General features: G+C 35.8%; 1 protein-coding gene and 1 long non-coding RNA gene across 20 annotated transcripts; one reads left to right on the top strand and one right to left on the bottom strand.

The window, feature by feature from the left end:
- The first annotated feature begins 26,485 nt into the window (after window positions 1–26,485).
- Window positions 26,486–485,051, top strand: KCNMA1 (potassium calcium-activated channel subfamily M alpha 1). 19 transcript variants are annotated; one of them, XM_029958460.1, is made up of 33 exons: window positions 26,776–27,107; window positions 150,482–150,646; window positions 235,778–235,839; window positions 282,465–282,488; window positions 296,260–296,353; window positions 299,945–300,056; window positions 323,049–323,124; window positions 327,673–327,748; window positions 329,439–329,609; window positions 331,242–331,333; window positions 343,724–343,834; window positions 345,721–345,826; window positions 347,202–347,284; window positions 349,413–349,482; window positions 349,987–350,142; window positions 360,196–360,305; window positions 363,706–363,774; window positions 367,711–367,722; window positions 376,011–376,097; window positions 381,330–381,406; window positions 413,704–413,997; window positions 418,260–418,353; window positions 429,873–429,996; window positions 432,948–433,172; window positions 436,366–436,558; window positions 459,089–459,202; window positions 459,905–459,988; window positions 462,365–462,495; window positions 470,524–470,718; window positions 472,302–472,420; window positions 474,165–474,389; window positions 476,468–476,496; window positions 482,178–485,051. In XM_029958460.1, exons 1-33 carry the CDS (start codon window positions 26,796–26,798, stop codon window positions 482,330–482,332), a joined length of 4,047 nt encoding a protein of 1,348 aa, XP_029814320.1. In that variant the 5' UTR covers window positions 26,776–26,795; the 3' UTR covers window positions 482,333–485,051. The 19 variants fall into 19 exon arrangements, with proteins under 19 accessions (XP_017924463.2, XP_017924465.2, XP_017924469.2 ...); XM_029958461.1 differs by lacking the exons at window positions 367,711–367,722; window positions 459,905–459,988; XM_029958463.1 differs by lacking the exons at window positions 282,465–282,488; window positions 413,704–413,997.
- LOC108639013 lies at window positions 334,858–338,199 on the bottom strand. Its single transcript, XR_001920201.1, has 3 exons — window positions 338,166–338,199; window positions 338,005–338,032; window positions 334,858–334,904 (listed from the first exon to the last, which is right to left on the bottom strand). It is a non-coding gene; the product is annotated as an uncharacterized LOC108639013 (long non-coding RNA).
- Window positions 485,052–576,716: the final 91,665 nt, after the last annotated feature.

Genomic DNA, 576,716 nt, shown 5'->3' on the forward strand with positions numbered 1-576,716 from the left:
CATTAGCCTTCAAACTTTTCCTTGTGCCTTTTCATTTTCAAGCTCCACATGGAAGTAGTTATTGGTGTCTCACAGCCTTCTGGTTTGCAGAAAATGCCCTGTCATTCATTTACCATCCACCTAGTTTTTTATAGTCTGTTTTCCTAAAGAAAGACAACCTAATGTGCTGTCTGTCCATTTCCTGCAATTGCTGTCTCTCTCAAATCACTTTTAAACAACTGTTTTATTTCATCCTCATTTGACAAAAATGAAAAATAAAAGGAAATGAAAATTAAAATTAAATTTCTAGAGATCAAGCAAAAAAAATCAGGCTAGAAAAAGAGGGGAGACTCTGCTAGTGCTCTGACTGAATGAGAAATCTGCAATATAAAGCTTTGCCATTGCTGGTACCCATGGAACTACTTCCCTATCCTCACCCTCCTCCTGTTATTCCCATTAACTCCATTTAGATGGCTTATTAGTGAGGAAGAAAGCAAATGCTGTAGGTGCTTTTCACATGAGCAGTCACTCTTATTGCTGGAAAATATTGCTGGATTCCATAGAAGTAGAGGCACAGAGGGGACATAATTTCTCTCAAACCCTGATTTTTTTTTCCATGAAACTGTTTTCAGTTATTTAGAACTGAAACATTTTTGGCACTTTTAAATCTGTTTTCTTTCTTTTCATCCGGGCTTGTTTTCTAAGAGGGCAAAGATTAAATAAGTAGAAAGGGTGAAAAGAAACAGAAAAAAAAACCCTAATGTTAATTTCTTACTTTCTACCACTTCCATTGAAATATTCCCCTCAAAAAGTGTTCCAGTCATTTACAGAAGAACCTGTAGTAATATCATGGTCTGTCTCCTCTCATGGTTCAACTCATTTAATTTCAGGAGACTTTCTTGGCCAACCTAGCTTCTTCCTGAGAAATGACTATATTAAGAAAGGCCAAAATTTTACTTTTCCTCCAAGTCATGAACTGGCAAACTCTCAAATAATCTGTCTTGACTATATTGATTCATACTTTCAGTTTTTGGTTAAAATATCTGTTTTGTTTCAAATGGGATATACGGTAAAAGTCACTACATTTTATTTTTTGCTCTGTTGCTAATGATGAAGCATCCCTAATGTCTGGATTTTTTCTAGCAGAAGTGAAATCTAAATCTGTCAGTTAATAATAGCTCTCTCAGGGATTTGAGGCTTTTGAATCCCTTTACACAGTCTTCCCTTGTATTATTTTGTTCTCTTCTCTTGGCAGGTGCTCTGAGGCTGGGATTTCACTTTTTAAGGTACTGTGAATAGTGTCTATAGAATCTGAATGACTTTGGTTTGCTCAGCTGAAAGGAAAGCTAAGGGCAGTGAGGCATCCTGTTGTATTTGTTTACTATGAGAGATATATTTTTAAGATGGATAAGATGTGACAGGATGTCCATTAGGGCTATCCCTTTTTAGCCTTCTTTATTGAATGAAAATGTCTAATGATGTTAACTGCTGTTTCTGACAGAGGCCTAGAAATGAAATATTACATCTAGACTATGCACACAACTCTTTTCAAACATGTAAAATGAATAACCAAATGTAGCTCTGAAAAGAGAGAACCAGTAACTTCTGTTTTCTAGAGGAAGAATGCACTCATATGTCCTCGTAAAGATTAAAGGAGAAACTTGTGGTTTTCAATTAGATCCATTACTTGAGAAACAAATGTCTGAGTTTGAAATTGCATTGTGCAAAGAGCTCAAACACACCACACAGAATACTACTCAAATGTACAAAATGACTGAGGACCTGAGGACGGTGTTTGTAGCTCTTTTTTTCATGACACAAGAAAACCTGAAAGTCTTTGTTTTGCTCTAGGGAGAGTATGCAGGCTCAGAAGAGGAGATTGCTAATCACAGATAACTCTGTAATGACTCTTGCCAGAAAGTAGCTGGCTCCACAGGATAATAGGATTACAGTCTTCCCTTCTGGAAGAGCAGGCAGTGCATCAGTGCTGAACTGTCCTCTGCAAGTATGTAGTACAAACTCAAGCCTGGGCACGACCCTGGCACCCAGTTCCTGCTGCTGCAGCTGGAGAGGCAGCTTTCCTATCTCATCATCTTCTATGTGAAAATGAGTTTTTGTAGCTTTTCCAGAGAAGTACTGTGCTGGTTGCTAAGACCCATCTTCAGGTGTCCTCTTTCCTTTTGAGCAGGATAGTGAGTGAGACTTGTGAGCAGGCTTTTTTCCCAGCAGCAGGTGGTTCAGGACATAAGCTCACATCTCTGACCTGAAGGGATCTAGTGGTGGGATGTAGAAACTGTCGCTCTCAATCATTGCTTCAACTCTGGTCTAACTGTTATTTCTGAAGATTTGACATCATTGACTCAGTAATTTAGAGTCTGAGGTCCTCTCTGAGATGATGTTGTGGTTAAAGTTTATTTCCTAATGATACAAAGAAACCAAAAAACAACCAACCAACCAACAAAAAAAAAGCACAAAATAGCAATCTTTTTTGCCTATCTCAAAACAAGACTTTGGGTGAAATGGTCTTAGAAAATTCTTTCTTTTGCAGGGAGTATCCCTCCAGGGCTATCAGTGCCACATATTCTTAGTGGTTAAACAAAAGAACTCAAGTACTACAGATATCAAACAGCATGTTCAGATTTCTTGCAAGTCACTTGAGAAAGAGATTTGCTTGCAAACTGCATTTCAGAAGGTTTTTTTCTATACTGCAGTAATATTTAAAATAATAAGAAAGGCAAAAATTAAAACATTCATACCAGTAATGCTAACAATGTCCACATTGTTCTTAAAAAAATCTGTATGGCTGGACAACATTACAGCTACTGACATCAATATGAGAACTTATGATGTATTAGATCACTTCAAGCTTGTAAGTTTGGGGTTTTGGTCAGTTAGTAGAAAGTGTCTATCTGACTCCATACACATTTTGCTTTTGTAACAACTGGTCCCTGGTTAAAAAGCTTATGATGGGATGGAGTTAACTGAGTCAGCCAAAATGCTCCAGACTCTCCCCACAGCACATGGGTTGTCTTTTCTACTCAGCAATATGCTTCATCCTTTGCTATTATGTTTTATACTGTGTTGTGTCACGTAATGGGAATCACATGGGTCAAACATCACTGCATTACTGAGATGTTTAAAGCATTAAACTGTTGAAATGTCTTTTGAGGAGCAGGCTCCTTTAAAAAGCAGTACCTTCTGTCTGCTCTCGGGTTATATTGTGTCTTCTAGATACAGGAATGTTTTTCTTACATCACCAGCTGAGAACATCTTTTCTTGACAATCAGTTGAGAAAATTAAGAAAACTAATATAATTTGTCTGCTTTGGATAGTGACATCCATTATGGAAGGAATGATGCTAAGAGAGGATTCCTTCACAAATTCCCTTGAAGAAAGAGGGAAATGCTTTATATTTCCAGTAGGGAAACGTTTTTTCTAGGCAGCAATTAAGATAAACAGTCTAATTTTGTGATATAGGCTGTCAGATAAAGTCCTGAGGAGCATATATTGAGCAATTGCTCTAAGTGGAGCTCTTTGTCTAACCTGAGACATGCTCTCTGGTTGGGATGGCTCCCCGGTGGGTACGACCCGTGTTGTAAATGGAAGACTGAGCCTAAACTTGGGCCATACATTTTCTGACACTATCCTGTTTCCAAGGTAATGCAGTCAATAGCTGGGAGAAAGCCATGTGGCTGAAAGCCGTAATTGCCTGTCTGGCACAGAAATATTGTCTCTCCTTTGGTTAAAGGCACTGAGGGAGGGGGAAGCAGACTGCAGAGAGCCAGAGATGAAGTAGCCAGGGGCAAGATCTTCGCTTGAGAGCTTGGGGTGACTCTGGCCAGCCACAGACAGGCTGGGACTACCTTTTCTTTATCTCCTGCTGCTGTACCATGTACATGCTACCTTTTTTCCCTAAATGTAGCAGCTGAAGAGAGACTAAATGACACCAATGTGTGAGGAGGCCTGCTGTTCCCACCCAGAGCCTTGCCTACAGGGCAGAGTGATGCACAAGTGGAGAGGAAAAGTCTGAGATTCTCTGTTGTGAACAGACTTGTTACAACCACTTATGCCTAGTGTTAACAGCCCATCTACCACCTGCTACTTAACACACAAGGATTAGCAGGGAAATGCAATCCCTAAACCTGCATGGATTAGATTAAAGTTATACACCAAATGCAATTCATAAAAAGCTGGTTTTGTCTTGACTGTGAAATCGCACGAGCTGAGTCAACAGTGAAATCCATCCTGTACCAAAGATACAGAGCACCAGGCTGGCCAAGATTGAAAGCCAGAAGAAGAGTCAAGAATGGGATTTCCATTCCTGTTAGCAATGAAATTAATCAGTGTTTAAAGGATGGATCCAATGGATCAAGGTCTGTCTAAAATTAGCAAAAGCATTTTTTACGTGTAGGTTGGTAAGACCACTGTGTGCACAGTCTAGCTAACTAAGGACTCTCTTTTGGACTGCATTGAGTCTTATTCTCTGAATATCACAAGCCTTGTTTGGCATTTTCATTTGGCACAAGCTGATTCTAGTCTGATGGATGAGTCCACAAAGACAGTTACCTTTTAAATGCAAAATACCATTTGCTTTTTTTTAAACATTTCTTTCAGTCTAAAGCAATGACAAAATGTATATTAGTCTAAGAACTTTTCCAAGATTCTCTGTAATTTTTTTTTATTTTTTTTTTTAGTTTTGGGAAGTTTAGAGACAAAAATACACTCATATCAAAACTGAATTTAGAAATAAATAGGCAAATGTCTGTTTCACTTGTCAGTATTATGCAGCTTGGTACAAAGGTGAATATTTACCATGTGCCATTTTAAATTACTTTAAATGGTGGCCATGGAGAGAACCTTTCAGTAGCTAAATATAGTTATTAATTGAGACATATTTAAAATATATTAACATTTATCTTAATTTATGTTTAGCCACATTTGAACATCTATATAAAAAAATAAAAATATGTTGCAACAAAGGATTGATTACAAATTAAGCACAAACTTTATTTTAAAAATACCATGGTATAATTTAATGATTATAAACGGCTTTTATGGGGTAGACTGTGTTTTACTTCATGAATTTATATTTTTCAGGCAGACAGGCTGTAATTTGATACTCTCACTTTCTTGGAATGACATGTCATTTCAATTTTTTTTTTTTTTACTCAATCAGCTAAGATATATTACTGTCTTTATGCTTATTAGTACAAAATTTAATTCTATATGACTGAAACAGACAGAAGATTTTGCCAGTAGGGAGCATGCTGGTGGCCTAGTGCCTCAACTGGATATTGTTTCTTGTGGAAATGTGGTGATGTTTCTTTACCCACATAGAAAATGCACAAATCAGTGATGATAAAAGTCCAGAAATCTAGAACTGACCAATCAGTTGGGCTGCATCTTATTTTGAGCATCTAGTACGAGACCCCTGGAATTGATTTCAGAAGAATTTACTGGAGGAGAAGTTGTCTCTGTCAGTGTCTCGGATTTGGCATCCTGAAGTGAAGGCATCACAAGTCACTCTGGGAAACCTTATGCTAATCATTAATGTTAGACCTGTAGAGTCTGTGCCCCACTTCAGAGGATGTCCAAAGACAGCATGTTGTTTACCTTCACAAACTGATGCTCTTGGTGACACAGCTTACCTTTGTTAAAAACATACATGTTGTGTAGGTTTTACATCCAAACAGCCACTTCCTCCCAGCTGTATCTCCCTGAGTCACCCTGCACTGTGTGCACCAAACGCAGACCTGGAGTTACTGTAGGAACTCCACCCCAGGCAGCCATGCTGTAATGCAAACCTCTTGGCATTTCTAAAAGAGCAGTTCCACATATCAAAACCATGCTTGTCTCAATTTGTGTTCAGATTTTTTTCATCTGCTGTAACAGCTGTCCCTTAAGGAGCACAGAACGGGCTCTGCAGACAAACCTCGCCGTGGGAATTCTCCTCCAAGGGAAATCTTGCACTGTGGCAATTAACAGCTCACATGTTCCGAGTGATGCACGCCAGGCATGTCGAGCTGGGAAGATGTTAGAGGAGCCCTGACATGGCTGGTTTCCTTGCTAGCCATGTAGGACAGCACGTGTATACCTCTCCTACACCTATGCAGGGCATAGAAAGATGTTCAAATTGGCTGTCTAAATGGAACTGAGAACTGGTATTCTTAACTGCTTAGCTTGGATTGGTTCTGTTCCTTTGCTGTCTCATTATTTTCCAACTGGGAATATTTCTTATACTTTTCTGCAGATGTCGGGTGTCACACAGAGGATTGGATTCATGAAAACTCTGTTAGAGCATTACTAAAAGCAGGGGGTCTAATTTTAGGATGACCTCAACTCCTGTATCATACTTTTCTTCTGATAAGGCAGTGGTGGGGGGTTTTTTAAATTTTATTTTTGACTCTGCTCAGAAGCCATTGTCATAGCAACTTCCCCTTGAGTCATCTTTAGGTGGTTACTGTTCAACCTCAGGCTACCTATGTTACTGTTCTGATTTTACCTGAAATATTAAATGAGCCTTAGCTTTAGGGAATAAACAAATACCATCTAAAAAAGTGTATTTGTATGCTCATATACTGCAAGAGATATTACTAGCTGCTTCTACTGTGATATGAGAAATAACCAAGTATGACAATCTTATTTAGAAAGACTTAACATAATAGTACAGAGTTAATAATTTTGAATTTTGAATTTTATTCTTTCAAAAAGGGGATTTTAATTGAAATACAGTCATGATACATATAAATATAATAAAATGCACAAAAATATAATATAGACCAAAAATCTGAGAAGCTTTTAAAATGGGACAAACGTGATCACCCTAAAACAGTTCAAAGCCTCACAGAACTTACAACAGTAAATTGTAAAATTTAAGTGTTCTCCTCCTCTCTCCCCATCTATTGCTACTGCAGCTGTTCCAGCAGAAGATTCATTCTGCAGAAGTTAGTTTTAATACCAGTTGGAAAAGGAGACTAAAATATTTCTGCCATGATCAGTCTAGATGAATTTCACACCTCTCTAACAGAACCAGCTAGGCCAACAGCAGTCAAGTCACACTTAATCCTTGTTTTGAGGGTTTAAGGGAAACATAAACCCTGTGCTGGTTCTCAGCTGAAGAATAAACGCAGGGAAAAATCTCTCCCTTCCCTGTAGCTACTGGGATGCCTTGCAATAACTAGGAGGTTATAAAGGGAAATGCAGTATACAGCAATTTGCAGATCATTGAGGCTGACTCAGCAAGGGCTCTCTCTGTATTACATGAAGTGCAAGTTGTCATTGCTGAGTGCTGAACCCTTTCCTCTTCCATTTGCAGAATGGGTGTTCAGGTTGCTGTTCCTGAACAGTAGGAAGAGAAGGAGGGGAATGGGACCAGCAGCACAGAGAGGCTGTGGAGTTTCTCAGTCCTGGGCTCACATACTTGAGCTGGTCTTACAGCAAGGATTTTGGCATGCCTGTTCAGGCTAATTGGCTTGACAGATAATTAGAGCTCATGAGCCCCAAGCACAAAATAAACATGAAATCTATGCTCTGCCTTTTATAACTCTGGCATTTCTCTCATTTTGGTGAAGCCTATTCATGTCACATAAATTGAAATATCCAGTTGATCTTGTTACCCATATGACTGCCCCAAGCACATGGTAATGCCTCTCTTAATGCCAAGCAGTGTATGAATTACACAATTTAAGCCATTGCAGTGTTTACATGGGTCATCCCAATAGGAGCTTTCCCGTTTATTTGGAAATATGGTTGAAGGACCAAACTAAAACAATTATTAAGTGGAAGGAGACATATGGAAGAACTGTCTGCAGAGAAACTGTTGTGGTGAAGTTTTGAACTGAATGCAATAAGTATAAAAGGAAATAGCTGCTAAAAATGGTGGCTGAAATGATGATATTTTAATTCATATGACAATGAAAATATGAATGGCTGATTCATGAGTTCTGGAAAGAATAACCTTAATAGAGCTGAGCTGATTCTGCTGTACATTATGAAGAGAACTGCCAAGTTTTATTCTGCTAGAAGATAACCATTGTCTTCACTGTTATTAGAAAGTAAAATTACCAAAATAAAAAAAAAGAAGTTAAAAAATTGTCCATCAATTTACTCATAATTGAGCTACACTTTTCTAGATCTACACAGGATCCCTGAAAATGAAAAGGCTGACCTGAGGTCTCCACATCCTGTTTTTGTGCCAAAATACAGAAGATGCACTGGAGTACTACAGTACATATTTTTTAGGTGGAATTTTGTTGCAGAAAGTTTTTGGGCAAGCGTGCCAGTCTTTTCCTTCTGTGGCTGATCTCCAGACTCTATTTGAACAGAATTGCACAGGCATTGCAGTTGCACAGAGGCTCATTTGTTCTGTTTCTGGTTTCCATTTTGCCTTACAGAGAGGCTTTGGATGTGTAACCTCGTATCTCTGGCTGAGTCCTTGGTCTATGCAACAGGTATGGTTATTCTTCCTTATTCAATTAACTATTTAGAAGGCTAGAAGAAGCAAAACTACCTTTTTCAGGTGTAAGTTTCATTGCCAATAGTGAGAATGCCACCATATCAAGTTCATTGTAAACTTGTTGTCGGTATACTACTGATTACAAACACTGCAGAGTTTGTATCTTAACTGTTTATGAAAGACTCCGATACCACAATGACAAGAATCCCAGAAAACAGTACAGTTACAAACCTACAGGACTTCATCAGGTCCATCAAGCATTATTTTTAAAGTATCCACTTTATTAAGTAACCTTGTGAGAAGAAAGGAGATGCAAAAATAGAGCTTTTTGGGTGGATGGTAGTTACCAAACTTTACAGTACCCAGTTCAGTGAGACTGATCCTGATTAGGACATCCAAGTAATACAAATGGATAACAGATCTAGATGCACTTATCTATATAGGTATGTTTAATGCATCTTTCCAGTCAAGATTCTAGGAAGAAATCCTCACCTATATCCTTTAGTATCAGGGATGTACACTCTCAGGCCATAAGGGAAGCACTAAATTACCTTTTATGAAAAAAACAACCCCAAACTTCTTGTTTTAAAGGCAATTAATACAATTAAGTATGAAACAGCACCTTTCATGCCAGGAATTCACACTGCATGAGTTCACTTGGCCAGAAAAGTGCAGTGTTTGTTCCTAAAACTGTAACTAGAAGAATCCAATATTCAGTCTGGAAAGATTTCAGCTATATATTGATAGGGTAAAGAGTTGCTAAGGTTAACAGGAGCTTTTGAGAGAAAGGGAAGGGAAGAGAGAAACAGGTGTTATTTTCTCGGGTAATTGTTCCACTCACAAAAACAGAGATAAGAAGCATGTGTAAGCACCCTATGGATGAAGGACAGGTTAATCTTGATACAGAAAGCATTTTAGGTCTTTTATAGGGGAAAAATTGCCCCATCTTTCCTTGAATTAGTAGCCAGAGCTTCCCACGAGCCTGGTTCATTCTACCACTGTAAGGAACAGGATAGGTGATATTCAAAAGTAATTTCTTTCATATTGCTTGGCTCTTCCTTTTGGGGTTATTCAACAGGACTTACAGTTCACACTACTGTCATAGTATCATAACAGAGGCTATTTGCCCCACAACCTTTAATACAGGATTGCATTTTTTCTGATGACATAGTAGCTTTGGTGCATTCAACCAGTTCCGAAGTAAATGAAGGATGTTTAGTGTGCCCTGCTTTCATGTATTACATTATATTATTGATTTTTACCTCCTAAAACCAAACCACCATGTCCTTGGATTACACATGTAAAGAAGGAGCAGGCCTGAAATTAAATAAGTTTTTATAGTGAACATCCCTTCCTAAAAGTAGTAGATGCATATTTCAGTATTTTATATGGCATGCTTAAATTACCTTAGTTTTTAGATTACTTTTCACAGTCTGTATGATTTCCCTTGTGTAATTTCATTCTCATGGAAAATGGTAAAATGCTTATGATATGGACTCTTTTGAGCCTTTTATTAAGCTGCTTTGTCTCCAGTTGGGGGAAAAAAAAGTATGTTCCATATTACATGTACAGGAAAATTTCTGCCATTATTATTATTATTATTACTATGACTATTATTATTATTATCCTCTAGTGATTCTGCAATGCTCAATTTTATTATTATTATTGTTATTATTATTATTATTATTATTATTATTATTATAATTCTCCAATGATTCTGCAGTGCTCAATTCATAAGCAAAAAAGACAAAACTTCATGCCAGAGATATTAAAGGAACTAATCTCTATGCCTTCCTCATTAGGAGGAATTGCTCAAGAGCATGTTGTCCTTATATACAGATTGCCCCTGTAAGGCTGCCAATGTCAGCAAGACCTTGGGTGCATCTGTCATACTCGTGACCGTAGACTTAATACATTTTCTTTTGTAGATTTGCTCATGAGTACAAAAAAATTCTGATTTCTTTTTTCTTCTGTGAACTTCCTTCCCTTCCTACAGGAATATTTTCTGACAATTGAGTTAATATTGAAAGTCAATTTTTTTTGGTCTAAGACTTCAGGTCTTGCATGTATTGGATAAGTCAATGAATAAATTCCTTTAAATATATTAGCTAAGTAAAATAAGGATTTTGAAACTGTAAAAACAAGATTTGTGCAGATTTTCAGGACCTGGCTTTTTTCTATCTGGGTATACAAATATCTTTCAGATACTTTTCTAGAAATACTTCTTCAGGACAAGAGTGAGTGTAGTACTGGTGGTTGCTTGCACTGAATTATTCCTTGGTTCACAAGGTAGTCAGTGACAGTTTTCTTCTCACTGCTGCTCTGAGTATCACTGCAGCAGGCTTAAACACTCAATTTTGTGCAAGAGTGATTCCCTATTAAGAGTGTTGACTCTGTCCAACAGATCTTGTGATCCTTTCTTTAATGGCTTTTATTGTCTTTTGCCACCCCGTATTTGTTTTTAATCTGCTTAATGTATGCCTTATCCTGCAGTGCTCCCAAAGCTAATGGTTTATGAGACATCTTACTGTAGTAGGGCTACATGACTTGCATAAATCTACCAAATGGTAGTCTATTGCATATTGCCTTCAAAATCTAATAAGCATTCAACTTTGTTTCTCAGCCAGCTGGCAGTCCTTTGTGATGTCATTCTGATTTTATGACGAAACACTGATGTAAAGCAGTGATAACTAAAGCTAGCTAAACTGAATAACAAAACTGAACATAAGAATCAAAGGCCAAGCAAAGGTTTGTATAGTGTGACTCAAAAAACATGCATAAAAATAATGTGATGGCAACCATGGGAATGCCGCTTTGGGATCCCAGCCTATTCTGCTGCTTTTGTGTTCACATTTGTTCTGATCACAGGCCAGGAAAGGATTGAGCATTGACATTGTTTAATGTCACAGTTCACAGTGGTATCTTGAGTTTGCACAAAGTGTTTATGTGGTCGAGACATGGAGGTTGAAATTATGAACCCTGACTCCAATGTCTTTGTTGCAGCACTAGAAGTAATACTTCAAAATGGAACCCATTCCTCCCACAGAGGAGGGAACAAACCAAAGTATGCATTATCTGCAAAGCTTACATTGTAAAACATGTAAAAGGGAGAACAGAATAGTGGACCTAACAGATATTTTCCCTTCTAGCTTTTGGATTTGATGAGAAAATGATTAATAATCTTTCCTAGCTATGCTATTTTTCAAATAAATGTGCTATTGCAGGAAAGAACCAGAGATTCTCTTCAAGAATAGAGAGGATGAGAGCTTTGTGATCAATAATGTCCAGAAAGTAATGCCTGGAATATTAAGTCCTAGTTTTCCAGAAGGTAAAGGAAGAAAGCATAGTGATAAATGAAAGGAACTGACATGCCTTGCTTACAAATGTAAATTCTTCCAAAAAGGGTATTTCAAATGTGAGCCTTCAGGATAGCAGGCACATGTGCATTTTAGAATCACAGAATATTCTGACTGGGAAGGGACCTACAAGGATCATCAAGTCCACTCTTAAGTGAATGGCCCATACAGGAATCAAACCCCCAGTCTTGGTGTTATTAGCCCCATACTCTAAGCAACTGAGCTCATCTGCTGCTGACAAGCTGTTCCCCCAGCTAAGCCTGGGCACGGTGTGTATGACTTTTGAATCTGTCAATCAGAAGACTTTTAGCCAACCCAGTTCCCGAACTCAAACTGCTATCAGCAAGGACTCCTGTTAGGCTAAACCCTGAAGGTTTCTCAGAGCCAGTTCTGCTACAGAATGTTGTCACTCAGTGACATCAGCAAAGGCAGAGAGGAAATGTACTGTAATTTTGAATTTAAGTTTTCTGAATTTTCTAAGTCATCAAGCAACTCTTTAGGGGACAAATAACAGCCACTGTATGGGTTTTTATTACAAAAGGGAAATTGGTGTAATTCATGTCAGACAGTGAGATTGTGCTTTGCTATGTAATGGGAAGGTGATACTGGATTTGACATTTGGTGAATACAGTCTAAGTTTATCAGATGGTTAATCAACTTTAACACCTCTACTGGCACCATCTTTTTGGACAGTGATACTATTTGCTTTGATATCGAAAGCAAGAGCAATCCAGCTTTGCCATTTTTTTTAACACTGATCTGTAAACCAGTGTGGCAGGGAAAAAGGAATTGCCATGATATTAAGGATCTTATTATTAAGGGCTCTTAGTGAGTTTGATTTAGTTCTACCCTGTCACAAGACAACTCTTTAAAAAAATTCTGGCAGTCAGATGTATTCAAGGACAAGTCAATTTGTTTTAATCCATGTGGAGGAGGGAACAAACTAGTGTCCCTTGTGGGAAGGAGTGAGCTATCTGAAAAAAGTGGTGTAATTAATTTCCAAATCCCCCTCCAAGACTGAACTGTTATACACCTGCAGAATTTTGTGCACCTCTCAGACTTAGCACTCTTCCTTTCCTTTTATCCCCCTCACTCCATCTGTTCGTATAGCACCTGTATTTCTATGCCTCACTGACTCTCCATCTGTTTCCATAATTTGTATCTTTCTCCTCTGCTTATGGCCCTTAAAATTTATAATAGAAGTAGGGAGACATTAGGAATGAGTGCCTCAACATGTCCATCTGACAAAGTCTTTACACTAATGCTTTCAGTTCCTGCCTGCTGCAGGAACTCAAGCCTGTTCCTGCTACTCCAGGGCAGCTTTAGACTATTTCTAATAGCCCACCATCTGGTTCCTATAAGCAGTTAAATCTTATTTTACCCAGCTGTTGCTGCTGATGCAATTTGTACCTTTGTCCATGTACATTCTTCTCATTAGAGAGTACAATCCAACAGCAGGATAGCTGCAGATCACTATGACCTGGTTTCTTGCTGCCAGTGACTGACTGGCTTAGCTCATGGTATACTGACAAAGTAGATTTCATTCTCAGCTGGATGTTGCTAGCCTGGAGAAAAAAAGTATTTCTTTTTCTATGTTGATATTGGCCAGTTAGAAAGTTTATTCTCACCCCTCACTTTTCTTTCACGACAGATAAATTAGAAAAAATTAAAAAGCTGTGTGAAATATAATGCCGGAAATCTATCCTGTAGTATATTAAAACTGCAACATATTAAGTGAAGATATAATTGCATTCATGTCTTTCCTTAAAAAATCATAAAATACACACACATAAGCATATTTCTATAAATGCCATTAAAGTAACCCACATGCTTATGTTCTGCATTATAATATTCCATGAGGAAGCTGCATAAATGGACAGTATTAAGGCCCTGAGAACCTCAAAACTCCAACAGTATTTTAACACAGATGATCTTAAATAAAGTCACAGCAATGGTTAATTATAGGGTGGTTCTGTAAGTATGCTGGCCAGATGAAAGGTAGCTTGTGTTCCTGCATCACGTATGATCTGGTGTGATGAGTGTTTGGTTACAGCTGCTGCTGTGCAACTGCTGGGAAAACTGACGAATTGGCAATTTTTAAAAGAATGACCTGGGACGCATGAAAACTAGGAGAGAGGAAGATTGTAACACCATTGTTGTAAGGGTGAAACTCAGATCACAAAGCGACAGTTTTCCAAACTAAAAGTCATAGCCATTTTCTCATTGTACCCTCTGTCAATCAGCTGATTATCAAAATGGAAAATCTTCAAGAGTTATTATTCCAAAGGTCTGAGCCTCTCTGCCATTTTTAGTTTATCATAATGCAATTCAATCTGTCGGTGAATGTCACTTTGCTCATGTAGACTTTGCTTGTAATGCTTTCAGTGTAACAAAATATAGTCACTCCCACCATTTCTTAATCTTCTGCTGGTATTCAGGCCATTTTAAGAAGGTGACCTAGTATCATTCTCTCAGGCATTCAGTTAATCTGGTGCAAAAGAACTTTAAATAAGTAGCTGCTCTAGTCTGTTTTATTGCAGAAGACCTTCAGCTTTGCACAAATACAAATCCCCATGCTGGACACCTAAGACATGAACTGGACACCTAAGACATGAACTGGAAAAGATATGTGTGTGTATATATATATATATATAAAATGAATAAGTCATACTTTGGGCTTTTACGGTGCCTTTCATCTAACACTCTAAAAGTGCTGTAGAAACATTAACCCCCATAATACCCTTTGCACAGAAGTAAACATGAAACCCATGAAATACAAGTGATTCTCAAGGTCACAGAACAAAGGTTACCGTGTATCGTCTCTTAGGGATTCTGCTCTAATAACTAAGTTATAATCCCAAACCCTCAGAAAATAAGCAAAAAAACCCCATAGTAATTTTCAGTGGTCTGGTAGAACTGGCTGGAAATTAGGTGTAGTTCAGAAGACTATAAAATAACCTCAATAGGTGTGTAAGTTTAAAACTCACTTTACTTTTATATGGAATTATAACAGTAATGAAATGAGATTGAACTCAAATGAATAATGAGATCTAAATTGAGAAATGGTGTGATAATGCTTTCCATGGTTCAATTAGTCAGCCATCTGTAGTACTTTCTACTAATAGTTACATTGCCTGGTTTAGAAGAGATTTAAACGCCTCTGTCTAGTTTTCAAGAACATGCACGCATTACACAAGAGATATTAGGCATCGTGGGGAAAATATAACAGGAAATGTGTGTGCATTGACCCACATCCAACAGATCTCAGTTTAATACGAAGCCAGTCTGAATATTGAAATCATTAGCTGGAAAAAAAAATCTGAATATAACTGAAACTGCACCATGCATTTCCTCTGTAACCAGCTACTTGAAAAACTTATTTCAGATCTGAATACTGTTTTGCCTTCAGTGGCCATTTCCATCATGGAGACCCTGTTTGAATGTTGCCTGTTTTGTTCCCTCTCAGTAGGGCTAAGGCTAGGACTGTCTTCTGCCACACTGTAGAAGCATTGAAAAGCACTGATTCCTAATGTACAGATTTATCCTCAGTGTGGGACATTTTATCCTCCATATCTTGAGTTCATAAGGATCTCATCCTTCATCTAGGAGAGTTTAACAAGCTACAGAACTGGGCTATTTTTATTACTATTAGACTGAGTTGATAAAAGATGTTTCTGTACTGCAGAAGTATTGGTCTAAGGTGAGATTCAGGTAACACTGGTTAGTGCAAGCTGAAGAAGGTAAAGCAAAACAGTTCTGTGTCCAAAGAAGAAATAGCTCTACTCGTAGTATTTTCTGAAACCTGATATTAATCCAGAGAAGACTGGAGAGATGACACTCCATATTTAAAAATGGCTAAAACTGAATGTATTAGAGTGTCACAGGCAGGAATTCTTTTGCAAAAAGGAAAGTAAAACACTGAAAAAGGTTGGTTGTATGTTTCAGTTGGTGTTAGAAAGCAGTTAGTGTACCATCCAGGAGGAAAGGCAGTGGAAATACTCTTTTTTTAAGAAAAAAAGTTAACATAATCTAGGTTATGTCTTCATTGATAGTGATAAAAACCTGGTAAATGTATTACTTTGTGATTCTTGTAATACACACGGAAGTGTGTTGCATTGACACATCAGTCACCTCCTAATTAGTTGCCAGTGCCTGTCACTGAAAGGGCAATAACCTGATGCACAATGAACAAAGTGTATTGCCTAAATACTGTCTATTGAAATAGTATTTATTTATATTAATGGTAACCTGCCCTTGATAAACTTTCATAGTCCTATTGCTCTGTTGCAGTTAGTTAATAATTTACTCGTGACCACTTGTCTCTAAATAGCTGAATCTTTCCGCAAACAAAAGAGGAAGTGTTTTATAAACATTTTTTTTATATAAGGAGGGTGGGTTTTCTTCCAGGAAAGCAATGTAGTAGTGAGCTGGCTTTGTCTGTGGGAGTGAGCATTAGTACCCCTGAAATTCTAATGTAACTTTTCTTGTTTTAACACAGACTGAATACTGTACTGCCAGAGCTTCTCTGAGACCACAGTAAGACCACTGAAGTACTGATTATTTCATGTTATAGAATCTTAATATGGCTGTAGGTTCCTCTAGCACTTCAAATGATATCTTTTTAATTTTGGGTGATAAACACATCACATGGCTTTTCTTTTTCACCTGCCTTGATCCTAAAAGACATAGAATGATAAAAGAACTTCATCTCTTCACCAATCTAAAAAGTTCTAGGTTACCCATTCCTTGATACAAAAAGAAAACACTTGAAACATGACACTGTGGAAATTCAGAGGAAGTAAAAAATCTTGATAACAAGCTTAGTAAAGTTGATAATACTAAATGATACTTTATAATACACATTTAACAATAGGCATGATTAATGAAAAACAGATCAAGTTCAAGTACCATGAACCTATGTAAACATTAAAAGTATTCTAACCATTGCAGTTAGCAATAGACTCTATATATCAGTTTCTCATATACTAAGGGTAGTTGAGCAATAATGTATTATCACATGTATGACAGTGAACTTCCTTTTAGTAGAGGAGATGCTGGGAAAACCTGTTGTGCGAGATAAAGTAATATAATACACAAGAGTTTATTGTCAGAGACTTTGACTGGGACTTGACTGAGATGGTGAATAGGTGGAAGGTTTGTGATTAATATGTCTCACATTTAAATACTGTTTAGTATTCCATTGCCTAAACCTGCATGTTAATTAATAATTAAAAATTATCTTCAGAATATCCACCTGTGAACATTTATGAAAATAAATGCTTTATTATGCTTTTCCTCAAAAATATTGCTCCACCGATTAAAAATTAGCCTATTATTAGATATGCAAATGTAAATTATTACTAGATATCCACTATAGATATTATTACTAGATATTACTATATATGCTTCATTGATGCAGCTACAGACTTGTATTCAAAAGCAAAACTGCACCCACTGCAGAAGACAGAAAGAATCTATGCCTTTTCTCAAATAACTTATCTTAGTTCTGACCATAGGTTGAATTACAATTAGTTTATGAGAGGAAACAGAAATTAACATCTGCCTGCAGATCAGATTAAATTAAAGCCATGAATATGAGTAGATGCAGCATATGAGACTACTCAGTTAATAAAGCTTCATTCTACCATTGTTATATTGCCCACAAGCTGCAGCTGAAGGTCAAAACCAGACTTCATTTTGTAGGTTGCCATTAGATATCCCAACATTCCACTGAATTTAACAAAGATAAAAAATTATATGTGCTGTTGGAAAATACTTCCTTTTTAAGTCAGCATTCATTTTGGCCTTGAATTCAATGATTTTTAATTCAGCCTGAGGATATTTTGTTTTATAGCCTGCTGCAGACTTAGTACTGCATATAAGACTGCTGCATTAGCAGAGCTCTGACATTTGACACTTAGCTGTGACCACTGCTATATATTTGATCCTTAGCAGCACCATTGACTTGTGAGAGGACATATTTGGATCTATCAGTGAGAAAACAGAATATTATGTCTTCAGAATACTATTTCAAAGATTAATCTTATATCAGGAATCACTGATTCCTTCAAAAATTGTGACTAAGTTGGGTATTACTTTTTCGTCATTTTGTTAATTGAAAAACATATAGTTCCAAACAGAAAAGAAAATACTAAACTGTATTAATTCTGGAATTAAAGGTCACCTTTATATTGCACGCTGGCAAATACAACCTCAGTAAGAAGTAAGTGCTGATGAAGTCAGCAAGCAATTAAGGACATGACTCCTACACAACCTCTTCAGCTTACTAGTCACTTAATCATACAAGGTGTCGAGCCTTGTCACCGTGGACCTAAACCACATGCTTAATTTGAAACATGTGACTCGGTTACAGGATTCTGTGAGATTACTTGTGCATAACATTAGACACCTGTTTAAATGCTTTGCTGGATCAAAGCAGGAATGTTCAGCATTTTGCAGGATTGCATGCTAACTGGGTTCTACCTCATCCTCCTATTAGAAAAACACTTTGGTGGATATATGCTTATATAGTGGGAAGAGAAAGAGCATCTTCTGATTATGTTGAGATTCAGCGTTTCAAACCTTACTGTAAGGGCTGATGTTTGATAATGAAAGATTTATTTTATTCTAATTTATTTTCAGTTGCAAATTGCCAGTTGCAAAGTTCTCAGCTGTTCAGCTCCAGACTGCCGTGAGAGACAAGAAAGCAAAGCAGGTCATTGCAAATGCTGCTCTTCCTGAATTATGTTGAGGCTATTGTCAAAAATAAACACCAAGTTCCTAAATGTGAATATATCCTGGGGAGAGCAAAGTGTAAGTGTCATAATGAGCTGCAAAAAAATTGAGTGGCTGCTTGTAAACATATGGTCTCCCCTTTATGGTTTTAGTATTCCTGGTGTCTGATTTTTCAGTGTTAAGCAGATTTACACCTCATGGACATCAAGCTAGCTAGTGTTCAGAGCTGTTCTCAGTGGCTGGTTTCAGTACACATACATTTCACATTTTTGTTTGGTTTTCTCATTTAGCTGGCTTTTATGAAAATTTCCATTGGCCTATTTGGAGTAGAGCAGCACTACTGTTCTGCTACTATTACTTTGCTCCCCAAGTAATTTAAATTGTACACAAGAGATTTTGGAGGCCTACAGTATGTTAAGGCTGGCAGCTGGTTTCAGGAATGACTCGTAGAGCTTCCATTGTAGGGGCTCTGATTCTACCAGCAATGCCTCTCTGCAAGTGCCATGTGGCAAAGTTGGCTGCTGGACTTAAAAGAGAATTGCCCCAGGAAAACAGGCATCTTTAGACTTATATTTTTCAATTACACTTTTTCCCCTCCATTTCCTTTTAGTCATTTCTTAGAAGGGCTAGAGTCAAAGATAAATGGTTCCTAGAAACAAGTAAATAAAGCTACCTGGCCTACACAATTTCAATATGCAAGATATCAGGTAAAGTGAATAGAAAAATGCTAAAAGGTGAGGCAATAAATATTTAGTTCTCCAAATTAAATTAATTAGAAAAAAATTATATTGGTCTATGTGATCACTATTATGGCAATACCTGAGCAGTTCTGGAATTCTTGGTTTATAGCTAGCAGTCATAGTCACAGAGTGAACACTGCTGTTGGAAACTGCACAAAGGTATGGGGGACACTCATACTGCTGTGTGTTTTCATAATTATGGCACGTACAGAACTTATGTATTTCCTGTACTACTATAACAGTTTCTGTATTGCTCCATTTGAAGTTTCTGGGCGTATCTGGAAAGCCCAATGAGTGCCAATATTTATACAAAGAATGAGACAGCTTCCACAAAACAAAAGGGGTGCAGAAAGAAGTCCTGGCATTGCCCTGATACGTTTTCAGGGTGATGTTGCTGTCTTGATTTGATACAACTCAACAAAACCAACACAAAGCAGTGTCAGAAAAAATTTACCCTGCTTCTTCTTACTTGTACCTGCAGCTATTCCTTGCACACCACTTATTTCTCTGTTGTTCTGTTATCATCATTTTGTACAGGGTGAAGAGTTTACTGCTTCTTTCTATGGTTTGCTCATCAGGGCCCACTCAAAAAAAGGGGAACTAATGGCTTAAGAGAGACGTTGTAAAGGTCTTTTTCTTCATGTGTTTTGTTTTAGGTATTGTTGATGCATTCATTAACTGCTGTTTCTGTATCTCTCTTTGTTAGTCTACCTGTGCTTAATAGTGGTTGCTACTATTCTGTCTTCAGAATATCCTGATATCTTTCTAATTTCTTCTTTGCTGTGGCAAAATCCCTGATTGGAAGGAAAAATCATTAGTACCAACGGTAATAAACAGGTTTTGATTCACAGGAGTCAAGAGTACTTTTAAGTATGTGGATTGATATTTATTAAATGCACTTACAGACCTCAGAGGATATAATATAGCTTAATTAATATCACTCCTGAGGTCATAATTTCTGCTGTCACATTTTTTCAGATGCCAGCCATGTGTTAACATTCCATTAATGCAAAAACCATACACATTTTGCAATAATAAGTGGTTCTACTGGCAAGAAATATCTAATCAAATATCATGTGATTTGGTAAACCTGGAAAGAAGAAAATGAGGATGAGGAACTACACTTAGGTCTAACTCTTAAATAAAATACAAGGATATTCATGACTCGCTTTATTAAAATAAAAAAAAGGCCAAAGAAAATGTTCTATGTTTGCAATATTCATTTGTATTAAATTCCTATTCATACCATATGGATTAGGGTGAACAAGGGCTTTTCTTTAATATTTTATTTGGCTGGATTGAGTGCAAGGGTTCCAGTACTCTGGAGGTGATCACTCGGAATGACTGGGTGACCCATTAAAGCATTCTGCTGAGGTATGTCTTTGTCCTGCCAGCTGGAGGATTTTGCCAGGGTTAAGTGCCAAAATAGATCTCAATACGAAAGTTTTAACTAATTCAAGGAAATCGTTACGTAACCTCCCTGCCAAGAATAGTGTTCACGTATACGGTTACAGAGGGATGTGATGAGGTTGAATATATTCCTATTTGCAAAGTACTTTGATAAGAAGGTGTTGCAGCGTACAATATATTATCATGCTAAATATGTACCTCAGTCTTTGAACAGGGATTGGGCAGATGCAAAGTAAGCTAAACAGAATTTTCAATTAACGTGCACTGAAATAGCTTGTCTGAATTCTATGAAAGGAACAATCGCTGAAGATAATTATTTGCCATATGCAAATATATTGTTATATGCATATTAGTATCATCTCCTGTTAATATTTCCTCTTCAGAGTCTTTAAGACAAGGACACCAGATCCAAACTTAGGTGTGTTTTACATCAGCAGGGGCTCTTCCTCAGCGTCTGAGAGAGCAAACATTTTGCATTACAACAAAAATCTCTCAGAATTATTTCATGATACTGTTTTGTTTCCAGTATCAACCTAATCACTACAATGTATTATTTTTCACTCTGCTCCCAGGGCAAAGTAGGAAGAGTGAAGAATAGTATTAAACTGAGGCTCAGAGTTAAATATGCAATACATCTGTACTTATATGTGCAATACATCTGTGCTTATATGTAAAATCTGGTTGATATTGTGTCTCTAGCATTTGAAGTCAAGACCAAGTGCCCCACTGACCTCAGGAACACAGATATAGCCTCTTGACTAGTAGAACCTTTGATTTTTTGTTTTATGGTATTTCTGTGTGTAAGTGCTTGCCCTGCCACAGCCACTAACATTACATAAAAGCCAACAGCGTGTTCTACAGGGACAACACAAATCCAAAGGAGGCTGTTGGTCACAAACAGTCATTATTTAATGCTGGTTACATCTGTATAAGGTAACAACAGCACATCCTATATGGGATTGTTCACCTGAAGACTGGTGTTGCAGAGAATAAATGCATAGTTAATTGTTAGAACTTTGGCTTTTTACATTGGAAAGTATTTACCTTTAGAGAACCTTAAGCTGCTTCTTTAACATTTACTCTGTACCTTTAATCAAATGGGAAGGTTTTATATAACCATTAAACAAAAAAGTTGTGGTAAACAAGTTTATGGTATATTGGTACATAAAGGCTTTTAGCCTTTTTTAATATAATTTCCCTCTAGATAATAACATGCAATTGTTTTCTATCATTTCCCTAGACCCAGACCAAATGCCTTTAGGCAAAACTGGGGAGTACACATTTATTCTCTCACATTTCACTTAAGAAAAAAAATTGTTCTTTGTATAATGTAGTCTAGTCATCATTTAGAGAACACATAAATCTTACACTGTTATTCCATTCATAGGGTTTTTTTTCCAAATTGCCATGCCAAATTAATCCCTGGTGCAATATTGTGTCACCAGTGAAGCTGTGCCACTTACTTGCTTGGACTCTTTAGTTTTAATTGAAAGATTTATCATTGCAGAGTTTCTTTGTCTTCCGTACATGCATCCTTGGAAACCCTAACTGTTTTGCTGTTATTGTCTCCTTTATATAGTTTATGCTTTCCTTCTTTTTTAATCATGGTTTCCTTTAATGGAGCACACAGAAAGTTTTCTCATATAAGAAAAATAAAAATTCCACTGTGATTTATACCTGACTCCTATAAATACAGTTATGCAATTTTATTTAGCTTTGTTGTGTTTATTACACTTAATTAAATAATTTGTTATTGATAATGAGTAATTTTGCAAGTTGTATTATAATAAAATGGAATAGCTTGTTCTTCCTCATACCAAGAATGTCCTAGGTGTTGGAATCATTGATGAATAGAGGTGGGGGTTTTAATTGCAAAGATCCAGGTTTGATGAATATTTTAAATACTTTGCCAGTGATACTGTACACAGAATATCCACAAGAGGGAACTGTTTTACATAGAGAGGAGCAATTTCCTTGCTGCTAAAACACTGTTTTCTGGAACCAAACCCTCCAGAATTATGTTGAGTTGGCATGATTGTGTCCTTGACTATGCTATATGGTAGCAACAGGAAAAATACAGGTAAGCACAGTGTTTGTTATGTTCTGTAAATAGTACTGTTAAAAAAATTTTGAGCTCTTGTGTTGAAATATTAGATAAACTAATCTGAAAACTAATACGTGGAAGTTTTCTGTTTGCTTGGAATAGATCTCTCCAGGAAACAGAGCTGGAAAATCCTGTTTAATCTGAAGGCAACACAAAATCCCATTGTTGCCTCAATAAATGAAGCAGGCTTTCTCAAATTCTGCTTTATAAAACCTACACTAGAAAGCAGGCCTTTTCTGATTCATAAAGGAGTAAGCTCAAATGGGATATTGTGAGGGATATTCATTCAAGGATCATTTGTGTCTACGAATAGGTGAACAAAATACAAAGTTACCTACTTTGCTTTGTCTTTCACAGATAATTCCTCTTAAGCAAACTTTTCACTGGCAAGGTAAGTCTCACCAGTTGATATCAATATTTACTTTTTAGTGTGAGTTTCATCATAAATATTTGGAGAACTGAGCCATATTTATGTAAATAAAAGCTTTGTTTATATAGAGAACAGAAAAGGTTTTCCCCTGGATATATAGTGTGTATATAGCATATACATAGTATATGTAATGTACGTGTTTGTTGGTTTATGAATAGTTTTCAACCATCAGAACTTAAAACAGCTTTTTACAAGTGATCACAATAAATCTCCTACCCTAAGTCTGTGTGTAAATTTTGTGTGAACACGTTCAAATCAAATTATTTTAATATACAGACTATATTCTGTAGTGTTCTTGCTTTGCTTTAGTCTGAATTTTTCTTTAGGACTGTTCTTTGTGGGTACAGTGTTATGGGGATGATATTTTAGAAGTGCCTAATGATCCTGTTCGCATCTGGACTGCTCTTCAAACCGGTGTCTGCAGCACTGAGCTGCAGCAGTACACAGAGTCAAATAAATACCTTTAAACTCATACCTTCTGAATGCATAAAGCAAGAAAACATATTTTCAGGCTGCAGCACCTCTGTTAAATCTTCTGGGCCGTCTCAACAGCAAGAGAAGACATATGTCACGTCTGTGGCTTCAGAGACTCATCCCTTGTTATCTGCCAGATCAGAATATATAAGAAATTTCATCAGGCAAAAGCCTTCCCTGGGATATGCTGTGCAGCTGCTCTTCATTGTCCCAGTCTTTCAAAGTGCACAGGGTTTGTGGTTTCTATTAGCTGTAAGAGTGCCTGTAAGTACCTGGCGCTTCTGAAGATCAGACATCAAGTGGCTGTGTTACGATGCTCCTGCCCTTGTTCCACTCCTGATGTTTGCTGAGGGATAAAAGGATTCGTAGGTATGTGTGCAGCTGTGAAAAGGGTGCTGCTTGAACACCAACCCGGGAATGTCGAGCAAATGACCATCAGGACTAGGTTCTGAGCCCAGGACCCAAGGTATGTCATCCTGTCAGAACACTACTTTGTGGCCCAGGTGGCTTTCTAGCTGTGGAGAGGGTTGGTAATGAAAAGACATGTGAGGGGGTATCAGCTGTGGCAGTGCAGTCTGGGGTTGCATGTGGCAGCTGTGACATGCAGTTTCTTTTCAATCTGACTTGTTTTCTGCATCTAGAAATCTTCAGCTGACTATCTGTTTTCCTCCAGGACAGAGCAATATAGTATTTTTCTCACTTGTATACACCTCTATATTATTATCTTTCTCTATTCAGAGGCCTCTATTAAACCCCTCTTGAAAAAGGAAGCCTTCTCTTGAAGGAACAGACTGGAGGAACAGACTGGAGTGAGACATTATGATAAACTCATGGAGCTAGACAAATGGTGGTGTTATTGCACGAGAAAATTGAGGGTGAGAGGGCTAGAGAGCCCCATAAAAAGCTTTGGGAAGTTATAAAAACTCATTACCATCACTTAAGTAGAAACAAAAACAAACCCCAGATAGATGCAGAAACTACTAGTAGTAAAGGTTAAGAGATTACTATTTCATAATGGTGGCTCTCTGCTGGTGTAGCGACTAGATAAGATGGGGGAATGTCACGCACACAAAGGCTGCTGTATTTTACCCTTGGAAAGCTGTCAAGAGGATCTGCATAATACTTTGTACTCAGTGAGCAGACCATGTGCCAAATGGAGATTTTGATTTATATATAAATAAATACATCTACAGACATATAAATTCCTCTGCTTTTCAACGTGAATCCGAAAAAAAGGTAGGAGAAAACTAGTCAGATTTTCTTGCTGGCTTGCCCTCTCCCCTCCCTCCCCAAGCGTGTAATTTTAAATTGCTATTTATATTTCTAAGGGTTAATTTCAGGAATGTTCTTGGGATGCGCGGCAATTTACGGTTTGCGTTTGCGGAGCGCGTTCGCAGTACTTCCCCGTGTCAATTAAAGATAATCCACGAATGCTTTTAGCGGAAAAAAACCCCACGCCACGGTTCCCCGATGTTTATTTCACGCTCCCTTACCGCGTTTCCATGCCAGCCCCCCTCCAGGTAGGAGAAAACTAGTCAGATTTTCTTGCTGGCTTGCCCTCTCCCCTCCCTCCCCAAGCGTGTAATTTTAAATTGCTATTTATATTTCTAAGGGTTAATTTCAGGAATGTTCTTGGGATGCGCGGCAATTTACGGTTTGCGTTTGCGGAGCGCGTTCGCAGTACTTCCCCGTGTCAATTAAAGATAATCCACGAATGCTTTTAGCGGAAAAAAACCCCCACGCCACGGTTCCCCGATGTTTATTTCACGCTCCCTTACCGGCTTCCCACATGCCAGGCCCCGCCTCCTCCCCGCCGTGCCCATCCCCGGGCACCTGCTGGCTGTCATGGCGTCCACCTCCCCCGCGGGCCCCGAGCGCGCCCCCCTGTCCCCTGCTCCCTTGGTCCCTTCCCCCGCCGGGCTGCAGCCCCGGTCCCGAAGGGCGCCGCGTTCCGGCCGGGCTGCGAGGGCCCCGCGCTCGGCCATCGGCGGCGGGGAGGCATGCCGGATGATGTGGAGTGCGGAGCGATGTGCGCGGGGCCCGGCGGGGGCCTGGGGCCCGTGAGCGCGCCGTGCGTTTTGGCCGGCTGCGTCATGACCCTCTCCGAACGGCCCCGCGCACGGCCGGCGCGGGGGCTGCCGCTCGCCTGCCTCCCCCCACACGCGCTCGCGAGAGCGCGGAGAGCGCGGCGGCGATGGACGCGCCGGGGCCGGCGGCGTACTTGTTGGACCGGCAGCTCCGCCGGCGCGGCCGGGCACCGACTCGCCGCCACCTGTGTAAGCGCCCGGCGACGCACAGCCCCTCCACCGCTCCCTCCTCGCCGTCCTCCGGAGCGGGTCGCCTCGGCGCCCTCGCGCCCCGGGAGCGGACCGAGCGGCCGCGGGCGGGAGCGCCGGCGGGGCGCTGCCCATTGGGGGCGCTCGGAGCCCGCCTGAGCCGGCGCCCCCAACCGCGGCGTGCAGGCGGGCAGCGCGGCATCCCCCGGCCGGCCGGCACCCCCGCCCGCGGGCCGTGGATCGCCCGGAAGCGGCGGCCCGCGCTGCAGGAGCGGCCGTCGGCTCCCCCGGGCGGCCGGAGGGAAGGGGCGAGCCGGCGCGCCGCTGCGCGTGTGGGAGCAACAGCCTGAGCGACAGCCGGGCCCTGGAGAGAGCTCCCGAAGGATGGGCGAGGAGGCGGCGGCAGCGCACGCACAGATGGGCCAGCGGAGGATGAATTAGGAGCCACAGGAGGCTGCTACCGGCACCGAGGGGGGAAGAGGAGAGGAAGGGGTGGGAATCTGAGGAGGAGACTAGGAGGATTATTATTTTTAATTTTTTTAACATTATTTTCACCGTACAACGAGGACGCTCGGAATTCACCGGCCTGACGGCTCCCGAGAGGGACCCGGGAATTGTGCGGTCGCTTTTCTTCACCTGCTCTTTTTTTTTTTTTCTTTTGTTTTGTTTTGTTTGTTGTTTGATTGGGGGCTTTTTTATTTTTTATTACTCTCCTTATCCGTTTCCCGCTGAGCAGCGGCGGCGGCAGCAGCAGCAATATGCTGTGATGGGTTTTTTGGGGGCGCTGGCGGCGGAGGAGCTCTCGGAAGCCCTGCGCGCCCGGCTCGCTGTTAGCTATGCAAATGCAGCGGCGGCGGCTCCCACCCGGCGGCAGCGGGCGCGGCGGCGGCATTAGAATGAGTAACAATATCAACGCCAACAATCTCAACACAGACTCGTCCTCCTCCCCCGTCAATGTGCCCAAGATGGATGCGCTCATCATCCCGGTGACCATGGAGGTGCCCTGCGATAGCCGCGGACAGCGCATGTGGTGGGCTTTCCTCGCCTCATCCATGGTTACTTTCTTTGGGGGACTATTTATCATCCTGCTGTGGAGGACCCTCAAGTACCTGTGGACTGTCTGCTGCCACTGCGGGGTCAAAAACAAGGTAACTCCCCCTCCCTTTCCCCTTCTGCTGCCGGTGATGGTTTGGTGCGGTGCTGTTGGTGGGGAGGAGTAGTAGTAGGAGCCCAGCCTTGTAGACCAGGACACCCAGGCGAGGTGGCACTGGAGTGGACGCCGAAGGGCTATCGTTGGATGGCAGTGTGCTGTCTGCTCTTGTGGTACGGTTGCCATGGGCTGTTGGGAGCCGTGGGGAGTGTGGCTGGAGGGTGTGAGGTGCTGGGTGCAGTCCTGAGGCATGTCCCTGTTCCCCCCATTCTGTTCCACATAGGGACTCATTTGCTTTCATCTGGTGGCACGAAAGTTGCACCGGGTGTTCCCTCACTCTCAGTGAGGCACATGCTGATGTAGTGGTACGGTGTGGATCAGAAGTTTATCTGCACCCCCGGGACCGCATATGATGGCAGGGTAGGAGTTTGCCTTTGCTGATCTAAATTCTCAGTTCCCTTGTGGAATGAGAAACTTTGAGAAATTTACCTTTTCAATTTTGCCACTCAAGTAAATATTTTTAAAGCTAGCTGACAATCTTTGATGCTTCTGTTTGTTAAATTAAACGTGGCTATCTAGAGGTATTCAGTACATTCATAACACACTAGATCAGTATTCTCTTAACCTAAGTATGAAGTCTTTGAGGCAACCTCACTGCCTCTTCGATTTTTATATATTCCCAGCTGGAAGAAAGCATGGTATGTGAAGGAAGTTCAGGCTCCTGCTTTGAAGGGTCTCTTTTCAAACCAAAGCTAAGACTTGCTCAGGTCCACACTTTAGTTTTTGATTAAAACAAATGGGATAGAAAGTGTTAAGACTCTGTATTGTGAAAGTGGATTTTGACAGACCCCAAAATAGACCGGCAGCTGGAGTTTCTCCCCTTCCCTTTTCACATTTTTTGAATTACAAACGGAATAATATCTGCTTCAGTTATTCCTGGCACACAGACACCCACAAAAACACACACACCTTTTAATATATGGTTGCTAGGTTGCTGGCTTGCTTTGACATACAGTGAGCTGTCTCCCCCTTTCTCTTGTCCCCTCCCCCCTAAACGCACTTGATACAGCACACAACCCTGCTGTACGAAGGGTCCAACATTTAGGGGAAACCAGAAACAAAGTTAGAGCCTGAGAAGTTAAGGTACTTGTTTGTTGTGTAGTTTGGATTGCCTATATGAACCTCCACATTCCAGTTGGAATTTAAACTATTACAGTGAACTTGGCCTATGTATGGAAGGAGTGGTTGCTAGAGTTAAGCAATAAAAGCTTTTAAGTCAACCTTAAGCATCAGGAATCCTACCAGGCAGTACTACTTCTCTATAGGCAATTTTTATTTCATTTCAAACCAAACCTGAACTTTCTTAGAGAGATGTCAGCCAGGTATGATGACACAGCTGTAATGAATTTGTGATAATAAGATACCAGTTCCTACAACAGTAAAAGGCAGTTTTCAAGAAAGGGTGAGTAGTTAAGACTTACCTTTGGGGTTTTTTTGAGTATTTAGCATTTTCTTCTCCATGGAATGAGACAAATCTACAGGGGCTAGCAGGGATCTGGATGAAAAAGAAAATTCTTCAAGTTATTACCTCATGCTTCTTTCCTTGAGAGAATGAAAAGTTACAGACTTGTACACAGACTTCTTTCATGTTGTGTCTTAGTGGGTGTTGTTGATCAGATAATTCATTAGTGGGAGAACAGTTAAAGCAATCAGTGATTTCTTAACTGGCATAGAAAGGCATATCGCAATTGTCTTTAAAACCTCTTAGTCTAAATGTGTCAGTTTGGTAAGTAACAGGCATCATCGAGGGGTTCCAGCACTTCCAGTCTGAATACTTTCACATACTATTGCTGTGTCAGGTTGTAAGACTTGAGTTTATTTCATCTTTGAGACCTCAAGTAGTTCTCTGAACGTCATTCCCTGGGGCGGGAGGATAAAGGACTCTGCAGGTAGGGGGAGATATATGTCTCTTTTTAGATCCTATTTGTTCCACTTGTAAGGGTTTCCAAGACTCTGGTGAAGAAGAACTTTCAAGGGCTGATCCTGCATTCATTACGTGATAAAATGGGGAATTGGAGGGAATTCTCTGTATGCAAGAAGTAACTAGCTATTGCAAAACACTTTTCTAGTATTTAGGGTGTAAAGGGTAACTGAAGTAATAGCTGGAAATGTCTTAAACTTTGCTTTTATCAAGCACATGCTTTGTGCTGCATGGTGACTTGGGAAAGGCTGCCAGTGAAAAATGTGAATTCTTACATATGCTATGTCGACTCTGTTGGACCTGCTAGCAAAAGCAATTTTAGAAGAAGTAGCTCCTCCTACTGTGGGATTGAAGAAGTTTTCTGCATATTAGGACCTTTCCTTCCCTGTGCTGCCTCTTCTGCTGCTCCACAGGTTGCAGTGGAGTTTTGTTATCCAGCATCGTCTCATGAGCTACATAAAAAGCAGTCCCAGTGAGAGAACCAAAAGGAATATTTCTCATGTCTACTTTTTGTGGCTTCTTATTGAATAATTCACATATATATGTGAATAATTCAGAGTTACTGTGCTAACCCTCATGTCCATGTGTTATTGCAAGGAATTGCAGAAAGTTTCATTTTTTTCTCCCTGCTATATTCTGAGCTTAACATTGTATTCCATGGATTTGTCAGTGATTGTCAACTTGACTTTATTATGTAACACTTTTTAATGACTACATAGAAGTGTTTAGGATGTGGTTTGTTTTGTTGTTTTTCCCTCCTTAACTCATTCAATTTAAGGTTGAAATTTAAAAACATGATATAAACAGTTTAATAATTTCTGGTATGAAATTTCAATACGATTTTTTTCTTGGAGATAAGAAAGTCAAGATACTGTAAGTCAAGGATATGCAAACTGCTAACAGAATGATCAACATTTCCCCTTAAAGTTCCATATCTAATTTATGTAATTGTATATGAATAGAACATTACTCTTAATCATGTACTAAAAATGATTGCTGAGGTTTTAGGACTTTTGTGCTCCATGCTTGCTTTGTGAGTTGACATTTTAAAAAAACTGTCAAAAAAAATGTAAATCTTGACCTGCGTTGTCAGTGTTTCATGTAATATGTCAGTCATTACAATTGAAGCTCTTGTATTCCTTTATTTAATATGTTATATAATTTTAGATGCAATTTTTCAAAATTAGCTACAGTCCAATGGCAAAGACTTAACAAAGGCTGTTTTTCTCCTCAGTGTTTACATCTACATTTTTAGTGATGCCTAGATATTGTTAAAGAACTTGTCTTGTCGTTGTTTTTTCTTTATCCCTTGACCAACTCATTTCTGTTTGTGTATGAAAAGTAGAATGTGAGATTGAACTTCATTGGGCTTGTCTCTAATACCATTAGTTGCTCTTGTTTCTGGCAGTAGCAGAAAAATAAAATAAATATGCACGGTGACATACACAGTAGACATAGACGCTAGAAGTGTATTATACAGTCTGTAGTTCTTTTGATTATATGGATCTCCCTCTGCATTTTCTATGCTCTTGAAGGGCATTTTCTACTGACATTATCTGATACCATATTTTGGCTTTGAACAAACTCTAAAGCATGAAGAGCGAGCAGTGGAATGCGAGAGCACAAGTTTGGGGCTCCTGGAGCTGGCCAGTGCAGAATGAAGTGGGATTTGTACCCTTCTGAAGAGTGTGATACCAGACCCTTTATCACTGCCCCTTGGTTCCCCAGTGAGTGATACCTCTTATGGACCTTATGTCATCGAGGCTCTAGCAGGTACAGTGTATCCTTATTGCAATGCTTTCAGTGTTTTGAAGAGCATTCCTTCCCCACAACCCAGGACTTGTACACATATAAAATGAAATTATGTTATGATTATGGATAGCAGTTGTTAGCCTGAATTTACAAGCTATAATAATTTTCTTTGACATTGGTCTACATATTTTTGAAATCTAATAAATTATACAGATTTGGTCAGTAGAAACCAAGCAACGTTCTCATTTGTTTTGCATAGAAAAATTCTGTTTTTACTGGAAATACAGTATTTGCAGAAGTCTTCTTTGAAAAGTTAAAAAAATTAACCCAGAACTCCAAAGCCTGAGAAAATTTGTAAATGGAAAAATTAAAGTTTTCCTTAAAAGAGGCAGCAGTCATACCAAGCTGGCTCTCGTATATACTTGGTGATTTCCAAGGAGTACCCACATAAACATCCTCTCCAAATAAATAAACAAATGTGAGGCATGACATATTGAGAAAAGCAGGAGAGTACATTGGAAGACACATGTGGACACGTAACGCAGGGGATCCCTTCGTTTAGATCTGCACGTGGAAACCTCACCTTGACTCTCTTGAAGATGTACCGAGCAGCAGCGTATGATGAACAACTGGAAGGCTCAAGGGATTAGCAGTGGACTGTAATGCATTTTGCTTGTTAGTCACATGCACAGCCTGGCTCAGTCGTCCCTGTCTCATGGCTATCAGGTGGTCTGTGCACAATTATTCTGCGCGAGTCCCCCCGGACAGGTTGCCAGTTGAGAGATGGCCATGGTGGAGAGGTCAAGTTCTGAGAGAAAAGGTAGTTGCAGCTTTTTGCAGATGCTGTTTCTACAAGTGAAAAAAGGCACCAGTATGGAGAGGTGTACGCTGCTGTTTTCCGTGCTGTGAAAAGGAAGATACTTTCGGCTCTCTGGAGCTCATAATGGATTTCACATTTTATAAAGACATGCTAAAATTGGTTATGCGTGCAGAAAAGAAAAGGTATAGAGAAGGATTTAAGCTGTAAAACAAACATTCTCTACCTAAATGTTATTTGGATACAGCGTCATACTTATTTTCAAGGCTTTGCAACACATACATTTAAGGAGAAAATCTGCATTCAAAAAGAATATACAACTCTAACAAGTTTGCAAATCTGTAAATGCTGGTTGGAAACTATTAGATTTCACATTTTTTTCCAGTTTAGCTCAATAGAAGAAATGCCTATGATAGCAAACAGAAAGCTTTTAAGTAATAATGATCTATGTACCCAGTTTTGCTGCGGTGGGATTTCCGAATGCAGAATGAGGGCAGTTTATAGCCCCTGAGACAGAAAGACTGAAAATTTAGACAGCACTAGTTCTAAGTATAATCTCTGCAGGGACAGGATCTAATGATTAAAATTAAAAAAAGTAATGGTAGTCCTTGTGTGTCCTGTACTGTTGCAAGAAAGTGGCTTGTGAATCTTAGTCATTGAGTGTCCTTCCTCGGACAAATCCTAAAAAGAAGCAGTAATCTCTAGTCAGCAGGCAAAATACAGAGCAGTAGTCAATGCTCCTTCTAAGATTGGCTCTGCTATTCTGTGGAATCCAACTCCATGTGACAAAAGTTTATGTGAATTTCAGGATTGGCTGGTGATAATTCCTCAGCAGGCTCAGGCTGTAGTTCAGCAGCAGCAAGGCATTCTGTAGCGTGAGGTTGTAGGGCAGCAAAAATCTCTGGGGAGATGTAAACATAAATAACACCAGATAAAATTAGGGAACAGGGTACCCCTTTGGTTCTACTAAACATACATAGTCACACTGTATAAAATTATGTACTTTACATGTATGAAAATTATTGAATTGTCAGAAGTCTAAGAAGGGCACAGTGAATACAGCTTGTGGAGGTTTTCTAAGGGCAAGATTGCTGAAACATTATATGTGGGTGTTAATGGTTAAAAAATATTTTTCTCCTCCACATATGATTTTAGCGACAGAAGGAAAGGAACTACACTTGAAACAGCTCTCATAAAAAGCTGTATTTCTGTAATGCGTTCATATGCTGCTACATGGCTGAAGGCTTAGAATCATAGAATATCTTAAGTTGGATGGGAGCCATAAGGATCACTGAGTCCAACTCGCTGCTCCTTGCAGGAATACAATGCCTGACTGGGAAGTGAGTGCAGAAGTCTGTTAGATCACAAGACCAGGCTGGCGTTTATATGAACTTTACACAGAGCCAAATACGCCAATTCCAAATAAGACCTCATGGTTTGTAAGTGTGTGCACTCTGTCCGTGGCACGCAGGTCACCTTGGGTGACAGTGGAGGGTGGAAATGCAGCAGAAGTTAGATAGCACTTTTAACAATAGTATAGCTGCATGAAAAAATGAAAAAGAAAGATACCTATCTTCCATGCCTGTCAGAGATATATTGGTCAGGGAGGGCCCATTTTGAATTCCGATGGTATTTATAGCCTGAGAATACATCAGGTTTGCATCTTTGAGAGGAACACTTCATTTCCATATATAGTATGCATGGTTCTGTTTAAATGAATGTGCTGCCACTGAAATGTGTTGAGTTTAGTTTGCTTTGAGATGATATATTGCTTGTGTTTGTCTGAGAGTTACAGAAACAAGAGTGTTATCCAAAGTCTGTTGAAACAGAGGGAGGCAGTCCTACTAACTTCAATGGCTTTGGACTCAGGCCTAGATGTTCACAGTGTTCTAGATGAATCAGATTTTTTTTTTTTAATTATTCTTATGTTGACATTTTAAGCTTTTAAAAGCATTTTGCTTTTATTGTAGTGAGGTGTATTTACTTGGCTTGTGGCCATTATATCTGAGATATCAACATTAGAAACATAATATTTAAAAATCACACGAGGTGTGTTTCCATTGCAGTCAAGAATCACACCTTCTGCCAGGCTCCCCTTGGAAATCAAAACTTGAGTGGTATCATGGCATCTCTCCTGCAAGCTGGTGTGCAATGGTAAATATTGGCTCTTTTTTTAGAACTGCAGTAAGTGCATATTTAGTGGAACTGGTGCAGGTCCCTTGCCCCATGGATCACCTGCAGGACAGGTGCATGTGCTGCTGCAGCCCTGAGTCCTGGAAATCCCTTTGCAGGTCCTGAGCTTCACTACCTGATTTAAATATCAGATCAGCTAACATATAGTGGAGAAAAAATCTCATCACACCAAATCTCATCACCAGGCCAGAAGAGTTAGGAGGAGCACCATAACCTCATCAACAACTGTAGCATCACACAACAACTGAGTGGCTTGTCACTGTAACTATTAAATACAAGTTGCTTTTTCATTGCTCTTTATATAACAGGAAATAAATTAATAATATGGTTTTGTTCCCCTTTGTCCAAACAAATGCTGACTAAATATTTTGGCATTTCCTTTCTTGTTATATTTCATTCATTTTTCATGGTATGTTTTACATTTTTATGTAATGGTTTAGCTCTTTTTTTGTTATACTAAAGGGGTAGCTCACTTTTAATTTGCTATTATTATTATTAATATTATTAATTAGATTAACTCTAGAACTGCTGGTATTGGATTAATTTCCTGTTTTAATTATGGGGAAACATTATTACAGATATCTTTTTAAAAAAAGCTATTTTCAAATGGTGACTTTAGTATCACAAAAATAAAGGGAAATGTATTAGAATGATTCTTTGTGTAAGTATCTTTTAGTTGTGATTATGAACAGATATTCTGCTGGACAGAAATTACTTGAAATGAGTTTGTGGCTTCTGTGACCTATAATGGTCATAATTGATGTAGAGCACTTCAGGTGCCTTCAGATGTGGTGAATCCTTTGGCTACTAATGATTTGACTTCCCTTTTTTGAAAGTGAATTTGCTGATCAACTGGCAGAAGTTGTGTGATGTTCTTACATTTTCTAGGTTATCGTATTATATTGTTTCATAAAGAAGCTGATAAACTCTGCTTGGGTTTTAAGGGCTGAAAGACACGCTCCTCCTTAGTCCTTTTCCTTTTAGTCACAAGAAGAGCTTAGTTAGGGGAAACTACTGCAGGGTCTGTCTATATGCGGTGCAAACATTTTCCCCCATGAGAAAATATTTTTAATGCTTTGATTATACACTTCTGATACATTGGTTTTGTTATATGGGAAGTTCTTCCACTTTGTATTAGTTTTCTTCTATTCCCAGTACACTTATATCCAAAGGCTTCTGATTCCTTCAGCATCAGAAACAGGGGACTACTGGTTTTATGTTTGCATTATTTTCATATCACTTAAGGCCCTGAACTATAAAGCACTTCTTTTCTTTCACCCTTTATTGGTCTGGTTTTTGGTTTAAGACCATACAAAATTTTACCTGACTAAATGCTGGTTTTCCTCCACTGACACTGCCTTATGTGTGTAACTTCTGGTGTTGTCTTTTTGTGAGTCAGAAGGGCAGAATTCATATTATAGATCTGTTGTTCCTAAAAGAAAACAACATTAAAAACTTCACAATTTTGATATTTGCAAAAATAATTTTGGTTTCTTTGCTGGAATGTGACCCTAGGATATAATAAAATATTTATTTACTTAAAGTGGAAAATGCTGTCCAGCGCGTGGAGCTTTGACTCTGCCTGTATGATGTGATAAAATTTTAATGTTAACGTACATGATATGTACTATAGGAAAACCTTGGTATCTTTGTGTTGCCACCTGAATGATTCTTTGTGATTCTGGGAGTAGAAAAAAGAGCATTTGCTTTTCCTGATTGTGGTATTATGTTTGTTATTTAAGGTTATTTATAATTTTAAAAGAAAACTGACATGCCAGTTGTTTAGGTTAATACGGAGGATCTGTGTCACTTGCACAAAATAGCCATTTAGACACCAAAATTTATATTTAAGATCTGAATAAGGTCTTAATCTGAATTTATTTCAGTCAAAGACAATTTCAGATCATTTTCAGAAAGAGGTATTATTGTTCTTGAAAAGCTTTTTCTTTATTTAGATGTTTGTCAATGGACATAATGGCTAAAATCTGGATATCTTTTTTTTAATGTTGAACTTACTCATCATAGTCTAGTCTTGAGTTGGGTTTATCTAAACCCCTGGCTTATATAAACATAGGAGCAGATACTCAAGTGTTTTTAAAGTTACTCATGGTTTTAAAGCTCTATAAAGCAATAGTGTCTCTTGCACTAACACGTAATACTCTAATTTTCTTTTTCTTTTGCCTAAGAGGTTGATACATACCCCAGAATAAAAAACATTTATTTTGAGCTGATTGCTCTTAGAAATAACTGTAATAAAAATTAAATTAAAATAATTTTTTCATGCTCCCATTTGGAAATTAGGAGGGTAATCAGAACATGTTATTTCTATGGCTGCAGTTGCTTTAATAAAGCTGTATATAAACTTTTGTCTTTATTGGCTGTCCATGCGATTCTTTGTCTTTGGATTTATGTTCTTTGAAGTGAGAAATAGTAATGATTTAAAGTGAATAGATCTTAATCTATTGGCTCCTATGCCAACTGTGTACAAAAATAAAATGTATCCTTACAACTAAATGTATCCTTACAACTGAGTACAGAAACTGTGTTTAGGCACTTTCCTGTCTTATTAAAGAGTGGTTGAATGAGAGAATGTATAGTCATGACTTCTAGAAGTGAAAAATAGTTCAACCCCTAGGGTGAAATGTTTGCTTGTTTTTTTTTTAAACAAAAAAGCAAACCAATAATTTCATAAGCGTGTCTGTTTGATTTTTACACACAAAGAAATAGAATATTCAGTTTTGAAATAGCTAACAGTTTCTGCCTGCAACAGCTTAAGGGTACTGCAGAAGGGACTCCAGACTTGCATCAGGTGCAGTAAAAGAGGAAACCTGCTGAGTTACTAATTGTTAAAATCCTTCATTAGTGATCTACCCGGGCGTTGCTGAGTCTTGCTGAGAGGAGGGTCAATGACATAGTGAGTTGATATGAGGAGTGTGGGTGTGTGTGTTGGAGGTGACTGGGTGATGGATAGAGCTCCACACTGTCATCCAGCATTACTGTGCTGCTCCTGTGTGCTCTTGAGTATATGGGAATAGAAATTTGATTTAGAGCATCTGGTTGCATGATTATTTCTGTGAAGGTGTCTAAGCCACATTTTGCAGTGTTTGCATCTACTTTATGAGTTGGTATAAAGTGCAGGTGATGTAAATCATACCTGATTTGACCTAATGCCTGTTGAACCTAAGTTATGTCACTTGAAACTTTTTTAAACACGAATTTAATGCATTAGAGCAACTTAAATGTTTTGAGGCAGTGCAGTATTTTTATTTAGTCTTCTAAGACTGGGCTTACTATCCTGAGGTGATGGTTTGACAGTGCTAATAAATCTAAAGTTTAAAGTCTCCAAAGAGACTTGCTGTGAGGTACCTGAGCTGCGTTGACTGGCAGGTAGTTGTAGCTCCAGATCCTAACCCATTCTATGTGTTTTAAGACCTTTTTACTGAGCAAAAATAATTTCCTAGGTAAAAGTAGAATGCAGAAAAGTTTTAAAGGACAGATTGTTTCATTATTTGCATGCTAAATATTAATTTCGTTATGTCCTTTGGTGGATATGGCTTTGTTGATTTTAGCATTTAGCTGGATGACTTTTGAAAGTAAACTCTAGCTTTCCCAGCATCGTTAGGTGGATTCCTTTCAGGTGAAACTATGTAGGAAGATGAGCTCCAGGAGCACACCTGACCTGCTCCACCTATTCAGGGGGCTTCAGTCCCCACAGCTGGGCTGGATTAGTGAGGGTATAAAGGCTGAAGTGCAGCAGCTTTTTTTCTCTTATTGTGTTTTGCTCTTCATCAAGGTAAAGTTAGCTGTGTTTTTAGGGAAAAGCCCTGATGAGCTTTTTGGTAAGCTTCTGGGTTTACTGTTCTTTTTTAATGAGTGTACAGCGCCTGTACAGCTGCTCACAACTGGTCTCTCAGAGAGCTCTTTCTTTTATTATGCTGGAACTCTCACTTCAGCATTATGTTTATGCTTGTGGACTTTCTGTTGGTGGTCCAGCTCTGCTGGCCATGGAAAGTTCCTTGGGCAGGCTGGCTGCTGAGGATGGGATGGTGAACCAGCCAGTTGGCGAAGACAATGGTAAGGCTGAGGCACTGGATGACATCTTAATGCCTTAAAATGTCACAGGTGTTGGGCTGTGTCAGAACTATTGATTAATTTCAGTATAACTATTCCAAAATGATCTCTTTTTTTTTTATTTATTTTTTTATTTTTTTATTTTATTGATCTTCTGGGAACTTTGGCAAGTGTATGAAATCAAAATGGATAAAGGTATTTTAACTTGTCCTGGCTGAGGGGAAAGAAAATGTGTTTGTGAGAGGTTTTTTAAAGAAGCTGCCTGTTTGATCTAATCTGAGATAATAGATGATAGAGCTTGGTGCCCAGACTGCTTATCCTGTAGCTGAGAACTTGAGTTTTATTTCCAAAACAATTATTAGAAGTGGAGAGGAAGGTAACAGTAGCTTAAATTAAGGGTAAAAGTTCTATAAAAGCTTCTGGCAATATAAACAGTCTTCTTGAGGTTGTGTCTCGTGTATTTGTGTTCTCCTAGCTCAGTGAAAAATGTTCATGAACAAAAAGCAGAGGAATTGTTTTAAGTGCAGATTGTTTTTATAACTGTATTTCTCAACTTGAATTGTCTTCTCCTTGGGACAAATAGTTTTGGTCCTGGGAATGGATTGCTTTCAGCAGTGAGTACAAGAGTGTAGTTTTTGTTGATTTGTAAAATAATCTTTAGATTTTAAATGGTATGTAAAAGTAGGCTATTGTATAACTCCTATAGGAAATATATAATACCCATGACTTAAAATGGATGGACTTAATGGTTATAGGGGAATGAGAAGGTGCTGTGAGAGCTGATAGAAATGACACTTCACCTAATCTCAGAACAAAGTATGTGTCTCAAGACCATAGCAGTGTTTTGGCAATTAATATCACTGAAAGTAGGGGATTCTTCACCCCGTATTATATTGATGTTGGTTCCTGGATGTCTGGTTTTACACTGTCAGCTTATTTGGGTTTGTTTGGGCTGCTTTCTAGTAATTTATAAGACCATCAAGTCAAAGTATTAGATCACTGTTTCCTTAAACAAACCCAAACCCTTAAAAATCAATTATTTTAAATATAAAAAGTAGTTTAATTCATTGCAGGTCTGGTTGCAAATGCTACATTTATGTAAAGTATTTAAAAAAATAATCATGGTCTACAGAATTTAATTATGGGTTGTTTCTCTTTGTCTTCTGGCCTCAGGCTTTTGATTAGCTTACATAATCTTGAGTTAATGTTAAGTGTCTCACCAGACTTCTGAAGGTGAAAACCTGAGATTCTTTTTCAGTTGTGTGACACTTGGGGCTAAAACTTCATGGAAATGTTTCAGTATCAGGAGAGATGCAGTGTACCAGTTATGGAAACAGAATGTTGGGAGTTGGCATCACTTATAGGTGATGTAGGCTGGTTTGTGTTTTGTATTGATATATTTGAATTAAAATTAGTTCCTGTACTGTGTTTCAGTGCTTCTGGATCATTTAAGTTCCATTTACAGGGCTGAATGGTCTGTGGTTTTTGTAACATTATCTGCAAGTGGGAAAATTCATTACTAGAGCTCTAGGATATTGCTTTAAAATGTTCCATTCTATATAAGGAGCATTGTTTATTCAAAATTGGACTTAGCAACTTAAAAGATCCATCTGAACTATTTTTCTACTGTAGTATTCTGAGGCCACATGACTTTGCTGGCTCAGTTATGCTAGATCCTACTACCAGCTTTGACAAAGGGGTGATCCAGTGCCTCATGCATCTTATGATGTGAAAGCAGACAATAAGGAGAAAGCCAGGAGAGGAGGACTGTCAAAGAACTGATTTACCCCAATCCATATAAAGCAACTCAGTGATCAAGATAAGCAGATGATTTAATTAATGTGCATCCACTCACCCAATTTTTTTTAAATTAATGATGGGAATACATTTTGTGAGTCCTTTAGAGCAGTTACTGTTTTTCTAGAGCTACAAGTGGTTACAACTTGCTGTGCCATGCAAAGTTCTCGTGAAGATTTATTTTTTACGTAAGCAGAGACTAAGAGGAATAATAAAAATATTTTAGGTGGTCTGAAATTTTAGCTGTAGTGTGTTGAGGAATTTTTAAGAAGAGAAGAATAACATGGTGGAGGGAATGAAGGCTGATGACAAGAAGGAGGGAATCTGTCTAGTTCAATATGCAGTGTATGGTATTCACTTTATATGCAGACACTTGGAATATGCTTGCTTAATTGCCATTAAAAAAAACCAAAATGACAGCAACAAAAAAAACACCCACAGTTTTTGAGTTCTCATATCCACAACTGGATTTAAAGAATAATGTTACTTTTAGGATCTAGGAAGGTTCCCAGTTAAACATATGCTTGTTGATTTTACTATTTTTAGCTTCTTTGAACAGCACGTGTTCTCCTGAGATATTTATTTGTGAATGTTTTATTCTGTTCTTAAAAGGAAAATCTCTCTGTGTCTAGATTCTTTTTCTGTTTCCAAGAAAGGCAAGAACCAGGGCTCTTGTCTGTGCTTTACTTCTTCGAAATCCTAGGAGACGGGGTAAATTAATTAAATCTAAAATGGATCCATCTGGTAGTGCTAGCAATGCCAGGGGAGAACAGGTGAAAGAATCTGAGCCAGAGTAAACATATAGTGCATCATATAACATGTAAAGTTCTCTGTGACACATCACTATCAGAAGACTAATCTTGGTGTTAGGCTATTTACTTTTTGTGTAGTCTTGTTTTTAAGAGGGTTAAGGGGGTAGTTTGAAATGCTTGCTTCTGTTGCATTGCTAAAAAGCTAAGTATTTTTCTTCATTATTAATAAAACACAAATGCATTTAATCCATCCTGTGAGAAACATACTATTCCCTATATGGGTCTGTTTGAAAATAAATGGCTTGAGATTCTTTGAAACAAATGAAATAAAGTTACAGTTTCAGAAAAAATGTATACCTGTTTAAAATTCAGAAAGCTGTTATGCAAAATAAAAATTGTGAAAGGTATGGTGCCAGCTTAATTTTGCCTCCAAATTTGTTTGTGTAAGAAGAATACAAAATCTCTATGCAGACTTTTTTGTTGCCAAAATTACCTTGTTTAAGTTCTCAGCAATACTTGCAATGTAATGATTACATCACTGGGAATAGGAATGTAAAAATGACTGTTAAAATTGAATTGTATTACCTGATTTGGGAGGCATGAAAAGGTAAACAGTATAAGTGCAGTGAAGAAGTGAATTAGATTAGAAAAGAAACGGCAATGAGGAGATTAACGGACGGTGTCTGTTCCCAGCCGGGGTTTGCAGTTTGGCAGGGCTCCTTAGCACACAGTCTAATTTTATTATGGCACCAGTTAGGCATGATTTCTGTGTCATTGCCTGTGTTATGGGGCACGTGTCTGGGGGAAGACTGCTAATGTGCAGTGTCTGGGGAAATGTGCTTCATCAGGGCAGGTGCCTGGGCCTTTTGGCGTGACTTTAAAACAAGGGGAGAAAGTAGGCCATAGAGCTTTTTGTGAACTTAGGAGCTTAGTAGCTAGATCTTTATCCAGCTTAAAAAAAATAAATCCATCTTATTACCTACCTTTAAGTCAAATTCCATCCTCATCTATAAGGTCTTTTTAAGCATCCTCTGTTCTTTTATTTCATGCTGTTTAGGTTTCACCTTTTTTTTTTTTTTTAGTTTAAAAATCCCAACAAACCTCAATGAGAATATTTCTCATGAAGGTTGGAAGAGCTTTTCTCATTTGTCTCACTTGAATTTGCAACTCAAGTGAAAGATTCTAGGTAGTTTGCAATATTACATAAGTGTTGGTTATCTTTTCATTGCGGAGAGGATTGAATTCTGTTTTTGATGAATAATTTTCAGAAAAATATACTTTTGCCAAAATTGGTGTGCTTGGAAAACACTATTTAATGCTGTTTCAGTAACTAGGGGAAGGGGAAAGATGATACTGAAAGTCGTCTTTTTTTTTCCTCTCTCTTTTTTTTTTTTTCCAGGAAATAAATATTTTAGTTTTTAGTGTTATATTTTTTTTCATTTTGTAAGGTCAAAACCAAAGGGAGTTAATAGCTTGATTCACACTTATCCTTCAGGAATCTTATTTTGACAAGTGTTTATAGTTTTTGGGAGTTGTTTCCATATTAGAAGTTAATTTGTTAATCTTAAAATTCTATGCAATACATCAATGCTGCTCTCTGCTGAGCTGTAGTCTCAGAATGTTTCCATTCCTCAGTTATGGCTATATAAATATTTGTGTAAAATTTTAGGAACAATTACACCAAAGTTAGATGTTTTTACCATGTGATGTTCTATTAGAGTGTATTATGTGAATTTTATTGCCTTTAATAGATTGTGGAAAGCATGCAAGATTAGGTGATTAGATATGTTTCTCATTTGTAAATATGTGGTAAATTCTACAAACCCCCTCAAATCAGTTGATTACATGACAATAGGAAGGGATGTAGCAGCTAAATGACTGTAAAAACTGTGGTCAGATGTTTAATATGTTGCATTGATTTTAGTAATTCTTCTGTCTTCAGATAGTTGTAGTTTTGTTAAGAATTTAATGTGATTTATTTGTGGAAATAGCTATTATAGCAGACTCACAAGTACATGGAAACAGGCTTGCTTACTGAATGATGAGCCCTTGAGCAATTTAACACAGCTTTTCAGCATTGGAATGAAAGAAAAAAGTGGCAAGATGAGAGCAGTACAGATCACAACTGGTCTGTGAGAAGACAGTGAAAAGGAAATGTTTAATATTGCATAATATTTTTTTAAAGTACTTGGTGCAGTAATGCCTTTCTAGGCCATTCCTACACTGTTTTTTTATCAGTGTGCCTGTTGTGTTACAGAGTTCACGTAATTCTTCAATGCAACATTTTTTGACTTAGCTTTTTACTGCTATTTTCTTTTATCTTGTCTGAAATCTGTGCTCTCAATACAGATTTGGTGTACATGGCAATAAATTACATATGGACTATCATTCCATGTTTGAAAATTATTTTTTTTTTCTGAAGTAAACATTAGAACGTGGAGACCTGTTGCTATATTGACTGTAATTCATAGTTCCTTGTTAGTGGCAAAATTTAAAACTGATTACCAGGAGGCAGAGAAGGTTTGGTGCTGGTTTTGTGTGTTTACATGAGAAATAGATTGGTGATATCCCAGGCTATTCTGCTCTGCAAAGAGAGAGGTATGGAATAGCTTTTGCAATATGGCAGACGAATGTTTGATGTTACTACTCCTCCACAGTGTTGGTCAATTGAGTTGGAAAACACTAAATCACAATATAAATTACTAGTCTTATTTTGAAGATATATGCCCTCAGGTTTTTGTTTGTTGTTTGTTGTTTTTTTTTCCTGCACAAGAAAATTAAATGTCTTGCTTTCTTCCCCTATTGCCTTCCTTATAAGCCTAATGAGTACTTCACACAGCTGAGTGAGCCAAACCAGAATTAGATTTAGACCTAGAAGAAGGCTTATAGGTAGGAACTGGTTGATCAGTGTAACAGAGATAAGCAGTGCCCTGTGGCTTAAAGGAGCTCTGGCTTCTAAGAGTGCCAATGTGTCTGCAGTCTGACTTCAACTGGAGCTGCAAGTGTTCAGTTTTAGTGAGAAATTACACTTATTGTTGCTCTCAACTGTTTTTTAATTTATCCAGATGGCTTTTTTAGATTACCTGAGTGCTGTAACAGTGTAACTATTATACTGTTTGAAAGAAATTCTGTTACTATAGAACTTGAGAAGTAAACATTCATTGTGTAAGTAGTTCATATAGAACTCACTGACTGCATAATGTCTAAACCAGAAGTTTTCTACTTTATATTTTCCTAGTACAAAATTGAGGCTAAGCAAATTCCTATAGGCAGTGCTATTGAAAAACTTAACTTTTGGTATGAGGTTTTTGGAGTGCCTTTTATTCTTGAATACCTTTTGAGATTTTAACCCAAAGAGCCTAGTTGTCTAGGCATGGCATTTATACAAATGTGCAGTCAAAACCATTCAGAGAACTTCATTAGCACAGGTTTAGTATTTCTTTTTAATTTGCTTTTATCCTTAATCTAAATTACACTACAGTGATATATTGCATTGAGATGCCATATAAAAAGCTTTGCTGTATTGCTTTTGTTTACCACTTCATATCAGTTTTATTCTTTCTGTTTTAGTGGCTAAATGCTTCTTTCCTTGAGTAGTTTGCACGTGGAATACTTAGACCATCTAAGACTTAAAATTCCCACTATTTGTGCAGCCAAACATCAGTTTGGTTACCCACCTTTTTCCTCTCTTCACTCAGGGCTCTATTCCTTTTGCAAAGAGAAGCCATTCTGTGCCTTTGTACAAATACCTTCTTTTAGTGTGTTGCCTCTGTATTATTTTGAATTAACGTCACACAGACCTGGTGCACTCTCAAAGTAATACATGGATGTGCTACTTTGTCTAAAGAATTGTAGTGCTTTTAATTTTTTTATTTCTTCAATATTTTCATTAAAGGAGTTTGTCTTAAAAGATGAGGAGCAGAGGGTGGGGGGGAAGTAGGGATCTTCCTGACATTTTGTTACGAAGTTCTATTATCATGCAGACTTAAAATAAGTCTCAGTATTACAACAATTTCTCCAACAGCCCTTGAGTTGAATTTCAGTTCTATGTAGGTTTTGGTAGAAGAGTCCTGCAGAGGCTTCTGATATTGGGCTCACTGACTGTAGGTCTTCCCTAGGAATTGGAAATGAAGGAGTTTAATAGAGGTATCTTCCTCTTTGCTGAAAAGAAATAATATTCTGTAGGTTCAGAAGTGTTCTCACATTTTTTTAAAATGCATCTAGCAAGTATTCTCAGTCAAATCAAATCTGAACTTCTACTTAAGTAATTTTTATCTGATCAGGACTGAAGCACTTGTTCCATGATGTTCTGAGAACTCTCAGTTCATGTTGAAGGCACTGTTAGCTGAGGTTCTTAAAACAGTATGAAATTCTTAACTGTATAATTTATTACTGTTAGAGATACAAATGGGTCAGTGCCAAAGCCTGAAAACAAAATACCGGCATTTAGAATCCAGTCCAAGAATTCAACGTAAACTCAGCAGATCCTTGGCCAGAGCTGGTAGCTTTCCAGCACTCCAGGTCTGAAGCCATTCATTGTCATTGGTGACATTTCATCATTTGAGTGTGTTAGCTGTTTAGTTATGTAAGTATTGGAAGTCTCCTGATAACAGTTGTAAGGAGGTTAATGAGTTTAAAAACCAAAGAATACCAGGGATTTTTTGACCCCTGAGTAGACTGTTTCCAGAGATGAAATCTTCTCTTTGTTTTAAAGAGAATCTTGGACTAACAGAAGTTTTCCACAGAGATTAATAATTAATGAAGGAAAAAAACCAACCTGAAACAATTCACTAACAAAAGTACTTCTATGCCTTACAGGGGCTGGCATTCTTTAGTACCAGAAATGCTGTTTTGTTTTTAGCTACATACAGATCCTGGGGGGTAATGGAGAATTATATGATGCTGGAATATATATATATATATATATTTAGATTCATAATGAGCTCTGATAATGTTCTGGGTTTATATATTTTCCTTTAAAGAGCATTCTTATTGAAGCAAGAAAATGTGTCCCATAAACTTAGGAAAGATAGCTCTGATTTTGAGTAGCTATATTTTTTTTTAATTTTTTTTTAAGTTTGAGAGAATCCCTGCTAATGAGTGGCAAACAGTACATGCTTAATTTGGTATTCTGGGGTCACTGTAAAATATATATTTAAAACATCCACATGTAATGCATCAGCAGTTGCTAAAATTTCAGTATGTTCTATAGTAATAGGAAGTTAGAGCTGGGCAACAATATATCTCAGGAAAAATGTGTTTGGGTGTGAAAAACATCAGTCATCAGTTAAGTGGAGCATAGCAGTTGTGTATGAGCACATGGAAGCGCTCCAGGAAAGAAAGAGGAGCCTGAAATATTATACTTAACACAGATTTGGCTTTAGGTACTCAAAGGTGTTTACCCGCAATGAAATTTGGCAAGAAGCTCAAAATTAAAGTAATCTCAAACATAAATGCTCATTCGTAATTACTGAGAGTTGTGAATGAACCTAAAATAAGCCAGTTCTGCATTTCATTGGAAAGTCGAGTTTTGGAGAGCATGAAGATGCAAAAAGACCACATAAGAGCCTACAAAACATTCTTCACTTCTCCACCTCTCTATCTATTTTTCATCTTCTTTGTATCCCATAAATTCTGCCCCTTCAGCTTCTATTCTTCCTTGTCTGTATTGCACAAGATCACATTTCTTTACTCTTGTGTCTGCTCTTCTGAAATGAGTGTATTGCATAACTTTGTTCAGGAGGAGAGGGAATGACAAAAACCTGCCGGCAAAAAAACTGAGATCCAGGGATTACACTTTAGCAGCAGGCAAAGATGTGCATATCCTACATCCCACAAAATGGAGGGATGTAGCAGTTGTGTGGAAGGGTGGAGAATGCTCTAGCCTTGGAAAGGGAAAGCAGAGTCCTGAATGGGCACAAGCAATAGCTTGAAAATACTCTTCAGGCTTCAGTAAACCCAACAACATCAGAAATAATGTTAGTCACAGGCCTGATTTATGGAAGGATAAATTGCAATATACAGAGAAATTTGGCAGCTTTTGTTTTTGCTGCCTGCACAAGGAAGAGATTGAAACTTCAGTAGAAAAGGAGTGAAGAATATCAGCTGTGAACCTTCATTTAGTGGAATATTCTCATTAAAGGAGTTTGTCTTAAAAGATGAGGAGCAGAGAGGGGGGGGAAAGCCAGTAGGTACCACGTTGTTCAGGATGATTAATTGCAGTAAAGAGGGTGGGAGACTTGGATGGAAGTTGGACTTGGAAGCTTGTTGCTAGAAAAACAACCCTTTTTTTGAATTTGCTTGGTCACTGTCCAGTGCCCTCTTTTTATCCAGTGTAAATAGGAAAAGACTGTGGTACATCACTATTAGTTTTGGTTTATCATCCAAATACTTCTTTTGCTGACTTGAATGGGAATTTTGCATTCTAATCAAACTCAGGATACTTTTCTCTGGTGTTAGAAAAACAGTTCCTTAAATAGATTGCCATTTATATTCCTTTAGAGCATTCGAAGGCTAGTGGACTGCTGTGAAAGTTCCCCTTTTTAAGATGGGTCTGGGATACTAAAAGAAACAAATATTTGTAGTAAAATGAGGATAGTTCAAAGTCCACCACAGGAACCAGAAGTTTACTTGGTAAAAATGGCAACTGACATTGTGTAATTATTGTGTGTCTCTTGGAAACACAGCTTTTAAAATGACTTAGAACTTCTGAAAGGGCAACAGTACAAGAAGGATATTTTTTTTAGTTTGTGTTTGATGAAGGGGCTTCCTAAATACAAATGTCCTATGTAAATTCCAAGATGAACAAAATTTTTTGGTTTTATTCAAGCTTTAGGTAAGAAGGTAAGAATATAGTATATCACAGAAAGAAGAGAAACCTGTATGATGCCAGAGTACCTTGATGCTCCTACTTGCAGCTATCTTAGCTTTACTAGATGGTTGGAGTTTTAATAGAAGCAGATAAACTTGGCACAGCTACCATCCCACACTATAATACAAGCATCAGAGTATCTTCTTTCCTCTGTTCATCATGAATGTCAATGCCTTACTTGTTGTTACTTCAAAGTAAGGTAATTGGGAAGTCTGGTATGCCTTTTGATTTAAATATCACATTTTCTGGCAACTGCTAAGTTGGAGAGCTACCTAACTGCAAGACTTTTCCATGTGAGGTTTCCATCTATTTCAGTGATCAACCACCAGTATCACTTAGACAAAATAAAGACAGAGTGAATGAAAATTTAAGCTGTGACCCTTACTTAGGCATGTGATCGAAGAATTGAAAGGTAGATGACATACTTAAAAAATAAAATTCTGGTGCCATGAAAAAAAAAAGTAAAAGTGAATGGCAGTTACAAAACCTATCTTGTAGACTTACTGTGTGGAAATTCTTGGGTCATGGTGTGGAGGAGGCACTGCAGCTGTAGAGGTATGTAAAATACGCAGATGAGATTTACACCTGAATCATCTTGAGCACTTTTCTGAGTGAATCATAGATGACAGAAGCACTCCAAAGTCCACTTAAGGCTCTGAGCATGGAAACTAATGTTTTAACTGAAGATCTGCAAGTATCTCAAGCCTCTAGAAACTGGTCTATTCATCACACCTATGCACCCAAAACCTGACTAATATAACTCCTCCCCCATTTCTCATAGTAGTACTTTGTGTGTGGTGGCATCTGCTGTTCTGTGGAGACCAAAAGCTAAAATATTGCCACTTCTAATATCTGTAACCCCATAAAACACCATTTTTGCATGTATGAAAGAATATGAAAATGGGTACTCCCATTGAGATCCTTCACAGCACAGTGTGCCTTAATGGATGGATAGTTATGGCTTTCAGCTCTATATTTACTTTTAGTGGGATAGTAAAATGTCATATTATTATTTCTTTTATTATTGATATGTGAGATATCAGTTTTTAAATTTATTTTAAATTTAAATTTATGGTTATGTTAAACTAATAGCTCATTTGTTGAGACGTGAAAAAAATCATACCTAGTCTGAGGCATGGACTAGGTTGTGGCACTTGGTGTAGCTCAAACTGTCTCTTCTCAGAAACTTCAAATGGGCTTTTCTGCATTCAGTCAGGCTGGTATCAGGATGATAGTGCAGTGGGAAGCTGAAGTTGCTTAAGTGAGGAGAAAATGCAGTCTTAGAAGAGGTTGTAGTGTGAAGTAGCTGAAAATCATCAGATGGAGAACTTGAGACATTTTGACAGTTTTTTTCCCTCTTCTAACTTAATGAGAGGACAAAGGGTTCATTGAAATTAAAGTGAAGCTCTGAGACCACACACAGTTATCTTAAGAAAAGAAGAAATCTGAGGTCTGAGTGCCTGGACTGGTCTTTAATTTGTTCAAAACACAAGTACCTCAAATATGGATCTGGTTCAAGATGGTTTTTTGACCATAGTCTACTGGTGGCCAACATTCATTGTTGCAGGAAATTTCCATTCCTGCAGGACTACTTTAACAATAAAAACCCTAAAGGTACAGGTAGGTACACATCCATCTCTGTGGATGCAGTTGGGCAGAGGGTTCTGCTGTCCACTGTCGTGGTCCCACATGGTCTGGCACGAATGAAAGGAAAATGAGTTCGACCTGTACCTGGGAAAGTGCAGTCTCAGTGTTAAAGACTTTTGAGAATGTAGGTGCAGCTCTAATGCAGAAACTCCTGGATTATGTGGTTTATTTTTTAGAAGGCTATTTGGTAAGCTAAGCCCTAGCCAAGAAAGTGAATCCCTTTGGGCCCATATTTGATGATTAAAGATAAGCATGGACTGTATAGGTTACTGATTACATTTTGATTTTTTTCTGGTTTTGAAATGGAATCCAAGCAATTCTGACACTCTCACTGCCATTATGTTTACTTGGTCTCTTCTTAAGTTTTTTTTTAAACTAGTTTTCTAATTTCCTCAGAGTTTTTACTTTCTGAGTGAGGTGCCTTAAAAATTTCTAACAGAAACAAAGTTCTACAGAGTATGTTAAATGTGGTCATTTTACTCTGATAAACCTGGCTGTGAAGGATATCTTATTTCTGGCTTTCAAGAGACCAAGGTCTGTGAAGTCTGATCTCTTTGTTCAGTATTCATTTCTGTAGTTTTAATGACATTTTAATTGGGCTTTTTGCCAGCTTTATGTAGGAAGATAACAATTTATGACACCTAGTGTCTAGTAAATGAATTGTGATGTTATTCCTATTACTTACCTTTTTATGATCTTAGAACCCCAGACTTATGACCTAGAAGGATGTTCCTTGGCTCTGAACCACGTGCACATTCTGTACTTGTAGCTAACAACAGGGATGAAGTGCAAGTGGTGAACATCGAGAGGGCACTTGAAAGGCTGCCTTGTTTGTGATTGCCATTTTGATAGTGACTTACACTGTAGTTTAAGTTCATGCCAACCTCATTGTGAAACACTTGCAGCCCCAAGGTTCACACGAGTCTCTTGCTATGTGCAAGTCTTCTAAATGTTTAAATGCTATATGAATATTGAACTTGTGTACTAAGTTTTGCTTCTTAAGTATGGTTCGTTCAGAAGGAAGCAAAAACTTTTCAACTCTGCTTTACAGATTTTGTTGGCTATATTTTTCAAGTCTTAAAGCTGCCTCTGTTAGCATGTAGTGAATTAGCTGTACTTGGAAGTCTATTCAGCATTGGGAGATGGCTTAAGTGTGGATGTTTGTGTTTTGGAAGAGAATTCTTCATCTGTTCTTGCACTTATAATGTTGTTGGATATACCTGCATCCATGCAAAGATCTTAATATTGTAGGCACCAAGGCATGTCAGACCATCTTTGAAAAATCTCTGGATGAAATCCTAGTCTTGTTGGAGATACATTTTCTTAACAGCAAGGAAAGGAATTGATGATTTTTACCTTTGGTTTGATTCCCCACTGCCCTACTCATGAGGCAGCTGTTGAAACTGTGAAAGAGCACTGAGTCAGAGGTTTGCACTGACTAGTCTGCTGTCGATACAATATCACATTTGCTTTGCAGAAGTGTCAGCTAACAGAGTGGCATTTCCTGTTGGAGTGATCAGAAGAATGGCAGGAGACAGAATTTGCACAGCTGCCTAATGAATATGCTAAAACGTTTTGAGTTATTTTAAAACATGGCTCTGAAATTCCCCATTTAGCTTATGCAGTTGTGAGGAAATAAATGTAACTGCCTACAATGCAGTTAAACACCACTGAAAGTTGCATTTCCCAGTTGTACTAGTACAAGGGCACTCTCTGAGCCTCTGCCTAAGGGCAGGGAGTAACTGATGTTTATGGGAAGGTTCTTCTCACCCTAACTTCTATTTTATTTACTCTAAAATCCTTCCCGTTTTATCCTCCCACCTTTTGAAATAATTACTTCTATTGCTAAATCCCAAACTTGGGAAAGATAGCACCATTGGTTCCACTTTGTTATGAGAGAGTATATTGGTTGCTTTTGCCAGTTATTTTAGTGACTCTTAATGACTTAAAGTGCCCAGTAGCTAGAGGCAAATGAAGGGGAAAAGACCTGTATGAATAAAATGTGTGGATGCATACTAAGGGGAGTGTGATCAGCCTCAGACTTCTGGTAGCACAAGAGAAGACAGTTTTTAGTGACATGGGCTGGATTTGATGATGAAAGGCAGCTGAGAGTAAAGTGCAGTAGCCAAAACAAATCATGTCGAGGATGCAGGCTAATACTGGTAATACTGGAGAGGAAAGTGCTGTGAGCCTGATTGTGAGGAAGGGGGAGAAGAAGAGTAAATACTATCACCACAGCTAATATGGATCCTCAGATTTTGCCAGTGTAGGAGGGCATGTGTGAATGGATGTGTGCAAAAGGCAAACAGGGATGTAATGCTGAGCAGGGAAGAGAGGGCTGAGTAATGGGGTGATTTTGCAGCTGTCATAACAAAAGATACACTGGGTAAAGCTATGAAAACAAAGTTAATGGGTGATACAAGGCTGTTTTTTTTTTTTTTTTTTTTTTGTAGCATCTATATAGCCTGGTTCTGCATGTACTAAATGGTAAATACTCATATGCCTCATGGAGGTTCTTGAGTAATTCAGGCTAAGGAATTCTGACCTGAAAAGTTTCTCTAGGTAAAAAATATGAAATAATTAGATGGAAATGGAATAAAGCCAATTTAAAAATATTTGCTGTTTTATTCAGTGGAAGGGGCATTTGCAAAGTATATAAATGCGTTTTATACTTTGTGTAATTGTTCAAGCTTTTGACATGTGTTCAGGAAAATATAAAAATTGTGCAGATCTTTAATTTGTAGACAATAAATCACTAGTAAGATGATTTAGCTGCATTTGATTATTAACACATGAAAATAGTACTAATTTATCTTTTGTTGGATTTTTCCTTATTTATTTATCATTTTTGCTTTCAGAATCTAATCTCATGAAAGTTGCAGAAGCAATAGTGGGAGATTTTATTTTTAAATGTTGGTTAAAATTTATCAGGTTTCATATATGAGGTATGACTGGAAGTTGAGTAATGGCACAGCAGGGGAAAAAAGGAAAAACAGATGCTGTATGATCTTGGACTTGTTGCTTTGTGGGATATGCTTGTACTACAGTGTATACTTGACTAGTGTAGGTTTCCTTTCTTTAAGATATACAGGTACTACAGACCTAGGGTTTTTTTTGTATTTCTGTATATATCTGGCACTGGAATATATGCAGATGAAGCTCAGCTTTCTTAGTATCAGCTAGGGAGAAACTTGTTCTGAGGATGTTCTTGTTTTTCTGTTGTGCTTTTGCATTTGATCATATGCTGTGTTGCACATACCCAGGCCTCTTTATGTAAAATTGTTTGATGATCAGGCAGTGGTTGCACTCTGGAAAGCATAACCTGCAGCATGTGAAATGGCACTAGCAGCCAGGATTCTGGTGTGCTGTCAGGGTTCCTGGGTGGTGGGTTCTCACTGTTGTGTTAGAAGGCTTCATCCTCTCTTGCTGTGGACCACTGGTTCTCCTGCTAGTTGCAGGAGAATAGGAGGAGTAATCTCGACAGACTTGAAGGTAAAGCCATGCTGCCTCCAACTCTTGTCTGGATTAAATCATCACAAATCTTTCCTCTATGAATACAGCCTCTTCAGTCTTATTCCTTGAATCTGAATGTAAACAAAATGTATTTGTATGGGATGGACTAACAGCATTGAGGGTTTCCTCATCTACACAACTGGAAAACCACATCCACTCTGGCATGAGTTGGGGGAAGCTATGGGCTCATATCCTGGTGAGGTTTGAGTAATTGATTGAGAATTTATAGTCTGCTTCCTTATTATGCTTGAGGTGGATACTTGTTTTATTCATTCTTTTCCATTAGATCCCAGCTTGAGTCAGAGGGTGTGCACAGAAAGGCTGGCTATGATTGTTTTTTGGAGACACTGGGCTGTGCAGACTACTCTCTATTTCCTATGGACTAGGGTTTTTTGCATATTTTTCCAGTTGCAGCCTCTTTTAGTTAGAGGGGTGTGTGACGTGTGAGTTTTTATTTATTTCACTGTGGTCATACTTCTGACAAGTCCTCTACTGTCTGCAGTCACTGACACATTTGACTCTCCAAAATGTAATGGTTGCTTTTAGTGCTTTGGAAGAGCAAACTAGATACAGGGATCTGTATATAAGGGTCTACACATCATGATCATAATACATGAAAGAGGTGAAAACACACATAAAAGTGCTCCCTTCCTTATATACCTGTGCACTTTCTTGTTTCAAGGTGATAGTGTAATGTGCAGCATACAGCATAGTTGTTTTGCTATTGCTACACCTCTTTTTTCTTTGTAGATCAGTAATTTTAAATATACAGGTGCAAACACAATGAGAAAATAAATTAACAGTAACAGGAAAAATACGAGCTACTTATAAATAAATTGTCCCCACATGTCATGGAAGTAACAGATATGGGGAATTTTTTCACACAGCATGAATTGCTATCTGCTTTTGCAGGATGCCCTACTTCTTGGGAAAAAAATTCAAGTTTTTAAGAGCGTTTTAGCATTTCAGAGCATAGAGATCTTTTTATATACACGTGTAGAAGTAATTGCTAATCTAAGCTGTGAGTGATGGGCAGATGTTGGAAAAGAAACAGTATTCTTAAGTTACTTAAATAGCATCAATTTCTCACTAAAGCATGTAAGGAGGACCACAACCAAAGTAATATGACATAATTATTTTTTGGAGCTTTTGTTAAATCCATGCCTGGGCTGTAACCCTTCACCACTGACAGCAGCACAGAATGTGCTACCTGTTTAAATTTCTTTTCATGGCATAGTTGAGCTAGGAACAATGGAACCATTGATGACTGTAACCTCAAGTAGAGCAGAATGTAGAATGAGGTGCTAGAGATTTGATCTATCTTCTCTCTTTTACAACTGATGAAAAAAAACCCCAACATGTCATAGATAATCCTGGTAAAAAGCGTTTTTTGAAAGTTCTTGCGTAGCTTACACCTGTACGTTTAAATTATTTATTCTATATAAAGACCTTTTGGTAACACAGGGCTAATGGAAAGCTTGTAAAAGGATGCCAAGGGGAAAAGTGATCTCTAATAAAAATTTAGAGTCCTAAAAATCATCTGAAAAATCTTCCCTGTACATATTGCTAACTGTGATTACAGGCCTATTTTCCTTTTCCTTTCTGGAGCTTTCAGCACCTTTTATATCTTCAGTTGGCTAGACAAAATATGAACGTTCACAAGTATTGGAACTTGGGGGTGGAGAGTGAGGAACACCCTCCATAACAGCATCAATACCAGTCACAAACGGCATAATTCTTGTTATATGAAAATACGTATGAGAAGCACCTCTTGGATTTGAATGTTTTCAAGTGTTCAGTGGTTTACTGTCTATGGGGAGTTTTTTTTCTTTTTTTTTCTTTTTTTTCTTTTTTTTTTTGTTTGGGTAATTTTGGTTTTTTGTAGTTTTGTTTTGGTTTTGTTTGTTTTGGTGTTTTTGTTTTGCTTCTGTTGCTTGGGTTTTTTTGTTGGTTTTTTGTTTTTTTTTTTTGAATTCCTACTTTTACCTCAAGATTCCTTCCTAGTGTTAGGCATAAGTCTAGAGTTGGTAAGCCTGGAGTGTGTACTACTGGACTTCTGGTTACTGTCATTAACTTTGTAATATTGTAGCTGGGATATTCTGTTCCTGGTGCTGGGGTTCAGCCTGGTGGGCTGTCTGGCAGTGGCTTCACAGTGCAGTTAGTTTTTTGAAGTGTTCATCTTGTTAGTATTCTGTAGTTACCTGACCATATGGAAAATGAGGTGTTTCAGTGACCCTCAGAAATAATAGGACAAGGCAAAACTAGGAAGGACCAGGCTCATCAGAATAGTAATGGAACAGTTCTGTCTTCAGAGCTCACAATGAGTGCAGCAGTGAGTACTATACACTAATACAGACTGGTGTGAAAGAACACTGTTGATTCACTCAGCAAGTGGAAGTCACAATGTAGTCATCTGGCACACTGCTTGAGTTAAGATGACTGGCTGTTCATTAATAAATCACCAACACTCCACCGAGGGACCATGATGACGGGGAAGAAAGAGCACTGGAGGTGAGTCACAAGGGCCCCACCAGCAAACATTTCTTAGTGGAAAGTATGTATGTGGTGGTGAATCACCAACTCCACCAAAAGTCTGTGTGTGCCTGTCTTAATGTTTGTGGGATGACGAGTACTGGTAATGGAAAACCTCAGCAAGTAAAAATCAACACGTCTATAGAATACACTGTAAGGTTCTGGGCTGGTATTTTCAACCTGAATATGTTCTGTCTAGCTACAAGAAAATGTACCTAAGAGGCAAAATTTTTTGCTCTTTAATTCTTAAGACTTTTTTTTGTTTTTTTTTCCTAAGAGATATAATATCTACCTGGCCAGGTTCTTGCCCTTAGAAGGCTTTTCTACAAGATGAATGACACTAGAAGTGCATAAACTAATTGAAAATTTTGATGTACAAGCTGTTGTGGTTGACTAGGTGACATTTTGAAGGGGCAGCGGGGGAGCCCTTAAGTTCTACGTTTTATCAGTTCATTTAGTGGACTAAATCAAGGATGTTATCTGATCTTTTTCTCCAAGAAATTTTAGTCTAAGATTGATAAAAACATGATATAAATGGTGATAAGTATAAAGGCTGATGTAATTCTCACATAAATCTATCTCAAAATAAGAGATTTGAGTACAAGAATTTCCTAAGTAAAGTTAGAATTGGCCAGATAAATATATGCCTCCAACTTCCTCATTTTTCCTTTCTACTTCATAGGGCAACTGTGTTCGTTCCATAACACTCCTGCTTCTCACTTGTCCCATTCAGTGGGAATCTTCTATTCTTAACAAGGCTTGACCCATAAGAGGACTGCTTTCTATCTACGATTTTTCTTCATGGTGGTTTCCAAATGTTTAATTTGCAAACATATCTAAAGTCTGTAGTGATGTCCACTTGATCGGCTTCTAGAAGATTTGTCTGAAGAGTATATTGGACTTGTGAGTGGCAATATAAATGCTTTTTTCAGTTTCCAAGGGAGCTTTCCTATAGTTAAATGGGGTGTTGATAGAAGTTAGGTAAAAGAAACTATTCGTTACAGTAAGGTAGAAGGTCTTTGGTATGAACCATCAAACATCTTATTAATTACTGATGAGATTGAATAGGCCTTATTAAAAGAAATTATTAAATGATTAGAAGTTACTAGTAAACATGTATGCCAAACAACATTTGTTTCATGAGGAGAAACAGATTGTCCTTAAAATAAGGACTTCTTTTAATTAACAGAACTTTTCCTGCAAGAAATGAGTTCAAAGAAAGCTATGTTTGCATATCTATGTACTGTTTTTTAATGAAAAATCCTTAAACAAAAGAGGAAAGGAATGACTGCAGCCTGACCAGAATGGATCCTCTTTCAAGAGCAATGTGCTCATTATGAAAAGTTAGTTTTGTCTGATCTTGGGGATTGTTCTCGGGGCACAGTGATGAATGCAAGGACGTTAGGAATATCCAAAAAATTGTGATGCAAGGGTTATGAAGGAGAAGACTTTCCAACATGCTTTTTGAGACCAGTGACTTTGGTAGTAAGGAGTCCTTGTTGTTATATAGAAGGGTTTCTGGTAATCTTAGGGACATTGTAACGTGGTGTTTGGGCTCTTAGTCTCTGTGTCCTGCCCTGTTCAAAGGGAAGTTCAGCATGATGCTCTTTGGACTTCAGCTTTTCTGTGAAGGCTGTCCTGAGTGCAGGCTGTTGGAGTTCGAGCTGTGGGGAACTGAGAAGATGCACTCATGAAACGTGCTGTGCTTTAGCCAGACATATGGCATATGTTCTAGTTAGTGTGAACTTAATATCTGGATGACAGTAGTGGGGATTCTCTTGTATGTGTGCAATGTGCCGAGTATGGCTTTGCATCACTTGGATGGAAGCCTCTTTCATCTTGAAAGCGACCTGTTTCAGAGGCAGCTGGTAATGCTTCCACCTCTTTCAGCACTGGTGAGCTCATGTAAGCTGATTCCAGTTCGAAACATCTAACCAAAATGATTAGTAGGGAGTTTCTGGCTCTTCTCATGTCTGGCGAGTGGGTTACACTTCAGGACAAATAGAACTGCTCTCCTTGTCTCAGCAACTGTTTGTGACAAAATGAGGCTATGGGAGATGAACACAATTGCTTTACTGTGCACTTCCTTCAAGTGATTCTGCAACTTTTGTTTCAGTTGCTCTTAATATTTGAGTAGTGACCTTTAAGTGCTTTTATGAGGGTGGTGATATGAACATAGCACACACACATATATATACTCACTTTATCTATGCTTGTGTGTATATGCTGACTTTATAACTTGCTCATAGACATCATATATATATATGTGCTTTACTAACATAAAACCTAAATATATAAAATATTCCTTTTTTTAAAGGTAAGAGCTAATCCTATTAAGTTTGCTTAGTTTCATCTGAAGTGGAGTCTTATGAAACCATGCTTAAAAATATTTTGAATGTTTTTGGGAAGAGAAAGCTAGAGAAACTGAAACATTATTTCTATTTGCTTTTTTAAGCATTGTTCTACAGAATAAAGACAATCTGTGGTTTTTTTTGCTTTTAGAAAAATAACCCCCCAAAAATGAGCAAAATCAGAGTAGCGTCTTTCCCTCATATCCTTTTTTTCAATGATCACAACTCAACTTTTTTTTGAATTTTAAAGAACTTGTTTAATAATGTCTACTGCCTTTTTGATTGACTAGAGTAATAGATCTACAGATCTATACATCAGAAGAAAATGATTTCTTTTGTGTAAATAGAAGGAAAAAAATAACGGGATACGTATGTGAGATTGATCACCATATATATGTTGCCCCTGGAGATATGTATAGTTGGCGAGGAAGTATTATTTCTAATAAAACCTTATTTGAAACTAGACAAGCTAGAGAATGGAAGAATGATTCTTCCATTCTTTACTTTTTCAATGACACAGAGAATTAATTTTCATTTAGTAATTTTTTTCCCCCACTACTTTGCAGTGAATTGGGATTGTGGAATACAAGCTTTTAGATTTGTTTCTGTGCCCAGGTGAGCTGATAGGAAAGCTTTTTTTCAAAGTTGGTGCAGGTAGAAACTCATCATGAGCAACAGTTGAGTTGATGTTTACATTCTTTTTGCATAAACTCTAGTTAAAAAAACCTGACACACAATTTTATATGTAGACACATATAAATGTAGGTCGAAGGAAAAGCTCTTAATAAAAGATGGAGGAAAAGGGAACCACTGATATGCTTTTTAACAGCCTGAAATGTGGACATTTTTCAGTAACACTTGCTACTCTTCTCTGAAATTACCATCTATTTATTTTTAAGAGAAGAGCTGGGAGTTGTTTGTTTCAGGGGATTTTGCAGTTTCGTGTTCTTCCATGGACTTTAACTACAGGTAAAGACTGGAGTACTGGAAGACAAGGAGTATGTCCATTTATGTGCAGCATTTTTTGGGGGGGCACATTTCCATCTAGGATCACAGTAAAACTACTGGTATATATCACAGGCTACTAAGTGGCAGATGTCAGATAATGATTCTCACTTATTGCTGCTAGATTGTAACTGATAATTTAATTCTGATAAGTAAAATGGGCCAAATCATATTTTTTCTAGAACATTTAGTGCATCTAGGCTTTTTCATTAGTGAGTAGACCTAAAAGAGTGTGTGATGCAAGAGATGTGAAGGATTTCATGAATTCAAAAGGAAGAACAATTTTATCTAACAGTTTCAGGTAAAATGTAGAGTCCAGTGTTGATTTGAAGCTCATCTCAATCAGCAGTGTTCAATTAGTTTTACTCAAAGTGTAACTTAACTGTATCCCCAATGTCCTAATTCAGGATGTTATAAATAGGATAGCCCCCAGTGCAAATGCACTTCCCAACTTCTCCCTCTTGTTTTACTTGGGATGCTGTTTCTCTTGGTACATCTTGGCATGGGAGTGCATGTCAGGAATCTAAGTTCACTTACCAGTGCTGCCTTGAAATGCCTTTTAATCCTTGGCTGTAATGTAACCATACTTATTTAAGCTACTCTAAGAATGCTTTTGAAGATACCTGCAGGTCATTGCTGTTAGTCCAGCTAGTATTTCAGCATGGAATGTAATGAAAACAGCGAAACTATAATGAAATAGTTATTCAGAATGAGTGAACCCCCCCACCAACCCAACAAAGAAAACACAATAAGTTTATGGCCACACTGGCACATGACTCTAGTTAAGGAGGTGAAAATTACACAGCATAACTGTGCATGTTATATGCATGTAATATGTCCTTTAAAAATTTAAAAAAATTAATAGAATTAAGATGATGGTTGGATTAAATGCACTTAAAGCAATATAAATAGTATGATGCAATAGTCTGTATCCCTGTTAAGAACACGCTTTGTAGTAGACTCATAACGCACTGGAGTACAAAATGCATGGACAATTTGTACTTGTGATATGCTTATGAAAAAGCAGGTGTGAATGTGAGTAACCCATGAAATAAAAGAAAATGGATTACTTAGATATCAATCAGAGAAAAGCAGGTTGCAGCTTTATGGAAAGTGAAGTGCTGTTCATTTAATGGGTATGCTGCCAAAGAAATGGTAGTGAGTTCGGGTAATGCTGTCCACTGAAGTAATAGAGAGAAGTGCTTTGATCTTTTTTTTAATTAAGCCAGAGACTCACATCTTATCATGACTTTAAGGAAACTGAAGAAAATTACTGGATGTCACCAGCACAGCAAGGTGAGGTGGTCAGACTGGATGGTCTTGATCAAGTTCCTCTAGAGTATAGCATGCAAGTACAAAAACCAGTTAAAGTGATTGCTTCACAATTTCTGCCTTTCTCCTGTTATTGCAAAGGTGTATTAGGTCCACTATCACTGGAAGAGTGGCTGTGGAAGTAAAGTTTGTCTGTAGCATGGTGGCTGTGGAAAAACCTTTGTGCTGTCCTGGTTGCCTTCAGTTTGTTGTTAAGAATCCAGCATTTCATTATGTGACTGGTTGCTCTGAAAGTGGATTATTGCTGATCAGCAAAAGACTAACTCTCTAGGTAATTTCTGTAAGACTATACCCAGGCAGCTAACGTGAGACATGCAGTGAGCTTCCGAATTGTCACTGTGTGGGTTATTTGTAAAGCGTTTTGTTTTATTGAGAATAGGACAGATTATCTGCCCAAAGCTGGTCTTTTCCCTATAAATGTTGATAGCAAGCATATTTTGATGAGGAATTTGGCCTAGCTCTTGCATTGATTGGAAGATCAGCATTGGTTAAAGAGCAGGATTCCTAATTGTCAAGCTCATCTGTTTCACTATTTTTGAGTTAAAACCTCCATTGCAGTAACTGGTACTTGCTCCGGAGCTTGGTTCCCTTCCCTTGCATAGTTGTCTGCCAGTCAAAAACTGCCTTGACAGCCTTTGCTCTTTCCTGATCAAGTATCATGGAGGAATTCATCTGGCATTATCAGTCCTATATGTAATGCATGGCAGAACAGAAATACAGATGGTCTGAAAGGATATTGTTACAGAAAACTACGTTGTGTTAGTTTGGTTTTAGCTAATACATCGTAATGTGAGTGCTTGAAATAACAAACTTATCAAAAAATGCAGGCAGCTTTAGCATAGCCCTATCATAGCAGCAGTGCCAGCCTTCCCAAGAGCTGACAACCACCAGCAGCCTCTAGCATAAGAACACTTAAATAAATGCTAATTCCTGAATATAAGGAGACTATTAATGAAGTCAGAGATACAATTCTTGAAGATCACTTACAGAGACCTATTCTTTATGCTTCTTATGAATCATTGCTGCTTGAACTCCAAGTTAAGATTGTCTTTGTGGGAAAAATGGGAAAGGCTGATCTGAATCAAAAAAGGAAGGTAATCTGGAAAACCGAAACTGCTGCTATGAAGAACAAAGGTTTAAGAACATTTTTACTTATATTGTTATTCCATTTAAGGTAAAATAAATATACATATATATATATGTACTTACATGAAATCTAGTATCAACAGAATTTTTATAGGAGTTGTGTAGTGATAGTCTAATTAGTGCACAAAAAATACTATGTGTTTGCCCCAAGTGGTTTACGGACCAATTGGAATAGGCAGACACCACATAAAGGAAAAGATCAGCAGGATGGACAGTGGGGTGGCAGACAAGTGGTGTGTTATGGCCACTTTGAGTTTTGAAGTAGACTTGTTTAGAGAAGAATAGGCTAAGGGGCAAGAGAAAAGAAAGAGGATAAAAGTAAAAGGTTTGAGAGACCAGACTGGGGAAAAGAGACAGTACCTGAATCCTGCCATACTGATGCTGCGATCTGGGGCTCTTTCTTGCTGTCCCGAGGTGAAACACCAGAGATGGGCCAGGACTCAGCGTTTTGTGCTGGGTATGAGGAGAGGAAAGAGGTGGAAAGGACAGGTAAGAGAAGGCTAGCAGTGCTGGTGCTGGCAAAAGAGCAGGATTAAGCAGTGGCTTCTGCTTCATGGCTCTCAGCAATAGCTGCTGCCCTCTGTACTTGAACCTCTTTGTCACAGTAATGGAGGGCAGAAGCAGCCTGGCTTTGCAGGGTCAAGCAGTCAGTCATGACTGTTTCCCTGCTCCCATATGTTTGCTGTCCAGTCCAGTTTTTCTGCTTTGTCTGTGTCTAGAATTGACTCTGAAGGAGGTTGCTGTCCAAATTAACTTGGATGCTACCAGAGGCCCATTCATAATAAAAGATTGAGATGTGTACTGCAAGAGTGCTAAGCCTTTGTTAGAAGCTGTAAAATCAATAAAAATAGCAAGTATTCTGTTTGCAAAAAATGATTGGAGCATGCAGTGTGGATAATATGTGGCTGCTGCTGCTGGAATTTGAGCTTGAAGTGCTGATGATAGTGTGACTAAGAAGACATGAATATTTAAAAAGTATTAAAAAAAGTTAGGAATGAGATTTGTAAGTGCAAATGTCTTGAAGTCAAAGTAGGAAGGCTTTTAAAAGGCTGAAATGGGATTGCTTTGGTATCAAACTGTTTCTGATAGTATGCCACTTTCAGACTTCTATGACAAGCTAGAAAATTCTCTTGAGGCAAAGCGGGAACATCCAGGCTTAGTAAGTGAAAAGTAGTAATTTGTTTTCTGTCCTGTGATATTGAGTGTGACATAGTGAATCTGAGCTGAGAATGTGGTGACTGTACCTTCTTTCACTTCAATTTCTGTGAGATTCTGGGTAAGAGATTGTATTGCCTTTTCTGCTCATAGTTTCTGGGCTACATCACACTTACCTGTTGAGGAAGAAGTGTCCTTGACTAGCAAGGTAAGTATACACATTGTACAGCAAACCTACTGTGGTGATTGGTTGATACTTTCTTGTGCAGATCCATCCCTAAATCTTTGATGCCTTTACACAGGTCACCTGAAACAGGAATATTACCCGTCTGGCAGGAGGCCAGCTGAGGCAATAACATGCATCATCGAATACTTACATAATGCTGTCACTAGAATAGCTAGTGGTTTTTTCTTGTTATCTGACCTAGCTCCTTGCATGACACGTAGATTAGTTTTATCTGCACTACGTGAAATTAGAAGTAACAAAACCTGAAATAAAAAGTAGCTTATCAGCGCCTGTTCTGCAGAGGCAGAAATTAAAACTGTGTAAATATTGGCTATGTTTCAGCATCCTGTATTACAAAACATGTCATGCAAATGTGTACAAGGAAAATTAATAGGGGATTGTACTTTTAAACACAAAAGGGCTGAGGGAAGAGTCATGGCTCTTTGTGAGTACCAACTGGGAGGTGCACCCATCCCTGCTAGTGCAACATGGTACCCACTTTTGAGACTGTACAGTTTGTGCTGCAGAGTTTTTTAGGTTTGTAGGTTCTGAACTTTGTAATGATCAGTGGGTCCAGCTCTGTCTTTTCAGAAAGAATTCTATCCTCAATGTTTTAAAATATTAACATCCTCCTGTAGATTTCTTGTGCATTGCTGTTGGATCAAAGATAAAATTACCAGTCAGTGAAATGCAGAGTTAATGTTTAGTTCTCCTAATGGGTTTTGCATCATTGGGAATAGTGTTTCTCAGCAGTGGCAGTCACTGTCTGTCTATGGTTCATGCATTGTAATGGTACAGAAAGTGATGCCTTAGAATATGTGGATCTAATAGGTTGTATTTGTGCTACTATGTAGTTGTCTGTAAAGTGTGTGCTAGCAATTTTATCCTGAAGATTCTGTGTAAACATAGGGTGTTTCAAAATAAGGAAAAGCCTTTAATATCACCAACACCTGCAGAAAAGTGCCTTTTTTTTTTTTTAAGTACAAATTTAAATGGAGTTCTTGAAGATGGGTAGAATTAATCAATAAAAGGGAGTTAGACCTATGGACCAGATAATTACTTCAAATGGATGTTACAGGTTACAAAAATAATCCTGGGCTCGATCAAGTAGTTTTCCATTATGGAAGTTAGGCAGCTAACTTCTGACTCCTGGGAATAAGTTGCCTCACTCTACTTTTGAAAAAAAAAAACCTCTCACAATTTCTAATTATGTTGTAAGTTTACAAGACACTCATTCTTGAGTATTTCCTTCATAGTTTGGAAGCAATTTTGAGTACAGATCTCTGACCTTCAGTTTGACTGTTGCTCTTCAGTTTTACAAGTTAAAGTGAGGCAGTTTGCTCCCTGCGATCTCATCGTGCCAAACCACTTCTATTTATACCTGCAAACCATCTTTAGAAATTCAGTAGGGCGTTTGTAAGGAAATGCCTGCTGCTTTGGCAGCTGGGTGGGGAGGAAAGGAGGTAGTGAACTGTGTATTTCAGTAGACCCCGTGAAAATTACTCCTTGTGGGAGACCTGTGTGTTCTGAGTAATCACACTGCCTGTCTGCAGCAGTCATAGGTGGGACTGGAGCTGGTGGGGACAGTGTTGCTAACTTGAAACTGGACAGTTTGAGTAATAAAAACTGTGTAGCTGTGGCAACACGCAGCTCTGTTGGGCTATGTGTTGAACTCCAGGCTGTCATAGTTATGCTCCCATTAGCACTTGGCAGAGATGATTATAAGGTGATTAGATGCATATCCGCCTGAGGGGGGGATGTGGGTCTTTCCCACTGTTTGGGAGCAGTCAGGTTTACTGAAGGAGAGCTGTGTCATGCTTGGGGTCTTCAGTCAAGTCCTCAGGGCAGGAAGTAGGATGCAAAGGGGCATTGCTGCAGGTGATAGTAGCGTGGCTGGTGGTGGTAAAAGGGTGATGGGTCATCACTCAGGAAGGTCAAGAGTTTTAGTATGAGGCAAGAGGAGGGGGGGAAAATTGTGGAATTGTTTAGTAAAGCTGGTAAAAGCATGTAGGATCTGTCAACGTTAAAAGCCTCCCCAGGTTGGAGGAGTTAAAGGGGGAGGGGAACAATGCAAATAGTTATTTCTGGATATATTTATTAGATGTTTTCTTCCAAATTAATATATTTTTTCAGGCTAAAATATTTGGCCTTACTTGTTGGAAAAATTGGTATTTTTTATAAAAATGCAAAATTTCAAGAAGGGAAAATGTTCTCATGAAAAACAGGGAGTAGTTTCTCATTAATCACTTTTACTGAACACATGAAGAGTTAATAGTTGCAGCTAAACAGGTCATTCTAGGTTAAATTAGGGCAGCTGAATGTACAAATGTAAATATATTTGGTAATAGGTAGTAGAAATATTGATATGTTTATTTACCATTTACTACCTGTATTTTATGAATTGTTGGGAAGGGTGTGGTTGGCAAGAAGGCAATCATTTTGTGCAGTCCAGCCTGTGGTAATCTGGGTCAGATCAAACAGCCCCTTTGAGGGAAGGGAAGGCTCTTCTTCACTAAGAGCAATGAGCTTGCTCAAGTAGAACAAGTTTCAGGAGTACAAGAGAAAAGCAGGGACACAGCTGGAGAGAGGAATTGGAGATGCTAACAGCAAGAAGGCCAGTCAGGATAAATTGTGGTGAAGAGGGACCCTGCCTTCCCAAAAGAAGCAGACTTAGAGACAATTATAATACTTCAGTGGGAATGTGGAAGCTTGTTTCAACTTGAGAAACAACCAGAAATGGATCAATTAGAAAATGAGGTTGGCAAATGGGTCATGTCCTTTTCTTTTTCCCATCTGGTGCAGCAGATGTCTGTCTTTTTCCTGTTTGTTTCAGTTATATTGAAGCATTGCTTTAGTACTTTTAATCTTTCTAACAACTTCCAGTAAATTCACTTTTGTAAATATAGATATGAAGCAGAATCCATGGAAGCAGCCAAATCTTGGTTCAGTTATATTGGTCTGAGCAGTGAAGTACTGTTAAAAGCGAAGAAGAGACTGCTTACAATCAGCCTTGGAAGAGCCACTTGTAATCTGTTGGGAGGAAGGAATATGCCATTTGGTCAATCTTACACTGTTGTTTTACTTTCAAGAAAGGATGATTCTATTCTGTCTCAGAGGCTGGACTGATTCTGGATTTTGTCCTCAGGTATTTTCTTGTAACAGTAATGTTACAGAGTTGCTCTAGCATTACATGAGAAATGCAAAGGTGCTGTTGTTTTTGAAAAATTACTTTCCACTGTATACACTAAAAATAGGAAGTCCCTAGTTTATAAAGATTTTAATTTTATTGCATCTTCTCAAGGGAGATTTTGTTTCAGTTTTCCTTCCCAACTGGGAAAAGAAACTCTCATTACTTATTCAATTAAATTAGTTTCTATAAATTAATCAGGAATAATTGTGTTTATATGTGCCAAAACTTCCTCAAGGGGACATTAAATGGCAAGTGATTTAAAATAGAAATCAATGGCAGTGATTTGAAGATACCCCTTGAGATGAGTATGAATGACAGTAGTGTAGTAGTTTGTCAGATTTATTATGAAAGTTGCAGTAAATCAAAGAAATGTTAATTTTCTTTAACAAAGAATAAACAAATAACAAACGTGGTAGGTTTAATAAACCAAAAGATTGAGTCTTGCTGAAAGTATATAATGAAATACAGATCTGATATTAGCACTGAAGAATATAGGTGAGGTTTTATCCTTCTAGGACGCTGAGCATGCAGTCCTACTTCAGACCACAGTCTGTATCCCAGGAGTCCTAATCCATGCTTATAACTGGTTTCTGTGGCAGTTTCTAGCAGTGTAGCTGTCCTGTTAGGTGAGTGTGTGTGTTTGTGTGCGCATAGAAAAGATGTAAAGCACACTCAAGGAAGTCAAATCGTGATGTAGTAACAATATGAGAAATTCAGTCTCATGTCCTTTGTTCAGAGAATGGAATTGCATCTGGTACCTGCTATTTTGCCTCTCCCTTGTGCTGGTCAGGTTGCACTTGTTCCATCTATCCTTGTACTTTTTTTTCTATTCTCCCTACTATTTGTACTCAATCCTGTCTCAGTCCTTCTCACTGTTCTGCCCCGGTTCTTGTGGCTGGTGGGACACTCTTCTAATAGGTTTTTTTTTTCTGTGTAGTAAGTAAAACTGAACTCAAATGAAGCAAAGTGAATTGGTTTGTATTACCTTATTCTTATATGCAATAAATAAACAGTTTCAATTATATCCAGCACAGGACCGAAAATAAAAAATAAAAAAAAAAATCAATAACCTGATTTCTGGGATGCTTTTTTGGTCCAAAATTTGTCTAGTCCTTTGACTTTGTCAGAGATACTGAAGATCACTGAGTAGCTGTTTTTGTTTGCGTTCCGTTTCTTTTACCTAATTTTCTTGTTACTATGTCTTATTAAATATACAAGACAAAAATGGAGCAAATCATTTGATTATTACCAGTTCATTAGGCTTAAAACATGAACTAAAGCCAACTTCAGCTTAGAGATTCATTCACGTGGCTCACACTGAGGTTGGTGAGAGGCACATGCATATTCACAAATCCAGAATTTGGCTCTTTGCCTGAGTTTTTAGTAGACCAGTGTTCAGTGAAGGCTCCAAGATAGTAGATCATTTGTTATTTACAGCAGATAATGAAACCTTACTGTGATTTTATTCAAAGCTTCATTACATAAAGTCTTTATGTTGGTAGATAAATTGAAACATAAATAAAAAAGAAGCTGTATATTTTGTAAATGAATTAACATTTTCTTTAGAGGTGTTTAAACTGTAAAAACAGGATGACAAAATACTTGCTTGGACTTCATATTTCCTTGGCATGGCATTGGACTTTGGCTCTATCTGAGTCACAGGTGTAGTGGCTTTCCTCCCAGCATCTGGCTGCTCCAGAAATTCTGCCTCTTGGAACTGGAAACTTTAAAAAATATTTCACAGCGTTCTTGTGGCGAGAAGAGCTTCTCACCACGTGAAGTTTTCGGATCATTGGGCCGAAGGGACTGGCAGGAGTTCTCCTGTAAGGTGAAGCTGCCCTTGCCGATCTTGGAACCTTCTCACGCGGAGTGCGCGGTTCTGAACCCCACTGCTGTTACCCGCTCCTGGAGAACCTGCAAGTGCCCTTTGCCCAGGCAGGGCTCTGTGCCCACCCCAGGGGGGAACAGGTGATCCTCTGCGTGATAAGGCATCATCTGGGGAGAGGCTACACACTTATTTTTCAATAGAACTCTGTTATTTAATAAGTGGGGTTTCCCCCTTCCCTCCCTTTGCACTGGATTTTAGCGTCTCTTCTAAAGTATGAGTGGTAATGGGGACAGCAGTAAGGGCTGAGATGGGAAGGAGAAAGAGCATACATTTTGCTGTCCCAGCGGAGTCTCTTTAGTGATTACTTTTGAAATAAGTTGTTGATCGATGAATATGATCTTCAAAACTGTCATTCTCCTTGGGTTAGCTTCAGTTTAAAGGGGCATTAGTCTCCCTCCTTCCAGGTATGTTTTCAGTAATGTTGGATAGGTAGTGCAATTCTTCATCATCCAGTACTGTGGCTGTCCAAATAAGTGCTGCACCATGTGTAATTACAGTCCAGATATCATTATATGCCATGCAACCGCAGCAGCAAAATTATGTCATGATGTCACTGTGTAAAAATATAGCAAGTTGAGTTTGGTGTGATGGGGATGTTTGTAAAAGCAGATAACTATTTTCAGCTCTTACACAGGCGATTGATTGCTTTCTCAATAAAATGTATGGTCTCCTTCTTGCTACATCCAGAAATAACTTCAGTGCTGAATGGCTTTAGTGTTCAGTAGGGTTTCATTTAAGGAATTTCCCTGTCCTCGCCTGCACACTGGATAGAACAATGCCCTAGAAATCAAAAATAGAAGTTAGTGTCCCAAAGGCAATGTCTGTCTGCCAGAAGTATGTATGACTTGTTTGGTGGCAAGTGTTTTAGAATTGTGAGCGTGAACTCATTTGGAAAAATGTAAAACCTGATCTCTTTTCCTAGCTTTAATGCCATCCCCCTTCCTTTATGTTTATACTTGTATCTGAAGAATTTTTATATTTTTAATTTACATCCTGTGGCAAGTGCATCTGTGGAGCTTCTAACCCACAGTCAGGTTCTCTGCAGCAGATGTTGACAGGCTTAGCTGTTTGCCTCATGGAGATGTGTATCCTGCTGTGCATTTATATTACAATCTAAATCATCCCTTTTGGATACTATTCTTGGTGCAGCTTTAAATATCTGCAGGGTGTCTTGAGATCTGAGAAGATGGGGAGATCCTGAATTCCCCGAACCCCACCAGTATTTCCAGGGAATGTGGGATTTTCTTTTAAGATATTTGTGTCTGGGAGGGGGGAAGTATAGATTGCTCCTTGTATGAAGCCTATTTAGCCTATTTTAATTGAAAGTTTTCTTTTCCCATTTTCCTTGGGTGATAAATGTTGATTTTAATTTTTTTTTCAACATTAGAGCAGGAATTGGCCTCTTATTTAAAACACCAAACAAACAGCACCATATGTATACCTTTTAATACCATTTTGGAGGTCATCTGACACAACATGGTGGGGAGGCAATAGAGCTGCCCTTCAAGTGTGTGACATCCTCTGTGTCTCTCATTAGATTAACGACCGAGTCCAGACCTTTGCAGAAAGTGGCAGTTACTGAGAAATGGTGCAGGGTGATGGGAATACTGAATCTCTTCAGTTTTCTTCTGGAGTGCCATGTTTCAGGTCTTAAAGAGTGGTGTGGGAACTAAAACTAACAAGTGCCCATGGCAGGACTTGTACAGAAAGAGGTGTGATAAGCTGCACTTTTTCTATATTTCCAAAGTTACAATTTGAGTAATGATAGATAAGCTGGAATTATTGTAAAGAGATAGGAATGCTAGACTGGTAGGCAGATTAGTTACATGCAGAAATAAGTTTTGTAAATCTAGTAGGTACCTCACAACAAACCATAAATATCAGGGAAACTTGTGTTATCCCCTTTCATATTTTTTCTGTCTTTTCTTCTAAAGTTAAATTTGATCTTAGTACTGTATTTAAAAACTGTATCATGTTGCTTCTTTGCTAGTTGCTTGAAGTGTATGTATTATTACAATGGATGATAAATCTGGAAGCCACTTTTCAGTTTTCTTAACTCAGGTGCATGAGTAAACTTGAAAGCAAGAATCCATTCAAGAAACAACTTTTTATTGGAAATACTATTAACTGAAATGTTTTGAGTGAATTTATAACCCTTCAATGAATCTCTTTTTCAGATGTTATTTTTACTATAGCACAAGATCTAACAAATAATTTAAATTCAAAGGTAGATTTAATTTTGTCACTGCAGCTGAAATAGCACTTTTTCAAATTAAAAATTTACAAAGAAGACTTGTAAGACTGCTTCCCACCCCCGTCTCTCCTTTTCTTATCTTAAGGTAAATGGAAAAGATCAAGTAACAATTACAATTCAAGCTATCACTAGTAATGTCTTGTGTGTACACATACACTTCCATCTCCCAATGAAATCTTGTATTGAAGAGATTTTCTTGTATGGGAGCTATAGGTATACATCTTTATTTTGTTCTTATACTTCTAATAGTCTAGTTTTCTGGATTCTTTAATCTTTTTTATCATCATTATGATACTATTCTACTGCTTTGGGGGGTTTTCTACTGACTTTATTAAAAAATGAAATACAGCTTCTGCATACCTGTCTTTAAATTCTGAGGTCATTGGAGAAGGTTTCACTATCCTGAATGGTTAATTAAAGCCAACTGTAATAGCTTCAGGAATGCCAGAGTTTCAAAGCCAAATATGCTGAAGTGATGCTTTAAAAGAAAACTTTCAAAATTTGCCTGTGCTGTGGTAAATTTTAATGTAAATGTGAAGGCACAGAAATTTTTATAAGGAAACTTCCGTGTGTGCATTGTATACCTAATAAAAACCAGTAAAGTTGAAAGGTTGCAAGTATATAAACCTCTTGAGATTTAATAGTTTTGGAACTAAAACCTAAACCTTCACACAAGGTGCTATATGTGGTTCTGCATTTCAAAGTGAATGTGCACAGTTCTAGTGGAAGACTGGACAAAACCCATCTCGACACAGGATTTTTTCCAGGATTCATTTAAGTCTGCATTTGCTACATGTGAAAACAGTTGGTTTGTACGGGAATAAATGACAGACTAGAGTACTGAAAGACCTGGGGTTTTGTTTTTTTCATCTCAGATGCTTCCTTTGGGCAGAGCTGATTGAAAGAAAAGGAAAGGCTTAGAAAAGAGATTTCAGCTACAGCTGACTGGCAAACAGCCTGCACATTCAACCCCAGTTTATGGATTATTGATTGGAGAGGAGATGAAGTGCAGCTCCTATTCTCAAGGCAAGCAGACTGCCTTACACAAAGTGCAGCTTAACTTTCTTTCTTAATTAGCGCAGAATACATAATGTGTGTGGAAAAAAGGAGGTCTCGTTAACAGGTCAGAAGAAGTTAGGTTAGCCTGTGTATTGCCTGTCCCAATGAAAGAAAACTCAGGAAAGTGAACCTACGTTTTTTTTTTTTCCTTTTAGAGAAACTTATGTTAATAAACTATGTATCTGTATATATTGTGTATATACATATCATTCAGTTGAGTAGCTTCCAGGTTTAAAAAATGAGGGATTTATCACAGAGGTCTAAATTCAATTCAACAGAGAAATTCAAAGCACTGAAATATAAACAGAGCTGTCTCTGCAAAGAACAGACACTGAAACCTGATTAACATATCTTCCCAAAGAACTGCAAACAAAACAAAAACCAGTCAGCTTGCATCCCACCCTAGCAACAACTAACCACGGTCTGAAAATGATGCATTTGAACTTAATGACAAATAAATCATGAAAGTGGCATCTTGGGCAACATTTTGAAATCATAGCCCTTTAGGCAGTGTATGAACCTAAATAGTTTTCACTAATAAAGGGACGTAGTGTGATATCCCCTCTAAACTTAGTCTTCCTACTATGAAGCAAGTGCCTGTCTATAGTTATGACTTGAATATTTAATACTCTACATGGATTTTTTTCCATAGTAGCCTATTGGATTTTGAGTTAAACTCAATTTTCATATCTAGTTGTCAAAGAATTTGGGCAGAAATTAAATTAGAGGGCTTTGCTGGCTTCTGCCTATGCCTGCTGTAGAAAAAGGGAGGTGAATGTAAGATTGATCATCTGAAGAAGCAGGGTTGCCCTGAATAGTGGGGTTACCATTCCAGGAACTCTTGATTTTTCCTGTCATCTTGTGAAAGGGTTTTGAAGTCCTATGCTTTTAGCATGCTAAAAGGGCCACTTTATTTACGGTCATTAAGATTTCAGAACCCAGCAGGTATTAGTTCCTACAAATTAGAGAAAAGTTTAATTTGTGTCGCTTCAAGGAAATTTCTGGAACGTGAGAAATAACATCAATAGATATCTGGCTAAAGTACCAGCTGGCAAAGCAAAGATGTAGAACATAATATCTTGCATTTCAGATGTCAAATATGTGAGTGCTTGCTTAACAAGGGTGCGTTTCAAAAAAAAAAAAAGGCAGAAATCAAGATGTAAACTTATTTTTTCTTATATCTGTGTGTCAAGAGGGAGAGGATGACGTCAACATAGTGCATACAATGTAATCAAGGTGGGAAATATGCTGTTTGTCTGTCCTAGGATTAAAATCTTAGCTGACAAAGGAAAAAAACAATTGGTTTGAAAAGTAAGAAAAGGTCAGGGAGTTGTCTTGAATTTATAGAAGTCCATAGAAAACATAGTTATGTTATTTTTCAACATCATATTTTTAATTTTATTAGTAATATTGATTTGACATCTGCAGGCCACTGGAATGGGGAAATTTTGTGGAAAAACTGTCAGGGAATTGATTTGGTGTCTGACAGACTTGACAAGGGCATGTACTGGATTCTGATATAAACCTAATTTTAGCGTAAAGCTAAGAATAATTTGCTGAAGTTTACTGACCTACAGGAATGTGGAAGTGTGGTAAATGATATGTATGTTATATTAAATCCTTCCCTCAAAAAAATCTCAACAAACCAACAACAGACAGAAACATTAATTTTTGTCCTTGTGAGTCCCATGCCTGACACCTGATCCCTGCAGTGCTGCTGTGGTTTTCCTCCCAGCCACTAACGTGGTATGGTCAGTGTGAGCAGCAACCTAAGGGACTCTTGCATGGGGCTTTTTTCAGTGGGCCAGTGAAGCACCTGATCACAAGAGCATGAGGGTGACTCCAGGAGGAGTAATCATGTTCCTTGTGTGATACACAGTGTTTCTGTCAAGGGATTGGCAAGCATGGGGGTTTTCTGACCTTCTTGAACTGCTTGCTAGGAGTTAACTGACATGACTGGTATTTCCGGACCTGAATGAGCAAGGTGCTAGCCTAGCTTTGTGCAATTAATAAAGTACTTGGCTTTTTTAAAAACTACTTCTGATAGATTTACTGTCTTACCTTGAACAAAGCTCACCAGGAGCGCTCCAGTGAAATATGTTCCTTTTGTCACAAAACACTAGTTCAAACTGAAATGTGTCTGTTCTTGACAGGCATCTTCTGGAAGGTGGTATGACTTTTAAAAATACATGCCTTCTTTCTTGTCAGCTCATCAGAAGTATTTCAAGTTTCCAGCACCTTTTACTCCTGGCTGAGAGTTGCAGGTCTACTCATGTCCTTGTCACAGCACTGGGAACCACAGAACCAGTGTTGAGGAATATGTTCAGTGCAGGTAGCTCGGGAACTGCTGTGGGAACTGCAGGGTGAGCTCTGGGTGGCAGGAACTGTTGATGAGAGTCCATGAACTGTTGACTCTTAGTACAGGAGAGAGCCTGGGGACCGGCCAGGTGAGGGACACTGAGAGGCACAGCAGGAGCCAAGGACCCCAGACTTTGCCACAGTTAAACTGTGAGGGGATGAAAGCCCTGTAAGGGTATCAAAGCCCAGACTTTTTTTTTGTCTTGGGTCCCTCCTCAGAGGCTCCAGCTCGAGCTGTTATTTTATTATTTAGTTATTACACAAAGATTAAATTATTTTAAGGATCGAGATGGCAGAGACTCTGCTATAGGGAACCTGGGGTCTAGCCAGTGAGGAAGCCTGGTCTGCCTGTTGTGAGCATGGGGTGTGTAGCTGCAAAGGGGCCTTGGTCCCAGCTCAGATGGTGTGAATGTGACTGCTGGAGTGGCTCCAGGATGGTCAGACAGGGAAGTTTCCAGCTGGGCTCTAAGGTCTGCTTCCCAGCTTTGCATTAGCTTCTGTTCCACACTTGATATGAAACAAAATATTATTAAAAAATCTATGTAGATGTAAATAAAAAATGTATGTAGATCTTTCCATAGAATAGAAATTTTGCATTTCATATACCTGTGCCTAGTAAGTCTTTGGTCAGTGCAGAATAGATAGTGCTTGAAGGAATTTCGGTACATCAAGAAGCTGTGTGTTTTGAAGAGGGTGAATTTAGGCCTGCGTTGATGAGTTGATGTTTTAGTTTGAATATTTTGCTTTCAGAACCCGTTTAAACAAATAGTGGCATAATGTGACCTAGTCAATACAAAGGCAGTATGTAGACATGGGAAGGAAAGCATTTAAAATATGACAGTTTTTCCCTCTGGTTTAACACAGAGACCTTTTATTAGGATGTCTTATGTATGAATATTTACTCAGTTGCCATGTTTTTGAACATGATTTGTGGATTAGTAGAGGCTATTTTTCAGAACAGCTTCCTGTTGTTTCTGTATTGCACTGATTGCACTGTACTGCCCATAAGGGCAGTACTTTATATAAGTGTGAAGAAAACACAGATTTTTCTGTGAACATCTTCTAGAAGGATAGTATTGAAATAAAATTCGTGGATGCATCTCAGAATAAGAGATCCTGCCATGTTGTAATGGAAAAAAAGTTTGCTCTTTTCCACACTGTGATTTTTGTTGTTGTTTATATTTAGTACACTTGTGCATTAATAACTTTGCAATCTAAGATAATTGAGGACAGCAGTTCATAATAAGAACAGGTGTCAAAACATATAGTAATGGAGATAACACTTCCTAAATATGTCTGGGGAAGAGTTCTTTTAGTGATAGGGCTAAAGAATATATAGGTATTGAAATGTTAATTAGTATAATAATCTCTGTGGAAGACACATGACTGGGAATGATTTAATTCTAGCTTCTGGGGTCAGTTTTGCCTATCCATTCCATGACCCACTGTCTTATTTTGGTTTTACCACTATTTGTCTCTCTGATCACAATATATACATCTAGATCTGTACTGCCTTTGCTTGATTAATGCTGTGCTAGTCAGAAGAACACATTGTTTTGAAGTTTCTTTTTTAAGGTTTAACTGGATCACTGACAAGGATTGACAGCTGTTGAGAATACAGTAATGAGGAGTTTACTCCCACTGTCTGTGCAAATTTATCACTGAAGTTTACTGTTCTCATTTACCTGTGGAAGCATTTACCTCTGATGCCACTCCCCTTGTGACCTGCAGCTGTGTTGCTTTCCTTATCAAAACAACATTGGTTTGTGTAGTTTATATTAATACAGAAATTCACAGCTGGTGCAGCAAATCATGGTTATTAGGTAGAAAGGCAAAGGGGTTACTCCTGAAAAATAATCAGGCTCTTGTTATCTGTCCTGCCGTGTATTCCATGGGTACACATGGCCTATGGAAGACAATTTGAAAAGGTCTGGTGTGCTTTGTGTGCCAGTTGCTGTTCATTATGTTCTCAGCAGACTTTTTTTTTTCCTCACTGACATACAAGTTGTTGGGAGACATCAATAACTAGTATTGATCAACAGGGGAGAGTTGTTCAGGTCTAAATCATTTGGCTGCTGCACCTACAGACTAACTTTCAAGCCTTTGCTAGGAGGCATCCCTGAAGTAGTTTAGAATTCTAAACCTTATGGAGCCCTTCAGAGACTTACAGTACTGCAAAGGTACAATTAATAACTTGAAGCGTCTTGAAGGTCAGTGATGGTTTTCTCGAGGTGGGAGGCTGTCATTCTGCATTTTCTCAATTTCTGGTTGTTTCTTCCACTGCCTCCCAGCCTACTTAGCAATATGCAGAGTCAGGCTTCTTTTTCTCTTCATTTGGTTTGGGCTGTTTGTTTTAAAAAAGCAGTTACTACATTTGCGTTTTTGCTGTGTACTGCATACAAACATGTGACTTGATAGGACACAGAGCAGAAACCATAAAAGTATATGCAGAATTCCAGAAGGGAGGAGATGAACACATTCTTACAGTAGCAAAGCCCTACTTAGCACATAGACTCATCCAGGTAAATTAGTCATAAGCAGGAAAGAAAGATAGGAATCAATCAAAGGAAGTTAACTCTGGAAAGGGACATCCTAACTCTCACTTACTGATTGGGCTTGTGTCTGTTTATTTTTTTAACCTTGGCAACTTCTTAGTTTTGTTTTGCATTGTCCTTATGTCATGAAGGAAATCATATTTTTATTTCCAGTTTTGAATTTTAGACAGAGGAAAAATTCAGGGAGCTCACTCCTACCCCCCAAATAGTTAAATGTAAGAGCTTGTTAATGAAAGCCTATATAAGAAAAGTAGTGGATAAAGAAAACATAGCTGTAGAGCCTAATTCTTCTGGATCTTATAGCAAGCTGCAGAAGCCTAGAGAGTTTTTCTTTTTTTGTCATAAGATATACTAGTACACATGCTGCTAATACATATATTTATTTCTATTCTTTAGTCTCACTGGCCTACTGATAGAAAATTCCCTCGTATTGCTTATCATGCTTTCCTGTTCTGTTTTTCAGTAGTGACAGCTTAGCTTTACTTATGTCAATTTAAGCTAGTTTGTGTTAATATATTTGATATAAAGTATTCAAATGCCTTCTGAAAATCCTTTAAGCACTACCAAAAATGAGATGGCCTGATCTGGAACATCTTTGATAAACCAGCATGACTCATCCCTGCTATGACAGCTTCTCTCATAAAAGCAGTGAGTGGAGAGATTCTCTGTTTTTTTCTGTTAGATTAAATGACGTACTTTAGAGATATGTTTGTAATGATACTTGGTTCCTCTTAAAAGGTTTTTGTTTTTATACTCAGTTGATGTTTGAATGGTAGACTGGTGGGAATGGAGAGGCTGCAAGAAAAATTAATGCTGGTCTTTCAGAAGATAATCTTTGTCTTATATGAGAATACTAAAACTTAACTGTGATCTTGAATATTGTTCAAGATATGTTTTTTACTGATAGTATACAAAGTTAATATTTAGGAAACTGAGAACATAAAATTATGTGTCTTAGACACTTAAATATCCCACTTCTGTAAGAATCAGCTCGCAGTTGCTTCCTGGGAGCAAAAAAATGGTGTCTTTAAATGTGATAAATAACAAAAATGTCTATAAACAAGCTAAAAACATAAACTGAACTGATAAAAGTAAAATTGCAACTAAACATACAGAATTTTATTTGTTTAGTGATTTATGAGAAATACTTCAAGGTTTTAATGGACAGTTTTGTGGATATGCCTTTTTCACTTTCTGTATTTACTGTATATACCTGTGAATTGTTGTCCAAGTGTGGATGCAGAGACTGACTATTCCAGTGTAAATCCATGATTGAATTTCGCAGCCTGAGTGCTTAACTCCATGTTTTTCATGTTTTCTTATTGGTTTGCAGAATACCAGCAAATAACTTGTCAGGCAGTGAATAAAGGGAATGGGATATTGAGTGGTGGAAGTTTCTAGTGCACCTTCTGTTTCACTATTATAGTGGTCCTCACTTCTTTCCTTGAAGTTGCTTCTCTACCTAATAACCCATCTTACTTACCATCTTACTTGCTTTCTTTGAGGAGAAGAAAACAACTTTCATTTGACTGGGAGCAGATTTACATATGCCACACAAAAATGGCATAAATAAGAATAAGAGGGTTTTTTTCATACTCTTAGTTTTATTGAATGATGCTTTAACTCTTGTTAAGCACTCATTAAGTCAAATTACAAAAAATGAAACTGTTTAGGGATGAGATACTACTTAGCATGGCCAAAGGTGATATAATCTAACCCAAATGCCAGTTTCCAGTTTGTTTCAGTTTAACAATAATAAAAATGAAATAGCTTAATTGGTGCTTTTGGGATTTGCTGATGATATGCCACAGAGAAATGGACTGAACTGTATTCAAAATAGCAACACAAATATCAGTGCTGTCATATTTAAATTTGCTATGGCTGAGGGACTTATTTTTCCCTTCCTTATTTTTTTTTCCCCTCTCCTCCTCTTGGCTTCTCCTTCTGAAGCTGTATTTGGGTTTCACTGGGAAGCATGTACTTTATGATGGTAATACTGTTTAGTGTGACTTGACATTTTTTTCAGGGAGATAATGTACTCGGGAGTGTCTCCTTCCAGGCCCAGTGACTCAGAAAGCTCTGAAAATATACCACGGTGTGGGAAACTTCAGGAGCATTGCAGGAGGAATTGCTGATGACTAATTCAGTGACAAAACAGCGGGCATCAGATGCGTTTTTTGTGTGCGGTTCATCCACGCTTTAACTTATTACATACAATATATTTCTGCTGGACATCAGTGTGATTTGGAATAGCTGCTACCCCACTTACTATTTGTAACCTCAACGTATAGACTATTGGAAATAAGGGTCTTGCAAACAATTGAAAGGAAGAGTAACACGTGAAGAAAAAGAGGAATAATAACAATAGTGAATTTATTTCTTGAAATAATGTCAGGGATGCAGTTCTAGTGAGCATCACTGAAATAATTATGAGCTAGGTTTTGCAAAAATCTATATGACAGGGAAAGATCTAGAAATCGTGAATTGAGTCTGCTCCATCACGAAGAGAGACATTCTACACTGAGACTATATTTGTCTTGAGTGTCTTTCATGAAAACAAAGTTCAGGCATTAAGCAATACCTCTTACCCTCTGAAGGTGTTAGCTGAAAGGTTACCAGAAGTGCTGGAGTCTTGGCAAAATCAAAGAAGTTAAGAGTAAGGTTATGAAAAAATATCCAAATAGATGGTTAAATATCATCTACAATAATAAAACATTACTTCAGGAGCATAAAAGCATGATGTAATTAACTTCACTCTTCCTATGCTGTTTTAAGCACATTGGCAAAAACAATTTGTGTCAGAAGTGAACAACGAGATGTATATTTTGTAGTAAGTGAAACATCTGCCTTGGATAAATAAAGTTGCACAGATACATGTCTAGGACAGGGAGTGATTCTTTATTTGACTGCAGAGCTTATGTATGTTCAGGTTTTTAAATCTGCTAGAGCAATCTCCTGATCTTGAATAATGCTTTCTCTGTTAAGTCCTTTAATAGCAGCAGTTGTTAGTCATTTCTGCAAGAGGCCTGTGATACTGGAGAAATTGCCATCTATTTTGACCCCATTGGTTATAAAAGAAAAATAAAAAAAATTCCATGTTAGTCTAGTAGATCCTTTTTAAAAGACAGCACTCCCTTTCCAATTCTAAATGTCACTGAGAGGAGCAACACTAGAACCTGTTCAGTGACTTAGCTCAGGTTTAGAGCTGCTGTTTGACTCTTGAACTGGAAAGTATTATGGTGTCCTGATTTTGGCTGGGATAGTTAATTTTCTTTGTAGTAGCTGGTACAGTGCAGCGTTTTGAATTTAGTATGAGACTAATGTTGATAACACAGTGATGTTTTAGTTGTTGCTAAGTGGTGCTTACTCTAACTCAAGGACTTTTTAGTTTCCCCTGCTCTGCCACTGAGCAGGTGTACAAGATGCTGGGAGGGAGCACAGCCAGGACAGCTGACCTGAACTGACCAAAGGAATATTCCATAACATGGAGCATCGTGCTCAGTATGTTAACTGGGAGGTGCTGGTTGCTGCTGGGGGACTGGCTGGGCATCAGCCAGCATGTGGTGAGCAATTGTGCATCACTTATCTTTATTACTCTTTTCTTATCTACCTTCTCTTTGTTATCTCACTTTTCATTGTTATTCCTATTATCATCATCATTATATTTTAGTTTATTTCAGTTATTAAACTGTTTTATCTTTGTTTTTCCAATTCTCTGCCCCATCCCACCATAGAGATAGGTGTGCAAGCAAGCATCTGCACAGTACCTAGTTGTTGACTGGGGTTAAACCACAACCTGTGGAAACAAAATTGAAACTGAGGTTAAGAAAAAACAAGGACTGTTGCTTTCTACTCTTTTCTTTTTTTTCATGGCCCATTAGCAGTGGTGCCAGGCAGACCAAACATTTAAGTATCTAATTAAAGATGAGTAAATGTCATTGAGAAAAACTTGCAAGATGTAAATAATGTCAACTGAAGAAAAAATTTCTCATTCTGCTATAAATAAAGTGTTAGAACTGAAAACATACACATTCTGGGAAGTAAAGAACAGACCATGCATCAGATGATATCTCAGAGGTGCCCTGATGTTAATGAAGTGTAGTTCTCACTGCTGCTCCAATTAGAGACCAAACCCTGCAGTGAGTGTTCTTGGCCAGTCTTCAGGAGCATTCCTGGTAGCTGTTGGGAGTTCAGCCTTGGTTCATGGCGGCTTTAGCATAACTCACTGCAAAATAATGAGGATGCATCACATATTCTTCCCCCTCCTTCACTTCTGAGCTGCTTAGAAAATCCTGGTAGATGAGGAAATGGAAAGGCCTGTATAATAGAGGAGACTTGAAAGTCACTGCCCTTCACAGTGTGTTGCCCGAACTAAAAGCAAGTGGTTTGGTAACTGCATTTCAATACTTTTGATGAAAAGGGTCTGGCCTGCCTTAATATTTGATCAGTGTTGAGAACATGTGTTGCAACTCCCACATAACTTGCTCTTGTCATTACTGGAATTGCAGTAATCCACTGAAAGAAGGAAGTAGCAGCAATATGTCAGGAATATAGAGAAAGATTTTAAAATACAAAACTAGTTAGTAAAAGATGAAGACATGTTTAGTAAAAGAAATTTTCATGTTGACAATTCAAATTCTACAGCGTTGACCTAATTTGGATTTTCCTGAAGTCGGTGGTAAAAGGTAACAGAACTGGGCCAAAACTGAGTCCTTTGAGAGTCCCATTTCTGCAGAAATTTAATTTTAGATATTTTCTAATTATGACTCTTCTCCATTTTTGTGCTCAATCAATCCTGATTTTTTTTATAGTCCCTGTTTAGCAGAAGGCACTGTCTTAGTGTGGCTGGGATCCCAAATGTACCAATTATAGAAGCAAAGGAAGAAGAAATCTGACTAACAATGAAATAATAGATTTGTCCCTCCTGCAGTCCTCCCTCTTGTTCTTCTGACATAGGGGAGAAGAGTTTGGGGATAACTATAGAGGACAGAAACTTCGGCAGTGGATCCATTCCTGGAGTGGCAGTAAACACACTTGTAGGTCTGGGGTACATGATAAGGTTTCATAAGTTTTATAATGTGTTTCCTTTATTATTTAAAAGCTTTTAAGCACTCAGGATTTCTGTGGTGGAATCACAGAACAGCTACATACACATTACTGTGCATCCTTCGTTGAAGTATTAGTATTCAGTTAAAGATGACTTTTTCTTGAGAAGCAACTTTATTTTCTTCAAGGATACTGGTGATAAATATATACTATTCCAGTAATACAGAATGATCATTAAAATGCATTATGCCTTTATATTGGTTGGATTTCATTTCCCTATTGTTTAGAACTGTGGTGATGGTTTTCTTCTCTGTAAAAAGAAAATCAATGCCTGTAGTTAGGTGGGTTGGTTGTTTCCAGGAGTTGTGCAGATGATGTTTTAGTTCAGCAAAAGCATTTTTTGTCCTCGACACGTTTGACTGGTGATTTAAAGGCCATTTAAGGCCTTGAGAAAGGCTTCTAGGATGTATCAAAAAAAAAAAAAAGTCAGCTCTTATTCAGACCTGTTAGATGTCAAATTTGAATTTTGGCTAGTAGACATTAACCATATTTTTGTATTCCAGTACATGCACACAAGTGTAAACAAGCCATATATTGCCTGGATAACAGACCAAAATTGGCTTTAGGTCTGCATATCTAAGCAGTGTACTTTCAAATTTGGCCTTTCTACCTTTATACTGTTTTTGTTTTTTTTAATAGTGTGATTAAAAAGTAAAAAAAGCCCAACAATAAAAACCATTCCCATCCACTCTCCCAACAAACAAGCTTCCTACCTTGACACTGCGTAAGTATCTTTTTCTGAAAACAAATCCAGTAAATCTTCTGATTGGTGTTATAAACTTACAAAAATAAAAGCATATATTATGCAAAGAGTTTCACTGCAGGGAGAGGAACACCAATTTGAGTTGAAAAAAAGAGAAATATAAAACAGTGATTATTTTGGCGAGGTTGGTAAAACATACTGAACATCTGTAAGAGAAAACTAAGGTATTTTTTTCCAGTTATTATTTGCATGGGGATTTATGGAAACAGGGGATCCAGAAGAGTTAAAATGCTTCTCCAACCTCCTCTATATGAAGAACACTTGTTAAAAATCCTGGGAAGCAGCAATATTTTTCGCTGGAAGCTATAATAAGCCTTTTGTATGACATTTTTAAGCAGATAGGGGAAATAATGTTAGGAGTTAAACGCTCTTTGCTTCCCTATTCCAGTCTGAAGTATTTCTGTGAGAACAGTTTTGATCTCTCTTTGTGTTTTGTTGTTGCTATTTGCAAGGTGGAGATAAGGCTGATTGTTTCACAAGGAGTCTCTCCATGTACAGAAAGGTGGGAACTTGCCAGTGTCTCGTAGAAAGTTAATTTTTAAAAAGCGAAAGAGCTTGGGATGAAAAAAGGACAGAGGAAGAAAATTCAAAACAGTCTAATAAGCATTTATTGCGTATTATGTGTATTACAAGAGAATTGCAAATATAAACATGAGTAATTCAGAATTCTTTTGCTATAACCATATCAGCAGTTACACTTGTTTTAAGACCTTGACAGACATAGCAGTAGCAATGGGAGCCAGTATGAAATGTAGCCAACATTAGTGAAACTACAAAATAACTTCTGTTCAAAAGGTATGGGAAGGAACTCACGTGCTTGTTCTGTAAATGTTGATCTGACTATGAAGCTTCAATTAAAGTAGTAGAAACGATTGGTCATAAAATGAAATTAGTAATTGCACTGGAATGTCATGATTGTGTCAAGAACTGTTCTGTCGACCAATGAGAGACACAAATAACATGCTATTTGGCAGACACAAAAGGTTGTTGGAATTCAGTCGAAAAACAATTGTTTTTTTTCCTGAAGATTTAAAAGTTAAACTGTTTTGATTTTTATTTGAATCCATTCATGTATCTGCCTAATCCTAAAATACGTAATTTCTTTAACATAAACCCACATATTTCAGAGAATTTTGTTTTCTGCACTAAAAACTACAGACAAAGTTGTCTGTATGTTTATTTTTAGATTTAACGTATTTCCCTTTCGCTTGCTACTATCATGAGATATTTCATCTTTGGTGTAGTATAACTACACGTTATACTTGTTGGAACTTCAAGTTATATTAAATGCTGATAGACTTAGTTTATTTTAACCCTTTTAAGGTTAATGTATTACTTTTGCAGTGGATCAGTTTTTACAGTCTTGGAGACCTGACTCTCAAGGTCTGTTCAGGTGTCATCTTTCCTCACACCTATATGTGTATTTATTCTTTTTAACGTTCATATTCTAACATTCTAAACAATTCCTGTTGTTATTCAACATGGAGATTCTCTGAACATGACATTAATAAAAGCTTCCATCTGTGACTGCAGTTTTAGCACTATTTTACTTAATTAGCTTTTTTTTTTCCTTTTTTTTTCTAAATAAATTTGAATTGCCCTTGTAACCTGGTCTGAATTTCTACTGACCAGTTTTAGGGAGCAGACTCTGAACTGTTTCGAAATCCTTAACATGGCTTCACTCCTCAGTGGTCAGCATAGCAGTGATTTTTTTTTTTTTTTTTGATATTTTGTTTTCTGCATATCAGTTGCTATGCTATAACACATCAATTTTCATTTTTGATCTAGTTTTCATCTGTAGTCTTTCAGCCATTATTAAAACTTCCTAGTTAGTACTAGCTAGCTAGAAAATTATTAAGACAGGTTTTGTAGATTTAGTATTCTAAGATAAGAGGGCAAATGGAGAGAACACAGCTGACCAGTAAAACCACCTGGGGAATAAAAAAGGTTTAGTTATTTCAAACCTCCTGGTGACTTAGCACATCCCTTTAGTAAAGGAAAAGTTTGGAACAGAGAAATAAACTTTATGCCAGTTTGTTTCTCCTTCCAGAAGTCTCTGTATGTAATGGACTACATTGAAATAAATGTTGAGAGGTACAGAAAAGATTTTTAAAATTTAGGTAAGACAAGGAATTGTTTGAATCTCAGTAAACAGCACTTGAAGTGCCTGACCGAGTAGGTGCTACAGAGAATTCTGAATTTTTCTCCAGCTGTATCTATTTCATGTAACACACACAAAAAATAATTCTAAACACTTATCAGACTGAATTATGCATTTTCTGGCTTGGTTGCTGACATATCCAGGTGGCAGTCTGACCTATTTTTCTGTGCTGTATAAACACTGTAATGAAACTGAAAAAAATAATTGTGTTGCACTGTAGGTCAATTCTGGTGTCTTCCATGCAACTTGTGTGTCTGTGTGACTGGGAGTTCTGAAATCTCCAAATACCTGATTTAAAATTAATTTTCTTTTAAGAACAGCATCTCATTTATTTTTGGGTGCATAGATTACTGGAGAAATTATTACAGAATTACTTTGTAAGTCTTCTGCAACAGTTCTTATTTTTCATTTTGTGTACTTTGTTATCTTGAAATATCTGCATGAAATGGCATTTTATGCTCTCTTTCTTGCACTCCCTCTTGTACTTTGGCCATACAGCTGATGGACCAAGTAAGAGTGGCAGGTTACATAGCTCTAGAGGTAAGAACTCCACGTTAAAGGCTCAAGCATACCTTAGCCCTGAATTGCAGTAAAATTATAGTTGTGTTTCAAGAAACAGCCCTCAGCATAGGAAGATATAATGCATGTTGCTAGTTGGAAGTCCAGCATGGCTTAGTATAACCAGGCAGGCAGAGATTAGCTCAAAATAAAAAAAGGAACGCACTGTAACTTTTCCTTTCTGAATTGAAACCTCTACTGAGTGTTCAGAGAAAACCAGAGAAAAGTTGATTATAGATTTCAGAGGTAAGAGTAAAACTAGCATAGTGTACCAGAACTGCTCGTGCTTCCTGTGCAGAGGTGCTGCAGGATCTGTGGCCTCGTGCTGCGTGTGAGCTGTGAGCTTGTGGGCACGGGGGGACCAAATGACAACCAGTGCCTTGGTTTGGCTCTCAGTTTCCTCTCCCACCTCCTCCATTTAAATGAACCTTGGGAGGGCAGAGCGGAGTTAACCTTGCCATCAAATGCAATCCTAGTGTTACTAAGAAAAAGGAATCTTTAGCACTGTTTCCAAACTGTATCCTGATTCTAAATCTGCTCTAACCTAGAGTTTGACGAGGTACCGATTTCACAGAAATCTTTGGTAGCTTAAAGGTTGGGTTTTTGTCAGCACCAAATTTCACCTTAAGTCCGTGGAAGTGGCAATGATTTCAGAGGGAGACTATATGTACTAAAGGCCAAAAGTTGGCTTTTTGCCTGCTCTTGTGTTTGGTGAGTATAGTAATTTACTGAAATGTACAGTTCCTTGCTAATGCTTATCCTTTTGTTATCGTTATCGACAGAAACTATTTGTCAAAACCTTAATCATTGACTAAGCTATCATTCTTCACCTGGGTAAGTCCACTGAATTTAACTGAAACAGGAAACTTCATATCAAAGTGTCGTATCTTACGACAAAGGCTAATTAATTATAAGTTACTGTACAGTGACTTACTCGTGTAAGAAAAAAACAGGCTATGGTCTATATAAAAATATCTTTTTTTATATTAATATTAAATTTAGGATGTATTTTGTTCCATTAAGTGTAGGTATGAGAATTTTTATTTTCTGTTTTACTGTATAGCATACTCTAAACCCCTTTTGGGAAAAGATGTAATACCTTTCCCCTTTGGACAATTAAGGCTGTCAGTTATATCAGTTCTTCCTGTTGGCCTTTCTGTTTCTCCTGTAAATGCTATTCCTTTTTTCTCTTCTGTGTAGTTAATTCCCAGCAGTTGCAAGGAATCTTTCCCTGTCCCCTTGCATTATTATGTCTCTTAAAGATTGTAAATAGGCTTTTCAGACTAGTTTCTTCTGGCTTAGAGACAAAGCATATCAGACATAACTATTTTTCTTTTGCTGTTCCTTGAGAGGGCTGCTTATTTCCAGTTGGAATAGCTGTAAAAGGATTCCTGACAAGTTGGTTTATCATGCACTATTTCATCCATTACTTTGAGAGAACTACTTTAAGATTCAAGCCTTTCCACAGGGTATTTCACACGTCCAAATGAATGATGTGGACTGGTGGGCTGCATAACTTTCATGCTACTCAGAGATGTAAATTGTACTCTGAATTTTTCCTTATTTGTTTTATCTCTGTTTTTCTTCAATAATAACTTGAAGACTGAAACTTGTATGAACTTCTTTTTCTTAACACTCTGTCAGTTACAAATTGAGTGGACAAAGGCTAACAGATTTGTTTGATGGCACCTTCTGTTTTCCTGTGTTGTTTGTATTCCTTTTTGTGATGCAACAGAACTCTGTTAAAGCACTGGTTAAGAATGTGAAAGAACTAGGATAAAAGGCATAATTTTCATTTCAGAAGAGTGAAAAGTTCTCCTTTTGTTCTGTTGAAGGAGGGATTTTGCCCTGCCTTGTGCTATGTACAGACAGTAGAGGGTGAGATATTTTGCTTTTCATCCCTTCACTTATTTAAAATAAAAAAAATAAACACCAAAATGCAGAATATTTAGAAGTGTTAGGTCACCAGTAAATACCAGATTCCTTCCAAAACCATTTGATAGTGATTTTTCTGAGCATTTGAGCTGCTCAGGAAAGAGCATATCTAGACCTGCTGTACACACCAGCTCCCACATGGTGTATTTCTGCCTTCAGCAGTGCTTTTGCTGGCTCTAGGGAGAACAGCATAAAAAGTACTTCTCCCTCTAGGCCACAGAGCGGGAAAGAGCACAAGAGCCTGAATGTCTAGTATTTTTTTAGGCATAGACCTTGCCTTGGGATGTAGTAAAATATTTTGTAAAGGGAGAGAAATAAATAGGTAGAGGATGTATGAATGCTTTTGTTTTCCCAAGTTCTGTAGGAAAACGTTAAATGGTGAAAGTTTTCTAGTTGTTGACTTACTGGTTTGCTTTAACTATCTCAAAATAACTTGGTATTTGCTCTATGTGGCTGAGAATAGATGCCAATTATAAGCTGTCTGCGAGCTCTGCAGACAGTGGTCATGGACAGTAGCTTATTGTCATCAGCCTGCTTCAGCAGTAAATATCATTATCTTGTTTGTGTGGCATCATGGGAGAGATCTCTTGATACTGAGTTACTGCATTTCTGTTCTCTCTTCTTCCCCTCACGTTACTTTTTCTGTATCCCTTTGCATACTGCAGAACAAGCTGCTCAGGGGATGCAGAAGGTGTGATGCTCTATGCTGATGACTTCACCTTATTCAATGTAGGTTGTGGTTAAAGAGGCTGGAAAGAAAAATAAGAGACATTTTTAGCTCATTTTTTAATTTGAGGCTTCATGATGTGCATGAAGCGCTATTATGTGCTACACACCAATTGGAAAAACGTAGAGTTGCTGCAATTTTAATCCCACAATATTGTGTGGGGAAATTGTCCCAGAGAGAGACTCTAAGACAAGGGAAAGCAGATAAAAATACTTACTTTGCTCTAACTTTGTTTCAAGTTTATTTTATTTCTTCTTGGCTTTCAAAAAAAAAAAAACCATAGTGCACAGTTACTGCACCATGTTAGGTCCATGTAGAATTTAGAAGTGAATTACAATTTACAGCTTGGCTTTGGCAAAGTAGTCGTGGACATGATGCTTTCCATTATTGATACTGCATGTTACACAGCAAGACATTCTAATATGAAAATTGAACTTGGGGTTCATAGCTGCTATAAGCAGAAGATTACATCCTATTTAGAGTTATTAATTTATTTATTTTATAGACACAAATACATAGTCATTGTACTATAAACAAAACTTGCAGAAGTTTTTCTAGATTTATGCCAAAAATTATGCTTTTGCAGATAATTGAAAAGGAAAATATTTCTTATTCAAGAACAGTTAAATCTACATACATACTTCCACGTATGTGTGTGTACCATAAGATTTGTTCTACTAAACTAGTTGAAAGTACGTTATTTTCATAGAAAAAATTATTGTTTGGACTTAAATATTCTCTTACGTTGTAGTAGTTGGTGTGCTAAGCTGCAGTTTGCTTGCAGGAGGCAATATATTGTCTTTTACAAAATTGCAGTTGCCTGTGATGCTTAGGTGAATGTACACATGCTAATCTGAATTAGATTCAGATAATTAATTTATAATTTAAATGCTGTAATATTGCCAAATCTCACGTTGATACTGTCTAATATTAGTCTGTTTTTACAAGTGGTAAATGTCTAATTGTCTTTAATTTATGGGGTACATTTTTAGTTGTATGGTTCTCAGATTACAAATTTACAATAGGTAGTAACTGTCAGCGTCATAGAGTTGGTTTTTCCCTACTCTTTCTGATGTTGCCAAGATCAAAATATTTCCTCTTTGATGTGTCTGTTTGTGGAGATGGTCCTTAAGCTGTTTAATTCTTATAAATGCAGAAGTGTAAGGATGTTTCATGATAATGAACAGTGAAGTAGCCAGTACAAGATGTTAGTTAGAACTGTGGCCTCAAATCTACTATGACTTTTATCTCTGAAGCTTCAAATATTATGTGATGAGGTAGAAAATGTAAATGTGAAGTAAGTATCTGTTCATATTTGTAATTCTTTGTATTTGTTATAAACTCTGCAGTTTTTTCGCAATAACCTTGGACTACTGTTTCCAGTGATCAAGCAACTGTTCAGAGCAAATTTGTGTTTCTTCTGTACCATATTTTTCTGTGTATACACATATACATTCTATATTGTGTGTGTGTCTGTGGGTGTATCTGCTCTATGTATGAAGTGATATGCAAAATTCAGAGTCTCAACTTGGACAATAATCATACTGAGTTCGGATACACAGTTCAGCAAACCATTGCATATTGCTGCTGAAGATTGTAGCCACGGGAGAGCATTGGCAGTTAAGGAATGGAGACATGTAATGATGGGGACTGATTTGTCCCAGTTTCAAGAAAAACAAGCAGAATTTATGAGCAAACATGTTTTCTCTTTGGAGGAACAGGTGTTATTTTTGTATTGTTAAATGAGTGTAGCAGAAATGGCTTTAAGTTTGTACTAAATTTAGCATTTTCTATGTGGATATGTACCAGCCCCTTGGTATCTTTCAACATGGGTAAACACCAATTTTGCACAAATGAAGAGAGGAGAGAGGAGGAGGCACATAGCCATAGAAGAGTTTATCCCAAATTTTCTGAGAAGACTAGGAAATTTGGCTACGCTATGAATAATGTATATTGGTATTGCAGGCAAGATCTGCAAGGTACGATTTCTGTATGTAGGTCACATCTACAACAGCAATGCTTTAGCCTTCTAGGGTGTTGATATGCTCTACTGGCAAAAGAGCAGTAAAGCAGATGCAGTTGTACTGCACAGCTGTGTTCTGTACTGACCACAGGCTGTGCTGCCCAAGCTCTTTTGCTGCTGGGCTTCAACAATGGAACCTTCCCTGCCATGTCATCTTAGGGACTCTGCTTGTTCAAGTCACTATCAGTGTTGATTTTAGTGTCCAGAGGTCGTGTAATATAGATCTTGCTATATATTGTCTCATCAGTGTGTCCCAGGTGTCTCCTAACACTGAGCAAGTTGAGTTCTTTGGAGGGTTTCTTTCATGTTTCTTCCTTGTTCAGCCAGTACATTAACCCAGTGTTTTCCACTACTCAGTGGCATGGGAGTGTTTGTCCTGATTTTTGATAAAGACAGCCGGTATTTCTAGTTGGCTAGGCTAATGTTTCTAACTTTCTTTGGAAATGTAGAGAGTTAATCATGAAAAGGAAGGAAGAACAGAAGGTTCACTATAATTGTGCCAGTCAAGAGGGTAATATGTTTTCTTCCTCCAGCATAATATAGAATTAACTTGAAACTTTTGGACGATTAAATTTTAAAATAGAGATGGAACCATATGCTAATGGTATCAAATACTTTTTGCTTCCTTATTATCGAATATTAGGTATGCTGAAATATTTCATCCTGCCACTTTTAGAAAGTGAAACTTCTGATTCTGTTTTTTTTATGTAGTTATTTCTGTGTATCACAACAATACCACCTACAGAAATAGTTATATGGAAGAAAAGGTGAAGCTTTACCAGGTTTGGAGCATTATGAAGTCATACTGTGCCCTTGATGGCTGCACAGAGCTTGCCTTTGAGTGAGAATTGGCTTGCAGACCAAGACAGGGGATAAGTGGCTTAACACACAGGTTTTTAAGAAGTGCTGCAGTGTCAGCAGTACACGAGGGATTTTGTGTGCAGCAAACACAGAATGAGTCTCCAGGCTATAGAGTCAGGCTGGGCAGGTAAGCTGATTGTCTGTGGCAAAACAGAATTGAGCTGCTGCTGAAGCTGCAGGAGGTGGGTGCTCTGCAGCCAATGCATTTCCCTGCCTGCAGAATGACTAAAGATGAGAATGGATAGATCTCTGCTGGCACCATCTGTGATTCACAGCCATTTCATGGCATGCTCGTTGCAATGTGGGAGTACACTCAAGCTGGCAATTTTCTATGTAAAAGGGGCTGAAATATGAGGGCTAATGCAGAACTCTGAGTCAGTTCAATTGCTTAACAACAAATAGCATATGTAATTACTTGTTGTATCAGAAAAGAGGGGCTTCTGCCTTATTCTCTGACTAAATTCTATTAGATTATGCATTTTAAATGTTTTTAATTGTCTAGAACAGAATAAATTAATTCCAAAACTTTATTACTGTAGATTATTGGTAAGGGATTTTTTATCTGAAAATATCCCTCTGGATCTAACCCAATTTTTTCCTGTATGCTTTCTCTTCCAATTTATGAATTTAGAGTGCTTTTTGCATTCTGACAGACTTTAAGTGAGAAGCTTTTAGAAATCCTGTAAAACACTGTACTGGTGGTGGCCAACCTGTGTCTGTGGTGTCATTTATCACCTTTAGTTTCCAGTGGTCCCCAAAGTACCTGGCCAGCAGATAGGTGATTCACTGTAAGTCCTCTCTCAGCCTTAAAAGGAAATTTCTTTTTTTGGAGGATTGCCGATAATGTAGCTTCATGCCACAAAAATGAGCCATCATAATTCAGCAAAAACACACATTTACTTTCTCAGTTTCATGTGGACATGAAATGAATCATACGATGCAATATAGATAGAGAATTCCCACTGCTAGTTTACCAGTGTTCATTAATTTTATTTACTTCTTGATTTTGAGGGATGCTCATTCCGCTCATTTATTCAGTGCTGCCCTCTCTCAGTGTCCCCATTTGACTGTGGAATGATCTGGGAGATGTGTGGAACAATGAACCCTCTGCACTCCTGAGTCCTTGTCAGTCTCATTCAGAAGCCGTCACCTGGTGACACCAAGTCCCTAATTGGCTCTTGCAGTTAGGCAGGACGTGTGTGCCTTCTGAATTCTCAAAATCCTCTCTGGGTTCTTGATGCCCCAAGGTATTGACCAACATTGCTGTGAAACACTGTAGTGTGCTTTGTATACCTGCTTCACTTAAGACACTGCCCAACCTTAGACATGCTAAAAGTTAAAAATGTAAATCTGTTCTAATAAAGCAAAAGACTTAATTTGCAGAATTCCATGCAAGGTGTAGGAAGTTGAAATCGGGATTGCAGTAAAGTGCAGCCTCATGCTACACTTCATCTCACGTTGTTTTTGTAATTGTCTGTTAGGATTCTTGGGAACTGGACGAGTGACCTCACAGCAAAATGCTACTGTTGTGAACTAAATCTTAAAATCAGATCAGAAAGAAACTGGTTTTATTTCCTTTTTCTTTATAAATTATTTTAAAAGATGGTAAGGTGGTTGAAGTAATTTGTTTCTTTCATGTAGGTATAAATTATACTTTCTTGCTATTCAACACAGAGTTATTGCAGTGTCTTGAGTTATTCAGAGAGACTGCATTAATACCTGTAAGTTTATTACTTAGAGCATTTAATTTAAAGTACTCCCAGGTTATTGATATATGGCTTCACAGAATCACATCTGTACAATAACTGTCCTGTTCAAGTAGCCAGTGAACAAATATTTTGCTTAAGCCACCAGTGATAAATCAACTAAGGAGTTGTGAACTCCTGAGGTTATGAGTAATGTACAAGTGGTACAATATATGAAGGAGAATGGTTTATAACTTCTGTGAATAGTTCAGCACCTGATTACAGTATCAAAACCTACCAAATAATAGTTTTAGAACTAGTATTTACAATTTCAGAGACTTCTACAGGATATATGGTTAGAATGAATATGAAAGGATTGAACTGATAAGCTGTGAAACATTTTGATCATTTTGTGTTGAGTATTTAAGAGTAATTTCCTTTTTTACTCAATATAAGATATGCTAGTACAAAAAAAAGTGATGAAGCTATACAACCCACACTGAAGCTGATGATTTTGAATAAAGTATCTAGCAGAGATAATGGTCTTACCTTTAGTGAAGGGCTGCTTCCCCTAGGTAGTAATTCATACAGTTATTTCTGTCACAGCTAGCTGAATGGCAACATAATTTTCAGTGAAACTATTGTAATTCAAACAAGTCTGTGTGTATTGAAGAACTCAAGATGAAAAATGCATATCTGTTTTTGACATAAGGTCAAATAAAAGTTGACAGGAACAGGAGGATAGAGGAATACTTCAGAAGATGTTAGATGTTATAGAAAATGTAATGAGCTGAGATGCTTTTAGTTTTTACACTTAATGTAAGCACTAACTGCAACGTGAAAAGGGAGTATTTGGTGCATTTTCCTAAAAACTATAATACATGATTTTTCCAATAATGTGTAGCTACATTTCTTTGAGTTGAAGGTTCTATTCAAAAAGTACTTTGAAAGTCTTTTTCAGTATCTTTAATTGCTTCCTAGTAAAAAAAAGAAGCATAAGACAGTTTAGTAACAAGCAGTTAGTGTCCCTGTTTGATGCATTCCAGTCAATCAAAATTCAGTGCCTTTGTTAGAGAATTATTTCAAGAAAATTGACTGAATTTAATGAGGGTATTGCTTGTCTTTTTGCAGGTTTTTTCCATTACATTTCCCTTCCTGAACACAGCACCTGTGGAATTTGTCTTTTTTATTACCTTGTTTGGGGAAAGTTGACTCCTGTCAAGTTAATTTTGGTCCCTCTCCTCTTATGTGTAGTCTGTGTATTCCACAGTCAGGTCAGGCTTTATTTCTGTCCATCTTTCTGAACTAGTTCAATTATCTCTTCTTGATTTATCCTTAAAATGGCAGTGTTTTCTTCCCACCTGCCCCAGATAGATTCCTGAATACTTAATTGCCTTTTATCTAATATATAGCAGCCCTTTGAGAAGTATGCTACATAAAACTAAGCATGTTTTATAGCCTTCAGTAAAATGAAAAAAGTTTCAGCTTGGAGGGTTTGTTTTGTTTTGTTTTGGTTTTTTTCCCTTTGGTTTTTTTGGATCATTTTCTTTATTGTTTTCTTCAGTGTAACTGCAGGAAGTGAAATTCAGGGCCATGAGCAGCTGAGCCTTCTGACCAATATAAATAGCAGTATGTGCATGAAATAATTCAACCAATTTATCTGTAGGAATATAAATGTGACCTGACTTTTGAGAGGTTCACCTTCCTTGAAGCAATGAATGTTATGATGGCAAAGGAGAGGAGTTACACCTATAAGTATTTCTCTGATTACTCCTAAAGGCATTACAGGGCAGGAAAGAGGAGAAAAGAGACCATTCTTACTGGGAGATCAGATTTTTAATTTAGTTTAATGGAGTTGGAGGAGTGGATGTAATTGGTCTGACCAAAAGTACCTTAACATCATTGTGATATTGCTATTTATTACACATGCAATTAGGAGGCCACTGACATTAAGCCTGCTCTTATTTTCTAAGCCTTCTTGTACAGACCAGTTGTTAAGTCTGATTTCTGTTGCTGCAGTGGTTGGTACCTGTATTAGTCTGGTAAAATTACTTTTCCACATGGTTGAGTAACATAGAAGACTGTTAATGTTTTTCCCTCTTTCTCTTCGTTTATTTCTCTGATGATGGCAATGTAGGCACATTATGTGCATAGTGAATTTTAAGCACTGCCTGAATGTGAATTTTGGAAATGAAGCAGTTGGGGACAGGAGCACACGTTACTGTTCCCTTGCAAGTGTTCTTGGAATAACTGTCAAGGACAAAGCACAGCTCCTTCTGGTGTCTGGCTTCTGTAGGGAAGATTTAATTTCGAGCAGTCAAGACGAATGCTGGTTTAGTGAACAGTTTGGATTTTTACTGATGGCATTATCATTTAGTATGCATAAGTGGGATGTTTTAAGTGGGATCACTGTTAACTTTCCTTGCTGGCTCATGACCGGTTGTTGCTAAGAGATGTTCACACGTATTTGCTGTGTGAGGGAGTTCATCTCTGTTATGTAGATTTTGATAGCACGATCCAGAAAATATGAATATGCTAATGATGGAGCAGTACAGAGAGGGGAAAAAGCATGAAGCTAAAAGCTCTGGATTTTTTTTCTTTTTAATAGATTCTGTATTAATTTTGTGTTATTACAGCCATGTTTCTCAAATATTTCTCTGGTCTTTTGAAGCAGAGCTTTCCAAAGAGTGGGTGAGGTGCTGCCACCAGAAGTCATTACTGCATGAGAAGGTGGCATCCAAAATGGCTGATGGTGTTGAGCCTTCAGCACTGAACTGAGCCCTTGTAACAATAATAGTTCCAGGAATGGTTGGTATCTCTGTGTTTTAGTGGAAATTCTTGAATAGTTGCAGCAAGAGTAGGGTTTCTCTTATCTGGGGCACAATGTTTATCAATGGTAAAATGCATCTGAACCCCCACTACTTCAGTGAGTGTTGCCTCATGATTTCCATGTCACTCTGCTTCTTATCAGTGGGTGGCATCAGATCATGACAAATGAAGAATTACTGGAAAAGAAAAGCACAGTTTAGAAACTGTGGCATTTTAATGGTGTTTGAAATGGGAAGTGAACAAAATAAGGTGGTTATGTCTTTCTTTCCATATTTTTCACCTGAAAAAAATAAAAAATGCAAAACTCTGATGTTGATGTTGTTTTTAAAGGGTAGAATTCATTTACTTTTCTGACTGTAGACCTATCCAGTGAATGTCATGCTGCTGACATGAATTTCAACAGGGATTTCTGTAGCCCTATAAACAAATATTTTTCCATGTTCCTCAGTTCAAAGATGAACTGAAATGGTTTATTTGAATTGGAACTACTCTTTCTGAAGAAAATGTTTGTTATGGCAATGATAATTCTTCATAGTAATAATTTTATCATAATGAATTATAATTTCACTTCTGATTGTTTAGGTAGGTAAATATTGGTGTCCAGAGAAGTAAAAAAAAGCGAAGTCTCCTAGTGCTGACCTTGTCTAATTCATCCATACCCTTTTTTCAAGCATTTTTTTCTGAGTCATCAAAATACCTTTTCACTTCTCCTTTTCACTTCAAAAATGCTTTCATGCTGGTTTTATAAATATAAATGCATTCAGTTCTGGGAGTTGAGCAAAGTACTGTATTTTGTCTGTTAGTTTCAGGTAGAGAAAACAACTTTTTCATTGAAGAAGCAGATTTCAGTTTCAAGCTTGTATGAATTCATCACAAACTGTACAGATACTGTTCTAATTAGGAAAAATTACTTTGGCTCTGTGTCCTTAATTATTCTCAGAATGTCAGGTAGATAATGAACAATTCAATACAGACATAAAAATAACTTTACATTTCACTGGTTTGACTTTGAAATAATCCTCAAGTACTTTGACTCTAGGGATGTTATAAGTAAAAAAGGTCATTGATTGAGGAGCTAGTCAATGAACAATACGCAGTAACTGCAGAAGTAACAGGCAAAAGAAGATGATTTATTTAGTTGGGAAAATGTTCCAGCATAATTTAAAAGTTGGGCAGTGTTTTTAAAAAGCAAATTAACCTATCTCCTTCTGGACTAACTGTGCTAAAATTCCCCAAAGATTTAATCAAATTGTCTTATCTTCTTGTGAAGTTCTTTTAGAGCAGAATAGATTTTGGCTGGTAAGTAGACCCATAAGTCCTCCATTGCTTTGATGCTGCTTACTGATGGGAATTGTCCAGTACCATTTTGATTTTGTTTAGATTGACTGTAATGACCACACAGAAAGATACCTGAAGTGATATTCTGTTTCCATTGGACTGGAGACTTGAACATCTGTTTAAGTTTTATTCTGAAAGGGGGCTGCCTCCTGCAACTGAGCTGAGTGTTGGGCAATACACAGTTGCCGTGGTCTTATAGCTACCTTGGTGTAGGTCATTTGGATTTTATGTGGTCACTGAACAACAAGTAAACAACTAATCGTGAGCAGAGTTGGAACAGAGGAAGTGTGGATTGCAGTCCTTTGGAAATAACCATGACATATTCTCATTACAGTTGTAAGGTAATAGTGCACTGAGAACAAGGGAGAGTTTCATCCACTTCAGTCCCTCATGTTGATTCTAATCTTGTGGAGGGTCCTCAAAATGTCTGATCTAGTTCTGGCTTAATGGGAATTTCAGGCCTGGTGTTTCAAACTTTTGTTTTGTCCCCTGTACTAGGTAATTTCTGTTTGTAAGTACCTATACAAGCAAATGTCCATTAGTTATTCAGTTACAAGCACCAGAAATACTGGTTGCATCAAACTCCTTACCTGAGACATCATGTGGTTTATTTGATAAGTCTGTGTACAGTACAGAGAACTGGGATGCTTCCACTCCAGAACCTTGTCAGTAATGCAAGATAGGTGATGAGTAGTAAACAAATATTTAAGAGCAGTTAAACATCCAATTTGAAAAGCTGTCAAAGGCCCTTCAATCTAGATTCCTAGTAGAAACTCCCCAGTATTCATCTTGGTGTGTATAGTAGATTTTAAATGATTGCTGGCATGTTAGACTGGATCAGAGAGTAACATTCATGTCTCGTGATGAAGCTCTGCTTGGGTCTACCAATACAACAGAATGTCCTTATGAAATAATTAAAAATTGTATTTAAAAAAAAGTAAGGGTGGTTGTTTCTTTTTCCAAGGACTAAAGAAAGATCTATTCTGTAAAACCTTAACAGTATTTGTTCAATATTTTAATCTTCAGTGTTCCTGAGAGGAAAGAAATAAAATAAATATAGGCTATCAGTGCAGTTCTAACATGCAGAGTGTGCAATACTATCTCCTCTCCAGTAAATTCCTGAGGCTAGAGTCTTTTTGTTGCTTAGAACTACAAGATGCATTTATTCCTAATATTATATCACCTCTTACAGCTGTTGTATGGTATTTTTTGCCAAGATTAATCCTATATATCTAGATGTGAGTACAACTGAGAATGTTAGTGATGACAGTTTAACGCAAGTATAATAATTTGAGGAAAGGCCTTTCAAAGGGCAGCTCTGTCTCTGCTTAATACCATCTGTGGAAACTCAGTAACCTGGTAAAAGATCAGTTTATGTCAATGTGGAAAGGTCTTACCCTGGAAGGTTCGTGGGGCAGCCGTGTTCTTGTTTGTGCTTTGAGGTGCCTTGCTGTACATGCTTGTGCTTGCAGCCACTCTGTTACTGTATTTGGTTGCCTGTTCCACTTCCCCTCCCCTCTCCTTTTTCAGCTACACTGTTAGGAACAGCTGTCCAAAGCTAGTCCAGGGCTGTAAGCATTCATCATCAAGAGTAAATAATGCACTTGATAGTATCAACTCCACCAGTATGTGTATCTTTCTGAAAGCTAGTCTTGAATTCTCATATCTTTGCTCCCAAATATTACAAATGTCCTCTTTGAAAGCTTATATCCGACATTCCTTCTGATTCACTATTTCACCAAGGTTTTTTGTTTTCCTTCAAAATATTCTTTTTCTTGTGTTTTTTTTTTTTTCTGTCTACCTCCTTCTTTAAACAGATCGAAGGCATTGAAAGCAGCTCATGGCATTATATGTTTTTAAAGCTGCTTTAATGCCTTAGATAATTTTGCATTTCTCTTACTTCCCTTGTCCCATAAAATGAAACGCCCCCCTGACCCCAAAACCAAGAGCACATTTCAGAAGTGGAAAAACAAGGATGTATGAAAATGGATAGATGTACTAAGACAACTCTTTCAGGGCTTTTTCAGTGTCCTATCCTTTTCCTGAAGTGCATTCACTGTGGTCCTATATGTAATTGGTCTGTATTTTGTTGCTAATTTCAGATCTCTTGCAAAAATATACTGATTTCCCTTGTATTAGCAAGTAAGTTTTTTATTTAATTGCTTTTTAACAAAAAGCTTAAGGCATCATAAGGCAGTCTTCTCTTGCACAAAGTTGGTTTTAAAAATAAAACAATTATTGTAATGGTAGTTCTGTGAAGGAAATCAACAAGTACATACATAGGAAAAATATTTTGTACTTGCTTGATATGTTATTAAATGCAATCTCTATCTTTTTTCTAAGCTAAAAATGGGAACTTAAATTGAGGAAAATTTCAGTTTCAGGGCTTGGGGAATAATCCTAGACTGCTGAATTTTTGCCAGCAGTGAAAAACTTCTGTGTCAATTCACTTACCTAGTTGAGAAAAAAATTAAGTGGAAAGGTCAGAAATAAAGAAGGGAGGACCCAAGGTGCTATTGAAATGACAGAAAAAACTGGAGTCAGCTGAGATTTTGGGCTGGTGGGAGGAAGCTCTGCTAGGGAAGAATATTTAAAACTTCAGACTGGCCTATGCTTTGCTGTATGAACAGTTATTACTGTGACACTGAATCTCAACAAAGAGTGAGAAGTGACTCTGCTGCCAGGGCTATCCAGAACATCTAAGAGTCCTCCATAGTTTTTCATGGCAGATAAGGAATAGTGAGAACATTTATTGTGCTCTGAGATCTGGAGATAATATTTAGGTCCTGCTGAACTAAAGATACAAATTCTGCTAGGTCAAAATTGTGGCAGGAATTAATTTGTGAAGGAAGAAAGAAAAGGTATGTGAGAGTGCAAAGTAGAAATGGCTTTATTTCATTTGCCATATCCTTGAGGCTATCCCAAAATAAAAAACTCATTGTGCCTTATGACTCTTATGACTCTTATGCAGTTTTACATCATGTGAACACCTTTACAAAATAAGATATTTCCCTGTTGTCATCCGAGGACGCATTACCTAGCCATTTCTGTCTTCAAAACATCATATAAATGGGGAATTTATGCTTGCTCACCTATAATTTATTCTTTTCTGGTACAACCAGGTTAATCTGTTTTCAAAAACAAACGAAAACCAAACAAAACTCCCCAAGCAAACAAACTCTGTAAAATTAGCAAGTAAGCAAATAATGTCTCAGCTGCTGTGATGTAGAAGTTTACTAAAGGACATCGTGTCAGACTGGAGTGAAATTCAAAAATTCTTTATATGTAGTCCTATGTTCATTTGTCTCTTCCATCTCAAATGAGAAAATTATATAGAAAGACATTATTTATGTTTTATTCTCCATGAATAAAAGGCTTTCCAGACCACCTTATAAATCTCCAGTATTTTTCTTCAACAAAGTCTAAACTTAGGATTTAAATCATGTTCTTTCACCTGTGTCTAACAGTCTAATTAGAAGTTCCAAAACTAAAGTGAATTATACATAGAATTTATAAGTTAATCATCACTAGAAAGCAATAGAAGGAGTATTTAAGTGCTGAAAAAGTAAGGTAGCTTGGTTGAGGCAAAAATATAATTCTAATTTTGTCCCAAATGCTAGTCAACATTTTTAAGCCTTCAATCTGACTGTCTTGCTATATCTTAAGATTCATGTGGCGTTTGATGAAATATGTACAGCCTGCCACCTTCAAGTTTTGCATATTAGTCCAGACAAAAATACTTTTCTAGCATTCTATACACAGCTGCAAAAACTGGGTGTTCTTAATCTCTGACTGAGAAGACTTTAGTTCCACTTTTACATTTGCCAAGTTTTAGAACCCATAGGTTAAATAAAAGTGTCTTTGTTACTGAATAACAGGAAGTCCTTGCTGTAATTTTGTGATATTAAGAACTCCTCTGAGTTAAGATGCTCCTGTTTTTACTGTTTTCTGGCAGTTGAGGGTGTTGTAAAAGTGCAGCAGCCATACTCCTGTTGCAATGTGTGCTGATTTGCTGCAGTATAGCAAGTCATGTGGATTTTTTACTATGAATAAATGAATAAAAGACAAGGGGTAAAAGATCATTGTTTCAAAAAATGATTAAGGAAGTCTACTTTGCAAAGTTCACTAGAATCAAGGCCAATAAGTGAATGGTGAAAGTAGTCGCTAAACTCTCAATAAGTGGCTTAAATGTCTAATAAGTGCTAGTCTGTTTAGCAGACCAATAGCAAGTCTGACTTGAAGGCTCGATAAACTCCTCCTCTCCTCCACTTTGCATTATCCTTGATATGGGCAGTGGTAAGGTTTCTGATCCTTTGGGTTTCCAGTTATATATATACACCCAGATTCTGAAGTCCATGTTATGACAGTCAAATAAATCAAAGTGATCCACAGGAAAGTGACATTGAATTAGTTTTGCCTGATCAAAATTGAAAGCAGGAACAATTTCTAAAGAAGTATTCACACAGATGTTTATGTTGATAGTAAGTCTCTTATCTCTTTAGTATATCTGGATCCAAGAAAAATTTGGAACTTTTGTCCATCTTTTCTGTCTCCTCTGCTGTGACTGTCTTGCTCTATTAATAGGCAAAGCAACTGTTGTAATATCTAACTTGTGTATTTCATTGGTATAACAAATAATACCGGGCAACTATGTACTGGATATTAAGAAACTTGACCTTTTATTTCTAATTGGGACAAAACCAGAACTGCTGCCATAAATTACTAGATTCCTTGGCTGATGGTTTACTTTGTCTTCTGTGGTCATTTTTGACCCGAGAGTGTCTGCAGCAACATTTTCCAGTTCTGTGTGTTTTGGCACTTCCAAGGAGTACAGATGGATTTCTCTGGCACCTGTTGTTGTACATTCTGGCTCAGTAACATCCAAAAGGACTGATGTAACCTACTTGAAAAAAAGTAATGATGGGCTGTGTTTTTCATCACATCTTAGCTCTCCTTTCATTGTGACCCAAGTGTAACTCAGGCTGTGGTACCAGTGTAGGGATGCCAATGCAGGGAAGAAGCTTTTCAGAGGAGGATGAACTGCCACACGGTTGTGCAAACATACTCCTTAGTATGTAATGGAAGATTTCAAACTTCACTTCATTCCAGGCCCAGGTGTTGACTCAGAGAAAGGGATCTTCTGTCTCAACCCTACAAGACTGGTTATTACTTCTCTTTTGAGCATTTCGATAAAGAATCCACTATTTAATCTGAAGTGGTCTGAAGTTGTTTTTATTTTTCCTGGGTCAAACAGACAGGGGCTGCATTGTTCCTGTCAGATGGCATCTTTTCACTGTGAAACTTGTCTGGTATCTGCAGAAATGTGTACATCTTGCAGACCCGGTTTGATATTATTGAAGAATTTTTAATTCTTATAATGACCCAGACTGTAATGAATAACTCGATTCCTACTGTTTTAAACATATTTTCTACTACAGAGAGGTTTTTTTCTATCTTGTCCCCTTTCCTCACTTTTTCTATACCAATTACTTGGTATCTGACAACTTTCTCAGGAAAACTGCTGACTTGAGAACCTGTATGGTGGTCCCTCTTGTCATTTTAATGACACTAAAACCAAAAGCAATTACAGATTTCTTTCTGTAGGATACCCTTTAACTCCAGTTTCCTTATCCCCTGTCCCAATTTCAGATAAGATCCCACTAGTAGTGCATTTCCAGTATAGGCATCTTTCCTTCTCTAAGGTTAAATGTCCTGCAGATACAGGCTTGCTTTAGTAAGAAAAAGAGCAGTGGTCTTAAATAGCTTTTTATATGGAAGTTTTCATTGTGACTCTTGAGTTTATTAGAGGATATTTGGAGTTAGTCCTCACGGTAACACTGGACAGAAAACCTGTCTTGGAGAATGAGTTTGTTGTCCTTCAGCTGCCTTTTCTTCCAGAGACATCTGTCACATGCAGGACATTAAAAATAACCTAGCGGTTAATAGCCGTCTCAAAATAACAGCCCACAAAGTACTTAGAAAAAAAAGGAAATGAGAACTAAAATTATAGTTCTGAAAACTGTCACTTAATTACTGATTTATTTTAACTTCTGGAATGATTTCTGCTTGGCTGCCTAAATTTGCTGTGTGTTAACCTGTATCTGTTTTAGCCAGAGGCAGTACGTGTGTGACTGGGTGTATGTTTGTTAGAGTTATATCTGGCTGTCAGCAGAGAACCACAGCACTGCAATAACTTGGTCATGTTTTAGTGTACCACCAGGCACAATTTTTCAGTACATACCACATTTTTAAATGCCATTTTAAATATTTCTTATATACTACTGTCATATTTTCGTGGTTATTTTATTTCTGCAAATCATGGTAGACTTGAGCATTTAATATGACCCAACATTGTAATAAGAGAACTTTAAAACTGAAGTCTGGTTGAAAAAACCAATCTTCAGAGTTTGAATGATGTTTAGTTATACCATGCTTTCCTTTCTAAGGCATTTTTGCTTAAAAATGCCAGTAGAAAAAGCACACTTTAGAAATAACTGGGAGAGGTAATTTGCCTGTATTTGAACAACCTTGCATGAGAAAACAAACTCATGAAGGTTCAGCATCAATTTACTGCAGGACCTACAGAGGCTGCAGTTCCTGGTGTAACTAAAAACATTGTATCCATAGCTGTATTTACATTCGTGATTTTTTGAAGTGTTTCGGCTGCCTAGGATAAGAGTATAAACTGTAGTTTGAGACAATACAAGTCTAACCAGAATTAAAATTGAGTGACCTGTTTATTCAGTCTGTAGTTAGTTCTCTGTGGCTGAGACAGCTCTCATCTTGGCACTGCCTGTATATAAACTGAAAACATCTGGAGAAAGCAGATTATATGAATTTCAGTGAGAAGCAGAGGTAGAAAATGTATTTTTGCATCTGCAATTTTTTTTTTTTTGGATGTAGATAGACTTAACATAAATGCTGCTGGTGGTGTGTGTGTGAGAATATCCCACGCGTCAGTCACAGAGGATCAATGTGCTGAAGTGCTAACTGGAAAATACTGTCTTCCTATACTTCTGCTTGTAGGTGAAGGTTTGCCAGTGTACTGAAAGTTGGGTCATGTGTATTTTTCAATATTTGATTGAAATCTGGAGTTTAATTAAGTTGGTTTATTTATTTTTTTTTTGGTGGGGAGGGAGGGCTGGTATTTTTTAGGTCATTTAACAGTTGTATAGATCACACACTGAGATGCATGTTTTTAGACCTGTTAAGGGGACCATTAATCTAATGAGGAAAACACAGAAGGATGGAATTTCAGTCTGACTGCTTCCTTTGTCAGTTAGCAAAAATCAAAATCTTGCAAGCCATGTGGTAGTCACTATTGTATGCATTGTGTACTCTGGCAACAGATGGTTTTGCATTATCACTTGTGAGCGTTGAGGGCACCAAGATTTTTGCTGAAACAAAAAGCTGAAGTTTTCAACAGTGTGATAATGTGATCCCTCTCCCACCTGTAACTCTTTCATTTTGTGACAGATCTGACGTCCCAACTGCTTGGACTGATTAAAAAGAAAGATGTAGCCAGTATTGATTGATGGTATCCATTACTTGCTAAGTGCCAAGCGCACCGCTTACCTTGCTCTGTGTCCTACCTTGTCTCTAGAAAATTAAACAGTATCATCAAAGGCCACTTGCACCTATTGGATTACTGTCTGCTTGTTATCACATTCAAAGAAATAGTTATTAAATGGTGTTGCAAATGATATCAAGATTTCACTTTTGTTTGAATGTATTTGAAAGTAAGATTTATTGTGGTTATATCTTATGAATGCTGTCTACCAGTTATTTCCTGTGGAAACTAAAGAAATGTGAATATGGGACTTATAAAATTGCTTGCTGCTGTCATAAGGTGTTAATTAGCTGGCAGAATGGGGCAGGGTAAGACCAATAAGCCTGCTTAATAACTAGAAAGCCAAAGTTATGCATCTTGCCCCTGCACTTCAGTCTTCAAATGTTCCATTCTCGTTTAAATGATCTCTTTGCCATGAAAGTTGTTTGACTTGATGTTAGCAGGAGTGGCTTCCGTTAGACTACAAAATTTGTATTGCAAAGAGAAATGCAATATAACTTGTTCTTTGTGAGAACAAGCCGTACTGTAGAGACACCTCCTGAGGCTCTGTGAAGATCATTACATTTCCTCATTCCTCTGGTTCTTGGCCTTCCCCAGAAGTTTACAGTAAAAGTGCATATTGTTCTCTGTGGCCTAGAGTGATTAGCTGTAGAGATTTATTAAATATCTCAAACTACTAAATAGCTAACAGATGATGCTACCTGCATCAACACTGATGACTGAAAGGTTAAAGTCTGCCAGTTTCTAGTGCGTGTCCTTCAGATGACTCTTGTGTTCAAGCTGTTGTGGAAGATACAGAAAAAACGTGTTCTAAGCTTAAAACCAGTCAAATACAGAAGTTGCTCTATCCACTTTCCCTTCATTTATAATTCTAACTGTTCTCTAAATCCACAGGTTTTTGATGAAGTTTCTTGTGTATGGCCTGTGTTTTTTGATTTGTGAACTGCGAACTCTTCAAGTCACCTATCAGTTCTGTAAACTTCATCTGCTTTTCCACCGTACAGGGAGTTTCAACAAAGGAGAGATTATAATTCTTAACTTGTAAAACTAGAACTGTTTTGAAGAAATAAGGAGTAGGGGAGATCAGCTGAAATATCTTCAAAATGTATATTTACTTTAATCGTATTTCCTGTATTTTAATGCACTGTATTTCAGCATTTAGTTTTAAGACCTGAGGATTAGTGCTGAGGTTATGGAGTTTTGTCATACAGTAAAGTTTCCTCTTTCTGAATTTATTTTATTTTATCTCAAGAAGTAAAATTAATCTGTTTGTATCTGTATAATCTAAAAGTTTAAGTGTGGTATTGATATGTATTAAATATCACTAATGCTACTTTGCAGATCAAAGACAGGTAACTTATGAAAATCTTGTAATTGTGTCATATGTTTTCTTTTTAGTGTTGTTTAAATGTTCCTTAAAGGAATGTAAGTTGTTTCTGTTCTTGACTTTTAAGTTGGACAATCTGCATGGGGAAAGATAACAGGCAACTTCTCTCTATCTTGAAAATAAATCTCTGCAAAAGCACAAAATGGTACTGACATAATTATATCAGTGCCCACTAATACATGCTCTGATTTAAATAATTCTAATCCCAAATGGAATTGCAGTAGGTCAGCAAAGGCTGCCGATACTTTCTCTGCAAGTAGCACAATAAAATTGTCACAAAAATATTTCAGCTGTCTATATGGCTTCTCAGTGTTATAATTTTAAACCCTTTTTCTGTAGTTCAGTTGGTATAAAATGCTGTACCAAACAACAGCATCCATACTATTGAGTGTGGTAGAGGTTTTCCAAAAATAAGAATTTATATTTCTCAGTAGTCTCTCTGTTAGGTCTTTTAAGGTCTTGTTGCTGTCTGTGGTCATCTGTCTTATTGCACAGACTTCAATTTAAAAGTTGCTCTTTGTAGATATCGCTTGTTCAGATTTGGTCATGTAATTAATGTGGATATAAACTTGCACTTCAGTGAATCAACTGAAAATGTTAAAAATATTGATATAAATGATGGAAGCTTCCAACTCAATTAAAAAGTATAAGAATCTACAGTTCTATAGAGACTTTATGTCAGTATACCTAAGACAAGTTTGAGATTTTTGATGTGTTTCTCAAATAACTATTTTGACTTTAGCAGGAAATCCACCAAAATGTAAGATCAAAATGCGTTAATTACTGAATGCAATAAAGCTGGATGGGTTTCAAGTTTGGCGAAGTAAAATAGAAGCGTTGCCTTAAAAGAAGAAGAAAGGTCTTGTGGATGGCTTGAATTATTACCTACTTCGTGGTAATGGAAAGCATTTTATTATAACTGAGAATACCTACCTCCTCTTTCAGAGGAGAGTTTTGCCCATAAAGCTTAGAAGGTCTGCAAGAATCTAGTGTCAAGGCAGATTCTTACTTTTTCACTCAGTTTGCCACTTAGCTACCTGGAGAAGAGTATCTGAATAACGTGTCCCAAAATCACTTGGAGGATCAGCTAGGGTGATCTCCAAACTTCTTGGATTGTTCAACCCTATCAGTAAAACAGCATTCTGAGCATGCATCCCCAATATATGCATATTTATTTATAAATTATATATATTTATTGCTGAAGTTCTAGTATTTTCTTTCAATACCCCAGTGGGTTGCCTGAACACCCCAATCTGGAGACCACTACAGCATTACTGTTAGATCTCCCACCTTTCCTAAAAGACAGGTTTATCAAACTTCATGTGTGAATGACCAGCGAAATAGTTCTTTTGAGTCTAAGAAGATTTTTTAAATTAATTTTTCAGCTATGATTATCTTTAATATTATGAAAAAATTTCATGATTGGGGTGGGGTTTATTTCTGGACATACTTGAAAATAAATTGTTATCTCTGTATATCACTACAGATCTAACCTACCTAGGAAGTAGAGAAACAAAAGTGGGTGGGGATGTAATATAAGAATTATAATGAAACTCAATCAAATTCCTTTTTGCTCTTAGGACTCTTGGAGACATATTGCCAATTTTAATTGACTATTTGGTGCCTTTTTTGGGTATTACAGTAATTAAACAATAACAATTCAGATAGATTGAATCCTTTAGTTAAGCAAAAGAAGAGGGCAGAAACTCAAGCAGAATGTCACAGATCATGCGTTATTCGGATGTAGTTCTTTTCCAGTAATCTATCTGTTACTTATCTGTTGGTCAAAATACACTGGCCAGTGTTCAGGGCTTTCAGAAAAGGGACAGCATAGTGTGGCCCAGATTTGCCCAGCTTAAATACCACCTAATGCCACCTAAGTCCTTTTGTCTAATGTTTCCTACTGGCTACATGCCTTTGGAAGCCTGGAGCCAACCAATAGGAACCAACAGGCATGAGGCCTATTGGGGAATTATATGGGATTAAAACTGTGTAAATCTGAGCCATTGCTATACTTTTCTGCTTTTTTTTCTGGATGTACCAAACAACATCAACCTTATCTGACACTGATATGCAAACCACAGACTGTACTGCCCCAGTGTCATTACAGCCACCTTTCTGAGGCTTAACCTCGCCATCAGCACCTGAGCATGTTTGGCTAGTTCCCACCTTGAGAGTGTAGAGAAAGATTTGCTGGACATTTTAATGGACTCAGGCAGTGTTAGAAAGGACACTGTTTAGATGCACACCAAGGTGTTGAAATATTACATGCAGAACTACTCTGTGTATAGCAGATTGTAATGTTCCTTTGTGGGGTACCTTTTGAAAAAAAAAAAAGTAAGAAAATCTGTGTTACTTGTGGTTTTCTTCTTGTGCCTTCATGCTTTGTTATGAGGTGAAAGATATTTGCAGGAATAGTGGAGTTGTGGGTGTGTCTGTTTTGTGTTGCTTTTTTTGCTTTCTTTTGTTGCATTTGGATTTTTTTTTTTGTGGGGGGTTGGGGTGTAAGGGGTGTGTTGTCTTTTGGGATTTTTTAGGGGAAAAACCCCACCATCCTGTATTTTAAATATAAGGACAACATCTTGGTGCACATTGTGCTTTAGTCTGGAATATACTTTTTGCCATTTTTTCTCTGTGGAAGGGTCACCTTGCTTCACTGACCCAAGTGAATTTGAGCATCTGCAATTCTTTCCTCTAGGTGTTTGTTTATTGGTATTTAGTGATAAGATGTTCCTCAAGTATTCTCATTACTGGAAACAAATCCATTAAAGATGAATTATTTTTAAGGGAACATGCATTTATCTTATCTGAGGTTTTAATGTCTCCTGATGGCCAGAAACTTGCCTGCCTCATAGATGTGCACATTTCCAGTGGGTGCTTGAGTACAGTGATTACCACAAGGGAATGGTTTTCCATATTGAATCCTAAGAAATGGCACCTCTTATTCCTTCTGTGGAGTTTTTTGTTCATTTTCTGTTTTAGCCCAGGTAAAATGTATAAATTGTGTCAATCTATGTTCTAAACCAATCAAACCTACCAGTTCTGACATCATAACCAAGCAATCTTAGTCACTGTTTTCTCATGCAGTCTTTGTTCATTCTGGATGACATTTTTTTCTCAAATGTAGTTGTTATTGAATTAAATCCAAAGCCTGTGATGGAATTAATGAATTTATGCTTAAGAGCTCTAAAATCACCCTTTTTTTTTTTTTTTAAAAAGTTCCAATATGCTGATGAGGGGGGGAAGGGTGAGCATGTTATACTTGTATCTGAACATAGTGGTTTATTTAAAAAGGTTTGTCCTCAGTTTTTAAAAGGCAAAAAGGTATCTATTGCCTTTCTTTTAAGTTGGTCAGCAACTTAATTGTTCCTAACTGTCCATAACATTGGGTATATCAATTTAAAATCTGTCCCGCTTGGAATGCATGAAAATATCTCTTGAACTCTGGCCAACTTCAACTTCCTCGAGTATTCTCATTACTGGAAATTCCATTAACAGCACGAGCCCATGAAATACTATTTTTCTTACTATTAATTCATAAAATGAATATGGAAGTGTATGAACTTGAGACATAACTGGATCCCCTTACTAGCTTTGTGATAAATTGAGTCAGCATGAAAAAAGTGATTGTGTTAACTTGGCTACTTCATAAAGCAGTCAGCAGCTACTACATGTTCCACTGTATTTTCTGACAAGAACTTCTGGAGAAACAGAGGGGGAACACCATCCAGGGCAGGGAGATATGTTTGAAGACCTGCTTGGACAAAGTCCAAAGCAACCTGTTTCAAATTCAGTATTTTCCCTATTTTGAGCAGGAGTTTGGACAAGGTCACATTCTGAGCTGCCTGCCAGCTTGAATGATTCTGTGAAAGATGTTGGTGGAGCTGGGATTTCAAGGGGTTTTTTTTGATATATCATTAATACAGCTTCCAATTAAAAAGAAAAAAAAAGTAAATACCTTCTGACTATGTGAATTAAAAGAAAACCCCAAAAGTGCTTTTTAAACACGGGCAAATTAATTATATAAATGCTGAATGGAGGCTAATGAAACTGGAAGCTCATCATTAAAAATCAGACACCCTTACCTCTGCTGCTTTCTCCTGATGCCAAATAAAAACTCTGTTTTGAGCATAGCTGCAACAAATACACTATACAAGAAAAAGTAATCTGAGTTGGGAGAGTGTTTGCTTTTTCTTTACTTTTGGTTTTCATCCCATAAGTTGACTTGCATTTTTGCATAAAGTATTAACTAATAACATATTAACAAGAGTTGACTTTGTAATATAGATTTGATTGATAGGACAGGAGGCAGGAAAACCCTTTGTTCCAGTGCAGTCTGTTTGATCATGGATGTCTTTTCATAAAACAAACAGCTGAAACAGTAGGAGACAAAGGTTGTTTCATGAAGAAAGTTCAGAAAAACCAGCATAGTGTTCCTAAATGCTTTTTCTTGATGGAATAAGCATTTCATACAAAAATTTCTGTAGAAAGGGGTTCTCATGATCTTCTTTTATTATCTTTGGGGGGATTCTAGGTAAGAGAATAATTTTTTGTATCTGGAGTTTTGAGGGATAGTTCCTCAGAATTAAATGTGTATATACTCTCACAAAAGTTTGTTTCCTGGATTCGGTGTTTTGGTTCTAATAAGAATATAGTATGTGCTTGCTTACTGCTTTGTAAATATTCATGATTAATCTGAAGCTTTGTGAATATTCTGTATTTTAAAGAAGCTCATATTTTGTTTTCTCCAGTGCCTAGGCCCCTCAGTCTGCCTGATAGCACAAAAATGTGGAAGACAAAGGAGAAGCAAGTGAAAGGGCTATTAAACTGCAGATCATTATGTTATAAAAAATTTAACTATGGCTTATCAAAAATTTAATTCAATCTGATGAATGAACCACACAAATCTAAAATGAATTCTTTGCTTTGATTAAATAAAATGGAGGGACTTAAGAATTCATTCCAATACTGTAGAATGAAGTGCTTTTGGACTGTCACAATAAACTCAGAGCTCTCAGTCTTTCTGATATAAGTGTGGAGAGGGCATGCATGTTCTTCCTCTCTTTCTTGGATCAGATCAATTTAAAATAGAGCTGAAATCTGTCAGTGGAGGTCATTGGTACTGTTCTTGTTTTCACTGTAGTATTTGAAAAGCAATATGAAAAAATTTTAAATTATGTTTATTGGGGAGGGGCTATTACATACAATTTAGAAATGTTTCCATTTTAGAATATGTGCTATTGAATTATCAAATACCTTCAAATTCAAGAACTGGTAATGCAATTGTTTTGTATACTGTTCTATGTGTATTCAATATTAGTTTAACAGACTGCTGACTTAAGTGGTGTTAATTGCATGACAGTGGTGCACTAATAGCTGTATAAAGTGCATAGTGAAACCTTTAACCCTTAACAGTGCCATGGAAAGATAAAGCTGAGGATATAATGTATTTAAACAGTTAAATATAGATATTTCGAAAGTTTCATCTAATAATTCAATGAGTAATTTTAATCTAACAGATACACCTTCAGAGAACATTTAACCTATCATACATTTTTATATGACATGTATGGAATGACTTGTTGCTGTCCATCGAGTTCCATATTAAAGCTTTCAGAACTACAACTGGTAGTAGAAATTATTTTCTCTCTCAATCCTTCTGCATGTATTTTTCATAGACTAAAGTACATTTGAGAGCTGCTCAGAGCTAAACCAACTTTACCCATAGGCTTATTAGATAACTACTCTGCAGATAATGTGACAAAAGTAGACTAAAAGTTAGTGCCAACTTTTTGGTATTGACATACATGGGAATGGGACTGGTATCATATTGTTTGATATGTCTAATCACTATGAAAATTGCCTACAATGTAGAAGCTGTAAGAAGCAAATGCCTAAGAGGTCAAGCTCAGGTAACATACCCAATTGCTTTAAAAGGACATAATGGATGATATTCAGATGGTAATGTTTTCAGAACAGGTAATAGAGGCCATTGAAAATTTGGGCTCTTTGAAGCAGCACGGCTGCACCTTTCCTACTGCCTGATACAGTACTGAATTTGTCAGATATGGCTATTTACCAATTCCATCCACTTAGTAGTTGACTGAAAAAATGTTGTTGTGTTTTTTGGTTTTTTCCTCAGGAAGATCACAAGGAAATAGAGAATAAAACCTTTGCAGTCTTGTAGACGTTGTCATATCTGTCCATTTTGTTTTTCTGTTATAAAAATGAGGATTTCTGAATGTGCCCTTTGCTTCTAGTGAAAAAAAGTGCTACAAGAATGTTTTCCTTTTCTATGTGGCCTTTCCATTCTGAACTGCAAAGCAAACCCTTGAATTTTTAGTGGTCTGCAGCACTGATCTCCTTTGGAGGATGATGTCTATTAATTGTCAATTAATTAAGCAGTATGTTGCACTCCAGGTGATACCAACAATTCAGAATTGTAGATTATCTCATGTAGTCCTGCTATCAGCAGAACTCTATTTTGTTGTCCATGGTAGCAAATGAGTTTCCCACATTGCTCAAGGGTACCCTGGCATACTAAAGTAATCACTGGATTATCAATTGCTAAATAAATGCTAAATAAAAATTAATTACATCAATAAATCAATGGGGCAGAAGACAAATGTACATCAATACTTGGAATGGAATGACGTTCAGGGCTTAAAGAGGAAAAGCTTGCTCCTGAAAAATAGCAGCCTCTGAGGAATGAAATGGGATCAAAAAGGTGGATCAAGTGGCCTTCAGTATCTGGAGGCAAGGGTTTAGGGTTGTGGAGCAGGCAAGCACTGGAAATCTAATGAGAAAAAGCCTTTGCTAGATGAGAAATGCTGATGACAACAGCTGAGTTTAAAAATGCCAGTGAAATTACTTTTCCTTGAATTCATAACATACATTATTTTCTAGCACACTGCTGTACATCTTGAGGTGTGATTAAAATAATTATTAAAAAAAAGTTAACAACTGCTTTTATGGGTTGCAGTAATTGCAGTATACGTGTATAGGGGCTACCAAATCTGAGTGACATGAACTAGCTTTTCTGTTCAGTGTTGTTGGCAATAAGCTCTTAGTGCACCTTCAATACCTTTTATCTAGTTCCAAGAGATCTTTTTGTAAAATACAAAGTGTATTTATCCTTTAGGACTAACCTGATGAGCAAACTACATGGCAAGAGAAGTATTATTTCACAGTCTGACAGTATTATTTCACAGTCTGACTTTGGGATGCCCATTGTTTGATCTTAATCTGCCACTCTAAACAACAGTTCTGCTACATTTGGTGGTGAAAATTCAGGACTTAGAAAAGTTTTAGGAAATTTTCTTAGGATTTTTTTTTTTTTCCTTCCTCACCTCTAAAACTCCATGCCTTTTAGATAGATCAGTGTGGAGGTTTCAGTCTTAATATGCTGGTTCTGGACATTTTGACAGCCCATAAAATCTGTGTAAATTTCTCAGGGGTGACAGACTCCAGATGTCTTTAGCAATATTTAAATATAGGAAAAATAAAACCGTGAGAGCCTTGTGGGTTTTAGTATATACTACAAATTTTAAGTTATGATATAATTGCTACAAATCAAGTGCCATTTGACAGCTAATTCGTCCGTTGAATGAATCAATCACTCTTTGCAATCGACATGTGTCCACATACACAGGAGTTATTTGAATTCTGATCTTAGCAGAATAATTCCAGTTATATCCCTTGCCAGAGACAAATTACTCTAATCTGAGATGAGTTATTGTGCTTGACAGCAGCTCACTTCCACCCCATACCTAAAGACATAATTTGAGACTTCTGATCTAAATTGAATCCTTAATAGCTTGTCACACTTGCTATAAATAAATCTCCTTAAAGGCCAGCTAATATAATTATTTTAATTAGGAAATAGTTTTAGGATGATTGCACTCCCTTGTTCTATTAATTGCTCATCACTGGCAGAACTGACTCCATTTTTCCATAGTCCTTAATACTGTCACTTTTCCACTTTTCTCTTCTCACTCTATCTACATCAGCTGTCTTCTCAAACTTACAGGCAAGTGGAAGTGATGAACCTGTAGCTGTCTTGGCTTTTTTTTTTTTCAGATTTCAGCTCTTAGTGGATTTTCAGCTGCTGGTTTCTTTCTTAGTGGCTTTTTACTCCTTTATCATTCTCTCCTGTGGTCACAATTTTGATTAGCAAAAGGACCAGGCAGAAGTTAGACTTTCTCCTCTTGCCTCAAATTTCTGTGATACTGCTCTTCAGGTGGGCCTGCCTCATGTGCCTTCCTTTTGTAATTTTTGGTCAACTCAAGAGAGGCCATAGAATAAGCTGCTATTCACCCTCTGCTTCAAGAACTATGCCTAAACTCCAGTGGATTGTTTTTACAGTATCTTTTGTTCATGGTGCACTATTGCCTTGTGGACTGTCAAACTGTGTCCAGCCAAAATGGATCAACTAAAGGGGTGACCTGGCATGTCTGTCGGTGCTTTAGATGTGGCAGCAGGGTAGTTGTTACAGACTGAGGAAGCAATATTAGTTGTCAACTGTGTCTTTCTGAGCCTGACAACTACACTGCTGGTGTTCACCCCTGTTAGAATATATGTACTTCAGGACAAAGGGTTCTATCAAAATCTGCATCTGCACAGGTATCGTATCCTGACTGCGTGCATGAAGTGTCACATATCTGATGTGAGATTGGGGTGCAGAATGGACCAAAAGGAAATTCCCTCCCATGCAAGTTCATTACAGTTGATATTGTAGATTATTTTTGTCCAAGTTTATTAGTAAGGCAGTCAGTGAGAAAGTAGCGAGCACTGTAGTTTCTGTCCTGAAAGTCCGTATGGGTTTCTGTTTGATATTTATGAGGAAAGGATCTAGTTTGTCTCTTACTTGATTCTGATCCCCTTGATGTTTCCAGAGGCAGTCCTTGTATTGTTGGAATACTTTTCCTGAAGCTCTGCTTATTTGAATTTATTTTAAATTGAGATAATTAATGCTAGAAAATTATATATTGGGGGGGAGGGAATGGGGGGCAGGGCATGAAGGTGACCCAATTCTGGGAAGAGAGAATCTGAAAATAACCTTAAGGCTTTAAGAAGGAAAAGTTTAATCAGTTTTTATAATTAATGAATGTTCATGCTCCAGCAACATTTCCCACAGGGTACTTACAGTTCAGATTATGGAGGTCTGTTTGCATCTTGTATAAGAGTGATATGCTTACTGTGGTTTTTGTTTAATGCCTATGAAAAAGAAATTTCAGCTCATGAAAAGATGTAGAAATTTTTGGGATGTGTATATAAAAGTATGAACATGCATAGAAGGATGAAGGATAGCAAGCAGTTGGGTTCTGGTGTGTATTTTGGAAAGGTTATTGTCATCAACCCCCTTGTGCTGTGTAGCCTCTACAGAGAAGCACTGAAAGAGCTCACTGCCTGACCTCTGTGCTCCAGAGCTTTTCCCTCTAAGTGGAACATTGAGCAAAATTGGTACAGAGGGATGAAAGCTTATTTTCTTGTTCTTTTATTAGGAAAAACCAAACTACTAAAGGTATGTACATAGGGATCTTAATAGATGAAGATGGGAGGCTTGCTTGTTTTACTTGAAGAAAGCTGAATTTTCAGAACAGCTCATTGTTGGTTTAACTCAAAGTGGTGTCAGTAATAAAGCAGACATTAAAGTCTGTGTTTCTTGAGTTAAGCTAATTTTTAGTAGTTCTACAGGACTCATCTTGAGCTACTTAAAAATCTATGAGGCTATGGACCAAAGAGGAAAAAATGAATGGAACTCTAGAATGAGCAAGTTGGGTCATACTGAGCAGCATTTACTCACTGTGTCGTACTCACCAGCACTTTTCCCATGAATTTCCATGTCCAAATTTTCTTATGGTATGCCACCTGAATATTATTTGACTGAAATTTGATTATAGTATTTTCAACTTGTTTGATTTTTTTTTTTTTCCCTCTTGGTGGAGTTTGAGAGAGAATTATGTTTGAAATAGTCCCTGTTGCTTAATATCTCTGGAGCAAGAAAGTATTCATTTTCCCTGAACACAATTGAAGTGGTTTTTTAGCTTTTAGTATTATTTAATTTTGTTCTTGTAGGAAGCAAAACATGAGAGATGAGAGAGTCTACTAGTTACAGTACAGTATTGGACATGAGAGCCCTCAGTTAAAACTTCTGTGATGTCACAGGCTTTTTGGTTGACACTGGGGAGATCTTGATGGGTTGATGGCTCCTTTGCAATTGAGTGATAGGATGGTCTTGTAGCAGTTCTGTAAAAAAGAAGTTGTGAAGAACCATAGAGTCACACTGTAACAGAGGCCTTCCTAATGGCCCCCAGAAATAGAATTTATCTGATATTTGGGCAAGTAATTGATAGCGGAAACACTGCTTCCAATTTGTTCCTGCAAAAAGTTATCTGATAACAACTCCTTAGAACAAGTTAATTTGCATCTGCAGTAGACTGGATGGATGGCATTTGTGCAGGAGAATTTTTATATCCCTGATGTGAAATGTACACTTGAATAAAGCTCTTCATCTGCTTGTAAAAGTAGATTGTCCTTTGGACATCTTTATAGAATGCTTTTGCTAAGTTTGAAAGATGATATTAACTGCTACCAATAGGCCTTTTGAGGTTGTTTTATCTCCCTGGGTGGTTTTTTTTCCCCCCTTTTTGGTGTTATTTAAAGCACTGATAAGCTTTATCTGAGTTTCTACATCTGATGCTTTATGTTCCCATTCTCTCCTTGACTGACAGCTAAAGATAAGATTGATGACAAAGATACTGATTGGCTGGCAGTAAGGATGTTATGATTACTGTGTTGTCAGAAGCCAAAACTGAGGAAGCAAGCCAGTTCACTCACTGATTCACTGTGGTCAAATCTGGATAGAGCTAAATTCACTTAAAAAAAAAAAAGGGGAGGAAGAGGGATGGAATTTTCATTCTAATGAGCCTGAAAATAATTAAAACATGGTAAATAATGTATGGATTATGGTTTGGTTTTTTCCTTGACTTTTTTTTAATTAATTTGCCATAATCAAGAAATAGCATGATGACTGTTTCTGAAATCCCTAAATGTGGGGAAGTTTCTGAAAGCTAGAAGGAGACAAATATTAACCAGACAATATATGTTATTTTGTGGTTACTTTAATTTCATATACTACCAGAAGGAAAAAAAACCTTAGGCTTGGCCTAATTCTCCAGTAACCAGTAACCATGTCTTGTCTTTACTAAAATATATAGGCTATGCTAGTAGTTTTTGATATTTCATAATCTGACTTTTTTTTTTCTGTTAGCGAATGGTTTTAATTAAGTGCTGCACAAGAGGAGAAGTCCTATTTTAAAAGTGACCCAATACCTGAATAGTTTCATAACAAACCATTTTCTGCTTCTCCACTGGGTGGTTTCAGAAAACATTGCAGCACTTTCTGTGCTGTTGCTGTAGGAAGGAGCTGATTTCTGACAGCCCCGGTGATCGCTGTCGGGGCTGGGCAGTCTGCCAGTGCCCCTTCCTGCCCAGGTACTCCCAGGTGTTAGCAACATGCACCCGCTCTCCACCAGTCCTTCTGGGGACACTGCCAATGTAATTGGATTGCTCTGCTCTTTTTTTCCTTATTTCATTTCCTTTTCTAATGCTGTCTTTTTTAAATCTGCCTCTCTATTGTAATGATGACAGCGTGATAACTTTTGTGAAGGATAATTTTAGGAAGGTTGGTGCAGGAGCAAGTCAGTGGCTGCTCATGCTAGGCCAGATCTCTGAAATAAAATGTGGACAAAGAAACAGAGTATTTTCTTGTTCAGCAAGTGTGTGATTTACCACCTAGTCAATAGTAAAGCAATTGCTTTCCTTTGCTATTGCTAATATTTAAAAGTATTTAGTAAACTCCCCCTTTGCTTAAGAGAATGTGAAACTTCATGTATGAAAAATAAGGTATTTTATAACTTCCAAATCATTATTTGATCTCCTTTTTGGATCACAATGCTCAGAGCATACAATGCTAATTACACATTTTCAGGATATATCCTGATTTTCACGAATTTTTTCTCCTGAAATAATGTGTTAAATAAAAAGAGTAGCATTTCTTTTTCTTCAACAAGGGAGTAGTGATGACTGAGTTGGGTCTATGTTTTTAAATTCGCCCTGTGAAGTGAAATAAAGCCATGATGAAATGCCTTTTTTTTTTTTTAAAGGAAAATTAAAGAAACTTTAGGAAAAGGAGTCTAGAACAGTTTCACTAAAAAACTACTTGTAACTGGAAAGAATTGTTATGATCCCCAAAGAACTGATGTACTAAACTGAAGAAATTGAGATTTGTAATGATATTAAGAGAACAGAAATAGTAATAAGACAGGAAGGCTGGGAAAATAAAGCTGATTTTTAGGGAGGGAACTATCTCATTTTTATCATTAGCCAAATTAAACTTAATAATAGCATAATTATTTAGTAGTATTTTTAGCATAAACATGGTTCATGTGTTCTATCCCTTAGAACTTGGTTTCTAATCCAGTCACTTCATGGACAGTATGAGAAGAAAGCAAGGGACACAAATTCTCTGGACATCTTACTTTCATTTACTTACCTTATAATTCCTTTTGTGAGAGGCAGCATATGTTCCATTACAGGCTGGTTAGAAGCTTTCTTGCCAGCTAGAATTTCTGCTCACAGCTTTCTTCACTACAGTAATAGTTGGGCACTTGAGCAAAAATAATAATTATGTTCCCTTTTCTTAAGCTCAGTCACAAAACTCCAAGTCACTTTTGTCTTTGAACTCAGTCTCCAAATATCTTTTTTACATAAAACTGGTGTCTAATGGGACATGGGCTAGTAAGTAAGATAAATTGAAGTTGGTGGTTTCAGGTTGCCAATGTAAGGGATTGTCCATACTTATCCTTCATCATCTTGACATCTTTGATATACTAAACTTTTGGAACAAAATTATTTTCATAGGTTTTCAGTTGGGTGTAAAGAAAGATTTTTCTGAACGCCAAGGGTGGCTTTGGTTCCATTTACTTTGTGTAATTGACCTCCTGCAAGTCAAAATTGCTATTTGAGTTTATTTGGAGATATTAAGTATCAGCAGTCTTTAAGTGCTATTGCCTGAAAATGTTGGCTGTTGCTGGAGAATATCTTAACCTTCTGCTGGCTATAAATGGCTCAGATCTTAAGAAAAGATCTGAACATATACATAACAGAGGGATTTGGCCATTATGAAGTTACATAGCATTTCAATTCCTGCAAGGAGATGTCATAAAATAAATCTGCTTTTATATGCAAAGTGACAGTGCTATAGCAATGTAAATGACAATTATGAGTGTAACAGTACTTATTTACAGCAGAACTGATTTCAAATATTGTTTCATTTAGACAGACTCTGCAGGGAGCTCATGCTGTTTCTCTAAATAGTTTGTTTTTTTTTTGTCATTCTAGTTTATAATTTTCATTGCTTCCTTTAACCCTCATAAAGTCTGTATTGTTGCGTGCTTCCTCTGTGCTCACTGACTTGAAAAATAATTTTCAAAATCAATGTCTAATTATTATTTTTAAAATTAGATACAGCTAATCTGTGTAAGTAAATGATGCATGTCATGCTAACACTCATAAGACATGACTTGAAAACCTGTTAAACCTACCAGTACTAAGAATTTAATGCCTGCATTTCCCCCTTTCTGCAGTAATAAATTCTCTCTACTGTTAATTGACCTCGGATTTAGTGAATTGTTTTCAGTTCCATGTGAATTTTAATGTGGGTTGAAGAAATCAAAATACTTGTTTCTTTTTAGAATGCAATTATTCCAATGTAAAAAACTCTACAAATATAGTAGAAGATAAGGCTTTTATGATTGCACAGGCAGCCATGGCATAGACAAGTATCATATCCATAGAGTTATTCCACTCATCACAAAGTGAGGAGTGCTTCTCAGCATTCTGTATTTATCTACATGTACTGGCAACACAAAAAAAACCAACAAAAAAAACCAAAAAAAAACAAACAAAAAAGCAACATGGAAAAGCTGTGATCCTGACCACTTTTCTAAGGCACAGAAAGTGCTTATCCTCATAACCAGCTTGACTATCTATTTTTCTGTGGCTGAAGGCAAATTCTTTTTCCTTTTTTTTTCCTCTTTGAAAAATATATTGCTTATAATCTGATAATTTTTTATTATGTTTGTGCAAAAAACCTCAACTTGTTCTAACACTTCTGAAGGGAGCTTACTTTTTGAACTGAAGTCGAATGAATAAAATGCATGCACGTTAAATCAGAAAGTCTATGTATTCATCCAGTTATATTATTGATTCTTAACTTGCTGAAAAAGATCTTGTACTAGAGTTCTGATTAATGAGTGAAGCTACTGCTGGATATAGTCATGGGTATGTCTACATGGTGTTCTCAGTGGAAAGGCAATATTTCACATCCTTTCTTGTTCCTGTGCAAGGACAGGAGTTTTTCAAGAACCTGTTTTCAGGAAATTCCTAGATGAGTTTAGGCTGAGGGGGGCAGGGAGGGAGAGAACACTGAGATGTTGATTACTCGCCATTTGAAGTCTTACATCAACATCCGAGTCTCTAAAAATTCACATTTGTCTGTTTTGAATCCTAATTTGTCTCTGCTGGATGTTTGCTGCTTTGGAAGATGCTCTGGAGTGTGCCAGTCATATCACCAGGTGCCCCTAATTGAATTAGATGGTTCCAGTCCTAGCCCTCTTCTAAGGAACAGGTATTCTGGCTGCCATTTCAGAATATAATTTCTATCTATTTTTATGTTTAGTTTAAATGAAAGCTATGAGATACCTGCAAAATGGAAGGGACTTTGATCCTGTCTCCCTTGAAATATTTATATGGAGGAGAAAATGTTTTTTAGAGCTTCTGAATCACAGAAGCCAAGATCTCAGTGGGATGCCAATTAAATCTCTCCTGACTTGCTTTCCTGTTTGCCATTTGCCCTTGTTTATGTGGACAATACAGATACACATGCTGCTTGGTGAATAAGCACTGTTATTTTATTTATTGTGGAACATACATAAATTATTCTGTAGTTAAAAGTATCAGAGTAAGGTGACCAAAAATTAACTGCCATAAAATTTGTGTTTGCATTTTTCAACCTGAATATGTTCTCACTGCTGCTAATAACAATTTCTTCTGTGACTTTTAATAAGTGGCATTAACCTATAATTTTAGGTTAATGCCCACGCTTAGAAATTAGGCGGTGCGTTTTATTTATCAATTTATAAACTTGCATACTACTTGAAGATTTTAGAAAGCTCAGTTTCATTTTTAGCTATTTAACTGCTGTGGTGCACATCGATTCTGCATAAGTGTTGTAGAATTTTTGCTTTAGGCATAGCCTAAATCAGACTTTTCCATCTCTAGCATCCTGAAAAATTGTGTTCTGGGTTTTTTATCATTCTCTTGGGCTAGTTCTAAAAGATTAATATCCACTCAATCACTAAGACAACTGTTTCATCTTGGGCCCTGTATCACACTGTCACAAAGTCTGCCATGGTAGCTAGATGATTATTCTGTTTTATTTTTGCCGTATTAACTCTCCATATGAAGTCTTTAGGTACTTCAGATAAATCAACTGCAAACACAAATCTTTTTATCTTAGTTCTTAAGTAATTCTTTCAACCAATTGATGGTTTTGAATATTTTTCTCTGAAGGTCCTTTCTCTTTCGCCCAAGAGAGGTGAAATATTTGCAACTTCAAAAACCAACACCAAAACAAACCAACGCCTCCCAACAACCACTACCACCAAACAAGGCTCATAAATGATTAACCATTTTCTAAGGTTCTTGAACTTATTTTTTTTACCAGGATCCATGTGCTTAGTTATTTCCATTTCTGGAAAAAATCTTGGCCATTTAAGGCATTACAGATTAAAACCTCTAAACTTGAACATACCCCCAGTGGTAATTGTTTAAAAAATCTTAGCTGGTGTTGCTTTTGTGGCATTAAAATAGTAGAACTCTGTAACTGATGAAGTCTATAATCTTTGAAATTTTCTGAATTTTAGTTCTGTAATCTTCAAGTTTTATCTGATAACAGGGTGATCTTAGCCAAAGAAAATCAAGTTCTTCATTCCTTTGAAAGTGCCAAAGCACTAATGGTGCTGCCAAATGTTTGAGTGTACTTCATCCAGCATTAGTTCTGAACTTGTGAGTTAGATTCATGCTCTGTGCAGTGTCACTTTTACTTGGTAATAAAATAACTATACCTTTGAAGACGTGTCTTCAGGAGGTTCCACCAGAAACGGCTGGGAAATGCCCTACAGCTTGGAAACCAGGTCCTTTTGGTACAGCAATAAATGGTGACAGTTTTGAAACTGGAAAACTCCTTAAACATAATTCTGTTGTGAAAAAGACGTAGTTTTAACTTGTGTAGCTGCCATGTTAACACGGAGTAAAATTCTAATGAAGGTAGTGCAGTTGATAGGATTTAAATGTGTTAACAGTTGAAGACAAAGATTATGTTGCATCTTTTCCTAGTTATTATTTTTAAAATTAAAAAAGGCTGTGTTTGAGCACGTTCTATTGATTACTAGAAATCCTGAAATATCAATTTATTTTTTTTCCATAGAAGAGCAAGCTTTTGTTAGAAAACTAAGCAGGGGATAAAAAGCCACCAACCCCATAAAGCTGATAAACAACAATCTAATGAAAGAATTTTTATCACATTACACTTCTATAATATTCTGCACTTTTCTCAAGACTTCTGATCCAAAATATAAAGCTTTTCATAATTTATTTGTGAAGTATTAAGAAGAATGCATGCCATGTTGATCCTTTAGTGGAGGACAGTTGCCAGAATCAAATTGTGTTCTAAATAAAATATTAGTCTGTGAGAACACATGATGGAAGCTGGGTGTGTGAAGTTGGGTGTGAGTGGGTTTTTTGGTAGGTTTTTATTTTTGGCCTGTCTGGCAGCAACACTTAACCACCTCTCAGAGAACTTAGTTTAGAAGTAATTGCATTTCATAAGCTACCAAATTTGAAAAGCCAGAAATGTTAAATGAAGTTTTTATTTTGTGATGGATGACCTGTGTAACATAGAGTGGGTTTTCTTTAGTTGTATCATTTATTTAAATATGCAATAAATGTTCATTAATGAAGCCTCATCAAATAAGAGTTTTAATTGCATTTCTGAATTGAGTGGTAATTTACATGTGTCTGAACTATGAAAAGCAATAATGAACACTTTAATTTCTGCTGTGCCCTGTAAATTAAATTGCATTTACAGTGAAAGGTACGTAATAGTTTACATTTATTTCATATCCAGGAATCTTTTTTTGGCCACTAGACATAAATCAAGATAATAGCAAGAATATGGGCAAAGTTGACTGTAAAAGACAATGCCATGCTCTAACTCTCCATCATAGGAAAGTGATTTTGAAATTATTTTTTTTTATTTCCTTCAAACACTTAGAGAGCAAATCTTGAGACACCAATCTACAGATATTATTCATTACAAGTCCTCCTGATGGAAAGCTCTGACTTGTGAAGATACTGCTAGCAAGTAGAACCTTATATTTTTATTCTTATTCAGAAATCTGTATATACTATGAACCTTATCTCACATCTCTTGGGCTTAAGTTGGCTTGTTCTTAAGCTAATCATTCAGAGTTTAAAAAAAAAAAAATCAAACTACTGTTTAGATTTATTCACTGAAGTTATGTTTCCTTGGGTTGAAGCCACAAAAGAATGAAAACTGAATGGATAGACAAAAACAGAATTACATGAATGAGATTACATGCCTGACCTAGTTTTCATAGGCTGCACAGGCTTGAATGACTGAGGTAACAGCATTTAAAAAATATGTTAAAATGTGTAGATATTTTTTAATTTTAATTTATTAGAGTTTTTTTTAAGATTTTAAATGCAATAACCACACAGTGTTGTTTGGTTTATTTATTATATGTTGAAGCTACTAATTTTTATTATCCTATTTATCAAATATTCCTCTTGCTTCATTGAAGAGCATCTCTGTATTCTTTTAATAGCCAGATTTAAGAATGATATATGAGTAAATGCACTGGTCAATACTGTAACCAAGGAATTTACACTCCTTGATATTACCAGTGAAGAATGAAATTATCATTTCATTGCCTAGCCAGACTGGAATGGACATTACTACAAAGATTAACATAGGAGTACCAGAAAAAAAATTAACCAAACCCCAAACAAAAAATACAGTTCTTCCTTGTTACTGGTGTTACGGTGGCATTTTTTTAAAAGTTAAGATTATTGAGACCATAAGGTTTATAGACCTGTTGGAACTTATTTTATCCACTGGACTTATGAGGACTGCTTTATATGCAAAGCCAGGGCTACTGCTGTATGTGCTTACTCTTTTTTTCTTTAAAAATTTTATTGGTATTGCTCCTCACTTATACTACTATTACTACACACAAAAATGTTATAGAAAATATATGTAATGCCAGAACTAAATGTGAATAAACTGAAAACTGAGACATATCTTTGGCAAATAATGATGTGGTTTGAGGACATTTTATCTTTTTTGATGACTGTTGGAAGAATGAACCTAATATAAGAGATAATAATTTGCAACTATAATAATACCCAGAGCTGCTAAAGTGAACTTTTATGTTGGGAGGTATTCTGTAACCACTGAGCATCTGAGCCAGGAAGAAACTTTGCTGTATCATTGGATCTCTATGCTTTTGTTCGTGTGGGACATAAAATTTCAAATGTTTCCAATATATGTATATATGTGCCTGCATGAATGGCTTCTTTTTAAGATCCAAACCTTTTGACATGGAAAAAAAGAGAGAAGTAAGTGGTGTAATAGTAGACTAATTAATAAAACATTTCAGCTTTCTGTGATAGTTTTGCTTATAAGCAGTATAGAAAAGCAAAAGCTGGAGGAAATAACACAGGCTAGTGAATGGAGAATGTTTGGATGTGAATCACTTGCTAGTTGTGATAGTTTCTTTCCTGAAGGGGTTTACACTTCCTGAGTCTCTCACTTCTTTGTGTGTTTGGTGTTTTTAAAACCCCTAAGTTCTTAAGGGACAGGTATTATGTGTAATAATATACTTTTAAATTACCTCAGTTTTTAAAAGCTCTGATAGTGCTTGGAGATCCTAGACACAGTTAGCACCCATAATGTTAGATAGTTTTTCAATTTAGGAAAGAAAATCAAATACTGCCTGCTGTCTAACATGGGACATTGTCTTGCCTATGTCATCTGAAATTCTAAGTAGAATTTATTTGTCTATGTATTCTTTGGCTTCTTGTTGTAATCTTTGAGTTATAATTCTGTGCTGGTTTTTATGGGTGATTTTTATATAAGCATCAGGAGTACATTATTTTATACCATTTACTTATTTTAGAGAATGCTGTGTTAATATTTAGTAAAAGCATTGGTCTGCTGTACCGGAGGACAGAAGTGAATATCTAAAGGATCATGTTGCACATTCATTTTTTACTTTTGTATAGACCAATAGATTTTTTTTTTTTTTCCCTAAGGAATTAGAATTTATTTCCTGAAATATGACTGAATGTCGTTCTTAGGTTTCAGCTGTTCATGTTCCATCCAACATCACTTTCCTGGAAGTGCCATTAAAATTCCAAAAAGAACAGCTGAGAAAAGCTACCTTACCTAAACCTATTTCTGGGAAAACCTCTACAGAGGAAAGCAGCTTTACAGACTTCTGTACTATTTAAATAAGAAAAGACCTGGAGTTGGTCAGGTTCTTCGTAATGAGTACTTGGTACGTTTTGTAGTTAAGAAACCATTGCAGTTGCCTTTTGCTTTGTCTCCAAGCATATGGGAATTCTTTACTGAAAAGAAAGAAATTAATTGTTGATAGTTAATATAAGTTAATGTAAGTTAAATTCTCTTGATTCCATTCTGTGCAATGTTCTAACCACTCACGTTTTTGAAATGGAGCACATCTTAAAGCAGTTTAGGTTTCTCCTCTTGGAACCCAGCACTGAAATTCACAGTTTCCCTAAAGTCAGTGTCATTGGGAATTGTCTGAACTCCACTGTGTTCCAGTTTCCTTGTTCCTAAAACAGGAATAATGCGTATCTGAGAGGAATTTCTGGCTTTTTATTGGACTAGTTTTCATATCCTTACCTGAGGACAGTATATAAGTTGGTTGTACACTGTGACCAAAGCATATTATTTGTTGGGAAATGGTAACCTTGTAATGGTAATCTTGTTTTGATGTAAGTTTCTGTAGGTTTCTTGCTTCTTGGAAGGCTGTAGGTAAAGGCTGTATTTTGGTTCATCTTTCTCTCAGGGATTTCCATCGTGTGCATTTTCAGATTATGTAATGTTACCAGCTCTTGTTATTTTTCATCAGAGAATCGCCATAGAGACATCGTTTTACCTTCTGATGCTGTGTGAATGCATCAATATTTCATCTTTCACTTAAAAAGAAAGTACATTTCTGGTCTTTTTGATTCTTATTTTTCAAAAAGTAAAGGATATAACATGCTAAAAATATAAAAATCTGAGTTTTGATGATGAGAAGAAATGGAATGTATCTTCATGATAGCCCAAGCAGTTTGAATATGCAGGATCAAGTCTTTTAATACCTCATCTCTCCTGTCTTCCTTATATACTTGCAAGGATGGTATTTTCACAGGGTATATCTAGCTTTTTTTCTTTTTTTTTTTTTTGACAGAAACAGGCTTTGGATTTGGAAAAGCAGTGTATGTGGCTTTTGGCTTTAAACACCCCCTCCACCTCCATCAGACTTGTGTTATAATTCTTGTAAGGGAATTTCAGTTTCAGTTAACTTTACGTACAAAATCCCAGGATAATAATATTCATTCATTTCTTCTAGTCAATTTTGTGATTAAAATGTAATACAACAGTTGTATTAAATGCCATGATGTGCAGTAAAATGCTTTCTATGTCAGACTATACTGTTACGACTTACTTAGCCCTTAAAATAAGAACCAGTTGTGCTACACTTTATTAGACAGTATGAGCTGCACAGACCTTTTATGATTGCACCAGAACCTATAGAGTGTTCTGAAAATAAGAAATGTAAATTACAGTAAACTGTGCCCATACATGGAATGAAAGGAGCATTTGCTGAAAAGTGTCCTTTTCTGTCACTCAGAATTTTCCTCCAACTTGTGCTTTATATGGTGAAATTGTCCTAACTTGACTTCTGTGAAGGAGTGATTTTTGATTTTGAAAAGTTCAAATGTCAGAGTATTGGAGGGACAAATCAGAAGAGATGGGATTTAAGTGATCTTCCCACCCCCAAAATCTCAATAAAGACAGCTGAAATGTTGAATTATTACAGTCTGACATAAAAATAGTTTTGGTTGCTAGGCAATGATGCAGATTTGTTCTATAGGAAACCATATTTGTGTTGCCCGGGATCTAAAATTGTATGCCTGTCATGTGTGTGTGTGTTTATTTTTATGTCTAGGAATGCATGTGTGTGTATGTATATATATATATTTGCTAAATTCACAAATAAGTATGAAAGTGAAAGTTTGCATACACTAGGGTTTCTTTTTTTCATTTCTAAGATTTTATATGTGAGTGTAGCAATGACATACTCATTCCAATTCCTTTCTTTCTTGACATGTATGGAATGCCTCAGTTCTCCTAATTTTTGTTTTTCATTTGCATCTCCTGTTTACTGTCTAACTTCTAGATTTGCTTCTTAATTATGCAAAAATAAAAATAAAACAATCTGAAAAAAACCAAGATAAAGATGAAGGGGAGATATTTCCCTTTAAAAATATTGATGCAGCAGTTAAGGGTTCTTTCACAGCTACAATATTATAGATAGTTCTTGGTGTATCAATGATGTAAGAACATAAAATCTTATAATGTTTCAGTGGAAATAAAGATGTATATGAATTAGACCAGCAGGATTTGTCTCCTTCTACTTGCTTTTTGGTTTCATTTGGTTTGTTCTTGATTTTACAACCATTCATTTTTTATTATTTTTTTTTGGTTTGATCTACTAATATGTGATTATCATGAATTTGATAGATTTCAATATTCTTTGTCTCCTTTGACTCCCCTTAAAGGTAACATTAGAAACTTTGCTTTCACTTCACTGTGTTCACATAATTCGAGGACCAGCCAAAGCTTTGGTTTTTTCAGCCACCCTCTAAGACTATCCTACAGTGCTGTATCTTCATCTCAGACAATCTTTAGAAGCAAGTAGGTCTAAATTAACTACAGTAGCAATACTTGCTGTTCCTAGAAGGAATCTGAATCTCAACTTGAATTTCTAAGTTCAGTTGTGCACATGGAACAGTAAAATTTCTTCAGTGTTCATTTCTCTCTCTGCAGAGAAATGTGCTGCTGCTATTCTCTTGCAGTTTTTTAGAAGTGCACAGCAGTGTGAACTTCCACATCCAACCTAAATATTCTACAGGCACAATGAATTATAAAAGGATTTCTGTAAGTGGGAAAATTAAAATTCCTTTTGACATAGCGAATAAGCCAAGAGCATATATAAATTTGTTTTGGCAATGGCAAGAATAAGAGCTAAAATAAGGAACTGTTTTAGACTTGAAAAAAGGGAAGCATAACAATGGGTGAGGAGAGTGTCAAACATTGCAAAGGGCTGGAATACGTGTTTATGAGCCTATTTGGACAGAGCACTAGAGCTCCAGTTTCATCTGCCACTATAAAGAAGCAGTATCAGAGCGTGAAATTAGCAGGCAAGTAATACATATGCCATAGCCTAGAGCAAAACAATTAGCTGCACGAATCCACAGTTTATCTACTGATTCTGTTGCGTTTTCATCTCCAAACTTGATGCTTTTTCACTCACTGAGCAGCAAAGGCAGTAAACAAAACTCATTTGCTGAAGAAGTATTATTCTAGCCTGCAGCAGCAACTCAGCCTGGTAACTTTAGTGGGCAATATGGTGTATGTAACATCTGTAGTGAATGGTAAATTTGTGGTTCTGTACTGCAGACTAAAACAGATTAACTCCTGTTAAAATCAGTTGAAACACTGTACTCCAGTGTGGATCTGCATTTGTGTATGTGTTAGAGAAAACCATTCAGAAATTTGGGGTTTGTATTTAAGACCAAAGCTCATGAGCACTGGATTTAGGTCAGGATTGGATTTCGTTGCCTTTAAGATGTAGCTTATGATCATTTACACTGTGAACTACAAAATGCTCTTCTTATGCACTGTTGGATTTTATAAAGTATCAACATATCTTAAAAACCTAATTTGAGTCCATTCTCATTTCTGTGCCTCCTGATAAAATTAAATCAATGGAAAATTACCATAGTGGGTAAAGAAAATGCCTTTTTTTTTCTTTGAAAATACACTGTTATACGGTAATACTTACAAAAGCAAACTATGATCTGTGGCAAAAAAATTGCCTAAGAAATGTTTGTATTGCTCAAATGTTATATATTAAGTAAGGAACTCAAGGCTTTTGGCATTTTTCCAGGCACAGTCATATTGCTAGACTGTAATAAGATGCACAGCATGCGCTGGATCTCAGTTAATAACCATTTATAGTTTAAAGATGTTCCCTGTAGCCATGTTTTTGTGCTGTTTGTTTGCTCTTGTGGGCAGTTACGAAGTAGCATCCACTGTTCTGTGAGAACAGGCGCATATGGAAGACAAGTCTTAAGCTCTGGCTTTCAAATCCTTATGAATGGGGTTTTAATTCTGGGAATTTAACCTATAATCAGTAGTAGCAACAAATTCCAGTGGAAAGGATCTTCATTTGGCATATCATGGTAACAACCAGCTGTCTCTCAATTACAGAATTACACTTTTTATTTCAGCCTTTTAAAAACAAAGAATGTTTCCCCCTAATGTTTGTTTGAAGACAGTTTTAAAAAGGAACATGTGAAGAATGGCAAATGAGAAACAGGAACACCAGATTCAATGCACTTCTCCTGTGACTTTTTAAAGTTATCAGGCATAGATATGTCGATTCTGTATCTTTTTTTTTTCCTAAGATGTAGCAAGGAAGCAAATGTTAAGACAGTCAAAACACAAATGTGTACAGGCTAGGTTTTGCTCATAGGCTTTGAGTCACCAGATTTCTTTTCATGTTTTGTCTTATCTTTAGCTGTTTTTTACTTCTACCTGTAAGCTAGCTAATACAAGGAGGGTATTCCTTGATACAGCCATGAGTGTAACTTGCAATCTTTGACACAAAACTTGTATTTGTGTGTTGTGGTAAGTGACTGTAATCCTTTTAGCTGTACTGATTCCAAGCATCTATCTTTTTTATGAGGGTTTGTTTGCCCTGATTTTTTCCTTTTGAATAGTTAAACCAAAGCAAGACATTATTGTCAGCAATCTAAGTAAATAATTCCTTTTTATTTAGAACATAATAAACAGCTTTATATCAAAGATCCATATAGCCAAATATTCTTTTGCAAATAGTAGCCAAGAATGGAAGCCTGAAGAAGAATATTTAAGCAGGCTGGGATATACAACTGACCCTCCTTTTCTTCTCCTAACCTTCAGCTGTTTGCAACTTGAGAAATCCAAAAAATTAGCCAATATGAAGTTCAGGGCAAAGAAAAGTGATATTGAAAATTCTGAGAACAAAGTTTAAGGTGCTTCTCAAAAAATTGTATCTTCTAGGTTTTTAGATTTATAGACACTTCCATTTCCATATGTGAGAGGAGAAAAATTTGCTTTTCCCTTGTTCAGGTTATGGAGATGCAGAAAGTTTATCAGTGATATTAAACTGCTTAAGACTTTCAGATCAAAATTTTCTTTATCACACAAACTAAATCCCCAAGAGTGCAATCAGACTGAGCAGGATATCGCATCTTTCTGACTCTTTTCTACACGTGTCTGCATTCAGTTATCACAGAACATCTGTTATCTAAGTAAATTAAAACTTGACAGAAAACATGGATGGTATTGCTTGATCAGTTAAGTCCAACTGCTCTAGTTTTTGGGGTTTTCCTCATTTTACATGAAGGACTTTCATATTTTCTTTATGTAAAGCTAAATAAGAATGAAATATTTTTCTTCTGGTAGATAAGTATTTCTCAATGTATTTATCACATCACTGTAGTATACTTTCATTTCAAGTTCCTATTTTTCAGGTGAAACTTCACGTGACCTTTAGCTTATATTCCTTCTGATACGAGTTCTGAACGTACTTTGTTAATGGAGATTAGAATCGTTCTGGTAAATTTTTAAGCACTTAAGTGATAGTTTAACAACTATAGCTACATTGTATTATGTAGTGATTTGCCACAATTTTTGGGACAATTTAAAATGTTAACAAAAATCTTATATATACATATTTTACTACAAAAATGATCCTTGATGTGAAAGAAGTCAAGGTGCAACCAGTTATAGAAGAGGGAACTTTCAAGAATAGATGCACTTGGGTGGGGTTTTTTTGTTTGTTTCATAGTATGTTGCCAAATTGCTTATCAGAAAGAAAATTAAATAGAATCACTATCACTGTTCTGTTTTTTTTAGTAGATTCCAAATAGAAAAAAATCTTTTTCCAGTATATATTAAAAAAGGAAAGTAAAAAGGCAGAAGAATTAATATTCCTGGATTTTTTTATGATCGGAACCATATGTTGCTACCTTTATGGCTTATGAATATAGATATGAAGTATAACCTAGAAGTGTGTTTTGCAAATGCTAAAAGAATATAAAACTATTGTGGAACAGAATTCTGTATGTTGTGGCAATCTCTAGTGTAATTTTAAAGAATGAAATTCAAACAACTTGTTGGGTGTCTAAAAATAAATGTATTGAAACGGCTCCTTAGTGTTTTTACATATTAAGACATACTTCATTTCCCCCTCACAGACCCAAGGATTTTTTTTTTTACCACAAAGTAACTATCATTAAGTGGAACAGTAGTACTACCTGCAAATGAAAAGGAAATCAACCAAAACAACAAAAAACCCCAAATAAAATCCTTTTATTCATTAACTTTTAGGATACTGAATGAGTAATATTTGAGTTCAGTGAACCAAATCTGTGTCTGATATTCAGTCAGATATAGACACATTGTATTCTTATTTTAACAGAAGCAAAAAACCAAATAAAACAACCCCCCGAACCCCTCCAAATAAACAACAACAAAAAAACCCAAACAAAAAAATCCATAAACCCCCAAAAAACTAGGAGAAACAAGAAGAGTATTTGAATATAATTTTTAAAAAGTTGTAAGTCCTAATTGGCACAATAAGAATTTAAAGACATATATATAATCTGATGTTTATAGAGTTGTTTCCCGTTGTGTGCTGATTTAAGAAATGTGAAAGTACTCAGTAGTAGAGCTTCCAGGAACAGCCTTCTCTGTTTTCAAAACATACATTTTAAAAGTGTTGCTACTAAATATTAAATGAATTGCTATCAAAGGACTTTTGGACAATTTCCATGTAGGCTTTTTTTCCTTGCTTTTAACGAGGTAGCTTTTAAAGAACTTTTTGGTACCACCTCAACGCTGAAGTAATGCTTAAAAAATGCTCGAGGAGATTTTTATGTTTTCCATAGTTAAATATTGCTTTCCTTGGCATTGTATTAAGGACTGGGCATATCACATTTCTGTTTGCAATCCAGTGGTTAGCATGCTTAACTGATAAAGTACTGGTTAATATAGTGATAGTTTAGCTTATGGAATGCTGAGGCATAAGTTGGGATCTTAATCTTCAGGAAACATAGCAGACTGTTCCTGTTTATCTTTAGTCTAATGTTCACTTTTTACTTTCTAGGCTACCAAAAAGAATAAAAGTCAAAATAAATTTGTATAGTTCTCAGCCAGTGAGTTAGTCTCCTTAAATTAAGAGATGTTGCTTTCACAGACACAAGTCGTGGCGAGTCTCTGCAGTGTTGCAGTACTCTGTATTTAATTCTAAATTGTTAACTTCTGCTTCTAAATCTGTACATGGAAAAATAAAATTCTGTTTGGAATGTAAAGTTTTTATTCTGTCATCCATAAGGCTGAATTTATTTTCTTCACAGACTGTAGTAACAGTTCTTTGGGTAGAAAAAGGATAATGTCTAGTCCTTGGCATGACAGGTAGGAATCTGGATTGATTTCAAGTATTGTACGCAGGAGTTTTTTGACTGAGAATACTTTCAGATATGCTTATCCTAAAAACTATTGTTCATGTGAAAATGGATCTCCTCATAGTGAGGACAATATTTTTTTGGCCTTAGAAGACTAGGATGTGTGGATGAAGCTACTTTCCTGGTTTGTGCAGTCTTTCTGTGTCTGGGAGCTGTCCATCTGCTCTTATTTTATTACATTCCAAGACTGAGTTGCTGGTAGCAGGCACTAGGAATTAATCAATAAATTAAACTGGTAATCTTTCTTCTAAATGGCAACTTTGCTGCAAGGTTTCTTATGATGAAACAAGGTGTTACCAAAACACTGCCAAAACTTGCTTAGGAACTAGTTTAGATTTTATGATGACCCTTTCCATTTAGTAAAAGGAAAAAAAAAATGAGGACATGGGCTAAAATCATAGTCCTGGGAAGTACTATGCTTTCTAGCCCAATGGAAACTAATTAGAGTAGGAAATTATCAGAGGACCCAGACTATAAGGAGTGCATTTTATGTATATACCAAGTAGCATGAGATTATTTTGAAATTTGACCTCAAGGACTCGCAAAAGATTTCACAGAAGGAAGTTTGTCTGTGTATGGTTCATTTAGCAAGGCAAAGGATTCTGCTTACATGCACCACGAGAGAGGAAGGCTATTCCTTTCATTAGTGCTATGGCTTAAAACATATAATCTGATTTCAGATCTATATTCCCCTACAGGCTTTCTGCATGCCTTTCAGTTTCTCTGTAGCTGCTTTTCGAAATTGGAAAAAGGGGTCAAATAACACTTGCCTGCTTTGTCTAAGTAATCTGAAAGCAGATTTCAAGACTGCCAGTGTTTTGAGTAAATCCTGAAGTCTGTGATATGATTTGATGCTATAATAATAATAGCAAGATATAGAAACAAAAATTAGATATTTATATTACCTTCAGTCCTAACTGCTTAAGATATTTTACAAATTATAATGATCATAATATGAAAACTTTTAACTTTTGGACAATGTAATGAATCAATCTCAAGTGTGCAAATGATACAATTGAGGCTGTCATATTACTGTCTTAAATTCTTCCTAAAATTCTGCTTCAGTTTTAAGGAAGGCACTTAGTCAGACCTCAAAGTCCCCATCCTGTCCCTTAGCTGTTTAGCTTTCTGGTCTCCAAATGCTCCTTGGTGGTAGATTAGAGTAAAAGTCCCAAATTGTGTTAGTAAATTGTTGTGTGCAAAAGGCAGTTGCAGTTTTACAGAATCAGTGCTTTGAGAGAAGCAACTGTGTGAACATGAGTGATTTTTCGTGTTCAGTTAATAGTAATGATGTTAATGTAGGTCATGTTTACTCACAGGATTAGTGCAGTGATTTCACTTGGAGGGGAAATACTATAATATGTAGATACTTTTGTGTTTATTGCTCTTGTGACGGTATCCAAATCTGATTCTGTGAGTGAACTCTTGTTCGTTTCAGGGTGTTTGCTACAGAGTAGCAAACATAGATTTTTTCTTTTTAAAAATCTATTTTTTCTCATGTAGTACTATATTTTTGCTTTGCCTTTGCCCAGTGTATATGAGGAAATTGTCAGTTTTATTTCTGTTTATGTGTTAATTTCAGTAGTGTGTTCTCCTTTACGATGTGCTATTATACTTGTTTTTTTTGAGCATGTCAAGGAAATATTTTTAGTATTTTTTATTCCTAGGTAAGGGTGAGTTCATATACATACATCTTTATTGACATAGAAAATCAAATCAGGCTTCAAAGTATTTATCATGTTATGTTCTGTTGTTTTTACTTTACATTTTAGATTTTTTTTTCCATAATGTTATTTCTTTTGTAGAGTTATGTGACCTGTGATGAATTAGCAAAATTGGCTACTTTTATTTGGTCTGGATACAACTTCCCACACAGAGAAAACTAAAGTTTAATTGAAACACACTAGTATGTTTTTCAGCTTATTTTTACTCCAGAGGTACTCTCTTTTCTATTTTTAGAAAAGTTAAATGAATTTAGCACATACAGAATTAGCCAGCTCAGATCAGAGCAAACTGTCCTAAGAGGTTGAAGAAAGTAGTCTGCATTGGTTAATACATATGTTTTCTGGATCCCAAGACTACTGTTCCCATTTCTGTTAATAAAATCACAGAATCCTGAGGATCCTGTTTTTTCTCATCCATCTTGCACATAAAATTGCATTACTTGCTTAGGCAGATTTTAGTTTGTTGTAACTGCTTCAAAAGTGTCAGCTTCTTGGCAGCTGCTTACCCAGAGCATAAAATCCTTCCAAAACTGATCATGCATTAGCTGATGGCAACCAGTAGTGGTTGGATGAATGTGCTGTAACAGTGGATGGGACAGACAGTCACCACTTTCAAGTGTCCGTGGATGTTACTGGGAGAATGTGTGTCCTTATGTGGGCATGAAGTCATTTTCTGAAAGAATGAGTGCTTTACTTTAACATATTCCAAAATCAAACAACGATTTATCACAATGAAGTGTGCAGTTCTTCTGATTACCTGTTTCTGGCTAGGGAAGGGAATTATACAAAGTAGAGAACTAATTGGAAGACTACTGAAAGGTATAAAAAGTCTTCCCTTATTTTTAAATAGCTTCTATTTGCTGTATAAACTGTATTCCCTCCCTTTAACTCAATCATGAAGGTGTCAAGAATGTGATAATTTGTTTGCTTTGCTCATGACTAGTTGAATGTAATGCAAGTCTTAAATTGTTACCTATTTTGACTGCACTATCATTTCTCTTCTGAAATAATTTCTTCAAAGAATCATAGAATGGCTTGGGTTGTAAGGGACCTTAACCCAAACCAGATGCATATTTATGCTAGAAACAAAGACAAACTTATTCCAATTTTCTCAGTATTGCCAAAAGAACCCCAGAACCCCCCCAAAAAACCCAACAAACCCAAACCTAAAAAAACCCTGATGTTAAAACTAGTTATTCTGTTTGCAGCCCTGTTACAGTGAGCGGAAACTTTTCATTGAAACAAGGAAATCTTGTTAATAATAGACTATTACTAATTAGAAGCTTGTGGAATAGGTTTCTTTTTTAATTTTAAATTAAAAATATCTTTGTATTTGTGGTTAAACTACATTTAAAACTTTGTGTAGAATAATCATAAATGCTGTTATTTGTAAAATTATTATTACATAATTGATCATTTGACATTAATACTGTGTGGTAAAAATGTCTATAAGTTCCTAGGGTGTGAGTTAGCAATGCAGTTGATGCAACACATGAACCATACCTTTGTAGTTTTAGATTACTGAGAAGTGGTGGAGTCACAGCACAATAGTAAAGATATAAGGGGAATCATGGGGACTGGAGTTGAGAGGAAAACAGATTTACCCAAACTAAGAAAGAGAAGTTTCCCTTTACTTCTGCTACAGAAAGAGAAGAGGGGTATCCGTCCTTAACTCATCTTTCCTTCAACCCCTAATCATGTGGATATTCTTTTGTCAGTTCAGTTGCACCCAGAAAGCATAATATAAACTTTCTTGTTCTTTCACTGTACACTGCTGACTTAAAAAAACAGCAAGCAACCAAAAACAAATGCAAAACCAAACGCCAAAGGAAAAAACTCCAAGCCAACACTGCGACAAAGAAACCTCCACCATATGGAGCAATTTATAGAGCCATATGCTTTGTCCTGTCCTAGAGGAATGTATCTTTGTAGTTTCTGGCCCAGCTTCTTAGTTCTTATGAATCAATACACCTTTATTATCTACATCACTGACTTGGAATTTCTTTAAGAAAAGAACCAACCAAGCCAACCAAGTGAAACTGTCCTGTTTTTGTTCTGCTAATAACTAGGTTGCTACCCTGTATATTCTAATAATCAGGACTATAACTTTGATTAGACCACCTGGAACTTCTTTGATAGTAATGCTCTATCCTCACATTGTAAAGAAAGTGGATATTTTAACAAGCTCAATTTTGATTGCAAAGAAACAGGAAGAAGACGAAGTATTGGCACTAAACTTCAGAAATAAGTCTGCATGAAAACCTTCATCCTCAGGGACCTCTGCAGATTTTATAGGTTCAGAGGAGCTTGTGAAAGATCCAGACTTATCAGAGTAATGGTACCTGCATGTCTGAATGCATTTGGGACAAAATACTGATAGCATGAACAAATCTGTTTTCTGAGATAGTTTTGTCATAGCATGGATATTAATGTGACCAGTAATGGGAGAGACCCTCAAACAACTCTTTAGTGGTCTCAAGCAATTAAGACCTAGTTGTGTAAGTAAGTCCATGCTAGAATCTGTCTTAATCCTAGAGAGTATCATGAAGAGAGTGTGTGTATGTGAGAGAGTGAGTTAATTGTAAACAAACAAAAAAAAAAATCAAAAATACAATCCCAAACTCCTTTTGAAGGAATCAGGGAAGAATTTTGTTACAGTGGCTTAGGATTTGCGTGCAGCTTGTACTTTTTCTTTATTAAGTATTCAATTTATTTTTATCCTTTTCTACTATTCTGCTCCAGCCATCTCATAAACAGCCTACCTAACAACAGTTTGAATCTGGCATCCAACAGGGCTGACATTCTCATAATTGATATGCCTGTGTTGATGAAAAATTTCCACTACTTAGATTCCAGTAGAACTCACTGATTACAGGGAGTGCAGAAAATCATACATTTTTTAAAATGTATTTTTTTTTAATGACTGATGATCATTTTATTAAATATCACTGTTACTAGGTCTCTGAGTAATGAAATAAAATAGTCTTTGGAGCTCCAGGGCCTGGAGCACAGCAAGGCAGCAATGCCACTGTCGCTGGGATGCTGGGTGACTTAAGATGTCAGGAAGCAAACTCAAAACTGTATTCTAATAACCTAGAATTAGTTGTTAAAAGGTCTGTATAATCTTTGCAAGAAACTGGACTTTTTCTTGATATGAGTTAATTGTCAGTGTGGCCTTTGCACTGTGGTTGCCAGGAACAAAATTTGTGTTATTACCTTTCATACCCCTCTTCCTACAAGGTGAAATGACTCATCTAACTCAGTTAGGAATCCCACTTGTGATGGGAAACTTGCCCTACTTCTAGCATAAATTTGTGAGGATTGATTAATTATATTTTCCTCCATTCTTCTAGCCATATTTGAGACTGTCTTAAAGATTTTTTCTAAGTACCTTTGAAAAATGAAGGTTAAGCTGAACTGAATATTTGGTAGGCACATCTGAAAATGAAAGCTTTATATGGCCCTTTTTAAAAAAAATAAAGTGGTCGTGCTTCAGTTTGCTTTTAGAATAAAATTGTTTCATTATCTTTTAGAAACTTACTGGCATAGAAGTTTTTTGTGTCTCTGAAAGATGTCACAGTGAATGAGACTTTCTTCACTTTGTCCTTTAGAACTGCTAAGAAAATGATGTAGAGTTTGTTTTAGTTAAAATAAATGAAATTTAAAATAGTTGTTATACTGGATGTACATAAAAGATTTTAGGTTTGTTTAATTTCTTCCTGGAATTGTCACTATTTTAAAATATATTTTTTAAAATTGTGTTCAGAGCTGATAATGTATCTTGAGAAAAACAGAACTTCACCACATAAACTGAAAACATGTCACTATTAACCTGTGAGAATCCCTAATGTTCACTTTTATGACAGAATTAGAATTCTGACTTCACTAGCCCAGATGATATCTTGCCTGTTAATACGAAGCCTGAGTTGCCTATGGAATTATTAAGTTTTATGTCTACGTTTTCTAAGCAAAACAATTTTTTTTCCAGAAGTAATAGTGAAGCAGACTCTAAAAAAAATCCATTTTAGATAAAAATCTAAATTTTAATTACTGTGATACTTAGGAATTCCATTTTACTCTGTAATTCCTAAAATCTTTAAATCAGCAAACTGTCTGCACATTTGTTTCAGCCATTCCCATATGCTTACTTTTACAGTTAAATAGTCCAACCACTGAACTTTCATCCTCCTTCTGGAACTTGATTACTGTATCTGGTAGCTTTTATTATTCCAGTGTTCCAATTACAGTAGCCTTGCCACACACATTACTGGGTTTAGACCCAACCTAATGATATTTTTGATATACAATTGTATTTTTATTTTGTTATAGCAAAAAATCTTTCCAGCAAGCTGAAAGGCTGTGTAACTATTTTGGTAATTTGGTGTGTATACTCCAATGATGCCTTATTTAGTTAAATGGTGACCTCAGTGCCCATTGGATCATAGTATTATTCCTGCTGTCAGTCTTGCTTTCAGGTTTTGACTCTTTCCCTGGGTTACTGTTGGCTCCTACAAGACATGAAAACTAACAAAAACATCTGTTGTCACTCCAGGAGGTTGGCAGAGTTTCATCCAGAGTGTGTGTGCTGATGTTGATCATATTTTCACTACTCAGTGCCACCACAATCGATGACAATAATAGAAGATGCTCAGAAAGAAAGTGGAAGCTTTAAGCCAAACTTAGACACAAAATGACAAACTGTTATATTTGAAGGGAGAGGTGGGAGGGGAAGGGAAGGAAACCTCAAAAACCCCCATCCCTAAAAAAAGCAATTAGAAGGTTAAAAATTAAGAGGGATGATACCTCCCTATCTCCTGAATGAATGGGTTAGATCATAAATCTCGTCCCTCAGCATGTTCCATTTTGTGACTAGAGACCTTTACTGAACTCAATCCCTATTGTGTTAGGATAAACATCTTAATGGGGTCAGAGGTCATGGGTGTATAAGGAGAGCAGGATTAGGAAGGTTTCACAAAGACAGGTTTAGACTGAAGGTTAGGAGATTAGGTGTAGAATCATAGAATATCTCAGGTTGGAAGGGACCCACAAGGACTATTGGGTCCAACTCCCTGCTCCTTGCAGGACTATCTAAATCAGGATCGTCCAGAATGTTCCTTGAACTCTGATAAGCTGGTGCTGTGACCACATCCTTGCAGAGCCTGTTCTTTGCCAGAGGACATTGTTGAATCATATTCTCCTTGCTATCAACTCAAACCCAGTCAGAGGAGCATTATATCTGTACTTCCATAGTTCTGGACAAAGGTGCTGTCATTCTGAACTTAGTTTCACATGGTGCTCCACAATATTTACAATGCTTTTTTCTAGGTTGTAATCCCTTATGAGATGACAGTATCCAGACAGATGACTAGTAGAATCACAGATTCATATCACAATGTCATAAAATGGTTTGAGTTGGGATGGGCCTTAAAGATCATCTCGTTCCAACCTCCCTGCTATGGAGAGGGACTTTTTCCAGGTGGCTCAATCTCCCATCCAACCTGATCTCGAACACTTTCAGGAATGGGGCACCCAGAACTTCTCTGGACGACCTGTACCAGTGCCTCACAACTCTTGTAGAAGAATCCAGGCTCCTTTTTTCATTTTCTGACTGGTTTTATGTTTAAAAAAAGACATTAGAAACTTTCATAGGGTGTGCTTTCATATGCCTACAGCTGCTGTAGCTGATTGTAATGGGGAATATACACAAGACCTTTCTGATGAGAGTAGAGTGTGAGGGCCCAGTTGTTCTCCCTCTCTTTATGTTTGAATTGTTTGTTGAGAGAATTGGAAGAAGATGCATTTAGCACCATACCTGCAAAGATGTTGCTGGAGAACACAGAGCAGGAGAATGAATGAGGTGATGTGTACTTAAATGGTAGCTCACAAAGATCACTCTGTGACTTGTAGAAGCAGTAAAGATTTGTAGATTTGTTGGTGTATATGATGGAAAAAGTGAACAGCTATAGGAGAAAAAGCTGATAGAAAGGAAAATAGCTAATTTACTGTTTTGTTGGGCTTTTCTTCCACCACTAGCCTCTGTTTTGAGTAATTGCTTAGAACTGTGTGTAAAGTGTTATTTGCTTTATAAAAATGGAAGTAGAGCTTGGAAAGATTGCTTAGTATATAGTTTTCTATTACTTCTGTGGTTATCTGCATGAGCAGAAATCAGTACAGGAAAAGATTTCTGTGAATCTGAGTGAGGGATTCCAACTCAATTTCATATGGTAGTAGTTGGTGGGGTTTTAGAGGAAATAAAATAATTTCATCATTTTTGAGTCCTGCAAAAAATGAAAACTGAATGAAGGTAAAACTTTTTAATTTGAATTCTTACAGCTCTTTCTATTGATTCAATAAAAAACAAGGAGACTTTTTTTCCATGGAGAGCCCTTTAAAATGTATTCGAAGTCTAGTCTTATTTAAACAGCACAGTACAAAAACCTGATATATGAATTGGTCTTGAAGAAGAAGCTTCCTTCTCAGGAAGTTCATTTGATTTAGCAGAAATCTTTTGCAGCCTGGGGTGTGGACCACTAGATGCTTTTAGGCAGTAGTGATTGCCAACATGGACATCAGGTAAAAGTGCCTGAGTATTGCACATCACTTTTAGTGTATTGAGCACTTTAAAGTGTTAATAAAATGAAACATTTGCATTATGCACAGTGCATCCCATGATACCAGGATACCAGTGAGGATTTAGAAAGTGTCCAGGAAGAAAAATAGCCTTTAATACTCTTCTTAGGGTTGTGTATTTGCAGACAAAATGGGAAGCATGCTACATATGACTTCTGTTATGCCATGTAGATTCTGTTTTTCTTGTTGAACTAGTTTCTGAGGATAAAAATCATACTTTTAAACTGGAAAAAAAATCTGATCTTACAGTTTTTTCCTGATTTCCATCAACTGAATCTGAAATGCAGAGATTTATTTACTTCTCAAATGCGTCTTCTAGTTATATATATTGCTTCAATGTCTTGTTGCTGAATAAGCTAGAGGCAGGTATTTGGAAGATGTGAATTACTGATGGATGAATCATTACTTTTTTTTTTTTTTATCTTAATGAAGCCCTTTCTTCTTTTAACAAGTAGTTTAAGGTAAAATTTTTAACGTTGTGTGATACTTGTATGGGATTGTCAATGAATCTCATTCATAGATAAATTATGGGGGGCACTTGCGTCTTGGGAAGCCGTGTGAGGTAATTATGCAGCACTGTAAATGGAGAAAGTCTCTTAAGCTCCAAGCTGATGAGTAGGTTCTGTAAAACACAGATTGTGAATAGTGTAAAGTGTGACAGCCTGCTTTGATGAACTGTTCAATCTTTATGCTGCTGTGAATTCTTTATCAGAATAATTCATATAAAATTTAAAAGAAAAAAATGAGAGTTCTGGACCCTGTAATAAAGTGGTCCCATTATCACAAAATTGCAAGATATAAACAAAGGGCATTCAAGATTGAAGTCTTCATAGAGACATTAACTTTATTATTCATCATTGTCCAGTTCTGCTCCCATGAAGGTCAAGCAACTTAATATTTGTGATGATTTAAAAATAGTTATATTTTCATTTCTTCTTACTATTATTTAATTTCAGAAAAAGAGCTAAAAATTTAAATTGACCTATCCTCTCACATCTGTTCATTATCTTTCCTGATCAGGTGACAATAACTGCATGCATAATTTATAGGCAGAGGGAGTATTCAGAGGTAACATATTTTTGTGACATATGCTGTATTTGCTGGTTTGATAAATTTTGAAACCCAAAACTGCAGACTCATGAGAAAGAACAATGACTGCCTTTAAGCACCTCACCTGCCCTCTGCTACAAAGGCAACTCTGCCAGGGCTGCTTCTAAGCATTCAGCCCTCTGAGGAACTTCAGAGAGTTGCTGTTCTCATTTGGAAAATGACCTGTCAGAGTAGGAGCTTCATCTACAAGTTTTAGCACAGGCAGATTCAATCCTGCCAGGAGCAGGATGTGTTATGAGAGCCAAGAATGGACACCATGTATCTTTATTTTCCACTAGTCCAACTTCTGATTGCTTAAAAAGGCTATGTTCAATGTCACAGTCATGCATCAGTTCCTAGCAGTGCATCACTGGAATGCCCACAAAGAGCTGGAGATGATCTCTGTGCCAGTTTGTTATTCCTGTTATTTAAAGTGATGAGGTTAAGAAAGTCAAAGATAATCCACTGAGCTTGTACTCATTCTATATAGCATAAATAAAATTTGATGGAGCTATAATATGCAAGTCAAACAGAAATTTGACTTTCCTCTCTTCTCTGCCTTAGATTTCAGTCAGTATCCATGAATTTATAGGAACTGTGTGTGTTTCCTTGCATCATAAATGTACCAGATGCAGTATTTGTAGTCTATACAAGTGTTGATATTGGATAATTTGAATGCTGCTATTTAGTGTCTAGGAAGTGAACCTAAGTAATGTATGTTACCTAAAAGAAATTTAACCTAAAAGAAGAAAAATTCCTTATGGATTAAAAACTTCTGTCTACCATTTATGCAAGGCAGTCATGAGATTCAGATTACACAAAACTGTTTCCATAGCAGTGGGTAATAAATGAGGCCATAGCTACTTGATTAAATAATAGCACTTACACATATCTTACAATGTGATGTAATTGATCTTTTAGGGGGAAATGCTAAGTTTAATGTAATTATTTCAAAGTAATCATTGAAACAGTTACTTTGTACATAAATCTGCATTTTAAATATTTTGACAAGTAGAGCTGTATATCTTTTCTCCAGGTTCCTGCACACTGGGTGCTTTCTGACTCCCCCTGCACCAAATTCTTGCAGTCTGTAAGCTGCATTGCACTCTGTAATCTCTGAGTGAGAAGTATTGTCTGCTAGTAAATATTTTTAATTACTTATTGACTGACCTGCTACTCTTCAAATATTTATGTGCTATATACTGGAACTTAATTTCCTACATCAATGAAGGCTTAGATATGGCTTTATATCTTACTGAGAGCTGCCTTTAATTCATTGTGCTTTCCTTTATGGCTTTAATACAATGAGAATAAATGTTATATACTACCCTTGAATCAAAAAAGGCTTTAGAGATTACTGTTTTGTCAAATTTGGCAGATAATGGAACTCTCCTTCATCTTTTACCCTGTTACCTTTAAAATCTTGTGAAAAATCATAAATCTCTTTTTAAAAATGTAAATGCAGATAAATTCTAATTGAAAGGCTTAGTATTGATGAAGCTTGCCTATATTTCCCTAAAATATTGATAATTTGTATTTCACACAAAATAGAAAACACGAGTGTTTAAGTCCATCCCTTCTTTTTGAAAATGTTTGAAGAAAATGAAGACCTAAAATTCCTGTCGCCAAGTTTTAAAGATGAAAACCTTTTCTTTCAGTTCAGGAAGGGAGTAGTTAGTTCCTTTTACATAAAGATCAAGATTCTAGTTTTGGAGTAGTTACAGTACCTTGTGCTTAGAGACTCTGTCTCATAAGCTGTATACTGTATAAGCTGTGTCTCTTAAGCTGTGTACTGCCTTTCCTAATCCATGGATTCTTTGTGATTTTTGGGTATTAGAGAGGTGATTTTGAGCATGAGTTTTAGTCACAGGTGCTAAGTGCCTTGCTGTTCTGTAATTCATAGAAGAGGGGGAAAATTTCCTTTTACAATTCAGTCTGCATCTCTTTCTCTTGGAGACCCCTGATAGCACAAGCAAGAAATCATAATGAAGTTAATGCAATGAAAAAGTGTATGGTTTGCTAGTAGGTAAAAACCTCCCTTTTTGTGATTGAGCAGGATGGAGAAAAGTATGCAACTGAAGAGATACTGTGAAGTTTACCTTCACTGACAAAGCAGTTTGATACTTACTTTGTGCATAGTATTTGTGAATATCTCTTCGTGCAATAAACCTTCTGTTTTCAGAACCTTTTAATAACCTATTTTAATACCGACTATTCCTGGCAGTGAATAGTTATTTCAGTAGTTTTCTTATTTCGGCTTCTACCACACAATTATTTTGTAAAAACTACTCTTATAATCTAGATCACATAGATTATAAAATATTTACTACTGATATTTCTCTTAAAATTGTGAAAAATCAAATGTTTTATTTTTTCAATGTATTTTTCATCCTTTCATGGTACTAAAAAATGTGCCAAGAGGTGATGATTGAAAAACTTGGAATTGCATACTACCTAATGGTAACAACAAAAACAAAATTACAAGCAATCAGCTAGAGTACTTCCTGTAATCAGCATAAACAAGTTAGGTGATTTTCCCACTGTTTCTTACTTTTTTTCTCATTTTTAAGACATTTTTCTTGCATTTGTGAAGCACTTTGAGACTTTTGGGTTAATGATATTTAAATTTTTTTATCGTCTGTGACAAAAAGAAATTTCTCTGGATTAATCATTTCATAGGATATAAGTAATTTGGCAGTTTTTATTTCATGACAATGCCTGAATTACTTTTACTTCCACTTGTGTTCTTACTTTGATTTGCCTTCTGTTGGGTGGGAAGAAGTAAAATGGGAGGATAACAGGAAATGCATGTACTTTTCTACCCTTCTCTATGCTTTTCCATTAATGGACACTTCTTTTCTATAGTTTTGGTAACTAAGTCCCATCTGATAGTGCTTAATATATTTTTACAAGTTTAATTTCTGTTTTATTTAAGACTACTTATGGTGAAAGTCTGTGTAACTATTGATATAAACTCCTGCTAACTTGAACCAATCATGTTTTTTAAAAAACACCCTGTTTGTCCATTTGGATGCATGTAAGTCTGTAATGACTGTCCTTTTTCATTTCACTATAATGCCTATAGTTCTTAATTGCTTCCCTTTTACACATCTATCTTAATATGTTTGTCTTATATAACTAGTCTAACAATCTTTACCAGATTTTAGTGTCTTATTTTCTGATTCCCTACACTATGCCTGCATTGTCTTCCATTTGTGTAATACTGAAACACTAAAAATATTTATCTTTATAAGATCCTTATGCAACAGAACCACTGTAATTCTGTTCTGTAGCTATGAGGTGAAGACCCTACACAGTGTGGCTGAGGACTTGCAAAATTTGGTGACACAACAGGGACTTCCAGCATGCCTCTCTATTCTTAGGCTGGTATGGAAATCTATCAGTCAACTTTCCAATTATTTGGAAATATTGTTTCACATCAATGAAAGTGTTACATTATAACACTGCTGTTAATATGTAGAAATTTTTAATCTTTGAACTGAATCTTTTTGTACTTTCTTCAGATTTCAAATAACGTAGGTGTGTGCTGTTTCATATTCTTAAGTGAGAACCATACCCAGGAACCCTTCATTTGACAGACTATTGTACTATTTGGGGAATCGTGTGTGGAACACTATATATTACTAATCTAGTTTCCCTTGCCTCTCAGGTCAAGGTTTTAGAATTAATTCCTCTACTGCAGCAATTTTTGTCAGTCATAGCAATGACATGAAAAAGGGATTTTATACAAGTAACCCATACCGGAAATATGAAGGGCACAGAACAAAAAAATCTGTCAGGATTACTTAAAGTCTGCACAAATGCAACAGCAAAGCTGGTCACTGGAAAACAAACAAACAAAAAAAAGTGGGTGGTGTGTTTTTTTGTTCTTTTTTTTTGACCGGCACAGAAAGTAAGGCTCTGGTTGTTATTAAGGACCAGTGAGATGTTTCTCAGAATTCCTGCAGGAATATAGAAAACAAAAAGAATAGTCTCACAGGAGCTTAACATCTCAGTCATAAACTAATAAGAAAACTTTTGTACTCTTGTTTTTGACTTACTTTTCTTAACCTACCAAATTCGCAAACACCAAATTATATAACTTATGAATATTTTATGAGAGCAAAATGCTTGGTTATCTCATCAGCTATCTTTTCCACAGATCATTCTGTTTCTTCTATTCAGTGAAAGGAATAATGTTTGTCTTGGTATCAATAATTAATCCTTTGAAACCAGTCAAACTGTAGCTACAATATGATAACTGACGTCAATGTAACTTAATGACTTGTCTATGAACCTAATATTCAAGGAGATGCTGTGGACAGGCCAGTTTAGCTCACATTTAGTTTAGCCTCTGCTTTCTCTTTCCTACAAGACTGACTGTTTTCCAAGAGGTTTGTAAGTCTCCATGCAGCTATTCATTTCTCACGTTCCCATTTGTTTTGTTTATTAATAATCCAGTGAAAACCTGTGTTTCCTAAACTGCATTAGAGCAGGTGAACTGCTTCAGGGTTTTCTTGTTTTACTTGTTTTTATCATTGGATGAATTGGTACTTAGTAACTATTAAGATGAAGACTGCAGATGGTAACTATATCTGATGGAAAGCATCTGGCATGGCAATGTATTCAGTAGTTACCTGGAGTCTTATCGTGCACTGTTCATTGCCCAGCTTCTGAGAATGAAGCATAATATTATGGTTTTGTATAAATTTAAGACCCCTATTTGGACTTATTGAAATGGTGAGTTAATGTATCTAAGGACACGGAATTAAATTATTGATACAAGTCTAATAATTTTAAACTCAGTGTTTTAGAGGTTTGTCTAACAGAAAGGAGAAATAGTCTTACATGCAAAATTATTCCTCTTCACATAGCATCTCTTGGTGGCTTTGGGGAAAACTGATGAATGTAAAGGAAAGGAACATAAACATAGATTCTTAATGTATAAGAGTGGCCAATATGGAAGTGTTGTTGACCTGATATAAAACCTTTCTTAAGATGTAGGGTCTAGGAATACAGTGCTATTAATTGAAGGGTGGTTAATGGCAATAAGGATGCCAGCAACCTGCAATTAGCAGCCCTTTCCTAACTTCTCCAAACTATATTTTCTTACTGAATTATTACTGCATACTTTGAACTAGGTGCAGCTGCCATTCTGGCAGGCCTTTTCTCATCTCGTGTTATCTAGGATGAAATTCAAAGGCTGATACTGAACTTGCTATATTAGTGTTATTGTTTTTGAACCTCTACTTAAATTGAGCATACTGTCTTCTCTTGAGTGATGTGGGCATGACTCAATGCCCTGTATTCTCTTTACAGGTGATACTTTATGACTTTTTTGTGATATTCAATTAGTTAGATGTTAGATAAATGGGAATATCAAGTCCTTTTCTTTGTTTCAGTTCTTTTCCCTCACATTACCTGCCTGTTTCCTGTGTTTTCTAACATATTTTAACAAGTGATCAAGTTTTTTCAGTACCATACTTCAGAGTCTTTATGGTATCCTGTGTTTTTAGGGCTTCTAAAAAGACAAATTATTTTTAGATGTTTTAAGGTTTCATAATAATCTTCTGATTTTATTTCATGTTGTCCTGGGTTGAATGGAGTGTCTATGCAGTGGTTCTAGGTTTGTACAGGTGTTATAGAGAGGTGAAATGGAGCAGGCAGGACTACATTTTCACAACCATTAAATGGTTTTGAGTGTCTTTTCCCGTTCTGAATTCTTCTTCCTTAAGGTTAACTGTGTTTAAGCATTCTAGAACTTAGGTAATCTAAATCAATATTTATTATTGAAAATAGGAGACAAAGCATTGAACTTTCTGGTCCAGGTCTTTGTTAAACGATTGGTAGAATAATGAGTCCTGATGCCTGTACACCTCATCATGTCTTCCATTTTGTCATTAGGTTCAGGAAATATATGTTTCACAAAATATCCTGCTTCTCACTTAACCTACCTGAATGTTCCTGTCCTCAAGTAATTAAAATAATGAACAGAGTAAACAGAGTGGATAAATATACCTTACTTGTAATACTGAACTTGTAAATAATTAAACAATTATTGTCATTGTCAGGTTATTATTCTAAGCACCTTTTCCAGGTTTTGGTATTGGTTACTTAATGCTATGAGGTGAAGAAATAGCAGTGGAACAGACTATACACTTGATAACAGGTCTGATTTGTACTCAGTGTAAATAAAAGAAGTCTTTAAACCTCCTCATTTCTGCATAATGACGTAATGACTTAGGACAAACTTTTCTTAATACTCAGCTGCCAATTAAGTAAGATAAGAAGCTAGCCATGTAGATGGAAAAATATAAAATATCCAAGCTGAACAAAAATATTACATAGCAGCAACTAATCTGCATAATAATTATAGCTGCAATAGTGGTAGGAGCTAGGCTGATCATGAGAGTCTGCTCCAAATGATACTTGGCAGGGGATAATTGTTTTACTTACATTCTAGAAATAATATGGGTGGGAGATTTTAGTAGAGGTGGAGTAAGTGGCATAAATATAGAAATACAGCCATTCAAACGTATTACAGACTTTAATACCTTTAGAGAATCAAATAGTGAATAGGTCTGTCAATGACTTACTGTTTTATTCTACTGGCAACCAAAAGTCAATATAACAAAAAGAACTTAGGCTATGAAAACCTTTTCAAAATGTAAAAACTACCTTTCTCCTTCAGTTAAGTAAATTGCCTACTATTTTATTGAGTCTTAGGAGATTTTTAATTATTTTTATAGTTTTATGAGTAAAAGCATCTATTGACAAAAAGGTTGGGAGTAAGGAAGGAACACGTACACAATAACAGAATTTTGCAACCTTAATATTTCTAAGTTCACTAACATAAAATGTACTTTTTAATTCAGCTCTTTTTGTTCAGTGATCTGTATTTCTGTGACTTTCTGTGTCAAAATCCGTAGTTATGAAGGTTTAGCAAGGTATGAATCCCTATGATGTTAAACAGAGGATACTAGGTGGAAAAATCAAAAAAGACAGTGATTTCATCCTCACTCTGCCAATGACTTCTCTAGTGACTGAGTTAGGCACTTAATTACCACCTCAGTTTCTTATCTGAGAGGAAGAGATAATTAAAACTCCTTTACTATGAAAATCACATTAATTCATCCAGTATAAACTTGTACAGAGTATGAAAGCTTGCTGTGCAATGCAGAGGAGGACCATGCAGCAAAATCTGGTGTGTGAAGTCTACATTCCGAAAGACAAGCTCTAGCAGTTACAAAAGGCAGAGAGACTGGTGGGAAGAGAGAAATAAATGGAATGTGTAGTTTTTTAACCAGTCAGTAGCTGTCACAACACTGGGCTCCCTGTGGACCAGGGTCCTGCTCCAGATCCCTGGCTGGGGTGGTGGGACAAGAGCCCTGACTGCCAGGAGCCTTCTGGGTGCCAGCCTGGGATCTTAGCCTGTGGATCAGGCTAGGCAAGGGGAACTGACTGTGGGTTGGGCAGGCTGTGGGATCTGGCTTACTAAGGCTGGATAGGACAGGGCTGTGGGAGCAGGTGGCCCTGGACAGGGCTGAAATGGCATCCTGAGCCACAGAGGGGTCAGGGAGACTCTGGGGGAGAGTGACCAGAACCTTGGAGATGTGTCTAGCTTCAATGTTCTATTTTATTACAATGTCTGCTATATTGAGCCTAGTTTTCTCTTTCTTGAATTATAATCAAAACCCTGATGGTGGTCAAGGCATTTCTTTGGGACTGATCTATACAGCTTGGTGATGTTATGGGTCACAAATTGCCTCCAACCAGGTGTTACTCTGCTGGAAATGCCTCATGCTGTGCTGTACATCACTGTCCTCTGCAATGAGCTCATTTCTGTAGGTTGTGCTCTGTGCGTGTGCAGTGCAGGATATGTCATTCAATGCTGAGTGCAAAACATCTGATTCACTGTGTCCAAATTTGTCAGTGAATGAGGTCCAGTTATGCAAATACAAAGTACTTTTTATCTTCTGTCTGGTTATTTGCTTAGGAAGTGTACTGAATTACTGTTGTAACTCTGAATAATATGTTATTATCAATACAGCCACATCATGCACTGTGCTGTAATTGTTAGTAAGAACACAGAGCCTGCTTTTTGGGAGGGAAACTGTCAGAGAAGAAAGAACCTGATTAGCTAATTAAGTTGTGATGCTGCAATTCTCTAAAAACAACTGTTGGTCTCCATATTACATTTTTAGCGTTGTTCTACTGTTCTTTGCTGACAGATTCAATGCAACTGCTTTATTAGTTCAGTACTGTCAGGAAGTGCCTGTACCCTTATGTCCAGCTGTGTCCTCAAGGCCGTCTCACAGCTATGTGTTTTGATCCTCACAGTGTAGTATTCCTACTGTAGTAATAATAATCACATAACCAGCGTCAAGCATCTTTGCTTGTATAATAGATATCCCAAAGGGCATTAATGGCAGTTGATTTCCTGCTTAGTGACCTACAGACAAGTCATCTATAAACAAGATCTTTCAAGCTGTTGGTCTGTGCAGAGAGATTGAAGCAGTAGTGTAGATCTATGTGAGAAGTTCAAGTGCTTGGTACTTCCTTCAGCACTGAATCGTGCTGCCTCCCCTCTGCTTGTTTAGCATAACTTGTCAAGTCTTCAGGAAGTCATTAGTATTATGCTGTCACCAAAGGCACGCTTGTGGCACAGTCTGATACTTTGCATGTGGTCTGTTTTAAATGCTATACAATCCAGGCTGGCTTTTCCTGTCATTTCCCTTGATTTTTGTGCAGCACCAGTGACTGTAGCACATAGCAGGCAGTTACAGAGCACGGCACCCTTTCTGCAACATCCATGAGAGACAGATATGAATTCCAGTGCCTGTGACTCATCAGTAAGCTTGGTGCAGCTGAGGCTCCTCTTTAATTTCTAGCTCTCCGTTCTGTGAGAGCCACTTACTGACAGAATAATTCCTGTGATACATTAAACACTTTCATTGAAAAACTGGTTCACTGATAGCATGGCAGCTCCCTGCAGATTCTCTATGGTGTATTTTGTTCCCCTACACTTGGTAATTACTGTCTTGTTACATCATGGTTATTAGTGAAGGTTTACTCAGATAATTAATTCTAGTGATATTAAATTAAAGTTGTGCATAAATTATGTTCACACTCAGTATGCATTGTTTTGAACTAATAAATCAAAGGTCTTTCAGTGTATATGCGACAAATTCATTTATAGGTAGCTGTATAATTGCATACAGAGCTCTTGTCACTTATGCTGCTTATAAGGAAGGAACATATAGCATATTTGATGCCAAGTATATGTTTTTAAGATGTAATGTCAAGGAGAATATTATTATCTAGTGTTAGTCTGGTGCCGTATAGAACACTTCTATTTCTATAATTTCCAAAGAGATACATCCAAGTAGGTTCTTAATTTCATCTATCAGGAATCCAGCGAGACCTATTTTCTGTTTTTCATAGCATTTCTTAGCCATAACTTTGCTCTGGCTTTCCTTGTCAAATCGCTAAACATTAACTAATCCAAATACTTACTTTGCAGGAGGCCCAGAAGATCAATGGTGGTGGAGACACACAGGCAGATGGAGCCTGCAAACCAACAGATGAAAAAGAGGAGAATGTGGCAGCAGAAGTGGGATGGATGACGTCTGTGAAGGATTGGGCAGGAGTCATGATATCTGCCCAGACATTAACTGGCAGAGTACTTGTAAGTTTTCTATGATTTTCTCTGGTTTCATTTTAAAGAACATTTTTTTAAGAAGCACTGTGTCTGAGCATTAGTGGAGGATTTTTGATTGGTTTGTTTCATCAGCACTGAATCAATCCCAGTTTTCTCTTTTGGAAGTAAAAATAGCAGACTAATTCCCACTGTAAGAGAGACAGAGACAGTAAATAAGAAAAACTGACTTCCAGACCACTCCCCAGTACTCTTCAGTACTTCAGTACTCTGTCACCATGATTTTGAACTGTGCTACAAAGAGTGAGTTTAATAATTTCATATTAGGTGATAAAACTTTAGGCCTGTTTTATCTGGAATTAAAATTGTGCTGGGAAAAACAGAAGCCAATTTGGAAAATAAGCACAGTGTTACAAGTGTACATAGTGGTCAGAAGTATAAAGCAAAGACAAGTTTGAATTGGCTATGCAACGAGATTTGTGAAATTTTCAATAGACTAGTAGTATGTTCTCTTAGGAAATCCTTCAAACATGTGAACAGTTATGTATCAAATAGAACCACATATTGATAATATGTGGTTTAAAGATCTACTGAAAAAAAATCAATAGTTTTCTGCTTTATTTGAATATAATTACATTAGAGCCTTGTTAAATACTAAATTGCCAAGGGTTTTCTGTGGAGTTCAGTAGGTGTCTCCTGTGTCATTTTAAGTAGTTTCCTTGTTAGAATGCATGTACTTATAAACTAACAGCTAAAGTGATTTAAATCCCATTTAAAAGTTCTGAGAATCCCAGGAGACTTTGTAACTCTTTTGGGTTAAACTGAAAAAGGATTTGTGTCTTTGTTTATTTTGGTTAAGGGATTTTTTTAGGTGAGTCAGTTTGGGTCTATAGAGTAATTATTTGGATGGGGGAGGGAAGGGAGGAAAAGAAAAGACATTGCACTCCTCAGTCAAGTCTTTTACAGTAAAAAGTTGAGGTGTCTCAATTGCCACTGTATTGTTTGTTTCTGCAAGAATATTATTTTGATTATTTTTCCTAAAAATATCTTCTTCCCATTTGCTTTTGTTAATTGCTGACTTTTATCTATAGCTTGAAAGCGTGTTCACTGCAGCTTTGAGCACTATATATCTTCTATGTGAAACTGGCATGTTGACATATTGTCTTATGAAAAGTGGCATTTTGCATGTTTTCTTCAACTCTTCAGCATTAAAAAAGATAAATGTTAGTTGTGCTTCTTGTTCTAATTCAAGTATCAAGGGTAGAAATCACCCAAAACCAGAATCCTCTGCTCCTAGCTATGCAGTGAGAAATTGGCCTGTGTTGTTTTTACTGAGCTATATGTGAGCAGAAATATAAACCAACAATCAAGACAAAAACCTAATATAAATGATATAAAATACATTATACTGTATTTTTTTTTTCAACATACTGGAAGAACTCATTCAATTCTATTTGATGACTTAGTTTACCATTGCATTTTCTAACAGAGTAGCTGACCAATATTGCTGGATTAGGTTCTTTCTGAGAGTATATCTATAGTCAGGTGTGAGCAACAGGTATTGTGCACACCTGGGTTTATGAATATGACTATCTGAGAAATATGTAGCAAGGTATGGAATATGTTAGTTCATTTTGTTTAGTTCAGAAAACAAGATGTATTTATTTTAATATAACACTCATTAGTTTCATTATTTGAATTGACAAGATTCATGGAGGACCATTTCCAATATGAACATTGGCTGTTCATTTAAATTTTACTTTGTGGATATATTTGCTATATGTTCAATGAACATTTGTGCTAGAGGTAATATTCACATTATTTGTACATATAGGATGTAGCAAAATTGTTTGAAAATATTAGGACTTAACTCATTAATTCCTACTAATTTAATACAGCCTCTTCCTGATAGCTATATTTCTGAATCAAAATGTGGAATTTTTTTTTCCCCTGAAGAAGAACTGGTGATTTCACAGTTCTATGAAATCAAAATCATATGAGATGTCTGCAGCTAAAAAAATTATGGTACAGTTTTTCGTTGTGCGAGTTTAAATTAAAATCAGTCTTATGCATTCAATGTTTACAAAAAAAAAAGAAACTTAAAAAGCAGCCCACTGAAGATGGAATTGGGAAGAGTTATAATTGATCTTCAGTTCAGCATGATCACCTGAAGGCAGTTGTGTAACTGCTGCCTGGTTTTATTTGAGAAATGAAGGAGACAAGTTAGGCCAATCTTGAACACACATCAGTGTGAAGTAGAAGCTTATTTGTGTTTTCTGCTCATGGAAAAAACTTCAATCATTATTCTTACCTGGACAGCCATTTTCTTCACAGTGAATCTTAGTGGAATGTCGAGTGCTGTTTGTGGAATCTAAGCACACTACTTTTTGGACCTGTCTCTACTGAAATCTGTCACTGTATCTTTGACACTTTAATTTCTTTCCTAGTAACCTTACAAAACAACTTTCTAATTTATCAGATCAGTTTGCACAAGTGCTTTGGGAATGTTGAAACAAATATTTGTATGGTGGGTGCTCCTATAGTTACCTCTTTAATACTTAAACTTTTTGGCTACCTACTAGGCCAAATAAAGGCCAACAGTATGGAAAATACAGGACAAAAATTTGTGTTTACAGGTCATAGTGTCATAGCGTAAATTGGACATTTACATCAACATTTGCACATTTTTTTAGTGAAATCTAATGTTTCTGTTAAGATAATAGATGAAAATCAGTACACAACCTTTAAAATATAGACTGGAAGGCCTTTGTAGCTGTAGAACTAATTGAAACATAACTTTTGTTTGTCTGTTTGTTGTAGTAAATTATTTTTTTCTGACAGAATTTATGAACTCGTGTTTCAGTGCATCTGCTGGAAAGTAAGGGATGTTACTTTTTATTCATGATCTGGGTCATTGGAGACAGTGAAATGATTCAACCCATTCTCGACAAACACTCTGGAGTCTTTGATAGAGATGATTCCCCTCCACACTAGTTTTCTTAAAAACATTTAATTCATTGGTGGTTGTGAGGGAGGGAAGAGTTCTATAACTGAAATGAAAGTTGAAAAAACCCAACCATATTCCTAATCTCCTCCTCTCCCATTCCATTGATTAGAGGAAGAATTACATTTAAAGACTAAACAAAGAGAGGAGAAATTTAAACTTGCTCACACCTTGAAATATTTTGCTTTTGATTAAAATTAAGTTTTCTCTTTCAAATAAAGTTTCTGAAACTCTATGTGAAACTTCTTCATAAGGGATGTCTGGTCCTGTCAGCAGTGTTTGCTGTGAGTTGTGGAAAAAACACCCCAGGGTTGTAGTTTAATTTTTGGTGGTATTTTTAGTTACACATGATAGAGCTAACTAGGTGAAGCCAAAGGTACAGGTATTGTGCAAATTAATCTCGATATGCAGAAGAACTTTTGCACATTCTCTGTGGAAGTGATTCAGAACACTGACAGAATTAACTGTCTCCCTGGCACAAAAGTTTCTTATACTGGTGCTCTTATGTAAAACTGGATATTGTTTGCATCTATTCTTTCTTAGTTTTTCGGAGCACAGAAGAATTGGTGCTATCAGTTTTGTGTGTTGCTTCACAAAAGTGGTCAGTTATGTCTGGTTCTTCAGTATGAAATGCTTGTATAATTTCTTAGTATGCTACTCCCTCACAATGTGACTATTGGAGAGCAGGTTTACTGGAAAGAATAGTTTCTCAAATGCATCTTGTTAATATCTCCACGTGTACCCTTTGCTCATGGTTCCTCAGAGCGTTTTTTGTTTTAATTCCAGCAGACAACCATTAGGAAACAGATTCCTGTACTTTGAGTCTGTAGGAGTAGTTTTCATTTTGCTAAAAAGAGTTTTCTTTTCTTTGTTGTTGTGGTGAGCATCATAAGAAATGATAATGGGAAATTTTAAATAATTAAACCATCAAATTTTCAAAACATTTGACCATTACTTGCTTTATCACTATGTCAACTTAGTGTCTCCTAGTCTATAATTCTGTTAATGACAGCAAGAATAGGCAGAATAGACATAAAAGTGGCAGGTGCATGGGATTTTACTAATATTGCAGTTGATTCAGTAGTTTATGTAAATATTGTAAAGATAGAAGTACTGAAATGGAAATAAACATTCTTACTGCTTTAGGAGTAAATGTCTACTCCTGACATTTCAGAAGTGATTTAGGCACAGAGGAATATTCACACTACCCAATTTCATCTGAAGGGCAGGCTTTGGAGGAAGAGATTTATAGAGGGTGATCCACAATGCCCTTCAATAAGAAACTGTTTTTGTTTTTTGAAGTAGTGTAGCTGGCTAGGCACAGTCCCTACAGTTGTGTGGTCAGAATATCCTTTTCTCCTCATACTTTAGGTTTTAAAAGCACAACTGGAATGTAGTGTTCTTGGTGATGCAACCATTGAAAATGTGACTTTTACTCTTAAACAACGTAGATGAGAATTTGATGTACGGTTTAAAAATGTGTCCATATTAAACTGCATAAGTACATGATTTAATTGAACCCATGCAGTTTTGTTTGCAGTTGATGTTGAGTGGCATAAATATAAATAATAGTAGAAGGTAGCAGTTTACTTAAAATCTGTTCAGGGAAATATGATTTACTTTGAAGTGCCGTATAATGCTGTAGATGATGCAAGTTTTGGATAAAAATTCCTGAGATGGGTTTCTAAAGAAGAATCAGAAACATTCATAATTAATCTGAAGATGCAGGAAATTAAAGGCATTTATGAGCTGATTTAGCTTCCTGAAATGATTTTTTTTTTTAATCATTTGAGTAAGAAGAAAAAGATTTCCTTAATTAGGTTGAGTGTTTGATAGACAAAATAAAGTCATATGTATATTGTTGAAGTTGACACAGTTCAATCTAGGACCCAGTTGAATGTGGACTCTCCTTTAAACTGATAAAGAAAAATCATTATTTCAGTTGCAAATCCAGGAGATAAAATCGTGAAGAAAATTATTGTTTGTTCTATTTTTAACACATGGCCTGTAAGCAAATAACAGAGATATGAGCTTTATATAGCTTGTGCTAAACACCATGTGGTGGTTTTGGTTTCTGCCTTGACTCTCACAGTACCTAAAGGACAGAGTCAGTTGAAAACAGGCAAATTTACTTTTTAAGCATTGCATGATCAAAATGTCTTTTATATTGTCAGCACTGAAAGAAAGAGAAGAACTGTTTATTACTAAGTTATTTAATTAGAAGATTATTTGCGTTGCTTTCCTAATACTTACTAACTACAGTTAAAAAACCTAAAGATAAGGAAGTTATATATGAAGGGGCTTTTTTTAAATTACAAGTGATAATGTGTTTTCTAGTATACATTTTAAATTAAATAGAAATTTTCTGTAATATAGTTTCTTTGGATTATATAATTGTTTTTACATTCTCTTCATCTATTCAAAAAATTCAGCAGTCATTCTCTTTTCCCCAGCTCAGACTGTCCTACATGTTCAAAGGTTGAAAACTGCAAGCCTTACAAATGTTTTGGCAAGATAGAACAGAATTTTGAGGTTAGTAATAAAAGTTGGGATTATCTTGGGACTCTGCTCGGCAAAGGGTCTCATTTTGCAAGGTCTACATGTTACAATTTTATAGAAATCGATATCAAAACTTCCAAACATGGCTAAAAGTCTAAATCAAAGACCATCCAGTAAATAGTGCACTAAATGCTTACTGTGGAAAGATTTAGACCCTACTGAAGATGCTAGAAGACCTCATTGCTCATTCAGGGAAATACAACACTATAAAAATTTCAGCCTTTGGGTTTCCTAATTCGTTTATAATGATCACAGTTTGATTATAAACACATGTAGTACTGAAATGTAATAATAATTTGCTGCAATACTCTTGTACAAGCAAACATTTTAAATATATCAGTTTTGTTTCTGCTTAGGTAAGTTATAGGTTTTGTTCATACATATGTCATAAAGAGGAGATTGATTAAAAATTGTATCAACAGTGCACTAGAGAGGAAAAATATACATGAAGCAATGCCATTAAACTTACTGATGGGGTTTGTCTTGATTTTTCTGTGTTTTTAAGTAGTATGTTCAGGTGTATTGCTTAGGAGGTGGTGGAGTATGTTGAAAAAATGCAAGCAAGGAAAGCCAGTGGATTTATAAATATTTAAGTATTTATAGTAAATTTTCCTGAGAAAAATATGTAAGTGTGCTATATACTACTTAGTTTTGGTTTATTATGTGGGGTTTCTCCCTAGTTCCAAAGATAGTAATGGTTGTCTTTAATGAGAATAGGAGCTCAAAGGATAAACTGGTATCCCTGACAGATGCAAAATTGGAGAGGCAGGTTCATTTGATATACATACAGATTTTTCGACAGCATTCTTGACAATATCAGCAATTTTACTAGATTTGCAAAGCAGGAAGAGAAACCTTGAGCAACCTTGAGAATGGAACATCTCAGAATTAGAATATGGAGCTTTCTCAAGGATAAACAAAGCTCTCATAAATTTTAATTCTTTCTCTTTTTTCCCATTGTGGGACCCTCTCATCCTGGAAATGCCTTGTAACCAGTCTTGTTGTGGAATTATGTGAGTTGTTTTCTGAGCACCTGTAGTGTTCTTAGGATTCAGTTAATCTTAATGACACTTAATTTAGAATAAAATGTACTAATGGACTAGACAATAGAAATTGAATGTATTCTTCGGTGGTTTAGTCTTTCATACTCATAATATTTCAAGCCTTTTACAAATACAAATCTGACATTAGTTTTTCAGTAGTGAAGCACATGCATTCTTTGATAAAAAAATTTGTTTTGCAGTCTATTGGCTATGAAATTACAAATTTTCTTAGATAGTTAAGCAGAGTTTGGTGTCACCTATAGACTCCCCTACCTGGGCAAAAATAAATAGTGCCATATTCTCCCTTGCATTGTGCTCTAGGTTTCTGAACTAGAGGAGAAGAGGAAAGCCTTTCTCAGCCTCCAAGTCTGACTGCACAGGCAGAAAGCACAGAATATTTCATGTTCTTGAGTGATTTGGTGGTGGTTTTGCTTTTTTTCCCCCTCTCTTTTCTTTTCTTTTTTTTTTTCTGTGATTTTTTTAAATTTGTTTGTTATTTTTCATTTTGTGATTTTGTTGATTTCGTTTGTTATTTTAGGACTTCTGAGAATGAAAGAGTTCTGTATGTATTTTAAATTATAAAAGTTCCCTTTTCCTTATCTTGGTCAACAAATAAGAGAAATGGCAAAAGGATGAAAGGGCATTTGTATAAAGACAGTGCACAAAACTCCTGAGAACGTCCCTTCCAGTGTGTTAGTGTAACTACAGGTCTGTTCATCGTGGTTGTTCATAGATCATAAACTGCTTTTTGATGTTTGTTACTTATCTGCTGTTCACAGGGAGTAGTTCAGATTCTGCTCATCTCTATTGAGAAATGAACTCTGGCTGTTTAGTTATTTTTAGTCTTTCATAGGCCTTAGTGGCACATAAATGAATCCAAGAGATGAGTTCTAGATTGCCTTAATCTCCTGTGACAATGTGGGCTATTTCCAGGGTTTCCATAGGAATAGGAACAATGTTCTCCATTTGAGTTCGTGAGATAATGATAATGGAACAGAGTAGGAAGTGTTGAGTAAATCTTGCTTGTTTCTATGGTAACTGCAGCTAGTTTAAGTTCCATTTATGCATCTTCTTTTTCTGAATATTTGTTTATTATTGACAGTAGCAAGGATTGTTTGGCAGGGTTTTTGCTTTGGATCAAAGAGTGGGCTTTTGCCCACAGTCTTATGGGAAAGTTCTTCTCCTGTGCATATTTCTCTAACATTGAATTATTCAATTCTGCTTGTGGATGCTACATGTAGATGTAGCATTTCTGATTGTCGCTACATCTTTAAAATAACCACCTTGTGTTTTTGGAAAACTTCTGCAATTTCAGTGTTGTATTTAAAAAAATAATTTAGTGGTTAAACTAAAATAATAAAAATAAAAGCATGCTAATATCTCTGTATAAGGTGATATCTAGGACCAAGAAGTCCCTTCATTATCAACTATGATACTGTAATATAGGAATATAGGTGGCTGTTTGCAATCCTTTCACCACCAGCTTGCTCTTAGTAAATTTTTTTTTAGTGTAGTTTGGACAATGCTCTCAGGCACATGGTGTGATTCCTGGGGTGTTCTGTGCATGGCCAGGAGTTGGACTCGATGATCCTGGTGGGTCCTTTCAAACTCAGCATTTTCTATGATTTTGTGATAAATATATGCCAATCTTAAACTTCCTTTTCTGTAAAGTCACCCATGAAGTGCATGGCTAACATGCACTTCATGGGTGATGTGTCAAACATACATAGTATTTTTTTTCTCCTCAATTTTACCAGTTTTAAGTACTTCTATGTGTGGAATGGGTTAGGTCAACATAAGGTATGATGTACGTGGTAAAATCAAATCAAGAAAAGGATAAACAGTACATTTCATAAAGGAATGACATGAACTATGCTGAGAAATGGACTTAAAACCTTGCATTTGAATTCTTAGCTCAGAAGGTGGAGAAATAGAAAATTAGTGCATACATCACACATGCAATCCGTAAATGTTTATGCTAGTTAAAATTGCTAATTTTTGTAAGCTTCCTTTTTTTAAGCCAGATCTCAGTGTAGCTTAATCTACCTTATTTATGTGGTGTTTCAGTCAGTTTATAGCTGCTGCTATGGAAGTTACCTACTGTAGGTAACTACTGTACCTCTCTCCAAACTTTGTGCTGTGCTGCAGTGACTTCTGTGACCTCTAGATAGATGACCATGCTTGCATAATCCAGCCTAACAGTATTATAAAGCATGAGGCTTTTCCTGCAGTGGGAATAAATATATTCTTCTAACATTTTTGACATCTACCACTTCTTTTCTTGTCTAAATTAAGATATCAGTGGCATTCTGTTATTAAAATGAAGACGTGCGAGCACATCTTAAAATCATGTGTTAAGTTTTAAATGGTGTGATTATTTGGAGAAAGTCAGGAATGTGGTTACTCTTCAGGCAGAGCAAAACTGGTTTAGGTAAACAGTTAGACAATATTTCTGTTATACAGGTCTTCATTGTTGAAAAATTGTTGTAATGCTGTATCACTCTATCAATGTCCTGTGTCACTGTATATGAATGTCAAACAGAAGTTAGGAAAAGTCCTTGCTACTTATTTCTTAGATACAGCTAGAATGAAAGTGTATTAATACAGAAGTGTTCTTTCTGATAATGCTGTGTTACATCCTCACGATAAGAGTGTGATGCAGAGGAAATTTACCTTCCACCTACGCCATTGACAAAAGTCAGGTATTGAACAAAAGATATGAACACAACTGTTGCAAATGAAGCCTGTTTACAAAGCACACTAGAAGAGACAGATGGCTTCCCCTAAGGCATTTGTGCCTTTCCTATGCAAAGGGCTGCTCTGATGATGCAGTTGATAATATTGATTTTTTCACATTTTGTTTTTCCACCCCCCTTTGCATTTAGCGTATTGGATAAAATTGTGCTTGTAATCAAAGCACTGCTGTGATAAGGCATATTTTTAAAGATAATTCTGTATATGCTTTTGTACAGCTCTACTATCAGTGATTGTTTCTGTGGGATGGGATAAATGGAACAAATTGCAAAGCTTGTGGTTAAAAAAACCCCTCTTCATTTTGATGTTCAGCAAAAACTAACAATGAATTTTTACACAAAATATTGTCTATCACAATCAGTTTCCTTTTGCTTCTTATATAATTTTTTTTCTTTTTTTTAAACTGTTGTTTGGTGCTTAACTTGAATGTGCACAAGTTTCCTCAGAATTGTTCTCAGCATATTTTTCCTGGCTTCAGTAGTTCTATGTGACTCCTTAAATCTGCATTGCTTTGCACAGGAGATTGCTCTCCGTTGTAATTAATGCTTGTTTCAGCTTCAAATGCTGCAGCAGAGACAACTTCAAAGCTTACCACTACAGCTGCTGAAAGTCCCACTTTTCCTGTGAAGTCTGATGTCTGTGTTGGTAAGGTTTGGAAGGCTTGGTTCAATCTCAAGTAATAGTAAACAATCTACTTGTCTTTCTGAAAAGAGAGCAGGAAATCTAAAGGGTAGAAGCCAGAATGGAGAAGTTGTCAATTCAAAGTCAAAATCAGGGAATGTTAACTGCCTGTTCCATGTGTTTCACCTGGAACACATAATCTCTCAGGGTCTTCCATAAGTCTATAGCAAAATGCCATGAGTTTGAAGAAGAAACTTGCATGTCTGCTCTGAATGGTCCTGCTCCTCCTTCGTAGTCAGAGAGTCTTTATCCTGCAGATACTTTCCTTCATCTCAGGATTTAGCTAGGACAAATGGGATAAAGCTAGACAAGGTGGGAGAGAAAGGGAAAGGGATGGGACTTTTCAGAAGTTTGAAACAGTCCTGCAGGTTCTTTCACTCTTGTGAAGATTGCTTCTTTTCAGCATAGCTATGTAGGATAGGTGGGTGAAAAGGCAATTTTTGCAATGTATTTCCATGCCTTCTTATGATCTATACAACCACTGACTGTGGTCATGAAAAGAGGCTCACAAAACTAATGTAATTGAGGCAGGGTAAGTATAGAATGGAAAAGGAAACATGATCTGATTCTTCCTCTATTTCTAGTCCAAACTTCAAAAAATTTTATTTCAAACACAGTGTACTTGTTACTGCTCAGAATGGTGATACCATTTGGGAACTAAAGTGAAATGTGGAACCTGATCCTTCCTTGCATAGACAGAAACTCCTCACTGCATGCAAACTAAGCCATCCAGTTCTGTCAGATGCCCACAGTCCCCTCATTGAAAAACATGTAACTCCCACATACTGTTAAAAAAACCCAGTTTGTGCCTGTCAGGGTAAAATCTTGCAGAAATTACTTCAGTAGAGATGAGTAGATTTTAGTGAGCCATCTGATTGTTGTGATACACAAAATGGGATACTGTCATGAGCCTTCTGCAAAGCATAGGAGAATGCTAAGGTTTTGCATAGAGAGGAACTATTTTCTTTGTTATTGTCAGCCATTATATTTAATTATATTTAATCTTATGCATTTTGAAGGTGCTGCATGTACCTTGAGAAAGTGTAGCTGTGTATCTTGGTAACAGGCAAGAATATATTGTCTGCAGTTTAGTGTCAATGCATCCTTCTGAGCGATTTAATTTTATAATTTTTTTAATCTGTTCCTCATGAGAAGGAAGGAAGTCTGGTCTTGTGAAATTGGATGCCTTGTTTTGGATTTTTAAATCTGTCCAACTCAAGTACTCTAAGGTTTAATTTAACCTTAGACAGAGAATTTTGAATTAGAAGAATCAACAGAGTGCACCATTAGCGCAGTTGGCAGTTGCTCTGTATGTGCTTTGGGTGTCATTAGACTGTCTGGACATTGTTGCATGCTGCCATTTCTAGTCCATTCCATTCTATTCTACAGTTTAGCAACCATGCATATATAAACAGAACCTGGAACATTCAGTTCTATTATTTTAGCTAAATCAGAGAGTTCTGCATTCTGCTCTAAGCAGTGTAAACAAAGCTCATCTGTCACATTCTCCTACCCCTCAAAAGCCTGGCATAGTATTATGGATGGAAACTCAACACAGGTACGAAAAGATGAATTCAGCAGGATCTTTCTTGAATATGATGGCAGTCTGCTCAGATCTTTTTTTTTTTCCAAGGCTGAAGTTTTTTTTCTCAACAAAGGCCTCAGCAAATTTTGTCATTGGTACTTATGTCTAAGGATTTATTTTAATGAATATGATCAAGCTGCACAATGTCAGACAACATTTTAAAGTCCTTTTCTGCTATATTTAAAGGATTTTAAGATATTGTCAAAAATAATAGAGTAAATGCAAATCAGAGGTTTTTTCCCCATATTACAAAACAGCAACGTAAATCAGCTCATAGAACATAAAAGGCTTGCATGTCATGCTATTGGAAAGGTATTTGAGAAACCTGTAGATATTTTTCTATCAAACTGTAGAAAATTGCAATAGATTCCTTACAGATTACATTTTTAGATTTGTCTTTTTTTTTTTTTTTTTTGTCTCTTGGTAAATATTATAAAGTTGTTTTGGATAAGTTGTTTGATGGTTTTCAATTTGCTGTTGTAGAAGGCTGTGAAAAGTAACTAAGAAAACGAAGCCACCAGATGATAGGTTTACAGTTGCTCTTTGGTGTTTTTAAGTACAATAGCAAATTTTTAAGAGTTTTTGGACTGGAGAAAGATTGTTAGCCACTGGTTTAAATCTGTTGGAGGAGTTAGTTGGGCAGAAAACTCTCCTGTCTTTGAAGTATCAACTAGAGGAAGTACAAGAGATGGTACAGTCCATAACAGTAACTCTTAATTTCTGAAGCGTTTTCTGTCTTGAAAAATTATGTGAGCAGTGTGAATTCAGTAACTGCAACAAGGGACTGGAAATTTGACATATTTTCTCTGCTCAGGTATGACAGTAACTTTGTTGATTTTGAACATATAACTAAACTTACTATTCTTCCTGTGTTTCTGTGCAAGCTAGGATTAAAATTAATTATCCATGCCTGTAAAAAGTCTTTAAATCAGCTTTTAAAAAGTCCTAAAACCAGGATTTTAATTATTTAGTGAAGTTTTTTTTGTCTTCCAACACATATTTTCCAGTCCAAAATATATTTCTGTCCTACATGGTTAAATCCATTTAGTATTATGAAATATATATTATATGTTCTTTCTATAAATTTTGTATAGCCATACACACACGTATTTGTCTATCTATACATAAATTATTTTTACTTCCATATTACACAGTTGAAGATTGCATACTCCTGCATCAAAATATTTTTTACTATATAGGCTCTTTTCCTTAATGTCTCTGTTCTGTACTTCTGCTTTTTTAAAAATCTCTTTTGGACCTGATAGGTGCAGACAGATAAACAATCTGAATTTTTCCTTGCCATGCAGTCCATTAGACTTATTATGTATTCTCTTTTGGAAAGAGCCTCGGGCATCAACACTAGTTGCTTGTGGTCTCTTTATAGCTGATGGCTCTTGATATGAAAGACCTATTTTCTAATGATGCAGTTTCATTGCCTATTCAACCCCACTGTTTTATTTCTACAAATAAAAAGCCTGCCTGTGTGAGATCTCTTATTTCCCTTAATTGAACATATCTTGTGGTTAAAAAAAACATAGTTAAATCTGGTTTTATAAAACTTAAGTTATATGACTAGTTGAGAATTAATCACGAGTGAATTAATTGATATGGAATTGCAGGAATAAGCATAAGCTGAAGCTTGAAAGCTTTTGTTTAATTTGATATGATTTACAAGGGTTAGGATATCAAGAGTAGCAAGAGTTTTTTTAAACAATATCAGTGTGACATAAAATACAATACAAATAGAAATAGTTTATGTTTCTGATTTGCTGATAACATGTTCAGATTCCCAATGGATAAACCCTTATGACTTTGATAAAAATGAACCTGTTAGATATGAAAATGATTGTAATAACTGACAGAGTTAATTAGTGAACTGTATCTAGCCACTAGAAGGTTTAAATAATGTTTCAATTTTTGTTTTTTGGTGTGAAACTAATGTTTTAACCCCCAAACTTGTTATACAATTCAGGAACCTCATTTATTCCTTTGTGACTTCAGTGTGACTGCAGTTATTTACAAGAAATTCCATTGATTTCATCAGTAATACAGAAAGCATAGCAGAAACAGTTTTAAGACATGTTGGAAATGAAAATTGGATGACCAGTAGAATTTTGAGACCGTTGCAAGGTTAAACTGAACAGTTTTCACCACTTTTCATATTGTGATGTATTACAGAGGAATACTGTCTTGCTTGCCCACAAGAAAAATTGAGGGAAAGTATTTTAAAATATACTTTAATCAACTCCACTGTGCTGTTTGTTTGGTTTTGTTGTTTGTGATTTTGTTTGTTTTGTTGGGTTTTTTTTGGTTGTTTGTTTGTGGTTTTTTTTGTTCTTTCAATTTTTTGGGGGGAGGGAGAGATGGTAATTTTTTTAGTTTTGATGTCTTTGAGGTTCTTTATTCAGTGATCTCTTTGCATTAATTTATGCACCACCATTTGATATTGTTGGATTCAAATTTCAAGATTCCCAAGTTTTTCTCAGTAAATAATGGCAGTGTGAACTCTATGAGGATTTAATATATAGTTACCATTAAAATACTCTACAGAGAGAATTTTGGTAGGCATTTGCAAAGCCCTGTGTTTACCTGATGGGAACTTGAGAGGTTGGTACTGATGATACTATATCTCTCTAGACTTTTACATTACTCTTAATAGGTATTTCAAGCAGTTCACTTGATATTAAATTAAGACTTGCTCTTTTGTTCCCTTTGATGTGATAGTTAGCACCTTATACAAATATTAATACTGTAAGATGAACCAATTCTCTACTGGTTAATCATATCATTTATTGCAAATGAGGGACTTAATGGTTTTTATTATCAGTCCAGCAGGTTTGTTCTTAAACATTCAAAATTCTTGGTCTTTCCTGTTCTTTAATCTGGATCATATTTTCTTTTTGTGTAGAATGTGTTAGATGATATCAGACTTGGAGGTTTTAATGCTCAGTTCAAGGATTCCACTTCTGTGGTCAGATTGCCTACTTCCCTTTCAGTCTAAAATTTGTCTTTTAATTTACTCTTTTTTCTTATCTTAACTTTATAATGGATAAGAGGAGTAAATTAGCAGCAGAGATTGTTGTTTTAAATGCTACTCCACAAAATCATGATATTTTGAACTGTTAGGCTACCTCCAGTCTAGGGGAGCTGATTTGAGAGAGGAGAAAAGGGATCTGCTTGTCAAAGAAACTTTTTGTAGGAGGTCCTAATCCACTAAAGAAGAAAATCAGAGTTGTCTTCAACTGAAAGGCAATAATATGCAGGAACTGGATAGCATCTGTTTTAGTGTTTCTAAGTCCTCAGTAGGGAGATGTGGGAAGGGGGCTGGCAAAAGTTGTAAACCTTCTGTCTTATGCACTGGCAGACTATAGAGTCTAAGGACAAGAGAAAGCACTGTTAGGCTGAAAGATGCAGTTCATTTATGAAATTTGTTAACCTGAAATGCACTATAATTCTCATGCTTTACCCCATAAGCAGAAACAAACAATAGAAAGTGTATTTTGAGAAACTGTGACTTGCCCTCATCTCTCAGGTTAAAAAGAAACCAGTGCATCTTTGCTTCTCTTGCACCTTCAGAAAGCTACATACATGCCTGTTATTTCCTAACACAGTGCATTTTCCAGTTTTATTCTTATGGATGATATGAAGTCCTTTAATTTCTCTAACAGAGCATAATGTTATGTCCAAGAATTCTGATCTAGACATTAAAAGAAGTGATAACAAAGGAATACAGAAAGTGCCTCCAGAACATGTTATTTTGGTCTTGTATACTGGATTAGTTTTGGCATGAGAGACGTGAAAAGATGGTTTAACACTATAAAAATGAATAACTGACGAGAAAGAATTCAGCTTTACTTGGGAACCTTCATTAAACATGAATGCATATAATTAGTAACTCTACTGCTTGATCTTTCCTTATGTATTAGGTGCAAGGTATGTTTTACTTTTTAGAGTAGAAAGTTGAATCTTAAACTCTCCATACAGAAAAAATTGACAGGACTATGTCTGCTGTGAAAAGCAGTTAGTTCAAAGTGCCATCGAAACATTTTCAAGTATTGTAAAAACAAAATACATGTCTTTATTTGCTGAAATGTCTAAAAAGCATAATTCAGCTGACAGAAGTGCCAACAAATGTATTATTTGAGTTACCTTCCTCTGCTCACTTGTTTGGTTTAAAAAAAATACACAGTGAGATTCCTTAGGAAAGTGTCAAAAACCAGTTCAGAAGGAAAAAAAAATCTAAGGAACTGTAAGTTGGAAAGCATATTAAGACACAAATTTAAATTTGATTCTAGCTTCTGGGTGCAGTTCTGCTCTTGTCCATATCCATGTACTTCAGCTGAAGTTAGTTCAGTCAATCCACATTTACGTTGGTTTAATAGAGGACAGATGTACTCTGCTATATTTGAGGAAGAGCATGTTCCTGTCAGAGGGCCAAATGAAACTTTATCAGAACTGGAGACACCTTGTCTTCCTACAAGAAATTTAAAGACTAATATATGTGCACGTATATTGTTAATGAAAAAGTAATTACGGGCTCTTTCTTAAAGAAAGATGAATAGACTTGAGAATTAAAGAGAACGAAGCGGAAAAACTGTCCCACCACAGTCCTCCAGGGAATTTTCTAGGCTCAAGGTCAGATGCTGTTGAATAGAAATGAAATTCTGTCAAAATTCCCTCTGTCAAGTCTTTCCCTTGGCAGGACCAGATATGGACATACAATTAATATTTAAGAGTAGTAACGGTTTATAGGTTAAGCAAAAATTTGGCTGAAGCAGCTTTGCATGTGGTTGGAGACATTCTGATTTTTGCATGGTTCTTTATAGCACTTCCAGTTTTCTAGACACCTTTTCAGTGTTGGAATACCATGCTCTTCCTTGCACTCTGAGTCTGTGAGTTTCAAGATGGAAAACTGATGCTGGAAATTTTAGTAAAAACTTTCAAACTTAACAGTGAGGTCTTTTCTCATGTGTTTGACTAGGGAATTTCATTTTTATTTCCAAGCCTTAATTTAAACTCACTGTGGAAGCCCTGCCACTTTTATCCTTGGTAAAATTATACTGAGTAAGTAGTGAACTGTTTCTTTTCCCATTTTTGTAGGAAGATAATGTGAAACAGTAAGTTTCAGCAAAATATTGTTTCTGATACAATTCTCAAATAGTGTACTTTCTGCTCAACTGAAGGTCCCTTAAGTGTGCACATCTACTTATATGGAAATACATCAGTGTGACAGTTATTCCCAAGGGCACAAGTATATATACATGTTGTACTTCAGTATGTTCTCAAAAAAAAGCAAAGGAAACACAAACTCCTGATTGTGTGTATCTTCTTCCGATTGCACCAGGAGCAGGCATTAGCCATAATATTAAGTTATTTAAACTGTATGCATAGGTTTTAAAGTATAAAGAGATTATTTGGTTAGTGTTTGTTGGTGTTTTGAAGCAATTTAAGTGACAAAAAATTATTAGGTCTATTGACAGATTCAGTGTTTTATGAGAACTGTTAAAAAATGCAAGTTTTGTATTAAATATTGCCTACTTTCCTATTACTGCATGATGTATTATCTATTGGTCTATAGATAAGATTTTTCCAGAAAATTTTTTAACAGAGCCATGTAGAGACTTTTGTACTGCTGTCTAATAAAACAAGGTCCAGGGAAGTTGTAATGCAAAGCTTAATGCTTGGGGTTTTTTTCCTCAAAATATTTTCTTTTTGCAGTTATACAAAACAATGTTTTTAATATTTCATTGTTGCAGCAATGAAATCTTATAGTATTTCACTGAATGAAGACATTAGTTAGAAGTAAAAAGACTTTCTTGCATGGGAGGCGTATTTCAGCTTATTTATTGGTAGTTGAAAAAGTAGTTGTCCTACTGTGCTAAAGTCCCCCATAATACATTTTATAAGGAAAGCATTATACTCATGTCAACATTTTCTTTTAAAATCAATAGATCTGGTAATGTTTTAATTAGAATAGTTAATTGCAAAGCATTTCTTTTGAGAGGTACTTAGAAATAGTAACATGAAAAGACTATCAATTCAATGTTAATGTTATGAAACATCTTGACAACATAATGATTTCAATTAACTCTGACTGGAAATTTAACTTCCACTCATGTAAAATGCCACAGAAGAGAAGTGGCATAACTTAAGATTCTGGCAGGTATGTAACACTAGTTATCTGAGTTATGTGCATATAAGACATATCCTGGAAAACTGCTTCTAGATCGAACCAGCAACATTTGGCTTTTCAAAGTCATGTTTTATATGGTTGTATGCCACCAACTATGGAACACAGTATATCTTGTTCAGTTGGATGATGACCACAGGTCACTTGAGAATCACTGACTTTATTATTCATTTCTTCTCCCATCCCTCAGTACAATAGTCAAGAGTATGATGCCTAAAATATCTGTGCTTATGTATGTTCTACTACAGGTGCAGTTACATTGACAAAAGTTGTCTTCCCAAGAGAGTCTATTTCTAATAGCAAAAGCCCCTAGAATAAATGATTTTTTAACCAGCAAGATATGCTAATGTATGACTTATTATGGTAGAAATGATTCATTACTTTACTTTTGAATATTAAGATGGAAAAAGGGATAAATTTCCATTGCTTCGTTCAGTTTTAACACAGACACTCAGGTTAGCTTTTAATTTGAAGGAGAGTACGATGTTCAAAGCTAGCAATAAAATCCTTTTTCTTTTTCCTGAAAGACAGAGGTAGCATCAGAATTATGATATAGAGGCTATGAAAGTTTAGAAATATCTACCAGCAGAAGAAAGAAAGAAAAAGTTCAAGACTAAAGGTTCTCAGTAAATTCAGTTCTTCCCCCATATATCTTCCTTTTCATGTGTGCTTGGAATGTAAAGGCTATACTTTTTACTTATGGTTTTTTATATATATTTAACTGCTCATTTGTCGTATCACTCTTATCTAACAGATGTTTAATGAGGTTGTTGTTTTATTATAACAGAAAGTTTTCAGCTCTTAGTGTTTTACTAAGGCCCTGTGTGTGTCGGGGGGAGAAGGTCAGTAAAAGAAACCTTGTCTAGGTTTAGGAAACAAATCCATAAAAAACTGTAACCTTTTCATCATGTCTCACAAATCAGAACTAGGCTTTGCTAATCACTGCAAAGACAGAAAACATGAGCAGGTGCTTTCCTAGAGAGCTTTCAGTTTGATTAAGATGGAAAGAGGATATGAGACCCAAACTCAAATTCTGTGCTGACAGTTAACCCAGGAAGTCAATACCAAAATTCAGAAGTGAATGTTAATTCAATACTCTGCCTGATCATTAAATGAAGTTGATTTCCTTCTTTTAGTGATATTATATTACACCAGTTTCAGAAACTCATGACTACATTTAGTTGTTTAGTTGGTAAGACTATTTAGCCAAGTTGTCCTAATTGGAAGAAATATCACATTCTTCTAACATTCAAATTGTTTGTCTTGTAGTGCTAAGGAAAAGGGAGTTATGAGTTCTTTCCATTTTGAAGGAGACCTAGCACTGAAAAATAACATCTGTGATACCCCCTTTCCAGCTTTGCATGGCAGCAGGGATAATTTGGGGATAATTAGTATTGGCTTTGTTTACATCTCAGATGATTGTCTTTGCATGAAGTTGACTTGGATGAGGGGAAATACCTTGGCATAAATAGCCTGGGCACAATATTATAGAGGCTTTTCCCTAGCCCGTTCAGATAAGGTAACCTGCCTTCAAATAGTGTAACCTTTAAATAGCATGCCTGGCCAGTTCTGTCAGATTGTATCAGGAAACTCTTGTTTTGCCTTTGTTTGGAAAAGAAGAGTGATGTAATTGCATAACCACAGAAGTGGTTCCTTTTGTGTGTGTGTGCAACAAAAAACCCCAAACAAAAACCTAGTAAGGTTAGCAAAAATATTGTTATTCTCACTGTGCTTAAGTCATTTCTTAGGCTTAGAAATACAAACAATGACTTGCATCCTAAAAAGTTGTAAAACAAAGCCCACCAAAAAACCCAAACCAAAACAAAACGCAACTCCAAAACCTCCAATACCAAGCCAAAAAACCTTTGGAATATGATCCAGTAAAGAAATCAATATGAACATATATTCTTGAATTTTTTGCATCATCCTGCTGAATGCTTTAAGAAGACAACGCAAAGTGAACTTAATTTTGCTTGTAAATAATGTAACCGTTTGTTAAGTGTTTTAAGCAGTAGTTGTTATGACCACAAAGTGTAGAAATTCCAAGATTATCTATCCTGTTTTCAAACTTACCATTGCACAAATAGTTTCATGCTGTGTTGTGAAAAGCCCACCATAGGATGGACAGAGATGCTGAATACTGAGTTTGAGTGTGAGTTTGAGTGTGATTTTTGTAATGCATGCTTTACAATTATTTTGGTTTTGTTCCCCTAGTTTTCTTGTTATGGTAACAGTCCCTTTTTTATCCTTCTATATGTTATTTTTTAGCAGATTATATTTTAATGCTGAATTAAACATTATGGAAGTGGAACTAGCTGTCACCTTCTGTATGTGGATATGGAGCCTGTGGATCTGACTGCACTTGCTTAGAATTCCAGAACACGAAACTTCAATTTCTGGACTTGATGTTTTAATATGAGGAAAGATGTTCTTTTGATAAATTAACATTCTTCATCACGTACAAATATTGTGTTCAATTACAATGCCCCTTTACTAGAAAAATTTGCAAGGTATGCTTTGAAGAAGGTTGAAAACAATGTCATTTGACTGCTGCTGACTGTGCTAAAAAGGAGAACTGAATCAAGGATGCAGTATCTGAACTGAATCAAGGGTTGTCTTCTCCTGACCTGATAAAGAAAGAAGAGATTTTGAGACTTACTGCCTAGTGTTTCTGTTATTGTTTAGCTGACATACTGTGGTTGAAGATAATGACAGAAATATTAGTGGTGTTTTCCACCTGTTGGAACCACTTACCAACTTCAATAAGAACTTGTAACTGTTCTCTAAAAATAACTATTATTTTAATAAGTATATTACTCTACATCTGAACAAAGTTAAGTAGGTCTTTATAACCAGCTTTTAAAATATTTCAATACATAAAGTTGCAGATGAATTGTTTAGTCATCTCTGAGTAAGACTAATGGGTAAAACTCTGGAACAGAGAAGTTGTGGATGCCCCACCCCTGTCGGTGTTCAAGGCCAGGCTGGATGGGGCTTGAAGCAACCTGGTCTAGTGAAAGGTGCCCTGACCGTGGCAGGGAGGTTGGAATTAGATGGTCTTCAAGGTTCCTTCCAATCTATACCATTCTATTATTCTGTGAAGTATTTAGTAGAGCAACAGGTTATTCCTGAAAGCTGTAGATATAATCATTCTCTTGGAGGAAATCCTTCTTGGAAAAAAGTTCATGACAATTAAATTTCTTCAATCAGTTTCTTCATTCTAAATAACAAGTCTTTTTACTGATCTCGTCATTAAACAAAACTATTTTTTTCTGCAGTTTAATGGTTAATATTGTCCAGAACTCTATTATTCAGATGCTTAATCCTTCATTTGTCCCTGACAGGGTTTTGTCCTCATTCTCATTTCCAATTTGTTGGCATATAATACAGGAGAATTATACCAGATTTTTTTTTTCCTTCATACGTGAAAATTTAAGTTGAACTGTTAAATAACCTTTTTCTTCATAAAAAGGTATTTTTAGTGTCTTCTTTACCTTTCACATCCTGTGTTGTAATGAGACACATATTACCCCAGATGTAATATTAATGTTGGACACAGTTAAAATAGTACCACATGTAAAACAAAAGAAAAACCGATCCCCACAAAAAAGAGATTGTTTAGGGCACTTAATTCACTCATTTGCTTCTTTAATATAGACATATGGATAGTGATAATAGCATCACTCTGTGCTGTCATACCTCTCTGTATGCTCTATACTGCCTTATTTAGTCTGGTTCAAGTCACCCAGATGATCAAACGTCTGCACTTCTTTAGGGAGATAATTCTGTAATAGCTTGCAGCAAAGTCTGTAATCCTCAAACTCCAAATTTTATCTGCTGGCTAGAGAAATTTATGTATTATCTATACCTTGTTGCTAAGCAGATTCAGAGATTTTACATATTTTTATCTTTACATTTCTTCTATCATGTTGTAACACTGGCATGAAGCTAAAACATTGATTACATCAAAAATTGTATGTGTGCAAAAATATCCTAAAAGTCTTTAGGTTTTTGCAACTTTTAAGAAGACTTTTTGAAATAAAAGGCAGTTTCATTTGTTTAAGGTCTGGGGATACTGACACTTTGAACTGAATTTTTCTGTGGAGAACTTCTGCTGTGTTTACCACCCAACTTTAAAGTTTTAATAACAGCCAAAGCATGAATGCAGTCTTTAGAAAAGCTTTCATTGTGTAGTTTTTGTGCAGCACACTATTTATCTCCTGAACTCAGAGACAATTTGGAAAAGATTATACATTATTTTTAGTCAAGTGGAACATTTTAATGTGTAAGTGCAAAAGAAAAATTAAGGATGTAAAAGCAGTATGATAGTAAATGTTATGGAACACGAGATTTATGTGTTTTGTTTCAGTTTTCACCATGTTTAATGGTGAACTATTGTTCCCCAGTAGTTCTGTTATCATTCTGTGTGGCAGGATGGTAATTTGTGCAATATGTAGAAATTTGTGACAAGACATCTATCCTAAATAAGTAAGAGGAATTAAAGAAAACCTCAAAAGTGGGAACTTGTCACTTAGCTTTTCAGCAGCCTAGTATTTTATCGCTACATTTTATTGTAAATGTGCTTAGTGTGAAACATTGACAAAACAGCTGAGGGGAACCTCCTAGTGTTACAAGGAGGGACCAGGACAAGGAGTTTTTTTATTTTAGTGGCTAAAAATGACAATGAAATATATTTCAAGCTTATCCTTTACATGCAAATACTAAATGTAATGTAGTCTTGAATAACAAGGAATTTGAAAGAATAAATTTTAACTATGGCATTTGGATTCCAGTAAACAAATTAAATAATTTTAGCAGTACATTTAGGACAACGCATAGTTAGAAAACCTGTCTGCCTACACTAAGATTTCTTTTACTTGTAGTCTGTTATTTTCATTTGTACAGAATTAATTTTGATTGGCAAAGCATGGAAATTTTGAAATTATTTTTTTAAATAAGGCTTAGATGTTTATAAACTCTTTATGTCCTTTAGATTTTTTTCTCAACATTTGATTTAGTTGGTAGTCCATTCAGATAACCAAAAGTAGAATTCCCCTATTGTAAATTGTAGGCTTTAAGGAAATTAATGACGGTACCTGGTACTATGCCAGCATTACTTGCTAATTCATTATTTACTACTTCATTGTATGCAGAGAGTAATGTTAGAATTTCTAAAAGCAAAATTATCTGAACTCTGACAGAAATATTGCACAGCAGAAGTATTGCATAATTGTCTCAAAACAAGTTCTTAAGCCACTGAGACCTACTGCCTTGCATTAGCAGAGTTACCCCCCTCAAGTAATCTAAGTTCCCATGACAGTACTTCCCTGGACACACTTTCCATATTTTTCAAACACCATATTTACTTTGCTGCAAGAAGCATAAGTCCAACATTTCATTCTTTTGCTTTTATCTATTCATACTTTTCATAATTTTTTTTTTTCTGTCAGGGGAGTCCCCATCTTATTCTGTTTTATCTACTTTGGTGTTATACTTCTTTAAGCTGCATTACAAAATTTTGTTACTGTTTCTCTTTTGTTCTTTTTTTCCTTTAAAAAACCAAAATCTAACCTTTTTTTTTTTTTTTTTTTTTAACTGAATATGGAAGTCCTGGAACTGAAATACAGTAGAAAGTTCTAGTTGTGAAGCTGCATAACTTCCTTCTAGACTGAAAAAGAAGTTTGAACACCTTTAAACATTTGATATACGGTTGTTTGTCTTGGGTAGATATGGACATGGGGAAGATATAATGAGGAAAGGTGATTGAACTTGCTAGAGTGGCAATACTTGATGGCTCAGTAAAGACTAATAAGTGATGGTTATAGGAAGAAAAGCCCAATCTTATTTCTCTGGGCTTGTCCATGTGCTCGTTCATTGTGCTCTGTTGACAGGGCCACCACCCACATCAACGAGCCCCATCAATCCTGAGACCTTTGCAAGACTCATGGCTAGTTGCACAATAAAACTTGTCACATTTGACCCCTATTGCTTTTTGAACCAGTGGACTTGTCAGGGGTAAAGGAAAAGGGGGATTGTCCTTCCAATTGAAAACACTTTTTTAGAAAAACAAGTGTAATCTCTGTTCTAATTCCATGGTGATTTTCTTGGACTGCATGCAGGTGATGCTACAAACATGTAAAGCACACATGTATTTCTTCCTGTTTGGACTAATTTACAAAATACTGTGCAATTTCTGGAATATGTTGCTTTATATGCTTTCCATTCTGATTTCACATCTTCAGTGAAAGTCATTTAAATATTACAGCTTATTTATTTTTCAGTTTGTGAACAGCTGAAGCATCATATCAGTTCCAGCTCCTGCAGTCTACCTTTTTTCTATCTTGACAAATACGTAAATATTTTCAACCTGTTTACTTGGCATTTTTAATGTTAGAGGAGGAAGGCAGAATTAGAAGCAAGCCTTTAATAAGATTCTTAAAATTAAAAGCTTATACTGTCGCATTGTTTTCAATTTCTGATTAGCATTAAAGATTTATTATGTTTCTGAGTTGGCAAAAAATTTTTACATTATGCTGAGTTCATTTGGATCTTGCTGCTTGCTGTTATGAAACTAAATTGGGCTTGATTCTTTTGATTATCAAAGCTGAGGTGATTATTTTGAGGTGCAAATGCAAGTAATAGATACTGCACTGAAATTCCTGAGTAGGAAATTACATCATCAAGACAGGATGTGTTAGTGGCTAACTGAGATAATGTGTATGTACGTGTGTGCATATGTATGTGTTTCTATTCATAAGCATCTTAGAAGAATATCTGTGTGAATATGTATATATTACATATACAAAGAATTTATCTGTGGCATAAGACTGCAAATTGGGATGGACTCTGCCACTGATGCAATGTCAAACACTGATCTTGCATGTCCTTTGTCTCCCATTTGTAAGTGGAAATTTTGGCTGATACCCATCCACTGTATGTTGAACTGGATAGTTCATCACAGTCCCTTCACTGGCTAGCAGAACTGTCTTGGGTAGGAATGAAAACTGAATATCTCACATATGAAAGAATATATTTAATATCTGAAAGTCCATTTTACTGCAGAACTCCTTGTTTGCACATGGTGCCATATAAGAAACTGGGCATTTTCCTGTTCTTTCTTAAGTTGAACTGATAAGAACTTATTCTTGTCACCATGTGCCTAAAAATATGTCTAAAATCTTTGAAGGTGTCCCCCAAAAGTATAGATAGACTCATGGCAAAACCCATTTGCACCTTACTTTGTAGTAAGTTGCAAAGTAAGTATGTAGTAAGTATGTTCTTCTTAACATACCCAAATATTCAGAAGAATCTCAGCTTGCCTATATGATATAAATTATTTTGGATTTTTTCCTGGAAATCAGAAGGAATACCACCTCTCTAACTTCACTTTAAGCAAAATGTAAGATGTGATGATGTAAAGAGGATAGCCTGATTCTGTGATGTACCTGGTAATATCCCTCATCTTTAGTCTTCAATACCCTCTGTTCGTTTTAAGTATCTTTTATCAATTTGAAGTGACTCCAACTAAGCTGTAGTTTAGTTCCCTTCAACTATTTCAGAGGCAGTTGACAAATGAAGAAAGAAGAAAAACCCCAAGAAGTTTCCCTGTGCAGTAAAAATCCTTTTTTTGTCCAGGGTTTCGGAAAAAAATGTTACAGGGAAACATGATTATCCTTTGACACCTTTGTGAGACAAATCGAAGATGCATGGAAAAGTATAACCAGCCATACAGCTTGTACTGGGATTTATACAGGAGTCCTATTAAATTCATTTTGACTGTAGTCTGAGTAGTCCTGTTTATATCTCTAATGCCCACATCCACCCCTTTCCTTTCCACAAAATATTATTAATTATATGAAATACAAATAAATCTTAATTTTAATTGTGTGTATCTCTGGATCCAAGGAATTGATGTTGATTTAACTTACTTGACATTTAGTTTAATTTAATTATGGGAAGTCTCTGTTGGTAACTATCAGAGAATGTACATGGTTGCCTCATTATCTTCCTGTGATAGTATGTGGCTGTTGTGTTTGCTCATTCTCTTGATGCTTGTTTACTCATGACCCTCAGGGAAAACCATATTAAATAATTCTGCAGTCATTTTTCCAGAAACGAAAAAAAAAATTAGCCTTTTCCTGTTTTCAGTGCTGACAAAAGCCAGTGAAATTAAGCTACTTTATTGCATGACTTCAACATAACTGGAATATATTGGTTTGGATTTGGAAATCCCACCATAAGTTATTATGAAACAAGGATTTCTAGAAACGACATCCATCCGGAAGTTGATATTTTCATATGATATATAAACAACATCAGAGCTGGTTTTGGCAGTCACTAAATCACGGTGCTTTGGAGTTCCATGGGGAAGCTGCAGCACTCTGCAGCAGCCACATGTGGGTGGCGTGGTGTGGGAACAGAAAGCTGTAGTGAAAGAAAAGCTAATGCTGCATTGGTTCTCATGTAAGAAATCTGTACCAGGGTACCTCTCTAAGAGGCTGAGCCTAGTGGAACCACTGTCTTTCCTGTGATTTCTCTTGGATTGCAACACAGCACAAAGCCTTTCAACAATTGGAATATGGCTGCCTGATATTCCAAGGTGACTCATGAACTGATTAAACAGAGATAGAGAGGGCTGTTCTACTGATACAGTAATTAGTGTTTCCAATTATTGCAGTTAAAACTCACATCAGTGTCAGGAAGCAAGTGAGTAGTATGACATCATTACAGAACAATTAGAGGCACACAAACATCAGCATTTGTTACACACGCATCTGTATCACATGGAGTATATTTACTTATTTAAGATATTTTTAATTTCAGGATCCTTTCAAGAGCTGAGGATCTGCTCTTGTTCACATCTTGTGGCACTATAAATCTTAATTAATTTGATTTCAAAGAAGTTTGAGTTGTATAAAACTAGGTCAGTATTAGAATATTACTGAAACAATAAATTAAAAGATTCATATATATAGAAAAGCTCAGTATATGCAGCATATCCAAACAATGAGCTTGCAGCTTGAATTCAGATATGAAATTTAGAAAACCAAGCATGTTTAGCTGGTTGCTTTTGAGGAGCCAAAACTTCCTACGTTGCTGACCAAAATTCCACCTGTGGCTCATTTGCTTTAGCCCTTTCTTGAAATATTCAAGTAGTCTTGGTCTACAGCAGGTATCTCATATTAGAACATGATTTAGAGGCAGATGAAGAAATTTTTTAGATGAAAATGTTAATTTTAATTTTGGTTCCTAAGACTGAATGCTTGCATAGAATTGCTGTTACTGTGTTTTTATTGAACATTTTTTGTCATAATTAAATAAGAAATATAATGGTGCAGCTAGAGATCAATTTGCAATTTTAGTGCTTATTATTAGAACATCTGTTATAGACAGTTATGTATAGATATGATTATATCAGCAATCTCTTTTGTAGTTCTAAGATACGTAACCCTAATTGCACTTGCCCTCTAAAGGGAATGGTTGGTGGAAGAGAAAAAAAAACCAAAACCCCCCAAAAAATACTAAACATTGCCAATTAGTGCAAGAGGTGACACCAGCCTTTTTAGCAAATCAGGATGTGATTGTGGGCTGTAACAGAAAATTAATATTGTCTCCTTGAGACTTGCAGTGCAGTTTGTGGGGATTTGTTTATTTTTTCTTTTAAGATGTAAAAGTAAGGATACATTTGTTCTGTGTGGTATACTATCATCCTTGTAAAGAAACAGAACGGGTTTTTCCATGTGCATTTCCTGAATATGAATTTCCATTTAATATGGCCCTGTTCTCCACACCTTCCCCCCAAAAAGGTGCAAAACCAGCACACCCAAACAGCAAATCCAAGCAAAATCTCATTTTACAGTGTGTTGGTCATTAAAATTTACAGTGTTTGCAATGACCAGAAATCCTAGATCTTGCCTAATTTCTTTCATGATGACGTAAAATCTATGTATGGACTACATTCTAGATGAATACAGGTGAGCACGATGGTCACAGGATGCAGCTTTGTGCCCTTTTTGTGGTCCTTAGAGGCAACACATCCTGTCTGTTTCTGACAGCTGTGAGGTCAGGAAATTAAAGAGTCTCATAGTTCTCTTGCTTTCAACACCCTTGAATAATGTTTTCTCACACATCACTGGACCCTGCTTCTCTCCCTGTGGCAGGCTGCAAAATTGTTGATAAACTCAGTGGGGATCACATCTATGCAAAGATTTCATTTGTTGGAAGAGAGCTTTGTTTATATGTACACAAATAAGAGTTCTTGTAAGGGATGAGTAAAATTGTTCCTTATACCTATGCACCTCAACTTTGAGTACAGTGAGTTAAGTCATGTACAAAACTTGGATGAAGGAACGGCAAATAATTTATCTATCCCCCATTCCTATTTGACAAACAAAAACAGACTGAAATGTTAAGGGACTTATGAGGATTCATTAGACCGGCCCTTGGCCATTCCTTAAAGGAAAATGGGATGAAGTTCAAGGCAAGCAGTGCTCTGTTTCACTTGGGCATGTTTTTTTACAGACCTTTCTCTTCATCACATAACTTCTACCTTGGTGTGCCCAGGACCAGAATAACAAGAGATAGCCTCCAACTGAGAGGGATATTTTGACAGATGTCTCATCTAAAATTGTACTTTTATTAGTAGTGTTAGCTTTTCTATTAGTGGAGAAAGTAAAGAAACTGATAGGCTGGCAGGGAATTCATACTATATTGTTTAAACTATAGCAATGTGACCAGATTTCATGGTGTGTCCCTTTCAGTAACTATTAAAAAAAAAAGAAAAGCCCACCAATTAATCTTCTAAAGCAACTGCCATGAACAATTAGCAGTGTAAATCACTACTGCTGTAATGCCTCATGTTTTTGTTGGTGAAAGAGTAGTTCTGTGTAAAAGCTGTCTAGAGTGACATAAAGCAGGAATAAAAAGACATAAGAAAGAAACCATCAAAAAACAGTCAGGCTAGAAGGACTAATCCAGATTATTTCTTGCCCACAGACTATCTGAATAATAGATATGATCATTTCCTACTGCTTTTTACAGGGGGATGATTTTTCTGTTAGTTTGCAGCTGAGATTACTTCTGAGAAAAAGGGTCTCTGAAAAAGAGAGGGTTTAAAGAGATCCCTTTTCCAAACTCGTGCAAAACAGTTCTTGGGTACTGGCCAACAGTGTTGCCAACTTGGTATTTTACTGTGTTTTGTAGTTTTGTTTTTGAAGTCAGGAAGCATTTCACCATAATAGTTGACAATATCTAAATCCTAGGGCTCAATACTGGGATTTGTATGTTTGCAACTGGTGCAAGTGTTCTGAACTCCACGAAAGCCATTCTGTTCTCATTTTCAGATTGCTTATAAAGGAAGTAATTCCATATTGCTGTAATTTCAGAACTTTTCTGGCTTATATTATGAGGGACTGTCGACTATTCCATTGTTTTGATGATTTAAACCACCAGCATTTTGCAGATCCCTCAAAATAAATCAACTGCTTGTATATGGTCTGAAAATGTCCCTCATTACTTATTAGTGTGAGGTTGTCTTCTAACATCATCCTACCAGGAGCACATTAGAGATCCTGTATTAGTCCACAGTGTAATGTGCTAAATAGTGCATTAAAAAGCCACAACATAAATGGTAGTCCTTCATTAGTAGTATTTCACTATTTTAGAACAAATTCAGTTTTGTATTGCTACTTGTCACTGAGTGCCATAATTTGATCCCTACTTCATTAGTCCTCCATCACTGGCACTGCTGACAATGATTGGCACAATGCAAAGAGATTATTGTACGTGTTTCATTGAAACATTAAAACACATTTAAGTTTGGGAAACACAGTTCTCTAAAATGCACATATAGTCTCTCTGAAAATTAACCACCTTTTCAGTATGTCAACCTCCAAATGTTTTTCTTGTAATTGTGTTATTAAAAAGTAATTCTTTTAATCCAGCATTATGGCTATATATATGTATGTGTATACACATCTACACAGAAATACATGCACATTGGGAGGTATTTAAAAGACCTGTATATTTGGCAGTTGAGGACATAGCTTAGTGGCTGACTTGCCAGTGTTAAATTTATAGTAGAACTTGATGATCTTAAAGGTCTTTTTCAACCTAAATTTAGGTCTTTTTTCAACCTTAACGATTCTGTGATTCTGTGATTATTTCTGAGGGAGGAGTGTTCCACTCTTGACACACTGGTATACATGTACAAATCACCAGATGTTATTAACTTGGGGAAGGTTAGGCAATGCCAATATTGCTGTTCTTTCTGAAGATATCACACAGGATGAAAATTGTAACAGCTGAAAAGTCTTGTTAGGAGAGAATGCTTTGTGACTATGCTGGACAGCATTGAGCATACTGGTAAGACAAGATTCATCAAAAACTCTGTGATAGTAAAGGAAGATTCCTCAAATATTCACTCTTCCACTTCTATTTCATCATTAGTTTAAAGCAAATGTGGTGTTGCTTGCAGACAGCCAGATAAGCAAAATATCTCTGTTAAGCCGCGTACTAACAAACATCTTAGTATATATAACATTGTAATGAATTATTATCTACCTACAGGTAAGCACTTCCTTACCCTTGATATTAATTTTGGAGTCAGTCAGGGCAATGTCCTGTTAATAAGAGCTGAGAATTTTAGATAATACCCCTTATGAAGCATAAAAAAAGGTCAAAACTGTAAAATGAATAGTGACGCATTTTAGAACCACCCTTGATAAGAAGGCTTTTGTATAAAAGTTCTCAGAAACTGGGCTGGGTTTTGAACTCCTATCTCTAATCACATAAAGATTAGAGCCCATAGTGTGAGTAAACCTGTTTGATTAATGTAACCTCTTCTGCACTGATTCAATGTAGAAGGCATGAAAGAAAAATACAGCAATTCCATCAAGAAGCCTTCAAAAAAACTTCTCTGTGTAAACAAGAGCTTAGTTAAACTGTGCCAGACTGGATACTATAAATATTGAAGGTGTGCTCTCAGTGTACTATGAATAGTACTTGTCACGTCACCTATAAGAAAGATTTAGCAGTAATGTAAAGCACGTGGAAACAAACAAAAAAAAAAGCCACAGAAAGCAACTGCCAGCTGCCTGAGGTAAAGAAGAAACATTCTTAATGGTTAGGTATTCCTGTGATATTTTTAAAATTTCTCCTGGAGGCTTTGATGTTGTCAGACATAAAATAACTGGGGGAAATATGAATGTGACCACTAACCCAGTCTGATTAATGACGTGGTCCTTCCTTTAGTTAATAGATCTCTGATTTTACTTGCTAGTTAAACTGATGTTACAGTGTGTGTGGATTGTGCAATGCAAATGTAAAGTTATTGTAATTTAATAATACTTACAGTGTCAGTAAAGAGTTAACTGTGGCAATTCTCAATTGTAAATTCAAGTGAACAAAAAATTTCACTGAGTAGGTAGACAGACATTTTGACTAGAAGGTCATTGTTCTATTAATAAAGAACTAATAGGTTTTCCAAATGAATGATTCATATTTTCATTTTGAGGAGAGGTGAGAGCACGAGGTGATGAAACTGAAGTTGAATTGAGAGTTTAATCTGTGTATCAGGAGCCTTTGTCACTGAAAGGATAGTGAATAGATGAATTTATTTACAAAGTGTAATGAATTCCTATTGAGAATTAATTATCTTGGGACTTAGTTCTTAAACTGGAAACATATTTGACCCTTGAAATCTATCTTTTTTTTTCCTAATACCACCAGAAACTAGATAAAACTTTGTAAGTTCAACATGATGAAATTTAGAATTTGTTTTTTTTAAAAAATAAATTAATACGTAGTACAAGCATGAATGATATTCCTATTCCCTTTTTTAATTTCAGCACACATCTGAATTCTGATTGAAGTTCTTCCTGACTTCTGGTTAAGTAAATGTATGTGGTGATTTATACTTTTGAGAGATGGAAAGCTTTGTTACACCCTAGTGTGGTTGAGCACCTGGAGATGTAAAGGGAAAAGCCAAGAATTATCTTGGAAGTTAGAGGACAACAGTCAATGGATAAAAGCCTCAGATATTGACAGGAAGAGGAGGAAAATCATGGGAGAACCAGTGTCTGTCATGGAGAGAAATAGAATAGCAGACTAAGTGGCAAGGGAGATTATATGACTTGTATGCATTTAGTTTCAAAAACATATGAATGCAAGAGTAACTTTGTTATCCATAACATACATCGCATGAACAGAGGAGATCTTTAGTATCAATTTTACCTCTACCTTTTAATCTCTAATTCTACACTTAGAGTATATTATGGAATAAATCTTACCTTCTCTAGAAGTTGTTGATGAAAGGTAAAGTTACTCTTCTCTGAAAGAAGTTACTTGCATGGAAGAAGAAACATTGGTTATAACTGACATTTTTGAAAAGTTCAGTTGAAATTTTGCTGGGCATTTCAGAAGTCATGTTGTATCAGTTTTTACTCTATAATGATGTCTTTTTGTATTACTGGTTACTGAACAACTGCATTTCACCACACAACAGGGTGGGAAAACTGGAAAAATCCCTCTTGATGTCCTGTCAGACATGTTCATTGCTTGATGTTTAAAATCTTAAATATCTTCAAAAAGGGAAATCAGAAATATAAATAAGAGAGTTACTCATTTCCAGTGCTTTTGTCTTAAGATAAAAAAAATAAATGTTAATGCTAGAGCTTTCTCTAATTAAAATCATTTCCAAATTTCCATAACACAGAATCAGGTCTGAGAATCAGAATCAGGTAGAGATGACCTACAGTTTTTCAACAGGTAACCTGTTGTCCCTGAAAATATCATACATCTCCCTAAGTCTACTTAAGAGACCTTTGGCTCAGGAATAAGAAACTTCTAATCTCTGTTTTGTATTCCTGAAATAAAGAACTTTGTAATTTTAATGCTAAAAACATCACAGTTTTCCTAATGAATGCATGGAAAGTAAAGACTAATGCCTTGGTTTTGTAAATTGTAGATGCAGTGTTTCTATAGTTGGAATAAATTACTTTTATTCTAATTAATAAATTATGTAGTTAGAATAATTTACATTTGTAAAGTACAAACTTTCTTCCTGTAGGAGGAAGTTGCTGACTTGACTTCTACTATTTAATTGTAAATTCACTGCTTCAACCACCTTCTCAGAATAAATTCTGAAATTTCTGAGATTTTCAGTCAACCTACAAAAAGTAATCTACTTCTAACTAGTTTTTTTCTTTTCTGAATGATTAAATGTGTACATAAACTAATTAGTCAGATCATCTGATTCTTGAGTGAAAATTGAGACTTTTAAAGAACAGGTGACATCTGAGTTAATCATGATAATACTGTTTTTCTTATTTCCCTTTACATGTAGGTAACTTCAGAGACACTGTGGTAGCTTCTAAAGACTTCACTGATTTGCATCTTCCTGTTAGCTTTGGATATTCCTATGGCCTGCTTTAGAAGCAAAGGTTTCATTTAGTAAAAGATAGAATTGTATAGTCTGTCATATCTCACTTATATACCATTTATGAAATATTTTGTGAAGTCTAGAAATAGAGAATGTGAGTTATTTTAGCCTTGCCTGCCTTTCATTCAATTCTCTGTCACAGGTGTAGAGAAGACCCTTTTTAAAAAGACCTTAAGTATCTTTTGTTATAGATAACAATGCAGTAGTTCAAATGTTTCATTACATTTGTATTTTTTATTAGCTTTCTCAAGGTAAATCTAGTGAACTTTTGAGTTAAAAGTAAGGCAGAACTCCAAATAAGAATCCACAGATATGATTTTGTGTACTTGTCACATTAAAAGAGGTTAATTTACAGAGAAGGGACTAAAAAAACAAAGGATACTGAGCTTTTGCAATTTGAAAAGTCAGTAAAGTCATACACTTTTTGATGATGGAGGCTCAAAAGATTTTAACATTTTTAGATTTTATTTTCCTGCCAATTCATTACTGGGTACTCAGACAGCACTGAGCCTTCAAATGGGTGTATAAAATAAAGGGTATTCTGAGACAAATAACCTGAACTGTTGCATCAAATTAGTATATTCCTAGAAAGTAGGTAGTATTTAAAAAGGAGAAATTTTTGAGTGTTAATGTATTTTCTACTTGTCAGTTCATATCCTTGCTTCTTCTTTTCTCTCCTGTGGCAATATTGTTATTAAAGGAAAGTTATAGCTGCAATTGCTGTGAATTCTTTATAATCTGTTGAGCGCTTCAAAATTGGTTAGCCTTAAAAAATGACAGCCCTCTAAAATTCTAGGTTTTTTCATTATTAAAATAGTATTCTAAATTAGTCTTGTGCATAGAATTTTTAACAGCTTCAGTTTTCATTGTGAATTGTGGGTTTTGCTCACAGGAATACAATTTAGATGACAGATAAGACTGATTTTCAGTATTGATTGCAAGCATTCTTCCTAACTAATTGTTAGGTAGAATACTCTTAGGTTCTTCAATTTTTTTCCCAAATTCTCTAAAAAGTTGAAGGAAATTTGGATAGTTATTCCCGTGGCTGCATATGCAGTTTATGTTTTTGCTGAGTTTTAAATATTCAATATTGCATAAATTATTAATTTTAGTTTTTGTATGTAAGCATCCAAATTCCAGAGCTCTTCCAGAATATTCTCTGAAGAGATAACTTAAACTTCACAACCAGTAAAAGTGTTACCTAATCCTCTCTTTGCCAAATGCATGAAATGCATTTCCAGATACGTAGTAGATTTAGGAAATACAAGTGTTCGATTTTTTATTTTTTTTTTTAAGCAGGTTAAGTTGTATGAATGGATAGTCAGGCTACAAAACCAAGGAAACTCACAGTGCCAGTTCTTCACATCTTGCTTTTCACTTGTCTTCTGAGTCACCACCTCAGTATCATGTCCTGTGTCTTGACAGTTGTCAAGTCCATATAGAATAAATCCAGAGTTTCAATTCTGTCAGAATTTGCATATTCTGTTATCGAAATGTCCAAATGTGAACAGCTTTGATTAAGTGGAAAGGAACAGGAAGCTATGTTGTTGCCTCCCCATGTTTTGTGGCAAGTGAGCCTGGTTGATAATCTGCTGTTAAACCTGTCCAAGTTAAAAATATATGTAAATACTGTAGTTGCTTTAAAAGAGTAAAAAAAACCAACCAACCGAAACTAAACAAACAAACCAAAAAAAAAGCCAAACCCAAAAACCCAAAACCGCAACAAAAAAGACCCTGATTGCAACTGGTGGTTCAAGAAAAGAATAAAGATGTCCTCCCATCCATTATGTCACTAGAATTATTGATTAATTTAATTTAATTTGAATATATCTGTGAGAAATTCTGAAATAGGTCTGCTCATCCTTGGTAATTGATTTGGTAACTGAACAACTGGCATGAGGTTGATGTTCAAAGCAATACACTGTAACTGCCTTGGGGATCCTGCCCATTATAGTGACCGTGCCTTGCACTACTTTATCCTTTCAACTACTCCTTTAATGGCCTGCAAAACCCTGTTGCACTGTGTTTTCAAATCTGCTTTTTTCAGGCTAATAGAAAGTTTCCATTGAGTGGAGCAGGAGCTGAAATGAAAGAGGCTGAGCATTGGAGCAGTAAATCCTGTGCTGTTTTGTGCAGTTTTATAAGCATCTCCGGTACAGATCACTTTATTAAAGCAACATCTGCTACAAGCACAGTACTTGGATTAGGGATGACAGCCATTTGCAGCCATGTGAACTCTTAAAAATAGAAGATATTTAAGTTTGACAAGGAGTAATATTTTATTAGCTTGCTAAATTCTTAAGGTTTACAGTAACAATTTCTGTGGATGTTTTATATGGATGCTCTTTATATTTAGTCTAATGTCAGTGTGATCTGCAACGTCAGTTTTCTCAGCTTGCCTTTTAAGTTTGATTGGTCTTATATCTGCCTGTTCTCTGTCATGAAAAATCATGAGGGATATGAGAGCAGTATCTTTCCCATTAGGGAGGCACTTAAAAAATATCCACTGGGAGCCAAGAGGAGGTATGGCTGTTCAGACACTTCTACCAGATCTACTGCCAATAGCACATCTATATCCACTCACAACAAGTTTTTATTCAATCCTTATCAGTGTCATTGCTATTTCTATGCTTGCCACAGGATCCTTACTTTACTAAGTTTTTGTCTATTCTGTATTTATTTCAATTAGCTTCTCATTCACACCATTTCAAGCTGTTAGGACATAGCAGCTGACTCCAATGACAACCTCTGCCTATTGATTTGTTTGCTCCAGCATCTACTCTTTTAGCTTTTTTCAATTTCCTTTGCCTTGTCAGAAGAGGTCCAGAGCTGTTTCTCAGAATTTCACTCATATAAGTAGACTTTGTAAGTGCTGGGGGAAACTTTTACTTAAGGGGGAAAAAAAAAATCATTCTGACAAGTGCATGTTAAGAAGTGAATGCTGCCATGCATTAAATACAGTCAGAGGAACCTTGTGGTTCGTATTGCCTGTTCATATTGTATTGATTCAGTGTGTTGGTTCATTCAGTGAAAAGTATGTATTTTGGAGACAAACCACTGGCGTGTTTAAATGTGATATGTTACAGTTAACTCCTGCATTGACAATATGTTGCTGCTTAAAAGCCCCACCTGAGATTGGTGCCAAGTGGAAACTTCAGAAAATTGCAATAATAAGGAACAATCTCTCTGAAAAGCTTAGATCTAAGCAGACAAGACAGTCAGTTGAAAACTTTGAAAGAAGTAGAAATTCAGAGAACTGAAGTGCTTTGCTGTTAAGAGAGTCTCACAGCAAGTACAGACAGAACAGTAATTCAGTCCTTGCTGACGTTTCTTACAAATCCACTGAAAGATATCCATGCTGAACTGGTAGGAGATCCTTCTTCTTTTCACTGTTCCTCCATTTGCAATCAGCAAGGCAGAAATCTCCCCTTATTTATTCAAGCTCCATTCTTGCTCAAGGAAGATCTGCCAAATAAATTTTTTTCATTATGTTGTGAGCTACTGAATTAATACATTTTTAATATGAGGCTAATGCATTGCTTTCATAAACTCACCTATTAAATGGCTGAACTTCAACCAACATATCAGTTTTTTGATTTTTTCTCCTTTTAATTATTTTCTCCCCACATACTGTGATACCTGGGGTTAAAACTCTTCAGATTTTGATTTTATTTTAATTGAAGGAACAACTCTTAATGAAAAGATTGAGCAAAAGCTGTTTCCATCCTCAGTATTTGTTCACTGATCTTTGCTTTCCACTTAAAAGATGTATAGTAGAATGAAATTAGTGAGACACATTTATTTTCTTCCATTGCAGTGTGTTTTATAAGTGACCTTGGCAAGGCACTTAACCATTCTGTGTGTCTTCCCTTCTCCCAGATGTGTGTTATGGCATTTTCTTACCATGTGGAACCTGCTGCTTCACGTAACTGGTTTTTAGATACTGTGGCAACAGGGGCTATGTCACTTAGAGCCATGGTCTGGTAACCACGGTGGTAGTGGATCAAGGCTTGGACTTGATGATCTCAGAGGTCCTTTCCAACCTGGCTGATTCTATGATTCTATGATTCATAGCTCCTCTTATAAATGAGTAACTCTTTCTGGAACATAAGCAACTGTAAATTTTATTAAATAATAGCATTACTCTTATTATCTAAAATCAATTTTGGTTCATAAATAACTTTTATCATGTGGCCAACATAAGCATGGAATATGAAAACTACAAAAAAAGCATGTTGAATACAGGTTATTCTTGGGATCAGTCATAACAGGGAACATCAGTAAATGCATTGTTATGGTCTGTTGTTGACAAAGATATAAGCACTATATTTCAATATTATTCATTTTAATCTGCATTAAGCCTTCTTTTTTTACTTTATAAATGCTTTTCTGTTTCAAAGAGAAATAAACCAGAGTTCTGAGATGGCTTAGAAAAACAGAGACAGAATAAAGCCTCAATAAGTGTTGCACTGAATGTGCTCTTGCATGGCCAGCCTATATGCTACTAAGCCTCAAGCCTGTAATCCAGTGAAAGCCCCGGTTAATAACTACATGTCCTTAGGACAAACTCTTAGTTGTCTAGTCAGATACCAAGGTCTTAGTATGGATATTAGAAACTTCTATAACATTCTTTTTTGTGAACCAGCTGCTTGCTTGAAGTACACTTCTCAAAATTACAGATGAAAGCAGATATTAAAGCCATTGATGTAATGAGCATTTGGTAGTTAACTATATATATAAAATAATACATAGTATTATCTACTTTTTTATAGTCTATACTTTGTAGATTATGAGAACCTGTACAATAAGGCTTTTTTCTTGAGAATTCTGTAATAGACAAGTTTATATCTTGAACTTGATATAAATAGCAGTTTCTGTTACCATCTTAAAATCCTTTTTTTTTCTTCTGGTTAATGTTTACTTTAGCTGTGCAGCAGTACAAGATTGTATATGAAGTCAACATCATTATATGTGACTAGCATTAGGTATCATTTAAACATCTGCTCATTGTGAATTATTTTGTTCCTTGGTTCTGAGATGGCTTCTCTCAGAAGTTTCAGGTAGTGTCATATTGCATTAACATCTGATTTGGAGCCTGCAGAGTGTGATTGAGCTGTGTGATTACTTTGGCACACTATTAGAACTGGAAAGAGAGCAAGCAGCCTTTAATGAATCTGTGTTTTGAACCTGTGCTAGGAGACATAGTGATACCAGGGTGCTGACTTTCAGTTGATTTGTGAAAAAAATCATACAAGTAACTTGAGATGTAAGTGTAAACAATGAAGTGAATTTAAAAGTTTTAACAAGAACTGATTAAAATTGTGTAGTCTCAGTTCCATCACCACAGTTTGGACTACCATATTTCTGATAGAGAAGAAAAAAAAGTAAGTTCAAGAACTGGAAACATAAAAGTTAGTGTGAGGGGGAAGCCTGATACAGAGGAAAGTTTAGAGAGAGTATTGTAACCTTGTCCTCAGCCTTGGAGGACCTTTCTGAAGATGCAAGGACAGCAGCTGTGACTTGCAGGGTGTGTTGGAGTTGTAGAAGGATGATTTGGCTGGAATTGGATGGCTCAGAAAATAGTGATCAGTGGGCCCTTTCGCAGATGAATTGTTTCTCCATGATAGTTTAGACACATTCCCTTTGTATCTTATGCTTGCTAATAGCAAAATAATGGATTGAATCATGAGCTGATCTAAATTATACGTAAGGGAAGCCCCAGAAGAGAATTTGGCGTAGCACCTTCCAAAATTGACAAGGGAACAGTATGGAATATATAGCTTATGTAACAATAAGTCTTGTAATTATACACTTGTTTGAGCAGATGGATGTGCTATTTTGGGACTGAATAACAACTGAACATTCACTCTAGTAACTTGGTTCATGGAAAAAAAAAAAAAAGCTTTTTCAGTGATGGCAATCTGGACAATTGTGCTGCAACTCCAAGAAGCTAATGCAGCTGGTGGAGGCAGAACTCACTGCGGGCTGGCAGCCTGCTGTGCTCCAAGCCCACACCTTTATGTGTGACTCACTTCTTTTTCCTGCTTATGCTCAGAGACCAAGGCAGAGCATTGACCTGATCATGTAGTAGGAGTGGACAGAGTAGGTTCTTTATGTTTTATCTGTACATCTAAAATACTAGACAAATGATCAAATATAAGTAAATCCGCCCATGTATAAGTGCTGAGTGGAAAGCCTACACACACTTAGGAATATCTAGTTGTATGATAAGACTAGCTGGAATGACTTTGTATTTCACTCACATCTGTCCTTCATCTCACTCAACTTTACTGGTGAAAAACAATACCCTTTTGAAGTCGTCTGCAAATTGAAATGACATTTGCACTCTTAAAATATTCAGTTAGTTTTTAACTAATCTAGATACTGATTTCATTCCTACATCTTACTATTCTAATTTTTTATTAAAATTAAATTTAAATCTATTTGAATATGCTGAATTACAGTGTCAGATTTTCCTTTAAGAAAGGAGGATATCAAGTTCAAACAAGTTTTGTTTTCTAAATTCAGAAAGCTCATGATTTTCCTTTCCTTTTTAACTCTGACCTTCACTTAAAGTTTCCCATAGTTTCAGTGGCATGTGCTAATTAAATGTAAGTCTGTTCTGAAACCAGCAGTGCAATAAAATCAAGATAACATGAGATCATATTCTGTGTCTTAAATGTTCATGCAGCCCCTGTAAAACAGCTGAGTGAACTCACTAGACTGAAAGGTATTAGCCCACTTCTGACAGTTATGCTGTTTGCTTAACTCTATACTGAGGAGTCATACAATGGCAATGTTATGGCTTGTTTGATGCTTCAATTGGTTTGCAATTTTCCATAATTTCTAAAAAATAATTAACTTAGCAGGCTTGAATGCCACTTTCAGGAGATGACAACCATGTTTGTAGAATAATACTTCTCTGCCTGGGGAGAGAAATTTCACTCTGTTAGTAAAATAGATTTGAAGCTAAAAATTCAATTAATAGTTCTACATTCCTGAAAAATACTTTATTTCTAATTTGGTTTTCTGAAAGAAAAAAAATTATTCATAAAAATTGATGGTCTTCCAAAAGAAGATATTAGCCTAAAGTTAACTAGGAAGCTATTACAAAAATGTAATTTGTAGTGTTTTAATTTATCTATTATCATGAATGATCATTTTTTACTGAAAAAATGTCTCGGTGTTTCAGTTCCATGAATATTATAACATTTGCATGTACAAAGCAGCTTCCCTTTAACTGCAGGTTGACAATGATTGCAGCCACCTGTAGCACCTAGGAAGTCCACAAGGCAATACTAAGAATGTGGATAACTTCAAGTTATCCAAGTTGGGAGGGGCTCTACTTGATGACATTTTCCTTTTGTCCCCTGCATGTCAATATGGTGTATGTTATTGATGCATTAATTGACTTTTCAAGATATTCTGCTGGTTATCCATATCAAAATACATGAATTTTAGTAGAGCTTGCTTTTCCATTTTTCTACATAGAAATTATGCAGATCCAGTCCTAATGGGCTATCAATGTCATTTTGATATGGCAAAAGTGTTGCTTTTTTCCTGACTTCTTACTTTATGAAGTTTTAGGAAACAAGAATGTTTCCCACAAACCATTATATATCATAAATTCAGTTCCTTGATTATTCTCATAAACTTTGTGTGTAATACTGGACGAGATGCAGCTTGTGAGTACTAAGAACAGCTCATCACCCTACATCTTTTAGTACTTCTCTGTAAGAGATCAAGGTGTTGCAAAGCTTCTGAAGCCATATTAGAGCCCAATATTGGGAAATCACTTCAGGTAGCTAATTATCCACAGTTTACCTTTTCTCAATTTTACACTGTAATTTCTTTCATTGTGTAGGTCCTATAAGCTATGAGTATTTTCTCTGCTGTTGTCCTTATGTTCTGCAGTTGAAAAAAATCTCTTCATTAAGTCAAGAAATTTAGAATTGTACTGCTTTTGATAGGTAATTATAACCCTCTTTAAATTTATGCTTCTCTTTCAGTTTAGATTTCCAAAGGTGGCATGTAAATACATTAAGAAAGCGGTTCTAAAATATTATTATTATTATTATTATTATTTGCTTGATGTTTGAATTTTAAGTCTGAGATATATTTTAGAATTGTTAAAATCCCTCAGTCTTTTTTCCATTTCAAAACTTTTTCATGATGTGCAGTTCTTAGAAATTAAAACCTATTTATCATTATCCAATGTTTTGCAAGTGTTACACAGCCAGACATTTGTATGGTGTCTTTTTTGCAGTTACTTTCATTCTTCTTTGCTGTTTTTTTATTCACACACAAATGAGTTGTCTCTTGTTTCTTGGTTTGTTTGCATTGTAAAGTAGAGCTAATCTAAGGACTTAATAAAAAGAAAACACATTTCACCTTTCAGTTTGTTGAATAGAATATGACAAGTGCTTTCAATATTTAATGTATTAAATTACTTTGACAGCGTATTCTTGGATCTTCTTGCAGATGGATTTTGCCAGTGTATTTAACTGGCTGTGTAATTAGAGCAAACTCGTTCCATACCCTGAGCTGCTTTTATTTGGGTGGAGAAGCCAAAACTGTCATAACATGTGGTTCATGATTTGCTCTACATGTGCAGCTTGAGATGTAGAAGAAGTGTGCAGGTGATTTTGGTTATACAAGTTCCTTTCAAAAGTTGATGTTGATTTTTGAGATTTGGTCAAAACTTTTGATATCGTCTCTCACAGTATCGTTCTGAGAAAAATGTCTAGCATACAACTATACAAGCCTATAATACATTGGGTGAAAAATTGGCTATTGGTTTGGGCTCAAAGAGTTATAATAAATGGGGTTATATCAGGCTGGTGGCCAGTCGCCAGTGGGGTTCCACAGACTCTGTTTTAGGGTAAGTCCTCTTTAATGTTTTTATAAATTGTCTGGACACATGAATTAAATGTACCTTAAGCAAGCTTGCCAATAATACTGAAGTAGGAAGAGCTGTGGGCTCTGCCAAGGGCAGAGAGGCCTTACAGAGATCTGGATAGACTAGAGAACTGGACAATCACCAACTGTATAAAATTTCACAAGAGCAAGTGATGAATTCTCCACCTGGGACAGGGTAATCCTGGTTATACTTACAAGCTGGGGTGGACAGGAGGCTGGAGAGCAGCCTCATGGAAAGAGATCTGAAGGTTCGTGTTGATAGCAAGTTGAATATGAGAGTTGGATTCAGTAATCCTTATATGTCCCTTCCAACTTGAGATATTCTATGATTCTGTGATATCCTGGTAATTCTGTATTTACTATGTTCCCATATTAAATGAACTACAGATTTTTCCAAATAGTCTATTCTGACAATTTCTGTTTACAAAACATCATTGTCAAAATCAAGCCATATTCTTTGTCATCAGTATGTGGTTTTGGCATGAGAAGAATATTCTCACAGGCTTTCCAGACATATAGAGCATCTTTATTTTCTTCAATATGCTATCAGGTGATTTTCCAGTACTTAGGATGATTTGGGACTTTAGATAATTTTATGCTCACTTTTCTTTACCCAAACATTTTAGCTCTTCTTTAATGGAGCTTTAGTGAAGCATCTATTCTACTGAATCCTAGTGTCAGCTTACTCTTTTTGTTAATCACAGAGTATGTAATTGTGCCTATAAGTGGGAATATACTTGAATGCATAAGCAAACTCTGTCTACAAGTATTGATAAACGTGAAGCCTAATCTTTGAACTAATGTTGCTTAAGAAATTAAGCATAACTAAGCTATCTGTAGTGGGGATTTCTAGGATTCTCAAATTAATACCTCCATAGAAATTGAGCTGGATGATGCTTGTTTTTCAGCTTGGATGCCTGGCATCAGCATTCATTACAATGAATCTGAGTTATTTTCTCCTTGTCACAGTGCTTTAGGGGAGGCAACATTATGTGTCACCTGTTCATCAGTCAAACAAATTTGTATTCTTAGAAGGTGATTAAACAGAGATGTCCTGAGTTGTATCTGTATTTTGAAAACTCTAGCTATGACTTTTGTGTTGCCTGGAATAGGTATTTTTCATGGATATAACTGTCAATGAAGTTCGATTAAATATCTAATTCTTTTAAATTAAAAAGTGGATGAGAAATGGAACATTATGGTATTTGGTAGTGTTTTTAGAAAGGAAATAAGCTCCCAGCTATTTGGTAATAATGCTAGACAGCTCCATAGAAAGTAGTTTACAAGCCTTAAGCATGCCAAAGACAAGCTGAGAGCACTGTTCCTGCCAGACACATTCCCCAAAGACCTTAACTTTTGCTGCTTGGGAAGAGCTTTCAATACCTAACTGGAACTCAACCATGTGAATAAGATGCGATGCAGTTAGCTGTAGTTCTGTTTTTCTGATATGTAAATCATGACAAAGATTAAAAGTACCTGATAATGCCAAGTGCCCCAGTTTCCAAGGAACTGGAACTTCCAAACAACAAACTTAAGATTTTTCTTGTTCTGATTCACAATGTCAATATAAGATACAATTTCTCTTTATAGATATTAGTGAAACAGCCCATTGACAAACCTTTATACAAGGTTTCATATCTATTCTTCATACAAGAATAAGTCATTTGAATGTTAGAGTAATTTCTAAATTCACTTCTAAGTATTTGAATTGTGTTATATTTGCAAGAGAATGTACCCATCCATTTCCATGTTTACACTACAGCACAACTAATACCTAAGACTAATAGAAATAGAAAATGGAGATCTGACTATCAGAGACCGAAGACTACAAAATAGTAATTGTCCCTCCTAATGGGTCTAGACCTGAAATTCTTATTCAGAAAAAAAATCTCAAAACCAAACCAAAAATTTGATTTGATTTAATTAGTTTCTTGGTCTGTAAAACCAAATAAGGACTAGGATTCTAATGCAAGCAACAGAAAAATCCCCCAAAATGGGTATGATTAAAATATCTGTTTATCCAAAAATCTCAAAGCACTTTTCAGGGTAGCAAACTACTAAAAATTTGTATGTCATTCTTTATCATATATAAATAACATGATATTCACTGAGACTAAAGGTACAATTGAAGTTATTAATTTTTATCTGACCCATTTTTTGTATTTTTTCCCCCTGTGAATCTAGAGGGTAACCTTCCTTTCTTTTCACTTCTGCTGGGTTCAGGTAAAACAGCTTAGGGTATGGTTGTAGAATTACCTGTGTGAACACCAACCTCACAGAAATCTTGGTTCCCATATTGATTTCCTTTTCTTCCCAGACTACTTAAACCAAAATAAGCTGACAAGTGGATTTTGCAAAGTCTAGAGATATGCCACAAGCACCATTATCTTTCTAGGGTCAGAATGGGTTTGTTTACTGTACTGAATATAGAGTGTCTCTTGTATAATGCATTTTAATTTGACTGGCATGACTTCAGCAAGCTTTTGATAAGCAGAAGTATGTGCTGTGTATAAATGTGCAGCTACGTTTGAGGAGGACTAGTCAGTGGTTCAGTGATGTTAAGAAGGCAGAGACTACTCCTTTTGTTCATTTTTTGTTTGTTTGTTTTTCTATTATTGTTGTTTTGTTGTTGTTTTTGCATTTTTTTCTTTTTTCCACCGAATAAATAAAAATTAGTTGATATGATGGTGCTGATTCTAACCAGAAAACATACAATTGAGGCAATTGCAATACTATTTAGGTTTACTTTGAATTGATGGAAAGGGAATTTGTTTCACATGACTGACAACTTAAATATGCACATCTGAAACTGAAGTAAGCACATAGTCTCCAAGTATGAACAACATGGGGAAGAATTTTCCGAGGAAGATGCAAAAGAAGTTGACAGGGCTCCCTTCACAAGGCAATCTTTGCTTCTTGGTTTGACAGCAATGTCCCCCAGATGTCCCCAGGCTCCCACTGAGACAGCAAAAACTCCCAATATAGTAAGCCATGTCAATTTAAATACGGAATCAGGATGTTTTGCATCCTTTCACAGCATCCAGACACAGCAGCTGACATCATGCATTCCATTATATAGATCTGATGTTCAATGCATGATGTGCAAAGAGACATTTGGCATTCAGAACTCATGAATAAGTCTAGGCTCCTTGTTCTGTTCTGCACATGGACAGTATGGACATTTTATTTCAACTTGTGACAAAGAGGAAATCTTTGCAGATATTTACTTTGACATATAGTGTTATATTGACAAAGGTCTTTAGGGATGTATGTAATTATGTACATATTTGGTGTCAGGAAGCTAGATGCAGGCATCATACTCTTTTGCATCTGTTTTTTTTCTTGTTTAGTGAATGTAATTTTAGAGGAAAGCATGAGATTGACAGCGAAGAACACTGAAAACCTTATATCACAATACAAATGTAATAAGGACACTGCTGCTGAGTAACTGCTTCCAAACAGCTTGGCTAACTTTCATCATTTGTGAGAATGCTTGCAAAAAGGTTGAGTACTAATACTTAATGCAAGATTAGTTGCAGATGGGCACTATGTTCTACCAGAAAAGCTTCCTTTGCTGTCATTCATTTGTTACATTCTTAAGAACCAAGTGAAAATTTTGAAGGAATACTGTGTGGAAATTTTCTGAATTTTAGTGTTTTTACAGAGGTGTTGAATTGATGCTAGAGGCCAAACACCTGTACCATTTAAATAATTAACTTGTTCTTTATGTCTCCTAACTTTCATAGCTAGTCATTTGAAATGACCATTGTCTTTAAAGACTGGATCAATTCACTTTTTGCATTGACTGGAAATTTCAAAATCTTGAATGTTTATTGCTAAATTGTTTATTGCTTATTTTTTCCTGAGGCTTACTCTTTCTTCCTCTCACATACTCTGTCTTCCCCTTGTTTCTTGGATTTTATTACACTTAAGGATTGAATCTATCAGTTATGTTCTAGGAGTGTTTCAATTACATCCAAGATGTTGATGCTTGAAGAACTATCTTAATATAATGGGAAACTTAAAACATTCAATGAACTGTATGCCACAATGGTAGGCAGATGAATGCAACAAGCCGGAAAATGAATTACACTGTCTAGTATGAAGAGGCAGAAACTTGCTGAAAATGAACTTTGTAATAGGATATGTTCTGTGGACTAATATCAAATTAGAAATTTAAGGATTAGGCATCCACTGAATGCAAGTAATTTGAATTATCCACAGACAGCCCTTAAAGCCCCCAAGTAAGCCATTACTTGCATGTTAGAGCTTGTGATGCATGGAATCACGAGACGGGTAAGCCAGCACTGTAAAGTAAATTTCCCTTGATGTTGCAATATAATGAGAGTGAAGGAACTTTGTCATTCCTCCATTCTCCGTCCTTCATTCTGTTTGTGTGAGAAACTGCCGACAGATTTCTGGAATCTTTGGGTCCAGATTATAGAATAAAGGTATGTCCAATGTAATACTAAAATTTGTAAAATATGCTCCAGAGAGTCAAGCACTGCCTCAAGTGAAGGCAGGAATATGAGTTTAGTGAATGAGATTTAATGTAATTTGCTCTCTCCATATACTGGCCATACAATTTAAAAATCAAAAATTGCTTTCATCTATGAATAATGACTAGTGAAGAAGTTAGAGTTAATACTAGATTTTTAATGACCACATATGGTAGGGCAGGTGGTTGCTAGAGGCAATGAAGTGTTTATTGGACTTTTATTGTATGAATGATTTTTAGACTGTGCTAGACAGACAGATTTCAGGTTACCTTGAACTTTAAAAATCCTTGAGGTGGCAACATGGTGCTACCACCATTGGCAAGGCCAACCTCCTCATAGGTATTTGAAAAACAAACCAAGAAAATTTTAAAGTCTTTAAACATGAAAAAACTAATGAGGGAGTCATTGTTTCTAACTTTATGTATGGTCATCTTGTCTATATACTGAAATTGTTTCCTGTCCAAGTATCTATCAGCATTTGCAGCTCTAACTTAGTTTCTCTTCAGATTCTGCTAATGCTGTTTTCACAAAGACAGCCATTAAGCTTTTTCTATAGAATGTAGTACTTTGGGACTTGTTCCATGTTTTTCCTATGCTTTTTTTGTTTTTTTTTCTGTGAAGCTCAATATATGGTGGGAATAATTGAATTATAAAAGTAATTTTGCTTGGCCTTTGAAAACTTTTACAAGCGTACCAAATTAAAACCTTATATGAAATTTTTGACACACCTATTTTAAGAAAATGCATTGTCATTAAATCTTTATGTATTTATTGGTAGTAAAAGTTGTTTTTGAGCTAGTAGATGAAAAGAAATGTAAAATCTTTTTTTGTTTAGGTTTTTTTTAAGTATTTCTATTAGAGCTGAGTTGTCAAAGTCCTTTTTCTACTGAAGTCCAATTTCACACATAAATATGTATGTTTGTGTGCTTGTATGTGTGTATAAATATTTGATTATCTGTTAATAATTAGAGTTTATAAATTTTACCTGTTAAAATATTCTCTAAATGAAGTGATGTTACAATAATTTTTATAGCCCTAAAATTCAGGGCCAGCCCTTAACCAGTTTTATTTTGAAACATTCCCTGGTTTGCATTCAAGAAGTTAGCTGTTATGATTAAGAAAATGACCATTTATTTTGGATTCATTTTTCTTTATAAAATGCTATGAAAACAGAAAGTAAGAGTCTGAAGTATTCCCTCTTTCCAGTGTGCTCCCTCCTCACAGCATCATGGTAACATCATTCAAATCAGATGCTTCAGGAGAACAGTGGAGATAATTTTTAGTACTGAAACTCACAAATTACTAACCTAACCTGTCTAAGTGAAACAAAACATTAGCACTGAGGAAGATACAGTATGTATCATTCAAGGTACTACATATTCATTACCATGAAGAGGAGGGTTTTTTTAAATGGCTGCTATTGGCAACTTGTCAGAATAAGAGTAACATTGGATCCTTTTTTTTTTTTAATTACTTGGGCTGAATTTACTAACTGCACATTCATTAATTTGCTAAAAATACAATGCAGTAATTAGTAATGGAAAGGCTTGGTTTAAAAATAATTTTCCTGCATTGGTCACTATAGCAGCATTGTCCTTCTACATGGAGTCTGGAAGACAAAATTGACTTGGACTAGCTCATGCTAAATATAAAATGGAATCTAGCCAAAATGATTTATTTGCTTAAGTTTAGAGAGCTCACTAGTCTGTGATCAATATTCTAAGTAAGGTAATTATATGTGTGCTTTCTAAAGATGCACATTCTTTAGTATAATAGCTTCCCCAAAATAAAACTCCTTATTACTTACAAGATAAGCCTCAGGCCAGTGTCATATGTGCAGGCACAGGGGGTAATCTCTTAATTGTTTTTTGACTAAATTCTTTGCTGACTAATTTACTTTGCAGTGATGCCCCACAAGTTGTCCTGAAAGATTTAATTTTAAAAAATTTTTGTTTTAAAGTAGCTTCCCTACTTTAACATATTGAATACCCAGCATAATTATCACACAGTCAGTCAAAAAGTATATGACAGCTTATTACTGTTTTGTCTGTATCATGGAGAAGTCAAGAACTGCTCTTGTGTTGAGTGTAATCACATACTTAATTCTTTGAAATGTTGAAAGTATCCTGATAATAACTATCTTCACTCCTTATCACCTCTAAGGGAAATAGAAACAAAATCTAAAATCCCCAGAATTATAGGATACTTTCAAAAGAATGAGGGAACTACCCCCTCCCACCCCCCACCCCATCCTGTTACTCTTTTTTAATCTGGCAATATTTCCTACTTAGCTCTAGCTTAGATAAGTAGATAAAATGAACTTCCTAACACATTTCATGGTATATAGTGAACCAGACAGGAGCACTAAGGGAAGAAGTGGTAAATTAGTAGAGTAGCATCTGCATGGGGCCAGATTTATTACTTCTTTAAAGCCTGGAGCTATTCTGTGCAGTGCTTTCCCACAAAGCAGTGTTTCTCTTCCACTGCACTCTCATGTTTCACTCTAACCTATATAGCAGGATTTATTTCTGGATCATGTAAAGCGTCTTGGAAGGCCCCATCTAGAGCTAACAGGGGTTTGAAGTGAAGACAGATCTACAGTCGGCCTCACACACAGTTTTAATTGCTTGTGATTTATTCAGACCTCCAGGATCACCAAGCTACTTTTTTGTGGAATAGATTTTAGAAACTTTTTAGACATTATCACTACTTTCATTTAAAGGCATTATATAATTTTTGTTCTGAGATAAAACACATTTTAAAGGTACCTTTTCCCAGAGGGTTGGTGAAGGTGGGGTTTGCATTCAATGTTCCCAAATTCTCTGAAGTACTTTGTTGTTATTGCTTTGTTCTTGAGCACCCAGATAAATGGGGTGGAATACGCAAAAATAAAATGTCTGCATAAAGATAAGAACAGAAGCATAAAAGAAGGAAATCCTTTACAGGAAGGTAAATAAAATCTAATAAAATTCACTGTTTTCTATGCTCTAATTTGCATATGAACATAACTGTGGATTATAAAACTTGACAGTTATAAGCCAGAACTAAAGAAAGATTTTAAATGGCTAAGAGATTTTGCAAACTGGCTTGTTTTACACTCAAAATTTTTAATGGAGTTCAGAACTGTTAATTTCCAAACACTAAATTGCAACTAAAGAGCCAAAAATGATCTCATTGGTGCTAGCTGACTAAACCAAGATGTGGCATTAACTGGAATGTTCTGAAAAGTGAGTATCTATACACTGGTGTAGTTCTATTGGCTATATACTCTAATATTTTTGTTGGCTATCAGGGCTTGTTAGTGTGACCACGTAAAAAGTCAGTCCGTTTTCTATGGCTGGTCGAGTGTCATCATAGTGGAGCTGGAGTGACTGACAGAGGAGAAGCAAGGAACAAAAGAGCAATTTAATGACCTCTGTCAGTTTAGGACTTGATCCAAAACCAAATGACATCAGTGGAAAGACTTCTGTTGAGCTCATTGGGCTCTTGAGTCAGGTCTTTAAATCTTAAATGTAAACAGTGTGTTAGCCAATTCAGGTGTTGCCTGGTGCAAGGAAAAGCTAATGGGAAGTGTACTTTGTGCTTAAATTTCAGGCTTTTTGAAGTTTTTACTGTCTTTTGAACATATTGTGTGACTGCACCTCTGAACTTCCAAGGCAGATCAGGAAGATATAAAAGAAGGTGGTACCTAGAGTGCATCAATAAAAAATTTTGAGGGGAAGTAAGAATTTCATGGAACTAAGGTTGTCTTGAAACAAAGCATGATAAGACAGATGAGCACTGGGAAAAAGGAAAGTATGATTTGGGCAACCACATCACTTTCAGTAGGGCGAATTCTGATTGTATAGCAAAGAAATATAAACAGGGAAGGATTGTATGTAAGAAGGGATTTTACTTTGCAAATGGATATGCATATACATGGATTACTTTTGAAAATGATTGATAATTGCTTCTAGACCACTAAGAGAGGAAAAAATCCAAAGACTACAAATTTAAAATAGTATGTTAAAATAGTATATTTATCATTAAAGGACCTCTATTAATATATATTTTGGATGAAGACTAGACTATTAGTTCTGTGGGATACTATATCATTAGTGGATACATAAAGTTACTCTGTAATGGAGAACAGTTAAATGACTGAAGTAACTACAATGCAACAGTGTTGCATTTTTAATAAATCCAGACACATGTTCCTGTATACTGGAGCTTAAGCATAATACATTGATGTTCAGTTTGTTGCAGGCGATAGGGCATTTGCATTTTCTGCTTCTATTTAATTTGTAAGAATTACCATGTGAGGGAATTGTTTAAACCTCCTTCATTATGTTGTACTCTCCTGACATTTTTCTTCCATTGATTTCTCTCAAATGTGGAAATATATCCATATATGTATGGAACAGTGTAGCCTTTTAACATATTTTGATTTGGTTGTTGCAATAGAAAGCTGTAATAGGGAAGCAGCAGTGGCTATTACTTCCAAAAGAACAAAAAATAACATATAATGATGCTCTCCAAGCCAATTTATGATAGCAGGTATGATTCAAAGATGCCTGAGTCATAGCAGGCAACCTGTTCTGGTTTGCCTTGAGGAATCTCATTGAAATGTGATGGTAGGCACAATATCAAGACAGATTTCTGCATCTATCCCAGTTTATTTTTAAGTAGGATGACAAGCTGAAAAGTACACATCTGTGTTATTCAGTAATTATAAACCTAAAAAAATACATCTCACTGATGGCATGGTCTGTGTGGAGATTTCCATCCTAGTTTAAGAGCACAGGCATAATTTCCAGATTATCAGTGCCTCTCAAGATCAGCTGTTTGTTTTCTCTGCTACTGACATGATGACCTCATCTAATTTTTTGTTTGCTTTGCCCATCCTGAAGGAGATGTAGTCTGAAATACCTTTCATATATTTCTGTACTTGCAGTTTTAGAATAGCTAAGTTAAATTTTCTTCCTCTTGCCCTCCCCTCCTCCCCTGCCCCCCAGTAAGTCAGATGATAAAAGAAAAAAAAAATACTTTAGTAAAATTAGTCTATGTTTCAGATCATTACCTCTTTTCTTCAAAGTAGTGAGCTAGCCAGCTAGCTTTTCAGGAACAATATAGCCTTTTCTGAAGAAGGAACATAAAGGTCAGAATCTCTGACAGTCCAGTAGCTCACTCAGCATAATTTATTCCTATCTGATTATGAGTGACCTCTATTGAGTATTAAAGAACTCCTAGTAAGTTCTACTATTGAATGACTTGCCTTTTTTACTCTAATTTATCCTTCTGCTTTTCTTTTGCAGACTTCTGTGACTACACATGCAGAGTGCAAATTTCCCAAAATAGCTAATCCTCAATTTTCAGTGCTTAGTTAACTTCAGTAGACACAGGAATGTAGGTTAAGACTTTTCTTATTTTTCTACTGAGATATGCAAGGTAGTTCCTGGTAGTCTGACATGGCAAAGCAAGTCGGAAACAGTAAATTTGTTTCTTCTTGTGAGCATTTCATGTCGTGGCAACATTTTGAGCACACGTTGTGATTCATCTGCTCTTAAAATTAGACCAGAGCTATCCTACGTTTCCTCACAGTAGACAATATTCAGTTAGCTTCCCTCATTCAGCTGTGTCCCATGCTTATTGGTCTTTCTGGTCTTAACTGCTTCCTACTGAGAAGGAAAACCCAAATTTTGCCAATAGAAACCCCTGAGCATCTGCTTACACCCCGGGAGGAAAGTTAAAAATGTTTGGCACTGTTTTAGGCCAATCCAAAGTATATGCTTCTTTGCATTGTTTCTATTTTTTTAATCATATAAGTTTGAAATGGTTTAGAACTATTTCACTGTTACTGGTTCACAGGCTTAGATAAGTATTATCATATTTTGCACAGTTCTAATATGAAGTAGTCTGTAGCAGAAGAGTCTTTGGCGTTTTTTTATTTCTTCTTGCTGTGACATTAGCCACTAGAAATTGTCATTACATTTTGTTCTCCTCATTAATCAGGTCAGTGTCTGGGACCTTGATCTGTTTCTTTTATATAGACATGTCACAGTGTTGACAAATCACCTTATAAATGTTATAGCAGAAGTGCTGAATGGATTGTAATGAGCCTCGATTCACTGGGGGAAAGGAAGTGTTAGCAATGGGGAAAAAAAAAGTAAGGTAGTATTTCATCACAAATATGCAATGCAGTGGAAGATACCTTGCCAGAAGCTCAAACACTCATTAAGGCAGGAAAGTTATGGGGAGAAAATGCTCACATTGCTGCGAAGGCTCTGATTGTCATTATTCTTTATTATGTAAAATAAAGTAATAGTTTATGCTTTTCACATTTTGCAAATGACAGTGTATAAACATACCATAAAAAAATTGGTCTGTTATCTGCAGAGCTTATGATCTCTGATTGCAGCTGTCAGAAAAGATTAGGTGAGTGAATTAGATAAGTGAATCCATTTTTTCAGCCTGGATGTCAAAATTTTTAAAAGTCCTCTGCTTATTTGTGAAATAACTGGATAGTACTTAGAATGATGTTTTGAAAAAAAAAAAAATCTTGTTTTGTCCACACTCCATTATTATGCACAAAGCTAATTATCTGTTAACAAAGTTTGCCTTGAAATATTTTTTATGGTCTTGTAATTTGTAGTGTTGGAAGCATGATACTTTGGCTAGCTGGTTATATTTTGGTTTGATATGATTTATTTTATAAACCATGACCTTGACCTCTGTGTGTCTATGAACAGATATAGTGAAAGAAAGCATATTACACAATAGAGCTGGGCTAATGAATTTGTAGGTTTTGTCTTAAAATAAAATAATATTATAAAATCTACCCTTTAAAAATGAAGGACGTATCCCATATATTTTAAATAGTTTACTGTTGAACATATTAGAAAAATGCTGTCATATAGGTTTTGCTGACTGCTCATAATAAAACTAAAGACTGTTCAATTTTTGTTATTAATGAATATTAAAATAGTTGTGTTGTTTCTGGCTCCTCTGCTGCCTCCAAAAATTGGAAGTGTCAATACATCCATCTTTATTGCCCTCTAATAATCTCCCTCCACTTTAGAGTTTTACAAGTCAGCCTTAAGTCATCTTTGGTAAAAGTAAAGCATTGTATTCACCTTTCAAAACCTTATTTTTTAGGATGTATGAATAATAGATTGTTTTTATCACAGAATGGTTTTTTAAAGAAGGCTTTACGTAAACACATATTTGTAGAAAGGTCATCCCCAACTGTGTTATAAATGTGGCAGTTTTATCATGTGTCTAAGAATATTAGCTTGTTTTTTTCCTTCTTAAAACTTAAATATATTAAAGAACCTCAGGGCCAAGCTTTAAAAGAATGATCTCTAGCTAATTCACACTAGGAGATGACTAAAAAGAAAACTGAATTTGGTTTTAAAACAAAGTCTTTTAATAACTTATACCTGACTCATAGGTCTTGTACGTTTGAGAAGGGTAATGTGAAAATACTCAGTTTTGTTTGTCATACAGTATATTTGTAAAATTAATACATTTTTTAATGCTGACCCTGTCACATGATCAATTAATAAGCTCATAGGCAAGCTTGTGACATTTTAAAAATTGAAGAACATCTTCGGTAGTTCAAAGGTAAGAGGAAATAGAATAGGAACAAAGAAAATTATATCTGTGCCCTAAGAGACCTGTTCAGAAGAAGATTAATAATAGCTTTGTACTGTGTAAAGTTCAGGTGTTTTTTGTTAAAATTTTTAAATCGTATTTGTTTCTCTCTTAAGTACTTGCTATGGTTAGCCATACTTAATAAATTTTATGGCTGCAAAGTAGCTGTTATTCCTATATTCGCTCTCATAAAAGAGAGCAAAATAGATTGGGAAGGCAAACCAAAGTCTTCACTATGCTCTATGCAAATGGTAGAGCACTTACCTGTATAACATCCAGTAAGACATCACTGACACAAAGGCTTCCTAAATAGAGCTTTGTGTATGCAAAAATTTCACTTGACTTCCCGAAATAAGTTCCTAGAAGTCGAACTGAAATAAGTCAGGTTTGTCAGCATCTCAGGCAGAATCTCTGGTCTTTTTCTTTTGGTATTTTTCCTGCTCTCTTTTTCATTTGCTTATTCTGTTCAGTTGCTATTCCCTGTTGTTCAGTAGAGCTTATTCTTGGGGTTGGGAATATGCAAAGTTTATTTCCAAAAAAAAATCTGCTTAAAAGCCCAATAATTTGAAGGCCCATGCGCCATAATGCTTTGCTGCTTAAACTTACCCCTATTAATCAAGAAAAGTCTTCAGTGAGAGATAGGAAGTAACAAAGACCTTCATACCCACAATTTACTTGGTCAATGAAGTTGGGAATCGTAGATACAACTTCCTAGGGTGTTCTCAGTCTCTTGTTCAATTTAGATCCTTTGCTATCAGAGTCATAGCTGGGATGTGGATTATTAGAGGCATATCTGAGTTATTTTTTTTCCTGTAAGTGCCCATTAAGTAGAGAACTTCTACCTGCCATTTTGTCTGTTACACCTCAGTAGCTCGTGTCAGGGAGCAACGGGGCTGGCTGCCATGTAGGGAAAGTGAGTTGAGAGTAGCAGGCAGGACCATGCCCTCAGCAATCAGGATGTCATTCAACTCCCCCTTCCCCCAATTAATTTTGTTATTTTAATGGAATCAGATTATAGAATTAGGCATTACTTTATTTTTATTTTTTTTTCTCTCAGGCCAATTATAATAATTGGTGCTTTTTACTTAATTAATATCTTCCAAAGCAACCATCATGCTGAGATTAATGGTATGAGTTTTCTGTTTCTCTTGGGGCTAACTGTGATTGTCTGAGTCTGCAAAAAAAAAAAAAAAAAAAAAAAAGCAGAGATAAAGGAGGTGTATTTAATATTCAGCTGCTCAGACAATATTGTTAGACAAAGTTGAAATCATTGCTTTAAATCCCATTCCCGAAACAGGACTGAGAATAAACTACCATTTGTGATGACTGGTTGAGAAAGCTCTCACACCAAACTGCTTTTTGAAAATTTTGCAAATCTGCATGTGATCTTCTAGCTTGAATCTGTTACAGAACTAAGCAAAATATTGGTTTTATATCATCTGTATGTTATTACAAAAAATATATCCATTATACGAAAAGTATGTTAATTTAAAAAAAAAAGTTTTCTCGTCTGGTACTCTAGTAATGTTCTAAATCCAGGAAATCTGTAGAAATCTTAGTGGGAAGTCCACCTGATAAAACAAGAAACAAACCAATATGCCAACTATGTTGATGCATATGTATAATATGGAGCACATTCTTGCTTAGAACACGTTTACTGCGGTGTCCCTGGAGCTGGGAGAAGAAGATAAATGGGTAGTTGTAGCACTGCTTCCTATTTAATGTTAGCATATGCTCATCATTTATCAAAATGTTGTAAGAGCTTTTTGTTATAAGAGATCCCTAAAGCTTTGGACTCTCAAGGCCCAAAGCATTATAGTGAAAGTAGACACGGTGGGAATGGCATTAGTGGAGGTGCTTTCTGCTTGTGCCAGCTTTGGGGTTTGCCTGTGTATACATACCCAGTTAGATGGCTGATTTACCGTCCCCACAGGGCTGCAGTAAAAGCTTTAACAAGCCCATAAAGTATTTCTTTAGTGTATAGAGGTATTTGAAGTTGGACAGAACTCAAGTCAGGAAAAGCTATTGAATGAGTATACATTTTTCTTTTTAACTTTATGAAAATGTTGATATCTCAAGTATTTTCTATGATCTTATAGTATACAGATAGCAACTCTGGTATTGTACAAGCTGAATTTGCTTAGTGACCCCTAATTTCTTTCTTATTTCAGCTTATTTTATTGTGATATAGTGTCCTTCTTCATAATGCGTGTTATAAGTATAATAAAAATTTATCAGGAAAATAAATGCAAAGAATCTCAGCTCTGTTCATCATTCTGCCATTCCTCAGTTCTTGCAGGGATATCCTTAATCTCCACTTAGAACGTAGAGGAAGAGAAAGAAATTTACAGTCCCATTCTATTGCTCTACTTCTGTCTCTGTGCTTGAGTGACCACATTATTTCATAAATAATTAAATTTGTTATTTTAGATAGGTTATTCTTTACACTCCCATCTCTGTCTCGTTGATAACCTCCTGCTGATCTCTAAGGGCTTATGCCAGAAGTATGAACTGGTGGATAATTATTGGGAAGTTTGAGTTGGACAAATAGAGAGAAGAAACAAAACAAAATGTCGATGAACTTGACTTCAGCATAATGAGAATTATTGACTTTTCATTAAAAAACCCCACCTTATACAGAATCCTTATTTATGAAATAAAAGTGTTTAGAAGCACCAAAGTAGTTTTGACAGCTTGTATTTCTCCAAGCTATTATTTCATATTGTCTGCAGTGTGAGACTGATAACACTGCAGTAATTCACCTTTCCAGAGTGAATGCAATGATAGTTAAACAAATCAGTTCAGAAAAAAATGATGATGTTAGGAAGCCATGGAGTGCTCAGGCCCTCGTTGTAGTTGATAAATTTGCAAGTATTTTCAATGCTATGACCTCATTAATATAAAGTAAAATAGCCTACAAGGAAAAAAAGAGATTTAACTTAGTCTGTATTTATATTACCAAGTTCTCAACAGCCTTATTAAAAAAAAAAAAAACAAGCCACATTTAATTTTCAAAGTGATTTCATAGTGGTACTAGCTTTTGTTTCTGTAATGTATTCCAGCAATCTGTAGCCTGGCTGAAGTCATTTCATATGATAAACTATTTTCCTCTAAGTCTTACCAGTGCTTTGCGTTATAATTTATTTATCCCTGTGCCCTATTTAACTTACTATCCATCAAAGGATTTCTTTGTTTTCTGCACCTTTTCATGATAAAGTAACTTGTTTAGAAACAAGGTGATTATGCTGCTTCTCTTCTGTGTATGTTTCCAGCAGAAGACTGATGCTCTAAAATGATGCAGTTAATCCATGGAAAAATACATCTGTTATTTTTCCAATTCCATTTACCAGGATACAATAGGCAACAAAGAGGAGGCAAAATTATTAAATTTAAATAAACATTATTAAATTTAAGTCTGTTTTCTGACTTCTTTAGATCCTATTCTCCAACCTCTTAATAAAAAGAAATATTGAAACATGAACAAAATTCTAATGGTATAGAGAAAAGGTGATTGTTTTGTGTGGGCTTTATTTCCTGCTGCACTAAGCACAAAGCCTGTTGCAATTAATAGGTTGAAAAGAAAGTGTTGAATAGGGCTAATGAGTGTAATTAGGCTTCATTAGTGATGACAGAAGTTACATATTCACTAAGGGGAAAATATACTCCTGAGTGTTTGTCTAGCTTTCCATTCAGTGGAATGGAGCATTGCAAAGTTTCATAATACAGATCCCTGTTATATGTGCCACTTACTGAATGAAATCAAATATGCCAATCCATATGGTTTAGAAAAAAAATGGTTGAGAGGAGTGCTGTTTCCTTGTACAGATACTTTTCCTGAATGAACGTGGCATTTGTGTTAGATGAAGGTCATAGTTTGGCATGAAGCATAACTACTTGTCTAATCTTTTGCAGGTAATGCTTTTAACTGTAACTCTTTAAGGGTTTGCTTAATCTCAGTTTATTTAGGTCAAGGTCTATTTATAGACCTGCAACAAAGACCTTAGGTACTCCAGTTGAAAAGACAATTTAAAATTAATAGATTTATGTTTGTGATCATTTGTAAACCATTGATTTTAAGGGAACATACTTCATAAAACCCCCTTAATTTTCAGCTATTATATCTTTGTTTCATTTTGCAGTTCATCTGTAGAATAGTGAATTGAACTTGCTCTTTTCTTTTTTCCAATCATTTCAGTTTCTACTTCTATCATACTGATAACTTGCTTTGTCTTGAATTTCAAATTTATATTCTAAATATATTCTGACTCTGTTTACTTTTTCAAAGTAATTACTTTCTTTTTATGTTTTTTAACTTTTTTTCCCCTTGTCATCATATCTAAAATAAGATTATTTTGTGGTTACCTGGCTATGCAATTTGGTTATCGTGTCTTTTTACTTTACAGTTTTGTTAAAATTCAGTTATGTCATAGTTCTGATGAACTTTAAATTACTCTCCAGGTTAACTTGGGCAACACTCTCATGCACATGGTGTGAATTTTGGTGTGTTCTGTGCAGGGACAGGAGTTGGACTTGATGGTCTTGATGGGTCCCTTCCAATTCAACATATTCTATGATTGTGAGCTGTTCATACCCCGTCAGTTAGGGACTCCACAGTAGATTATTTTAACCTGTAGATGAGAGAACTTTGTGAAGCTTAAAGTGTATCCTTACACTGTATCCTTACAGTGGTGAACCACCAAAGAGATTAGATCAGCTGTGGTTTTATTTAACTGAGTCTTGAAAGCCCTCAAGGACAGAGATTCCATAATCTCTCTGGGACAGCTGTTCCAGTGTTGCACTGACCTCTTATGGAAATCTTATTCTTAATTACTGGCAATGAACATGTTAGGATGATATTCAGTTTTCCAGTGAAATTCTGCATTTCAAACAATATTTTAGTGTTTGAAAAATAAGAACAATGCAATAAGTGCCTTCTCACTCTTGTATTCTTCTTCTGTGTATTCTGATTCTCTTAATGGAAATGTCTAAAACACTACAGAAAAAAAAGGGTCATGATTAGATGGGAATTTCAATCCTGAATAATTTATGTTTATTCCTTCAGTGTGTTTAGGTACCAAGTGAAATTATCAAACTCGAGAAAGCTAGCATACTCCACTATTCTGAAGTAGTTGTTCTATTTTTTTCTTCATTTATTTTGTTGTAATATGGATGAATGAGTTGTTGAATTCGGTTAAATGTTGCGAGTATGGAAACCTGACAGCGATTAATGGCTTAAAATTCTCTTGGCAGGAGTTGAAATGTGGGTTGGAGGCAGAGCAGAAAAAAAAAATCAGTGAAAAACGTAGTGGGGTGAGTGGAAAAAAGGCACAGGAGATTTTGTAGAATGAACAAAGAAAGAAACAGATGCCAGTTAAAGTGAACATAGAATCAACATCATATTGTCCACAGGGGCACACATTGAAAACTTCTACAAGGATTCTTCTACCCCTCTAAAAAGGGATAAAAAACCACAGGCTTCACGTCAGATAAGAAAGTACATTTTTATTTGACTGAATCTCAACAAACAATAAAGCAATAAAGGTGAAAAGTAAAGGCTTGGAAATTCAAATTGGTTTCACCAATCTGTAGTAGTCTGCAAGAGTTCATTTTTCTTAAAATGCAGGCACAAATAAACTTTACAATTTTCTTTAGAATATATTTAAAAGATAGTATTTTTAAGTATATTGGAAGTTTGTTTTTATTGATTGTTGTTCTATGACCCATAAATAGATATTGATTGAAGCACCTGGAAACTGAGGACCTAACTTAGGATATGTGACTGTCCACTTCTCTGGATATACAAGACAAAGACTTTTCAAGAGAGACATTATTTAGCTTCCTCATATTTAGCTTCTCAAAAGTTTTAGAAAATGAGAAAGTAATATTTGTGCTGTAAGCAGGTAAGATGAGGGATGTGTATTCATTAAGAATACTGTGTTGAACAACACTTATCCCATAACCTTGTGTACTGTCAAACTTTGTCTTCCAAGTCAAAGGCTGTAAATCTTGTTATTAATCCCATTAGCTAGATAATTTCTTAGTTAATCACAATGTAGTCAGTTTCTGAATATGGCTTTCTTTGCACTATGGAATGTTTTGCAACATATTTTTAAAAAAACTCAATTTTTTTAAGGTATCTTAAACTCAACATAAGTATCATATGATAAATTTTTGTGGCATGTCAGTGGTATGACTAGTTCAATAAACAGATTTTTTTTTAAATATATGAGACTGAAAATGGGAAAATAATAAAGGAAACTATGACTGACTCAAAGCTGTATGTCATCAAATGTATTATCTCTGGAATCAAAACTGTTCTGTTGCTGCTCTGGAAGTCATTGCACCACATTGAATCAGCATGTCCACACCTCCCTCTAGAAGCAGTAAAATGAATTGCTGAAACAGATTTATATTGGAGTCAAAGTAATGTCAATCAAGAAGCCCTGCATATATGTTTGTGAGTTTATGGCAGACATCTTTTCCACTAATAGATAAAAAAAAATCCCTTCCTCAGAAAATCAGAAATGCTGAAGGCAAGTGTGTGATTAAAACTGAGGTTTTGGAAGACATATTCATGATACAGTGCTTAGGGGTATGGATACGTATCAGGGCATTCTAATACAAAGTCATAAACACTGTACCACTAGGAATTTTCTAAAATAATTTTATTTCTCACTATCGCAACTATATTATTATTATTATTATTATTATTATTATTATTATTATTATTATTATTCCCTTTTAAAATATGTTTCAGGTGGCAAAACTATACAACTTTGCAGTGAACATCCATGTAGGATATTCATGTAGGCTGAGTAGCATGTTGTGTGAACTTTGTGCATGCTTGTGTTGAAAAAAGAAACAATGCACACTTATCCTCGTTCAAATATCATATACTATCTTCCAAATAATTCTCATTCAGTTAGAAATTTGGTATATATAGTAGTATTTATTAAGAAGGGTAACAGACTTCAGCAGTTGAGTAATGCTCATTGTTGCTTTTAATTGACCCTGTAAACCCACTGAGACACATTGCCATTAGTCAGTTTGGAGAACACTGCTAGAATGTTACTTGTACATCCCTCTTACATGTCCATTAGCACAGCACGGATGTTACTTTCAAGGCAGAATGAATCAGATCTATTCTTCAAAGTATAATTGATAGTATTGGGGTATCAAAGCTAGTTCTATGAAAACCAGATAAGGTACTTCTGGAATATAGAAAGGGCAGATGGACGTTAATGAACATTAGATGCCTGACTATTTATCAGGTTCCTTGGAAAGTTTATTTGTGTACCATCCTGCCATGGAGCTGCTGGTCATGTATATATGAAGTTGGTTTGGATCTGGCCTTGGGTAGGGGCTAGTTTATTGACATACCCTAAAATTTGACATGTCCTCCTGATTTTGTTATTTATTGGGATCTTATTTTATAAAAGCTGTTATCACTTACTTCCACTTTCTTTTAAAACAATTGGATCTCTGTATACTGAAATGGAAAAAAATTCATTTAATCAAGTTCTTGTACAGCGTCCACTGTAAGAGAAATTGAAATACCTCCTAACTGCTTTATAATCAATTAAACCAGGTATCCAGGTAAAATTTTCCCTGAGGAAAATGTATTATTTCTCAAAACAGCTAAAACATGGATTTTGCCTACATTATGTAGAAGACTGGATTCTGTATCTATCACCATGTCTATTTGCCAGGGTTATGTTTAAAACTTCAAGTGGCACTTTGCTGTCTCTCTGAGGACAGTAGAGATTAAAATTTTCCAGAGCAGAATGTTTACTAAAACTAGAAGAAAATGTGTGGAAATAACTGAAGTTACTTTTTTCTTGCTAAGGCTAAAAAGTAAATTATTTTTTGGGAAAAAAATTTCAGAGCTATTCTACCAGGTACAGCCCAATACAGCACATACCAAGTGCCAGGCTTTATTAGATATAAAGCTACCAAAAGGTTTTGTGAAGACTGAGAACCTGTATGAAAGTATATATCCCTCTTAAAAGCAGTAGAACGCATGATAAACAGATAGGTTATGCTGTTCTGAGGACATGATATATCTGTGATAGTTTGAATGTTTTAGGGGTGAATAACTGCACTGAGATCTCAAATGCTAATGTTATAAGTTCTATCTGAGATATTTATCACTCCACTTTCCTAATGGATTTTTTAGTCATTCCACTCACTTGTAGCTTGTTTGCTTTCCTGGGCTTTTGCTTTTGTCATTGATTTTGCAGATTCTCTGCAATGAAGTTTTATTGGGAAGCATTGTAACAGATGATAAGGAGGCAGTTCATCTGGGAAGGTCATTTTAGCATAGCTCATGATGACTAAAGAGCAGGAGACTTGGCAGTTTGACTTGCTGAAATTCAGAATAGTTTTAAATAAGGATTATCAAATGTCATTTTCTGGGAATGTTTATTTTTCTTATTCGAGCTCTTCTCCTGCAAGGTGTACTACAGGACTCACTTATTTTTCTCATTACCTAATTGCACATGTCCACATCCTTAAGTTAGGACCCTAAACTGCTCATCCACCCAAAAGAGACCTGGATTTCCTTCCTTACTTCAGCTGTGTCACTATGTCCATGCATCCAGGTCCTGCTTTCTTAACTATGTTTCTTCTAGCCCTGTGGACTACAGAAGGGCAGACATAGTCACAGAATCACATAATAGATGAGGCTGGAAAGGACCACAGCAGGTCATTCAATCCAACCTCCCTGCTCAAGCAGCATTATTCTAGAGTGCATTGCATGGAATTGCATCCAGGACAATTCTTGGATATCTCCAGAGAGGGATATTCCACAACCTCTTGGCAATCTGTTCTGGTGTGCAGTTCTTCCTCATGTTCAGGTGGAACTTCCTGTGCATCACTTTCTGCCTCTTGTCCTATTACTTGGCACCCTTGAGCAGAGCCTGATCCATTCTCTTGACACCCTCGCTTCAGAATTGATGAAGTCCATTCTCAGTCATCTCTTCTCAAGGCTGAACAGGCCCAACTCTCATAGCCTTTCCTCATAAGAGAGATGCTTGTTATTCTCTCCCTCTACTGGACCTGCTCCAGGAGCTATGTCTCTCTTGAACTGAGGAGCCCAGAACTGGACACTAGTCCAGGTGAGGCCTCACTAGTCATGCGTGTCTTCCAGAAATTCCAGACTGCATAGTCCAGTGTATGCTAGTTTCTGTCTGTGTGCAATCGCTGATCCATGGTCTACCCAAGTAGTTACTGTGGATAGGTAAAACATAGGTGTTTCCTGTGTGGAAGCTCTTTTGTGAAAGGCAGAACAAGCACATTTGCCAACAAAAAGTTATGGCCAGTTAACAGGCAGTAGGGAAGTGGGTATGAATCTCCATGCTGTCCTTTGTCACGCTGAACAGTTGCTCAGGCATACCTGTTTAGAGTGATCTGTATACATGGAGCACAACACTTTGTTACCTAAAAGTCTGAAGAACATCTTTCATGAAGAAGAAAATGTGTGTGGAAAAGTTATGAGTCAATGTAAGGCAATTAGAAAAAAAAAAACCAAACCAGAAGCTGATAGAAAAAATACTAACCACAGAGACAACAGAGAATAGGTTGCCCCTCTTTCTAGTTTGTGGGATGTAATTTAACAGGACAAAAAAGTTGCTAAAGTGAATTATGGGGGGTTGGTATGGGGGAATATTCTGTAAATGTTTTTGCTTTTTAAAGTTTCATAAAGGATTAGAAGATATTTGATAGTGTGTGCTTAAGTTAGATACTACTTGACAGGGCCATTGCATTGGAATAAAGATACAGCTGGCTATTCAGTATAAATTCAAGTTGGATCTCTCAGTGGAATTGTGACTTCAGTGTCACTCCAAACATCACAAAATCAAACAAAATTAGTTTCTCTTTACCCCTGTAGCAACTGTGCAGAGTTCATAAAAAGGCATACACTGGGCCAGAATGTAGGTATGGTTTTGCTCACATGATGGAAAGTGATCCTTTTGCTACTGATGCATTATACATTAATTGCCTTGTTATGCTGTGACACCATATTGAAGCTAAGAACAATGAGCCAAACCTGATAATGTACTTTCTGTTTTGTTACTAATTCATAGGATTCTTTGGAAGATTTATTTATTTTCCTTTCCCCAACAGCTCTTTCCAGTGTTTGCTTTGAGAACAAAGCAGTAAACACTTCAAACCGTGAATTTTAATGAGTGCCTTTGCCAAGTGGAAACTCACTGAGGAAGATAGTTGTTGTTAGTTAGTAAATCAGCAAGGCCCTTGAGAAGAAGGTGTATTTCAGATGGATAATACCTTAGCAGTAATGATGAGCTGCACCTGGAAACAAAGTAATAGATAGTATAGTGATAGAATAATGAGACTGATGGAAATAGATAACAGGCCAGGTTATTTTTGGAACATCTGACAAGTTGATGCAATTAAAGTTGCATTTGATTCTATTTTAGATTTTGCACAAAGCAACACATAATTTTCTTACTCATCAAATAAGATTTATCTGTTAGAATACAATACTTTCTAAAATAAAAGAAAATTAAAAATGTATTTTTGAAATGGTTGAAGTAACACTTTGACTTTCTTTCTTTACTCCAAATAATATAGAAAAATACATAGAAGTTTACATATTGGCAATATTAGCATATTTGGTTATGTTAAATGTGTATTTTTTTAAGAAAAAAATATTGGATGACAATGGTTTATCCAGTCAATGAATGCAAAAGGACAATATCTTCTTTCTGTAAGATTTACCTTTAACAATGGGTTAAATAAGGTTTCAGAACTGAATAACACCGATAAATATGTCTGTCTCTATTCTTAAGTGGAAAAATTAGCATACAAATATAAATATTTTTCTTATATTTTTCAAGTGTTTTAAGTGTTGTAGAATGTTGTTTTCTGCTCTCTGTGTGTACCAGTTAAGATCAGTGTACCAGAACTTAATCTGTTAACATGTCTGAGCAAGTGTCTCATTTTGACACTGCTTTCCATCATATTCAGCATTCAGATTTAAAACTATTTGTATGTATCTGTTTTTTATTTATTTTTTTGTCATATTATTCAGCTTTACAGGCCTCTCCAAATTATAAATCCAAGAAAACATACAAAACTCAGTGACAACTCATACAAAAATCAAGGAAAGCATGCAATATAATTTAACTGAAAAAAGAGGAAGAAATTTGATTAAGAAGTTCACTTTTGGTTAACTGGTAATGATTGGCAAGTTGCTTCCATATGGTGTAAAAAAATACGTATGGATGTATTATAGGCTACAGTCCATGAAATTGCAACTAAAGGAGCTCTCAAGCTCATGACTTATGCAACTTTATTGCAGTGACATAAAAAAGCTGACTAAGGCATGATGCCACACTGTGGATCATTAAAGATCTTGAAGTCATCATAACACAGGATAATGAAGATAAATGAGTGTCAGTTGTTGGTTCAAACTGAGTTTGATTTGGTACAGGAAAAAGGTAATCCAAGTGCATTACCTGAAGTGGGACTTGAAGTGAATTTTAGTCAAACAACAAGCAGAAGAAAATCAAAATAAGCATAAAGCTAATATATTTTTAGAAACATTTGTATATTTTTGAAACAGGTTAATTTTTCGCACAAGCAAGCTTACTTGTGGTCTTCCAACAAGAAGCTGAAACATGTAGGTCTCAGATTCAAAACACATCTTACTGCACAAGGACTAGCAGAGAACAACCTGGCTCTTTAAACAACGTGCCAGAACAATTTTTGAAGTACACTGTTCATGCAAAATTTGTATGGCCTACTTTTCAACTGTGTCAGTCCACATGGTGTGAAAGAAATAGCGTGAAGAAAATGCGCTTGCTATAAAGAGGAAAAATTAAGAGGTGTGGGATTTTGAAGTGAAATAGAAGTTAATATATATATATATGCTGGGCATATCCAGTTCCATCTTATTTAGCTCTGTTTGTGCTTTGCTTCCTGCCTCTCCCCAGGCATTGCCTTCACATGGGTGATACCATCATTGCTGATGGGCTTGGCCTTGCCAGCAGCAATATTGGAGGGAGGGGAAACTTCGAGCAGCTTCTCACAGAATTCACCTCCATAGCCACTACCAAAACTTGGTCATACAAGCCCAATATAGTTTTACAGCAATGTAGATCCTAAACTGCCATGTATAGTCTGAGCTTGGAAATCTGCAAAATTCTTGTGTTTTCTACTACCATATCAGAGTGTTCTTGAAAGTAGCATTTCAAATTCTCCTTTGAATTCTTCATCACAAGTGAGCAGCTTCAGTTACTTGAGTTGAAGGCAGGAGCTCTTGTCCATTAAAATGTTTTCTATTGTTATAAAAAAAATGAAAGTCTGGGCTTTGCATCAGTCTACTAGAGACTGTTCACATCCTCAAAATACTGAATAAATGAAACTAAGACTGTGAAATCCTCAGACTTTCAGTCTATGTCAACATGAGCAAATGCTATTCATATACTGAGAATACTTTATTCTGGCAACACAGAGAAATAACAATTCCTCCTTTTTTTTTTTTTTTTTTCTCTGTGGAAAAGTGATAGCAATGCACTTGTGTAATGTACATTTTTTTTTTTAGTTTGTGCATGCATCAAGAGACTACAGAGTGAGCATCAAATATATGGACATCGGTCTGGCCACAGTGTTTAAAAACTTCTGGACAAAATGAGAAATATTTAATAACTGAATCATTGCTATTAAATACTAGATTTTAAAAAGTGCTCAGATAATAACTGCACTGAGTGTTTTATAATGTCAAGATTATTGAAGCAGAAGATGATTCATATGAAAATCTTGCTTCATTTTTAAAAAGCCTAAATTGAATTTGTTACTAGCTGTAAATATATGGTCTTGTAGCACCAGAGAGAAAGTTTTATGGTTCTAGTCTTTCTATTACTGCAGGACCATTAGCTGTAGTGTATTATTTTAAGGTACTTTGTTGAGGCAATTTTAACTGTGAATATGTATTTTAAAATACAGCTTATACTTCCCAGATAAAATTACTCATAATATTTTCATGAATTAAGTTAAAACGAAACCTAAATATAATAAAAAGCATGAGTTCTATGTGAAATCTGGTGCTACTAGAAGACAGATAAATTAGCAAACAATACTTTGGTGTACCTTTAATTTTTTTGGTCATTGAAAGAAAACTGTTAGGCAGGTACTTCATATATTTTTAATATGAGTGTTAGATATTAATGTGATTTATTGCATACTACAGAAATCCTTTGCTGTAAGTAATGCAATATGGTAAAACTGAGAAGTTTGGATTAGAATCATAAAATACCCTGAATTGGAAGGGACCCACAAGGATCATAGAGTCCAGCTCCTGACCCTGCACAGGACCATTCCCAAGAATCACACTGTACCTGAGAGCACTGTCCAAATGCTTCTTGAATTCTGTCAGGCTTAGTGCTGTGACCATTTTCCTTGGGACTCTGTTCCAGTGCTCAACCACCCTCTGGGTGAAGAATCTTTTCCTAATATCCAACCGAAACCTCTCTGATGCAAATTCAGACCATTCCCTTGGGTCTTGTCACTGGTCACCACAGGGAAGAGATCAGTGCCTGCCTCTCCCCTTTCCCTCACAAGGAAGATGTAACTGCAGTGAGGTCTCCCCTCAGTCTCCTCCAGGCTGAAGAGACCAAGTGCCCTCAGCCACTCCTCATACGGCTTCCCCTCAAGGCCCTTCACCATCTTTGTTGCCCTCCTTTGGACATTCTCTAATAGCTTAACATCCTTTTTATATAGTGGCACCCAAAACTGCCACAATATTCAAGGTGAAGCCACCCCAGTGCAGAGCAGAGCAGGACAATCCCCTCCCTCGACTGACTGGCGATGCTTTGCCTGATGCCCCCCAGGACAGGGTTGGCCCTCCTGGCTGCCAGGGCACTGCTGACTCATATTCAACTTGCCCTCAACCAGGACCCCCTGGTCCCTTTCCTCTGGGCTTCTCTCCAGCCTTTTTCCCCAGTCTGTATTCCCCAGATTCTACAGAGGCTGACAGAAAAACAGGGTGTTCAGCAGTTAGCTGGATACAGATAGAGAAGATGGAGTAAATTCTGTCATCTACCCCTATTTCTCCATAAAAAGCCATACTTACTGTTGAAAAAAAAGAATTAAAAAACCCCCACCCAAACAAGTGAAAACTATTTAAAGTTATGATGATAATTGTTATTTAAAGTTACTGTGATAACCCCCCTAGTTTTATACCTCTGGTTGCAGCGCTTTTATCTTGCTTCTTGGATAGATTTAGTAACTAACTGGAATAGTAAACCTTTTTTTTATCACTATGCTTTTATAACTAATGGAAAGTAATGAACTTTTAGAATCATAAAATCACAGAATGGTGAGTTCAAAGGAAACTTTGAAGCTCATCTTGTTCCAACCCCACTTTCATGAGCAGGGATGTCTTTCATTAGACCAGGTTGTTTGAAGCCCTTCTGGTCAAACCTTGAACACTTCCAGGGACAGGGCATTCACAACTTCTCTGGGCAACCTTTTCCATTGTCTCACCATCATCAAAGTAAAGAATTTTTTCCTTTTATCTAATCTAAATCTGACCTCTTTCAGTTTGGAGACATTACCCCATTACCCCTTGTCCTATTATTATGGGCCCTATTTTCCCTTTATTATCATTTTTTCTACCTTTTTTTTTTTAAGACTTTTTTTTTCTTCCTTATGTTTTGTTTTTGGTTTTTTTTTTTTTTTCTGGAGCATGTGGATTTACTTAATAAATCTTTTTCAATGGAAGAGATATATCATAAAACTGGCTGTAAAGTAGATGCAGAAATTCAAACCCAGTAACCAGCCAAATAATTCAGTTTTCACGTATCTGATTAAAATGGACAACTACTTATCAAAGCTTTCTGCTGAAGGCATTAGACTCCTCAATTCATTGCATAGTAAATGGAACTAGGCTTAAGCTGGCTGTCTTTTGATTTGTAATGGATCACTGTTGGGGTTTTGGCAGTTTTGTTGCAATTTGCTTTGATGAAATGAAGTCCCACATAATTTGCTGGCCTCAGCACAATGTCAGTGCTTATATTTTCTTTGGCAAAAATTAATAGGGCTCATCGCCAAAAACAGATAAATGAACAGAACTGGCAACTATAAAAAAAACCAAACCCCAAACCAAACAACAAACCCAAACAAACTGTTATAAAGCCCTAAAAGGTAAGAAACCAGAATCTAAGTAGTAAGGAGTTGACTAGTTCTGCAAAACTTTCAATTGTTTTGGGATAAACCATATTATGTGAAGAGAATACTTCAAAATTAAAAGAAGGAGAGACTGAGAGAGTAGTGAAAGGAAAACTGTAAGAAGAATTCTCAGGAGCAGACTAATTATAGCACTTAACTTGCTATGGGAGATGTGGCATGGTCCCCTTTCAAAGCATATTTAAGTATTTACACAAAGTAGAACATCTCAGATGAGAGCTATGCAATGAAGGTTCTCATGTTCAAAGGCTGAGATTTAACACCTTAACCTGATTTTAAAAACATAAAAATTTTAAAAATTAATGCATCTTAGGTAAATACCCTTCCTACAGATCACTGTCTCTTCTGAAATGGGTGGACTTCCCATCTCTGCTGAAATTTTTATCTCTATACGTGTGCTTCTGCTGATGTGTTGTTTAAAAATTGACTTTTTTCTTAAGATATAATGGTATTAAACATAAATGCAGCTGTTTTGTCTGAAAATTTCCAGGAGGACAAGTTGATTTAGTCATCATATGTGATCATATATATTAGAACATTCTTCATTTCTTGGTATTTATGAAAAGTACAAATTCATCACTGGAACCTAGCATAGCTTTGTGCTCATTAGTCTCCATTTTTTGGGTCATCTACATATTTAGAAAGATATAGATCACATGAAGCAATATAGTTTGACAGTTGTTTTTCTCCTTAAGAGCTTGGTGTTAGTGTTAGTTTTTAGGTATTCTAAATTTCATTGTACCTTGCTATTATAGTATATATTGTTATACTTTTTTTTAAGTGTTGTGCAAAAGCTACAGCCATTTGCCAATAATTTGCTGTGGTGGGAGGATTTCAGTTGTTGCTATAAATTTAGCACACAGCATGCCTGGTGGTAAATTTTGAATGTGATAACTTTTCCAGAGGATTTTATAGTTTTAAAATTTCTTTTTTTTGTCTTGTTTTATATTATTGCATAGACTGGGCTATGTTAACTACAAAATCCTCTAAAAGTTTTGTAACATGTAACTAACAATATTGGCAATAACACAGATTTCAAAGCACTTAGTTTGTCAAACCTCTTGGAAAGAAGTTAGCTCAAATGCTTCTAATTTGCATTCAACTTTTTTTTTTTTTTTAAAGGCATGTAAATGTAGTAGCTCCAAGATATCTCTGTTTATGAACAATTTGTGGCTCTCAAAAATAGTAACTGTCGTAGGCACACTCAGCTGTTTTTGCAAGTGCTGGAAGAGCTCCTTCAGGAGCCTTTGGGCCTTAATGTAAGATGAGCATAAGTGAATGTACTGATTCCTGTTGTTTGCAGGGAATCAAGGAACTTTTAATGAGAAGTTAGAATTCTTGCATTCTTAAATGAACTGTTAGATATAAATTTAGCTTTCTAGGGCAATCAGGAGGAAGTCTTGATCTGAAATTAGTTATGTTTCTCTATAAGAATCTTTGCTTTAAAAGTGTAAAATTTCTATAAAATATTACTTTTTTGAAAGGTATGGGAGGACGTGATTTTTTTCAGCCTTCATTCTTTTTGGATAGGGAGAGGAATAAGGGGTTTGCTTATGTTATCTTTGTGCATCTATTCAATTGTTATTCTACTTTTCCCATTAAAGATATTTCAGAAATTAAAATTGTCAGTAAGTTATTATTCAACTAATTTAGTTTGATAATTTACTTTTTTATGTGATTAATTAACACCATATAGTTCAAACATGCCTGTACCAGTATCACCCAAGAAACGTTTGCTGCACAAACTTGCCTTTTTTCCAATTTGATTGACAGATTTGAGAAGATGATGAGTTTCTGACTACTGTTTTTTGTAAATTAACAGGCTGCACTTAAGTTCTGTTGAACAACACAAAGGGCTTTGTTCTGGAAAAATATGTAAAGTGGTCAGAGTTAACACAATGTAAACAGGTGCCCTATTTATTCAGTGCAGTGGTCATTTGATTCTAATCCACCCAAGAACTGGAACAACAATAAGACAGTTTGCTTTGTTATTGTGCAGCTTGTAATTCCACTATCAGTGGCAAAGTGCCTGTCTTGGGGTAACCTTGTCAGTGCAAAATCTGTGTGTCACCCATTTTAAAAGGCTTTGCTCATTCACAAAAGCCTGTCCTCGTGGCCATGTTTTATGCTGTGCGATAGCCCTGCAGCATGTTCTTGTTATTAGGACATCCTATTTTAGTTCTTGTAGTTAAGAGAAAAATGCAGCTTTAAAATCAGGTATATAAGCAGATATGGGTGTGGTTTTGGTCTTCCTGGTGTTTAATATACCTGGAATCATCATAAGAAACCACACTATGAATTGAGAAACTGCTTCAGTCAGGGATCTCCAAGGAATACATCAGTGCTGCTGGCAGTGGTGGACTTCCTTTCTGAGTCAGCAGTGTTCAGTTGCCTTGGCATGCTTTTACATAGACCTTTGTCATGAGATTGTTTGATCAGAGATGAATTCTGATGTTTTAGGCAATCAGCAAAAGGAATTTTAACTTAATGTTTGAAATTATGAATGCTGAAAACTCTTTCTTCCAGCTCTGCCTATGAGTCAGAAAGGAAGTATATGAGCCAAGCTGTTGAGAAATTGTTAGTGTTAGGACTTGATAGTGTTTGTTCTTGTGCAGTGTCATCAGTACAGTCTAAATATTTCTCATCTGCATATTTGGTATGAGCATTTTTTAAGTTTCATTACCATTCTTTAGGTGTCTTTGGACTACTTATAATTATTTTCTTGTTTTTTCTCCTTTTGTTCCTGTGCATGGGGCTGTATGTGTAGTGAGCTAGCTCAGGGAAAGGGGGGAGGCAGAACCCAGGGGTTGATGGGATTTTGGTGTGATACAAAACCAAAATAGCAGGTGTTCCTTCTCTTGCATCTTTTCTTTTAGCAAATGAGAAGAACAGTGTCTTTAGGGGAAGCTGAGCATCAGGGAGGTGGGTCCAGTGATGTAGCACAGTGGAGGAAAGCAGCTGGGTGAGAGAAACTTCTCATCCCAGACTAAAGACCTAAACTCTTCTTACATATAAAAGCGTGTTAAAAAGGTAATTTCCCTATATCTGGTTTTCAAACTTTCTATTCAAGAATAGATTCTAGAAAGGTGACCTATTTTAAAATCCAATGTTTTTTGAATAAAGCAACGTAGGACTGAATCTCTGTAGGAGATCAGTAGTAAGTAGAGTTTCAGGGGGGAAGAAGGAAAGTACATAAAAGAAAAAGAAAAGGGTTTACACTTCAATGACATAATTTACAGGACCAGAATCTTAGCCAGATTCTGCACTACTTATTCAGAGAAACGCCCTTTGTCTTTCACAAAGCTTGCTTCTAGATATTTTGTAATTCATGTGAGATGTAATTCTCTTCCTGCAATACTTAAAAAAAAATCCTTAAAACCTGTTATGTACTTTCAACTTCTGCCCATTCTACAATATTTTTAAAATGTGAATTAAAACTGCATATCAACATAAATACATGGAGATGCAGCAATGCCTCTTATAAATCTCTTTGATCACAACAGGTATGTCATTGCCTGGTGCTTTTTCCAATTTCATTTTTTTGATGATTTTCAGAATAAATGCTTTGTAGTAGCTCTTCAGAAAGATAATATAGCCAGGCTGAAGCAAGTGTGCAGAAAAGGGGAAAAATTATGTCTCAAATGACATTTATGAGACAGAATATAAGCTGAAGTGGTATATTCCACATTCTCTACCCTCTGTTTTTTATGCTTGTGAATAAGATCACTCCGGAATGACACTTAATTGCCTTTTAGTGTTAGACCTTCACAAGGGACCATATAAAGCAGATGGGAAGACAGGCCATTTTCCAGGTCTCTACTCTCAAGAAGGCACCTGTATGAAAAATAAGGATACTGATGGGAAATACTACAGGCTAGCAAAGCCAGATAAAGATTCAAAGGACACGGAGGAAGGGAGAACTAGAGGAAGTCTGGGGTTTTTTTAAATTAAATTCTTCATGTTACATAAAAAGAACAACAAAAGCCATGACTGGAGGGTGAAAGTTAAAGGACCTGACATAGTGTTGTCAATAGCAAGAGAAAGGCCAGCTGAGGTAATGGTTTCAAGGCCAGATTTAGTGGCCACTGCTGTATTTTTTAAAACCCAGTGTACTAAACAGGACTGTTAGAGAGATTTACCCTTGAAGTTGATTCGGCAAGCCTTTAGCCATGTCATTATATTATTTTATCTTCAACCTGCATAGAAAAAGTGAGCTTTCAGTTTTAGAATTGTAGCCACATAGCAGAACAGGAAAGCTCCTCTGCAGGGAACAAGTTTGCTGAATAAATCAGTCTTTGCATCCTTACAGCAGAGAGGCTGCTCTTTCCATCCTGCAACTCAAAAATTATAAAAAATATTCACCGCAAGTAAGGGTTTGTTGTGTAAAAATATCTTTTTGCCTTTGCTTGCTGCATCTTTTGTTTCCTGCCTTGGTCTTCAGTGATAGTTGCAAATCATTGATTTCATTTCATACCTCATGTGAATTTCTCATCATTTGATACATGATGTTGAATTCCAGATTAACAATACTCACACTATAGCATCAACATTTCTTTGAGGGTGACAGTATGGAAGTCACCAGTGCCTGTAATTGATGGCGTCAAAGGCTTCTGTGCCTTTCTCTGAAATACCAGAGTCTGAAGAAACCTCCACAGAGCAGTGCAGCCTTACACAGAACTGGGAATCGAGATTTCACCTCCAGTAGCAAATCATTCTACCTGTGCAGATTTTACATAAGATAAAAGGACAAATTATGCTCGTGTTTTTAAAAGTATTAGAAACCAGTTTGTTCAGTTTACTTCCAAAGCCCATTGAAAATGGCTTTCTTAACTGTGAGTGAATGCTTCCCCATAAACCAAGATCATCACAGCCCTGAACAATTTCTACTTTAGGTTTAGCTGCTCCATTGAAATTCCTGAATTTTGTTATCTAATTATGTAGAGATCTCACATCTCATGATCAATGTCTGTGTCAAATAATTAATTGACAGGCTTTTCAGTTCAAATCAGTCTAAAAAATAAAAGAGCTCAAATTGTCTATATTTGCGTGCCATGGGAAATTGAGAGGTCTGATTAGAATTATATTTTGAAGTAGCCCCTGAGAAGTATTATGCTGGTTTTATTTTCTGTTTTCAGATAATTTGAGGTTTATGCTCTTGTATAGAGTTATCAGACATCTAAAGTCTGTACAATGACTAAAAGTTAAGGAGTGCTACAATTTACAGTCACTGCTCGGAGTTGCTTTTTCTCTGTTGTTTTCTTTTGTACACTAATTAAAGGCAGCTTTTTGTATTCACAAATTCTCATATAAAGCTGGTTAATTAAGTAGGTTTAGATTTATTCCTAGTGATAAAAAAGTCAATTTTTCAGTCTTCAAAGCAGATTGGTTTGAGAGATATTTTCCTGTGGCTATCTGTCAAAACTATCAATTTTGGAAAAAAGACTGAAGGTCAAACAATGGCAAAGAAGAAGGAGGAAAAACATACTCATGAAGGCGACTTTGAAAAATACTGTGTTCTTTAACTTCATCCCCAATAGTGTTACATCTTCCCAAGTAGCACGGTTTCCTTGCATTGATTTTGCTCATTGATGGTCTGGTGTTTAATATCTGTTACTTGTCTCAGAAAGCTTCTGATGTAGTTGACAGTAAGCTCTGCTTAATCTCTGGGTAGACAGCGTGTCTTGAGGTACAGGGAGCTCCTGAAAATCCTCATGCAAATCACTGAAGATACAGTTGTCCCTGTTAAAAAAGTCATGTTGTTGATGGCTACTTCTCTTTAGAAATCTATGAAACAGTTACAGATGTTTCTAGACTTATAGTAAAAATTGCCCAATGAATTTAAGGCTTTTTTCATTTGCACATATCAACAATTGTCATATTCTATGTCTCTTCTGGAAACAGAAGTGGAAATATCACAATACTGGAAATTATCTTTATATTACAAAAGGTTTAAAAAAAACCTACATTAGGTAATGATAAATGGAAGATGAGAGATGTTAGTACTGCAGCAGAAAACTGGTTTTGCAGCTCATCAGATGCATTTAGTAGTGAGTCTTTTCCCTTCTGTAGACTGTGTCTCGTTTTCATAATGTTTTAAAGTACATTTCTTGACAAGCATTCAAATGCTTTGTTGTATACTGAATGATATCACCATTCTTGATTCAGTCTTTTTCTTGAATGAAATTTTACTAGGCTTTACTGAAGCCAAGAGCTTTCTGTTTTTTCAGAGAATACATCCACAGCTGCATCTCCCTTTGCTGTATGTGTGAGTTCTTGTGACTAAGAACCTAAACAATGGAAAAGGGATGTAATTCTTTTTGTGTTTGTGGAGTTTTGCAATTTGAAAATTTAGGGATAGTAACACCAACTCTGAGCAACAGGAAAGGAAATCTGAGTAACACAAAATCTGAAAACTTACCAACCTATTCAATGATAAAACCCTAGCAAGAGGGAGTAACCTCTTTCTCTAATTCCTTCTTCAAAATTTATTGACATGACTGTCTGTTATGTAGGTTGCATGTCAGACTAATGTCAAAAGAACTGAGGAATGTGAGGATTCCTTTTGTCTGCCAAGCAATCTAGCATTAATTTGAGGTAAATAATAATTAATAGGGTAAATAATAATTAATAAGGTAAATAATATCATTAAATGCAATCCTTAAAGTGATTCATTCACAAAGAAATTTAGTTCTTTTTAGTAATTTCTTATGACATGGCAATAATGCTTAAGTTTCCTTTAGCAGTAGTGTTAATATTGTAATGAAACACTGTGGATTGCAGGAACAGGCCTAAATTCTCAGAAGGTCCACATTTACAGCTTTATTTGTTCTTTAAAGCTCTTGGGACTGCTTTTTTACCCCAAACCCTTTACCAGAAATATATTTCTGGTTTTAGCATTTTAAAGACACAGCATTTTCTTTACCCTACTGTATTATTCTTTTTCTGGCGTTTTTACCACAATTCTTTCTTTTCCATCTTGCATTTTCCTTGACAGTTTCTTGGATGTTCTCCTATATTGTTGTTTAGTTAACAAACTGTGGATGGGAACTGGTGAGGAGTACATTATATTGAAGTAAGGAGAAGAGCTATGAGATTAGTTTGCCTTTTTTTTTTTTTTAAATACTAATTAAGAAATATACAATTGTTTTATTTAAAAAGACAGCATTTTCTAGTTTTTTGGGTTTTTTTTACAGTTTATTGATTTTTCAGTTCTCTATTGTGGTATTCCAGATACAGGGGTGGGTTAATTGTTAGCAAATGATTACATTTTACTCGTACAGACCTTATTTGATTTCAGGTGATTAATTTCCCTGATATTGAACAGTTGTAGTTTATGTTATAAAGTAATTATACAGATTCTGATTGTGACTTTTGGGGCAATATTTTGTCTTTTTTTATTCTTCCCAGAAAGAATATCCTGGAAGTGGATATTTTTTTGTGTAGGCACTATACCAGAAAGTGCAAGAGTCTTTGCTTGCTTCTTCATCTCACTTACCTTGATCGCTTTCTTTAGCCAGAGGTAGGACAAAGTATTGTTAGAATAAAGAATTTCAGCTAAAGTTACTTGGTTCCAATTCTTCATCTGGAAATAAAAAGCCTTTTGTCACAACTGAAGCATCGGAACGGAGAAACAAACAAAAAAATTAATGACCATGTGCTGCATTTCAAGGTGTGACACAACAAGCAGAGGCTTTCTCCTGGCCTAGCAGTGGGGATGGGGCTGTGAATAATCAACCATCAGTAGGGGGACTGGTGGTAGGGGGACCCTGCTCTGGACCGGGGCTGTTTGGCCTCTGTGCAGTTTTGCGGCTGAGCTTGTTGGTTTTCAGTTTGTGTGATTTGACTGTTTGACAATTCATCACTCATTTCCCTAAAACAACATTCCAGGAGGCTTTTTGGTGGAGGAACTTGAAAACGAGAGCATTGACAACTGCAGCAGTTTGTAGGTACTGATTACCAACATAACTCTTTTGCTCAGTGTGATTGTAGAGCCAGTCATGCATCCACTGGAAATCAGGGGGGGGGTTACTCTTTTACCAATATACAAAAAGTGAATTTGACCTTAGTGGAAGGTGATTTTTGTGACTAGCAGGTAATCAGGAGGAAGAACCTTTTAGGTTGGAGAAGAAAAAAAAACAAAACAGAAATGTGCATGGACAGGTATTTACAGACATATAATGCCATGCATTTAGCTCTAAAAAATGGTACATTTTGATAGAAAGTGCTGCTATTTTGTTGAATAATGATACTGAATTGGAAAAGTTGCACGCACTTTAATTGGTCATATTGCCAGGCACTCTACCAGCAAACCTAATTAACTTCAAGCTACAGAGCACCATTGACAGATGGGACTTTTTGTCTTGTATTTTTTCACTAATTAGAAAATCTCAGTCTTTTCACATTTATGGATTGAACAGAAATTTTCATTTTATTGTCAATATGTCAGTAGAAAGTTGGGAGGAAAAAAACTCACTTTGTATAAAGAGAGAAAAAGAAAGCTGAAATATTAACATATATTAGAAGCACGTACAGAGGAGAACACAGCAAAAATATTTCTTTTTTTAAAATTCTTCCTCAAATGAGATTGGAAATGTGTGTGGAAAACAAAAGGGCATAAAGATACTAATTTCATTTGGTTTAAATCCTGCTTCGATTTTTCATATTGTGAGTATGATGTCTACTCTAATAATTCCTGAATTTTGATTCCACATCATCACTTTAGTAAGAAATACTCTTTTTAATTTCAGGCAGTCTGTCAAATGAAAAGTAGCCTGTTAAAGTCTATGTAAGAAAGCTGAATCTTTTATTGGAGAGAGAATAAAATGCAGCTGGTGGCAGACAGGCTGAATTTGCTAATTCTGTTTTGTGTGGTTTCATTCAGAGATGTCCTATATTCTATTCCCAGTGACCTGTTATATCAGTTACTTACAAGAGTCATGAATAGTTAGGCAAGTTCACGGTGATTCAGGCCTTTACCATGGATTTTACTTGTACCATTCAGATATACTCAAGTGACTGCTCTGATGCATAAATTCAGTATGTGGGAACTAAATATGTGACTAATGTTTCTTTTTTGTTGTAACCCTTCTGTATCCATTTTGTCTCCCAGCAATTTTGTTTCTGTATTTCTTATCAATATTATGCAAGTCTGTAAAAAGAGATGCATTAAATATTAACTGTATTTTTAAGATGTATTTACAATAAATATTTAATTTTAGTTTCAGTTAGAAATTAAAACTTTACTATAGTGAGTAGTGACTTAGTGGGACCAAAAATATAATTCCAGAAATATAGGTAAAAAGTTTATCTTAGAAAAAGATACTGACACCTTTCTGTTTAAATAACACCTTTAATACATAAAGCCCCTTTGCTGTCACAGATCGTGTTGGCACTATTGCAGTGTCCTGCTTGGGCTTTTTATTACTCTGGCAGCAGTAGAGGTCTCAGCTGTGCTATACCCATTGCAAACACCTGTAATGAAAACAGTGGTTGCCCTAATAAGTTGGCATGTAGTATTCTTGCCAAGTAAAAGCAGGAGGGAGAACTGGAAGCCTGAAGAGCTCGAGTTATATGCTCTAGGTCACCATGAGTGGCAGAACTAGGGACAATAACTAAGTCTTCTGATTGCTCATGATCATCATCCAGTGCTCACGCTGAGCAACTTTAGTGCTGCCTTTTGTCTTAAAATTAAATCCTTGCTATGAATTTTCTTAGAGAAGTTCACTGAGACATTGGCTTATCAAGTAATTTTTCACTCCCCTTCACCTCCTCTTTTGGAGAAATTCAGACTTTTCTTGGAAAATGTAAGTCTAAATGAGCTTTGCTGAAGGGGACAATTTATATAGCAAACAAGTTCATAAAGCTGCCATAAAGCTGTACTCCTTTTAATGTGTGTTGGTGACTAATTTAGTTACTATAGAATTTAATAGCTGACTAACTTTTTAGTTAACTCCTTTTTGTGTAATAAGAGTAAACAAAAAACAAAATCAGAAAATGTAATTGAAAGGAAATGACTTGCTTTTTAATGTGGCTATCAAAATTGCGAAGTTTGAATTTAGTACTGTAATTGTTTCAGGCTCAAAACTAAGAATTAGTAAAGTCTCTTCAGAATTGTGTGCTCTTGAATCTTTTCTGACTTCCCTGAAAGATAAGGTTGCTCATCATCTAGCTCGAAGGTGCTTGGTTGCTTCTAGAATTGGATGTTAAATCCTAGCTGACCTTCAAAAGGTAGAAGAAATTGTTGAAATGTGGATTTTTATGTTTGGGGTTTTTTTTGTTTTTCTTTTTTCCTGCACCACCTACCTTTTCTACATGTAAACTGGTAGGATCAATAAGTCAGTGAGAAAGATTTAATAGCTGGGACACTACCCAGCAGACATGACCCTTAAGATTCATAGCTGTTAGCATGTGTCCTGTCATCAACACCAGGTGCTGGCTGTAGAATTTGCTCTTTTCAAGTACTTTCATGAGAATCAATGCATATATCACTGGTACTTCTTCCTAGTATTGTGTTCTGCCAAACATGGCTCTTATACAGGGAGTATATTAACAGCAAAATCTGTTTCCCTGCATTTGTAATAAAAGGCAAATGACAGACATTTTCCCAGTTTCTTAGCATCCTTGTTTGAACTTTTTATTTATTATTTATTGCTGGTAGGAACAAGATGCAGACTTGTTTTGTCTTTTCATTATTTTATCACTTCATCTTCCTCCTCCTATTCATGCACTTCGGCTCTAATTTGCTGGTGTTTCATGGTTTGCTCTTGTAAGGTGGCACATGGTTAGTTTTCTTTACAGAGAAGCTGACATGGTATGCAGTTGTTCTGGAAGATATAAAGGGACCATTTCATCAATAAGAAATATGATCTTGCAAACCTGAGAGAGGTAGAATGGCATTCTAAGAGCCCCTTGGGAGTTCATGGCTTCATAGGGGTGGATATTTTGTACTTTTGCCTTTGGCATTTTAGTTATTTATCTGTTGGCCCAGGAGGGACCAGGTAAAGAAGAAGAGGCAGAAAGACTGGAGACAGAGCAATGTGTTTAGCATGAAGAAGCTACTTCAGTTCACTGATTTATGTCCAAAGGTAATATAAATAAAAACATCTCAGAAAGTGCTAGAATAAAAAGAAGTGTAGAACACTAATTTTTAGAGCAAGAATCTATAATGTGTTATAGTAAATAGCATTTCATTTGTATTTTTAGTAATCTGAGATATATTAATTGCTCAGCTGTTTATATTAGCTGCAGCACATAAGTTCTTACCACTTATGGCTTTGCCTACATGGAATGCTTTCTGAATTTTGCTGTTTGCATATAGGGTGTCAGTTAATGAGACATCAATTTAAGTAAGCCATTCTGCTTCTTCTGTCGTCTAGACTTGCTCAAGTCTTGCTTTTAATTTGCAGTAATTGCCCAGATGTGGGTGCATATCCTAGAGTGTGCAAATAATGCTGCGATTTCCAAGCTAGAAGTAGTTCCTACTTCTGAGATGTAATTTGCATCTGGTCCTTAGATTTCTGAGGTGTTCATTCCTAACGAAGTAAATTCTGTCTATAAAAGAAATATAATTGGTTTCTAATGTGATGGTTAAAGGAAGTTTGGGTTTATATTTAAGCTATGGAAATTTTCATTCAAGTTAGGTTGAAACCTCAGGCTATTGACATTTTAGTAATGCAAACTTTTGTGTCACGAAATTGAGGATGTAGCTTTACGATCATCAGGAATAGTTTATGTTTTCATTAAGTACTATGAAATACAAAAGCTAATAGGGTTTTTGTTTTAAATCATAGTATGGTAAAGCTGAGTAGCTTATTAACAGAATTTAGTGGGTCAATGCAGAAATGAAAAGTAAGTGAACTTCAAAAACTATTAATAAAGAACAACTTGGTGTACTCTAAGCATTATAGTAGCCTTATGTTTGAGTAACTGTAGAATAATAAGAGTTTAAAACAAACATTTTTGAAGGATAGTACAGAACAGATTGTTGTCAGATTAAATAAGGACTCTCTGATGCCCTGAGGTGTTAGGGTTACAGGATTCTCGAAAGCTTTTTCTTTTCACTGCATTCTTATTTTAATACTTAATGTTGGAGAAAAATAAAAATAAACAACTATTCATTTTCTTTTTCTGCTTTGCCTCTCGAGTTCTATGCTATTTTGTATTAATTATGTTTGGATAGTTCAGTCTTGTATAAGCAAGAATTTGCCTTTGAAACTTCAAAGAGTTCTTGTTTCATCTTCCACGGAATGTTCAAGTGTTACAGGGTATGAGACACTTAAGTTCCTGCTCTAGAGTCCCTAAATTGCTCCTTGTTGTGGATGTATTAATTGTAGCCTCCCTCTCTAGTGTGAACAGCCTTTTCATTTTCCCTTGTTTCTTCAATAACGCCTGGACATGAGTTCAGTGCAGTTGTAGGGGAAACAGTGCCACCCGTTGGATTATCCGTTTGTTACATGGGCTGGTCCTGGAGGGTGAGGTGATCCCCTTTACAGTTACCATGGCTTAACTCAGAGTGTTTTCTCAAGGCCTGTACTTCCCTGCAGTATTATTATGTTGCTACCTTATCAAAATGCCTTTTTTTTTTTGTATTTGTTATAGATGCATAACTTTTGATTGCAGTCAAAGCTCTTCTGGAGCATCTTACTCTCAGAAAAAATATTTTAATTTTCCTTAAGTGGATTTTATCTGCAGTTTCTCTGACTCTTGCCTCAAAAAGGCATTTTACGCTTTTGTTGAAATCTGTGGCTGGATTTTTATTTTTTTTTAATGAAAGGTTTCATAAATTATTTAGGGTTATGCAGCAACTATTCCATGTATTTCCCCCCTCTTGGCTTCAATCAGATTGGTGTTTATTTTTAATTTGATACTAAGTGCTCAGCCAGTATAGCTGTTAGCATATGACTTCCCATTTCTCAATCTTAAGCAAACAGTAAGTTATTGTAAATTAAAAGATTCTTTCCTTCCAGACAGAGAAAAGTTATAATAGATGTGTAGTAATAAACAGAGCAAGGAAGCTTCTCACTATGGCCTAGTTAACAAAAAAAGGCAGTAATTCACATACATATATGCTATTTCCACCCTTAAGTTCTAGTTGCAGTAAATTTGGGGTATTAGTCTCTTTCTATCCATAACACTCCAAGCATAGCAAGGTCCCTAAAATAGCTGTTATCTCCCATGGCGATCTAGTGAAGATTAGAACAAACTCAATAAGTATTGCCCAGGGTCTGAATAACCAGGTTGCACTAAGGTTTATTTAGGTGGGAATGCAGCAAAAAAATTTGCATCTGAGACTCTATCATGCAGCGTAGAAGAGTGTTTTGGTTTTTAGTTTGCCTTATCTATCTATCTATTTCTTTATTTAGTATAACTCTAATCTGATTAGTTCAGACTCTGTTTTCATACACGTTTGGATTCAAGTTCAGCTGAATACCTCTGTTACTTAGCAAAAGAAAAATGAGTTTCTCTGCTCGCAGGATAAAAAAATGGAGTTTAAGATTCTATTGTCTTCTGATGCACTTTCTGTGATTCTTGGGGACGTTGTGAATTGTAATGTTAGGCATGTGTTTTAAGGCACTAGAAGAGAAAATAAACCTTGATTTAAAATCAGGTATGTGTATTACAGTAGGGAAATGTTGTAGTTTTGCATACATGTCTCACTTTTGGTGAACGGGATTCTGGAGCTGTTTGCAAAATACAGATATTTGCATTTTAGTGGCAGTTATATGAACTTTTGTAGAACATTTAAATTCCTTACGTGTTTTGGAATGTCTTACTCAGAATCTCTATACCATTATTTAAGCAGAACAGTGATGATTAATAAGGGATTGGATATAACTGAAATGCAGGGTTGGTGTACAGTTATGCTGGGTTTGTTCTAGAGGATTCCTTTGGCTAGGAGACAATGACTGAATGTTATAACTTAAGATTTGCTAAGTGAAAAGGAAAATAGAAGTCCTTATATACTTTGTAAAACTTGAAAGGGTGAGAAAAGTGTTTATAGAGTCCCAAATGGATTATAAGTTTAGTTTCTCAAAATTCATTTTCAGCATTAAGTGGTCATTTCAGCATTCTGCAACCCAAAACTCCTGCCATAGAATAAATCTCTTTTGTATTTTGTTGTTTTGAGGCTTGTTTTTGTGGTTTTTTTGTTTGGTTGGTTGGTTGGTTTTTTTGTGTTTTTTGTTTTTACTGTTATTTGTAGATTGTTTGCTTTGGGTTTTTTTCTTTTTTAGTCTGTTTTTGGGTTTGCTTTTTAAGAGATACATATATTTAATAGTGGTTTTGAGGGTACTGTTAGTATAGAAATGATTCCACAGAATGTAGGCTAAAACATCACCATTAGTATTTGAATTTAAATCATTTAAGAGTGAATGAATAGCTGTATTTAAAAACTGGTTTGGTTCAAATTAAAATTTTCTTAAATTTTAGCCACTTCTGAGCTAAGAAGTTGTATTTTAACTGGCAGTTTGATGATTTGCATGTCCCCTTAGTTATTATCTGAATGATTAAGTCTATGGGTTTATTTTAAGGGGCATTATTTCTAAGCAGCTTTTTGAGATGTTCCTACCAGAAGACTAAGGGACATTTTATTTTGTTTCTGTAGACCAGCACATCACCTGAGTTTCAAGAGACATGATTTTCCATTTTTCCCTTCCTCAGTGCAGCAGACAGGAATCTTTGCTGATTTTTTCCAGAAGAGTCAAAAAATATCTTATTTGTCTCACATTTTTAGATTCCAAATTGGCCTTTTTCAAGTGGTAGAAACCTAGAAATAATTTTCAAGTGGATGGCATTTTTCAAGAAGTAGAAACTTAGAGTGAGGGTATCAGAAATCTAAATCACAATGGGTACACAAGCTATCATCTTTGGGAGCCTTTAGAACAGACAGTGTTATTGGTTTTATGTTCAGAAAAAAGAAATTAGAGACAGACAGAGATGGAATTAATCCAGTTTCTTCTGCATTAGCCAGAAAAGCAAATTCTGTTTTGTTAATAAGGGCTAGATGCCAGACCTAACAAAATTATTTGGCTCAAAAACTTAACAGACCTAAAGAGGGGAAAGGCTTGAAACTCTGAGGTACCCAGGGTATGTATTCCTTGGATCGTGACATTCTGCATCAAGCTATTGTTTTAACTTGTTTGAAAGTTCACTATAGTCTCAATAGACAAGAGTGCAGAATAAATACATATTTTTACATAGCTTTACAGTTTTCCTGTGGGTTTCATAGCCACACATGTAAATGGAAATTCAGTCTGATCTGTAATCACTCTTTGTTTATGTACCAGGGAGTAGTCCTGAAGGATAGGTCTGATAAAGCTATACTGTGATTTGAATACTATGCATTAATATTGCATGCCATTTAAAATTTAAGAGTATAGTTTAGCAGAGGTTAGGATCTAGGACCTAATTCTGTACTGGATTTCCCTGAACTAGGATTTGTCTTGTATCTCTTTTTCAATGCAAGAAAGCATACTATGATAATATATAATGTTTGAAGTTCAAGTAGGAGTATTTTTCTAAAGAAAATGACAGCTGAAATAAAACACTACTACCTTATGATTTATTTTCCTTGTCTTTTTTTTTTTTTGTATGTAAAAGAAAAATATTTAACTCTGTTAAATAATTACTCTTTTCTTTTCTTTTTTAGGTTGTCTTAGTCTTCGCTCTTAGTATTGGTGCTCTTGTAATATACTTCATAGATTCATCAAAGTGAGTATTCTAGTACATTTTCCTTTCTCTCCTTTCCTGCAGCAATTATACATCTTTAAATTGCTCCATTCATCTTCTTCAAATCTGCTCATCGCCTGAGTGCAAAGAACTTTATAATAGCGCATGGTCTACAAAAATAACTCAAGAATGGGAAAAAGATCTTACATAAACTAGACTGAACACGGTCACATTGGATCTGTAGAATAAATAGAGAGAAAAACTACTTTTGTGTGTTGAGATTATACATACTATTGCAAAATTACAATTTTTATTTTCATTATGCAGGTGTAGAATCTTTCAAATTCAAGACTGGGATAGGATATACAGGCCAACAATATTTGTCAAAAAATTGCAGTTTACAGGAAAAAAAGGTGTCTCAGGAGACTGACAGGAACAGTTCTGAAAACCTTTGAAGGAATTAGACAGTACAGCATTATATGTTGCATATCTGTTCATATTTCCAGCTTCTGGGTTTGATAGATTTCTACCAATATAACATGAACCAGTAAAAGTCTTCAAAGCATCTCAATATTTTTTAGATTTACACCAGTGTTATCTTCTAGTGTTATAGTTTTGGCCAGACAATAGAAAGTTTCATCCTGATCTTTTGAGGTGATGGTTTGATACAAACTGGTGTAATTTGGAATATATTCTGATATTGTTTTCATATCAAACTGGACACTCAGTGTTGTAACAGGCAAATTGGTAGCCTAACACAGAAGAATAAAAGGGGACTTAGTAGAGTATTCTTCCTTGAATTCAAAATCTTTTTGGAGGATGATATTCAAAATATGAATAGCATTTTGAGGTTCTTTGACAACATGCTTAATGCTTTTCTCTGAACTAGTTTGAGGCTTGCCATTACTGCAGTGATTAAGGTTGTGATTGTATGCCTAAGTCACTCCATGTGAGCCCACCTAGCTGTTTGTAGTGGTACTGGATGTGTTCTAAAACAATCGTTCTGTGACTCAGAAAGTCAGACATTCCACTGTTGACATCTGTACATACTGATATTTAGGAAGGTGTTAGCACCAGCAAAAGATATTCTTGGATACGTGGATGTCAGCTCTGTATTTTGTGAGTTTGAAGCCGTCAGTGTGTCAAGCATAACCCAAATAACTGAGGTAGAGATGTTCTTTACAGAGATGAGCCAAGTGGTGGCAAAACTCAAGTTCTATCTTGAGCTTCCTTGAAGAGAGAAAATTTTTTTTTCTTCTTAGCATTGCAATGAGTTTTCATTAATTTTTGAAATTTAATATGTCACCGGTGAAGTACATAAGGTGGTACTTTTCTGAAGATCTTTTGTAAAACTTTTAAAAGCCCAATGGCAAAGCTTCTGGGTGCTTATATGTCCAGGTCAAAAGTGTAAAATAGAATAAAACCTGTTTCCACTTCTGTTCCAATTTTGAATCAACAAAAGCTACAGCTATGTGTCGGAGCAATTTTGTCAAACTATTGGATTATCTGATGAATTTTAGGCACTGCATTCTTGTAGTCTTTGATTGTTTTCCTCAAGAAGAGCAAAACTGACAACATGGGAGATGTCTCTAGGATGCTTTCTGTGGGCCACCTATTCCATATACTGCTACTGGCTTATTGGCTGCTTGATCAACAAGTGTTTTAACTGTGCATTTCTCTTGGTTTTCAGTCAACATTTAGCTCCTGCTGCAGTTCAAATTCAGCAACCTCAAGTTAATGTACTCTACTTGCATACTTTTTCTTTGGTTTCTCCTTCTTTCTTCTCTCTTACCCTCCTTTATTTCCACATGTACATCTTGGTCTTTTTTTTTTTTTTTAATGCTCATTAGTAGTTTAATTTATGTTAGAAACAACTCAGATATATCGCTGAAGGGAACAATTCTGCTTTATTCTGTATTAGCATCTGATCTAACACCCATTTCAGCAATGTAGAATCAAATATAGTGATATATGAGTCGATTTCATATCCACAAGTGCATGCTTGGAAAAATTACTCCTTTTGAAAATTTGGTTGAACAGGAACTAATGAAGGTAGGATGAGAGGAATGCTTGTGTTGTCCTCAACAAAACAGCTGGAACACCAGAGACTACAGCTTGCCCTGGAACAGAGCAGACAAATAGGATCTAATGCTCACACCAGACAGATGGTGACACATACCATTGTCTGCTTTCCCTTAACAATGCGTTCCATAGCTGTTGTGTTCTGCCCGGGCCATGGACTCTTAGCTGGTATTTGATCTTATATGTGCAGTGACAAAAACCGTGACTTCGATCCAAAGCTGAAGAGTACTAGTGTAAGGAGTTGTCTGAAAGAAATGCCAGTTATTTATTCATCCAAGACTCCTAATCTGTCACTAGATTTGCAGATGCAATGACAGGTGTGTCCACAAAGGAATCGTGCATGACTTCCTACTTAAGGGGCATGAAGAAAGATGGGAAAAACAACATCACTTTCTTAGATACTGAAGGAAGGAGTGAAAAGATCACATAGTTTTGTCAGGCAAGCATGTGTGTCATGATTAACTGCAGTGGAACACACCAGTATGAAGGCTGTCACAGCTGTGAGAAGAGGGTAAGCTAAGAGCATTTTTATACTACTCAGTCCATGACTCTGACAGACACTGCCAGACTAGTACCAGATGAAATGGCATGCCCAGTGCAATGCTATTTGGAGAGATCTGAGGTCAGAAAATAGCACAGCTTCATCAGCATCCTCCGTACCAGTTAGTCCTACATTTCAGCAGAGCCAATTAAATAGCTTTGTGTTGCTGTAGAATATGTGTGTACTAATTCTGTTTCTGGCACAAACTTAGGAATTCTGCACCATACTTCATTACAAAATATGAGCACAGTTGTGATCTGCTTTAGTCTGAACTGACTGAATTTCTTAGTAAGAAGCAGCGCTTAATTCACCTTTTGGGAAAGGTTCTAAACAAAATCACAAAAACAATCATTCTTGGTGGAAAGAATTAAGGTTACTAATTCTGAAAACTGTAGAGGTTCATCCAATCCTTTTGTTAGGATTATTCTTAATATTATTCAGTGCTCATACTTTTTACAAGGCACCACTTTGAATTGTTGTCTCCACAAGGTGTATGTAGAATATTTTTCTTTAAACTGAATATGTACACTTTCAGTGATGTGTTGTAGCAACTAATGGAAGATTTCAGTCCTTAAACTGAGAATTTATTTAGCAGAGAAATTACAATCTTGGCATTCCTGTCATGTAAGTTCAGTCACATCCTGTTAGGAAATGTTTCACTTATTACTATGGACTAGACTCTTTCCTTCCTTTATTTTTGGTATCTCATTCATAAAATACTGTTTTCTTGGTCAGTGGTATTTTTCAATATTAGGAATAGCAGATAAATATGAAACATTTGCAAAAGAGATTTTATAAATACTATTCACATAATTATTTTAATCTTTAGGTCACAAATAACCAAATAATTAAATTTTATTTTTAGAGATTTTTTTTCACTTTGATGTCTGTCTTCCATTTTTGGTTTGAATAAAAGCACAACATTCAAAGAAGAAGTCATAAGCAGATCTACTTCAGTACAGAATAACGTCATTATTGTAATGACGGTTCTTTTCCTATTCATGTTTCCTTTAAAATTTGTCATCATTTAATTTTTCAAGGTAAGAAAATAATGGAATTATCCTCTTAAGAGGAAAATCTGACTTTACACAGTTGTTGGGAGTCTACTGAATGTGCTGCAGTAGAATAAAGCTTGATGTCTGCCACTGCTTTTTAATTTTATCTGCTTTTTTATATGTAGTTTTCACAAACTTCCTCCTTCCTTTGTTTATTTTTCCTTTCTATATTTCTGCATGTAAAAGGTGTTTTAGCAAATACATATAGAAGTACTTCTCTGAGTATTATTTGCATCAGTACTAGAGATGCATTGGATGCATTGCCCATTTTCATTTCCATTTGTCATTCTGACCTCTGCATATTGTACTGGATTACTGACTTGAAAAGAATAGAGAATAACATTTGCCATGATCGTCTTTAGTTATGGTCAGTAAAAGCATTAGCAGAGAGCTTGAATTTCTGCTAAACTGGGAACTAAGGGCTCCTATTTTCCATTTCTTGTAATGGCAGTAGCATGGAAACTGTTTATGATGTGAGTATCCTTTTATGCTCTGGTTCTGGATTCTCTTCTAGGGTGCAATATAATGTAATATGCAACTATAGATAATAGACTTTTTTTTTTTTTTTTTGCCTAACAGATTACTTTCTAATGACCAGTTGTTACTGTCCTGTTTCTTGAAGTTTACCTTCCCTTCCCTGAAAACTGATGTCAATGTAGAAATCATAGAACCCATCAATGACAAAGTGAAAAAAATGAAGTCTTACAACTGGCTTTGTATGTTCTACTCACATGTGTCTTTCAGATTACCTTTTTAGAGTTGTTTTTTTCAGAGCCACTAGCATAGTTATTCCTAAATAGCTATTTTTTCCAATACTGTGTCACATTGTACTTGATTAGAATTGTACATAAAAATGCCATTTAGCCATGAATATTAACAAATAGACTTGATGATCTAAAAGGTCTCTTCCAACCTACGTTACTCTGCCTACTTGCTTAGTAGTAATATCAGCTGAAAACACATCAGAGATGCTATACTAGAAGTTGCCTAACAAAACAATACAACATGAAAAGTCTTGGTTCTTGTTTTGAAGGATTCACGTTGGTTTCCTGACATTGTGTGGCAATATATTAGGAAGGGTTCATTGGAAATAAATATGCTGTTTATAGGCACACAGGAGTTTCCCGTGTGACAGCACAAGGAGAAAAGTCTCTTGGAATGTTTTACTAGCAAAAATATTTTTTTACCTAAGCGACACTTTGTTTCAAGTCCTTATGAACTCTGTTATTTTGTGGGAATATTTGAGGATAAGTTGTGACTGTGTACCATGTTTGGCTTTCCTGCTTTTTTGCTGCTGCTGCCATGTTGTCTTCTGAAAGACATTTGATTTTGTGCAGAAAAATGTTCTATAGAAATACTCCAAGCCTGATGAGGATGATTTATTTAAATTTATTATAGTTACTGCCCAAGGGAATTTACATCTTTCTCATTTGTTTAGGCTGTGTTACCCCATTTAAAAAGATGTATGAGGTAGGAAGTTTAACTGCCTAGTTCAGTAAATCTGTATAAACATCAACGCTCAAGTGTTTTTAGATACCAGTCTCATTTTCATTACAAATCATTGAACTTTTCCATATTACATGGAATAATTTGCAGAACATTTTGGTGATTCTTTCTTAGTTTCATGACCCTTTGGGGAAAAAGTAATATAATTTAATTTCAATTATAAATCAACAATTCAATGCTGCTACATCTGAATTTTGAGTGGATGCCACTGGCCTGATGTATAAAAAAAAATTTGGATGTGTCTAATATGATCAGAAATCAGTTCTTAGAGAAAGTTCAGCTTGATCTAAGATTTTATTACGGGTTTCAGTTTACAACTTGGTTTTCTGAGTGTATTTTTTCTTTTCAATCTGCAAGACATATAAGTGTACAAGATTGCTGTTTTCTTTTTCTCCAGTAACCAGTTTTAGATCTATGCTGTATCATTTTGCTGAGGATATCCTGTGCAGTTCAGGGTTCTATCCTCTTAAATATACATTTACCAATATTTTGAGTGTGTGCAGAATTTTACATAGCATTTCTATCTTCATATTTGAGGAATTAAGTAAGTAGGGCTTAAATAGCACTAAGCTTTGTTTCAAGCCCTCCTACTTATAGTGAAACTTACTCATGCAAAAATATTTTAATTATGTTTCTAAAATTCTTCTTTCTCTTATTAATCTCATTAACCCACACTAAGAGCCTTCCTTTATACTAAGTACACATTAGAGTTAATATATATTTTTTTTTTTCATGGTGAGTGACAAGAGGTGTAGAAGTTGACTTGAAATTCTGGGATCTGACTCAAGGAAATGCTGTTAGATTATATTTACCATTATTCAAATTGCTAAAATTACAATGGTCTGTATCTTGGCAAGTAGATTAAAAACTGTATTGTTCTTTTCATAATGAGAATTCTTGGGAAAGAATACAGACTGGCTCCCATAGTACCTTGCAGTTGGTGGCCTTGTCAATTTTAATATTTTGTTAATTTTAATTTTGTTAATACCGCATCAGTTTCTGGCCATTTCTGTGGGCTGATAAATTTTGTTCCATGCTGAAGTATATCCAGTTATATGTGTTCTCTCCACCTCTTTTTACACAAAGAAGGAAAAAGAAACTTTTAATTCCTAAAAAGAGCTCTTAATTTTATTAACGGTTCAATTGTCAAACAGAGCGATAGGTGCAATTTTCTGATATAAAGAAAATTTACCTTAAATATGTAAGTGAATTTCTCGAGTGATTATTTTCAAGTCACTTGGTTTTTGCTATTATAAAAAAATTATAATATCAGTTTTTCCTGCTGCTCATTCTCAGTAAATGACAAAATCTGTGGCTTAAAAAGATTGTCAGCACCCTTTAAACTGATACAGCATTAAATAAGATTTTCTGTTGTACGTAAAGTCTAATTTTGTCTTTACCATGTTTGTAATAGGTAAACGAATGTAAACCATTATTGCTTTAATTGAAATGTGATTTGCAGAAGAAAGCCTTATTTGTGACAATGAACTATAATTTTCTTCATTGCTCTGCAAATTTTCATGGGAAAATGTCCATAGCTAAGATTCATTGCTTTCATATTAGCATGCTGCAGTCAAAGTCAGGCAGGTTTGCAACTCAATGCATGGCCTCTGCAGGCAGTCGAATACCAGAAAGAAGGCAGGCCTTTGTTAGCTACAGATGATGCTAATTATGAGTAAAATCCTGCAACAGCAGTGATGTGATTATTATAAGGCAAAAAGCAAAAGAAACAAGCCACAACGGAGGCAAAAAAATCCACGTAATTATTGCCCATGTGTTACTATGCACTTTGCTCTCTAGGACAGAGGGATTAGGTATGATTGTATGTTTTCTAGGCTTGTTGGTAGACATCTTTCCCTTGATCACCAGTCATTATAAATGTACTAGGGCATACCTTTAAAATCGGATACATGTTTCGTGTGCTATCCGTCTCTTTGCATTTGATCTCTGACTTGTTCAGAGAGCTCGAGTTTCATAAATTAAATGCAAATAAAATTTGTCAAACACTACCTGAACAACTCTTCCAATCTATTTAGGAGATTATAATAATGAATAAAGATAATTCCTCTGTATGTGTTTATCACATTAATGAAATGACATTGGATTACACTGATTTTTCACTAGTTGTACAGAAAGGCAATATGCAAATATTCTGATTTCTCTAGACCAACCATGCAATGAAGTTTCTGTTAATCAATGCCAGTAGTTTGTGTTTACTCAGTGGTGAAAATTAATTTTTGCAAATGAATTAAATAAGAAGTACTGTGAATGAGTTTCAGATAAAATGGCAAACAAAAAAACTTCCTTCCATAATAATTGGCAAATCAAGCTCTGAGGAGGTTTCTGGATACTCTTTTTACTCCTTGTTGTTACACAGAAATTCTTAGTAATCACGATACACAACCTTGATGATGCGATAAATTGCAATGGGTAAATTTTCTGAAGTGTTAGACCTTGTAAGAGATCTCAGTAATTGTAATTTCCTCTTGGCCTGTCACTGAGTATGACTGAGAAGAATCTGGCTCTGTTTTCTTTATACCTTAAGGAGACTCCATCAGGTATTTATAGATGTTGATGAGATTCTTCGAGCCTTATCTTTTTCAGACAGAAGAGTCCCCCTCAGTACTCTCTCAGCCCTCCTCGTATGACAGGGCTCCAGTCCCTTAACAATCTTTGTGACCCTTCACTGGTCTTGCTCCCCTATGTCTGTGTCTCCATGCTGGAGACACGTTTCCTAATGCAGCCTGGAAAATGCTGCTGACCTTCTTTACAAGGGCACAATGGTGGCTTATAATGAGCTTCTGGACCTCAGACTCTTCTGCAAAGCTGCTTTCCAGCTGCAGCCAATTGCATGCTGTGCTAAGGAATCACTGAAGTTCAAGATTGTATAATTTTGTTATTCCAGAAGTAAGTCAGTAATTTGAAATAACTAAACTTTATACATGCAGTGATATTTAGTGACTTTATTTGTATTAAAATGTTGCCAGATAGGCCACTATGTAAATATCTGTCACTTAAATTAATGTGTTTATACTGAGCATATCAGGCTTAAGAGTTTGATCATCAAGAAGCTAAATCCTGATTTTTTCATGATCCAATTTTTATGTGGTTTAAATTTTTGTCATTTTAGAATAGCTGGAAAAATGAGAGTACTGTATTTCAGGAATCAGATCCTTCTTTTTAAGGGCTAGGCGGAATTTACTAATGGCTTTTTGAAACATTTGGCTATTAGTTTTTCCTTCTCCAGTTTCTACTGAATTGACAAATTTGATTTCGACATAGGCAAAAATCTCTATCACTGGCACATTTTTAGGAGAGTAAGACATATTTGTCTCAAACAGTTTATTTCTTTTAAGGATGAACGGAGGAAATTCTGGTCTGAATTAAGTTTTGTCTAATTTGAATAGCCTGTTAGTTATATTTACATAACAAGGCTTTTTCAGAGGAGCAGGATTTTACACTAAAATCTGTCTTCATATTTGTTGTGGAAAGGAAAAATTTCACAGCAGTGCAATTTCTAGAGTAATGCCTGAAGAATATCTTAAGCATTGTTAAGGCCTCAAAGCATGCTTGTATCAGAAATATGTAGACAAACTGATTAAAAAGTCTAGAGAGAAACAGGAATCATTAAAAGTTTAGAAAAATTCTTTTGACAGATAAAGGAATGTGTAGTGGTTGTTGGAAAAGGGTTTGATTAGACTGGGGAAGGATACAACCCTCAACTTTGTGAGGCAGGGAGGGCAGACATGGCAACATTCCAGTATGTAAATGGAATGGTCCCCAAAGATCATCTCCATGGTGTTTGAAGAAACTATAAAATCTTTGTAATTTAAAACTTTGAAGATTTAGTTTGGAACTTAAGGAAAGTTTGATAGCTGTGACAGTGGTGAAATACTGGAAAAGATATATAACTGTGGAATTTCCTGCATCTCCGGTATCTTACTTGTACAAGTTATACTTGGTGATACTCTGGTTGGTAGGATGTTAGAATATCTGATTATTATGTCTTCTGAAATGTAAAGCTGGCTATGTGACCTGCGACACTCAAAGGAAATGAAGACCATTTTGTTGCTCTGAAGATCTAGGCCTGCAGAGTGGCAGGAGTGTCTATAGAATTTCAATCTTACAAGCATATTTTTTGCCAAAAAATACTATTGATAAAAAGTGAACATTTAACACCTTCTTGTTTTGTAACACAGTTTCTTACTTACTAGGATAAACTCAGACTGTCAAAAGACTGAAATGGATCCAAGTACAAGGAAGATGTGTGATCATTTCTGGCCCAGGGGAAACTGTTTTCGTAACATGTTGCTTTGCAGTTCAAGGTCAAAAGTACTTAAATAAGAGTTTGGTCTTTTAGTGTGACTGGTCAGTTAGAATTTTATTTTAAATTCAGAGGTTGTGCGTAGACATATAGGAATGTTTCTGAGAATTTGATATTAGATGTTAGCATTTTGTATCTTGTCTGAAAATGAATAACAAATTCATTTATAATACCACCAAGTAGACAATTCTTTTTCCCTTTCCTGTGTTGCACATCAGTTCTGGCACCTCATGAAAAATGGCTCTCATGACAAATGCATTTACACTGATGGTTCTGGAGCTGTTTGCAAGAAGTAAATTTAAACCCATATATTTGCACACCTATGTTATAATCTGGTTCTGAGTCAAATTCTTTCCTCTCTGCTGGGTAGTGTTTTGTGGGATACCTGAACTCCTTAAAGGGATGGAGGGGAAGGCAATGGCTCAACAAAGACTACAGCAGATTGTTGCTTCACCTGGCAATTTTTCTCCAAGCAAGTGCCCAGTGGTAAAGGGCATTTGAATAACACTAACTGGTATTCAATGCTCCTCTGTGCCAAACTGCATCTTTCTTTTCCAATGAATTGTTTCTGCTTTTGTGTACTGAGAAGTTCAAAGGCATCAGCTTAAACATGAAGGTGATAAAGGACTGCAAATTGACAGCTGTTTCTAGTTGATTCCTGTCTGTTGTCATTGCTTGCTAGCTGTGTTTTGGGAAGATTGTCTCCATCTGCTCAAAATTCCATTAGCTTTTGTAGGGCAGGATCTCAAAGTTTGATTTGTGCAAGAGTAAGAAAGGTCTTTCACCTGAAGGTTCAGAGCAGATGTCAGGCATAATCAGGCATGTTTAGAAAACCATACTTCTAAACTATGTTTTAAGTTCTGTAGTTTATCCTCTGCTGCCCTGCATGCATAAATCTTGTATTAGTTTTGATACCATACTGAATTCATATCTCTGCATGAACTCATTGGTCTCGGAGTCCAGTGAAACCACAGTGTTAAAAGTGCCTCTGTTATCTCAAAACCTCAGAACCAGTGTCCTTTTTAAAATTCTGTACATACCTATGGAAAAAAAATGATTGCAATCTCAGTTTCCCACTCCTGGGGTTTGCTAGTCTTTTAAATTTATTTTGAAAATTATATGTGATATTGCTGCTGCAGCTTCTGAAGAACAAACTCTTACTTGGCTTGAGTTACAATTTACTAATCACTGTTGTCTCTGAACAAGAATTTACTGTCTATAATACATCAATAAAATAATAACCTTATTGACACCATTATGCTTACATACACATTTTTTGGATAATGACTTGGATCTGACTTAAAAAATATGGATAAAAAAATTTTACACTAGCATTTAATTGAAGCTTAGCTTCCAGTAACTTTCACTGGGAATAAGTTCTCAGCAAACCTGCCTGTTTGTTTTCACCACCTATGCAATAATTTGAAGGTCAGTTTGTGTAATGAAAACATATAGATCACATTTATGGCCTTCTCACTTTTGCTTCTGTTTTCACAAACTCATACCATGCTGCTTAATATGTTTCCAGTATGCTGTGGGAATATATTCCTAAATTACAATTTGAATCCTTTTCAAAATCACACTCTAGTATATAATTTATATACAGAACCTTTTTCTAGTTTTTGTCCTTTTCCTCTTTCCTAATGAATCTCTGCATTTCTTATTTTAATCCAAAGCCTCTGAAAATGCATCTGCAAATACTTTGTCCCATGCTTTCTTTCTGTGTAGACAGATGTGCACACTGAGTTAGAAGCATTCGTCCTTAGCACTGAACAAAATTCCAGATCTATGTAATATAAAGGAGGAGATAACTCAGACGAGGTTTTAAAAATACCAGATACCATAGAGCTGTTATCAAAACATGGCTTGAATAGAAGATTGCCTTTCAGACTGGAGTTGAATGTGTAATCAGTGCCTTACCCCTCTGCTTTTCAAGCTACAGATACAAATAAAGATGTGACCTCTTTTCCTTTTTTTCCTTGCTTTTCTCCTGACAGCTTGACAAATTGTAGCTTTTGGGACACCCCAGTAGTTGATGAGTCATTTCTGCTTAAAAATAGAATTCCTTGCAGCAAGGGCACCCATTCCGCTTTTGACGCATGTGTCATTTCTAACAGAGTCACAGGCCAACTGTACCATGTTAATTAAGCAACTAGGGGAAAAAAGCTCTCTCTCTTCAGTGAACACCAGAGCTGGAATGCAATAATACTGAAAAAAGAAAAAGGAAATCCCATACACGTGAACATGAATATCTGCATGCTTCCCCCCCTTCCTTGTACCCTGCAGACGTTTTGAGCCTTTATAGGTATCTGGTGCAATTTAATGAACATCACTAGCTCACGTTTCTTCCACCCCTGGCCACCCCTCCTCCTCCCATTTCTTTTTTTTGTTTTGTTTTGTTTTTAAAACCCTTTAAGACCTGACAGAACACCAGCTTTGCAAAGGGAATTGTAAGGTCTGATTAGTGTGTACAGAAGAAAAATTGCAATGGAACATTACAGTAATGTTATTCTTTTGTTTGTGAGGCACAGAAAGAGTGCTGCTAGAGAAAAGTGATAAGCTGTGAGCTGTGTTCAACATAAGTTACCTTTAATAGAATGCCCTGTACAAGCCTCAATAAGAGAAAGTATTAATATCAATGTGATTAATATTAAAATGGCAATTTGTGGCATTTTAGTAGATCTTGCTCACTTTAATACTCATAAAGTTTTTCTTACTCTTATCAAATCTAGTGCAATTACAGGGAGTTGGGGCAGACTGTTAGCAAGATTTTTAGCTTGTGGTATATTTATTCATCTGGTACTGACAGCAATTATTTGGCCTCAAAAATGAGGGTCAGCCACTTGAGCGGAACAACTGTGGCACATAAAACCGAATCAATGCAATGCTTTTTTGGGAGATTTGCAGATTTGTATTTCTCACAGGCTGTACCTTGGTAAGTATTAGAAACAGTGAATTTTATGCAAGCTGGTTTCTTTGCAACATCCTATTGCAACAATTATCTTATAAATCAGATAATTGCACGAGTTTGCTAGACTTCCTGTAAGATTTATTGGGCAATGAAAGTCTGATGCTAATAGCCCTAAAAGTTAGTGCGTCAGCCATATGTGTTGTTCTTGTTACTGTTTTTCACAGAACAAAGAAATTTTCTATTTGCATGTAAGTATTTCAGTGTCTATTAATTATACTCAATCTCTACTGAGAAAGGTCATTTTTCAGCAAAGATGGCTCAGTTTCTGTCTATTCCTATGAAAAAATGGAATTACGAGAATAAAATTATATTGAATATGTAGAGTGTATTTTAATGTTATTTATATTTATACTATTAAACAGTATTAAATCTGAGTAAAAGACCACTTAATGTATCTGAACTCAGATAACTGATAGTTAGTTCTGCTATTCACAGTTGTATTAGTCACAACACTCATAGGTGACTTAAATTTTAAAAAATAGGAGGCAGTACAGAAGTCAACAGTTGATATACTGTTATTTACAGAATATTTGTTCTTCACTGCACATAATCTTTCTGAATACTACTACTACTTAAATTCTAGCAAAGCTCTTTTATAACTTAATTATAAGCTTTTTTTCCTCACCTTGCATTTGAAATTTTATTTTTTTGACTTACATTATATTGATATCATGAAATTCAAGTGAGAAATAGGATTCATGAACTTGTATTCAGAGTAAATGAATAAAAAAATTACTATTCAGAGTATCAGTCACCGTATAAAGTCCTATAACACAGTATTACACTTCTACTGTAGATCTGAAATGTTGCAAATGTTTTGTGTAAAATTAAGGGAGTAGAATAAAAGCAAAAAGAGAAAAGAGTGAAAGTAATTTCTGGATTATCTTGTCTTACCTTAACTAAAATCAAATTGCAACAGGGTACTGGGAAAGTTCTTTGAACTGTGAGTGCTGAATGAAGGAAACATCAGTTGAAATGAATTCTATTGTTTATTGATTTTGGAAATTTTATAAAGAAGGAATAAGGCTAAAAATTAAATTCCTCCTGAAGCACTATTGGTGAGTGCTTATCTATTATAAAACTATGACATATTTAACTTTTCTCATTTCATTCTTAAATGCCTAGGAAGATGTTGTGATAAGTTAAGGATTTCTTTAATTTTTTTTTTTTAATAACTGTGGCTGTAGACTGGGAAAAAGGCTAAATGAGATTGTGAAATACCACTGGTTCTGGAATTTATGCCAAAGGGCCTATGGTGATAATTTTGTCACATTTCTTAATATAGCAGTTTATACAGTGTTTAGCTTTAAACAAATATCTTCTGATCAGAAAGATATTTAGACTTCCCTTTAAAGTTGTAATGTGATACAAAGTCTTCCATTTACCTGGAGAACTACTTGCAGTGCTTCACTGACCTTGTTGTTAAAAATGTATGTTAGCTTTCAATCTAAATATTTGGCTTCATCTTCCATTTACCTCTTTTTTTTTTTCTGTTAGTGATCTTTCCACTGATATATTGTAGAAGTGTCTCTAACATGTGCAAATAATATTTTAATCCCCACTTTTTTTTTTGTTAACTGAACGTAATAAGCTGATTTTCAGTTTCTTAAAATAGTATGAAGTTTTAGACTGGGTCATTGTGCAGTTTTGCTGGGATTTTTTTTGGAACTCTTTGGCATTTCCATTTTATATCTAGCATTTCAGCACAAGTATTTTGCAGTCCAAATTGGGTACTACTGGACATTACAGTTTCATTGATTTCTGAGGGCTTTTTCTCAATGAATACTTACATTTTCTTATTCTCCCCTGGTTATTTATGAAAAACATGGTAACTATTTATGAAAGACAAAATTAATGTAGTAGTCTGGTTTTACTGCAGCCCATTTAACCAGTGCAAAAGTAATATAATGATATTAATCATGAAGAAAACGTTTCCTTTAGTTCTCTTTATAGAAGCTATTGCAGAATCACAGAATCTGCTGAGTTGGAAGGGACCCAGAGGGATCACGGAGTCCAACCCTCAGCCCTGCACAGGACACCCCAAGAGTAACATGTATTATTTGAAGTGAAACCCAGGATTTAATTTCTTTCCAACTGGTGAAACCTGTCTTCAGTGATAGCTATATGCATGCTCACATATTATATGTGTGAGTTAGCACATATTACATAATACTATATTTTTATGTGTCTGTATGGAAATAACATTTCTGAAAATGGGTTCTTAAAACTTGATTTGGTCTGAATAGTCTGTGGGCATAGATCAGCACAGTACTTTGCTGTAGTGGCTTATATTTCTCTTTGTTCTACCAGTTTGTGTCACAACTTCTGTGATGTACAGAATAGTTAGAAAAATTCTTTGATAAATAGAATAAGAAATGTGTGTTTCTGTTTCTTCTGGACACTTTCACTGCAGTAGCATTAGTTTGTTAGTTCTTGTAAAAGCCTGTAAATAGAAACGAGCAGAATACTAGTACACACTATAGTCAAACAGATAATGTACACTTTGTTTTTAAATTAAATCCAAATTTTGGGGTTGAAGTCCACTACAGAAATGCATATGAAATCAATTTCTCTGAATAACTACATATTCTATTCTGTTTTGAGGAATATTTATTCCATCTGCATTTTATTAGTGTGTTTCAGTGCTACCATACCTACCTAAAAACTGTATTGCTGCATTAAAAAAAACCAAACCCTTCAACTTTGTTTCAAAGCCTGCTAATCCTACATATCTTTGTTTAAAATATTAGGATGACAGAAAACAGAAACAAGTACCTCCCTTCCGCTTAAGGCATTCGGTAGTTTAAGTGGAATATAGACTCATCTCCATTTATGTCCTGGAAAATATATCCTGTCACTGTTCACATCCCTGTGTCTTAGCAACAGTGTTTGCAGGGGGAAAAAAAAAAAAAGAAAAAAAAAAAGAAAACCACCAAAAAAACCAGCACACCCCCCAAACGTATTGCAAACAATATGGTTTCTGTTCGCTGGTCTACATCTTGTATTACATTCAGTGATGACTTGTATGGAAGAAGAAAACCTATTTTCTTTGTCTTAGTTTCTGTAATGCTGTGAGAGATTACAGTGAGCTTTATTCATTCCTATAGTTTGATGTTGATGAATGAAAGACACAACATGGAAAAAGGTATGCAACAATTAGGAAATGAATTCATATCAGTACAGAAGTAACTGTGTTTGGGTTTTTTTTTTAATGTTTAGAATAAAACTGGGAACAAAAGAAAAAAAAAAAATTGCTGGAACATCTTGATGTGAGTCAGTAAAGCCACAGTTCCCTTCCTCTGATTACTCAGGCACTAGTAAGGTGGGGACTTCCCAAGGAACTATATTGTCGCATGAGATTTTATTATCTTTTAATCATCCTCTCTACTCTCTGCCTCACATGATACTTTAGAATGAATCATATGTGACCTTGATTATCGGAAGCTTCTTGCTTTTTGCAAAATGAGGAATGACTACTTTTTTTTTCCTATCAAGTAACAAGGGACTTGAATTTTCCAGGGTTCATCAATGTCAGGCATATGTCACCTGCAAAATGAATTTAAGTAAAATTAAAATCTGAGTAATCTACAACAGATTGGTTTTCTATACAGATGTAAATTATATGATGTACATTGATGAGAAGAGCGAATACGATTCTCATCAAAGTCTTATCTATCCCAAATAGGGCTATCATTTATGTATTTACTTATAGCTTTTATATCTTATTTACAGACATATAGTATCAATGACAAATAGCAGAGAAGTGTTCATGTCAGTATCAATGAAAATGAAGTGTTTACAACTTATCTGCAACATCTTACATTCATAATGAACTCTTTAACAGAAATTAGGAAGCTAACCACATCTGCTAGATCAGCTGAAGGGCAGACTACCACACTGAATTCTTCATGGCTGATTTTGCCAAGATGTGAAACTTCATCTCTGTGTGGTTTAAAACCTAAAAAACTATTAATCTCTAAAGAATGCACAATTTTTAATATGATTCCATTATGTTACATAAAACAATCTGCATTGTGCTTTATATTATAATCTTATTGAGTTGTTCTTCCTCTCTGTTCTTAAGTCTAAGTGTGGGGTACAGTCTCTCTCATATATAGACACTAGATTATTCAACATGAAAAGAATGCGAAAAAATAACAAATTTATAATGTTTAATTAAGACAAAATATTTTGTTCAGCAAAACGTTGCATTTGAACTGAGATATAGAGTTGTCCAAAATCAGTTTGACTCTTTACATCCTTATGGGTGCTAGTTGCAGATTCATGGTACCAAGAGAGTCTGTAATAGCTTGGAATCACTCCAGACTGGGGACACATCTGTATTTTCCAGGAGGTTTTCCTGTGAGAAGTCAGATTTCAGTTTCAGAAACTGCCCCATTGTCATTGTTGGAGAGGCATACACTGACTTCTTACCAGCTTAGCTGGCCCCTGCTCATTGTAGTGGGCTTTTGTGGCTCCAACAGCTCAAGACCCAGGTTTCTTGCCCTATCAGGCATCACAGGAGCTTTGCTTGACCACAAACTGGTTTCTGTGTAAGTCAAGATTAAAATGGAATGTACTTGCTTTCCTTTGCCAAAACTAATGATTTTGGGGGTGAGTGGTGGCATATTCTGTGGGTTAGGAAAAAGTGAATTCCTGCAAGTTACCTGAACAATTATTCTTTTCTCCCCATGCTTTGGTTTTAGTAGGCCAAATAATACTGAATTTCAAAGTCCTAGTCCTAGCTCATCTTTAGCCACCTATATTTCAGGTGGCTAAAGATGAGCTCTGAGTTGCAATAATATGAATCCCTCTGTGCATTTTAGCCTGGTCCAAGCTGCAGTGTTAGACATTGTGTGGCTAGTGTGCCAACCCCTGTTGCTGATGGCAGCAGAATCTGGTTACCCTGTTTTGTAATAAAATATGCATTTTTACATACAGGACTCAGAAAGTTCATAGCAAGTTAACTTCTTTTTTTGGCTTGGTGTGATGCTTTTTTGCTTGTCCTTTTTGTCTCCAGAAATTCCTGTTTGAACTAGCAGTGAGGTAGCATCAAGGCAGCCCATGATGGTACTAAGAGGAGTTGTCTCGTGCTGTGATCTGTGATGGTGATTATGATCACATGAAAGTTGGTGTTTGTGGGAGTTGGATTATTAGATTGTTGATCTAAACTCCAGACTCCTTAAGTGATAGAAATTTGGGGTTTTTCGAACTTTGTAATACTCAAAACTTTTGCAATGAACCGTCTTCTGTTGTCACTGACTGATACACAGGTATATGCAAAAGAGGGAAGATGCCATTTACTGAAGGTGAGCATCCTAGGATATTTGACAAAAGTTGAATTTTTTAGGCCAGTTCAGTGTATTGAGTGGGTCCCAGCATAAGAGCCCTCATTCAACTAGCTACTCAACAGTATTTAGTTAGATCCTTATTTTGTAAAATATTTTTTCACTCATTTTAATTCTAAACTGGCAAATTATAACTACACAAAGCAAAATATTTTGAAGACATCTGAATTCTGATTTTGCTCCACTTCTTTCTGAAGTACTGTAAGTGTAAGCAGATTTGTAAACACTGTCATAAATTTGGGGGCAAGTTGTGTATTTAATTTAAAACCTGAGAGTAAACAACCCGGCACTCTTCTTTTCCAATTTCTTTATCTAACTTCAGGTAGTTTCCACTTTATAAAGGGTATCCTGTCAGGTACAATTTCTTTTTATGGAGATTGCTGCTTTTTCGTTTATTCTCAGTGCAGTTTATATTCATGTTCCTCGTGATCTTGATTTTTCAAAAATTAAATTAATTGGCACATTGTGATACAGATTTAGAAGGCTTAGTGATAACATGGTGTACAAAAAGATGAACATCATAGTTTTATTATGAGATTTAGTATGAGATTGTAGCATTCCCATAAAATTAGTGAAAGAGTTAATGTTGCTAAGGCATTGTTTGTTATCACTAAATTAAGAGCATAAGAAGCATTTGTGTTGTTGGGATGATTTATATTGTTGAGGATACCTGATACAGGCTAATTTAAAAAAAAAAAATTATTTTTCACCTCAGTGGAAGTTATTTGCTCCTAAAGCAAATAAGGAATAATTGCTTCTAAAATGAACAACTCTACTTAATTGACTAAAACCACTGAAAATGAGCATGCCAGGAGATGTAAAGAAAGACAGGGAGTGATTCTTCCCACTATACAATATTCATGTTTGATTTCTGGGTGTATTACTGCATGAACTTCCTCCTCTTTTGGCAAAGGAAAAAGTTATCTTGCCAAGTCTAAAATGCCTGATGAGATTTCAGGGCTTGCAGATGACTCAAAAAAACCCCAAAAAACAACCAATCTGTAGCAAAAATAATTTTGGAATGTTGAAGATGGGAGAGAGAGAGAGGAGTAGTCTTAAAGCTGTGGGTTGAATATAGTTAATTGGGCTTGGGTTTGGGTTTATATCACCGCTTATTAGGTTTATTGTGCTTCCGTGGGAGTAAATCTGTTAGAATAGTTTATGAACCCTATCATTTCATAGAAATATTTTGGAGTGTATTATTATCTTTACACCGAATTTGTTTATGCCCTCTTAATAGCAGTAGGAGTGTGCCTGTGGGAAAGAGAGTAGGTATGCCTGGGAGAGAATGAAAACTAATAAATTGGAGCTAGTAATGAGTCAGAATATAAACTGAAGTGGAGGCCTGGTCTCTTTCTATAAGCATATGATTTCTTGATCAGAAATTAGCAGTCAAAATATCTGCTGTAACTATTATGCTGGAGAGAATTTAAAGTTTTAAAATTAAATTTTAATATGTATGTCTGGTGATCTGCTTGCATGTACAGCTATTGTTTGGCAAGTAGGTAAATAACTACATTTAGTGTTTCACTGGAAAAATTAAATCAACATCATTCATTGTCAATGTATGACTTGTAATTTCTTACTGAAAAAGACCACAGTTTTAGTGTGCTTCATTTTCCTAACTGAATACATGGAAATATGTATACAAATAAAGCTTATATGTAAAATAAATTGAGCTACTTACTTAAGTTCTAAAAATATGGAATGCTAGATGCAAATACCTGATATGTATTTTCTTACTTTAAAATTTTTCAACCTTTGGTGAGCATGTTACGTTTGTTTTATTTTTAAACAGTAGTTTATTTTTAAGTCATATTTACGGTTGACTGAAACCAAGTATATAGGATTTATGCTTCTAAGGATTGTGTTACATTTTATTTAGCACACACAATATCATGAATCTAATGTTTGTTTTGCTCTCACTGTTAGCATTCAGGTCTGTTTTCACTGAAACTTCTATGCAGTGTTTAGAAGGACTGCAAACAGGTTTGCAAAAGCAGAAGTAAAACATAGTAGGTAAATCAGAGTTCACAGTGCTTCATTTTTCATAATCTGTGTCAGAGCAGATACAGTTTTCCCTTTGACCCCTTAAAAACATAATAGAAAATCTGGAAATGGTGTTGTTTGGTTTTTGTTGTTTGGGGTTTTTTTCCCTCTAGATATTAAATTTGGTATCTGATTTTTTTCAGTTACTTGATATTAGTCTGACTAGCTCTTTGAACAATGTAGTATTCATTTTTCCCACTTACCATTTAAAATTAGGGAACACAGGTGGTTAATATCTGTAAATAATAATCTCTGGGTGTTCTCTTCAGAAATAATTAGTTCTATTAAAATATTTTTCCTATAAAAAAACAATAAATACTTTCCTGTACTGGAATATTCGTGTAAAATGAATGACCCCCAGTGGTCATGTTGTGGATTACCTGCTGTCTTTTACCACTTTTCCTATGGTAATAGAAATGGAATTATTTTAGATGGGACACGTTTGATAAATGATTTTTATACTCAAAAATTACTTTCAGTATGAAATTGCAACAGGTCTGTCCTGGTATAGGTTTTAACAGCTGAGGAGACTGCTACTTTTAGAAGATAATGAGAAAACAACTATAGCTGGAAATTGTTCAGATAAGATCCACGTGTACAAAACCAAGATCTGCACTCAATTATGTTTAGGCTTTTCAAAATGTATTTGTTTCTTTATGTTTTTAAGAGGCATTTACTAAAAGTTCTTGTAAAGCAAAATGAAATGTCATCAGAAGGGCCTTGTAGTAAGGGGCAAATAATTTTGATATCTGCTTATCATAATTAAGTGTTAATGTTTTGAATTACAAAATATCATTCCCTTAATTAATTATATATATTAATCACAGACACAGAACCATAAATTTTATCTGCCAAGACTCTTTCCAGTAATGCAAGAAGAATATTTTGTGGTTCTGATTTTATTCAGATCAATAGGATTTGATGATTATTGGTACCTTAGAGACTCTGATGCTATATACTGCATAAACAGGTCTTTGCTTAGTAGTAATTTTTTTCCCCTACAGCAAGTTTATTTAATAGGCCTCTAATATCTATATATGTTATTCTACTTAAGGTATCATTATTTGAAATAAAAAATATATATTAATGATTCTAATAATATATTTATGATACTATTACTTTCTTCCATTGGAGATTTATATTAAACAAAGCTTTTTAGCATGTAGTACATAGAGGTATTCTCTTTTCTGTAGATTTGAGTGTACACTTACACATATATATATTTAGGATCTTATTCTGTAGCTAACCACAGAACACAAGTAAAGCAAAGAAGCTTCACAGCTACTCAGCTCTAAATCAGATTCACACTTCAATCAAAAAGAGGAAGAATGATGAAACTTTAGGGTCATAACTTGCCCTCCTTTTCCAGATATTAATGAGCCCCATTTGTACTGAATTTCAATTCATATCAGTGCTGAAAGTAGCAATAAGAAAGAATTGCAGGTGAGAAATACAATTTTAAGCAGTGGATCAGATTCTTTAGCAAACCCAGGCTGGGTTTCTGATAAAAATGGAAGTGTCATTCATTGCTGCATTTTGCACACTGTTCTTAGGCTGCTTACTCCCACTCATGCCAGCTGCCAGATCTTTTCCAACCCCCACTTGGCGTCTGATGTCAGTTTTTACATCAAATGCTAATGGAATGAAATATACTCTATCTGCACCTTAATCTTAGTCAGGAGACTGATATCTGTTAATACAAAGGGAGGCCTCCTGAACTTGGGGAGTCTGAAACAGATCTCATACAACATGAGGAAGGAATCATGATGTAATCATTACGTGATCATGATGTAACTCGTAAGGGATTCTCTAACATAAATTCAGAGTGAGTTCAAAGGAAGTAATGTAGAAGCACATTATAGACAGAAATAAATTCTTTAAATCCATGTGTTTGAAAAGGCATTGTAAGGAGAGGTAAAGGTTAAATGGCAAGATCAACGGAAACATGGTAGATGCAACACATTCTGTATGAGAAATGCAGAGCTATCAGAGGCCCACATAAACAGAGGGAGGAAAAGAGGAAATTCAGGCCTCTGTATTCAGACAAATACATAGATGGACAGTTTGACTACAAAGAGAAGAAAAGGTGTTTTAAAAGGGGATGCATATATATAATATTAATCAGAGTTTAGGAAGAGTAAGTATGTGTTGCCAGTACTGTTAGAAGGGAAACCTTTTACCCCTTTGAGCTGCCACAGAAAAGAATAGCAACCCCTCCTCGTCCGTTGTCTACAACTTGAAACTTGTTATTATGGTTGGTTAGGAGATCAATGGTAACTTTGCATGCTGATATCTGAAGTGAGTTCATTAAATACTTGTATTCGTACTCTTTCATGAAATGAAAATTTTATACTCTGTCATAAAATTTTACTATTTTTTATGGTCACTGCAATTCTCTAGAGACTCCTTTGACTTCAGTTCTTAAAGACACTGTTGATGTTATAGTCACACTGTACCTGTTCCACACATTAAAGCAATAGAGTACTTGGCTCACTCTAACAGCCTATTTGTTTTCATAAACTCTATGAGCAGAGGAAAGAGCTTTTCAAGAAGCTATAGCTATGGTTTACCTCAGTAGGAATTTAGAAACCTTTTTAAAAGTATTTTCCTAAAGTTGTAGTGATTAAGTATGTAAAGCAGCATGGTTCTTCCTAGTCAATTGACCACTGTATAAAGCAAAAATCTGTGTTGTTTATTTTCCTGATTTTCAAGTAACTTTAAACAGAGCTGAAATTAATAATTTTTTGATGTAAACAGTTTTTCATTATTCCCCTCATTGTTATCCTCATCTTTACTAAACTGAATTTATAGTATAGCAAAACTACACAAAACTTATCTATGTTAGTAGTATCATCAAAAGACAAAAAAATCTTGGCAGACCTACAGTTTTTATGTAAGCTTGTTAAGTGAGCTGTGGCAATCTTCTTTTACTACCCAGAGTTGTTACCATATCCCTGGCGGCTTCTTAGTACACCACAGTGTGCTACTGCTATAGAAATGTTGAATACATACTTATAAAAGTGCAATAATAATTTGTCATCTTCATAGATCTCAAAATGTTGAATACATACTTATAAAAGTGCAATAATAATTTGTCATTTTCATAGATCTCAATATGTATGCTTGATGGATGTGGAGTATCCAGATCCAGACGTGATTATGGCTCATCCTTAGTTATTGGAGTACTCTAGCTGAGATGATGGAACCTGACATCAGGCAGGATAGGATCAGTGGCAATCTACAGGAAAGAGATTGTGTTAGGAAGATATCAAGAGGAGCGGGGAAAGTCTGATCTGCACACTTTATAAGCTAGGAGGGTTCAGACCATAAGGATCTGTAGATATTCTAGAGGAACATTTTGTTCCATGTTTGAAAGAGACTTTTTTTTCCCCCTCTTTGATGCAAAACCTTCCAAAATGCAGGTTATTGGGAAATGTATGCTGTATAGGTATAATACAGATTAGGCTTTCTAAGACTGGTTGTTACAAACTGTTTTGCTGAATTATTTATTTTGTTTTTTTACAAGTTCTTTGCACAAAATTTGCAGAAGTACTTGGTAGATAGGTTCCTTAGCTGGTGGTTTGCATTAAGTATAAGGTTAGACCTTTTAAAACATTATGTAGAAAAAGAATTAACTGACAGCTTGTGAAGAGAATGGAGAGTTATTAAAAAATTGATGTAGTTCTGGTTGGTCTTACATGAGATTGACAATACTTAACCTTCAATTTCCTTTGAGGCTTTATGTCAAAAAAGGAATGAAGTTCATGGTAGTTTTTTTCCCCTAAGCTGTCAGACTGTTGAAAGAATTTTCAGGGCTTTACCACCTCAAATTATTAAGTTGTGCTCTCACATTTTAGTAAATGTAACGTGTTTCTTACCTAAAGAAAATCCCGTTTTAAACTATGTTTCTTTTTCATGTGGTAGGCTTTATCACATTCAAAAAACTGTAGTAAGTAATGCATAATTTTTTTTCTTCATTAATACTGTGAAGAATTTACTATTAGGATGTGAGATGGGAAAAAAAGCTAAGAGAAATGCACTATTTTTGTTTTGGATTTTTCACTTTTCAGTTATATGCTGAAAATTCTGTTATCTTGGGCTATATCTTTTGTAACAGGAAAAATGAAAGAAAAAGGGTAAAAAGAATGGAGGAATCAGATAAAATCCTTGTCCTTGTGCCTAAATCAGAGTATGTTATAAGAGAAGCAGGCTGTAGTGGCCAAGGTTGGATGTCAAGTGGCCCAAAATATCCAACACTCCCAGTTTTTTCCAGTTAAGAGTTTCCATTCCCACACTGTGTTTCCCAGATTGCTTCCCTGATCTTATGCTCTGACATTTCTTTTGTTTTCCCAACATTTCCTGCTGTTCCCAACCACTTCCCACCTGAAGGAAAGTGATCCATTTCTCCCAGCTGAATTTAATTTGAAGCTGTCTGGAGCTTTGTGAAGAGATCTTTGAAGCAGTCAAAATACATTTATTTGGTGACTAGAATGTACACATTCATGGGTAATCAAATTAATTCTGTAAAGCTTTTTTCATATTGGAGAATATTTACCATTTCAGAGTGACAAAAGCTTTGATGTGGTCACTTGCAAGAAGAATGGAAACCTTGTGGATTCTGGCATATGTATGAGATTCCCACTTTGAAGCAATTCAGTAAAAACATGTAATCACTTTGGCAGATGCAATTTAAGCAGTGTCACAAGTATCAAGAATAGAACCTACCTTCTTCTGAGCCGTAAGACCTTAAAGTTCATGGTGATACTTTTTGTCTCTTGCTTGCTAATACAAGCAGTGTAACAATGGAGTTGGGAATCGAATCTGCTACACTTACATGCTTTTTACAAGAATTTTTATAGCAGCTGTCAGCATAGGAAATTATATATATATATTTAATGAACAGATTCATACTGAGAACATGGTACTGCAAATCTGCTTGCTGGCTAAAGTAATTATGCAAGTTCTTCTTATTTTTTAGTGTTATTTTACAGGCTGTGTATTTTTAAGTGTTCTACTTTTAATGCCTCATTCTTGTCCTTTCCAAGATGGTAGCTGTCTAAATCTGAGCTAAATGTCCCTTTTTTCCGAAGTATTTGATAGCATTAATTTTACAAATGCATGAAGTAAGAATTCATAAACATAATTGGCAGGTAACTCAAATTTTTTATAGGACTTTTTTCTAAATGTTTGGATTTTCTCCATTTAGTCCTTGAAAGAGAGGCTGAATTATATCTGTTTATCTGTTCAATTACTATGTAGTTATTTTAGTCACTGAAAATACTTGGGTCTGTGTGCCACTTATGAAAAGTGCCAAAATGAATATATCAGAAGTGCATTATGCATTCCAGCTCATATAGACAGACCCACCTGTTAATATGCATACTTACTGGACTCACTCTAGCCTAAGATAGCAGCATCATAATGACCTAGCCAGTCCTAGGTCTCTTTTCCTTAGAAACACTAGTATTCTTGATTAGCATAAAAGAGATCACAAAATGGACTCCAAATCTTGACTGTGTTTGGTCAGATACTTGTGTCCTCTATGTTCAGTTGAGGACATGTTCTTTCATTATCTTTCATTCACTGTGGCACTCTTATTTTCTTTTTTTTTTTACTTTATTTTATAATGTCAATTTGTAATCATTCTTTTTCAGAAAAATATGTTCAATCCTTTGAAGTAACTTACAGGTTAATTGAACTGTAGAATTCTACATGTTCATCCAATACAGAAAAAAAAAATGTGAATTTTCTCACAGTTTTTGTTCTTGCTCTACTGCTTTAAGCAACACTGATGGAAACATGACTCCCTTAAACTGCACATTAATGAATCATTGTTTAACATGGCAATTGTTTCCTTAAGTGCTCTTCTTTGAGCGTAGTACAGAAGTTTATATAGTTTACAAAGTATGCTGAGTTGGAAGGTACCCACAAGGATCGAGTCCAAGTCTTAGCCCTGCACAGCACCATCCCCAAGAGTCACACCATGTGCCTGAGAGTATCATCCAAATGCTGCTTGAACTCTGTCAGCCTTGGTGCTGTGACTGCTTCCCTGGGGAGCCTGTTCCAGTGCCCAACCACCCTCTGGGTGAAGAACCTTTTCCTAATATCCAACTGAAACCTCCCCTGACACAACTTCAGGCCGTTCCCTCAGGTCCTGCCACGGTCATGAGAGTGGAGATCAGTACCTGCCCCTCCTCTTCCCCTCACGAGGAGGTTGTAACTGCAATGAGGTCTCCCCTCAGACTCCTCCAAGCTGAACAGATCAAGAGACCTCAGATGCTCCTCATACAGCTTCCCCTCAAGGCTCTTCACCTTCTTTGTTGCCCTCCATTGGATGCTCTCTAAGAGCTTACTAGTTTAAAATAGGGTCAACCTCACTTTTTCAATAATTCATAATGATATTGGTCAGTCAAGACTGAAAACTCATTACTTTTTTGAAAAAACTACCATTTTAAACTGAGCACCATTCTTCAATTTCTCAGGTCTGTTTGTTTGTCTTTTCTAAATTATATCAGAAAATTGGTGAATAATTAATTGTGTAGCACACTGTAGACTGGAGTTTATTTGTGAAGTGTTCCTTTTGGCTGATGTAGCCTCTAAAAATTTTATCTTTTCATTGTTTTGGAGAGTAGAATAATTCTAGGGGAATAGTGGATAATTTTGCTCTAGTAGGAATATTATTCTTTTGTGTGAATAGAATATCTTCAGAGAACTGCTACTCTCTGAAAAGAAAAAATAGCTGACCATAAGTGATCAAATAGTTGTGTGTGTTTCAAAACAATACTAAGACCTCTTATAATTTTGGATGGATTCAATGCATTAGATTCCTGACTTGAGTGTTTCAAGCTATGATCACTGATGTTAATATTTTGTTGAGCTCATGTTGTTTGCCCTATATGCAAATTTAATGCCAAGTATATTCAGAAAATTATAAAATAGATTGGAAGATATTATTTCCATTCATAACAGGATTAGGTGAACATATTTGTTTAAATGAAACAATTTCCATGCATTTGATAGATATGTGGGTAGGGCACACAGATTTTTCTGTTCTGCAAACACCCACTATCTCTTGAAGTTCATTATTTGTGATCTGGAAATCATCTTGGAACATTTTCTTATTTGTGTGCAAGTGCTATAGTGTAGCACATAGTGGATTTCACAGTTTACCACGTGACCCTCAGTGGTTTGGTGTTAACACTAAACTGCCAAAGAATGTAGCCAGGGATATGAGAGGTCACCATCTCCAGCTGCCAAAGAATTGGGATCTATTCATGGACAGGTAGGAAGTAACAGTGGTCAGTTTTAGGGGCTTGTTTTTCTTTTTCTTTTTCAATCAAACCCCTTTCCAAAAGCAAGTTGAATCAGTTTGTTTTAAAAGTGAACACTGAAGCAAACTTACAGAGCAACTAGTGCACTTAACAGTATCAAAAGGGCTATAATGGACCTGCCTGCATAAAATATATACTGTATATCTTTGGAAGGAAATCTATCAACTGAACAACACGTGCGTTGGCTCTTCTTGATGCATTACACATCATGAAATCTGTTGACAAAGTATTGTTAGCAGGAGAGATCAGAAAGACATGGCATGTGAAGTCAATTATGGCTGCCAACAGCTCAGATTGTATTACATGGCAGACTTGGAAATCTGTGTTAGGCTCTGTAGAGTGTCAAAATATAGGTAACTTGACAAGGTTGACCGAGATGTTTGTGTGTAGAGTCAAAGGATTTTTAACTGCTGAATTAAGGGCAGATGTTTTACAGTGAGGACTTCAAAGCTTTGGATTTATAGCAAAACTGTCTACTGTAGTAATGGTGACGTGAGTCCTTTCATTCTCAGGGAACCTCTCAGGCTTCCCATTAGCCCACTAGCTGGCACTGAGAACATTATTATGAAGAAAACTCAGTTATTCCACTTACAGTAAGCTGTCACTGTGATGTTATATCACTCTCTAAGCTTTCAGGTAATCCTAATATGTAAAATGTTAATGGGGGAAAAAGTTGATGAAAAAGAGAAGATGCCCAATCATTGGCTAATTTTTTTGTAATTGATTTCTACTAATAGATGTTGATAATAATAATGTATTGACCCTAAAAGTAGGACTGTGCTACTAAAAATTGGTAGTTAAAGGTCAGACTTCTTGGTGGGCTGAAAGCTGCAGATATTTCAGGAAACATAGCCAAGGAGTTGGTTTCCATAGGTTTCATTACAATGCTTGCTATTTAGAGGTTAACCTAGATGAGATTCTATCAATACTCACAAATGAAGATACTAATTAAAAAGAAAAAGCTAAAAATCTGTATACATTTCTGCACCTCTGTTGATATTGGTGTCAAAATTTAACTTCCTTAAGTTTGACTCTAGTATTTAAATCTCTAGAACCAGCATTGTTATGAAGTAATTGCTCTTTTTTGTGTAGCAAGCATGCAGTGGATTTACTACCTTTTGTCAGTGTTCTCCCATGAAAATCATGACAATTTCTGCAGCCTAGTAGTCATTCCAGGACTTCTGTAAACTGAGTTCAGAATATTTTATTGCTACATGTATTCATGTTGCTTTTCTCTGTTATCAAAGTACCACTTACAACTATCAATGAGAAGTGACATTCAAAAAGCATGTTTGTGTCACTTTCCTTTCTTTCATGTTATTGTTGTCTTTTAATTTTGGAATAACTTCTGGTAATATTTGTACAAATACATTTTGCGAAAATGCGCTCATATCTAAACTACAGCAGAGTCACATTGCTGTATTTGTGGACTTCTCTGGAATAGACCAAGGTAACTTTATGAAATGGATCAGGAAAATGCAATCCCTCTGTTCTACTCATTGTCTATTCACTGGCTGTGAATTTGCCTGTGCCTTCAGAATGCGTAGAACATGTCATAGGAATGGCATTGTCTTAATGTTACACATTTTTGTAATTACCTTTTTCTTTACAGGAAAATAATACTAGAGAATGATTATAAAATAAAGTAATGCAGATAAATGCTCATTTTGAGTTTGTTCCACCTTGTTTATATCCTTAGTGTAACAGTCATAAGGTTGTGCTTCTGTTGTTCTTTTTTTCACTGCTTAAAGCCCTGTAAATTAATTTTTAGTGTGGAAGTCAATTTTGAGTATCAATTTGCTGAGGGATGACAGTTTAAGAAACCAATTTCACAAATAATACTTTGCAGCTTTTAATTAAAAAGTAAAAGCAGAAATTTTTAATCTTGCAGCTCCTGAACAACATTCTGTATCTATGCCTGCAACAAAATTTCCATCAAAAAATCCCTTTGCCTTTCAGCCATTAAAATTTTCCACAGGGTTAAATATTCACTTGGTGGGTTCTAGCCTAGAAGAAATTTCATTTTGGTATCCACAGGCCTTAATGGCCCTGACGGGCTGCCCAGGGTCCTCCTCTGCTGCAAGGGTGCTGCCCCAGCCCCATTCCCCAGCTTTAGCTGGGACCTCCTGGGTCCACCCAGATCTCCCCCTGCCTTGCCCTTTCCCTGAGCATCAGGACCCATTCTTGGCACTGCTTGGCTGCAGTGGCCCAGGCCATTGTGGTGATGGCTCAGCCAGGTCTGTACCACCAGAACTGCTGCTTCCTTGGCTGTTCCCAGTGGTCAGGGTGGAATGGTACTCCTGGGATGCTGGGCAGGGTGTCCTACCAGGCTGGCTCTGGCTGTGATGTCCTACTGGTGCCCTTGGGGCCTTGGTCTTCCACAGAACAGTATTAATGTAAACTGTTCATTTGTCCACTTTTGAGTGACGTGGCAGTGACACAAACATGCTTTTTGAATGTCACTTCTCATTGATAGTTAAAATAAATAAAATAAAACCTAGATTGAATTCCCCGAGAGCTTGGCAACAATTTCCAGTCATCTTAGCTGAGAGAGGTGGGAAAAAAAAGCGCTTCTGTTTCAAAATCTGGTGTTTAAAATTTGTGAAGAGACACCAGAGTGCTCTGCCTGAAATGTGCTAGAGAATCTGTAGAGATTTGATTGCTGAAAGAAGTTAAAAATGAATTTTGGGAGTATTCACAAATCAAGGAGATCTTAAAATAATTAATTGATTAATTTGAAATAGTTAATCTAAACTTTGTGTTAAATTTTATAGTCTTGTCTTCTCCAGTTTGCTCTTAGTTCTTTCTTTTGGCATACCTTTAAGTTGTAGGTAAAAATGTCAAGTAAAGGCAGTTCCTTTATGTGGGCTACCAACCAGGCACATTTATGGCATTTTTGTTTAATGGGGTTATTAGTTGTAGGGTTGGTTTTTTTTTTTTATCCTCATGAATCTCACTAGTAATTTTAACCACATTATTACATAGAGGTACTATTCTATATCATAATAATGTTATTTCATGCAAGTAGAATACTTGCTAGTATAAGTCAGACTTCCACCAAGATCTCATGCAGTTACATTAATTTTACAAATAAACTGTAGTCTACTTCAGTTTTCTTCTGCACTAAAACAGCATTTATATTGGAAAAGATGAGATTGTGAACTTGGGAAATTGAGGACTTGGGCACCAAAAGATAGCAAGGTTTCCCTGTCACCCCGAAGTTTTCTAGGTCATTCAGGGAGAAGATTAATAGTTTTTCTTCTGTGCTGTATTTATGTTACTGTGGATGCTGTAAGTCCAAGGTTCTAGTTGATTATCTTTTGAGCAAATGCAGGGTAATATACAGAATATCATATGAGTTTAAGGTAAGATACATAACAAATGGAAGGAAAAGCCCCCCCAAACAACCCCAAACTGATAAACTCAATTTTAGAGCTGGAGGAAAGATGCACAGGTAGAATGATTTGGGGACAGAAGAACATACTTTGCTTTTTAATGTTTACTTTTTACCTTACCTACAAAATCAGTGCTCCATTTTAGAGTTTCATGTTAGTATTTTGTTTGTTTGTTTGTTTGTTTAGTATTAGGCAAAATGAAGTGCATTATTCCTGATAGTTTTACCTGTCCTGTAGCAAAATTACAGTTTTGATTGAATATTGTATTCTTCATAGTTCAGATTTTGATCACACACGTGTGTGTAAGAAAAGTTTTTTAATGACAAATATAGGAAATGTGATCTTTTGTAAGATAATAGAAGTACAGCAGCAGTTCTGCAAGCTAATTTTTCCTAATGTTGTTTGGAAAAAAAATCTTTGATGGAAAAGAGCAGATTTTCAACATCCATGAATCATGTTGATCATTCCAGTAACAGTTGGTGTGATTTCAAAATATATTTAATGGATTTTAAGACTGGTGTTGTTATTGGCACTGGTAAGCTTGAGGCCTTTACAACTTCTCTGTACTTTGTACTACATAAAAAAATGAGAAAGCAATCTCTTCTCTACCAAACCCAGAAATAGAGTAAAAAAATATATAGGTGTACAGAATCGATAGAAAGACAAGCAGAAAAAAATTGAAAGAAATAAAAATGTTTCTTCACTACTTTCCCAAGTGATGTGATTATCTGACCCATGCAAAATAAATTAAGATCAATAAACTTATTCATTTCAGGCAATATTCCACACCTTCTTTTTCGATCAAGAGCTCTGTCTTAATATGTAGTGATTATTATCTTACTTGGCAGATCTCTCAAAATATTTGGGACTCCCACGATTTTCTGTCACTTTTTGGCAGCTACTTACAATCTCTTGAACAGCTGCTGTTAGCTCAGGAATTTCTGGCTGATTTTCCTGTGAGATTACAGTTGCAGCTCCAGCTGGTAATTGTGGGTTGCAGGCCTCACCTGCCACCAACAGAAACTTCTGTTCTCATGCTATGTATTTCCTGATAGCAGCTTACTCACTCTTTCTTTTTGTGCAGAAGGGAAAGGCAAATTGGATTTTGTCAAGAGGACAATTAGGTTTATCACCAGTGATGGCACAGGGGACCATGAAACAGTGGAGTGATATCACTAGTCATCTTTCCCCAAAACTGAAGTAGTAGTTTCTAGTAGACTTGCTTTGTTCTTCTCTATGCTCTTTTCATTAACTTCTGGCAACACTTGAGTTGGGAAGGACAGATGAACAGGGTAGAAAAAGATAGTATGCAGGATTTACATTGACAAAGATGTGAATGCCAGTTTTGGAATAAGAATTAATGGGGATCATCCTGTGATTTTCAAAGGAATCCTCTGGTGGTGCTTTTGCTCTACTTTTGCTTTTCTTTGAGCTGGCAAAAGTGATCTCCATACCTAAATGAAAATTAACATAAAGAAATAAATTAAATTAATTACTTTAGATGATAATAGATACAAATTCCTTGGCATTTGTAGTAATTTTGTGTGTGCAAAGAAAAGAAAAAAAGTGGTTTTCATTAGTCCATATGAGCCTAAGATTCAGAAGGTGAGCTCATTAAAGACTGCAAGTTATGAATTGCTGCTCCTGATCAGCGGTCAGACTAGTGTCTCTTGCTAAGCCATTGGGACTGCAGAATCTTCTAATGTAGGCTGTATCCTTTATCTTCCTGAATGTTTTATTTTTGGGGTGTTGGTTGGTTGCTTTTGTTTTTGGTGGGTTTTTTTTTTGTTGGTTGGTTGGTTGGTTGGTTTTGGTTTTTTTGAGGAGGGGTTTGCTACTTGCTTGAGCATTTAGTTTACAAGTAGAGGTCATAGACAATTTGACTATGAAGAAATTGTGCCAGCTGGGCACATCTGTGGCCATGTGACTGATAACTTCAAAAAGTTCTCCTTTTAGCAAGAACAACAGGTGTAGAAATTCCTGTGATGCAGGTATAATGGGAAAATGGGGACTACATTTGAAAAGACAGAGTAGTTATGACATATACTAACTTGGTGTGCATTTTTCTGTAGGCAGTTGTTGCTAAAAACACCCCAGCCTCCATTTCAATTTTTAAGACATTAATTGTATCTGCTAGTTAATCAGTGAATGATAAGATTCTTTGGGTTCACATAAGTGAAAAAATATGAAGATTAAATGTTCTTAGTGTCTATTTTCTCTGTACTCAAGACCATATTTATCCAAGATTCAGTATCTTGGTAAGTGGAAATGTAGGCATAACTAAATCCCAGTGAGTTTATAGTATGATGTTAGGAGTCTTGCTTTTGCAAGAATCGGTAGCTTTTTTTATCTACTATTATGAAGCATTGCTTTTTTTCTATCTTTATTATACATTAGTCCTTTAAGGTGCAGCTTGTAGTACTTGCATGCAATGAGAAATCTGGGAATTTCTTCTCAAGTTGTTCAGATGTTGTATGTGAGAGAATTTGCAAAGCCATAACTAACAAGCATGCTGTTCTGGGAGCTGGCACAAGAACCATGATTCTCTGCCAACAGAGCACTACCATGGCTCTTTAGTACCCAATTAAAACAATAATCTCTCAATATTTTGGGAGGGGGAGGAGTCATGTTGTGAGATGGAAATATGAAAAAATTTGCTAGCAGATTGACCAACAGTTTCTTTCACCACATAGATGTGCTCCCTGTCAAAATTTGTAATTGGTGTGATAAATGGCATTTAAACACTTTATAGTATATTTAAAGAAAATTTTAGTGTTTAGCTTGGCTTTGTCCCTCTTAATACTTAAACATTTGACTTACCCTGTAGCTATTATGGAGCCAGTGAATTGCAAAAGAAGATTGCTTAAATTATAAAAATATTATTTGTGGTGCTTATATTGAATGTTAAATAAATGAATTCTGATCACACAGAGCATTAGACATATTTACTCCCTTACCTTCCCAGTTTATGAAGTTGAACTTTGAAAGAACTTTTTAAGAATCAGTAAAGTTGACAGTGTGACACCTGGACAGAATATACTAGCAAGAGTGTTTTCAGTGTATCTTTCTTTATTCTATTTGCTCTTGAAAAATTCCCTCAGAAGCCACGAGAAAGGCTGAGAAATTATTAAAACCATTATCTTTTTTCTTTGAGACTTTATATATTTAATGGACTGGTTTTCTTTGCAGATACATAGAACTGTCTAGGTATATTTTTCTACTTCCAGTCACGAAAGTTTCTTCATATTTATTTCTTGTTCAGAGGAAGGCTCCCCTCCACCCCCAGCTCACCCCATCCGCTTACCTAAAGCCCCTGTGTGATTTTGCCCAGTACCTTAGTTAGTGGAATTAAGATGGTGGGGTGAATGCCTGCTGGCATCATGGAAATCAAGCAAAATTCTCCTTTAAGTGATAATTACTTTATAAAGCTGTTTGAAGACCGCTAATGTCTAACCTTAAAAGTATTGTCTTTCTCAAATATTTGTTGAAAATTCAACAGAAAATTTGCAAAACACAAAACCAAGTCTGCACCAATTACTAGGAATTAGTTTGCCTTGTTTGCTATTGAGAGGGATAAGCTGTATTTAAAGAATTGTTGAGGTGATTGTTCTTGTTATTTATTCTTAGTCATCATAGTTAATAGAACTGTCAAGCACAAAACATTTTGCACCATAGACAGTCTGTGCTTGTCAACTAAATAATCTATCAGTAAATGAAAAACAAAGTATTTGGATAGGATGATGCCACCCGGTGGTACAATGGTGAACAGAAATACTGACAGCCTTTCAGAAGCTTTGCATCAAAGCTCAATAATGGTTGATATGTGGGTCAGTTTGATTAATACACTAGAAAGAAGTTTTCTGGCTCTGGTTGCTACATATATAAAACTTGATTTTTTAGAGAAACAGAATTTTTGCATGTAAATGACTAACATTGAAAAGCATATTGGAATTCTTTTGTATTGATTAGGAGTGTCACTAACAGTTTTATCAGGTTTGGAGAGACAGGAATGAACCTGCCTGTGTAGATTAATCAGTGGAATAACCTTTCAGTCAGGAGGTAAATGAAAATAAATTACTTGCCTGCATGAGATCAAAGTCTGTGGAGACTAGTCTGATATCATATATGCCTCACTCAAAGGCTGGTACCTGATGAACATTTGGAGTCTTCCTCTTTTCTGTGCATGAACAAACAACAACCCCCCCCTCCCAAGACTGAATGCCTACAGGAAGAAGAGAAAATTAGGCCTAACATTTTATCGAACAAGCAGACAGCTACAGCTAAGTGGTAAAGAAATACCACAGAAATGGGAGCGAAAAAATGGAGTATATTTGGCAGGCTGACAAAATTTATTTAAGGACAGGTTTTTTCATTCTCTGAGTTTTAGATGTTAAAATTGGCAGACATTATACTGAAGATTGCTTTTTCTCAACATTTTGAAAAGCAGTCTTTGGAGTTACATTCTTTTTGGCAAGGACAGAGGGGAGCAAGTAGGTGATACAGTATGAAGAAAAGTCTGTGAAGTACATACAAGTGCATATATAATACTTAAAAAAGACTTTTCATGAAGGAACACTAACTTGCATAGAAAAAAAATTATCCAAGGAAACAGTTCCATGCAATCAAGTGTGGTAACATACAATGAAAATAGACCTTAGCATGACAGGAGGCCTGCTAAGCAAATTAATATTCTGAGCATTAACTGCACGGCATGTGGCTGTAAAATTCCATGCATGTGCATAGCTATTTATTTAATCTTTGTCCTAATCATAATAAATTCTTGAAACGATATTTTAGTAGAGGAGGAGAGTGGTTCAAAGGTGATTTGTTAAAATAAATAAATTAAACTTTGTTTCTCTTTCAAACTACTGATTTGAGTGAAGAACTAAAGCTCATAACCAGAATTAAAACAGCAGGTGGAAACCTGGAGCTGGGAAATGCTAATTGCTGGCACCACCATCCTGGTACATTGATCAGGATATCAATTTCACAAGAGAAGTATTGAAAGCTCAGTGTAATCCTAGCTCAAGCAGAACTATTAATAGACAGATGTCCCCTCTCTGCACCTCCCCATTTCCTAAAGAGTTGTTGCTTTGCTGCGGGGAGCTATTACCCTTGCAGTAGCATGCTGTCACTGTGGAGAGCATGACATAGACTGAGTAGGATCTTGTGTGACAAAATGGAGAAAGAAATCAACTTCTCTTGCATTTAGAGAGAGGTATGAAACCAGTCTACCCCCTACTCTCATCTTTCTTGAAAATATTGTGGGGAGTAGAAAGGGGTCTGTGGTACTTCTGTCATTTACTTGGGTTCATCTTCTACCTCTTACTGACTCTAGACAGCTTATGCACTCCCCAGCAGTTTGGTTTGAGTGATGGTGAAAGCAGCCTTCTGCTGAATAGAGTGCAGAACTGACTTCAATTTTCTCACTGTCTGCACTGCCATCTGAATACAACTAGTAGTTATACAAAATTCATATGCAGCTAGGTCTTTATTCCCAACAGATACAGGGAAGCTAGTACTCTAGCTGGGAGTTTGTCAAAGAGTTTGGTGGCTGAAACACACATATGAGATGGGAAGGAAGCAAAGGGTGTGGGGATTGTGGCAACGAATGTTCAAGAGGATTTATGGGTGTCCTTAGTGCCTTCATTGTAGGTTGTTCTAAACCTTGTTCACTTTCATGTCTGTTCATGAAAATGAGAGTTGTGTTAAATTGAAGAGCTGTCTAAGATTAAAGTATGCTTTATGTTTGGGCCTCTATAGGACTTGATCACCCAGCCTATCTATTTGTAACTGGCAGAGAAAATATCAGAGGAAAGAATTTAAGCTTAATAGGAAATGTTTAAACCATCTGAAAAGATGGTTCAAATACATTTCCTCGTGCTATCTCCAAAGGCTTTTTTTTTTTTTTTTTTTTCAAAAAAGGGCATCTTAGTATTCAGATATTACAAGATTTAAGATTGGTTTCAACAATCTCTGGGTTTTTATTATCTTTAAAAAGGCCTTAAAAAAAAAGCTATCAGGACATTTTTATACAGGCTCATTTTCCTTCCAACTTCCTGCCACTTCATTTCCCCTCCAAGAAGTCATGTACTCTAGCTTAGAATGAAATAAATCTTACAGTTATTTGCAGTAGATGAATTGGAAAAATTGTGTCACTTAACTCTGTAAAGAAGGAACTCAAAGTGGAGAGACATCTTAGAAACAAGCTAGTCTTCAACTAAGGTTGTTGCATTTATGACAAATCAAGATAGTGATGGGAGAATAAGGGAGGAGAATTAACCTGTAATGAGAGTTTTCTACCTTTTCAGAAAAAGTGACAAAAAAGTCTCTTCATTATAAAATATATAAAAGTATATGAATGCAGGCTATCTCTTGATGAACTCTGTTCTTGTCTATTCCTTTGCATCATTTAGATGGCTCAGAGAAAGTAAAAAAGCAAATGTTTTGGATAATGGAGTTTCCACATTAGTTTCTTTACCAGTGTCTTATTCAGAAATGAGACATGGCAAATTATTATCAGATTTTCTTTTGGATATTAGGTTTCTGAGAAATTGGCAGCTAGGTGAAAGTTGGAGCCAGCTTTTAGACACACAATTCATACTGAAGATCAGCCTTGTATGAGTTTTAAGTTTGGACAGTGTGATGATGGCAGCGACCTGCTGTAACATCCTGATTGATTGTCTTCTCAACTTCTGTTTTTCCTTTCTGAAGTTTTATTGACTCCTGTTCTGTAGGATCACTGTTGTCAAATTAATTATCAGATATAAAACCCAGTCAGTCTTTTTCTATTGGAAACTATTGTTGCAACAATAAAGATTTTAGCCTTATTGAGGCAGGAAAAATAACTTCATGACTGTTTTCAAAGTTCAGAAAATACAGTATCAGACCTGAATTTCTTGTGGCAAGACAAGTGACTAAATGCCTTCCTAAATATTAAAGTCTTGCTACTATCTGGGTATTATTTTCATCTAAACTTAAGTTTTAATTCTTAATCAAAACAGTACAGTCAGGCTTATGGAATCAAGAATTAAAATAGAATGAGTTCTATTCTACTATTGAAGAGCTATTCATACTCCCACAGATAACTTTAATACATTTCTAAAAGGAAAAGAAAGTGCCACCTGCACACAATGGCATATTCCATCTAGTTTCTCACCTATTCCTCAGTACAGAAAAGAACATTTGATCTGAAATCTAGGTAACAAAAGCTGTATCTTTTCCCCAGATCAAACAATTGATATTTGTACTTGGTTGTATCATTACTGTTATAGAAGGAGAAAATACAGAGAATAGTTTCAGTCTAATTTGTGCCCCAGGGATTGATGTAGGTCTGCCAGGTAAGCAGTCTAATTGTACAAGGGATTTATTGAGTGCAGTATTCTATTGAATGTGAAGCTGTCATGACCCTGAGTACATTCGTACTGTGTAATTGAATGTCTACATTCTTTCTTTTTTAAGCCTATTTTCCTGGGTTTTTTTAGGAAAAGGAAAGGCTCAAGGCATTAAATTTGCAGTGTTTCAAGCTGCAGAGATAAGTGAAAGCATTTTTATAAGGCTTGGGAGCATGTGAGTTGAAAAGTATGTCTGAGGATCTGCAACAGTGCTTTCTAGTATTTGCAGCTTCCTGAACTGTATGAGCAGATGAGATGAACACTGTCTAAAGCATGCTGTTGACATCAGTATTGATAGCATGCTTCCACATGTCTTCCACAGAAAAAGCAACTTCCATCAAAGAGTGTTTTTATTGCATTATCGCTCTAACTACCCAAAGCTCTGTAGGGCTTGGTTTGTTATCTTGATTTTGTGGAAGCAGACACTGAAGATTGCAGATACTCACTCTGTAGGGACCCAAAAAGTGGATGGTGGAGAGCATAGGAAACTTGGTGGATGGAGAAAATTTTGGTTTATTGAGAAAAGGATTGATCTGTGATTTGGGTACTTTGTAGAAAGATTCTCTGTAGGAGAAAGGAAAAGGCTGTTTAATAAAATAAAAGTTTGACAAGAATCAATATCTTGAATCCGGTGCTGGACAAACTCAAATAGAAAATAAGCCCTTCTCATTTGCATATCAAGGGTAACCTAGTAAGTGTAAACTAGGATAAAAAAAAAATTGTTTTCTTGTTCTGATTTAGCTTCTAAAATTCTTTTCCTCTTGTTTAGTCTCTCAAATGTCTGTTGTATGCCAAGTATATATCATGCAATGGTAGTGCATATAGGCAGGACTAAAATGGTCTGTGTTCTAATGTAATTCAAATTTGCTTCAGTATGTATTTCAGATAAAAAAATCCATTTTAAATCACATGTAGAATTTTTATTTTCCATACATGGATTACTTCCAATGCATGAAGTATTTATTATTAATACATTTGTTTTCAAAAATACTAATATCCATATATTTATGACCTTATTAAAAAGTGTGAAATTTCCATACAAGTCAATCTAGATGGAGTGTACTTGTGATTAAGAACTATAACAGACTATCATGCCTCCTTTCCTTTTATTTGTCTCCTCACAAAGTAAAAGAAATAGAAATGAGGAAAATTGAGTTCCAGCGTGTACCTTCAGCTCAACAGATTTGAACTTTGTCAGTGGATTGAAGAAAATAAGAGAAACCCCTCACAGAAGATATTGGCCATGAAAATTGTCAGTCATTTAGATTACTAATTTCATAATGTTATACTAACATAATATCAAAAAAGGTAGTCCATTAGTACACGTCATAAACATTTTGTAGTTTCTTACAATAAGTTGAAAGGCAATGCAGGACTTAGAGCATGGGGGATATATATTTCTATAATGTAATTTATAGAAACATCAGGAACTTGGACTGTAATTAATAGAAAAAATGTTGAAACGTATTTTAAGTAGTGTAAGTAATACACTCTTTTATTCTTCTCATGACTACATTGGCTTTAAGTGTTTGATTTGTTTCTCTTAAAACAAATTTTATATCAGCTCCTGTAGACTCACAATAAATGGCTAGGCAGAAAGGATGAGATGTTTGAATATGTTGATCCTAAAGGCAGAGACCATTTTGCAGTTAAAAGAAATGCAGTAATTTCTTTCTTATGAAGTGTTTAGTCTTTGCTGTTCATCCAAGATGAAATTAATGTAACAAATTTGTAGGAAAAACAAAAAATATTTTGATTCTTAATTGCTGTACAATATACACTTTAACATAACAAAATTATGCAGTTCATTATAACTACTCATGTTATCTGTAAGAGAGGGAGACATCAATAATTATGGCATATGGCCAGTCTTTATCAAAGCAAAGTCATTATGCCGCTCTAGTAAGTGAAAAGTTTCCATACTTTGCAGGTGCACAGACTATTTTAGCTGTGCATTTATTTGAATATCTACGACTCTTCAGTTATGCATTTACACAGTATTTCATTCTTAGACATTTTTAACTGCAGTGATCTCTGATGCACATACAGAATAGTAATGCTGGCATGAAAACTTTTCTCAGTTTTTCTCAGAAGATTGATTGGAGGAAGGACTTTAAGATACTTACGTTTTTGGGGGTTTTTTTGTCCAGAACTACAGTAATGATAATAATGCATTTGGGGAAAGGGAAGGCATATACATAAAACAAAAATACTGCTTGAATAGAGCTAGTATAGTTTGAGGTTGAATGAACTACAAAATATTGGTTCTAGTAGTCTGTGTTACATGTGAACAAGTAGTAAGAAGGGAGAGAAGCCTGCCAAGAATTCCTAAGGTCAGTCTAGTTACTTTCGTTCAGTTCCTGTCAAGACTTATAGTACTGATGGGTCGATGACTCTGTGGGTAACACAGTTTGGCCTGTCAGTCTGACACCTTTGTTAAAAAACATCCTTGTGCAGTCTCATAATGAAAATAGAGCTACCCACACAAATTTTTATAAAGATTCTTTACATGTAGACCAGCCGGTCTAGGATTTTGCAGTAGTGATAGGATGGTGGATGTGCAAACATGCTAATCAATAATACTGTGTGTAAATTTGTCAAACGTGGTTTGTAACTTAAAGTCTGTGATCTAATGAAAGAATTCTTCAGGATCCAACTGTTTTATAAAGCACAATCCTGATATATCTTCGATCATATTAGTCCATTTAGTGGATAATGGTCTTTGCAGTACACTTGTGTAATAAGCAGTTATTTGTGTTCTTTACAGTCCTCATCAGGGGTAGATTTGTAAGTGTATCTTTCAGTCCTTTACTGCATTATCCATGCTTACTTCTCCCAGAAGTCCTGGGACACTGCTCTTCCTAGTTCTCCAATATATTTCACTTAGTTTCTTCTTATTTCTGTATAGACAAACCCTTTGGGATTAAAAGTGTTTTGAGTAATATAATAACAGTGTTCATGGTATTTCCAGTCAGCAACATAGAATCCTTCTACATCATGTTCTAATAGAAATTAAATGTAAGTGGTAGCTTACAATTCTCACCTGTTCTTTTTTCTGAGCTTCCCTAAGCCCTTGACTAGACACAGATGTGAAATCTAAGCTGTTGGGTTCTGATGTCACTTGCTGTGTCTTTCTCTTCCCTTTGGAAGCTTCCAGGTTCTATTCACGGTCTACCTTGTCAAGTGTATTTGTGCAGATATGTTCCTTCTTTTTTTTTTTTTTTTTAAATTTTTATTCTGTAAATTCCCTTTGCGATATTAACCTAGAGAAAATTTTTCATCTTCTATTTTTTTTCTGCACCATATTTCATAAATTATAAAATCAGCATGTGTGCAGTGGTTTTACATCTTATCCCAAACACACACTATGCAAAACCAGAGGTTTATGCCTGTACTTTAACATAGCAGTTGGTCATATTTATTGTGCTGATTTATTTACATGGAAACTGCTGCAAGTGTATAATCATATAGTAGAGAGAAAATCCTGCTCAGATGGGCGAACTAGGGTGTGGTTCTTATAGGAAGAATTAGAGCATTAGGGAGATGGTGGACTTTGTGGTTTTTTTGTTGAAATTTTTTATTTGGTGGATTGTTGGTTTTTTTATATGTGAGAGACATTGACTGGGAAGTGAATGAATTCTGGAAAGGAGAAGTAATGGGCTTGCTTGAGGCAGGGAAAGAAGTGAAATAAACAGCTACAGCAATCAGGACAGTGGTGTTATTCTACCCTTGTCTGTGAAAGGATGGCTAGGTACATGCACTGAGAACTCAGTGCAATGTCTCAAGGCTTGTCTCAAGGCACTCTTAGTTTATGGGAAAGAAGTCTTTTTTTCTAGACCAGTATTCTGTCATGAGCACAAATGCCTGATGTGAGTTGAATAAACTTTGCTGCCTAGGGAAAATTTGAAACTCCAATGAATTTGATTTTGTACCTAAAATGCAGTGGCAGTGTAAATGTTCAAATCACCACAGGTTCATGGATGGGAATCCAGTCACCCTGTTGTTTCAGTGAGTTGCTTATGGCCATTTTCAATCAAGTATTTCAGAAGTGTTAAACTTATTTACCTGGTCAAGTGAAACCAAGTCCAAACACTTAAAGGAATCAAACAAACAATAACAGATATGTTAGCATACAGCTTTGCAGTCTGACTTGACATTTTTATAATGTGACACTTATTACATTAAACACGTCGTCAAGGCTTCTTAGGTGGCTTATTCTATTTTTTTTCTAATTATTTTCTTCAGTGTACATTCTACTTCAAAGTTTAAACTTCAAATTAATGCATTTCCATTTCAATCAGCCCCTTTGACTATTTTTACAGTTGTATTCTTTTTAATTTTGTCATGTTTATCATAGCTTTTCTATCTGGAGAGGCAGAGATTAGGTTGTTCTCATTAGTATTTTTAGTGTATTATCTGTTGAGTGAAATCTCTACATCTGTAATTTCGTATCTGCACATTTTTAATGTTTCTTTTTTTTTCCAACTTCAGTCTGGTGTATATAATTGTAACTAATTCTTCTGGGTCTAGTGTTAAGTACTAGTTTCTGTAGGTCAAAGGATAAATTTTTTCCATATTTTAATATTTATATTTGCAAAGCCTCAGAACTGAATTATAGATATAGAATATACATATATATATATAAAAAATACTATAGCATACATGGGTAGATACAGAATTCTAGAAAGTGGAATTTTATTCTGATAATGTAGAATAACAGAATAAAGATTAGATATTCATATTTTTAATAAGCAGCTCACCCTAGTGTCTTATTTTTTTTTAAATAATTTTAAAATGATTTTAACTTTTCACTAAACAGAACGATTTGAGAGATTCAAATTGAAAGCTCTACATCTACTCTGTCTTATGGAATATAGAGATGACAGATAGTGACCTCCTTTGTTGGCTGCTGGTTTTCCAAAGCAAAAACTTACGTGACAAAGATGCTTAACATTAATTTTATTTCTATTGTACCACATGATATGATGAAAATGCAATAATAGTTGTTGATGGATCTTTATTTATGTTAAGTGTACAGATTGCTTGTTGCACCATTAGTGCAAATCTTCATTTTAATTGTCAGGCTTAAGCGCTCCACCATAGGAAAAAATAGATTGTCCATAGTCTGCCATTTTTTTCTCACATCATTTTATGAGTAAGCTAATTTTCAGTGAATACTGGTGAAAAGTCAATTAAATTATCTTATGACTACTTTTCCGAATGATTTATACTTTTAATTAAACTATGGTTGTGTTTTGTCAAATTTCTTCTGAAGCAATATGTACCACTTTACCTAGTAAATATCAATCTCTTAGATACAAATCTGTAATTTTAAATGCAGTGACCTTTAACTGTAGTGTCTTTGTTCTTTGTAGGTTTAGGAAAATAAGGGTGAATGTTTAATTATGTTTAATTTAAGAAACTTGGGCAAAAAATGACAACTTGCTAGTGCAGTGTTCTCTTTAGATTCCAGAAGCTTAGATGTGCTGAAATTAAATGGAAGACAAGGATATTAACATGTTAGACGGTTCCTGCTGAATTCAGAGGGAAAAATTCTTGTTGCTATAAATATTATCTTTCATATAGACAAGCAGTAAGAAGAATAAAGTTTAAAGTTTGTTATTAGTTATTAATACTAGAAGGATTAGGCTTTTCTCTGCTTGTAAGACCAGTGAAGCATTGAAACCTAGTGATTTGAAATTTCTGTTCATGCAAGTATTAAGAACAGGTTAGACAAAAGGGGTCTGAATACAGTTGAGCTTTCTTCAGTGAGTGGGTTGAATCAAATATATTTATGATGTTCCTGCCAATTAATTTTATGATGTTCCTACCAGTTGAAGATTTTTACATTATTTTTGGTTAGTATTTACAGAAGGCTCCATCCAATGTGCTTAATTCTGTATGTGAATCATCTAGCTGAAATCCATGGGCTATAGCAGCAGAAATATTTACAGTGTTGAGACTGTAGTTTGACCCATCTGGTTTCTTTGCTGTACATCACAGTATGCCTAGGAAGAAACAGAAAGCTAGAATTGGATGCCCTGTTTTGCCAAACTAAATTTTGCGAGTAGTTGATTTATTAAAAGGAATTTTATATGCAAGAATCGGAAAGAATTAACTCCAGGGCAGAATATCCTAGAAATTTAGTTAAATTTCATAGCTCTGGTCATTTAGTTTCAACACTACAGAATCCTTCACAGTGATTAGAATTTATAATTTGCAACAGAATTGTATGAACTATGTAAAGTTTGTTATGGCTTTTGGCTACACCAAAAGGGAGAAACTTCTGCCATTTTAGACCATTAGGAAAGGAATGAGTTTGATAGCTTCTCTCCAGCTGGAGCAGGGAAACTTTTCTAACATGAGGTTGATTCATAGCAAGAGCTGAAAACAGAAGACTGAATCTCTTCTTGAACTGAATAACTGTATTTCTGAAGACTAGCTGGTTTTATAGCAAAAAAATCGCTGTTTGCAGGACAATAAACTGTGTCAATAAACTTTGTGTAGAGGTATGGTAAGCTGTAATTTAACCTGGTATTTAGATATCCTTACATTTGTAGCTTCTATCATACTCTGCTCCATTAGGAGCAGATACTGAAGGATATGATTCTTCTAAGTTTGTTTTTACATTGCTATGTTCATATTGAGAGTGACGAGATTGTAGAACTAAGACCAGCTTTGTGTTCTGTCTGAATGTGGAGGACCTTTCTGTCATAACTAGATGGAAAATTACTGGTGTATATTTTTTAGTAAGAATAAGGACTACTTTTCATCTTTTGCTAAATCAGTGTTTGTCTAGATAGATTGTTTTATTTCCACAACAGTGGGGAAGTATACATACGTAATATGTATAATTTGCGTTGTGATACATACATATACATTATAGTACATACTGAGTATGCCATAATTCCAGTTAATAATTGTACAGTACCTTTTTGAATGGTACATTTTGGAAGTCTGCAAGTTCAGTTTCTAAATTTTTGGCCTTGTCATCTGCTTGCCTTAAACAATTTACTGGGTTTCTGGCTTTGTCAGTAGTGCTTTAATCTTTCTTGACTCAATAACCTCTTTCATAGGTGATAACATTTGCATGCACTGTGCAGCAGTTTGTAAGTATACCTGTACATCCAAGAAAATATTCACATCTTTAATATACAATTAATGAAACATTCTACTAGCTTTGTTAAATAGCACATAGTGGCCAAAAGTGGTATGAGTCATGACTGCAAATTATGTCCCTGTGAAAAGGTTGGAAGTGTTTAGACAGCAAAATAATATGTATTTCACTGTGTAAGAGGAGGTTTTATATCTGGAATGTGCAATTTAAAAATTTTTTTTGCCTATCAAAGTCAAAAGATGCTGACAGGTTTTTCTGCAAATCTGAGAAATTTCTAGGGGCCAGAAAATGGTGTTTGCTGTCAATTAAGCTGATTTTAGTTTGATCTAAATTTCTGTGGCAATTTACTAAATTAAAAGATTAATGTTTCAAAAAGCTATTAGTGTATAAAAAAAAAAAAGATACCAAAAGTAATTGTTCTGCAACTGGAAACAAATTCTATTAAAAACCTTATACAGTAAGTGAAATTTAGTTTTCTTGGTAAAGTTGTTTTTTGGTGTTCTGTGAATTGCTGCCCTCCATAATTAGGTTATGTATTTGAGAACTGTGCTAAAACTATAGTGATCATGTACAATTAAGGGTAATTAAGAAAAATTATTTGAAAAATGCATACCTATTCAGAAACATGGGAAAAATCCTTTTGTAATGGAACACAGATAATAAAATATTACAGTGTTACAAAATCATACTTTTATCATCTCAAGGTATCATCTCTTCTGTGCGTGTTGCATTAAAATAAATTACCTGGTCAACTATGTCTTTCTGAACTCTCTGGAACCAAGCTATGAAGTAGTGGGCCTAATCTACATCCTTTAAACAGGCTAGGTGGTCACCCTATAATTCAGGTCACATTGTTATGTTCAGTGCAACTATGAAGGTGAGTAAGGTAAAGGCAATTCACAAGCACCACAAGTTATGAAAAATACCCTGATTTATTCAGCAGAGATGTCTTTTACTAGAAAAGCAGCAGAAGGTGACTGAATAAATCACTCATATCAATGCATCCCTTATATCATCCATCTTCTTTTAGTTTGGTTGATTATGCATTCAAATCAGTGAAACTTGTGTGATTTAGGTCCTGTGCACTGCGTTGAATAATTCACCTCAACATATCTGTGTGTTTATGATTCTTCAGTTATTCATCAGTTATTGAACAGTTTAGACATTTTGAAATTGCCCTGTATCTCATTATTTCATCCTCTTTTTTTTCCCGGGGTTTTTTTGTTTGTTGGTTTTTTGGTGTTGTTTTTTTTCCCCAAAATACATTGAAAACTCAGGTTTGCTTTGAAAGCTCAAATAAAATTATATGGATGAAATAACAAACTGCTTATTTAAAAGAACCGATTGGATTTCAGACTTGTTACTGTAATTTGTGATTACTCCTCCCCCTTCTTCTCTTTCTCATCTTTTGTCCTCCTTTACAAGCATCTTCTTCCCCATCCCTGCGTAATACTGGTGCTATGTACAGTATTTTGTTTACAGTAGTATAAACATTTTCAGCCTGTGACTTCATTGCTGAAATAACTCACCTCTTTCATATCAACTCTTACCTAGGAGCCGTACAGCAGACTCATTGATGTAGGTTTTTTTCTGCATGGCAGCCCAGGCCAAACTGTGGTTTCATTGCATGATGCAACTTCACCCTTTTTGGTTGTCTATGGGATTAATTATAATCTATTCTTGTATTGCCTGTGCATGCCAATGTGCTTACCATAATGATGTATACACTGAATGCAGTCTAGAGCATTAAGTGCATGAAATGCAATTTTAAAAAATAACATAAAATTAGAAATTTCGAGCAAATGTAAATTATGCTTAGCAATAACTTAAGTTAAGCTTTTATAGAATGAATAGGACATAATATGTATCAGGTCTATTTATTTAAAATTTCCAGATATTACAGTAGTTTATTGACTAGATGCACAATTTCAGTGTGGTCAAGATGAGGGGAAGAAAGAGTGTACTAACTATCCTGTTGTGACAATGGCTGAATGGTGCCAGTAGTATCAGAAAGATAAACCTTTCCCTGCTGTCAACTTCAGCAGCAGGTGACAGTGAAAAGAGGTAAGACTATAAATAGTCATTTATTAAAATTCAGAATTTGGGAAGAATTTTAAGTACAACGGAGGGATTTGTTTGTTTGTTTTGAATGATGTTAAATAGCCTGCAAAATAATTTAAAATGTATTGGTTTACAAAACACAATGAAATTCCATATGAAGAATTGTAACACTGCTTGAAATTTCTTTTACAAATGACATTGTGACCATACTAAGCAATGTTATTCATACGTTCCTAAATGTATTCAAATGAACCTTTCATTAGCACAGTATAAGATATAATTTAATGCTAATCTGTCTTTTTCCTTATAAAATGGTGAAACAGCACTTTGGGAAGCGACTTGAAATGTGTCTGAACACAATTTTGTTGTGCTGTTGATCAGTGCAAATGTTCATTTGTATGTGTTCAGACATTATGCTTTGTGAGCTTTTTGGTGTTGAAATTTATTTACAGATTTCAAATTAATATTCAGGTTGGTGAATAAGTATTATTTATTTCATACATTTAACTTTGAGGGCCTGTAATATAAAATGTTATGATGTTTGAAAAATGGTGATAGAAACCATATATATATAAAGTGAAAATATGCTTAGTGTGTACTTTTAAGCAGGTAACTGAAAACATGCAATATGTATTCAAAGGAGTAAAAAAGGGAAGTAATTTCCACAAGTCTTGTCATGCCACCCACATGATGATACTGTGCTGCCCTAAGAATATGTATTACTTAGGATTTTATTTTTTTTATATTATTCCTGTAGTCCACTTAATGACAGTTGCACTGGTTTGGGGTTTTTAATTATAATGAAGAAAAATTCTTTTAGTACTGTGAAACTTATCAGACATATCTATACAGCAACATGGATTTATTCTTCCTGATATCAGTACAAAACAGATTATTATACCAGTCCTGTTGACTTCCCAGTAGCTCAGTGTGTAAGCTTAACTACATGCCCATTCTCCCATGCACAGCAGACAAGATAAAAGGGTGATGGATCACAAACACAGAATTACACAGAACATGCTGAGTTGGAAGGGACACAAGGATCACTGAGTCTCGCTCTTAGCCCTGCACAGCACCATCCCCAAGAGTCACACCCTGTGCCTGAGAGTATCATGCAAATGCTTCTTGAACTCTGTAGGCTTGGTGCTGTGACCACTTCCCTGGGCAGCCTGTTCCAGTGCCCAACCACCCTCTGGGTAAAGAACCTTTTTCTCGTCTCCAGCCTACAGTGCACACCATTTTGAGATGGTGTTAGAAAAAAAGGGCCACTATATATTCATTTTTAACATTATTATAATCCTCTTCTTACACTGCTGTAAAGTACTTTTATATCAGGCTTGTGATAATTGATTTGAGCAACTGCTGCAGCTGTAGGCAATTCCTTATTCCATTGTTAATGGAGATAAAGTTACTGCTAAAAAAGAAAGGCATAGTGTCATTAATCTGTCTAAAAAGGGCCTTGCTTTTCCCATTTAGAAAAACCACTGAATAAGACTCTCACTAGGCTCCAAGCTAATTTTCTTGTCTGAAAAGCTCAAGTATTTTCTTAATTTCTTCTTTGTTTATTTAAACTTTTTCTGTTCTTTTGCAAAGTAAATGTGACTATTCAGTGAGTCTTTCATAGAATCATCACTTTGCCTCAAGAATATGGTAATTTGCACTTAAGACAGTGGTGGTAAATAATCAGGTCCCACAGCTGGAACAGCTGTGATAGGAACATTTCTAAGAAGGAAAATTTACTAGATTGCAGTTATATGCATGTGCAAATTAAGCCACAGCAGAGGAGCTTGTGGGTAGAGAAACTGTGAACATGTGTTTCACTTTAAAAAGGTGTGTGGAATAAAGACTCTTCAGGAGTCTAGGTTAAAAAAAAGGGAAACTGGAAGAAGGAATTCTCAGAGATGTTAATGTCTGCTGGGAATGAATGTGACCTGGATTATCCCTACAGTTGGTTTGAGGCAGAGGAATTTAAACAGATATACTGTGATACTCAAGATATAGTCAAAGATCTTAAATGGTTACTCTGGGTAGTTGAAAGGTTTTTTACTTGCTTGTCCATTACTCCCAATGAAGTGTAGCATGTATACAAATACAGACTTGGGATAGTTTACAAGCATATACTAGATGTCTCATAGTTTGGGTTGGGAGTAGTTGGGTTGCTTGACCCTAAATGTATCTTAGGTTTTAGCTGACTAAGGTGCTTAAAAGGACCCTTATGCTGATGGGTAGATGATGAGAGGGAGAATCTGAAATTATGAAAACTTTTTTGGGACTAATATATCTTCTAGTTTTATGTAGATTTTTTGAAGGAATGTACATGGTTCATGTTATGCCTTCATTTGAAATAGGAAACAATATATCCTGCCTGGTGTAATTGTGTATTAATACTGCTATTAATACAATATGAATAGTTTTTTAGTAATAGATTGGGATCATGCCACTAAAAAGCCTGACCAAAGAAGCTGATCTAGTAATGTAATGTCAGGTTTCTACCACTTTGCAATACTTCTGGCTTCCATTGCTTATTTACATTATTCACTGTTGTTAAAGTCAAATAATATAGCTTAGGTTCAAGTTTATTACTACTCAGTAAAAACTAGATAGTTGCCAGATATTTTTCATCAAAATATCACAGAAGGGAATTCCGGAAAAGATGGTCAGATAAATAAACTGGGAATATTTTAACATTCCAGTTTATCTGGTACTCTTGTAATTTTTGGTTAGAGTAGTTGAACTTAGACTAAATCTCATAAGACAACATTTTAGTCATTGTATGTATTATTTCAAAGTGTTCAATCAGGTGAAGGAGAATTTTAAAAGCTGGACAACAGTGTCAACAGAATAGAAGGATAATAAAAGACACTGAGATGGAGGAGTAGTTGGAGCTGGAAATGGATGATGATGGTGGGCTGGTAAAAACTGAGTTTGAAGAAAGTGGGTAGCAAATTGGAAAGCATTATTGGGTAACTTTAAGAGATGGCAGTTGCAAAACAGAATCACCAAATAGAGCAAGAAGGAATCTCAGGAATTCACTCTTCCTTCTGCTGCAAGGTAAGACTGACTCTACAGAAATTTATTCAAACAGACACTTATTTAGGAGTTCAATGGTTTGTAGGCCCTCTCCTAGAGAAGAAGGAAATTTTAGAAATATCAGATATTTAGATCATTCTATTGACATATGCAAATGCAAGGACTTTAAGTGGTCCATACAAACCAGGCTGAAAAGTATTTACTGTTTTAAAAACCTGATATTTGCTGTTCTCCCCAGAGAATCTACTCTAGTGTTTAGCTATATGTTTTAACTGGAAAAGTTTTATGCTTCTGATAGATATACTTCTTAGTAACTTTATCTATGTCCATTTGTTCAGTTCAGTGTCAACATGGAAAAGGGATTAGTCTTCTTTTTGCATGATCATGTGACTTGTTTGCATTTTCATGTCACCATTTGTTTTTTCTTTTCTGGGGTAAACAGCTACAACACCTTATTACTCCTTGATAAACTTTGATACAAAATATGAAATAACAATTAGACAAGAAGTAACAGAAAGGGATCATTACAGTAGAGACATGCAAGATTGTCAACTTCAGTAAATAGAGTATAGTTCAACCAAATCTTTCCATAATGCAATCAGCATACTAGATATAACTTATTAAAATTTGTCAAAAAAATATATTGTTAGTTGAAACAGTATGCTCATGTTTTTCTCTTTAGAATGTTGGTAGTCTCACACAAAATCCTTTGTTTAGAAGTGTGATCCCTGGCATTGTTGCTCTATCATTTTCCTAGAATTGATTTGCCATCAGGGAGATTGTTTTGTCAAGGTAATTTAATGCTATTTGCAGTTGCCAGTGTTCTTAGCTTATGGTAAATAATTAAGAAATCTAACACAAAATAAAATAATATGCTCTTCCTACTTATCTATGAGGTTCTCAGCAAACCTTTCCAAATGCAGTTATCTTAAATATGATGAAGATCTTAGTGGTGTATTTTGCAAGAAAGCACATACTCTGTCTTCTGTACCCTACTGAAAGAAGTTATGGAGATGGACTCTGGGCTGTTCACTTATGCCTGTTCTAGCACTCAGTTCCTGAGTATTTAGCTGTTCTGCAGGGATCTTCCTTTGACTTCTGGTTGTAAAGTTAGAGAAGATGTATGCTGCAGGCAGTAGTGAATGTACACACACCCTGATGAAATTAAGTGATATTCTGTTTCCAGAGTGAGCAATTTTAATGTGCATTTTTTCTGTATATCCCAACAGTTGAATATAAAAATATAAGTAAAAGTTTCTTGTTATCATGCTTGTATATAATTTTGTATTTGGGCTGAGGAAGATTAGAATTTGATTTTACTTGAGTGCTGTGGTACGTTAGCATATGTTTTGCTAGGGAGTCTGTGAAGAAGCATGATATACTTAAAATTCACGGAAAACCTGAGAAAGAAAGATGAAAACTGACAGCATTATACTGAATTTTAGCAAGCTGTATTAGTTCATTTAGGTAAAATAACTACTAGCAATGTTGCTTGACTCTGTCACTTCATATATTTTCAGTTGCAAATAGCTGTAAAAGTCAGTAGTGTTATGCCAGGCAAAATCTTGAAAATCTGAGATGAGCATCAGGAAAGTAGAGCTTTGTTTTTCAGTCATACCAACTAAATTTACCTCCTAATTTTATACATGAATGTGACAGAAGTTAAAATTAAGAGCTTCTCTTTCTTTCCCAAAGGAAATCCTTCTCTATCTTAGTTTCTAAACTGAATTAATTTTGCATTAAAAACTACCAAGTCACAGCATTTAAATATATCTTTAATTTAAAGTAAGTTAACGTTCAAAGGGGAAAATAAAAACAACCTGAACTTTTAAGCCCCATTCTTTATGATGTGATCCAGAAATATGAAAAAAACATAAGGAAAAAAATATAAAAATCTCTGGTTCTGAGAAAAATCTTTACTAAATTATGCTGGTTTAATTATATATTTAATATATTTAATGTATTTTAATGTAATACTGATTGATCTGGATTTGTTCTTGTTTGTTTCTTCTGACATTGGAATTTTTTTTTTGAAGAAGGATAAGGAAACCTGTTCATTTTACCCCAAATTAGTCTAAAAGCTTGTCCAGGTTCCCCTATGTGCTAGGGAGATTATACAGAGGTACTTAGTTGTAGAAAGCATCTGCAGAACAGATGAGTCATGATGCATTTTTTTAATTAGGTTAGAAATAAAAGGGTAATATTCTAATGCCAGCTTGTGATCTGTCTGACTTTAAAGAATAACAGAAGATATTGTGATAGAAATTAGGAAAGGGAAATAAGGATAGACACTTGCATTGTTCTTGTTTTTTTTTTATAAGGCATAGTTTAAACAATAGTCTAAGAAATCTTGAAAGATAGCTTTATTTCACATTATTTGACAGTTCATGGTTTATTTTGATCAAATTTATATTTTGCTTATTTACTTTAAAATTGAACAAAGAGGATTCTGATTGTTGATGTAATTCAAAGACAGCTTCATGTGTATGAGCCTAAGATCATGTGGTGGTTTGAACCAAGACAGATCATCAAAGCATTTTCAAAAGGAATTAAGCAAAGGAGAGTCAGAATAGAGAATTGAAAAAAAATACTTGGCAAAGCCCCAAGAAGCTCTAGGATTTGACACTGAAACATGTTAGAAGCAGTAAGTTATCTGGGGGGTGTGTGTGCATAGGAGAAACTGTTAGTGAAGGATTTAGATGTAGGAGGTTAAGTGCTCAAATAGAATTTAAATGTATCTTTAACAGTAATAATATAAGAAGATACAAGAAATGGTCACATCATCGTTCTCAGCTATCAGGCCATAACTGTCTGCAAAATTCAGTGAGAAAGAGGCTGTTCCTCTTTCACTCACTATCTCCAGATAGTGAGTACCTCAGAGACATGTCTATAACTAGCGATGTAATGGTCCCATAGAGTTTTATGGACCCAAGATTTAATGCTGTGATAGCAGAGTACATGGCACTTCTTCTCTGGCCAGAGTGAGTCTTTTTGCCTTCACTAATGCCTTGTTCTGATCCAGCTGGCTGTCCTTCCTTTTTGGGAAGGAAACCAACTAAACTCTTCCTGCATATCCTGCAGTGTTCATTGAAAGTGCTAATAGCAAAAGGTTCCCAGGTGGCACATCACATCATGTCAAGGGAGAGTGAAGTAATTTAGAAGTTATTTGCCATCAAAAACTTTATTGGTGCTATGACTCAAAGAAAAGCCTTCTAAAATGAGAAGGCATCTTGCATTTAGAAGATGAATATACATACTGCAAAACATTTTTTTTTTCTTTCTGTGAGACTCAATTGGTTAATAAAATCATTTGAAGTATGAAAAACTATGTGTCACTTTGAGATGTTTGACATATTTGATTCTTATTTAGTCTTGGTGATTTGTTTTAACTATGGGTTTCCCTAGGTATACATTTGATAGGCATCTGTGTTAATAATTTTGCTGTATGTTCATGCCAGTTTCAGTAAAGAAGATTTTAACTTATTCCTTTCTGAGCTGTACAACAAAACTATAGTTAAAGGAAGAAGCTCTTCTGCACTGAATGAAAATTGCTTTTACTAAATGATACATGTAGCTTTTCCATAGTTTTACTTTAGTACTACATCACTGAAACACAGTTAAAAAGCCTAACCTAACCCTCTGGATTTCCTTTTTGCTGTACTGTTAAAAGTATGTGTTAAAGGAATATAAATGGACACTGTCATATCAAATTTATGCAAAATTCATTTTTTTACTCTAGAATTGATAAAATTGCATTTGTTCTAGAAATAAATTTTAGAGAATTCAATATTACAGAGGAGCTTCCAGCAAAACAAAAAGTTTTGAAAAAAAGGACCACTATAAACAGTTTTATGAACAAAGAAAATTTACATACCCAAATTAATACAGGTTAATTGCATTGAAATACAATTTGAAAGTGCGAAGTGGATGGAATGTCTTCAAATTATGAGATACTAATGAGCTTCTAAATAATGAGTGGTTTCTCTCAATTATTTATTCATTTGTGTTGATTATATTTTAGCAACACCAGCTGGTATTTCCATACATAGCTGTAATTTAATTTAAAATTCACTTTCATCAATGGACATTCCGTCTGATAGAAACTGCACATTTTACTGGTTTTTCATATAATGCACTGTTGTGCAGTCTAAAAACTGTCATGAACAAGGGAAATAAAATCTTCCTAATTTTTCATATTATCAGTTTTTAGGTTTTATATTTTATTTCATTGATATTAAGAATTAAAATATATTTTTATCTAGTTTCAATAATGAATTTGACTTTTCCTCCACCGTTAAGAAAACAAATTTGCTTACTTCCGAAAGCTAAAATTGTAAATTAGGAAAACTCTTTGAATTTCTAAAAGTTTTGGTAGCTTCTTAAAGATCCAAAGGTGTAGCAGCTGTCATAATATTAACATCCGTATTTTCCTGAATTTCCAGTAGAAGTAAATTTCTTCTTTGGTGGTTTATGAAAGTTTTACATAGAACTTCTTATCTTCAAAACACTAATTTAACTAGGTTAATATGTCTTATAATTAAAAATTTCCATTTTGTTTTAAAATTATACATAGATAAAAATTAGCATCTATCTTTGTCTTTGTGAGCCTTGTTATTAAAAAGGGAAAAAAAAGAAGCAAAAAACCATTAGGAGCAGACTGACACGATGTGCAAAAAATACAAGAGTCCACTTCTTTACCTAAGAATAGAGAAGTATAAATTGCATATTGGATAGTTGTTCCAGGTGCTGAATTGGGTGTACAAAACCTTTCCCGTTATTGTGGGTAACATTTTATGTAAAATCATCCAGATAGATGTCACTATGACTGCAAAGCTGGTCTAAAGTCAGAATGGACATAGAACTCCATCTCCTCACTTCTGTGTGATCATAATGGCAGCGATTGCATTGTGACATAGATTATCACATGCCAAGGCTTTGATCTGGTTTGCAATGGGCTTTATAGCTCCTGTCAAGAGGTGAAATAATGCAGTAAAAAACACTGAAGATATTTTCAACCCTGTTGCAATTGTAAAAATCCTGGAAATATTCTATGAAGGCTTCTTCTGTGGGACGTTTCATATTAACATACTTACAGAAACAATTAATTTCAGAAAATGCTAAAAAGCATACTATTTTTTTTCCCTCTCCCACTCATTCTATGACTATTCAAAGAATAATTCCAGTAGAACCATTTCAATGCATTAGAAACATTTCAAATGTACCACCAATAATTGAGAATAATAAATAAATACACGATGTAAACTTGTGACAAAAGTAGTTATTTAATCAGCAGTAAATTCTTTTGCATTGAAGTGACAAGTGGTGCATTCTGTGGCAAAAGTGTCATGTGAAGTGTTGGCTTCAGTGTCAGTTGCAGCAAACATTTAAGGATTCTGGGAACACCTTGTCAAAATTTTGCCCCATCTGTATGAATGTAAACTGGAGTCATTTTGTTACTTCTCTTGTAGTCACTCTTGCTCACTGAGATAGTTTATGCCTATGATACCTGTAATAACTGGGCTTTATAACTACTAGTTTTGTTGTAAAAATTGTGCAAATTAAAGATTCTCTTTCAAAGTGCACATAAATATTAGAAAATCATAGAATCATTATCATTTGTGTTAGAAATGACCTTTAAGTCCTCCACTAAACCATGTCCCTGAGTGCCACATCCCCACATCTTCTAAAGACCTCCAGGGATGGTGACTCAGCCACTTTCCTCGACAGCCTGTTCCAATGCTTGACAACCTTTCAGTGAAATTTTTTTTCCTAATATCAAATCTAAACCTCTCCTGGCACAACATGAAACCATTTCCTCTTGTCCTGTCGCTTATAGTTGATAGAAGAGGCTGATCCCCACCTTGCAACAACCTCCCTTCAGGGAGTTGTAGAGAGTGATAAGGTCCCTCCTGAGCCTCCTTTCCTCCAGGCTGAACACACACAGCTCCCTCACCCACTCCTTACAGGATTTGTGCTCCAGACCTTTCAACAGCTTTGTTGCCCCTCTCTGGACACATTCCAGTACCTCAGTGTCTTTCTTGAAGTGAAGGGCCGAGAACTGGACACAGCACTCAAGGTGTGGCCTCATCAGTGGTACACTGGTACAGAGGGAGCACCACTAGTGACCGGACAGCAGCCAGATTTACACACACTTTGGACACTACCTTCCAGCCCTTGTTTTCCCTCACTAATCCAAGCCACGAGCAGCCAGTTTCTCCATAAGAATGCTGTGGGAAATGAAGTTAAAGGCTTTAATAAAGTCCAGGTAGACAGCATCCACAACCTTTCCCTCATCCTCCTTGTCGTAGAAGGAGATCAGGTTGGTCAAACAGGACCTGCCTTTCATAAACCCGAGCTGGCTGGACTGGATCCCCTGGTGTCCTGCATGTGCAGTGTGGTGGCACTCAAGATGATCTGCTCCATGACCTTCCCTGATACTGAAGTCAGGCTGACAGGCCTGTAGTTCCCCAAATCCTCCTTCTGACTTTTCTTTCCAGATGGATGTCACATTTTCTAACTTCCAGTCATCTGGGACCTCTCCAGTTAACCCAGATTGCTCGTAAATGATGGAGAGTGGCTTGGTGAGCACTTCTGACAGTTCTGTCGGTACCTTTGGCTGGATTCTCTGTGGCCCCATAGAATTGTGTCTAAATGGTGTAGTAGTTTGCTGACCATTTCCCCTTGGATTATGGGGGCTTCATTCTGCTCCCCATCCCAGTCTTCCAGCTCAAAAGGCTGGGTGCCCAGAGAGCAACTGGTCTTGCTATTAAAGACTGATGCAAAGCAGGTATTCAGTACCTCAGCCTTCTCCTCATCCTTTTTCACTATGGTTCCTCCACATCCAATAAGAGATGAAGATTCTCTTTAGCCCTCCTTTTGTTGTTAATATATTTCTAGAAACATTTTTATTGTCTTCTCCACCAGTAGCTAGATTAAGTTCTAGCTGGGCTTTGGCCCTTCCATTTTTCTCTCTGCATAACCTCACAACATCCTTGAAGCCCTCCTGAGTTATCTGTCCCTTCTTCCAAAGGTGATACACTCTTATTCCTGAGTTAAAGCCAAAGTTCTCTGTTCAACCAGGCAGATCTTCCCTGCTGGTTTGTCTCTCAGCACATGGGAATGGCCTGCTTCTGCACCTTTAAAATTCCTTCTGAAAGTGTTTCTAGCTTTCCTTTGCCCTTCAGAACTGCCTACTGAGCAACTCTTTCAATCAGTTTCCTAAACAGATCAAAATCTGCCTTCTAGGAGTCCAAGGTAGCAGTTCTGCTGACTCCCCTCCTGACTTCTCCAAGAATCAGAAACTATCTTTTGTGATTGCTTTGCCCAAGACGGCCTCCAGCCATCACATCACCCACCAGTCCTTCTCTGTTCAGAAAAACAGGTCTGGTGGGCTGCCATCCCTAGCTGCCTCATTCACCTGCTGTCCAATAGTTGTTGGACTATTGATCCTGCCACTTTTTCAGGGGGAGAAGCCCATTGCATTTAGAGTTACATCATTACTATAATTTTTATCCAGTTATATTAAATCTTTCCTGTCATTGGTAGTGTGCTATTTCACTGATTTTGTTGTAGTTTCTCCTGTTTTTTTATAGTATAAATGTGTGAAACCATGCTTACATGGAAGAAGAATAAAAACATTTCTAAAAGTCTTTTGCCTTCTTAAAGCTGAAACCTCTGCTGCCCTAAAGGGGTCTAATCCCATAGGACATGCTATGGGATTTTAATATAAAAAATAGAATATATTATTAGTCTTAGTGAGCCCAGTAGACTACTGTCTGGAACTCTAACAACTATAGGACTTCTGGTTTTGGGAAACTTGGTGTAAAGATGAGTTTCAAATTGGCTTCCTATCTGCAGCAGACTGAATGGTGCAATGACAAACATCAGTGGCCATATTTTTATCTCAGCTCAAATGTGAACTACTGATGAAAACAAAAAAATACCTAAACTGAAGAATAATTTCTTCAGTGGCATGCCTTTCTGACAAAGTCATCATTTAAAGTAAAAAGGAAAGGATGTTGTGTTTGTCTTTGAAATGGATAACTTAAAAATTGAGACAGTCTTGATCTCTGAAATGAGGGAAGATTTAAGGGTATGAATAGCAGAAATAGCAGTTCTGGTTTTAGGTAAACAAGAGTCCCAAATGAGAATTGTGGTCTACTGTGCTAAGTGTTTTGCAAACAAGATGAAAATGTATTATGCATTAGCTAATTTGTCAGGTCTTGTAGGGTTTTGTAAAGGGCAGTGACACAAGAGTACAGCTGTTAGCTGCAACCTTAGCTGACCTTAGCTGACAATTGTGAAAAGTACCAAATAACTGTGGAAAAGAAGAGCTCTCTATCCTAGTTATAAGTCCCTGCAGTTCCAGTAGCTCCAGTGAATTTTTGCAGCTTTTGCAGGAACCTAACCGGGAATTAGGAGTCCAAACCTCTGTGTTGGTGCAGGGCTGTTGATTCTGCTTCCACAGTACTTCCTGTGATTTCTTTTGGTAGGGTGCATAGTGACTCAGGGTGTAATCTACCTTATTTTGACAAAATCCTTTGCTCTCAATAATGCCATAAAGAAAATGATCCATTTGGGTTCTCAGATTACATCCACTGTTTTTGTAGCTAAAGCTATATTTGTAAAGTATGAGGTACTGTCTGCTGTGCCATATGTTGACATTTGGCTTCTATTGCCTTTTGCCTGCTTGTGTAAATCAGTTTTATTTGAAGTGTAACAAAAATATCTCATAAGTTCGATGTTTTTGCAAATAGCCTTTGAAAAACAATTTTAATAAAATTTCTTATAGCACTGAAGCTTCTTAAAATATAAAGCTACTGTACATCAAGGAGAATTTTACTGTATACATTCATGCATCTAAAGACAGGAGAGGGCATGCTGTACTTAACTTGTTTGACCTGTAATGTATACAAGGAATGGAAAATTTGGCTGCATGTGTAATGACCTGGTAGTCCAGACAATATCCTTTATGCCTTTAATTAGGTAACTGACATTCATAATGCATAGAATCTTGCTTGTTGAGCAGTCTAGCATTATATTTGCAGAGCTACTGCTATACTAACTGGTATTAGATTCACATTCAGTGATTTATTTGACCTGGAAAGCCAACAAATTTCTGCTTTTCTAAAAGGATATTTTCTAGGGCTCCAAATGATCAAATGATCTGCGTTCTAATGTCCTGTTTTATTCCAGTTGTGATGAACACATGATCATTTGCAATATATGTGTGTATATGTATGTATATATGATGGGACATTATGTATATACAGTATATATATGATGGGACATTATGTATATATAGCATATACATCAGCATATATTGGGACATGATTTTCACGTTGGTCTGTGACTACAGTATTGGACTGTGGCTTCAACAACCTATTTTAGAAACTTCACAAATAAATCACTAATGATACTTGTGGAAGTTATTGCCTTCCTTAGATAAAAGTATATCTATAAAGTACCAGTTGGTATAGAGTAAGCTTTGGATCTGTCCCACTGTTAAATAAAGCATAATATAATAAGCTATAATTTGCAATGGCTGCTTGACACACAGAAGGGTATTTTAAATAACCTGCATGCAGAAATTAACCCTTAGAGTACTGCTTCAAATTCTTCAATTTATTTTGTTATTTAATTTCACCAATGGGCTATGCTGCTTTTCTACTCAGTTCATAGTACTGTACATAAAGTACATTAAACAGCCATACAAAAAAAAAAAAAAAAGAAGTGAGAAAAAGAAAAAAAAACCCAACCAACTTCTTATAAACAAGGGATTCTACAAGACTAAGTACCCCAGGTTGCTAATGGGTAATGTATTCCTAAGCAACTACTTTTTGTTAAAGGTTTTATATTATGACATTAATTAAAAGCATGTAATGTTTCACAGTAGCTGTGTGCTTGTTAGGGTTTTTCCTAAAGTATCATAGGTGTGTCTCCTTTAGAAAGAAGTCAGTTCTTTAAGGGTTAATGTGGGGTTAAGGAATCCTGAGGTATACTCCTGCTTGTCCTTTCCTAAGGGTATCTGCATGTTAACTCTCAGATATTACCTGAATAGGTGAATATAAACACTGTATGAATGACTAACTGAATGAATGAAATAATTCCTTTGAAATGCTTGCTTCTATCTTGTAAACGACTGGAAAACAGAAAAATTATTTCTGAATCAAGGTCTTTAATGAAATGCATAAAATTCTCAGCAGAATAGAAACTCATATACTGACAATTTATTCTGATTTCTTTTTGTTTCAAATAGCCCAATAGAATCCTGCCAGAATTTCTACAAAGATTTCACATTACAGATCGACATGGCTTTCAATGTGTTCTTCCTACTCTACTTCGGCTTGCGTGTAAGTAGTGTGTGTGTCTTTGGCAGCATGAGGCAGGGAGAGTCTTTGAATGCAGCCTGACTCTGCAATGGCTGGACAGAATTAAGCTAATTTCTAAAATGCAGGATCAAAGCATTTTATTTGGAACATTTAGGTAATAAGAAGAATCTAAGATCACCAAGGAGACCAATAGTTTGTAAGTGAAGCTGTCCCAGGCTGTTCTCATGTGATAGAAAGTGAAAACTGTAACAGTTCAGTGCTGGTCAGTGACATCGAATCTAGTTTCATTGTTCTCAGTGGTGTGATAACTACTTCAGCAAAACCAGTGAAGAGTTGACCTGTTCCTCTGCTGTTAGATATGTCTTTGACAGTCAAAGGTTGAGACAACGCCTGCTGTATTCAGTTTTATACACATCCACTTTCCCAGACTGCTAATGAGTGCTTTGCAGAAGCTATAAATACTAGGCAATATGCTGAAACACAGAACCTTAGGCCATACTCATCACTTTCTGCAAATCCAGTAATGCTGTTGCAGGATCTAAAAGTTGGTACATCTGAAACAGGTAGGCATTTAATAAACTTTGGGCTAGTAATGCTTGCAATTCAAGCTGTCAGTTTGGCTTTTTTTCGTTTGGTTGTGGGTTTGGGGTTTTTTTTAATACACTTTGAAAACCATCTTTGCTTCTTAATTGGAAAATTAGCGAAAAAAGGCCTCAAACCTAATGGAACTACAAGGAAAACATCATGTGAACGGAAAACCTGCTACATTGGTTTTTAAATTTAATACAAATATTACCTCCTCATCTTTCTTTGTCCATTTTGTTCCTGAATCATAGGAACCCCTTTGTCGCAATGATAGTTGAGTTCCTTCTATTTTACTTCTAACCAATTTAACCAACTTTTTCTGAAGATACAGTAAGGAATTATATTGCAAACCTAGGTTATTTCATCACCTAGTCTAGGTGCAGTGTTTATCCTTTAGCTATAGATAAATTCCTTCAGTATTTACACTACTATGTATGCATTCTAAGCTATATTTTAAAAGCATAAGGTGTAATAGCCCCTAATTCTTAAAAGTGGGGCTTTAGTAGACATCCATAAGGCCTGCAATGTAGGTTAACTTTTCAACATAATGGATTCAATGCATGGTAGTTGTGAACCTCCAAGAATCCTTTTTTAGAAGTATCCAAATCCTTTGTAAATTTTGTGCTGGTAATAAGGTTGTATCTTCCTACCAAAAGAATTAAAATTACATATTGTCCACTCTTACTCAAAGCAGTAACTTAAGTTACATTATCAAGAAGTAAAGCACAATAAGAGGGGAGATACTGAGAGCTGATGCTAATACTTTCACGTCTGCACTGTATGCTTTTTGAAAGAAAGAGACAGCTCTGTAGACTGCACCCTGGTCCTGTGGACTGAATGCACTTTAGCAGTTACAGTGAGTGAGATGAACTGCCAGAACTCATTTTTTCAGTTTTAGTTTCAAGCAAAATAAATTGTTGTGTTATCCAAAACTGTTTTGTGATGCAAACTGAGGCTATGGTAAGTGGGAATGATAAGGATTCACTTCAGATTGGTATTCCTTATCTAAGTTAAAATGCTAACACAGGTGTACCTTCAGATCTCCAAGAAGTCTCAATGAACTAAACAGTAGTTTCTGAGGAAAAGGTAACACTTGGTTGTGTGGACACAAGAATTGGATCAATAATGAATTTGCTACTTATGCAATAAGCATCTCATATGTTTAGGTATTTTAGTGGCTTAGGGTTTTTTTCTCTGATAAATATCTCCTGTGAGGATTCACTGGCAAATTAAAGATTTTGAAGAAATATTTTAGAATCTCATCCTTTTCCATCTGTTCTCCTCGAAATTATGTTGCAACTCAAAATCACATAAATATTGCCATATCTTCAGTTATAGAAGATATTTGTGTTCAAACACACATATATCCATTTTAAAATCTTTGTTGGCTAGTGTCCAACTATGTGAGAGCTCAGAAGTGAAACCTTTAAACTTCTGATGAAGACTAAGTCCAAACTGCCTGAGTTAGCATATTATCAAGCAATAGGGTCTGGCAGAGAAAAGGAAAGTGTGGCAGTAATCCTTCTTTGAAAGGGACAGAATTATGCTAGTGCTTTTAAAAGATAGCATCTCTTCAAGCATGGTAGGATTGCTTCTGTAATGAAATAGGCTTTTACTAGTTGCTAATTACCTAATGAATAAATGTTGCAGTACTTACACAGAAAAGTATAAGTGACCTTTACAGTCAACAGACTTCGTTTTCATTGACTTTAATTTGTTTGAAAGCCTCAAGCTTGTGCCCTATGGAAAGAAAAAATTATGATTAGAACATATATTGTAAGTTATGAAAATATTGATCTGACATCTTAAAAAGCTTTTACTTTCAAATATTCTGACTACTTCTAAATTTAACAAAAAGGAATAGAAATCTTCTGCTGAAACTGGATATTTTTGTTCTGTTTTCATGCTGGAACATTGATATTGAGTAATACAGACTAGCAAAATATCAATTTATTTTCCATTTTGAGTATTCTCTGAAGCAAATGCTGCTCATGTTTTTGGTCTTATTTTTAAATATGATTTCAACATTTTTGACATCAGTACAGTCTCCTTTTCAAATATTTAATCTGGCATTCCAGCAAAGTTGGTATGCTCCATAAACTTATTCTGTCAAAGTTTTGAAGTATTTCTAAGGCAAGGAAATAAAGTGAATTAAATAGAGATTGTCTGTATTTGCTTTGAAAGAAACACAATGACTATTCTCTTTAGCTCAAAAAGTACAAACACTGTTTTTAAATGTGTTAGTCAAAGTTTTAACACTTAAATGAGTAAAACTGCTCCTGTAAATGTCTTCATGATGCACTAAAATTTTATATTTATTTGTATATTTAAATTTCATATTTCTATGTTTTAATTAATATTCAAGTGGGAATAATAGTTTGACCTTAAGCACAGAGGCAAGTTTTATCTATGATGTCCTTGGCATCTAAGTTTACCACTTTTCTTAGGCTGATTTCATAGTCAGGAGACAGGAATGACCACGTTTATGGCACAGTTCAAAGGACTGCAGTGCTGGTGCAGTCCTGAACTATGCCTTGTAGGAGTCATCCTGGTGATCTCCTCTGGACAGATGATAATAGGACTCTTTGTAAACTGTTATGTATTTGGACACTTGTGAGCAGCAAATGCATGATGAAACTACTACCAGTACATTTGGTGTGCTAGAGGAAAGGTGATATACTTCAAAATATTTTATATTTGCCTATACTTCTCTAATAATACTGATACATTGTTAATAAATGTGGAAAAAATATTTTTAGCGTAGATATTACAACTGATCACATATATGATCTATCTCTTCAGTTAGATTTTTCATTTTAATACCAATGTATTAAGCAATCAAGCAATACACAATACAAACTTTTTTCTAGTGAGACATGTTTTGTCTGGACTGACTTAAAACATCAACTACTACACTAACTTTTGAGTTTAGAATTTTAGAACAGAAAATATTTCACATGCATGCAGTCAGCGTGAGCATAATCTGATTCTTTCATCTCTCCTCCTTTTTTTTTTTCCCCCCTCCAGTTTATAGCAGCCAATGACAAGCTATGGTTTTGGCTAGAAGTTAACTCAGTGGTAGATTTCTTCACGGTCCCTCCAGTGTTTGTGTCAGTATATTTAAACAGAAGTTGGCTTGGTAAGTAAAATAATTTTTCCTTTTAATAGCTGTTATAAAATTACTGAAACTTTGCACATTTTGACGGAGAATTTTTTCATTTTATGTCATTGTGTAAACAGAAGAATAGTATGACAAAGTTGTTTTTGCAGTGAATGTGCTAGTTGTATGGAAAGGTGGGTTTTGTCAGAAAAAGCACTTGTCCATTTTGTTCTCAATTCATTAATATAATCTCCTACTCTAAGTGGTCTAGAACTCCAACTTAGAATTACTGTGTAACATGAGTCTGTTTTATAAAACAGTGAATTTGATGTGGTTGTCTCAGCTTGCAACCTGAGCAGGTGATCCTTACCATTCATTCACTGAACTGGATTACCATGAGTCATTGTCAACAATGAAATCAACAAGTTTTCATTGCGTTTTTTTGAGCCAATGTGGCTGAATTTTAAATCCACTGGAGCAACAGATTTGGGAGATATGTTTAGCCACTTGACATTTGTATTGGACTGCTAGGAATGCATTAGAAAAAGTATGCCACATGTAAAAGGGAATACAAAATGAAACAGAGGACAAATCAATTAAAGAACATCCAGAATGTGACATATTGAAGTTTCTTGTACAAATTGCATGTGCTCTCTCATTAGGTAAAATGAAGGTCAAAATTTGGAATTTTTTATTCAGAGAAAACTTCCTAAAAATGGCATATTCCGTGAATGCAGTGCTTTTAGACAATGTATGAAACGTCACAGTTTGACAGTTAATTTCTGCAGAAATACAGGCACTCATTGTCCCTGAAAACTGAAGAGTGGTTGTTTTAAATGTTTCACATGCAAAGGAAAGTAAAACAGAGAGTCTTAAATAGTCTTACAATATTTTAAACTTAAAGATACAAAAATTATTGAAGAATTACTGTTTTACGAAAAAAGATTAATAAATGTATACCACGATAAAGGTCATATTATATGTATCAGTGGTTATTAGTATGCCAGAGAAGAAAGCAGTAAAACAGCCAGAAAATACCACCATACATTCTCATATGATTACTTTCTTTATCACATACTTCTGTCGTGTATGAGAAACTAAGTAAGGCTTTTGGAAAGAGAAAATGTCATACAGTTCCATATTAGAATAGGAAATAAGATTTAAAAAGGAAGTATGGAAATAAAAACCACGCCTATGTCTAAAAGAAAATTGCTGATTTCAGTAGCTATAATTTAATCTCAGATTCTTTGCATTATGTGAATTAAAGGGATGAAGTTTCACACTTGAATGTGATGTATCAGTTTCCTAAAACTTTGATATTGAAATCCTTGGAGATGAAGGCTGCCTAAGAGAATAAATAGAATCACAGCATCCATTGAAAAGGAATATGAAATGAGAAAATAGCAAGACCACAAACTCTGGGAAATGAAGCCAAGAGATAATTATTTGGGATGAATACCCTTTATGAAAGTGACTGCATAATTGACTGACTCATGGTGACACAGCAATCTAACTAACAGTACTGACAGGGATAATGAGTGAGTTTGCACATTTAGCAGTTTCTGCTGGATATTTTTTACAAGATTTATGTCATTTTGCAGGAAGAGTTAAGCATTTTGCTTTTATTTATTCATAGGGTTGAAAGGATTTCCAAATCTCTTAATTACACCAATATCACTTTTTTTGATTTCTTGTCTATAGTCCCACTTCACCTGTTTTCTCATGGAATCCTCCTGAGACATTTATCATCCACTTAGGAAAAAAAATTAGGCTTTTTTAATGTAGTCAGCTTAGGAGTGACTTATTTACCATATTTTAGCTTTGCATCTGCTTCCAAGGGGGTTTTCACTTTAGAGAAATCATCCTTAGTAAAATAATTCACTAATTCAAAAATCTGAATTATTTGGGTTCCTAATGTAGCTTTAATTTAGATCAGCAAGTTATATTATTTTGAGAAGGTGTGATGAAAGAAGTTTTAAGAAAATACACTGAAGTGTATTATAAAGACTGTGTATTCCTTTACACCTTTTAAAGAGATGGCAAAATTTGCTGTCTGTGGAACTCAAATACTTGGGACATGCTTGTAGGTAATACAGTGGTAGGATTGAATGTGTGACTAGAGGGGAAGGGAGAATGTTTAGACCATATGATTTACAGTTTCAGGTTAGATGCCTACTTTGCCTTTTCCTTTTATATATCTTTTGTAATTCAGAGAGAGACATTCTTGTGTAGAGGGTGACTCAGAACAAGTTATGGTTTCTGCACCACTTGTCTCTGTGTGTAAGTAGGATTTGCAGGTAGGTTTGCCTTTTAGCAAGGCAAGTAAATAAGAAGTCCTTAATGTTAGACAATGTGAAAATCATTTAACAGGTTTGGACTTTGCTGTATCCCAGTAATTATTTGTACATTTTAAAATGTATTACTGATTTAGCAGGTTTCCTTTGTATGCTTTAAATTTCAAAATAATATAGGAGCCCAAACACAATACAACATCTGGAAGGTATTGTGGATTAGGGTCTTTCCAGTTTGTTTCATTACTGATTCGTGTCAGTCAGCTGTGATGAGTTCATTGAAGCAGTAGACAGAATCAAAGTCACCAATGTGGCTCCCAATTTCATGAGAACTGTCCTGGTTTAGCTAACTGATGAGTGACAGTACAGACACACAGTTTAGGCAGATTTAAAAAAGAAAACAAACCATCCTAAATAAAAAATAAACTTTGTCTTCAGAGCACTAAATGCTTATAGAAAGATGCAAAGCATAGCAGAGGAAATGTGATCTGAATGTATCATCTGTAATGTACTATAGTGGAAAGCCAGTGGTTTTTTTCTCTTCTCATGCTGGTTCAGAAATGCTACCATTCAGCTGTTATGTCACTCTTAGTATGTGAAGCCTTCCACTTTCCCTCCCACTATTTTGCATTCAGTTGTTCATAATATGTATTTTTGTATCTTGAAATGCTGTATATGAATGAAATTTGCAATCATATTCATAAAAGCTGTTATTTGAAATCTAATCGTTCACCTAGATTCCAGTATGCCAACAACATTCAGTATTGAAAGACAGATCAGAGTATGCTTTTCCATTAAAAGACTTCTAGGAATGGTATTGTCTAAAGTAAAGCTGAAGGCAAAGCAGCACTTTAAACCTGCAAAATATAAAATTTTTTTATTTGATAAATCCTTCAGAAAGAATTCCTAAAGTATCTTCTTTTGCTAGCACAGAATAGCATAAGAAAAGGAAGCACATGAAAAGAATACATCTGGCATATGGAAAGATCTGCATATTATTGAAAAAATGGGAGAAGTAGAGATAGGGAAGAAATTTTTAATAAATCATGCTGTATAAAAATTTCTTATTCTCTGTCTTAAAAACTGTGCAGATACAAACATCAGTATTTTTTCTGACGTTCATTTACATCTGGATCCCCATGACATTTTTCCAACACTGTTTTGCAAACAATAGCATTTGTGCAGATACTTGCTCATAAACTAAAATCCTGCTTTATAAAATCATAAATATTGCTTGCACAACTCTGTACAAGAAACTTTCTGTGGTGATAGGACAGTTCTCCACTTCAAATGCAGGATTCTGTGTAGCGGAGAGAATCTTCCCAAGGGAAGAATGATAATAGAAGGGATGGAACTTCTGGCTCTTGAGCTATTTTGACAGTGAATTTTAACCAAATTATTTCAGTGCATTGTTGAGTCTGTCTTTCTAGTTTAAGTGTAGGTATGCTAGAAAGGTTATTGGACAGAAAAAAATTTGCAACAGGAGAAATAATACCATGGTAAATCTATTTTTTTTAATACAAAGTCATCATGATATGAGTATCCTAGCTAATTTTCAGATTCAGATCTTTTTTTCTTTGGATAGCTTGCAGTCTGACAAGTTGGAGAGCCCTGCAACAAGTGAACATCTTCCAATTTTATTTAGTAATGATTTACCAACACTCTACACACCAGTTAAAACTGTTATTCTGTCTTTTGTGATAGCAGAGGCACTTCAAGTAACTGAAATACCTTTCATCATGTACTTATATGCTTATAAAAAAGAAAATATTGATCTTACGAACTGACTGTATTGGAATAAATTGCCTTGACAGGATGGTATTGTTAGAGGAAGATTAAACATGAAAAATATGGTCTTAGCTTCACATTTACAAGGACATGTGAATGAGGAACAATCAGCCTACTAGAACTACAGTGATTTAAATAGAATCTAATATATGAATTTGATACTATCTCAGAAATTAAAGGTAGAAACGATGTATTAAACAATCCATTTCCTTTTCCTGACTATATACGTCATCTGTTCTACTGAACAAAATTTCAAGCAATAGAAACTGATTCCTAGTAAATTCTATTATATTGAAGATTTTTTTCTTCATCCTTCTTCCCTTACATCCCTTTTAGTCTAGGTTGCTGCTGATGCTGTGCTGTTTTTTCAGAAAACAATTTGAGATAGATAGTGAGGAAAAGAAGACAGCAGATGTAAATGTAGACACATGCAAAGCATAGAGAACAAATCTCTTCATGTGGTGATAGCACGGTTATGGAAGGGGATCCTTTTTCCACTGCTTGCTCAAATCCTGTCAAGGTCCTGTTACAGACATTTCAATTTTGGATGAGACTTGTGGTTTCAGTATCAATTCTTAATCTGAAAAGACTGTTTCCAACAACTGTGATAGAAATTCAGCTATTTTGGTGAGTCAGAAAATGAAATTGGTTTCCCTCTATGGAGATGGATGGCTTTGGAGAAAAATTGGTGTGTCTTACTAAGATAGTTAAGGTGATGATGTGAAACCGCCTGCCCTTCCAGCAAGTGTGCTTCAAGGTGAGGCTTTAGTTAAAGATCAGTGACATGAAACCAGCTTTTGTTTCAATACCCTTTAGACTTTCTTGCAGTAGCCTCTACAGAATAGCTCAGCCTGAAACCATATTTGAATCTGTAGAACACTTTATCCCGTTTGAAAAACTTAGATATTTTAATGGACTGCAGTTATACTGACACAAAGAATTCCTCTGATAGCTGAATTGTAGGGATACCACTTTTGCACTTAACAACTTTGCAGTCATTTACTGTATTTTGGTGCATCTGCACGTCTTAAAGGTCCCTTTCTTTGCACCTTAAATTTGCAATCATTTGCAATGATTTTGTTGGTTTAAGTATTGTGCATTTCTGCCATCTATTGGTGGAATCTTTGAATGCACGTTCAAATTCTGCCATATTTCATACAAAACTAGGGTATTTTATACAGCTTTGAAGTATTTTCTGTCATTTTACTTACGTAATAAATTATTTTATATATAATGGAAGCTAAATTCTCTAAAATTTCTTAGAATTAGTGCATATGCACTAATTTTCTGTGGGGTAACATTTCTTTCTACACTACAAATACCTTCAAACAGGTATCAGAATGAATTTATTGAAAATAGTTCTGCAGACTCAATGTCCTTGGTGATTACTCAATAATCTGTCATTGAATGGACTGTATCACATTTGCATTGCACTGAAGACAACATTTTTGCTTTCTTCTAGGCACCTTAATCAGTTCAGTTTTCACAAAGCATGTATGTTTTGACTAGGGTACTAGTTAAAATGATACTTCACAAAAAACTTTTGAGTTTCTACAATATTAATAGCAAATTGTGGCAAATATGTATTTGTCAACATTTCTGACAAATTATTATGGATATTTTTGCATTCATTTGTGACAATATGCTTCTCCTTCTCTCTCCTCCACTGATGAGAAGTCAAGTTACACAAAAGACATAAGCAGAGGAGAAACACAAGGGCAACACTGGCTTCAAGTGTCATTAGTGTCTGTCATCTATGCATTCATAGAAACTGTGTGCTTGCTTCCCTACAACTGTGAATTCAAAGTAAAATGGATAATTTAAATCATCTTCTGTTCCTAGTCTATCACTGTCTGTGAGTGGTACTTAACACTGCACAGAAAAATCACCCCAAAAACATTCTGTTTTCTGTTCTACTCTGATGGGGAGGGGCAATAGGTAGAGGGTACTTAGATTTTTCATGTGTGGCAGGCTTAGCCCAAGATTAGTCATAGTCTCTGAATTTTGAGGTGCTATTGCAAGTTAATATCATAGCTGACAGCAGTTATATTGCTTTAAATGAAAGTGCTTTCTAGTCCATCCAGGCTGGATGGACTAATTTGATCTCTTTCATCCGAAATCTGACTAAACAAGAATGTATCTCTTTTTGAAAAAATAAATCCAGTCTTAAGTTTATAGTTACCTACAAAAAAAATGTTACCTATAACAAAATGCACATAGCTTGTTGCCATCCTGCTTTACACATGATCCCAACCCCTGCTTGTCAACCCATGGCAATGCTGAGTAAATTACATCAGTATTTGTAGCTTTACCATTCACACATGACGTTCAATGGAAAAGCTAATGGCGTAAGAGGTTTTTCTAAAGTATATATATAAATATGTCTTTATCTTGACCACTGAAAGAAAGACCAGTTGAAAATAAGATTTCATTTCTTGGTTCCCCAGGTAGTATGTTAACTTCTGCAGTTCCATGTAGGCATTCAATCTATTATTTGTGCATTATCCAGCAGTTTTTCCTCCCAATATCCTCTTTCACTGACATTTGACTGTTTTTTTAAAATACATTGAATCTGAGTAAGGTTGTTGCAATCTTCTCAACTTTGAATTTTCAGTGCTTGTTGTTTACAAGCAACTTTATAAGTAATGTAATTGATATCTGCACAACACCCAAACTAAAAGTCCATATACCTAGAACATGACAGTTTATATTCTAGTATTTTTAACATGAGTTTTATGATTTCAGGTTACCATGTTTGATCTTTAGCTCATTTTATACTTCTAATTGCTGTAACACTGCTCAAAGGAACTATTTTATCTTCTAAGCCCTGGACTAAATATACTGAGATGGCCACGTAGTTCTCATTAATTCAGCACCGATTGGTGTGCTCTGTGGTGCATGAATCTTGGTTTATGTGGAATTAAGAAAAGATGCATTATGCAGTTTAAGTAATTAAAAAAACCCGAGCTGCCTATCTGTGTTCCTCCTGACCTTTTTGCAAGATTGAATTAATCATAAGCAAATCCTGTTGAGACTGGAATTGGTATAAACTGATGCAAAGATAGATGAACTTTCACTAGAAAGATTAGAAGTTAAGAATTCCATATGACACTTGAGAAAGTTCTTATAGTGGCTGTTCTTTCCGAATATCAGAGAGCTGTGGTTGAACTTATGTACTTAACTGAGACTGGAGGTTTATATAAACCAGATAATTCATATCCTTCCAGTAATCTTTTGGCAATTCTTTCACTCCACTTTATATATATCTCTCTAAGAAAAGTGGAGAGAATTGATTTTCACTCTTACTATAATTCCAAACTTAGAAGGGGAAATTTCATTAATATGGTTATTTAGATGCACTGCTTGACCATCATCTGATAGGTCAAAACCCCACTGGGATTAGGTAGATGACTTCTTGTGCTTAGAGCTTCAGGTGTCAATATGAGCAGAATTCTGACCTTCCTGCTCATGTGGCATTTCAGAACTAATGGTTGGATGGCTAATAATCTCTTCCTTGATTCACTGTTCTATCTTTGAAACTGCATTATCTTGCCATACAAAGTCAGATAGCAAATAGTGAAAGAAAATTTGGGATATAGAGAAAAGTGTTCTGTTTAAGGCTTTTTCTGAGGTTTTGAACTGCAGGATATTTATACCACCTGGCAGAGTTTCATACAATATTGACTTAAGTCAAGAGAACAGTATCCTTCACAGTTTGTCACATTTTGCCACTTGTTTCACATCAATTTTTTTAATGTTTAACATTCTATAGTACTTCTGTATTTACATTCTTACATTATGCAGGGCTTTTACTTGATTCACTGCTGACCCCCAGACATTTAGCATTCATTAAACTCGTTATCACCTTCAGCAGTGTTTTGTATCAAACTATCTCTAATTCTAAATAAAAATAGAAATGTAGTGGAGAAAATGCAGTCCATAAATGGAAGGACATGTCTCTGAAGTTATTGACTCCTCCATAACCTCTTGCACTGCAGTGGCTCACCTGATGGATCACCAGAAGGGCTGCCAATAAAGCTAATGATGCTCAGAGGGCAAGATTTACTTGTTCTTTATAAGTGTATGCTTTGGGAACTTTCTACTTCTTTTCCCTGTTTCTTCTGTTCAGGGAACTTTTTAATGTGGAGCAGTGTTAAAGATGGTGCTACTAAGCTTTGGAGTGCTTTTTTTTTTCATTCAGTTTTTTATTATTTTTGAAGGCAGTACATTATGTTTGTAAATTGTATATAGTAATGTATATAGTTATAAAACATTTTGCTCTAAATCTATTTAGTAATCTTGTCTGCTTTGATATGTGTAAAGGGATATGAAGCCAAAGAGTTTAAATTTTCTTAGTAGTTTAGGTTTCTACTGTATAAGCTTAACTTGTCTTCAAAACTGCTCAGGCATTTGCCAGAAGGAGGTTTCCTTATGATATCTCTCTTGCTGCAACTTCGAGTCAAAAGCTGAAATATTGGAAAAGCAGCCTATTTGACTTTATCAGCTCTTTTGTTTGTTGCTAGTAAAAGTATAACAGATGGCAGGTAAGAAGACAGAATAATACATCTTTTAATTTAAAAATAATGTTAAAACTTAAAAAAAATGTGGGCTTCTACATAAGTAAAAATTCTAGTATATAAAACTTTTTTTCTAAAGTCATTTTCTTGTAGTTATAGGTGATTTATAGAGAAGTGATTTTGCCTTCTTTTTAAATCAGCTTTTCTAAAGTAAGGCAGATGGAACTATGATGTACATGGGCAGATCTAATATGCAGCACTTAATACATGCACTTAAGTACACTTAACTTTTGCTAAGTGTTATCCTGCAAGGACTGCTCTTTTTATTCAAAACAATAGCATTGTAGTATCACCGTAGTATCACTGTGGATATTTAGCTGAAAAGAATCAGCTGTGTAGTATCTTAAGTTTGTAGTTCAGTTTGCAGAGGGTTTGCATGCAAGTCAGGGTCTCCAGAGACTATCATCTTCATGATCAAAAAGAAATTTTTGTAGTCCCTTATAAGGGGGGATAAGCAATCTGCTGTATTTCTGAGGTACTGAAAACTCTCCAGTCATTAGTTCTCCATTATCACCAAGTTACTCTACTTCTCAGTATAAATTATATATCAGCTTTATTGTCTTCCTAATTGCTGATTATGTTTTTCTTTGATCAACTCCTTACTGTGTGGAACATTTTCCTTCAGAACTGAAGGAGTTTTATGTATGCTGCACTACAGAGGTACACTGGTTCCTTTCTGACCACTGTGCATCCAGCACTTAATGCCAATATCATTCATCCACACTATGGCCCCTGGGTCATTCAAAGTGTTATTTGCTTGAAAATGTAGAGTGATTTTCAGTTGATGCTAGACTTGCATACCTCCATAGCCTAGCAGAAAGCTCTTTTTTTGCTGTGAGCTAGATGCAATATTAGTAGACAAACACGGCACTGACACTATGTGCTGATAGTGGAGTGAGTATTATTTTCACATTTTATCAGTTTGCTCACTTAATTCTGACCTGGGATGCTTTTCTCTGAAGTTGATTCAAGTGAGCCAGTGAAGTTCAAGGATGTAATGATCCCTCAGCATTATGACAGCAGAAGAAATAATCCCAGTGGGATAAATATAAAATCTCATACGATTTGAATACCTTTCACAATGTTCATATGCAGTGTTTTTTCAAAATTTAACCTTTGCAACTCTTTCATATTCAATACTCATTTTCCATAGCTGATACTGAAACTCTTAAATACTATAGGGGCTCTTACCAATGTTCTGTTGTGTTAAGGCTGCTGTAGATAATAGAGATGATATTATTTAGAAGTTCAGTTTTTAATTATGAACCTAAGTGATTAAGTATGTTATAAAATAATTTTGGATACTTTTTATTAGTATTAAAATTTGTACTGTAGATATATAATTTATATATATTTATGTAATTTCATTATTTGAAATGTACATACTTATTAAGCATAGTTAATGAAGTATTTCTTAATGGCAAGATAAGTGGTTGGGACAATGCTTATCTTAAGAAAAAGTTATTTTTGCAGTGATTAGTTGGCAGGCAACATATATCATGATGGTTTGTCAGTCAATGAATATCTGATTCTCTAAATGTAAAATATTACAAGTATAAATTCAAATTAGATGGGATACTTTGTAAAGAAAACGGTGTGATTCCAGCTTTTATTATCTATTAAATTCCATATTAACGCCCAGTTTGGATTTTTCTGTGTTTCTCTTTCCTTCCTGTTGCGGGCGAAGTGTAGATACCGGCCCTGTAAAAGCAGAGACATCTAGAAAATAAAAACAAACCAAGACAGTTTCATCCCAATTCCTTCATGCTCACATGCTTGCACCTTGGAAATTCATCTAGAGAAAATTAGATGAAATTAGAAATATAATTGCATGTGGGGCAGATCCTATAAGAAACATGTTTCATTCAGTAGAAAATAGCAAATGATACACTGATTTGGAGGAACAGCATCTTCTAGGAAAATATCAAGCACCTACTTTACTAGTCACTGGTTCTAATCTACTCAGTGCATAGAAATTTTCTTTTCTTACTGATTGGCTAACATTGGCCTGTTAGGGCCAGCATTTGTGTGTGCTTGAAACTCTGAGAATTTTCTTCTCAGTAGGCAAATCACAGGCAGATTTTCTGTCTGACATGACTTTGAAGAGAGGAATTGTAAATGCTACTTTCTGTACTGGATTTATTCTTGACTCAGTGCTGAATTGACACTCAGACCTTGTCTTTAAACATGATATGCTACTGAGGAGGTGAAGACTATGGTTTAGTACTGCACTGAGGTGAAATAAGAGATGCTGATACCTGGTGTAGGGAGACCTATGCAACAGTTATGTTTCTAAAAGCAGTTAAAACACCAGAATCTTTGATTTCTATGAAATTTTATGCCTAAATTCTTAATCTGACAATCGAAGTACTCTGTTTATTGTTATTACAATATAAATTTAAATATAAATTTACATTTATATGTGTATATTGCACCACGTGCAAGCGATCGCTCTCTACACTGAGTTAAAGGACATCAGTTCTCTAGAACAGACATAAGTATATTTTAAAGTTTGGCATCCATGTGGTCAGAGAATGGAATTACTGGTTTTTTGCACCTGGAACATAATCACACAGAATTTTTTGGTGTATCATTTTCATAACCGGTTTCTCATAATTAACTTATCTGTATGCATTTGCCCATATCTATTCTTTAACTATTTTCTTTGTGCAGCTCAAAGGCTAAAGAAGGCTCAATTAATAGGATGCATTATATCATACCAGTTGATTAGGACTGAAATACTTGACTCCTTTTCAAGTCTTATTTCATGGTATGCTCATTGTTTCTTTGGCAGTTATGGCCTGTGCCTTGTGACTCACAGGAGCAAAGATGGGCAGCATTGCAAATCTTTTTTTAAACCAACGTCCTGCAGCATGAGTCAGGCTTTAGATCTGGCCTTTGTCCTTCCTTTGCCTTTGTTCCTATCATTTGTTCTGCCCTATGGTTACAGCCTCTCAGAATAGCATATTCCTGATTTTAGTGCAATTTGTTCCTGGTGAATGCCAGGGAAAATTACATAAGATGCTAACTTGTCATTTTTCAGGAAGGGAAACTACTTTATACTGAGTTGTAATGGTCACTTAAAAAATAAATCCCAACTTTCCAACCTTCCACGCCGCGTCTCTGTAACGTTAGCTTGCTGAGGTGTAACCTCTCATTTGAAGTGTCATTTTGGTTTTAGTAGCATCACCAGTAAAGTGTACAATTAATTTTTTCTCCCCAAATCATAGAATTAAAAAAGGCATGTTATGCATCCAATGTGAATTGGACTTCAGTATCTGGAAAGGATTACACAACTGTAAGATTAAAAAATAATACTTCCTTTGTAATATGTGATGCTTACAAGTTAATACACTCTGGTTTTATGTAAAGATCTGCTATTCTCTTGTTACTGGTATATCTCTGCTTGGTTTATGGAATATGACATAGTCATTGCCTGAAGTGCTGTAAAGCAGGGAAGTTAATGTTTACATATATAGTGACTGTTTTTGCTAGTGCCAGGCTTTCTGAAGATGGTTTAATATTGTAAGACTTTGAGACCGGGCGATAAAAAAGTACATAATGCTACTACATGCAATTTCTCAGGAACTCAAGTTTGGATCATAAATTTACCTTCTAAATAATTTAGTGAGATTAATGAATGGTAAATTCTTTGCAGGATGAACATTGCTCTGTTTTTGTCATAACCTATAGACAATGCTAAAAAGCTGTACTAAAAAGTAGTTGATACAGTAGCCAACCTCTATAGTTTTTATATTCAGACACAGTGGGTTATTTTTTTCTATGAATAATGCTTTTATAATTTTCGAAATAGGACCAATTAAAATTTTATGGGCCATTTTGTGTACAGCGATGGGTTTACGCTGTAGTTTCAGAAGGAGCAATTTGAAAGACAGGAAAGATAGCATGTGGAACATTCTGTGTTCACTTATTGTAAAGTAAATTAAAAATTAATTTTCAAGGAGATATTAGTCACAGGATATAAAAAAGTTATTTTTCTCTTCAGCAGGTTTCTCCTTGGCAGGTTTCCTTTTGTTTTGTGGTTTTTTTACAGGTTGTGCTTTTGAGCACAACTGCAAGCACATAGTATCCTACAAAAGAACAGCAAATCAGTCATCCATGTCTAACCTGTATTTTAAAGGACAATAATTCGATACCCTCTTCTACCCAATACATTGGTTTTCTGTGGCAAAGATCTGATCTTTCCTTAGTCTTTTGCAAGATGATTCACCAAGTAACTAGTCCCTGCATAGCCAAAGGTAAAGCAGAGCTTAGCTGCTGAGAAGTCTTGCTTTCTTCTCCTGCATATTTGAGTTTAATAGTGTCACATTTGGAAGGACTTTGGAAGCAAGTTGTCATTTAATTATAGCAATACTTCCATAAGTATATACGTGCATTTTTATGGCAAGTTCAGGGAGAGTCATAGAGTGATATGCTTCAAGGATATGTTTCTGTTGAAAATATGGAAAACTTCACTTGTAAGGAGCATTGAAAGAACAATAAGTTTTTAAAAGTCATACTAGAGCTCTGTACTACAATATATGTTGATTTGTTTGGAATAAATACTTCAGAGCAGACTGCAGACATCAGGTATTCCTGACAACCCAGGGTTTAGGAATTTTAATTCTACCTCAGACCAGCAGGCCATGGACTCTGTCCTTCACAGGGGTAGGAAACAGTGCTATTTTCCTGATGGCACCATCTTCATCAACTTAATTGGACTCCAGAATTTCACTCAGATGCTCATCTGAGCTAGGTGATGGAATATCTAAAAGGTAGTTTTCTTGAAACTGAAAAAAAATCAACATGTAGAGAACAATTTTCTGTAATCTAATTTTACTTCTAATATGAAAAATTTGACCAAGTAGTAGATAGATATTATAGATGGTTGAGAACTGGAATGTCACTGAAAACAGAAAGCTGTTTTGAGTAATCAGGTTGTAGAACTAAATGCTAAAAAATATTCCATTGGAAAGCAGAAACATCTGCACAAGAGAGTAATACCAACAGCTTTGTGTGGCTCTGTCTGATGTGGAAGAGTACTTCTCATCACAATATACTATCATCCTGCTGCTGCTGAAATTTATATTTATTTTTTTTAAAATTTGTGGAACAGGTTTATTTTAGATTTATTCTCAGTTTTTGTCATTTAATGTATGTTTTCAGATTTTGATGTATGCAACAATTAAGCAGTGCCCTGACAGAAAATGGAGAAAATTGATGAAAATCTGACTATACCAGGGAGCTGAGGGAGTTAAAGAAATACTGTCAAATTACTAAAACCAAAATAATAGGTTATGTAAACTAAACAGCTTGGCTCTTGTTATTTATTACTTGGGTCCTGTTTTTCTTTAGAGATGTTCCACGCTTGCAAGGTAAATGGATTCTAAACCCAAACATTTGCTGTACTAAGTACAAAGTACACTAATGATAGGTTTAAAATTGGATAATAACAAGATTAAAATACTACTCAAGAGGAGATACGAAAGGAAAGGAAAATAGTATGCCTTATATGGTAAAAAGTAAGTAGGATGTTCTTTCAGTTTGAGCTGTACAAGATGTGTTTAGTGACACAGATAAGTACTACCCTGTTCAAATCTTTCAGTTTGAGAGGAATGATTCAAGAGCTCAGAGATACACAGATATATTATTTATACGTATCAACATGCATGCAGAATGTGTCAAAAACCATTGCCACTAGACTCAGTGGAACTTGAATATTTTGACCAGTGGGAGCTTGACCAGGTTGTTTGTAAGAGCACAGTTTTAAAGGTTACTATGTAAAGGTGTCACAGAAGTACTTTGCCTCTGATTCACTCTCTGCATATTACTTACATTTAAAATTTGTGTGTACTACTCTCCCCTTTTCTATATTTGGCATTGTCACCCTTTAATAACATTTTCAAAATGCTTTGAAATCCTGTACATTTCATATAAGCGCATGGGGCAGTCTATTTTTGCATCTGCTTTGGCAGATGGCATTGGTATATTTTTGGCTTATATATCTTTGTGGCTCCTTTGGGGCCAAAAAAAAAAAAAAAAGAATGATATGCCTATTCCTCGAAATGAAGATAGCTATGAAGATAGCTTTTAGCTTTTCAAGATGAAGTGTGTATGTTATCCTTAAAGCAAGAAAGTTCATTAAGAAAACATATCATCTGTCATGGAAGGTAATATATGCAATTTACATTTTAATTTAAAGAGCTTTATCCAACTGAATGAGATGGTAGTTGACTGAACAGAAATCCAGTTTTATGAATATTCACAGAGTGAATCTGCTTGAGAGAGCTAATCACTCTATTCTTCGTGCTCTTGCTAGATGGCTTAATTGTTTTGGTGTTCATTCTTTTCCTTCCTTCAGTAAGATAGCTGTCATTAACTGGGATTGGCTGAAGGGTTGTTGTGTTTATTTGCTGTTTTGGTTTTTTTTTTAAATTTCATCTGGAATAAATCCTGAAAGAGTTGGCTGATTATATGACCTCTGCCTTCTGCATACTGCTTTAACTAGAAGACAGATATGTGAAGTTGCAAACGAAACTAGCACACAGTAAATAATTCTCTTTATGTGCATGAATTATAAGAACTATATTCTTTATGAGAGTTCATTCTAAGTGAACAGCATCATGTTTGTCAGTTTTGAATCAATGGGTGTGGTTCTTTGGTGTATCCGAAAGAAGCTTATGTGGTAATATCCGGATAGAAGATGGCTTTTAAGCTCTAATACATCACGGATCAGAGGAGCATCTGCACTGCCTGCTTGCTTCTGTGATTTGTTTTGTCCATCCAGTTTGTGATACTCTTAGTCTGTTCTGTCGAGCTGAGTTTTGTGTTTGAATTCATTCTGTTTGTTTCGTGCTAACAGAAATGGACTAGATTATGCTGAATTATCTTTTGATAACAGCATGTTAAGGTGAACTTTATCCTGTGTCCAGTTAAACAAATCTGCTCTCAAAGAGAAGTTCCATTAAAGAAAGAACTCTGAGCTCTCTCTCCATTTTGAGACTGAATTAGCAAAAAGAAGGGTAAATATATGACTATCTTCACTATTAGTGAGTGCCGTGACTGAAGACTGGACCACGATTACTTACGTGCAGTGCTCCTGAAGCTGAAGATACATAGTCATGATTCCCAGCAAGATTTTAGTTTACCACAACCCTTCTGGGGGCACACATACAGAAACTTATAAAATTACTAGAAGGCGTAAAAAATCTCATGGGGACTTGTTCAAAAATGGATATCGTGTCAAAGCTGGACATAATGTCCCTGAAAAGGAAGAACAACATACTTTGCGAAACTCCTTGGTGTCTTGTTATAGGGTCGGCTCGTACTGGGGTAAGGTCCAAATCTAAACTTTTTCTTCAAAACTGTAGTTTGTTGTACTGTCTTTGGTGCTAGTATTATTATCTTCTAAAAAGAATAATTCTGTTTAATTTTTCAACTTAAAAAAAAAAAAAAGCTAAAGTATTTGTGATGCTTTATAGGAAGAATTCCTTCCCAAACTCACATGCTGCAGTGTACTGCTATCTCCCTCATCAAAGGGATTCACTGTTCACCCAGTATCAAGTAATCCAGTCTTTATTGAAGGATAGAATGTAATTTTCTACAATGTTGGCGTTATTAAAAAATTATTTTTGAAACTGCTGTCATTGTTTCAAAAGGTGTGAAAGTAAGTTAAAGAAATGTGCAGCAGAGAGATTTATTAATAAATCTTTGATGCAACATTGTTTGAAGGCAATTAGTATGAAATCTATGTAGATTCTGAATTTGATTTAGTTTTACCATCCTGATCATAGGGCATTGATTTTTTCATGCTGCAGATTGTTCTCCCCGCTTGTAAAGTTGCATAACAGAGGTGAAGAAATGTATAGAATTATTTTGTCTGTGTTGCTTTCAGGGAATTATAGATTCTTTTCCTTCTTGCTATTTTTTCTTGTCTTTTTCCTTTGAGCTTTCGTTTTCAAACCTGTCTGCAGGGAGTGGGATCTCAGATAACTGCTGCACTGTGTGAAGGCATTCAAAATAGGATTGTTTTGCATCCTAAAAATTACCTCTCCATCATATGTGTCTCAGAAAAAGTTCCTAAATATGGATTCTGGGGTTTTTTTTCAGTCTTCAGTAAATCTAGGGTAGAAGTACCCATTGATATGTTTGATGAAGATACTGTTCTGATGAATGGGTGAATGGTTGGTCAGGAATAGAAACAGTATAGAGAATCTCTGTGTATTGAATCCTTAAACCAGTATTTTGGATATACTGTTGTCAATAAGGAAAAAAAATAAGCAACATAAGGCAATAAGAAAGGGATTATGTATCTCATGGGTGAGAAATAATGTAATGCTTGGTGCTTTTCCTGTCGGTGGACCTCTCCTGTCGAATGAAGAAATATTCCAATTCTTGTTTCTGTGTATTAGAACCTCAGTGAAATCAAATAAGTATAGTTGCCATAATTTCCTTGCCTTCCTCTTTAAAGATTTAAAATGGTAAATTTCCATTTTTGTGGGGTTTGCAACCTACGGGTAATCCTGATTGCTGCTCTATATTAATCCAGTGGAAAGCATCAGTTCAGCAGAGAGACTGGAGAGCTGTCAGACAGACAAGTAAATACCCTATTTCAGCATCTTTAAGTCTGTGAAGTCAAATAAAGCTTAAAATAATGTTGTTTGTTATGCTGTACACTTTATAGATAAAATCATTTTCTACTGTAATTGCATTACTACTGGCACATAATTTATTGGCCATGTTTGTGTCACTGTTCTGTTTTAAAGCATCCATTTTACTGCGTCCTTAGTAACGAGTCAGGAAAAAATTGCTCCTGTTGTATTCTAGATCTAGTCTGGTATTTCAAAGTGGTATATTGCTTCCAACTGAACAGATAATTGATTTCTGTAAGACTGATTTTTTGGCAGTATGCAACCTCCCTTAGTGACCATTTAGTGAAGGCTGGTTCCGCTCAGTATCTGAAGTAACATTACACACATATTTTACGTTTTCAGTGTATTTTGAAAACGATCTGTTTGCTGTACAGGCAACACAGGTATCTAAACAAATACTTTTTCAGTAAGAAAATAATCCTGTGATGTAGTTGAAGATTTATTTGAATCATCATACCTACAACTCAAATTATTGTACTAGGCGCAGAAACTATTGAGTAAAAGACTTTGTCTCATAATGTTAAAGGAATTTGATTGGTAATCATAGAAGTTTTTTTCTAGTCTTGAAATCCGTGAATCCCTTAGGTTTGTCCTCAACAGTGCAGCTGAAATGAATTCCAGTTCGCAGGCATATTTTAGTCATCTGTTTGGAAGCAGAAAACTAACAAACTCAAGAGGTTCTTTGATTATTTTATCTGTGTATTTTTCCTCTGATTAGAGAGATTTTCTAGGTAAATTCAATGTTTTGGTACTTATTTTTTGGTATAAATTTTAGTATAGAGGCTTATATCCTATTCTAGTCAGATACCATGAGAAAATTCTGATATAAAACCTCGTGCCAAGAAAAAGGTGAGTTACATGATGGAGACAACGTAGCAAGCTCTTTCTGAGTGAGCATCCTGTTCAGCAGTTTGTAATTAATGTTAGCAGACAGGATCCATGAAATGTGCAAAATTAGAATAGACTTTACTGTAATACGTAAGAAAATTATCCTTTCTGAACTATTGATTATATAATTTAAATGTTAATCAGTTTATTAGGTGTTTCATATTAAAAGAATCTTCCCCACGTGTATAAAACATGTTCCCAAATGTTGAGGAAAGAGAACTGTACACATTTGTGTATTTAGCTGAAACAGCTTTGGGAAAGGGGGAATTTTTGCGAGTGCTCCTGTTGCAGAATTTTGCTCGCTATTTTGGATGCATAAATAAACTTTAACCTTGGTGAGTTCGTAGGCCTGAAAGAGATAAAATCATCTTAGTCGTGAGTTAAATTTGATTTGAAAACAGTGAGAGAGGATAGGATGGGGCATTGTGTTACTGATTACATGTAAATCGTAATAGACAGGCTATTTTTTACAGACACTTTGTCAATAGTTATTCTTAAGTTAGACTGATAAAAATCTTTTCTATTTAACTTATTTTAATATTGACCTTATGTGGATTCATAGTAAGCTACCTACTGAATAGTTTAGGCTGGTTTTAGTTTGACAGCAGTCTCATTGAAACAAAGTTATTGCTGTGAGGATTACTGTGTCATCAGTTTACAGATGACATGCATGTATGATTGCAAGCACACTTCCATGGGTCATTAGTACCAGCGCTAGAATAAAGTGCTTTGTGGACTTTTTCTCTCGGAATTATTCAGTTGATACATCATCCCCTTGCTAAGTTTAAGGTGATATAAATAACCATACCTTTAGGGGCAAACTCATTTCATCTGAGTTTTATCCTTACAGTTCATTTTCAACTGCAGCTTTTTGTAAGGCTTAAACCTTCAAATTAGCTGCAGTCTTTCAAAATGTGCATCATTCACTAGAGGATCAAGCTGTCCATGCTTGAACCAAACAGATTAATTCAAAGACAGCACCTCTTATCTCTTTCACAGACAAGTTTTAGAAATAATTATTAAAGAATGTGAATTCCCCTTTCCCATCTGCTTTGGTTCATCTAGTGTTAGTGGATGTTACCAGTAGACCACTCAAAGTCTTTGCGTTTATCACATGCTGGGGAGGTTTGCACACTGGTGCATTGTGCATTGTAATTTCTCCTTACTATGTAGAGTTGTTTTGGCAGACTGGCTCTTTATGCTATTGGTTTTATGGAAACGGCAGGAATAGTGGTTTTCACTTGCAAACAGTGAAACAAATAATGGTTGTGTGCTCAGCCCCGGAAAGCAAGATACTGTGAGTGCCTGGAAATAAGGTTATGCAAACCTACCAGCTGCAGCCCTGACATCGTCCAGTCCTTTTATGTGTTTTGTTCATATCAGTTTTCAGAGCTCTTTTTTTACGTTATTCTGGAATACCCATCTGTTGGCAGTCAGGTGAAGACCCTGGTGACTTAAAAAAGTGAGTTATACCCATCTTTAAAAAGGATACAAAGCAGGACCCTTGGAACTACCAATCTGTCAGCCTCACCACTGTGGCTGGGAAGTTCATGGAACACATCCTTCTCTGAGCTATGCTAAGGCACATGAAGAACAGGGAGGTGATAAAAGACAGCATGACTTCAAGGGCAAGTCCCACCTGATCAAACAAATGGCCTTCTGTGATGTAGTGGCTGCGTCAGTGGACAAGGCAAGAGCCATGGGTGTATTATATCTGGACTTTTGTAAGACCTTTGACACAGTCACCCCCAATATCCTTCTCCTTCTGGAGAGAGAAGGATTTGGTGCGTGGACTGTTTGGAGGATGAAGAATTGTTTGGATTGCATCCAGAGAGTAGTGGTCAGTAGCTCAAAGTACAGGTGTAGATAGGTGATAAATGGTGTCCCTCATAGGGTCCATATTGAGACCAGCACTGTTAAATATCTTCATTAATGACGTGGATAAAGGGATTGAGTGCACCCTCGACAAGTGTGCAGAGAACAGCAAGCTGAGTGGTGCAGTTGACATGCCTAAAGTTTGGGATGCCATCCAGAGGGACCTGGACAAGCTTGAGAAATGGACCCATGGGAACTGTCTGATGCTCAGCAAGGCCAAGTGCAGGGTCCTGCACCAGGGCTGGGACAACTCCTGGTGTCAATACAGGCCTGGAGAGGAAGGGTTTGAGAGCATCCCTGCAGAGAAAGACTTAGGGATGCTGATGGATAAAAAGCTGGACATGTGCCAGCATTGTACACTCACAGCTCAGAAGGCCAGTCATATCCTGGGCTGTGTCAAAAACAGCATAGGAGGAGATTTTACCCTCTAATCCATTCTTGTGAGATCCCACCTGGAGTACTGCATCCAGCTCTGGGGTCCTCAGCAGAAAACGGACATGGGCCTGTTGGAGTGGGTCCCAAGGAGGGCTACAAAAGTGATCAGAGGGAGGCAACACCTTTGCTATGAGGAAAAGCTAAGAGAGTTCAAGGTCAGATTAAACAACCCAGTCTAGCTGAAGATGTCCCTGCTAATTGCAGTGAGGGTTGGGCAAGATGACCTTTAAAGATTCCTCCCAACCTGAACTATTGTATAATTCTATGGAAATCACATAAAATGACATGCATATAGGAATTTAATAGCAGATCTGTTTGTGTCTTGAAAACTGTAGAATGCTGGAAAGAATTAATTTGCCATCATGATAGGGAAAACTGTCATTTTCATTTAATTTTTTTTTTTGTATTTGAACCACACAAAGCAGTTAATGCACTGAAGTTTCTGAAAATTATTATTTGATCCCTTCCATGTAATAATTCCTTTTGCTTTTACAATTGGAAGCCAGTTCTATTTTGTAGCTAAACTGTTCAAGCAAACTCTCCACTTTTTTTTTTTTGTTAAGTTATATTCTCTGAAGGGAATTTTTTAAAGTGGTGTGGGCTGTAGCAAATGCAGAACTTCATTCTTAATGATTTTCTTCTTTCACAGAAAATACATTGAAGCTGTAGTATTTTTGTTCTATTATTTGATGTCTTAGCAACTTAGATGTATCTTAACCATTATATTGGTTTGGAGATAGAGGTGTTATTGCTAACTTTGATGTTTCTCAGATTTCTTTTTGAAATGTGGCAATGGGTAACTTGGTCATCTCATTAATTTCAGACACAGTGCTGAGGAAAGGTTTTTCTTTCTCTAGCCATTTTTCAAAAAAGGATGTGGAAGAGTGAGGAAGGTAGCTGGATGGAACAGAGCTGAGAAAGATCCTCTCCTTCCTTGTCCAACTGCTTCTCTTTGGATAGGAGTAGCAACTGTGGGAACTGCTGGAAGTGGGTCAGAGGGACATGTCTTGCAGTTTCAGCAATATGATCTAAAATTATCGTCTTCTAATTGCAAATAGATCTGACATTTATAATTATTAAGCTTCATTTTATTACTTTTCATCTAGATCCCTAAATCCATTTACTAAGTTGTGATTAATTTTCAGAGTTCCCTGCAGTCAGTAATTAAAAAGAAACTTTATATCCATGTAATAGACAGGAGTGTGCTTTAAGACTGCTTATGAGTCTTAACAAGGCCACTTAGCAGGGCTACTTATAAGCCTTAGCAAGAGTAAAAATTTTATTTAGCAACTTTCCAAGAATACTGTGGAAATAATGTCATGATTTAAACACATCTTTCCACATGCATCTTTGCTCTTGAGGGGAACCTCTTATTCCAGTGAGATGATAAAAGTTGTGACCAGGTTTTAAGTTTGCTAGGATGTCTTTCCTAGGTTTCTAGAAACAAAAAATGGTTTTTAGCACTGGAAGTGGGTAAAATAAATGTCGATAATGAGAATGTATGAGAAGAAGCTGCCCTGGACCTCACTGTAACAGTTGCAATACCATGTTACACAACTTTTATGTAACTCCTGGCTGTACTCTCTAATAAAAATTATCCTCCAAGCTTTATTTTTATTTTATAAGCTGTGCATATGTATAATACACAATGTACTTTTATTCATATGCCAAAGATCTGCAGCCAAATAATTTACTATCAGCATAAGACTATTTTAATAATTTAATCCCTTAATCTCCTATAGTATTTTCTCCTGCACAAACTCTGTTTGTGTCTGTCTTGCCAACTTTGTGGTTGTCTGGGAATTGCTATGCACGCAACCTGATTTCTACATAAAAATGCAATTTCTTTTTAAAAATAGTTGCTTCTTTGTAAAAATAGTTGTTTCTTTAATAGTTGAAGTGTAATGTACTCCTACAGTTATAGGCTGATGGAAAGAAATACAGTTAATTTGCCATTTTTAAGAGAAAATGTGTCATTTTTCTGTTCTGCTTGAGTTTTTTGAAATTAGGGTGGAGATAAGGAGCATTATTACTATAAAAGATTTTGCGTCATTAAGATTTACGAATTTAATCAGGCATATACAGTCTACTTTATCCAGGTTATCAGATCTATTGCCCATAATCTCTTATTTTTCACTAAGCAACGTGGGAGCTTGGAGGACTGAGGCGTTCCACACCCACATGTGTCTTTGTCAGCCTGGAAGAGAAGGACATGTGCACTAGAATTACCAACAACCTCAGTGAGGTTTTTTCCCTTTAGCTTTCAGCCTGTGTGTCTCCACCCATGACTTCCTACATAAATAATTGTTTTCTGGTAGGATACATCAGTTATTAGGAAAATAAATTTAAAACAATTTGAAAAAGACCTGTTAAGGATCTTGGAACAATTAAATATGGAGGAGCATTTCAAAGGTATTTGACATTTTGTATGCTACCAGTGTTGATTTAATTGATCAGTATTGTTGTTATATGTTGTTATAATTTGAATTATTCTTTACTATAGCCTTTTTTTTCCCTTTACTGCAGGTTTAAGATTTTTAAGAGCCCTTAGACTGATACAGTTTTCAGAAATTTTGCAGTTTCTGAATATACTTAAAACAAGGTAAGACTTTTTCTTATGTACTGAGTTAATTGCATTGGTAACAGAGCATAAATAGCTTAAATTTGAGATCCTAGTAATATATGATTTTCTTTCCTGGAAAAAACCCCTCCAATTACTATCTGTTCTTTAAACCTTTTTCTACCAATGAATGATTTATCAGTGAGCATCTTCTGCTATGTGATCAGTAGGTTTTGATGTGTTGTTACATTTGAAATATCTAACAAGGTTGTGTGTTGATAAATTAAAACCAGAATGAATTACATAGCTTTGCACTGATTAAACATTGATTCTTTCCATATAATCAGTCCATGTTCTGCTCTCCTGGAAAAACAGAAATCAAAATTCGTTCCACAGAATACAGTTAAAAAGTATCTTGACAAATTATCATTGTGGCTCTATTTCAGTTTTTTTTAACTGAGCATCCTTTTTCACATCAAAAACATATTAGAAATTACACTGAGCTTTCTTTAGATTGTATTCATTGTCCTTAGTATTTCTTTCATATAATAATTAAAGTAGTCCAATTAACCTTCTGATTTACTGGTTCTTTGGGCTATTAGTACGTGTAAGTTGTACAGAAGAATCACAGTTTTGGACAAAAGATCACTTTGAAGGAAATAAAAAGAAACCTTCCCATGCCTTGCAGTTGAAGACATGTTGCTTTTCATCATTTTCTAAAATGCCCTGGGGGAAGTATTGAACCCAGCTTCCAATAATTACTCTAAACTCAACTCCATTCTGAAATCCTCTGCTCTCTGCAGCAGTTGATATTGATGTGTGAGGGTTTTATATGCAGGTAACTCCATTTCTTGCTGTGATAATTAATAGTAGTGGTTAAGTAGGTCCTGAGATTTGTACACAGTCATGGTAAACAGCTGTTTCTTCAACCCTTAACCTTGAAACTATTTCCTTTGCTGCAAAACTCTCACATTATCTGTCTTTAGCTGTGTTACTGTAAGGAATCCACTTCTTGTCAAATAAAGACACCAAAGAATGTGCAGTGAAGTCCCATAGCTTAGAATACCACTGGGATGGTAAAGGAGAACAATTTGTGGAGGAGCTCAGAATATCCGATGAGTTTACATTTAACACACAAAGAAACCTTGCCATGAGAAATGTCAATCCATGGAGAAGCCCCATAAACTCGAAGGATTTTGGATAAAAGCTAATAGCCCCTTCAGCAGTTGGGGATTTGTGAAATGAAGGGGTACTGCATTAATCACATTCAGTGTATTCAGAGCTGGTTTATTCAAGACTGACCTGTTCGTTGAAATAGCATTTTTCTGGTGCAAAATTTACTCTGCTATTAGACATAGATATCATATTCTCTGTAATTATTTATGTCACCATCCAAATATCTGTAAAACTCAAAAGTTGATTATTGAAAGACTGTAAAGGAAAGTTTTCTTGTATGAGTGTTTTAGTTCAGTTAGCTAATTAATCCTTAGCAGTTCATCATTAGCACCATTTATTTAACTTAAAAATTTCCTCAAAACAGTTGTTTTTCTTGGTTCTGCAACAGAAAGTCATGTCTGTTCTCTCCTGTATTTTACTTAATAACCTGAAATTACCTAAATAATTTGGAATGCTATTCATGTTCACAAAACATATTTTTGTAAAATTGCTATGACAAATTAAAACAAATGAACAGAATGTTATTTATTTTAGGAAACTTTTTATTTGCACCTGAAAAAAGGCATGCTGAGCCCTTGTGGTTAATGGAGAATCTTTAGTAATTTTGCAAGAGTTAGGGCAGTTAAACTAGTAGCCTCAACAAATCTAATTTTATTTAAATAAAATTTACTTCCCTAAATTCAAGCAATGGTTTCATTTACATACCATGGCCTTAAACCATTATTATTAATTTAAAATCTTATACTGTATTGTATGCTTTTGTCCAGCTACTGCAACATTATTTTTCTCAGGGATGGTTAAAAAGCTTCTAGAATTAAAACATTATAGCATTTTTTGCAATCCACTTTTAAGGTTTTAATGACATTTCCAATATTGTAATTTGTTTGTGAACATAAAGACTAAGGATTAATGACAGAATTTGAATTGTTGAAATGGAATAGCAAATTCAGTATATCATTAGTAGCTCTGAAGTTATAGCATAGGGGAAAAAAAATCCAGTACTTTTTAAATTCTACAAAGCATAGTAGTTCTCTGTTTGAGGTGATATTTATTTATATGAAAAAATATGGAACCAGTTCAACTAGAGGCATTTTAATGTGTTTGGCATTAATAACATGTAACAACTAACAAGATGAGAAACTGATAGGATGTAATGGGCACTGCTGTGTTTTTAATATTTAGTGCAATTGGAGGAGAAATTCTCTCCTCCTTTTCCTCTTTTCCCCAGTAAAGAGAAAGCTTTATTCTAACCTATAAATTAAAATTACTGCTAGAATTAGTGACTGAGATATGCTGATTAAAGGAATATGTATTATTTATGCAGTGAGGAGAAGGGTCATTCCAAAAACTGGAATCCAAAGGAAGAAACTAAACAATGCAGAAATTGAGGCAGTAAGGAGACTAGCAAAGTGTTAGATAATGATTAGACTATCTGAAAAATTGCTAAATGTGTTTGAAAAAATCCCGTAAGACAAAACAAAATTTTACAATGTCGTATTAGAACACCATACTCTGTCAAGGACTTGTTTGTTTCCCTAATTTGAAATGAAATGTCTTTTACTCAATATTTTTTGTTCTCATGTTTGATGAAGTTGATTTGTGCAGTTTTCAGTTGAAAATTTCTCTCCTTCATTGTTTTCTAATATTATTTTTCAACAAAACTACAGAGGCTTAGGCAGGGCTCACAGTAAGGGATTTTGCACAGATGTTGGAAAGAGCTTAAAGAGAGGGAAAATGTTTGTGACTAATCCTCCATCTATATTTAGACTCTGGCGGAAGCACAGGGAGTATTTCATAGAGGAGAGACAAGGTACAGTGTTTGATAAATCTGCAGAAATAAGTGTACCAAACAAGTAATGTAGTTATTAGTAGGTGCTGTCATTTACTTGTATTGCAGTAATATGTGGACTGACACATTATTCTATTAGGAACATCTCCTGTTCTAAGTTCAGGTGAAGGATGGTCATTGGCCTTTCATGATGGAGCTTTGCATTAGCATGACTTCTATGATTTTGTTTAATATACAAACCTATTGGTTTGGGTCTTGTGCTATAACTGAATGTTAACACCAACAAAATAGGAACTTAAACCATACCTTAAGAAAGAGAGAAAGAGGTAATATGTGTTGAGGTAGGTAGCACTGATTAATGGCAGGATAGCCAGTATGTTATTTTATTTTTGAGTATAATATGTATTACCACATCTTTCATATTAACCAGTTATATTCTTTTCCTTGTGCCTCAAGATGCCCACTTCACTAACTGTAACTCTTAAAATTATTTTTAATGAAGTTGGTCTGATTAATTTTTCAAGTTCTTTTCTCAATATTTTAAAGTAAAATAATGCATTTTGATTCTCCCTAAAATAGTTATAAATAGAAATATTAGTTAATTGTACTGCAAAACTACTACTGCTAACACTGATAGTGATTGTTTTCCAATTTTTATCTTTTTTGAATTTATTGCTTTAGGAATAATTGAGGTTTTTTTCTGAGGTATTATACCTTCTCATAAATGTTTTCAAAACAGAGAACTATTTCCAGTACGATTCCATGAATGGGTAAAATTGTTTAAACACAGTCATACACGGACTGCAGTTCCTTGTGGATGTGTTGAATATCCTTCTTAGGATAGTGATTTTTGTGAGAAGAGAGGGAGCAAGTTTTACTTATGTTTCTTCCAGAAGATTTTAAGTATGGTGTTTTCCTCCTGAACTGAATGAGGTCCTTGCTTCAAAATCACTTTTGGCTACGATAGGGAACATACTACTCAATGGGACTAAAAAATATTTGCAGAGTTTGATTGGTAGGTTTAAATATCACTTTTTTCATTGTTTAAATTTTACTTTTTCTCATTTTTTAAAAGAAAAAATGTGAATATAAACATGAAATACTCCAATTTAGTGTGAATGTCCATAAAGTAGTCTGTAGGAGTTCATACCAGCAGAATAATATGAAAATTACTTAGGACTTCACACGAGAACTGTAAAATGCCTTAGATATTTAATTTGGGAATCATAATTTTCTCATGTGTTTTTATGTATTTATACATGAATAACTTGGAGGTGTACAGCAATAAAAAATAAGGAGGTGAGTGTACTGAGAGGCAACCAAATTATCTGTGGAAAAGCATTATTTCTATTAGTTTGTTTATGAGTACAGAGGTAGCCATACCCACTGCTCTCATACATGGGAACTTTCCTTTCAAGCTATCTAAATGATGAAAATGTGAACTCTGCAAAGACAAAATAATATATATTTTGCATGAGCTTTTGATTAAGTTTTTTTAGGGAGTCTGTTTCTCTTTGGAAATAATAGTCAGATTCTTTAATCTGAAATATGCAGTTTTATACAGGTATGTGCAGAAAATGTGACAAATTCTAGTCTAAGTTCCTATTTGTTTTGTTTGTTTTCAGTAATTCCATCAAGCTAGTGAATCTGTGCTCTATATTTATCAGCACGTGGCTGACAGCAGCTGGGTTCATACATTTGGTAAGTATATTTGAAAGTACTTCATTGACTTTTTATCATGGATCTTCTGCTCTCTGAGCTACTTTATTTCCTGCAATTGCCTTGCTCTGTATAATCCCTTAACACATCAACAGAGGACAAGAAAAAGGCATCACAGCTTCCCAGATTTTAAGCTTCTACTCAAAACTAATTCAGAGTAGTAAGACAGACATCATTAACCTCAGCAATAAAGCAGACTTGGAGTGGTGCAACTTGTGAAACGATGAGGATTTACCAGGAGGTGGCAGTGCTTCCCAAAGAACTCCGGCGAGTGCTTCCTGGGGGCGATTGGCAGAGTTGGAGCGAGAGGGAGGTCCTGGGAAATCCATGGTTGTGTCAGAGGCGCACAGTTCTGTATTTCCACGAGGAGTAATGGGATTGCTAACATTCTGGATAGCGATTCGCTTAGAGATTATTTCCTTGTCTTTTGTTTTTAAATTTCAAATTGTTTAGGTGTAGCTTTCAGTCACTGGCAACACAGTTTTTTTGTAGTAGGTTTCTGTTCAGCACTTAACAATACCTGAAAAATGTAAGATAGTATAGAACTACATGAGGTCATAAATGTGAATATGCATATGAACGATAGGTATATGTCAAGTGAGTGTTTTAAACTAATAGATTTTACTGATTTGTTTGGTAAATATAATAGAATATGATTAAGTGGTTGTCCTTGAAGTACATTTTATGATCAACCTAGAATCAGGAAAATTTTGAGCTACTAGTAGTAATAAGTTATTCAGGAACGTTTTGGACTAGTAATAAAATTTAATGATATTGATGTCAGTCTGGAGCAATTTCAATGACTTCACTTGAATTAACTTGAGCTGCATCCAGCTGTGTAAGATTAAATTCAAAATATTTATTTTCTTGATATATCTGTCATTTAATTTTCACTCTTATAAAGATGCACCAAGATTTTGGATGTTTTCATTTCTGATATATTTCTCATTCACATAGGACCATATTTTTACACTCCTCTGAGCAAATACACAGAAACAATTGCTTTTTCTATTTTTGAACACAAAACCACAAAACCTCCCCCACCCTTTAAAAGTTACATCAAGACTGAGGGAATGCTATTTTCTAGGATTTGGATTTTTTTTTCCCCCTTTGCTTTTCAGCATAATTTTCTTTATTCTCCTGTAGGAATACTCAAACTTCAACTTTTTACTGTGGAACAAATTTTAAAGGGCATGCTCTTTTCCCACTGATAAATTTATAATTTTGTTGCAACAGCAGCTGGCTTTTTGAAAAGGTAGTAGCATATCACTAAACATGTCAATAATGCCTAATAGCTACATAGTCCTTTAAAACAAAAACATTAAGGAGTATAATTGCATTACACATAAGTTTCACTCTGGAAATGTTCTAAAGAAATGTTTTTAAAATGAACTCACCTAACCACATTAGTAGGTTATTTAGTGGTGACTGGAAAAGATGCTTTCCATAAATAGTATGAGTGGAAAGGCTATGTATATTGGCAAAAGAATTGTAGTGCTATATTTGGGACAGGGTCAGGTTCTGTATTTGTTCAAAATAAATCACAGAAAGGGATTCAGAGTTTATATTATATGCCATATTACATGTATATATACACACACATGCATATATGGTTAGATTTAATTTGGCATACAATTCTATTAATTCATTATATGTTTTCTTTTACATTTAGGTGGAGAACTCAGGGGATCCATGGGAAAACTTCCAAAATAATCAACCGCTAACATATTGGGAATGTGTTTATTTACTGATGGTTACAATGTCCACTGTTGGCTATGGAGATGTTTATGCAAAAACAACCCTTGGTCGCCTTTTCATGGTCTTCTTCATTCTTGGGGGATTGGTAAAAACTCTTCTTTTTTAATTCTTCCTATCATTCCAGCTACCTTAGTACTTGATCTGGTATACCTCAATGTTGTAATTAAGTAAAACTAAAATTAATTATAAAACATTCAAATATGTTTAATATGCCCCTTTTTCATGGAGATAAATATTTTGGCAAAACTTGTCAAATTAGTCCAGTTTAGTCAGAATTTTTCTAATTCCTTTAAATGAGTAATGCATGTGAATACATGAAGTGCCTTAATATTTCAACTTATAACGTTATTTATAGTCCTCTGTGTTTTAGTGGCTGACTGTAGTGCATTTTTTTGGAGGCTGATATTGATATTTAAAGGCACTTTGCGGTTTCAGATGTCCTACCCACCCTTCTGTGTTCCTTCCCAGAATTCCAACAAACACTGTGGCTTTGGACTGCCTTAAAGAGCAGCTTGCCTGATCTAGATGATGGCAAACCACATTCTCTTTAATTTCAAACATCTTTTCATGTCATGTAGTGCAGTTTTGACTCACAATTTATCACATGACAATAATCAGAATCCTTTTATAGGATTCTTGTGTTCTTTGTCCTGTATGTAAATAGCATCCAAGTTACTAATTGTCTTATGTCAACTTTTCTACTATGTGTCAGCATTAGTAATATTATAGGAACTGTAGCAATATTGTTCTCTAAAACAGCAAAGTTTATTTTAATATTTACATATTTCAAGGTAAGTGCTTTATGGATGACTAATATAGATTGTGCACATACATACATATGTGTATTGTTACCCTCTCATATTGATTTCACATATACATACATCTTACAGAGGTGATATGTATATAACTACTGTTATGAATGCCATATACGAGACACACAGATACATATATATATATATGAGCATTAAATATATACATTCCCATCTCTGATCATTGACATACAAAGACAAAGATCATGTCAAATGGCAGTAGCTCTTCGAAGTATCCAGCCACAAGGAAGATGTTTGTTGGACAAAACATGGCAGAATTTTTTTTATTTTCTCCTCAAAACCTTTTTTCTATCACATGTTATTCCAATCCTTCTAAACCCAACAACTTTTGGAAAAGTTTTTTTTTTGGGGGGGCGGGGGAGTGATTTTTTTGTTTCTTGATGGGGAAATAACCCCTGATTCCATCTTGGTTTTGTCTTCTTTTAAATTCTAATACTGGGGGGAAAAGTCTGTATTTTAAAACAGAAATGTAACAGTAATGATAATACTTGGGTTTGGATTTTTTTTTGCAGTGGGGCTTGGATAGCTTTTTCCCCCTCCCTTCTTCAGGAAGAAATAGACATAACTGCTTTTTGTGATTAGATACCAGTTTGAATTAATTTTGTTCTTGTTTTGTTTTGTGTGTCTATTTTTCCTCTTTTGACCATTTTCTTTATTTATAAGGCGTGCACCTTCTCCAAGACCCACTTTTACATTGAGCCCTCTTGTTTTGTTTGATAAGAACTTTTTAATTAATTTTTTTAAATTTTCTTTTTAAACAACTGCATAGATCTAATTCTTTTGCATTTTTAGATCTTAAAAATATATATCTTCTGAAAATATTCATCATCCCCCTTTCTTTGGCCTCTCTTTTTAGTCTTTTCTTCTGTCTCCTATCTTCTTCTTAGGCCATGTTTGCCAGCTACGTCCCTGAAATCATAGAGTTAATAGGAAACCGCAAGAAATATGGTGGTTCCTATAGTGCGGTTAGTGGAAGAAAGTAAGTATCCCAAGAGGCTCTGCTGCCTCTGCTGCAGTAGAACACTCTCTGCATGCCATTTTCTTTTTTTTTTGTGTTTTTGTTTCATGCATGTAGGCAATGTTTGCTCGCTACGTGCCAGAAATTGCTGCTCTCATCCTTAATCGGAAGAAATACGGCGGAACTTTTAACTCAACTCGAGGCAGAAAGTAAGTCAAAAAAGACCAGGTGTGGTTGTGTGACTTTAAAGAGCCCCTGAAGGTGGTAATAGCTGATTCACAGCTTATAAGGCTGTATTCTTTGACATCAGATGTTACCACTGGAGAGTTGTCACACTATAATTAGAGACCTGGGCTATGCTATGGTACAAGTCACAACATTTTGTCCCTACTTCCAGAGAACCTGGATACCACTAAGACTGCACTAACATATCTTGTAAAAAGTGCTGCTATTACATATGCAGTTAGCTTCTGGAATAAGGTTGAGTTGTCACTTAACTGTTTCGGGCATCAGATTATCATGTGGTTTATCTCGTAACTAAATGCAATGATAATTCACATGATTTTCAGTTCTTTAGAAGAATTGGTTTTACTGGAGTGTAAAATAGGAGATTTAAGTTGACCGATTTATTCTGTTGAACTGACTATGTAAGAAGTCTAATAGCCCTGTTTCTCAATGTTCCATCAGCAGATTCTCATGGATCTTCTTTTCACTTCCTATGGATATTGCAAACACTCATGATTTTAGGATCTATGACCAGGGATTTTAAAGCAGTTCTCCTCCACACACTGTAAAAAACTTACCCTAAGAAGAGCAGACAGTAGCCTTAATATAAACATAGTTTGGTAAAAAAACAAACCCTTAAAAGCCACTGTTTTGACCTGGTGGCAAAGGTTAAATTTTATTGGACCACATTAGCTCATTATGTTTCTATTGAAAACCTCTTTGTTTTCATGACCAAGTTAAAACCAGCTTTTTCTGGCATTCCCAGCATCTAGACCTGCTGGGATATAGCCATTACTGACCTAGATGTACTTGGTGATATAGTGTGAACTAGCACAGTATCACCTTTAATGTTGCCATCTTTCATTTCATTGCATATCATTGTGACATTCAGTGGTAGAGATACATTTGCCCTGAAAGACTAGTCATACAGAGGGCCCTTTTCATGTAAAATAAAGAAGGTACTGCAAGAAATGTGTCTAATGACTTTTCCCTCTCCTTACTTTAAGAAAATTTTTTACTTTGTTTCTTTCAAATCATCACCCTGAAACATTTTATTAAAGTGGATTATGGTTTAATCAAGTTGTTTCTCCTCTCTGTGTAGCAGAGACTGTAAATGGCCCACAGAGATAACTCTAGAGTGCTGTTTTACATCACTGGGTAGATAAAGTTTTAGAATTAGAATGCTACTGTCTGTTCAATAATATTCAAGCAATTAGACAGTAGACTTCAATACTTGCATTTTTTGAGATACCCTCAAATGTCTAGGGTAAACTGTAAACACCAGTGTTGGAAACTTCCATCACTTACCTAGACTAATAAAATGCCTTGATTTATTTCTGAGAAAGAATAGTATCATGAATTTCCAAAAATGGTTTTTTGTGGCACAGTTTCACAGACCCAGTTTCATATTTGTAATGCTTGGTTTCTCAAAGAGTAGGTTTTTCAAATAGAGAACATATACCTCAGTTTTTGAAGCTCCAAAGGAGTTATAGCAGAGGGGTATATGGTTAAAAACTATTTTACATAGAGTTTTAGTCTCTCCCCTTCTACATTGTCACTAGTACCCAGCATTGCTCAGATGTCTCTAAATTTTTACCTGATCTTCAGTCAGAACCCCACATCCTGAAAAACTCAGCAACAGATTACAGGCTTCTGCTAGCTTTGGGGCTTGCTTAATTTTATTTTTTCACCTTTTGTTTTTGTCTTTCTTTATTTGCACTATCTGTTTGTTTTTATCTCACTCTGTTGTCAGTGCTTTCTCTGCCGATCTGTACTGCTCATATAATTTGTTGTTTGAAACTCAGCTCTGTCACCAGCATACAAACTGTTCAATTTACTTTATGCATTGTTTTCCAGCTCAAATATTAATTACAAAGTAGTTTAAAGATGTCCTTTGCTCGTGTGGGTCTTTCATCAGAGAATCTAAGCTTGGGAACTGCACAGTAAAAAGCCATTAGCACCCCTTGTCTGATGTTGCTTTTGCAGTCAGTAGAACAAGATTGATGAAATGTTATGTTTGGCCAAAATTTAAGTTTTCTTTTGGAATTCAGTGTTGAGAGAATGGATTGTCAGAACCAATAAGTTTTCCTTTGCATGGGATACAGGCATGTGGTAGTAATTAGCAATATAAGGTCTTTAGTTGAGCAACCAAGCATAGATTCTGGCAGTAAACATAATGAGAAACTACAGGTTTTCTATTTCTATTGTCAGAAAGTTTCCAGATAAAATTAAATACATGTACAATATGAAAACAGCTGAATTTTGGTGAAAGATATAGTTTCAGCCCTTAAAATAACAAATGTGTATATTTTTAAACTTTCTACAAAATAGAAAAATACATGGAATCTGCTTTGTAGCATTTATATATTTGTTTATACATGCTGCCTTGTGAACTCCGTGTGTGTGGAATAACATGTTTCTCTATGGTTATTAAACATTAGGTCATATGTTAAAATCAACAGATGATTACGTGTGTTTTGAGGATTGCACTGCGTGACTTTAATGCTAAGGAGAGCCTTTCTATGGAATTGTAACTGTCAAAGCAGCTAGAATGAGTGCATAAGAATTCTTGATACAAACTCCACTTAGAAGAGAAATAACCAACGCACCAATAAGTTTGATCTCACATTTCATTTTGCTTTTCAGCCCATAAAGTCCCCAAAGGCCTCATAAACAATATAGGATGCATTTGGCACAATAAAGAATCTTACTTCTCTCTTGGATGAGACACATACATACAGACTTTGGAAACAGAAGTAGTTTGTGGGCAGTATGCAGTTATCACTGGTTAAATCTACTAGATACTAGGTTAGTTTTGTTGTGAAAGTCCACAGGGAATTTTTTAAATTTTAAATTTAAATTATAATTTCTGCTTTGTAGTATTACTGAAGTGAGATTTCTAGAGTCTCATAAAATACATAACAGGAATTTTTTTATAGTCTTTGATTGAAGTTCCACCTGTTAAATAAACGGCAGTACTCACTGTTGCATATATACCAAAATTTTATACCAATATGTCTATACAAAATGTGACTGAGACTAAAAACACAGCTTTAAGGACAAGTAGGGTAATGAATTTGGCACAATTACAATCTAGAACAAAAAAAATTACCAAAAAAAAGGTAACAATCCTTGTCTTGAATTACAAATATATAAGCAATGAGAGTTGCTCTGTAGGTAATGATATTATTTCTAAACAACTGCTTTTTTACCATTTTTCTTCTTCAGCTCATCAGAAGCCACTGTATTGTTTTTACTGTGTGTTTTGATACACCGGAATCAGATGATCAGTCGACAAACAAAACTGGCCTTCTCAGTTTAGTTATACACAGAGCAGACAAACAATTGCTTCTTGCTGTAGTCATCGCTAATTACAAATGACACAGAAAAAAACAGGCTGTAGTTACAAGACAGAAAATAATTGATGATAAATATATGTATGTAAAAAACTAAGTCATAACTGGTAAACAAAATTCAGACATAAAAAGCAATCAGACGTGAATAAGAAAGAAATATTGCAAAATATTATTTTGTAATACAGCTAAGGAGGTGTCTTAGGATACCGGTGATGTGTCTTTCAGTATTTTCCACATTGAATCCTACGTAGCTTTTCTGTTCTCTCTGATGAGCAATTCAGTCACTACTGTTTCTCCTTCCTTTTTTTTTCCCTGGATGAATTGTGTAGTACATGATTTTACATTTTGGGAAATATTTTTACAAAGTAGGTATTGCATATAAAATTCTTTACAATGATATTTCCTCTTAACCTTTAGGAATGCAGAAAGTAGAACTTTCCATATTGGCAGAGAGAGGGATGACCTGCTTGAGTGGGGAGGTTGGACCACATGACCCACTGTGGCCCCTTAACCATTCTGTGATTCTGTCCACATATATATAAACTTCTTGCCTTGGCACAATAGTAAATGTTTATGCTAGACTTTGTTACATATTCAAAAAACTTAAAAAAAAAAAGATGCATTATTGTAGTTAGTATGTAGGATTAAAAACTGTATTTTAATGAAATCACAGTACTTTACTGTATAAGCTATTAAAACCTCATTTCTCTTCTCGCATGATCTGCTCTGCTTCCCAGAGATTTCTTCAGATTTCTTAAATTTACAAGCCATAAATTAGCAAATCATCAACATATCAGCGGGAATAATCATCTGTTAGAAATTCCTTCCAGAAGGAAACATGGGATCCAATAACTAAACTTCACAGAGAAAAATAAAAACTGTAGACAGATAGATATGGTAAACAGAAAGAAAAACAGATAATTTAAGTTGACAGGCCATCTTGGGCTCATTAGACATTTGAATTTCATTAAAAATTAGAAAAAAAAATTTAAGGCTTATCCAAAGCAAAGATCCATTTGCTGCAGTAATGAGAGGCATAGCTCCAAAGAAAGTGACATTAGATTATTATATTAAATAATTCGATACAATATGTAAGATATTATTTTTTCAGTGGTATGAGAATGTAATAAGAGAATGTGACATGGATTACATTATGATCCCCAGGGATGTCTCTATTTCCCATCTGCTAGCCATTCTTCTAATCCCACTGTTTCAAATGAAGTTTCACTTAGTGATAAAGAAAATCTGATGAGCGTTAAATAGACTGACAGATAGAAGAAATAGGACAAACTTTTTTTTTTTTAAATTTCATGTGCTTATTAAACTATATCCATTCTTGTGAAAGTAAGAAAGGAAATGTGGGAAGTGACACATAACATTTTTATGACATGAGCTCACAATAACAGCACTTATTTTATATTTCTAGTTAAAGTTGTAAAAATTCTTTGTCTCTTCCTAAACCTTAAAAAAAACCTTTTGGATTTGGCATCAAACAGCAATTGTTGCTGTCCAGATTTTGACCCAAGAAAGACTGAATCTGGTTTATAAATCTGCTGATCTTCCATATTCTACAAACTACACAGTCCGTGACTAAGTGTGTACCTTCCAATGAGTGTAATGTGAGATGGCAGAAGTCATTAATTGATCAGCAAGTTTTAGAGGTTGTTTGCTTTCACTCAGGTTCTGTTGCAGAAAATGAGTCATGACATTTTGAGTTGATTTCTGTGGATAGAAATGCATTGGCTCTGGTCATGGATGAAATGCTCAAAAATCTTAAAAGCCATTCCTAACTCCCACTTTGCTTACAAAGGATTTAATTATTTTTTGAGTCTTTGAGCGCGTAAAAACACGTAAGGTGGTTTGAAAATGAGTAATGGTGGGAGAAAGCAATGTATTTAACAGAAAATACTGTGATTTGTTTTCAAAATAACAGGGTGTTTTGTGTGTGTGATATCTACCACACAAAATATTACAAGAATGAAGTCCAGAGTTTGAAGGGATTAGAACAGTAGATTAAGGCCCATTTGTAACTGAGATGCTAGTGCTGGAGGTGTAGATTACTCCTGTATTTTACTGTAAGCTTTCCAGTATGGGCTCCTTGTGCATGCTATTTAAGAGGTTTTACTTCTGTTTATACTGAACTATTCACTTATTTCTTTCTGAGCTCTGTTATGCCTAAATACTGTGGTATTTTTCATGAAAGCAGAAATACTCTAAATAATATTGCCATGAAGCCTGAATGAAAGGATGAATACTCATCCTTTACTTTAAGCTACTGTGGAAGCCTCTTAACTAATCCAGACCCTGGAAGAAACAAATCACTGTGCTTTCATCTTATTATTGCAGATTCAGAGGTATGCATCAAACAAAGAATATTAACTTTTAATTTACTTTATAGACAAACATTGTGCAATTCCTTATATCATGAAAACGTAAGATAAACTCATTTATCTGTAGCTGAGCAAAGGAGTTTAAATAAGCAAAGCAGCCTAGCATGAATCACATGATAGCATGCCATTACAAACAGACTTAGATGCAAGCTCTAATGTACAGTTTAAACAAAGGAGTGTGCTTTTTATCCTGGATTAAAGTATCTGAAATACACTCTGTCAGCCTGTTCTCTAGAAGAAATCTCACTTAGGTGGCCATAAAATATTTGAGGCCCCATGTAAGTGAATTCTTCTATACTGTTTCTATGTGCTTCACAAACAGCTTCTGATATTTAAAGGTTGCCAGTGACACTCCACCAGTATTCACTAAGCAAGACTGAAATCTGGATTTGTATAAGCACACTTTATATAGTATCATAGCTGTAATAATTCAGAACTCATTAGGGTATTGTGTGCTTGTCACTCATTACCAGTTTTATGTTTAAGAGTATTTGAAAGGATTCCTTCTTGATTCTTAATTTCACATACTTATATTGGTCACAAAATAACTTAATATTTGCATCAGAAGTAACTTTCAAATGGCTGACATTAACAATTTCCCATTTGTGATAATCTTATGTATGACCCAGTGCTGTTCCACTGATCTATACCATATACCATATACTCAGTGTAGCTGTTTGAGCATTTCCTGGTATTAACTAATCCCTTTTTCTTTACTCACCATTTAAGAGAACCCAAAGGCATGGAACCTGTTGGAAAGAACAGATAGTTTCTGTTAGAATTACTCACAGCAACTTCAGTATAGGCTGCATGAGTTCACTCTGGTTCCTAAATAGTTGACAGCTGAAGCTATCAGGTCCAATTCACAGATATTAAAGGTACCTCAGACATGTTCTCACATACTGCAGTCACATCTCCTGTGACTGTCTGGTCAGGTGCTTATGTACTTTAAGTGTTGGTACATATTTGAAAGTCAATGCTGTCTGCTTCTTGGTGACTTCAACACTTTTGAAATTTTTAATCCTTCAGAAGTAAAGAGAATAATGAAACAAACAGTTGTAGGAGAAGAAATGTTAAAGTTGCTGGAATTTTATACACTTGACAGTCAATGTGCTATATCCTTTAATATTTTCTACCTTAATCTTCTTTGAACTAGAAAATTTATAGAACCTAATGGGAGAATCAAATTGAGAAATAAGCTTAGAGTTGAATATTTTTTTTTTTGCAACTGCCATGTCTTATTTTCAGAGTATTTTGTGCTCTCTCTTCATGGATACAAATGACTAACACAAAAAGTTTCAGTAGTAACACATTGTAATTTCCTGTCCACTGGAGTTATTTTTCAAAAATTAATCTACTGTGTCTTTTTCTAGTTCAAAAGTGACCATTTTAAATGAGTGATTCTCAGCCTTTGCTTTTTTTATATATGCAATACATAGGCAAGTTTCTTTAGAGGTTGTAATTTTATAACATATTATTCTGGCTAACTATACATACTGGCTAAATAATTGATCCTTAGAGGATCATCATCCTTGGGTTCAAGTCTTCTGTGAAAAAAAGAGAAAAACTTCAAACTGTGACTACACAGCACTTATGACTCTAACAGTATTAATCTGAGGGAGGAGTTTATATTGAAATAAGATAAAGACACATAGCACATGCATAAAGTTTTGAGCTGAATTAACAGAATCTTGAGTAATGTTAGGTAAACCAGGAAAAGCACAAGTGGCTGGAAACATTGTAAACTGTTATGTTTAAGAATGCATGCCACTAATAGATAAACAACCAGACCATATCCACAGTCTCTGTTAACATTTATTAATTTTATTTTTTTTTTTAATAAGAAGATGAGACTGAGACCTATCCTTTTTTGAGCAAAGCCTGTTAGACTGTACAAGAACCTGTTTACTTCAGCCACAGCAGTCTGCTACTGGTATATATGCAAATAATTTAGATGGTCAATAGATGAAGGAACAACCAGAATGCTAAGCAGAAAGACCAGGAAGACATCTGAACATATGTATTTGATATAAATATAATTTTAGAGAGACATCTTCTAAAGTGCACCACACTTCTTCTAGTTACTTGACAAGTGAACACCAAGTATTCAACTGAACAGAATTTTGTATTTATTATACTTGATTTATTGTGACAGAGTAGTTGGAGTGAATTTTTTCAAGTTCTTTATACTTGTTCCAATAAAATGGATATAATTTCTTTCAAAATAAACAGGCAAAAGATTTGCCTTTTGTATTGTATCCTCTGAAGGAAGAAGCATGCAAAGATCATTTGTAAAGAATCCCATTCACAGTGGATCTGTTTTCATTTACATTGCTATTTACATGGATTAAGTGTATGCTCTCAATTATCTCATGTCAGAAATCTAGATGTTTTAGCTTTTGCTTATTTCATTTTTTTCTTACTAAAATAGTTTGTATCTGTGGTAGCTTAGGATCCTATATCACCATTTTTTGTTTACTTTATAAGAAGCTAGAGTATTTTTAGCAAATGTATCATTATGTCAGTACTTGAGTAGGAAAAAAATTAGGTACTGTAGGGAATTTCAGCTGTTTAGAATCACAGTTGTGTACAACTGTGTACAAAATTGTGTACAACTGTTAATTTTTTGTATTCGAAATATTTTCTTTTTTTTTCATATTTCTCAAATTAATTTTGAGGATGATAAATATATATGGGAGAGAATGGATTAGTCCATTTTTGCTGATAGAATATTATTCCTGATAAGCTTTTGATTCTTTGTAAAAGATTTCTATTGCAGCATCACAGTCTGGTAATATGGACTCCCAGTGGTATATTAAACCATTTTCACCTCTAATACATGATACCAATGACAACTATTACTTAAGAGAAACCTTAGTCCTCCTAAATACATGTCAGTAATAAAAATGTCTAAATTCCTAAACCAGATTTTTCAGTATGGTAAAGAAAAGTCTAAATTTTGTTTTTTTAAAGAATAAAAAAACATTGAAAGCACAATAAAGTATTACTTTTGAGCCTTTTAATAAGAAAAAGCTTAATGCAGATGTTAGACATTTCGTTTGACCCAATATTTTTCATACAATGTTTTTCTACTAACCAACTCTTTTTCACAACGAAAAAGTTATCCAGTATGTTGGCTTTACTTAAAGTCTCAGTGCATGGAAAAAAATGGGTGGTAAAAAAAAAAGGGAAGGGAATGGTTATTGAAACACACAGAGGAAGTTATAAATCTTCAAATCATATACAGGACAGATTGGAACAATATAAGCTCTCCAAGTTTTCTTAAATAATGTACCTAAAAACTCTCTGTGGGCAAGTAGGAAATCTGTTTTCAATATCGTCTACTTCTAAGCAAAAAATATAATTTATGTTAAAGAAAGATTTTATTGATGGGGGTTTTCAACCAAAAATTAATGCAAATATCTCATCAGAAAATACTGTTTGAAAGCCAGGAAGTTTAGTTGCAGTCACTATTCAGAACACTGCCCTGCACATTATAGGAACAGCAAAGAAGAGAAAAATAGATCATGCCCAGTTCTAAATCAGAGTGAAAAATGAAACCATAGTGCAGATGCCTTCCAACACTTCAAAAGGAATTAGCCTTGATGTCCAAATGCAAGACTTTTTGGCAGGCAAATGTTTTATTTTCACTGTAGCAGATTGCTATGAATCCCTACTCAGTGAGAGTCAGAACAGGATTGTACCAATTGCATCTGCTTTTAGCAGGAGTTTTTTGTAGTAAATAACCTCTGGAGTTATTTTATAATGTGAATTATCTTGTAGTCTTTTGATACTATGATGATTTCCTCTGCAATGCAATATTTTGGGTTCCACAGCCATACTTTAAAAGTGTGCATTCTAATCAATGACAGAAAAGAATGAATATTAAGTGAAATCAACCAAGAAGGAGATAAATTTTCTGCACAGGAATGCAGTGTGTCAGAAGAGCACTCAGGAAGAGATTCTGCTAAGCCCAACAGCACAGGATCTGTACAAAGGAGTTCCCTACCATGGGAAATTATTTCTACAACCAAAACCAATGCTTCAACTATGCAAATGGAAAGTTCAGTTTCTTAATTAGTAATAACTGGAAATATCTGAAGAAAACTACCTATAGTTAAAAATCTGTCATCTTGGAAAATGTGTACAGACAGTATAAGGAATACAAATTAATATATTTTTAGCTGCTATTTATGATTTTCTTGGGCCATTGAGGTTTTTGGTGCTAGATGGGTTTACACTTACAGAAAAGTGTTGAGTACCACTAGACAGCAAGAGCTTCCCAGTAGGTTACTGTAATGTAGTGTATCAAACACAGTCTGTTCAGAATTGAGATCTAGTAAACTACTAAGGTTTTGAACATTTCTTCAGAATCTGAAGTTTCCTGAGGTTTTCCATTTCCATTGATATACTACTTATACCCTTAGTGCAATAACACACATGAATGCCCATCTCTGGCAATTCAGGCAACTGACCATTAGGGAAACAGAGAAAGAGTGCTTCTGGTAGGGCTAAGAGAGGCAGGGCAGAGCCTACTGGAAACTCTGCCAATTTGCAAAGCTCCCAGAAGAAACCTCTTAAGGACTTCTTGCACCAAGAAGAAAGGATGACCTGATTATATTTTACATCTTGTTTTCTTATACTGTGTTTACCACCTCATAAAACAGGAAGGCTTTAACTCAGGGGTTTTTTGTGTTTTTAAGTGTTTGCAGTCCAAGGACTTTGTGCTTTGTGCACTTACTGTGCCTGAAACTTCTGTTAAAAGAAAAAAAAAAGCAAAGCAGACACTATTAGCTAGTTTAACAATAAACATTCATAGTCTCCTATAGACATTGATTTCTTACCTATTAAATAGAATGAAACCACTGAAGTTTTAGTCTATTGCTATTTCTAAAATTGCATTTGAGTCCTGGTGCTGTCATTAAGAGCTCATTCAAAAGGAATGTTGTCATATTTCTATATAAATATTTAACACTGTGATATGCCAGAAAAGTGATGATAGTAAACAATATCACAAGGTCTGCTGGACTGGTATAACAGTTTATCGAGTTTTGCTTTTCTAGTCACTGTCAGAGACACTGCAAAAGTGGCAGTACCTGACAGTGATAGTTTTCACTGCATGGTGCATATTATTACTATTGATTTGTTCTGCATAGTTATCCCTTTTCCAATGAGTTCAGTGTACTTTTCACACACATTTCATCAAGGATCAAATTATGAAGCAAGGAAAGACTCCTGTTATAGTCCATTACATAGGTAATCATTGCTGCTACATATTATTTGTTGTTTCCTGACAACGAGGTTTCTATGTTACCGAGTTTTCCACAGAATAATTATGAAGTAGCTGAGACTTTGGTGGTCTGCTTCTTATCTTTGGAATTACTTTGCTTCACATTTAGTGGTTCAAGTGTCAAACAAGTGCAGAATTGTGTGTTTGTGCATAGACTATATGACAGTAATGAAGGTGATTTTCTGTTACTTCAAAAATGGTATCTATGGCACCTTTTCCCTCTTCCTGACTTCTGTGAGCAATGTGGTTATTAGAAGTATTAGCAATAGGCTTAACAAAAATCATTATCTGTCTTGAAGCCATGAAGGTAATAGAAGCTGGATTTTATTTTTTTCCATGAAGGATATTGTGAGACATTTTGGGATATTCTAATCATAAATTTTTAGACTTTGTTTTTACAATAATAAGGGAGCAAAGATCCCTTAAGTCAGAAAGAGTGCAATTTCCTAGGCCTTTCCTTCAGCCTTTCAGAATTTAAGATGTAGAATTCAAGAATGTGTATGTAGGTATATGTTGTGCTTCCATCTTCCATGGTCAGCTACATCTAGTAATAAAAATGTGGAGCAGTAGAAACCTTTGTGACATCACAATCTATGCAAACTGTGATTTTCTAAGCAATCTGTTGCAATGGTGAAATAAGTAATGACTTCTTATTGTAAAGTACTTTCTTTCTAGGAGTTATGGTAGGAAAAATATTTCTTTTTTACTGCTTATGACCTATAATTGACAATCTTTGCAGTGCCTTCATTGGCATAAATATCTGCTTCAACTGTAGAAAAATATCGAGATTTGCTGTCATAAACCAAAAAATTGACCAATAAATCTCATTAGAGGAGGTAAAAATGTGGAGAGAGATGTGTAAAATAAAGAAATATACCTTTGAGAAGGACTGGTTAACATGGTGTATAGACTTATATATGACTGATACCACTTATTGTTAAATGTGTAATACAACATGTCCAAATGGCTTTGCAGGTGAGAGTGTATATATATTTGCAATTGCAAAATACCTTTTGGAAGTGATATTTTCCTTCTCTGACTTCATGGAATACAATCTAGAGAAACGTCAAGAAGGACCTTTTCCGTTTCTGCTTTCTTGCTTGCTTGTATTACCTTCTTTGCAAGATTAACTCTGATTTTTCTGTAACAGGCACATAGTTGTCTGTGGTCACATAACACTTGAAAGCGTGTCCAACTTCCTGAAGGACTTCCTGCACAAGGATAGGGATGATGTCAACGTAGAAATCGTCTTTCTGCATAAGTGAGTAATCTTTCAAGATTAGTTTTATCATCAATTACTAAAGCTCTTTAAATTAAGCCTGATCTTATGAGAAGACAGAGAATCTTTCAAGCTGCAAATAACCATAAAATTAATGTTTTCAATTGTTGTTATTAACAATATGTTTTGAAAAATAGTTGTTTTCTACATTTTTGATAACACATTGTTAGGTATACGTATTTCAAGCAGATAGACTTCAGACCCAGTTGTGTCATCTGTGAGGTAGATAGCTAAATGCATTGTTGAAGTGGGAGTGGAGTTATGAAATAAAAAAATATTGGAATACTAATAAATATATGGGAGAATTCTTTTTAGTGGTAAATATTTATGAAGAAACTACCTAAATTACTAACATTAGTAAAACTAAAGAAAAACACTGTATGTCATATGAACTTATGCTAGTACATTTTCACCTTGGATTTGTCTAGGAAAAATGTTTATTTCACATTGCAAAGTATTTATAAAAAGAAAAATGTGGGTGTGGATTTAATTTTAATATAAATGAGATACATTACAGATATATCGAAGATAGAAATTAAATTCTTATCACACTGATAATCAATACTGCTGTTACCCATATATACATACCTACATACACATAGTCTCTTGCCTTTTTCTGATGTGGAATTTGGAAAAGTGCCTGAAGGTGGTTGTTGTTTCTTGCGGGCTCTACATTATGTATAATACAATATCAAATGGGAATGCTTAGGGGAGAAGTTGCTAGAAAAGGCCATGTGATAGGAGACAGTATGAAAAGGTCTTTTCTGCTCTGGAATGTCATCTGTTTAAAAGTGTTGCTAGCTATGAACGAGTAATATTTTTGCATTCAGAGCACGTTCGGCACTTTTTGTCAAAGAAAATGATTAAAAAGTTAAGGAATCATATGTGATGATTTAAGAATGGAAGCTGAAAACCAAGAGTCAGCAGCACTTGCACAATTTTATCATCTAGTCTTTTCAAACTGAACTAGAGATAATATCCTCAAGTAACTACATCATTTATTTGCATCCCCTCTCTCTGTAATAACAAGAAGTGACTGTGAGGGGAAATCAAAGGTCTTGATTTCCACAGTGAAAGTACGTGGTGACAGGAGTCAGGAAGCTGCACATTCACGTGAAAGGAGTTTAGCACCTTGCTACTTGTGCCTGCTTTCTTCTGTACCTTCACCGACAAATACTTGCATGTATCTCTTTAGTTTTCCTATTAAATTTAGCATTTGGCATGGCAAAGGTCTCATGCACTTACTGCGCAGCTATTAAATCCCTTCTGTTTTAATGAGTGGCATCAGAACAGATATTTACAAGGTTGTTGCCACATTATGTAATTGACTGTGATCCATTTAATTTTTTTTTTTTATTTCTGGCAAAATGAAATGAGACAGAAGGTCACAGCATCATTGTGTCTGTTTTATTTGCAGCTCACACAAGCCACAGGATTCCTAGAGGGTTTCTTTTTTTGGTTTTTAGTGATTTTTGCATTGAGCTCTTTTATTCATGCAGTCTGCCATTTTGAGAATGGTGGGGACATGGAGAGGATGATTGTGTTACTAGATAAATTCCAGGCAGAAAACTGTGAGAGGATGTTTTCAAATGTTTGCACCCATACTTCTGCATTCATATTTGTGAGAAACTGCCAAAGGATGAACGTGGATAGTAGCGCAATGAAGTGAGCCAGAAGCACTGGGGACAGAAATAAGAAAGTGAAAGCAATATAGTGTTTATCTTTTAAGTATTGCACACTGTTGCCGCATCACAGAAAAAGCATCAACAGAAGTAATAAATGGGTGGGTTTGTAAACGAAGGAAATGGGGCAGTTATGTAAGCTGATTTCTCATTTTCGCTTGTGTTTTCTTCCTCTTCCCAATGCAGTATCTCCCCTAACCTTGAGCTGGAAGCTCTTTTTAAACGACACTTCACTCAGGTGGAATTTTATCAGGGTTCAGTCCTTAATCCCCATGACCTGGCGAGAGTGAAGGTAACAGCTCTGTTGTTCTGTTCTCCTGCTAATTGACTTTTTTAAAGTACTCATTGCATTATTTGGAAAAAAACAGTAAAGCCCTTCTTCATGTAACCCCAAAAGATTGGTTTTCCATCTCTGTTAGCTTGACTAATAAATTATAATGTCTGTCCTTGTAAACCTTTTTTCCCCTATATCTTTAGATTTTCAAAACTACAGTAACAATGACTTAAGACACATTGTCTGCCATTCCATTAAACTCTTTATGAATGTTTCATTGACGTTTCAAGAGTCTATTTTACTTTAATGTTTGATATAGCAGAACATTGTCTTACAGTAGCGGCTTAAAATACTCATTTTTCACCTCCTGAACCTTTTTATATTGCCTAGAATACTGAAAGAAAAATACATTTTAAGATTTTTTGATAATTAAGCTAAAATTAGATAGTTTTATTTTCTAGAATTCTAAATGGTAAATTTTTTGTACTCTTAAAGCAAAGCATGAAGATTAAAAAATTTTAAGGAAAAACCAAGTTGTCAAATACATTAGTAACTTTTTTGTTTCTTTTTTTTTTAACCCCAGCGGAATGTAAACTGGCTATTTAAGCCAAGAATATTTTAGCATAGTGTTGTTAATCCTTTCTGGGGTTCTAATCACATCTTTTGTCCATTTTGACTGCAGAAATTGCTTAACCTTTTGTAACCCAATGCACACAATTTCAGTTCATCAGAACATGTTCTAATTATGACCATAAAATTGTGTGTTCATGTTTTGTGTTCTGTATTCCCCCCTTATTTGTGTTGATAGTTGGTTATACACACTGAAAAAATACTTTTTTTCATATGCTTTGAGTTCTGTAAAGCTAAGGTTTTTCTGAATCTAGAGGTCCTGTGAACAGATCAGTTGTCTTCCTCTTACTTTCTAAATCTGGTACTCAGATTCTAAATCATCAATTCAGCCTCCTCTTCCTGTCTATAATAGGAGGTACTTAAATTCCCAAAGAAAGCTGCAGGACTTGTGGGAACACTGTCCTGATGTAACAGGAACTTTGTATGGATTGGGAGATCTAAATTCCAATATCTGGTCACAAAAGATTAATGTTAACACCTTCATGGCTCAGCTGATATAAAGTAAGAGTCGACAATTGAACTACTAACCTGCTCTGATCATCATAATCAAGTTTCAAGGAACTGCTGTGTGTGTATGAGAGCAGTTATGATTTATAATCACTCACATTAACTCACATTAACCTAGTAACATTTTTGATCAGCAGTATTAAGAACTGACACTCACACTCACAATGGCAGTGCTGGATTCCCTGATACTTCATGATGAAAGAAGAGCTGGAAAGAGACGTTGCTATACATGTTTTCTTTTTCTTTGGTGTCTCAGATAGAGTCAGCAGATGCGTGCCTAATCCTTGCCAATAAATACTGCGCTGACCCAGATGCTGAAGATGCCTCCAATATTATGAGGTAAACTCTGGAGTTTTTAATAGCTTTTTGGTTCTTAACTCAGATTAGATGATTTTCTGATCTGTTGCACTTAAAGAACACTGTAGGATTTTTTTTTTTTTTTTTTTGGACAAATTGAAAGTGTCACAAAAGTTCAGAGGTGAGAATATCCTCAATTCCTACCTAAACTGTTTGATTTGGCTGCTTCATTGTGTCTCAGAAGAGACACTTGGAGCCCAAGCTTTGGTACTCTTAGTAATTTTGCAGGACCTAGGTTGAGTATTCATAGCTGAATGAAGAGAGGAAGGGGAATGCAGTTATATTGTTGCAACAATATGTTATGAGAGCTACATGAGCTACACGGGCTGCTATTAATGATGGGACAGAAGAACACTTCATCACTTCACACCTTGTTTCCCCCTGGTATATCTGCTCCTACAAGCAATGTGCTGCTCAGGGGATAGCAAAGTATACAGTAGAGTGGTCTCCTATCTCCATCCTGCTTTTTTTACGCTGAAGACCAATCATTACTTTTTTTGATTGACAAGCCATTTACCACAATAGGGACCACTAACCTCCTCCTGCTTTCCTCCTTGAAGTCTCTGAAGGAAGGAGATGAAACAGTCAGTCAGTAGGTGGCCAATCAGTAGAGTTACAACAAACCCATGCCATTCCACATTTTATGTTTTGTTCATCCTGCTCTTGTTTTAACGAGATTGATTCGTTAGAAGTTCTCTATCATTGGATTGGCCAGTGTTATGAACAAATTTGATTGGCTTGTCAGACGTTTGCATGCTGTGCAAGGAAGGGTAGAAATAAAAAATGAGTTATAAAATTGCTCCTCTGGAAAACTTTCACTGCGTGCAAGAGATGTGGCTGTCTGAGGAAGATGCAGGGCTTAAATATGCCTAATTTCATTTTACAAGCTTGGTGTGGGTTGCAATGCGAGAAACTTTATTTTGACGTTGGTTGCATAAATACATTAAAATATTCCAGTTGGAGATTAGTGAATTCTTAAAAGATTTAATACATTTAATGTAATAAAATGCAAAAGTGTAATTTGAAAGTGGAATTCTCTGGTGTTTTCTCACAATTTAATTCAAAAAATTGAATGTTTAATTAAACAACTCAGTGAGAAAGGGAAAATTAGAAGAAAGACTTGTTAAAGTAATGCAATTTTTTTATGTTTCCCATTCTAGCTTTGATATGCTTCAAAGCACAAGCCAGACTAGCAGTTTTCAAGATACTTTCTACAAAACACTGATGTAAACACTTATGGCATTCAGTCTTATGAGACTGATGGTACCATAATAAGTCATTTTTTTTTTAAATTGTTTTATCTTCTTTCTCTACCTTCAGTTTGTAAATACAAAACTGATTTTTTTGGCCTGTTCATCTCTTTAATTTTGTTCAATGCTTTTTTGTAATGCATTATCAATCCAAACATTTCTCAAGCAATTTTTTTCCATCCACTTAAGATCTATACACAGTTGAGTATATCTTACACTCATGAAGTAATTAAGAATGCAGAGAAGCTGCAGATTATGAAAGTAGCCCCATATTTTATAAATTCATCGTTCAGATATCAATTTTGATATTGAGCTTTGGAGTAGTCCATAAAAATTAAGATGAATTTGAGTGTGTAAAATCATTATTTGAGGTACTTCAATATGATGAATGTCGAGCAGGTATAAATAAATAATATGTGATGGGGAAGGAAGAAAGGGGTTTTTTCAGACATTTATCATTGGAAAACTTGATCAATTATGTTGATACAAAGACATGAAGGATAATCACTGAAGATGACATAATAGTTCCAAGTGTATTATTTTCCTAGGAGAATAAATGGAATATCTGAACAGATTTGCTAAAACAAGTCTCTTTTTCTGCAGACTTCGTAAGAGAAAACATTCAACTGAATATTTCCTGATGTTTGTTTTTCTCTATTATTAGGAACTAGTTATTATCTCAGTTTGACTAGGTGTATATATTGCATAGTTCTGACTTCAGTCGATATGCTTTACAGCCAGGTGGATATGAGGGTACAATTTTAATTGTGGACTTACAACACAATGGAGTTATTTGGATGTATTATCTAAATATCCTGTCAGTTAAAAGGTACTTTATTAGTTTTTCCTTTTCTTTTTAGAGTAATTTCAATAAAGAATTATCATCCGAAGATAAGAATTATCACTCAGATGTTGCAGTATCACAATAAGGTAACATGATGACCAACAATGTTTCTCTTTGGTTTTTTGCTACTTTGCATTCACTCCTACATAACTGGTTCCACTAATAGTAAGCCTTTTTCTTTCCAAAGTAAAACGTCCTAATAAGCCTTGTCATGTAATCTAGTTGCAAAGCAATTCAGTTTTATTTATATATGCAGGGGACTTTATCAAAATCCTGACATATATTAGTTGCCTAGGATCTAATTCTCAAAGCTACAGTGTCCATAGTTGCTATTGATTCCAGATTAGCTTTTAACTGCCTAACTTCTATAAGTATTGCATAGTTTATTATGCTAGAATTACCCAGGATGGATTGGTGGCCTCTAGGCAATTAATCTGAAGTACTTGAACTTCTTCTACCTACTCAGAAAACATTAAGCCATTAACAGAGAAAATCATTCACTGCTATTTTCTTCAATACCATACTATATTTCAGGAAGTATTTTTGGTTACTCACCTGGGGGATATTTTGTTTGTTTATTTGTTTTCCAGGCCCATCTGCTAAATATCCCAAGTTGGAACTGGAAAGAAGGGGATGATGCAATCTGTCTTGCTGAGCTCAAGCTGGGTTTCATAGCCCAGAGCTGCCTGGCACCAGGCCTTTCAACAATGTTAGCCAACCTCTTCTCCATGAGGTCATTCATAAAGGTAATGTCTTGTCTCATTAAAATGTATTAGTCTGCAATTCAGGTTGTCAGAGAGTTGAGTAGAGAACATGATTCAAATGTGAAGCAGATAGGAAGACATTAACAGATTTTGTAAGACTGAAAAAAACAGCACACAATTCCCATACAAAAGTTTTCTCCTACAAATTAGGCAATGAACCAGATTCTGTCAAGGTATGTTTTTATTTTTATTCAGCAAGCCTCTGACCTTTAAATGATTTTCCATAGCAGCATCCTTTACTAGGGAGATATTTTCTGGTGTTTGGTGGTTTTGCTTGATTTTGGACAAACCACATGTTTGTATGAGAAAAGTCACTGCTGCTAAAGCAAAAATATGATTTATGTAAGTCCAATATAGCAACAAAGTGCCCAGAAAAAGGGACTGGTCGTTTTGGTCTTTTACATCAAGTGGCTAGAGAACCTCTGACTGTGAGTAAATAAAGAAAATGTGTTAGAACCAAAGCCTCAACTTCCCACAACATCATTCATGTATTTGCTTCTCCTCAGTTTTAATTCAAGTTATTTTAATAGTGATTTTAAATTTGCAGTGAGAAAATGAGAGATTCACAAAATGATAAACTGGACTATGGGGGAACTGTACTATAGACACACACATTTATGGCCTGGATTTGCAGCTAAAACATTTAAACAAGTCAAAAACTGGAAATGTAAAGCTAGCATGTTTCCAGAAAATATATCTAACCACTTCTGCCATTATTTTATCTGCCTTAAATCCAATGTTTTCTTATTTTATAACATATTCTTATAATAATTCCAGTACAGTAGTAGATTAGACTGTCTCACTGATGAACAGTTTTAGGATGTAGGCTCAGGTTTGCAATGCACTACTCAGATTATATTTCTATATACACAGGATAAGCATAAAAATAGCAATGAATTAGATTTGGAGGAAGCTATCAATGTCAGTTTTGCTCTTGTGTCTGTGATTATATACAGTTATAAACAGAGCAGTGTGAAGACATACCTTAACTTGTGTGACTGCAAATGTCATCTTCAGATGGCACTAGGAGAAAAAAAATGCCATAAGATAGTGCATTGAGATGGCAATACTCTGTTAGAACTGGTTAAAATTATGTCTGCCACTTAACCAAGAATGAATTTTCTAGGCATGTAAAATGCACGTCATCACTTCCAAAGATATCTGACTAATTTAAAATCTGAAGCCAAATAATGTATAAGAACTGAGACATATTTATGAGACTCCAACCTTATTGGTGATTACAAAAAGTTTGTTTATTTAGCTGAAAGGATGTTCTTTTTCATGTCTGTCTCACTCAGAAAACTTGAAAAAGAAACCTTACTGAGTGGTGACTGTGAATCAGAAGTGTATTGTAGCAGAGCAGCTACATTGATTAGAATTGCTAAAGAGGACTATATTGAAGAGAAATATTCCCATTCCCTAAAAAGAACTTTCACCCCTTTTCATTAAGAACATTGAAAATATTGTCAGGCCTTCATAAATTCCTTGGGCAAATACTATTAGTGGAGTCTCCCACAAGTCAGGAGATTGCCAGGAAAATGTACTGAAACTTCTGTATTTTTTAATGAAAGCTTGGAATGTGTGTTTGTTCCGCCTTCTTCATAACATGATTAGAAAGTGATTTAATGTGCAATAAATGTTTGGTTGGTCAAACACAGATGAATGTGATTGATGGTGATGTTGCACACATTTAACTCATTATGTGTTACTTTTACAGCAAAATGATTTGTGTAAACAGTCTGCTCAGTATTAAAAGTAAAACAAACTAAGAAACCTCAAAATATTATATTTGTTCCTAATATTTTCCTTTTGGGTTTAGCTGTGTAATCTCATATGGAATCTTTTATGTTCTTTTTGGCACCAAACTGAACAAAAAGGAAGTCAGCTCAAAAAGATTAAGGTTCTGTAAACACTTAAAGACAGATAGATTGCACAACAAATTATATGTTAAGGACAAAATCCCCTCAACTGTACACCTGTAAACTATATTTCAATAGTCCAGTTTTCTTATAGCAGAGACTGTTTTTATTGTATTAATAAAGGGATAGAGACTATTTATTAACTTGAAAAGTCTCTGAAAAAGATGGAAATACTGCACTGTACTGCAATTTCTGTATTGTTTGGACTACCAAATGTGTACCAGAAGGCTACCCATATGAGAAACATTGCAAAAAGCAGGTAAATAGAATAATAGGAAGAGGTGGTCAAATTTTGTCCCTCTATAAAATCATGCAAGCCAATATGAGTTAGTATTGTTGTGTAAATTAATAAAATGTGGAATGTGGCACTTGAGTGTAACACAAGTCCACAACCAAATTAGTTTTGTCTTTGCTCTATTGGTAAGACAGTCAGTACACTTAATTCCAGATCTGGAATTATCTGGAGCTGTCTCTGTTATCCACTAAGCTATTTTGAGAGCAAGAATGCTCTGTGGGCTCTTCTGGCAGCTTTTACACACCCAGTGCAATGCCTACTTTACATTCCTTTCTAGTCCAGGCTGAAAGAGAGACATAATAAAACCACACAGATTTACATCAGTTGGGTGCTTACCTAAACTGAGGGAACACATCAACATGTTTGCTATTTATTATTGGCCACTTAGGCAGCCTTGGTCTGTCTTACTGTGTGAAACTAGGGTATGCACAGTGAATTCCTTCAAATGTAGGAGAACTTTAAAGGAGGGTTGAGGAGGAAATGCAGCTTCTTGATTTGTTGTGAGGTTCTTCAGGAGACTGCAGAATAAACAGATTACACGATCCTCCTCACAGGATTTAGATTACATATTAATATAGCCTGTTACCAAAGACATTCATTCTCTAAGAGATCTTCCTGAATGTAATGTTTTTAGTCATTGAGTCTAGGAATTAACACCTGTTGTGGTTTAAAACTGTTTGCTATTTAGTAATAGTACCAGTCCTTGTGATCACAGTATATTTGCCTTAGGCTGAAGTCTACCATGGAGTGCATTTTCAGTCAGTCATTTGAACAGGTGGACACCAATCTATCTTTTGCATCATGGCTGGATAGAAATACTGTCCTGGTTTTTAAATTTGAAAGTATTGGAAGTAGAGCCTGTGTGCCTTTCAGTTCAAACCCATCAAGGCCAGCATCTAAAAAAGAATTAGATGTCATGATATTTCAAGAATACTCTTAGTGCCTTGACTCACTGCAGGATTCTACATTAGTATGAACAATGAAAAATGCTTAAATGTTTCATTTGAAATTAGAGTTAATCTTAATTAGCGTAGTTGCTGTTATATAAAACATACTCCTTTTATACCAATTTTAAAAAACATTCTTGCATACAGAAAGCTGTGAAAATAATTGACTGAAATTGTAGTTTTCATAGTACTAAGGATATTTGTTAGCTTTGATTTAAGCAGACAATGGAATTGAGTAAAGAGGTAGTTGATAACTTATAATACTTGAGGAAATTCAATTATAAGACTAAATCTAAGAAGCTTCACAGGACTGTAAGAACTGCTTTCAGCCAATTATTTATCTATATGTCAGATTTAGATATCCATATATAAAGACAATAAAACTAGACATTCACTCAAGCAATTTGTGCAACTGAAAGGGCATTACAGGTGAACATGAGGAAATGTTTAAACTACATTGCTTTCAATACCTTTTCAACTATCAATCAAGAATATTCAAGGATGTATTGTGTTAGGACAAGGGGTAATGGCTTTAAACCAAGAGAGCACAGGATTAAATTAGATATTAGGATGAAATTCTTTACTATGAGGCACAGGAACAGGTTGCCCAGAGAAGCTGTGGTTGCTCCATACCTGGAGATTTTCAAGACCAGTTGGATGGGGTTCTGAGCAACCTGGTCTAGTGAAAAGTGTCCCTGTCTACGGCATGAGGGTTGGACCTAGATGATCTTTAAGGTCCCTTCCAACCCAGACCATTCTGATCTTGTGTGTATTTTCTTTTTATTCTCATCTATGTTGTTAGAAAAATACATTAAACATCAGGAAGCGCTGGAAGCATTCTCAAAGGCTTTGTACTGTTTTATTCTCTTTCTGTGGTGGTGATGAGCTGATCTTATTCAGTGCTAGGGAGCAGACTTTACATCTGCTTTCATTGTGCTATAAAGGAATTTTCATTTTGTCACTTCCTTAATATTTATAAAGACACTCCACCATCCTTTCCCTTGCAAAATGCAATAAAAGAGCCTAGGTCAAACTGCAACTCTAGCATTTGTTCTCTGTCTTGAAAGTGATACTTAGATCTTTGCCGAAGAGATTATATAGCATTATCAGGTTCAGATATACTCAATCTCTTTCATGTAACTATTTATATCATTACACTGAAAAGCGAATGCTATGAACAAGATAGATCATGTGGAGCTACAGAGCTCCCAATAATTACACTGCCAAGGTGTAGGGCTGGGTGTGTTAAGGGTTTTGGTTTTTCTCCTGCAATACTAATGGTTGTGCTTGCAAGATGAACATCATTTTTTCATATCTCTGTCACCATGTCTCACTAGGAATTGATTGCATTATGTAAATATATTTGCTGATAACAATATTGTATCTATATACAGCCAGAGGAGAGAAGAGGAGTATTGTAACTTAAAAAAAGATACAGATGAAAATTACATTTCTTCTCTTGGGATGCACTATGTAATTTTCCAGCTGTTCTTCATATAGGCTATTGAATCAGTGGGTGATTTGTTTTATGACTATCTAGGAGACAGAATTGCAGTGTAATGTAGTCAGGGAAAGATAATCAGGTACTTATCTTACTAGAGAGGAATTTGGAAGATATAGTTACAAGTCATTGTGGTGGTGTGGCACATTCTGTGTCAGGTCCAACGGTAACCTAAACTCTCTTCACCTTTTTTCCGAGTTATGATTGGAGTAACTTAAATATTTGTTAGTATTTGTTAAAATTTCCTCTAGGGTTTATAAGGTTTCTAAAGTAAAAAATGGCTACTTACTGTTCATACCAACACAGCATCCTGTGATAATATTTTGCTATGATTTTATGTGAAAGTCAAAGGAAAATGCTGTGTAGTCTTAATAATTTACAGTGTTGTCACCAGTATAAGATAGTGAATGACTCCTTGTTGCTTCATCAACTTCTAATTGTTCTGTCTTGTTATCTCTCTAGAATGTTACTTTTACTCATGTTGCTGCAGTATCAACTTGAACTACTTTAGTTGTTTAACTTCAGGGATAAAAATAACAAAATGATCTGCAAAGGCTATTCCTTAGGATCATGTAGGAGATCTCTCATAAAGGCCAATGCTCATTTTTCTGTAAGGAAAGGCATATAAAAGAACCTTTTGTCATTTCTTGGTTTGAGGTCAAAAACATTTGATGAGTAAACAAAGTCCAAATTTAAACAAAAAAAAGAGAGGGTGTTTTAGAATTACCCTTTTTCAGTTATTGTATCTTCATTCAACAGTTACACCTTATAGAAGGTCCATAGGGGCCTGTGTTTGAGGATGGAAATACCATGCAAGAAATGAGAAGAGGGAAAAGAAGAAATGACAGCAGGCCCAAATAATATGATTAGGGGTTTGGTTGGCTTTTTTTCCCCACTGAAGTGGTTCACTGCTGTTGTATTTGTGCATCTCATGTCTGTTGCTGCTCTTGTGTTGTTACTCACTGCAATGTTTTATTCTGTTCTAAACATTGTTTGGCATTACATTTTGCTTTAATTACTCTGCCAGCAAAGACACATCTTCTCATTCCAAATCAGTATTTGACGGCTTAATTATTCACAAATTCTTATTGCCAAGTCAGTATTTTTCAGTAAACAATAAATTATCTGAGGATGGCATGTCCCATCCCTTGAAGTCAAGACCAGGTTGATGCTTTGAGCAACCTGATCTAGTAAAGGTGTTCCTGCCCATGGCAGAGGAGCTGGAACTAGTTCATCTTTAAAGGTCCTTTCCAACCCAAACCATTATGTGATTCTGTGATCAGAATTCCTGACTTCTCAAACTGACAGCTATCCACAAAAATAATGATGAGCAGTAGGTAAAGCTTGGTGTCACAGAGAACTAAACTAGCATATTTGGCTTCCTGGAACCCACAATACTTAATACATATAGATTTATGCTTTCTGCTGGAATGTGTTTGTTCAGCCAACAAGCAAAGCTTTACCACAAAAAACTTTTACTGAAATGAAATCTACTCTCTTTGTCTCAACTGTGTTAATTCATACTGTACAAGGGTAGAAAGTACAAGTATTCAGACATTGCTGTCAGGACCTGAAAGAGGGTAGACTAGTAATTATTTGAAGTGACAAAATTGTCTTAATAATTGTAAAATTGAAACTACTGTAGGCTTTTCTTTGTTTTGCAAGTTAAAATCAAGGTTGTTTGTCTTTTACTAACTAGGTAAATACCATTCATAGTTTTACATTTTTACATTTGTGATAACATTATTTAGTAGCATCTTGAACTGAACTCATCTCAAATTCAGCTTTCTTTTTGTTTCTATAAATTTTACACAAAATTAACTATTCCCCTTTGTTGTCAGGCAAATGACATGTGAAATATCCATTTTGCAAGTCCATATGGGACAGATTATTTCATCTGTACATTGACAGTTAAGTTTGTGCAACTTACTCTTAATGTAGAGATAAGTATGGACAAGTAGTAGATAAGTATCAGTAGGCCCAGAGGTGAACTGGACAACAGTAATTTAAATTATAGTTAAGTATTTTAATGAAAAATAAATGTGCATTTTAAAGAGTCAGAGTTATTTTTGAATTCAGTTCTTGAGATTAACTGAAGCAATAGACTTAAAAATAACATCACAAAGGCTTAAATTAGTCAAGATCATAATGAGTCCCAAAAGTATTTTTCCTCACTTTAAGGATTTTGAAATTAGTATCTAACTGACATGGATTATAGGAGAAACTGATTATGTTTATCTGTGGGATCCTACTCTGTTAAAACTTATGGTAACTGCAGGACTCAAGGAAATAAAAAAGAAATACTGAATACTGATGATTCTTAATAGTAATTTCAGTTCTAGCAGACCAGCAGGTACTGCCTTTCAAAAGATACCAGGGAAAACATAATGGTTCAGATGGAGATAAAATGGAATGATCATCTTTAGTCCAGTGTTATAATGATCTTATAATAACATTTTATAGCATCCCAAATATCAACTATTCTTTAAATTCATTAATCAACAATTCATGGTATCCTAATAGAACATATCTTAAACACTCCAATCACTTCCTGAAGGTTAATTTAACACTAACTGGTATCTATGAAGCTTGATCACTAATTCATGAATGAGTTTGGTTTTTTCCAGTCCTTTCTTGGTCCTTGACAGAGGTGAATATTTGACTATAGGTCTGATCCTTCCTCCAAATCAAAACCATCTGCCTAAAGAAAAGAAAGCAAGGGAAGAAGGTAGAAAGGGAAACACATAATGCATTTGGGTTTTTTTTCCAACCCCAGGTGGTGTCAATCTAAGAAAAAGCCACAAAATAGACCATAAGTTACAAACATGCCCTTGCTATCATTACTCTTAGTTTTTTACCAAGCCTGCACTTTATCTGTTTTCTGTATATAGAGTTTCTGATCAGCAACATTTGCAAGTTTCCCATAAATAAAAGGGTTATAAAAAATGTGATATGACTTCTCTGTGTGTGGTGGAGAAAAACACCATCCCACATGGTCTCTGAATGGTGACACAAGGTCTGTGGAAGAAATTTTTCTTGATTGTTTGCAGCCCACTTGTCAGAGAGTATGTGATTTGGAATATCTCCATGTTTCAAGTTATTCTTGCAGTTGTTTACATCTGCAGAACTAAAGTAACTGGTTACTTGGCAGCCTATCAGCAGAAGAGAACTAAAAAAAAAAAAAAATAGAAAAAAAAATTATTGTATCTTATATTTCACCAGTTTCATTTTTTTGAAAGAGTGCCTTTTGACTAGTTTAACATGGGGAAAAAAACTGGTGGATCCCAAATTAGTACTTGGCCTTTAGGAAGGCTGTAGACTGCAATGACATCTCTCCTTAGTCTCCTCTTCTCCAGGCTGAACAGACCAAGTGACCTCAGCCACTCCTCTTACGGCTTCCCCTCCAGACCCTTCACCATCTTTGTAGACCTTTTTTGGATGCTCTTTAATATCTTTATATCTTTCCTATATTATGGTGACCAAAACTGCACACGATATTCTGCCTTATTCGAGAAAATTAAAATCTTTAATCTCTCAGTCTCTCTTTATACTTCTTTCCTGTTTACTATATAGTCAGGTAGACTCTGGTTAATGAAAATGTGGTAATGTAAAATGTAACAAAAGAAATATATTGCATTATTTTGCTACTCTGATGTAATTGACACGTTTCTCTCTAATTTTATCTATACTGTATTGTCATACATATTTTTTTCCTGCTGTGTATAATTCTTGCAAATATGAATTTCTCTGTTAGCGCAGTTTATGTGGCACAATTAGTGAATAAAACCAAAGAGATAATTACACACAGGAATGTCCAATTGTGGTTGAGATTTTTGCTCTATTTTAATGTGATGTAATATGTAGGGAAGCGACTCTTAGGACTCCTTAGGTATTTCAGGCTGTGTGTTTGTGATGGTTTCCATAGTTTTTCAAGAAAGGTCTCTTTGTGAATGACAGTCAAACCTCAAACAAACTTTTTATGAGGGCACCAATTATGGCATAGAGAACTGGGATTTCAACAGTGAACAACTTCAGCATATGACATATATCCAGTCATATCAGCTGACTTTGTACTTGCTCTTTGGAGTTATAGTGCTATTGCCAATGATGGATGCTCAGTGGCTTGAACCAGTTACCTTAATATAGGTGTTTGATGCTAATTGAAAGACCTTACTGAGTGTCTGAGACCTAAGCTTTATAGATATGACATGACATCCATGGACCCCAGGGCAGCAGCTGGAAGCTATGTGGGACTGCATGTGTGTCTCAAGTATCACTAGAACCTTCTGCTTAGGCAAATATATAGAGTTTTTATGGTAGTCCTGTAGCACCTCCAGCTTGTTTTCCTTCTTACCTTTGGCAGTAGAAGACCTCTGAATTTAACAATAGAGGTTTTTTTCAGTAGCTGTCCTAAAGCACTGATGAACATTGAAAAAATTGTTTCAATGTATGTTTCTCATACTTACTTTTATGTTGGAGGTGCAGAGAAGAAAAAAAAATTAAACAAACAGGTTTGACTGCTGATAATTTCTAAACAAGGTGAAAATAATTAAGACATTGTTAGAGACCCAAATAACAATATAATGCAACCTCTGGAGCAAGTCCAGAGGAGGGCCACAAAGTTAATAAGAGGATTGGAGCACCTCCCCTGCAAAGACAGACTGAGAAAGTTGGAGGTGTTCAGCTTGGATAAGAGAAGGTTGTGTGGAGACTTCATAGCAACCTTCCAGTATCTGAAGGGGACCTACAGGGAAGCTGGAGAGGGACTCTTTGACAGGAGCTGTAGTGAGAGAGAGGACAAGGAGTAATGGGTAAAAACTGAGAGAGGGGAAATTTAGGGATGTTAGGAAGAAATTCTTTTCTTTAGAGTGGTGAGATACTGGAACAGGTTGCCCAGGGAGGTTGTGGATGTACCAGTGTCGGCAGGGTTCAAGGCCAGATTAGACAAGGCCTTAAGCAACCTGGTCTAGTGGGAGGCATCCCTGCCCATGGCAGGGAGGTCAGGACCAGATGGTCTTTAAGGCCACTTCCAACCCTTAACATTCTATGATTCTATGATTTTCGAAAAGAGAAAATTGAAAAACTTTTTTCCTTAAACTCTCTACAACCTTATTTAACCTGTTGCTAAATGTGCTTGACAAGAATTAAGTGTATTATTTTTACATAGGATACCTAATTTTCTGACTACAAGGACTCTGTTTTAGTTTTTTTTTCAGCATTTCAGAAAAATTCTGTACGAATAAGTAATGTTAATTGTCATAAGAGTCTACTGACTTATTTGTTATAGTCTTATTCATGTCTAAGCAGTTGTTTGTGAATTTTAAAGAAAGCTGTGATTTTTTTACTCAGAGCTCTGCATCTTGTTTCTTTTAGATTGAGGAGGATACGTGGCAGAAATACTACCTGGAAGGAGTTGCAAATGAAATGTATACAGAATATCTGTCTAGTGCCTTTGTGGGTTTGTCCTTCCCTGCAGTTTGTGAGTAAGTAGAGATACATATTAATAGACAGAAGTATTTGCCTTCTCTCAAGAGAAGTCTGGTTTTTGCAGGAGACTTTTTCACTTCGCTGAAGTCCTAATGTTGCTACTTCATATGGTATCTAATAAACACTAAAGCAATCAATGCATGGAAGTATCTGAAACATTGTAATGCCTGTTTTCAGAATAGACTTGGAATTAAATGATTGTAAATGAAAGCATGAATGTTTTCAGTGTTGAACAAATTCATCAGCAATCCATTTAAATTGAGTTATTTACTCACAAGTGCTGTTCTATTGTTTCTTCTAATGATTCCCATTCTTTGAACAGTGGTTGTCAGCATCACCATCTTGGCTAATGTACCATTCCAAGGAAACTATTCATTAATTTAAACATACCATTAAGTCATATAACCGGTGTGACACCCAGAGCTCTGTGGAAGTGGTTTCAAATGACTTGTAATAAGTGAAATATGTCAGAAAAGATGTGTCTGTTCTGTTATGAGAAAGGACTACTTGAAGCACATAGTACATAACCATAGCATAAGCCATTCTACAGCTTTATTTCTAGAGACTCAGAATGCTTATATTTGTCCTAGAATGGGTCTATGAATGAGAGATTTGTATGCAAAAGGTTTCTATGACAAATTCTGTGGCCACATGATCAGATAGGTTTAGCACACTCGTATTTCCTCTTCAGTTGGCATTGCCCTTCACTCCAACCATGCCAAAAGGTCACCACCAAGGCTGTGGACAGCTTTTGCTAGGGACTGTTCAAATACTTGATAAGAAACAGACCCTACTCTGAAGAGTTTGATGTTGAACTAGTTAACACAGAAAAAGTTCTGAAAACTCCATTCTTAGAGAAGGAATTAGAAGAAGAAGTAAAATATCATCTCTTATGTAAAGGAGGATGATTTTGCTTCTACTCCTCTAACTTCTCTTCCTTTTCCAATTTTTACAGGGAGCATAAACATAGGTTATGGCATAAAAATGAGGGAGAAACAGCTGTTAGACAAATATCCATTTAAAGATCTGTCTTTGTCTGAGATGTAGCTATGACAGAGCCCAGTCTTCAATTTGCTACTAAAATTAGGGGCTTACAATCCATCCTTCCACTGTGTTAGCCAAACTGTCACTAGGTTACTGAGGGGAAAAGTGTATTACTAAACTACAAAAGTCTACCTGGATATGTTGAAATAGAAAATCTCATAACATATTACAGAAATGTGTATTATATTCAGAATGAATGGTAATTTGTGCTGTTTACACTACCTACAGTCATACAAATTAACTCTCCACTGCAAACCATTTTCAAACCTGTTGAGTTTCTATATGAGTTTGCAGAAACATGTGACTGAGACTGTATTTGATATAAAGCTGTCATTCATTTAACTGTGCTGGTAGAATGGAGATAAAATAATCAATAAAGGGTGTTTATTGAGATTTGGAAACATCTAATTTTGGAGGTCTCAGGCATTTGGTTATCTGAAACAGCAAATTGTGTTTACTAGTTTAAATGAAACAAAAAGATTTATCTCAAATTTTTCACCACTTTATAACTCTATTAATTTCAAGTTAATTAAAGCACATTAAAAATTAAAAATTAGTATTGCTTATTAATGAGTTTCGTGCTTATTAATGAGTTTAGGTATTTTCATTACTGTAAGAATTGACTATTCAATTTCCAAAAGAACTGAGGAACAGGAAAAGTCCTTTGCATTGATTTGTGAAGGGGAAATTAAGTCATTGGATAGGCTTAGTGCGTTCAACCACCCATGAGATATACAGACTTTGAGAACAGTTTTTGTAGTGCAGCTTTTAAAATTCCTGCAGCCAGTGACATTTTAAAAGTCTGAAACTAAACGAGATGTTCTGCTTTCTTAGGTTATGGGTCTTAATTGCCAGTCTAGGAATGTGATTCTTTGGTAAATAGGCTGCCATACAGTTTGGATAAGAAACATAAAGAGAGTGCAGAGACAGTGGGGATGGGACACTCAATATTGTTGAAGAATTTCAAGCTTTTGGTGTCAACACTTGGGTGAAGAATTAGATGGCAATAGAAGTTAGTATCAGTCTGCAAGTTCTATTTTTAACTATATGTGTGTGTACTAAACGAACATATTCCAAACAATAAATTTTCAGTATGTGAATGTAATTCTTAACATTCTGTGCCCTTGGATATTGCTGGTCCAGGTGTGGATGATGCTGACTGAAGATAAACTAACCAAATTGTCTCCCCCTACCCTGGTTCTAGGCTCACTATTTTCTACCCAAAGTTTTCCTAATGAGACTAGCCATCTATGGATTGACACTTGGCCTAGCAATGGAAGCAGCATAATGAAATGTGTGCACTCCTCTTAATATTTATTAAATTAGACATATTTCCTGTTTGTTATTCAAGAAATTGAATATTATCAGTTCAGTAGCCAATTCCTTGTTTTCAGTTAAGTATGTGATTGATACAAAGTATGAATAATATTGCTTAATTTGCGTAAAGAAGATAAATATTATTGACATATATGCAAAAATATTAAGAACACTGAAGTAAGGAAGTTGGTAGAAAAGCAGGGAGCACTGGAGAAGTTAGTGTATGATCAAGAAAATGGCAGCCATCTAATTGAAAGATCAGCCCAAGAATCACTCATGACAAATCTGTACAACAGAAAGCAAGTAGCATTGACTTTGCATACATTTCAAGGGTAAAATTGAAAAATAATTTCTAGTTATGAAAAAACTCAAAAACTCACTTTCTTTGTTTTCACAGAGCCCCTTAGCTTGAAGTTAATGGTGGTATGCTAACTCACAATTTTGCAAGTCTGTGAATATCACCCTTAAGTTGTTTTAATAAATAGCCACTTCAACAGACTTTTATGACTGAAAAAAATGTATATTACAGTATCAGAATGTAATTCCCATATATTGATCACAAATTGCTTCCGGTCATGCTGTTCCCCAAGGACAATAGTTGGAAAATAGTGACTTATTAATAGTGTACTCTCACTTTATTTCAGTATATACATATTTTTCTAAGGAGTGCACACTACAATCAACAAATATTTGAAAAAATTACCTCAAAACATCCACAACTATAGCCAGGTGCAATTTTGTGTTGTGTATCATGGCCTTTATTATTATTGCTTAAGTAGACTTCGTATGACAATGTGTTGGTGGTTGTGCTATTGTTATCAACTTCTCAGTTTATATTTTTAGGATCGTATGGGTTAATTATCTTCAAAATAGAAAGATCTTAACATATATTCTGTGTATCCCTAATGGAAAAAATGGGGAAAGATCTTAACTTAGTAAGTTCTCAAAGAAAATACATTCCCCACGGCCTTCTCTACATATATGTGATGCTGGTTGTGAAAAAAGACTGACTCTTGGCCTCTTCTTTTCCTGCAGACTGGTGTTTGCGAAACTAAAGCTCTTAATGATAGCCATAGAATACAAGTCGGAAAAACGCGAGAGCAGGTATGTCCAATCCCTCCAGCTCTTGAAGTTCTGGAATGCACCGCCAAGAATTTTGCTTGCCTTTTCTTTTTTTTTTTTTTCCAGAATGAACATAGCTATTCTTTGAAACATTTCAGAATATAATTAGCATGCCATCACATTACAGCATTTCACATAGCACTGAAAGGCGCTTATTTCTGCCTTATTTCCTCCCTGAAATAAATCCAAGTCAGAACATTTAGTAGAAGGTGGAGAGACAGTAATACATATGTCCCATCTCTAGAAGCACGGTTAATTTTTACTTAGGGAAAAGCTAACAATTTTTTGTTCCTAATGTATCACTTCTAACCAGAGGTCCAACTTACTTTACTGAAAATGGAAAAGTGAAAAACAGATGTCATATCAAAATTCATTATGGTTATGTGTATTCTCAAAATACAAATTTAGCCTTGAAATTACCAACTGGCTGGCTACTTTCCTCAACCAGAAAGAAAAAAATTCACTGTTATTAGTACAGCGTTTCTTGCTTTTTTTTCATACAAAAGTTCATAAAAATCTGATTGACATTGGAATCAAACTTCCATCAACTAGTCTGTCAGTGCTGTAAACAATACTCATTTTTGCATAACAAAAATGTTATAAATGTTGTCTGCAACATGTAGAGGAACATTTAATAAAAATATTACAGTACTGACTCTGGATGAATATGATTTTCCTCTTTCCAAAGTTATATTCTGTGCTGCTGCAGTAAACCTGGAATGATATGTATTAATTCATCTTATTATTGGCATTTAATTACTTTTTAGTGGCCAAAAGACACTTTTGAGTGAATTGTTTCTCCTCACAGGAGAGCTGATTCTGTCATTTGAACTCATGCCACAATTTCTGAGGTTTTGCAAGTTTATTTTAATGTTTAATAGTGTCATAATTTTTCTTTATTAAAAATATGTTTAAAACCTATATTGGGCATTTGACATGGAAAATGCGATGTTACAACTGCTTAAAAGAGTATTTCCATGCCTGATAGTTGATTTTACTTGTTTCTTTCCTATGTTACAAAGTGAAATGTGAAGTGGTGTATGTGCTATTGGATATTATTTTTGTTCAGACTATGCTTTTTTGTTCACACTATACTGATTAAGAAATCCTTTTTTTCAAAATATATTTTTTAAAATGTTTTCAGCTCCTATGGACTCTTAAAATACTTTTCCATTGAATGATCTCATTCTACATTAGCTAATGTAAAGCCAATGATCTCTTCTTCTGTCTCTAGAAAAAGGAAAAATTGATAGTAATAGCAATGGAACTATTTATCAGATTTTGTTTATCCAGTATTTTAAAAAAAAAATTGTTTCTGTTTTTTCTCCTAAGAATTATTGCCCAAATTTAGGCTGTCATTGCTTCAGTTATAATTTACTTACATAAGTGCTAATATTACAGTCTCTTTCAGTAATAACAGATAGTTCTTGGCTTCTATATCATTCTTTGCACTAACTTCAGTGGGAGTTGGATTGAGTTCTTAATCACAAGGTGATGCAGAGGATCCCACAAAAAGTAACACAATGTGATACAAACATATATTCCTTCTTACTTAAAGCCACACAGGTAACAGTTTGCAATTAATTAATTTAGTAGGGAAAAAAGAGCCTAAAATTGCAGGAAACAATAGTAACAGAGGGATATTAACAACTTGATTTTGTGAATATTTATGTAACAAAAAGAGGACGTATAAGATAGATATTCACATTTTCTTATAACCCTGATCCACAGCAATATCTGCTGATTTTATTAACCAGTGATAATTATGTAGTCACTGTTTGGTGAATCACAGAGCTACCTGTAGTATATCTTTACTGTTCTACTTGTTCCTGTGCTCTTCAACCCAAATATGTTAACTACATATTTGTGGTTTTCTGATCTAGAGCCTTTTAGTCTAACCAGAAAGGTAATGGAACAAAACTTAAGTTTCTCACTTTGTAGGTATACTTGTATTTCCTTGCACTCTTATTAAATGAAAAGATGGGGAATTAAGATAAAAAGTTAGAATAACATGTTTTAGAAGTGCAAGCTCTTTTTGAACAAGATAAATTTGTCATTTTCCAATTATATTTGTTGATGTTGACATTGAAAATATTTTATTCTGCTCATATCTAAAGTTCTTCATAAAGATGAAATGGCAACTGGTTATGGGTATCCTTTTAAACTTTCAGTCTTTATGAGAGTGACCAACAGTAGATATGTGCTGATTTTATGATTGTAGTTTGCATCCATATTTAGTAAAACTACTGAGAGGTTTTTTTATATAGTTTACAATTCAGAGGAACAATGTTAAATGTAACTAAAAGTTTAGAATGTCACCTAGGTGGCACCCTTTTATTAAGAGGTAATATTTCCTGCCATAATGGAGACAGGTCTAGGAATAGTATTTTCAGGAGCAGAGGAAATTTTCAAAGCATTCTTTCTGCTTAAAGGATGAGAAGCTTCAAGAGTTCAATTTTTGTTATTAGCCAAAATAAAATATCTATAGCAGTAAATTATGTATCTGATTTTTTTACTTAACACAGAGAGGTTCCTTTTAAGATTAGTTTCATCTGCCATCATCACTTTGCACTCAGAGCTAAAGCAGTCTTAAGTGGATTCAGAAGTGGTAATGGGAGGTCATTCTAAATTTCTTAATACTTTTTGTAAATTTTCAACTCAGTGTTAAGAATAAATAGTCCCATCCCATTCAATGCAGACTTGTATTTGACTTTGTTGATACCCTTATTACATGTAGAATGGTATAAATACTAATTTACCTAAGCACTTTTTTTTTCCCAGGCAGTCACTTAAATGTCAGTTTTCTAAAGCTTTCTGGTTTACAGTCAAATTCTGTTAATTCCACCATAGGGAATTTGAGATCAGTAGAAATAATAAATTATCAGAACTCTATCCAAGCTGATATTGCTGTACAAGTTAGCAGTAGCTGAGCTTCCTGCTTGCAGATGGGCTTTTTCTTCTTGTTTTCCTGGTTACTAATAAAGCTACCCAAAACAGTAAGCACACCTTGATAGCATGTTTTGTTAAGATTAGGTAGTTAATTATAAACAATTTATGATTGTACAGGGTTGCTTAAAGCAGATATTCAAGCCTAAATATAGGTAATATAGTCATAGATATGATAAGTGTAAATCAGTTGTCATGTAATCGGTAAAGTATCTACAGTCTTTTTAGGCAACCGTTCCTCATCAACATATCTTAAAGATTAGTAAAAACAGCTATGATTAGATTTTTTTTAACCTTTCCTTTTATATATTTAATAATGTTTAACCTGCTCCTCAGGTATCAAAGAAGCCTGAGTTTACAAAACTCAATTTAGAGGGTTTCTGACAAGTTACTAAGGTCTGCACTTCAGTAGTTCCAGGTCACAATATGACTTAACCATTCCTTCATCTCTAATTAGTATCTGGGAATGTTATAATGCATTATTAAGAAGAGGAAGCACTTAAATAAATTTTTGTGCCCCTGATAAAAGCCAAATATTTTAGCTCAAAATTTGTCTTTCTTAATTCATTTGGTTATTTTATAGAAAAATGCAAAGGGAACATGGAGAGCATGAACCTGAAAATGTCCCTAAGTTGAATATATAGCAAAAAATAACAGTTCAAAATGCAGACATTCAAACTCCTTATCTGAAATCCCTTTTACAGACATTTCTGCCTTCCTTTTTCCCCTGTATTTTTTTCCACATGAGTAAGCAAGAAGGAAAGCCTAACATGGATTCTTCCCTCCTGCAACCCATTTATACTCCTCTTGTAAAATTTTCTCTTGTCTATCCATATATTTGTTCTCATTCTCAGCAGAAAAACCTTTAAGCCTTGAAGACTTTTAAATAAAGGGTTTTTTTGCTTTTGCTTTGGTGTCAGTTGATTTCTTATCAAAGTGTTTGATTTGCAATTTTTTTCTTGTCGTTTGCAGAAGCCGAAAGCGGTATGCCCTCTTCGTTACCTTTCCTTCCAACCTCAATCCTACCTTCACTCCTTCTAACTTCAGGACTAATTCCTTGCCAAGAACACAGGAAGATAACATCTTTGTCTATCTTTCTCTGTATATGCACACACATATATACATACATATATTCATCTGTCTATGTGTGTGTGTATATATATATCTGTGTGTATAATTATATATGAGCCCCCAGTCTCAAAGAGGAGAGAGAATAGCATTTTGTCTCTCCATTGTTTCTTGTGATTCAAGCACTAACTTCTTTGCAGGAAGTATAAAATTAAACAGCATAAGTTTTTTAGGCCTTTTTTTCCCCCTTTTGGAATCATTGGTGTATCAGAGTGTTGCATTCGAAAAGCAGACTTTACTGTTAACATCTGTCCTCTTTTTTCATTTGTACTGTCCCATGACGATGTATATTTCGTCTTTACCAGCCCTTGTGCTGCCATATTGTCTTCATATTCACACCTTCATTGATGTCCTTCTTTCCCCAGAGTCTTCCTTCAAAACATGTCTTACAATACAGTAGTTCGTGTTCTCTTGCAGTCTCATCTTCCATTAACAACAACCAAATAACTGATTCTTTGCATTGCTGGTCCTGTTTTGAGTCCAGTTATTCATAATACAGTACTCATTAAAGCTGTTGTACTGTTCCAGTGAAATTGCCATGGATAGTTTGTATTGTATGTCACATTCATTTTAATGACATTAATTGAACTCATTTACGAAGATGTTACTGTATGTATTTTGTTTCTCAACTGTGGGTTGGGTTTGTTTGTTTTTTTTTTTAGATGGCATGTTTTACATTTTCTTTTGGTATACCATGCTCTGAGCCCCTCTCTAGTCTACATTCTATCATACTGCTACTGGTTTGGATGAAGTAAACAGGGCATACTCTTCCTTGTCTCTCCTCATCTCTCTTCCCTCGCACAGCTTTTTTTCGTAATTGCTTATAGCATTCTGTCTGTCAGTGGTGGTCTTTGGAGATCTGTTATCATTGTCCAGACACTTCAGTTTCCTTCTTCATCGTTCTCTCTAAACTTTACTTTCTATGTCTGTTCTGTTGCATATGTTGTGTTATATGTATTTAAGTTTTAGTCTTATTCTCCTATGGTTTCTGAGTAGATGTGTGATAAGAGAGGTGGCTTCCTGTCAGTTTGGCATTGATATGATCCAAATGCAGAGAAGTTACTGCAACACTTAGCATCTTCAAGGATCTGCAGCTGTTGCACCTCTACTTTGCTTCTTGCTTTTAAGTATATATTATCTTGTGGTGAAGGCATGTTAAAGCTGGCATGATGAGCGATATGGAGAAGTGTTGTACCAAGTGAAGTTGCTTGCTCCCAGAATAAAGTATTCTGTTATGCTTTGTTGTACTGATAATCAATCACTTCTAGAATCAGAAGGAATAACTTAATTGTTTCCAAGTGTATTGAATTCACCATCTGTTTAACTAGTTTGGACTATGCTCCAGTAAAATACCTCATGCACATCCTGTAAACCATGACTTAGGTACTATTGTAAAGAATTTAACTCCTGGGAGCAACCTTTTATATGCTTGTAGTAATTAAGCTTTAATACACTGTAGCATGTAATGTGCACTGTGTCTTTTGCCTTGTATTCTTTTTAGTGTCTTACTGGATTTTGCTGTGTAGAGCAATATGGATCTGAGTTAATGTCAATGACAGAGTCCAGAAGAAGGAAGCAATACTAATGAGTTACAATCAATGTGAAACTGGTATGTGCACAACTCCCACTGTGGGATTTGTGCACCTACTCTCACACTCCAAAACATACCCTGAAACAAAAAATATTATCTCCAACTAATTCTATAGTTGGATGAATGACATGGTGTGTTTTAAAAGGCCGCTATGCTAATAGTACTGCTTTTTATCTGGGCATGAAACAATCAAGAATAATAGCTGGTTTTGTTTAAAAGTGTGGTAGCTATAGTCAGTAATACCATATAGTCTTGTTTTAGATAATGTAGGCATAGTACTTAAAGAATATTGTATCTTCCTGATGATTTTGCTACTGTTAGAGTTGCACGGGGAATGGTACAGTACATCTACCACAAGGTTTAAAACAGTTGTTACAGCTTTTGTCATTTGTTTAGTCAAAATTTTGCTGTTTGTGTTTCATTTAATTCAACAATTAATATTTTTTCTTTAGAAAAGGAGGATGATAGTCACATGGGTAGCAATAAAGCTGAAAACAAACAAAAAAATCAATCAAGCAAACACCCAAAACCCAAACAACTGACCAAAAAAAAAGTAGTATTAATAAGTCAGAGAAGTTTCCTTGATGCAGGGCTGAGCTGTTCAATTGGTCACTGGTAATGGGATTCCTCTCACCTAAATGTCTAATCTCCTTTTAGTTATCTAGACTTATTCCATGATTCAGGGAAAGAGAGAGACAATTCTTAAATGCATCTTCCATTTTAAGACAGATGAGAGGAATCTCACATTTAGTGCTGCCTAAATGTAACCTTGAAAGTAAGAACAAACAGAAATAGTATATAACTGAGACACTGACAAGGAAAATTGTTAAAAGGACTTTTCTGATGTAGAGAACTACAGGAAACATTTTTCATTCTACTGAAACTTTTGTATGCTGAATATTTATTAGAAGTAATGTTTTAAATATTCTAATAATATGAAAAGATATCAGCCATCAAATTTTCTAATCACATTTCAGCCCAAGAAACATAATTTGAGTCCAATATGTGTAACATTTGAGAGCAGGAGACAAAAATCACCCAACATCGAAAATGAGTAAAAAATAAATAGATAGAGGGAATTCGTCCTACCCCAAAGTGCCAGTTCACAAACTGCCCTACAGTTCAAACCTCCAAGTGTCAGGTTCTCCATCAAGTATCTGTAAGTTCAGGAAAACATGGAAGATCTTCAATTAGTAATCAAAACCTTAGCTCACTTATAATGCTTTAAAGGAACACTAAAAAGGAATATATAGGAAGTATTCTCTAGCTAGATCAGGGTATTGTCAGTCATCCATGCCCTACTGAAAAGGTATTGAGCAATGCTCATGTTCTGGGGTAGTTTCAGGTAGAAAAGAACAAATCAATAAATATTTACATGTATCTATGTTTTATTGAAGGTAACACATATACTTTAAAAATCAGAAAGATATAATCCAAAAAATATGTTGATCACAATTAACACACAGTGAATTATGAACAGATATCTGTTCTCCATTGACATATGAAAAAGTCATCACGTCCTATCTTAACTTTTCATTGTGTAAATGAAACCATAAACATTCATCTAGAATTTTTGTGACCACATTTAAATTTTCCTTTTTTTTTTTCAATTGTGCATCTCAGATGTGCACTGATTGCCATTTGTGTTTCACGTGTTTATATTTCTGTCAGTCTGGGAACTCATTTTCAGCTGAATAGATAGTATTACTAATTCTTTCCTGAGCTTTAGTTGTTCAGTGTCAGGTTGGGTGGGGCTTTGAGCAATCTGTTCTACTGAAAAATGTCCCTGACCATAGCATGAGGGTTGGAACTAGATGATTTTTAAAGATCCCTTCCAAAATAAACTATTCTATGATTCATTCTGTGAACTGAATTCAAGGATGATTTCCACATTTTCAATGTGTGACATTTTCATTGCTCTTGGATGCCTGATCTTTAATCTAGTTACAACGTGAATCTTCTTTAGCAAATGAACTAACTTTTGCAGAGGTTTCCAAACTGCATATTCTATTCCACAAGTGGCTTCCAAATTGTAGTATTATCAACAAGTAATGGAATAAGTTCATGTTGGTGAAGGACATTAAATTCCTATTAAACACATTAAATCATATTTAATTTACATGGTTGTAATTGCCATGTGTTCTAAATGTTCATGTGTGAAGGAGCAAGCAATCATGTGAGCCCTACCAGGAAAAGTTTTATCCTGAGGAATGTATTTCTGGAACTGGAATCCTTAAAGAATTATGGCTGAATGGTTTTTTTTGAACTTGCTATTACTTGATTACTTTCTGAGGTAATCTAAACTAGAAATCTTATAGAATTATAACATTTAATCAAGATTTCAGAAGCTTTTAAAATACTTGGCCTTCTTTCTTAATTTCATAAGCTGATTTAGGAGATTAAAAAATTAAATTGTATTTTATGATAAAAACATGTATTTGGAAAAATCAGAAGTGTAGTTTTCAATAATACTTTTTCTGATGTATGGCACGGATTGCATATTAATTAGCTCTAGGTATTGTTATTAAACCTAATGAGTTGCTGTTCTTTTTTCCCCTTTTCCTATGTCTTCCTGTATCTGCGAAACTTTTCATCCTTGGAGATACATAAAAATGAGACATTAGCTGAAGCTTGCTTTCTTAAAAGTCCAATTTAGTTTGCCATGTACTTAGCTTCTCAACCACAGGGATATATATATATATGCATATTTTCATATTAAACAAATACATGCATCTCTAAATAACTGATAGATGCATCTTCTTTGTATACTAATAAGACTGTTTTGTTTTTCTCTGTGCTGTTTGTTCTCCATATTCTACTATTTTAATTCAAACATTTCCCTTGCTGTACATATTAGAATGAGTGCTTATCAAAGCATAACTTTAGCTAATGATACTACAAGTGTCATAAGAAATAATTCAGTTCCTGCTTTAATAAGCAGTGTGTTTAATAAATCCATATAGACTCAGTAGAAATTGCTCATGATTTTGCTCTGGTTATATATCAGTGTGTATATAAACCCAAAGCTTTATGAGGTTTTGCTGTAACTCTTTGCTAATAGCAGTGATGGGGCAAATTAATTTTTATTCCCTATGGAAGATTTTGCTGCTGGGGTCATGCTGCATTAATTGTGATCAAATCTATATTTTGTGGCTATTTGTATTTGTGAAAATAAGTATGTGTGAATGAAGTATAAGATCTGACAAAAATAAAGTCTATACGCTGACCCATCTGAATTGATTTAATGTGTCTCAGAAAACCTCGAGATACAAAATTGTGCTCAAAATACCTTACAGCCTAAATGAAGCCAGTTACTTCTGATTTAAGATTGTATTCCATGCATCTTAAAAGAACTGCTTCATTTGCTCATTACTTTGTCAAATTTTAAGTATTGTTATGAGGAGTGAACATTTATACATCTAATGATTACCTCAGTTTGTGGAGCTTGGGTTGTTGAGTTTTGAGTAGGATTTTTTACTCTTTGGTATGGTTTATCTCCAAGAATTGTATTGAGGAAAAAAACTAACCTGGTCTATGTAAAGAAATGTGTTCATCTCTTTTCACTGAAAAGCAGTAATAGTTAAGTGATTAAAGAATCAAATGAGATAAAAGCTATTTTTCTGACAGAACAGTACCCATTCGTACCTAAGAAAAATAGCCAACCCAAACTATATTACGAGTCTTTACATGTTTTAGAAGAAACAGTATAGCAAATAAATGAGATTAGCATGGTTAGGAGATTTTTGAGTTTAACAGCTAAATTCTCAGCATAATGGCAAGATTAAGGATGAGCAGACAGGGAAAGGGAAACGTGGAGACTGAAGTACAGATGCAGTTATGGACATGATACAAAGTTTTGGCAGAAAGACTTTGGAGATTTAGTGGCAGAAAGATTCTCTCCTGGTTCTTGAGAAGACTTATCTAGGCTGAGGTAGGCTCGCAGGTTTAAGACAGTCATTTTCAGCTTTTGTCTGTGAGTACTGGCAGAGCGTACGTCTCACCTCCCTTAGCCATGGATGGTACAGGGATCTCTGTAAGTGCTAGTAAGTGCTCTGTGGGCTCAAGAGACAAAAGCTTGTGCAGGAAATATAAATTTTCCAACCTCTTTGTGATCTGAACGACTGGTTTCATATGAAACCAGGGTGATTTCCTTGGTTTTTTGTTTTGTTTTTTTGCTTGTTTATTCTTTGTTTTTTTCTTGTTTGGCTTTAGGGTGTTTTGTTTTTTCTCTTGGTTTGTTCTTTTTTTTTGTTTGGGGTTTTGTCTGTTTTATTCCATTTTAAAACCTGTGAAAATGCATTTTAAAACTGGATAAGGTAAATGTTTTTGTTGCAAGCGCAACCATTAAGCCCAATTGACTAACAAAAGAAATACTAGGTCTGACACTGGATGATAAATACTAGATGATAGTAGTTGATAATAGATGATACTAGTTTAGCTGTGTAGCTTTATTTCATCTCACTTATCTGTGTGCATAATGTACATGTTATTTACATCATCACATTTAATTTTTTGCAAATATTACTAAAGTGTACTGTGGAGATGAACTTGCTTTCCATAGTGATATCTTCCAATTTCTGTAGTTCTGCTCTCTTTTTTTATTACAAAGCTTGAAATTGTGAATGAAGGAAAAGGAAGGATATCTGGGTAGATGCTTTCCTTGAGATTTAATTTCTGTTTGAGCCTCTGCCAAAGAATAGCTGTGTGAGAGTGAGATAATAATTTAAACCAAACCTTTCACAGATGACCTCTGATTAGGTGTTCCTTATTCTGGGCATCAGAGACTGGGCTTTTGGAAATGTGGAGCATTCTTACTTACAGCAAAAGTCCCTAGAAAGTGTATATGGAGCTACATAATGCTAAACACTTAGAAAAAGATGGTCTGCAGGCATCCCAAGTTAATAACTGCTATACCTCATAGTGACTTGATCTCTCCTCTGTAAAATGGGATAATACTATATCTTCATTCTTCTTGTGAAGTAAATTATGTATTTGTGAATCTTTTCCATGCTGTAATGATGAACACTACAGAAAAACATGTAAGAAAAGTATGATCCTGATTTTAAAGAGATAAATTACATGAAACCATGCCCCAAGTAATGACAGTAAAACACTTCTCAATGAAGTTCCAGATTGTGAGAAGGAATATTAAATTAGGAATTGTATCATAATGTCTACATAATGGCAGCTGAATTATGACTGTATGACCAACCTTTTACTTCTGAACTCATGAGTGCTTTATTTTGCAGCCTACATATTCTTGTCATAGGGCCTTGCAGCTTGTGGAATTACACAAAACAGTGTGCTCATATATCTTTCAGATATATTTTTGTCGTATTAATTTATTCCTAATGTATAGAGAATAAATAACATATTGAATAAGAGATGTACTGAGACCAATTTTCCCTACAAGAAAAACTTTGGACCTTCAAAGTTTAGTAATATATGTCTGTTCACAAATGTGGTTTTTTTATTTTTGTGTATATATCCTTCCCTAATATCAATTTTTGCTAAATCTGCAAGGTATTAATTTACTGGTAGTCTTTATTTACTCTAAATTGCACATCAATGCCATTACTACATTTCGAGTTAGAAAGGCTAAGCTTTAATAAAAGACAAAAAAGAGAGAACTTGTGAAAAGCTATATTAAGTTTTAGAAAGTCAAAAGCTTAGTTGTATTAAACATTAATAAAACTTATTGGAAAATATATTTACATTTATTTATATATGTATATTCATATTTAGCGTGTTACTTTGCAAAGTGCCTTACCTAAAATCTAGAGTTAAATTATTATAAAAATAAAGAAGATATTTCTTAGAGAGACATGGAGTACCTCACTTCTTGATAGCAGTTTGTAATTTCCTTCATCGAATTTAGCTGAGGGTATTCTGTCATTGTGGTTGGGTTATTTTTGTTTCATGGCTGCATAGCAATGTTTTAAAAATTTTCTATTCGTTTTATGTTTTTTCAGCTGTCGTGACTGGTTGTCTTGTACCATTCCCCTTGAGTGTATGTGTGTGTTTATTATTTTAAAGAATAACATTATATGTCCAGATAGGGGTCCCATTAACTTTTTTTTTCACTAGAAATTGGCAAAAATTTGCATTGAAGGGTTTAGCTTCATAAAGGATATTTTGTGTTATTACTGAGTGGTGGTTGCTGGTTCTTCCCTTTTCACCATATTGTGAATTTTTCACCACTTTGCATGACAGAGCAAGAAAACAGCAATGCTCAGCTTCACACTTCATGTTTCTGAGAGGCTTTTGTGTAGTCTATATTTAAAGCAAAAACATAAGAAAACAGACGTAAACACTTACATGATGTGATTATAGGCAGAGGCATGTGATTGTCTCCAATTAACGCTTTTGTAAAAAGCATGTGAAACTGTTATTTGACTGGAAATTTCAAGGAAGATGGCTTAAAATTTCCTTGCAACCTTTCCTAACTAGTGGGTCCCCTATAACAGAATCAAATAAAGTAAATTTAGAACATTCCGTTAAAAATAGTTTAAACTTATGGTTTTGTTGGTTTTGTTCTTTTTTCACTGAGCAGTATATTAATCAATCCTGGAAACCACGTCAAGATTCAAGAAGGTACCTTAGGATTCTTCATTGCAAGTGATGCCAAAGAAGTAAAAAGGTAAATCATGTGTTTTTATCTTTAAATTTAAACATATATATTTAATGTCAGTTTGTTTCTTTACATGTAGATGCCTCACTTAATTTGCCCTATTATCTGATTCTCAGGGAGAATTGAGTTGTCACTGTAGTGAACCAAACGTATATATATGAAATTTTCTTAATTAGGGTCCTAAATATCAAGGAAATTAAATAATTTTGCAGCAGATATGAAAAGAAATAAAGAGGCTGGTAGAAGACAGGGATTACAGTTTTGTCTGAGTTTCAGGTTTAGAGAAGTTCTTATTTACATAGACTTTAGCAAATACTTGATGTAAGCAGGCTACTGTAATTGCATTAGCAAAATAATACTTATGTTCTTGTCATTTTTCTTTAATGGAGCTACAAATTCTATGACCTCATAATAATAAGTCAAATTACAACAGAGCACTATATTCCAACCAGCTATATTCACAGGCTCATTGTACTTGGCTGTACTAGATTTGGGTTGAATGAAAAAGAGTTTTATGGTATTGTGTTTAGGACCAAATGTGTGTATTATTGTTTGTTAGGATCATTATACGTTTGGAAAGAACAAAGGAGAATTGTGACAAAATAATTTTTAAAAGGAAGAATTGTTGAATGTCTGTAAGAGTTAAAAAAAAAAGATTAATATTTGCAGCTGAATGCCTCCTCATAATTTGTATATTTGTTATGTCATGCCATCAAAATCAGATTTTTACTTGATGTTCTCCATGAGCTTGCTATTTTAACTAAATCCTACACTTAAAATGGTGAAATATTCAAACTATACACTTCATTAAGTTCTAAAATTTTTAGGTTTAAATTACAGTGAAATAAGCAATGCATGTTTATCATGAATCTTTAAAGAAAGTCAAAACATCAAACCAATGAAATCAGAGAACTTGAGTTCTGTTTGTGTTGAAAGAGCTAAGATATTTTTTGGCCAGGGTAGAGCATATAGAACAGAACAGCAGTGCTCCTGACCTCTCATATTTCTAGCACCATCTCTGGAGTATGTGCATCCTGCACTGCCTCAGGTGCGCTGCCTTTCAGCATAGAGTTCTTCTCCTCTCTGGTGCTTTTCTCCAGTTGAATACACAGAACTGTTTTCATATTGCTTTACCTAGGTGCTGGTTTTCTTTCATTTATAAGGCACCCTCCAAGGATTTTTTTTTCAGACTGCAAGAAAAATGGCATGATATTTTTAACAGGGAGAAGTTGACTGTGTTTAGGGAAATTTTTCACATCATTCATCTATCATGTTTTATCTAATACCAAGCATGAAACAGGATTTCCAATTCTGCCTGGCTTTTTGCAGAAGGCTTGGTTTAGAAACATCCTGCCTCCCTTACCACATTTCTTAGCTGTTCTTTGCAAAGCAAATGGTTATCAGATGTGTTTCAACTAACAAAGCCAATTATGAAAAGTGTTCATTTCATCCTTTTGAGCTATGAATCAGAGTCGGAAAAATGTTCTAAAATTGAGGGGGTTCGGAGGGGGACAAATAAATTTTTAATAAAACAAAATTAAACATGTTATGTACCTGAAATTCAAATTAAATTATTCTGATTTTTTGTTAATGAAGAAATTCCAGCTCCCTTAAGCTAAATCTATTTCTATATCCCAGAATGAAATATAACATACAATGTTCAATTACTCTTCCTGCCAGAATCACTTTTACATTTTTAGAAAAACAGTTTCCCATTAGAAGCAATTATACCTAGAAACAATTATGCCTTGGTAAATAGCTTCACATAAAATGTCAAGTGTTTAAATAAAACACAAACTATATGAATTACATCTTTATTATTCTTTATTCATTTAAATGTTAGTACTATGATCAGAAATCCATATGCTTCAAATCCACTTAATTCACTCCAATTATATAGAATGATAATTTTATTGCAGCAATCACTTCAAGTATTTGCTCTTGGCTTTGGACATAGGATTGAAGGTACTCTAGGACATTTGTCCTGAAGTGAACTTCAGAAACACGGTCTCTAGAAATCACACAGAATCACAGAGAATCAACCAGGTTGGAAAAGACCTCTGAGATCATTGAGTCCAACCCATGACCCAATACCACCCTGTCAACTAGATCGTGGCACTAAGTTCCACATCCAGTCTCTTCTTAAATACCTCCAGGGGTGGTGACACCACCACCTCCCTGGGCATCCCATTCCAGTGTCTGATCACTCTCTCTGTAAAGAATTTCTTTCTTGTGTCTAACCTTTACCTCCCCTGGCACCTCTGTCCGGTGCGTGTCACGAAGTTTTGTGAGGTAATATTTGTGGTAGTTAATTCTTGTTCAATAAAGGGGCTTACAGCTGGATTGGGGAGAAATTGTAAAAATTTGAGGAATTTTTCTCTTCCTGGCTTATTTCTTGGCATCAACTCATGGTTTGAAACATGTTTTATTCTCATTTCCTTGGATGTAATTTGTTTACTTTCTGGTGGAATGTGAATATCTTGAAGAACAGAAACTTTCTGCAGCAAAGTATACAAATGCTTAGAGAAGGCTTTTTCATTTTACATTTTGCATTTTAGAAATAAGGCAATGTCACAGCTTGAAAGAGTAATCTTCCTGGAATTTTCTTAGAGAAATTAAGTGTGCTACGTTTAGGACTTGTATCTTCCATCAGCAGTTTCATGCTATATTGATTTTAGAAGTGTTAATAACATTCAGTGAGGTTTCACTGCAATTTATATTTGTATTCCCTGGTTCATATCTTGTATGCTAGACCTGCTTTCTTTCTCCTGATGGGCCACTTAACTACCAGGGTCATTTTTCAGAGGTGTAAAATAACTTAGATAAATTTTTAACTATTTAAATTAGGTATCTAGTTTCTCTCTCTGACCATTTCCTTTATTATAGTTCTACCTGTGGTGGCCATACTCTACTTAATTTAGAAGAAATAGTAGTGATCATCCTAGCTGCAGCGCCAAAGGGTGTGTTTAATCAGAGACTGCGTATTAATATTGTTTATTTTTCTTTTTATATTTCGGACTGTAGATTGTTCTGTTTCAGAGACCTCCCTACTGTTGTAGCAATCCAACCATCCAGTACTGTCAGCAAAAGCTATGGGTGGTCGCAAAGTGGCAGCTTTGCTTCTTACTGCCAAAAATTGTATTGAGAAGTATGCAATGAGGGGGGTCGGGATGATAGGCAGGGAGCTGACCTATGCTGAGCATGGACAAATACAGGGAAATAAGCAGGTTAAGAAAGTATGTTTAATTTGTTATGCCAACAAGAATCCTGCTAAACTGTATCTGTCTAGCTAGAGGCCAGCTGTGTGTGTGATCCTCATGAAATGTGTCATAACAGCCTTACATGATATGTTGACTTGACAGGCATGATTAAACTCTCCTCTGGGCACTCTGATACATATTTATTAAATTGGAATTTTTTTTTTAAATCTTATATAAAGTAAAAAGTTTATCCTTTCCCTCTTTCTTAGTTCTCCTTGTACTTTACCTAGTGGTGAGCCATTTGATAGAAGAGTAGAAGTCCGTGAACAAAAATGTTAAATAGAGACCTAGATAGTTCATCTTGTTAATTGCATATTCTTATTTTAAATTTTTGCTTTTGTCTGTTCAAAACCAAAATGGTTCTTCTTTCTTTAGATATGAAGAACAAAAAAAAAATAGAATCGTAAAATCATAGAATGGTTTGAGTTGGAAGGCAACCTTGAAGATCATCTAGTTCCAACTCCCCTATTGTGGGCAGGGACACCTTCAACTAGTCCCAGTTGCTCAAAGCCCCATCCAACCTGGCCTTGAACATCTCCAGGGATGGGGCATTCACAACTTCCCTGCACAACCTGTTCCAATGCCTCACCACCCTCGCAGTCAAGAATTTTTTCCTAATATCTAATCTAAACCTACTGTCTTATCAGTTTAAACCCATTCCCCCTTGTCCTGTCACTACATGCCCTTGTAAATAGTCTTGTCCCATCTTTCCTGTAAGTTCCCTGCAGGTATTGGAAGGCTGCAATTAGGTCACCTCAAAGCCTTCTCCAGGTTCAAAAAACCCAATTCTCTCAACCTTTCCTCTAAGGAGAGGTGCTCCAGCACTGATCAGTTTGGTGGCCTTCTCTGGACTCGCTAGAACAGGTCAGTGTTCATCCTATGCATGGGGCCCCAGAGCTGGATGCAGTGCTCCAGGTGGGGTCTCACCAGAGCAGAGGGATGGAATCACCTCCCTTGAGCTGCTGGCCATGCTTCTTTTGATGCAGCCCAGCATATGATTGACTTTCTGGGCTGCAAGTGCACGTTGCCAGCTCATGTCCAGTGTCTCATCCAGCAGCACCCCCGAGTCCTTCTCAGCAGGGCTACACTTGATCTTTTCATCCTCCAGCCTGGATTGATAGACCCATGTTGTAGACCCTAACCATGAAGTTCCCTTTGTTACCTTCGTCTCTGATTTTTACCCACAGACTTTCTACCTGCTCATGGCTGTTTTTCAGAGACAACTCTTCACACTTAATCCCTGTCTTGATGTGGAAGGCAACCCCTCCACCTCTCCTTCCTTTCCTATCTCTTCTGAACAACCTGTACCCACCAATAGTCACACTCCAGTCATGGGTTTCATCTCATAATAGTCTGAATCAAGATTTAGATGTTATTTAGTTGTTCCTTTAGGAACGTATTTTGAGTAGATTTTCCCTTTCTGATTTGGTTTCGGGTTGGTTGGTTTGTTTGGTTGGTTGGTTGGTTTTTATTTTTTTTGCAAATAACATGTCTGATATTTAATGTCACAGTGATCTCATTACAGTTTCAGTGTAGCTAAAATGAAGTCCTACTTGTGACCAACCTGAAGAACTGGCCTAGGGTGCTGGATAGTCTTTAAAAAACCCCACCCTGGTATAGCTCATAAGAACAGAAAATTAATTATTTATATTTCTTTTTGTGACAAAGGTCATTGGATGCTCTTTTTTCTAAGATGAGAGAGAACTGAACTGATACACTGTGTCATAATTAATATCCCTTCTTCCAATTACTTTTCAAATAAAAGTATATTAAAAGAAACACTAATTTGGAGTCTTATGTTTAAAATTAATGGTTTCGCAGCAAACATTTCCTAATTTAAATGTCTAAACCTTTTCAAAGATTAAGGGAAATTAGTGTTGGCATATTTCATTAATTTTTCACTGCAACAAGAGGAAATGTGGGACTAATTTCATTTATATGGATTAAGAAATGTGTCGGTTTTCCCATTCTCGCTCTCCAGGGCATATTTTTACTGCAAGGCCTGTCATGATGACATCACGGATCCCAAAAGGATAAAAAAATGTGGCTGCAAACGGCGTAAGTAATATTTCTATCACTCCCTTCCCCTCCTTTTCATGAACTGTTCAGCCCTGAAGAATACCTATACATGTATTTACATGTTTTACTCAGTGGTACAGAAAAACTAAGAAATAAATGCACAGCAACACAGTAAGTGCCATTTGCATTTCGGAAGTCTCCATGTCTTTATTACATTTCACACCACTCACACACCTATGTCTTCATTAAAAAATCAGTTAAGGGTCAATGCTAGCAAAACCTGAAGAATTAAGTCAAGCTAGATCTGATTGTGGAGGTTTCTGAGTTAAGAATTAGCCAATGGTGAAGTTTTGCTATCATTCATAACATGCAGAAATCCAGTATTTCAATAGTTTTCTTTACAGTAAAGAACTTCTGTCTGTCTTGCTGAATATGATTCTGTAAAAGAAGCAACTAGGGAATTCTATTATATCATATAGCTATTAAAATAAATCATTTTTTAAATAAGTGAACAGTTTTAGTGGAGGAAAGGATTGTCTGGAAGAAATTAAATATTAGTGCCTCATATATATCCTTTTAGCTGTAATGCTAATATTAAGTTTAGGTAAGTTCTTAAATTGTTTGGACAGTTTTTCGTGAAGAAATAATTGAGTTTTGGAATTGAGACCAGACTTTGCATCTGAATTTTTATAAATATGTAGCAATTAGCATTTTACCTATCTATACTTCAAAATTATTTTCCAGGGACTATCACAACCGCATTTTGGCCAAAGATGTGTTTGACCCATGCATATTTGTAATACTGATAGAAAAATAATTTAGGGATTCATTCCTGAATGGATAAATGAATATTTATGTGCATTCTATGGTATTCTGCCATGAAAAAGATCACTCAGTTCAAAAGTACTGATTAGGTAAATTGAAAGAAATCAGAAGAGTTTGATCATGTCTGTTTTGCCACTATTTTCAAAAGGGAAAAAACCCTCTTATTTATAGTTTGAGTCAATTTTGGAGGACAGAAGAAGCCTAAACTGGACATTCTCTGCCTTTATGGAGTGCCTGAAGTGGATGAATTCTTGAAGATGATTTTGAAAAGAAAAAAAATGTCACTGGAGTTTTTTTAAAAAACCTCCTGTCCCCCCAAAAAAACAGGACTGTGGAACAACAGTATAATTGAGAGAAAGCAGCTGAAACACCGACAGAAAATGATATTTATCTTCTCAGTAGCCACAAGGAGAGCAAAGCACATGGAAAGCATGCCTGATGTGGAAGGAATGTATGCATTGCCTAACATATTGGAAAAAAATTGTTCAAGAACAGTTTATCCATGTGAGAATGTGACCTTTGAACTGCTGCCAAAGCCAATGAGTCTGCTGAGTAAGTTCTGGTAAAGCCAGTTACAGATGCCTCAGGGTGCCTGTAGCTCTCAAACAAAATCTTTTTTCCAAATTACTCAACAGTTAAAGAGAAATATGTTACCTGTTTAATTTGATCTGGTTCTGTCAGGGAAAAAAAAAGACCTATTATATTTGTATTTTCTTCTCTACTCTTCCTTCACATAATGCATGCTTTTTAAACATGTTCTGCTAAAAAAAATAAAAAAAATCCCCAAAATCTGTCAGTTTAATGGGAGGTCTACAATTTTCATTGTCATTTCTTAGAAGATAGGAATCATGAATTAACACTATAAAGGGCAAGAGCCCTTTTTTGTATATTAATGAGAATCAAGGTAACCTCCTCAATACTAGGAAACCTGGAAGGAGACAGTATCCTGAAACTCAGCCAACACAATGGATATATTACCAGCAGTAAGGCCATGGAGAGGCAAGAGTAACAACTTCTGTGAATAGCAATAGGAAATGTTACAAATGGCATGGTCACACATCAGTCCAATAAATGAAAGGGTGTTGGACAGATGAATAAACAAAATGATGGAGTTAGTGAGGCAGAAGAAGGAGGCAGCTGTCAGAGCTGGCACAGTAAGCACTGAATGTTAAGGAGGGAATCCTCTGAGTCAGATAAAAAAGGAGGAAAAACATGGTCAGTGAGAGTAAAATCTTAAATTTCCCTTTCACTGTCTTCCCTCTCCCTCAATCTGCCCTCTCTCCTCCCATTTCCTAGACACAGATAGGGTCACAGGTACTGTGATAGCAGGCAGCCCTTAGTACACCTGAGAACAACTTTCTCTTAGGGCCATGATCACAAGTATTAGAAATAATACAGTTGCTTCACTTTTAAAGTACTGTCAGTAAGCAGAAAATTTAAATGAAAAATTTCAACAGTAATTAGTGATTTTTGGTTCTCAAATTTTATTGACGATCTTGAGATCCCTTTTATGGGACCTGTTTTTTTGGGGTTTCTTTTGGGTTTTTTTTTAAGGTAAGTCTTTAGTGGAGCCTGTTATTCACATAAAATATTTTAGCTTTCAAATCACTAATCACTTTTGAAAAACCTTAACTATGTTATCCCTCTTTAAGCCGCACAAATCATTGTTCTTAAAAATGCAGTCTAACCAAAACAAAGGATAAATTGAGAAAACTCTTTCCCTATTGAGTTAGAAAACTGTTAACTGATCTGTCAACAGCTAGTATGTCAATTTGGTTTTCAAAGACACTTCATACAGTCACAAATGCATCTGTGTAGTCCTATATGTTAAATATGTATTTTAATTAGGGAGTAACATAGTAATTAGAGGCAGCTGAATGCAGAAAATGTGTAAGATTAAATGAAAGGTTGTATGTAAAAATATTGACACATTCAGGTGAATTAACCATGAAAGAATATCTTTACATGGAAAACTTAATTATGGTGGCATTAATTAATGCAGCTTCCCATGACACTTAAAACCCACATTCTTTAATAATGCATCTGAGGTTGCACTTCAATTTAGATACTTTCTGAACATTAGCTTGTGATATTGTTGGGGTCTAAACGTGAGTCTGACCTACATAGCCATTTGTCCAAACTTGTTAGGCCTAATGTTAATAATTCAGGGCAGATCAGTACATTTCTACAAGGCTAGGGATAATTAATGTAATCTCGCTTTCCTTTTGCAGTTTTCTTGCCATCCTTTTCTCCTTCCCCATCCACTCCCTGAATAACATATGAATGCTGATGTCACATTGTCCAAAGAAATACTTGTGTGGAAATTTTATTCACAGATTGTTAATTTTTTTCAATGTTTTCAATCTCTTTCTATTTCATTTAACTGTAGTTTTTGCAGCAAGAGGCCAAATATATGTATATATTTATATAAAATACAGCCACGTTGGGATGAAATCTCTAAACTGGATTACCTATTCCTCCTGTTTCTTTCATTTTGTGCAACAACTATGGTCTAATTCTCTATATATTTTTTCCAGTGACAGTGCTTGCTGTGAACGGTGGGGGTTGAACCCCAGAGGGGACATATCATGTGTACATTGATGTGTTTGAAGGAATTTCTTGTAATCTATGACAATTGACAAACTTTTGATTTATTTTTCCTCTTGCTGCCTTGGAACACGGCCCCTACTATATTTTAACTGCACACTGATAGTGATCTATTGTGAGTAAAAATGGGTTCCCTGTAGCCCAGAGTGCGGTCCAACCTGTCTTTCTCTAGCAGAGAGTATTTTTGTTCAGTATTTTGGTTCTTTTTTTTATTTATGTTGCATGTAGCAGTGATGTCATACCCACAAGTTTCTCATTGTTTACACCAATGGAGATTAGGGTGACATTGAAGAAAATACAGCAGTTTTCCCCTCTTCTACCTATTTACCCCTTTTTTCCACACACTTATTTTTTTATCCCTATTTGAAAATGAGATCTTGGGAATAGTATTTTCTTGAAATTATTCTAGAGATATCTCATGAATTCTTAGGGATATCGGTTAGGCTGGGGTAACTGCCACTGTAGCACTGTTGGCCTGGTTAAGTACAATTCGATTAATTGTCAGACCTTTGTTCAATTTTTTGGTACTTTGTCCTTTCCATTGCATAGCTGACACAAAGAGCAACACAGCAGTCTTTTACTGTCCTTATCTAACTTCTTTTTCCCCATTGGTAGAATAGAAAAAAAGTTGATGGGGGAAAACTAGACAATGAATTAACTGTGTGGCTAACTTTTATTCTATAAACCCCGAGATATCTTCAACAGGAAACAAGCTACAGTGATTATTTTCCTGAGCTTACTGGTTTGGAAATTAATTGCATAAGTAGACGCACACTAACTTTTCAGGACCTTAGCTGTAAAGTTTTATATTATTATTATTATTATTATTATATATAGAATAGGAACTTTATAGACCACTTCATGTCAATCTAGGTCATACCACTTTAAAGTGTACAGAATCTATGAAGGCTCTCATCAACCACTATTTAGTGTGTACACTTGTGATGATTTAAATAAACACAGCATTTGGGACATGGAAAGAATTTGCTGCAAAGAAACGTACTGGTTATAGGGCAGCGTTGAGATTATATGGACTTGTTCTTTCAAACAGCAAGGGGCATCAAGTATCTCGTAACTGCAGTGTGGCATTACTGTACCAGATTGAGGCTGTAACCATACCATGGAACTGCAGCTATTCTAAGTAAGTGAGACTGTGAGACTTCTTCAGCATTTTACCTGATAGTCTGGATTTATTGTGTGAACACACTTCAGGTCTTAATCAGGATTGAGATATTTTTTCCCCTCTCAGCTGTACACACCATGGGATCTTGCAAAGAATCAAAGAAAAATTTATGCTCCTGGCATTGCATGATAAAGTGCTGGCTGTCTTGAAATTGCGATGGCTTGCATTATGATTACCATTATTTTCTATTTATCTTATTGTGGTGCCTGCAAACTACTCTAAAGGATTGAGATCCTGTTGTGGAAGAAGGAGTTCAAGGAGAGAACAGAAATTTTTCCAAAGATCTGTTTATAGCCTATCAAATGACACAGCAGAAGGCGGGGCAGCAGAAAAAAGCAGATTATGAAACAGATCAGCATGATAAGAATCAATAATAAACCAGAAATGAACTAATTTCTATGGATAAAATGATGAATCCTATTAACTTTGAGACAAAATAGTGGAAGTAATTTGGATTTATTTGGAACAATGTATTTATTTAAAACATGTTTCTATGTTGAGGCCTTTCTGAACTAGAGAAAATAGTTTAAATAGTAATAAATAAACAAATAAAGGAGTTCTTTATGCTACGAAAGAATTGTAAAGGTCATGTAGCTTTGGTTTGTTTTTTTCCATTTCCCCAATAGCTTCAGTTTGTTCAATGATTATCTTTGAGAGTACACTGGCTGAGAGTCTTCTTTAAGGTAATGAAAGAAAGGTCATGATCAGATTTAAAAATTAAAATGAATTGGTCTATAAATGTGCCATTACATCAAAACCCATGAGCCATTCTTATAGCAACTAAAATAGGGCAAAATGTCCACTCAGGTCTCCTGGTGTTTGTTACAGTTTTGACAAAGAACAGCACCTTTTGAATTGGAGCAAACAAGAAACCAGTTGCTTTTCATTGCAAAAATTGCAAGACAGTGAAGATGCTCAGTTGCTAGTCTTGAAGTTGTCTTGTAAAATTAAATAACAAAGAGATAGCTTTGCCTGTTGTGTTAAGTGAAAATAAATCCTCACAAACATGCTGCTGTATTTTTCGGGAAACTGAAACTCTGCTGGAGAAGTCCTGTGTGTATTCCAGTCTCATGATACTAAAACCAGCATCGCTGAGAGATGATCAGGCCAGTCTGGTCGTCCTTTAATGCTGCTGATATTTTATGCATAGTTTGGATCATGAGAACTTGATGAATTGAAATGGCACTGTGCATTTCAATTCTGAAGTGTAGTGGGACCTTTATTTACCATTTGCTGGTCAAGAAACCTCCACTTCCTCTTAACCAGCTGCTACCTCGTAGAGATCCACTAGATGTCCTCGGAGATCCACTCTTGTTACTGCTGAGGTCAGGGGAAACTACCGTAGTGACGGGAGGATTACGAGGATGGGGTAGACTCTATGGTCAAAACAAAAAAAAAAAAAATCAGCAGAGATGAAGGGACACTTTGTTCTGCTTGCCTTTTTTTTTCTTTAAAAAAAAAAGAGTTGTTCCTTGACATCTTAGGTAGAGAATAATCTGCAGTTTCCTTTGCTTATTTTTGCAGCTGGAAATATTTCCCATTACTGTTTGTGAACTCTAAGTAACACCTCAGATCCAGACAATATAGACATTTGAACTGGACTTTTTGAGTTTTTCAGATGAGAAAGTAAGGTACTGCCCAAAGCTTAGACATCTAGGGCACATTCCTTCTTTATTAGAATGGAAGGCTACTGCCTTCTGAGAAAAATTGCAAAAAAAAAAAAGTTCTAAATGTATTTATTTACTTTATAAGTAATTGAAAGAAATTTTGCTGTCTTTTTGCTCTTAATGAGTCAATGAGTAGTTCATAGATGCCTTGTTTTCTTAGTAAATTATTTAAGCAGTCTTATCTTCATATCCATGAAAACTTTCCCTGATATTTTTACTAATTAGTTTTAGAAGTGCTGTATTATTGTCATTATATTAAGTAGAAGGATCTGTTCCTATTTTTTAACATTTATTATTCACTTGAAAATAGGGAATTAGTTTCCTTTTTGTCCCAAGTTACATTTTCACCAGTATCAAATAACAGTTCTACTCAACACCCATAACACTTCCAGGCATAGAAATTAGTTGATTCTTATGCAGGTTCTACAGGTGTCAGATGAATTTAACACTCACCCAAAGGCTGTTCTTAAGGTCCCCCTGTCTCTCTGATGATTTCCATTTTTTGTTAATGTTTATGGAAGTTTTACAGAAAACGGTGTGTGTGTGGCTGAACCATTTGAAATCATTTCTGTCTCATCTTTGATCTTGTCTCTAGTCATCCCTACTAATAGTACGTGTTTTGTTTTATTTAAAATAAGTAGTGTATTTGGTATGAATGTAACTGACTGTATAAGAGGAATGAAGAGTAACAGCATGTTTTCTTTCCAAAAGTTATTGCTCTGATATGCAGTTGCTTATATACTGGTTGAAACCCTTATAGAAAGTCCTTTCTGCTACTTATATTTCCAGGTCCAAGCCTGTTTCCTGCATGTTAATGATGTGAAATATTCAAATGATGCATGATCTCCAGAACAACTGACAATAATAGTTAAAAACAGTCCCTGAAGGGCATTGCTTTTGAGAATCTCCATGGTGTCCTTCCCCTATTGAGCAGAAGGCCATAAACTTCCCACTTTATTGGTTTAAGTCTGATTTAAATGATACAAAAAGTTGTCCTTCCCAGCCTTCTTTGCCCTTAAGGATGATTTCTTTTTAATTTTCATAAATGTGTCCTATCCTATTATTGACTGTTGACAAGATATGGCTACAAGTAAATGAAAACCAGGGACTGTTACTAACCAATGACACAGCAGTTGAGAATTTCAGTGTGCTTTGCTACAGCGTTTGATTAGAAAACGTCCTTCAAAACAGCTATAATTAAAGCAAAATGGGCCTGCCTTTTGCCTCACCTACTGTTACTGTTTCACAAATGCCCTTTATTTTTCTTTAATGTCCTTAAAAAAATAAAATAGGCATACTGGAAAGACTTCCACACTTTTGGTAACTTATTTCACTTTTCTTTTGCTGTCCGACTTTTCAACTTTAAAGAATGTGATGGGAAGAGTTAGACAGAGGGGAAACCATGGGAAAACAAATGCTGTTTTGAATTTTCTGTGTAGTTTGAATGTGTATGCATCAAAAGCTGCAGCGGAAACCTTCTTATTTAAAATCCAAGCTCTGAGGAATGATGTACCATGCAATGAACAAGCCTGATGCTGCATGATGACTTTCCGAACAGCTGTAAGATAACTCTACTAGGATGCTAAAAGAACATGGCATTAGTCATGTGAGCAGAGTTTTAGAGGAATGGAGTCGCTGCTGAAGAGATCACTCATTCATCTCCCTCAATGCCTGTTTTCCACAATCATAATGTTACCCTTGCTTGACAAGTATACTATATGGCAAGTCATCAAGGCCTTAGAACAGGACTTGACCCATTTGAGTGATTTCAATCCCTCTTTCCTGGTGACTGTGGGATTAAGAAACTGGAAAAAAAAAGATAAATATTTTTAAATTTAATGTCATTACCATAATGCAAAAAACCCCATCCTAAACTGAAGGTACAGGCCAGAGAAACATTACCTTTTTTCTGCATTTGCTTTTAAGGTTTTGTTTTTGCCTGTCAATGTTGTTTTGTTTTTAGTATAATTGAGTCAGTTCAATCTAAACCATTACCAAAAGTGTTGGTTCAGTGCAACATGTGAAACAATCTAAGTGGCCTTTGGATTTCTTCAGATTTAAACAATCTGTGATTCAGATAACATACAAAATTTAATGATGATATTTATACATACATTTATGAAATAGGATGCTGTATATTTCTAGAAATACATAACAAGGATGTTCGGATGACTGAAGGATTAAAATGTTTTAGCTAACCTGCCACTTGTTTTGGAATTAGTGCCTAATTCTACATTCAGTTATTTGATTCTTGTTTGACTTTTGAATCCAGAGCAGAAAACGTGCCAATGATTGATTCAGCATGTTTCAGTGGACCAATGCTCTATGTGCTTTTGGTGATGCCTTATTTGTGAACTGATCTTAATGTAAGCATATTTACCATTTTTAGTTGTGTCTCTTATACGGGCAAATTTTGGTATTCTGTCAAGAGTTAATTTTAATTCCTGAAGATATAATGTAAGCAAAATAAATTTTTCAGAAAATTTTATTAACATCTTGTAACTCTTTAGTGATGTGTAATTTATTGCAATAAAGGAGTTCCTTGGCACAGTTTAATACAGGGGAATTATTATCATATGTTTAAGAATAAATATATTTATATATATGTATCTATATGTGTGTAAGTGTATAATGTATACGTGCGTGTGAGTGTGTGTATGTAAGAATTTATGTGTATGTGTGTTTTTGTGTGTGTATACATACATATATATATCTATAGATAAAAAATGTCAAATTTTTACAGGAAAAAGGATACAGCAAAAGTATCTAATGGATTAGCAACTCTTTTTTCATTTAAACCCAATAGTATTAATTGTGCCAAGGAGAAAGTATATTCTTAGGATTCTGTGCTTTTACTATGTTCTATTTGGATCCAAACACTTGACTGTAAACAGTAATTCTTCCCCATGACTGCGGTCACCCTATAAGACTGAACAGAAATAAAGAGCAATTTATCTTTTGCCCTACTTTTAATGTACAGCCAAAGCGTTATCAATAATCTCATTGCATTTTTTTTTCCTGGGTCAAGACTGTTAACATTAACTAAGGCCTGTATTGAATCCCTTAAATTACCTTCCAGCTGCCTTGTTATATATATAACCTTGCCATTAACCTGCTGCTCTTCCTCTCCTCCCATCCAACACATGGTTATAGCCAAGATGTCCATCTACAAGAGAATGAAACTGGCATGTTGTTTTGATTGCGGACGCTCTGAGCGTGACTGCTCTTGCATGTCAGGCAGTGTACATAGTAACATGGACACCCTTGAGAGAGCCTTCCCACTTTCTTCTGTCTCTGTTAATGATTGCTCCACCAGTTTACGTGCCTGTAAGTTTTAACACCAACACATGCTGTTCCATGTCTGTGGTGTCTGTGGTATCATCCCCGTCTTGTGTCGTACATTGTAGTTCTGTGGATTTTACTGGGCTGATGCTTTTTAAAAAACCAACCCCAAATTTGATTACAGCTCTGTCTTTATATTTATGTTTTAATTTATTTTTAATACAGAAAATTTAATTCATTATTTTGCTTTGTGTGCTCTTTATAAAGCATCCTCTTGCTATAGTTTGCAGGACCTTAGTAGTGCAGTTTGGTGACATCTTTCTTATTTAATCCATACAGTACAAATTGTCATTAATTAAAAAATAAGTGCTTCAGTGGAGGAACAGGTCTGTGTTTAAATATCTGACTGTTGCTAAGCAGGTAGCTAGCTCTAATAATGGTGGTACTAGAGCACCGTACAATTGGCAGTGAATAAATATACAGGATTCAAGGTAGTAGCTGAACTATAGTAGCTGGAATTCTATCCTATACTGCTATTACTATCTTTAGTTTTGTGTGTAGCCCTTCATTCTCAATAAGGCAGAACCTTCCATGTAATATTGAAATCACAGAAATATTAGTAAAAATGGTTGTACTTTTTGTAGTGCTTTTTCAGAAGGACTGGCCTGATAGAAATCCCTGGTACAAACATTTTGAAATTAACTGTAGAATCTGTCCCATAGCACAGTAACTATCTGAAATATGCCACAAAAGCTCTTTTGAAAGATCAGAGTCGAGAGGGAGAAAACAGAGAGCTTAGAACAATTCTGCATAGCTGTTAATTCTTTGGGTGAACTATAGGAATTCCAAAGCTTGGTTTATCAGTGTGATGTCACCAATTGAGGAAGACTGTTAAACAAAATTATTTTTTTGGTTTCATTTTCTTGTCCTCTTTAGTCATTCATAACAGGCAAAACTATGTCTTGGGACAGGAACTGTTTTGCTTTCCCTACCCAAATGGCAAAGAAAACTATAAAGTTATTCAAATACATCTATGAGAAGATTTTGGAGTTTTGATCAGGAAGCATGTCCGCTTTACATTACAAGTCTTTAAGTACAAAAGTACCTTCCACTATGAAGGCTATAATGTAGTTAATAGATTATGCATCTGGTTGTCTTTTGATGCTTTGTGTATTTCAGTATGTAGTCCAAGTGGTGAATGACTTTGGTTTAACTATTTTGACATTTGAGCCATTTTTCCGGTCACAAATATAACAATGCTATAAATTTTTGTCTGAAGACTGTGTCAATTGAAATTATTTTAATAGGATTTCTTGGAGATTTTACCAGAAATCTCTGTATCTGTTCATAAACTCCTAGTTATCTGCTTAGTGACAACTCATATATCACCTCAGGGTGGATGGTTCCCAGTTTTAAGTCCTGTTCTAAATAACATAAGTTTTTATCCTTTTAAGAGACCTTTATCAGAGTAAAATGTAACAAAACATATTTTGTTCAGAAAAGTGAATGAGAAACCTTCCTGTATTGCGAATTGCTGGAGGCAGCTACTTATACAGTGTAACAGCCCCAGTAACACAGTGCCTGGTATAGTTTGTATTCATACAGACTGCTACAGAGAGTACGTGGGTGGGTCCTGGCACTAGTGTTAACAGCAACTAGATTAGGATAAATTAATACGTCTCCTACAAGTGGATAAAATTTTTGCCATTAGCACTGTTTGGCAAGGAAAGAAAAACTAATTTGTAGGTTTACCATAGCTTTCAAGTCCACTTAAGACTCTACAGGGGCAGATAAAGTAAACATTTTTGATTGCGTTGCCTGCTGAGCCAAAAACTTCCACAATAATGGTATTATTTCCAACAAAAACCAATGCTTTTTGGGAAACACGTTAGAATCTGTGTTACATTTTGAAGGATAAGTGATATTGACAGCTTTGAGGATTTTTAGCATCCTATCCTTCAAGGGCCTTTTCCCCTCTTCATCACTCCATCAAATCAAAAGAGATCTCACTCTTCCCCTTGTGAGACTAGTCACCTTTGACTGGTAATAATAAGTACGAAAATCAATACCAATTCACACTCTGTGCAAAGCAGCATAAGCCTTTCTTTTCCAATTAAAATATATATATACACGCAACGTTGCACTGGCAGGGCTTCAATAGAAATCAGTATGTTTTCTTTGCAGTGCATAGGGGTCGTGTGATGCCCATCTTGACAGAGCTAGTTAACTCAAAGAATGGCAGTGAGAGTCAGCTTTTCATTAAATATGAGCAGATGTGAAATGTAGAGTGTTTGACAATTAGAAATGGCAGCAGCAGGGCCCCAGAATCAAAGTGAGGTCAGATTGGTGGATCAGATTACCTCTCTTACATTCTTTAGTTGTTCTGAAAATCATTTTGAATTAGTGTCAGTGGAGCCATGATGGGTTTTGCCCTTTGTCTTTTATGCTAGGACTGTATTGTTTCCCCAGACACTCATTAAAGGTCATTATACTATTACAGGGCTTGCTTTGGTCGTGGTGCCCCAGTTGAGTTGGTTTGCTTCTACAATTGCTTAATGCATTTCTTTCTTTCTTTCCTATATTTTTTTTTAAACTTCTGATTATAAAAGCAGGCTTTTTTTCCCAAGGCAAATAAAATCCCAGACCATTATATATATCTTCTTGAAACAATGAGTAGTTTTGGTTAGAATTAGTGCTGTTTCTAAGAATCTGATGTTGAGTAGAAGATATCAATTTACATATTCAATGATGTACACAGGATTTAGTCTACTAATTGCATAATATGCAGAGAAAGTAACACTTGCTGCGTGTTTTCCACTGCAAATGAGTTTCTCTTTTATTGTATTGTTGTTTGTACTTCCAGCAAATGAAAATCATATTTTGATTATATATAATTACATTAAAGGAGCTATTGAGTTTATAGGCTGTTTTCTGGAAAAAATGCATATATTTTTTAAATGTAAGGAAATATAATTTTAAATCTTTTTTTGTGTCTACATTTTTTCAGGTTTAGCTGCATTTGGTAGATTGCTACATGAACAGCAGTCAAATGGTCCAAGTATTTTTTGCACTGGAGACTCAAGTCAATTAGGGTGAAGAGAGGCACTTAACCACTGAAAAAGCTAGGGGGGTTTATACAATGAAATTATGTTATTAATAAGTGTGATGTTTCTGCTTAGGTCTATGCCAAATCTTGGGGGATGCCATTCAAATGATTAAGTGATACAGACAGAAGCTTAACCTGAATCATTTAATTTCTGTGTTTCTGTATCACCATATGTCTGTGCTTCTCAGGAACATCATAAGTTCAAGTTCCTAAAGGAAACCTTTTCTAAAGTTGTCGCTGTGCCCACTGCCATGGGATTCTAAATTCCCAACGACATATTAGGCCCAGGCACATCTAATTCAGCTTGTGAGAAAACATGCTTTGGCAAGCTCTGGTAGTTCTGAGAAGCTTTATGTGAAGACTTTTGCTTTAGTGAATATCGGGGATCTCTAGAGACAAAATAAGAGATTAATTATTGCTATGTTTTGAATGCAGGGCTCAACCCAAACTCCTAGCCATCTTATGTGGAAAGACCATGTTAAAACAAGTTGGAGAAAGCTTAACTTTTCAAAGTAGCCAAAGCATGTATCTACCTGTGTACTAGACCCAGTTTAGAGGCATATATTCCATATAGTCTTTTATTGTCAGCATGGGATTTATGTTGTACAGACAAGTTGGCTGCTGAATCTCTCTCAAGGGACCTAAAATCCCATTCTGCAAGATTAGGTGAACATTTTGGGTAACTTGAACCAAGACTGGTACACGGTGCTGAAACAATGCGTGGCAGTGTGGTTTAGCAAGTTAGGTCAAGAAAAACTCTGACTTCTTCATTGACCTGTGTTACTTAGGGCAATGTAGACTTTGCCTGTGCAACTTTAAAACTGAAAAAACCAAATTCTATAGTGAGAGTTGAAATGATATAACTGATTTAGCCAGAGAGGTCAATGCATAACACGCACAGACATTGGTCAGTGTATCTAAAACTCCTCAGTTATATTACTATGTTTGGGCTTTTCTAAATGGTTTGACTGTTAAGTCCTGACTTCTTGAATAACTGGCTGAGGAGAAATCATACTCTTTATTTCTCCTGGAATGCAGGGGACATATCCTCTGCTTTCTATCCTCTGCTTTTCTAACCTACTACTTCTCTAGTCCTGCTGTAGTAGCCAAGACAACAAGAACTACTTGCTTTTTCATGCATGAGCTAAGGTGCAGGAAGGGCCTGTTTGTGCCCTATCAAAAGACAAATTTCAGTGCTAGAATTTTCTGTTTACCCTTTAGCAACAATGATTTTCCATTTACAGGATGCATATACCACCTTGTGGTAGCTAGAGACTCTGAGATTCTCAAACCAGCTATGAATATGATCCCTTTTACATCATATTTATAATGCTTTGACTATGAGAAAGTGGGGTAGTACCGCTGCTCTCTCCCACTACACACCTTTTCTGAGCTGTGAGACTTCCTGCTGTGGCCACAGGAGGCTTTGAAAATCTTACTTTTACGTATGCTGCATAAACACTTTCTTTTTAATATAACCCACTGATCTCTCTGTGGTCACACCGTCTCCTCTTTGTCCTGAACAAAAAGCCAACAGTACACCTTTAATGTTTTGAGGAAGAAGAAATTGAAGGAGGAAATAAGTGATTGTGTCTTCCTGTAGAGGAAAGACAGATGCTGCCCTTCTTGAACAGCATTGTAAATTCATAAGTAAGTGATTATAACTGGATTTCTGCATTTTATGCAGCTCACTTCTATGGAATGACCCCACCTCTGTATACTGGAGAATGATAGAGTGCTATGTTGTGTAGACTACTTTTTTTTTTTTTTAAAGAGATTAATGAAAATGGAACATTAGAATGAGACATAGTGCCAAATAAATTCCTGGTAATTCAAAGCCACAGAGAATATAAACAATAAGCCAGTGAAACAAGCTGTGTGTGAAATATTGATTTATGTAAAATTGGTTCCAAATATTGTCCGTTCAGGGTGACAGATTTTTACTTTGGTTACATCAGTTTCCATGCATTCAGTGTTGTATTCCTGGGAATTGACATGACTGTGAAGTTTCTTCTAAATACCTCTACAAGACTGCATGGTTTCCTTTTCAAAATACTGAAAATAATGTAAAAATGGACACCTGTGTTTATTTTAGTTGTCAATTTTTTCAGAAAAAATACTATTTTAGATAACTCAGTTAAGATACAAGGCCAGTACAGGTGAGGAAAAACAAAAGGTATATACATCTTAACATAGTCTGTGTTGCTACTGGGTAATGAAGGAAACCAACTGACCTTCCTTAACCATCTTATCAGAATGATCTACTGTCAGGAAAGCTGGTATTACTAAAACTGGACAGTGGGGTTTTGAAGCAAATAAAACCAGACAGTGGAACAATAAAAAAACAACAAATGGGGGAGAAACCTGTGCTCTTCCATAGAGGTTCTCATGGTGTAGCCATTGATATGAAGTCAAAGCTTGCACATACTGGAGATCCACCATATTTGCAGCCAGCTCCATAGCCTGTGGCACTGGTAAATCAGAAGCCAGACACCATGAGATCTGCTTTTCTGGAACTGAAAAATTACTCTTCTATTTTCAAACTTAGTTTATATCTGCAATTCTGTCTAACCTATTTTCTTTCCGTCTTCTTCTCCTTTTTACAATCATATAAAAGTACGTGCATGTGTTTCCACTAAAGAAGATAGGATGAATTGACTCAATAAATGCGATCACAGTCTTATCTAACATTCAAGAATTGCTTGCTGGAACAGTGGTTTCACTGAACCAAGCCTTTGATTTGTCTGCCTTTCTTGCACTCTTGATGTACGGCCCTCCAGGTGATCCTCTCGTTGATCTACAATACATTTTTCTGTATTGCTAACATAGTGATAGAAGCAGTGATCAGAATGGGCTGGTCCTGAGACTCCAAGAATCTATTCTATCTCTTTTTTTATGTGTATGAATGCACCATGATTTTTATACTTCCTCTTCAAACACTGAGGAGATGACATTAATTACAGAGGGAGGAAAAGGTAACGTGAAACAATAGGTATTTTGCCATAGGTGACTTCAAGTATGTAGTTTGACTATAACATTCAAAAAATCAATCCCATTTATTGTTCTATGCTTTAATAAAACCTGAGTGCTGATAAATTATTTAACTTTCTTTTGGATATAGTATGAGCATATAGGTGAATACTGAGGTGTAGAAATGCAGTAGTAGAAAAAAACCCAGAATGATCCCTCCAAACCAAGCTGGTTTTTTTAGAAGGTAGAATGGTAAAAGTGAGATAGTCTGACTCATTACTAGATAATATAAATAACGAAGCATGCACTTTTTTAGATCAGTTTTGTCATGCAGCCTGTACCACTGGGCTGATGAGAGTGACTTCTGCCCAGTTTGTGATGTCTGTGACAAGGAGATGAACCCTCACATCACCGTGGGATGGAGGCACTGCTAAGTTTAGCAGTGAATCCTTTGATGAATTGGGAAAATGGGGAGAGGGAAAGACCAAGAAGTCTGCATTAATTCCTTTAGGCCTTTACGTTGAGTGGTGATTCTTACCAGGGTCACAGGGAAGGGACTAGTGAGTGGCTGGCTTTTATGGGGACAAGTTAGAAAAGATGCCGTCTGCATCCTGTGGAATGAATTTAGCAGAGGGTCTTATGCAAGGTGACATGGAAATTATGTTTGCATTTTTAGTTCCTGAGTGTGGCTGGTTGTCATGAAACTCACCATGACAGTTTCTTACCACCAGGCAGCAGATTCTTCCTGTTACCTCCGTGGTGTGGGACAGATGCTAGCCGGTTAGGTCTCCTTCTCTACTGTTTCCCAGCTATTTCAAGCGACAGATGCCAGAGCTGGCTCGGTTTCAGCTTGAGCATTTCTGTCATAGCCCTGCCTTGAGCCCAAATTCTGACCTTTACTATATGAAATAAAGTATTTATGAACAAGCAGTGGCTTGATCCAGAGCAAGCTTAGAGCAAATGTCAAGTGTCAAGTCAGTCTCCTGCCTCCTTATACCACCTGCATTAGGAACCTGGATTAGACCCTAGACTACAGCACTGACTGCCTTAGGCTTTATGGGTCTGGAGAGACATAACTTATTAACAAAGAGTTATTAAATTTTTATCAGTTTTATAACGCAATGTAAATGCCTTCTATGAATCTACATTGTATTCATTATCATTTAAAACGTTAATTAAGTCAAAGTTGCATTTAATTTAGTTCTAAATGCGCCTTTGGGAGGAAGCTTTTAAAAACAGCTGCAGGATTGAGAAGCTCATTGATGCTGGGAAGTTGTTAGTAGCACTTTTCAGGATAGGTCCCCCAAATTGATTGCCATTTTGAGTCTTAGCTAATTTGTGTGGATGTTATTGGGCAAGGTCTCAAATTAATATTGAACCAACCAGAGCAGAAAACTATCAGCTCATACTAATCACAGAGACACTTTGATATGTAATTCCTGTTCTTTTTAAATTATGTCAAAACTAAAAATTTTGATTTGTAAAACTTGTACATCTCATACTCTTGTGTTGAAAGATTGGGTTTTTTTTTCCATTTTATATCCTTATTGTTTGTATCCTGTTATAATTCAAGTGAAAACATATTCATTAACTTGGACTATTGTCCTTTAGGTTCACAAAAAAAAAAATCTGGCCTAGGTCTTCTACATTTCATGTAACCTGAAGTTACTGTAATATGTAGATGGAGGTGCTCATTGAAGTATACAACAGACCACAATACAGAAGAAAAAACAGAAGAAAGCAGGAAAAAAATCAAATACAGTGGTTCTGTCACCTGATTATTCCACTGAGATTCTTACCATATTTAATATATGCATAGCTTTATTCAGGTGAGGAGTCACATTAGCTATTGTGTGACCACCTATATACATATTATGTGATTCATACTTCTAGAACTGAAAGCAGGGGCAACCAATGTATTTCGTACATAAGCTAGGAGAATCTATTGAAATAGGAGCAGAAATCTTCAGATTTATCAGAGTAGGTCCAGCAAAATGGTTCAGCCCCTAGTCAGGAAGTCAGAAGTAACTCGTAAGACAATTTTTTCTGGGTCTTTACTGAGTACCCAGAACCTTCCCAAGCATTTGTATATGCCAGGATGCATAACCTCATGAATTTTTTATGTTCTGCACGAAAAGAGGAGATTGTTGTCACATAACTCCAGATGTGGCTCTTGAAGTGCCACAAAACAAGCACCCATACTGTATCATTGCTTTGATTGGGGTTATAGTAGACAGGAGGGGGTTGAACAGAATGTATCATAGATATATTTATTTCACTATGTAAGTTCTATGTTGATAATATACTTTTAAAATAGGTTAAAGTTCAGTCATAATTTTGCTGTTTGAGATTATTCACCAGCCTTTGTCAGCATTCTTTTTTTATAGTGCTATGATACAGCTTTCCTTGTGATATTTTATGTATTACTGAATCCTGTAATGCTGTGATTCACTTATTATCCAAGATTTTCCAAAACATAATGTGTACTACCTCACACACACATGCTTCACTGATACTGATCAGATCTTGTTAGCACAGTACGATTATTCTGAAAAGGAAGAGTGAAAAAAGCGTTATTACTGTGTAAGATGTGGCCAGTGTTATCTGGTTAAACACTCCTGTGTACATTTTAGTTTGACTGGAAATTCTACCTAGGCAAATGTGAAACAAAAATTTCACAAGGCAAAGATCCCAGTCTTGACTGTGCCGCTGGCTTACTACATGCCTGTAGTTCTTTTTCCACCCAGAGACTGAAAACATTGTGTTCTCTATATATTATATTACATTTTGTGCTAAGAAGTGCTTTACATTTTGAAGTCCTGAATATAAGCCTGATTGTCCTTTTGACATAGTTATTCCCCTGAAGAGGCCAATTTTCTGATCTTTGCTGAAGAAGGACATAGATACACAGCAAGGAGGAGAGGAAAGTGAAATAGGGTACATGACAGAAAGAAGTGGCAAAATTACCATGACTGCCTTGCTGCTTAGGGACATTTTGAAAGGGGATACTATCTGAAAGGGCAGGGATAACTTCTGTTTATCTGCATCAGTAGAGAAGAATCTCTTATGCCATATTTTAAAAATCATCTGCAGTTTTTAGCTGCTTCTGAACTTTAATTGGAATGAAGACCTTGTTTGCTGCTGAAGGAAATCCAAAAAATCATTATAGCATCTTTGATCTTTGTCATGCAGTTTCCTTTGTTCGTTCTAGCATAAAAGATTTTGCTTGCACTAAGCATGTTTCTTTCTCCATTCCCATGTTCCTGATGTTATCTTCACTCTCTAACTCAGTGGTGTTATGTGTTCTCTGACACGGCATGTCTGACAATATGGAGAGAGATTTTACATCACCATATGATATGGAGGAAGACTGGTAACATGAAATGAAGGCTCTGTTTTTGAGCCAACTCTTGCCAGAATGAGGTGTGCCATCTAGCAGTGGAGATGGTTTATTCTAAAATTAGACCTTTTTCTGTAGTACTTACATGATCCCTTTTGGGATGTACTGCTTGGACTTTTAGTAAAAATAGCAGTCATGACTTATGGAAAGTAATTTAGAAGTTGAGATAAATACACTTGCCTAGCTAGTCTATTAGCTGATAGAACCAAGGCTCTAGAAAATAATAAAATAATAAAATCAATTGCAAGTTTTGAGCCTAGTGTAGAGATAATGCTTATTCCTGTTCCATGAGTAACATGCGTTAAAATCCATAGTTGCAAACTGACAGCATATTTCATTAGCAGGCATTTGTCCAGTGATAATTTTTCTTTTATTCATGCTTTACATCTATTAGAATTATTCCTGATCTACTGAAACATGCAAGGACTGCCAGGTTCTCTGTGACCAGTCAATCACAAGATGGGTGGCAGCAAAGTGATACAGTATTTATTTAGAATTGCAGGGTGTGAAAATGAATATAATTCATATGACGAGACAGCAGAAGGGTAAGAAGAAGTGAGATACAGCACTGAAGAGAACAGGATGTACTTTTCTGGCTTCTACTACAAATTGTCCCTTACTATATATGGGGGACTTGTTTCCCAGATTTTCAGATGACGTGCAAATGTTTCTCACCAACAATGGACTTAGACTCCCAGCCATTCTTGTATTTTGTCTCTTTTTACATGCAAAACTACTTTTTCACTTGGTTCTGAATAAAACCAATAAGCTTTCCAATGTCAGAGCAGGCAAAAAATGAGCAAAATATATTTTACTGCTATGTTAAGAACTGCTTTTGATATTCCACAGAAAAATATTACATATTTTCAGAGTGCTACTCAAATTAAATTTTAATTGTCAACAAATGGTGTTTTTTGTAAACTGAGACATGAAAGTATTTTTCATTTAATTTTACAAAGAAAAAATTTGCTGAAAATTAAATCAGTTTTCATTTGCTAAAGACCTAAATTTTTCAATAGGTCTTAAAAGATGGATTTTTTTCACCAAAGCTTTTTGTTTTCTATAAAAGAATCATTCAAGGAAAAATGAATGTATATATCTATATATACATATGTAAAGCATTGTATGTATTTTGATTATTTGTATTGGAGACTCTCACTGCCCTGAGTAACAAGATAAAACTTCTTGATTTCTTCACTCAGACAAAGGAGAAAAGATGAGGGAACAGTAGAGTTGGGACAGATGTCAGTCTCAGCACAGTTTCTGTAACGGTAATGACAGTACAAATATTGCAGAGACTGGAATCAGTAAAGTGATCCTACCTATCTGATAGGATTCTTCCATACAAGGAGTCCAACATACAGGCATCTTACACTTTGGAGAGTTACATGACTCAGCAGAAGCCTTTGGTTATATTTGGAAGAGAAGTAGATGAACAAACAATTTACAGCATCAGGGAAGACTGAAGCCAAGAATCTGATCACATAGTCTAGATTTGTCTGACATTACATCGGTCTGAAATTCTGTAAGAGCAGGAACTGGTATTCTTTTAACCCATTGACACCAGATTGTTCTGCTTGTTGATTTATGTAATATTAATTCTGTGCCATATCTGCACTTCAGTATGTCATTATCGTGTAATTCTGCCATTCTTAGAACTCCCTACACCTAAATTTGCCACTTTCAAACATGGAATTACTTTAATTTTTGTTTTGGATTTTCCCTGTTACCACCACCACATGTAATTTTTTATTATAGGATTGTCTGTGGAATACTGTCTGCCTTTCTGTCTTTTCTGAATAATCACTGAAAATACTATCTCCTACCTGAATTAAAATGCATACTCTGTTTTTGGATTCATGATTTCTAATGTTAGTATGTCTAGTAGCTGATCAAACTTTAAAGGTCTTTTTGATTGGCTGATTGAATCTTTGAATGCTGCAGCTCGTTCATCCATAGTTTTACTGGTACCTCTCCTGATAAATAGATGGTGAAACTCTTGGTTTTGCATTTAAAATTGTAGCTTGAAGGAATGCAAGAACCATATCTGTAGGCTCATATATTCAGGCTCAATACTTAAGTCCCGCATACTCCTCAGGAAATATCCTCAAACTGAACCTTGGGTTCCACAGATTTCCTCAACAGTATCCTTCAGTTCTGCCCATGAGGAATATAAAATATGTCAAAATATCCATTTGGTTTTAATCTGCCTTTAGCATGTGAGTCTTTTGTCTGCCCTCCTCTTTCTTCTCAAGCAGGACAAAATAAAACCCTCAGAGGCAGAGCTCCAAGCAATTTGCTTTTGGAAGATGACTTTCTTGACAGCTGTCAGTGTCCCCTGAGCATTGGATTTCTGGATGCTTTCAGTATCTGACTCTCAAAACATCTGGCAGAAACTGTATTTCCAAATATATTGGCATCTTGTGGCATTTGTGGTTGATATAGTTACTTTCAGGGTAGTAACTGACCTGTAAATCTTATTGAATTTTATGCATCCATTTTTTTCTTTGTTGGAGAGGGTTCCTCACCTCCAGGTGATTGTGGACTTTATTCTGAAATTGGTGTGATAATATAACAGAAATGCTGGCAGTTCAGTGTTTTCCTGCAGAAGTGTCTTTCCTTTTTTTTTTTCTTGTTTTATCAGTCTTTCATCCTTATCATGCTACCTTCTTTGAAAAGGGACATCACTTGTATTTAATTTTATACTCACAGAGTATAAGTGATTTCTGTGGTATAACACTGAGACACCAAGTATTCTGTAGGACAAAGCTAAGTAACTTGAGCAGCTAATTCAACACTTTGATGATCCTCTTTCAAAAATTCTCCATTGCCTGCTTTCCTCTCGTGTCGTTGCATTGGGTGCTAACAATGAGGGTGCTGCTGCCAGGTTACCTTCCCTTCTGCTGGTAATGTCCATAGTCTCATCAGGGTTTGGTTAATGAATCCAGAAGTACTTAGCCTGATGCAGTTATGTTGGATTAAGTTTTCTTTCTAAAGCTGTTCCTTGTCATGAACTAAAAGAGGTTGGCATCTCTCTGTAGGTTTCGTAACAAAGCGAAAACTAAAAGGAAAAAAAATATATAATTTCATTTTTTTAAAGAAGATGGACATCAATTTAGTTTGGTAGACTCAGTATTATTTTCTTTCTTTCTCCATTGATAGCCTGTGTACTTTTATACCATTATAGTTTGTCTTACATAATGTGAGATGGCACGCTCTCCCTTCTTACAATAGTTCAACCCTAACTCCTGCAGAAATTTCAGAGTTATCAGTACAGTATTTTTTTAGTAATAGAGAAATTATCAGAGGGAATTTGTAACGGACAATTTTTTATTTCGTGTGGAAGTATTTTGATCCTGTTTAGGTTGTATTTGAAAAACAGGATCCATCCTTTTGAGTATTCTTTCCATTAGAGACCAAAATGATGCTGTAATTAACATTGTTATTAATTATCACCACTGGATTTCTTAGCTTATGCTTTATTTTCCACCTTATGAAATTGCTAGCCCTTGCTTCCCCATAGGAATTGATTTCAGCCAAACTACTGTAAGCTTTGGTAGAGATGGGATTATTAATTTTTTGTGGTTCTTTTGCAGATACAGTAGACATCACATTTTCTTTCTTCTTTTTCAGTTATTATTGTGTTGTTTTACTTTCCTTGTTTTGCCAGCGTTTACATAGAAATTATGTACTGTACTCCCCTAAATTTCCATAACAGTTAATTATATTCCATCTCTATTTTTGCTATTGCTATTTTTGCTATTGTTTTATAGATTTAATCTTAGTTATTTATATCTTGTGTTGGTTTTATATTCATATATTTAACAGGTGTTATTGTTTTTTTTTGTTGCATTTGTTCAGAGCAAGAAAAAACCTCTACAAGAATGAAATACATTGCAGAACTCACTAAAGTAGGGAGCACTTAGAAAAAAATATACTCATTTCTTAGTGTCATGAAGAGTATTTAACTGTATATCTGTAAGTGATAAAACCAGCATATGTAATAATAGGCTTTTTAATACCACAGGTTCAACCTATTTGATTAATTTGAATGCTTACCCTGTGACTTACAATAGTTTGCACAAAATAATTTCTGTGTCAGCAGTTAACATTCCCTGCTTTTATGAAAACCATACTTCAGCTAATAGAGTATTGTTAAACTGCAACCAATGTGCTAAAAATCTCCTCCGTTAATAACATTTCTATGTATAAGAACAGCTGAGAAATACTGCTCTATATTCATGCATAGATTTGAAGACAGAAAAACAGCAATGGGGCTTGAAACTCGCTGTAACCAGCAGGTGGTGGTGCTGGATTAGAAATCAGTAATGACTGAAAAGCCTGCAAGAACTTCCCTGTATTGCTTTGCTGAGGAAACAATTTAATTTTAAAAAATTGTAATATTTCAGATGGTCAGTTTTGACTATATAGAATTTTTTCCATAAAGGTACATACATTGTAAGTACTTGTATCTAGAACCAGTGTGTACATAAATATGCACAGCATTTTATAGTTAGTTTACATATGAAGTGATATTATGACCTCACAGGTAACAGTCATATGAAGACTCCATCCCAGAGGAATATTATACCTGAGCCTGAAAGAGTATTGGGGATCACTGAATCTGATGCTATTAATGCTTAACAAATGGAAGTTTTTCCACTGATGTGGGTGAAAGCTGGATAAGACTGAAGATAAGAAAGCCAGAGTTAAATGTCAATATTTCAGTTCTTCTTGTTCAGAGACACAGACACCTCTACATCCTTTTTACAAGGGTGAACACAAGCCAAAAGGGAAAAGAAATTCAATGGTAGCAAAGCTTAAAAATTAAAAAAAATATGAAGAAAACCCCAATTTATCACTGGCATATTAACCACCTAGTTAAAAAAAAAATAAACCACCTCAGCCGCATCCTCTCAATTGTGTTTTCAGAAGTAAGACAACTTATTGGAAGAACTAAAAAAAAACCAAAAAAAAACCCCCAGCTTTTAAGAATACAAGGGATTTATAAGAAGTTTAGGTAAATCTCTTCTTTTCTCAGAGGCAGTGCTGACAGGGACCTAGTATGTCTTGTCATGAGCAAGGTAGATAAAAGTTATTTCAGTTTAAAAATTTAGGATGTGCAGGTGGGAATTGCTCTGAAAATGTGTATTGTTAAGATAAATTGATACTTTTGACTGAAAAACAAAATAATAATTCTAATTAGATTTCTGCAGGATGAAATGTACACATCCCAGTGTTCACAGGAATAGCAAGACCAAGCTTAAATTTGTGGAGTCTGCGTTTAACTATTGCTTTCCTGTGCCCTGAAATACTCACTCTTCCTGACACTCTATGCAGTAAATACACAATTTCTAATCCCAAGGAGCAGAGTAATCCTGTGCTTACTTTTAACCTTAGTTACTTCTAGTTATTGCATATTTTTCTCTGAATTTAATGGAGCCGAGGGAGTGTAAACAGTAAAGTGATCATAGGCACAATGGTGAGTGGCCTTTCAAATTTTGATATTTTTTTAATAGTAGCTTATATTTTGCCCACATATAGAACTTCACTGTTTTTAGCACTGACTGATCAGACTGTGAGTGTGTGTAGTCACAAAGGGGAAACTTCCTTTACTTTGTAAAAACGGAGGGATTCCTTCTATAGTTTAGCAGAACTGCTTAACTACAGCCTGCCCTTGCTAGTGCTGTAACTTCTTCCTCCATGTCCCTCAACAGTTGGTGTCAAAATCCTCTCTGAGGAAATAGGACAAAGGACAATATACGTTGGATTGCTATATATTGAAACAAGGATAGCCTATGACACTGAATGTTACGATTTGTTCTGTGTTGCTACTCTTAAAGACTCTCCCAAAGATGTGCCTTTTGGCTTTACTTGTCTTGCCTTGGGGAACTGTCAAAGGATCACTCATAAGCAAATCAGTGTCCTTTAATTGACACTGTATTTTTTTAAGGAAGGAAAATAGAAACAGAGAAATAAAAAGGATGTTGAAGTTATTCAGTGTTAAAGGGACAGACACACTTTCATGTCTAATAAAAAAAAAAAAAAAGAACACCAAACACTGTAATAACAAGTCACTCATCATATGAATGTAGTATGATTTTATTAATGTATTCCAAATGTATTTTCCAAACAGCAATAGCAACCTTGCATTCTTATACTTGCTAGATCTGAGAAAAATTAGAGATTAACAGCCATGTTTTCAGGTAATTTGGTCACCTGAATTTTAGCAAGAGCTATAAGTAAGGAACTCCATTAAAAAAATTGGCTGCAAGTGAGCAACCCAAGGCTGTGTAACAGATCAGTGGTAAAGCTAAATCCTAGTCAAGAGATTCCCAGTCCTCTACTTGTAGCCATAGGATCATCAGGTAGTCTGTTAAAAAGTTAGCCTGTGGCTTTGAGCAATTCTTTTGTACTTTGCTTCTGCTAGACACAGGAGCTGGAGCTCTAAAATGGAAGTTCACAGCTGCTTGTGACACTGTAGGACACACAGGGTCTGAACAGCTCTTTTCTGACACACAGGAATAACATTTTGCTGTTGCTCCTCCCCCGTGTTCAGAACAGATTGTTATAATGGAGTAACATAATTTAAAATTTGACACAGAATATTTACACTTGCCATGCCAATGAGACACTTGATATTTGTCTGGACAACGGACCCCCATGAACACAGATCTACAGTTTAGACACATCTCCATTCCCTTCACCCTTTCCTAAAATAAACTTTATCCAAATAGTATTCTGTGTGGTACAACATGTGGAGAAGTCGATTGGACAATTAAATGGACAGGGGGGAAAAAGTCCACTGATGCTTTGCTTTTTTTTGAGCTTTTCGTTTGACAGTTTTCCAGTAATAATACAATGACTTGAATAAACAATTACAGAGTGAATCATAATTTGAAAAGGCCAGTGAGGAATGAGGACTAAAAATCAAGAAAAATGTATGAGGGAATACTAAAATCTGAATCAAAAAGGATGTTCAAGGTTCAATGGACCTATGACTTAGTCTAAATATAAATTGGGATTGGATTAGGAATTAAATAAAGTAGCTTTTTTATGTACAAATAGTATCATATTGTCAGTATACTTCTGTATGGGAACAAGAAACCACATCTATGAAATCTGAAGCCTTTCCCCTCTAAATGGCACAAGCCAATTATTAAATGCTGTATATACACTGTATATATAGGAAAGACTTTCTTCCTATATATACAGCATATGCATGAGGTATGAACAGCTCCTGATCTAAAGTCTGCTGACGTGTGTTTTGTCTGACTTCAGTGGATTTCAGATTAACCACAATTTGAACAGCCTTAAACCACTTCTTTGCTTGCTGAATTCCTAGTTACAAAGAAGTGATAACTGATACAGCATTCATATTAGTTATGCTCTTGAATTAAATAGGAGGAGCAAAGAAAAAACATTAAATTTCTGTGGTAACCTTAGGGAGTTGCTCTACCCCTAAAAATAAATTCAGTTGGTGTAAATCCATACCCCAGACTTTTTTTCACTGAAAGATTCAAGTTAAAAGTTTGCTGGTTTTCAAACTTCTTTGCAGTCTGTCTTTCACTCTTAAGTACATCTTACCCCAAAAGCTCAGGAACTGAAAGTTTATAATGGTTTCACAGAATACCAGAGCAGCCATCTAGAATACAGAACAGGATCCAGTCTAGCAACATTCCACATTTTCAATTAAAAAATGTCTTTTTTACATTATTCAGGGAAAAGCAAAGTTGAGGAATATATCTGTGGCTGAGTTTCTTTTTTTTTTTTGGTGTGAGAAGAATTAAGACTGAAAGACCATGTATATATTTTGTATATGCAAAATATAAGCACTGGATACCGATAGAAAAAAAAAAGAAAAAGTAGACCAATGCATTTGTTTTGCAATTTTATGTGGCTTTAGCCAGAAGGTGCAAGACTAGGAGAAAAAGAGAAAAAAGAAAAAAAAAGAAAAAAAAAACGTTTCTTGGGCTGCACTGTTTCAAAGAGAATGTCTCATGTAAGCACCATTCAGTGTTTGCAAAATGTTCTGAGATGATGCATTCTTGACATTCTCAGATCTTGATGTTTTCTTATCTGCTTCAGGTGGCACACTGCAACTAAAAGCCAGCCTCACCTGCTTTTCTAATGGTACTAGTATGTGGAGAGATGCAGCATATTTCTTTTCTCTTTGTATTAAAAATCACAATGAAATGCATTTCCCTAATTTTGTAATGCACATAGAAACCCAAACAGCAATCCTGTTTCATTTGAATTACAATTTCAGACACTAAGCAAAAACAGCTCTGCAGTTTCTAAAATTAACATTCTTGTATCTCATCAAGCACCATTATATTGCAGTTTCTAGTCAATGATTTCATTACATCTATTACCACCAAAAAAATCAAGTAAATTTGTAAACTAAATAGTTCATTGGCATAAAGTGATTTTTAAAAGGGGTGAATAATGTTTGGGTTTTTTTCCTAGCAAATAACAAATATTGTGATTAAACCATATTTTAATAGTATGCTAAACTCCAACCCCAACTGATTTGGCACATTTTCCTTTCTGAAACTACCTTTGATAAGAAATGCATTACAAACTCATCAGTTTAGCTTCCTGTTAACAAAGAGACAGCAGCCGTCTGGATTATTCTAGATCCGCAGTGAAACTGCCACACTATGTATGCTCAAACTAAAGCTGTGTAAGTTTGACAAGGGGCAGATGAATCCAGGAGTTATTGTGCAGGGGTTTAAGTCTATGCGGCAGCTGACGGTTGAAATAATCATCTATACATCGCTCTGAGCTAGCTGGGGAAAGGTTGAAGCTGTATATTTTCAACATATCTAGCCTAATGGTTAATCTGTTGTCTTGTACAGGGGGTGCTGGGTGGAATCACAGCAATAGCTGACAGTTTGGAGGAATTGCTGTGGGTATTTTCAGTTGCCTGATTCACAAAGTGGTAGGTAGCAAAGTCTAAACAGACTTGTCGTTGAATGAGGGAAGTCATGCTCACTGTCACTCCCATCAAAAGAACTCTGGTAGCCAAAAGCTCAATCAACATATTGATTATTTGCATTTAATAACACAGGACTGCAGCTTGTCTTCACCCCCCACCCTGTGAAAGCTGAGCCAGATTGCAGAATGGTGACTGCTCCTTTGGAGGTCAGCTGGGAAAATGTTTAGGGGAAAGAGAACAGTTAAGTTGGAGGAAGAAATAAAATATTTCTTCAAACCAAGATAGTTTAACTGTTAGAAACACTCTCTGTACTTCTAGTGCTGGATCTGGCATATCTGCACAGTGACAATGCATTACTCACTACAGAGATTAAGGGGGTGCAGCATGAATTAGACTGAAACAAAAATGAAGTATCTGCAAGTGACAGCTCTGGCTGATGGCTGACTATGAAGGAAAACACTGTGCTAGTGTCTGGCGAAAAACAGTGCTGAAAGCCTAGCAGCTGATAGAGATGGGGGAGGAAAGGAGTAGTGGGTATTGGTGGTGGTTGTTTAGAATGTCTGGTTTTGGTCAGGATATTTTTTCTCCTTTAAAACACATTTTCATCTTCCCTTCCAGGCAAATCATGCTGAAGCCAGTTTCAGCCATTTTGTTGAAAGCAATGTACTGGTATTCTGCCTTGTTACATTTAAATTAAAGCTCAGCCCAGTTTTAAGTTATGGCAAGTGTATGCTCACAAGGAATAAATAGAGATTGCCATAGGCATTAGATTAACTACATTGGTTGTTTTAAAAATGTTCAGGGAGTTGCAGATTGCAATTCAAATTATCTTCATTATAATAAATAAAATGTATAGAAATAGAAACAGGCATGATTCTCTAATGCAGTCTGTAGGCAAGTGTATATTCATTGAGCTTGAAAGGGAGTTCCTGAGGGTGGAGGTAAGGAATAGGAATATCAAAATACCTTTACAATTGCATTAATATCTCACATCTTATAGACATTATTTTAATTCTCTCATGGTAACAGGTTTCTTGGGCAAGTTCTATACAGCATTTACTAAAAGTAGGTACTATTCACTCAGGGTGCAATTAGAAAATACTACAGAAAATGGAATGTCTTACCCTTACTCTACTCTTATCCTGTTCCTTATTGTTTACCATTCTTGGAAAGCAGTTGAAAGTTTGCTCTCAAAATGACCAGTAAGTGTCTCTATTCTTAGGTACAATAATAATGCCTTACGGATACACAAGTGTCCTGAACAGTTCTAAGGAACTTGGGCAGAATAAACAATCCAGGCAGCACACTCGTCCTGTGATCATTTGCATTGAAAATAAAGTCATATGTTATATTGCATAAAAAGAAATTAATCTAACTATGAGTAGAAAAACAGTTCTCTTTCAGTAGACTCACTGGTGCTAAACTCATCACATACTTGGAAGAGAACCCTTGTGGACTTGGAGGCTGTGCTTTGACACTGCACAACAGTACAACTAATTACCCCAATCCAGACAGTTTGATTGCCAAACCTAGAGAGGCAGTGACAACATGTAAGGATGTATTTAGTTTCATATAACTAACAGCAGTCTTCGCTTCCCAAATATGTTTTCTGTGGAAATCAGCCCACATAGTGGTGCAAGAACCCAATCAGATTTTAAAGAAATTATTAATAAAAATCAACTGCTTTTGCTGAACAACAGGGTGCTATTTAAGTGGTTTAGGTTCTGCACATTATAGTACATATCTGATGAAGTGACAGTGTTGGCCTGTATTTCTCACCTAATTGTATAATACTGCTTTACTCTGAAAGCACCGTGCTTGCACATGTAGTTTACTGTGTATCCTGACATGCCTGTCTTTGGGGCACAGTGTGCATGCACAACTTGACAGTAACATTTACACTGAGTAACCAGTTTTATTCTTCTGTGGTAAGAAATATATAATTGTAGGAGGAACAGAGAGAGAGATTATTATCTCTATGAAACATGAGATATTCAGATATTATACTATAATCCTTGCTTTTCATGATGGAGTAAAAAGACATGAGCCATAAACTTTTGGAATAAGAAAAAACTTGTCCTATGTACAAGATATTTCACAGTTATCCACTATGGGGCTTCTTCAACTTTCATCTGAAGTAGCTGAGCTCTTGTCAGAGGCAAGAAGCTAGAAGTCATGGAATGAAACCAGTAGTTAGAACTTTTAAATCTGGAATAATTTGACTGAACAAAAAAAGGCAACTTGTTATCCCCATGCTCATTGTTTTGCTTTTCAGTAATAGTACCTGTCCACACTGTTGGAAATAAGGAGAAGTAGGTTATGTTTTAAGCAGCTCAGTCTGCCTTCATGCTGAACAAGATCATGTGGGACTGTTAAATGTGATGCCAAACACCAGATATGAAGCCATTACCAAAAGACAAGTATTTTTGTTCTGACTCATGCTGTGCCACTGCAAGCACAAAATCTTGGGACATCTTGCTCATGTCTGTATGGAATATTCCAAAAGATGTACATTTTTCTGGAACGTTATTGCTTAATAGTGAGGTCTGGTATCTGAAACCATCACTTAGTGAGCTCCAGAAGAGGCTGTAAAAAGATTATGATATTTCTGAAACAACTTGATTGGGGCTGGATAAGCTTACCAAGTTTTGGTCTTCTTCTGTTGCATGTGAAGATACTTTGATGCAGGCTTGTAGATTTTTGAAGATTATTGCCAATATTACTATCTATACTTCAAAAATAGAACCAAATTGATGCATATCTTCAAATACATGCTTGACCGGTGACTTGTGTAGGGAGGGAGGTCTCTGCAGATATATTTTATCATCTGAAAATTGTTTCACCAGAGTAATATAAAAAATAGAAGTACAAAATTTAACAAAACCTCAGAAACTGAGGTAAAATCAGTAATTTTCAAGTGGTGTATCCAATATTATTCACAGTGGGTTTTTTGTGGCAGTTTTCCTAATAAAAGATATATACTCTCCCTCTGATGATTTAAAATATATGTGGACTGTGATGAGTATGCATTATTGTTATTATACTTTAAATGTTTCTACTATTAGTAAAAAGCAGAGTAACATTGTGAATCAGACTCTAGTTCTTTCCTCACTGATTTTTCTATCTACCTCAGTCAGAGTAGTAGCAAGCCATCAATTCAGAGGTCACTGAATTAGAATGGATGCTTTATTACTAGCAAGTTGAACCTTGTTAAAAGGTACCTTCAAATGACTCTTGTAATTCCCATAGACCCACTTTTTTTGCACGAGAGACAGATTTTGTGCTTGAAGAAAAATGGCAAGCATGGGGGTGCTATTTACTTATCTTCCCCGTTACCAGATGGTGTTTCTAGCTGGTGGTAAACTAGACAAAGATGCCAAAAAACATACCGACCTCCTCAATTACTTTGGAACCACTAACTGCTCAATATTCTCCATACAATCTTTAAGGCAATTGAAACATATGGAAATAATGCTGCAGGTTTATCAGTCCACCAACTACTCCCCATCTAACCTCCTTACTTCATAATACATAACTAGATATAAGATCTTACTGGCTCAATAATACACCTTCTTCTCTATACTATACTCATTCAGAATGAAACAAGCATTCAAAGAAAACCTTTATTGCATATTTTTACCAGAAAAACATTTTTTTTTACTGTTTTTACAGAGGGTGCCATTTGTTTTGGGGGGAAGGAGGGTTATGTATTTGATTAGCTTTGATATATTAGTAATGGAAGACTAAGAATCACAGATAACTCCATATTTAGGAAACCAGATTTCTTAATTTTCTTTACAGAGGTGCTTTATATGACCTTCAGAAATTTACGGTATGCAGCACTGCTGAATAGCCAACCCTTTTAATGTAGATACCTAAACATCAGTTTAATTCCATAAGTATGCCTGCACAGTTTTGAAGTGTTGACCTTACGTTTTCTATGATTCCTTATTTATTTTAATAGCAGCAGAGTGCTCTACCTCCCCTGTCATTTTCAGTACTTTCAAAGAAATAAACATCTTCCACACCTAGTAAATCTCTAAGCCTTTATCAACATGTGGGAAATAAGTGTTGCCTCAGACATACTTACTCTAGGATGAGATTATTGCTTAAAGGTGATAATATTGTGGAATAATCCTTTTATGAGTATTCTTTTATAAAAAGACATTTTCAGAAAAGAAAAAAAAGACAACCTTATGAAAGCTGCAGGTATAAACCTCTATTTCTGCTTTTGGAACTGCTACTTAAGGCTTTAACATCTGTATTTCCATGTAATATCAAAACTGATTCATGCCTGTGGTTTGAAATAATTTTTAATACAAAGAAATTAATTTAAATCTTTTCTTATTATTTAGAAGTAAAGAATGCAGCTAGATCAAGTTACCCAAAATGCTCATATCAATTCAAGAATGCAACTACTAATGCATTGGTTGATGCCAAGTCCACTGAAGGAATCCCGGAACCTGTTCCACTTGTTAATAACCGTAAAGGGAGCCTCTTCCTCCCCAACAACCCCTCGCTGCTGCACCTTAACTTACTGAGTTCTGTCGAACAAGGAAAATCTACATACTGTAGATTGCAAAGGGCACTCAGCTTACCTGTAAAATACCGCTGCCACTCCCAAAAGCCTGGGTTGAACCAAGATCTCCGTAGGTAGCCCAGTAGTTGGATGCATAAGGCAACACAGATCGGTTTGTGCATGGTTTTGCAGTCTGTTTTCCATGTGCCTATGACATTACTAATGCTCTCTTAAGTGCTTACAGATGTGGGTTTCTCCAGATGTGGTGATTAATAAGTTAATTGAGATAGCTAGTCAACTAATGTTTCTGGGTGGTTTGTGCTTTACCTTTCAAAGGATTTATTTGCTCTGAAGCATTTACATGCTAGGCAGAATGAATTTACTGGGTATTCCAGTTGATGTGATGTTCAATAACACAGATGTTATTTCAAATTTCAGTATTTTGGGGCCTTTAAAAAGGTGTCTGTAAACTGTTCTGCTAGTGACCCAGGAGAGGCAGTGAAGGGGACAGTTTTATTTTAAAAATAGTAAGAAAATAACAACGAAAAAAAGTTATGAACTTGTCCACTGTTTTGAAAGACATTCCCTTTATTTTGCTTTAGAAATGAAATGAAAAAAGTCAAGTAATATGTTGTTACAGATGTTCAACTCCACATTAAGGCTGTTAAAATTACCAGCACATCTTAAACCAATTCATGGTATATTGTCTGGAGGTTATGTCATTGAAGTAATGAACACTCTTTACTCAAGAGTAAGCAAACATGTTAAAACATCAGTGTAACTTTAAATTAAACTCCAGCACAAACTGGAGCATCTGAAGCCTCATTAGACTTGCCTGACATTTTTCTAGCACTGAATCTTCCTGCAAAACTGCAAAACTGTTATTAGAACAACTGAACTGAAGGTTGATACAACAGTACATTAAGTGTTATACTTAGGGGTGTGCAAACAAGCTCTTGAATCTATGAAATTCTGTGTCCAATTCTTGAACATATTTGCAATTTTCATGAAAGCTGGTAAAGAAAGTCTGCATAATATAATATGGCTGTATTTAATACAAATCCTGTAGTATAAAGACATGAAAAATAGTAAAAAATGGGGACTCATTAACAAAAGCAAGCATACAATATCAGAGTTGAGTTGTCATATATCACAGCCAATTACTCAAATATGGTTGTCTTTCATAAGAACAGGCAAATTTAAGACTCCCTTTTAAATTAATGCAGACACAGGAACCATGAAACTAAAATTATATTTAATTACTTTACTAAAAATTTTGCTAGATCTATTTCTTTAAATATGCAGAAAATTGATAAGAGTATTTTGAAGAATAATAATTAAATATTTTTATATCCTACTTACTACTAAGAAACCACTTGTGAGTTATCATTTCAAAATTTTGGGGAACCAAGCCATAGGTAATGGTGTCCATTATATACTATTCACATATTTCAGCTTCACGGATTCCCTTCCCCCATTCTTATGGAGATGTGTTTCTAAAATACAGAAGCCCTGTAAACTCTGCACAGAGATTTCAATGAAAAGCAAAATCTAGGATTTATGTGATGTGATGAAGATAGATCTCCTTTCATTGCTACAGTGAGAATATATGGCTTCCTTGCTTGAACAAGGCATTGCTTTAGCAACAAATTGAGATTCCTCAGAAGGCTTTGCTAACAGGTGTTAACTAGTGAGCCACATTAACCTTGGGCTTTCCAGGCAATTGGTGACAGTGACACAGTTTGAAGATGACAAGCACATATGCAAAAAAGGAGCTTACTTATTGCAGATGCAATACCAAAAATAAGTGCAGACTGCTAGAAATGTACTTCTAGAAATGGTTATTCTGAATGATTACAGTAAGACTTTGTTTTTAATTGAGTGGCAGGGTAGTATCACCTAGCAACACTGGAGAACACAAATGTTGGACTATGAAGTGCAAAAGCCTCTTATTGTACTAACTTTCAGAATTTGAAGGGATCAGACAGGAGTCTTATTAGCTAGCTGAAAACTTGGAAAAGTACTCTTTTTTAATGCTGTTTTCTCTTGTTCATAGAAATATTTCTTGCAGTAATATCTACAGTTGACTTACGTTAATGTAAGGTTTTGCACATGGTCTTGATCTATCTTCCTTAGACTGTTAAAATAGTGTGACAATACCTTGTGGTGGCATATTGCATCTCTTGACAGACGTGCTGTAACTCCATGGTAGCAGATTAAATTAAGTAAAATTTAGAATTTTTACTACCAGGAGAGCAAACCAGATAATTTGTTGGTTCCTGGCAGGAACATTTTCCATGATTCTTGTTCCTTTGATCTTCTAAGTGGTGGATTCATCAGATTGGAACTGAATTTTTATATCTGATACAGAAAAAGAAAGTACAGTGTATATCTTGAAACCTGTTGTCTGTGTGGAATAGCATATGAATAACTTTTTTTAGAGAAGTTTAAAAAAGACTAGGCCATTTCCGAGAGTGTTTTGCAGAGCATGTTCTGAAAGGCTCAAACACTTGCACTTTTTTTTCAATCAGAAATACAAAGATATTACCAATAAAGTAATTCTGTGCATATTCACTTCATGGTACACATAGCTAAATACTAGAGCTAAATGCTCTAGTTTAATATGAACAAACTGCCACAGAATAAAAATTTCAATTTGTGTATTTTTGAGAATTTTCTATGGGCTTAGTTATCTCTCAGCCAAACAAAGAATGGCACTTGACTGATCATCAACAAGCATTTACACTGCAGGACTCTGATCTGGAAAAAAAGAAAAGTCAAAGGAGAAGAAAATGGCTTTGTCTTTGGGGATGCTGCCCTAGAAGAGGAGAAAGTTAAGTTAACCAATAAATCATTATTAGACAGTCCTTGTTCTAATCTAAATATTATTTTTGTACCACTCTTTGGGACATTTATTTTGGGATTAGCTTTGTTTGGTTGTTTTTTTTTTGTTTTCCCTTTGCAATGCTTTCTTTTGTTGTGAATCCCTTGTGCTTGGTGATGCCCGGTCATATAAAAAGAGAGCACATCTGTCTTTTCAGGGTCCAGTTTTTTGGTCTTGACCAAGGCAAAATGAAGTTCCATAACAGGCTTGGGCAAACAGACAGACATGGCAGGCTAGAATGCAGTCTGTAATAAAATTGTGTCAGAAAAGGGTTATAGCAGAAGGCTGTTGCTTTATTTTCTCCAAGATAAGTCTAAGGCAGGTGGCAGATAACCAGGTTTTGTTGTTTTTCCTATGTAGCTTGTTGCAAATAGTATTTTTTCTCAGCCTCTGCTTGTGCACTCCTAATGTGTACTAAGCTCTTTTAATATAGATACTACTGCTACTATACTAATGTCTTTTCTTTTAGCTTCCTAGGCATCAGTTACATTGTCTTCTAGTATATTTTTTGGTTAATACTAGAATGAAAAAAAATTATTTTTCCTTCTCTATATTAGAATAGATCAACATTAGTGTGAATTTGAGGAAGTAAGCATGAGATTATTCCCTTTGATAGCACATGTAAAGTTTACATGCAGATTATCAAGTGCACTTATATAATCTCGAAGTAAGAAAGATGTTGGTTAATTCTTATAGATGAGTTCTTAGGAAACGGCACTTGTGTAAGCAATACATATTGTGGCATAAGTTATCCAAGAGTAGTTTATGACTGGCAAACTGTACATGATTTTAATTCTAGAAATTGATCTGTCATTGAAAATGCACGTCATCCTCATTAAAAGATTGCATAACACATGCATCCTCTGTTATGCAGGTATTGTCTCCCCACTTCCATTCAACCTCATTCTGTTCACTCCTGTTAAAACTCCCTTTTGTGAGAAGGGTAGAGCGATGAGGTCTGACTTGTGCTGGAGATCTGTGCACAATGGCAGGCTGCATTCACATTCCCGACGAACTGAATCATTGAACATCAAGGCATTGAATATTTTACATCTCTTCATGAAGACTCTGTTGTTTGGCATGTGAGGAGCAAGAACCAACTGGTGTCTAGTTCATTAGCAAAAGCAGGCTGGCAGCTGTTACGTTGATATTTCAAATAGTACTTTATCTGTCTGGAAATATAGCAGAGCACTAATTCTATTTTTCTATAGCGCAGATTAACTGATAATAACTCTAAGAATAACCCGAATGTGGTTCCCCCCCTTTGTTTTTGAAGTATGAAACCAATTTGAACGCCTATGTTCAAACCCCTGATATTCTTCCCTGCTTCTCTTTCAACCCAATCTCTTCGACTAACATGTATTTGATTTTTATTACTGTTGGGCCTATGTTAGCAATGAAGTATCAGTGAGTGAATGGACATAGAGTGTGTGTTCTTTGCTACTTCAGTTGTATTTCACACTGCACTTAGAGCAGTACTTAATCTCATAAGTTCCTTATATTTCCAGTTGAAGATGAGCAGCCGTCGACACTATCACCCAAAAAAAAGCAGCGAAACGGAGGCATGAGAAATTCACCCAACTCCTCACCCAAGCTGATGAGGTAAGACTGTAAGAAACCCATATCTTCATCTGCTTTCTTCCTTCCTTCCACTTCTCCTCCCCCCACATCAAAAATAAGCGGAGGGGGGTGAAAAAAAAGATTGTTAGATGGTTTCTGAAAGGCTGAAGTATTTATTCTGTCAGCTTGTCAGCAGTTAATGATAGAGCTGAAAAAAAATTCTGTCATGAAAAACAGTTTGAAAAGCTGTTTGAAAAATACATAGGCTTTAAAGTCTTAGCTGTCACCCTGTCCTGTCCATGTGTAGTTCTTAAACAGCAGTGGCACTAATGATAGCACTAACCAATCAGGGGAACTCATGTGGTTAGTTTGCCTCAGGCAATTCTCTTTTTGTTGGATTCCCTCTGAGTACTGTTTTCTGTACTTAAGGCCATATGTGAGATGTATCATCACAATCAAAAATGAACCTGAATATTACCTTCCTTTTATCCTGTCGATTGAAATCAAATTTCGGTTAATTGATTTAGACTGATAAAAAAGTCTAATAATATATGTACTTGCCAAAGCAAAGTTCAAAACTAACGCAGTTTTAGTCAAGCTAAAAGCACATTAATTATGAAATACAGAGATTTTTAAGAGGGTAGTATATACTCTAAAAGTGGGTGATGAAAACATCATCTTGTTAGTGATATTTTTCCCCTGTTGCTATGTGTACATTATTTTACAACAGTACTCCTTTGCATAACTATGTAGTTTCCTTCCACAGGACAAATTACCTCTAAGAGATTTGTTAAAATGAGAACTGCAAAAAGAAATTGGAATCTATTAAAATAATATGGCATTTTCATTCTATCTCACTGTGCTTCACCTTTTAACTGCTCAAGTCAGTCAGAATAGGATCACGTTGTAGACATAGAGTTTTCTGCAAGGAGGCTCTTCCTGCTCTGATTTTGCATATCTTAGGCAGTCAGGCTAGAACCTCAGTCCATAATTGTATCAATAAATACTACAGCAGAGATTTTCCACTGTATGTGTGTGTGTGTATATATATATATATATATATACACACACACAAAAATGTAAACTTATTGATACATGTAAACAGACACAATTATGCGATTTGAGATTTATGTGTGTGTATAACTGTGACTGCTCAAGTGAAAAAAAATGGATACAAATATATAATTCTTTTCATATATAAAATCCTTCAATATTTTTATTATTGACAATTATTTTGTTCCTTTAATGATTTTGGATATAGCTAGGTGATATTTCTCTTTGTATTTCAGTCACTAGACTGGAATTTTCTTTGGCCAGTTACAGAAACATCCATATTTGTTTATTGTTTCTGCAATGTAGGGCATATTCAAGGACGTAACTTCTACAAGTCGTCCTCATCTCTGTTTAGACTACAGAACCAAAAGTGAGATTGATTCACAGAAGAAAATGCACCCAGCTGTGGCTTTTTTTTCCCCTATTTACCATCTATTTCTGTTAAATGTATCATTAAAAGCTCTCTGACTTCCTGTTAGTTCAGCCTTGCCCATATGACACTGATTTACATGCTTGTTTACAGTTTATGAGGAAGAATAAAATGAGCATACTGGCAAACTTCTCATTTTTATGGTGCCAGTTGTCATGCTAGCATCGTTTTCAACTTACTTACCTTTGGACAGTCCTCTTATCTGGTGTTAATAGTTTTAACTGCTTAAAATTTAAACATGTGGGAGATTTCCCCCCTCACCTTCCCCCAAATCCTAATTTTGGGGAAGTAGAAGTAAAAAGAAAGAGAGAGGGAGAGAGAGAGAGAAAGAGCTGAAACATTTGGAGCTGAACACACTGTCCCTGTTTGCTATGTAAAGTATGCCTCATTTCTTTGATCTTGAGTAATAATAATTCTGGGGAGTTATACTGTTTTCATATGCTTCAAAGCTGTGTCAAAGTTTTGCTGCTTAAGGGTACTTCTTTATTCTATTGGCTCTTGGGTACTGAGATGACAGGTCCTCTGTACTAGGTGCAGGCTTTTTCAAGTCATAGCCTTCAGCAAAACATCAAATTACCAAATACAGGGTAACATACTTCTACACAAATGCCTTTCCTGTAGATATATTATACCATATATATTAAATACTTTAGTGTTACACGGTACATTTTATGTGCAATAGAAAGTGATGGTTTGAGGTAGCCTTAGGGGTACTTTTTTCCACAAGCAGAAAAAGCTAGTGTATACCGTATCAAGTATGGTTTTTACAGGACTTTCTGCCCGAAGGCCTTTGTAAATAAGTAATGATCAACAGATTGGCTGTGGGTTTTTGAAAAGCATGCCTGTGTCAGTTTGCATGATGGGGGAAGATTTTCAAAGTAGAGCCTGCTTTCATTGCCTGCTGAAGAGGGACTGAGGGAGAGTAGTCGTCCTGAGCCTGAGCTGTCTGCTCAGTAGCACATCAGAATTGCTAAACACAGGTTGAGCAGTGAGTGGAGAACTTGCCAGGCTTCCAAATCCAGACATTGTTTTCTTCCTCTTCTTCGCTGCTGCTAAATTTATTCTCCAGCCCTGTGTTCGCACCCTCAGCCGCTCCCCAGACCCAACCGTCTCTTCATTTTACTTTTTATCTATACTGACTTAACTTTGGTTCAAGGTGCTAAATAAGACAACATGGATTGAATCAGAAGAGAGCTCTGTTAAGCTTTGTTTGTAATGGTCAAACTGTTTTCTTCTTTCCGATAAACAAAGGTGGATTGTATTATCTGCTATTTTGTATCCTCGTAGATTACTTAAAGTGACAGGTACTTGCTTTCCTGCCCAGAAATCTTTAGTGTATAGCAGCTAGAAGTACCCAAGAGGTAAATCTGTCATGTCTGTAGCTGATATTTATTTTTGCAAGTTTTTTCCTAAATTTACTTTAAAAGCTACTTTTCAAAGTCAGTTTTGACCCTGTCCCACCTGCCTTGAAACAGATGGCTACTCTGCAAATTTTTCCTCAGCTATGGTCCTGGATCTAGAGGGGTGCTGGAGGACAAGAAGTCTGGAGCATGAAAAGGACAAATATGTGAGAAGTTCATTTAAAAAAATTTAATCTGAATTGTGACTCTTGAATCACATTCTGAACATCCCTACAGTTAAGATAATGTTGAAAATGCCACATAGATTTTAGATTCCCACAGTGACTAGGTCAAATCAGGGAAGAAGGTATTGTGCTATGGGATAAAACTTTATGACTTCTGCTATCACTGAAATAGAACAGAGCATAGAAACTGTATGATAGGAATTCTCTGGGACATCATGACAAGTGATGTGACCTGGTCAGAAAATGGGAGTTTTTGAGATTTAGTCACACATAAGTAGAAAGCTGTATTACCAAATGTGAACCAGATGAATAGATTGGAGGCATCTTTTTAATGTCATCTTTTTGATGACCCTAAATTACAATGAATTACTGATATAAATAGGTGATTGACATAAAAATGCTCTTTGTGTACATCACAGATGGTCTAGATTCACATTTAGAAAGTCACTGTTCTAACTGAATCCTGCATCACATCAAATGACATGAGCAGAATCACACTGATGCAATACTATAAGAGTCTAATAAATAAGAAACAAATATTTCAAATTCCAACAGTAGCTACAAATGCAGATTAACCAGAAAAATACTCTGCATCATCATGGTTATTTTTACCTGTCTTACATCAGCAAAAGTCTGTCCCATTAAACCCATAAGAACATGGATACTTCTTAAAAATAACTTAAACTCCAACAGGAAAAAATGGCTACTTCTCCTGTTGAGATGTGAACACAAGGGCATCCTATTACAATAAAAAGTAAAATTTAAATGGAAGCAAAAGGAGGAAAAGCTGTGAGTGACAGAATAATCACATATCAGGGCTCCTTCATGAGACAGAGAAGAAAAGTAGAACCAATTGATGCCTCTGGTGTCATGCAGCAATATCAGTCACCTGTTCATCTCAGTTGCAGGTTTTGATGCATATTATTGATGAGCAGCCACGTTAGCTATGTTGCCTGAATATCAAGTAGCAAAGCTAGTTTTTAAAAAAAAATATGTCATTTTGGATTCAGAATGACCAGTAAAAATGTGAAAGGCCTGGATATGAATCAAAAAAGCCACTTAAAAGGATTGTTGCTGAGGCTCAAGTCCATACTTAATGCTTTTCTAGCTGCTACTGCATGAGTGGAATACACTGACTTGAAGGAAATGTCAGCCCAGCTGAGTCAAACTACCTCTTAATGCAAGAACAAATAGCATATGACAGGGCCCAAAGGGCCTGAAGAGCAAACAAATAGTTTGTCCCTGTCCACTCTGTATGTAGTGGTGTAGTTGACACAGGCCTCTAGACAAGTAGCATACTCAGCAAAGGGTCATTATCATTAGTGTCCCTGATCACATAAGAATCAGAGGCATCAGAGGACACTGGGTTTTCAGTGTGTTGCCAAGGAGAATTTCGTAAGCCTGAGGATTTTTTTTGATCGAGGATCTTAAATAATTCCCAACCAAACCATAAAACTTGCTCAGAGACTGTCAAAACCCAGCTAAGTGACACAGAAAAAAGTGAGCTCTTTGGCATACTTTTCCAGAAGCCTAATGAGATTATTTATCTGAAGTTGAGGAGGAAACCTCCTGTCTTTTTTCCTGAAGTTGGATATAATATTCTAAATATATGAACAATGGCTGTGCACATTTATCTCCTCATCCACCCACTAAACCACATCCACTTAAACGTACATACACATTTTTGCTAGTGTGCCACTCAGGATGAATTTGTATTGCCTCTGCCATTGTAGTGCTGCCCTTTCATGAGCTGAAACTGTGAACTTTCTCAGAAAAATGAAAAGAAAAGTGATGACAGATCTAGAAGAGAACATTTCTCAAGCCCAAACTGGTAAAATAATTTCAGTCTGATCATTTCCCATGACTCCCTTAAACTAGGCATGAAGGTAAGGTTTGAAAAGGTGAAAGCTCACTGATAACCATAATAATAGTATATATTTACATCTCTCAGCCTTGGAACTTTCCATCATGTAATTTCAGATTTATATCCTGCCTTTATGCAGTGCTAATATGCAACAATAATCAAGCTGCAACACAGCAGGTATATAATAGCACATTTCACTTCTTGATCCTGTCTTACAACTTCACTACGACCAGCATGAACAACAGGAATAGTTCAGTGTTATGTCACTATGTTATCTTAGACCTGTTTTTAACAAGTTTATAGAATTAAATTATTTGAATGATAAGTGGTATTATATGTTAGCCTTCTGACTGTTACTACCATTGGTAGTTGTGTTGTAAACCATGGGAATAAGAACAGTATCAGAATTTTTTTTTTATATTACTGTGAAATCTATCACAAGTCTTTCTGAGGTGAGAGAGCAGTGCTGGGAAAGAAAAGGAGAATTTTCCAGGAAAAAAAATTAATATTTTTTATGTAGTTCAGGATAATAGAAGATCCACTCAGATCAAGGCAATGGAAGGAATAAGCTCTTTAGCTATAAACCGGGTTTAAAGAAAATAATGTGTTCTTATAAACTTTGACTATCAAAGGTGGTAGCTTTTATCATAAGGTCACACATTTCATTTAAGTGACAAAAACACTCCTATATTTTATGACACTACCTAACTGTGGGTTTATTTTTTACAAATGAAAAATTCCTTTTTAGGTACATTCTCCTACCCCTCAAAGATTGCAAGTTTTGCAGCTTCAGTAGAGAAAAATGGGAAATATTAAAACCAGTAGACACATTGACTTTGTGCCTTGTCTTCCCCTCATTAAATTGCTTATGTAAAAGTCTAGAAGTTAACTATTTTGTTACTTTTTAATGTGAGAGGATTCATACTTCAGAAGCATATTCTGATCATGTCCTGAGAAATCAAGATACTTTAAAGAGCAGGATTCTTACAGGAAATAGCTTTATATCAGTATTCTTAGTAGTCTTGATAAATTAATGTGAAATCTTCAGTAAGACTTCTGAGGATAATAAAACCAGAAACATTTGAGCAGAGCAAGAGGAAAGGAAGGAGAATTGTTAGTTTTCTTGGCACTGTAATTCAGCCCATTAGATAGCACAGGACACTAGGTACCAACCAGTGTATTACATATAGTCTACTTTTCAGATTTAGGGAAAAAGACAGTATGAGATTGTAGCCACTATTAGGACAGCTTCTGAATATGACAATGAAAGCATTTAACAGTAAACTGCAGGTTTTCTTTCTCTTGTCACACTGGGTTTTCTTCTCTAAAGCCCAGTGCATCTGGGCACTGAATCCTTAGAAATTTCATTTCTGATTAACCTGTGAAAGGAAAGATCAGTGGGAGAGTGTCATTAGTGTAACACACACAGGCAACAAATTCTCATTACAACTTAATGCTATCCACACAGACTGCAGGGTCACAGGGAATGGCTAATGGTAGCCGACAAATGTTGGGTGTATTAGTCACAAAACATTTGCTGAATTCCATCAGAATGTCTTGACAACCTTCATAGCTAGTCCCAGCGAGCTGCTCGAGTCAGTGGAGTTTGCCTGTGACAAGCCGTCACTCTGTCTTGGTTGAGCTTTATAGCACCAGTCAAAGCAATCAGAGAAGATTGAAGTGACAGAGGCCCACTGAGTAAATAGTGAAACATGCAGCACATCATGAAATATTCAGCCAGGGTGTAAAAGCTCTAAATGCTTTTTCAATTATTAGCACCTGCACTGGCTGCTTACATCTAACACTAACAGCATGTTAATTGCCACAATTTGTTAGGGTAGTTGTAGGAGAAATTTTAAAGACATGAGACATTCTCTAGCGTCTTCAAGTCCTATTTTACCTTCAGCAAACCCTCTTCTTCCTCCTAAAATTAAGTATGTGTGTACACATTCTTGCAAAGATACATCCACATAACTCAGGTAGGAAAACTCAAAATTCCTGAACCACAGGCAGCGTGAGTTTCAAGACCCTGAATCTTGAGCAGAAGACTACTAAACATCTTTTCGTGTGCAAAATCCAGATACATTATATCTACCTGAGAAAGGCATAATTGCAGATTTTAACAAACACAGATTAGAGAGTTGTGTTTTTTTCCCAGGTGTGTTTTCCTCTTGACTTTATATAAGGAGAATTTTATTGGAGGGCAGAATAAAAAGAAGCTAAAACATTGTCTTACTAATGTGTAAAGACTATCAGACTACAGTTTATTTTTAAACAGCACCAGGGTCCTCCCTACTGGTTGTATAGTGTTCTTGTTCTCAGTGCTCAGCACATTGAGTAGTTCCACTGCAGGTCAATGAGGGTACGTTGCTCATTGCATATAAATAGCAAGAGGGTTAAGACAAGGGTGACAAAATACAAGGTTATGCTAAACAATAGTAATTTAATGAGGCAGCCATTTAGTCTGGAATGGTCTTTTCAGTTCTGTCCATCCCCAGTCAGTACTCAAAAGTTTCAGGCTCAAAACCTCCAATTTTGCAGTAGTTATAAATGTGTTCTAGGAAAACAGTTCTCTTTAAAATGTAATGCTGACTTCCTTGCAGTAGGTTTGCTGGCAGTGGGATTTATGGTTTTGCTTTAGGCTGTTTTCTTCCAGGCAGGCTTTTTGGGGTTGCAGCTGTAGCATGGCATTTAGCGTCGTTTTCAAGTTTAATTGCACATAAGTGGCATTATATGCTCTTCAAAACCTTGAAAAGATGGTACTTTGCTCTTCATTTTAAGTCATGCGTATGTAATATCTGCCATAAGAACCAGGGAAGCTATTTTTAAACTGGGGTTATGGATGAAGCAAATTTAACTTTTCTTCCTTTCCTCCCATACAGGCTATACATGCCTGTCTTTTCCTAGATGGAATGACCAAATGCTTTGGTCATTGCAAACAACAAAACCTATCATCTCAATTAAAACAAAGAGTATGGATTAAATTGTTAGGTGTTTTTCTGCCTATGATTTGAATTTTTGAAGCAGATGACTTTACAGCCTGGGAGACCATAATAATTCAGCACAAATATAAGCATTTCTACAGTAACCTGCCAGTGTGACTCAAGCACAGCTTGATAGGGCCATCTTCAAGGATGAGGAGGCAGAGAGGCTCTAGAAACATTCAGTCCATGATTTGGCTGTAAGGGCAACAACTGTAATGCTTTGTGTAATATAAATTTTAATGGGAAGAGGATGTCCAATCGCCTTAGGCAGATTTGACAGCCTTGGCCTCTCTGTATGTCTGTCTTAATTAATTTTTAGTATTTGCCAAACAGGTTTAGATCATCAGATTAATGAGGATGTATGTGTCCAAAGTAGTAATAATATTTTATTACTGTTCTGATCAATTCTGGTTTTAAGTACGTAAGTATCTTCTAACATCTGAGGACAAAGTTGGACCTTAGTAGCAAAGAGTTTTCAACCTCCATAGACATCTTAAGGAATCACTTTACTGAGAATGAATGAACATTGATTAGAGAGATTAAAATAATATCTTAGCCCAGAAGATTTAAATTTAATAAACACACTTAACATGTAAAACCCCACAGATTCTGAAACACAGTGTGGTTAAGTCTTATCACAGTTTCCTCAGGCAATAATCCATTCTCCTAGAGTAAAAGTACTATAGTAGTATCTCTTAGCATACTTTCCTGTTGTGTGTCCCATCCTGTTTGCCTCCTTTAAGTTTCCCCTTGCTATACTCCAAGCAGTGAAGCAAAGAATCCAAACAGTTTATGATACTGTGAATAGGTGCATGTATTGATTAAAAAAAACCCAACAAAACGGCAAAAAAATGCTAAGGCTTTTTTAAAAAAAAATCACAATTTGTTACCTAAAACTTCAACAGGGAGTTATATCTGACAATTCATAGTCTTTTTCCTTTTCATAACCCACTTATGTTTTAAATCTAAGTTATTCTAGTAAACCTTTGCCACAAGCTACTTTGAATATTCCTTTTAGGACGCAAAGCCCAAAAGAACTATACTAGCCTTTGAGCACTCATACTCTAAAAATTGTCTCAAACCTCAAGGCATTTGACCATAATTAAATATCAAATATCTGTTACCATCTGCTTTGTTATAACATTCCTTTCAATTTGTATTATTTTTGTGAATTGTGTTTGTGACTGAGATTAGAGTATTGCTAAGTACTCATGTGTGTTAAAGCTTCAGATGATCTATTTAGTTTTATATCTCAGAGCAGAAAAGAAACACTGATTAGAAAATTAGAATGAGGCATTTTTTAAATTGCTTTATTATAGTTTCTCTGATAAAGGATGGGGGAAAAAGAAAATTCCTTTTTATATGCATTTGATTTCTGAAAGGAAAAGAAGGTGATTTTGTCAGTGAACTTTGCTTTTGTTTCAGTGCTCTTCTAGGAAAACTCATGAAGAAATGTTTTGTGAAAGTATTGGGGGTAAAAAACCATAAACCATGAAGCAACAGAAAGGAAAACATTTCTCAGTGGAAACTCCTGAAGATTCCTAATCTTTTGGCAAACTTTCTTATTTTGAAACATGTAGCTGACCCATTCCATTGGAAAAAATAGCTAGGACAGGGTACAACTAAATGTTGTCTGAACATTAGGACAACCTTGGAATGTTACTGCGTTCACAGTTGCAGACCTTATTGTACCACATGCAACTATGAGAAGATGGGGAATGCCCGATAAACAGTATCACAGTTAGCTCTCAGTTCAAACTACCATGGCTGCAGGTTGCTGATGAATGGAGTAAGAGAATGTAGAGTCCAGATATTTTTCTAGAAATTAAAAAAACAAACAAACAAAAAAAACCAACAAAAAACTCAACGAAACCCTCAGAATAGACCCCTTTGGTATAGCTTTTTCATCTCGGCTTCCTACAAGAGAGATGGCACACTTATGCAAGGCCTGTCATTATTAAACCTGGAATAGGGTCAGAGACTCCAGGTAATCCCCTAGAGGCTTCTCTGCTGCCAGTTTCAACTTTGAAAACATAGTGTTTCTTTTTTCCAGATGAGTCTGACTTATGCCTTTGCCATGTAGTGAGTGCATTGATTGTCTTAAAGCATCAAAAGATTCTTGTTTAAGTGGAACATTGTATTAATAGTTTCTCAACGTTTTTGACGAACTTTCTTTGGAGTTGACCCTGTTTGAATGAAATGTGTTTGACCCTGTTTGAGAATTTTACAGTGATTTCGATGGGTCTGTAATCAGTGATTATAAAATTACACTAATTAATCACCTTGACGGAATGCAAGATTATACCTTTCTCAGGCATGCAAATATAACTGTTGGTTGCATGGTAATTTACCGTGCTATATTCAGGGTAAATTAACCTATATCTTACACTGTGTTCACAGTCTGCTTTAGTAGATGATACAGAATAGAGGTTCTTACCACAGTATGCTGGCTCAAATGCTTTAAAAGCAGAAAACTTTGCAGTTTTAAGAGCTCAGACAATATGGGCTTCTCTTTAACGGGCTTTAAAAGGCAAACTTCTTAAAAATTTGGATACCTGTCTCAGAGTACTTAGCATATTCCTACATTGCAGATATTTTCTTCCTTGAAATGTTACAATTCTATATCAGCATATTTCAAGCATTCATGATAAAAACCTGAGGTAAAGACTGTAGCTTTCCAGACAAAACTCAATTCCCTCCTTAAATGTAAGATTTGAGGATCAGTTTAACCTGTGCCTTGTGAACACAATTCTCCTAATGCTATTGTATAATGCAGTCACTTAGGGGTCTTCACTAGCATCTGAGAGTGTTGGAGTCACTTAATACTTAGCTTAATGTTTGATTTTAGCATATAAATTAAAGAACCTGTATGTATCTGTGCTTAGATGTGGTTATATAGCTGGAAAGCAAGTTTATAAAAATGTCTTTCATTTGCTTCTCCTTTGAGAAGCCGTGTGCTTTAAAATCTTGCTGCAAAAACACTTAGAAGGTTATCACAGGTAGAGTTGTCAGAGCAAATGGACATTGTTGTTTGGTATTAAAATCATGTATTCCAGATGTGGGCATTTGTTAGTCAGTGTGCTCCAAAATGACATACTGTTGAATCTTTAAAGGGCTTCAGTTTGGGAAAGCAAAATATGATTGGGCAAATTGCTAAAATATTTAAAGTGCAGCCTGTTAAAGCTTTTACTGTGAAGAGCATCACGTCAGAAGTTGTATGCGGTAAAAGCAAGTAATTGGCTTTCCATACTTGTGCCAGTCAGTCAGCATGGGGCTCTGTTCCTATCCCTTCTACTTCATTGCAGATGCCTATAGCAGCTCTGATATTTATTTCAGAGGGGTGGGCCTGGAGAGAAAAAAAAAAAACTTTTATGGATCATGATGGTGTCAGAAAACCCTTTTAAAATTAAATGGTTATTGGTATAGAAAGAGTATAGAAAATCTTTGAAACTGCACCCAAAATTTAGAAATTAACTTTTCTATACAGTTTTTGTTTAAAAATGTCCTCATTGAAAGCATGTTAAAGTGCAAATACATTTCATTTTTTTACTTTTACCCCTCTTCATACACAACTCTTGGGATATTTTTCCATCCATAATTCATAATATTTTCCATTTATGTTGTCCTCAACTTGTTTTTCCCCAGGCATGACCCCTTGTTAATTCCTGGCAATGAGCAGATTGACAATATGGATGCCAACGTGAAAAAATATGACTCTACAGGGATGTTTCATTGGTGTCCAGCCAAGGACATTGAAAAGGTCATTTTGGTAGGTATTGATGATAAGTTGTGTTTCAAAAGAGGTTAGTTGAAGCACAGAACTGGTGTATAATGGATTAAGAAATTAATCTCTACTATTATGTAATCCAGCATATTGAAATCAGAAGCACAGCATAATGAAACCAATTTTGGTTAAAGCTTCATGATTACATATATCTTTATGCCACGCGCAATAATAAAAATTTGTCCAAAATAGAGAGTTCATTTTTCATAAGCTGAAATTTGCATATCTGGTTTAAATCTTTAGAGAATTAAGATAGGAAATATGTAGATGGGATTTACATAGCACATTTATCTTTTTACAGAAGTCAGTATTGATTCTAATACAGGCAAGTGTTGCTTTGGGTTGTCTCTTATTTATTGATGTTTTACTAATTATTATAATTGATTATTTATTAATTTTGCTCTCTTAGAACTTCCTTCTCAATTCCCAATATTTCAAGATGCCCAAATAGGCCAGAGCAAGTAGTGCTACTACTCTGACTTTCTAGCATGTTAAAGTGAACCTATTATATGTTTGTTTCATTTTATTAACTGGGAAAACCATCAAACTGACTCAAGTAATTAAAAGTAATTAGAAGGCCTATCACAGTCTATTTTGCAAGTTTGTGCCATTTGTGTTCATGTACTCATACCTAAGAGTAGCAAGCAACTAACTCCAGATCTCATACACAAAACTGATTATATTTGAAATGAACTCCCTGGTGGATCTTCACTTTGTCGCACTTCATAAAGCTTTTCCTGAGCCTGCTCTGTTAGATTTTCCTGCACTGTGGCATGGTGTAGCCAGCGATGGTGACAGCCCCAGTTATTCTGTTGGGGGTTAAAAGCTTGTCTCTAGTTCTCTTCAGGGGTTTCTGTAATAACTGTGACATTGCCTGGAATTACAATATTGGTGTCTAAACAGTCAAGCAAGTAAATTCCAGATTCTAGAGATGGAGCTCTGAGATGGAGTTTTAAATAATATGCATTTATATGTAATCAACAAGCAAGCAGGGCCAGCCCTGCTGTACAATACTTTGTAATAGACAGAGATAGAAATCTGCCTTCATGCTATAAAGCACATTTTAGCTGACAAACTTTACATGTAGTCCCACTTAGAAAAGTGGTCATTCAAAAATGGTGCTGAGGAGTGCATCATTCATCATCTCTCCGTTATACCATGTTAGTTTTTTGTACTACCAGCCTGTGAATCCACAAGTCCATCCAAGTTCTTTCTGCTTCATGCATCATCACCAATAAAGCCACTACCAGCAAAATGCTTCCCTACACCTTTCCAAACTCGCAGTCCACAATTTATGTCTACATTCATATCCATGCAAATTTTATTCTGTCCTTAGAGACTACACAAGTACAAATTAGTGCATAATTTGAAGATGATGGGATTTCCCAGGTTGTCTCCTAATTGACACTTGATGATGCCTCAATCAGAAAATAATTCGTTTTTCTACCCAAGGTCTGTTTTGACTTTGTGACGTTCCAGCAGTAACTTGTATCAAGGAGGATTTTTTGCTATACAGTCAAATGTACATACAGATCAGTGACTATAGACTGACATTTTTTGTGTAATTGCATTCAAGACTTGTTCTCTGTCTTGTAAAATCTGGGTATTCCAGACCTTTTGACAGAGGCATGGGACAACTTACATGGTTCACTTGAGTATTTGTTCATGTCTTCTGTTTGAAGGGCCAAGACGACTCTCTTGGTCAAGCTGTATGAAAGTCAATGTAATTGCCCTGGAGAAATTGAAAACTCGTACATTTTTTAACTGATGAGAAAACTTCTAATCAGAGTTCCCATTCTTCTTGCATAGTGAGCATATCTGCTGCATATTCCAATCTGTATTGCAAATCACCATACTTCCATGATTTAGAAAAAGGACATATACTATGGATAAGTAAGAGGAAAATTTTACAGTTCACCACTGGCTTAGTTTTATTCATTGGCAAAACTTCTGTCTAATGGTAGTGAGTGTAAAACTTCTTGGCAATATGTTATCAGTGGATCTCCAGCTACTTGAAGGAGTACAACAATGCTAAGACTGGCTTCAGAACTTAAGGTCATTTTTTTCTCATGATTTTATTTAATCATCTTGGTGTTTGAGTTGCATGCTTGACTGACCTGACAAATGATGAAATTAGTGCAAAAATTTATTCTTGTCATTGAGACAGTAAGATAATTCTGGATATCTTTTAAACATTCTCCATTAGTCCTTTTTGCTTCTATCTGTTCAACAGCTCAGGAAGTCCCATTGGGCTGAAAATTTAGTGTTGGTCACAACCTTGCACTATTTTTTTCTTACCGAGAGAAGCTCTGTGGATTATAGCGGGCATCCATAGTAAAAGAGAGCAGTGTAGAGCATTCTTTGGTTGCTTCTCAGGGTAACAGCAGCTTGTCCTAAAATAAGAACTTTGTCTGTAAGAGGCTGTGGTCCTCAATTCACAATATCTGGGTAACACCACGAAGCGCTACTATGACCATTGGGCTTTCACATTTTCCTTTTCAAATTGGTCCTGAAAAAACTCAACCAGTGATTCATCAGCTAGGGTGTGGGTTTGCATCTCTTTTCTATAGTCCTTCTATTGGTTAAATATATAGTAGGTCAAATTCTGTTCTTAGCTAAACCCATAGTGCTTTGATTATAACCAGAGCCACAATCCATATGTGTAGAAACTTACACAGGACTAGAATTTGGTCCAATACAATGTCTTCCCAAATGCCAAAAGATTTGCAAACAAGAATGACATTTTCTTCTTCTGAACATATTTAATGAAGGATAAATAAGGGTAAAATGAACAGCTGTTATCAAACTGCTTCTTTGTGCATGAACAATATTGACAGTTGTATTTTTCCTGATTTTAAATTCAATATATGATTTAAGATTCCCTTTGTTTCATTTTTCCCTTGTCTTTTGTTTTGTTTTGTTTGTTTTTTTTTTAGACTCGAAGTGAAGCAGCGATGACAGTTTTAAGTGGGCATGTAGTCGTTTGCATATTTGGGGATGTTAAATCTGCTTTGATTGGATTAAGAAATTTAGTGATGCCATTACGAGCCAGCAACTTTCACTACCATGAACTCAAGCACATTGTGTTTGTGGGTTCACTTGAATACCTGAGAAGGGAATGGGAGACACTGCATAACTTCCCCAAGGTTTCAATCTTGCCTGTAAGTTCAAAAGCCATATTATTGATACTTTGTTATTTAGGACACCAACTGGACAGATTCGTATTGACTTTGATCTTAGTCTTTTTTACTTTTCTCTACTTATAGGCCTGAGGACTTAGCTTTTTGCCTTTACTTGTCTATGAAAACAGAGCCCTGTGAGACCTTATTAGAAGATATTTGCCGTAGTGTTTGGTTCACTGTCATCCTCATCGGATGAATTTCAGCTGCTATCAGATGTATTGGCTGTGTTATGTATTGAACATTGACTGCAGTGCACTGCGTGTAGCCAGTTCTGATGTTGTGATTTCCCTGACAGAATGACAGTAGTTATTTATGACATTATTTATGTATTTTTACCCACAAAACCTTTGAAAAAAATATAGTTTATCTACATAATATCTATCTGTATTCTTAAACACTTTGGTGGACTGGCCTGCTTTATGAGGAACAGTGCCATAGCATTTCAGTTCAGAGTCCTGCTGTACTCATGTATGAAAGTGTACAACAAAACCCTGACCCTTTTTAAATCGATGGAAAGCTCCTATTGATTTTAGTAGGTCCAACCACTAAAACCACAGTTCAAAAGTCCTTTTTCTCCTATATATCGTTATCATTCACTCATGTGCCCAAAATGTAGAATCAAGAGCTCCAGGACTAATAATGAAGCCCTCCAAGCTAGTGATCTTAGATGGCCCTAGCTATAAATGACAGGCAGGAGGGAAAACAGCTCATGGTATAAGTATGAAAGAGAATGCTCTGTATGTTACAGAGTAAAGTTAATTTAGATAGTTTTTTCCAGAATGAAAAATTATGAGTTTACTAGTTCTTAATAATTATGTTTCAGCAGTAAAAATACATAAATCAATGATGGATGTAACCTTAACTGAATAATTTGGAATATTAGCTATAGAATGAAAGGACTGTCTTCACTTCAGACTGCAGGTCTTTGTTACTGTAAATGCAGTTTTAGTGTTAGCCCTTGGCTTTTTTCTGTAACCTGATCCAACAGATGGTGTCAGAAGATTCTTTGCTGTCACAAAAATAGTGTCAGTATCAGATTTGGTTAGTTAATATCTTCCTCTTTCTGCCAATCCCTTTTAATTCCAGTCACTGTGAAGGCTAAAGACTATGGAATCAGAATACTGTTGAACTATGGAGCCGAATATAATCCAGCTACTACTTCCAATATATAATGTGTATCCATTATTATAATGCATTTTGTTAAGTTTCAATTCTGACTTCTGAAGAGGCATTAAGGAAATATGCACCACCTTTACTTTCCCCAGTTTACATCCAAATGTAGAATAGTTTCAGACTAATTTTGACTTAAACACCTTAAATAGTTAGTCAATGCCTCTTTAAAAATACAGAATTATATAAAAGAATTGTATCTGACACAGTAATCAAGGGTGCTGAAGACCACAAAGACTTCATTACTGCTTTTTCCAATTTTTTTTCCTCAGCCTATCCGGTTCAAAATAAAATGGTATAAAGTTAAAAATAGCAGCATTATTCTGATCTAATTCTACTAATTAAATAATCTACTAAAATTTCTGAGATTATACTGGTAGGAATCGTGTTAAAGGGAGGTCACTCAAACTCACTTCCTGCTTCTCTGTGCTTTGGTTCACGAGGTAAAACTTGCTGCTGATATCTGATGGAGATGTGGTTACAGCTGAATATAAAAAAATTTGTTCTGGTTTGAAAAAGAAAAGTGGACATGTAATTTGAAGTCTGTATTAAAGGAGGCCTTTAAGCTGCTGAGTAAACTCTTAAAAAAGTAGGCAAATGCCAATTTTAAATATCCTCAGGCAGCCTTAATTCTGTCCCTTTGCATAAAATCATTAAGACAAAGCCTTTAATTAATTACATGATTGCATATTATTTTTCCCCACAGGAATCCTGCTTCACTTGGTGCACAGTACAGACACAAAGGGCAGGATTAAGGTGGCAGGAATAATCATATCCAAACTTTTGAGTAGTTTATAATGAAATCATACCTGTTTGATATATACTGTTTTTCACAAGGTTTCATGCCTTAAATTAATGGAAGTAACATGGAATAATTAAGATGGTATCTGAGACTATATGGCAGTCACTGAATAAGAATTGAGCTCCTTCTTCACTGTGCACATTTTAAATTCACTTTTGCATTGAATACTCTCAGTGGAGTTCAGGAGGTGTTCACCATGAATGATCAGGGGATGGAAGAGTAGGGTCTTGACTTGGCTCTATGAAAGTCACTGTGTGACAAGGGGACAGTTATGTCTCCTCATCATTAGGGTCTTTGGGTACCAAAACATGTGAGGCAGCAAAGCAGAATCTAGTTTCAATTTAAAAAAAAAAATCTCTTTTTTCCTTGGAACTTGCAGCCCCTGTGACATAGAATTAATATTCTGTTGTGGACTGTTGGGTGTGAAAGGCAAGTGCTATCTTTCAACAAAACATATTAAGTGTCATATCTCAGTTTTGTTAACTATGAAAAAAAATCCATAGACTACCACGACATTTCATTTTAACAATTGCATTCTCTGATTGAGAATTGTGGAGCAGGGAATGTTTCATGACTTGTGCCCACTAGGATAAAGTCTTGTTTCTGTTTCAAAGAGTTTAATCACACAGCTTTGAAGATCAGTGTGTTTTCCTTCTAGAAGCACCAAAAGCGTGCTTCGAAAAGGATTAACCTTTTCTGTGTATTGCTTTAGGTAGAAAAAAATAGCTTTATCCTGATTGCATTTCAAATGTGCAGGACACATAATGCTTTCCTGTTTAAATTGCCCTTCTTTTGCCCAAGACCATTGTGACTTGGTAGTAGATAAATAGACATTTAAAACAACCCCCTTCTTATATTCACAGAGCCAGAGGTTGCCACATGATAGCAACTTAAATCAAGACAATTTCAAGTCACCGATGAGATGTAGAATGCTGGCATTATTCCTGTTTCTTGTTTGTTAGTAATAGCTTGACTGAGTATTGAGACTGAACCTAAAATGCTGCCATCAGCACCAACTACCCTTTAGATTAGCACACATCTCCTATTCCCTGGCACATAGTTAGACCAGCTTAATGTCAGAGCATAAAAAAGATACTTGTTAAATAATTTCCCAAAGCTCCTTCTCAATCTTTAATTTGTTTTTCTTTTTTTCCCCTCTTCTGCACCCCCCTCCTTTTTTTTTTTCCCTCCGTGCCGAAGGGTACACCATTAAGTCGGGCTGATTTAAGGGCTGTCAACATCAACCTCTGCGACATGTGCGTTATCCTGTCAGCCAATCAGAATAATATTGATGATGCTTCGCTGCAGGACAAGGAATGCATCTTGGCGTCACTCAACATCAAATCTATGCAGTTTGATGACAGCATTGGGGTCTTGCAGGCTAATTCCCAAGGTAAGGACTGCCCTATAATACTTCTCTGCAGTGCCTACAGGGGACAGGACCTGGCAGGAAGAATATCCCTCACTCAGTAATTCAAAGAGCCCTACATCAGCTTGCTTGACAGTTAAACCTGCTGATTGGTATGATGGCTTTTAAAGGGACAGTCACACAGTTTCTCTGCTACATCACAAAGCACATTTTTTAGAGGAAAAATGAATGAACATGAAACTGGCGTTTTTTTCTCATTTTGACATTTTCCTAGAAGATACATAAATTCACCACTTTCTCACTGTGGCTTTCTTACATGGGCAATTGCTGTTCTATAGCCAATGATAACTTATACTCACTTTGGAATACCTGAAGTTTCTGTCTAATGAGATTTCTTTCTTATGTAAAAAACATTGCAACCAGAGAGAAAATACAAGTTTGAGTAATACAAGCCAAAAAAATAAAATAAAAAAGACAAGAATTTTAAATTTTCTTTACAGCTCTGGTGCCTTCTTGCTCAAGAAACCACTTAGAATTAATTCAAAACTGATTTCTTCCCATGGTTTGACACGTACTCATCCCATTTAAGGACGTTGAACAAAATCCTTCAGTCTTTTCTGAGAGTAGGGGACTGATTCATAGGTAGCTAAAGGCTATTTTACACCATCTGTGCCCGTGCAAAGCAGCTGCAAAGCAGTCATAAGCACCCTGGCAAAGACCATCAGTGTAAAAACAATCATCTTCTCATCCCTGAAGGGTCTTGCAGCTTATGCAGCTCAAGTCCTACCTTTGATAAACCTATTAACTGCTGCAGTAAATATTCCCACTGGATCTAGCTCTTCTATAAATGTAGGTGTAGAAAGGGTAGTGCTTTGGTCTGCAGTTTGCCCGTGAGCCTTACCTAGAGATAGTTTTCCCTCAAGGACTGTGAGAACTAAGATTAAGTTCAGGTTTTCCTCTTTACATTCTAATATGGAAATAGGAATTAAGAGCCAAAAATCAGAGGCAACAGTGTAACTTCTTGAGTATGGAAACTTGAACTTGGAAAATTCTTTCTTAGACTCAGCAATAAAACAGTGTAATTTAATGCTGAAATTAAATTCTATCATGAAACTGAAAGTTTTAATTTCTCAAAGTCAAATTGGAGAGTTCTCTGGATAAAAAGTAGATTTAAGAAGAAGAGAAAGGAACTGGTTTTTTTCAATCCTGTGGTTGTTCGAAGTTTTAAGTCTGTGGCCTGAAAACAATACAACTCCAAATATTTTAGAGTTTTTTCCTCATAAATTTGTAAGACTAACTTGCTCACAGTATGATAACTTATAGTCATGATTAGGAAACTCACTGCTGAAGTGGAAGACAGTCATGCAGGTTCCCTGTTTTGCTGATTTAGACCTGGAATTTGAAATTCTGTATCTCAAAACCAGATCTCTACTTTCACTGCCAGGCTAGTGGCTGTTCTTTGAGGGACCTCTCACAGTCTCCTATCACACATATAATTAAACTCATCAAGAAATAGAATCTACTCTTGAGCATGAGCAGTCTGAGAGAATTTCCTTCTGTCTTTGGTCAGAACTCAGAGACATTTCCAGCACTTGACTGTTGTGTTTTACCTCTGGGAGTACCCAGGATCCTAGACCATCCCTCAATGAGAATGGAAAAATCTAACAATATGGGTCTTGTGCACTCCATGAACACCTGTCATTTTTCACTCTCCATCCTTAGAGGTATTCAAGACCTGACTGCATAAAGCCTCAAAGAAGCTGATCTGACCTTACAGTTGATCCTGCTTTGAACAGGAAATCAAACTAGAGCCCCTCCCATGTCTCTTCCAGACTGAATTGTTTTATGAATCTGTAATACCCAGGTTGCTGCTGCAGCAATAGCCCTATAGGTCAGGAAGTGTACACTGGCCATGGTCCAAATCCCTTTAGGCCTATTCATTATTGCTGATGCAGAGAAGCAGAGGCACAATAGGTTAATGCATTCCAAGAAATTTTCTTCAGGTAAGTACCAGTCTGCACATTAAAAAACAGAGGTGACTCTTTCTGTAGCTTTTCTGGGGAAACAGGGCATTAACATAAGGCAGGTAACTAGCAGCCTATTTTAGTTGAGAGCACTGACTAAGGAGGGGTTCTTGTAAGCCCAGTGGCTTCAGAAGATAATTACCTTCCCAGTACATTCTCTGCTTATGATATCCACAACTCCTGAATTGATTGTGTTCCTTTCAGTGCAGTAAATTTTCTTGAAAGACCTTGAATACAATGATTAGACTGTCAGAAGCAGTTAGATCATTAGATAGCAAAAACTTCATGGAAATTATATGCAATGTGACATTTTTGTTTGTGAAATGCATCTTTGACATATGGTGGACACAACTATCATGACAATTATATAAACTAGGTGATTCAACTTCTGCTAGTCAACAAGCAGAATACTAGAACAATCTCACGGCTTTTTATTGGTAATTAAGCACCTTTGTTTACAGAGAGAATTGTCATTTTACATTTGTACATTCCTTGACATAATTATCCTGAACACATTAGCTGGTACAAACCTTAAGTATTGCCAATCTGAGTTTTTCTAGATCTTAGTGTATGATTTTGGATTAAGACATCAACACTATCCTTTGAATCTTCTGTGCTGTTCTTTTATGTTACTCCTGTTACTGATCATCAGCAACATTGACATTAGAAAATCTGGGTGTGTGGCAGAATGTCAGTTGACTTGTGACAGGGAAGAAACAAAACAAAATATGTGAGCAATCTGAGAAATGTATGGGATAAACAGCAAGATTTTTGGTGAGGGATTTAGCAGTATAACCTTACCTTTGCTATTCTAAGTAAATATGTAGTACTGTATATGTATAATCATGTAGTCACTACACAGTGGAATCTCATATGAAAACCTGATATATAATTTATGTTTATGTCTTTGAAAAAGAAAAAAAAAGTATTTAATTGATAGATTACTGAATGCATAAGGATCTTCCCAGTTTGTACCTGTGATTATTTCACTCCAGCATGAGGCAAAAGATGACACTGGTACAAGAAGTGTGCCATAAAAAGCAGGATGCAAATGTATTTAACCATCAGATAAACCATAATCATTTCCCAGTGCTGAAGTACAGGGCTCTGTCTATAACTCCTTTGCTCTAAGTTGGTAGCAGAAAAAGAATCCACAGACTTGGGGATTTCATTAATTTTTTCCCAGAGCCCCACCTTCATCACCTACTTTAACACAGAAGTCACTGCCAGTCATAGGCATTCATCACCAGCCAACCCTCTGTATCCATCCAAACATACCCTTTCCAAACAAGGTGCACTCTGAGAGGAAAGATCTTGTAGAAGGAACAGGAGAGTGGACACATGACAGCAAGCCTTCGTGACAGAGAAAGTTCTGTAACAATAGGGCTACCAGTACCCAATGGATTAAGTTATCTGCTGAAAAAATGTCTTTGAAATAATCTGGTTTATATCAACAAAGGATTTTCTCATTACTAGTTCAAGTTGAACTTAATACACACGCAGGTGATACAGAAACAAAGACTTGATAATGTCTCCTTCTATAATAAAATATCCCCAGGTTTTTGGGCTGGGTAGGATTAATTATCCAGACTTTCTATAAGTAGTGCAACAACACTTTTGACCTCTGGCCTGACCATCTTGAATCATAAGTGATCCTACCAGAATTGCATCTTATCTAAGCAAAGTGCTCCACCTTGATCTCCTGCAGAAGAAAAATCCAACTCACTGTTCCAAGACACAGGAAAAAAACAACGCTGGGACGCCTCCAGTAATTCTCCTTTCCTTCATTCTGTTGTCATTTCCATCCTTTCTTCTTCAGGTAGCATCTATTGACTAGTCCATTTAGTTTTTTTGTGTTTCTTGTTTTTTTCTATAACAGTCTTACATTGTGGGAATTTTACTTGTTATTTTATCCACCAGATGAACAGGGCCCAACACAAAATATTTATCTTCAGTTGTAACTAAAACTTCTATTTGGCTTTCTTTCAAAACCCAGAAAGACAATTATACCTAACTGTTTAGAGATTTATAAATACTGTACCAGAGTAGCCTCTGGGTAGTAACTTTAGATATCCAACTCAATAATTTTCTTTTATTGGATAGTGATTTAGATCTTGAGTCCTATATAATAACAGCAGTACATTTCATTAAAAGACACTTACTAAACAATAAAGAAAAGTGATCTTACAGCTCCAAGCAGGTCTAAAGTACAGAAAGGGCATGCTGTATGGTAACATTTTGTCCACAGACACTCTAAGACAGATCACAGTGCAGCAGTGTAGACGTATTTCAGCAAAGTAACAATTGCAGCTGTTTTCTGAATGACTTCAACTTATGAGAATTTTCCCTAGGAACACTATTTCAACACATGAGAGATCTTTTTAGGGCCTTCGTTTACAGTTCTCATAATAGATCCTCCAACTAGAAAGAATAAAGAGAAAAACATAAAGATTGGATGAACTCCTGGGTAATACATCTCATACATCATGGCAAGATTCTTCTGGGGGAAATCCTATAAAATCAAGTAAATGTACTCAGAATTTTACACACTGACTTTCAAGAGTAACAGATTGCACAAGCTAAAATAACCCTGTACAAGTTTAGTTTCATTTGATCCAGTTCCTTTAAAAATCACTTGTGACTTCATCATCATCTTTTGTTGGAGCTGTCTTAAACTTTGATTAAAAGGGCAGAAACAGCCACAGAGTTTCATTAGATTTATTTTACAATATGTTCATTTATTCTTATATCATTGCAATTTTTTATGGACTTAGTCTCACAGTCTGCTGCCAGAAATTTCTTATTAAAATGAATTTGAGATCTGGTTTCCATTGTGCTTGCAGGTAGTATATTCTTTTTCACCTCTACCAATCCATAATGCTTGATTGCTTTATCTCTGAAGTGTTAGGAAAAAGAGAGAACAACAATTGTATTATCGGGATTGCAAATGAGAGAAAATTCTTAAAAAAGGGCAGAGGATAAATACTGTCTGAAGTGCTTTGTTAACAAAGGTTTTGTGCCACTTTTGGAAATAACCGTAATGTAATGCTGTTATAAATTCAAAACAATAGTTTTATTCCTGAAGAAGGGGGTTTTAGTGAATGTTGAATCTTATTTTTCTTATTTTATAGTCATAAGTTTTAATGTGAAGATTTCAGAGTATAGTTTTCTATAATCATAGAGGCAGTTAATTTTAGGCTGTTATGGATTTCAGTGTTCTCTGGCCACTCCAGCACTGTTTCCTATGTTTAATTTTTTATATTGCATGAAAATGTAGAAATAAAGAGCCTTAACTTCCAAATACCAAAAATCAAACTCTATTTAGCTGACACTAAATAATTGCAGTTTAAGGAGTTACTTAACCTCCTTACGAAAGCTTATGAGTAGATGTAGAATACTACATGCAGATGTAATATTAAAAATAAAGAAACTAATAGTGCTGGCAAAAAGTGAAAAATTTGGGGTAGTTTTCTTAAGTGTCAGAGTGAGCTGTGACACTAGCTTTATTCTTTTGAACGTTTAGATTCTGTGTGTCTTTGCATATCAATGTCTTCTATGCTGCAGAATGCTTGTTATACTTAAAGATAGCTAATAATTTTCTAACTCACATAGGTGTTTTGAAAAATTTTCTCCTAGACAATATCAATCTTACCAGTCACATTTGCAAAAATGGTATTTTGCATTGACATCAGGCTTGTTGGTTTGCAGGATTGATAATTTAGTGTAGGAGTTCCACATAATTAAGGATGTTTTTATGCTCTGTGTTTCTGAACGTTCCTTGTATTTTTGTTAGCATCAGTTGTTGCAAATGACAAAAATAATAATCCAATTAACAAAATTTTCTACTTGATTGATTGATTATTAACTAACTCAATTTTTAAATGTTTGTTGTAGTTTGGTTTCATTACTATTTTCCAAGCAAAGGCTGACCATCCCAAGTAATGAAATTAATAACTGAAAAATGAGATAAGGGCCAGAACATGTCCCATATCACCATTTACTCACAAAAAATAGTCCAATTTTTGAAGATCAGGTCACTATGGTAAATCACTCAGTATTACCTTTTTGCAACATGCACATAATTTCTTATCCTGCTGAATGAGATGGATCAGCTGATAGCTGTTATTTATTTTATGGTAGCGCAGTGGAGCTCTAGATGGAACTAAGAGCTTGTTGTCATAGTCCTGATATATACAAGAATAAAATATGGCCTTTGCCCTGGCAAGTTTACAATCTGATGCTTTGCTTGTTCCAAAACTTATGTGTTCAATGTTATACAGGCTAATAAATCTCTCTGACTTCAGTGAAACTATCCACCTGTGTAAAGTTAGATTATGTGCAGGTCTTTGCAAGATTTGGACTTAAATAAACTAAGGAGACTGGGTGGGAGAGAGGTTGGTCACTTAATATTTTTCCTGTGCTGTAGAAATCAGCTATGTTAGGACCTTGCTAGCCTTGCAGTCTTCACATGAAACCCTTAACAGGAAAGGTCCACTCAGCACCCTTTGTATTTTTTGTATTTTCCTTGTAGCTGGACACTAATGTTGGCTGCCAGAATCACATACACAAGGTTTCCTATCTCTCTCAAAGTTTTCCTAGAAAGAGAGAAAAACTATGAAGAAATGAAGTTTTTCAATTCTCTTGCTTGTAAACAGAAAATATGTTGGAGAGTTGCTGGAGAGACACACTTCTTTGACACAATTTCTCTGTGTTGGAGAAATGCTGTAAGGTCCTTGCCCAAATACCTTCAAGCTTTCATAATTGCTTCTTTCTTCTCTGCTTTAAGATACCTTCTGCTTAAGCCAGAGAAAAATAAAACCATGCAAAGGAGGTAGATAATACAGTACATCAAAACATGTGATCTCACACTTAAACTATAAATATATTTAACCATCCCAAAACTATTATAAATTTGTGGTGACTCTATTTCATTACTATTTGCTGTTCAGCATCTTGAAATCAAACCCCCTATTATGAAGGTGTACTATTTTGTTCATTTCTGATGCTGAAGAATAAAAAACCCCACTCTTTTTATGAGCATTAATTATACACCAGGCAAGGAAGCAATTGCCTCTATGTTATGAAATATTAAATCAAAATGCTTCCTGTTCCCAGATGTCCCAGAGATAAATACAGCAGTATTTTGAAGCCCCACTTGGAGCTGTTTTGCCTGCAAATTTATAGTTTTGTCTCCATTTTGAGAAAACCCTGTTTTATGTGAAGTATAGCACTCTTGGTAGTTTTTAAGGAGCAAACTCCTCTGGAGTTGCCTGTGTAGGCAACAACTCTTACGTAGATTGCACACAAGGGATCTGAAGTTGAAAGGCTCCTTTAAGATGACAAATGGGTTGAAAGTGTTATTGTCTTTGATTGCATGCCTTACATCATCGGTATGTAGGAATAAGAGAGCAATACTTTATCTTTAGCCATTTTATAAATATTTAAGTCCTTATAGTTGCCTAAAGATATTAAAGCATATTTTACAGTAGTTGGAATATAAATATTATATATAGCACAAGATACCAAAGTAGTTTAATGAATTCATAATTTTCTGTTCACTTTTATTGGAATGTGTTTTATGTTCCAAAACTTCCATTTAAAGAATAAGAGACCATTCTGCTCCCTGACAAGATATGAACCAATAGTGAATGTTATCAAGGTTTCTTTAAGTGGTGATATGAGGCTTCAATTAGCAAGAAGAAAGGGAACATGAGTATTAGAATGCACTACACCAGTCTCTGTGTTTTAACTTTAAAATTATTTTTTAAAAAAACCCTCTGTAAGTCTTTAAGATAATGTAAGTTGTTTTCCTTCTCTGTCTGTGTATATTTTAAAAGTTCTTAATTGCATAGGGAGATACATATCTAGATCAAATTATACAAGAGTAAATTTTTAAAATTTGAAGTTAATTTTCTAAAATAACCGACCATGAAATCTTGTGACATTAAACGTATAAAAGGTCTGTGTTTCATGGCTCCTTGAATACAAAGGTATGTCGAGGTTATAATTCTAAATCTTTCAAATTCCCGTAAAAAATTTCTTTTTAATATTTCACAGTTTAACTATTTCCCAGTAGGAGTCCATGATGGGTAATGCTTGCTAATTACCCACAACAAAAGTAGACACACAATGCTGGTAAATTACCTGACCCTTTGCATTTTAATGAGACAACAAGGATTTCATGAAGTGATGTTGTTTCAGTGGTTAATGGTGTCAGCAATGTTGTAATTGTAGGCTGAGGCACATTAACTGCACAACCACATGTAGGAAGGGTTTCTCTCGACAGGCCCTTTGGAGAATAGAACAGGGTATTATCATTAAGCCTATGTCATTTGCATGCTGCTAATCACTTACTTTATTATCTTGTGTATCCATTGTCTTTCTTTAATTGCTCTTTAAATGAAAATTAAAAATAGTTCCAATGCCCAGGATACTTGTGATAGCATCTTGATTATGAAGATAACTTCAAGAAAATGGAACATATAGATAATATATTACAGGAATCCAAGATACTTTGAAAGTTATGTACCATAGCAGGCAGCCTCATGAGCGTAATTCTGATATCTTTCTTTGCTTCACTATGTATTGTTTGCTTAATAAATGGTTATTTATATTCATAAAGGTGGTGGTTTTTTTCAGAGATCAATGTCACTGTTTTTGCTTTAGCGTGGAAGAGATACAAAACCTCTGTATCTTGCAGATTCTACCAGTCTAATGGAATTACGGGAGAAAGCTACATTTGTGTTCTTTCTTCTTTCCAGTTAGATCCTACTCTATGATATCCAAGGCAGAAAAGCAGAATCTAACACCTGCTATTCAATTGCAGAACTTTGACAGCTTTAGGATAAAATTTACAAAATTCTTGGCAAAATTCTTTTTTCAGGACAGACCTGTTAAGTTTGACATGGTTAAATTTGAGACAGTCCAGACTTTCCATAATAGACAGTCTCTAAAAACTTGGTAGCTTCTGCTTATCAAGAACCTTCCAGACCTTTTAGCATCTGCAGAATGGGATATTCAGCCTGACTTGAGGCACAACCTTCATTTGAGAATCAATACTACTGTGCTCCTAATAATGTATTTCTGCAGCTTTTCAACATCTGAAAACCAAACCTTGAAAATTCAGTCTGTGAATTTCTAAATGCTGTGGTAGGAATTTTTATTGAGGAAAGTAGAGTACACTTTGTTCTTTACTAGCTGTTGTAATTTATTTTTATTCAATAACTCCAGTAAGATTATGGTTAATGGGAATTTTTGTACTGGCTTATTTGGATACAAGATTAAAATCATTTAAAATTTCTGTAATGTCATAGCAATACCAGATCTTTTCCAAACTTTCCTTAGAGCTTTAAAATAGATCCTGTGAAAGTACAAGGGACATTGGACCTTTCATGTTGTTTTGAAGTTTGGTTGCTTGTTTAAATTTTCTATTTAACTTGTATTCTCAAATACTCTAAATACTGATTTAGGAGCATGATTACTGGCTAGTATTGGGAGGGAAAGTATCTCTACAGTCTAACAGCATATATCTTTTCTATAAGTTTGACTTTACAGAGTTTCTTCTTAAATGCATAGGCAGGATTATAATGTGATTGGATGTCCACATAGGGTTTCCTGTTTCTGCTAAGTTCCTGTCAGTTTGCTTGTATTGTGACGTAGAAATGAGTCTCTAAGTAAGGGCAAAGATAAGCAGACATTTTAAAAAAACCCTCCTCCTCTAAAAAAAAAAAAAAAAAGAGAAATTTCACTGAAATCAGATAGTGTCATATGGGAACTGAGAAAACATTTTATTTCTTGTTTGTTTGAGGACAGATGAATTGGACTAATAGCACAACAGTTATAGAAACATTCTTCAAAAAAAATTTTCTATTAGTCACAAGTGTGAGCTTGCTCAAAATTAGTTTATGCTGTAACCAAAATTAAATTCAGAAAAGGTACTTGAATCATTTTGTTTGGCATATTCAGCTGTGTATTTTAGAAACTATATCTGCTGTAAATCTTCAATAATTTGCAAATTGTTCCTATTGTAGCTTTCCATGTATGAAGAATTTAGCTTCCTAGAACAGTAACTTCAAACTTTTTGTAAATTTGTTCAACTATGTATAAAATAAATCCTTATTGAATTGATTTATTGACTCTACCCTGGCTTGAAATCAGTGTTTGACAAACTGCTTAAAACAATGTTTTGGTGAACTCTTTCTTAGAGGACAAATATCAAAAAGATTTTTCCATGTAACTCCAATTTAGCAACCTTGCTATTTCCTAAACTTCATATTCCAGTTTGATAAAATGTGCCTAAGGAAACAGATAAATCTTAGATATATTATTATATCCTGGTTGATTTCATTGCCTACCAAATCTTCTTTAGAGTTCAGACAAAAGGGATTTTGCCACAAAGTCTTAGAAAAAAGTTCCTGGAAATACAATGTTCATGGAGTTTTTAAACAAAGATTTGATGTCTTATTTACACCATTTTCTTAGCTAAATATGTGGCATGCAAGGTAATATTTCTATTCTTAACTAGTCTCCTTTATTTTTATATCTAGCACCTGGAGTAATTTTACTAAAGACTTGAAAATTGCACACTTTTTGTTTTTAAATTTCATTATTAGGTGTCAGTGAGCCTAATGTGAGACCTAAAGTTCATGAAAGGGAAGAAATGTCCTCATATTTTTTCTTATTAAACTGTAGAGACCAAGTTCATAGCTAGCAATGTGGAAAGGACTTCGAGGGTTTCCTTCCAGATGTCCGTGAGAGGAGAAACTGGGGATTGAAGATCTCTCTGCTCTCCATTGCTGATCAGTGAATGTAGGTAGGGGACAGCAGTGCTCCCCTGAGCTTTTTCTCCAAGACTAGTACTCTCTCTTGTCATGTGAGTCCTCTGATAAGCAATGGGAGGTCTGTCAGGGGAAAAAGTTGAGAAGTGCTTGTGCAAAGTATCTTGTGATGCACATTTCAAAATATTCCCCCTGCAACAGAGGGAAGTGATTCCAGTTATACAAGAAATGCAATGTGTCTCCAAGGTCTCTTGATATTTGAGAATTTTATTATTATTAACTGTTCAATTAAATCTTCAGTTCTGTAGTGGCAATGTAAACTCATGTTTGGACACATCTGTTTTGAGTGAGACAGATGTAGACTGAATTAGATAGACAAAGAGTGCTTCTAAAAATTTGGAACATGTCTTGAATTTGTTTTTATTTGTTTGATGGCAATGTTTGTAATTGTCAAATGTAAATAATCCTTAAAATTTGTGTGCAGATTTACATTTTAGATTGGCCCTGCCCAAAATCATCAGCTTCTTAAAATACCCCAGTAGCAACAAAAATCCACATTGCAACTTGAACTTGAATTTAATCTCAGAATCCTATCAAATAACAAGAAATAGACTAAAGACTCTCAGAAATGTTCAAAACCTCTAACTGAAAGGAAAGCTATTTCCCCTGATATTGGTACTAATGAAATTAAAACAAGGAAGTAAGCATTTTAGTTTTTATCAACCCATGTAACTCTCTAGTAAATTATAAGGGATAGGCAAGTTAATGCATTAAGTGTTTATAGAGATTATGCCAATTTAAAATCCAGCACTAGCATTTAGATGCAAGAATGACAGTAAGTAGTCAATATAATGCTGAAAAAAACCAACACAAAAACTGCTGGAAGTTTTCAGTATGTCTGTACTGCAACTGGATACCACGGTATATATTTTATGATTGCCACTTAATTTTTACTACTTAAAGAATACCAGATTACATTTTACTGTTATCACTGTCTTTATCAGCTTGTTTCCTAGTGTAATGGGTTTCAGATCCCTCCTAAATAAAATAGATAAGGAGCTGGTGTAGAGACACTTCTACTGGTACTTTAAATATAAAAAACCATTTGAACAGTGAGAGGTAAGCAAAACCCTAAAGATTTTTGAAAAAACTCTAATAAAATAATGAGTCATTCTGTCATGATAAGAAGTTAATTTTCTTTTTAAGATTAATATTCACTAAGAGGAGAAAAACAGTGAGCCAAAATAGTGCAAACGTAGCAATGGAAGTTTCGTCTTACGAGCAAGCTGTACCTCACTAGTTTTGTAAATGCTTTTCCTTTTTTCTTGATATTCCTGAGCAAATTATGTTTATTTACACTTCTGACTGTATGCTTTGGATATTCTTCATCCTCTAAAGGCCATCAGAGGTATAAGTTGCTCTCTGAATTCTTGATTCTAGATGCTGTGCTGACTGAAGGAGAGGTTCCCACACTTTATAGGTTGAGTAAACCCAGTGATATCAGTAGTATCACTACTGTTCTTCAGGCAGGTGTATCTACACAACCTTAGATATTATTAGCAGCTAATATATTGCTACTGGTAGATCATTCAGGAAAACTCAATTAAAGAGTTCAGATTCATCCTGATTCCACAACTGTGCAATTTGTATTTACGTATTCTTTAATGGTGGAAAAAAAAAAAAAAGAGTGGAAAGAAAACAAAATCTTCATTTTCTGTTTATTTCTAGTCAGAGTCAAGGATAATTGCAATAAATTAGCCAATTGTAGTATTTGGTAGACCTATATTTAGACTGGAATAGAATGTCGCACAAGGTATATGTGACACATAAAACAGGGTTTATATGCCAAGCTGAAGAAAGAATAAGGCTAGTTTCATGTGTTTGCCTTTTCTGTGAAGTTCAGTATCAGAGGATTGACATTTCTTTTAATGGAAGTACTTTTTGGAGGTACATACCTTCCTGTTACTTTTAATGCATGACAGGGATAGTTTTCATACTGGCCATTAATACTGATAATTCTGATGTGCAAATAATTGTGGTGATGGGATGATGTGTGTACTTTTAAAATATACTCCAAACCCTAGGATGTTTCCTTTTATGTGTTTCAAATAGGCAACCATACATTATTTGCAGGGTTCAGATGAAACTGTAGCAAGGAGATAGTAAACTATCTGTTATAGTCAAGAGAATTTTGTTTGAAGAAGCATACAAATACTGCTTAGGTAATTATCATTCCTTACATTGCTAATTGCACCTGGCTGCATGCAATTTATTGTGCTTTCTAAGGAAAAGTTAGTTGAGTTAGCATTGTACAGACTGGCATAGTTCAAATCAACTTGATACTCATTTTCACACATGATATCTACTAAGATGTCTTTAACAGACATGCTACAAAAGGCAGTATTTGAGTGACAAAAAACATGACTGATTTCCCCCCTCCACCCCCTCATTTATTATGTTAAATTTGGAGTTCTGGTAAAAAAATTTGGCTTGCAGAAAACGTTTGTGGTGGTATGCTGAAAGTTTGAATGCCTGAATGAAATTCTCTGTTAGGCTTCTTTTAAAGAAAATAAATTCACACCTGAATGCAAAACCCATGCTTCTTTACCATGAGAATTTAATCAAGCTCTGAAATTTTTAAAATACAGATTTCATTTTTTTGAATCACCTGCATACTGTCACTTGACTATTTCCATAGGACAAACTATCTGCTAAGAGGTTGTTCAGGATTTGGTGAAATCTGGCAGGATAGGACATGGGCACAGCATGCTCTCTAGTCGGCACCCTTTGAAGAGTTACTTTTTTACAATATAGAGCAATATGGGAGAGGAGCTTTTGTATATTTGCAAATAGATTAGACTACAGGAAATATGCAGGAGGGCTATGAAGTATACCTGCCAGATAAATTAGAGGTGGTCTTGACCTGAATCCAACCTGTCTCAAAGATCAGCTCTGGGAATTCAATTCAGATTTCTTTGATAAAATGAGGCTTTAGCCCTCAAAGTTCAATCTTTGATCCCCAAGACAACCTTGAATGTGGGATTTTAGTTTTGACCCAGCCTATAGAGAACTTAATGACATTTTACCATAGGTTTCCAGCTCAGTTCCAGCTTGAGTAATTTGCAAGTCTGCTGGCACTATTTAGCCCACACAGACTATGAAGTCGACCGTAAGTAAGTCCAAGTTGATGGAAAAACCATATTGCTAGAACAGAGTGACAGATGTTGATTATCACAAAGTGTCTGTTTAAGCGTTTTGTATGTATCCATTTCCTCACTGCAAACACCTGAAATTTTTGTAGAAGTTACAAAGTAATTGTACTTAAAGACATGGAATCATCTGCTAAAGAAATTGTCAGAATACATATTGCTAAAAATGACTGCTGTGGTTATTACTGTTGCTGCTCAGGGGAGCTATTCAGATGCCTCATTTATTGGAGCTTAATAGATTAAAAGTCCAAATTGAGTCTCATGATATAAACCTAATCAAATTCTAATCTGCATAATTTTCCCATAAGCAGCAATGGGAAATTCATTTAATTTATGTTTCAGTAGTTGCCAATCATATGTTGAACAACATTGTTACTTTTATTTATCAAAATATTTTTATTGATTTCTTGCTATGATATCTGACTTTTCCTTTTTCTCTCAGAAAAAATTTACTTAATTTGATATAATGATATAATGTGTAGTCTTGCCTTACTTGCCTATTTATCATTTTTAAGGGTGAGTTTTCCATTTTTTTTGTAGTTATTGAATAGCTGTCTCTCTAAACTAGGTAATATAGCTTAATTTATTTGATAATTTTAATTCAGCATATTTATTTTTACCTGAAGTCTAAATATGCAGGGTTGATTAATGATTCAACTGAAAAAAGTTTGGTGTCATTATATACTAAATTATTTTAGCTGCAAACCTGTGCTACACTTAAATGTTACCAACTTTGTGCCCTAGAAGCACCTAGTGTAGAAAACTATTAAATGGTAAATAGAGAGTAGGGGCAATTAAAAAATAAAGTTTGTAAAGAAAGTAGCTACAGAAAGAAAATTTAATTTTGTTTTCTCTTTGCTAAATAAAAAAAAATAAATTCAGAGAACTTGTGCTTCATTCCATGAGAGCAAGAAGTTCTTTTCAGACTAATACTGACCAGGAATGTTTATGGTATAGAGAAATAAAGTTTCCATTCAAATCAACCTGAGGGAAGTGCTATGGCTAGTAACTACGTATTATCTTATTTACTTAAAGTGAGAAAAATAGCAAGGAGTGAACATCAAGACTATGCTCTGCAAAGCACTAGTAAATAAAGCCCATTTGTTTTGATAGTTTTGGATTGTGTAAGCTTGTGGTCAACCTTGGCAGAAGTAGAGTTTGGGTAATTACTACATGAGGTTTTTGTGAAGGGGAAAAAAACCCCTACAAAGCCAACAACAAAAATCCAGGCAGTTCAGGTGGACTTCATGTTTGGTTTTTGTGCATGCTTGATAGTAAAACTCAAAAGACACTGAAACTGGGAAAAGACTTGTATAAGTCTAAAACCCTCTAAGTTATACATAATTCTGCACTAGGCTTAAAATATAATGCTATTTTTAACACATTGTGCTGTTCACAATTGAAAATGGAATCAATGTGGTGCAATTTAATGCTAAACCTCAAGATGATGAAACTCCAATCCTTCTCTTGATCTTTGTTTTTACAACTTAATCCTGCCTTGTCAGAGCAGTCCAAGAAGCAGTAGACCTATAAATCATTTACACTTCCAGCACTTGGAACCTCTAACTCATCCAGGAATGGATCTCACACTTTGGGGAGCGGAAACTAGTATTGGTCCTGCTGCCCTGTGCTTCCATTTGAGATTTGAGTTGGACATTTTTAGTATAGGTTTGTGTAATTCAACAGTAAGGGAGCGAACAGACATTAGAGAAGAGCACTTTCTTGGCAGGAAGATGGGCAGCTTGTTCTCTCTGACAGCATCTCTCAGAGCTCAAAGCTCCAGGGTTTGTTCCAGTCCCAAAGCACCAGAGGGTTGTTAAACTTGAGAAAGCTGTCCTTCACTCTCCACTCTCTGTAGAGTGGAGATATACCTTGGCCTATGTTTGGGCCTGGAACAACTCTGAAAATCTTGCAGTCTCTGAAAGAGCTGGGAGCTTATGCAGTCACATCTGGTCTTTCACATTCCTCTCTTTTTCTAGAGCTTTAGTGATAATCTCCAAGAGATTTTTAGATCTTCAGGAACAAATCGAATAAAAGTCAGAACTGAAACCAGAATTTAGGATTTCCGGGTTTTGAGGCCAAACTACACCCTTGTCTCAGACCACATGGGAGATTGAAGCTAGAATTGTTTCTAAATTGCATGGCTGTAACAGATTCCCATGAATGTCAGCAGCTCTTTAGCTGCATGACTGCTGCTGAACTTTCCAGGTATACCCAAGTGGCTGTACTTTGGAGAATAACAGGTATAGTCTATCATTCAAGTGAATTCACAGGAATATTAATGGACATTGTCAGCAAACAGTAGCAAAGGGATATAACTGTGAGATCCTTCTGTAAAAGAATTATTTCTTTTTGGCTGGCTCTGCTTAATGAAAATACTTGTCCCATATTTCTGCAGGATAACTTGTCTGGGGTGTGTTTGGCAGTTCACCACCGGTGTGTTATTCATATATGCTCAAAATATTATTGTTGTTTCATACTGCTTAGATGAGCCAGAGCTAGTTAATAGTATATATGTCTTTTAAATTATACTTTTGAGGACTTTAGTGCATACATTACCCAGTGAATGCCACAGCATCTTTCCCTAAAATAGCATTATTTAAAGGACACTATCAATTTACATGGTACTTTAATGACAAGACCACAACATTTAGGTCTGCCAAGTGGATTTTCAGTTTGAGAAAGTGCCTGCTGCGTGCACAGAGTTCCAGTTTAGTAAAACATACAACTTTGAAAGGAAAGACAGGCAGAGAAGAAAGGGGCAGAGGGAAAGGGGAAGAGAATCATAAAGGATCCATTATGATCCTTAAGAACAGAAGATATTTTATAAACATAAAAGTCCAGTTTGAGAATATGCCCATCCGAGTCTCAGTGGAGTCAGTGGAACAGAAGCAGTACACATCCATGAGACAAATTTGTTTTTACATGAAAACCTGAGTAAACTTTTATTGGCCTTCAGCAAACTTAAAGAATATATTTACTGCTATGAAGAGCAAACCTTCCTGCATTTCATGGGACATTACTCAGTCAGGTGAACTGCACAGGAACAAAAATTAACAGTTTGTGCCCAGCACAATCAGGAGATCATTTGGCCATCAGGTCAGTTGCTCCAAACAACATATAAGCTGGGCAAAATTGGTGGTGCTTTCAGTATGAAGAAGGCATGTTAAGCTATGCCAGCATTCCTTAATTTTGAACTTCACAGTGCCACTGGCTCTCAGAATACCTGCATGTTACTGATGAGCCCCAATTAGTACCTTCCTGAGAGGACCACAGGCCAGCCTGAGTCAGGAGGCACAGTGCTCATTAGCCCAGTACTGCTCATCCCTTTGTAGGTGGTGTTTTGTAAGAGCCAGGAAGGGTTTATATCCATCTGTCCCTGCTGAGTTCTGAGCTGGGGAGCACCTGGATCCCCAGTAACTTTTGGTAAAAAGATCTTGCCTTCTCTTAGGGAGGAAGTTTCCACAGGGTTCTTCTTCCACTAAGATGACTACATCTTTAAGGGGTAGGATTTTGCCTTTAATGCAATTGTTTGGTTTTTACCTACTTCTGTGAGCAGTAGTATCTTAGAGGGAGCTGGGGAATACTTTTTGCACAGAATCAAGACATTGAACCAGCAGCTTTCTGCAGAGAATTGTAGCAGGCTCAAACTCCTTCAGGCAAGGTAGCTGAGTTAGGGAATGGGAGTCCCTGCCTCTCAAAGAGGGGGGCTGATGCCAGGGGGTATGCAGGGACTGCTGACTGCCAGGCCTCACTGATTTTGAGCATGTCAAAGCCCAGAACCTGTGTTCCTTTCAGAGATGTGATATATATAGTTCATTGTCTGGCATCATCTTGTTTCAGGAGTGTGCTGCCTTCTGTTGAAGTTCCCTCAGTTTGATAAGGGAGACCTTATTGCTCTCTCCAACTACCTGACAGGAAGTTGTAGTGAGGTGAGGGTTGGTCTTGTGTACCTGATAACAAATGAAAGGACAAGAGAAAATGGCCTCAAGTTGTGCCAAGGGGAGCTTCAGTTGGATATTAGGGAAAATTTCTTCACTGAAAGAGTTGTCAAGCATTGGAGCAAGCTGGCCAGGGAAGTGTCGGAGTCACCATCCCTGGAGGTGTTTAGAAGACATCTAGATGTGACATTTAGTGACATGGTTTAGTGGTGGACTTGGCAGTGCTAGGTTAATGGTTGGACTGAATTATTTTAAAGGTCATTTCCAACCTAAATGATTCTGTGACTGTTGTGGTGGTCATCCCTATAGCGGATGGTGGTGGGTTGACTCTGACTGATAACTAAGCCAGTCTGGCTCACTTCCCCACAATGAGAAAAAACCTCGTGAGCTGAGGTAAAGCCAGTTTAATAAATGAGGAAAACAAAAACAAACCACAAAACAAACAACAAAAAATCAAAAACCAAGGGATGCAAGTCAATCACTCAGCAAGTATAGCAATTCAGTACTGGATGCAGTGGCTGCTGGAACTGATAAGGAGGTACCTTACCTCCTCGTTGTTGGCAAAGACAATTCCCTTCTCCAGAAGTCCCCCACTGTCACTGTATTTCCTTCCACAGAGGCTGTGCTCAGACTTGTACAGGCCATGTGAATTTTACTGTAGAGGTTGATCCTTTTAAGCAATTGTAGCCACAGCTCCCTCAGTTGTTTGTTGAACAAGGAGACACTGTGGTTGTAAGATCACAACTATCAGCCCTGTTTTATGATTTTTATGAGCGTTAATGGAACAAGGTTTGTGGACTGAAGGAGAAAATGGAATATGAAAAGGAAAATGAAAAGAGGTTGTGAGGAAAGCATGTCATTTCTAAATGAATGCTCTGTGCAGAGGAATTTAATCTTTTCACAACTGAAAATGGATCTTAAATCTGATGCCTTAGCTTGTTTCAGCTTCTGTAATGAAATAGAGTTTTCCTAATACCCTGTGACCTGAATTTCTCCCTGCTTTATGGGTGCTATTCCTTGACGTACAAACCTGTATTTTCTCAAGTCAGCATTCGATGATGGATGTCAAAATACAGGTCATGTATTATGCATATAGCATTACCGATTTAAGGTGTTTACTTGTCAAGTTGAAGAAATTCAAAAATGTCACATTCACTGAATCTGCACAGCTGTCACTTGTAGTTTTTCATGCCTTTAAATGAAAGTTCTGATAAAGCAGGTTAGTTTTCCTGCACTTTTTTTTTTTTTGTTCTCTTTTCTGGAGGAAAAAAATAGACAACCTATGTATAGAATTTACTTTGTGAGTTGGGAGCAGGAATGTGACCTGAAGGTGTACGACACCATGTGACTCCAAACACAGACACGCAAAATCCGCAAATACTTCAGTTTTCCTTTTCCTTAAAATATTCCAAAATTTTTTAAAAGTAAATTTCTAGAAGTGTCTGAATTAAGTACAAGCAAGGAAATTAAATTAACAGACGTTTCTCACATCTTTCAAGACCATAGGATGAAAAATATCAAGGCACGAGTCTAGTTTTACATTCAAGGTGAAAACAAATTCCCCTTAACATGCTTCCTGCATTTCAGCCCAAATGCACTGTGTGTGCAGTGTGCAATTACAGAGCTTCTGACAGTCGCTGTCTAACAGAAATGCTGCATTTACTTCAATCTTCTGACACCATCCTAGGAAGGCAAATATTTGAAGGGTTAGAGAGGTGGCTACAAACAGCCTTGGATGGAGAGTGTGCGTGTCCGTGCCTCTGTGTGTGTGCACACTGCAGTGGAGGGAACACAAGAAGAACTTGCATGTTTAGATGCAGCTATGCTAACTTACTTCAATTTGCTTTTAACTGGTAGGGAAATGCTGATGTGCTCCTACCATCTGAAGAGCCTGATTCTCTAGAAAATGTTTTAGGGAGCGCATCCTGAGATGGGCAGAGGAAAACCTTCAGGAAAAAAGGAGAAGCAGAACCTCTAGGGATGCTCCAAGCAGTACAATCCCTAGGGTGCATGAGAACAGTATTAGTTTTCTTTGCTCTTAGATAACTGAGTGTAAAAAAATCTTGCTGTTGCCATTTTAACCTGTAATTCTGCAGAGAACCCAACTGCCTGCCACCATAACTGCTCAAGGAGTCTGGATGAGCTTTTTCTATTATACTGTGACAAAGGCCATATCTTGCATCTCCTAACAGAATGCATTCCGTAACAGAGTGCAAGACTTAAAACACTAGATCCTGCTGCAGAAGGAGGTGTCACATTAATACCCACCTGTCCTCAGATAGCGTTTGAAGTCCTGCTTTCATTTTCCTGCTGTTGAGAGAGTGTCAGCATCACCTGTAACTTATGAGGTGGTGCCTGAATTACCTCTGTTAGACTCACTTTGTGAGCCTGAGGAATCCCAAGCTCTGCCATGCAAAAGTAAATGTTCAAAGAGCCAAGACAGCTATCAGTCATAGTGCCAGATACAAGGAAACATCTGCAAACCAATACCAGTTGGAAATGCAACTCACTGTCATCATGTTGGTCTTACTGAATTAGTTTCAGCACAAGGAGCAATATTAAATGACTGACTGTTAACACTTCCGATTCTCTTGTAGAAATCTGCTTTCTAAAGATTTTCCATGCACTGGTAATATTAAATAGAATTGTTTTACTGACTTAGGTTTGTCTATGGCAATGTTTTAGTCTTGCAAGACACATCCACTTCTTTTCTCCTAAGGAATTTCTTCACAGACTTTTCACTCTCGTCTTAGTTATCCTGTCTGTACAATCATGTTGCATCTAGTTTTCTTGTGATAGAATGAAATTCACACCAGTACCTTCTAGAGGGCTAAGAAAGTCTCTCCTCAGTAATTATTACCTGTATATTCTATATGTGATACAGACAAAATATAGGGACAGATGAATGGAAAGAGAAATTTAAATCCCATTAAATCAAGAAGTCCAGATCTAGTGGTCCTTGTAGTTTAGGGGCAGGTTAAGAGTGATGGTACTTATCACTGGAAAAGAACCATAAATCCTTCAGAAAATATAAAACCAGTACAATGGGTTAACAATTACAATTTAATTTAGAAATTTCCTGGTTTGTAAATTGGTCCCCAAACTAAAGCAAGGTAAACTACATAATATCACATTCTTCTGAATTCAGTAACAGATGAACGAATGTATCAATGAATTTAATGGTGTGAAACAGTTTCCACACTGCAAGAAGATAATGAATTTATGTCAGGAATTAATTTGGCTTTGATTAATTTAGAATCAGTATATGGAGAATTCAGATTTATTGACAGAGGACCAAAAGTCTGTCCCTGGATGTCAGGTGTGAAGTCAAAGAACTTAGGAATAATGTGGCAAAAAAATTTAATGTCTTCTCAGAAATGTGTGTTTTAAAGTGAGCTTGGGTCAATCCTGTTTCTGGCATACAAATATTTGCCTAAAAATGCTGCCTTAATGTTTTTCTACATTAAACCCTAAAGTCAACCTCTAGCTTCACCATTACTTCTGCAATAATGACATTAAATGAACATTCCCATGCTTTCTGCAGCTTTAATGGACAAGGGAAGTAGAATGCTTTAGTCTCAACAGTGAATTTCTATCCTTCTATTGCATAGGCTTTTGTATAACTACCTGTTTTTCAGTATTTACAATCAAACTCCAAAAGGCTTTTCCTGGGTATTTTTTGTTTAAAGAAAAAGAAAAAAAAAAGAAGAAAAAAAAAGGACAAAAAAATGCTCGATGTCAAGGGCTCCCTTTCAAAGTGTGTAGAGAATCAGGCTGAAAACATAATGTCTTTTGGAGTGAACCTTGCTGGTCTCCAGATCTCTTTTTTCTGTGAGTGCCTGCCAGTATGTTTCCTCTCCCACCTTTGTTTCCTTTACATCTTCACTCTTTCTAGTTTCTTTTGAAGGGTTCCTCTTAGATACTGTTTGAAAACCTGTGTCTTTTTCCTTCCATCCTATCTTTTTGTCTGTTAGAATGAACCCTTCCATTGCAGTATTCCTACAATAGTAATCCTCATAGAAATGCATATTATAAATGGTACACATGAAAATTAAAAAACCAGGCAAACAACCAAAACACCATGTGTGGGTTGTATTGCTCCTGGAAAACAGGTAAACCCTGCTTGTTGATCAAACCTAAAACCAGCTAATGGAAACAATTTGTTCCTCATGGTTTTACTACCATTTACAAACAGTACTCTTTAAAATGTTCATTGTTGTTTAAGGAAAGGTGTTTATTTCAGGATTATTGAAATACTGATAAAACAAAATTAAACCTCTCAAACACTGTGATCTTTTTTATTTTTATTTAAGTAAGCATTACTCTTTCCGTTTTACACCTTTTGATGCAAAGGCTTAGGATAACAAAATGAATTTCAGTTTCTCCATTAGCTCTCAAATATCTTACAGTAGAAATAAACTGCATATTTGTGAAGGATTATGCTTTTATGAAATAATTGTTGATAATTAAGTCAATTTTTTTTAAATTACACTTTTTTACCATACTTTCCTGGAAAATAATAAAATCAGAGATAGGGAATTCCCCATAGTTTGACCTCTGTAAATTTTCTCTTTTTTTTTTCTCCTTTTCTTTTTTCTTTTAGGCTTTACACCCCCTGGAATGGATAGGTCATCTCCAGACAACAGTCCAGTCCATGGCCTGTTACGTCAACCCTCCATTACAACAGGAACCAACATCCCTATTATTACAGAGCTAGGTAAGGAAAGCTAACATTTATCCTTTCATGTACATTCCTGTATCTTTTTCCCACTTCCCTTGTTATGCAGTCACAGAAAAATTACCCATACTGTGTCTTACACTGTTATATTTTCTCTTTTGATAACTGTTTTGAATTACTCTCTCTGAAGAAAGTTTAGTAACAGTTGGTTCACTTTATTTGAATAACTGAAATATATTTCTCTCCTCCCTTTGGGTTTTCTCCATTTTCTTAAATATTCTATCAGGCAAGATACTTTTTGCATAGCGTAGCAAATAAGCAGAGGTCTTTGGGCTAAGGTTAGAAAAGGAAGAAAGCCACAGTAAGTATGAGCAGATATTTCCTGTGCATTTAATCAATTGTAAGAGGCCATTTGTTTATTTCTTCATGGTCCAAAACTGTTTAATCATGTGTAACCAAACTCTGCATAATAGTATGAGATATTTTACTCCTGAGAATACGATGATGGTAGGTAACTAGACTCTGATTTCCACTCTAGCTGTGGGTATTTATGTTGTCAAGTGGTGTGATGTGAAGTGCAGAAGCTGTTCTGTTTTTTTCATGGCAAATACAAACTTGATCTGTGGTCCTTTGTCCTCTATTTTCTTTTTCAGTTTTATTTTTTAGAGCCTTATCTGTCTTTTTCCCTTACTTTATTCTCTTTCTGTACTTTCTTTTCCCCCTAAATACTTTACTTACTAGCTAAGCCTGGCAAACTTCTGCCTTTGGTTTCAATCAGTCAGGAAAAAAACAGTGGAACCCACATTCTTATGATAACTGAACTGGGTAAGAAGTGCCTTTTTCCTTCACATCACTGTCTTATTTTCTGTTGTTGTTGTTGTTCTTACTGTCATCAGCTTTCCCTTTATTTATCTGGCTGTATCAGAGGGGCTACCCTCATGGCACTGCTTTGAATGTGTTTTATTTGTGGTTCTAGTTGAAATTGACTGTCTCGTTCTGGTCTTTCTTAATGATTTTTTTTTCACGCAGCATCAGTAAACCTTTGATCACACTCGTCTGACCTGCCGGCTGTTTTCATAGCACCTCCTCACCAATTCATTTTCTTTGACCTGAGTCCCCACCTCCCAGTGCCCATCTCCCCCCAGTTTTTCTCTCCTTTTCTCTCTCTCTTTCTCTTTCTTTTTTGTTAGTTCAGCCTGTTGTCAGTTTGGTGGACATGCCTTAACAGTTTTCACAGGAAGTCCAAGAAGAACTAAAAGATACCAGGAAAAAAAACCCCAGCATCATACTTTCCCTTAAGCTATTTGTTTGTTTATTTTAGGGAATAGGCTTTTTCCCAGAAGCTCAGGTTTTGAAGCTGTAGAGAAGCAGTCAAGTTTCTGCATTGTTCCCTCCTGACACAGAGCTCTCACCAGCCTTTGCGAGCAGCGTTTGATGAGCTTTCCCTATGGCGCAGCACAACACATTCAAGCCCACCTCACCTGGCCTAGAGACCATTCATAGAAATACTAGCATGCTAACTTGCATTAGGAAGATAAAGATATTGAAGATAACACACCTGCAGAATTCACATTAGATTTGTAGCATCCTGGGAACTGACACCATGCGTGTCTAGCAAACTGGTGTCTAAGACAGGTATTAGTCTGCCAGATGTAAGTGGAAAAAGAATGGTACTGTCAATAGTGCCTAGTCTCAACTAGCAAATTAAACTAAGGTACAAGCTTTTCAAAAAGTACATTTTGAAATGATACAGCAGGCTTTCAAATACTATATTGCTCAAGAATCTGGAGAATAAATTGATAGGTATTGTACTAAAGAAAGAAGTATCGTGGATATTGGTGTTTTCTTGGATGAAATTCTTCTGACTCTGATTTTCTCTGATTACAATGGTGAGGTGTTATGTATTTGCAGTTACATCAGGGAGTGGGAAGGCAGGAATTTTAAATCATAGTCTCATCTCCTTTAGACAGCTATCATGAGGCTTTATCAGTAGTAATTTATGTTTTGTAAGCTAAGCATGGCAAGGACAGTAGAATATAGTCTGGAAAAGGAGTGGATGGAAAAGAAAACTATATGGGAGGTAGCTAAACTGTATGAGAAGGAAGATCAGAGTAGCAGGCAGAAGAATTTCTAGCTTAAGAAGGTCAGAGCTGAAATCTGATAAAGTTAACAGCAGCTCTCATTCTGTCTTCAGAGTTCACTGGGTTGGCTCATGTTCACAGAGGGAATAGAGACATAGTATATGCAGTTTCAAATGCTCAAAAAGTTTTTAATTTCCCTTTTTTACATGGGAACTGAAATTAATTTGTTGTTTAGTAAGTTGAAGGGTATTCCGATGGCGTAGCTAAGCAGTCTGTGCTTTCATGCCTGAGGGAGATTAATATGGAAATATTTCATGAAATATGATCCACTTGATACACTGATCTCAAGGAAACAACTATTTTTATTTGGAATGAGATGGAGGCAGAGGGCTTAACTGTGACAATGAAATGCCAGAGGAAGTCTAAATGACAAATACTACTTTATTCAGGCTTTTTCTTTAAAACAGCCTCATGTAGATTCTTTTTCACACTGGCTAATATAGAATTTGTGGCTGAGAAAGTGAAGTTACGGAGACAAATATTTGAACAAAAGGCAGTGCTGCAAGAGAATAGCTGCTCATTCATTCAGATAGATGCATGTTAAAGGGACAGTCTATCCTCTTTTGAGCCATAAGTGCATTAACATCATTTCAGTAAGAATCACAGCAGCACATCTAACAGATGCCTGTGGGCTATATCAGAGTTTTATTGACAGCCTTTATTTTACAACGGGGTTCTAACTTTGTATCTTGTGATAACATTTCACTATCCATGCATACAGCCTTAGCCACTGTACCCAACCAGTACCAAGATTGTCTCAATAAATAAGTGCGTCATGTATCTCATTTGAAGTGCAGGCAGCTGGTGCCACAAAGCTACTTTTACAGCAAAGGGATAGTCACCTCTCAAGAACAAGAGTGTCACCTCTTACAAGCAACAGATTTTTAAATGCACGTTTTCACATCCATCTTGATTTCATTTTCAGTGACGTCAAAGACACAAGTCTGTGTTTCCAGACATATGCCGTTTCTTTTTCTTTGACTGTGTAATGTGTGAGGTCGCGTGCTGGTAACTCAGAGGCACCTTATGATTTTACTGTTCTTCTTATTATTATTTTCAGTAAATGATTCAAATGTTCAGTTCTTGGACCAAGATGATGATGATGATCCAGACACAGAACTGTATCTCACGCAGCCCTTTGCATGTGGAACCGCGTTTGCTGTCAGCGTGCTGGACTCTCTCATGAGCGCGGTAAGCAAACAAAACCTTTTTCATTCCCTTCCATCAGACTCATTATGAAAGAGTGTGAAAGCATAGACCCTTTTCCTCAGGTAGGCACGAGAAGACACTTTTTTCTTAGATGTCAAGAATTTCAGAACCTAAACTAGGTTATTTTTCCTGTTGGACATGGAGACCTTAACTGAGATATCTAGGACTTCCACAAGTCCACAATTTTATGAGGAAAGAGTCTTATGTCAGGTTTTAAGGATAATATTTTCAAAAAAAAGTTGTCTCTTCCTCCTGAAATCCAGACACAATGCACACCATTCATGTCATGCAACATCAACTGTGTTTTGAGCTCTTAATTTCCTGTAGCTATGAACAATGCTCTGAATATGGGCACTGGGGGACACTGATAGAACTATTTGAAAGCCATTGTACACATCTCATGAACTCTACTTGTGTGAAGAAAGGTTATCCTCTCTTTTTCATACGAGTTTTCTTGTGAATCAAAACTTCAGCACATGTTAGAAACTACAGATGGTGGCCTTTGGTTATGTCTACATTAGGACTTTTGGTTTGCAACCATAGTACAGTTCTGAAGCCTCGGTCCTACTCCTTTTCATTCTCCTCATATTGTCTATGTTTTCAGACCAGTCTTGCTCTGTGTGAGCTACACTTCTTTCAGAGTGACCTTCAGCTCTGCTAGATATAGCAAGGACATAGTCTTTTAAAAATCTAAGCTTAGGTTTTCTGAGGTCCCCGTGGAATAAAGTTCCATAGTGCTGGGAATCATCTGTTGTAAGTAAGACGATGTATGAGCAAATGGATTTCTTTAAAGGAGCCAAGTCCAACCTTCACCTAAATTCAGAATGAAGCTTTTTGCTTTTAATAAAAATTCACAGTGATCTTTACAATTTAGTATTTTATTTGTATTTTATATTTATGTCTGTATTTTGTATTTTTTGCTGTTATATTTCTCATATGTTTCATCCACAGATGAATAATATCAGTCTACACTGATGAAAGTTTATTCTAATGCAGTCTTGGAGTTTTCAATAACCTCAGAAAATGCTTTTCTTGAAAGCTATTTACAATGTTTTGCAGATGTGACAAATTCAGAAAGCCTAAGCAAACACACTTAAACTCTGTACCTTCTCTAATTAAAATCTCTACCTATAAAATATTTAACATTTTCAAATTATATATCGGAATGATTTAACAAATTGTTATACTGAGAGCTGTATATCTACTCCCATTATTATCTAAGTCAATGTCCCTGAATATATTGTTCAGTAGAACATTTCCAGAATCTCAAAAAAGTAGGATTGATCATTCTGGTTGCCTCTGGCATCACCACAGAAAGAGAGTGAAATGTTGTGGACATCACTGCTTTCTTGTGCAAAAGTATGTCATGTAAATAATAGTGAGGCAATGAAAAATATGTAGAGACCATGCCTGTTCAGAAATTTTTATTTGGAATTCACCATGTAATCCTCATAATATTTTTAGTTATTGCTAGCTTTTATTAACTTTCATTTTTTGACAACATGACCCTCCATTTCTGCAATTCCTTTCTTTAACAGTCTTTTTTCCAAACATTTTCACATCTAAGTGGTCATATTGTATGTCAGGGACAGTGCAGCCTGAAGCCAGAGAAATGTGATAACAAGAGTAGAAAATTCTATAGTTAGAAAAAATACTAATCAAGAAGACAAGCCAAGGATTCAGTCACTTAGAATTGTTCACCATCCTGTCTTTTCTTTCACCACTTTGCTGATTGGTGGCAGCGTTATTTTGTCTTTTATTCCTCAAAGGCCCAGTAAAGAGTTGGAAAAGTACAATTCTTCCTGACCCTTCAGAAAGGGTAAAATGTGTGAGATGTTTTCCCTTTACTATCCCTATTCTCATGGGAAAGATGTATTCTCCCTTCACTTCTTCTCCAAGGAAAAGAGTGTTTCTCACACAAACTAATCTACTTGCACTATATTATCTGTTTATTTTTTTTTTCTCCAGAGTACGCTCTTTTTAGGAACCAGCTTCTATTTGTTCTGTCTAGCTTCAAGCCAGTGTGGGCAAACTGAACCCAAAATCCCTGCTAAGTTGTGAGATCTGCAGTCATGCTTTCATCCTATTAGTTGCATAGGAATTCTGTAAGAAGTATATAATTTACACTGTGCTGGCCTTTGCCAGCTCACTTGGAAACAAGTATATAGTTCATTATTCGATCCACTTAATGATTCAGGAGGTTTTAGTAGGAAAATTTTTATAGGAAAATTCCAATTTATGATGTCTGTTGATATCTCTGTAATGCAAATTCCTTATATAGTCTACAGTGCAAATGTACAATGCATGAACTTCTCTTTAAGAATGAATCTCTTCTCACGGTAGTGAAGTTTTGTAGTAAAACAGGTATAAGAAAGATTAGAAAGTAAAATAATGCCCATGCATACAGTATTATTTCTGACCTGTGGATAATCTGAAACATACATATAGATGTATGTATATAGAAAAAAAGGTACAAAATATATTTTAAATAATTCAGTCATTGGATAATAATAATTCTACAGTATTAATCAGTGGTAAACTATTAGTTTATTTTTTTTATAGTTTCATTAACAGAGAAATAGTGCACTAAACCCTAATCATGAATCACAAATTAGAAAATCTGGTCACTTTCTGACTCAACTCTGAATACTGAAACTCTTTACATTCTGCTAGTTTAGAATTATTTCCTATTAGATGACAGTATTAGGTATTTTAAATTTGAAATTGTCTGTTATTTGCTTATTTCGAAGATAAAAGGCCTAATGGAGTTTAGTTTTCAAAATGCTATCTACTGGCCACCTACACACAGTTTGTCCTTTGCAGCAAAGGCAATATATTCCACAAGCCCAAGATTCACAGTGTAGTAGCTGAAACATCACTGCTGAGAAGACAGTAACCAGGTCAAAACCTGCATTGTCTTTTTGATGAATTGGTAGCAGTGGTCTCTACAGGCTTCAGTTTGAGGGCATTATTGTGCTCTGTGTGAAGACTCTAGGCATAATTCATGTTTTAACCATGTCAGTGGCTATTGTTAAATCATTCCAGCTAATCATTATTATGTCTTTGAAGAGACATCTACTGCCATCAGATACTTGAATCATTTATTAATATTTGTCGTAACATATGCAAACCCAGGGAAAGAGTACATGTGGTCTGTCAGTCTCAAGGTGGCACCACCAAGTGGAATGTGACTAAAAAGTGTGGGATTGGAAGCATCTTTAAGATTATGTGAATGGTTTTTAAAAATATTGTCTCCAGCTATAGAAAAGTTACATGACATAGGATAGTCTAAGACAAGCAAATTTTTGAACAGAAATACTTTTTCCCTTTCTGGTTGTTGTTGAGACAGGTATTCCAGAAACTCCTGTGCATGCAAGGAAACCAGCTTTATCAGACTACAGTACCTTAAAGGTTTGAGCAGTTGGCCTGAGAGCCAAAGCTTCGCTCTTACTCCTTTTGGCACTGAAGCTGTGAGAACCACAGAACTCCTGGTGGGTTGTTATCCCTCCCACACATACCACTGGCAACAGACCTGACGTACTGTCAGAGTGGTGCCATTAGAGGCAAGGATCTCCAGAACCAGATTATACCCTTTAATGTTCAATTTCCTGGAATTCATTTCCTAATGCTAGAACTTTAGGTCTTGATTTTTTTCTGTATTACCAAATTCTACTTTTTTCTTCATATAAACAAAAGCACAGAATGGAAGAAAATAGTTAAAACAGTTAAAAATAACTTTTCATTATGTCCCCTTTTTGAGAGTTCTGTCTGAGGGATCTTCACAGTCTTATTTATACAGAAAAGAAACTGTTCTAATCTGTGATATGGAAATTTTGAAACATAAGACTATAAGTCTGTTCAGGGGTTACCAAGCAGCATCTTGTAACTTAAAGTGTCCCAAACATCTTTAAAGTTTGGACAATACTTTGAGAATTAATAGATTTTCAAACTGTGAAATGCTGTTATTTATTTTCTGCTGTTGGTTCTGTCTCAAAAGCAAGTTTGTTATTGATAGGAGTTACTCATGTTAGCTCAGTCATTCCTCGGGTTTGGGTATATATTATTCCTCCAACTGAAAAAAAAAAAGCAGCAATTTAAGATATTTGTTTGAAAGTGAGGTTAAAAGCTGCATGCAGTGGCAAAGGAGTCTTCTTAAAGGAAATCCATACAAAACCAGCAGCAAACACTGAAAAAGGCAGATATTACTTGGAAAATGGCAATTTTAGTGTAATTATAAACGAAAGGAAAAGTGCTATTAAAGTTAAAGCAATATTATTAAAAGATGTGCTAATTTTCAGTTACATTTTCTGTAGAAGACCAATTAGTTTAAAAGGCTTGACAGTATTAACTGCAAAACATAAGCACTCTGGTAATTATACTTTAAAAAATGATTGAACAAATGGGAAAGCATCCCCAAAACATCTGAAAGAGCAGCACTACAATTCCAGAGCATGGGCTAGGTGGCACTGCTAGCTCAGATATCTGTGTCATAATTTCCTTGCTATTTACCCAGTTTCAGTGTCTATGATGCATTTCCTTTTTTCTGCGTTTAGACTACACCTATTTCATAGTCTCATCCCGGATGCCGACTAAAGCAATGTCATGCAGATGTCCAGTGCAGGGTTTGGTCAATGACAGTAGCAAACAAGTATTTCATCAGTTATGATTTTATATTAAACAAAAGCGATTCTTTGCCATCACTGGAAAGTGCCTTGTTACTTTAAATACAACAGCACCTTTCCAAAGACATTCTGTAGATCAGTTTCTTATAAGTACTGGCATATCCAGGCCATGTACCCTCCCACAGAGCAAGTAGCAGATCACTCTCAAATTAATTTCAGTGTATTATTATTCCAAAGGAAATGGATATCAGCTATTCAGTGTCCCCCCAGTTCCAAACTGGCAAGAGTCTGATTTTTGTGACAATCAAAAGCACGGACAGACAGGTTTTTCCTGAGGAGTGTTAAAGACATTAGTACAGGAGGAAGAGACCCTATTTAGCAGACAGTGACAACTTACAGCTTCCTATTCACCCATCTTTTCTTGCTTATGGTTGAGCATTTTCTGATTAGATGCAATGCTGGAGCAGTTTGTCCTGAAATTTGGAACCTTTTCTCTCACTGATGACATATAAAACCCCAAAACCCATCACTTGACTGCACTCATCCAGCTGATTAAATAGTGACATCCAAATCCATCATGGTGTGAAACTCAAATTAAGCCATTGTTCCAAGATAAATGTTGCCTCCTTTGCTAGTACATGTCTTTACTTTGCCTTAACATTTGTCTAGCAGTGGGAAGCCTTTCTCTGGTGACAGTATTATGTTCCATCAACAGTAGATCTGGTTCTTTTTTCATTTGCATCTTGGATTCTGGCTATTGCTATAATTCGAATTACAGAATAGAGAGAGAAAGGGTTGGAAATCAGAAGACTTGCCTATTTTACTCCTAAAGGGTAATGAAATTATTAGTGCTATTTTAGACTTTTGCATGTTTTACCAATCGCTGCAAGTCAGCAGTCTATAAAAACAGGCTATTCTAAAAGAACCAGCATCCATCAGTCTCGGAGCAGGTGATCATTTCTTACCATAATTGGCCTCATTGTAAAACATATTTGAAGAAAACACCAGTAAAGATATGCTTTTACTTTTGTTTCATGTTCTTATATGTTGATTTATAGATGTAAAACTGTGAACAGCATTTTTCAATAATACTATATATCACTACTTAGAGAAGAAAAGGAATCAAAAGTCCATAATAAAAGAGTGGGGAAGGTGTGAGAAAAGACCCTATTGCAGAAAATGTTATGCTTTTGTCAAGATGTGTGCTTAAGATGCCATATATAATATATTCTTATATATATTACATAAGAATATGTATAATATATATATATTATAAGCATATATTGAAGCACATTTTTCCAAGGGCTTCTACAATTGCAGTACGTCCAACCTCTAGATCTAGCAGAATTTGGTTTTATATCCATGAAACTGGTGTCAAGCAACACTGCTGCCTAACTGCAGGAGCAAAGGATTTGTGCTCATTGTTTTAGTTCTGAGTGCTATATAGCACATGCTGACAAAGCAAAGAGAAGAGACTAACTTTATTGCCTTTTTTTTTTCCTTTGGATTCTGAGTACTTCCATGTTGGAAAAGTATAGCACAGTGGGAAGAGTTGCCAAAAAGAGCAACTCTGATTCTCACCTCGGGGACATCAAGGAAGAAGTAATTGAAGAATAAAAAATCATGCCTGGATGTCTTCTCTCTCTCACCATGGCAATTCCTATTAAACATCATGTAATTGCTGCAGACTTACGTTCCTGAAAGGGGTCACATTGATTTTTCTGTATGTTAAGAAAGGTTTGAGTATTGCACTTGAATTGCTACAGTGCATCCACATATGTAAGAGCTGATTTGAGATTAGCTGTTGTTTTAGACTAGCTGAATCTTCCTGAATCCCTGCTTATGTCAGACTACTCTTTACAGTACACTTTGTATTTAAAATATGTAATGCCTTACCCAGGCTAATTTAAAATAATTGGAACTGATGAGATGCAAATATTTGCTTTAGGGCATATATAACAATAACAATATGTTCCTCTCATTTTAATTGAGTCAACAGGTGAATGGCATAATAACCTATGTAAATAAGCAGAGAAGCTTGAAATTATGAAACTTCAATGTAACAGTGAAAAACTTTGTCACGTAGGACTCCTTTTCTTCTGTTTTATCTGTCATCTCAAGCAAACAATGAAACCGAAGTTTCATTATACAAAGAAAGAATATCAAAGTAACATGGACAGGAAGCCAGTTCTGCTTTTTGATCTCAGGATAAAATATTTCAACCTGTACCTCAGTTTACCCATGTATTAAATACAATTACATTATATAGATAGAGCGATGAATTTCGTTGAAAAGTATTATTTAAAAATTATTCTCTTTAGACAACAAGCACTGTTTGAGAATTCATTTCATTCATTTTTACTTGGTTGGATTACAGACATTTGTTCCAAGCTGTAAATTCAACAAAAGTCACAGGTTCAGTAATGTCAATCCTGTGTACTCTACAGTGAGCTCATTTTCCCCTCGCATGTCCCCCGCACTCACAAAGCTTCTGAAAACACAGACATTAGTGACATTATAAGTGATAGTGTCTCCTTTTTTTGTTCCTTTTTTTTTTTTGCCCAGTACAATGCATTGTGGATATTTAACTGAGTATATCTGAACTATACCAGTATACTTTTAAGTGAACTTGAAAGTCATTCATCTGGATTTAAATTAATATTTTACATACCCATTGTTTGCCTGACAGACCAGCAATGCTACAGATGCTGGCAAAATGTCAGTGTGGAGTAAATCTTCCCTAATAAACCACACTTACCCTATACCCTAGAGTTTTTTAAAAGGACCACCAGGATCCCAAACTCATCATACATTTATCTGGAATGAACTCAAGATGTTTAATTGATACATGCTTATGTCTGAACACTGTCAAGTCTCGTAATAAGATGTTTAGTACAATACATCGGTTAGACTGCTAGAGTCCAGCCACAGTAATAAGTAATGACATTTGCAGCACAAAGGCAGCTCCCCAACGAATTGGTGACAAGAGTAAAAAGGCAATCTAGCCTGTGTAAGCTTTAAATGTGGTCTGAATTTTACAATTACATGTCCTAAAGCCCATTATTAGACATGAAGGCGATGAGAAGGAAAGCAGTCATTGCATCACTACTAACACCAATTATAGGAAACATAAATCATTCAAATTTTTGTACTTTAATAAAAATCAGCCTGAATTGGTGTTTAGAAGGAAGGATCTAGTATAGGAGCCTAATGGGATAGAAGAAAATAGAGTAATTGGAGGCTGCTGTCTTTTCACTTTCTATATAAAATTATTTGAAGAGACAGCCAAGAACTTTAAACAGCAGAAACCCGGAAAAGTTGTAATTTGGATGTCTTCAGTTGTGACTTTAATGGTGTTTGCTTAAAGAGCTTTCTTTTATCTCTGCAGACATACTTCAATGACAATATCCTCACACTGATACGGACATTGGTAACAGGAGGAGCCACACCAGAGCTGGAAGCACTGATTGCTGAGGAAAATGCATTGAGAGGAGGTTACAGCACGCCCCAGACACTTGCAAACAGGGACAGGTGTCGAGTTGCTCAGTTGGCTTTGTATGATGGGCCGTTTGCAGACCTAGGGGTAAGATCATGAGGGAAATGTAGGACCAAGGCTGGTCTGCATTCTATTTGCTTTCTTTCAGATCGAGTGAAAAATCTGTCTTAATAAGCCTATAATTTCTGTAATTTAGTAGAGCTTTTGAATTGTTTAACAATTTACAGCACAGGGTGCTAGCTTTGCTCGTAACCTTTTTAAGCAGCTCTATGACTGCCCAGTGTCCTTGCCTGCATATTTCATACAGAAAATCCTGTAGCTCTTCTTTGTCAGCTAAAGAGATGGATGAACTGATTTGGATGATGTAACTATTCTAACAATAATGCATTGTAAATGTAAGTAACATATATACTTTTGTTGGGCTTTGGTAAGCTTATAGTGTTTTCATAGAGCTTACATTTCTTAAAATATGCTTATTAGCTTGAAAACAAATCTATAAGCTTTGTTTTCTGCTGTTTCTGGATGAACTAAAATTCTTGTGAAATCATAATTTTCTGGTATTTTGACTGCACTATCCTAAGAATAAAGTAGAAAAACAAAAAACCGAACAAACAAAAATATAAAAAACCAAACCCAAATAGACAAATGATCTTCAAAAAACAGTGCATTTGGATAAGTAAGTATCTAGAAATTTTTTCTGGACCACGTTTTGAAATCCTGAGGTGAATCCCAAAGCACCCACTTCACTTTGGTGATGATGTTGGATTTGATATTTCTTAAATTAACCTTGTGTTCACCAGCTGTGTTCAAAAAGAATGGAGCAACCTTCTTCACAAAAATGACAGGGAATCTCAGTTCAAGGATTAAGGGCAGCAAGAGTATACAGCTAGAAGCAAACAGCCTTTCAATTCTTGTAGAAGTCCAATTGTAGCTAAGACTAACAGCTCATCAAAACACTTGGGCATGCAGCATAACATTTCCAGAAATAAACCAAGCAATACCAATCCTTTTAAATCCTTTCACCAGAGCCTCAATTGCACTTACATCTGTGAGGGCAGAATGCATTAACACCCTATTACTTAAGAATCACTCTTTTAGATACATGAATGATCAAATCTAAACTTTTTTTTGCTAATCAAAACATTTTATGTTATTTATGAAAAATGGCATACATCTCATCTTTATTTTACAGAGGGAGATATTTTGTTATCCTTTTAACCCCGCAGAACTCTAATTTCTGTTGTGCTCCCTGGTGATTTTTTTTCATACTGGATGACAGTATGGCTGCTGCCAAGAAAGGGTCAAAGATACTAACAATTTTAATACCACAGTTAATGTAATTTGTAGAATATGCATTGTCTGCTACCAAAATTTATATTTCCAGCTTAAAGCAAATCACTCTTTACAATTTACCATCATTTCAGGGACCAAGGCTCTCTAAAATAACGATCACTTTACATAGTTACTTATTTGAAATAAAACATTTAGATTATTCATTTCCTTGGATAAAAGGTTCTCATTTGAGACAAACAACAGACTATCTATATATTGTCTTTTTTTATAAGTTCATATTGAAAAACCTGATCCCCAACGTTGTGTTAACAGAGAAAAGAAAGGAAATAAATGTACTGTTCTGTTGTTCTTTTTAATCTCTCCCCTCATTCTCCTAGGATGGAGGTTGTTATGGAGATCTATTTTGTAAAGCACTGAAAACATACAATATGCTTTGCTTTGGAATTTATCGATTAAGGGATGCACATCTAAGCACTCCCAGCCAATGCACTAAACGGTAAGTCCAGTCTTCTAGAACATCTCAGCTTCACTGTTCTTCAGTCTTCTCAGCAAGGAAGATCTCAGGGCCTGTAATAAATCTAAAAAAAGACCTTTCTCCATTTTTGGCATAACTTTGCCACAATAGCTAAGTCTTTGAGGACTTCACAATGACTCTTTAGTTGACTTTAAATTATAAGCTGGATCTCACAGCATAAATTTTTAGCTAATTTTATTCAAAACAAATTAAATTTTCAGAATTTATCTTTATTTTGTTTGATTTAGGATGATCCACTGTTTGTATGCGAGAAAAGGACTTCAGTTTCCTGATGTCAATCAAATGTAAATTACAGGATAATAATTCAAGTTATAGTAGCTAGTCTTTTTTCTGAATACTCAAAAAATACTCCTTTGGGCTTCCCATCAGTACTATTTGTATCTAATCATAATTTCTTCCAGTAAATGGAAATCCTTCCCTTGGTAGACCACATTTTTACTTCAGGAGCACCGAGCCTGACCCCAGTGCTTTAAATGGAGCAGACACATTTCCATCTTTGCAAACTGAAGGCCATTTAGTAGCTTGCTTGAAATGTGTCTTAAGTAAGTGCCTCCTAGAAATACACACACAGACCCGTACCAGAAGTATCACAAATCTACCATCTGTTACTGTTTCATGCTGTACAAAAAGCATCATTATTGGGTGAACATGGCAATAAACAACCCTGCAGGCCACCAGAGTGGTTTCTTCTGTAAGGATTTGGACAAATTGGGTAGAAAAAATTATTTGCAGTTTAGATTTACACTACATTTGCTATACTTGGGTTATTTGTTGGATTATTAAGGGAATTCTGTCCCTGAAGCAGCTAAGCAGATTTCTTATGAGCACAGAATTAATTTGAAAAGAAATTGTGAGCTTCATATTCAATTTTTACTCATTTCTTGCTCCGACAGAAAATACCTATTGCCTTCCTCAAGTATGTTTTTCATGTACATGATAAAATTTAGCAGCTGCTCTATAAGCCCTTCCTACCCTGAAAGGTCATTAGGTGAAGAATTAGGAAATGCTTGAAACTGAGCAAGTTTTTATTTTAGACCTGGGGTTTATACTAAGCAATGTTGGACTCTTGGATGTGCAGATTTCTCTTTATAAATGCTCTTTGAGGCCATGAATGTACATGTGGAATGGATGAGCAAAATTAACCTCACTACAAATTTATTGATATATTTTCCTTAACTTGTTTTATGTAGATTCACAATCCAAGCAAATAATTGTAACCCTTGCTTTATTGACAGTATTTAAATATTTAAGAACTGTATATATTAAATATGTCTTTAAATAGAACTGCATATAAAATCCCTGTCTCCTTGCTTTTCAGTCATTCTTTTAAATATTGTTTCTGGTGGGTATGTTACTGGTTTTTGTCAATATGTAAATCTGTTTGCTAGAGTCACTGCATTATGGTGCAGCTAGAGAAAGGAGAATGGTTTGCATGGTGTCTTCTCTGAAAAATCACTATGAGATTCACTTGAAGCACATCCTCCTCAGACATTATGTCTTTCCAACAGAAAACATGCAAAAAGTAATAGCTGATGTAAGAAGGTCCTAAATCATAAAAGGAATTATGTGATCTAAAATTAGGTATATGCTGCAGGAAACAAATGCAAAAATCTGGCTAGATCTCATGAGCTAGCAACTCTAGAAGAAATTTTTTGAAATAAATCTAAACCTGTTTTTCTTTTTTCTTTCTTCCTTTTTTTTCCAGTTATGTTATCACAAACCCACCGTATGAATTTGAGCTTGTGCCGACAGACTTGATCTTCTGTTTGATGCAATTTGACCACAATGCTGGCCAGTCCCGAGCCAGCCTTTCTCATTCCTCCCATTCCTCCTATTCTTCCAGCAAGAAGAGCTCATCAGTTCACTCTATCCCATCAACAGCAAATCGACCGAACCGCACCAAGAGCAGGGATTCCCGGGAAAAACAGAAGTATGTGCAGGAAGATAGACTTTGATATGTGTATCTACTCCCACTGTGTGTGAAACTTGCATTCACCACCCATTCTCCCCAATTAATGTTTCCAGCAGTGATGTTCCCTGTTTTCCCATGGAGTTCTCCCTTTTTGTACACATATTTTGCATATGTATGACAGTGTGCATGTGATTGTCATTTTTATTTCACCACCATAAAACCCTTAAGCACAACAGCAACAAAGCAGACGGACCAAAAGTTATTTATGATGCTAGGGGAGAATAAAAAAGAATTTCAAACCTATAGGCACACTGAAAACATAAATAACTCACTGCAGTTACTCTACATATCCAAAAATAGAGAATATTGAACATGAACACTTGCTCTTGATGTCTGAGATACACAAAGAAAGTCATTTAGTGCAGAAGTGTTGATGTATGTTGAGGTATGGGGTTTTTTATATTCATATTTAGAGGAGCTGATACATTAATTTGAAGCTTATAAAACTATAGGAAAAAAAAAAACAACCTGCAAAAAAAATTCCCTACTGATTTTTCACTCTCAAAGCTTATATTATATAGGGCTTACACTCTTTGTATAGATTATTGCTACGCACCTGCTTTATACCAAAGCAATATCAGGGACTTTTCTGCTTGTTTAAGGATTTTCTCTAAAATACTAGCCCTTTGGAGATAGTGTGTTTTCCCTTTAACACTGATATTGTCTGGGCATGAAGTTTTAAAACTCCAATGGTTTAATTTAAGTTTAGAAAGAGTCTAATTGCATATTAAATTATTATTCTGTCTATTTATACTGCCACATGAATAGTTATATTTTCTTTCACTTTTGACATTTGGAATAAAAAGCCATATGTATCATAAATATTGGATGTAAGTCATTAAAAACTGCCTTCCTGGGACTTTTACGTCTTTAAAAGGTGAATTAGTCACCTTATGTACAGAATAAATAATGTTCAGAAAAGAGCAAGCATTTTTCTATGCTTACATATCGGATCTCGAGGGACTTTGTTCCTTTCCCCAGATGGTAGTTTAACTTTTCCAAGTTAGAGTGCTGGTATAAATCTTCCAACAAGAGTCCTAATGTGTAAAGATCCTCCAGAAATCTTGCTGCATGTTCTGTTTTTTTTTTTTCCAACAGGTGCATGCCAATTTGCAGGAATACAGGGAAAGACAACTGAGTGCCTTTAAGTCTCTCCCATTTGGGAAGAAAAGGTGCTGTGCCCTAGACAGCTAATGAGGAGAACAAGAGGGATGGGTTGGAAATATTCACTGTGCTGTGGCATCATGTTTTAGGCACTTGCCTGAATTTAGTTCTTGCAGATTATCAACAATGACACATGTAGCCAAAAAAAATTGTGTCAGGGAACTAAATAAAGTAGTGGAAAAGAACCTACTCTAGACAACCATAGAAATGATACTTCAGGCTTGCTTTTATATTTTTTTATTTAAATTTCAGAAGCCAACCTTTTGATATACAACTAGTTCTAGGTATATGGAGAGTTTCTTAGGGTAGGGAGGGCAGTAACACATCCTCTTTCCTGGCTACCCAGCAAGAAAGCATGCAGACACAAAATAAATATTTGGATTTGGAATGATTAGCATTGTAACTGCCAACTCAGACAAGGTGCTTTTATGGTTAGTATTGTTTTCTACCTTCCCCTTCCCCGAGCATGATAATTTTGAAGATTTGCTTGCTGTGTGAATTGACAATGAAGCCAAGCACTTTTACTGACAAAACCTGGAACCATGTAAGTGGGCTACAGAGAATACCACTGTGCAGTGCTAACCATAATGATTGGAATACAGTATATATGTGTGTGTGTGCATTCAAATGCAGCTGTAAGTCCAATCAGTGAAATATGTTGCAAATTATGGATGCTCCCCTACAAATGAGGCTATTACAGTTGCTCTTCATCGTAAAGAAAAATTCATGTGTTTCTTTTTGCAAAGAAAGTTATCATGTTTTGCCCTGAGAATATTTATTACTTCAAGGATGTGCCAGTTAAAGTGCTCAACCAGAAATATGACAGTTTAAAAGCATTGTAAAACTTACATAGCTTACTTCTTTTTCTAAAGTGCAACAAGGATGAATAGAATGGGCCAAGGTATGAAAATTAATGGTTCTGCATGACCTAGCAACTGCTGTGGGTTTCCTTCTATAACTTTGTCCTTGTGAAAACTTGTGAAATTAAAAAAAAAATAGTTACAAACTTTATTCAGTTATTGGTTTGTTTGTTTGGTTGGTTGTTTTGTTGGTTTTCTTTTGCCTTTTTTTCCCTCCAAACCAAAAGTAAAACTGGCTGCTGCTGCTGCTGCTGTTGCTCAACCCTGTTTTATTTTTTGTCCTCTCATCTGCTTGCCTTTCTAATTGCACGTGTCCTTTTGGAAACACCCAGGTTCCTGCTCAATGAAGATGCCTATTCTGGTGCAGACATTAATTTCCCATTCCTCATTCCAATTTCTTTCCTCTCTTCCCCTCCCTACTCTCCTATCCCTTGTGTGTGTACATGAGCATCTTTTTATGTTGGCAATATTGATTGAAGATAGTCAAGAGCAGTTATGCATTTTGGAAGAATGTTAATGGCTTTGACACCAAAATGCTTTTCCATTAATGTTTTATCTGTTTTCTGTTTAGCAGAGAAAGGAAGGGTGTTAATATGAAGCCACTTGTCACATCATACATAATGATTTTTTTTATAAAAATAGTATTTGTGTAACTGTGCAGCTCAAATAGAAAAAATATAAACAGTGTACATTAGAGAAGCAACTTGTCTACTTTATGAGCAGCAGAAGAGGAATATCTAATATGGATGCAAATCTGAATTCTTCAAAATATATTGAAGTCCAGTTCAATAAAGATAGAATTCTAAAAGTTTTGCCTTTCAACTATATCATGCACAATTTCCACTGCTGACTATAGTCAGATTGATCAAATAGTTTATTACAGTGATAAAGATTTTCTGATACAGTTATACTGATGCAACTGGGACGTTGGTCATTGCAAGTAGAGAAATGCTTAAATCAACCATGTTGTGTTGGATTTTATGTTGAAAAGTAAGAGGAAATCTCCTGTCCTATTCCAAGTCAAACATCCTTAGTAGAATGGTTAGTTTCTGAAAGCTGGAAAGTATCACCAATGTCAAGAGAAGACTTTTTAGATCTTTAAACGGAGGTCCTACCATTTATATCAGTCCCAGCACAGTTTCAACATTGGAAACTAGGTTCTTAGTGAGCTTAAGTGTTGACACAAAACCGTATCTAGCAAACCTGCAGGTTCTAGGCATGGGTTCCCACTGACTTAAACAGAGACTCAGGCATTTTCCAGTGAAATTCCATTGTCAAAAGGAAGAATTTTGCTAGTTTAAAAAACAGAAAATCACTAAGAGCAAGTGCAGAACAGAATTTTTGTCACAAAACTTTAGCTGTCTTGGAGCAAAATAAAGACTTTCACAGAAAGTAAGAATAGTTCCTTGTCTCTCTCCCTGCAAATTGCTTACTGCCTGCTACACGTAAAATACTCATCTGCCAAACAAAGAGTTGCTGAGCAGGTGGATGGAGAAACTTCCCCTTTTTTCTCATGCAGGAACAAATTGCACAGGAGAATTTTCAGCTTAGTTATAAAAAAACTGGCTGCATGGAGGGAGGAGACACACAAACACATACATATAGACTAATTTGAAACTGCAAGTGTCACAAAAGAGGCAAAAATGTGTGTTTTAAACAATGGTAAGGTAACCTGAGATTATGGTGAGAATACAAATTTAGTAAAATCTTTGTGTTATCTAGTACTTTACTTTGTGTTAGCTTTACTTCTTTACTTTACTTCTTTACTTCTGCTCAGAAGAGAGGGTGTTTCACAGTGACCTTTGTTCTAAGTTGTTACTTAGTCCAGAATTAATGACAGAAATTTTAAAGCACCAGACTGTTGGAGATAATTGCTGGCGTCTTATACAAGTCGAAGAAATCTGTATTTTGATCATTTTACTTTAATTATTTATATCCTTTTTTATGCTGCAGGGAAGAGTCTTACACAGAAATGTTAATTTTTATTTATTGGTAATAAGAGCATGAAGCCTTTAGAACCTTTGTGGATGCACTGGGATGCTGATAGCCCATTAAAACATGAGTGTTTGAGAGGAAAAGTAAATGTTTTCTGCTTTCTGAGACATGCAGTTACTTATCTGTTCCAACATCTCTCAGGTGATGCTGTCAAAAACAAACCTGCCAAATAGTGTAGGGAGATCAGGGACTCTCTTCAATAGCTCTTAAAAAGAAATGAAAAAGTGTGCCTATTATCTCTATAATGTAGAAACACATATGGTAAAGATCAATATGCATATTCCAAAAGGGGGAGAAATCGAAACATGACAGAGTCCTAAAAAGAGCTTGGTGGATATAACGATATTGAAAGACTTAAAAAGGGGATTTTCTGAACTGCTTTAAAGGATAGAGTAAGTAGTTTATTTAAGATAAGTAAAAATCTGTGCTAAAACTCCAGAAGACATATCACAGTCAGACTGTGAGCGTAGCATAAAAGAATGAAAAGTGTAAGACATTCAAGAAGGATATTTAGTAACTTGGAGCAGAATATCTAAGTGGTCAAGAGTAAAGATGAGGAGTGTTAAGCTTACATTTCAAAGGTAAGTATAGAGGTTGATGAACTTTCACAGGAAATTCATTGTTATGTGGCCAAAGACAATTTTAACAGCAGAAAGGAACAGGAAAGCTATAAAGCTGGGTCCACCCATTTGATACTGGAGATGCTAGTGCTTAGATCAAAGTTTCAGCACTGGCAAAAAGAAATCTAAGCAGCAGAAGAAATTAGAATCTACCAGTTTCTGCAATTATTATTAATGTTCTGTATTTATTACTTACCAGCTAAATGCAAAAAGAGATGCAATGGTGTCTTTTTAAAGATCAGCTCCCCATATATATGAGTTTTATTGTAAAGATTAACATATAAATAATTAGCTTGTTTTGAAAATTTTAGGGAAAGCAGAGTGTTTGGAAGTGCTTTACACTGGCTGCTGAGAAACACAATGCAGTTATGATCCTTAGCACTCAAGCAGTTCTGCCCTTTCTTGCTACGACATCGAATTAACTTGCACCAAGTTCTGTTTGTAAGGAAAGTTTGTGCACCATGTGTTAGAAAAGAAGTTAGCAGTGCTTAACTTGTCTCAAAATCATTTTAAACACAAACCATTAGAAAACTGTTAGTTTGAAATTGTTTATGTGATCTCGCAAGGCTTTTAAAACATGATAACCATCACACTTTACACCTCTCTGAAAGGTTAGTTTAATCGTAGATCACATAAAATTGGTTTCCACAAATGCATAATGGTTCATGTGTCACACTTGAACTAAATGGTTTTTTAAATGGAGCTGAAATTATTTTGATGTGTACACATTCCCAGATTTTTTCTTTTTCTGACAACCTTTCTTAAACTGGCCCCCATCAGGAATCATTCCCTTAAAGTCTCATTAATAATTCAGATGTTCTGATTACTTTAAAAGATCTATGGAATTGAGGCTTCTTTTTTTTTTTTAACTGCTTGACAAAAAGATAAATGAATGTAGAAAGAAGCGGTAGGAGTCTGGCAAGCTGTAGATCATCTCTGAACAGATTGTAACTTTATCATTCTGTCAGGAAGAATAATTTAAAGCACTTAATCAGTTAGCTTCAGTGTGCAGGATGTAACATTATGAATTCCTATCGTCCAATCTGTTCAAATCAAAGGGAACTTAATTATAATAGGTAAAAGAGAGAGGAAGATGGGAGATTGAACATTGTTCAGATTCAGGCAACTTTAAGGGGGTAGGGAATTATTCAACCTGGTCGCAAATGAGTAGGATCTTTTTAAACAGAAGTAAAAAGCATTTTAGAAAATGACAAGAAAAACAGTATAATATTGCCATTTGCTTTGAGTAACGAGTAATATAATTCCTTTTTTTTCAATTTAATTTTTTTAAAAAGTGTAAGAACAGGTAACAAATAGATTGGGAAAAAAAAAAAAGCTGGATTAAATGCTTATGAGTTTGGGGTTTGTTGTTGGGGGATGGGGGCACTGCATGTATATTCTTGAAGTCCATATCAAGTGTAAGTGTTTAAATGGAATATTCACAAAAGTGACTGAGAAGTCCAGTAATTCTGGAAATTAGGCTACCTCTTGAGAGGCTCTATATCCAAAGCTGGTTGCTTACTTTTGTGCAGTTATGCCCAGGTATTTGTCCTTTATTCTTCCCAGTCTTTCAGTTTCTTTTCTCTCCTTTACCTCCTGAGCTTTTGTGCTTGATCCTTGAGTTTCCAAGGTGGATTTTGCTTTGCTTATTTTTAATCATTTATTTATTGAAAAATGAGTATTTCTTCCACTCCTATCCCGATTCCAGATAGTGCAGCATTTCAGTGGTTTGTAAAAGTAGCAATCTGTATTACGTAAGCGAGACACTAAAGCTTCTGCAGCATTTTGGGTTCCCCATTGGAATGAGGAATAGTGCATACATGTAAGAGCAGCAGCTCTGACATGGCACACTTTAAATCTTACATATAATAATGAAAATGCCCAGAACCATAAGTGTCCACTGCCCTGCCCTCCCACCTCTGGAATTTGGGGAAGGAGGACAAGAATGGAGACCCCTGTTCACAAATGCTTGTCAAAGCACAAGTATGCCTAATGGCCATAAGCCACTCTTTAGACCAGGAGTTTCTAAGTCTTTGAATAGAACTGTCTTATAAAGTTGCACACCTGTAATTGAGAAATTACAAAAGAAATTGCTCTCTAAAGGGTTTAATAAAATTATTTTTATTTTTTCCTTTTGTGAATTTTAAAAAGTTTTTGTCCACACCCACGTATGAGCAGTGCAATATAATGGTTACAATGATAAACAGCTAGAGAATGGCTGCAATGCTGCAGCCCCTCAGCATCCTCACTCCCTCCCACATTGCTCCCATCCCACCTTAAAGTGTACCATAAAATTCCTCCTGTGTTCATGGAAACGGACACTGCCCAAAGATACAAAAGAAACAGCTTCCTCTAATCTTCCTTTAAGTCCTTGCTTCCTTTGCCTTTCTCTCACCTATGACAACCAGTCCATTCATGATTAGCTGGAGCCCCTACTACAGTCACCTGCTGCTCCCGGTGTATTCCATACACCTTCTTAAACTGTAGAGTTCAACAGTGCCCAAGCACCGATGTTTCGAAGTAACGATATAAATCCCACCCTGTGTAGGAAGGCTGCCATCTGGCAGCATGAATACAAGTCCTGTTTATTCTAGCACCAACTGCAGAAAGCTCTTTTCATTCTCCTGCATGATTTCTGAGACAGCAGTAGCAACCATCCGGAGGTTGAAATGGTTCAGAGAAGTGTCTGCCTCTTTAGGTGCTTCTCTGTGTATACACTCACATGCAATTTTTTGCATTACCCTTATCCCAGCTGCTCTCCCTGGCTTCTCAGTATCATTTTTTCAATAAATGAGTCAGAGAGTGTTCACCTAAGCATGGGATAAAAAAAGATCCAACAAGAAAACTAACGTATTGGCAGTTTTCTTTAGTTTCTATTATCAAATCTGCAAACATCATCTTCCTTTCATGAACAGTATTTTCAGAGGTATTAATCTCATGCTGTACTGCTAGTAATTAATCAATCACCTTCTGTTGATCTATTTTCTCTATAAACTTTACTGACTGCTCCCCCCCCTTTTATTTGAATGTTTATGTGTATATGTAGTTCACTAATTAAAACTTTCATTTTCCTTCCTTATTCTGTCTCTACCTGTTTCACTCCTTAGCAGAAAAGAAATGGTTTACAGATGAGCCGGATAATGCCTATCCCAGAAACATTCAAATCAAGCCCATGAGCACTCACATGGCCAATCAGATCAATCAGTATAAATCAACAAGCAGCTTGATACCACCAATCCGAGAAGTTGAAGATGAATGTTGACTCCTTCGAGGCCAGAACTATTTTTTTAAAGCCTGACAAACTTCATGAATGGTGATGTGACATTTATTCCTCTTACATGCTGAACCACTGATGGAGAAGTTAAGAAGGGCAAGCTTAATGGGAAACTGAAGTAGACAGATCTTTGTTTGTCTGCCTTTAATATTGCTTCCACGTATTTTGGAAACTATTTCATTTATAAATGAACATAATCAAAACTAGTCATGTATAGCCTCTAGCGTTTTAAATTATTTTTATTTATTAGAAAAAAATATATTTTTTTCTTTTTTTTCATTGTCAAGTATTTTCCCTTAAAAAAACCTGCATGTGTGGCCAGACTCCTAAGAATTAAAAAAAAAACCAAAACAAACAAGAAACCCTCAGTCTTGGCTTAAAGGAGAATGATGGTCACAGTTATAAGGATGTGTAATTAAGGGAGGCAAATGATATATTTACAAAAAGGGGAAAAAAAAAGGTCCAACTTGTATTTTAGTAAATCAAAAAAAAAAAAAACAACCAAAAAAAAATCACCCTACAACAATTCACCAAAATGTTTCTTTACTGGAAGATTTGTATTTTGTTCAGCATCAACACCAGCTCTTAATAAACTGAACTTATTTATTTTCAAAGTCGAAGGTCATATTTTTGTACATGTAACATTCTTCTGAAATATCCTTTGTTTTATTAACATACATAGATCATCTTAATTGCCAGTTATGTGAGGGTCCAATAACCCCCCACACCCACTACACCCTGCCCTGTCTCACGTGCACACACACCCACGGAGAAACCCAGCATCCTCAGTAACTTTCTGTAACACTGGCATAGGGAATGTCCCTGCCCTAAACCAAGGACCGTGTAGATAAGGTGCACTTGCTATAAATGGCAAATCTGGCCATCTCACTTCACTTCCCATTAGCCATCAGCAGTTGCTAATTTCAGGAAGGCAGGTTTGGCAATTCTTTTGCCATGTATTACAGTGCTTTCATCCAGGCTGCATAAAATGGCGCATGGAAGCATAAGTTATAAACTGTCTCATCTACCATATTTTGTTACTTCTTTACTTCAAAAGTGCTGATGGCCTTTCATTGGTCTGATTTGGTTCAAATGCTTCCTGATACATATAGAGATTTAGCTCCAGCTCCTTGCACTTTGGTGATAGCTCATACCTTAGTAAAGGACACACTGAATCTCCTTTTGGGGAATTCAGATCAAGATAAAAACTGGTTTAGCCTCAGCTCTATAATCGTGCAACATGCTGTCCTCAGTTAATTCTTGCACCAAGCAACATCTTATTTTAGCAGTTGATTTTTGGTTTCGTTTTTTTTTTTTTTCCCCTCTAATTTATTTTCACTTTGCTGGGACACCACACATAAAAGTACAGTAATAACCAAATCAAAATAATAATGAATGTATTTATTATGATAACATGCAAAAGGCCTTTGATAGGTGCCTTTTGTGTCAGCAGTTTCACAAAGTTGCCAACAAGCTTTATAGCCATCAGACAAAAATGTGATGTTTCATATCTGTGCTGCAGTACCTATCCACCCAAGCATTTATGTTCTAAATGATTTAGTAACTCTCTCTATCTCAAAGAAGCAACATCTGACACAATTGTATGAAGAAAAACAAAAAGAAAAGGCTGTGGTAATAAGGAAACAAAAACCAAAAAACCCAAAACAGAGTCATCAGGAAAGGCAGATTTTCATTGTGCAAGTTAACTTTAGGCTTTGTAATTTTGCAGAATTGTTAAACACCACAATAAAACATACTGTGGTATTTTTATCAGTAGAGAAATATCAGTGAATCAATCAAATACAAAGCAGATGATGAATTTATTGTGAAAACAATGATGTCCACTATATAATCCAACATTTAAGCCAATCTATTCAGCTTTAATGTTTGTCCACTGGCTGCAGTACAAGTATAACCATACTAACACCTAATAGGCTTTATTCTGGAGTGACTTCTTGGACTGTGACTATTTTGTTGTTACATTTGTAGAATAGCTATTTAAAGACAATAACAAGAATTGTTAATACAGTATCTGTAAAATTGGATTGTTTAAAATATTTCACTCTCCTACAAAGTAAAAAAAAACAGTTCAAGTAGTTTTTCATAATTATTTAGACCATGTTTAACACATTTCACAGTCCCCAAAAGAGAAGATAATTCCAGTGAGTTCTTCCGATCTACGCTGCATCAGCCTAGTGACACATTATAATTTACATCCAGTTTCTGCGTTGGGTCATGTTAAGCCTTTTCTTTGAAGTCAGTGCTCCTTTTTCGTTTATGAACTGCATATTATAACCAGAATGGAAAAGCTGGTCCTGAGTACAGGTGAATTTTAGAAATTTGTGCTCAACCTCACCAAGTACATGTGATTTCTTTTTTTTTTTTTCTTAGAAGACTGGTGTTTACTGTAGAGGCATAGAACATTATATCTTATACTTTATCATACACAGTGCCATTTCTGAGTGTCTTTCCTTCAGAAGTGAGCATTCCCTGGATAAAACATACTAGTGAAACAAATACAACACTCCTACATAGCTAAGGTGTGTGTGTGTGTGTGTCTCTGTCCAGTTTAACTGTCACACCCAAAAATACCACACTACCAACTGTATATAAATAAAGGACAAAAATCTGAACACACTCACGCACTGTCCTGGCACAGACAGTTCCATATGTAGTGATAGATAGAACACCACCTGTAGAGAGCAAACAAGACAGAGAGAAACAGGTAGAGTTATGACTTTACATTTCCCCTTTACAGAAAAGCTAAAAACAATAGTCTTTTCCAACTCCTATTTTTGATGATCAAAGATGCAGGATTGACTTCTGGCAATTAGATGGAAGAACATGTAGAAAACCTGTTGGAGATCTTTGATATTCAGCCATTAAAAACTACAATAAGGTCAGCATCAATATGTGGATATATGAAGTTACATTAAAGCTGGGAAAAGGCTGGGAAAGGGGCCTAAGTGACAGCTGACAGACCACACGATGACTGATGTAGAGATAAGTTCTTGATTTTTATTAATAATTCTTAATCCTTTCTGAAAAGGCAAAAAGAAAAGGGCAGGGTGAGAGGAATTTCGAGTTTTTCAATACTTGCATGCACTATTGATACAGGTTATACAATTTTTTTTCGGTAACTCCTATTGGATAGATAGTGTGTCTGTATGTGTGTGTGTGTTTGCATATATGCATGTCCACACATACACATATATGTAGACATACACACATATACATGGGGGTATATATGTATTTGATTGAGTCATCATATGAGGGTGGACATCATTTTTACTGTCCATGCATTGGGGCAAAGAAAGACACAAACAAAAGAAAATATGTGGATAATAGGGTAGCACATGAAGGAGTTGTATCTGCTGTTTCCTCCTGGTTTGACCAAAAAGCAGCCATTCTTGTTAGTTTTATGAGGGATGCACTGTAAGTTCACTGCAGACACACACCTCCCTCCACTGGTGCAGCAGGCACGTGCTCCTCACATACATACACTTGCACATTGCCAGAAAGTCTGCTCTCTCTCTCTCTATTTCATGGCTGTTATTTTAATTTGTCCCCATGAAGCACTAAGATTAAAGGATAAAACTGTCCTCTAATAGATTTGGTGGCAAGTGCCAAGCACAGCAAAAGTTAAGCTATAAAGAAGATATTCATAGTCTAAATGCAATTTTTTAAGGCCTCTATCTGATTGTCTTACTGCTGTAAGAAATGTAAACATTTCCTTGTAGTTTTTGAAAATGTACTAAAACTGTCACTGCCATCTTAACAGCTTGTCTTTCAAATCAGCATCAATGGCCAAACAGTAGGAAATACAGGTGACAGAAAGTACAGACCCCTTGATCTGGGTCAGGCATGGTCACTTGGATATGAAAAGACTTAATTGGCCTCAGCAAATGTGGAAAAGGGCAAATGTAGTTTGCATGCACTGTACAAGGGACACTACAAATTATTTTTGTTGTTGGGTGGTGGTGGGTATTATTGTTGGATATTTTTGGCCTGTGTAAGGAAGATTTCACATTTCTTGATCTCTTCATATAGTAGGAGAAGGAGAAAGTGCAATAGTGTATTCTCATTCAGGGAGAACTGGTTTTGTTGGGGTGTGGGTGTGAGTGTGTGTGTTTCTGTGTAAACTACATCTAATGTCTACTGCAATAATTGGGTGCATAAATTAATGCATGACAAAAAAAAGCAATAATTTACAAATGGGTTATTATTCATGTTATCACTGCTTGATCACTCAGCAGCCAATTCATAATCATGTTAGCAACTGCCCTGGTCTAGCTGACTCACATGGCTCAAGCTCAAACACTGAGCAGGTGCTTAAATTATTTTATCAAGAAGTGAATTCTTAAGGGCTCCTGGATCCCAATGTATTTGAAATGAACACAAATTGAGGTCGAGGTGTGTGTGTATGTGTGTAATTTTTTTTTTTTACAGCTGTTATCATTGTGAATTTCTTTAGCACCAAAAGAAGTGTGTATCTCACCTTTCATTTCTAGTTTTAAATGTGCTTAAACAAAATAACCAAGTGTGTGAAAGGCGATGAACAAGACAAAGTGAAAACAGAAATCTGTTCCCTGTGTTACAGTGGTTTAGTCTGGGAATATCTGTCAAAATCAATGGCAAATGCATAAAAAAAATTCAGGGGAAAGGAAAGCTCTTTATATTCTTTCTGTTGCTTTCCATTCTGTACCGTCTGAACCACCAAAATCCCCAACATACAAACAAGCACCTTTTTAATTTAGTTTGTTTTTTAATTCTAAAGATGCTTGAACAATCACAGGCTTAAGGGAAGTTTTTTTTGAAAACTCATTATATATGCACACCAGGTGTTCTAATATTCCATTAGTAGGCCTAATATTTATAGTATTTTCATGCTGAGCAATAGTAGTGGGTGTGGGTTACAGCCCCCATCTGAAACAATGAAAGGAATGGAGTAGTGACCACTGTTCTGCTGTGGTCACTGCCTAGGAAGGTACATAGGCCTACAGTATTGATAAGTCTGTCTCAGCATTTATCAAAGCTATATTTATACAAATAATGTATCTTCTGCACAGATTTTCTCTGCTATAGAACATGCTGCCACACTGAAACTGTATAGTCTCTGTGCAGTAGTCTATATAACCAAGTAATTCACTGAAGTGAATAGCTAGGACTGCTGGTCTAATTTATCTGTTCTATACAATGGTGTGTTACTGTTAACTGTCAAAATGAGAAGGAGTAAGGAAAATGAAGAAAATATAAAATATAAGGTGTTTCTTTTATTACTTTGGGTCTAATTTAGAACAATAACTTAAGAAGCTAAACACAGTAATGCTGCATCTAACTAGAACCTTAATGAGGTTGAAAGAAGGCTTCTTACTGCTTCAGTCAATGTATCTTAGAGGAGATCTCTGTAACTTAAAAAAAAGACAACCCAAAAAACACAAAAAAACAACCCAGAACACAGCATATAGGCAGTTGAATATCTGTAATAGAAAACATAGATTTTTCAGAAACAAAAAATGTTTTGTTGACTGGATAATAACTAACAGGAACCGCATAAAGTGTCAGCAGAAGTTATAATCAGTTAAAAAATGCTGCTTCTGCCATGGTATAGCTTGGGACACATGAGCTTAGCCAATGCAAATAATTTAACTTCTGGGAAAAAAAAAATTGATATAACTCTAACTTTCACATTTTTGTAGAGTTCAAGACTGATGAAGTCATTTTCTTCCTTCAGGAAAACACACACACATCAACACATATATACAATATATTTTAATTGTTTCATATGTCTAGTTATAATTTGGGAGTGAGGATGCAAGGGGGTGCACTGAGAACCAGCTACCATTTTAAGGTAAAAGTTCATCAAGAAAAAGGAGTATGACTTCATCATTTTACTTTTACCATTATGGGTTGGTGAGAGAGAACAAATGCTGGTGCTCAGAAATGATCTACCTGACTTTGTCATATGTAATATCCAGTGATAAAAATATTGTCCTGTAAAAAGGGTTTGTACATAACTTGTACATGGTTTCATTTTGTATTTTTCTCAGATTAAAATTTATGTATTTGTGTTCTAAAAGAAGGAGAGATTTCTGTGTTTTCTTTTTTTCTTCTAGAAAAGTTTGTAACATGAATAATACTTAATTCACGAAACCAATGCTATTAATACTTTGACATAAGATTAACCCAGAGCCTTTCTCTCTTGCTTAAGCTCCAGAATCAGCCTCTTGGTAATGATAACTTATATCAGCTACTATGCAGGATGCTGTGAGGGCATAATTCTGCAGTAGCAGCAAATGTCACCCTCATACCAGCTATGTAGTCAAATACAGATATAGTATGGTTTGATTTAGCTACTTTCCATTGATTATGATGGATTGATAATTTTGCTAAGCAGTCCAAAAATGTTCTCCTTTCTCATGCTGAGAATTTAAAAATTATTTGCAAGTTTTGGACTATGCTTCAATTGCAGCTCAGGAATTATGTATCATCCTACATGCAACTGTATGTTTTTAAGCTTAAGAAAAACTAAGTCTCCTTTTGGAGTCCATAACATTCTGGCATTCTGCTATTAAATAATCTTGTTATTTAAAGTTGACATCATTAATCTTCTGTGCAGCAGTATCACCACAGTGATTTGTAATCAACCACAGTATGATGAACTTTGGTTCTGAATAATGGAGAGGAAAGAAGAGGAGCAGAGCTCTGCAAGAGCCTCAGTTAAGCATCTGAAAAACCGAGAGTACAAATAGTCAATTGGTCCTAACACAAAGAACCTGGTATAAAATGGCTACACTGGTGTTTGTAAGCAAATAAGGGTGTTTTGGGAAGGGAGGGTGGGTGGAGGTAGAAGAAGGGGAAGAATCAGTGCATGACAGTATTTGTGCAGGACTATGGAGAACTGTGCAAGAACTGGTTCAGCATCGATGTCAGTAAAGCAAACTGGTCCAACCCTCACTAAATTCACTTGTCCAAACCATCCTTAGACTCTCTCACTGAGGAAGAGAGTTTATGTGCCATAAAACCTGTGATATCTGTCTGAACAGTTCAATGAAAGGACTACACTATGTTAGTAAATCTGTATATATATGTATATATGTGTACATTTGGATGTGAATATTTATATCTACACATATATGTCACTACCTACTAGTTTTTTTAGGCTCTTGACAGATAGATGGTGAAGCTTGCTATCAAAAACACTTAAATCAAACCTGGCCATAGAATAACTAAGGTATGAAACTGTTTTGTTATGTATCTACAGCCCTGTTACTCATCAGTACAAAGATTAGATTGAGCAGAACCCCATGCAGTTCCCCTGAAAATTATATAATAAATCTAGTAAGCAAGCAGTGAATGAACAGGCTGCTCACACCTTTTCTGGACTGTGAGGCAGTCTTACTACTCATTCACAATACTTTAATTATATTATAATAATTAAACGTTGACCTTTTTTTAAAATTTATTTTTATTGAAAATATATGGTTCAAGCTAGAGAGGTGATTTCACAAACATAGCTTTGTGCATCGAAGGAGTACCACTGAGGGACAAGGGAACTATGAAACAAACAGCCCAAAGGCAAGGTCAAATATTTGCCATAATCTTCTATAGCATTACAGAAACACCTGATAAAAACCAAACAAAACCCACTGAAAAACCCCCATAAAAAAATAATTAGTCTCTTTTCAGTTCTCAATCACTTAGCCCACCCTTTGTCACCTGCCACTCCTAGGGAAAAAATACTATTTTAAGAAATACTGTAAATCTTCTCTCACTTCCAAGATAGAGGACATTCAGACCTATTTCTAAGGAAAAGGCAATCAATGATCCTAAGCATGATTTCTGACTATACATACTTGACTGATCTCTTTAAAAAGCAATCCTCCTCCCTGCAGGCCCCAGGCCTGAAAACACATATTATTATACTTTTTTTTTTTTTCAGAACATTCATTATGGTAAAATTTGCATCTGGGTCTAGTTTGCCTATTTTTACTTTCTCTTTTTTTTTTCCCCACCAATGAGACACCAGTATCCAGTAACCTGACAGTTTCATTCTCTGTCAAAAAGATCTTACTGTCAGTGGGAGAGTGAGTTCAAAGTGTCCCAATGGAGATGCTGGAGAGAGATGGACACACCTTTTCTTTTTTTACAACTTTATTAAATTTCCACTTTCTTTTCCTTTTTGAAAGAAGAAACTCCTCTTTCAGACATCTTCATTTTTTTTAGGGTCTCCCCAGAGACTTGCAAATCAAACCACACTAAAAACTTGTAAAATAGTATATTGCATTTGAAACTTCTGATTGTTGAGAAACTGCAAGCATATCTGGTTTTTTTTCAGTATACTCATTCAAGTGTTATCCAGCAAATTCTTCTATTTAGACATGAGCAGCAATACCATATATAATTTGAAAAGCATTTATTGCAAAGTACAGTGCAAAACAAATAAATAAATGTTAGTTTTATCATGGCTTATAGACTTTACATGTCAGGTGAATAATCCATGTGTGCAGGCTGAATTAGGTAGCCTTCCACTCCAGGCCTACAGCTTGAATGTAAAGCTTTTTTAAAAGTCAATACCATAATTGTTTATGTTTGGAATTATTGGAATTAATGGTTTCTTTACTTCAAAGGTAACTTTGGTGATACCAGTTAAAGCCATGAGAGGCCATGGTTTGCACATATCTAAAATATTTTCCCACTGATGAAAAGAATGCTTCAAGTATAACTTTTCCTTCTGATAGACTTTCTGAAGGGTGTCATAAAATTAATTTCCTATCCCCCCCCTACACATAATCAGACATCTCTGTTCTGTCTTTTCATAATGCACAAATGTCATTGCTTCTTCAGCAATATTTTAGTCAGATAATGCAAAAAACACACCCCTTCATCATCCTGTATATGGACATAGTTGCAATGAAGAAATGATAAAAATGTGCAAGACAGTAGAATTTAGGGGAACCCAGAAAATTATCAGGTTAGGCTACCAGATAGTCTCTCACGTTGATCAGTTGCTTCTTGAGAAACAGCATCTTAGAGAATCAAGTCTAAGCAGATTATTAAAATTATCATAATATTTAAAAACTCACTGGGAAACTTGGAAGGAGAAGAATAAGAGATGCTTAGGTGTGTAGACAATTACATGTGACAGCTGAGCTGGAGAGGTGACTTGGAGATGGGTAGAAGTTTGAGTAGCTGGGTAACTCAGTCATTTGCATGGATGGCAAATGTGACAAAGAAATCCCTTTCAAATTTACCAGTTGCTTCAGAATTCATCTTTCCCTGCAGTGTTGGATCAGTTTCTGCCAGGATACATTACTTTATCACTTTAGGTTCTGCAGATGCTTTTTCATACTTGGACTCTGTCCAAAGAACTAACAGGGAAGATCATAGCACCAAGCAATGAAACTCCTTATAGACATTTGATTCAATTTTTTATAGCTGGACTTTTAAGAAATAGTGCTTTTAATGTGTACCTAAGTGTCTGCTGGGTGTTTTGTAGGGAAATCAGGATTCTGGTCTTCATAACACTGCTTTGACATGTCAAATCTCACTGAAAAGCATTGCTCTGTGCAGAATTAAACTAACTATTTTTCAGGTGGAGGAGAAGCTCCAAGCAAAGGATTATTGCCCTTTCTAGTTAACATTCTTTCTTCAAGTCAATTATTACCCTCATGCCCTTTGCTTGCAATTAAGAAATCAAAACTGGACTCTATAAACAATGGGAAAATTTATACTTGTTACAAAATATGTTTTTCATTCACTTTTGTTAGAAATACCCAAGATATGCCTGGACATTCCTTTCAGAATGAAAAGCGTTGGTGTATGACATGCCTAACTATAACATGCTTTTCAAATGCAAATAGTAGCAGGTACTAGCAACCAACCATATTTATTTTTATCCCCTATAACATGTTGCTTAGTTGTATGTGGTAGTCCTAATATTATTATTACTACTTCCTGCCACTAGGATACACATCAAAAGTACTGATCAGAGAATCCCCTTACAAAACAGTATCTTTTCCACTCCTGAGGGCACGGGATACGTGTCCTGGAAGAAATTGATGTAAACTTGGTTCCTGCCCCTTTCAAATATTGTGGTGTGCTACACAGTTACCACTGGGAAATTTATACATGGTCTGGGTTTTGATACAACCACCCCGACCTCCTCCAACACCAAGCAGGAGTACTTGCAGTCATGATAACAGCTGTATCTGCAGTATGATTTGCATAGTTAGTAGCTGCAAGTTATTTTCTACAGTCCCTTGCAGTCAATTCAGTGCTGTTGGTGGCTGCAGGATCAACTCATCATTCACCAGCAGTTCTCTCATTAATACACCTCTGACCTGGAGGCCTGTTCTGAGTGGGACTGAGAGTCTCTAGCCAGTTAAATCACCTGTCTTTTGGCTATAAATGCTGTGAAGACATAATTACAAGGATTAGACTGAGGCCATTAATTTAGAGCAAAAATAATACTGTCTGTAAGACTTTGAAGATTGAAATCCTCCTGAGTGAGTAGCAGAACCCTGGTAAAGCTCATGTTGTTGGAAAGTGACCTGTTGCTGTGTCCAAGTCTCACAGAGCATGCTTATTATTTCATAGGACCTTCAGCATGCTTAGTAAGCGTGTGGATCATGCTCCTTCCAGCAAACAGCAGTTATTTAACATAAACTGCCTTCTGAAGATGATCATCAGTCTTGATTGTCTGTGCAGGAAGCCTAATGTAACTGGGTATTTGAGACACTTCAGTTTAGGTGGAATGAATCTATGTTGCATATTCTGTGATGCCTTTATGGAAGATCACTTCTCACACACCATGATGAAAGACCTTTTGAAGGGAGACCATCTTCTTTTACAGCTCATCTATCCAGGAAATCAAAATAATTAAAGCGTAGAACATGAGCTTATGTTTTAACGAAGTTATTCAGATTAGAAATAGGAAGAACCTCTAAAATCCATGACATGTCTATAATTTCCATGCCTTTTTTCCTCAAACTTGTGCTCTAGAGCCATTTGCTCAGAACCCTTTAATGTGAAAAGGAACTCCTCATGTACTGTAATTTAAATTATTTTTTTTTACCAGTCATATAAAAAGATCTAACAATAAATTATGGCCATTTATCTCACCCTGTTCCCTACATGCTTAAAAATGCAGTTTCATTTACCTTTTTCTTGTTCATGCAGGTTATTTGAAGGGTTGATAATACCTGCCCCGCAATACAAATCCACTTAAGAACTCAGCCCATGGGGCATAGCTGAAGGAGCAAATCTGTATTCCATGTTTAACTTCAAGTTAACCTGAAATTTAATTGAATGGACTCTGTTGCTATTTATTTGGAGAAGTTAGATTTCACAGGCTCTGTGGATTAAAAAGAAAATTGTGAACCCCCCACTTTATGAGATGAACAAAGAAATAAACGTTACTCAAAACAGTTAAAGAAGGGGTAAGAGAAGTGGAAGGCGTATTAAGCACATCATTAGGAAAGGGTGTGCTGGAGAAAGTGGTGTGGAGAAGAAAGAACACTAAAGCAGAAAAGCAAATGTGCAAGATCAGGAAAGGAAACGAACTGAAAACATGAAGGTGGGGGGGAATGCAAAAGAGTTCACTATTGGTGCAGAATGATCAGGCCAAAACTAATGAGCTTTTTGTCAGGTTCTAAAATCAGCAGATCTACCATGTGCTTCAGCGAACTGTGGTTTCTTTCCACAGCAAGGCGGATGACTTTTTATCAGATGTGTCACTTGGTGAAATAATTGCCAGCAATAATGGTGCAATAGCAGCATACTCAGAGCACAATTTATCCACGTCTGTTCTATCTTTCAACTTCAAAGCTTCTACTGCCTCACAGATCACATCAAAATGACACCTCTGTCGTTAATGACAGTGGTCTAATGCAATACAGAGAAGTCAAATCACTCCTTCAGATAGGCAGAATGCTCTCATACAGAAACTAGGCATGTGCACGGGTCCTGACATTCATATTCAGATTTGTATTTGTGGGGAAGAGGGTGGGTTTGACATACAGATTTATCCATATTTGAAACAGTCTGATTTTATAAAGCACAAAATTCACTAAAATTAGAAAGGAGGGGGGACAACAGTAGCATGCAGTGCTTTAACTTATGCAAAGCAAATGCCTGGATGTAGGAAATTTCCATTTGCACAGCCTATAGCATGGGTTAGCCACTCTCACAGGTCAGAGATGTGAGTTCTCTTTAAAAAAAAAGAAACAAGCAAATAAATGATAGATAAAAGATAAATGTACCTTAAAATGCACACTCTGTCCTTGTAGGCAAATGCAAATGTTTTCTGGATGTAGGAACAAACCAAGCTGCTGTGAAGACCCTCCTGGTGGTCATTACTCAGGTAAAGAAGAAAGCTGGCAAACTGCAGGTTTTAAATAGAAAGAATTGTCTGTTTATTTTCCAGTGCTGTTTTAAAATTACCATAGAACAGTAAATCTCTAAATATGAAAAATATTTATTCTTCTTATGTAATATACATAAACACACATGCAACTAGCATAGTTGCAGGGACACCATTTGTTTAGGTTTCATTAAGATGTGTAGTTAAAAGCCTTATTAAAAGGGTCCATTTCTCACTTCAGTGAGTTCAGAGAAATTTATTGCCTGAAGGTTAAGTAATGCTTCAGAGGAAAAATGAGATTTAGGAATATTGTCATATTTTACCATCTTTTCCAATGGAAACATTTCCTGTAATGACTGCTTGGGCGGAGGGTGCTTTATATATAGAAATAGACAATCAATTAAAATAACCAGCTCTCAGCTCCACCTCTAAGGAAAAAAAAAAAGGAAAAAATCTTCTTTGGGTAAAAAGAAAGGCCAATTTTTTTAACAGGTTTATTTTTCCCAGTTATTATTGCTAGTCCAAAAACATGGCAAGGAGGACTTAGTAAAAAATATAAATTAAAAAAAAAAATTAAAAAGAAAAAAGTTCTTAAACTCCATTTTTTAGATTAAGTGTTTTGATGATGAAAAAAAGTCATTCTTCTTCCACAGCCATTAGGAGTGTACTGCCATTTGAACAGTGTATAACAGTGTAAATTACTGACTATATGTTTGTGCACTTTGTTTTGTGTGCTGGCGGCCTTATGATTTATTGATTGTAGGCATATTTGAACAGCCTAACTTGAAAATCAGTTCTGTGGATCAGATTTTGCTCCTACACCATGATTATGGGCTCGGGGACCACAATGGTCCAGAGGACTGCTTCCACAAAACTGAAAATCCTCACAGGATGGGGAACTTTAGAGAGGTATGAAGAGGCTTTGTACATTTAAATACAATGTGCTGTAAACTGAAGTGTTTATCCAGTGTTTTGTTGCTTTTTTGTTTGGTTGGGTTTTTTTTCTAATTATTTCTCTTAAACTTGAAGATAGGAGACAGCAGAATGATTGACACTGCTCCAGTTACAGCAACAGAAACAAATTTCGAACAGCATCTAGTACTTGTTTTGCAAATGTTCAATGGCAGCTCACTCATTAGGCCTTCCTTTAGGATAAAGAGGAGGGAACTGTGGTTTGGCTTTTCCTGAAGAAACAAGGATTAAAAGTTTTTTAATACTCTTACTTTCATGACAGCTTATTTATGCAATAATTTTAATGAAGTCTTAATTTTGCATTCTGCTTGCGTTTAATTTATACATTTTGTGTTAATTTATGTCCATGACCACAGATCCTTTCCTCCTTCTCCCAGAAGCCAAATGTCATTCATGTTATTATATAAAAGTTGTAATCAGTTCTCTCTCTCTTCATAGCTCCGGTTCTGAAAGGTGGGTACAGCAGGTTTCTCCAAAGCTGTCATGACCATTACTTCACTGTCAGTCAGAAGAATTTTTGGGGTCCTTTTTTTTTTCTTAAACTAAACTACAATTGTAATGTGAAGAGACTGACTAGGATTGCCTTTTCTTTTGTTACTTTATTTAACTTTGTACTTTTTTCTGATGACATATGTATGAAAAAATTAGGATAGAAGGAAAGCCAACTCAGGCAAAAAATGATAAAAGCAGGTAGTTAGAGCTGCAACAGAGCATTATTAGAAACCATGGATAATAAGGGTTTTTTCTCACACAGAATCCATACAGGCCCTTCCTTTCCAGTATCTGTCATCATATTGTTGAGAACTAACCAAAATATTTCCATACAGTCCTGTTGGAAAACACCTTTGAGAAATGCTGCCTCCAAGGAAGTACAAAATTTTTTTTGAATTCTCCACAAAGGCCTGACCTCCTGTACCTCTTGTCCTAGCTAATTGTCCCTGAGCAGATTCAGACTGAAACAAGAGGCCACAGATTAAGTAAAGATATTAAATTATTTTGCCTTCAGTTTAATTTATTTAGAGAGCCCTGATATCCTAAAACCTCTTTTCTCACACGTCAGGAACGCACATGAGGAATTATTGGAAGTTTCTCCCGTTTGTCCTGCCAACATGGTTCATCTCTTACCTATAATGAATGTTGTCCAAGGCCAAAGAAATAATTTGAGTCTGGGTGTTCATACTCTAGAATTTGTAATTTGACCTTCCTACGCTCCTCACACTGACACAGTATTACTGTAGCATTTGTTCAGTTCCAATTGGATTGTGCTGGCCAGCACATTTCAGCATGAGTTCCCCCACCATTTGTGAAACAGTGGTGGTTTTCCCTCCATCATAAGCATCCTGTGTAAATTTTGAGTAGTATATTTAAAGGGAAAAATATAAATAATAAATATTCGCATTTTTAACACAGAAAAGATTTTACTTCTAAATTCCAACTGCAGGTTTCCTATAAATTTTCAGCATGAAGTTCTCTGGATAATGATTATCATAAAATTCCCTACAGTTTTAATGCACAAAAATTGCTTTCCCAAGAAGAGAAATAATCAACAGGTTTTCCATTTTTCCCCTCATTAAAATTCATAACATTCTGACTAAAGCTGTATAACAAATGCAAAATCTCTTGTCTTAAGAGACATTGTAACAATGTGTAAAATCATTTTGAGTTTTGTACACAAAAATTTGCATTTGGTACTCTCAAGTATTCCACTCAAGTACCCTCAAATACAGAAATTGCAGAATAAGGCCCTGATCTGAAACTTTGGAAAGGTCAGAAAAGATGTCTGCTCCTATGGGCAGACTTCAGACTATTCCTTATTCAGAGTCTCTGGGTTTCTTTTATATCATCATTTGACTGGACTTCAACTTCTGCCCTAATTTGTTCAATTTTTTACGTTTATGCATGCAGACTCATTCAGGTATAATAAAATGGAGACTTAATGACCCACCATCCTTTCAACTGTAAGTTCAGTTTTCCTCTAGGTCAGAAAATTCTGTACAAACTGCATATCAGAGGTAGCTTAAATGAGACTCTCTATGTATTCACCCTCATTTATGCTTGCTGTCTTTGTACTGTCCCTTCAAGCATTAAGTGTTGAGTTTTGTCCAAAGGTGTGACCACTGTTGCAGTAGCTGTATATTCTTATCTATTTCAGGTTCTGAATTACATATATATTAAAGTTACTGTGAAAGAAACCAAACCACTAGATGTAAGTTCTTCATAGTGGCAAGTATAAAAATGTTTTTCTCCCTGTGGTGACTCTGTGAAAAGAAATACTCCTAAAACCTCTGCCCTGTAATCAGCCAAGGACCCTAACTAAAAAGCGCTTTTAGAAAGTGCAAAGATATAATAGTCCCAAGATGAATCTGCCCTACAGTTCCATTTTCTACCATACAAACGTTTGGGAGCTTATCCTTGAAGCCATATTAGTCTTGATTTAAGGTCTTTTGACACATTATTACAGCACACTGCCATCACTTCACACCTGCCATTCTGTCAGTCAGAAGAGAGGGAGGGGAAACAATTTTGATGTCAATCAACAAATCCTTTGGGAGGTGTAACCTGTTAAGACATATTACCCTTTGCCCATTGCGATTTACAGGCTTTCAGTTTAAAGGACATATGCCAGAAATAATTAAAGACTAATCTTTATTGTACTCGCTTATGAATGAAGGCATTTAGTACCACCAGCACATTTATATCGTCCAGAAGAAGAAAGAGAAAGAAGAGTAGAGTGTGATACCACTACAACTCCTTCCATTTCTATTAATCAATTGTTCTGTCTGGATGTTAAAATCCTCTGCCCTCATGGAGCAAATATTTAGAACAGTAACCGTAACTGTTACACTTGTGTTAATGTCCTAACAATGCACAGATGATTCCAGTGTGATGCAATGTCTTTAACACTGTTTATGAATCCAGACAGTATTTTAAAAATAGAAAAAAAACCCACAGGAAATTACTGGAAAGAATAATCTAGAGAAATAGGAAAAAACAAACAAACAAACAAACTAATCCTGTCCTCTAGGTTTTAGGGGTTACAAAAATCATTCTCAACCTGGAGACTTACAACTTCCATAGGTGTGATCCAAGATCACCTTGTCACTACTCTGCTGTAATTTACTCAGAGGCATCAAAGGAGTGATGTAAACCTCAAAATCTGAATTTAGGACCTAAATCCTGAGCTGAAGGAGACTTTTTTTTTTTTTTTGCCAAGCTCAGTTTTCAGAATGACACAGAAGAAAGAAACATTTACACAGCTTACTTGTAACTGTTCACAACTCATCTCTGGAAGGAACATCTTGTCCTTAGACTGACCTTAGAGCTACAACCTAAAGGAAATAACTACAAAACAAGAATAGCTATGGAGTAAATAAAACAACAGACAGGGACTATATAACCCAGAGAGAACTAGAATAAAAAAATTAATTATATTGTAAATTTTTTTACTCTACTGCTGTATTACTACATATACAGCTTGTTTGGGCTAGAAATTGGATGGAGCTGTTAAAACTCTGACTTGCAGCTGCCACTACATGTTACCAAAACCCTACTGGGAGGACAGTTTTGATAGCTAGTTTGAAAACCTTTGGCACACTGTTCAACAGATAAACCCTACATCACTAATTCATCATCATGGAACTCTTTTCTACATCTTCCAGTCGTATCTCCCTCATTGTATACACAGGCACAGGCACCCACAAAAACACCCCCCCACACACGGGAAGAGACAAGGTGGAGTTAGGAACAACAAAGCAACTCCCCCAAGTGTGCAACAGACCTTTAGGCACTGATACATCACTCTCCTAGAGATGCATATACAACATGGCATGTTCTACTGAGAGATAGTTTATCAAGATCACACAGGTGATCTGGAGACATATAGTGCCCTCAATTTGTATTCACGAATAATTTTCACTAGAAGGGTAGAGATTCACATGTGGACAAAAGCATTGTGCTCATATTTGCTTATTAATGTGATCTGAGTGAATGGAAAGGCTAAATTAGTTTTAGCTGGTGGCAGTGACACAAGTGTGTACTTGCAGTAACTATTTTCCATTTCCCAAAATATTGAATTAATCTTACATAGGAAAGACTATGCCTCCTCGCTCTCACAATTCAAAGAGGTACTTTGAGAAGGGTAGGAAGTTGAAAGACAGGGAAGTCAGAATGAGAAGTGCATTTTGATTTACCATTTTACACAGAGGAAGAAAGAAAACAAATGCTTCCTCATCATCTGTCTTCCTTTCAAATATGCCACCTGTCTGACTTGATACTGTTTGCCTCTTTTCACATTTTCATGGTGCCTGAGCACCTCGACTCTTACATCTTCCCCCATCTGCACAGCTTTCTGTTCTCTCTGGAAGTGGCTCAGACATGACCATGTCAGCCAGACCTTTTGCCTCAGATTCAACTTGCTGTGGCATTCATACACATTCAGTTGCTGTGGCAACTTAACATACTACATCAGCAACTGTCCCTTGACTGTAAGCAATAGTGGAAGTGAAAAATAGCACACTAGATTTTACAAAAGAAGTCAAGACTTTCTAGGGCAGGCCAGAATTGCTGATTTCAGGAAAAATCAGCACTCATAGCCATGCATAAAGCAGAAACCAAATAAATATATCTAATACAAGAGCAAAAAGCTATAAGCAATGTCTTGTCTCATCTTTTGTGGTAACTATAACATAAAGAAGCTGTGTGTTAGCAGCTGGCAGCTGATGGCTGATTCTGCTTTTGCTTTCACAGCTGTAAAGCAACACTGGCAATGGAGTAAAGCTGGTAGAAAATGTGATTTGAATTAGTCTCCTAGTTTGAAGCTGGTCAGAAGAGAACCCTGTCAGTCTGAAAGACTGTCGAATATGCTCTGACATTTAATCAACTGCTTGACTACAGGCTCACCTTTAGTGTCTGTGGTGAAGTGAACATGATTCCCCTCACCTTGCTTCACATCACACATCACTTTTCAGTGCACTGCTGTAGAGAGCTGGGTTATAGCCTTTTTTTTTTTTCCCCTAAGAGGAACACAGTAACAGAGGTCGGCTACAGTCATGAATTTTATGAAAGGTTTGCTGGGAAACCACATTAAATGGCAACATCAGTCCATACATCAGCCCCGCAGTGCTTTTATTCCAAGACTCTGCAGCTGAGTGATTTGCAATGTACTTGCATTTCATGGCCATCATTTTTAAGCAATGTCATTTGCCTTGGTATCAGACACTTCAGCTGCACCAGAATCTACCCAGCTATTCATGATAAATTGCCTTCAGGAAAAAAAATCTCCACCAGAAACACTCCCAGGATCCCCAAACTCCAATCTTCAGAAACCTGGATATAAACCCAGGCGTGGACGCTTCAAAATCCAATAGTGGCTGAAGAGGAAAAGCTGAGAACAAAATTACTATCCCAGGATTCAGAAATGTAAAAACTTAGGATTAAAAAATGAAACAAGACAATTTCCATGTATATACTGTTTGGCCTAACCTGTCCTTCATTTAGAGCAGCCTAGCAAAACATGCAAAACAAACTTTTATACCTCTGAACACTGTTCATCCCCAAAATTCTACCACTGACCCAACACAGAGAAGCATATATTTTAGTCAAACAAGTAAACACTATCTCATATTGATATTTCCAGCAAATAAACCCCCAGATCACAGGCCCACTACGTTAGCATCCACATGCATATAATACAGATGACTAAATCTAGCAAAGTTGGCCTTATATTCAGCCAATGCTGTGATCCTAATCTTGCCATTCATGATACAGGGGCATTCAGTTAATATGACTGAGGTCACCATTACATTGTTAAAGCATAAGATGAGGTCTGTAGCATCAATGTGGCAAATATAATGTTTTGTTTATTAAGCTTTCTTGTGCGTGGAATAATATTATTGATATTGGATGCCAGTAGAAGTTTTAGTATTGTAAAATATTCAGTTGCAGAAGTAACGTCATGTCAACCACATCACAGATCCACTAAACTTGTCAATATGAAAATGTGCTAAAACAACAGGCCTCTAAGTCCCTTCTGAGAAAGAGGTTACTCAAAAAGTTACAATAAACACTCAAAATTGTAAGGAGTTGCTTTCATATTTCTGCATCATGGAAAGACTATCATCATGAGTAAATAGTAACGAAAGTCTAAGAAAAGTAGTAATCCTATTGGAATATCTCAAAGTGGGTTAGAGAGTGGGCTGTAATCAGTATGGAGATATTTCTTGCATCTTGGAAACTGTCTTTACTGGCATATTCAAGAGGGTTCACAACTCCAGAAGCCTCTTCTCAAAGCGGCTTCATAAACTTAAGTTTTAAATGTCAGATGTCTTGCGACAACAATAATTACACGAGGACACACAGTCCTTCTAATTTCACTTGGAAATTCTTGATCCAGAAGTCTGTGTCTCCAAATCAAAGGAAGGAGAGCACAATGTTCCAGATGTGACAGTAGCACAGAATCTGGCCTGGTATCTAGGAAAGAGAAAAAGAGGAAAAACCTACCCACCAGCTGTGGACCCTTAATAGCTGGGGGAAGCAGCTTTGAGGCTTTTCTTGGTCTTCCTGCTTTGACTTACATAATTTCAATTGCAGAATTTCCAAAAATCACTGCAAATTCCTGCATCACATACCTACTACTCTGAATCAAAACTGGTTTACCAGAAGGACTTATGCAGTCCATTATCTCCACCTGTTCGGTAGGCAGTCTGTATTCATGACAGGGAGAAACTGCATGACTGAACTCCTGTTATGAAACCCTATTCATCTGAATAGGAATGAAATCCTGTTCAGTTATGAAACCCTATTTCTAGTGGACCCATTTGCAGCCATGGTTTACTGACTCGCCTTGTTTTTGTTCCTGTCCCCTCTTTAGCTCACTGGTTTGGTAGTCAGTCTACAGAATGCTTTCTTTCACTAGGACCAGGGAGATTGAGTGATTAAAGACTGTTCACTGGCTCAGTATTTAGAAAGTAAAATTGTAAACAGAATTAGAGTAGTAGGTAACATAGCAAGAATGGAGAGCTACATCCTTACAATAAGCACTTTTTTTCTACTCAACGCTTCATCTATTTATTCCAAGTGAAATATCCCTGCTCCAGGAGAAGGAGTTCAAAATGCCACCCAAGGACACCGAGGCAGTTAAACTAAAGAATTGGTAAGTCAGGATCAAAAATCATAGTAAATCTCCTTTCCATTTATACCTTAAGGAATTTCATACAAAGAGTAACTGATTTCCTCAAATCTTATGTGCATCATATGTGGATCAAGAAATATCAAGAAAAGATTGACTGACCTCTTAACACTTGTGGTAAAAATTAGAAGCAAGTGTTAGCATGAGAAGATTGAATCTGATTGCATTATTTGAGCCAAAACCAAAGGATTTTGTACAGAAAGATCTTGTCCAGTACATTATAGCTTTTCTCAGTTGTTAAACGGTAAGTCCCTTCCAGGTCATACTAAATCCAGTGGTTGTCTGATGATGCACCCCAAAAATGAATTATTAGTTTCATTTTAATGTTTAAAGCAGAAGATTTCTTTTTAGAAAATGCTCAGCAGAGAAAATACTACCTATGTTACTTGTTAGTTGCTACCACACAGCAAGGAAAAGTCAAAAAAAAAAAAAAAGAAACCAAAAACCAAGCTTTGGAAGAAAGGAAGAGTACTCTTTTCACCCATTCACAGCTCCACACTTGACATAGAGGACAAACTGACAGGGCAGCTACAGAAAAATCTACCAAACAACTGCATTGCTTCTCTTTATCTTATAGCAGTTCTACAGAGCTAGAGAAACACAGTCTCCAGCTCTGCCACTGTGGTGCTCCTCGTAAAAGAAAAAGGAAATGTGTGCATCCATAAATTTCAGCAGGACAAAAAGTTTAAGAGTGCTTTCACCTTCTTCATCGTATATATAGCTTGGTAAATAAGGAAGAGAGTGTGCTCTTGGCAAAACCATTCGGCATTCTGTGCTCAGCCTTCTCTCCTGAAATAAAATACAATGCTAAGTTGTTCACATTGGTTGTTTGATCTATGGCTCTGTTCTACCTCATCATTCTAGTATGATTCAACAAACATTAGAGAGAAATTCTTCTGTTTAAATCCTTTACTGCAACAGAAGTAAATATCTTACTTTTAGAAAACACATTTCTTAAAGATAAAATACAATTCTACAATACTCTTCCAGATAGATTTGCCATAAGTCAGATACCCTTGTTCAAATAATGGACTATGAACCTAATTTATCTTGTGCCTTCGAGAAGTACAGAACTTGCTCTTATTAAGGTGCTCCATTATGAGAGTCTGTTACTGATACAATGAATTGTTTTTCAGCTGTGCTGTGGTTGCCATCGTAAGTCTTCTCGTTGAATGAAAAGGCAATTAAGGGGGAAAGTATTTAACAAGAGACCAAACCAAAATGATACAGTGTTAAGAACAGATCATGATTACAATGACATTTAAACTGTCATTCAGCTAAAATAAAATAACAATATAGAGCTGCATAGAACTCTGGCAAGGATGACAGAAACAAACCTATTAACTTAGCAGGAAAAAAACCCACTTCATGCTGCAATAATACCTTTGAATCAAGAACATTTGTTTTCCTCTTCCCTTTCACTCCTCACTAAATTACAAGTTCATGTAGAAGCAAATATAAGTTCCCTATTCAGATGACCTGATCAAATCTATAGCTGGATGACTCACATTTTCTAATGTTCTGTTTTTCAAAGATGAGCTTCCTTCTAAATTCTGAGTTTTAAATGTATCCTTTGAATTTGGGGGAAACTGCTTTGGTGTATAATAAATCCAGAAAAACTAGCCAAGTTCTTGTATTGCTTAGAGGATATAACTCAGTCCTGCACGAGGAAACAGTCCTTTTGCTATGCAAAAGTATTCTATATATATATAAATATATATATATATATATGACAATGCTGGTCAGTACACTATACTGTAAAATAGGTAAGTGGAAGGAAATAAAAGCAAAGCTGTGAAATGCAATAATAATAGCTGCTCCTGTTAGAGCTGGACTACACAAGATACAGTGAAGGTCTCCTGAGGAGTAAATACCTGAGAATTTATTTAGATTTTGCCCAAGCATCATCAAATTATGCCAAATTTTTGGTCTTCAACACATTGTTCCAGCGAGGTACTTAGAAGAACTGGTCTATCTGATACTACATATAGATGCCAATACTGGGTTTTATTTTTTTGCTTGTTGACTCTTCTTTGACATTAAAACATTGTTTACTCATTTAATTTTCTGTTAGTGCCAGAAATTGGACCAAACGAGGTCTGAGCATGCAAAAAATTTCCATTTTTTAAAGTTGTGTCAAGGTGCAACTTGCATTTGTCTCTGGCTTAATTTGTGCTGCCTTTAGCAACATTGCTTCATCTCTTTCCCAGAGCCCTACAGGAGGGCTAGTTGGGAGAGACAGCAAAATCAGAGCTTCTGATTTTTTTCTTCTAATGCAACTGAAGGTAATAAATACCAGTTCAATACAGTTTTGTCTGAAACTTTCCTTCCCTCCTGTAGCATCAGTATTACTATCAAAAGCAGCTCCAGTGCACCTATTAAAGTTTCATTTTCTTCCAAAAACCAAAGAAATGGTAATTAATGAATGAATCTCATGAGCTGCCCTTACAGGGCATAACCTTCTTGAACAATTTTTCTAGACTTTAATGTCTCGAAAAGTCTCTTCTGTCCCTTTCCATCCTCTCCCACCCAGAATTTGGTCTGTAGTTCACACTGAGTAAGGGTCATGTAGGATGGTTCTTAATGACTAACAGGCTTTCATGTTTATTAATATGTGTATGTTCATTTTAAAAAACTTCTGGCCGAAAGTTTAACTCACAACACCATTGGTAAGAGTTTCAAGATCCTTGACTTGAATTGCTACAGAGCAAGCAAAGGGGAAATTAATTATGATTGCAAAAGTGTCATGGGACCAATTCACATCTGAAATGAATCAACTTCCACTACAAGCGTGAGAGTATCTCTATGAACACTGGGTATAGTATTTCACAGGGAGCAGAAAGAGCTTTTAAAATTATTTTCCTACATGAGAGAAATCATTTAAGAGTTGGGAGATAGTATAAAAAAGAACCACAAAGCTTTAGTCAGAAAAAAAGTGCTTTGTTGTTGTTAAAGAAGTTAGACATCAAAAAGGTGAGGGAGAAGGAATAATATTTTTTACCAAAAAAAAAATTAACAAAAGGATACATTTAAAATATTTTTCTAATTATGTAGGGATATAAGACATTGATGTAGTGGTTGTTAAATCTCAAAAATTAAAAGGCAAAAGCTGAACTGCAACCCAGAGTTTTCAGAGCAGTCTCAGAGCTTGGAGAATTCATAAACCAAGTAAACCTTCTGACATAACTATAAAATGTGGTATAAACCCTAGGAAAAAATAGCCATCTTGAAAGGGTAACAGCACTTTTATGAGAATTTCAACTGCACCATGGCAACATCAACCCGTCAAAGCAAATGAAGGGCAGTAAAAGTAAAATTAAAAATGATGAAGGGAACACCAGCTTGCTAACAGCTTTCCAAGCTGTAAAGCTTTCAAATGTTATCTCTTCATTGGTTTGTTCAATCACACATGCTGGTTACCAAGCCTTATCATATTATGCATCTCTCCCATCACTGCAGACTGCCAGGTTTTGATAGACCTATGCATAAAAAAATAAAAAAAATATTTTCACTCTTGAAATATTTTCCTCCTTGCTCCACCCACATGTCCCAGAGCCTGTACCCATGGCTTTCAAACGCCATGTATCTCAGTACCTACTACTCAGGTATCCTGTCTTTGAAGGTTCTATGATCTGTACAAATGGCAATTTACTAATTTGCAACTCATTAATTTTTTTGTTGACAATTTGTTTTACTCAGTTCCTCAAAGCTTTCTGAGATACTATTTTTATGCAAGACTCAAATGCAAATGCAGAGTCACACTTATTGTGTGCATCAAGTTTGAGTCTCATATCTTCTGTGCAGGCCTTGGTAAAGAACTGAAAACTTAGTCCCTGTGATCCATTTAATAACATCTTACAATAAATATTCTACACTAAAGAGCTGCAGCTTTTTGACTGGGCCCTTGCTCCTGTGATTCCTCTCAGTTTTTATTAGCAACATGATTCATCTTTTAATAAATTTCTCATTTAAAATTGGCATTAAATCAGATCATAAACATTCCATATATGTTACATTGTCATTAAAAAGATCTTATACTGCAAAAAAGGTGTGTTAAAAGAGAATATTAGTAAAGTTATAAGTAGAAGGGATTTTTTTAATTAAAATCAGTCATTTGGGGATCTCTATCTTTCAAGGCAGAGGATTATCAAAAAGTAGATTTCTGAAACTGTTACATGTCAGAGCTCCCTCTTTTGGGGTAGAAAGTGCTTGGACTCTTTCATATTTAAGCTGTCATTAATGGAAAGGACATTGCACATTGCATCATACAGCTGGACGCAGGATGGGAATCCCAGTATCAACAGAAAGGAACCTGAGACAGGGAAATAAGGAAAAATAGCAAAACTGCTTTGTGACTTAGCACAGTCATATAGTAGATCCACCTGCATGAATCTAAAACAGAGACAGATGTTGGCATATCAAAAAAGGAGAGATAGCTGAAGATCAGAAATTTTATCAGCTAATCTCTTGCACAGTTTCTCAAATTTAAAGTAGTTTTCTATAATACTCGAATAAGTTTTTGTATTAGAAGGTGGTAAAAGCGCACTCTCTAAATCAATTTCAATTTATTGTTTCAGGCACCATGTTCTGTGTCATACCAGAACAAATCTAGATTCAGTAAGAAAAGAAATTGTCTCCAGGATGTTAATACTAGGTGTCTGAAACAGGTTTTCAACTTTTATGGTAGACCTCAAGAGATGAAGGTTTTTTTTCATTATGCTTTTAGGAAAAAGAATCAATTATTTCCCTTCAATCAAGCCCACAGCTCTTTTTGATTTCATTTTCTTATGTTTTTATTGTGTGGTGCCTTGACATATTTGTTTGATAAAGTGCCACATAAATGGGGATTTTTATTGTTATTGTCATTGCACTTCTTAGGTCCCAAACTATACATTGTTGTCATACTAACATTTTAGACTGTCTGATTTTTCATCGCTGAGAAAGATTGATCAGTCTTGTTACTCTTGCTAGTGAGACCAATATATTTTGTAATTAATAGAGTAGTCTTCTGCAGAGTTCTGTATTGGACTGGATGCCTAAGCAGAGTGTTATTCCTTTTTACACCCAGCTCTGCATTTAGCCTAACAATAATACAATATCAGTAAATAACAGAAATACAAAGATTTCTATCTTTCCAAGATAGTTCTGTTTCTTTGCTATTTATTCAGTGAGCAGCCCATCTCATCCAAAAAACTACTGGCTGAGACCTGAGAAAAAAACAAACTCTTTTCAAATAAGTAAATCAAAGTGCTTCAGTGAGGAGCACCATCTTAGACAAATATTATATTCTGCTTTCTAGTATAAGCAAAGGATATGACAGAGGAGCTTCTAAAGACACTGTTTGTTGTCTTTTTAAAATTAAACAGATTTCAGAGTCTTTTTATCCTTTTACCTGTCTTCTTTAATTCTTGCTGCCCTTCAACATTCAGTCCAAATTCTCTTGAATCACACAATACTGTTAGAGTACAGAGCAAAAAGGAGGTTGAAGTGGCCTACTTGAGTCAAATTTGTTAAAATACAGCCTGGAATAAAAGTCTACATACACTAGACAGTGGTCAAAATGTGTCAGAATAACAGTATTGATAATAAGTTTATAAAGTGTTGGTTGAAAAAAAAGACATTATATGTGATCAAGTAGTGTAATTTAGATTATCATTCATGTCAAACTGAGTTTTACTTCACAGACTGAATATGATCACAGTTACACTGGCTAAGTCCACATAAATTCAGTTAAAATCAATGGAATAATAAGAAACTTAAAGTAACAGATTATGATTTGATCATCTCTTCTTACACATGTATCCAGAATTTGATCTACTCACTTGACTGATACAAGTACATTTTAGCACTTTTTATTATTGTAGCTCAACTGGGTCTGAAATACCATAGTGACCAAAGCACAATCCTTTTTAGTTCACATACAATTCTTACTATTTTGAAATACGTTCTCTATTTAGACCTTGGACTAAAGAATTGCTTCAACTTAGCTACAGCAAATTTCTGCCAATTCTCACTCAACTTTTATTTCCAGGGTCAAAATACAATTCCAAAAAAACCCTGCTATTCCCAGTTCCAAAGTCAAATTTGCAGAATTGGAATTTAAAATAAGTATAGTTTATTTTGCTTGCAACTGAGCACAACTGATACTGCAAACTAATAAATATGAAGCCCCAAATGGCATACAATGGAGACACTGTCAATGTTATACTACATATACAGTTAGAGTGTGGGTGAGCTGCAAAAGTAAAACAGAAATTGGTTTGACTGCTGATGGACTGGGAAAAAATATGTTTATACATGGATTAAAAGTATGGCAGTTTTGCACTTTTTTAATAAAGTGTCTTTTCTATATTGGAAATCTAAGCAAGCCAACCAAGGGAACATACACCTTGTGTACTAAATACAATAAGAAATTTGTGATTTTCTACTCTGGTTCCTTTTGGCAAGAACAGATGGAGCTGTTTCCATTTTTCAGCCCTTTGATCCCTTGTGCATAAGCCATCATCACGCTAATAATTTTGCTGTACCTGCAATGCAACTCCTAGCACTTTTGAGGTTTGGTTTTTGCTTTTTTTTTTTTTTATATTGGTTAATGTAGCTGTTCCATACTCTAGCAGCTGTTGAAATTGGTGAATGTGCCCAGAGCCTTCTTTTATATTAGGGAAGTCAACTTTTCATGCCAGGGAATTCTAACATCAGCAGAGATCTGTAGAGTCTTGCAGACTGCAAGCATGCATACCCCACAGTGGGATCTTGCATACCAGGGTGCCAGAGAAAATGCAACTTGATATGCTCAATGAAACTACACTGCCCCATCAGACATATTATTCTCTCTTTGTTAGTGACCTCCTTACATGATTCCTGATCAAAAGCATGAAAAGAAATGCATAATGTGCCAACTATTTGGTGAGAAAAGGAAGACATTACCCTGTGTTGAGTTGCCCCATTTCGTCCTGAAAGATGCTAGATGACAGCCAGTAAGACAGCCATGAGGGTCAGAGAGAGTTTTCAGAGGGATTTTGCAATTCTGATTTTCAGAAGCAGCTACTGTGGGCTAGGTGCCTACAGGTAACAACAATCTCCCTCAATAACCTAATGATATCTATTAGAATATTTTTCCACCACATAGTACTTGCCATTTTCATTATATTTTCAACTGCAGCACTTGCAATTTGGTATCAGTTTACTGTGGGTATTAAAACTGTAGTTTATGATAACTCAGCACCCTGTAATAATAAATTTAAATAATCCAAGTGTAACCATATTTGCACTTTTCCTCCTCTTCATCTTTCACTTTAAACATTTTAGAAATTGCTGTCATTAACTAAAAAATTATATTTATATCCTCTTGTTGTACTCCCTGAAAACTCAGTCCAGCAATATGAATGCAGAACATTCTTACTAACTAACAGCAAGTAAAAAATATACTAACAATATACTAATGAAGCAGTCAACACCACCAAATAAAGAAAACAGAGGAAAGAAGCCCTAAGTAGCCTAAAAATAACTTAGGACAAAAATACTGAATTACATTTTTCATTTAAGCATTTGCATTATTGTAATGAGCACAAAGAGAAACAAAATCCTTCTACAGCATGATTCTGTGAAGTATCAGACAGCAAGTAATACACACAAAGAAATAGATTATTTTCCTAAATAAGTGTAAGATAATTATTTCCCTATTTTTTTCCTCTCAATTGAAATAATTTCTTTTCCAGGAAACTCTAACCATCCTCGTACAGTTTCTGTCTGGTACTCACACTCAGCTCAAAACCTGTCATTACAAATATGAAGACAAATAAGTTCAGGGATTTTGTTGATGATGAGATAGTACAAAATGAATTAGATAGAAATCATGGCCAACACTGACAGAACTATTACTTGTGTAAAAATGTGAGTTGACTGATAAGGCCAAACAGTGGTCATCTTGGTTACATAGCACAAGCCTTTCATACTAGAGCAAGTAATTTAAGTGTCTTTACACACCCAGCAAACAGCTGGACCAGCTCTACCTGAAAATAGCATTGGAAGTCAGCTGAGGAGCAGGAGACTGATTTAAAAGATGCCAGCCCAGAAAGATAGATGAAATTCCTTTGAAGAAAGGTGAGAAAGCTCTAAAAACCCATACAGGAAAGAGGATAACTCTCATCGTCCTGCTTCCCCAGAACCTTGTCCTCCATCACCTCTGAAGCAGCTCACTTGTGTGCCAAAGTAGTTTCTCTTGTTGGATGACTTTTATCAGAAATCAATGAGCTCCAACACAGCTTCCAAATTTAAGTAATATCAACCCTGCCATGGTTTCAAAGCATCTCGAGTGCAACACCTTAAGACATGATCACTGCATTTTCTCACGTTTTACCCTCTGCTCTCTGTCCTAAAATCCAGAGGGTGACAAGGCTTAGGGAAAGCAGATGCATACCTTTTCACTCTTTTCTGTTCTAACAGATTGCTGAAGGGAATTTCTGCAATGGAGAAGGAATAGGCTTCCTGAGCTCCATGAGACCACTGGGCAAGGAAATGCAGGATTTGTGCTCAGGAAGGGAACATTGCAGTGTTCTGCAGCTTTAATCTAGAGGCACAGCTCAGTGACATCTGACTGACACACAAATAGGTGTTAGCAAAGTACATGTAGGAGACATGTCACCCAGGTTCCTGACACCTCACCCTTTAATAGTAAAAAGGCACGTTTTGGGGGGATATTCATACAGTCAGAGAGTCAAAAGATACAATGGATTACCAGCTAATGTTACCTTGTTCACATTCATTGCTTTTTTAAAAATAGATAAAGCTGGTTAGAGACCCTAACCACAGAAGTCACATGCATGAGCTGGAAGACAAGGAGACATACAGCTATATAAAGATATGAAACCTCCTTGTTACAACTTGCCCCAAAGGTGAGGGCAACTCAGGTTCTTATTAATAGATCTCTTGGGGCAGATTAGAGTGAAATGACACAGAATGATCAGTGTTTATATATAAATATATGTATGTAGGGTTTATTTTAGAACAATTTTGTTGCAATTGAAAGGAGGTATGTAGTCACTTTGGTTATCATCTATAGAAATTTAGCAGTATAAGCATAAAAATGACAAGAAAACATATAAGGGAAAAATAAAGAAAGATAAAGAAAGGATAAGAGTAGAAAGATAGGGGAGAGGAAAGATATCACCACCAGTGGATCCAGCGATGAGACTTGACTGTCGTCACTTAGATGTCCATTGGTTGAAATGATGATTGCCATCTTGATCCATCAAGAGTGAGAGAAGCCTACGAAATACTGAGTTCAATGGGTCAATTGTGAAGTTGAGAGGTATATGTGGGAATGTCCAGGTGACTCACCTAGATGAGGTGAGATGAGTTTCACCCTGTCTGTTTTCCAACACTGCAGATCATGCACAGTTCTCTGCTGGAAGGCCCCAGAAATGAGGCTGGGGGCACTTCGGCAGTCTTTAATGGTTGATGACACCTTCTAAGACATGACAGCTGCCTTTCATGTCACTGTAATTGAGCCAATTACACTCAGCTACAGAAGGGATGAATACTTTTGGACCTACATGTCTATGTCCCAGTACTTCCCCAGAGGGGAGTTTTCACACCTGAGCCCGTTATGTCCCATGAGAAGGGATAAATAATGTGAATGTCCTAATACTGTCTACGGGGGTTGGGGGTGGTATGGTTTTACAACTGAGCCAGTTGTGTAAGGGAGGACATTGGCATGATAAAAAGCACTACCCCACCTCACAGAAGCTGCTTCTTGTCATCCTGTTCCCTTGACTTGAGACCCAGTTTGTTGCTAAATAGGGGCTGGTTTGTAGTGGTCATCCTCTGGTGCTCCCATCCACTGCACTTGGGCACCTTGCACATCATCAGCAAAGCACCCACTGCTTTTGCAAATGTTCAATTGTTTGAGTCATTAACCATTAACATTTCAGTCTCTCACCCCCCACACCTTGAATTCCCCCCTGCAAGAGGGAGAAGCTGAAGCCCTGAACTTGCTGTGAATATTCTACACTACTTGATAAGAGAGATCTCACCAGAGTATCCTACAATAAATGAGATGATAAATGAGAGAATTTCAACAGGGTTAATCAGAGATATATCGGGCCTAGTGTAACCAGAGTGAAAAATTAATTTCCATACAATCACATGAGGCCTCCCTGAGCTTCTATTTTGACTGTATTTCCAAGAGTGGGACAGTTGTTTAATATGCAAGTCTCTGAGAGGCTTTGCATCAAAACTAGTAACTAAGCAATTACCTTGTAGTCAGAGGCAGTGTTAACTGTGCAATCTGGTGACAATGTGTAATTACACAGCATAACATCGTACGCCGTATTTTGCACTTCACCTTGCAAACCAAGTGCTGCCATATTTTTTTTCTCAAGCCATATAAGACTCCAGAGATTCTAAACAACCTGAAAACATGATTCTCACAGCTTTTTTGTTGACATAAGTGAAATGCCCAGACAGGCCAATAAAAAAAAAAAAAATAAAAAAAAGGGGGGAAAGAAAAGAAAAAAAGAGTAGAATATACCTTCTCCACTCTCTTTTATTTAGGGTAGTATGAAGTGTCTTAAAGGAAGGGTTTGGAGACCAAGCCATATATCTGTATCTCTCCCCTGGGGCAGATTCTCCAACCACTGCCAGCTGGAAGACCCACTCTCTGCACAGGCAAAATACAGCAATTCGTCATGTCAAAGAATAAGGAGAACTTCTCTGACTCTGGGGATCGATCTTAACACCCAAGGGGCACAGGGGCAGGATATAAAGTCTCTGAGTTACTGTTAATGCTGCCTTCTAGTAATAAATGCCATCCATTCTATCTATTGTTGTTAAAATTCCCAACCTATTGTTTTTTCCTATGAGAAAGTACCTGCACTTTCAGGATGTTTGAAGAGTGACCCAATGTATATAAGTAAAATAAAAGTAAAAAAAAACTAAGAAAATTGCCTCCAACACCAAATATTACAGGCTATGATTTAAAAGGGGAAAAAAAAAACACAACCAAAACCAAGCAACTTCTCCATAATTTTAGAATAAATGTTTGTTGCTAGTTTCTAGAGTTCTCCAGACAGACAGTTTAAATTGATGGCTTGTTAGTGAGGACTGGCCCCTTTGTGAGATGTTTTCAGAATGATTGATTTACAATAAAGTGGCTCCTGGTGGGTGCATGCAGGTGGAACTGATTCAGATCGATTCCACAGAAGCTGACTAATCAGCTGTTTAAACTGGCAGAGTGCTCAATGACAGAAACAGTGCAGCTATCATTTTCTATCTAAGATTATAAATTAACTTGTTCTGTTTATCCTGTATGCCATCAATATGGCGAAAAGCAGCTGAGAGGGAAGTGGGATTCCAGACTGATGGTATAAAGCCTTCCCTGCAGATGTGCTCTGAAACATTGACAATAAAGGAACAAGGGGAAATTTCATTATGTATTAATGAAACCAGTGGAGAGCATCACCAAAAGAGGAGGACTCCTTCAATTAATTAACTAGAGTGGGAAGTCAACAATATTTTTAAAATGTGACCACAAAAGGATAAATCAATGCCAAAATGGCCAAGAGTAAATACTGTCCCAGGCACTTCTACACACGTTATCAGTCTTTTCCTCTCCATGCATATTACATGCACACCAGAGGACTAGCATCTTCAGAGACTGGTAGTTCCAAAAATGATTAATGCTAGGTAATCAACATTTCAGCCTCTACAGTCATATCCCTGAAAGTGTCATTTTTACAACAAGATGAAAAACTCCATGGGGAACACAATGTATGTGGGTAAGTGAAAGGTGTCAGAGAGAATGCGGTAAGTGAAAGGAGAATAGATATTCCCTTTCTCCAAGCTGATAACAAGAGCAGGGGTAAAAGTAGGGGCAGGGGGGGCGAGGTTTAGCAAAATAATTCTAACCATTTCTCATTCATAATGCTTCCTTCATACAACATCTCTGGCGTTTGAAAAATCTACGATTTCTTTTTTATCCTTCCTCCCCTATCCCACACAGACATAGTCCATATGTTAACTCAATTTAAAGCTGCAGAAGAATACCAAGTATGCCACAGTGCAAAAGGGCAGTTCTCCTCTTTTTCCCAACAGGGGGTAGAGATGATGATGCTAACAAATGAGGTTTAGCTAACAGCTAACCTACCAAAAAAGGTCCCTTTCACCAGCCTTTTCAGGCTTACCTGAAAAAAAGGAAGAGAGAAAAAAGTATAGATCTCTGAAATTTTCCATTCCTCAGTCTCTCTGCAGAGATTGACTAATACAGTGATAATTGCCAGCAATTTTGAGGGCCATTTTATGTGCCTATTTATGGTCTGAGAGCAACTCATGGCACCTGGAGTTAAAAAACAAACAAAATCAATCCACCTGATGACTGTCAATACCTAACAAACTGGTTCAAAGTAAAAGCAGTGATTGAGAACTGCTGCACTGATACCAATGCCTACCTTAAAGAAACATACCACTCAGATATATCAGTTCTTCAAGCATTAAGATCACTGTCAATCTGACTTGTTACTTGTACACATTTAAGGATAGCCTCCAATTCAAAATTATCATGTTATTGTAACTTTAGAGATACATAATGTATGGTCTTACCTTCATCTGTTTTGCTCTGGCATTGATAACACAGAAATTAAAATACTAAGCAGACACTTCCATTAAATTTGGTGGCCTAGAAGGTAATATTTTGACAGATGTACTGCTAAAGCTTCTTTTTATTGCTACAGAAAGGAAAGTGAAACTTGATTGTCAGTAATAAAGGAAAACAATATATTACTTGTATTGCTACATGCATGCTAAATGTCGAAAATAGTCAAGCGTGTCTTTATCATAAAATAAATCTGTGAAGGGCAATATATTCATGTCTAAAAAGGAAAATCAAAACAAAACTCTTGAGCTGATCAACATCTCTGGCTAATCACAGAATAAATGCTACTATTTTTCAAGAAAGGAAAGGACTTTAATTTAAGAGAAACAGGATATCCTACTAAGTAGGATAACCAGGAAGCCTCGTGCAACATTTTGATGTGTCACATTAATTTCTACCATCATCTCTTTTTGAGAAGATTAGCCTCTTGACCTTCACTGTTTTAGCCTTGAAAAGTGTTGGATGCCCAGCATAGTGAAGTAAAATTTAGCTGCCTCGTTGCTGGCTTCCCTACGAGTCCTCAACCCTGACCTGAAGGGATCTTTTCTGAATCTCCATCTCCAGAGAGAAGAAATAATTCAGTGCTCCTGCAAATGTAGGCCCAGCTCTCTCTTGAGCAAGCTGCCAAAGCCAGCTGAGTTATGTGTGCTGCTATTGTGATGTGGGCTTCTCACAGCAAATTGATCTGATAGCACTGAAGTCATTTCACTTCAGACCTCAGGTTGATATGCAGTCTCAGAGGTGAGATAAGCTACTTGGTTCTGAACTAAACAAGACATGTTTCTTCATGATAAGACTGGAAATTCAAAACCAGACGCTGCTTGGACAACCCAGCCCAGGCACTGAGCATGATCCATCACACAGTTTTGCTCACATGTATGCAGTACAGAAACACAGGCACACTCAAACTTTTGATGCCCAAGACAACAAATATATTGATGTATTGTACACAGCAAAACCTAGTGGAAAACTCAAAAAAACCAATTTATCAGCTGTCCAAGTAATGCAGGATGATGAAGTCATGACAAGGGAAGAAGAATTCCAAAGCACAACCAGTTCCTTCAGGGTTTAGAGAGCACTAGCAATTCCAGATTGAGACAGTGCATGCTGCTGGTTTCAGTTTCCTTTCACCTTTACATCTTCTGGATACTTGTAATGTAACCTGATTTCCACATTGATTGCAGACCCTTCTCTGAGATTTCCCTAAACTAATTTTTGACTGAACTGGGACATTTGGGAAAAGCTTTTAATTTTTCTCTATGAAAATCCATTGCGCTCTGAGTAAATGCTATTAAACTTAAAAAATAATCAGTCAAATTTCACCTTCAGTGATTTTCATTATGCTTGTGCAGTTAGTCTGCACAGGAAAATCTATTCTGATCAGAGCTGAAGTTCTAAGGAAGTCAGCAACATTGTACCACCTATCAAACTTGTTTCCTGTAGATACGCTTTCGAATTATCTCAGACAGCCCTTTAGTCATGTTCTGGTAAGCTAAACAGACTCTTTTACTATAAAGCATATTTTCTAATCCTTTAATAGTTTATCAGAGGTTTTAGCTAGCTCTTTTAAAACCATTGGGCAGCAGACAGAAATTTTCCACATTTTTTATGAGACATACATTATCACATGTAGAAACTGATAAAAAATGAACTTACTACCATAAATAAGGGACCATTAACACCGATTTTAGACCAGAATAATGTGTTTCCCCATCAGCTTGCTGATTTGCCAGTATGCTGATATACCAGCACCAATTGCATTGCCTTTTGCCACATGTACTGTTGATGAACAGAAGAAACAGGGACAGAGTATGGTATCTCCAGAGATATTTTTCCATCACAAATGGAAGTGTGGTTCATGACTCTCTCCAGGCTCATGCTCCTATTTTTGGATTAAAATACATCTTTGGTCACCTCTAGCAGTGTTACTACATTCTCTCACAATGACTCCGATGCCCCTGAGAATGAAGAATCACAGGCATGTTTCATTTCCACCCAAAAGTAAAAAGATGATTGAAAGCATGAATATGTAAAAAATAAGCCACATCTCATTTGCTAGGAGCAGTTGTGTGCTTTGAAACATGAATTGCAAATATAGTTGGAGTTTCAAATTCTATAATGCAAAAGGTTCAACTGATGCAATTTTCCAGTCATGCATCTAGTGAATACCAAAGTGAAGAAGTCAACTGAAATCAAACTCTAATGAACATCTCTCTCACTGTGGGCATGATTAAGAAGCCAGCTCTGAGCCATCACAACCATATGATTCGGTGAAATAAACCTAGCACTATACTTTGAAGCCTTACTCTTGAACCAGTTTCATGCCTGTGAAAAGTCTGTTTCAGCTAGTAAAATATTTTTTTAAAATGATTCAGAATTGCACAAGAACAAGACAGTACTAGTGTTGTTAGTGTGCTATGGCTTGGAGTTCCTTTTCCCATTTTCACAGCCCTCTAATGTATTTTGAGTTCGAATCTTATTATCAAAATATTTGGAAACACACCATTGCTTTCATGTTTTATAGATTACCTTACACATTCCTTATGTTCTTTTCTGAGTACTGTTTGAATATAGTCTACTGTCATTTGAACATTTGAAGGATAACTCCAAGCAAGCCAAGCATGCTGCAAACACAAACAGGTGGAGCTCTGGGCAAAGCCTGTTGTACTGCGTGTGTGTGAGGCCAAAGTTCTTCTACTCAAGAAAGAGTAGAATCCCCTCTATATTCTATGCAAACTTATTCAAACCAGGATGAGATTTCCAGTCCTCCTATTATTCACCCACCCCAGCAGTGTTTGTTGAAGTAATACCACCTGAAGATTCTTTTATTTGCTTAAACTTCAGATAATTAGAAGGATACTCATGGAATATCACTTAATAAAGAGCCATAGCTTTTTGCTGTTTGTATAATATAATGCCTTTTAAGGCATAAATAAACATTAAGTGCACAGAAATTTCTACCTGCTCCCTGTAGGTTATCAGTAATAATTTCCCTTGTTCAAAAATGTAATTGTTATGAATTCCAGAATGAACTAAAGGAGGTCAGAGGATTGAGCAAAACTACATAATCACTGTAAGCAATGTTGTAACTATTTATATACTATAACACTGGGCTACTTTGAACCTAGTCTCGCTTGCCAAAACAGTTCTGAACTCATTTCACTAAAACTAAATGTTTAAAGAAATAGATTTTTCCACATCTGTTTTGGCAGCAATCAAAAGAGCCACTTGGTTCTGCATTTTGCTTTCATAACCAAAATCAAACTGCAAATCAAATTCTAAAGCGAGAGATGTGGTGATATCTATTATAAAATTTCCCTGGATCCAGTGTACAAAGGAGAACTAAAAAATTGGTCTAGAATTAACTGCAAGCCAGTGGGAAAGAAATATTAAATACTGTGCATTTCCTGGCTGTCAAATCAAAATAAACTTAGTATTTGAGAAGATGCCAGCATTAATAAGTCTTTTCTGTTGGTGGTGATAACCTTATAATCAAGTAAATAAGCTGTTAAAAATGGGCAAAGAGACGGATATATAACCAGCCTAAACCTTCAGGCTAAGGCCCTGCTCTTACAGGACATTCAAAAGAACATTGAATTGTTATTTTCAATGGATCACTTTTCTTTTGTACATATATCTCTTTCAAGGTCCCAGCCTGATCAGAGTTCGTGACCGTGCTCTGACAGATTCATTTGTGTGAGCAAAATTGGAGAAGAAGAAGAGAAAGTGAAAAACACAGATAACTAACACTTACTTAAACAGTACAAATGGTGGTAACTGATGCAAACTCTATTACTCTAAAATTTAGGAATAGGTCTGGAAAAAACAAAAATTATTAGTATGATGTTGATGTCAAGAAATTAAATAACTTCTCAATAAAGAAAGGATAAGAAGGTTTCCTCAAATTAGTAAGAGTGGGAGATAATTCTTGAAATACAACTGCATGTCAAGGATATTTCTTTAGACATGGATATAACTGTTGAATAGTCAATCATGAATGGGTTTTCAGTGCTGCTTTTAATCTGGAAATAGCATATGTACAGCTTAATTGCCCATGGGAAAGAACTGAGGGAGTATTTTTTTTTTTTTTATTTCACGAAAGACCAGATGTCTTCTGTATTCAAAAACTGTTGGTCAAACCAAACCTTTGTGTGTATAAAAGAAGAAAAGAGAGAATAAGCATGGAATTTTTATTAAAGATTTGCACTCTGGAGAACCAACATTAGATCTAAGTCTAGTCAGGAATGCAGTAGGGGTTTCTTCCCAGGTGGGGAAAAGGATAATTAACATAATTCAGGAAAAGAAATTAATTGTAATAGATTAGAATATTTTATATCAAATGCAAATTTCCCATTGATTTTTGTTCTTGAATTCTAACAGCTATAATATATTGAAGATAGGGAAGTATAATAATAATGATGACATTAATAGCACTCTAGTGTAAAGAATTAAGACTTAAATGTGATACTTTTCAATAATGGTAGATGAACTGAATTTGAGGCATATTCAAGGAAAGCTTCAAGCACTGATTTAATTTAGTTTTATACTCAGTAAATTGGACTAATGTCCTGTCACTATTCTTAGGCTTGAAAAGTAAGAAAATTGAAGATTTTTTTTTTCCTTTTTCCCCCATGGTCCTTGTAGGTAAATTATTTCTGGAAACTAATTTATATTTGGTGCTATCTTTACTCTAAGCAGCATCATAACAGACCAGTTAAAATATATTACTTTGGCATCAGAAATAGAAATATATGTCTTCTCAGAACTGCTCAGGATGGAGTAGGAACTTGAACTTCAAATGGGGAATCTGGACAGAGTTCAGAGTTGGCCACATCATGCTCTCGCGTGCCAGAGCTGCAAAAAGACATTTATCTACCTTTGTTAACCAAATGAGAATGAGAAGGCCCTTTTGTGTTTTACCAATAAGCATTAAAAAACGTTAACCTGACCAAAGTCTTATAAGGCTCTAGGTATGACAGGGCACGCTACAGTTCTTTATCAGAAGATATTTAACTTACGGAAAGATAAAAATAATAGAATCTGTGACATTACGAGAACAATTTGCAATTCTTTCAGTGCCTTTGAATATTTTTTTTTCAGTGCCTTTGAATATTTTTTTTTCACATTTCTGCATGATTCTTTGAAGAGGAGTCCCTTCCTGCAATGAGAAGCAAAAGGAGGACAAGTTTAGAAACATAGCCTAAATGGACCATCAAGCCCTGAAAAAGGAAAATGAACAGCGATGCTGCTTTGGCAGGAATAACAAAACACTATCTATCAGTCACTATTTTTATAGAATATGAGTTAAACCATGAGCTTCATGAGAAACAAGTAAACACAAACAAACAAGACTGGTGCTAAAGCCTGTCTTTTCTGACACGGGTCAACAAGAGCATTATGTCACTCCAGTTGCTACAAGGCATGAAAATAAACTGCCCTCGATTTGCTGCCTTTTTATCTCAGAAAATGAGTTTAGTTTACTTTGGTATGGAAGCAAAGTTACTGTAGTTAGATTTTCAGATCAAATATCAGCAAAGACAGAATGGAAAAAAGTTTGCATTTCCACAGATATTATCCTAATACTAGATCCCAATGTAAAGAGTTTGCATAATAACCAGAGATCTACAGCAAAATACACACGTGGAAAATGTATGACCATATTATTATTTCACATTCAACTGAGGTTCACACGATTCCCTTATGTCAACTTCAAACAATTTACTATCACAACCTGTGGGGATTATTTCCCTAGTAAAATACTAAGCATTATTTTTTTCGTGAGCATTATTTTTTTGAGATACTACTGTTAGTGAGGTTTCAACTGTGGATAAACTTGTGTTTTGCACAAAATTATGGGTGTTGGGATTCCATCAAGCTCCTTACAGAGGAAATGAGACCTCAGTGGTTTTTATATCACTGACAGGCCATAACAGCCAAGGACTCCAAAAGGGGAGCTTAACTGTGCTGGTGGAAGAAGTCACAAAAAAAGAATGGAACCAGTGTCTATGCTCCGTGGTTAAAGAATGCTAACCCGTGAGTACCAAAACAGGCTGAAGAGGTGGCTTGTTTCTGTCTACCACATTCCTGCTTCTTAAAGGAACTGCCCAATTCTCCCTGAATGTGTTAGTCTTTCTGGAGTAATGAAATCATATGTGTATATAATTTTCTTTGTGCTAAATGTGATTTTGAGGAAGTGACAGGCACGTTAAGTATTCAGCTCAGGCAGAGTACTGAAATTACTATTAGATGAATTTCAGGTGACATCTGAGTTCCCTCTCCCACTGAGGGCCATTAGAGCCTTAAGTGCTCAAAGACTGCTGCCTCTGTAGAGATAGGAAGAACTTTTGTACCAATGCAGTATGTGTAGCATGTTGAGACACATTGCAAGGGAAACACTCTATTTCAAGTAGAAAATCAACCTGTATGTAAAAGAGCTGCAATTGCTACTGAATGCAGACCTGAAAATAGGCAAGCTGGAGAGTTTAACAGAGCTGAGCAAGAGACCTACATTCTTAAAATGCAGGAAGTATTTGGTATTGGACAATGCTGCATCTATTCTATTGGAACTCAAAGTTGGGAGGGCAATTATCTGGGAAGATTTTCCCCCCACACCCCAGGCAGGAGCTTACCAGAGTCTCCGTGTTTGCCAGGAGGTGGCTGTGGCTGCAGGATTGGCCGTTCAGTAGACCTGACAGCAGGAGAAAGCTTTTAGTTTTGGATGGGGTCTTCATGGTCCCATGTTGTGAGGTCACACCCGGATTTTACAGGACCTGACAGAAGCTCGAACACAGGCCAGGAATCCAGCCAGGAACAGCTCTCTCTGTTGGTTCTTCAATTTCAGCTGTGAAGTTATAATATTGTACACTGCAATTTCCAGGGTTACTGCTTTCACTAGCAGGTCTGAATGTCGAGGGAGTAACTTAAAAACTGAATAGGAATTTGAGGTTCTGAAAATATTCAGAAATCAGTCTTATCTAGTATAATGGTTAACAGTTTCCTGGAAAAGTAATGACCAGTGTTTGAGACTTGTGATTTAATGGAGAGGAGTTGGGGGTTGGGGGAGAAACTATTCAAATATTTTTTTTTAAATAAGCTATACAGAATAAATAATTTATAATTATTATACACAAATTTGAAATAGAAAGCTTGCAATGTTTCCTCTTACCAGGTGTAAAAAAGAAGGTCTATATATTTTTTTATGATATAAGCATGTGGCTATATGATGTCTCTATGTAAATACCACCCTCTTTAAATATAATAACACTTATTAATGAATGCTTGCATAGAATATTGCCTTATGACACCAATTCAAAAAATTGCATTGCTAAACATGTAAAAATATTAATCATGTAATTAATGGGTGTACTGATTCAGAGAAGTTGGCCAGAGAATTAAGATGAGTAGCTTTTCAAGTTATTGGTCAAGCTGTCATATCAACACAAAAAAACTTAAATAAAAATCCCAGCTGTTATTAACTTAAATTACCTTCAGCTATATACTGAACATACAAGCAATATAGGTGCAAATTCATCTCACCAAATATGAGCCACTTGAAATTAGCCAACTACTTCAGTTGGCTGTCAAGTCTCTCTCCAAAACTGAGACACAAAGAGAGCTACAGAGGACAATTAATTCTCCCTACATATTAAGCACACCTTTCAGAAAGAGATAAATTAACTTTTGAAAACTCTTCCTTCTTCAGGGGAAATGTGAACTCAACTTAAAAAAACAGCTCACCTGTACAAGAAATGGTACAAGAATATCATGCAGTTATTACATTATAGAGAACAGGTATCATTAAAATTTCATTTTAAACTCCCACAATGAAAAAATTTATTTCTTACCACACTCTTGCAAGTCATCCTGAGACAAGAAGTATGATCCATAAGACATGAAAACAAACATCACCTGTATTCTGCATTAATAACAATTATTTTTAATAATAATTTTACTCTATTTTGATCCTATAGATTTAACATACTGTGGCATGCTATCCTTACAAAGCAGAATTGAGCTAATTCATGGGAGAACTCTTAAAATTACCTCCAAATACCTCCTCAAAAACTATTTCAGCTCATTTATCTACTGCTATGGTGTTGTATGTGTTAGTTGTGTTCACATAGAAATCCAAAAAAGCGTCATTCTCATTTATGCTGGAGGAGGACTGCATGCTCCCTTGGTTGCTGAAGGTCTCTTGATAAACAAAGACAATAGAAGAGCTATCAATGTGCTTCACCCAAAGAAAAAAAAAACATACACATGAACTCAAATTAAAAATTTGACGTAGATCCCAGATCCAGGGCCACACTTTGATATTCATCATCATGAATCTCTCAAGCTTCCATCTGCTAACTATAGTTGGACTCCATTATAAAAAACACCACTATTCTTCATGACAATCACTTAACTTTGTAAAACTCTTCATTAGCATTTGTTAATGTTCAATATTGAAGTTTTAACTTACTCTCAGTATGAGAGTAAGTATTTGCATCTCAGTTTTAAAAGTCCTTCATAAAGTCAAGTTTTTATGTTGAACATTTGGTAGATGAGATATTATTAGGATATCAAAGGAAGAGATCATCTTTTTAATTATAAAATTTTAGGAATGTGAAATATCTTGCTAATCATGGTCACTCTTTGGTCAAACAATAATTAATAACACAAACTGTAATAAATTTTTAACACAGAGGAAACATGACAGTATTATTTATTTGGAATTTTAAAGTTTAGCAAATGTATCAGATTAGCAGCACCTTTAAAAAGCATATTCATTGGTAAACTCTCATAAAAAATAATTCACAATGAGTAAATGAGATAACTTCATCAATATTAATAGAACACGGTCCTTAATAAGTAGGGTGTCTGAACAGCATTGTTAGTGGCATGATCCAGCTTTAGCTGTGGAATTGCAAAAATACTTTCATTATTCATAATCTTTTCTTAGGCACATTTTTTCAAGTAGAGAGTATGTTTTCTCACATGTAACTTCATCTCATAGGGTTTTTTACATATCTGACTCTCAAAGGTGATCTCCTGCAGATTTTTACCGCCAAGAAGGCACACTCTCCTTCTTAGTGTGGCTTCAATTGCCCCAAAATTTGCTACATGACTGCCAAAATGATTCAGAACTGCATTTAATGTGTATTTCAGGATCTCTCTGGTAAACACGTTTAATTTTATACATCTCATGCAAATCCATAAAACAGCATGATCTAAAACTCCTAACAAACTTATTAGTAACAATTTAAATATGCATGTGTTACGTGGTTTTCAGTTAATTATATAGCAATATTGTCTCATATACACCTTAATTAAATTAATTATTGATTAGTGCACTTTCCACTGATATTCCATTAACACACAATAACTGTCTCTTTCCATCTGGATGAAGTTTTAATTAATTAAAGTGTGGCTGTAAGTGCAAAGTTAAGGAAACAAATTCAACAGCAGAATCATTTAAATTCAAATAACTGTGTAAGAGTAAGAATGTTAATTACATTAAAAAAGAAGAATTAGCCATGAAAATACTTTGGCAGTTTAAAGTAATTGATTTAATAAAGGATTTCTAAAGGATTACAGCTTTAACAGCGGTAAGAGTAAATTTGTCTATGTGACAATATAGAAGAATACTTCAAATAGTATTGTTATACTTGTAAGATTATGTCCTTGATTTATTTCAGACAGACTCTCTCGTATTTTAAGGAGCATCACAGATTTCTAAATATGTCATTATGAGTGTTTATTTTCACACTGATCAGCTACAAGCTATTTTAATAGGTTGATGCTGTAATTCTCACATGATCTGGCAAATAATTCCCAGTACTTTTATGTTGTCATTAACTGTCACATTTCTTGACTTAAATATGAGTCCTGTCACTTGAAAGTCAGAAAGCTGCTTCTAAATTTCTCAATTTCATTAGCAATTGATTCAAATCACTTCCATAAAAGAGTCTGGATTGACATATGGATTGCAGTGGTTCCACAGTTTATTGATTAATTAAGCAGGCTATAAGGCTCATGTTCTGCTATTTATTAATCTTAAAATTCTTGCTTCCTTATACAAGGCTTTCTAATTATTGTATGTAATTACTGTATTTATCTTTTCTGAGTTTTAAAAAAAGTTAATTGGTGGGAAAAAATAAAAATTGTTTCTAATCAGTAAAGCTGATCATCAATAACAATAACCTATAGGTAGACCTAAAGCAGTGTTAGAACACTTTGGCAAAGTGGGCTGTAAAAGGAATTCAAGATAAAATCATTATTCCATTATTTTAAAAATGGAAAGTAATGTCAGCATGTGATGTTTAAGCCACATACAATAGTATTGGCATAATAGTACAGTTTATACACTGAAGCATGTACTTTGTGCTTGGCTGTATATCTTTCATATGATATGATATACAATTTGAATGCAAAAAATCCAAACCTAACCCCCCTTTTTTGACCTTTTTAGTAAAGAAAAATTGCAGGGAAAATTAATCTATGTTCAACCAGACAAAAGCCATAAGGGTAATATACAAAAGAGTAGGTTGATGATTTGGTAGCAACTCACTGACTTGAAAAAAGTTAACTTTGAATAATACAAAATTTTCTGTTTTTTTGAAGAAGGAATCAACAAATACAGTTCTTCACCTGAATTCTTCTAATTTTCCTGTTCTTCACCTGAATTCTTCTAATTTTCCTTTTCTTAAAAGGATGGCAGTGTCACAGTGACTCACCTAAATGTTGAAAAATTGGCTTGCTTGGTCTCCATTGTTTTAGAAAATATCCAGAATTCCCCTTTGGTAACACTCAGTTCCAGCAGGCTTCTCTTAATAATGTCATTGATGTTACTGACTCATTTATACATACCTTTTAAATTTCTTCAGATGTAAACAAAATTAGCTTGTAGGTGCCAACCTTAAGGAAAAACTTAATCAAAAGTTGCGATTAACAATGAGGCTCAAATATTTAATCTTCTCTTTATGTTATTGTTTACAGAAATCCTTTTAATTTAAGGCTTTGCAACTCTTCTGCTTTTAAGTGCAAGCCATAGCTATGCCCTAACTATTAGGTGTAGCAGGGCTTCAGTTGATCTCTGGATGCTTTGGATCTATGTGAAGTAATGATGTCTATTGCTGTTCTGAGAAGAAATAAAACCTACTTCTGGAATTAATATGCTGAAATGATAAACAAATAGTCTGGTAAAAGGAAGCTGAGCATGTAAATATGTGGGTTGTTGCTGGACTGAGCAGTTTCCTGTGACAGAATTCCATTAAGGAAGTACACATATCAACAAAGTTTACTTTTGTTTTCAGTTTTCGCCCTCCATTTTTTAGTTTCTCAGCCTTGAGTGATATTCCGTTAATTATTCCATAAAGGAGTTTTCAGTTAATGTTCTAAAAAAGGCAACAACCTCTAATGCCTGGTCAGCTCTAAAATTGACATGAAAAGTATATGACATGGCACACTGATCATCTGCTGACTGCTGAAACTGCTAGGCAGTGATGGAAACAATGCCATGTAATAATTACATGTTAATTTGAACAATGCACATGAAAAATCTAAACCCTATGTTCAGGTTTTCAGGTTATAGCAGAAATTAGATAAGAATACTGACTTTTCACTAGGTTTTTTGCAAACGTGTCAGAGGGAGAGAAACTTCAATTGAAGGTTTTGGAGTTTAAAATGCAGAAACACCGAGGACTGTGGATGAAGAAAACACACCAACAAGTTACTTAATAGTTCTCTACCTGAAGCTGAAATGTATTCTCAGGGCAGCACAGGAAATTGTTTTGTTGTTTGGTTGGTTTTTTTTCCACAATGTTACCACCTAGGCTGGAATCACCAGTTTTTGCATAGACCAACACAGAACTGTCAGATGTCAACTACGTTCTGTCAATTATCCTAGAGCCAAATTCAAGATTTCACCTAAAAGTGAAATATTCTACATGCCATTTTGTGTTCACTATTGCATTAATGCTCAAGTGAGATTTATTCCCCTGTATGATTACAAATCCTTAGATCGTTAGTATTGTAATGGGACTCAAAACATAGAAAAATGTTAGGATAGAAAGAAAAATGTTAGCTGCAATTAAATAGTTTCATAGAGGGAAACAAAAGTCTTCACATCCACAGAACAATCAAAGCATCTAAATCTCATGAAGAAAGGCAATATTTTTGTTTGAATTGTAGCTTTATTCAGGTGCCACAATCAAAGCCCAGTTTCATGTTACATTCATCATAAATCTATTCTAAGACATAGTGTTCACTTTATGAAATTGTGCAGTCTAAAGGTGATCTTTTCAAAAGAAAGTTGAGGGAGACACAGGAATTCCATTGCATGGTATAACTCCACAGGTCACTGAAAACACCAGCCTAGATAAGCTAGTATAGGATGAGAGTTGCAGAGAGCTCTGAAACAGCAAGTCCACAACAGCAGGTCATAGCTGAATCAGCAGAACCTAAGTCCCAGTAACAGTCCAGAGCACTATCTGCTGAAATTGGATGTTTTTAATCAAGCACCAGAAGCATGTAAGAGTGTAAATCCCATAGACTTTTAGTGTCAGTTACGCTCCTAAAATGCCTTAAGCACTTTTGAAAATCCCACCTCGGCCTATTCTGTTCATTGGCTGTTCCAAAAAGCAGCGTATGTGGTTTAATAACTATAAGCAAGCTGAATTTCTGCTTTTCATCTCAAGATGTCTTCTTGAGAGAACAAATTGATTTTGTGGATTATCAGTTTTAAGCTCATGAAGAGCATAGTTGCAGGTTCCTAGCAGTTTGGGGATCTGAACAGTTAAGTACAGCTATGCTGAACAGACTTACTGGCTCAGGACTGGAAGTCCTATGGCAGCACTAATTTATTTCTGTACCAGTTTTGGAGCAGGGCTGGCAAGGCTGCAGTGAACTGAATGTCTCAGCATTTCTGCTCATTTCACTCTTCCAGTGACATGGCTGATACAGCTTTACACATCTGTAGCATTTCACAGCTAGTGGTGGGGTCATATTCTGAGAAGAACAGTTTTCCCCTCATGACTGCAGCAACTTAAGTAAAAAATTTTAACACCCTGTTGTTTTCAAGACATTACTTTTATTGGAATGGAGATATCAAATCAACATGTCTTCACAGTCAGAAATTTTCAGTTGCACTTTTTTGCTTCTACCTCCTATGTGAATCCAACATTAGTCAGGCTTTCTACACTTCATTGAAATTTGGCAGTATAAGGTATTTCACAGCCTTAGGGAATGCAAAAAAATAAGTTCAGGTGCTCATAATTTAGAATTACAATAATTAAATTTGCTTGAAAACAAAAGGTATAAACTAAAAGGATTAAAAATATCACAAGTAGCTAGATATGGTTAGCTTCAAGTATCAAAACACAGTGCCATTGCCTACAAGATAGTTGTTTCCACCAGGTACATCCCATGAGAACTAATAAAAGAGTTTCATTTAGTTGGCCCATATACATTATTCAGAAGGCATAGGTTTGTGATAATTCTGGCATTCATCAGGGAGGAAGAAGCAGCAGGTGTCCTCACTACAGAACACAATGCTGAACTGAAGTTACAGTGTCTTTCTAAACCTGAGCAATTACAGGAGTTGTAAAAAAGAAAAAATTGGGAAATCTTATAGAGGAGAATGATAAAGAATGGATTAATTTCTTATGGAGAAATTTCAGGAGAAACAAACCCCTGAAAGTAATGAAAGGATAAGTACTTACCTTGTGTTTATTAAATGCTTGTGCTCTAAAAGGAACACTCAGGCACGACCCTGATGGTTCCATCACAGTGCACCCTCTTTCTCCCTGCATCACTTTTCACCACAGAGAGCTTCAAAGATGTTGGTAGGATATCATAACACCATTGGCTTCACTTATTGCCAGTTGTAGAGATTTCCAACCACTATAAGAAATAAGCAGTTATCCAGTTTCTTTAGTTATCTACAACAATGTAAAGATATCAGGAAAAGGGCCCAGGAAATGTCCTGTAAGTCATACTAACTCTACTTGACTTTTTTTTAAACAGACCTTAGCATGGCAGACAATCAGAAATGTAAATCATAATAGTATAAAATCCATCTAGTATTAAAGATGCATTTATAAATTCACTAAAAACTAAGAAACTAGATTGAAACTAGAGACCACTCGTTAGCCCTCAGGTATCAAAAAACCTCCAAGAAGTCTGTTTGTCTGAATATTTGTTTAAATAAATCATGAGTTCTCCACAGCTTTGAGAAATCACATTCATGAAATGTTACTCCAAGTAAATGCTTTTTCCCTTTTGATTAAAATACAATATTTCACAGTCCTTTACACAAGCTTGCCATGAATATTTTAGTTTATGATTTTACAGCTATCACAGACACGTGATCTACTGAGGAATGTCCAAGATTAATGCACACCTGTGTGACTTATTCAGAAACATTTCAAATGAGTCTGCAACTTGCACACAGTGATCAAACACAAGCAAGAACTGGAACGCACTCTGGTTGTCATAAAGTGAACTGATTGTCATCTAAATGAGAGCTGGATTTATAAGATGGTATTAATAATGAAATACTTTCTGCATTCCAATATAAACAGATATTTAGATCACAGATGGTAATCGTCATAACTGTTACAGTCAATTGAGTGAATAATGCAATCTATAACAGGGTTCATAGATGAAATGGAATTTGTAGTTGTTAATTTTTACTAAGAAGTCAAAGAAGATTTGCATGTTGAAAAAATATGCAATAAAAACAATGTCTCATATTTCTTCTTTGTATTAATTCATGCTCATATAATGAAACAGAAAAACGTGTTTGGTTTAAATGGGGAAAGGGGATAAGGAGAAGTGATTTGAAGTCATAGTGTGCATTAAGAGTTATGAGATACACATTCTCATCAGCAATGTAAAACAGACTTAGCTCTATTTACTGTCACTGTCAGCACAATCAATAAATAACACTTTCCTTGACACAATGCAGTGAACTACAAGCCACAGTGTCAGCAAAGGCTCTTTTCCTTTCCTTGCTAACAGGTGTATCTACTCTGCTCTGTGGTAGAATACACAGAAAAATTCTAAAGACTGCTACATCCCAACATAAAATGCAGCAAGCCCATCAAAAGTTCTAAGGAAATGCCTGTTCTCTATATTGTGTGGGGCACAGACATGGCTAAAACAAGTCACCAAACATCATCTCTTGCAACAAAAAAATTCAAAGTGCTGCTAAAGTATGTAAGACTACAAGTAGTTAATCTAACCAACTTTTCTCTTCATAAACTTCAAATATTAAAAGGTATTGAAAATATTCTCAAAAAGAGAGTTTAAAAGAGAGCAGAAAATTTCATACTCCTTTGCTCAAATCTCTACTACCTTCTAAAAACCAGGCTATTCAATAGAAAACACAGAAACAAACAGAATGGAGAAATTGTAAAAGAAGCAGATCAATGTGGTGAAAAAACATTTAAATTAATAAATCAAATTGTATTATTTAGACAGAGTAAAGGAAAATATGGGTACACAAATATGGATAGAAACAATCCAAAGTTGATCTTGAGTTTGGTGTGCCTATTAGTTGTTCACGTTGACACAAGAGAGGAAAGTCAAGCCAGGAATGCTGCCACGAGAATTATACTTACTCTTGGTTTAAAAAGGAGTTACAGTATAGCCTTGGCAACTTGAAAGGTTGTTCTACCAGGAATACCTTGATAATTGCTGCTTGGAAAAGCAAACGTAGCATATATATAGATACACATTAAGGGAGGAAGCACATGTGATTGTCTACTCTGTAGCCACAGCCAAAGCCACAGCTGTGGACGTTCTGCTAAACCTCAAATGCATTGTCACCTGCTCCCAGCACCAGGGCTGGGAGCTGTGTCACACCTACCATGTGTGCTGGAAACTACCAGAGCACAACTGCTCTTTCATGAGTTGACTCCTGTTCACTCTCAGGGCACCTGCTGGTATGGTCATAACTTGGGTTTAAGTAATTAAATGCAGGAAAAGACTAAATAATTCATAATATATCTTTCTTAAATAAAAATAGTGTACTCACCCCAATGACAAATGAAAAGTACCTTGAGAGCAGTGTCATTGAAGGCATGAGCTGAAATGCAGTTCAGGTGTTGGATGCAAACTTCCACATAAGTTTTTACAATTAAATACAGCTTGTGCTGTCCCTCTACAAAGGGGAAAATGTAACCAATACTATAAGAATTAAAAAAAGAGAATAAAAAAGAGCAAAGAGGCACAAATAAAGTTCTGTAAAGTAATAATATTTTTATTGGTATGCATTATTATGCACTGATACTGTATGCTTCCAAAAGACACCGGGAGAACTAGGTCTGTTCCCTATGGTTGCCTAAAATGATTTTCCACTGTTAATTATGGCAGATCTGGTAGAGCCATAGACAATGAATTATTTATATACTCTCCTTAAAATGCCAGCCAACCAAACAAAAAAAACCAACCCACCGTCCAACTCCTCTTTATTAAACAAGTGCTTTAAGTTAAAGTTACATTTTCAATGAAAAATTAAGAGGAATAATTTTTTATATCCTTACTCTCCAGAATCTTCACCTAACTGCTAACAGATTTACAGTTTCCCAATAGTCTTCAACAGAAATGTCTTATTTTCTGTGACTTCTAAAAGAAGCACAATTAATGCAGAATAACAATAATAATAATAGCCTAAACAAATTATTTGGAAGAGCTGAGGTTTCTTTGTGCTGCACCACAGGATGTCCTCACGTGAAGTATTACGTTTTTGCCTCATCAGAGAAGTAAAATAGAATGGAATTGAAAAGTTCCACAAAAGGGAAATAAAGAGAAGCATGATGGAACATACATCTATTGAAAACTGGCAAAATTCATAATTATTCAGTTTGGAAAAGTTGGATAGCTACAGGATACTTACAAACCAGCAGAATTGCAAACAGCAAGATAAAAACTGGTAAGATTTCAATTTCAGAATATTTAATACATTGCTATGAGAAATAAGAGGAAACATCATAAAAGAAAATTCAGAACCAATCAAAATAGATGCATTTTGCACAAGTCACAACTGGAATAACTTTATATCTCATATATGGTGAAATATTACTAAAATTTTAATCTTGCTATAATCTTTTAATGCTACCAGACAGGTAATTGGAACTTTTGATTGAAAATGCGGTTCCAGCAAGCAAGTATATTCCCATCAGGAGAAACAAGAAATCTAGTGACTGTTGAAGTCTCACCTGAAAAAGAACTGCTACAGCAGTTGGCAGCAAAAAGCAGTTGTTCAAACTGAGACTAGTCATTCCAGTTAATGCAAATTCTGAATACCAAAAGAAGGATTTATTTTGGAAAACTTCTCTGTCTTTTCTGTGGCTTCGTGTTGAATATTCTGGCCCTGTGAAACCACATACTACAGACAAAAATAATGATCTGAAATGACTACTGAAATTACACTAAGTTACCCACTGCTATGCCATGCCAGTAAAAACTTATTCACCATTCTACAAGTTCCTTGTCCAATCTAGTTTTAATTCTATGAACACAATCTCTAATGGTCTGACTGCAGATATTGTCTAATATGTCTTACCAAAAGAGAAATGCATTAATGGCCTCCTTTTTGTTCTCACCATTTTTATAGTGGCACAAAACCTGACACATCCCTGATCATGCTTTGAAAGGGCACGTGGGGAAATGCAACAGTGCCATGAATATATGGCATAACAACAGTTACCTAAGACTATTCTAAGGTAGAGCTGAGACCTGGCAAGCTGAGATGTGGCAAGCAAAACACACTACTAATTTCAATGCCATTAAGGGCTACTTTGGCTGCAAGCAGTATCCCTGTTGGCTAAATCAACATTCTGATGCCATATAGGTATTCTTGAATTATGATGAGCTTTCAATTTGAAATACAATTCAATTCAAACTAATACAATAATCCCACGTTCACTCAGTTTTTAATGTGAATTGCAAGTAATGCAATATTATACAGCAGAAAACTTACTGTTTATTTGCAGTTTTACAGTGAATCTTTTCTGGAGTTTGGAATTTTAATTTTTTTTTAACTGAGCTCCATATAATATTCCTTCAACTTCTACTTCAAGATAGTGCATATTCTTTTCTTTTCCTGTATTACCTCACTGTTTAGAAATACATTTTGTTCAATACATGAAATATGTATACAGCTCACACATAAGTACATTTCTAAATGCGAAAGGTTAACCCCTAAAAATTTTAAATTGGGAATACTACTAATTATATTTATTTATGCTTGATTATTTAATGTTGACAACCTAAGGCTGTATTTTTATTAAGCAAGAAAGCATGTATGGCATAAGAGAATGGCTGGTTTGTTTGGATCATGGAGGGAAAATTCCTGGATTCTATTTTCTGTTCTATATAACAAGCCACTGCCTATGTATTAGGCTGAATGCAGAAGATGAAGGAACCATTTTTTTTATCCCAAACAGATAATTTCTTCTGTGTATTAGAACCAAGCACATCTCTGCACCTTTGAAAGGCAAGAAATGAAGGCACTGCTTCCTTTCCATCTCAGACCCTGACTAGCTCCAGAGCTTACTCTCTGCATTTGCTCAGTAACATTAAACTACTGTTGTCCTGAATTTTCATTGTCACAACAGAGAAAGTTCCAAGCAAAAAAAGCTCAGAATGTGAACCTGACAAATATTTTCTAAGCCAGATCTCATTTTGTAACCTTAGTTTGGCTCAAGTAACAAGCATATTCTAAAAGAATTTTCTTAACATGAAAAGAACATTTCCCATGTTAAGAATGACCCCAGAGGGCAACATGAAATAACTCTGAATGCAAATACAGGAGCACATACTCTGTCTCTCAAGAATATCTCTTCTCAAAAGAATATGGGACATTCTATACTTGGGAAGTATTTATTTCTCTCCATAGAAAGGGAAATTTAATCATAACCATCTTTGACCATAGTACAGCATGAGAAATAGTTAATAAATGGGAAAATCATTAGATGCTTGCATTTTTTGTTCCAGATAATGGTACTGGAAAACCTTCCTAGTTTCTGTTCTGAGATCTGAGATAAATCTTTCAAAAACTGTGATGTGTGCACATCTTTCTCAAAGGCAAATGCCATCAAGAGCATTCAGTAGCCTGTATCAAGCTATGTAGTGCTAAGACAATACCTTGCCAAGAAAACTTAAAATCAAAGTAGAAATATTAATGACTCTAGGATCAGATAAAAACTGATTGCAGAGTGTGGGCAATATTGCCCAGTACTTCCTCAAATACTGTAAAAAGCATTTCATTATTCATTAGGTTTAACAAGGAAGTCAATAAGACACATCTGTCAATAACCTAAATTATTAGCTGATGACTGGATGATTGTGTATTGGATTGTATGGGGAAAAATGGTAGGTGTTACTGCAGCTAGCCACTGATTCAATCTCATTCAGTCAGATTCCTTACAATATTACAGGTCCTAAGCATGGGTAGCCTTGCAACATTTAAGATGAAAAGTAAAACTGAAATAATTCTTAATTTTCAAATAAAAAACCCTTTTTGTAAAGTGCTATTTCTGTAGCATCATTCTTTCATTCACAGCTTATGGCCACTAGATAAGAGCTCAGCCTCTACTGACATGTTTTCAAACAATATTTCCCAATTACTAAGCTGTGTATGAAAGATGATTCTTCACTTAAAAAAACTTTGGAGGTTTTCTTTTCTTCTCATTAAAAATCAATGTACAGGAAATTGCTCGAGTTTGTCAGAACAACCACTTCTGTTGCAGCTTAATCATTAGACCTAGCCTACAAGAAAACCTGCTTTACCACATTTTCCAAGAAAACAGCTATCATGTCTTCTAACCTGTTAGAATTATTTGCTTCGTATCAGTGGCTCCTTTTCACTCTTTTTTTTTGCTTAAATCACTGGTTGTGATCATGCTTGTTTCGACCTGTTCCCAAATGTGCTGCACTAAGAAACTAATATCTAGAGACAGGAAAGATCACACACTCAATATACCAAACACAAGAAGAAGATGGCTGAGAAAAATATGCTTGTACTGAAGAAGGGAGAATTTAGAATCTTAATGTGTGAGAAATGTTTTCCACTTGCCATTATCCTAACGCGACAAGGAAATAGGGAAAACATATTAGTTATAAGCTGCACTTTCAACATGATGAAGAAAATGTTCCATACATCACCTAACCCTCCTCTCTCCAAATACTGTTTTTCCTTCATGAACATATATGTCTCAAGTATGAGGGGTTTTTTTCTTCCCATCTTGATTTTCTTATTTCTTTCTTCAATTGGAATAATTCTAAATTACCACCAAGCTACCTAAGTCAAAGAGCAAAAATTAGAAAAGAAAACAAACAAAATAAACAGTGGCACTTTGTTCCTTCAAAGTAAAGAAGTTACCTGGGCCATAAAATACCAAATCAAGGCAGGAAAATGCCCTAAGCAGCCACAATCCTTTAATTGTGGGTCAAGCTACACATTACCTGTAAATTTTGTAAACCTAATGAATGGTCAGTGATTGGTATTATTGAGGCAGAATGCACTTCATTGAAATATTCAGTGTCTCATATCAGTGTCACACACCACAGCATTAATGGGATCAAGATGCAACAATAATAGTTTCCATGACAATGCAGCACATGTGTTCAGCAGCACCTCCCTGGGTAAACAGTAATCCTTCAGAAAAACAAGAAGGTCATTACAGCAACTTGTCAAATCAATGCAGAGAGTGTCTGAGCCGATTAAGGCATCTTCTCTCAGCTCTGACATGGTGTCAATAGTACTGGGCCACTAGTGCTCAGTCAGATGACTGAAGTGAAATGCCCATCAGTCAGGGAGCTGAGGTGGACTAATGATTCCCTGTGCTGCCTATTAGAACTACATGACAACTCAATCCTGTTTGCTTAAAAAAAAAAAAAAAGGAAAAAAAAAAAAGAAATGACCTTGTTGCTTTGTTTGAAGCTGAATTAAATTGACAACAGCAGCTAATCTTTACCTAGGGCGATTAACAGAATTAAAGTACAACAACAAAGGCACACAAGGTTTTATTTTTATATTCTTAGTTTGATAAAGCTTGCAGTCTACTAGGGTCTTTACAATCAAGTACAATGTAAACATGTATTCCCAGCCAAGCTATATATGAATGGATTTGAATTAATCTATTTGTAAGAGAACAATATTTTAAGTGAGCAAATGTCCATGCTCTAACTACAGGAATAAACAGCCAGTTGTTTAAAAAAAACCAACCATAACTGAAGGAAATGTTCAAAGTAAATGTTTAAGGGAAAAAACAACAGTTGTGGGTGCTACTCCAGGTAAGGAAAATATAAAGTCAATATGAACATTACTTTAAAGATGCTTTAGGGCTGTAGCTTTTAGTGTGAATATGTAGTGTCACGGTATGTCCCCCAAAATGCGGGGCTACAGTATGTACCTAATTGTTTTATAGCTATAATGAAAATGTTTAAGAAATAATCAGGACAAAGCAAACTTGTACAAGCATGTAGGTATCCATGTTTTTCACTTGAGGCCATTCTAAAATGATAAGCCTGATGAAAGTCCTCATGCCCATATCATGTTTCTCAGCAGTTTATCAGTTTACATTACTGACCTACTCAATCAAGAGGAAGACAGAAACGATGAGGAGGAAAGAAGAATCCTGGGCAGAATGATTTATCTATGTTAAAGAGAAAATCTCAGTTGTTAGTAAAACTACTAGATTATCTTTCTTTATTCCTCTCATTCACATGTTGCTTTAAAGACATACTTTTACCTACGACATTGGCAACAGAGTTGAGTTGACTTCAACCTATGAGATTTCTGAGAAATACACATCTCACCACTGAGCTTGAGTTGTGGATTGCACTGAAGAAAAGGACAAAGAAACATGCAGCTGTCCAAATTCTTTTCACTGAAGCCTCAAAACCCAGCAAAGTCACAGCTAATTGATGTTGATGGACTTTGAAACAAAACCTCATTTCAAGAGCACACATCAGATGATGTGAATGAGAATAAAACAGGGTTCGTATCTACAGAAAATCTACCACAAAAAATATGACACAAAGCCTGCAGAAAACCTGCTACAGAGCAATAAGCATGATGAGGACAAAGGGGATTTATGTTTACCAAGACATAAGTCATTGGAAGGACTAAATAGCTCAAGGGACTGGTACTGAGTTTGAAAGCTTTTCACCTCTTAGTATCAAACTCAAATCTAGCCCCAAGCTGTAGCTATTGAAGGTCATTATCATCCAGTGCGTGTTCAATACTGTGAAAACAGCCCAATTCTCACTGGACAGGGAGTCACATTTCAAAGACAGTAGCATTTCTGAGGTTCATTAGAACCCATAATTTTGGTTTCAGCATAAAGCACTTTATCAGCTGCCGAGCATCATGCATTCCAGAGGCTGATAGATCAGACAGGGAAAGTTTGCAGTTCTGCCACAGCGATGGCTGTGCTGCATGCAACAGAGGACTTTTATCGCTATGTCTCAAATCTAGCAGGATTTAAACTGTAACTGCACAAGTTAGAAAATATAGAATACATTTAGATATTTCAGTGCTTGATTCTCATTTTATTCAATAGGTAGAGAAAATTTTAAAACAGTTGCTCACTCACACAATCTCAAATAGGAAAAGACAGCCTTCTAAGAGTGAATTCCCAGTAACATTTGCAGTGGAAGCAAGCCTTAGACAGGAAATACACATAAGCTTAGACCTTCCCCTGAAGTTGTCATTCTGGGCTCTAAACAATTTATTAGTGGTGTATCATATGCAGTTATATGTGCAGTGTTTACTTTAGATCTTTCAATATCAGTTTTTATATAGTGTATTTCTCCACACCAGCTGACAATTGCACTCCTACCTTGGTTAGTTTATGTTGCATAAAGGTTCACATCAGTGTTCATTATTTTACCTAACTGGGTAAAGTGCACAGATATCAGTAAGTCTGTGCAGTTTGCTTTCAGGCAACGTAAAACTCTGTTATTCAAGACAAAATTTAACATTGTAACATGAGACTTCCATTGATATAGATAAGCATACATTACTATTTTGATATAATAGAATCAGAGATGCTTTGTACAAAAGATTCTTTGGATAGAATCATAGATCTTTATATATACACTGTCCATGGTGTTCCAGCATGCTCTGCTGGAGTTTGACAAAGTAAAGCAAACACTATTCCTTTTGTCCCTGGTGGCAGCCTATGTAATAGGTACTAGATCTATACAACCCAATAGCAAGAATTAAAAAGTATTAAGGTCTTCCACAGGGGAATGATTTAATTGTTGTTTGTTATTTAACCGGACCATGTTTCACTAATCTTGAATTATTTCTAATCTGACAGTACACACACACACAAGAAAGGACACTGGGAAAAGAGAGGATTTTATATATTAATTCTGAAATGTCACTAAGAGCTGTCTCATTCTATATGATGATTGAAGTTTCATTTCAAGTTAGCCAAAAATAATGAGGTAAAATGATCTATTTCTACATGCAAATTAAGGCTGACATGATGGTAGACCATTTTAAAAGGAAAAAAAAGAAGCAAACAACCCAAAATTTCAACAACTGAAAAAAGAAAGCTGATTTTCTTAAAATTAAGTGGTATTTTCCCATTAAGCATTAGCTCGTAGAAGACAGAAACTTTTATTTGTGATACCACACGTATCTTGAAACACAATTAAGAAGAGGCATTTCTTTCTGGTTTCTAACAAGCATGGATAACATCAAATTTGAGTCATTTCCTGATTGTGAGGCAGGTAGTTCATAATTATCAGTGATGACAATTACTGTCTCTATCAGGAGACAATGTTTAATTTTAATTTTAATTCAAATGGCGCCCTCACCAACTAGAAGAATTAGTGAGAAAAGATATATAGCTTTTCTGACATTTGTGTATAAGATAAAGCTTGCAATTATTAGTAAACTATCCCCTCGTAGATCAAACAGAAACTAAAAAACAAAGGAATTTTTAAAGAATGCCTGTTGGAGAGGAATCTAGTGAGCAATGTGTCTCTTGGCATAATGCTCTACATATGCTTATTTAAAGTTCTTATTAAAGTATTGCTGCTAGTTAAAATATTAAAATTAATTAAAAAAGTAATCTGTAGTACATAATTCCTCCAAAGCCACAACTGATACTTTAAGGGTGACATCCTATCTTACAAAAAAATAAACCTTTGCTGGCTAAATGTAAAATTAGTTATTTTGAAGGTAGAATCTGAGGGTATTAGTATATGTCTTCTTTAAAATCTTGAATTAATTTTGGAGGTTTAAATAGTCTTAGCAAAAATCACAGAATCACAGAATCAGTCAGGTTGGAAGTTTGGGTGAACCTGGTCTAATCTCCCTGCTCAAGAAGGGTCATCCTAGAGCATGTTGCACAGAATTGCGTCCGGATGGTTCTTGAATATCTCCAGTGAGATCACCCTCCCTGGGTGATCTGTTCCAGTGCGCAGTCACCCGCACAGTAAAGAAGTTCTTCCTCATGTCCAGGTGGAACTTCCTGTGCACCAGTTTCTGCCCATGGCCTCTTGTCCTATTGCTCAGCACCACTGAGCAGAGCCTGGTCCATCCTCTTGGCACCCTCCCTTCAGATACTCACAAACATTGATGAGGTCCCCTCTCAGTCATCTCTTCTCGAGGCAGAAGAAGGCCCAGCTCCCTCAGCCTGTCCTTGTAAGAGAGACACTTCAATCCCTTGATCATCCTTGTCACCCTTCACTGAACCCACTCCAGGAGCTCCATGATTCTCTTGTACTTGGGGAGCCCAGATCTCGACACACCACTGCAGATGTGGCCTCACTAGGGCTGAGCAGAGCAGCAGGATCACCTCCCTTGACCTGCTGGCAATACTCTTTCTAATGCACTCCAGGATACCATCAGCCTTCTGTGCCAGAAGGGCACAGTTCTGGCTCATACACAGCTCGTTGTCCACCAGGACTCCCAGGTCTTTCCTTCTCTGCAGAGCTGCTTTCCAGCAGGTCAGCCCACAGCCTGTACTGGTACCAGAGGTTACTCTTCTCCAGGTGCAGGACCTTGCATTTGCCTTTGTTGAATTTCAGACAGTTCTTCTCTGCCCATTTCTCCAAGCTGTTGAGGTCCTTCTGAAGGGCAGTACAGCACTTGGGAGTATCGGTCACTCCTCCCTTGTGTCACCAGCAAACTTGCTGAGGAAGTGTCTGTCCCTTCATCCAAGTCATTAATGAAAAAGTTAAACAATACTGGGCCTAGTATTTACCCTTGGGGAAACACCACTAGTGACAGGTCTTCAACCAAACCCAACTGACTTCAACTTTCTGGGATCTGCTGTTCAGCCAGTTCTCAATCATTTTGAGTATATTATTGCTCCAGAAAGCCAATTTTAGACTTATATTTCAGACATGTCACTTTGTACCTTGAAATTACAGAACAAGGTTCCTAAACAATCATTTTCTTTAAACACATGTATAATTGTCTATGTGTGTGTGAGTATTTAATAATGTCTTTTAGCAGGGTTCTCTATAATTAAAGCAAATAGATTTTATCAACAGGTAGCATTTTTTTTTAAGTAATTTACAATTTTTTTTTTAGAATATCCTTTCAGGAGGTTTGCAAAAAAGAGTGACCTAACAAGACAAAAAGGTAGCCTAAGGCTCTCATCAACTTCATATTCAACCTAGATGACATTCTAAATACCCAATGAAAGGTAGTAAGATGCTACATGTAGCCACCTCCAACACCTCAAAATTGATCTTTAAGAATCAGAAGAATTATAGCATTTCCTTTGTCCTAGCAGAGTGCATCTAAAGTTCAAAAGGAAAAATTTGTTTCTTCACTGAAAGAGGCTGAAAAAAATCATACCTGATCTATCTTGATGGTTTTTGTATGACATAATTTAACCTATCAACATCCTGGGTTTAGACGACATAAACTAATAAATAAAACAATAAAAAGATGACACAAGGAAGTCTCTGATGCATATAAAGGTGCATCTTCATCCTTCACAGCTTCCAGCTTTGCTTAGAGGAGAAACTGTATCAGTTTCACTGTAGTGAAATGGTTCAAAGACAACCGAGTACTATCTCACGGATTAATTTGGACTGTTTTCATGACCATCAACGCTCCTTACTGACTGTCCATGCAACAAGAAGGAAAGACTATCTCAATAACTACCTGTTATGATTAAAATTCTTTGAGCTATGTGGTCTGGAACCCAAAATGTGACTCATCAACATTAGAACAATAATGTTGAAATTTCACACAGTGCCGGGTTTCTTCCTTAATGTATGGTTAATGCTCCTGAGGCATTTCAACACCATCAATCATTTGGTAGGTGGAGGGTGGGGAAGTCTACAGAAGCAATTATTTTATTAATTCTGCTTCACAGCAAAATGGTAGTTCCAATGAATTTTATTAAACCAGAAGCCCTCCAAAGGAAGAGGAAATTTACTCAAGAATTTGTTTTCATGAGTTCTTCGGAGTACAAATTCAAATACAATGTTAATGTCTTCTGTGGAAACAGAATGTAAACTACATTATATGTTAACAGTGAGTGAAAGGATTGCTGGAAATGGAGATCAACTTATGAGCTTATGAATAGTGATGACAAGAGGAACACTTCACACTCATAAATGGCCTACACTGTTGTAGGCACTGAAGAATTAAGATTTTTAAACAGACATTCAAATTTCTGTGAATCTTCAAGAGTTCTGCTAAAGACAGTAAAGAAATTACAGATTTGTAATGACAGAAGTGTATTTTATCTCTTATGTGTGTGTACTAGGGGCACGAGTCTTATGTTAAAAAACTTAAAAATGAAGTCACTAGTGTCAAGAATTTTCTGCATATGTGAGCTTAAGACGCTGTTTTACAAATTTTACTCTCCATAATAAATCCTTCTATGCTCCCATAGGATATGATGTAATGGACAATAGTGTTCATGTCCATGAAATCATGTAACCCAAAGGGAATCATAACAGAGAACTTGTTAAGCATCGGCAAGGTTTTGAATGACTGTAATTAAATAACCTACTTCTCCTCTTGTGTTCCACCATGACAGCTGAGGTCAGCTGCAACATTCGAGTCCCTAAACATAAATGTCAAGGGATGTTGACAGGAAATTCTCAGCAAAAGCCCTTCACCTCTGGAATTTACTTCTCTTATTATAGCATTGATAGAGCCCAGGTCAGTTGACAATCAAGATGTAGAGCAAGGCCTTTTTCATAATACTTCCCAAAAGAGCCATGAAGATGCCTTTTAAATATCCTATTGTGAATAATTAGTTACTTAAGAGCACTAAATTAAATAAGAAATCATATTCTGACATACATGGCTAGAAACACAGCTTTTTTTTTTTAATCCATCAAAAATCACTCAGAATCTGTACATTAGGGATTTGAATGGAAGGATGGCTGAAAACACAACAGATACACAATGTTTACATCTGTAATGAGAAAAGCAAAGAAAATGTACAGTAATGAGGGGTAATTTAGAGAATAATCGAAGTAATATTGTAATGACTACAACTAGCATATCATGCCTGAAGGGAAATATCCTGAAGGGATATCTTGCCTAAAGGGATATGGTCTATACCACAAAAGCTTGGAGCCATTGAAACCCCTAGAGAAAGATGATAATGGCTGTACATAAAGTATAATTTATTTACAATTTGAGGAAGGCTTCCATCAAGTCCCTAATGACAGCCTTACTAGTTAGATTAAAAGCTGTGCTGATTCTGATAAAGGCACGAAGTCAATAAAGTAGGCAAAAGGAGTCTGCAATACAAGGAGAAAAAGGATGTTGCATACTAGGCAAGAATAGAAATAGAAACCTGGGGAGCAACATAGACTTTTTAAAAATATATATTAAAAGAACTCTCAATACATAATCTCATGGTAGCAGACAGATTGTAGTGAGTACTCATAAGGAAGCATGATCTAATGTGGCTCTAACAGCTCTATTATCTGGAAAATATTGAGAGACCATTATAGAGATCCATCTCTATAACTTTTTTAGCATTTTATTATCACTCACTCTTTACTTTTGTTTTTTCCTTTCATGGGAAAAGGAAACTAAAGGGTCTTTCAGGAATAGAAGTCTTCTAGCTATTTTGCAATGCCTCTGAACAAATGAGACATCTATCAACAAATACTTGTGTAAGGATAAAAGAAGGAGAAACTTTAGAACTACTGAAAAGGACAATATACTACATGAAATAAATAGCAATAACAGAAAAGTGAAAAATAGTGTGCAAAATTTATTTTTGTAAGAAATTAGTCTTTTGTCTTTTAGTAATGTAAACCAGGAGATAATCCACTGGTGTAAAAGTACTGAATAAAAAGGAAGTCACCACCATCAAATCCAGATTTGTAAAAGGTTGCTACAATACCAAAAGAGAAAAATTGCCACCTGCTTCACAGAAATTGGTAGAGTTCATATTAAACTGTGCTTATTTCTTGTCACAGCACTGTAACACTTTGAACATGCAAATCCCACCAATGCTGTCCCACAATCAGCTCTGCATGGTGTTCAAAGTCACTCTGAATAAGTATTGACATTTTAAACCCATGCCCTGCTTTCACAGTAATCCTAATTCTATGTCGTTACATATTTTTGATTCTTGTTTAAAGGTATACCATGAGATGTTAACAGAGGTCATTAAAAATAATAAAAATTTTAAAAATGCATGAAACATGGTATAAGCAGGGTTTTTTCAATATACCATGATTTTATAAATGTAAACACAGTTATTGCAAACTACATTGCAGCTAAAGCCAATTCAGCTGGACTCGTGGAATATTTAAGACCCAAAATTTAATAGCCAGATTGCTCTGCAGATCACACCCACAAAGGGGATATTTTTGAGATTAAAAAAATGTATTTTTACACTCATAGGTTGTATCAAAATTCCTACGGCTTGTGGAATTAAATAGTTAAAAAATTAATTGATTAGAAGAGAACAATCAAGGCTTCCATTCATGGTTTTGTTTTAGTTTTTGACAACAATCAGCAAGGACAAACTTTCCCTGCCCACTCTACAGTATAATTCCTGCAGAGAGGCTGGAACTGAAAGCTTACTCCTCCTGCCTAATGTGACAGCTAAACCTCAGAGATGAAGGATCATGTTCACTGAGTCCACCAACAAATCTCTAGTTCTTTTATGCAAAATGGGTGGTGTATCCTTCAGTGCAGGATAGAAAATCCTAAGGACTAAGGCCTAGGAGACACTGGTAAGGAACCAGCAAGCCCTGTGGAGGTGGAAATACTGGGTTTGAAGCTCTATCTCCCCATTTGGGATGCATATAATTTTGAAGGCAAGCTCTTACTTTACAACCCAGAAACCTTACAGAGATACAGGTATCTTTCATGAAGATATGCATACTCCTTATGGAGGTGCACATCTCCCTGTTAACTCAGGCACTCCTCTCCTCCGAATTTCATATACTTTGTGTTTCCACTCTGTGGGGGACCTGCTAAAGGTGTCACAATGAAATTCTTAAAATCTCTCATGCATTTAGTAGAGAATTTAGAGATCTCACTTAAGGCTCTCAACACTAGTCCAAGAAGGAGGCACCTAAGATTTAATAAATAACTATAGTATACAGCCTATACTCATTTATGATTTTAGTCTAGTCCCTCAAAAATATAAGCAGGATTTGAAAACCTAAGGTGTTCAGATGTCTACATCTTGACAATTTTTTCCTTTAGCAGTCAGTAAATTTGAGGTAGAAAAATGTCAAAGGATGGCCTAAGGGACAGAAAATTGTGGGTGTTTAGCAGGAACTGTAGCAATCAGTCTCTATGAGGAAAATAGCATAGATCTTTGTTGCTTTTTCCAGTAAGGTTTTAGTCACAAAACAAAGCAGAACCATCAATTTAGAATTATAAGCAGCTTCAAAAGAAAAAGTGGCAAGATAAGACAAAGAGGAGTTTGTTCACAGGTAAACAAACAAGCTGGAAATACCCCCCTGGTTCTGAAATTCAGAAAATGAAGAGCATGAAGGAGATTGGGGTTTCAGGGGAAAGAAATGTAAATGAAATATTGTCTTCTAGTGATAATAGAAAAAGACATAGCACAGATAGTCTAGCTATCACATGTCTAGGACTTCTGCACTCATGAATGCAGTCTTTGGGAGCAGTAAGACAGCAGGAAACAAGGGAGACATTTATTTGAAGCTGTAAAAATTGGGAATAAGAAATACTGTAATCTTGAACATCCATCAGAGCATAATTGCTGTTTTCCACTTAGTAGCAAAGTATGACTTTCCAAGGACTGCTGGAAGTACCAACATTTCACAAGGACAGCTCTGATGATGAGCGATGGTCCTGGTGTCCTAGTAAGAAGCTTTAATATCTTTTTTTCTCGCCTTCCCTTCATCCCTTGCAATGCCATGCTGCCAGTTATGAAAGCTTGGTGTAATCCCCAGAGTTTATAGAGAAAGTGCATTAGATGTAAGGAGGGCAAGGCAGACATTGGCTTTGGCAGTTTGTGTGAACTGATGAAAAGCAGCAGCTAACTCCCTCAATGGACCAAGAGAAATGCATTCCCCTTTTGAATCACTATTCAGACAGTACCAGAGCAACTAACCTGACATAAGTTCATCATGTTTGTATGTTTTATCAGTAACATAGAGTTCCACTAGACAATAAATATTTTCATTTTTTCATAGTTTGCATTAGTTCTGCACCTATCCCTACAAACTAGCCCCAGAGTCAATTACAATTTAAAAACCTGAGTCTAATAAAAAGAAAATTGAATCTTTTTTTTTATATGATGAAACTGTACACAAAGTGAGAGGCAGTGGATTTAAGCATTTGGGATTCTGATTTTGATGCGCTTCTGGAACTGAAATCTCATCAGGAGAGAAGCACACAATTAAAACAGCTTTCTTTTGCATTAGTTCATTCACATTAAGCATGGCAAGTTGTACACAGCAGAAAAACCTCAGCCTAGATTAGCATTTTTTTCACAATGTGAGAAGAGAGTAAAGGGCACACAATTAAAACATGGTGTAAGCAACGGAATCACATCTAGTTTTAGACAGATGCTTCAAGCCCACACAAATAAACATTCACTTGAAAATTTCTCATCCTTCTAATAACATAGTTTTCTCTTGCAGCACTGTTGTGAAATCCTCTTCTCTTAAACATAAGCCATGAGGTATCTGAAATCTAGTAAGATCTCCAATGGAGTTTTAGCTATATTCATTAAAGCTTGATATCGCGTGGTCAAATACCCACAGCCATTTCTCCATATGTTCACAATTATTTTCTACCAGCATCTTTGTGTATGTTCTCTATGACATGCAACACACCATAGCTAGTGAATGTATGGTATGTTCAAAAGTCACCACTAAGTCATTATATAAATACTATAAATGAAACTCCTTAGAAGCAAAGTGAAATACAATAAAATCAAGACCATTGCTTAAAAAATCCTTTTGACTAAGAGTTTGAACCAACAGAAATTAGCCCCCTCTGATTATACTAATGAACTAATACTGACAATGGTGCTATTATTTGCAAAACAAGCTCTTCACTGAACTCTGAAAACAGTCTGACATCCCACAACTCAATTAAAAAAAATATTCCTTCACCATCCCCATTTATATAAATCAAATTCCTTGACTGTGGTCCTCAGTAGCTTTTTGTTGTGCCACGAAGATAGTTCACTGGTTTTTTTACTTTTTTTTTTTTTTTTCCAGATCCCTCATCACAAAATTACAGAGGTTGCTTTGCAAAGATGTTGTATGTGATAGATGTAAATGCAGAACTCTTCCATTTGCAAAATAGCAATGGTGGGAGACACTAATGATGGACCACGCAAACAAACAGTAGTGCCTACCCTAAAGTCCTTACATAACTTTACAACAACTCTCAAAAATGTAGACAGCAAGTATCAAAAATATAGACACCCATCTATTTGATTCATCTGTGCCATTGGCTGCTAATGTGGAGATCCATTAGCTAAATAAATTCTTAGGAAAGGCAAGGATTCTTAGTGTGTAACCGGTTGCTTGCTAACAGGCTCGAGCAGGTCACAAAGCCAAGAGAATTTTCTACCTTTGACCTTAAGACAGTCTTAAATCAATTCTAGTCTGACAGTATTCAGCTCTTACTGACCAGTGACCCAGAGACTGATTTTAGATCTCTGGAGGTTTTCCAGACCAACTCGCATTCAGCAGTAGCTCTAGTGCTTTTCTTCTGGTAGGAATCTCAACCGAAAATGTTTCAGTACATTTAAGACATGTAGTGTGCATGTCCATGCACTTCCACAAGTGCACAGACTCTTTTAATGTTTTAAGAGATCAGTATTTTACCAATCGATGCAGTATCAGTTATCCTTTAATAAGAGGAGAATATTTATTTGGTATATGCTTGAAAACAGAAGAAAAATATAAAGTCCATTACCTTTTAAAAGACCTCATAACTTTCCTGCGTGCCTCTTCTCATAGTTTATCCTTGTTGCCAAATGCAGACTTCCACAAAAGCACCCCAGGAGAGTCAGGCACACGGCCTGGTGAGAGCTGAAACACAGAGTAACTCTTCTGTAATGAACACTTTGTAACTCATTACATGTTATGACAGGTTTGTAGTTTCCTCCCTGCTACAACAGACCTGAACGTCTGGGGCACTAATCTGGCACAACATGAAACTAGCAAGGTAGAACAGCAATGAAAGATTTTAGGGAGGTTTCTAATACTTTTGTGTTGATGTCAAAGTAGGTCCAGCTTTATCCAGGTAATTGCTAAAAGACTTCAATAAGGTCCTTCAAGCTTTGCTGTCATCTGTTCCAAGACAGCACTAGCTTCCTAGTTAGGATGCTTTTTCTAATGACAAAGCAACCTGCAAAGCCTCAAGACGTTTATTTAATGAACCACAGCTGATTGCATTCTGCATTGCTACACTTTTACCGTGGCTCATACTGATGAGCCAGCTTAACAGGTGATTGCAATGACTGGAACTAGAGAAAAAAAATGCAGTTTTGAGAAGTATTTCATTGCCTCACCCTATTTAAATTAAATCTAATAAGAACTTAAAATACCCACAGCCATCTGTCCCTATGTTCACAACTGTGTTCTAACCAATGGTCTATGTGGCTAAACAGCTATTGATTAAATCAAGAAGTAATGCAGCTGCAAAAAAGAGTTGTGAAGCAAGCTGGACTCTTCCTTTCCACTGCACCAGACCTGCAAAAAAATATTATTTTAGTTGAATATCGAACCCACTAAACACAAAAAGTCAAAAGCATAGCAGAGGAAAAAAGAGGTTCACAAACAATGACTTCACAAAGTAAACAAACAATTGAGTGAAACAAAAAAAAAATCCCCAACACTGATATCTAGAGAGTATAAAGAGAGCCAAAATTTGGCATGGATTAATCCCACAGAGAAACTGAGGAGCTCGTGCATTTAATAGATTCTAAGGACGCTCTTGAGTGATGGGAGTGGTGAAGTTCACTCTGAAGATAGTTACCATTTGATTTATCCAACTTACAGAGATCTGTACACAGACAAAAAAGCTGCAGCAGCTGAGAAAGCACTTAAATACAATACTTAAAAGCACCATGATGTACCATGTGTTATGGAAATAGGCAACTGGTATTTACAGCAGAGAGTTGATCAAAACCAAGAAGACTGGAGACATGAATGAGTACTATTTATGAGAAGTCTATGATCATATTCACCTCCAGAACCAAACAGTTGGTGTCAGCCTGTGCCATTCATCTTGAGGTGGCTATAATAGGTGATAATGATGAATGTATTCCACACAGCCAACACCTTTACTAGCAAGGTAAATCATATTTAGCATTCTCCACTTTTGAAGTATGCACCCTAAATATTAATTTACAACCTTCCATGGCTCTTATCTTGTAGGCCAATATTATTCATGAACTAATTTTTAGCCTTTATATTTTCATATTATTCTTCTGGATACTTGTAAGCAGCATGGAGCCTACTGAAGCTTTTTAGATGTTGTTAGGCATCTCCTGTGCAATGAATCCTTATATGCAGCAAACTAGTCTTTGGCCACAGAAAAACACTTCCCAAAGAGCAACTTAACCAGCTGAAATAAAAGATGTATCCATCTCCTAAAAGATGAAAACAAGACAAAACAAGGGGACTTCATTATAGATGTTTTTCCATACTATCTAAACCTACTCTTTTAGTTGTCTACTACCAGTTCTCACAAAATAATACACAGAACATAAACATCTTTCCATTGCACTCATACAATCTCCAACAAATCCCTGATCTACATGTGTCATCTTTGGACCTCATAGAATTCCAAGAACTTTTCTTTCTTTCTATCAGGTAGTTTTTAAAAACCGTGTATATTTTAAGAAGTCACAATGGCCTGTGGCAAAGAAGTTTCACAGCTTAAGTTTGCTTTCTGAAGAGAAACAATTTTTGTTTATACCCATTACTTTCACTTGCTGCAACTTTAGTTTCATATTGGTAGGGAGAGTGGAACAACTTGACAAGCTTTTTTCCCATTATTCTCTGTGCATATTTTTTAATTTTCCTCATTACAGATTGAAAATTCCCATTCAGTTTAGCTTTTAGCTCACATGGAAATGTTTCCATCCCTTACATCATCCACATTGACCATGTTTCTTTTTTTTCCCTGCACTTTCCCTAATTTCTACATCACCTTTTTTAAATTTAAAAATCAGCACTGCACATAGTGCTCAAAATACAGGCATAACTTGGATTTGTACAGCAGCATTTTAATTTCCCAGCTTGCTTTCTAATCTTTCCCTACTAAATCCTAATATGCTACTCTTTTGGACCATTGCTGAAAACTGAACTCCCTTTTCATTTTAACTATCATAAACCAATTGTTTTCACCCTGAATGTTAAGATATTTTGTAATCTACATAATTCATGTTTATCTTTAAAACATATTCCTAAATAAATATTCTTAAAGAATTATCAAGCTATTCTCTTCTATATTTAACAAAACAGAATCTATAAAAATGAAACAAAACAAAATAACCAAATCAACTTTTTCCTTGCTAAGAAATATATTTTGCCTTGATATTTAATTTGGACACAGTAATCACTTTGGTTTGTTGCTTGTAAATTTGGCTTTATTTACACAGACATTCCTATATATAATACAGATAACCAGATCTACTGAAGATACCAACTAAGAATTTGCAAGACTTTTTTTTTAAATAAATTTCTATGTGGTTTAGTCATAAGCAAAATAATCACCTCAAAGAAAATGTACAAGGAGAATATTTTGTCCCATTTCTCCCCTCTTGTGCTTCCTTCATGCATTTATTGCTGTTATTGTGGACTGTAATTTCTACATTAGTATTTAAATGGACACCCCTTATGAGAAGGATGCTACCTTTATTCTCTTTCTTATTTTGCATAGTCTCTGGAATTTTATTCGAAATTTTATAACACATCTTTCTTAATTCTCTTCTCTTCTTCAGAACCCAGAGCTTACCCTATGTCTTCTTACCATTTTGACAAGAGCAACATGCCTAGTTTCCCTGGAAAAAGCTTTCCAGCAATTCTTTTCACAAAATTCTTCCTCCTGAGATTTCACAGAATCACTGAGTATTCATTTCAGTTAGGCCACTACAATTTTAAGGAACAGCAACTCTTTTGATCACAATATATCTAGACAGCATCTGAAGTTAAAATGTTTCATCACCACATCTTTGAACTTTTGTTCAAACTGAAGGCATAGATCAAAATTTGGAACAAGTATCTCTGAGTCCATGTTGCATTCTGAATGGCTATGCAGCAGGAACAATTATAAAGTGAATGTTTGCAACACGTAGTACTTTTCTGTTGCTGCCAGTACACATACCATATACAGAGGAATTACAACAGGACATTATTGATGATTAAATGAATTCTTAAGGCAATGACTATACATCAGTGTCATAGCAAAACCCAGTTGTATAGCTATGGAATAAGACAAAATAACATAGTTCCTTAATCTTATGTCCAATAACAGTATGATTCAGTGTAAGATAATGTATCAAATAGTGTGTCCTACTCTTTTTGGACATTAATCCTGACAGAAAAATCTTTAGCTTTGTATGGATTAGTCAATGCAAATTCATTAACTACTTGTCATGCTTCTAATACAATCTGCCCTGACCCCAAAGACTTGACAGTGTAGTGTTAATCAAATCTATGGAAGTTCCCATACAGACAACACAATCTGTTTCAGGTTAGACATATTTTAGACATATTTTTTTCCCCTAAAAAAAAAAAAAAAGAAAAAAGGTTAAAGTACGTGAGAAAAATTTGAAAAATAGAAATCTAGTTTATATTTTTTTTAATATCCTTTGATATTAATAAATTTATTCACAGTTTTCTATATTGAAACAGAAAATAAAATCAAGTAGAATTTTAATTTGGCTATTTTTAAGAGTTGCATCTAGAAAACTGCCATCTCTTTAAAGTAGCAAATCAGAATGAAATGAATGAAATTAATGAATGAATGAAATTAAATTAATGAAATTAAAATATATTTTAATTTCAATGAATATGTTTTTTACACCAAAAATATTTTGGGGAAATTTATATAAATTCATGCTACCCAGCCATTTGCTGCAGATTGCTTTGATCCAATTAGAAAAAATATTGGTCACTGAACCCAAAGATACATGAAGGAATGGTGTAGCAAGAGTGCATAATATCTGTCTGCCTTGAACTCTTAAGACCAACTAAATTAACTAACAGCACCTATTAGCTCAAATCTGACTCTCAGACTTACAGCCCAAAATGTAATATAGTAGCTCTTTTATTTCTGTATCTCATAATAATAAAGTGTAGTTTTAGCAGTCTTTAATAAATTCAGTCTACAGCTGTATATTGTACACCAATATGTAATTTTTGACTTCTACCTTTCTAAAAATCTTTAAACAATTATCAATAGGATTTGTCTAATCAGTTTTCTCAGATATGCCCAAAAAATAAATAATGGCCTAATTATCAAAATAATTCCATTTAATACAAAAATATAATTTTCTTAATTTTATTTTTTGCAACAAACTTCAATAAGAATAATCATATGCAATGGCTTTTCTTTCAGGCTTTCATGTGTAGCTTGTGCCAGGCATTTTATTTTACCTGTCTGACCATGACTTGATATACAAAAACTTTCTAGCTTAATTGACACCTACCTCTCTTACTCAAGTAAGAGAACATTTTACATTTTAGAAGCTGAACACTTTCAGACTTACTAACAACACCTGTAGGTACTCAGTTTCATAGCAGTCTTCTATTCCAGGTGCAACTAATTACCAAGGAAATATGTCATCAGGTATACCACTCCAGGTTTGGTGCTCTTTATTTGATTGTAACTCTAATAGTTTAGACAAAACAAATAAAAAAAAAAACTTCTGAGCATACCTCAATGCATAGTCATGTAATATACATAAGTAATATAAATAGTAATTTATATTATTTTTTCATTTTTATAACCTTCCTTTGCAATGATGTAAATAATATTTCTCTTATTGTTCCCAGAAACTAAAGCAATATGAGAAACATTTCAGCCCAGAATTATTTTTATAATCTTTATTATTTTTACAGGCACATATCATATAAGTTACACTTTCCAGATGTGAAATCAATCACTCAAAAATAAACATGTGAATATCTTAATTGTCATGAAGAGCATTCTACAATCAGTAATGGTACCAATAAAGGCAGTTCTGTATCACTAGTAAAACAATGTTCAGTACTAAACTCTCATGATATTGTAGCCTCAGAAATTATTTGACTTGGATTAGGGTGATAAGATATTTCTTTTGTCAACTATTAAATGAAGCAATAAATAATGAGATAAACACACTATTGGTTCCTAAGCTATGCATAAAACCTTGTAGATAAGGATAAAATGAAGACCTGAATATATTACTAGATATTTTAACAGCAGATGGCTAAAATTCCATAATTAAGATTTCATAATCTAGAGCAATAGCACACCAGAGAAACCTGATAGCAAACCCAAACAGCTTTTGGAAAGATATGAATAACACCAATGTAAATAAGCCCAGTTCCTCTTTTTAGCTGTAGTCCTTGCCTGTGACAATACTGAAATGCCACTTTGTCCATCTCCTTGAACTGGGAGAGCAAGACCAACATACTAAGGCTATATTTTCCAACACATATTGAGAAAACTGGTTTATGTCTTAGGACCATGTAAGGGAAAAGAATCTGTAAAGGAAGAGTAACATTCTGTGGGCACTCAGTCTATGACATCAAAGATGTGTTGAGGTTTGCTTGCTTAAAAATGCCATAGTGTAGTACAGGGGATGACATTTTAGGATGGTGTGGGGAGATTCATTACCAGAGGAAAGCTATTGAAATAGAGACATATATATTGGAGTTAAAAAGGAGCAGTAGATACAGCAAGTTGGCCCTGAAATACCACCTAGGCTAAGAGAATAAGAAGAAATGCTTATCCATAGCTTCTGTTCCCCTGGAACAAAGCTTCACAAGATTTTTTTTTCATGATGTGCAGATCCAGTAAAGTCTTATCCAAGTTCTAAGCTTTTTTGATAGAGACAGAAAACTTGACAATATCAAAAAATGTGTCACAAAAATCTGAAACAAGAGTTTAAGAAAAAACAGGCTCACTAGAAAATCAAAACACTGCTTTAAAACAATTGCATGTTAAAAGATTGAAGGAGCTGCTTGCAGACAACTTGCAAATAGCAGAGGAATGATTGCAACAAAGTATTGGCTTTCTACCTATCAAACCAGTTTCAATTTTAACAACCTGGTTTTATATTGCCCTTTGATGCATGTGGCCACAGATGGAATTCACCTCTCTCTTTTGATTTTCATCTGTTTATTCACTTCCCTGTTTTTATTTCCTTTTACAAAAATTTTTAATTAGCTCCTTTTTGCCCATAGGGCTGTTTATGGATTTACCTTCATAACCAAAGGCTGTATTTCTCAAGTAATTTCATTAGTTTCTAACTTGTTAAGGAGGGTTCCCCCCCACCCCCTTTTATGCTAGTTATATTGGCTATCTTAAGACAGTTTCCTCTGACTGTAATTCACCCAGAGATTTGCCTCAAAGGGATTAAATTTATAAATCTCAACCTTGTTATCATCTAATTTCATGGTTTGTTTTACCTTCAAAAAGAAATATCTTTAAGCCCATGAAAGTAATTTCTTGCATAGTCATTAGATCTGCACTTAATCACATGCATGGTTTTAAAGGTTCTCTAACAGATTTTTTTCCCTGCCAAGAGATGTCTTGGACACCGAGGTGAAGTCATAGTTAACATGTAGGCATACAGGGATTTCTCTCCTGAATATTTAAAAGATCTTTGTGACAAACATCCAGATGATGTGGATGGGACTGCTGCTGGGTGTTGAAGGTAAATACCGCACTTCACATTTTGATTAGCCAGTTGTTAAGAAATGGAAGACCAACACCAGATAAGACTATCAAATTGCTATATATAACATTTAGCACCTTAATACATTGCATCAGCGCTTTAGAAGTAATTAAAGTCACACAAGTTTTTTCTGAAGTATTTAGGTTATCCAGGACTACTTTATGCTCAATCACTTAGGCTCTTTTGAAAAATTTTCACTGAACAATTTAAGAAACGGCTTTAATAACCAAAAGCAAATAAAGTACAATATAAACATCATATTTGTCTAATGGAAGTGAAGCAAGCAGACAGCATTGTCCCAATTATTTACCCAAAAAGTTTAATTAATTTCCTAGTTCGAAACTGCTAATGATTCCCTTTTTCATTTACCCAAACACCCACTCTGAACTCTCACACAGAAAGCATGAGGGTAAGGAAATTGCTGTCTCCTATCACCACCCCTTTGCTTTACAAATTACTGCCAAACACTCATTTTCAATCGAAGACTAGACATTCAGTCTTCCATATTGAAAATAGGGTTTTTGTCTCTATGCAGAGAAGCTCAGCAAACTGATACTAGTAAACAACACCTCTAACCCAGAGCGTGCTTTGCTTTTAACAAATTGGTTTGCTTCTCTAGAAAATGATCTTATATACCTTTGGGTTTTTTTGTTAACTCAGATATATTATGTCTGAGACTTCCTTTTCATTTGTTTCTTCTGCTGTGATATTATTGACTGAAACAAGGTATTCCTTATTAGAGAAAGTACTATGAAAAAAAGAAAAAATAAGGTCCACATCATGATGTAGATACTAATGTAAACCAGAACCAAGGAATGACATTACTGCTTTGCAAAACCAATCACTGAAAAGTCTAAAAGCTTATTATACTTAAATTCATTAAAAGGGTGAAATGTTAAGACCACATTCTGCTCTGAACATCCATCATGACACAAACATCATGCTCCCACTCTACTTCCCCAAAGAAATGAAAAGGTTATGGTCAAAAATCATATTTTTTAAATTTTACAGGAGTTGGCTTTGATATCAAAATGGCTATAAACACTATGGAGACTTTTCTGGTTTTAGTTTTGTGGAGGAAAAGAAAATGCATATCTGTCTCACTCTCTAATGTATATAGATACACATTTATTTTTAATATTTACATAAATATATGTATAAATAAATTAAATTGCTAGCAAGCAATAGAAATTCTTATGTTTTTCTATCAAAATTCAGTAGTGACAATATTAAAATATTGATAAAAATTTAAAATAACAAATTTTCAAGCAATTGAGTTTAACATATAACATGCTTCCCTTATTTTCTGCTGCATTCTGTCTTCTCTTGTCAGTCACCAGCTCTGAAAGTAAGCATCTTAGTAATTTTTTTCTTATTTTAGGAAATCGCGTTTACCCCATTTGAAACATACTATTTTGGCTAAAAAAAAAGCAAACTTTAATATAAATACCAGTGTTTTGAAACCTCAATGTCTCTGAAATGTCACTGTTAAGAAGTCATCTATCCCTATAGATAAAATATAATCGCAACACTCTTTTCTACAAGAAATTTGAAGACAACATGGAGAAAGCATTTGTGGAGTGGAAAATTATTAAAGAAAAATACAGCCATTTAAAAATAGCAAAGCATTTTACATTGCACCAATCAAACTGATTGCTTCACAAGACAAGGTACCTCACAGGGATCAAGCATTTACCTTCTCTGTATGGGCACTTGTACTACTTTTTGGTATGGCCTATATCTACTACAGTGTAAAAGCTACCTTTTGATAGCTACTTTCTTGGAGAAAATTCTGTGTTCCCAGAGAAAAATGTAACCAGTTATAGACAGTTATATCTGTTTATGCAAGATCCATACTGTGGAGATGAAGAAATCGCCACCAGTATACCACAAAGTAGGATGGGTCTCCACCCATGCAATCATGAAATTTGTTAAATTAGGAGAAAAAAAAGGATTTAATTATTCATGAGAATTCCCCTTCTCTTCTGTCGAAAAAAGTCTTGACAGAAGAGTTTTTATTAAACTCTCTTGCCCTGGAGACTTCACAGTGTTCCTCCTATTCATCTGTATTGCCACATATTCTTAAGGAATTTATCTCTGACTGAAAAAAAAGCCCTACTTTTGAACTTAATATCCACAGTTGTGAAGTCTCCTTTGGAACTCTGGCAAAGCTGGGGGAAAACTTCAATCTTAAACTTTCAAAAAAATAAAGAGACAAGAAGAGTCATAGAAATTACTGTGTCCGTGTTTTGTTCAAAAACTGAATATGACCCATTTGTGAGCAGCACTTTCATTCTGACAGCAGAATGACCATCAGTAAAGGAGACATAATTTAGTTCAGGTCAGACATCAACCTGTTACAGTTGTCAAATGAAGGGTTAATTTACTGCCACATGGCAATGAGACCCCTACATAGTTATAAACTGAAGTTGGGAAAAGATATGCTAGTAGTGGGGTTATTTAGAGGTTAATAAGAATGTCTAATTAAAAATTAACAAAGAAAAGAGTTTGTGCAATTATTAACTGAAGATTAGATAATGAATATAAGGTGAAAAATAATTAAGCTAGTGAATAATTACCAGGGGAATTAACTAATAATAACTCAGAAAAGAAATTAATTTGCTAGTTTACCTTAAAAGTAGTTAATGTGTAAATATGGTTATGGGTGGTTAACATGCAATGAATTAACAAGTAAACAAAGTGATCAATGAAAGAAAAAAATTAATGATTGATGGGGATATAACAATTAACCCAGTTTGCTAATTAATGAGTCATTAAGTAGTGAAACTTGATTGCTTGGTGAAGAACTGCAGCTCCTTAACTGAACAAGTATACATTTTTTTAATGTTATAGCTTGAATGACTCTTGGATTTATATTAGTTCTGCCAATTTTTAGTAAACATTTTAAGTTTTGGAGTGCTGAGACACATAAAGACTTTATTTATTTATACACATCACAGCTCATTGTTCACTCTTGGGAATGTGTATTTTATAAATGAAAACAAAATTATTTTGAAATACATGTTGTTATTTTCCCCGACCAAATTAGAAACATCCTGCCCTTATGTTCAGTAAACACAGTGGGGTGTTCATATTTAAAGATTTCTTCTTGCATATGTGCAATTTGTCAGGTAGTTTATGAATATTTACATATTAATTGGCCTGACATCTGTCATAATTGCATATTAATTATTTTTGTTTTAATCAGATAATTGATTTATTATACTGCTGTCTGCAATTCTAGGGGAACATTCCTGAGGGACAATGCATGCATACACACAAATTTGGTTTTCTCCCTACAGCACTTATCTGTTGATGATCTGAAAAAGTTTTGCTGCTGTTTTTTTTAGTAGAAAGAGTTGCATTTTAGAATTTGATCCAGTGCTTGTCAAGAGTCAGCTGAAAGACTTCCATTGACTTCAGTGAGTTTCAGCTCAGGTCTTTAGTCAATGTAACAAAACATTTCTGAAAAAGCAGAATGACAAAAATCAATGGGCTTGTTGATTTTGGATCAATGGAGAATTACAATTCTAGTATACAGATTATAAAGGAAGAGGAGGTTAGATTATAGATGTGGGAGAGTAGCAGGCACTGCATCTGAAAGGTACACTGATTCTGCATAGAGATGGTAAACTGCAAAAAATGTTTGGATTCTTAATTCACTGAAACACAACTCTTAAGAGGAATTCACTAAATACTAAATACTTCAATAAGCTGTGTGTATGCTTTCTGATGAGACAAACAAATTTTGTGCAGTGTCAAAAAAACAGGTCAAACTAATATATCACTATAGTGTAGCAATGGGCTATAGGAAATATATCCAGGAAAATTCTTGGAGGAGGCAAGGAAATGCTCTGCTTGCTTAAACCCAACCAGCTCAGGAAAACTTGAAAGCATTGGTTCTCGTTACAGAAGATCTACTGTGTAGATTGCTATGAGAGCAGTGAGACATGTTGACCATTTGACAGAAGTATATACATTTTCAAAAGAAGGTTCTCTCACCCAAATCTGACTGCTTTCAGGTAAATGGAAAAGCCTGAGTTTCTAGTACCTTCACTCCTCTGAAAACATGGGAAGAAGTAAGTGTTTGGATTACTAGTGCAGGAAAAACCAGTCCACTACTCACATCAAAAGTCTGAGCGTGATGTTCAGATGACATGAGGCAGACTGGAGTACCCATTTCAACAGGATGTTCCCTTTGTGCTGACAGGGCAAGGAGGAGAAGGAAACAATTCCAGAGGTGATCCCAAGCTACAGCTGTAAGTAAACCAGGCAGAGGAGGCTGGAGATGAAAAGCAAATTGTTTCAAAAGGGCCAGTTGTATGTTCAAAGCAATGAGCATCCAACAGTTTTCCAATTATGGCGTGTCTGATGCCTAAATCTCTCCATATTTTTCCCAAAAAAGGTTCATTTTATCCACCATCACTCTTATAAACATAAAGCTAACTGAGGTTTCAGCCATTTGAAATCCAGATGCTTATCTGTATCTCCACAATAATATTAAAAGCAGGAATGAGAAAAGCCTCAGTGATATTCTGTCATTACCATATGGCAATTAGACTACTATACATTTCACTTGATATTTCATTGATACAGCCACTTCCAGTAAGTTGTATTACATCTTTGAACTGGCCTATCCTAACGAAGCCTAACATGGATTTGGATGGGCACCAATATCACTTCAAACCCTGCCAGGTCCCTCAGCCGTACCATTTTTAACTTTCACATAATTTCTCATTCACAGTTTAGACCTTGAGCAGAAAAGAACTGCATGGCAGTCTGCCAAAAGGAGTGTTTATTGTTTATAAATTATGAACAACGTGTGTATTTCTGCAATTGGCAGCTTCTATCTTAACCAAAACAAGTTTTATTTATAAAAAATTAGGACATCTTGTTTTGTCCTATGTTATGGCAGATTGTCTTAGATGAAACAAAACACATATGTATGAGCCACATTGAAAACTAAGGTTTAGTTTGTCCAATTCCAAAGGACATATTCTAGTTCTTACATTATTAAAATTCATTACCCCTAATTAGGATGCAGAAGTAATATTTTATACATATCAAGTGGGAACCTGGTTACTTTTCATGGCATCTGCAATTTTCCTAAATAAGCCTTAGTGTCTGCAATATTATCTGACTTTAGTGCAAATCCACAAACAAAACATGACAAATCAGATACTAAATCTGAATGCTGAAAACATTACTGAAAATATAATTTTAAAAATATTTCAGTTGTTTCTGCTGCATTTTATGGAACACCACTACATTTACTTTGTCTGACAGTAACAACAAAAATCCACGTACACACAATAAGTTCACTAATTTCCTGATTTTCTTTTTAAAATCTTTTCTATTGTTCTGTTTCTTATAAAGGGACTCTAAAGGATCAGAAAAAAGGGCTGTTACGAAAATACCTGAAGTAGTGATAGAAATATTGAGTAACTCTGAAGTATTCATTTCCAAATAAAAGCTTGAAACAGTGATTTCAGTCCCTGAGAGAAGAATCTAACAATATTTGAAAATAATGAGAAACAATGACTTGCTGCATTGATAAATATCTTGGGAATATTGCCACAAAGTATTGTGACTTTTTAAGACTGGTACAATATGGTTTATTTTAAAGGCTAACTCACATCTAAAATGTATCTTGACCACATAATACAAGTTTAAAGCAATCATCTATACAAAGAAAGGGCTGGAACAGAAGTGAAAAAAAAATAGAATAGAAGAAAAGGGAGAAGTAAAAAAAAAAAAAGTAGAACAGAAGAGTCTCTTAAACCACTCTCACTCTGTCTTTCTGCAAGTTGCAGAAGACAGATGATCAGGAGAGAAATGGTAGAAAGAAAGGCTGGTTTGGAAGCTTATATGACACAACAGGAACCAGCCAGGAGCAGGAGTCCTCAAACAGTTTTGTGAGGAGACTGCTGAGACAGGCAAGAGTGTTCCCTTCATGCTGTCAGGAGGCACAGCCACACACTCTTCCACCCTCACCACATCACTGCTCTTCAAAGCTGACTGGGTGGATAAAAGCAGTGTTAGCTGCTCTACTTTTCTTTTTTTTTTGGTCTGGCACCAAGATGACTATGAGGGCAATGGTGAGTGTAGGAATCACCTGTACGATGATCATAAAGAAGATTTTTCCCACAGTTTCCGAGATGAAAGTTACCCAGCCTGGGAGCTAATTGTGTTGCCAGCACAGCCACAGTGGAGTTCTGGGGCAAGGAGAGCAGCAGCAAGCTGTGCACAGAGCATCCTGCCAAGGGTGGCCATAGTTACAGCCCTGCCTGCTCCCACACATCCCAGAGAAAGCCCCAGCCAGGCTCTGGGCAGGGCAGGAATGGTGGGGCATTCCACACATAGAGCGGTGGAACGTGAAGCCCAGCTGGCACTAGCTGCAAAACAGCTAGTGGTGAAAGTAGCTGAAAAAATGAAGAAGGGAATTAGGAGAATGAGGGAGAAGATCCCTGCAAGATCTGCAGGGGCGTGAACACCATGCCACAACTCTTTTCTGTACTTGTGTTATGTTTTGTTGTCATGCAGGAAAGCATGTCACAGCCCATCCCTTGTATTAAGTAAATAAATCTGGGTATAATACTTTCTCTCTGTTCTCTTCAACCCTGACATTTTAACATTATTTTCTCCTCCACCTTCCTGGAAAGTGAACCCAAAAGGTAGCCACACCAGAACCTTAGTCCAGAGATCAAACTAAGAGAGAGATATGTGCATGTAAAAGAAATTGTGATTTATATAAATGTCAGTTTTAGAAATATACCAGCATAATACAGTCAGACTTTTCAAGATTTCCAGCCTTACATGCACATACATAATTTTCTCCTTCTAGTCTCTGACAAACACAATTTTAAGCAACTTGAAGACTGAAAGTTTTAAGATCTTTTAATTTCTATATATATATATCAGCTGTGCACGCAACTTGGAAATTTTGTTGCTGAGTGCACATGGAGCTCATGAGAGAGCACACAGCACTGAGACACTGGTGTTCTGCCTGTGACATAGCATGACTAGAAAACATGTAATTAAAAGTTAAAAAAAAATACTATGGCATAGCCTTCCTATATGCCTCAGAATATTTTAATATCTCTATAGGAGATTTCTAAGTGGCAGATGTTTTAACTCAAACTGCACATTTATATCTCCATCTCTCTGTGTGTCACATTCTCCAACAGAGAGGTAGCTTCTGAACATATCTAGACTTTTGTCCTGTTTTGGCCTTGTTTGATTCATTCGATCTCTTGGTAGCCAGTAATTATAGCTATATATATAACCTTTAGCTTCCCAGTGATATGTATAGTTACACCTCTCCTCTCTTCTGTAAAATCCTTTAGCTGAGTGTTCTGAATTCATTCCTCTTTCGGGGATAATGCATGTCTCAGTGTTTCTGCAAGGGTACAGATCAGGGGCTATGGTGCTAATTTAGTATCAGCATCAGTACCGTGGAAACAGTTATACTCTGTATTGACTAATTTTTCTCCTGTGACTGTATTGAACCTGCTCCTCAACCTTTTCTTCACGGAATGCCATCACCATCTAAGTAATACATCATCAGTGCAGTTCACTCTGATGATGTATTATACTAACATATCATTAGTGCAACAGCAGAGCAAGGCGCTTTGATGATGTATTAATGCAATACATCATCAGAATGAGTCACTCCAATGATGTATAACTCAAAAGATGGTACTATCCAGGGAAACATGGACATTCAATAAATCAGGAACAACATTAAAGAATAAAATCTAGGACATCTTCTAAGGAAAAACAAAGCTTCAGAAAGCTTTGAATGAATATAGCATGAGGTTTTCCTTATTTAAAAAAAAAAGACATAGAACAGAAATTTTAATTTAATCAAGCATGTAGATTTCTTTAGAGTACAATTACTGTGATATTCAAATTTGAATTCTCTTCTGCAACGACACCAGATATATGCAGGGCATTTTAAGTTAGTGTAAGATGGTGTGATACAACTGGTAATATTTGAGACTTATCATATCCCACTTGGAAGCAGAGAAAAAGTAAAACAAATGCAAATAACACAAGTGTCTCCCCTGCAAAGAAAATGTTGAAACTTTTTTTAAACTGCTGAAAGGAGCAGTTAAAATTTAGTGTAAAGATTTACTACACACTTTACATAGATCTAACAAATCAGTCTATTGACATTAGTGCAGGCAGAAGTGGCAAATTTTAAATAAGTATAGCACTGAGGATTAAAAGGCACTTAGCCATGAATATTGACATAAATATGCTAGTTCTGGTAGATATACTTAATAGAAAAAAAAAGTGCTTATCCATTTATTTACATGACTTATTTCAACCTACCAGATGTCAAATCCTAAATACAGTAACTACTCATAAGAAAGCTACTAAATGCAATTCTGAGTTACTTGCAATATTTATAAGGGAGTTTAAATAACAAATTAAAAAAAAATCTGAATTTCAACATCCTAAACAATATAAAGCAAGAGTGCTTCACTGGTCAGAGGAACTACATATTTTGGAGGGGGGGTAAAGGATAGAGGTTCTTTCCTCATCCGTCCTTCAGGTTTTATGCATGGCAGGGTCAGAAAATAACCACTGTTAAGAAATATCAGATGGCACTCTGCCTAAACAATGAAAAATTCCTCTGATGTTACCTGTTCATTCTTGGGTTTCTTATTGAAACATCACTCAGCATTTGCTCACACATGCAGGCATCCTACTCACCACATACCTTAACGTGCTTAAAAGCGAGTAACTTCTGAGTAAGTCTTTTATACTGTGAGACCTATTGTTCAGCAACAGCTCTGCAAATCCCCCTGCCCTGAGAACAGATTTTTGTTGTTGTTGTTTTGTTTCGTTTTAAATTGGCCTCAGCTGCATTTGATTGCTCCAAGCTTGTGGAGATTTTCCAGCTGAGGCCCTGCAATCCCCGTTAGGACTTAACTCCTCAGTCTCACTTTCCCCAGCTCCGCAAATCACAGCTCTGCTGATACAAATAATAAATGTGCTCATACGTATGTGGAGGAATGATAGAGAGAAAATCTCATTGTTTAAGTGGTAACCCTGAGCCCCTGTGTTCAGAGCAAAGCCTGATGCTCCCGGCACATGGTGATCCACAGGGCTTACTGAGCCCTTGCCGTGGTGCAAGCACAGTCCCAGTAGACATTGCCAGCTGTCATCGCTCTGAGTGGAACTCTGGCATTTCAAGACATCCCAGTCACTTTAAAAAGGAAATCACTTTTCTTGAAGCGTTTCAAACAATTTCAGTCTGTAGGAAGAAAATATATTTAAAACATATTGAAAACGCCCCTGACGATGGAACAGAACTTGTACATACTGATGAGAGAGAGGATATGGATCTGCTTTGCAGAGGTTTGTTTCCAAGTATCAGTTTACTTCAGCCTGCAACCTACACTTCAGTATCACCGACCCCATCACACCGACCCTACACCCACAGAATCAAAGCTGTAGGTTCTCTGTGACTGCAGAACTTCACTACATAGCCCTGGCCAGCTGGCATCCATTACAGAGGCAATGCCTGCCTCTGGGGGCACGGTGGCCCCACTCCCTGTAGTCACAAGAAAAGCAGATCCTCTCTCCTGTGACCCTCTCTGGCTGGTGATAATAATGTGAGTAAATGTCACAGATGCAGCAAGTTGCAGTGCTGCTGTTTGGGTTTAAAGCCAGGCACGTTGACTCAGAGCTCCAGGCCAGGCTGATGTTAGCCACAGCACAGGGTATGTTGGGGTTAGAGAAGAGTCCACTCCATCAATAAAACACAGTCACCCTGAGGGGCATAAAAAGTATACAGGGTTCTTAACTGCCTCTCAGTAGTAAAAAGAAAAAGAAGTTTTCTTTCCTCTTAACAAAAAAACCACCTTCCTATACTGTTTTAGATTGAACCAAATCCTGCCCATATTCCTAAGGAGGTGCAGTTCCTCATATGCATTTAAAAGCCTCCCTAAAACTCACCAGTTTTCTATGTGCTTTTGCTGCAAACAACCATAGTTTTCCCTTTTCTTTTTTTGAGTCCTTGGGCTTTCATGACACCTAATGAACTAAAAAGACGCATTTTTGTGCAAAAATCAAACAAGCATGGAAGAACCCAGCTAATGTCTCTGTCTTTTAACCAGTGGTGCCAGGCCATGACTTTCCTTGTAAGTGTTGAGGCAGTTGTGTCAACAGAGAAAAAGAATAGAACAGAATTACAAGTGGGAAAGGAGCCTCTCTCATTTGGTTTAACTCTTAATTGAAACCATCCTACATGACAATACAGACAGTAGTCAAGAAACATTGATTAATATCTTAATACCAAAGTCCTTATCAATTTCAAGTGCAAATTAAGAGTATTAATTACATCATGTGTAAGTCCATACCTAGTGATTTGTGCTAGAGGTAAGAGGGCTCTATCAACAAGCCTGTGGTTTTATATTTTACGACACAAACATCTGCACTGCCTTAATCTACAGGGCAGGCACACTCAAAATGAGCATATTTTAAGTAATTGCTTACTCTTGATCTCTTAGACTTCATTACATAGGGCTGAAAATTGCTTTGTCCTTTCCTTCTTACTTTCAAGAAAAGGATTACTTTTTAACTCCTATCTCCCATTTTGTATGTAATCGGCTATCCTGAAATCATGTGAATGGTCAGCAACAAAAATAGAGTGAGGAAAACAGTCCATAACCTTGATCCTAATAATTTGATTTCTACATCACACTAACTACTATCTTGAACGCTGTCCTCTTGGGTTTGCTGTTCCTTGAGAGGTCTTTTTATATTTTATTTGTTTTTTCTTGCAATTAAAACTATTGTAATTTGATGTTAGGAAGTTGCCATTTTTTTCAGACTGTTTTCCTAATATTCTTTTGAAATAAGGAAAATAACATCTACTGAGAAAAATTTAACACTCCCTCTTATTCAGCAGTGTTGTACTTCCAACTGAGTGCACTATATAGCTCCAGACCACAGGTAGAGCAAGTTTAGTTGGCTTCAAGGAAGACAATCCTGAATATACTTTTAACTTCAAACCATTCTGTAGATAGAATCCCTCTTAAAAAATTTTATTTAGCCATTAAAGCTGGGGTGGTAAGTGCTAAGTCATTCTAGGCGTTTAGTTTAGAATCATCTTTCTCACTATGATAGTGTCTTTATGTAAACTAGAAACATTCTTAAAGTCAAATTCTTTCTAGAAACATTCTTAAAGTCAAATTCTTTCTCTGGGCTCTTGTACCTTGAAGTTAAAATGATTTTATTTATTTTTTTGTTTGTTTATTTTTTTTAATTTGAACAGAAAAAAACTAGTGACTCTACCCAAAGATGGCTTTCATCTTCAGAGTTATAGATGCTAAGGTAAGTGCTTACACTTCCCATTTAAGGAAATGGCCTGAAGTTGTGTCATGGGAGGTTCAGGTTGGATATTAGGAAAAGGTTCTTCAGCCAGAGGGTGGTTGGGCACCAGAACAGGCTCCCCAGGGAAGTGGTCACAGCACCAAGGCTGACAGAGTTCAAGAAGCATTTGGATGATACTCTCAGGCACATGGTGTGACTCTTGGGGATGGTCCTGTGCAGGGCTGAGAGTTGGACTCGATCATCCTTGTGGGTCCCTTCCATTTCAGCATATTCTGTGATTTTGTCACACAGCATCTTACTACTGTTTTTCATATATGTCATGGCATCCCCTGGGATGACTCCTCACCTGCACTGAACCATAAAATGGCTCTTCTTTGAAAGCTGTTCTTTGAAATCTGGATCCAATAAAAAAATGGAAAATCAAAGATAAGAATACAAAGGATCTCCTAAATCCACTAACCATGAATTTTATTACACCAATCTCTTTGGTGATTTAACATAACAAATTATGTAAATGGACAAGCATATACTTGATTCAGTTCTGATTATACCAACTGTTAAATACACTGAAGTGGTTCTGTGGGAACATCAATATGTTCAAGAAGTTTTCCACTCTTGTAGCAATAGGTAGACAATACGTTTTTGAGACTGAATATTTGTGAGTAAGCTACAGGCAACAGCAATATTCACATCTAACCCTGTTAAACTTTTGTAATGCCATCTTAAATCCAGCTATAATAAATAAAAACCTCTCTCTATTTTTTTCTCAGCAGTTTTACAAGATGGAAGTGCAAGTACTAATAAAATATATGGTTTAATTAACTAAACTTATGCTGTAGTGTACATTAGAAGTGGATGATTTACAGAGTGTTACCCTCTTCAGGACAGAATAATGCAAACAGCATAATTAAAAGTTGATGAGAAGTGTATTTATTGAGTACACAGGAAGAATAGACACTCAGATTTATGATACACAAAGTGTACCTTTCATTTGCAATATTAACATTTTAAAGTCTAAGCATCAGCATAATGCACCCAAACTGTTCTATGCAGCATCCATATAATTCAGTCCTGTTAATCCTCACACTGCCGAAGGTAAATTATGTGACCAAAACATACACAAGTGTAACATGATATATTGTGATATCATGATTATGTTCATTGAGATGTCTGTGGAGGCAATATATCACATTTGCCTGTCTCTAAGTACATGTGAAATAGTTGAAGGGCCAATCATTTATTTGTGACATGAATTTCAGGGCTATCAGTCATAGACCCATCAATGCAAAAGAAGTCACTGTTTAATTTTAATGAAAGTACTTTTAGAAAATTCCAGCTAGTATTTATGTAGATCAAGGTCTACTGAGCCTTGGGTACTTGACATATTATTTTGAGAGTTCAGAGAGTGCATAACCATTCTAGAAAATAAAATGTATATTAATACCCTGGGAATTATCAAACCTGTAAGCTAGGTAGACACAACATCACAAGACAGTTATTTTTATTCCTGTCCTTATATTAAATCCAGCCCATGATTATTTCCATTTTTTGAAAAATACATTTTTGGGGGTTCAGAGACAGATACTATGACAACACATTATCCAAACATCATCACTACTGAATTTTTTTTTTAGAGAGACACACACAGATATCTTGGTAAAAAATAATGGTTTTTGTCAATATCTAAATCATCAGGTAGATATACTCCCAACCAGCTGTAACATGTCTCAGTTATGAAACAAATTTGTCTTTCTTGTAAGAGTATTCTATTTTGAACAGTTTGATGAAAAAAGAAACTTAAAATGGGGGTTTGAAGATCCATGTTAAAACATAATAGCTGCAATAGCAGCACTAGTTATAAAACCAAATTTGGAGAGAGGGTACAATTTGGGGAAAAGAAAAATAAGCGCCTTTATATAGCATCATCTTTACATATACATTCTTTTCAGAAAATTCTTTTTTGGGAAGGTGAAACTAGATGAAAAACATCTGCTGGTCCTTTACAACTGGCAAGAAGATCTGCTAATAGAGATGAAAATAGTTATTAGCAGGTTTTTCACATATAACATGATTTTTATGAGAAGACAAAAGACTCTGTGCCCTCTAACTAGAACTTTCTTGTTATCCACATGTAAACACACTAAGGCAAATTTACTAGAAAAATGGATGGCTAGATTTAAAGGACTAGTTTATGTCTTTCCCATTACCAATGCTCAATAAAACTTAGGATCCCAGTTATTTGATGAGAAGCACATAACTGTGGATAGGTCCACTACCAAATCTCAACTACCTCTCTGGCTGTCATATTTATGAATGCAATCTTTCCCACATGCACTCCACACTCTCAACCCAGCCCTGCTTTGTGTATGCTGACAGTTAAATGGTATTTTAAAGCTTTGTATTAAGATTTCAATAAAGGTGGATAAGTAATCACTACATGCCCAAAACACTCTGCTCCGCACACTGTCCTTACTTTCAATACAAATGTGAATGTTAAAAATACACACCAGATTTTAACTAAAGACAATCACTTGTAAGTTGGTACAGCCTCAAAGTAGTTACTAAATGCTGATTACTAAGGGATTTTTTCCTTCTCTACCTATAGGTGGTTAGGGGCAATTTCTTCAAAAGTTTAAAAAGAAGCTCAGAGTGTTCATTTGTGCATGATTATTTCATCTTGGATTCATGTGGAGCCCTTTTCATTAAGGGGTGTATGTAATTAGATAGGACTGATAACAACTAGGTCACAAATTAAAATCTACTACAAATATCAGGCTATGTACTTCTCAGCTAGGCAAACTGGGATTCCCCTTTTACAGTATCTTCATTTTTTTCATTACAGTTTACATCTAAGGTTAAAGAATAATTTGCAGTTCTGGTGTGGATTTGCTGTGAGGCCTTGGAAAAACCACTTGAACTCTTTGTATTTCAGTTTCTTAAGTTGAAAAACACTAGATGATTTCTGTTAATTACTTTTCACTATTTAAAATTAACTAATAAGCAAAAAACCTCTGTGCATTTTAGGTATTACTATTAAGAAAACTATACATTTTCGTATTGTTGATGGTATATTGAATTATTACTTTCAGCCACAGCTCCTTTTAAGCACAAAATAAAATAAATTAAAAAATCCCCAAAGTAGTGAACAACCAAAGGAAAGAGGCATAAGATAGATAAATTAAGTACAATGAAAGTAATATAAATTCTTTTTCACAAACTGCTTTCTTACCTTCTTTTAGAGCTTATTCGGTTTTGGTTAAATTATTTCATTCTGTTAAGAAAAATATAAGGATAGACATGTTAAAGTTCACACCACCAATCAATATTGAGAGTTTAAAATTAATTTGTTGGTCTTTTACTGGGAATAGTCAACATCAGATACCTAACATACATGAGCTAAGTTTACTTTTGCTTAATGGGAAATGTCTTCTCAAGGGCAAGTCAGGATGTAGCAAAGGACAGAATAAATTATGTTTAGTGATGGTCCCTTTGGGATAAGGCTAATTTTTCCTAAAGAGAGCTGTGAAATGCATGTATATTAATGCAGCAGCTACCTCTACATAATTTCTCAGGATAATACTTTTTCTCTTGGAAGCACTGTCCATACATCCATTTTAGTGGTTCTGACGTTTTTCAAAAAACAGACCTTTAATAAAACAAAGACTTAAGCCAAAATGTAGTAATTTACTATTACTCATTCTACTTGCATGGAATCTGGCATAAGAAGGCTGGTTTATAACATTCTTTTTCACTTAATTTTCTTATGTTAAGGCCCCTTTCCAAGTTGGCTTTAAACAACTGACACTTTGGCAGTGACAGGAATACTGGGCTTTCCATATTTTCCCTTCTATTCCATAGCATATGAGTCATGAGACTCAAGGCTCAGGTATGCTGATTGAGATAAAATCACTAATTTACTGTGCTATAAATAGTCAATATGACCCCTTACAGTACCTGCTTTGAAACCAATTTCACTTCAGTTACACAAAGGTTGGGTTTATGCTTACATCTTTTCAGGTGTGGCGTGCTCAGGACCTGCCTCAGTTTGCCTTCCCTCTGTGTGGAGCTGGAGCTGTGTAGCATACACACTTATCTTCAAAGTGCCTTACCTTGTCCATTGTGCCACGAGTCATCTTCTAGTCACTGCTACTGACGTCCTCACTCATTGTTGAATATACCATTATTTAGTGTGTGACTGCTTTCCTTTGCTGCAATTGTTCCTGGATTTCATCCATAACCTGAAGTGTTAGTGGTGTCTTTTAGCATGTCTTAATGCTACAGTGCAAGATTTCCAGACGTGCAGGAACTGTTCCACAAAAAAATAAGTGGCCTATAATATGTCGTCATAGCAAAGCAAACAAAGCAAAATGACATGACCATGTTTCATTGATTTCTCCGTTCATTACCACCTATGCAGGTGAAAGAAAATTGAGACGTCTAAAAATACTTCTAACAAACAAATCTGGTAACGACTGAATGATTTTCTCATTCATATTTGAAATTAAACTACATTGTTATGTCATCTGTGTTGGAAAATGGAGTTTCTCTTGGGACCAAATAGATGATACAATAGATGATATTGTAAATAGCCACTTTTGCCATTCACTCAGCAGCAGCTGAGTTACAAAACAGAAGCAATAGAGATAAAAGCACTGATAGCAGTTTTAAATGCTGATAGCCAGAGTTACTTATGGAAATTGATATCTATATGATTATCAATATGTGACAGGAAAGTAGGTTTCCAGAAAGAGATAGCAAATAGAGCAACTTAATACATTCTCACTAGGGCAGACTTACTCACATCACGGTGTACGTATTGTTTAAGACTTCAATATGAAAGGTAATATACTATTATGAAGGTTACTATCATAGGAGGCATGAACAAGAAGGGATAGGCAAATTTATATGGAAATATACTTGGAGGCTGGGAAAGACAGTTATGGGAACAGATACCTACTGCCAATCATTATCAAGGGGCAGTCAATCTGAAATGAAAGCTGGTGTGCAGAAGCAAGAGACAGCCCATGTTATTGTTGCATAGGAGGATAAAATGGTTCACCAATTATGCAGATTGGACTTCAGTAGTTTTGCATTTCCTTTGATACAGATATAGTGCTAAGCAAATCATGTACATATTTTGCAAGACTGATATTGCAGTTCATCTCTCAACCTGAATAGTATTTTACAGCATTATTGGCAGAAGGGCAAACACCAATTTGCACCATACCTAAACCATAACTGGAAAGACAGATTACTGATTTAGTTAAAGATGCTTCTATATGTGATCATCTGACATGGAAAAAATGATGGATTCCCTTGGCAGTTTAATATCCCTAGACTATAATTTGATCTTCATAATTACACCATTAAAATACCTTGTATCTTCTACAGATTTTCGCTTTGATTATATTTAGTCCTAAACATTGTTAGAGGAGTTAATTCTTCCTTCTTTTGTTCACTTACTAACAATTTCCATACACAAAATAATATATCCGACATTTTGTTAAACTTCAGATCTCAAATGAGCATTGACTGGTAGCTAAAGAGAGAGAAGAGACTTCAAAACACAAAGAACTCAACCTAATACTCTCCACTTGTCAAGAGACACTTAGATGTGTATGTATTTACGTGTACCTTTTGGTATTTACCAGTAGTACCTGTTGCAGTCTTCGAACTAAAATTTACTTCTTGATTTAGTGCTCTCTGAGTAAATTAAAGATAGCTGCATCCACGATTAGAATTTTTCAAATGCTACAAAGTATTTTTAGATGAGAGAAGACTTGCTCATTTTTCTGTTTACAGTGTCAGATGGTGATTGCAGTGTAAATTGTGTTATCACATTACTGTAATCCAGTTGGGAATATAATTTCAACACAATCATTGGAAGTAATGAGAGTTCAGTTGGCGAGCAATAAATTTACTTTTTATTTTGGTCAAAAGACAGAAACGGTCAAAAAGAACACTAGATCCAGGCACCTATGATTTTTCTGACAAATATCTGTTACAAATCTGAACTCAGATATGAATCTTAATGTCATGACTGGTTCTTGCCTGCTTGTCAGACTGAAGTAAAAGAATGCTTTTACTTGCTGAAAAGTTCAAACTCTGGTCTGCACCCATTTCTAACAAAAAAATGAATTACATATATGAACTAAAGCCCCGAATTATGTTTATCCTCTCACTTCACCCTTCCTCACATACCTGGTTAGAGTTTGGCATGTTTTCTTGTGATTCCACAACAAACAGTACAGTACAGTAACAGACTGTGTCAAGCCACAAGTGTGTGTTATATTCTTCCTATCACCCCATAGCATGTGCTGAGCACATCTCCTGCTGTGATCCTGCAGAAAGCAAACATCAGTCTGTGCTTCTATTCCCTATTTTTCTTCCCATTCCAGGGTCACAGCACACCCTTTTGTGAAAAGACAAGGCTGCTCAATGAGAGCCACTGCGATTTTTGGAAGCAGGAACCTTATGTGATGCATGCTGTACTCCCTTCTTGTAGCAGGGGCACAAGCGTGTTCAGGGTCTCCAACCTGACAATCCATTGCAAATGCATTCCCAGCTAAAGAGGTGAACTCAATACAACATGCACTTTGAACAACTGATTTATCAGGTCTTATTTTTTTTATCAAAGAGAGTACAGAAGGGAAAAAAAATAGACTGTGAGCAAGTTTATGAAGTGCAAATGATTTAAACAAAATGGTTAGGAAAAACCTTCCTTGTAACAAACTCAATAATGAATTAATGCTCAGATTTGTGTTGTCTAAAATTAAGCCTTCCAAAAATCCAAAGGATATGAGGATCAGAGCACTTCTGAATGAAGGTGAAACATTTGAAAATATCATGGTGGGAGACGTAGCTAAATGTGTTTCTTTTCTTCCTAATTTATGAGCTTAATATTCTTAAGGCCATTTATGTGGCTATGGTGTCCCTAACCAATGGCAAAAGTGAAAAGAAAACAGAAGAAAAGGAAATTAAGGAGCACAGGGGAAAAAAAAACCAAGCAGGTCCTCAGCACTGGTAAATTGCTGGAGGTCTGTTATCTTCTGCTTACCATGAGACAGCCGCTGACAGGCAGACAGTGGGAGAGGAGGACAAGGAAAGAGTTCATCCATTTCAGGGCTTGCCAAACAATCCTACCACCCTGTGTAACCGAGCACTTCTTACTCCGGCTCCCCACAGTTTGTGTACATTCAGCTTTTTATTTTCAAGTGTTTCCTTCACCAGTCTCTGCAAAGCCCACTCCATCCCACCCCCAACTTTCAAACCCAGAGAACTGATGTGGGAGGGAGAGAGCACATTTCCCTTTGTTGTGGGTTTCTCCCTACAGAGAAACCAGTTTAGCAGGTGGTAGTTCACTGGACCTTTTCTTTTTTTCTTTCTTTTTCATTTTTTTTCCCCCTCTGATGCTAAGCAAGATTTACAGGCCTGAGTTATTATTTATCATTATTCATTTTCTGTCACCAGTGCATTGAAGGTTAATAGAAATGCCAGCATGCTCACTGATTTACTTAGTAAAATATTTGTTCCAAGGTTTAGGTCAGATGATTGGTGTCTGAGCGAGCTTCAGGTTTATGCATTATGAAAAGCAAGCTGACTTGACCTTGAGCCACTAGCACTAGCACTATATATTACTTTAGTGGAGTGACCTTCAGAGACCCAAGACACACTAGATGTATTCAACACATGTTTTCTTCTCCCATACTACTGACATTGCATACATTCCAGCTGAACTTATGTAATGTAAGATGATACTCACTTTTCATCTAATGAATTTGAGTAGGATGACACATTCAACTAAAACCCCCCACCTTGGAGGTAACAAACTACCTCTGAATCCCAGATGGACTGAGACTCAGCAAGTACTTCAGGCTACTTGACACACTTTGTCACACAGAGCATCCAGTTCACCAACCCACACAGGATGTAGAGGGCCTAATTCCGAGATTCACCACCCTGATACAAGTCAGGAATCCAATGTGCATGGGATTAAGTGAGAAAAATATAAAGCCCATGGGTGAAAATTCACAAACTGTCAGGATTTATGCCTGGATTATGATACTACTTAATATCTGAGTTAAAGTGCCATAATCCAGCCCTACATGTCCCCTCTTTCTTTCCTGTGTAAATGGACTCCTTAGTGTGGCTTGATGTTGCCAGACAAGAATAAACATATGCAAACAATGGTTTCAGAAACTATTTCCTTACCCTTGATTTTCACATTGGCCCAGTGTTCTTTCTATTCTCACTTGTGCAACAGTATATAAGTATCTTCAGATGATTTCTTTTTGTTCTATTTTTCAAACAAACAATGACCACTATAACCAAAATGAAAAATCTTAACAACGCTGAGATTTATTATTAATTTGAAAGGCTCTCAGTTTGTTGTCAGCTACACTGGGACAAAGCCAGACTAATTCCAGAGTCTTTAGTGGATCTACTCCAAATTTACATCAGCAAAAATAAGACCAGAATTTGGCACAATATCAGTATGTATTTTTTTCCAGCTTCACTTTAATTCTTCCCAGGTATCAACCAGAGAAATATCATCCCTAAGAAGAATTAAAAGCAGAACCTTTTGCCTCCATACCCTATTAGGACAGAAACACCTTCTTAATTTTTCACTTCCCCCATACATGACATTTTGAGATAGCTGAGATTTATATAGGCAGATTTGGCAGCCTTTTCATATTTACTTACACTCAGAGATAAATCAAATCCAGGGCACTCTCTCCAAGAACAAGTTATTTGTTAGCTGACTAAGTATGTGTTAGTGGATCAGACATAGGAAAGGTATTTCTATTATAACTGTGTTGTTTGGCTATGATTTACTGTGGTACATGATATTATTTTTCATTCTTGATTATACAGTGTATTCTCTTATTGTCTTACGTATTTCAACATAGTTACTGGAAAGGGCAGAGGGGGAGGGAGGTGGTTTGGTGTTTGACGTATTAACTGAAGGAAAGAAACTGAGCCCCATCAGCAGGAGGAGAGAAAATTTAATCCTGCTGTACAGTCAGGAGCAATTAACCTCACCTGTGCTCTGCCAAGAAAAAAAGGCACCTCAAGAGAAAACATGGGTGAAGTTTAAATTTTTTACTTGATATCTACATTAATCCTGCAAAAGTCCTTGAAACGAAAATGTTTAAACACTCTGAGTAGTAACTTAACACCCTTCTACCCTCCACTCTGAAGAACTGGATGACTATAACACCATTATATTCTGATGATGTACTAATTCTTTTCTTATACTTGGTTCTTACCTCAGAGTAGCAGATTCCTCTGCCATAAGCAGAGTTAAAATTTCCTCAAGATCACATCTTTTTCATCTTTCATTGAAGCTAACATTGTTTTTTCAACCAGAGAAATGCAGGACTGCTGATTCCAAGAATTCAAATTGTGGTGAGTTACTCCTCTTTTAAAATAAAACATGAAAAAATTTATGACTTCTGTAGCAACATTAGAAGGGATCTTGTGGAGAGGCACAGGATTGGTTGGATTTGAAGCTTTCCTTCAACAGCTAAGAAAGTGAAAGCTATTATAAACCTAATATTAAGTCCAAAGGCAGAATTTTGGTGATGATGCATAATCTCGTAATAAGACTATCATAGATGCACATTCTCTTTAGTGGAGAATTGTGTAAAATAAAACAAATTGAAGCATTTATTAATATATATCCTTTAGCTCTCCAAGGAGCCTACACCATCAGCATCAACAGAAGTGTTAACATCATATCCCATAACTTAGCTGGTACAAAGTCTGGTGCTTTGGTAGACAACAGTCCCTATGTGCTGCAGTAGACAGCATTATACACACATGCCTCAATTTCCTCTTTCTTTTTCTTCAGCAATACTTATGTACCCCCTCTTTTCAGCCAAAGATAGGCTTAGCTTATGGTGCGTGCTCGGTTTTGCTGTTATAAGTAACTGGCGTGCTCTTGATTAACCTGTTCTGTGTTTCCTTCTCCCCTTGCTCAGTTTCCTGCAGTTTCAAGAGCATTATTCTGATCTAGAAAGACTCAGAAAAGTAGAAAGGTATATATACCAAGAACCAAAACATTTTTAAGCACACCTATCTACCAAAGCCATAAAGTATGATAGATGCTTTAAAGCTAGTCTGGCTGCTGAAGACACCACAGAAGATAAAACACTCCTCTCAATAACAGAAATGCTAGAGAGAAACTCATATCCTGTGCACTCATCCCATATTATTTACTGTTTCTATTAAAGCCATTCAGAAAAATCCCTTCAGAAACAGTGCTGTATGAACTCACATGAAAAGTCACTGCCCTCCCAAGCTCGTGCTCCAAAGAGAATAATATTAGTTCCTCAGTTCCAAGTTAAGTACCTAATGAAGGCCAGGTTTTCAAACCCTCAGAATCAATTTTTGTTATATGTACAATCAAATTTCAAAGATCTAGATATGCTGAACTAATAAGACTTTTTTTTTAATCATCTATCCTCCCCTGCCCACCCTTCCCTTCCCTCCTTTGCCCA

Source organism: Manacus vitellinus, unplaced genomic scaffold, assembly GCF_001715985.3.
Source record: "Manacus vitellinus isolate BGI_N305 unplaced genomic scaffold, ASM171598v3 scaffold_15_pilon, whole genome shotgun sequence".
Classification (NCBI taxonomy): Eukaryota; Metazoa; Chordata; class Aves; order Passeriformes; family Pipridae; genus Manacus; species Manacus vitellinus.

Bases quoted from the DNA above. Each gene is read 5' to 3' on its own strand.
- KCNMA1 (XM_029958460.1), top strand. From the start codon at position 26,796: ATGCAAATGCAGCGGCGGCGGCTCCCACCCGGCGGCAGCGGGCGCGGC. The intron at 327,749-329,438 runs GTAAGTATATTT...TTTTACATTTAG, and splicing joins CAGCTGGGTTCATACATTTG to GTGGAGAACTCAGGGGATCC. The intron at 436,559-459,088 runs GTAAGGACTGCC...TTTTTCTTTTAG, and splicing joins CTTGCAGGCTAATTCCCAAG to GCTTTACACCCCCTGGAATG.